Source organism: Apostichopus japonicus, chromosome 8 (assembly GCF_037975245.1).
Source record: "Apostichopus japonicus isolate 1M-3 chromosome 8, ASM3797524v1, whole genome shotgun sequence".
NCBI classification, from domain to species: domain Eukaryota; kingdom Metazoa; phylum Echinodermata; class Holothuroidea; order Aspidochirotida; family Stichopodidae; genus Apostichopus; species Apostichopus japonicus.
In genome coordinates, this window is record NC_092568.1 from 42,179,667 (window position 1) to 42,657,604 (window position 477,938).

Below are 477,938 nucleotides of genomic sequence, written 5' to 3' on the forward strand. Positions count from 1 at the left end.
TCTTGGCGTTTATCTTCTACTCCCTCCTTTTCTCCTTTTCTCTCTTTCTTCTTTTTTCTTTTCCCTTTCTTCCTCTCCTCCTCCTCTTTTTTCCCTTTATTCTTCTCTTTTTTTACCCTCCTCTTTTTCTTACCCGGGGGCGCGCGCCCCCAACGCCCCCCTGGATACGCGCCTGGTGACACTTAATATACTAACAATACACCAGAAATTTAAAAGAATTACCAATCACAAAATAAACATTTTTTTGTCCATATTTACACTTCAATGTAGTATATTTAATGTTATTCATTTACATAAGTTATTTAGCTAATGATTTCGACGCTTTTGATCACAAATCGGCTAAATATTAAAGGTCACATCGGATGGTCGCAAACAGGAACCATTCTACAATCAATGGGTCGATAGGTTTAAACGGACTTTGAATATTAAACATCTGCTTATATATATATATATACACTTCAGTGATGTTGATTAGTTTATCAGTTCATATATCTAATCGGTGACTACCTAATTAAATCAACATTAATTGTTTGTTGTTGTTCATATAATATGACTATTTCAATTGTATGCACGGTAATATAGACATTGTTTCAATTTGTGGGCAGATTTAAGCTTCAATCATAACTTCGCTTTGGTATTTGTGACTCTCTTCGTACTAACATGGAGATTGACGCAGCTCTCGAGAGAGCTAAGCCTTTAGGAAGAACACAAGCTGCAGTCTTAACAACATCTAGTTTCTTCACTGTCGAAATTGCTTGGTTGATTTTGAGTGTTGTATTTATTGCGGAGACACCACTGCACCATTGTGATGTTGGTACAAACACAACCCTACCAGAAACTGAAGACAATGTTTATGAATCGTGTGAAGAATTTGTGGACCCTGAATGGAAGAATGAGACAATGGCCTGTTCTGATGGATGGTACTATGACACAGAGTTATACGGTCATTCTATTGTCAGTGAGGTAAGTTTGACTATGTTATGTTTTTATATAGAAAACAAGGTGGTTGGTTTCAACAATGTTCAACACCAACGTCTGTGTTCTGGATGATTCACTAATGGAAACAAAAATTTAAGTTTAACATTTCATTAGGCACACTGTTGCAAAACCTCGAGTTGGATAAAAGGAATTTTAATATACTGAATCGCTAATATTTCATACTCGAGCGATTTCGTATATACTGTGTACAGTGTATCTAAAGTAGATAAGGTATATACTATTGGAAAAAAAACAGACATGTGAGAATCTTTCGTACTGGTTATTACCTACTTCAAGTAATGGATGACAAGTACGTCTGCGTGTTCTCAAATATGAAATGGCCAACACACTCAGCCGACGGTCGTCAAACTATAAACGGGGCGCGACCTAAAATAGGGTCGTGAAAAGGTTTCTGTGGGTGGCCGGAGTTTTCCAGACCTCGGAAAATTTATTAGCAGCTTTCGAAGCCTGCCAACGGATATCTTTATAATTTGTATAACATTAAATCCATAGTCCAAGCTGACCCTTCAAACTGTTCTGAGCATCAACAAATTCCGAGCCTATAGGTCGGGTACAGTGGGTCGTGGCAGTACCGCTGCACTGAAATCCGGAAACAAAATCTATGCTGCTCCGACAATTATGGTTTAATTTCACATAAGACCGAAGACAGGGTTCTCTGTTTTGTTCTAATCTGTTTTATTTACTACGTTTTGTCTCTGTTTCAGTGGGATCTCGTTTGTGATAAAGACAGCCTTGCAGGTCTCTCACAATCTATTATGCTAGCAGGGTTCGCTTTGGGGGCCATCATAACAGGCACGATTGCAGATAAATATGGACGGCGACTCATCACCATCGTATCCCTGGTGATATTCAACATTTTGGGAATTGCAGTCTCTTTCTCTCCAAATTATGCAACTTTCGTTACTTTGAGATTTTTCTTAGGGATATTTTCCAGGGTAAGCATTTTCTACATTACACGGGTTAATTTTCTGTTCCACACATGCACATCATTAATGGTATGTGCAACTTGAGCAGTATAACGTTTATATCGTTATATATCTGTTAACTACATATACATTCATCTGCGCTGTACAAGATGTTTAGCAAATAAGGCAGACACCCCAAAAAGAAGGGGAGTCCGGGCAGATCGGAGGGTGGTGGGAGGTAACAGAAGGGGGAGCCGGGGCTGATCGGAGGGTGGTGGGAGGTAACAGAAGGGGAGCCGAGGGCGGATTGGAGGGTGGTGGGAGGTTAGCGTGTCTAAACTTGACTATTGAAAAACTTAATGACTGGATAGAATCATTCAAACCATTCTTTATATCCCATGCAGAGCATTGCACTTCGGTTCTACCATAAAATACATGCGCTATTTTAATTCCTGTACCTAGAATTTAGCGTTTGACATTTTTCTGAAAACGACATTAGTCAACAATATATTTGGACTTTTCGTTACCCTTGCATACCTTCACTGCCTTACCCTACTTAGTCCTACCTTACTGAATACCAACATAATCCTATATTTTAACAAACAAAAGTTGAAATTATAATATAAGAAGTCGAAATTTGAGGGAAGAGTTGAAAATTTCGACATATAATAGCCGCAACTTCCAGAGCATATATACATATATATATATATATATATATATATATATATATATATATATAGCATATATATATATAAATATATATATATTGCCTATATATATAGCCTATATATATGTATATAGCATACATATATATATATATATATATATATATATATATATATATATATATATATATATATATATCGAAATTTTGAGAAGATAGGGATTGACACTTCTTGTCACTTTGACAAGCCCTGCAGGGCTTGTATGGAAAGTTGATTGTCATCTCAATGAAAATACATCTCCGTTTGGGTCAATATAGAGATATGAGATATATGCGTACACCTACTCACACGTACTAATAAGTATTTGTAGGCTATATATTTTATATGGCTAATACAGTCAGAGCCTTAGCCACTGGGGGCATCGTTGCCTCCTCACCATCTCCGCCCAATTTTTTGTGTAAAATGGCTTACATTTTATAGCACACGCACGCAAATGAGTAGACACGAATGTAGTGTAAATGGTGGAAATGATAACACCATTTTGTGCCCGAGTGACAACATTACTATAGTAAGACTAGAGGTATTTCTGATGCGGGTGGGGTAACTGTCGAATAATGGATGAGAGTGCAGAGAGCCGACGAGGGTATGAGCTCTGGTGAGAATCTAGGGGGGAGTTCCTGAATTTCGGAAATTTTACTTCTTGATAGATTTGATGTAATTTTCAAACGTGCATGTCAAAAGCGCAAATAGACGAATTTCTCGGACATTTATGTGGAGTGTATCTGAGTTTCCTGGTGGGGGAGGGGGGGGGCACGGGACTTACATATGTCGTTTCTACGTGGTGCTTTTCGAGCAAAAAAATATATATGAAATGTGTAAAATGTGATCACTGTACACAGTCTATTTCAACAAAGTTAAGGAAATGTTATTAGGTCTTTGATAAATTTTCTTAAAGTTATAAAATAAAAGTAACATGGCATGATAAGAACACACTGCCTTGTACGTTTGATAAGTAAGTAGCTGTTGTCGTTGTTTGCTTTCTGTATTCTTCTATTCTATCTCACCCTGAAGTTTAACTTGTTCCAGATTAATAGTATTTACAATATCATTACCTTATCTAGATATCTTCTATTAATACTCTATATTCCCGGGACTGTGCCAACTTGTCGAACCTTGTTCGAACCGACTGAGGGATGGAATGCTTACACGAGCGCATATATTTCATATTCATGTTGATGTATTCATGATGATGTATTGTGAATAATCATCACTGTTAAATGACGTTCAAATCAAACCGCTGTTTGTTTTCACTTCTAGCCAAGCAGAGCGTTTGTAGTATGCGCTCGTATCCCTTCTAGCATGGATAATTTATTAAAATGTGATTTTTTTTTAAAATATTTATTTAGAGTTCACTTGAGCAGTGGCTAGGGGAGGTCATGTTTTAAGGTCTCCTACCTGTCTGTCCCGTTGGGACTATTTACATAAACTGCGATTGTATATTTAATTCCAACCGAGTGAGGATGTCATTGGGCATGTAACTGTCAGAGTGACTCAACAAAGACCCGAATCATTTCATTACGATGGATTCATATTCAATAAATGTAATATTTTGTTTTTCTATCCCATCCCCCTTATCTGAGTGATTGGAATGGAACGCCAAAATATGTAAACGTTTTCATTTGTAAAAACAGCATAGAGTTACAATATTTTCATGTTTTTACCCACCTTGCACAAAATGAAATTCACAACTGGATTATATGGTGTTGCCCTTTGTGGGGTTTGTTCTTTGTTATTAACAATTTTGCTGAGTACAAGCGTTGATCAATACATCATTAACTCTATTTAATCATATTTTAGGCAATTCAACTACCGACTCTGATACTGCTGTTTGAATACCTCCTACCGAAGCACCGGGCCACAGTTGGAAATGCTCCAGGAGTGCTTTTTACTCTGGGTTTGATGGTGATGTCAGGACTGGCTTATTGGATCAGAGATTGGCGCCAATTCCATGCACTAATGATGACACCGACCATTTTAGCAATGACGTTTATTTGGTAATTTTATTGTATATCAAACTTAGATTTGTCGTTTTGAAAATTTCAGATTTATATTTTCGTAATCCATAGAAAGTTTGATCATGGTTTAAAGTAAATTTAACCCAAAGTTCGACGCTTCCACCCAGGGGATATTGTCCCAAGGGGAGCGGGATTCTTCCGGCTGTAACAGGGTCAACTACCTGCACAGAGATACCTGGTTGTTAGGCATATGATCTCCGTGTACCTCGTGATATATATAAAATTACAAAGAAATCACTATCCATTGACTGCAACAAACAATAGAAGTGAAACACATAAAAGCATAAGGAGTTAACGCAATTAGTGTATTTTGCAATTTAAAAGATAAGAAACATGATACATATTAAATTAGTCATAATAAGAACATTCAACTATATAAGAGCTGTTTTTCTCCCATCCAAGTTCGGAAAACTATTAGAGGAGGGGCTCACTCCTCGATCTAGACCGCTCAGCCGTCCGTCCGTCCGTTCTTGGGGCACATCCTGGCGTGGAAGGGACGGGCATTTATAACCAGGGCGTTAGTCACGTCCACCAAAACCCCAAACGAACCTGTATAAAACTTATTAGATAATTTCTAAAGATGATTTCGCCGACATACTAGACGGCTGAGGGCTGTCAAGTGAGTGGCCTAACTTAATTATCCAATATAAGCAATACAATGGGGCTCAATACCAACTACAATATTAGACAAATCAGCAATAAGTACATGCTATCATTAAGGTTAAATATAAATGAAATGTTTCCAGTAAATAGCATAAGTTATAAAGCTAACATATAGCCGACGTGGCAGTCAATGATGGATACCATGCAGTAAGTCTCAGTCAAGTGCTAATTGCCCTAAACCCAACTACTAGCATGTTTCTAATAGACAACTTAATGCCCATATATTCCCTATATAATCAGATTCTCTCATATGCATAGCATGGATACCACCAACAGTAGCAAAACTATTTAGGGTCAACCTCTGACACGAACTGTCACCAAGGGAACCAAAGAACATAATCAGCTAAACGGGATTCCATAAAAGATAAATCCTAATATACAGGTAGCACGTAGGCTTATAGTGTAACCTATAGAGTACACAATACAGATATAATTGATACAATGTGGTAAACAACATTGGCTATATGTTCCTATCGAAGGGGACACATCGCTACTAGACAATACACAATTGAATATAAACTATATCAATTTATGGTATGACCTTAAATTAAACACAATACATCTCTGTATGCTTCGAGCCATCACAGACTAACTAGAATATTATTTAACTAAGAAGATTACTTCTTGAAAATACAAAGTGATTCGTACCTGTCCAGAAATTATTAGATAATTTCTAAAGATGATGTCTCCGACATCCTAGACGGCTGAGGGCTGTCAAGTGAGTGGCACTCATGACTGGTATAAACTGGACTTTCTATCGAGCCAGCTGAAAGTACCCTAAGACAATACAACTTCCTGCTTAGCCCAAATATAGGGAGATAAATGAACCATCTGATCTGCTAACCCATAATCAGAAAACACCAACATTACTCAATAACCAGTAAAATACCAGATGTAAACAACTCAGTGACGTAGTCCCAGAGAATGAGCACATATGCACAGAGGTGGACACAAGAGTCACATGTTTCCTGAAGATCTAAATCTCTTGTGACAGTGAAGCCCTTGAATATGTTGGCTTATGGGTTGGGTATAGTGGTATACCCCTCTTGGTACACATGAAGGACAAGGCAATTTCATTCCAAGAATAAAGGCATAGTCAAATAGAATATGTAGGGGGAACCTATAGCACAGGGAGGTTGAATCTAAATCCTAGTAACTTCTAATTTACAAGAATATTAGGGGTGTTACATAAAGATCAGAGAATCATTTTACAAAACCGTCACAGTGGTTTAATACGACAATGCGACATTAGTTTATGGAGTGATTCAAAAATAATACCGCATTCTCTGCAAGTGCGGTACATCCCTTAGAAGAAACTGCGGCTAACAACTGATCCACTATACTTATGTTTAAACCCTTTAGATACATTGAAGCTGTTTTACTCTTTATAATAAATGAAGGATACAATAATTATATTTTTCCCGGTAAAACCAAGTGATGTGGAAATTCGTTAAATACTAAGAATATCACGTATAGTCGTATCATGAACAAGCGCACCAATCGATATATTACCCTTTAGGCTTTATAATATCATGATTATTGCGGTTTCTTTAATTTATAAGGTTGCAGCCGGAGTCCGTGCGTTGGTTACTCTCACAAGGTAAATACGAAGAAGCTGAGAAGTGGATGCAGAAGTGTGCAAAGTTCAACGGAGTGAAGGATTTCCCAAGTCCCGCGTTGAAGCTAGCAAACAGAAATCTTGAGGAAACAGAGGGTGACTCCAAAGACAAGAAGAAAGGAGGATCCATTACTCAACTTTTCAAACCACCGACGCTTGTTGCCACTTTGATAATTTCCTGGCTGTGGTAAGGGCAAAACGTGCAATTAACTCTCCAAAATGGAATCGAAACCCCCTCTAAGGATACAATGTTAGGGACACATTCTTCCCTTAAACCACCCAGCTCTTTACACCACTGCCCCTTCCAGTCAGACAATAAGAAGAGTCTGCAATTATAACAATAGACCATAGGTACCACGGTAATAAAAATGACATGATTTAATGAGGATTAGGCTATTTAAAATATGTGATAGGCAAAGTATTTACAGCTCCTCCAAGTTAGCAAAAGTAAACATAAAGCAGACTAGTAAACGAGAGAGGATAGAGGATAGAGTAAGACTAGAGTAAAGAATACAAGCAAATACATTTCAGACTGGCAGCGTTAACAAAAATAAGACAATCTAGTGTCAGCCAAAGGAGGGGAAACTTCACTGGGCGCTATCCCAGCCCTGGCAATACCACCCTCCAGAGTACCTATAGCAATAAAAAGACAAAATTCCCTTCCCGGTGGCGAGATTTTTTTTCCCAGCGCGGTAAAGGCCATCATTTGCATACCTCGCTTCTCATTTGCTGGGGTCCGTATACATAAGATTCATTACAATATCAACTATCAGCCGAAGCCTCCTCCCAGTTCATAAATTTGGGCTTGTCTAGGGAAGATTTTAAATTATTCTTAGCATAAGTTTTATTAACTAGGATACAACTAGGATTTCCGAGTGTTAGGACCACTCCGAAGAGTCCTTAATTAATTCTTCCCCAATGTGTGCATCAATTAACTGTATGGTCCATTTATACATATCCAACCTTTAGTCATTCCAATTTATTCTGTGTGGATCGATTCGAATTACTACCAGAAGTTCTCCTGGCTCGAGTCATTGCACAATCTCTATATGGGGAATAGGTCACAAGTCCTTTTCGAGTGTTTCCATATTAAAGAAAGGGTGACTTGGGTCATGTCTCTTTACTGTTGTTTATTTATAATTAAATCAAATTTAATTTCTACTTATACATGAATACAAACACTGATACAGCAGATAGTATGTCATACGAACTATATTATAATAATACTGATATGATCTGATTAAAGTCTAAAGTCATTCACATTCGATCTCCAATGAGGTCGGATAGATGCCAATAAGTAACCAATAAGATTATTGTTTCCCTTGCATACTTCAATGTATATCTTCAGAGGATTTTGTTGATATGACAGGGCTACGATTCCAAGTAGTTGCATTTTCTCTAAAATTACAGAACAATATATAAAATCCTACCAGATCCACTGGAATCACTAGTTTACATTGTTCCATATGAACGCTCCAATTCTATCTCAGCCATTAAAGGTGCGAATAATTCTTACAAGTTAAGTGACAATGATAACGTTCGGCCCGATTCTTACAAGCGAAGTTAGCTATATAATGAACTAGTTGGGATATTTGTTTTATAATACTGTATATGTTCATGCGAGGCTTCAAAGCCCTTGTATTGGCAGTATGGGCAGTATGAGTATCATGTTTCTATAACATAGATATTCGAAAGCATGGTACCGTATGATAGTACAGTTTACAGTGGTGCTAACATTACAAAATATGAATTTATCGCAGATGTAATAAAAACGGTTGCATTTGATTTAAAAAATAATTTGCTTTTTTGCTAACTTAGTCAGTAGACTTTTCTCGTGATAGCGTAATTCAAAAATCTATCGATACAGTTGGTGTTCAGTCTCGGAACCAGTGGAGACACCGCTGCCCCCCCCCCCCCCACATTGCCACCGCCAATCTAAGTTTACGTTTCGACCTAATTATAGACCTCACTTGTAGTCTAAATTAAATTAAACTTTAATTTGCCGACGGATTAATTTTGTCACGTCTACTGGGAGTCGGCTTCAATGACCCAAGATGACCCCCATCCTCCCGTTATGTAATCCTGGATACGCTCATGGTGATCAAATGTTATATGTAGCACAAACCCTTGTTGCATTAAAGTGATGTATTGTTTTTACAGGATAACGTATGCTTTGGTATATTTCGGCTTTGCGTTAACTACTGGTACCCTGGCTGGTGATCCGTATCTTAACTTCTTCCTCAGTAGTCTGGTTGAACTACCAGCTCGAATTCTACCTTTATTTATCATAGAACGGTACGTAACGAAGTTTGTATACTTTCTCTCTAAACTATAACTGTAGGTATAGTGTATTATATGGGCAACCTTCCATACCGTCGGGTTACGGGAAAGGTGTCGATTTGTTAGCGTCGAGTAGAAGAGACTGAGGAGAGGGTTCAGAAGTCGGATCTATTATGCTTTGCTAAGAAAGCCAGAATAACTTTCTCGATCACTCCCCGAAAAACGAAGAAAAGTACCGTTTTGATGTTTCGTTCATTTGTTCTCTTCTTCTCTCAAATAAATGTAGAATTATATATGTTAAAATAGTATCAATCACACGTAGACATTATACAGCCTTTTTAAACATGCCGGCCGAATAATGTTTAAAAGGGATCGTGGGACCTTCCGTTTCGAGTACAACATCAAATCTGCCCAAAGTCTCTACTAGTTTCACAAAAGCCTACACTGCAATTTAAGATATACTATTCAGGTGCGTATCCAGGGGGGGGGCGTTGGGGGCGCGCGCCCCCCGGGTAAGAAAAAGAGAAGAGAAAAAAAGAGAAGAAAAAAGGAAAAAAGAGGGGAAAAAAGAGGAGAAGGAGAGGAAGGAAGGGAAAAGAAAAAGAAGAAAGAGAGAAAAAGGAGAAAAAGAGGGAGTAACGCAAACAGCAGATATCACATCATACCAGTGAGCATGAAAATGGCGTTTCAGAATGAAAAGCCTCAAAACTGTCCGACTTACCTGAAAAAATAACCAAAAATTTTCGCGCGCGAAGCGCGCGTTCAACGTGTTCATGTCAATATCATATAAGCAAGCATCGGTTATTACATCGCATGCCATCATGTACCGTATACGGTCCGTTAAAATTGCGCAGTGTACCGCGGGATGCTAATGTAAACAACGACATGTCTCATGTAGATGTATAAAAAGCATGGAGGTTCAATTATGTCAAAACTCTCTTTTACATTAGTAATGGCGAATTAGGGCCTGCACCCCCGCCGCGCAGTGGCGGAGCGTCCATATGGTCAGGGGGCGGATGCCCCCCCCCCCCCCCGTGACGGACTAAAATGGACTGCTGGCGCCTTTTTCAGCTCTTTACCACTTTTTAATTATTCTAGATTATTGACTTTTTTATTGCGCTCTCATCTACTTATTGACATTTCTCACATTTTGTTGGTGTAATTTGGAGATGACACCTTATTCTTCGTTTATCTGCAAATTAGCCAGGCCCGGAAAGGGTCATTTCCTGCGATCTAGGGAGTATCTTTACTCAAAAATTTTATGTACGCTACGCGCCAACCAGTGGTGGCACTCCGCTTAGATAGTGTCGAAAGCGCCCCTTCAGACCATTCTCGCCACTCCTGACCAATACCCCTAGCTGCGCCACTGCCGCCGCGCCTCCTACGCCTATGTGTGTAGTGTTCGCTTTCGGAAATATCTGCTATTTTTTCATTTCCTACAACCAAGTTTTATAATAGCCGTTATAACAGGTTTTAATATTTCTACACCAATTAACTGTGTCTGAATTTTCGAAAATTTCTGACCAACATTCTACATCACACTTCCCTCTACTCGTGCAATTTTGACCGGTCTGTTAGGGGTTGAAGGAAGTTTTTTTCTATATTGGTTGTCCATAGATGAAATTTTATACAAGATTATGGGTATGTTTTGAAGTGAGTTTATTCACGAGAAATGTGAATTTTCAAATTCTGAACAAATATGGGGCTTAAAACCTTGAAAAGTGGGGCTGACGGGTATTGTGGGCCGCGACGTAGAATCACCTACAAAAGCAAAGACCCACAGGAGATGCGATCAGGTCGAACATGATGTGTGCCGGGTTGACAATCTTCAAAAAGGTATGGATGGAAAAAAAAAACTATTAGGAATACTTGGTTCTCAGGCAAAAAGTGTACATCTGGTTGGTCATTTCAAGCCCGAGAAGTGCCGTTTCCGGTGATCTGGGGGGTTTCAAAACAAGAAATTTTCTTGTACGCTGCGCGCCATTCGATGGTGGCGCTCCGCTTAGATAGTAATTCGCGCCCCCCGGGTTTGAAAATCCTAGATACGCGCCTGCTACTATTACGTGATAGTCTTGACAATTACTTTATTGGTATAATTAAAGCACATTCTTTTAATTGATTGTTATATATCTTTTTGCGTGTTGCTCCAACGAGCCATTCACGAGCGAAAATGAGAACTTTACAAAACAGCTCCGCCTACATACGTGACGTCAGCGATGTACCTAAACCACCTAGCATCTTAAAATCAAAACTTGGCTTAATGCTTGCGGTAAACAATGTTTCCCAGCTCTTGCCAAGTCGTATAAGCCAAACGGAATTTAAACTTGGTCAATATGTTAGGTTAATCAACATACCAAGCGTTCCTCCAAGTTACCTTGTTTACAAGGTTTGTAGACATTGAACTGAACATTGAACATTGAACAGAAACAAGTAGGGATCTTGTACTCGAGAAGGTGGATACACATATCAAACTGTATGAGGTTCATCCAAGTTTTCTTTTTTTAGTTATCATATTTACACGGTTTCAAAGTTTGCCCACTGTTGACCTCATATGACCTTTGGCCTCCGCAAAAAAAAAAAATAGGCTTTATGTAATCAATATGGTTAATCCACATGCCAAATGTAAGATAATCCAAGCTATACTGTAAGAGTATAGTGTTTACAAGAGTTCAGTCTTTTACCTCTGTTGACCACAATGCCTGGAATTACGTTAGGACAACTTTGCTGTGGTAACGTTCTTGATGTGTGTATATGGTACCTGTGATTTGTAACTTTTATATTTACTGTATCATTTGCATATTTATAATGTCTTTGGCAATGAAATTCTACATACACAGAAGGAAGATAAAGTTGCTTCTTCTGCACACAGTATGTATTAAATATGCTTTTCTGTTATTTCCACTTTGTAAATGTTGAATTTATAATTTTTTATATTTATATAAAAATATTAATTCTGATCTTGTGTTCTTTCGGTTGAGATATCATGTTTTCATTGTTGTCCTATTTAGCCAGTTGCTTGTATCCAAAACACTGCGCATAAATATGTCACATTTATGACATATAGCCAACCTTCCCTTCTTGTGTATTTACAATCTAAACGTCTCACAAGTCACATACTGAGACGCACAACCATACACACGTCGGCATGACTGTAAATATTACGATTACTATCATCGAAATCAGAGAGAGGGATATTAAGAATCCTCTTCCCTTGTACAATCTTTCTGATTCTGTTTTTTTTTCTTTGAAGATCAAATCCTGAATGGAGGTGTCCGCAATGCTCAAACTGTTTTCTATATGAAATGTTCCCAACTTATTTCTATCCGCGGTACTTCAATTTTCAAACAGGCTCAACAATAATGTCCATTTTCGATTGTCATGTATAGTTGGCCTTGATTAGTCAAAAACATTTTCCACACCTTATGGTATATTTTATGTTTGTCTTAACACTTGCTGCTTCTTTTCGTCTGCAGATTCGGAAGGCTAATCCCTCTTATTTCGATTTTGTTATCTGCAGGAGTATGTATGATAGCAATAATTGTAGTACCGATTGACGTAGGTATGTGATGTAACACAAATTCGTATTTTAATTGTGTACCGTAATGAAACCAGTCCAATAAAGTCATACCATGGTAATAAACTGAAAATTTGCGCCTATTTAAAGGGAGTGAAGACTCGCGCACAAAGATACTTCTGATGCCAGTAATCTGACCTAGTTTCGTTTGAGGTGTAACAGAAGTATTAGACACCACCATCGATCCCAGAAAATACACACACAGCTTGCTACCGTCGGTATTTAGACACTAGTGTACAGTCAATACATGCAGCTACGGTCAATACCCACGACACAGTGTACATAACAGCGATGGACATCTCAGGTCTAGATGAAAGATAACAAGGTATCACGTTTCATTACTGTCTGCATTTTGTAGCGACAAGAAAAAAACTTCACTTGCAAGCAACGGAAAGTTAACTCTTTTTTTCAGAGGGTGGCACGCGGTGTGGAGCGAGTCTTCAAAGCATTATCATACGATCGCAATGAACAATGGTTTCTTGCAAAACCAAGATATCCTGCGTATGACAATAAATTTCCATTGTTACATGACAGCACAATCCCCTATTTGGTAACGAATCACATCGACGCATGGATATTTATACAACTGTCGGAATGTACACGCATCAATTTCAAAAACTAAAAACAAATCAAGTTTATGTTGCGCTTACATATAGAGAATATGCATTTTTGCAATTTTTAAATAACACCTTAGCTAATTAGGGATATATTTGCATTTGTAGCAGGTGGATGGCTTTTATCCTCGCTGGCCCTGCTTGGGAAGTTCCTAACGGTGTGTTCCTATGCAGCGATAACCCTAGTCACCTCCGAGTTATTTCCAACCACGTTAAGGTGAGTTCGCATGGGTCTCCTTCGGTCATTATTTCTCCAGCTGGGTTAAAATATATCATCACATATGAATAATTACAATTCAATCATTACATGGATAACTGACTCTTATCGTGATGTAAGAGGTGTTGGAATCGCATAGTCCTACGCCCAGACAGAGAACCACCAACTTAATTAAGTTCATGCATGAGTATTACCGTTAAGGAGGTTTTTGCAAAACACTTATTGAACTCAGTCCAGGATGTATTTCTATATCACTTTCATGTTTTGAGAAAATTACCTTCAAACAGCTGAGTGTCATCATTTCAAGTGACTGGACTGTATAGTCTTATACAGAGATTGTTGTGGGGTAAGTTCCTCGGATGCAAAAGAAACTCCACAAGAAAACAGAAGACATTTATGGTCTCAAATTATATGTGTACAAATTAGTAAAATTTGCCGAGGAAAAATGGTGTTGCAACTTGCATGTCATCCTAAGGTGCGCAAATTGGTGTTTAAAGTGTAACCCTCGCCGACATTAACCAAAGCTTCAGAAAATTGTAAATAACCAGAAATATATGTAGAGTTATCATAAGTTACTGCATGGTTGAATTAGGACACGTGATGGACGAGAAAGGGAGATGGGCAACAATGACTACTCTGAAACCTGGCGATCAACTAAACATTACCATGGCATATAAGGCTCAAGAATGAGTGGCTCAAAAAGTGCCATCTCAGGTTAACAACCTTGCGATCTAAAATATGGACTGATTACGACTCTTTCATAAAATACAAGTACGCTATGGGCGTACAAATCGTTGTTCGGTTCAGTATCAGTCAACTGGTGCTTAGAAATCGACTTACAAGGATTAAACTTAGAGGAATTTACCGTACTTATCACTAACTAAAGGTTCTTGTTGGTTCTGGTCGACCTGACTCTTGCACATGTCTTACAGCTTCTTATCTTCGCCACGAGGCCTGGTAAGAAAACTGCATGAATACACAGAGAAGAACGGATGTCCCCAACGACATGTGTTGACAAAAAATGACAACGTGACTGTTGACGATTTACGCTACACAAGCATCGAAAGTCACATCATGGGTGTATTACCCTGATGTAGTAATTAACGTCCTCCATCATGTAGTGCCGACAAATAGGAAGTTCAGATATGAATTGACGGAAAATAATAATTTCAGACGTTTTGGCTTTGCTACATATGCTGTTTAACATTTGAAAAGTCCTCTGTGCGTAATAAAAAAGGGATGGATTATTATAATTCACGAAAACAAATTTCATATCTTTTCAGACTTGCGGGAATGGGTTTTGCTCAGCTGATTGGTAACCTAGGAAGTATAGCATCACCCATACTCATTTATCTGGTAAGTTCAAGGCTACAGTAGGCCTACTAGTTGCAAATGTTCTATAGTCCGATACGCCATTCGTTTTACACATAAGTTGAGGCGAAAGTCATCATTTTTACGAAACCTCCATTCAATGATCAAAATAATACAGAACATGGACATTGAATCTCCATTACCTACATTCTTTTCCCATATAGGCTAGGCCTATATTTGGCTTTCAATTCGAGATCCATAGGCCTATTGTTTCGGAGACCAGTTACAATATAAAGAAATCAAAAACATTTATAAATGAACAACTTAGCTCTGAACCATTCTGTTTAGTCTTCTCGATCTAACATTCCAATGCTTTCATCACACATTGCGAGTTTGTTTGTTAACAATATATTTGAGGATCTATTGACACCTAAATCATCTGTTCTCTTTTAACAGGACAAGTTTGTTCCCGATCTCTCGTTCATGATTATGACGGCGTCCGCTTTTCTGGCAGCTTTTCTTTGTCTTTATTTACCAGAAACAAAGAATACAGTCCAGCCTGAGACTCCTGAAGATCTCCAAATATTATTCGATTCCAAAACACTTTTTTCACGTCTCAGAAAAACTCAACCACCTCATGATGACGTGTCAATAAGTACTAACCAAAGTAAAATGGAAGAGAAATTAGAGGAAAATATGACAAATGAAGAAGGCCCAAACGAAAATACGATGAATGGAATAAATGATGAGCATATAAATGAAGGAGGAGGAGGAGGAGGAGAGAATGCTGGCTTTGAAGAGGATACTAACATGTGAGGAAGGGTCGTCGTTATCGTGGTGATGGGGAACTGGTCTATATCATATTCCCTTTCATTAATTGTACTAATGCATGGGACGCAAAATGGAGCGGTGACTTAATAATGAAATACTAAACTCAATCACTTAAGTAATTATATAAAAAAGTCTTGAAGAGCTAATTCTCAGCAACCACAGTGTTTTTATAACATTATAAAATTGTCGTCGTAACGTCATGCCAAAATTAACTCATAAAAAAAAAGCGAATAAGTTTGATCTCAGCTGAAAGCTTTCTGCTGAGGTATAGCTATATCGCGCGATTTCTGTCACTTTTTGCCAGTCTGTTTGGACTACTCCTGTTCCGTCATATAATTCATATTTCATTCGATTTAGCCGAAATTTCGCGAGAGGTTTGTGTGAATTAAGCTTACATACACGCTATCATAATTTATGTAAAATTATGAAAATGCTATCCCCTCTAGAGCTTCTATCGAAATAAGCTGAAAATGATGTGGATATAACGTTTGAATGGTGGTGAACCATAGTTAGTGAACATCAATGTTTCCACAATCAACAGAAGGACGGGTAACGACGGTATCCACTAACGCTGACGTCAGCACCTCTCAAACAATTACATTTGTCGGAGTCGGGTTGCATTATTCTTGCTGCTATTAAATATCTCAAGTCCAACAGTGATCAAGCTCTGGGCGAAAAATTTGAAAAACGCATGCAGAAGTGAAGCTGATATATAACCCCAGCCTTTAGTCAGGGATATGCTCCTTAGTCCCATACACAATATTCAGCAGTTGTCATGGCTTACAAGCTGAGGCTTCAGTCGGCCTTCAATAGGGTTGTGCTCCCTATATGCATACCCTGTAGTCCCTAAGTAATAGTCATCCCTCAGTTCGTGCAATGCTGGCTAATGGTAGACTATACCTCAGCTCTTGGTGGGATGGGGGTTTTCTGTATCACTTTTTTTACATTGTGGTAAACTAGTGTGTATGTGCGTAAACAATATAGACATAAGTATTTAACTGGTAATTTCTTTATTTTAAATGAGATATACCGATGTCTGGCTTTCCGTCAAACCGACAGGCCTAGTTCTGTACATAAAACTGTAAGCAGCTGTATGAATCCTCTATTATCTATTTATCATATTGGTTTTAATCTCAGTTAAGCAAACAACACAAATGGCTTAACTTTGAACCTAAATATCGTACAAACTTAAAAACATCAGACAAGGACGAATCTAAAATTGCAAATCTCTTAAAAGGAAAGGCTCATTCATTTCTGCTTGAAATGGGCTTAAAATTACTCTAAATGTATATGCCAATGACTTGGTTTCACTGAAAGATTGCTTGGATCCCATGGAAATGGCTCTTATATTCATCTCGAAAATCCCAGCCAAAGGTGCCTATCGTTTTCTTATAACGAAATCAAGGTTTGATTTACCACTGGGCCAGGTGGGCCCGGACCAAAGGAACCTATACGTTAAGAATTTATATTAACAAAAACTTCTTTTTTTCTGTCTTCATAAAATCTTCCTTAAGCAAAGAATAATACGAGCCTAGGTCCGGATCGAAAACTGAATGAGACCGCTGCTCCATCTACGCAAAAGCATATAAAATGCGCGCAATGATTTAATTGTAAGCAGCGATTGCCTCGGTTGCCCCAAGGACAGTCAAACCCATTCTTGTGAATATAAATTATGTAGAAGTATGCAGAAGTAATGGGTGAAATTTTATGGGAAGTAGTAAGCAGAACTTATGAGTCAAGTCATTACTATGCATGGACTCGTCAATGAGTCAAGTCATTACTTTGCATGGACTCACCCATGAGTCAAGTCCTAGCTATGCATGGACTCATCGATGAGTCAAGTTATTACTATGCATGGACTCACCAATGAGTCGAGTCATAACTTTGCATGGGCTCACCTATGAGTCAAGTCATTACTATACATGGACTCATCGATGAGTCAAGTCATTACAATACATGGACTCACCGATGAGTCAAGTCATTACTATGCATGAACTCACCGATCAGTCAAGTCATTACTACGAATGCAATTCACCAATGAGTCAAGTCATTACTATGCATGGACTCACTGATGAGTCAAGTTATTACTATGCATGGACTCACCAATGAGTCAAGTCATAACTATCCATGGACTCACCTATGAGTCAAGTCATTACTATACATGGATTCACCGATCAGTTGTCATTACTATGCATGGACCCACCAATGAGTCAAGTCATTACTATGAATATAACTCACCGATGAGTCAAGTCACTACTATACATGCAACTCACCTATGAGTCAAGTCATTACAATGCATGAACTCACCGATCAGTTAAGTCATTACTATGCATGGCCTCACTGATGAGTCAAATCATTACTACGAATGCAATTTACCGATGAGTCAAGTCATTACTATGCATGAACTCACCGAACGGGGGAACATAAACCCATTTATTATTTTGGCACCGAATGACATAGAAACAGTAACATCAATTGCTAGCAGAAGTTTTTACATTTTGAGGTTTTCTTGTCTATGCTTCGATCCTTTTTGTCCAACTTGTAAAACAAAGCAAATTGGATTGTGCAAACTCTCCATGAAAATACTGAAGAAACTATATAGACTGCTATCACATTTTCATACTGCCAAAATGCGGATCACGAAATAACATCGGACGATTTTAATGTGAAGTTGTTTGAATATCCAAACGCCGTGCACTCACCACACTAAAAAAGCCTCGCTACACATTTTCCCTTTCTTATATTTCTATAGTTGAATATTTGTTACACTTATTATTAAATTTAAAATCGTAACATACGCAAATGTATGCGAAGTTAGTGCACTATGCTAATGTTGTGTTTAATGAAGTCTCTACAAATATTATTTTCCTAACTCTTTGAAATACTTCATTTGGCCACTTTGTATGGTTTCAGTGATAATTTGATATTATGTACAATCACTCGTTTACTTTGTTCAACTTTGATTGCATTCTGAAAATTATACTGTGCTGACTTTTGCGGGGTGAATAACTATTTCGGTTCATACTAATTAATCTTCAGCTGACCTATTTCAAATATGAATTTGTATTTCCTTGAGGTTGAAAGCTTCTCTGTGTTCATAATGAAATGTGGCGAATTTCACTGTAGCTCGGTAGAGATGGTACTATCGTTGCCGGGGGAAATTGTTTGGTAGGCTATTTCGGAAGCCTAGCTCCAAGAAACTCCACGCGAATTAATGATTTAAAACGTTCTGTCGATTAATTCTCTCGTGACAATTAATAGTTTAATTAAACGTTGTGAAATGACTTCAAGATACTGATTGGAAACAAATAGGTATAAATTATATGGCCATATTATACTGATCATAAATACTGGATGTTTCCTTTTCAAGAACTTATTTGCCTCTATAGAAACTGTTCAGAAGTTGCAAAGCTTGGGGTCACATGTGATGAGGTCTGATCGATGATTGGTTCTATATTACCTACTTCGGAACATCATTAATATTCATAAAATCCATCACTGAATGAACCAATCATGATTAAGTAAAAAACAAAACGTGTTCATAATTTTTGGTTATGTTGGTAATTTCTTGTCTGTAAAAACAGGCTCCTAAGATAGACTTCTGACAATGGACTGAACAATATCTAATGTATTTCTTTATTCGGGAGCCATGGGAATTAACGAGGGGGGGGGTGGGGACTTGAAGGTCAAAGTGCAAAGGGCTAAATACCTTACAGGAGATTGACAGGAACTTAAAGGAGGCATAATATCACTTTATGATAATAAGGTCACCAAAATGGGTTTGATAATATTCATGATTAGAGTTGAAGGATAACACCCCACAGCCTATAGAACAGAAAAGAAAATGCAGAAATGTATGCAAGTTTGAAAGAACTACATAATTATATGTCATTATTAAGCACTTAGTTTATATGTATTCAAAATTGACTAGAAAAGAAAAGTTACAATTACATCGGTTGAATGTCAATTCAGTTTTGTCCTCATTGTAAATATTGCAAATTTAGAGGGTTATGGGGGGGAGGGGGGGTTCACATTATCTTTAAAATGTTCCTGAATTTCAATTGTCTTCTATATTCAGCTTGCTCAATGGCCCTTTTGACATCAATTCCTGAAGACCAACATGGCAGGTAGATTATTGATTAACAACTATGTGAATAAAGACCAGACAAAGCCAACCAATGGAAGAAAGACATATAACATTTTAGCTGAGTACATTTATTGCAATTTGGCAATCAAAATAGCGACATATTTCATAAATGAATCTACTTTTTAATCTATTACAAAGAAATTGTGTAAAGGGATTATAAAACTGTATAAGATACATACATATTAAATGCATAAATGATAACCTTGTTTTAAATGACAGCCATTATCAATGACCCTCACCCTCCCTTCCCTCCCCCATTTCACATATTACCAACAATATCAGAGTGCTTAATTTACTCAAATCTATCTAAGCAATAAAAATTTAAAGCAAAAAAAACTGACTTACCAATCAAAGCATTTACAAAACAAAATTATCCCACCAAGAATATATAGTACTGATGAATTTTCTTAAAATAAACAACAAAATTTTATAAAATGGATCTATGGAATTAATGAAAGTTATCTTAAGGCATGATTCTTATTATTTGTAACATATTCTCTATTTTTGTCTTCCCTTTATCTAAATGATACTAAGTAATAAAAAGGGCTTCACCCTAAACAATGAAACCAAGTCTACCTGTGCTTTGAAGATCAAATGAAAAAATTAAACTCTTGCGATGGATCTGCACATGGATGCAATGTTGTGAGAAGCAAAATCTTCCTTGACATCTGGAAATTAACAGGCCTTTGATATTGCAGCCAAAATTCTGATGAAATAAAAAGCCAGAAAATTATATAAATAACAACCAGAAGTATCAAAATAAAAATAGAGAGCATTATTATGGATGTACATTCTCCTATTGTCATACAAAAACACTACTATTGATACTCCAAGACAATGGTCTTAGGTAAGTCAAAATGAGTCTTAACATAAGCATATGGTGGTCCCACTGTCTCAATTTATCTTTTAGTATCTTTTAGTATGTAACCCAGCGCAAGTCCACATTTCCGGGGAGATGGTATTCCTCCAAATTAGTTTGAGATATCGTAAAGCTATGGTAAATGTTTGGTAACCACTGTTGGATTTATCTACCACATTTGGAAACCTTATACATTAGATTAAATTTCTGATAATTCAGTTTTTCATGGGGGACCAAGATCTCTGATTACTATAATGTATGCTGTACCTTCTGAAGGAGGCATTGCAAGAGACCCTCTCTTAAAATAAGATCTCTCGTCTTTTAACTTATGATAGTTCTTAGACAAACAGAAAGAAGGAGGGAGGGAGTAGGGAAGGAAGCAAGGTTCCTGTGGGGAGGCGGTGCTTTCAATGCAATCTGTGTTATAAAAACTCTGGGCTATCATCTAAAGAATCCTTCAAATAGTACCTAATGTCATGGGAGTAACTCTCTGCCATACTACCTGATGGCATGGGAGTCACTCGCTACCATACTACCTGATGGCATGGGAGTCACTCTCTGCCATACTACCTGATGGCATGGGAGTCACTCTCTGCCATACTACCTGATGGCATGGGAGTCACTCGCTACCATACTACCTGATGGCATGGGAGTCACTCGCTACCATACTACCTGATGGCATGGGAGTCACTCTCTGCCATACTACCTGATGGCACAGGAGTCACTCTCTGCCATACTACCTGATGGCACAGGAGTCACTCTCTGCCATACTACCTGATGGCACGGGAGTCACTCTCTACCATACTACCTGATGGCACGGGAGTCACTCTCTGCCATAGAACCTGATGGCACGGGAGTCACTCTCTGCCATAGAACCTGATGGCACGGGAGTCACTCTCTACCATACTACCTGATGGCATGGGAGTCACTCTCTGCCATACTACCTGATGGCATGGGAGTCACTCTCTACAATACTACCTGATGGCATGGGAGTCACTCTCTGCCATACTACCTGATGGCATGGGAGTAATTCTCTGCCATACTACCTGATGGCATGGGAGTCACTCTCTACCATACTACCTGATGGCATGGGAGTCACTCTCTGCCATACTACCTGATGGCATGGGAGTCACTCTCTGCCATACTACCTGATGGCATGGGAGTCACTCTTTACCATACTACCTGATGGCATGGGAGTCACTCTCTGCCATACTACCTGATGGCACGGGAGTCACTCTCTGCCATACTACCTGATGGCATGGGAGTCACTCTCTGCCATACTACCTGATGGCATGGGAGTAATTCTCTGCCATACTACCTGATGGCATGGGAGTCACTCTCTACCATACTACCTGATGGCATGGGAGTAATTCTCTGCCATACTACCTGATGGCATGGGAGTCACTCTCTACCATACTACCTGATGGCATGGGAGTCACTCTCTGCCATACTACCTGATGGCACGGGAGTCACTCTCTGCCATACTACCTGATGGCATGGGAGTCACTCTCTGCCATACTACCTGATGGCATGGGAGTCACTCTCTGCCATAGAACCTGATGGCATGGGAGTCACTCTGCCATACTACCTGATGGCACGGGAGTCACTCTCTACCATACTACCTGATGGCACGGGAGTCACTCTGCCATACTACCTGATGGCACGGGAGTCACTCTCTGCCATACTACCTGATGGCACGGGAGTCACTCTCTGCCATACTACCTGATGGCACAGGATTCACTCTCTGCCATACTAACTGATGGCACGGGAGTCACTCTCTGCCATAGAACCTGATGGCATGGGAGTCACTCTCTGCCATACTACCTGATGGCACAGGAGTCACTCTCTGCCATACTACCTGATGGCATGGGAGTCACTCTCTGCCATACTACCTGATGGCATGGGAGTCACTCTCTGCTATACTACCTGATGGCACGGGAGTCACTCTCTGCCATACTACCTGATGGCACAGGATTCACTCTCTGCCATACTACCTGATGGCATGGGAGTCACTCTCTGCCATAGAACCTGATGGCACTGGAGTAACTCTCTGCCATACTACCTGATGGCATGGGAGTCACTCTCTGCCATACTACCTGATTGCACGGGAGTCACTCTCTGCCATACTACCTGATGGCATGGGAGTCACTCTGCCATACTACCTGATGGCACGGGAGTCACTCTCTGCCATACTACCTGATGGCATGGGAGTAATTCTCTGCCATACTACCTGATGGCATGGGAGTCACTCTCTGCCATACTACCTGATGGCACGGGAGTCACTCTCTGCCATACTACCTGATGGCACGGGAGTCACTCTCTTCCATACTACCTGATGGCATGGGAGTCACTCTCTGCCATAGAACCTGATGGCACGGGAGTAACTCTCTGCCATACTACCTGATGGCATGGGAGTCACTGCCATACTACCTGATGGCATGGGAGTCACTCTCTGCCATACTACCTGATGGCACGGGAGTCACTCTGCCATACTACCTGATGGCACGGGAGTCACTCTCTGCCATACTACCTGATGGCATGGGAGTCACTCTGCCATACTACCTGATGGCACGGGAGTCACTCTCTGCCATACTACCTGATGGCACGGGAGTCACTCTCTGCCATACTACCTGATGGCATGGGAATCACTCTCTGCCATACTACCTGTTGGCATGGGAGTCACTCTCTGCCATACTACCTGATGGCACGGGAGTCACTCTCTGCCATACTACCTGATGGCACGGGAGTCACTCTCTGCCATACTACCTGATGGCACGGGAGTCACTCTCTGCCATACTACCTGATGGCATGGGAGTCACTCTCTGCCATACTACCTGATTGCACGGGAGTCACTCTCTGCCATACTGAATGTGATGGCATGGGAGTCACTCTGCCATACTACCTAATGGCACGGGAGTCACTCTCTGCCATACTACCTGATGGCATGGGAGTATTTCTCTGCCATACTACCTGATGGCATGGGAGTCACTCTCTGCCATACTACCTGATGGCATGGGAGTAATTCTCTGCCATACTACCTGATGGCACGGGAGTCACTCTCTGCCATACTACCTGATGGCATGGGAGTAATTCTCTGCCATACTACCTGATGGCACGGGAGTCACTCTCTGCCATACTACCTGATGGCATGGGAGTAATTCTCTGCCATACACCCTGATGGCATGGGAATCACTCTCTGCCATACTACCTGATGGCATGGGAGTCACTCTCTGCCATACTACCTGATGGCATGGGAGTAATTCTCTGCCATACTACCTGATGGTATGGGAGTAATTCTCTGCCATACTACCTGATGGTATGGAAGTAATTCTCTGCCATACTGGCTGATGACAGAGTAATCTTCACATCTCACAACATCTCAGTATGCTATTTTACTAACTGCTGGAGAGACAAGCCAAGGGAAAAACAAACTTACATTTTCTCAGGAATGAACTGGTTGCACATATTGCCAAAGACGTAGACCAAGCCTGTTGCATACTCGTTCTGAGGAGAGAGATGTCATATATACATTAGTACTGAGTTTTCAATAGATGAGACTACCATGTAAACAGTAAATGGTGTTGTATGCACATTACTATGGCTTCAAACACATATATATTAAATAAAATGTCACCCCCAGTAAATCAACTCTTAAATATTTATAAGCACAACCTTGCAGTTAGACCTAATTACAGACATGATTTACAATGTAAGTGTGCCTCAGAAAGCACCATTTGACTTCTAAACTCTGAATTTTCTTGTAATGGGGAAAAACTTGGCACGAGAACAAAGTGAAAATGAAAAAGGAACATTTGTTAAAAGCGACAAAGTAATATCCTCTTTGCAGAATTGAAAGGAAGATCAATATTTACTAAAGCATAAACTGAGCAGGATGTGGATGAAGTTACCAGAAAAACACTAGAAATATGCAACATCACCATGGAGACAGGGGTATACTCAGTTAACTAGCATGTTCATTTAAATCCTTTTATGAGTGTCACGGGTAACATAATATTTGCCATGCATATTTAAAGCCTCGTAAATCCACTTTAAATCCTTTTATGAGTGTCACAGGTAACATGATATTTGCAATGTATATTTAAGGCCTTGTAAATCAACTTTAAATCCTTTTATGAGTGTCATAGGTAATATGATATTTGCCATGCATATTTAAAGCCTTGTAAATCCACTTTAAATCCTTTTATAAGTGTCACAGGTAACATGATATTTGCCATGTATATTTAAGGCCTTGTAAATCAACTTTAAATCCTTTTATGAGTGTCATAGGTAATATGATATTTGCCATGTATATTTAAAGCCTGGTAAATCCACTTTAAATCCTTTTATGGGTGTGACAGGTAATATAATATTTGCCATGCATATTTAAAGCCTTGTAAATCTGCCTTAAAGATAACTCAAGAAATACTATTGAAATGCATAAAATCAAGAAAAGTCAGTCATTTATGACATTTCTACATTTCTACAAAGGATAACAAGTTAACTAGAGGTATCATTGACATTCAACTACAAAGCTAAAAATTTTTAACATCAATTTGAAATATAGGGAGCTAAACAGGACAAGCAGCAACTCTTGACACTTGGAAGGACTTGTTTTCCAAAGCCAGCATCTAAACAAGAAACCGTACCTCAAGCATCCTAGATGAAGGAAGACTTTATTCTAGCTTCAGAGGATTCTGCTACCAATTGCATTTTAAATGTAAATCATACTAGTTAATTTGTGGATTTGTGCTTACATTTTATGTCACCAATAATTGTAATCATTTTTAGAAAGCTTTCCAGTTAATATTTATAGCAACATCACAGATTTCTTTATTGTAATGAGGGTGCTCATCAGTTTGCACTTTTTTCAATTAATGACAGCAATAACAAAAAAAACTTCCTGGTTAACAGCTCTGCTTACTGTATATCCTCCCTAATGGTTATAGACATTTGAATTTCAAAAACTTACAACTCACAAGATCATATCTGGCTCTAAAGAAAAGCCAACATGAGACTAATCAAGTTTAAGTTTAGTCTCTTCATCTCACAGTGTGTTATGCCAGACAAAGTACTAATAGAGCTGCTAAGATAAAGCTAAACGAGAGTTACTCGTATTTCCTACTCACCTGACCAAGACGGAAACAATTCTCAGAGAAGGCACTAACCACTGTCTTGTAACACACCTTGTTATGAACAGTCAGTTTCTTGGGCCTTGTCATGTATAAGGTGGCCATTTTGTCATCTTTGGCCACAACGCTTGCAATAAGCTGGACTGTTTTGATCATCAAACGTTGATGCTGATGAAAAATGTTGGATTAAGTAAGTGATAAAGTATCTAAACTTTCAAGGGTCCCCCTGTTAGACTTGGATAAGAACCCATCTGCATAATACACAGTGGAATACAGTGAACACAAAACTCAAATATAACGGTCGTCTGATAGTCTGAGACGACCAAAAATCACTTTGGACAACCTAAAACACTGCTTAGGTTGTCCGACAGGGGACTAGCATTTGTGAGTGTTCAACACTTCCAACAAAACTTGGAAAATCCCTATATTTTTAAATCAAAATCTGGCCTAAGAAAGTGTTAGTATCTATAGTTGGTATCCCCCCCACCCCCCCCCCCCCCCGGTTCATATTAGAAACAACATAAGAAATAAATTACACTTTGTTACTTTCCAAAACGAGGGGAAAATCCTACACTTAAGCTGTATCCACACCCCTTCGTATCTCTAACTTGCAGTTTCCATGGTTTGTTATTAGTAAAGAAAGAATGTGCATAATATGAGTTAACTCACTCATGCTTGAAGCATTGACATCCTGCAGTTTGGCCAATGTGAAAGTTTCTTTTTCTTTTCACAAACCCTTCCTCTAATAATTGCAACTGATCTCAAAGGCATTCTAACCCAAACATCAGAGTCAGAGAGATGACCATACCTCTAAATGACATGGGGCTAGTGACTTGGAACTGTTCAGGACCAGCTGGTACAGCAATACCTTTTCAGATGATTGGTTGACTTGACAAGAAATGTTGCAATGTTAACAACACCTGATCTCATAAGTGAGGGTGATATTTCAAATTGAGTAATCACTATACCAACAGAAATCTGGATTAATGCTGTTTTTCATGTCAGAGTTACTACAACAGCTTCAGCACAGGAACTAGTCACAATTGTGACTCCATCCAACCCTCTTCTCCCATCCTCTTTCCCCCAGGTGATTGAAATATTTAGGGCATACAACTCTGATAGTCCTTTTACAAAACAACAAACTAACTACTTGAAAGAAATCTACTGAGAATACAAAATAGCTAGTTTAAGAGAACACAGAACATTACTAATGATTAATTTAGCATCATTTGTTTCATTATTAAAAAGCCATCATCCTCTTTGATATATTTTAAGTTACCTCTGAAACCTCTGTAATTTGTCTGAGGATATCGTCCCGTTTCTGGAGGTCTTTCTCATCCCTGAGGGCCATATGCAGCTTTGTCATTTGGATCTCACGAGATGGGATGACAGAAAACTGGAAAGAAAATATTGACATTATTAATGTTGGTCATGATGAATTGCACCAACATAATACCGAGTCTCCTCATTCAATCTATACACTACCAGCAAAAGGTATTATCTGAATATCAAGACATATTGCATAAAAATATTCATTTTCTAACATACAGCCATGTGACCTACTAAGACTATTTGGTGGTCTTTCATGCTAGTAGAGAGATATTGTGTAACCTTATCAGACTATGTGTGGTCTTTCTTTATAGTGTAGAGACATTGCTTCACCTAATCAGACCATTTGTGGTCTTTGTAGTATGTAGACATTTTATATCCTGCTCAAACTATTTGGTGGTCTTTCATTCTAGTAGAGAGATATTGTGTAACCTTATCAGACTATGTGTGGTCTTTCTTTATAGTGTAGAGACATTGCTTCACCTAATCAGACTATTTGTGGTCTTTGTAGTATGTAGACATTTTATATCCTGCTCAAACTATTTGGTGGTCTTTCATTCTAGTAGAGAGATATTGTGTAACCTTATCAGACTATGTGTGGTCTTTCTTTATAGTGTAGAGACATTGCTTCACCTAATCAGACCATTTGTGGTCTTTGTAGTATGTAGACATTTTATATCCTGCTTAAACTATTTGGTGGTCTTTCATTCTAGTAGAGAGATATTGTGTAACCTTATCAGACTATGTGTGGTCTTTCTTTATAGTGTAGAGACATTGCTTCACCTAAACAGACTATTTGTGGTCTTTGTAGTATGTAGACAGTTTACACCCTGCTCAAACTATTTGCAGGCTTTCATTCTAGCAGAGAGATATTGTGTAACCTTATCAGACTATGTGTGGTCTTTCTTTCTAGTGTACAGACATTATGTAATGTTATCAGACTTTTTGTGGTCTTTCCATTGTGAAGACATTTTACACCCTGCTTTAACTATTTGCAGTCTTTCATTCTAGCAGAGAGACATTGTGTAACCTACAGACTATTTGTGATCAATGCAATAAGCATACAGACGTATGGTGTATCACCACATGAGAAAGCTTATTAAGACAAACGTAATCGTCCTCTAAAGATTGAATAACTCTTACCGAATCATGAGACCGGGGACCCTTACTTTCCTTCTTGACTGGTCCAGATGAGCTGCTACCTCCTTGGAAGTCAATCAGAGACTCAGTTTGGAAGTCCATATTTCCATATTCAGATACATGACTCTCCTGAGTTTCCTGCTTCACAAGTTTAAACTGCTGATCCAAAGTCTCTGTGGACAGATCTTCCTACAAAAACAAAAACATTAATCCAATTATATCAAACCAACGACACCACAAACAAGTAACATTGTGACTTTAAATACTGATATAGTATCTGGTGTTCAACAATGAGTGCAATGTGGTGTTCAGCGATGAGTACAATATGGTGTTCAACAATGAGTACAATGTGGTGTTCAATGATGAATACAATGTGGTGTTCAACAAGGAGTACAATGTGGTGTTCAACAAGGAGTACAATGTGGTGTTCAACAATGAGTACAGTACAATGTGGTGTTCAACAAGGAGTACAAAGTGGTGTTCAACAATGAGTACAATGTGGTGTTCAACGATGAGTGTAATGTGGTGTTCAACAATGGACATCACTATTTCACAATAAGGGTTGATTGATGTAGCCTCTACTTACTGTCCAACTAATCTATAAATAGATCCGACCTCCTGGAAATTAAACATACTGTTAAAGAACATTGAAAATGACCAACACTGACAGCAACAGCAGTGTTCAGTCTTAATGGTCTGCTATGGGCCAGCCCCACAGTAGAATAAATAAGTAAGGAGGACGGTCTGTTTGGGTCTTTCTCTCAATTCTGTTCCATCAATATACAGTCAATTCTGCATTGCTCAAATGCACTTAGGTACCCTGTCCAATAAAAAGCTGCAGCAGTTGCAAAATCCCAGTAAGGCTGTAGTAAGGCTGCAGTAAGGCTGCAACAAGGCTGCATTAAGGCTGTAGCAATGCTGCAGCAAGACTGCAGTAAGGCTGAATAAATATCACAAGACCAGCCGTGAATATTGTGTGTAACAGCAGTCCCTTCAAGCTCCTGCTACTGCCACTGTGTCTACATCATTGCTGCCTGTTATCAAGTCTATAGCCAGAGAATACAACTCACCATGAAGTACCAAATTATGCCCTACAAATAGAACACTGTGATGCATGCTGAAGCTAACATTGCACCTGAATACTATCGTGCTATTGAACACTGTGTTGTGCCTATAGGTTTTGAAATATTCTTCTGTACGGGGTAATCAAATGATATATTCGGAAATTGTAGTGTTTAGTTCCAGACACATTCTACAATTAAAGAGACATATTAAGTTTAGTGCAGATTTGATGGCACCTCACTCTTATGATGGATCATATTGTGAGAGACATATCATACATTTGATCTGAACATTTCCCATCAACCATTTCCTTGTGCCATTTCACTGAAATGTGAGCAAACTAACAATAACACATTAAATGTTCAGGAACTAATTAAAAGTCTGAGATCTTTAGACCTTCTTGTTTGAAATTTTCCAACTCAACTAAATTCTTGAGTATGATCAGACTCTCAACAATCTTTCACTTGTTATATTTTGCTTTTTAAAATTACAGATAAATAAGTTTCTTCCATCAAAGTTTCAATATTTATTAGCATAAGCTATTTCCTATGGGTATTGCTAAATAGATCGCATGTAGTCTAAACATTACTCTAGTTTAAAGAGGATACTGTACAATAGCTCTTATGTAAACTATGCATCCCTCTACACTCAATAGGATATTGTATGATAGACCTTATGCAATCTATACATCTCTATAGACCAGGGATGTATATAACACTCAATGTCATCAACTTACTGCATCTGAATCTTCCATCCAATGAATGCTGTACTCATCCCCAAGGCATGGCATCCCAGTAACATTGCAGTAAAACCCATAAGATGACTCATCAGGGTCAGCCGCAGTGGTAGCATAAATGTTAGTATCAGTTGGAAGGTCAACAAACATTGACCCAGACTCACAGGCTTCCAGGTAAAACACCAACTGCAGAACACAGGAAAGTAAATATTATATGCACCCTCTGTCTGATGTAAACATCAAGTTAAATGAATCTGGAGAAACTATCACACAGTAAATACGCGCGTATCATGCATGGAGGGTCATGTGATGTGTTCCAGGGTGTACTAATATATTACTCTCCCATTACACATGATCATTTCACCCAACTAGTACGTAAATGTGTATGCGTGCTTAGAGCAGCAGACGACACCCGTTACTTAGCAATAATCGTGCCTGTAGCCTAACGTGATAGCTATATTCCCGTCGAGCAGCTTTAGGCTCTGTTCTATGGAGAATTCCGTGGCTGCACTGAACTAAACATTTCCCCACAGCAACACGTCCAGTTCAACAATCCTTTTCGACAAAATATCGTTCTTGAATACAATTCAGACATCGTCATCGACATTTCCCGCTGCAAGCCCAATGTATCTGTACTTGTTCTGTGCCAGCATGTCTAACGTTAGCATATTAGCTATGAAGTACCAGCACCTTCTTACGCCGTTAGTTCCCATGTCCGATCCATCTTGGTGCAAATCTTTTACGAAGTCACTAACACTATTCTCGAACTGCTACAGAGAAATATCAGTTTGGTACCACCCTGGAACACATCACATGACCCTCCATGCATGGTACGCACGCCCAATTGACATGAATCCTCCAGATTTCTTAAACTCGTTGGATGTAAATGAGTTATCATGAACAAATATTGACCCAGACTCACAGGCTTCCAAGTAAAATACCAACTGCAGAACACAGAAAAATAAATATTACATGCACCCTCTGTCTGATGTGAATGAGTTATCATGAACAAACATTGACCCAGATTCACAGGCTTCCAAGTAAAACACCAACTGCAGAACACAGAAAAGTAAATTTTATATGAACCCTCTGTCAGATGTTAATGAGTTATTTACAAGTCATGCAGTTCCACCATAGAAATATCATCCATGCAGCAATCGGTAGTCGCAACTTCATAAAACAACAGCAAAGACAAGATCACATTTAATTGGTGTGTTTTCATACAATTACAATGAGATAAGTACATAATAATCAACTACCCTGTTAACCAAGGATCCAGTTTTTATACAACCTGTATGAATTTATTTAACCTACAATGATTGGCTGACTTCTAAAAAGTCCAAAATAATATGCAAGAGTTTCAAAAATCGGTGCTTTTAAAAGACTTCCAATCTATTCTTTTAAAGTGATTCTTTAATTCCATTGTTTTCTCCAGCCCATTCAAATCAATTATTCAAATCAAATCTTCAAATCAGGTATTCAATTACCCTAATCTGCACCAATCCTAATCTTCAGTAATCCTCACCAATCCTAAACCTTCATATCCACTTTTTCAAATCCAAATCTTTAAATCTGATACTTTTAACCCCAGTCCTAATAATTATGAACTATGTTAAACTATCAATTACATATTCACTCAGGTTTCCTAAAGTCTTCTGAAGTTACATAAAGATTTGTAACTTGAGCTTGTTACGAATTCACTTGGCTAATCCCTTTGCAGGTGTGAGTGCATCTTTGATTTAAAGTAGATAATCAAATTCACAATACTAATTGCAACATTGAGACATTCACTGAATATGAAGTACATGGTTTGATTTGCTTACCTTTCCATACATTTCATTGTCATGCATTGTATGCAATGCTGCTAGCAGATCTGTACTGTACAGCTGTATAGAGAATGCATTAGAGAGTTTGATAGAATTTCACCGACACAACAGAACTGACGGATGGACGGACTAACGGATGGCTAACAGGCCATAGCCCAGTTGATCTAGGAATTCCTTAACACCATAATTAAAGACATACCCAAATGACTGTTTCAAAAGATTGATGATATACCAGTATAAAGAACACATCTATGTGACTGATTGGAAATATTGATGATATACCAGCATAAATAACCCATCTACATAACTGCTAGGAAATATTGATGATATACCAGCATAAAGAACACATCTACATGACTGCTAGGAAATATTGATGATATACCAGCATAAAGAACACATCTACAAGACAGCTCGGAATTATTGATAATAATAACAGCATAAAAGAACACATCTCACATCTACATGACTGCTTGGAAATATTGATGATATACCAGCATACAGAACACATGACTACTTGGAAATATTGATGATATACCAGTATAAAGAACCCATCTACATGACTGCTTGGAAATATTGATGATATACCAGCATAAAGAACACATCTACATGACTACTTGGAAATATTGATGATATACCAGCATAAAGAACACATCTACATGACTACTTGGAAATATTGATCATATACCAGTATAAAGAACCCATCTACATGACTGCTTGGAAATATTGATGATATACCAGCATAAAGATGTGACAGAGCATATTTGTTTTATGTCACTTTGAACACAAACAGCTCCTAAAAGAAAGAGATTGTGACACTATTAAAGTTCACTCATTGTTTGCACAATAATGAAGGTTTTCATTAAACCTGTCTTTAGATGGACAGCACAGCTAAACCTAGGGATATTTACCTCTGAGGAAGGGAATGCAATCAGGTCTGTGGCCCCATGATCAGCAAAGTAAACAAAGACATGGTCATCAGAATCACTAAAGAAAAAACAAAACAGGCGGAAAAATGTATCTTTCATAGCACAAATGGATATACATACATGTAGTGACACACTATTAACTCCAGACTCACACAAGATGCTGACTGCATTAAAAGGATCAGGTGACATGATGTGAGTGTAAGTTAACAGCTATGTCAGGAGAATCATATGATATGATATGATTGTATGTATAACAGTAGGCAATGTTAGGAGAATCATGTGATATGATATGATTGTATGTATAACAGTAGGCAATGTCAGGAGAATCATATGATATGATATGATTGTATGTATAACAGTAGGCAATGTTAGGAGAATCATGTGATATGATATGATTGTATGTATAACAGTAGGCAATGTCAGGAGAATCATATGATATGATATGATTGTATGTATAACAGTAGGCAATGTTAGGAGAATCATGTGATATGATATGATTGTTTGTATAACAGTAGGCAATGTTAGGAGAATCATGTGATATGATATGATTGTTTGTATAACAGTAGGCAATGTTAGGAGAATCATGTGATATGATATGATTGTGTATAACAGCAGACATTAGGCCCTTTGGGGGACAATTACTTCAATATCTGGAGTTTGTCAACTTGCAGGAGCAGAGCACATAAACATATGTAACAGTACACTTGCAGCACAACTATATATATACACAGGCGCGTATCCAGGATTTTGTAACCCGGGGGGCGCGAATTACTATCTAAGCGGAGCGCCACCATCGGTTGGCGCGCAGCGTACAAGAAAATTTCTTGTTTTGATACCACCTAGATCACCGGAAACGGCACTTTTCGGGCTTGAAATGACCAACCAGATGTACACTTTTTGCCTAAGAACCAAGTATTTCCTAATAGTTTTTTTTTCATCCATAAACTTTTTGAAGATTATCAACCCGGCACACATCATGTTCGACCTGATCGCATCTCCTGTGGGTCATTGCTTTTGTAGGTGATTCTACGTCGCGGCCCACAATACCCGTCAGCCCCACTTTTCAAGGTTTTAAGCCTATTATTTGTTCAGAAATTTTGGAAAATTCAGACACAGTTAATTTATTGGTGTCGAAATATTGAAACCTGTTATAACGGCTATTATAAAACTTGGTTGAAGGAAATGAAAAAAATAGCAGATATTTCCGAAACCGAACACTACACACAAAGACGTAGGAGGCGCGGCGGGGGGTGCAGCCCCTAATTCGCCATTACTAATGTAAAAAAAGAGTTTTGACATAATTGGACCTCCATGCTTTTTATACATCTACATAAGACATTTGGTTGTTTTCATTAACATCCCGTGGTATACTGCGCAATTTCAACGGACCGTACGGCACACGATGGCATGCGATGTAATAAACTATGCTTGCTGATATGATATTGACATTAACATGTTGAACGCGCGCTTCGCGCGCGAAAATTTTTGGTTATCTTTTTTCAGGCAAGTCGGACAGTTTTGAGGCTTTTCATCCTGGAACGCCATTTTCATGCTCACTGATATGATGTGATATCTGCTCTTAGCTTTACAAATTCGAACAGGCGCGTAGCGAGGAATTTGCCAAGGGAGGGCCGAAGCCTGTAGGCAAATTATCTAGGCGTAGCGCCACCATAGGTTGGCGCGAAGCGTACAAGAAAATTTTGGCCGAAAATGCCTCCCAGATCACTGGAAATGACACTTCCCAGGCCTTGTAAGTTGCATCCAAGCACTTTCTATTTTGAAATTACTAGCGATATCATTAAAAAAATATATACTGAATGGGGGGGGGGCGGGCGGTCGACCCCATCCCAAAATGCGTCATGTTCCCCGACGACACGGTCGGGTTCGAGACCAGCCACAGTTGGTTTCATAGCACAATTCTACAATTGTTTAAGGCGTATATACACACACACGCGTTATGATATACCATATATAGTATAAATATAGATCATGAGTGAGAGAGGAAAATGGAAACGTCAAAACTCCTTCCTTTTCTCCTTTTTCTCTCTTTCTTCTTTTTCTTTCCCTTCCTTCCTCCTCCTCCTCCTCCTCCTCCTCCTCCTCCTCCTCCTCTTTTTTCCTTTCTTCTTCTCTTTTTTTTCTCTCCTCTTTTTCTTACCCGGGGGGCGCGCGCCCCCAACGCCCCCCCCCTGGATACGCACCTGATACAAGCAGTAGACGGTATCAGGAGAATCAGACTGGAACTAATAATAAGAGCACGAGTAAGAGAAGGCTTGTAACTCAAGTAAGCAAGAGTGTCTTACCTTTCTAAAGTTCTAAACAACTAATCAACTGTTTTAAGTAATTAGGGGTCATTATACCTATTGCATTAAGCAGGACAATGAAATCTATCTCACTCAACATCATGTAGAGGTTAAGCAGAAGAACATGGTTAACTCAAATGGTTTCATTTCTGGTTTCATATGGTTATGCAGGAGAGTATCTTAAGAGCAAGGGAGTTCCTGATAGAGTACGAGTGTATATTAAGAGCTAGTGAGAGTTAGGAGTATCAACTAGCACAGGCTGAGTATGTAATTAATACACACGTCTATAGTTTAGAATCTAACAGGTTTCCTCTTTCACAATGTTCAATGAGAACAATTGCTTAATCAAGCAGTATTGTCTTCACAGCTGTGAATGGCTTTATAAACAATGACTAAATACACAAACAAATGATAGCATTTGTCACTTCTTTAATAAGGTGATAAGGTTAGTTCATAATGTGCTCAGTTTTATGTCTTTTATCTCTTCAAACATGATTTTCAGGCATGAGTTGAGAAGATAAAGCATTAAGATTTGTATATATGTGAGAAAACAGTACTGTAGCTGCAGATAAGGTAGCATTGTGAAACTGAAAGGGACATCTCTGGAATAGTGTAATTACAGAGAATCAAAGAGTACACTGGTCATTCTGTTATGACCAGTCTAGCGTAATTACAAAGAGTGCACTGGTCATTCCGTTACATGGAATAGCGTAATTACATAGAGTACACTGGTCCTTCTGTTACCAGTCTAGTGTAATTACAAAGAGTACACTGGTCATTCCATTACCAGTCTAGCATAATTACAAAGAGTACACTGGTCATTCTGTTACCTGGAATAGCATAATTACAAAGAGTACACTGGTCATTCTGTTACCTTTGAAGAACTTTGCCAGTTGTGGCTGAGCTGTTTCCAGTCAAGACTGCTAGGAAATTCTCTGGAGTGACATCATCACCAACATAGTCATGTGGTACTCCACTATACACATCAGGACCATCAGGTTTGTTAATGATCACTCCAGGAGTAGGGTTTCTAAAGAAATGTAATTCAAACAAACAAATATTAATGATGCTTCTTTAGATTTAGAATATCATATAAATACACACTCAATATGGTGTAAGAAGTCATCTTAAAGTACAGACCACCAGGCACCTCACCCTCCTCCTCCCTACCTACCTCATTCCCCCTCCCCCTGCCCCACCAACACCTACCTTTTCACAAATTTAGCAGTATCAAGGACTTTTTTTTACATACTACAGTCCACCAGGGACTTCTTAATCCTTATAAAATGCACAACAAGAGGAACATAATACTCCTACAATGCATACGGTACATGTGTTTAATATGTACAGAAAAACACAAAGGTACTTCCTAACAAATACAGACACAAAGGACCAGAGTGGAATAAGAGTGATCCAAAGATCTGTTCTCTAAGCAGCAGGGAACGAGGGCGCAGTGCTAAAACGTTTCCAAATGTGTAGTTAGGTACTGTAGATAGGAAAGTGCAATTGTGGAGTGGGAGACAGGTAAGAGAGGAGCGAAGTATATCAACACAGGAGAGGTAGCATGACGAGTTAGTCAGTAATTAATCACTAACCTCATCAGCTTTTTATGTCATTTAATGTGACTTACTCAGGGTCATTGGCTATATCATCATACATGAATACAATGATTCTCTCATCTGGGATCCCATTCTTGGACAGGATCTGATAAGCATGGCAAATATCCGCCTAACCATGGAAAAAAAAGAGAGATTACAACTGTTAGATTTATCAATCTACGTATTAGCTTTTTCTTTCGTATCATGAAACATATTTCAGATAGGAAACAGCTGAAATAAGAAGTAAATTACAGAGCACAAAATAATGCAGTACATTTGTACTGAAAGGTAAAATGACAAGAATGATCACAATTTTCCTGAAAGACATTCCCTTCAATAGCTAAGCAGTATGTAAATGTATTTTGCATTTAATAGAAGCATCTCTCGTACCAAGGCATACGGTTTAAAAGTCCTATGAAGGACATGTAGGGTCTAAAAGATCAAAGTCTTTACACAATAGTAAGTACAAGTTTAAAAATTAGTTTGAAATGCTCATTCACAATCTTACCACATTAAACCATAATTTCATTCCTTTGAGAGATATTGATTGCGGGAAGTAGAATCAGAATATTGGTAATCCTTTGTTTGTGCTCCTTCCTTAATATTGGGATATAATTTATAGCAATTTTAAATGAAAACCGTATGAGACAGCAAGTGTTCTGACCTGGAATTCCTTTAGTACATCTATATTGTACAAAGGGAGGGATAGTTACAGTGCAACAAGTTCATTCAACTTGTTAAAGCATATCCATTACCCTCATCTAAAGTAGATCAATTAATGGCTTTGTTTGTTATTTTGGAAATTCTGTTTTCGCTTTCAATTTTTATACATTCGTTTTTATAATCGTTATCGTTTTTGGCACCCTGTGTACCTCAGTTGTACGCTTAAGAAACAAAAACTGAATTATTTAGATCATGGCAGGTCCAAGGGTGATATGAGTAATTCTGGATAATCCACTTTTTAATTGGCTGTAATGTTACTATACATAGTTAAATGGCACACATACTGTATAGCACAATGCATATCATGGAAAAAACGATAAAAAAAATTGTTTAAAGTCACAAACGATATGCTTTGCTGCTCTGTAATATTGCTACTGTACCTGAACAGGAATGTAAAACAAATAAACCAAATCTACTTTTAATTCTTTGACAATGATGCTTGTTTACAGGACTGAACGATGAGTAATTTGGTATGAGAGAGTAATAATTAATAATAAGAATGATGTCAGAGGTATCTGAGATATCATTTGCTGTGTCATTACTCATAATTAGTATATGGGAAAATCATTGGGCTTAACTACTGTAACCTTTATGAGAGTCTATATACTGTCGTGGCTTTATGTAAATACCTTTATCTGCATTCTTTGTTACAATTTAAACACAATGGGTGCTATTGGGGACAGCTGATAAGATAAAGACCAAACCTAAACAAGGGTTATATACATGGTATTTATACTTAGTAATATCATGTGCTACAGAAATTACAAAAACTTCTCCTAAGAGCTGCATGGTAATTCAAATATAAAAGAATCCAAGCAGGCCTTTGTTTGTGTGCAGGTTTCTATCGCTAGTTCCAGCTGGAGGTTAGAGAAATGAAGTTTGACACAAAGTAAAAAACCCCTGGAAGTGAAAGATTCTATCCTGCATGTTTTGTGCTGTTTTTTATCACTATCAACTATACATAATATAAAAACATGCATAGGCTGTGACATATGAATCTGAAAGCTAGGCAATAAATTACAGATCATCATCCTTGTTTTACATTCCTAAGTTTACTTTGCTTTCATTTACATTTCTAACATCCTGTTTGAAGAGTCATATGACAATTACTTTCAGAGGAAACTGAAGTCTGTAATCCATAAGTATTGAAAATTTCAAATCATTCGAATAGAATGCCTGAGACTCACCAATAGAATTGGATTGGACTACCTACAGTAATGTACAGTATCCCATACAACAGTACATCAGCCCCTCAGGATCAATAGAAACGTCCCATACTGTAGAAGCACTAAATGTATCAATAAATCAGCCCAGGCTCAAATGAAGTTCTTTGCACACAAAGCATTTAAAGAAAGGTCATTTTTCAGAGATGCAATTTTTTTTGCAAAGAATGAATTTACAGAGCTGTAAAATTAAATCATGAAAACAGTCTTGTATAATGCAGTCTAGTACTACACAACAAAGGTATTTATTTTTCCAAAACAAAAAGGTGTGATATTGTCGTTTAATGCAGCAAGGTGCCATTTCCTTACAAAATAATGTAACAGGAAATAACAATATATTTAATATGGTCTAGCCACAGTGACTCTGCATATTCATTACACTCTACCTAGTCATGCTCATGATGTAATCACTTCCCTCCAACCTATTGTTCAATCGAAAAACATCTCACATGACTCTTCAGCCAGAATATATCAATACAGTACTTTTAACCTGTATTGAACTTTTAATTAAACAGCTGACTCTTTTTGTCATAGTTGGGGTAACCTACTTAATCTGGTTCATAAAGGATACATACATACACACTTTTCTGTACCTCTACTATTGTTCCATCTCCCAAAGCTTCCTAAAAAAGCCTCCAATGTTGAAACCTATTGTTATGTGAATTAATCTCACCATATTTAGACTTGCCCAAGTCTTCCACTTTGTCACAAACATGGCTATAGGCTCCCTGAACAGTTTTAGTAGACCACAATTCCTATCAAATTTTGGGCACTGCATCTTGCTATACAATTATCATTTGTGTTCTCAGTCAATCTTACTAAGTATGACATTTTGTGATACAATAAATGATTTAAGGAGTTTCCACTCTTTTTTCTTTTCTTTTGTCACTTTCATATTTAATTTTACTGACTTATTTATATATCAAGTCATGAAAATATCAAGTCATCATTTAAGACATGTAAGTCTTTTTTTTTGACCAATTGAAAATGTTCAAAACTGAAGCAAGCATTTGGAGCAGAGTAACCTCAGGTAATATCAATGAAGCATTAACCTCACAGTAATTGCCAGCATACTATTTTTAGCACTCACATGATACAGGTACACAGTATGTCAAATACAGTTCACAGGATTACAGGTTTATTACGCAACACAAATACTCTGCAGATTATTTAATAACCAGCTTGAATTATACTAGTATCAGCTCCTAGTTGTATATTTTACTTCAATTTAACAGACCAAGTGACATATAGAAATATGTTTTGATAATTTCAATTTCAAAACTAATAGTTAACAAAACAGTTCATGCTGTAGGTCTCAGAAATTGTCAAAAACACTACATTTGATCTCATAGTCGTGGTGGTGGCATACTCCTATTAGAGTTTATATCAATCCGCCAGAGTTGTCTCCTTCAGGAAAAGTGCCACAAAGCAGCATCATTTTTGATATGGCATTTTGTGGCAGCAAGTGGAAGATCATGAATTGAAATACATGTGGTGCAAAAAGTGGGTCAATTAAGGCAATTTTACCCCTTTAAGCCTCCCAGGAGCAGCATACAAAAATTGTGGCTACCGAGTAAAAGGGTTTGTTGACTTTGACAGGCTCTTGTATGCTCATAAATCTGCATGGTCATGATACAGAAAATTGATGGTGCCATGAATGGCAAACTTGTCAGCTATCCAGGGATGGGTAGTGTTCAGCTAGTGAGAACTCTTATGTAGACTTAGAGACCATGTTACTTTTATGATAAAGTGTGTACATCAATGGGGCTAAAAAGGTGTATGCTTCCTCTTGATATCACAGGAGGCTGTTGCACCAGCCCTGTTAAAATGAACCTGCTGCACAATACATTAAATGTATGTGAATATATATGAGAACTTGAGGAAAACAGTGTTGCTACAGTATGCACAGTAGCCAAAAAAAAGCAAAGAATGAGGAAATAAGCATTTTGACTTGGTTACAATTGGTACTTTACAAATGGTGAAATTTTTCATCAGAGAACCCTTTTGTTATATCATACGATAGTCCCTTGTATAGTTAAAGGTTTCATGGTAACACATTACCACATCCACAACATGTAAGCACTGTACTGTCTAAGAAACATACAAGTTGATCACAGTGAAAAGACAGCCAGACTAATTTACTAATAACAAAGAAATTTACAGGGAGTAGATTTCCTCTCATTCAAAGCAAAAAATGCAACTGGGCTATCACTATGCTGACAATATAGCCTTGAAGGACATTTAGAAATACAGCAAGAACCTACATCACGATTGCTACATTGCTTACAATCCTAAAAGACAGAACTTGTGACCCTATACTTCTGCAGACATACAATAAAAATCAAGAATTGAAGTAATCACAAAGATCTCCTTTCCTTTATTGCAGCTAGTGTAGCGTGAATACAATCAGGCACACAAGAAAGAACGGTCCCTATAAACAAACAATATAAAAGTCACAAGACTGCAACAGCCTACTGTAATGCTATAAAGGGGTTGTAAACTCAAGTCATATGATCGACTGCTATAAATAGAATGATGTCATATCCTGTATTCCAACTACTACTATAGACCACCTATATGCTAGTGACATTGCATAAACATCATCAGTAGGTTCAGTTCTTCCATATGTGTTAGTTCTGCCAATAATTTTTGCAGATTGAGGGATGAAACTTTTTATACAGCATTAATACAATTTGGATGCAAACAACCTATTTAAAAAGCTACACCCTTGAACATAACATCCTTTATTACTCTATATTATTACAGTGTGATGTTTCTGTAATATAGCAGCTTTCAGAAGTTACCAGTTTTAACAAAACTGGTTTCATGTTGACATGTTTGAGACTGTTGTTTGTTTACATTTCAAATGAAAACTACAACAATTAACCTGCTAATCATACCAGAGTAAAGGGGGGTGGGAACTGCCAGGTTGGGAATTATCTGGGTAGGAATTGTCCGGGGGTACTCGTCCAGGGGGAGATGTCTGGCCGGTAATGGTCCAGGGGTGAATTGCCGGTCACCCGCAGGAAACCCCACCTCCAACCTCCCAAAATGAAACACAAATGCTTTTTTACGTTTTATTTCTGAATACAATCGTCAAATAACGAATTCACAAATATGGAAATAATATACTGTATACAATCATGAAGAAGGCATGATATTGCATTACATGGGTGGGTGGGTGTCTTATAGTCGAAAATTAGTTAATTGATAAATACAAACTTTTTGATTATCCGGACTACCTTTGGTTCTGACCAGTTCGAATAATTGGGGTTTTAAGTACTGTACTTGTAAATGTTACATCCTGGATTCATCAGAGTAACACAATAGTTAACATCCATTGCAAAACAAGTAAATGTGCTTTCCCTGATTAATAATTCCACTGTTCCACTCCATCCAAGTGGTTGTACTGAGATATTTATGTCATCTTTACACAGTAGAATGTTAATAAATTGACCTGACTGCCATCCTTACCTGATGTCTGTAGTTGTACCAGCTATTTGAACCAGCTACAAGTACAGCCCAATGTTGTTCCCCTTCATTCCTTTTCACACCCAGGACTAGACTGCACGCAGTCAGAACAGCCAACAGTACCAACACTGCAATGACAGATTTATGAAAATACAAAACTATCATCTGTACAAAAGTTCCTTCACTTGATGGGGACAAAAACTTAAAATTAAAATATTCCTCAAACATACACAGCTCAGTTACAGAATTTGCGCCTGGACAACTGTAGAAAGTTAATCAAATAATTCCAGAATACCTAAATCAATTTTGATTTACCTTCTTATAACAATTTTTTATGTAAAATGCCTGTAAAATGATTAATTTAATTATTCTGTATAGTTCTATTTAAATACAGTACCTGTAGTTGATGTCAAATGGATCACCAGGAACAAGATTTGTAATGTGATATTTAATAAAGGAAGAAGCCTGGACACCCATGGTCAGGTATCTTACATGTATCATACTATAAAATGGGAATTAAATCTTTATTGGCTGTAAAATTTAGCAAACAATTGTTATATTTTAGTGTAAAACAGTGTATTAAGAATAAGTAGCCTACAATATATGCTCTTATCGGACAAACTAACAACAATCCACACAGGTCTTCACAAACCTTTAGATTTAACAGCAGCACAAACTTAACTGGACAATTATGTAGACTTCAATATAGGTAGTACTAGTAGACTATATAGTGAAAAGCCTGACCATTATTGCTCAACTGCCATGACGAATCCATAGACAAATAGACACTACAAGATACAGAGGCTAAAAAAGATAGTATCAAACTATGTAAACAACTATCAGGGAGGTCAAGTTAGCAGGAATGAAAAATGTCATCAAGCCAATAGGATGCTTTGTATGCCTTGACTATAATGGTACATTGTTCTTCTGAAATTATGAAAACGATATACTTTCATGCAAAAACTAAGACTGTTTCAGAATTTGTCCTCCCTTGTCTTATGGGAGCCTTGTATGTACAGTAGTTCACAGCGCAGTAGGCTGAAGATGTTTGGGAATGTTGTTAAATCTGCTCCACTGTAAACATACTTGCAGAAAATCACTCACAGATTACTGATACAAATAACTTTATAAATTTATTAATTTGCAAAAGATATGTGCACAATATTTTATATGTGCATTAGACTAGGTAATTAAAACAGCATTCCTTGACCATTCAGAGGATTGTTTGCAAATTACTAATGGCAGATGTTGAAATCTAAACAATGGAGCTTTACATACATGTATCCATAATAACAGCCGGCCTAACTTTAGAATCCGTACCATATGAATGGGAAAGCTTACTTCGAATCGGCAGAATAAGGTTAGGGGTTAGAAAGTAGGGTTAAGGAGTAGGGTTAGGGGTTAGGAATTAGGGTTAGGTTGTAGGGAATATGGTTAGGGGTTAGGGAGTAAGGTCGATTGGTACGGATTCTAAATTAGTACCTAACAGCCTGCTAGCCTAACCTAAATATTTCTATATGAAATTAATACATAAAACCTTTTGCATTTAGAAAAGTAACTAGAGTACTAGAAGGTCCTACTGTATCTATACCTTATGTAGTAAAGACAACTTGCTTATACTTTTATAGTGGCGAAACCGATGAAAAAGATGAACAAACGCCTGTGCGTGCGATAGCCTAGTATTACATAAAATATGTATCTAAAAAGGTGAGAAATGCTCGTATTGTCCTACGCCTACACTTCGCATACAACGAAGGATCTAACAGAGGTCATTATCAAACTAGGAAAACAACAGTGCTTGGAAACATTGTTTTGTACTTTAGTTGTTCGAGACTTCTTATATTTCTACCTCAAAGTTGTAGCTCTATCAGTCTAGAACGTTGTGAATATTCACAGGAAAATAGAGAGTGAATACTACTACGAGCAGAGTACGCACTCTAAACTCAAAGAAATGAAGAAATTTTGACAAACCTTTCGCCATATTTCTTGCAAGAGGAGAATTTGAATACTCTTTTGCTGTTTACTGAACTCGGAATGCCTGTTGAAAGTGAATTGCAAAATTTTGTAAACAGCTACGAACTCGACGAAGTTGACTGACCAAAGAGTGATAACAAGGAAGCTAAACATTTGCTAGAATTCGTCAGTAGTCTCCCAAATGAATCTGCTATGTCATTTCCTAGTCTCCAACGATCTTCCTATGCTAGCAACTGAGATAGTGGAATCAATTTAAGAACAGGAATAGACATGAATTCCGAATATGTTCAATATTATCATGTGTGGGATATGGTGTGAGTGATAGAAATTGGCGTAACCAGCCTTTTCAATCTACGGGGCGCGGGGTGGGGGGGGGGTGAGGGGAGCACAAAGAGTTCGAGTGTAGCGGCAAGCTTCACACGCGACCATGCAGTTCGGTCATTTTAGGTACTTTTGCAATGCCCCCATTCACAAACACTTGAAACCATGGTAACGGTACTGTTATGTTATGAATGTTTCTTTACCGAAATTGAACAGCTTATTCATTTCATTTGTATTTCATTATATATTTGATCCAATCACAAGAACAGTATACAAACAACAAAGTATGAAAACACAAAGCGGATCAGGATTTACAAAAGGAAACCAAATTCCTGTAGCCCGGAGGCCTGTACACCCATACAATAAAAGACTTGGAACTAAAGTGTTCCACACGCTAAATTGGAGTTCCACCAGCTAAATTGTTGAAGGGATAGTCCAACTTAAAATGTGAACTTGATATATTGTAGCGATAACCAAGCGCGTAACTAAAATTTACATTTCAGGGGGTGGGCGGATTTAATTGATTGACCAATTGATTGAAGCACACTGGAGTTTAGGAGGTTACGTGGGGACTTGGTTCAGGTTTTCAAGATTGTGTATGGTTTTGACAATTTTATCCTTTACCGACTTTTTCATGTTTAAATAGTAGTTGTACCAGAGGTCATTGTCTTAAACTCCAAAAGTCACAAAGTAGGATTAATATTCGGCATAACTTTTTTTCTAATAGGGTTGTGAATGAGTGGAACGGTTAACCTGAGAAAGTTGCCACCTGCAAGTAGTGTCAATTGGTTTAAGAATGCTTTGGACAAGCACTTTAAGCATTGTAATCGGGTCTGAGTGTTTGCGTCTTCAGTTTTTCTCTCCTATAGGGTCCTTGATGGGGACTTGAGTGTCCCTCATGATCCTTTTTTCTACTAAACTAAACTAAACTGTCATCTGCGTGGGGTCCAGGGGCCGGCACAAGGCCCCTAGGTGGAATTCAGGAGCGAAGGCTCCGGAAGCCATAAGATAATTATGGTTGATTTTTGAGGCTTCAGAGCTTTCAATTTTTATCCAATCGGCGGATATTTTAGCCTTGCAAAATGATATTAAAGTGTTCAACATATTGCATATGATTAACCTACCATTGATTCGTTGGGTAGGAATTATTTAAGTAGGTAGTTCTTTTTCTTTTATATTTTTTGTTTGTCTTTTGTATCGCACATGGAGTATTTTCTTTCCATTTTAGAGTATATATATTAGCCAATTCTTTTTCTTTATTTTTTGCGGTATCGTACATAGAGCACTTCATCTCCTTTTAAGAGTAAATAATATAACGATGAGATTTTGACAGTAGGGTTCAGTTTTTCATCCTTCCAATTGCTTTGTCTGAAGTTCTCATTTTGGTCTGCACTATTCTTTCAACAGTACAGTTTAATAAAATTGTTATGAAGCTCAGTTTCATCGACTTCGGTGTCATTCATTCACTCACTACAAAAGTGTCTGTCCAGCACCATAGTCCATCGGTTTTATTTGCATTAATCGGTATAGAATTATGGAATTTCGATTAGGCCTATTCTAACAACTGATCAGTATGTGTGAGGTTTACACGTACGATATTGAAATCGGATTAACTTCGGACAGTCGATATAATGATGGTATAAATTAGTTATAAAGATAAACATGATATAACAAGCATGCATGGTAGCAGATTATCTCGTTGGGTAACGTGTGTGGCGAAGGGATGGGGTGAGGGTCTCGTAGCGATGACAGAAAGCAATATGATAAGAGATATTTAAATTGTGACACAATTGGCTGGTACGACTTTGAGAATTCACGTCGACTACGGAATAACGTGTTACATGCCCAGAGGTGTTAGGTGGGGCTGGGGTAATGAGGGGGGCCAGGCGGCTTATCCGGCTATAAAGGAGGGGAAGAGAAACCAGAGCGCTGATCGTTAGATTGATCGGACAGCAACGAGTTGTAACAGAAACTGTCCTTGCGCCCTCTATTACGACAATCAAAATTTTGTGGGGTCTACTAAATAGTTCACCCATTACAAACGTCATCTGCAAAATGGTTTAAACTGAGCCATTATATGCATTTGTAATTTTCGACCAATATTTGTTTGCCCACCGATGTCCTTTAGGGGGGAGGGGGTGCAATATATGTGACTGCCCCCCCTCCTTCCTGCTGGTTACGCCACTGATGGTAGGTGCGATACGAGAAGGCATAAAACAGTGTATAGCTGTTAGTGTCCGCTCTTCAACCATTAATGTCCCGGTTCAGAACCAAAAAAGAAACCAGATTCTCCTGAGGTTATCAAAATTAATGTGCCATGGCGGTTCTCATGAGTTTATCAAACTCAGGGTGCAATCTTATTGAGTGAAGTCTTCCGCGGATCAAATGAAAAATAGTAACCGAGGTGATGTAAAACGACACTTTTGAAATAGTAATAGCGGTCAAGGACGCAAGCACTTATTTGTACTAAGGGTTGGAAGGGGGAATATATCTCGGGCGTCTCGGACTATATGGCATGGAAGGGTAGATGGGCAGGGTGAGTGAGGCGCGTTGGGGGCGGGGAGATCCATCACTTGCCTTACTACAGCCCTCTATATTTCCTTTGTGATAACATATGTAGGCCTATATGCCTCACTGTACATTGTGATAAAAACAATTTCAGTACCTGGCTTCCATGAAGGCATGAGCCAAACTTTACGAGTGCACGAAGTCACCTTTAAAACGTCCCTCAAATTAAACAGAAAGTATTTGTTGTCACCTCTGCTCCCCACCCAATGGTTATTGTTAGTGTTACTGCCTAGATAGCCTATGTACATTGGAATAACCATGGAAACTGACATCAAATGTGTATAAGCGTTGTAAACTAAACCCTTACATCTTCATCATCGCTATCAGAGCTGCTTTTATCAATCATGCATGTCTTAGTATTTCTACTGTATTATACCGGTACATCGGAGACACGTTAACAATGATGCGTTACATTTCAACTCTACCGGGCATACTGAAGTTGTTAAAGGACGAAGACGGATTCAATTGTTTGTATCATAAACTTTGGAAAACTAATGGACAAGAAAATGGACACAAATGTTGGAAACTTCCGATTTGGGATATTAAAAGGTAATAGGAATAAGTAATTATTTGATGCTTGAAAACTAAAATACAAAAACTACATGTATTGAAATCATTCTCTCGTCACTGCAGCTCAACACTATGATAGCCATTCTTACTGAACGCAGTATCGGCAACAAGCTTAAGTAACCCTAATGAAATATCTTATGGCAAATAGCAAGTCTGTTGTTGTTATATTCTTTAGTTTTTGGTTATTTGCTGGATGGTATAACCGACATATAATCTGTATAATATGAACCGTTTTAAATACTTCACGCATGAACTTCTGTTGAATAAATAGCTTTCATCTAATTTGTTAAAAACTAATTATACATATGAACGTGAAACAGTGGTTCAGTCTTCATTAGATATACCCAGATACTGCATGGGCCTATGTGATATAGAGTTGTGTGTTACTACAGTGAATGCCTATGATTGGTAAACTTTCATGGTTCTCTTACAGTGATGTGATCTTATATGATACGAGCGCTTATACATCCCTGCTATTCAGAGTCGTATTGCATCACTCAAAGAAAATTCATGTTGTCCAGCGAATGGACTGTATGTTTGCCTTTCTATGATTTTGCATTTTGAAGATTGTAACAGTTAATCTTGAAGTTTTCTAAGAAAGTGAAAGTTGTTGCAGGGTTGGTTTATATGTGACCAACTCTCTAGCTTCTGATTGGGTAACGGTGGATCTGAGCTCTTCTTGTTTCAGGGTGTCCGTGTCTCGCCAGTTCAATGTTAATATAGTTACCACTGTTAATCAAAATCTACTGACTGATCAAACAGAACAAAGACATTAGTTGATTGTAAACAAACACTGTTTGGGACTTATTCTCCCGTCGTGTTCTGTATACTAGGTTAACAAAAGAACGAAGAATTAAAAATGCATTACTGATAAGGGAGTAACACCACAATTCGCATATTGTTAGTCTATGCGCATGCGTGAGATAATAACGCTGGTAACCCACACTACACACAATAATCAGGCATTATGGGAGTATTATTATGAGTAAACGGTTCCTTCATATCTTATTATATCGGTCAATGTATTGTATAATACATATGTAAGGCATCATAACACATCGACATGGTTGGCTATACTTTGAAGCCGAATATTACTCAAACGTGCAATTTGCATGCATATAAGTAAGCTCCGTGAATCTCATGTAGAGTAGAGCGGATAATTTTTTTTAAATCATTTATGAAACATTTTGGTGTACCGAACTATACGATATACATTATTATTACCAATAAGACCTATATAATGACGTTATTGAATGGGCTAATTGCATTGATTGATTGTATGTCACTTCGTTCTCCGTTGTTACAGTGAGCGATCGTTGTCATCAAGGTGTAACTAAGGACACCTGTGGGCCGGACCTTAAGGCTTTGGTGGAGGACAGAAAAGGGTAAATAATCATTTAATTGGTTTATTTTTAAGTTTCTGCGGAGAAGAAAGATGATTTGGGGCAGTGGCGGCGGAACCGGGGGGGGGGCTTGGGGGGCTCAGCCCCCCCAATGAAAAAGTTGAGGGGGCAAATGCATGATAAGCCCCCCCAATATTTACCAAGGCTCCGAAACGTGCATCTGCCCATTTTTTAATGCATACTTGTCGATCTGTCCGATGCACACGTATGCTATATAGGTGTAATAATTAAATATGATAATTGATTGTCTGTATCATGCCTCATCGAATATTAGTGTTTTAAATAAGAGGGTAATAAGCTAAACGCTACACTCATCAACATTTGCGTTTACACTACGAGTACACGCAAGGCGTGGAACATGGCTTTATGTTCAAAGGCAATCAATTATTAAACGAACAAAAGCACAATATTAGCATTTCACCGGTACTGTATAGGGTACATGCATTCATGACACGATGACAGTGCTAGGTCATAGAAATTTGTTGGCAACTGCACATGGTTTTGGAATTACCCATTTGTTGGCATAATGAAATGTTTTCTGTGTTTTCTTATGACATTTATTTAATTCAGGGGCGTCGGAGCCGGTACGGGCAAATATTCACGACGCAAAAAAAAAAAGTAGGACTAAAAAATGGAAAAAAAATCTCGGAGGTATATGTTTCAATAATTTTCAATAATGATGACGGTAAGTAGGCTAAAAGTGACTACTCTGGCATGGCAGACGTCTTGTTTTCAAGCTCGGGAAGTGCCATTTCCTGCAATCTGGGAGGCACATTTTCAAAATTTTCTCCATTACGCTACGCGCCAACCATGCTGGCGCGTAGCGTAGTTTGACCTACCAAATGTCCCCCCGATAATTATGATAGTATGCCACACTCTGAACCGCCGTACCAATCAAAAATAGCTTCCGACGCCCTTGTAATTATTGCATTTAATTGCAAGTAGTAATTTACTACACTCAAAAACGTCTTTGCGAGTACACGTCGAGTAATAGCTACTCTCTGCACCATCGAATATACAAATTAGAATGTTTTTACATATTTTTACGTGCAATCTGAGAAATTGCAGGCTTGAGAACCATGTTTTAAAGCCCGGTCACACTACAGCGATATTTTATCGGAATACGGTCCGATTTTTCCGATTTTAGGCCGAAGAGTGAGGTTTGTGGTAGTGAATGTAATGAACTCAGTGGAATATTCGAATACCTACTCCAAATCTGAGGGGTTCTGGAACGGACTACATTCTGAAGTGACGTCACATCGAAAAACGATAAAAATCGTAAGAGAAATCGGATAGCTTTCCGATAAAAGGAAACGGAGTCAATATCAAAAGTTAGGAGAGGGCTATTCCACATCGGAATGGCTCAACAGATAGCAAATCAGGTCCTTTATCACTGTGGCTAGAAGACCCGAACGAAAAACTGGCAGTTTCGATTCCTCCGGGAAAATCGGATAGTATTCCGATAAAATATCGCTGTAGTGTGACCTGGCCTTTAGGGCTAGGTATTCATAGCATAAAACACTCGGGAAGTGCCGTTTCCGGCCATCTGGGGGGTTTGAAAAACCCCAAATTTTATTGTTCGCTCCGCGCCAACCGATGGTGGCGCTCCGCTTAGATAGTCTCCACATATTAGCCCCCCCCCCCCCCCCAATAATTTTCCCGTTCCGCCGCGCCTGATTTGGGGTAAACATGATCAGTATTAGGTCGCGGTTAAATTCAGAAATAAGCTTGGACGAACAATTTAGATTATTTGCTCCTTAGAAGAAATTTAAGTCTTGGCCATATCTCAAATTGTTACAAAATGACAAGAAGCGACATATGTATGCCCCGCTGGGACCTACGCTACAAGCCCCAATACTCTCTGGTTCAGGGCTAAATGAAATTGAACAAACTCAGTGTTATCTGATCAGTTTAAAGGCTTTCGATTTTCGATATCTTTTCCCTGAAATAATCTTAAAATATAAACTGAAATGGAAAATGAGAGAATTCCATTAATTCATACTACAGTATTCTGTATTGTGTACCAGATTGAGAAATAGCACAGTCTTGTGTACTTTTGTAGGACTAATAGTAACAGTTGCCGGCAATCAAGTATCACAAGATTTTACCCAGACGGAAATAACTTCTTTTTCATGGAAATCGCCCATACGTGATGTGATAACGTCCTGTTATTGTATTGTTGTGTCACAAACCCACCGACGTCGCTTGTGCCGTTTTGCCCTTCATCATATTGTTTGTCCCAATCACATGCGCAGTATAACCAGTACGTAACGCATTGCATGTTTGTTCATAAACAAAATCATATAAACTATGATTGAGTAGTAATACACCAGCACAGTAGTAATTTATTGTTATTAAAAAATGCAGGAAATTCCAGGCGCGGCGGAACGGAAAAATTATTGGGGGGGCTAATGTGTGGAGACTATCTAAGCGGAGCGCCACCATCGGTTGGCGCAGAGCGTACAAGAAAATTTTGGGTTTTTTTCAAACCCCCAGATGGCCGGAAACGGCACTTCCCGAGTGTTTTATGCTGCGAAACCTGGCCCTAAAATATGGGTCTCAAGCCTGCAATTTCTCAGATTGCACGTAAAGTCTGTAAAAACATTGTAATTTGTATATTCGATGGTGTTTTAAGAGAGTAGCTATTACTCGTAGTGTACTCGCAAAGACGTTTTTGAGTGTAGTAAGGGCAGTGGCGGGGCTAGGGGTATTGGTCGGGGGGGGCAAGAATGGTCTGTAGGGGCGCTTTCGACACTATCTTAGCGGAGCGCCACCACAGGTTGGCGCGGAGCGTACAGAAAATTTTTGAGTAAAGATACTCCCGAGATTGCAGGAAATGACCCTTTCCGGGGCCTTGCTAATTTGCAGATAAACGGAGAATAAATAGGTGTCGTCGCCAATTTCTCGGAAAATACACCGACAGAATATGACAAATGTCAATAGGTATATGAGAGCGCAATAAAATAGTCAAAAATCGCGAATAAGTAAAAAGTAGTGAAAAGCTGAAAAGGGCGCCAGCAGTCCATTTGAGTCCGTCAGGGGGGGGGGGGCATCCACCCCTGACTGTATATATGGACGCTCGATCCGCCACTAAGTAAGGGGATGTTGGAGAACTGGCTGAAATGAGGCAAGTCATTGGCCTAAGACGAAGTTGTGTTACGCTTACCGGTACTCACACTCACTGCTTCCACTTTTCACGGGGCGTGAAGACGCGGTTGGGATGACAATGTGGTCTATAGCCAAGGGACGGGCCGAGGGTCCCCCAGCAATTACTAAAATTATTACACCTATAGAGTATACGTGTGCATCGGACAGATCGACAAGTATGCATTGAAAAATGGGCAGATGTACGTTTCGGATCCTTGGTAAATATTGGGGGGGCTAATCAAGCATTTGCCCCCTCAACTTTTTTATTGAGGGGGCTGAGCCCCCCCAAGCCCCCCCCCCCGGTTCCGCCGCCACTGGGAAATTCCTACGTGCGTGTTTCGATACAAGGTATCTACTTTGGGATGAAACAGAGCTAGAATTCAATAAAGGGAACTACAGTGAATAAACTTGAAGATATTGTACTGTATACGATTCCTATACGCAATAGGCCTACATACTTACATAGCTTCAAGTAACACGAGCACACGTGTTAGCTGACTACACTAATTTTATCTGAATATGCGTTTCATAAAACACTCGCATATGATTGGTTAATATATTCAATGAATTCAAAGTACTAAGAGAGAAAATCGTCCAAAACGCAGTTTACGGTCTCTGAACGGTTATGACATTAAATCGGAGGGTCCAGACATGTTAACGTCCAAGTTCAAAAGTGGACTTTATTCCAAATTAGGCCTTTGATGTATTTTCCAATTAACGTATAGTTTAAGATAAAAAGATTGCCAAACTATTTAATGCAAACAATTCCTGCCACTGTTTCATTGCAGGTTCATTGCAACTGTTGAGGTACTGCGGGTTGTACCAGATGAGCGAGACCAGATTGAGGTAATAATTATCGCCCAGCTTTTGTAAAATCATGGAATCTATACAAAGACGCAACCATTATTAACAGAGCTGTAGATGTTCTCTATCTGGCTCTGATTTTAAAGTATGAACAGCGGATGACGAAGAGGAGCTTAGCATGTATATGTATCAAACTGAAGGGATGAGATGCGCTTATAACTACCTATAGGTTATATCGATAATATTATTAGCCATTCACAGGGATGGACAGGGACAACCAAGGGCCTTCAATTAAATTACACAAATGTCGCCTGCTTGCCTACATGTGACGACTCCTTGTTTTGACGAATGAATGAGAGGGACCGTTTTATATATGTCCCGTTTACTGTGATGTAAATTTTTACATGATTAGTGAGAATTGTGTTTCAACGACATCTTTGTGAAACAAGTTTAGAATACCTGTATTGAAAGTATATTTGGATCCTATTACTATAGTACAAAACTATGGAGATGAAAGACCGTCTTATATTGTGTTGAACGGCCAGAGACTAGCCCGCTCCAAGAAGATTGGCATTGGTCAAGGTCCCGCCTTCATGTTTTCTATCCACGTCAACTGCTAAGGGCAAAGTTATCTGAAAGTTCATTAAAAGAGGATAGTTTACGATTCCGAAATTAAATGACACTTTACTAACACAGAGTGAATTACATGACAAAAGCTGGGACTATCATATGGAAGAAGCCAATGGTGTAGTTCAAATACTAAGGGCAAAGTTATCTGAAAGTTCATTAAAAGAGGATAGTTTACGATTCCGAAATTAAATGACACTTTACTAACACAGAGTGAATTACATGACAAAAGCTGGGACTATCATATGGAAGAAGCCAATGGTGTAGTTCAAATACTAAGGGCAAAGTTATCTGAAAGTTCATTAAAAGAGGATAGTTTACGATTCCGAAATTAAATGACACTTTACTAACACAGAGTGAATTACATGACAAAAGCTGGGACTATCATATGGAAGAAGCCAATGGTGTAGTTCAAATAAATAGTTATTAATTTTGCTGGCAAATCAAAGAAGGATCACCAATTAAAAGTTCAGCAACCATGTCAACACTGCTCAAGATAAGAGACAACTTGTCTTTTCGAGGTCTCAACATGATTTGGAATCGACACCGTAGCATCCAAGAAAGTATTCAATATATCATGAGGGAGGGGGAGGGGGGCGCAATTACAATATTTTTACTGAGCTAAGAACATATGTCGTCCAGGGAGGGGTCTTATGAAAGGGGTGGCTCCTTTTTTGGGGAAATTTTTTTATAGAATGGCGGTCGCGTAGTTGTAAAATGAATATAGTGCTATATTTTACAACCTTTGTAAGAATGTTAAACTATTTTTCACTGCGTTGGTTGTACGGCACATGCATGTTTTATATTTATATACTATACACTATAGGATTTTATTATCTGACATAAGGGGGGGGCGAGGGGCGTCTGAGCCCCTCATTATATGATATCTTCCGTACTAACACTAAATTTTATTACCGTTTATAATACTATTCAAGTGATTGAGAGGACTGCAACCTCGCGCTGCCTGGGATATAAAATAGGGACGCATTAGAGCATGGAAGGGCTTCTGGAAATTGGGATAAAAGAAAAGTGTTTCTCATAATATATGAAAGGAGATATGAAGAGTGCAAAATGTGGGTCCGGTAACCTAATTGTCCGCGGTACCCAACGTGGCCCTCGACGCCTCTGCTACAGAGTCTATTGTGCCGTAAATGATGAACTAACCTTTATCTCGTTAGGAATGATAACGGAAGGTCTAAATCTTGAGAAAAGACAACAGGCCTAGATGCAGGCTCTTGCGGAATAAATGTACTGCGAGGCCTAAGTCTAAATGTTAATGTATTGTTGAGAAAAAAAAGTACGGGAACTTTTTCTTCAAGTTATGATAATAGCCCAAACCTTAACACTACTAGTTTTGTCCAAAGGTATTTGTGTAGCGGGTGAACTAAGAATATTTAAACCACAAATAGTTGGAAAGCAGGGCGTCAAGTTGACCAAGTTGACTAAAACGGCAAATTTTCCAGATTGGTTGAATGTTGTTTTCCATTTACACTAATGTTCAGGAATATTGAAAGCATTATATTATTTTATCATTAAATCAGCGGTATTACAAAGAACCGCTGATTGCACGTGCCATCGCATTGGGCTTATTTTGTGTCTAACACCCCCCCCCCACATCTCCACTCTTCAACCCGCCCACCCCTTGGCTTCCAAGGTACATACCGATTATCATAACACGAATTGCATCTTTAAACAGAGGGCGCTAATGGAATGGAGTGATGACCTCATGTTAGATGTAATTCTAACCACTGGTGGAACAGGATTTTCAGCCAGAGACGTTACTCCAGAGGTACATATCTGTATATCCTTATTCGTGTTAGCAAGAATGCCAATGTTCTAGTTTGAAGCTATCATATGAGGATGAGAAATTAATAACGGAGTAGGTGTGCCTTTATACACATACTGTACAGTGGCATCTGGGGGAGGGGGGGGGGGGACGGGCTGGATGGCACAAAGAGTTCGAGTGGGGGGAGTTTCTCGCGTGTCTAACACCCCCCCCCCCCACATCTCCACTCTTCAACCCGCCCACCCCTTGGCTTCCAAGGTACATACCGATTATCATAACACGAATTGCATCTTTAAACAGAGGGCGCTAATGGAATGGAGTGATGACCTCATGTTAGATGTAATTCTAACCACTGGTGGAACAGGATTTTCAGCCAGAGACGTTACTCCAGAGGTACATATCTGTATATCCTTATTCGTGTTAGCAAGAATGCCAATGTTCTAGTTTGAAGCTATCATATGAGGATGAGAAATTAATAACGGAGTAGGTGTGCCTTTATACACATACTGTACAGTGGCATCTGGGGGAGGGGGGGACGGGCTGGATGGCACAAAGAGTTCGAGTGGGGGGAGTTTCTCGCGTGACCTGTTCGGTCATTTAAGGTACTATTGCAATAAGCCCCATTCCAAAACACTTGTAATCATGGTAAACGGTACTGTTATGAATGGTTCTTTACCCATATTGAACAGTTTATTCCTGAGCTCCATCCGCTAAATTGTTGAAGGGATAGTCCAACTTAAAATACGTACTTGATCTATTGTAGAGAAAGCCACTATACTCTTAGGCGATAACCCTGTGTGCTATGTTCTCTTTTACAGTACACAAATGTATCGTTCACACTTTTGGATGTGTCACTGTTTCTGTAAAATTGTTGCGATTACAGAAAAGCAAAATAATATGATAATATTTAACTAGAGAAGCAATTGGCTGTTATTAATTGAAAATTCCTGTCAATTACGGATTAACGTCAACCTTTAAAATGCAGTTTGCATGGGGGGGGGGGGGGATAGCAATAATGACAGTGTACCAATGCATTCATTTTATATCAGATTCGTTTCATATAGTTTTCGTGGTACATCTAACCTTAATTCAGACTGACCAATTATTACAAACTGTATGTGTTCTCAGAATGTATTATCTCGGACCATAGTTTGTTAATTCTAATTCCAGGCAACCAGATCCGTTATAGAGAAAGAAGCGACTGGCTTGGCCATTGCAATGCTTACAGGATCGCTAAAAATGACACCATTAACAATGTTGAGCAGGTGAGCGTCCCCAAGATGAGCATACAATTGATTTAGTGTTATTACAGGGTGAAGGAGGGTGGGAGAGGAGTTGATGAGGGGCAAGGTCGATCGATTTTGTTCCTTATTTTGGGTCATGGAGTACAATTTTCCACTCTCTAGCCATATTATGTAAAGATCACTCATTATTTGCAAGACCTCAATCTAATAAGAGATCCCATGGTTACAACCACGTGGTTGCTCCTTAAAATATAGAGCATTCAGTCCATTAAAGAAACTGTTTGTGTCCCACAAATTAGTGTAGGCCAATGCTTTGTTTTTGCAATTCTTTGATATTTATTCTACATGCTTGGACAGATATTGGTTAAACTCAAAATGAAGAGGCTAACAACTACCTTCTATTATTTTGGTCGAGTTTTATTCAATTTCGTGGCGTTAAATTGCAGCTTTATTTATCACGTATTTTTCAGACATCAAAAGCAATGAAAGATATTCTGATACAACTTTAAAGTAGATATATGCTATGCTGTTCCCCAGTGGCCACACATTTTAGCAAATCTTATAGCGCGTGACGTATAGGAATCGGAAGGAGGCGTTGGGAGAAGGGGTATTTCCCTGTGAAAAATTTACCAATAAAGCATGGAGATGTATTAAAATGAGATTACAGAGTAATTCCTCTCTTTGATATGTAATTTTGTGCTTGAAAATTGCTACAAGCGAACGAGAAATAAAGTAAAATGATGAACTTTCTCTGAGACTTCGCTTCTGGCATTCCCAACAGACTGCCCCCCCCACCCCTGTACCTGGCTGTTATTTCCCAACACAATAGATGTACCAGACCCATCTGATCAAATACCTTCATGAGCTACTGAGAGTAGCACTGTATTGTCTAATATTATAATTGTACAAACTAAGACTTTCTTCCAGACTGCCTCACCAAACTTAACATTAATTAGCAATTAAGAAGAACAAAAAATCAACGAACATAAGGAAATTCTATCAGAAGTTCGTGTAAAGTTTTTAAACCATGAGTTTTGTGTTGTTGTTCTATTTATTTATTGGGGGAGGCAGGGGGTGGGGGTTAAGGCGAGTGCATGGGATCAAGAACTATTAACTAATAAGTGTATGTCCTGTAACGACATCTAGGAATGCAGACGATATGTGATGATGAATAAAACCGTAACGACATACTTCCTTTTCTACAGGCCTGTATGCGGTATAAGACGAAGAACATTAATTATAAATCTACCCGGAAGTAGGAAAGGCTCTAAGGTATGCAACTTTTACTTTATTTTATACGTGGTGTGACTCATTGCCATACTCTTGTTGGTCATTTCAGTTCAAAATAATTTGAGACAAACCAATTAACAATATGCTGAAACTGGGCATCACGATTGTTGCTCGTATAGTACTTCGTAGCATGATAACAAACACGGGTGTGTGACGTTTTATACCAGTGTTTGAGTTCAAGTTGGTCTAACAGAGTTATGTATTCAACGGTCCCCATTTCATTTCAGCAAAACAAAAACAAAAATGATAATAGGATGTTAACGTGAGTTGTAGATTTGAAGTCATCTTCAACTTCTCGGCATAGAACAGACCGACATTTTCAAGGATTCAGTTACTTGCAATAAAAGGGGAAAGCTTTAAAAAGTTACTGCCAACAAAATGAGAAAACCCTTACCGTACAATTTGCAGATTAATATCCTAACATGATAATTCTCTCTCGATAATCGTCAATTCTTTATCGAGTATTGCTCGAATAAATTAAGACAATTAATCAAACTAAGACAACACTCTAGATTCAGGTAATCATGATTCATTAAGCGAATTATATCTGATCCTGCACATATCGTTGCAAAAGCACTCTCGTTTCATTATTCATGAAATATAAAGACGAATTATTACATTTGACGTTTCTGGACTTTAACTTCACTTTGTGTGACATGAAACTTGAGCAGTTAATGATCTACAGTATGCGATTTCAATATATCGGAAATGAACGTAAAAACATAATGAATCCATTAGATAATAACAGTGATAACAGTAATAACCAGGTGCGTATCCAGGGGGGGGGCGTTGTGGGCGCGCGCCCCCCGGGTAAGGAAAAGAGGAGAAAAAAAGAGAGAAGAAAAAAAGGAAAAGGAGAGGGAAAAAAGAAAAGGAGGAGAGAAAGGAAGGGAAAAGAAAAAGAAAAAAGAGAGAAAAAGGAGGGAGTAGAAGATAGCCAAGACCTCGGAAAGAGAAAGAGGAACAGTCATAGTTAAAGCGCTGATCCCTATTATATACACAGGGTAGCCAGCGACAGATCAAGGATTACGGAGCGGTGTGCGCCTCACCCTACCCCTTATACCGACAACTCCATTTTTGACGTTTCCATTTTTCCTCTCTCACTAATGTATCTATATAAATACTATATATGGTCTATCATAACGCGTGTGTGTATGGACGCCTTAAACAATTGTACAATTGTGCTATATGGAACCAACTGTGGCTGGTCTTGAACTCGACCGAGTCGTCGGGGAACATGACGCATTTCGGGAAGGGGGCGACCGCACTCCCCCCCCCCCCCCCCGAGCAAATTTTCTTTATAACATCGCTAGTAATTTCAAAATAGACAATGCTTAGCAGGCGCGTATCCAGGATTTTCAAACCCGGGGGGCGCGAATTACTATCTAAGCGGAGCGCCACCATCGGTTGGCGCGCAGCGTACAAGAAAATTTCTGGTTTTGATACCCCCCAGATCACCGGAAACGGCACTTCTCGGGCTTGAAATGACCAACCAGATGTACACTTTTTGCCTGAGAACCAAGTATTTCCTAATAGTTTTTTTTCTCATCCATAACCTTTTTGAAGATTGTCAACCCGGCACACGTCATGTTCGACCTGATCGCATCTCCTGTGGGTCTTTGCTTTTGTAGGTGATTCTACGTCGCGGCCCACAATACCCGTCAGCCCCACTTTTCAAGGTTTTAAGCCCCGAATTTCTTCAGAATTTGAAAATTCACATTTCTCGTGAATAAACTCACTTCAAAACATACCCATAATGTTGTACAAAATTTCATCTATAGACAACCAATATAGAAAAACTTCCTTCAACCCCTAACAGACCGGTCAAAATTGCACGAGTAGAGGGAAGTGTGATGCAGAATGTTGGTCAGAAATGTTCGAAAATTCAGACACAGTTAATTTATTGGTGTGCAAATATTAAAACCTCTTATAACGGCTATTATAAAACTTGGTTGAAGGAAATGAAAAAATAGCAGATATTTCCTTCAACCGAACACTACACACATAGGCGTAGGAGGCGCGGCGGCAGTGGCGGAGCTAGGGGTATTGGTCAGGAGGGGCGAGAATGGTCTGTAGGGGCGCTTTCGACACTATCTAAGCGGAGCGCCACCACTGGTTGGCGCGTAGCGCACAGACAATTTTTGAGTAAAGATACTCCCTAGATCGCCGGAAATGATCCTTTCAGGGCCTGGCTAATTTGCAGATAAACGAAGAATAAGGTGTCATCGCCAAATTACACCAACAAAATGTGACAAATGTCAATAAGTAGATGAGAGCGCAATAAAAAAGTCAATAATCTAGAATAAGTAAAAAGTGGTAAAGAGCTGAAAAGGGCGCCAGCAGTCCATTTGAGTCCGTCAGGGGTGCATCCGCCCCCCTGACCGTATGGACGCTCCGCCACTGCGCGGCGGGGGTGCAGCCCCTAATTCGCCATTACTAATGAAAAAGAAACTTTTGACATAATTGGACCTCCATGCTTTTTATACATCTACATGAGACATGTCGTTGTTTACATTAGCATCCCGCGGCATACTGCGCAATTTTAACGGACCGTACGGTACATAATGGCATGCGATGTAATAACCGATGCTTGCTTATATGATATTGACATTGACACGTTGAACGCGCGCTAGGCGCGCGATAATTTTGGTTATTTTTTCAGGCAAGTCGGACAGTTTTGAGGATTTTCATCCTGGAACGCCATTTTCATGCTCACTGATATGATGTGATATCTGCTGTTTGCGTTACAAATTCGAACAGGCGCGTAGCGAGGAATTTGCCAATGGAGGGGCGAAGCCTGTAGGCAAATTATCTAAGCGTAGCGCCACCATAGGTTGGCGCGAAGCGTACAAGAAAATTTTGGCCGAAAATGCCTCCCAGATCGCTGGAAATGGCACTACCCAGGACCATTTGTTAGCGCGAAGCGTACAAGCAAATTTTGGCCGAAAATGTCTCCCAGATCGGTGGAAATGACACTTCCCAGGCCTTGTAAGTTGCATCTAAGCACTTTCTATTTTGAAATTACTTAGCGATATCATTTAAAAAAATGCTGAATGGGGGGGGGGGCGGTCGCCCCCATCCCAAAATGCGTCATGTTCCCCGACGACACGGTCGAGTTCGAGACCAGCCACAGTTGGTTTCATAGCACAATTCTACACACGCGTTATGATAGACCATATATATAGTATATATAGGCTATATAGATCATTAGTGAGAGAGGAAAATGGAAACGTCAAAAAATGGAGTTGTCGGTGTAAGGGGTAGGGTGAGGCACACTTTTACGAAATCATTGATCCGTCACTGGCTACCCTTCAGCGCTGTAATGATGTCACTGTTCATCTTTCTCTTCCCGGTGTCTTCGCGTTTTTCTTTTACTCCCTCCTTTTCTCCTTTTTCTCTCTTTCTTCTTTTTCTTTTCCCTTCCTTCCTCTCCTCCTCCTCTTTTTCTCCTCATTTTTCCTTTTTCTTCCCTTTTTTTTTCTCTCCTCTTTTTCTTACCCGGGGGGCGCGCGCCCCCAACGCCCCCCCCCCTGGATACGCACCTGCTTAGATGCAACTTACAAGGCCTGGGAAGTGTCATTTCCAGCGATCTGGGAGGCATTTTCGGCCAAAATTTTTCTTCTACGCTTCGCGCCAACTCATGGTGGCGCTTCGCTTAGATAGTTTGCCTATAGGCTTCACCCCTCCCTTGGCAATTACTCGCTACACTCCTGTTCGAATTTGTAAAGCAAAGAGCAGATATAACATCATATCAGTGAGCATTGAAATGCATGTTCCACGATGAACAGCCTAAAAAACTGTCTATGTGTGTAGTCAAAGGCGTAGGAGCCCAATTGGATTTGGGGGCTGTAATGACTTGCCCGAAAAAAAGCCCAAATTTTTCGCGCGCAAAGCGCGCGTTCAACATACCGATGCCAATATCATATAAGCAAGCATCGGTCATTACATTGCATGGCATAGTGTACCTTACGGTCCGTGAAAGTTGCACATTATACCGCCGGATGCAAATGTAAACAACCAAATGTTATGTAGATGGAGAAAAAGCATACAGATCCATTTATGTCAAAACTCTCTTTTACAGTAGTAATGTCGGCCAAGCTTAGACCTTTTATTTTAATTACCAAGGAGATCATTTTAAAGCTATTCATTGCTATTTATTTTTCTTTCAGTAGGTGCCCGAAAAAGTGGGAAAACTTTGGTTGCGGGGGGGGGGGGGGTGGGGCTGCAGCCCCCGCCTCCTACGGGACCTACGCCTATGTGTGTAGTGTTCGGTTTCGATATACCTGATATCGGAAATATCTGCTATTTTTCGTTTCCTTCAACCAAGTTTTATAATAGCCATTATAAGAGGTTTTAATATTTCTACACCAATAAATTAACTGTGTCTGAATTTTAGAAAATTTCCTCACCAACATTCTTCATCATACTTTCCTCTACTCGTGCAATTTTGACCTGTCTGTTGGGGGTTCCAGGAGGTTTTTCTATATTGGTTGTCCATAGATTGAATTTTGTGCAACATTATGGGTATGTTTTGAAGTGATTTTATTCACGAGAAATGTGAATTTTCAAATTCTCAACAAATAATGGGCTTAAAACCTTCAAAAGTGGGGCTTTCGGATATTGTGGGCCGTGACGTAGAATCACCTACAAAAGCAATGATCCATAGGACATGTAATGAGGTCGAACATGATGTGTGACTGGTGACAATCTTCAAAAAGGTTATGGATGGAAAAAAACTTTTGGGAAATACTTGGTTATCAGGCAAAAGTGTACATCTGGTTGGTCATTTTCAAGCCCGATAAGTGCCATTTCCGGTGATCCGGGGGGTATCAAAACCAGAAATTTTCTTGTACGCTCCGCGCCAACTGATGGTGGCGCTCCGCTTAGATAGTAATTCGCGCCCCCCGGGCAGTGGCGGCGGAACCGGGGGGGCTTGGGGGGGCTCAGCCCCCCCAATAAAAAAGTTGAGGGGGCAAATGCATGATAAGCCCCCCCAATATTTACCAAGGCTCCGAAACGTGCATCTGCCCATTTTTCAATGCATACTTGTCGATCTGTCCGATGCACACGTATACTCTATAGGTGTAATAATTTTAGTAATTGCTGGGGGACCCTCGGCACGTGCCCTGGCTATAGACCACATTGTCACCCCAACCGCGTCTTCACGCCCCGTGAAAAGTGGAAGCAGTAAGTGTGAGTACCGGTAAGCGTAACACAACTTCGTCTTAAGCCAATGACTTGCCTCATTTCAGCCAGTTCTCCAACATCCCCTTACTTATTGGCGGAGCGTCCATATATACAGTCAGGGGCGGATGCCCCCCCCCCCCCTGACGGACTCAAATGGACTGCTGGCGCCCTTTTCAGCTTTTCACTACTTTTTACTTATTCGCGATTTTTGACTATTTTATTGCGCTCTCATATACCTATTGACATTTGTCATATTCTGTTGGTGTAATTTTCCGACAAAATGGCGACGACACCTATTTATTCTCCGTTTATCTGCAAATTAGCAAGGCCCCGGAAAGGGTCATTTCCTGCAATCTAGGGAGTATCTTTACTCAAAAATTTTCTGTACGCTCCGCGCCAACCTGTGGTGGCGCTCCGCTTAGATAGTGTCGAAAGCGCCCCTACAGGCCATTCTTCCCCTCCCTGACCAATACTCTAGCTCCGCCACTGCCCTTACTACACTCAAAAATATCTTTGCGAGTACACTACGAGTAATAGCTACTCTCTTAAAAAACCATCGAATATACAAATTACAATGTTTTTACAGACTTTTACGTGCAATCTGAGAAATTGCAGGCTTGAGACCCATATTTTAGGGCTAGGTATTCGCAGCATAAAACACTCGGAAAGTGCCGTTTCCGGCCATCTGGGGGTTTGAAAAAAACCCAAAATTTTCTTGTACGCTCCGCGCCAACTGATGGTGGCGCTCCGCTTAGATAGTCTCCACACATTAGCCCCCCCAATAATTTTTCCGTTCCGCCGCGCCTGCCCCCGGGTTAGAAAATCCTGGATACGCGCCTGATAACTGCCTTTACCGTCCGTCAGTTTCTCTTTGTTTTCTTCAAAACTAAAAGTATTATCAATTTTGCGTTTAGACTTAATTATAAGCCTAATTTATAATCTAAATATGCCTCAAAATGCCTCATTTGAAGTCTGAACTTTTGAAATGTTGTTCTGAGAGTTGGGAAGGACTCTCAAACGCCCTTAATGGAAGTCGCATTCAACCAATCCACATCCACAATTTTCATACGTCCATAAAGGTTCATTCAGTCAGGAGATATTTCGAATTTAGCCTCCCACCTTTGAAATCCTGGGTACGTCATTGCTCAATACCTCATCTGCTTGCCTACTCCACAGACAAATTATCTTTTCATTTCTTTTCTAGGACTGCTTCCTTGTTGTGAAACCTTGTTTAAGCCATGCGGTACACCTCTTACGCGAAAACCAGAATACTGTGCGAGCAACACACGCACGTATGGAAGAACACACTGTTTCTCAAAGCGATTCAGAGACACAACTGACCAGTTAATGAGCATGTGTGGCTCTGCTGGAGTGGTGCGGGTGAGAGGGGAGGGGGGGGGGGGTGGAGGTGGAAGAAGAGGAAGGATGCAATGTTGTTGTTTTTACTATCCCGGAATTCCCAGCAAGCTGCAGTATTTTCTGATGTTTCACTCGTTAGTGATTTTCGAGCACAAAAATACATGACAGAAAGCAAAACTATACTGTGAAATATCTTCTTTTACCAAACTCTTGGAGGTTATAAATACCCACCTCACAGCTCCTCGCCCCGTGCAATTAGCACAAAAGTTCAAATTATCTGATATCTCTATGAGATATTCAGGGTAATACATGATGTCTATAACATGAGATTCCTTATAAGAAGACTTTACCAGAGAGAATACAATTAGAAAAGAGAAATATGAGAAACAACACAGTAGAGTATGACAAAACAATTTTTGAATCTGAGAGTTTATATCATCATCGGCTGTTTTCATTATAAAAAAAATATGTAGGCATTGCTTTGACAAAAGAAAAAAAAAAAAACTGCCATGTTGAAATATCGCCTCCTCACAAACCATTGTTTCTGATTAATTACCAGAAGAGATGTATAAACTGTTTGACATGTAGAAATGGAGACAATAATTACCAGAACTGATGAATTAACTGTTTGACATCTACAACATAGACATAAGTAATCAGAAACTCACTGCCGATATATGGTACAAAGTAATCTATAAGAAGTACTTCAGACTTGACAACCTATTGTTTTAGATAAAGTGGATACAAGTTACTCAGGGAGAGAGTTCTCCGGTACCTTCAGGTAAGTGTGGCAACCATTGCTGTTTGTAAACTGCATAGAGTTATTATATACATAGATGTCACCTGCATTATTGCCTCTACAGCTTTATATTGTTCAAAAGTCCCAAATTACTTTCCTAGGAGAACTGATCAATCTAAGATATTGCCGGACTGGAATTTTTAACAAGAACAATAAGTTACAAAGCTTCAAAGGTTGACAAAGTGTGATCATGGATGAACATTGTCTTACTTTCTTGTATATTTGTGAACAAATTTGGAGGCAACTACTGGAAAGGAGGGTATTAATAAAAGCATAAGGACAGGGCGGGTGAATGGTGAGGTAAAGAAGGAGGTGGACTCCCTTGTACCTAGCAAGCTGGAGTTCCTTTGGACTGACAGAAATCACCCCCTCTATGTCCACCTTGTGAGAAAAGTAATCTTGCACAGTGGTAGGCTCAGGCAGCCTTCTTCTGTTACCTAAACCCGCTAGCCTTTATCTTTCATTCCTTAGGCTAGTAAAATTCATAATATTAATTTTAAATGTTTCATTTTCTTTCTTGCCATTTCTGTACATCCTGCTGCTTTTTATGTTTTCGTTCTTTTTAGTTTCACTTCTCATTCTTTTGTGTTTTATTGACTTGCGATCACCGTTGTTTCCTTTTAATGATCAATAAAGTTTTTCTTATTCTTACAATACAGACGGCCAGCTTAAACAATATGCAGATCCTCATCACAGTCAACTCAATGTAATATTGCAACACACTAATTGCACCATTAATTCTTGATAAAGCTCCTAGAGATATATAGAAGGATCGGTGCCCTGGCTGCGAGGCAAGCTTAATATCAATATCAGAACCTTTACTCTGATTCCAATTTCATTATTATCATGTAGGATATGCCTTCAAAAAGAATATGACCAAAAAATGCACATTTCTTAAAAAAACACAGTTCCATACCAAATGTCCAATTAAAAAACAAAATAAGATATCAGATATTAAGAGCATTGATTCAAACATATAATAGTATTAAGGAATAGAGTATAACAAAGATAAAATGGTAATTTCTACATGGCTTTTGAGAGACAGTTATCATACTAACATTTAGAGTTACTGCCATATGACAGAGACTGCCTCAAAGATTTTCTACCCCAACAAAAGGAAATTCAACAATATAAACCAATTGACTGGTGAATGTGTAACCAGTGCAGATAGATAACCAGAAAGCAAACAACCTTATTGATTACCACACTTTACAGTATACCAGAACACTTCATGTTAACTGTGCACCTGTTCAGTCCTTAAAATGAATCCAGAGAGCAAGTGTGAAGTTCACCCCAGTTTCTCTTTTTGAGTTATCTTGTTTTTCAGGTTTTTAGACCTGCTGCCCTCAAATGACCTTTGACCTATACAAAAATAAAAGGGCTCTTGGACGAGGATGAAGTTCCTCCAAACTTTAGTTTGTGAGTTATCATGTATATAAAGTTCAGTCTTCGATCTATATTGTCCTGTAACATCCACCAATTTCTATAGAGTTCTTGTACTCACCATTAGGAATCTACATAGCAAGTATGAAATTCATCCAAGCTTTACTTTGTGAGTTATCATATTTACAAGGTTTTCAGTCTTTGATCTATACTGACCTCAAACGACCTTTCACCTCCACCAATTCAAATTGGGCTCTTCTACTCACCATGAAGAATCTAGATGAAATGTATGCACTTCATCCAAGCTTCACTTTTCACATTTACAAGGTTTTTAGTTTAACCATGTCTTTGGACTATCTTGACCTCAAATGACCTTTCACCTCACGTGACCATATGACCTCACACACCCACCCCACCACCATCTAACAGATTCCTGTTGCCTTTGGTAAAGAATAAAGAATGTGTGGAATACAGTCACATTTACAAGCTTTGGTAACCATGGAAGCAGTTTCTTTTTCTCTTTTTTATTTAATTACGATAAGTATTCAATAATTTAAGTTAACAATTTGGTAATAGGCCCCCATACATTAAAATATTAATCAATATGACTTTGAAGGAGGAAGGTGAGGAGCAGGGTGTCCACTACTGTTTATCTTAAGTTGTAGCTTCAAGGCTCATTTAATATTACGTCTAGTACTGCTCTTGATAGTTATGTCAAACTGTAAAAGGTTAATAATCACAATAGATTTGACACATTTATAGTACACAAACAGCTACCATTTACTTAAATGTCAATTAAAATAATATTTGAGTAGCAAAGATGAAAATAAAGTTGTTACACATTTAATGGAACATGTTTAAAATAAGTGAGTGATTATACTGGAACAGGCGTATGTAAAGGAGCCTCGGCATTCCATGCACAATGGAGCCAATGACTCATTACTCCACAGAGCACACAGTCCAAACAGAACAATGAGATTTGCACAATTTGAACAATTTTAGTTGCATGTTTAAAAACATAGTGCCACCAAACAAAAGTGGTAAAATATAAAATATTTTATCCGCAACATCCTTACAATTAGAAAAGGCCAAGGTTACACTGGTCAACTAAAGGCAAGCATTCATCCTGTCCCAAAAGTATTTCTCACTAAACATGGTTGCATTAATCTGTTGTTGGTTTGACTATTAAAACTATCCTTGATAGGAGACAAAAGTTGTACCTTTAATGTTAGAATACTGCATATAACTTGACAGTTGAAGATGCTGGTAAAGCAAAAAGGAACAGCTCAGGTATTTTACTGAGTGATTTCTAGGTATCATGTGGTGGGTAAAACTGTAAAAGTGTAAGATAGTTTTAACCAATTAATATTAACTAATCATATATTACCGGTGCTGTGGCCAAGTGGATAAAGGCTGTGTCATTTGAAGCAATGAGGCTTAGCTACCAGGAAGTGCCTGGTTCGATACCCCGGTGGGTCATTGTCAGGTGGGATTTTCAACCAAGAGCAATCTACAGTTTCCCATCTGAAATGACTTTCTAAATTGAGAAGATTCCAAATTTGAGTCAAAATGTTGAATGTGAAGCCACCCGACGTGTAAGTTGTAATCCATAAGCCCTTGCGGGCTTCTCACACATTTGTGGTCGTCACTTAAGCTTCGTAAAAATAACTGCTGATTTTTATTGTTATTATAAATGTTGTATCAAATTTTTATGATCTGTAACTTCTTATCCTTCCTCATTGTTCATTTTGGATCATTGTACTTGCTCAAGCGATTTAAGTGTGGCATTAAAATGTTTTTTTTTTATCTAAGCGTATTAATTGGTCATTTTATCTTGTGACCTGTTAAATACATTGAGCAACCTGTTAAGGTGAGATTCTGCACAGTGAAAGATTGTTATCACCTACATAAAAGAACTCCTGATTGTCATGGCAACCAATATGAATATATAATTTTCATCCGGACCTATTATGAGAAAGAGCATCAAAACTTCCAGAACAGATCTAAAAATATGGTCTAAGAGAAAATTTAAAAAGTTTAGACTATGTATCAAAGTAAAAGTACATCTAGAATCTTAAGCATGGAAGTCTGGGGGTAAGGCACTGACAACTTATAAGAGTCCATGGTTACTGTGCTATTTTCATCTATAGTACTTGTTTTAATTTTGTAGCAACATCAGGTCGCAGAATCTCTGTTAAAAGTTCAATAAGATGCTGGTAAGATTTAAGTTTAGCCTGTTGGCATGCTGCCTTCAGGACTACATCTGTTGGAGATTTGCGCCTTTGATTACATGCTTGTTGAATCTTGTTAATCTTATCAGGTGTAAAGTCCAGCTTCCCTGCAAGGGCTTTCCAGTCATTACCAAGTTCACTTGCTACATCCAACACTCTTAATACTTCAAACACTTTAAGTTCATGAATTTCAAAAACCATCAGAGTTGATGAATCTGTTGCATCTAAACGCTCTGTTTCCGTCGGTTGCAGCCGGTTCTGTATAACGTTGACAACATCAGTTCTCTTCATTTTCGTTGCTATCTCTATCAATCTCTTGGGAGAAACATCTACACCTTTGTGAGAAGCTGCTTGCAAGACTGCCTTAGTAGGATCTCTTTCATTATTTTCAATTATATCAATTTCACCCACTTTAAAACCCAGTTCATCTGCTAATTTATGCCAATCGTTCCCATCAACACTTGGAGGATCAAGTTTATGCCCCAGTTGATTTAAGAAAATAATATCATTAACATTAATAGACTGAGATGAGATCTGTGGCAGGTCTTCATCACATATCACTGCTGTAACCTATCACAAGAAAGAAAGAGAGAGCAGTGACACATTCAAAATACTAATTGTAAAGAGAAAACTTAAACTGATGCCACCATTTTGAAAAAATCAGCCTACCTGCTTAGGAAGAGTTTTTGACACAAATCTGCACTAGTATGATGATACCTTTGACCTCAGTTGCCATGGTTATCCCATTTTTTGGTAACACAAATCATTCCTATAACATATTTGGAGATTGAATATCTATTGAACATTTTGCTGTGAAAATGTAGATTTTCACACTCCAAAATTGCTGTGAGAGCACTGCACACTGTACTGTGTTCAGATTAGCCACGGGAAGGAGGACTTCAAAAATTTCTTACGATGCTTTTGATTTGCTGGTGAAAAGCATAAGCCTTAATATTGACCAATCAAGTTGAATTTTATATCACAGTCACTAGAGAGAAGAGTCAACAAATTTTCCTTTGGCATAGGAACGAAATTAGTTATGCAATCACACTACAGGAAGCATAATGTAAGCATTGAGAGGTAGGGACATTTTGAAGAGGTTCACTGCTTTCCGAGGTGGTTTTTACTTTTTCAGATTAAAAAGTACAGGGTTTAGTTCACACGCATAATGAATAATGACACTTCATTGTAAAGAGGACACAATATTTTTCAAAATGACATAAGAAAGAGTTTTCTAAGTGCTATACTTAAAAAGTTATGAAAAGATTTAGCGCAAAATGTGCTGATTTTGTTGCAATATTTGCTGCGTAACAGGGTGTTTTGTGCTGAGTCCTTTTTAAACTGGGATAACCATGGGGTAACCATGACAACTGTTGATATGACAGCCATAACAGGATCCAATGATCAAATAATTACAGTATCTCACCTCCTCCCTATAATAATGGCACATGCAACAAAACTGCAAGAGCTGCAGAACTCCAAATGCAATTGTTAATGTGTTTTTGTTTTTTCATGACCTTCATGTACAACTTCTTGGGCAGACAATCACTTTCACAATCATTTCTTGCTGCATATGGAAGAAGGAGTACATGTAAAGATATCTCATAAATAAGAGTTGTATACTTACTGCAGTTTCAAGAGCCTTCTTAGCTGTGTGAATTTCTTCCTCTGTGTATGTGTTGTACTGATCTTCCAGAGTACCGACCCAGTCTATATTTGAATAACAGAACAGGAGTCTTTATGCATCGCTGCATTTACCTTTGGAGACCACTTATTTCTTAAAGCTAAGATTTAATTGTAACCCATTTTTTTATGGAAAATTCAATATGAATCACCTCTTCAATTACTCTATGGTTTTTCTCATTTATCAAATCCATCTGACAGCTTGAAGATTAGTGATCCACCAATACTTCATTTGATGGTACACTTTTATATTTGAGCTATTCTGACAGAGAAAACTATGACTCAAACTAGTGATCCAAAGACCCAACAGATGAATTAAGTCTTATCCTAATCATACATTCTGACAGTCGACTAACACAAACAAACTAGTTATCCAAAGACCCAACAAATGAATTAAGTTAGAGATATCTTATCCTAATCATACATTCTGACAGTCCACTAACACAAACAAACTAGTGATCCAAAGACCCAACAGATGATTTAAGTTAGAGATATCTTATCCTAATCATACATTCTGACAGTCGACTAACACAAACAAACTAGTGATCCAAAGACCCAACAGATGAATTAAGTTACAGATATCTTATCCTAATCATACATTCTGACAGTCCACTAACACAAACAAACTAGTGATCCAAAGACCCAACAGATGAATTAAGTTAGAGATATCTTATCCTAATCATACATTCTGACAGTCGACTAACACTGTAAACAAACTAGTGATCCAAAGACCCAACAGATGAATTAAGTTAGAGATATCTTATCCTAATCATACATTCTGACAGTCGACCAACACAAACAAACTAGTGATCCAAAGACCCAACAGATGAATTAAGTTAGAGATATCTTATCCTAATCATACATTCTGACAGTCGACCAACACAAACAAACTAGGGTTCCAAAGACCCAACAGATGAATTAAGTTAGAGATATCTTATCCTAATCATACATTCTGACAGTCGACTATTAAACACAAACAAACTAGTGATCCAAAGACCCAACAGATGAATTAAGTTAGAGATATCTTATCCTAATCATACATTCTGACAGTCGACTATTAAACACAAACAAACTAGTGATCCAAAGACCCAACAGATGAATTAAGTTAGAGATATCTTCTGAGAGACTAACAATATAACTCAGGCTGGTCACCTAAATAATCTATGAGCACTTTGTTTAAAGTCTTGGCTTTATTATTTATTCATCAATACGAAAAATAGAATGCTACATCAGCTTTTAATAGACTGAAATACTTCTTTAAGTTATGAATCATAATTGGCTTGAACCTCATAAAGAAGTGACCTCAACCGAACCCAATAGGCTTTTTGCATTCAATATGAGATATACATATGCCATGTATGTGAAAAGCCTATTAACATTCTTCTTTCAAGAGACAGTGTTGAAGGGTTTGCTACCCCATGCTGACCTTTGACATCCCATTAATTCATCTAGCTCTTGGTAGTTTAAATGAAGCATTCATATAATATTTATGAGAAACATAATCTATCCAGCCCTTCTTGGCTTTATCCAGGTTGCATACATCTCTTTACCTGCTGCACTATTAGTAGTGTTATGATAAACTTACGTTCAAAAGAGTTTCTTGATGATAGTTCATGATTCCAACAACTGGTTATCATTTTCTCCAGTTTCTCTGGCGTGCAGAACTTTGGGAGAAGATCCACCTCTGGTCTGTCCTTGTTTTTAAGTACCCAAAACTTGAAATCATTAATCCTTGCATCTGTCATGATTTCATTTCCTTCCACTACAATAAAACACAAACAAGGTGAGAGAATGACAGTATCAGCAAGCATGTACAGGGTGAGTTCAATCAACTGATACAAACAGACCGCTATGAATGAATCGCCTTGGTGTGAACATTACTGACAAACATAAAACCAACCTGAATAATCGAATGTAAACAATATTGTACATACATGGTGTAGAACAATATTAATATCTACTATTAACCAAAGGTAACACAGTAAACCTTTCCCTAGAGCAAGAATCTGGCATTATATGAACTCATCTTTCATGGTTTAAAGGGTGTGAAGACTCGCGCACAAAGAACGTCTCATGCTGGTAATCTGACCTAGTTTCGAATGAGGTGTAACAGAAGTGTTAGACACCACCATCGATCCCAGAAAATACACACACAGCTTGCTACCATCAGTAATTAGACACTAGTGTACAGTCAGTAAATACAGCTGCCGTCAATACCCACAGCACAGTGTACAAACAATACAGCGATGGACATCTCAGGTTCAGCTAAAGATAACAAGGTATCATGTTTCATTACTTTCTGCATTTTGTAGCGACACGAACAAAACGTCACTTGCAAGCAACGTAAAGTTAACTTTTTTAGATGGCCGCATGCGGTTTGGGGCGAGTCTTCAATGCCTTTAATACACTCATGGGAAGATATATCAATACATGACTTCAATCAACAAATTCTATCTACCAGATAGAGTTGTTATGTATTAAGAGTTACTAATTGTTTTCATCTCTGAAATACTAAAGCCCATCACACACTCTGCCTTTACACAATGGAACCCAACTGAACCAATCAGCAATCATGAACATCCCAGTAGTGTGAGGGTGCTTACCATTATCACTGACCAAGCATTTGCTAGTAAGTAACAAACACTGATCTAAAATCTGCCAGATTTACTGTTAGGAGTGGAAGTGCAGGGGTGTTTTTCAGGGGATATAACTTTGATTTTTCAAGAAATGCATCCAATCATAGGACAGGAATTTTCTTTTGCATGTACACATTAATTCTACAGAAAGTGTATTATATTAAACACATTCTCAATATTCTCAAGTATTTCAACAGAACATCTTAGGCCTCATTATGATTCATAGTTAACTTACCCCTAAAAATGCTTCATTGTGAAGAGTACATCCATTGTGTAGAGTACATCCATTGTGTAGAGTACATCCATTGTGTAGAGTACATCCATTGTATAGAGTACATCCATTGTGTAGAATACATCCACTGTGTAGAGTACATTGTGTAGAGTACATCCATTGTGTAGAGTACATTGTATAGAGAACATCCATTGTGTAGAGTACATTGTGTAGAGTACATCCATTGTGTAGAGTACATTGTGTAGAGTAATAAAGTACATCCACTGTGTAGAGTACATTGTGAAGAGTACATTGTGTAGAGTACATCCATTGTGTAGAGTACATCCATTGTGTAGAGTACATTGTATAGAGAACATCCATTGTGTAGAGTACATTGTAAAGAGTACATCCTTTGTGTAGAGTACATTGTGTAGAGTACATCCATTGTGTAGAGTACATTGTGTAGAGTAATAAAGTACATCCACTGTGTAGAGTACATTGTGAAGAGTACATTGTATAGAGTACATCCATTGTGTAGAGTACATTGTGTAAAGTACATCATTTGTGTAGAATACATTGTATAGAGTACATCCATTGTGTAGAGTACATTGTATAGAGTACATCCATTGTGTAGAGTACATCCATTGTGAAGAGTACATCCATTGTGTAGAGTACATTGTATAGAGTACATCCATTGTAGAGTACATTGTGTAGAGTACATCCATGGTGTAGAGTACATTGTATAGAGTACATCCATTGTGTAGAGTACATTGTGTAGAGTACATCCATTGTATAGAGTACATCCATTGTGTAGAGTACATTGTGTAGAGTAATAAAGTACATCCACTGTGTAGAGTACATTGTGAAGAGTACATTGTATAGAGTACATCCATTGTGTAGAGTACATCCACTGTGTAGAGTACATTGTATAGAGTACATCTATTGTGTAGAGTACATCCATTGTGTAGAGTACATTGTGTAGAGTACATCCATTGTGTAGAGTACATCCATTGTGTAGAGTACATCCATTGTGTAGAGTACATTGTGTAAAGTACATTGTGTAGAGTACATCCATTGTGTAGAGTACATTGTATAGAGTACATCTATTGTGTAGAGTACATCCATTGTGTAGAGTACATTGTGTAGAGTACATCCATTGTGTAGAGTACATTGTGTAGAGTACATCCATTGTAGAGTACATTGTGTAGAGTACATCCATTGTAGAGTACATTGTGTAGAGTACATCCATTGTGTAGAGTACATTGTGTAGAGTACATCCATTGTGTAGAGTACATCCATTGTGTAGAGTACATTGTGTAGAGTAATAAAGTACATCCACTGTGTAGAGTACATTGTGAAGAGTACATTGTATAGAGTACATCCATTGTGTAGAATACATCCACTGTGTAGAGTGCATTGTATAGAGTACATCTATTGTGTAGAGTACATCCATTGTGTAGAGTACATCCATTGTGTAGAGTACATTGTGTAGAGTACATCCATTGTGTAGAGTACATCCATTGTGTAGAGTACATTGTGTAGAGTACATTGTGTAGAGTACATCCATTGTGTAGAGTACATTGTATAGAGTACATCTATTGTGTAGAGTACATCCATTGTGTAGAGTACATTGTGTAGAGTACATCCATTGTGTAGAGTACATTGTGTAGAGTACATCCACTGTGTAGAGTACATTGTGTAGAGTACATGGATCCATTGTGTAGAGTACTAAAGCACATCCAATTGCAATTGTTAGGCACAGTGTCCTTCAAACTGGTCACAAGAATTCAACTTACTTTCAAACAAGTTCTCATTGGTAATTCCTTTGTATACAAGAAGTCCAAAACTGTTGCAAAAATAAAAAGAGTAACAAACATTTAACCACTGATTCATCTTTCTCGGTTCATTAAAGCAAAGAGCTCTAATACATTTGTAATATCTGGTAAAATAACTGATACAATTATGCCATAAATGTAAACTTTCTCCTCATAGAATGTTGTCACATCCCAGATCTGTGGCTGCCCCTGGATAAAACATAGTTTCTATTTCCATAATGCCAGAAAAAGGACAATATTCTCAACTACTGCTGATATGTGGTAGGGGAGAATAAAGCAAACTTATACGGTGGTTCTGAAGTGACAAGCTAGTTGTAGACATCATATTAGTATAACATGATATATCAAAGGTTTTGTATATTATGTCGAGAAAACTTTCAAATTCTTGAGCTGTTGCATTGCACCGTACTTTACAACACCTCAAAAATATGTTTTGTCTAATTCATCCGTTAACATGCTAACATGACGAAAATTGTTCAGTTACCGTGTTGCATGCAACTTGTCAACTAAAAATGCTCTATTTTCGACAACCATTCAACTGTACCAATATGGTATGTTTGATGAGTGTCGTGTTTCACTAATAGCATATATCTCACCTGTTTGTTCAGAACCACCGTACCATTGGCAGGCATTAATATCTTACTTTGACATGTATCAAATTACAAGACCATTGAAGTTGTATGCAGGAAACAGATGTTAGCTTCTGGTCCATTAAACATAACAAATTGCAAAGGACATTTTTAATCTAAAATATTTCTGATATTATCACATCTATTGAGGTTTGTACAAGATAACAAACCTTGCACATGAAAAATGATTACTTTTTACATTGACCAACTTGACATTAATGTATTCCACTAACTTGCAAGAGGTGTTGATTGCAGCATTTTGTTGAATGTCACACCAAAAGAACACATGACACAACCCAGGGGCAGATTTGGGCATTGAAGCAAGTGGCGCCTCGACCAAAACTAGCACTTTTGTGAAAAAGAAATCGGCTCCTACAGTTTTACCTCTGCTGACCTTATATACTCAATAAGGTGAAAGACATTCCAATATGAAATTTATAACAACATGTCCTTTCAGTAATGGTGTTTTACAACCCATGGGGAGGTGGGGGGACCTTTCAATCCACCATACACATTCATACACATACCACACACATGTCATATCAGCATACAAAAGATTATTTATGCTTTCAGCAAGGCATCCATTTTGATGGATTGTGGTATTGAATGTAATAACCTGTAGAGATCATCATCTTCTGTCACTCTCTTGTGAGGATTTTCAAGGAGTTGTGGGCTAATATAGGGAAGACTTCCAGATGGGGCCATGACCGACAGCTGATCTACAGTCCCTTGGCTGCTAGTACCAGAATCAACACCAGTCAAGCGGGCCAGTCCACAATCTGTCACCTAAGAAGAGTCACAGATTAAAGTTGCTCATAGTAACAAAAAATTAATTTCGTTAATTGAGTTGATTGATTGCATTTAAACCAGTTAATTAAATGTTTAGCATTTCATCCAAGACAAGAACATAGCAATTTTTTTAAATTTATGATTGTGATTTACAATGTCTATACATAATGGAAACTGTATGGGGGCCATTAAACACAGCACTGAGGGACAGGTCAAATTTTTGATAAAGGTAGTACTTGGGACTGTACTCACTCCATGAAGGAGAGTTTGACTTGTCAGTTCCTTAATTGCTTTACATAGAAAGAGGATGGTGCAGATGTGGGTGACGTGGTGCAGGCGAGAATGAGGGAGTCACATTGGTGGAGAAAACAGAATTGTGGGGAGTCAAGACAGTAGGGTAAAAGCCTAGATACATGTGAATGGTACTATGTCAATTTGACAGCAATCTATGAGTTAGTTCAGTATTGTGTATAACATCGGTACTCACTTTAGCTTGTAGAGAGTGGGAGATTAAGATGTTTGAGGGCTTAATGTCACAATGGCTGATTTCACAGGAATGTAAATAGCTGAAGCCTCTACAAACATCCAAGTATATTGATGTAATACTAGGCCAAATTGATGACCACTTTGCTTGGCTGATTTTGATGTTATTTCTAAGCATTTTCAAATCACAAGGCAACAGTTCCATGGCAATATGTGAACACATATTGCTTGAGTCAGCTCGAATGACAGCCTTGATATTCACAATGTAATCACTGGTGATGGCTTTCAACAAAACTGCTACTTCTGATAGGTCAACTGGTCTGCAAAAAGATTAAAGAAATTTTATAAGTAAATGTAAGTAAATATCAAGATTAAATGTGAAAACAAGTTTTAATTGACCAGAAATACATCCATTAAATACTAGACAGTTTCATTATACCAAACACAATGTGCAACCCCAGCAATTTCACCCCACTGAACACAATGTGCAACCCCAGCAATCTCACCCCACTGAACACAATGTGCAACCCCAGCAATCTCACCCCACTGAACACAATGTGCAACCCCAGCAATCTCACCCCACTGAACACAATGTGCAACCCCACCAAATCTCACCCCACTGAACACAATGTGCAACCCCAGCAATCTCACCCCACTGAACACAATGTGCAACCCCAGCAATCTCACCCCACTGAACACAATGTGCAACCCCAGCAATCTCACCCCACTGAACACAATGTGCAACCCCAGCAATCTCACCCCACTGAACACAATGTGCAACCCCAGCAATCTCACCCCACTGAACACAATGTGCAACCCCAGCAATCTCACCCCACTGAACACAATGTGCAACCCCAGCAATCTCACCCCACTGAACACAATGTGCAACCCCAGCAATCTCACCCCACTGAACACAATGTGCAACCCCAGCAATCTCACCCCACTGAACACAATGTGCAACCCCAGCAATCTCACCCCACTGAACACAATGTGCAACCCCACCAAATCTCACCCCACTGAACACAATGTGCAACCCCAGCAATCTCACCCCACTGAACACAATGTGCAACCCCAGCAATCTCACCCCACTGAACACAATGTGCAACCCCAGCAATCTCACCCCACTGAACACAATGTGCAACCCCAGCAATCTCACCCCACTGAACAAAATGTGCAACCCCACCAAATCTCATCCCACCAAACACACTGTGCTAGGGACTTGCACATTCAAAGCCTCCAGAATAAAAGGTCAGAAGTCGATTGAAGCAAAAAGTAACCATTTCGTACTGATATGGAAACAATGATTATCACCAGTTGAGTATTCTTAAAATATATAGTTACAATGAAAAATGAGGTTAAAATTCAAATTTGAGTTATACTTTGAGTATAACATGTACAGACTTACAGTAGTATAACAAGCAGAATATAAATTGATGCATATGAAAATCAGCACACACCTTTTTAATGTTTTCAAAGCAACTGGTATGTGTTGCTCCTTAAATTTGGCTTTGTATACTGTTGAAAAACCACCTTCTCCTAGTTTCTCCCATTCACTCTCGTCACTGAAGCTTTCAAGACTCTTCTCCAAGTTGGTGGCAATTAGTGCCGGGTGTAAGCTGGATAAGTCCATTGCTGTTATTGCAGCAGCATCTCCTCGGAATCACAGGCCGTCTAACTCATCCAGTTCGTTGTTGTCATCCTAGACTGATCCAAAAAAAAAAGAACTGAGTTCAAAGAAATGCTTCAAATCTTTACAATAATTGGTGAAATGTTGTGTGCATGAAACTTACAGTATACAATACAGAAACACATGCATCTTGGCGAAACACTAAATGAACAGTTTATTAAGCCAGTTTGAAGACTATTTTATTAAAGCGAATCTAGCACTCTCACAAACCACACCCAGGGGTTCTATAGCTCAGGACTTTATGTCACCTTCTCCACCTTTTATGTTATCATAATGAAACAATTCATGGGCATATGAAGAATATTCTGAAAATGAGCATATCATTTTTTTTTGCATCAATTTTTAAATTTCAAAAAGTGGAAAAGTTACCAGTTTTGGTAGACAGGGCAATTACAATTTGGTTGTCCAAAAAAATGTAGTAAAATAACTAAGCATGGAAAATGTGTACACTGTAATCTGAGTGATATCTGGTTTGGTGAACAGAACACCAGTTTTAGGGAAGATAACACTCTAAAGGCATTGAAGACTCGTCCCAAACCGCGTGCCGTGCTCTGAAAAAGTTAACTTTCCGTTGCTTGCAAGTGAAGTTTTCTGCTTGTTGCTACAAAATGCAGACAGTAATGAAACGTGATACCTTGTTATCTTTAGCTGGACCTGAGATGTCCATTGCTGTATCGTTTGTACACAGTGCTGTGGGTATTGACCGCAGCTAAATTTACTGACTGTACACTAGTGTCTAATTACCGAAGGTAGCAAGCTGTGTGCGTATTTTCTGGGATGGATGGTGGTGTCTACACTGTAGCACTTCTGTTACACCTCATTTGAACCAGGGAGCTGCTACTCTAACAGTAGCAGCTCCCTGTTTGAACTAGGTCGGCTTACTAGCATTAGATGATTCTTTTGCCCGAGTCTTCACACCCTTTAACTATTTGGGGGTATTCAGTTACAATACAGTCTGAACTTAATATAACTAGTCCTCCCATCGGATGACCTCCAAAGCTGATTTTGGTCCTCTGAAAATAAATGTGGTCCTCTGGGACAACCATTCATAAACTTGCTCTGGTACGTGATACCTTGTTATCTTTAGCTGGACCTGAGTTGTCTTTCATATGTGAGCCTTACATTGTTTATTTGATGGATAAGCGAGTTGACTTCCCCAACTTCAAAAATTCAAATCACCAATGAGTGCTACATAATAAATGTTTAAACTTACTGTAGCAAAAGAATTTATCCTCATACAAAATACTTATCCATGCTACTTCACATGACTGTAAAACTAACACATGTGACTATATCCTTTGCCTTTTCATAAGGATTCTTTGTTAGATATAGTCACTTAGGACATCTCACATTTTTATGTTATTATATAGTGTTAAGCAATACAGTTATCCATAACATCTTTAGGCTCAAGTTTTGTCAGTAATAAAGATTAACATCATTTTTCTGCCCTCCCCACACCCCCTCCCCCTTCTTCTTCTTGGGAAGTCTTCATAAGTTCATGGAACATGCCTTTATTATCAAGCAAATGGTTATCATTTTTTCTATATCTGCTATTTCCCTGGGTCCCTAATTAACCCTATGTACAGGGCCTATAGATTCCCCCCCCCCCCCACACACTCCAAGGTTTACCAGAGGCCAGATTTCCCTGGACATTTCCCCTCTTCAATGGCTTACGTTGGCATCCATGCAGATTTATAATACTGCTTATAATATCCAGACTTAAAATATCATTAACCAAGTCTGCCATATGTGTCCAAGTTTGACGTAGAAAGTTGCTAGGAATATTTCAGAAATCAAATGGGCCATACTAATGCGACCGATTTTTAACGCACCGTATGGCTGTAATGCTGGCAGCTCATTTTAGTATGATTGAAAGTGTTGGCATGCCAGTTTGTGCACACGTACCTGTGACAGCATGATTAGTGTGAATTAAGGCACTGTACTAAAAACAGGCATTCACTAAATTGTGTTTCTTGTGGAACTAAATTAATTATGATTAGTTGCTAGGCTAGGATATTTTTCTGATAAAAAGGTGATTAAATTTTTGAATTGGATCATGAAATTTTGTTTTACTTAAGGCTACAATTATGGCACCATTCTGCATATAGACACACTTTCAAAATCAGTTTTGGCTTCAAAGGGGAGGGGCCACCCCTCTCTACAAACATAGAGCAGTGTCCTCCTTTATAACAAATAAAATATGGCAATCCTACTCGTCCCATTCATGTCTGACTATACCTTTATAACTGTGGATGGTATATGTCCAGTGGTAAGAAATCAATAAAACTGTCACTTGCAGATGTTAAATATAGTCTAACTTACGGGAAGTTAGGCCTAGAGACTAGGTGTACTAGTATATTACCACTATAACTACAGTTTTGTTTAACCATGGAGGTGAAAACAGACCTCCATGGTTAAACTAAGGCTAGTTAATGAATCAATGTCATGAGACATGACAAGACTACTTTAACAAACGGACATAAAACAGTCTGTGTTTACCTCGACGAACAGACCAATCAGAAATCTCTTGTGAATCCTGGTATAACATTTGGGGAAATGTAGTTTGGGTCGCCTGTGATTGTGAGTAAACCCTGATATGTTCGAGTACCTTACTCATATGGGTACATTAAAGGCGTACATTTACGCCTAGGCCTAATCATATTTAACCTATACTATTACTACTCTATAGGCGGATAGACGCCCCAAAAAAAGTTAGGCCTAACGTTATGCCGTACCCAACTTAGGATATAATCAAGGCCCAGTCTACTTCTTACTTCCGATATGCCGTTTGTCACTGAGGATTTTACAAACGCCTAACTGTTAGGCCTAGACTTTTTTAAGAAACCCTTCATTAACTAACTGAAAAACACTTCTTTCTGCTTCTTTGTGTTGATCCGAGCCTCTTTTTAAATACTTTAATTGAAGAATTGCTTTGACATATCACTGTTGCATGTGTGCTTGAGAAAAGACCATGGGAATTCCCTTCCGTACCTGACGTGGACTGACCGTGCGCAATTATACGTTCCTCGAAATTAGACCGAGGTTTACGGCCACAGTATTGTACAGATTTCTGTGAGGTTACGCAATAGATACCTAGTTCAATTATTACACTGTCTATGGGTTAACACACTGTTGCCTGTAGACTTACGATTGATTGTGGTGGAACATGTAATTTTACCTGATTCCTGAGTACTACTACTAGTTTCATCAATGTAGACATATGGAACGCTTGTATGATGTTTGATTTTGTCTACATTATTTCACAGCGAGGGGACACTCTCATTTCCAAGTCTTGTATCCTTCTACAATTTTTACAACGGTTTTTGTTCATATGATATAGCCAAGATAAGGCCTACACCTTGGCCTTTGCTAGGCTAATTCGGCTTATGAAGAAAACGCAATCACAGTATCATGTTGAGTAGCGTTGTAGTTGAGAAATTTTCCATGTGTTCTTTGGTCTTGATTGATGTTCGTTGCTGAAAATCTCACAGCCTCTTAATTCGTTTTTAAACAATAATATAATTCCTCCACCCCCCAGTAGCCTACATCTACACTTTCTGTAGGGGCCAGAATTATTATCCTGCCTTTCCCTGCTGTCAGAAGTTTCTGGCAAACTAGAAACACTGTATTTACACTGCAAATACTGTCATTGAAGTCTTGTGGTATAGTAAGTAAGAACTGTATCACTAGCCCTACTTGTGTCACAGTGTTAGTGAAATTACTTCCCAATTGGGTTACTGCTATTTTATGAGATGAGACTCAGTAACCAGTAATTCTGAGTTGGAGGGGCACCAACAATTCAAGGAGGTGCACAATAGGGCTATGCCAACTTTGTGAAGTAATATTGTAAAAATGATGTTAGCATAATAGGGGACGGAGTGCACACTGTCAGCTGCATGCATGGGGAAGTGGCTCCTGAACTTTCATTGTATTGGAAGGTTAACAGTAGTCGATTCAAGTGTGGAGTGTGAAAAACTGTGTTACCATCTCCCAGGGGAGCAGTATAATCATGGGAATATCTCAATGGTAACTTAATAGTGCCACAGTACCCCACATTGCATTTGGGAGTCACATGTATACAACACCAGTGCAAGCCTATCAATTGAGCAGAACCGATGAGGAAGATTTCTACACTTTTGCGTGGGTAAAATATGCGTAATGGGAAGTCGATTGGGACAAACATGTGAAAAATGCAAGTTAAAATAGCAGCGACATGCATGAAGAAGGAAATGCAAGTAAATCCTATAATTGGAACCAGTTGTTCCTCATCTTCAGTTAAAAATCAAGAAGTGACGAGTCTGAAAGCTCCATTTTTTTAAGCTTTGAATTTTTTGTTTATTATGTAACTAAGCAGATTTCTGTACAACCTCTTTGATTGTTTATTTACCCTATTTTTACTGTGGTTAATCACATTCTTGACTAATGAAGCATACACCAAGAAGTGCAACAGAGACAGGTGGGGGCGTGGAAAGAATGAAATTACTGTTAGGAACACATCGTCACACATACACCTACAAGTCTGAACCATCATGGAAGTTATCACAAGACTAATTGCTCATACGTAGTATGACTCATCACCCTGTCTGCCTCTTTTAAAGAACCATAACATAGAGTAGTGTACATCCGCCTGAAAAGATAATCTTCAGAAAATAGTTCTTATTGGACCTACTGAGGTAACTGTTTTGGCATGTCTCCAGTCATCATCAATCTTTGTGATACTTAAATATTAACTGGATGAAAAAATTTAGGACTAGGTAAAACTCGGGAGGCTTTGTTTGGATCCCTGGGTGAAACAGGAAGATTCAACAACAAGAGCGTCAGAAAGGCTGGATGCTAACAAATCTTCTAACCCAAACTCTAAGCAGTCAGTGTGCAGGGTAAATCTACATGTGAAGTGTTAGCCCAACAAACAGCTATCATGTCATCGTCGGATGTCAGTTGAAAACTTCTTTCTATGCTCCAGCGGCTTTGGAAAGTGATGAATTTAGTTTGAAAGTGAATGGAGTAGTTAATAGGGGTATCAAGCCTATAGCAATTGCACAGAGATAACCGGCAGTCACAAAATAACAAAGAATGCCAGGAACAAAAGTAATGACAAAGAGACAGATTTGTAAATGTAATGTTTGCTCTTTATAAGCATCATACACACAAATAAAACATATAAGATATGTTTTCATGTGAAAAGTATACTGTATATATTGAAAAAATTGTAAGGTTTCTCAGCTGCATTGCCAGTGAACAAAAACAGCGAAACTATCACACATTCGGCAACCTCCTCCCAAGCAAAGAAATAACGTTACTTTCATTTCTAAATTAATTGATGATTAACTTGAATCCTGGTCTGATCATCTCTTGCAAGCACACCTCATTCCAGTGTCCATTAAATTATAAAACTCTGCAATCAGCAATTGGAATTGATGTCGAGAAAAGTTGACAAAGGCTTCAGGTCTCGTGACTGCCTCTTACATATTTGTACAGTAACTAGTGTACAGTAGCTGGATAGGTAACGCAAGACCGAAATAACTGAAAGTATTCAAACAAATTAACTTAATAACTAAAATGTTAGTTAATCAGGAAGAATAGTATCATTATTATGAAGCAAAATAAATTATACCTTTAACATTTCCTGGAATTTTGATCAAAACTTCTTCCAGAGGAAACAGCATACAGATCAACTATAAGTCATATTTTTGAGATACAAACTGCAAAAGCTGCTGACTGGTGAGCAAAAATATAAAACAATTCACAAAAACATTCAATGTTCTTGTGGCTATTAATTTCTCCCTTTCATGCATGGTTAAACAAGTTAACCACATAAGCTTTACGTGAAACAAGGTGTCTTTGTAGTGTGTGTTGAAACAAACCACTTAGTTATACTGGTGCGTTAAAGGAACATTAAACCTGTGATATCTCTCAAATGCAGTCAGATTTTTCATAGTTGTTTGTGGAAGTTTTTCATGACAGTCTTCTCTATGACATCATTGAGTAATGATTGCTGGGTTTGTGTCTCCTTTATGGTCAGAAATAGAAAGTAACACTTATAAAATAGGTTTATTTGGCCTTGTTTAGGTAAGAGTAACAGCCAAAACCTTTGTTGTAATGAGCTTAACAATCAAACTACAGATACAGATGCAACAGATGATAACAATGATGCTTGCAACAAGTTCACTGATTGGCTTAAAGAGGCTAGAAATTCACCACTACTTCCAATCAAGGTAGGTCAACTTTAGAACCTAGTGAAATTCAATTTCAAGAGTGACATTGCAAATTTGTAATTTATAATATGTGCTTGTCTAAAACTGAAGCTACAGATCAAGGCCAATATTGGTAACTGTGATGAGTTGCTTAGTTACTCTTAGGTGATGAGAAAGTTGAATGTATTAATGGCGTGGAGGCAGGTATAAAGTATAAGGATCTAAATAAATAATACCAGTGAACTTGATGGGTGGCTTCTGTTGTAGACAAAGGATGTTTTGAAACTTGTCATGTTCAGCAGTTTTACAGTAATCAAAGATAGCCTTTGTTCATTGAAAACCAGTCTCAATGCATTTATTCACCTCAAGAATAGCCAAATTACAACAGAGTCAATATGTGTTACTAGGTATGACTGAATTTAACTTTGTTCTTGATTCTAGGAGCTGAGAGGATGTTTCCTGTTCCACATTAAGGTATCAACATTTTACTTGGTTGGAACAACAAAGGATGACCAGGTGCAACCATTTTTGGCTTTGGAATTGTTAATCAGGTTTGTGACAGCAGTTGTGTTATGTTGTATTATTGTGTAGGAACTTGTTCAAGTGGCCTTTTCTCTCAGCTTTGATGTCATCGGTAGCCATTGAATGAGTGATGACAAGCCTGTTTAATACTGTGCTAATATACATGTACAGTAATATCATTCTAACCCTGTCTCATGAACTATAGCAAAGAGAGTAACACCATGGAGCTATTATAGCTCCATGGTAACACTTAATATGTGTAATCATAATATATTTTGGATGATAGAGTTCATTTGAAGGTCAACAGAAGTGGAATAGTGAAAACCTTGAAAAAGGAATATTTCGAAAAGGAACAACTTTTTGAATGTCTTCCTTAAAGTTGTTGTAACTTATTATTATATGAGTGTAAGGAACATGTATGTTCTGTATATGACTTGGAAGTACACTTGATGCATTTGTACATTCTGTTTAATATATTGCTACAGGAAGCAGCAAACATTGCCCAGCATGCTTGTTTGTATAATTTTTACATAGCAAAGTCATTCCATACAATATTTTCAGTGTTTGTTCATGCTTCACTGGGTGATTCCTGAAGCTGAATTGTTTCTTTAAATTCATTTCTGTGTTTTGATCTGTTTTAGATCTCCTTTCATTTCAGGATTAAAGAGCTGATCAAAGATTTCTGTGGAAGCCTTACAGAAGAGGCCATTGCTTTAAATCGTACCTTAATCTTTGAATTATTGGATGAAGTTGCTGTAAGTGTGCACCCTTCTAACCTATTCTGGTATTGTCCAGTTTAAGGTAAGAAGTAAGTACTGAGATTAAATTTGGGTATAATGTGAAGGATGTATGTTGCTTGATTTCACAGTATGGACGGTCTATTGTCAACTCACAGTAGCTCATACCAGCCCAGTGTTGGCCTGTATGGCTTGTCGTGGGTCTTTGGTTTCTGACTAACACCAACAAGTTGCTCATAGAGCTAGTACCAGCCCAGTGTTGGCCTGTATGGCTTGTCGTGGGTCTATGGTTTCTGACTAGTACCAACAAGTGGCTCATAGGAGCTAGTACCAGCCCAGGGTTGGCCTGTATGGCTTGTCGTGGGTCTATGGTTTCTGACTAGTACCAACAAGTGGCTCATAGAGCTAGTACCAGCCCAGTGTTGGCCAGCATGATTGGCTTGAGGTCTATGACTACTGATTGCTGTTATGATTTGGTTAGGATTTACTCTCCCAGCTCTGTGCTTGCCATCTCTGTATGTCTCTGGTCTTTGATTTCTTAAAACTCTAAGGAATGTGTCATAGAGATTTGCTTCAGCTCAAGGTTGGCCACCACAGTTGCTGGATTGCAGTATTGTCCCAAGGCCAATTTATTAAATTGATTTCTCATCACAAAATTTCTTTGATGAATTTGCTCGTTGATCCAATCGTTGACCCAATTCTTTGGAACCAACTCCCATTGTCTGTTAGAAATTTGAGTTCTTTTGCCAGCTTTAAATATTGATGAATATATGCTCTTTGATCCAATCGTTACCCAATTCTTTGGAACCAACTCCCATTGTCTGTTAGAAATTTGAGTTCTTTTGCTATAGCTTTAAATATAAACTGAAGAAATACCTTTATGCATGCCTTTGGTTTACATTTTGAGTTGTACATGCTTTTCCTTTGGTTAGTGCTTGAATAGATCATTGTTCTGCTGGTGCTACATGAAGTGCCATAGACATGATTATATTGTTATGATATCCTTGTATTTCCTGCCTCAGGATTTTGGTTTTGTTAGGACAACGTCAACCCAAACCTTGAAGCCTTACATTCAGCAGAAGGCTCTTCCAGTTAAACATGCACGTCAGCAACAAACAGTGTTTGGTTTCGGACCGGGATTAGTGAGTATTTAACGTTTAATGGTTGATGCTAATTACAGAACATAGCTTTGGAATAAGGTTTTGAAACTTTGTAGTAGAGATACCTCTGTGACAAGGATACATACTTCAGGCTTAGCTTAAAGTGTAGTAAAAGTTGCAAATTTGGGCTCATCAAAGAATAAAAATCCCATATGTTATGAATGTTTAGTTCCTTAAACCACTTGTCAGGGGAGTTAGGGGAACACAAGTTACTATCATAAAATTATTTCAGAATCTCAAAGATTGTCATGTGAACTTTGAAGGTCTACTTTCAGTGTATTTTGACTTGAAGATGAAGATTGTTTGGAAGCATTGTCCAGTGCTTGTCAATTATCAATTTTTGTTCTTCTTCTCTTGCAGTTCGGAGCAGACTTTCAGTCAGCACCTAGCACAGCAGCAGATAAACCCCTGAGTCAGACCCCGAATCATCAGGTATTAATATAATTGAATAATACAGAAGGGGCTGTTGCCAATGCCAAATGGTGTGGCAGCAGCAGGTAAACCCCTTAGTCAGACCCAGACCCATCAGGTATAAATATAACTGAATAATACAGAAGGGGCTGTTGCCTTAGTCAGACCCAGACCCATCAGGTATAAATATAACTGAATAATACAGAAGGGGCTGTTGCTAATGCCAAATGGTGTGGCAGCAGCAGGTAAACCCCTTAGTCAGACCCAGAGCCACCAGGTATAAATATAACTGAATAATACAGAAGGGGATGTTGTCAATGCCACATGGTATGGCAGCAGCAGGTAAACCCCTTAGTCAGACCCAGAGCCATCAGGTATAAATATAACTGAATAATACAGAAGGGACTGTTGTCAATGCCACATGGTGTGGTAGCATCAGATAAACCCCAGAGTCAGACCCAGAGCCATCAGGTATAAATAGAACTGAATAATACAGAAGGGGCTGTTGCCAATGCCAAATGGTGTGGTAACACTAGGTAAACCCCTGAGTCAGACCCAGAGCCATCAGGTATAAATATAACTGAATAAAACAGAAGGGGCTGTTGTCAATGCCACATGGTGTGGTAGCAACAGATAAACCCCTGAGTCAGACCCAGAGCCATCAGGTATAAATATAACTGAATAAAACAGAAGGGGCTGTTGTCAATGCCACATGGTGTGGTAGCAACAGATAAACCCCTGAGTCAGACCCAGAGCCATCAGGTATAAATATAACTGAATAAAACAGAAGGGGCTGTTGTCAATGCCACATGGTGTGGCACCACAAGAGTTTGATATCAAGTTACTTTCTAGTTTGTATGCCTTTCATTTTTCAGCGAGCTTTGACACACTTCTAGTCAAAGTTCTTTGTCTTGTGTGTGTGGATCAATCACTTCTCCTTTTAATAATTATTCACAGTTTTTATTGATGGTGAGTTGTGTTCATTTAATTATAATATTCACTCTATTTCTACTGTGATTTTCGTCTGTTTACAGACAATATCAGGAGAACGGAAGGAAATATTTTTGGATGTGATAGAAAAATTGAGTGCAGTTATAACTTCCAATGTAAGTAGCATTTACTTCAATCGATGGGGAGAGGAAGGAGAGGTGGGTGGAAGGAGGGAGGTGAAAATTGTGTATCATTATTTTAGATCCTGAAGAATAAAGCCTCTATAAGTATATTTTGCATAAAATGGGATAATATCAGTGATTTTTTTTGGTAATATATATCTTTATGTTTATTATTATGATGATGTAGCAGTATTAAACAGTTTCTTTCATTGTTGTCCTATCTTCACCAGGGATCAATCATAACTAGCGAATTCATTCTTGTTTTGTTTCTGAATAAGTCAGAATCAGGAATTATAGCAAAATCTTAAGTTTCCTTCTTCCAGTAAATGACAATATTGCAAACAAAACTGTAATTGTAAGAGAAGTTGTGAATCATTAATTCATAGTCATGAAGCATAATGCCTCTATAAGGTTTGTTGATATAAGTCGGCTCTGTTATTTATGTATATGTGTATTATACTTAAGCAGTATTGAAACAGTTCATCCAATTGTTGTCTTGTTTCCACCAGGGATCGATCATCACTAGTGAAGTGAACGGATCAGTTCAAGTGAGGTCATTCCTGTCCGGAGATCCAGGTAATCCTGTAGCATTCATCCATTGTCATCTAAACATCCTTCTTACTATAAGAGCATCAGAGACTCCAACATTGTAATGCAAGATCGCACCAGTCAAAGACTGGACCAATCTAGCTTTCTGCTGTGTTTAATCATCTTTTGACCCACTGACTAACATGGTATCAATGTTCATGAGTTTGGTAATATTGTTTAGCTGTTAGAATAAGTTTCATTCCTTTTCAAGAATGTAAATATCCCTCAAAGACCTTTTTTTTAAATTAAAAATGGCAGGGATGGGGTGCCTTACTACTTTATTTTGGAGGTTTTGATCACCATGGTGACATAGTAAAATAAATGTTGGATGAGTATTGATCATTTCCTTTGCCCAGTCCTAGACATGTACAGGAACTTGACTCTGTTGAATTAAGTTGAATCATAAACTGGTCTCTGGCTGTGCATTGATATGTGCAGTTGGTTTTGTGAACTAATGGTACTTACTCCAGTTTCCATTAAATGAATACTCACATTGAAACTGACATACCCATTGTTTCCAGCTTATCACCGCTTTTAAATTGAGGTTCCCTTTGACATATTGTTTTTTTTTTACCATTCATGTTTTGCAGAACTGAAAATCGGTCTAAGTGACAATATTGTTATTGGCAAGTTGTCACAGGTTGGCTATGGATCTCAGCTTAGAGTAGACCGTGCCCAATTCCATCCAGGAGTCAAGTTAGATCAGGAACACCAGACTAAGACATTATCCATCCATCCACCAGAAGGTGAGGTGAGTTTCAGTAACACCAGACTAAGACATTATCCATCCATCCACCAGAAGGTGAGATGAGTTTCAGTACACCAGACTAAGACATTATCCATCCATCAAACAGAGGGTGAGGTGAGTTCCAGTAACACCAGACTAAGACATTATCCATCCTTCCACCAGAGGGTGAGGTGAGTTTCAGTAACACCAGACTAAGACATTATCCATCCTTCCACCAGAGGGTGAGGTGAGTTTCAGTAACACCAGACTAAGACATTATCCATCCATCCACCAGAAGGTGAGGTGAGTTTCAGTAACACCAGACTAAGACATTATCCATCCATCCACCAGAAGGTGAGGTGAGTTTCAGTAACACCAGACTAAGACATTATCCATCCATCCACCAGAAGGTGAGGTGAATTCCAGTAACACCAGACTAAGACATTATCCATCCTTCCACCAGAGGGTGAGGTGAGTTTCAGTAACACCAGACTAAGACATTATCCATCCTTCCACCAGAGGGTGAGGTGAGTTTCAGTAACACCAGACTAAGACATTATCCATCCATCAAACAGAGGGTGAGGTGAGTTTCAGTAACACCAGACTAAGATATTATCCACCCACCAGAGGGTGAGGTGAGTTTCAGGAACACCAGACTAAGACATTATCCATCCATCCATTCTCCAGAGGGTGGGGTGAGTTTAAGGAGAAGGATAGGTAGTGAGAAGTTCAAAGCCCTCAAGGAGTGACCACCTCCCTCTCTTCAGACACACACACATGGACATAAATGCTTGACAACAGAAAAGTAAAAGAATGTAAATGATGTAGTTCTGAGGTTCTCTCAGGGCCTGACAGATATCATTACTGGCATTTCAGAACTCCACTGTGAATAGCTGACTGTAATTGAGTTCCACCTGAAAGAAAGAAATATAATTATTCATTGGAATTATTCATCTGAAGTAATCATCTGGTTCACTTTTCTTTTGTAAAGCAGCTTTTTTTGTGGATTGAAATTGATAATGTTAAATACTTTGTTGAATGTTCATATCAATGTCTGCAATGCAAATTATTAGCTAGACTAATAAGTTCCAATTCAGATAATGAAGATAATCTTCAAAAGTTTGAAAATTGGTGAGGGGATGGTTATATATGATTAATATGATAGCAATATATTTAATATCTAACTTGTGGAAATGATGCTTTGAGCTGTTAAATTTGCCATCTTTGATGCTCTATTGTTCAAACATTTGCTACTTTTAGAAAGTTTTCAGTTGTTTTCTTCAAATCTTTAGTTTACATTACTGAAGTATGAAATCAGCAGTGAATTACCGAGAGGACTCCCATTCAGACTTTCTTCTTTAATGGAGGAGTTTCCTGATAAGCAGTAAGTTAACCAGTTTCAGTTATTTTGCTTTCTATGTAATAATGAAGTTTTGTATCTAATACTGTACAATCAAATTCTTCTTTTAATGTTACGTATCTTTATTTGTGAGATTATATGTGGCTGGACTAGACACAGTCTTCAACTTACTTGAATCACATAGAGACAGTCTTCAGCCTCCCTGACTCACATAGACACAGACTTCAGCTTACTTGAATCATATAAACACAGTGTTCAGCTTATTTGTCTCACATAAACACAGTCTTCAGCTTACTTGACTCATATAAACATAGACTTCAGCTTACTTGAATCACATAGACACAGTCTTCAGCTTACCTGACTGACATAGAGAGAGTCTTCGACTTCAGCTTACCTGACTCACATAGACACAGTCTTCAGCTTACCTGACTCACATAAACACAGTCTTCAGCTTACTTGACTCGTATAAACATAGACTTCAGCTTACTTGAATCACATAGACACAGTCTTCAGCTTATCTGACTCACATAGAGAGAGTCTTCGACTTCAGCTTACCTGACTCACATAGACACAGTCTTCAGCTTACCTGACTCACATAGACACAGTCTTCATCTTACCTGACTCACATAGACAGTTTTTAGCTTGACTGACTCATATAGACACAGTCTTCAGCTTAATGACTCAAATATACAGTCTTTAGCTGACTTGACTCATCAATTAGATGCAGTCTTTAGTTAACCATACCAGTCTATACTTTACCAGGTTCAAATGGACATGGACTCTCACTCAGTATTTATTTTAAAGACTCAACTAGACTTAAATACTTATCTCTGCAAGACTCAGGTAGGCAGTGTTGCTGACTTGCATTAAGATATATATGACCTGAAAAACCTAAAAATACTAGTGCCCTAGAAGTCTGCTTCATGCACATAGGTTCAATTTGCATGTTGAATTTAAATTACCAGTTATTATTATGATAGGACCCAGCATTCTGTATATTAAATCTGAACTCATCACAATATCTTGATAAAGTGCACTAGATATAGATATCTGTTCCATATGCCAATATAGCTATTCCAGATACTATACATATGTTCTGGTTTAGAACTTTCCAGCTAGCTGAATGGTCACATAGATTCCAGTATTATGGTCTGATTGGTTGATTGATCAAGTACTGTTATTATCCTAATTAGCATGTTTCTCTTCCCCAGAGAATTAGACGTACAGCTAAAGCTTTACTGTCTTCTACCAGAGACTAACAGCGCAGTCAACATCAAGGTTCATATACCTATGCCAGCCGATACCAAAAGGTAACAGCTTTGATCCTGTCATAATTTATGCATAAAGAAAGAGAGATTAGATCCTTCTCCTCAAGAACCACATTATTGATATCAATAGTTAACAAACTGTAGTTTACGTAAACTTAACTCATGTGAAACATGAGTCATATTAATACCTTCTTAATACCATTCTTCCATGTGTGTAGTAGTCAATGAATGTTGGACCACTAAGTAACTTAACATGGTCTGGTGATGTGCTTAATGTGTGTGGTAGTATATGAATGTTGGACCACTTAGTAACAATTAACATGGTCTGGTGATGTGCTTAATGTGTGTGGTAGTAAATGAATGTTGGACCACTTAGTAACTTAACATGGTCTGGTGATGTGCTTAATGTGTGTGGTAGTATATGAATGTTAGACCACTTAGTAACTTAACATGGTCTGGTGATGTGCTTAATGTGTGTAGTAGTAAATGAATGTTGGACCACTTAGTAACTTAACATGGTCTGGTGATGTGCTTAATGTGTGTGGTAGTATATGAATGTTAGACCACTTAGTAACTTAACATGGTCTGGTGATGTGCTTAATGTGTGTAGTAGTAAATGAATGTTGGACCACTTAGTAAATTAACATGGTCTGGTGATGTGCTTAATGTGTGTGGTAGTATATGAATGTTGGACTACTTAGTAACTTAACATGGTCTGGTGATGTGCTTAATGTGTGTAGTAGTAAATGAATGTTGGACCACTTAGTAACTTAACATGGTCTGGTGATGTGCTTAATGTGTGTAGTAGTATATGAATGTTGGACCACTTAGTAACTTAACATGGTCTGGTGATGTGCTTAATGTGTGTAGTAGTAAATGAATGTTGGACCACTTAGTAAATTAACATGGTCTGGTGATGTGCTTAATGTGTGTGGTAGTATATGAATGTTGGACCACTTAGTAACTTAACATGGTCTGGTGATGTGCTTAATGTGTGTAGTAGTAAATGAATGTTGGACCACTTAGTAAATTAACATGGTCTGGTGATGTGCTTAATGTGTGTGGTAGTATATGAATGTTAGACCACTTAGTAACTTAACATGGTCTGGTGATGTGCTTAATGTGTGTAGTAGTAAATGAATGTTGGACCACTTAGTAACTTAACATGGTCTGGTGATGTGCTTAATGTGTGTGGTAGTAAATGAATGTTGGACCACTTAGTAACTTAACATGGTCTGGTGATGTGCTTAATGTGTGTGGTAGTAAATGAATGTTGGACCACTTAGTAAATTAACATGGTCTGGTGATGTGCTTAATGTGTGTGGTAGTATATGAATGTTGGACCACTTAGTAACTTAACATGGTCTGCAGTGTTCGATTTTTCCGGTATCGCATCGCAAAATGCGATCCAAAACAACAAACTTGCGAGACGTTTCCAAATCAGCATCGCACATTGTGCCGATTTATGCGATTCAAATTCCTAGTCAGATTTGGGAGCAAACACTCAAACCTTAACTTACGAACTGTCGATCACAATGTAGAAGTTATAATTTATTGAGTTTATACTCAATGTACAACTTATTCACTTGACCGTATAGCGAAAAAAAAACCTGAAAAAATAATATCCTACCATAGTTAAGTGTAAAGCAAATAGCCTAACCACCTCGGCGGTTACGGATCTCACGTAACTAAAAGGTTCCCTGGCAACGTGCCCAAAAAATGTTAAGAAACAGGTGTTACACAGGGGATGAGCTCACAGTTGTTGGGAAGGTACCTGGGCAAATTCGCAGCACATGTACCGTGGTACAATAGTTGGGTATAGGGTTAAACACTGCAGTTGTAAAAATGTACGCATAGTGCACGCTATTCATTGTTAGGCAGTCTAGAAACGGGGCTTTACTGAACGTTGTTTGTTTCATAATATCGGAAGTTTTGTAAGTCGCACTTTTTAAAGATTGAAAGACAGATTAAATCTCTTTTCATTTTATAACATAATATAGCTACTTTAACTTGTCATTTTAAAATTTTCATCAGTTTCGTGACAATTTAAATAAAAAAGTTGTCAGTATTTTGCATCCTCAACTGCGAAATTTTTCATCGCCAGACATCGCAAAAAATGACAACTATTTCCGGGGGCTTTCGCCCCCAGGATCCCCACGAGGGGTTCTACCCCATGACCCCACCATAGCCCTAAGACGGGCCCCTGGACACCATGCCTTTATGCTCGCACGTTACGCGTGCTAGGCAGGCGAACACCGGCGGGAAATCGGCAGTGTGTTCGCGGGAAATTGAACAAGGTTTTCCAACACTGCTGAACTGTGCAGTTACTGTATCCATCATGTTCAAGGTTTTCACGGAGGCCTTTTAGGAAATGAATGGTTAGTACAGTGTATATATGCTGCACTAATGCTGTGTGTAGGCCAAGGTTCACGAAGGTCATTGGTTATATTCGCGCGCCGTAGACGTGTTTTTAGATGTTACGGAGAGTCAGGTTTCCATGGATATTAATCGAAAATGAATCTGAGTTTAACTGACGCTAAAGAAATGGATCGTCTTGGGCAGATTAACAAATCATTGCAAGTATAAATAAGTACAGGTAGCTCTGCTGTTAAAAAGAAAAGTTCAATATCGGTTTGCTGTTATCGGCAATTGGGCAAAATTTTACCGATACCGATATGCTGCCGATATTGCAAATATCGGCCGATACCGATATTGAAACCGATTATCGTAGCAACACTAGTATAAATAATAATAATAAACAAACATTTTCTAGTTAATACATTGATCGCCAACATTTGGTCCGTTTTGTGGTAATTTCAAAACTGCTATTCAATATTGGGGAACTGCTATGCAACAAAAATATTGTATAGCAATTGTCGAAATTTGTTGCTATGCAATTTTTTGGCCATAAGTCAAACCCTGATGGTCTGGTGATGTGCTTAATGTGTGTAGTAGTAAATGAATGTTGGACCACTTAGTAACTTAACATGGTCTGGTGATGTGCTTAATGTGTGTAGTAGTAAATGAATGTTGGACCACTTAGTAACTTAACATGGTCTGGTGATGTGCTTAATGTGTGTGGTAGTAAATGAATGTTGGACCACTTAGTAAATTAACATGGTCTGGTGATGTGCTTAATGTGTGTGGTAGTAAATGAATGTTGGACCACTTAGTAAATTAACATGGTCTGGTGATGTGCTTAATGTGTGTGGTAGTATATGAATGTTGGACCACTTAGTAAATTAACATGGTCTGGTGATGTGCTTAATGTGTGTAGTAGTAAATGAATGTTGGACCACTTAGTAACTTAACATGGTCTGGTGATGTGCTTAATGTGTGTAGTAGTAAATGAATGTTGGACCACTTAGTAACTTAACATGGTCTGGTGATGTGCTTAATGTGTGTGGTAGTATATGAATGTTAGACCACTTAGTAACTTAACATGGTCTGGTGATGTGCTTAATGTGTGTAGTAGTAAATGAATGTTGGACCACTTAGTAACTTAACATGGTCTGGTGATGTGCTTAATGTGTGTGGTAGTATATGAATGTTAGACCACTTAGTAACTTAACATGGTCTGGTGATGTGCTTAATGTGTGTAGTAGTAAATGAATGTTAGACCACTTAGTAACTTAACATGGCCTGGTGATGTGCTTAATGTGTGTGGTAGTATATGAATGTTAGACCACTTAGTAACTTAACATGGTCTGGTGATGTGCTTAATGTGTGTAGTAGTAAATGAATGTTGGACCACTTAGTAACTTAACATGGTCTGGTGATGTGCTTAATGTGTGTGGTAGTATATGAATGTTAGACCACTTAGTAACTTAACATGGTCTGGTGATGTGCTTAATGTGTGTAGTAGTAAATGAATTTTGGACCACTTAGTAACTTAAAATGGTCTGGTGATGTGCTTAATGTGTGTAGTAGTAAATGAATGTTGGACCACTTAGTAACTTAACATGGTCTGGTGATGTGCTTAATGTGTGTAGTAGTACATGAATGTTAGACCACTTAGTAACAATTAACATGGTCTGGTGATGTGCTTAATGTGTGTGGTAGTATATGAATGTCGGACCACTTAGTAACTTAACATGGTCTGGTGATGTGCTTAATGTGTGTGGTAGTATATGAATGTTGGACCACTTAGTAACTTAACATGGTCTGGTGATGTGCTTAATGTGTTTAGTAGTACATGAATGTTAGACCACTTAGTAACAATTAACATGGTCTGGTGATGTGCTTAATGTGTGTGGTAGTATATGAATGTTAGACCACTTAGTAACAACTAACATGGTCTGGTGATGTGCTTAATGTGTGTGGTAGTATATGAATGTTGGACCACTTAGTAACTTAACATGGTCTGGTGATGTGCTTAATGTGTGTGGTAGTATATGAATGTTGGACCACTTAGTAACTTAACATGGTCTGGTGATGTGCTTAATGTGTGTGGTAGTATATGAATGTTGGACCACTTAGAAACTTAACATGGTCTGGTGATGTGCTTAATGTGTGTAGTAGTAAATGTTAGACCACTTAGTAACTTAACATGGTCTGGTGATGTGCTTAATGTGTGTAGTAGTATATGAATGTTGGACCACTTAGTAAATTAACATGGTCTGGTGATGTGCTTAATGTGTGTGGTAGTATATGAATGTTAGACCACTTAGTAACTTAACATGGTCTGGTGATGTGCTTAATGTGTGTAGTAGTAAATGAATGTTGGACCACTTAGTAACTTAACATGGTCTGGTGATGTGCTTAATGTGTGTGGTAGTATATGAATGTTAGACCACTTAGTAACTTAACATGGTCTGGTGATGTGCTTAATGTGTGTAGTAGTAAATGAATGTTGGACCACTTAGTAACTTAACATGGTCTGGTGATGTGCTTAATGTGTGTGGTAGTATATGAATGTTAGACCACTTAGTAACTTAACATGGTCTGGTGATGTGCTTAATGTGTGTGGTAGTAAATGAATGTTGGACCACTTAGTAACTTAACATGGTCTGGTGATGTGCATAATGTGTGTAGTAGTAAATGAATGTTGGACCACTTAGTAACTTAACATGGTCTGGTGATGTGCTTAATGTGTGTGGTAGTACATGAATGTTGGACCACTTAGTAACAATTAACATGGTCTGGTGATGTGCTTAATGTGTGTGGTAGTATATGAATGTTGGACCACTTAGTAACTTAACATGGTCTGGTGATGTGCTTAATGTGTGTGGTAGTACATGAATGTTAGACCACTTAGTAACTTAACATGGTCTGGTGATGTGCTTAATGTGTGTGGTAGTATATGAATGTCGGACCACTTAGTAACTTAACATGGTCTGGTGATGTGCTTAATGTGTGTGGTAGTATATGAATGTCGGACCACTTAGTAACTTAACATGGTCTGGTGATGTGCTTAATGTGTGTGGTAGTATATGAATGTCGGACCACTTAGTAACTTAACATGGTCTGGTGATGTGCTTAATGTGTGTGGTAGTATATGAATGTTGGACCACTTAGTAACTTAACATGGTCTGGTGATGTGCTTAATGTGTGTGGTAGTATATGAATGTTGGACCACTTAGTAACTTAACATGGTCTGGTGATGTGCTTAATGTGTGTGGTAGTATATGAATGTTAGACCACTTAGTAACTTAACATGGTCTGGTGATGTGCTTAATGTGTGTGGTAGTATATGAATGTTGGACCACTTAGTAACTTAACATGGTCTGGTGATGTGCTTAATGTGTGTGGTAGTATATGAATGTTGGACCACTTAGTAACTTAACATGGTCTGGTGATGTGCTTAATGTGTGTGGTAGTATATGAATGTCGGACCACTTAGTAACTTAACATGGTCTGGTGATGTGCTTAATGTGTGTGGTAGTATATGAATGTTGGACCACTTAGTAACTTAACATGGTCTGGTGATGTGCTTAATGTGTGTGGTAGTATATGAATGTTGGACCACTTAGTAACTTAACATGGTCTGGTGATGTGCTTAATATGTGTGGTAGTATATGAATGTCAGACCACTTAGTAACTTAACATGGTCTGGTGATGTGATTGATGTGTGTGGTAGTACATGAATGTTGGACCACTTAGTAACTTAACATGGTCTGGTGATGTGATTGATGTGTGTGGTAGTACATGAATGTTGGACCACTTAGTAACTTAACATGGTCTGGTGATGTGCTTCAAGTGTGTGGTAGTATATGAATGTTGGACCACTTAGTAACTTAACATGGTCTGGTGATGTGCTTAATGTGTGTGGTAGTAAATGAATGTTGGACCACTTAGTAACTTAACATGGTCTGGTGATGTGCTTAATGTGTGTAGTAGTAAATGAATGTTGGACCACTTAGTAACTTAACATGGTCTGGTGATGTGCTTAATGTGTGTGGTAGTATATAAATGTTAGACCACTTAGTAACTTAACATGGTCTGGTGATGTGCTTAATGTGTGTAGTAGTAAATGAATGTTAGACCACTTAGTAACTTAACATGGCCTGGTGATGTGCTTAATGTGTGTGGTAGTATATGAATGTTAGACCACTTAGTAACTTAACATGGTCTGGTGATGTGCTTAATGTGTGTAGTAGTAAATGAATGTTGGACCACTTAGTAACTTAACATGGTCTGGTGATGTGCTTAATGTGTGTGGTAGTATATGAATGTTAGACCACTTAGTAACTTAACATGGTCTGGTGATGTGCTTAATGTGTGTGGTAGTATATGAATGTTGGACCACTTAGTAACTTAATATGCCTTACAATGCTAATCTGAGCTTAGCACCCCTCCCTTCAGAAAAAGATTAAAAAAACTCATATCTGTTGTAGCTAGAACAAACCATAATATTTTGGGTGTTTGTAGACTAGGGTTGCTCTTACACATTGCAGCAGACAGGACCCTGAAAAGAAAGAAAGTGTTATTCTATTTATGAAGTGGCAAACATTTCACATTATTTGAAGCACCTCTGGACAAATTGTTTCACTATTTGTTTTTCTGTCCTTTTCACCAGTCATGTTTTGTACAATACATTTGCTGAAAATATAGCAATCATAGCAGTAAACAGTAGACAAAACTGTCACCATAATCAATGTAAATATGACATGATTCAGTCAGAAAGTCTTGCTTTAATTACACCTCTCTGTCTTTGACTTTTCAATCCAGCGTTGGGCCGAGTCTTCCTAGCAAGGACCAGTCATTTGACTTTAACAACAAAGACAAGAGGGCGGTTTGGATCATCAAAAAGTTACTTGGCAAAACTGAGTCAGTGGTCAAATTAAGGGTAAGCAAGAGTCCTAGTAATCTGTTTTAGAAGTTTCCATTCCTTGCTGGTTGTTTCTCCCTTCATGGTTTTCTCAATACTCTTCATTTTTCATCATTCTTTACCATTTATTCTTTAAACAAAGAAACACAAATTCAAATCCTTTGTTGAGATTGAGTGGCTTACTATTAGTATCTTGCTGTAATAGTAAGCCCATGATGTAAATAGAATTGTTATTTTCCTTTCTTTCTTCCAGCTCCAGCTCAACTCTGTTACATCTTCTTCCAAACTTCAAGTTGGTCCAGTAAATTTGGAATTTGAAATAAAAGATTGGACATGTTCTCACATTCAAATACATTATCTAAAAGTCTTGGACCCTCAGCGACCTCATGCACCTCAGCGCTGGGTTAGATATATTACTCATAGTGACTCTTTTACGTTCCGAATCAGGTGATGTTTCCGAGGCTCTGGTAATAAACTCATGCATATCCAGTAGATGAGAGGAGAAGTCAGGTAGCATCACTATATTATTTGATACATTCATGAAATCCAAGAAACAAGTGGCAGGTCAATATGTATGAAGAAAAACTGATGAGGTGAATATGCAGAAGGAAGCCTTTACATAAGAACAAAGAAACACTTGATGAGATGAATATGCAAAAAGAGGCCTATAGATAGGAACAAAGAAACAGATGATTAAATTCATATTCAGGAGGAGGCCATTGGATAGGAACAAAGAAACACTGGATGAGAGTAATATGCAAAAGGAGGCCTATAGATAGGAACAAAAACAGCTGGTTAAATGAATATGCAGAAAGAGGCCATTGGATAGGAACAAAGAAACACTTGATGAGATGAATATGCAAAAGGAGGCCTATAGATAGGAACAAAAACAGCTGGTTAAATGAATATGCAGAAAGAGGCCATTGGATAGGAACAAAGAAACACTTGATGAGATGAATATGCAAAAGGAGGCCTATAGATAGGAACAAAGAAACAGATGATTAAATGAATATGCAGAAAGAGGCCATTGGATAGGAACAAAGGCAGGAATGTTTTGAATTCCTTAAACTATGTTCTACTGTTTACCATATCTGAGCAAACATCTACCATCGGACCATGAGTCATGTCTGAACAAACTGCTAGGAGCTGTCACATGTAATCAGGCATTAATACTTATGTACCACCAAGACACCCTTATGTGTTATGTGTTATATGTGAGATCCAACCTGTCATTTCTTGCTCTGGTACGACATCACTGTATCATATCTCATGATGACACTAACAGACGGAAGATTCCAAACTTTTGCAACCAAGAGGATTAATTTAAATAGAACTTTCTCTTTAATCTGTTTACACTTAAAGAATGCATAGCAACATAGTTTAGTAACGTCTGATCTAGAAAGTTTGGTGAGAAGTCGGTTTGCTTTCTTTCATTTTTGCCTGGATATTCTCATTGAAGCTGGAGAGGCTTTTGATATTGTTACAGATTTGTAGGAATACCTTATTACCCCAGCCTTATTACTATTCATAAATTTGCATTACTATGCATATGCCCTGTTCATATCTCCCATAAGGACTTAATGTCTGTTGTAAACAGGCATTTTCGTTTGACTTAAATGATAATTGAATAAAGTGCAATCAAGTTTCTTTTCAATTTCAAGTATACTCTGTATCTCATTTGGGTGGTTTGTCGTTTTACAAGTTACAGATCGCATTACTCTTTGTTTTCATACATAACTGCTAAATCTCGATGCAAAAATTCATAGATGCCATGTGTGTTATGACACAATGTCAACATTTTGAGCCATTGATTTCAACAAAAAGTTACACTATAATGAAAATTTGACAGTTTAGGTAAACTAGGAAGGCTTTTGAGGGCTTTGGGAACCCACTTGGAATGTATTTGTAAATGATCTGTGTAAGTCTAGCTCAAAAGCAATAAACAGGAGAATTGATGTTGGGAACCAAGCAGTGGCGTCACCAGACTTTTCAGTCTGGGGGGGCACAGGGGGGGCACCAGCATTTGATGGGGGGGCACTTAGGTGGATACGGATCAACGTCCTGGGGAGGGGTCTAAGGGGAGGGGGTGCCCCTCCAGGCGCGGCGGAACAGGAAAATTATTGGGGGGACTAATGTGTAGAGACTATCTAAGCGGAGCGCCACCATTGGTTGGCGCGGAGCGTACAAGAAAATTTTGGGTTTTTCAAACCCCCAGATGGCCGGAAACGGCACTTCCCGAGTGTTTCATGCTGCGAATACCTAGCCCTAAAATATGGGTCTCAAGCCTGCAATTTCTCAGATTGCAAGCCCCCAAGCCCCCCGGTTCCGCCGCCACTGCCCCCCCCCTCCCCTTTGGAAAATTTTCGCATACGGAGGATGGGCTAGATGCAAAATGCTGCCACATTTGATGCTAAATTCGATCTGAAGATATCTCCAGAAATTGCTCTTATTGAGGTAATGATTTTAACAAGGCGCAGAATTTTGCAGAGGATATGAACCACATGCTGTAGATATTATGCCTAACCCTATCAATAGAAGCTACATTTGTTGAATTAATGTGTGCATGATCCCGACTCCTTTCTTGACCTTCTCGTTTTCGCCCATTATCTATTAAGATGTAACAGGTTCCAGCATCGTTATTGGCTCCTATCAGGGATCTCACCATGCAATCCAAAGTTTGATCACACATCGAGTATGGCTCAGTATGCAGGTGTGAACATTCGCCATTTGTTCCTACAAGCATCTGACCTCAAAGGACCTCTGCACCCCTTACACAACAGGGTTAGTATATGGGTCCACAAATATAGGCAAGTATGGTGCCTGCGGACCCTCACATTCTCACATTTCGTCAGCTCCTAACCTGTCAACCTCAGACCAAGGCAACATATTGCAGTACCCTCCCTTCTCACAGTCATGTAGCTCACGAAGCGGACTTGTATATCCGCTGGTATGGCGTGAGCACTGACACATTCAATGTAAATATCGACACCTGTTGTGATGGCGCGGGTTACGACTTCGATACCCGACGTTCAAGGATAAACTTGTTAATTTTTTCGCAGCTCATTGGAAGAAAATACGAATTACTGTGCTTCTTTGTCCTTATGAAATACCAACTCAGATGATGGGAGTTGAATATAACAAAATATATATATATTTTTTTACCAACCCAAATCTCAGATGGGGGGGCACCCGGGGGGGCACTAGGTTTTCCAGGGGGGCACGTGCCCCCCCTGGCCCCCCATTGGCGACGCCACTGGAACCAAGTCAATAGTTTGAAAATATGTTTTATTCAATTGATTGGAAATTGTGTTGAGTACAAGGCACAGCATACTTACTGAGTGTTTCTCAGCCTTTTACACAACTCCCACATTTCATCAAGAATAAATACTTGTACACCCCCTTTAACCAGTGAGGGATGAATGATCTATGTCTGGAAATTTGTTGTTTATGCATTAACAACCCATGGAGACCTGTGTTCCACCCAGGTAGAAAATGCTGTGCTAGCCACACCTTGATCTACTGGAAACCTCGGGAGCAGCTCCACCTCCCCTTGCCCAGTTTGGAATCAAGTTTTCAGAAAATTTAAACTACATATAAAAATCGTGTGCATTTTAAAATACTAAAGCATTCTTAAACTCATTGTCATTGATGGACAGTACTCTCAACTGAAGTAAACATTCCATTCATCCAAAAGCCAGTGAGAAAAGAAGTTTACTCAAACATTAACTGTACATTACATTACCATTGACTGTACATACCATCAATACATTACCTTCACATTCAGAAAACGACCTGCAATGTGTCGGCAATAAGAAAAGATGAACAAATCATCAATGGATAATTATGTAAAACTCTCCTTACAATGCAAAGTTTGGACTAGTAGTCATTAATCAAATATTCCATTTGTAGATCATGAAAGGAAAATCATAATACTTGTAATGCACATATAGGAAAACCACAATACTTATAAAGCCCATATATGCAAATATTGGAAAACCACAATACATGTAAACACATATAGGAAAATCACAAAACATGGAATGCACATATAGGTAAACCAAAGTACTTGTAATGTGCATATAGGAAAACCACAATACTTGTAATTGACATATAGGAAAACCACAATACATGTAATGCACAAATAGGAAATCTAAAGTAGGCCTACTTAAATGCCCATATAGGAAAACCACAAATACTTCTAATGCACATATAGAAAAACGAAAGTACTTGTAATGCGCATATATAGGAAACGCACAATACTTGTAATGCACAAGTAGGAAAACCACAATACACGTAATGCAAATATAGGAAAACCACAATACTTGTAATGCACATATAGGAAAACCAAAATACATGTAATGCACATATAGGAAAACCACAATACTTGTAACTGACATATAGGTAAACCACAATACTTGTAACTGACATATAGGTAAACCACAATATCACTAATGTGCAAATAGGTGAACCAAAGTACTTGTAATGCACATATAGGAAAACCACAATACATGGAATGCACATATAGGAAAACCAAAGTACTTGTAATGTGCACATAGGAAAACCACAATACTTGTTATGCCCATATAGGAAAACCAAAGTACTTGTAACTGACATATAGGTAAACCACAATACTTGTAACTGACATATAGGTAAACCACAATATCACTAATGTGCAAATAGGTGAACCAAAGTACTTGTAATGCACATATAGGAAACCACAATACACGTAATGCACATATTGGAAACCACAATACACGTAATGCAAATATAGAAAAACCACAATACTTGTAATGCACATATAGGAAAATCAAAGTACTTACAATGCGCATATAGGAAAACCATAATACTTTTAATGCTAGGAGAAAACCCCATCTCAATACTGTTCGTAACAATTGTAGTAATGAATTGTAGAATGATACTGGGTTAGCGTTTGTGCCAGATATAACTCTTTGGTACTCCTACGTGGGCTGTGGTTACATTAGTGCAAAAGTTTTCCAAAAACTTTACTTTCCTACAATGATCTTGTTTTCTATTTTACCTTAAAAAGTTAATAAAACTGGAATAAATTTACGAAGTTCCTCAAATAAATTTTATTCGTCCGTATCATCACACTGTCCACTTTGCTCAATTTTGGGATATATACACCGATAATTGACAGAGATAGCATATTTAGTTGATTTGGAAACACCCTCTAACTAGCCTCAAAATGCCAGACACGTCCAACTTTACATCTGCTATTTTCTGTATATTTTCACCAAATTTCATTTCTATCGTGATGAAGTTGATCGGATGAAAGCATTTAACAATGTTGACAAACAATTACAAGATCTCTCTGGCCATTCTGTCCTGTGATGCTGTGAGTTCTAGTATAACTCAGCTGGTGTTGCCAGAAACATTCATGAAACATCAGTTTCACAGTTACTCCTGCTCTCAGGATGTGGTGACCAATAATTAATGCAGAAATCAAAAATTGTCTTAAGTTTTGTTAAATTCTTTCTTTTTTTCTCTTTCTCTTTTTCTTCTCTCTTGATGTCTTTGCTCCTTTTTTCTAATTTGAAAAATGCCAAAAAAATAAAGATTTCACTATTAATCTTGATTACAATTGTAATCTTTTGGTCATTACTTCAGAACGCAATCAAGCCTAACATGTCTTTTCTCTGTTCGAATATGTTTTATGATATCAAAGTCAGTTTTTGATTGTTGATTTACATGTGTACAATTTTTCCGAGGCATTTAACCTCCATGGCTGGTATACTTCTTTTTAAGTTGCATATTTCATTGTATTTGTCGCAATATGTTGATATAAAACTCAACAGGTACAGCAGGAAATATATCGTACCTTAAAACATGATATGCTGATGAAGCCAACCACAGCCTACCATTAATGAGAAACTTAAGTTATAAACTTAAGTTATAAAGTTAAGTCATAAAACAGGGGAAACAAGATCGTGGAAAACAAAGTTTTTTTTCTATTGAACTTAACTGTTTGCAACTTCTAATTAGGAGCATCTATTTGATGATAAGCTCATTGGTGTCCTAGTTCGAGGGATATCTGGTTATGTGAAAATATCACAGGGTTGGGTCACATTATCAAAGAACCAAAATGCAACACAAGTGCAAGTTTGTATAAATAGAGGGCGTCCTATCCCTTGTATTTGCGAGAAGGTGGTCCGTCTTTGTATGTGTGTATGTATGTATGTATGTATGTATGTATGTATGTATGTATGGGTGTATGTATGTATGTATGTATGTATGTATGTATGTATGTATATATTTATTTATTTATATATATCTATATGTTTGGTCTCTACGACACAACGACATCATAAGGAATTTTTCTTTTTTTATAGTAGCACTTGCAGCGTCAAGGGCAGATGACCTGCGTCTTTGTATGTGACTGTTTTGTTTAGGGGATTCTAACCGATCAGTGTGAATTTGAGGTGTTGGGTAACTCCGTGTAACTTCTCGTGTATGGTGTTTGAGTGCAAAACCTGACGGACGTCTTTCCACCGGGAAATCAATATGAAAGAGCGCCGTATTTCATCTTGGTACAACAACAAGCTGGATAACAACTAAAACTGTTAGAGGCAGCATAGAGCATGTGCACACAGTTCCATGTGTACTTGGAAATAACGCGTTCAGGTAACGCAATGTTGGTGAACGTTGAAGTAGTTTTTTTTTTTGCAGCGTAACAATTAATTGGCATTGAATGAGTAAGGACTTCTAGCTCAAATGTCAGTGTTCATGAGAGTATTTGAGAGAGGAGGGGGGGGGGGGGGGTAACACGACGGAAACAATCAATTAAGCTTCTCTCACGTATGACACTATGTTAAGGCAAAGATGACAGAATACACCTAGACCCGATACTAGTTAAGTATAGTTTGATATGACCCAAAACTGATCATTTGCAAACAAAGTTATACAGTGAGAAATTAAACCCTCAGTAGAGTCAGGAACTTCAGCGACGTCACCGCAAGCTATTTGGCGCGACCTAAAAGTGGGTCACGAAACATTTTCGGATGGTCGCGGGATTTTTGCAGTTTCGGAGTTTAATCACTGAAACATAGTCTATTTTCGTTACAGGGCGGGCGGCCTTACAGTTCCTGCGAAACTCCTCTTCTATACTATGGGACTCTATTGACAGAGTCATCATTGGCAACTACTGCATGGACTTCCTCGAAATAGTATTATTTGGGCTGTTAGTCAGTCAACAGTGGAAGAAAAAAGTTTCCATGAATTGCCGATTGAAAACCTGTCGTCAAGAGAAGGTCACATGATTTGAAAATATGATTCAGCATAGAGCATGTTTAAACAGTTCTTTATATCCAAGTAGGCAACATGTGAGAAACTGGGGAAAACAATCGTACAGGGATGTCTTGGAATATCTACGTAGTCTCAAGGGTTTGCTCTGTAAAGGACTTCGAGAAGCTTAACAGAGTAAATAAATATCCGATATCATGAGATACGGGAGATCACAAACCAATTAAACAGATCGATGCTTGTTGGATGTTGCAATATATGTTTATATATATGTTCTGGATTTCCCAACTCACTGCAATTTCAATCATATATATATATATATATATATATATATATATATATATATATATATATATACACACATATATATATACACACATATATATATACACACATATATATATACACACACATATATATATATACACATATATATATATATCGCACTTATCTTTATTTACGCCATCATCACCATCATCATCATCATCATCATCATCATCATCATCATCATCATCATCATCATCATCATCATCATCATCATCATCATCATCATCATCATCATCATCATCATCATCATCATCATCATCATCATCATCATCATCATCATCATCATCATCATCATCATCATCATCATCATCATCATCATCATCATCATCATCATCATCATCATCATCATCATCATCATCATCATCATCATCATCATCATCATCATCATCATCAGTGGCGTAGGAAGGTACTTTTGAGTGGGGGGGCTGAAGACTGATGGCCGGCCTGGGGGAGGGGTCTTTGGAACTTTTTTGCATTTCCAGGTGGCCTCAGATGCAATTTGGTGCAATATAGCACACTTCAACACCCACTCCATTTTGTAAAGAATTTTGCATTTTCACTTGGCCTTAGATGCAATTTGGTGCTTCAAATGAGATTTTTTTTCTCATTTGGAAATGAAAAAGGGGTTTTCTGACTTGCGGAGCGGGGGGGGCGGGGGGCGGAACGATACTTCCACCCCCCATATTTTTCACTGGGGGGGGGGCTGGCGCCCCCCCCCAGCCACCCCGGTTCCTACGCCCTTGATCATCATCATCATCATCATCATCATCATCATCATCATCATCATCATCATCATCATCATCATCATCATCATCATCATCATCATTATTATGTCACGTCCCTTCTTTCAATCTATAGGCTGAACTAGATTGATTACCAATCTCAAACCTGCAATTTATGAAACGCAGCACGTAAAACTTTCTTTATTGAATTTTGCTTCTAAATTGTCTTTGACTCGGCCAGCCGATCAAAATTTAATTTGTTGAGTCTTCCAAAATCCGACATCGTCTCCCGAGAAGCATCATAATTTGGGACCGCCCGGTCACTGTTTAACGAAAATGGTCTTCTGTAACAAAATACATTACATTCACGAGCTAGTTTATACAAGAAATTGAAGTACTGGTATCTACGGAACCTCATAACAACTGCACTGGCGGATCCAGGGCCTTTGTTTGGGAGGGGCCAAAGTGGCATTAGAGTGATATGGGGGAGGGGTCTAAGGAGAGGGGGTGACCCCCTTGGAAAATTTTCTATTGCTGAATGCCCTCAGATGCAATTTGGTGCGACAAAAGTGTACAATGGTGATGTTAATTTACTTCTAAACAAAATGTTTCCCAGGTGTAATTTTCTAAAATATTTATAAAACAAAGTTGGGATCATCTTTCTCAAGAAATTTTATTTCTCATAGGTTATAAATTTCTTACAACCAGCCTGTAACTGCAAAATGGTGTTAAACTGTAAATCCTCATGCTCATACATTTACATAGCTCCCAACTCTTGAGCAGGCAAATGCTGGTCTATGCCACGAATCGCCGTCCTGGGGGAGGGGTATAAGGGGAGGGGGTGTCCCCCTCCCCTTTTGAATTTTTTTGGAATCCTGGTGATGCCTACATGTAAAATGGTGGCACTTAGGAAGGCTTTTGTCACCCAAAATTTTCTGAGAAATATGCATTTTTGTGTGTGTAACATCAATAAATTGAATAGTAGGTGATAATTCATTCTTTCCCGTGGCATGAAAATGTTCGCTGCTCGCCCCAATGAAAAGAAATATAGGCTAATTTGAGATTCAAATGATGCTGTAAAGGAGGTTTTATACTCTATTATGCTAAATGCTAAAGAAATGATGGTTGCTAAGTCAAAAATTGATGCAATTTTTTTTATGTATACTTGACAATTACAATGCGGTTTTTTCGGACGCTTGTGCGGGTCAGCGGGTTTGGGTGTTAGAATGCGGGTCTAATTCCCGCGAATTGCGGGTCAGTTGGGAGCTCTGCATTTAATTTTAAACCAGAAAACGAAAAAGGTTTAGACTAGTCTACCACTGCTATTCCTCTCGATTTTTTTAATTTCCAATCATATGATTCAGCGGATGTTCGGAAACACTTTTTGGCTCACCTTTGGCTCAACCATGGCCCCCCCCCCCCCCTTGGATCCGCCAGTGATGACTAGACGCTTGAAAAAAAAAAAAAACACCAAAGCTTAAAGTATCGCAACGCAAATTACAAGGACACAACATTACACATCAAACACGAACATATTATGCAGGTACTGATGAAACGTTGATTCGAATTTTTTTTAGAACAGTCTCCGAACGTTCCGAGCCTGAGTAACCAATAAGTTAATTTCATCTTAGCTAAACTTGGCATGTGAACAGAGGCCTGCGTTCGTACCCCCCCCCCCCCCCATTTCCATAAGCTAGGAACCGCGCGAAGCCACTGAAGAAGACAACCGAGAGGCCAAACACAACGAAAGGAAATGTAAGACAAATAAACTGATGCATGCTCAAGATTTTCCAGGAAGTTTCACCTTTGGTATAGACATGTTAATAAAGTAACATAATGTATATTTATTTGTATGTGAGAGACACATAGTAATAATATGTAAATTTACGTTGACACACAGAGACTAATGGGTAAAACTGACTCCTAAATGCTGTTAACATTTGGTACTAATGGACAGCATCAACTCTAGAAATTAGAATATGCATCTCATGCTGCCTTCCGCCCATCCGCCCATCCGCCCCGCCCCTTCTGACCCTCTATCAAGATGGAGAAGTTTGACAAAATGGCAATGGGACAACTTTCACGATGTTGCGGAACTTTGAAAACTGCTATTGTAACAATTCAACCTTCAGAGACGATTTTTCTGAGTATCCAATGAGACAATATTTTAAAGCCATATTTTGTTAGAAAAAGTGCATCATCATACCGAAATTGTGATCACATAATTGTAAATGTTACGTCTGCTGAATAATTTGATTTGTGTATTTTCATTAATTATAGTGCGCTCACATTTCTGCAGTTATTAAATTAGTATGACACTCGCTCATTGCATTTAAGAGCACTCAGATAGCTCTTCGAGTCTATACTTTTGATATACACTTTGAATTACGTAAAACATAAATAGATTAAATATAAAAATGTACTGATTATTACCACACTTGGGATTGTCCTTCAACCCCTCCCCCCATTTAAAAGGTGGAGGACGGATTCCAAATCCCCAGCTGATTTATGCAGGGAGCTGAACTTTAATGAGCCAGAGGTGCAAGAAGATTCTCATCAAGAAGGAGGGGTGGCTTAAGCCGACCCATATAACTCTGGGGGTTCCCCCACAGAATTAAAATTAAAAAATTTAGACGTCAAATGGTGCATCCTGATGCAAAGACTATATTTTATGGGTCTATAGAAGAAGCACTAAACGGAGTGATTGGGGTATTCGCCTGAATCTTTATGGGAGGGCTAGATGCGAATGAAGTGTTTCATAAAGAAGGGTTACTGTCGTGGGCTAATTGAAGCCGTATCATATAGAGGAGGCGGCATATTTAGACTATAGTTAAGATCTAAAGGTAGGTGTTGGTGATAACTAATAATAAGTTTAAAAAAATTTCCAGACTGATTTAGGTAGGGGCCGGAAGTAAACCAAGCACTTTGTAAAGCAAGGTTTGAAACCGTTTCCTATCAGGGTGGGGTGGTGTTACTGGGGATTAAGTGTTCATATGTTGAAATTACATTCAAATACTGTCATTCGTAGCGCGGAATATACACACATACCATGACTACATTTCTGGCCTAAGCCATCTTTTAAGTTATGCAGTGTGCATCTTTCACGATTTCGACTGTAAGGTCAGAAGAATCATACTTCCGTGTTGCATTGTAAAGTGTAGTGGTCTTGTGATACGGGTTGCTAATATTTATTTTGAATTACGGGTTCTAGTAACAACGGAAACCGTTGCTTCTGCCAACACAAGAATTTATTGAAACGATGTGTTAAATCCGTAAAACACTTAAACTGTTTCAGTAATATACCACATCGCCTGATCTTATAAAGTAAAGTCAACTAACAAAGCACATTTCCTTATGGAAGCATATCCTATAATCGACCCTTTTATCTTGTTGGACCCTGGGAATAGTGAACTCGTGAGCAAAATACAATGGGTTTATTTTGTTGGCGAAAAGTTTATCAACAACACCACTTCCTATCAATTGACGTCATCCACAGATTCCCCGTTGCTAAGGGTTACTGTCGTTTTAACCGCTGATTGGTGTAAGTCGCTCGAATTTTGCGGGGAAAGGTTAAAGGTAATAACAAAAGAAACTTGACTGTGTAGCTGTATCCGCGACATGTACACAGCTCAAACTGTCAGAGACCCAAACATTTCGTGCACACCGTGTACAGCTCAACCTGCTGAAATTTGAATGAGCCACTGAACTAAATGTCGTGTAAGTTATAGAGAAACTACTGTCACTGACAACAGAGTGATATAAAGGCATAGGTTTTAGCGATAAGGAACACATGAGAAAGGTTTTCAGCCTGTAAAATTACGTCAGTATTGGAACTGGGTCTGGAAAAAGATACGAGCGAATGCTATAGTCGAAAACGTTACGCTATACTGGCAAGCATATCAGGCAGAAAGCAACATCTGACCTGGAGCATTAAAAACAACATCTTCGATTTAAGCCTGTAGGCTGTAGCCTATGTTATTACATTTTGTGCACTTTGATGTCCATGCCTTGTACTGGTGAGCTGTGGAATACAATCTGGAAGTTAACTGCATGTTACAAAAGGATTGTAGGAAATATCATACACCTGCATAACGAAGACAAATGATTTTCTGCTCATAGTAGTTTGCAGCACGACAATTGTACTATTGTACTAGCTGGCCTAGGCCTATGTAACAATTGATTAGGCCACAAAACCAGAGTGCGTGAACCACATATACTAGTCAAGCCAAGGCTAGACGGATAGCTTTAGCATTTTCGTCATTGGATTCTCATAATTTGGGCAATTTCATCATGGATCTTAAACAAGGGTATATCAGAGATAATCTATGCTCAAACTTGAAATACAGAAGAACCCCAAGAGGTCTATTTCTTTGGAGAAGAATTGCATTTTTAACCCTGATCTTCTGTGTCGCTGCAGCAATTTCCAGTCTTGCAAAATTTGGTAAGAACGTCAGCTTAAGCTAACTTCAAGCCCACAACGTTAATGTTACAAACTAAGATAAGTAGGCTAAACATGCTTGTCTTAGCCAGGCCTAGGCTAGACTGAACTGCCTACAGTACTAAAAGGATCATTGTGACTTAGGTCTTTGGTCAGCTACACTAGACAATGCAATGGGTGAAACGATATTGTTATCTAACCTGGCTAATTTAAGTGTTGTAACTTGTATTCAAAATTTGAAGGCAAGGCTGATACACATTTCCAGATTTATGGTTCCTTTGTTGCAAAGGTAACCTTTACTGGAGCCTTGGAGGCTAATGTTTATTGTAATACTAGCCTAGGAATAGTAGGATACTGTTGGCGTATTTGTATTACTATGAAGCCTACAGTAAGTTTAAAACTTGTTATAGGCCATTGTATGACTTGGCCTACAATAGCTTTGCATGCAGAATACACATTTGACTTGCCTCCCATACTTAAGACTAGTTAGTCCATTGCAATGTACACATACTGGGCTACAGTAGCACAACAGTGAGACAACAGCTTCAAATTACCAAGGGACAAATTCATCTGACATTCCATAATAAAATGTCAAGCAAGTTTAAATATATGTTGCATTTTTTTACTTTCAGCCTAACAATTAATACTCGCCTAACTTTAAAATCACTAGATGCAAATTAAGAATATTGTCCCATAATTTTCAGCTGTTCATGTTTGGACAAACTGCAGGTCCATTTATTTGCCATAATCTCATACCTTGAAGATCCCAAAGTCATTGTGTGAGCATCTAAGATTATTGCATGTTGATAGTCAATATAAGTTGTGTATTTTGGTTTTATGCAATCATATGACCAGGAACACAGAACAGTGTATTGTGACCCACGGCTACATCTTAGTAAAGTGCATAAATCTAACATTTTACAACTTCTAAACACATTGTATTCTAATCAGTAAACAATACATTTTATTAAAAATTAGTTGGTAAAGGTCTCCCAATATATTGTTACCTCCTGTTTGATGGATATAAATTATAGAAGACTGCAAAAAAATAATCAAAAGAGATGTTTGTGTTGAGACTGTCAATGGTAATGTGATATAAAGTTCATCGTTCAGTGGTTGTCAAAGGTGAGTTTCATAAACAATACCATTAGTCTCATCTGATAACCAGTAAATAAAGTCTTATCAACAGTCTGTCAACAGAAAGTAACATCACAGCTTCTTGTTTTGTTTGTGAGTGTTCAGTTTAATTGTTGTTTTTAATAGAATACATTATGTACTTAAGGCTTTGGATTACTTATGTGCTACCGGGGAGCCTGTCACATGACCCTCCATGTTTGATCATTTGCTTCTAAGGTGTTTCCCTCCTAATTGAGGTAATCAGTCCAGATTTAGAATCACAGTTATTCATGATTTCAAGGGTGGTACAGTGTGTCTATATTATAGTATGAGCTTTCTAGTGTAGTGTTGATGTCTGTTTTGAGGATATGGTCTTGAATTTGTTCCTTTGTATCTGTCAGTTAGATCAATGATACTGCACATTACATTGTATAATTGTTGATTACATGATTCCAGTATTTACTCTATTTATAGTGGCCTAGCATGTAATTGCATTACATGTCCGGGATACATGAGAGAAATCGTTTTCAAATAGAGTTTACTACAGAAACCCCCAAACTCCCTGGTTTGGGTATTTACAACAGTACTTACAGTACCTGTCTCAACTCTACTATTGCACTGCTCTCCTTGACCCCCTCCGGTACCTGTTCAATACAACAGCCTATAAACAAACAAAGTAGCAGTGCAACAGTAGAGTAGAGACAGGTTAGAGAGGAGAGGAGGAGCGTAAAGGGAGGCTGCAGTGCAATAGTAGAGTAGAGGCAGGTAAGAGTGAGACGAGTGCAAGGGGGGGGGGTAGCAGTGCAACAGTAGAGTAGAGACAGGTAAGAGAGGAGAAGAGGAGCGTAAAGGAAGGATAGAGGCAGGTAAGAGTTGAGAGAAGGAGTGCAAGTGGAGGGGGGGGGGGGGTAGCAGTGCAACAGTAGCAGGGTTGGCCGGTTTTTACCGCCCCGGGAAAAACAAGTTTTTTACCGGTTTTTACCGGGAGGTTTTTCCCACCTATAAGTGGGAAAAACTGGGAAAAACCTCAAATTATATAGAATTCCTAAAAACTCATGTGGAACTTGTGGAGGAGCATAGAATCTACAAGAAAATGGCATCTTATGGAAGGGGGTTGGGTTACATCCAAAGAACAGCTATGATCTATAACTTGTGAGTTTACCGATTAGACTATTATAAATAATTCAAATAAATAATATATTGGATGCTCAAATCAACCAACTTTATTTTCCTATCGAGATGCATAATTCCATTATCTAGAGAATGGACTCGTATCAAACTGTGGGTGCCTCCTAGGGCTATGGTTCGTCATATTATACATGCCACATTAGTCCGCTCAGATCCAAATGATGATTCACATCCAAGAACGATCACTTCATGTCTGCGATAAATTGTACTCTGTTCACACTTCGCACTAGGCACTGTACTATGCTTATATTGCTTATAGGCACTGTACTAAGTGACTGTTGTGACATCAACTAATTTGAGAATAAGTAACAATTGGAACAGTTACTTGTGTTGTTGATACTCCTACCTCTTCAGTTAGCCTATACACAGGAAGTGCCCAGTATCACCTCACCTGTCCACCTCAAAGATGTTTAATCACTCATGCATGAAGTTGTATAATAATTGGACCATGTTTGCATCAAGGTAAACAGTTTGGTTGTGTGAATGGCTCCATAGGGCCATTGTGCGTTTAATACTTTAATTGGGCCCATGTGCCTTACAAAGTTTCAAAGCAGTTTCTATTGAGCCCCCTGGATTGAAGTTCACCTCAATAGACTGTTGCCTACTGTATTAATGGAATGGAATGAACTGTCTGAGCACATAATATTATCTTATTATATGGTTCCTTGTCCCTTTGAGGCTTTGGGGATGCCATGGTTCGCCACTTCGTTCTATCCTCCGCTGTTCATGCCACATAATAGGCCTGAAGAATTTAGGAGGGGTGAATGTCCCAGTGTAGACCTATAATGGTTTGGGCAATAGGCAATGCATACTGCTAAAGAGATCGTGACAGAATAACTATACATGTGCAATCCGAAAAATACTCTTTTTTCCACAAAAAGTAGAATAAGAATGTGATAAAATAGCTCAAAATGAAGCTAAGAAACTCCCATGTTCAATAAAATATGCCTGTCATAAAACAATATCGTGCCTACTGATGACCCTGCATTTTACGGACAATTAATACTAGTTTTCGAGACGGAGGCAGTTTTTACCGGTATTTACCAGTTTTTCCCGGTTTTTACCTGGTTTTTACCGCTTAGTGGGAAAAACAGGTTTTTCCCGGGAAAATGCCAACCCTGATGCTACTGTTACAGTAGAGTAGAGACAGGTAAGAGCGGAGAAGAGGAGCGTAAAGGAAGGATAGAGGCAGGTAAGAGTTGAGAGAAGGAGTGCAAGTGGAGGGGGGGTAGCAGTGCAACAGTAGAGTAGAGACAGGTAAGAGAGGAGAAGAGGAGCATAAAGGAAGGATAGAGGCAGGTAAGAGTTGAGAGAAGGAGTGCAAGTGGAGGGGGGGGGGTAGCAGTGCAACAGTAGAGTAGAGACAGGTAAGAGAGGAGAAGAGGAGCGTAAAGGAAGGATAGGGGCAGGTAAGAGTTGAGAGAAGGAGTGCAAGTGGAGGGGGGGGTAGCAGTGCAACAGTAGAGTAGAGACAGGTAAGAGAGGAGAGGAGGAGCATAAAGGAAGGATAGAGGCAGGTAAGAGTTGAGAGAAGGAGTGCAAGGGGGGGGGGTAGCAGTGGAACAGTAGAGTAGAGACAGGTAAGAGAGGAGAAGAGGAGCGTAAAGGAAGGATAGAGGCAGGTAAGAGTTGATAGAAGGAGTGCAAGTGGAGGGGGGGGGGTAGCAGTGCAACAGTAGAGTAGAGACAGGTAAGAGAGGAGAGGAGGAGCTTAAAGGAAGGATAGAGGCAGGTAAGAGTTGAGAGAAGGAGTGCAAGGGGGGGGGGTAGCAGTGGAACAGTAGAGTAGAGACAGGTAAGAGAGGAGAAGAGGAGCGTAAAGGAAGGATAGAGGCAGGTAAGAGTTGAGAGAAGGAGTGCAAGTGGAGGGGGGGGTAGCAGTGCAACAGTAGAGTAGAGACAGGTAAGAGAGGAGAGGAGGAGCGTAAAGGAAGGATAGAGGCAGGTAAGAGTTGATAGAAGGAGTGCAAGTGGAGGGGGGGGGGGTAGCAGTGCAACAGTAGAGTAGAGACAGGTAAGAGAGGAGAGGAGGAGCTTAAAGGAAGGATAGAGGCAGGTAAGAGTTGAGAGAAGGAGTGCAAGGGGGGGGGGTAGCAGTGGAACAGTAGAGTAGAGACAGGTAAGAGAGGAGAAGAGGAGCGTAAAGGAAGGATAGAGGCAGGTAAGAGTTGAGAGAAGGAGTGCAAGTGGAGGGGGGGTAGCAGTGCAACAGTAGAGTAGAGACAGGTAAGAGAGGAGAGGAGGAGCTTAAAGGAAGGATAGAGGCAGGTAAGAGTTGATAGAAGGAGTGCAAGTGGAGGGGGGGGGATAGCAGTGCAACAGTAGAGTAGAGACAGGTAAGAGAGGAGAGGAGGAGCTTAAAGGAAGGATAGGGGCAGGTAAGAGTTGAGAGAAGGAGTGCAAGGGGGGGGGGGGGTAGCAGTGGAACAGTAGAGTAGAGACAGGTAAGAGAGGAGAAGAGGAGCGTAAAGGAAGGATAGAGGCAGGTAAGAGTTGAGAGAAGGAGTGCAAGTGGAGGGGGAGTAGCAGTGCAACAGTAGAGTAGAGACAGGTAAGAGAGGAGAGGAGGAGCGTAAAGGAAGGATAGGGGCAGGTAAGAGTTGAGAGAAGGAGTGCAAGTGGAGGGGGGGTAGCAGTGCAACAGTAGAGTAGAGACAGGTAAGAGAGGAGAGGAGGAGCATAAAGGAAGGATAGAGGCAGGTAAGAGTTGAGAGAAGGAGTGCAAGGGGGGGGGGGGTAGCAGTGGAACAGTAGAGTAGAGACAGGTAAGAGAGGAGAAGAGGAGCGTAAAGGAAGGATAGAGGCAGGTAAGAGTTGAGAGAAGGAGTGCAAGTGGAGGGGGGGGGTAGCAGTGCAACAGTAGAGTAGAGACAGGTAAGAGAGGAGAGGAGGAGCGTAAAGGAAGGATAGAGGCAGGTAAGAGTTGATAGAAGGAGTGCAAGTGGAGGGGGGGTAGCAGTGCAACAGTAGAGTAGAGACAGGTAAGAGAGGAGAGGAGGAGCTTAAAGGAAGGATAGAGGCAGGTAAGAGTTGAGAGAAGGAGTGCAAGGGGGGGGGGTAGCAGTGGAACAGTAGAGTAGAGACAGGTAAGAGAGGAGAAGAGGAGCGTAAAGGAAGGATAGAGGCAGGTAAGAGTTGAGAGAAGGAGTGCAAGTGGAGGGGGGGTAGCAGTGCAACAGTAGAGTAGAGACAGGTAAGAGAGGAGAGGAGGAGCTTAAAGGAAGGTTAGAGGCAGGTAAGAGTTGATAGAAGGAGTGCAAGTGGAGGGGGGGGGTAGCAGTGCAACAGTAGAGTAGAGACAGGTAAGAGAGGAGAAGAGGAGCGTAAAGGAAGGATAGGGGCAGGTAAGAGTTGAGAGAAGGAGTGCAAGTGGAGGGGGGGGGTAGCAGTGGAACAGTAGAGTAGAGACAGGTAAGAGAGGAGAGGAGGAGCTTAAAGGAAGGATAGAGGCAGGTAAGAGTTGATAGAAGGAGTGCAAGGGGGGGGATAGCAGTGCAACAGTAGAGTAGAGACAGGTAAGAGAGGAGAGGAGGAGCTTAAAGGAAGGATAGAGGCAGGTAAGAGTTGAGAGAAGGAGTGCAAGGGGGGGGGGGGTAGCAGTGTAACAGTAGAGTAGAGACAGGTAAGAGAGGAGAAGAGGAGCTTAAAGGGAGGCTGCGGTCTATGTGACTCTGAAAGTACAGAGTTTGCTCCAGCTGGTTTTTGCTGGCTTCTTTTGGTGTGAGCAAGTTCCAGTTCATGTTGTAGGAAGGTAGGGTAAAGGTCAAGGGATTTCAACAAAGTACAATCTGAAACCTTGAAAACAGTTTGCCACTGTCATTAAACATAAATCATAATAACAATAATTATTAAATAGTATTATACTATAAAGCCTACTGTAAATAGCTATGTACAGTAATATCTGCTATGCACATTTCCCTACCATGTGTTTATGAGAATCTGGTTGGATCTGTAAGGTCACTTGAGGTCAAGTCCTAATTCTAAGTTAGACCCTTGCAGAATGATACTGTATATCATGAAGGGAAGCATTTAATCCTCATGCTTGATTGCCATCCCACTTCCATATTGTTTTCCTCTTTTGAGGTCATGTTTCAATTGAGGTCAACAAGTTGTTATACAGTGTATTAATTACTTTAGAGAGAATTAAGGAACCATTGAAGAAGTTGTAAAGTCTAGTTTGCCACTGGTGAACCTGGTACAGTGTAGATATGGCTCTTTGAATCTTATAACAATTCCTTGGACTAATGTATGGTCAGTAATATTGAGCTTTCTAGGAGTTGTCAGAAACCAAATTTGCAAAGACTATTTTGCAAAACTATACTGTATGCTTGTTGTTGTCTGTTCATATAATACAGTGGTCATTGCAAAATCATCTTCAGTTTATAACTACTGGTAGGGGAATAGGGATTGGGTGATGGGGTGGGGGTTGGGGGAGGGGAGAAGGGGAGAAGGGGAAGGAAAAAAGGATATCTGGATACATATGCATGTATGCTATGTTAATTTGTCACACATAGCAGTGATATGTCATAATTAGGAGCAATATTTTTCACTTTAGTTGGAGAACTTGAAGTTGTTATTGTGAGTAACTTTGATTTCCATTAAGAAATTCTGAGGACTCTCTATAGCTTTGTTAATTTGAGATAGCTTTCCAAGCCTTTCCTAGGGGTTCATTTGCTGAGTTTTACTAAATGTTTGGAGACTTTAGCCGAGTGGGTTAATGAGATGTCATTAACTCAATGTGCTCTAGTCAGCTATAAGGTATGATGGGTTTTTCATCAAGGAGAAATCCATGGTTTTCACATCTGAAATGGTCTTCCAAATTGTTTTTAAAAAATCCAAGATATCTAAACCTGTAAATTGGAAGGTACCCGATCTAAAGTGTAAGTAATTAGCCATGATGTTTCTCCCTCATACACAAGTGGCTGCTCTATAGTGTGTAAGTAACTGCCTTCCACTGCGGATTTTATATCTGAGACTATGTTATAGTGTATCTTTTGACTATCAGTGGATTATGAGGGTGTTCGTATTTCTGTATTCATTGATTCTCTTTCTATCTAAGTCATTCAAAGTCATTCAAAGCTACTGTACTGTTACCTGACTGTGTTCACTATAAATTGAATAAAACAGTCTTCTTGTACAGTAAGTCTGTACCTGACTGTGTTCACTATAAATTGAATATAACAGTCTTGTTGTACAGTAAGTCTGTACCTGACTGTGTTCACTATAAATTGAATATAACAGTCTTGTTGTACAGTAAGTCTGTACCTGACTGTGTTCACTATAAATTGAATATAACAGTCTTGTTGTACAGTAAGTCTGTACCTGACTGTGTTCACTATAAATTGAATGAAACAGTCTTGTTGTACAGTAAGTCTGTACCTGACTGTGTTCACTATAAATTGAATGAAACAGTCTTGTTGTACAGTAAGTCTGTACCTGACTGTGTTCACTATAAATTGAATATATAACAGTCTTGTTGTACAGTAAGTCTGTACCTGACTGTGTTCACTATAAATTGAATATAACAGTCTTGTTGTACAGTAAGTCTGTACCTGACTGTGTTCACTATAAATTGAATATAACAGTCTTGTTGTACAGTAAGTCTGTACCTGACTGTGTTCACTATAAATTGAATATAACAGTCTTGTTGTACAGTAAGTCTGTACCTGACTGTGTTCACTATAAATTGAATATAACAGTCTTGTTGTACAGTAAGTCTGTACCTGACTGTGTTCACTATAAATTGAATATAACAGTCTTGTTGTACAGTAAGTCTGTACCTGACTGTGTTCACTATAAATTGAATATAACAGTCTTGTTGTACAGTAAGTCTGTACCTGACTGTGTTCACTATAAATTGAATATAACAGTCTTGTTGTACAGTAAGTCTGTACCTGACTGTGTTCACTATAAATTGAATATATAACAGTCTTGTTGTACAGTAAGTCTGTACCTGACTGTGTTCACTATAAATTGAATATATAACAGTCTTGTTGTACAGTAAGTCTGTACCTGACTGTGTTCACTATAAATTGAATGAAACAGTCTTGTTGTACAGTAAGTCTGTACCTGACTGTGTTCACTATGAATTGAATATAACAGTCTTGTTGTACAGTAAGTCTGTACCTGACTGTGTTCACTATGAATTGAATAAAACAGTCTTGTTGCACAGTAAGTCTGTACCTGACTGTGTTCACTATAAATTGAATATAACAGTCTTGTTGTACAGTAAGTCTGTACCTGACTGTGTTCACTATAAATTGAATCAAACAGTCTTGTTGCACAGTAAGTCTGTACCTGACTGTGTTCACTATAAATTGAATCAAACAGTCTTGTTGTACAGTAAGTCTGTACCTGACTGTGTTCACTATAAATTGAATATAACAGTCTTGTTGTACAGTAAGTCTGTACCAGACTGTATTCACTATAAATTGAATCAAACACTCTTGTTGTACAGTAAGTCTGTACCTGACTGTGTTCACTATAAATTGAAAATATATTGGAAATGGTAGAGATGAATCAGTTACTGATTGAGCTCTCTACGTAGCTGCAGATCATTAGTTTACTTCCAGGTTTTAATACAAGGTTTGACGTATTTAGTTGACACTTGGGGTTCCCTGAACCACGGCAACAATTTGGTATATAATTGACCTCTTTTTAATATACTGTAGATCCAAGTTAGATTTCATTTTCCATTCAGCTCAGTAACATTGTACTATGATAGATAAAGTCATAAAAATGTGCACAAATGTGTACATTCATGTGCACATCTAGTGTATTGAGAAACAATCATGTAATTATGTAATTTTTTTTTAAAGAACCATATGTACATTAGGTTCATTCAAACAAGCATAAATCTGTTTTAGCAGACCAACATGTGCAAAATTTGAGACTGTTGTAATGCATGTTATTCCTTGTGTTCTAACTGTTTGGGAACCTTAAATCCCATTTGATTCCACTTCCTGTCCACCATTTACCACCTTCAGGTTTAAGGTATTTTGTCGGACTCATTAAGGCTGACTTATTTGTCTTTGTATTGAAAGATTTGAGTTGGATAGATAGGCTAGAAGATGTAAAGTAAATTACCTGCCAAAACAGATTACCTTTCACAAGACATCATCAATCAACTCTTTGTGTGTAGATGCCAAAACAAATGTACAAGTACTGTATGTTCTCCATTGAAAGTTCAGCAATACATTTAGTACGTAGCCCGCTCATTTTGACGTGGTAAGAAGAGAAACTATATAATGTGAATTCTGTAAATTGACTTCGTTCCTCGCTTACCTGTCTCCCCACAACCATTTAACACTGTGCACCCTCTATGACCGGCTCCTCCGGTCACGGGCCTTCCTTTTCATGCTACCATCCAAAGTGTCTAGATCGTTTTGGAATTTATCTTTAATAATGGCTCAACAATCTACTGTTGGGACTTTTCCCTTTTGAGAAAGAAAGAGGACATATTAATTGAAGCAAATAGAAAATGTCTTAGAAATCAGATAATTCTGCATGGTCATCATTGTTAACCTTGAGTATTAAAACTAAGTAAACACTTGGTGATCTGATTCTCCAAATTATTCTCAGGCAATAAGAAATATTTAAATTAGAATGTCTCATGAGAGGAGGAAAGTACTTTGAGAGTGGCTGCCATACCATTGCTACAGCCTATACACATGATTGAAGTAACCTTCATTGGTAAAGTACTTTGAGAGTGGCTGCCATACCATTGCTACAGCCTATACACTTGATTGAAGTAACCTTCATTGGTAAAGTACTTTGAGAGTGGCTGCCATACCATTGCTACAGCCTATACACATGATTGAAGTAACCTTCATTGGTAAAGTACTTTGAGAGTGGCTGCCATACCATTGCTACAGCCTATACACATAATTGAAGTAACCTTCATTGGTAATGTACTTTGAGAGTGGCTGCCATACCATTGCTACAGCCTATACACATGATTGAAGTAACCTGCATTGGTAAAGTACTTTGAGAGTGGCTGCCATACCATTGCTACAGCCTATACACATAATTGAAGTAACCTTCATTGGTAAAGTACTTTGAGAGTGGCTGCCATACCATTGCTACAGCCTATACACATGATTGAAGTAACCTTCATTGGTAAAGTACTTTGAGAGTGGCTGCCATACCATTGCTACAGCCTATACACATGATTGAAGTAACCTGCATTGGTAAAGTACTTTGAGAGTGGCTGCCATACCATTGCTACAGCCTATACACATAATTGAAGTAACCTGCATTGGTAAAGTACTTTGAGAGCGGCTGCCATACCATTGCTACAGCCTTTACACATAATTGAAGTAACCTGCATTGGTAAAGTACTTTGAGAGCGGCTGCCATACCATTGCTACAGCCTATACACTTGATTGAAGTAACCTGCATTGGTAAAGTACTTTGAGAGTGGCTGCCATACCATTGCTACAGCCTATACATATGATTGAAGTAACCTGCATTGGTAAAGTACTTTGAGAGTGGCTGCCATACCATTGCTACAGCCTATACACATGATTGAAGTAACCTGCATTGGTAAAGTACTTTGAGAGTGGCTGCCATACCATTGCTACAGCCTATACACATGATTGAAGTAACCTGCATTGGTAAAGTACTTTGAGAGTGGCTGCCATACCATTGCTACAGCCTATACACATAATTGACGTAACCTGCATTGGTAAAGTACTTTGAGAGTGGCTGCCATACCATTGCTACAGCCTATACACTTGATTGAAGTAACCTTCATTGGTAATGTACTTTGAGAGTGGCTGCCATACCATTGCTACAGCCTATACACATGATTGACGTAACCTACATCGGTTGGTTACTGTCTAGAAGTACTCATATTTTCATAACATTTAAGAAGTTAAGCTTTGACATTTCCTGACCATTAAGGGACAGCGCTTATCTTAGCACTTTACAACACAGTTGTATTGAAGCTAACTGTGTACATTGCATATACTGTAAGTGACCATGTGGGGAAAATGCTTTTACAATTTGACAGTAAATTTATTTGTAAACCTGCTATGGAGGTACCGTAAGTCTGTGGTGTTCAAAATTACAACCACTACTGCCACTATTCTCTAGAAGTTAGAATTATGTAGAACACACTGTAACCAGTACTGTACAGAACCATTGGTAACATATATTATCAGCTGTCTTTCTCTGCCCCAGAGAAAATTATTGCCGCATGAGAGATTAGTTCACTTCTAATTGCATTCAAGACCATTTATTACCTCGTACACTCTCAATAAAAAGAGAAAGGAAAAACTGTAAATTTCAGTGAAACATTTTTCATTTTGCTTTCGAACTGAGTTTCATTAAGAAGCTTGAGTTATGAAACCAGTTAGTTTGATTCTGCAGACAAAGTTACTTGTAACTGAAGCCTGTGGTATCTTTTTCATTCTTGTTTGTGTACTAACTTAAACTGTTTTGGAAACCAATAATCACATTTAGGCCGTAAGAAGTATCTTAATTTACAATCTGACTGACTGGCTGAGCGATACTATGTGTCAGCCATTTATTGGATTCTTCTCAGAGCAATTTACCTTAGAAGTGTTCGATCATTTAGGTCAATTGATGGTTGTAAAACCCCCAGGCGCTCATCAAAATAAGATGAGCACTTAGGAGTGTTGGTACAATGCATGATGGGTAATTTGATGCCTTGAAGCAGCACATTACAAGGAGAGAAACATCAAGTTTTATTACACCAAAGGTTTCATCTCCTCTCTTCATTTAGATTTGATAGAACTGTCATTTTGCAGGTTTTTTTTCTTTTTCTTTCTTATACTACATACTAAGTAGAGTCGAGTTACTCTGGAGGATGTCAAATTCTTGCAGGCTATGGAAGTTTTGTTCATTGAGCTGTACAATTTGTAGAATAAAATAGATATTTAACTATGACTTTTGGAAGGGTTTGTCATTTTAAATCCTGAAAAGATATGGAAAGTGAGCCGATTAACATGTAAAGTTGTTTCACACATTTTGAGGTTTAGACTTGATTCATGTCAGTTTGGCTGATGACTCATTCAATCATTGTTTAATGTGAGCTGAATATGAATTGGAGGATCTAATTTCCACTCAATTTATTGTTAGAAATACAAGTTTCATCGTTATGTTACAAAACACACAAAGACAACCTTGAAAGCAGATCTCTGTGTCATTTATATTTGTCTCTCCTTTAGTTCTAATATTAGATATTTCATTTTACATATTCTTATTACTATCAGGTATTATTAAATTACCATGGTATTACCACCAACTTCCATATAGAGTTCCAGGATCCTCCTCCTCCTCCCAAAGTTTACCAATGCCCATAAGCTGGTGTAATACAATAATGTTTTATTGTTACACATTATCATTCAGTTCCCTCCCCCTTCCCCACCTTTGTCTTAATTCTGTGTGTGTATTATAAGTACTTTCACCCACTGTACTACTTGTAATGGTCGTTAGCTATTTGCAATATCAAATATAAAACTTCTATATCATTTCCATGATTATCTCTGATTTCCATTACCAGATTTTAGTTTTGAATAATGTTTTGAATAATTATGTTTGAATAATTGAAAATCTAGCACATACACACAGTATCAGGGCATGGCATGAAACACTCCACAAAATTGATACATGTATACATAGAGCATACAACATTTCATTATGCCTGAATGAATTCTGGTACGTATTCTAGGCTTAGTTCATAAAACTAACGTGGCTGAAATCTAAGATGTTGTGTGACGCACAGAGGTTTCATCGATGAAGTCAACCATAAGCTGTGGGGAGCTCTCCGTAATGAGTGCTCAGGTGAATGTTAATGCAGGCCAGTGTAGGGACAGTCAGGACTGCTCTACATGTGTACAGTGGTAGTAGCTGTATGGTAAGTTAATGGAATGTGTGGAATGAGAGTGGTATTTGATCTATGTCCTGTTGTCTGTGCTTCTGCTGGATTTAATTTCAATGTTTGGTGCTGCTATTAGCTCACTGGGATTTGAAATTCACCAGCCAATAGAGTAAATACAATTTTAATATCTTGACCGGGTATTATTTAAGTCCAGGCTGTGATTGATTCATGTTTTCACACTTTGTTAGTCCGTTCTACAATTCTAAAACTCTGCTGCCAGGGGATTTCCTATATAATGTTACAAAAGGGAAGAAACAGGCCAGGAATTTTGCACTCCTGAAGCCTTAAAATGACCTAAGCTCATTTTAATCCAGTTTAAATGCATTGCATTAATTGTTTCTGTGGTTTATCAAGTAACCATGGAAAGCATGCATTAAGTGTCCAGAGTTTGAAGAATTCTTGGATGATATGCATGCGTATCACTAAGGTAAAGATCACTTTGATTAGGTCAAGCATATTGATGATTGCTATCTCAAGTGAATCTATTAAATATTCACTGACTACGATGATACACGTAGGTACTTGTATGTGTAGACAGGTATGTCAGTGTTCTTCCCTCAGGTGATGAGGACTTACCCAGCTGTCTGTAAGCATATCTGGGATGATAAAACCAATAGTGCACTCCTAAAGAGTCACTGCACTGCACAATGATAATAAAACTAAAAGTGCACTCCTAAAGAGTCACTGCACTACACAATGATAATAAAACTAAGAGTGCACTCCTAAAGAGTCACTGCACTACACAATGATAATAAGACCAAGAGTGCACTCCTAAAGAGTCACTGCACTACACAAGACCAAGAGTGCACTCCTAAAGAGTCACTGCACTACACAATGATAATAAGACCAAGAGTGCACTCCTAAAGAGTCACTGCACTACACAATGATAATAAAACTAAGAGTGCACTCCTAAAGAGTCACTGCACTACACAATGATAATAAGACCAAGAGTGCACTCCTAAAGAGTCACTGCACTACACAATAATGATATAAATGGAGAGTGCACTCCTAAAGAGTCACCACACTACACTATGATAATAAAACCAAGAGTGCACTCAACATAATATAGAGAAATCTGTCTATAATGTGATATTATCCTAATATCCTGAAATCCCCAAACAATGTAGCTACTAGCTAGGTCATTAACTGGATAATTTAGTACTTCATCATACCAAAAAGTGATCAGTTTGGGCAACAAAATGTTGATTTTAGAATTAACTTTTATAATCAGTGTTACAAAGATTACAAGGATATTGATAAGCTTGGTCATTGACAACCTTACTTGGAACAGTAGTGGGTAAAGTTGGTTGCCCATTCAATGTGTAAAGGGTACTACATATGGAACACAGTAAACTTCATATGGAGCTGTATGAACAGGAATAACCCAAACACACACAGGTACTACAGACTTGTACAAATATATCTGCTTGAAAAGACTGGAATATCAGGCTGACAAATTACTTCACTTAGTTGGAGGGTCCCACATTGAAAGAGTAAGACAGACCATCAACTCTTGCATCCCTTCCCTACCCATCCTTCCCTTCATCTGTTGTGACTGTCTCTGGAGAGATAAATTACTTTTCAAACCATTTTTGGGTAAATGGCTATATATAGAGTAGGCTTATTACTTTGTGGTAAAAAGCCAAAATTAAGAAATGACTCCATTTTTTCTAGCATCTTTAAATTTCCTTAGTTACTTCGTTCCCCGCTAACAATACGAAAAACATGTGTAGACACTTTGGGTGGTAGAATGAGAAGGAGGTCACTGACCGGATGTGACCGGTCACTGAGGGTGCACAGTGTTAAAAGATTACCAGGGCATACTAGACACGGTAGAATGCGGTGCTAAGGTTGTGGGGAGACAGGTAAGCGGGTCACTCGTAAATATATAAACCAGTAAGTTTTATAATTTGTTATCTGCTAGAGTGATTTATAGTGCCTTCCACCTATTGAGAGCAATATTAATAACCAGCAAGTACAGTAGTGAGAATTAATTTCATTGTTAACAGACTGCTGCCCTTGGAGTAGTTTATTGTTTTACATCTAATCTGCTTATATGCTGGTCGTACTGTGGAACTGCTGGTGCTCACAGAATTCATACTGTATGTAGTGTCATCATATGTATGTATGCATATATTGCAGTGTGATCGGGCTTTCAGCTTAGCTATGTAGCGATAGTGATATTTCGCTGAAATTTTGTCACTTTTTGCCACCATTATGTGTTTTGGTTTGAGTAGCAAAATGTCTTCCATCTTAACTATCCTGTCATTTTGGCACATCATTCTACCCCTGGGAGAGGTGATCAAGTAAAAAAAATGTAATTGTTTTCAGGTTTCCTATCTAGTTTGATGTCATTCTCTGTGAAAGGACTAACTGGGCAGATTTGCAATTTTAACTTTTCAACAGTTTGTGTGTGGGATACGACATGTGAGAATGACCTAAATTGTTTGAGCCGATTACGATTTCTGCCTGCTCTTTAACGTCTCACTGTAGTACATCGATTGTAATCAAGTTGCTGGTCCTATTAATGTATAGGTGAAACTTTCGTGAGCACAATTCAAAGGATATATCCACAACTTTTAAGCAGAATAAGCAGAGGAATACTCTTTTATCGTTTTTGTTCTATTATTGCATGAATTAAAACTGTGAAGTGCATTCAGTAATACTGTTGGTTCTTTGTTTTTGCAATGGGACATTGTTTATCCCTAGTAATAACTAGAACAATCCATATGTAATAAGTTCCTGACAGTGTCTCCACTCTGAAGGAAATATCCCGGAATACGACAACATCAGGAATTTTTTTGGAGAATAACACATGGTGGTTTGTATACACCCTACAGTAATTAGGGCAAATAACCGTTGAAATCCGGATTTCAGGATATGTAACGGCGCAGTTCGGGGCATACTATATCTGAAATGTTGAAACACTGGTTATTGATAACACAGTCTGCCAATGATCATGACAATTAACATGATATAATCTATTAAGAGTCTATCATCCTAGATGAGTTTTTGGTATACCCTCTACCTGTAATTGCCAACACTGTTTCTTTCTTCTTATCTTTTGCCTGCTGTTTTGTCTGCTAAGTAGGATCATAAGACAAGTTAAAGAGACAGACAGAAAGAAAATGACAACGTTACACATTACACATTGATAAACTGCTCAGAAATATTGCCAATCAAAAACAAATTCTCAAAGAGAAGCTTAGCTGAGCGTCTGCAATGTTGCTGCCTTTGTATGTGTTTGGATTACAGACTGAAAACTTAACATGTTAATTAACAAAACTCAATTAATATTTAACATTCAGTTTTACCCACTTGAGTCATGTTCCAATTTCTTTTTCATCCTTTTGCAGCTAAAAAGAATGACCCGACCGAACACAGAACTGAGCCTCAGAGAGTGAATTTGCGACGTCTTCAGTCCGTAGAGGACAACAGCTCAGACTCTAGTGTAAATGAGTCAGAAATACATTGCATACCGTCTAGTGAGTATTGAATTACAGAGAGGTCTGATGGCTGGGGGGGGGGGAGAGAGGAGGGAGTAGAGGGTGAGGGGTGCAGGCCAGGGAGGGGTGTAGGCCAGGGAGGCATGCAGACCAGGGAGGCCATAGTTCAAGGACCCTTCGTGGTTCTCAATACATCTGCTTAGTATAAACATGATGAAATAGAAAACTTATCTCATAAATCATGATAAAGTTAGCTGTAAAATAACTTAATATCGGGTCACATCTCTCTCGCTACACCTGTCTCCACATGTGCAGATGTTTATTGTACTTCCATATCTACTGCAGTAAACAATGAATTATATTCTCCTTCATCAGATCATGACACTTCTCTCTTGTAACCACTAAAACTCAATTATGAATTGCTTTATCTCTACACGTGAGTTAAACTACTTGGACAATGCTGGGAAGATAAAGGGCAATGATGGTATGAATGTCAGTTTATTGTTTATGTTCAAACTCAGTGTGTTTTCAGTCAATCTTGATCATTTATTCAGTTTGACCATTGGCATTGGTTGTTGTTCATTCTTTTGAGTTTGAATGATTACACAGCTTGCCAAACAGTTAGCAATGATCAATAAATAGTAAAGCATGTTGTTCTGATAGATCTCAGGCATTAAATCACTTAAACTGGACAAGAATTAAAAACTGATTACAAAATTATAATTAATTGGGAGATATACAAAATTTACTTCGCTCCTCCCTTACCTGTCTCCTCACAACCTTAGCACCTCATTCTACCGTGTCTAGTATGCCCTGGTAATCTTTTAACACTGTGCACCCTCAACAACCGGTTCCTCCGGTCGTTGCCCTTCCTTCTCATTCTACCATCCAAAGTGTCTACACATGCGTTTTCATAGGAGGGGAGGGGTGGAGGTGAGGTGAAGGAGAAGGGAAGAGAGGAGGATGGAGTGAAAGGAAGATGGAGGAAGACTAATGCTCTGTGAACTCCTAATATCCTTGATCTCCTGCAAACTTGTCCTGAAGGAATGTAGCAGTGTTACATATAGAAAATGCTAATCTCGCCAATGTACAGCTGGACAAGGAAGTTGATGTGTTTGTTGCAGGTTGGAAGTAACTTACACTCTCATCACTGTTGTAAAATATGTAGCCTCTCCTGTTGTGATAGGCTGCAGGTGTGATGGGGTTTGTTGTCAAGCCGACAGCATAAACAGCGATACATCAGAGAGCTGGTTAGTAATCTTCATCTAGGTATCCATAATTTATGTGGCAAGTCAGATATGTGGGGGTAGTGTACATTATGGTAATGTCATGTTGTTGAGCATTTATTGCATTTTAATCTTGTATGAACATGTCTGCTGTGACCTATACTTAGTGAGACCTAGAATTGATCCAAAACTTATAATTTGATTGCATTTATCTAACGAAGTATGGCCTTAAACTATTTAGATACCAGAGATAAAGGTCATTGTCTAGCTTGTTGTGGTCAAATTTTGCAAGATAACCCAAGCTTTATAAGTATTTTGTATAAACAATAAGTTCAGTTCACACTTGTCTGAAAGCTCTAATTGAATTACTACTTAATACCAAATCAATCAAATAAATCATTTTGGTATCCTCTGAAAGTCACAACTTTAGATTTCAAAAATTCAAAAGGTTGGCTTGTTTCTAATCCCCAAAATGATTTACATAATGATGTTGTAGGGAGTATTTGGCCTATTGTCTGGTTAAAGCTCAGTATACAGTACTGTCACTGTTGATATAATGTGCTGAGGCACTTGCTGGCCGTGTTTGATGCAAAACATGTTCACGTGATGGCTAGATCAAATCAAAGTATGCGTGGTGTTGTTCATAAAAGTACAGTGGGCTTTTTGCAGCCAGTTTAGCCCAACACCTGTACATGTCTACAGCTCCGTATTGGATTATATGTGTGTGTTACATGTCAGTATGAATGTGCACCTAGTTTTGTATGTTCACAAGTCATGGTGTTTCATCCATTCCAGATGAACACATTTATGGATCATGACTTAATATCAATGAGGTAACTACATACAGTACATAGTCTACTTAGCAGAGAAAAATAACTCTTTCAGCCCTGTTGGTGCTGGTTATTCATATGCTTATTTATAGATGACTCAATGAGGTAACTACATACAGTACATAGTCTACTTAGCAGAAAAAAATAACTCTTTCAGCCCTGTTGGTGCTGGTTATTCATATTCTTATTTATGGATGACTCAATGAGGTAACTACTGTACATATGTATATAGTCTACTTAGCAGAAAAAATAACTCTTTCAGCCCTGTTGGTGCTGGTTATTCATATGCTTATTTATAGATGACTCAATGAGGTAACTACATATGTATAGTCTACTTAGCAGAAAAAATAACTCTTTCAGCCCTGTTGGTACTGGTTATTCATATGCTTATTTATAGATGACTCAATGAGGTAACTACATATGTATAGTCTACTTAGCAGAAAAAAATAACTCTTTCAGCCCTGTTGTTGCTGGTTATTCATATGCTTATTTATGGATGACTTAATATCAATGAGGTAACTATATACATAGTCTACTTAGCAGAAAAAATAACTCTCTCAGCCCTGTTGGTACCGGTTATTCATATATATGCTTCATAATGTCTTGGTAGATTATATGTAATAATAAGTACTATATTCGATAGTTGAAAATAATATCCATAAAATTCATATTCCCAAAGCACAGCCCTTAGGAATTCACTGTTTGACTACATGCATAAATTGAAACATAATTAACAAATATGTAGGTGTGCAAGTACTGCCTTTGGTGTACATATGTCCACATAAACAATTCAGCCGTGACCAATATTATACATGTACAGGCTCTAATGATAATAATAACATAAGAGGCTGTCCTCTCCAGTCTCCATGTATGCTGTCATCTGTGTACAGGGTACAGAGGACACTCTGTATTTGTGAGGACTGTGAGGCTGTCCTCTCCAGTCTCCATGAGTGCTGTTATCTGTGTACAGGGTACAGAGGACACTCTGTATTTGTGAGGACTGTGAGGCTGTCCTCTCCAGTCTCCATGTATGCTGTCATCTGTGTACAGGGTACAGAGGACACTCTGTATTTGTGAGGACTGTGAGGCTGTCCTCTCCAGTCTCCATGAGTGCTGTTATCTGTGTACAGGGTACAGAGGACACTGTATTTGTGAGGACTGTGAGGCTGTCCTCTCCAGTCTCCATGTATGCTGTCATCTGTGTACAGGGTACAGAGGACACTCTGTATTTGTGAGGACTGTGAGGCTGTCCTCTCCAGTCTCCATGAGTGCTGTTATCTGTGTACAGGGTACAGAGGACACTCTGTATTTGTGAGGACTGTGAGGCTGTCCTCTCCAGTCTCCATGAGTGCTGTCATCTGTGTACAGGGTACAGAGGATACTCTGTATTTGTGAGGACTGTGAGGCTGTCCTCTCCAGTCTCCATGAATGCTGTCATCTGTGTACAGGGTACAGAGGACACTCTGTATTTGTAAGGACTGTGAAATCAAAACAAGTCACAATCACCTCAAACCAGAAGTAAATCCTTACATGGACTCAATGGAGTCTTTCTTCAAAGATGTTTATATGCAGATGATAAACATTTTAAGTTTTATGTAATGTAACCATATATAGTACTTTGCTTTGCTCTGTATTTAGAAGAATGAAGTAATAAATTTCAGGTTGATACTTCCAGGAGTATATTACACTAGATTCCCTCTTAATAACTTGTAGTTAGACAACCCCTACCGCAACAATGTTTAACAAATCTGATTTACTGACTCAAATGTTACTGGTGAACCTCTGAGCACTTCAGATTAAACCCTTGTTGCAATATATGTGCTACAGATTTGTACATGTATACCAGAAATGTTATTTGGTTTGGTAACCATTGGTGTCGCAACCAATGACAAATGTGTGAGGTTTTAGTAGCAGTCCAAATGTCATACAGTAATTATTATAGTCTGACCTAAGCTGTTAATGATAGCGTTGCTTGTACTTTCACTCAACTTATATTTTATTAATATGCTCATCCTGCCTTAGGACATGAATCAAGAGATAATTTGCAGTTTAATTCGAAAGTGAGTCTGACTTCTTGAGACTGAGAAACATTATCATGTTGTCTAAAAATAGAAAGACTAAAAGTGACTATCTATCATCAAGGTGAAATTTACTAATGTCTAAATTCAATAGTATTTTGCCATTTAAGGTGGCAACTAGAAGAGTCTTATCAAGGTCTTTAATTATACAAATGGTAGGTTTATGAGTCGTGGCAATTTTGTTAAAATGTCAATTCTCACCACAATAGGATGCTGTGATCATTTAAGTGGAAATGCAAAGTGCAATTTAGCTGTCTTCAGGATGTAATTAATTAGGTATAGATGTCGCTGAACATAGTAAATAAGACCTCTACTTCGTTATCGATATTACCTGCAACTAATCTGCTGATAAAATTGTAGAGTGTTAAGGTTAATTCCTGTTTTTTACAAGGTGTTGAAATATGGTTCCACCGATGATAATTTTGTTGATAGGACAAGGTGGCATCACATCCACAGAATGGATTGACTGCTTGGCTGTTGTTAGTAAATTGTATTTGTCTACAAGGTTTATGCTCTCAATGTAATGAATGCTATTGTGTTGCGCTCTGATAATAAATCATACTGTTTATATATATTGCTTCAGTGGCCAGGTTGAGCATACTGGACATCCTATGGGAAAGTGGACACCAAGTAGGAAAAAAAAGTTTTGTTGGTCCTCACCTATTTGTCCATATTATAGCATTGTTCTATGACATAATTATGTGTCTTACTGTCTAGTTTGGGTATTAAACTACAAATTATGTTGACACAATGCATGACAATGCTTTTGCATTCGTAATCAACATTTACTGAAGTTATCTTCTGCTTCTATCTTGTTCCTGATGTACACAATAGAAGGCAGGACTGTATAATATATATCTCCTTTGTTATCAGTCCAAGAGCTTGTTTCAACCAAATGTGGTAAATAATAATAAAATGTGGTAAAAAAGAAACCATTTATCACATTGGAAGCAGTATAAGGTAGGGGGGGTGCGGGGGGAAACAAATACTGTTGGGGAACGAGGATTGAAAGGGTAAGCTGACATGACTAGGAGACTGCCTTAGACATGTCATCTCCATCATGGATCAACGTAAACTAATCCCATCAGAGCCAGGCTCTAATCCAATGGGAACTTTCAATGAACATTGTGGATGGAGTATTATTTATATATGTTGATCTTTAATTTGCATTAGGATTGTTACTTTTTGCCAAGTACTTTGAACAATCCTTTAATTATGATAAAAGGATACCCCCAAAATCTGCCAGTACCAGTTTAAACATAAACAGGGTTAACTCTGTTACACAACACACATGACATATAGTAAATGGATCTCAAAAGATCCATTCACTATGTATTATGTGTGTGGTGTAACAGGGTTAAATATTTGAGATCCATACACTCTGTTATATGTGTGTATGGTGTAACAGGGTTAACCCTGTTAAACAACACACATATAACATAGTGAATGGATCTTAAAAGATCCATTCATTATGTATGTGTGTGGTGTAACAGGGTTAAATATTTGAGATCCACTATGTTATATGTAACAGGGTTAGTCCATTCACTATGTGTATGGTTTAATAGTTTTCATATTTTGCTCATATACAAGTATATGCAATATTTTCTTTTCCTTTTCTCTGTCAGCTTTATTTTTTGTCTTTATTGTTATTGTCACCTTGTCAATGTGCTTGAGGAAGGACACCAAATACATGTTTCCTTAGATTGTCTGAAAAATCATTGACCTTTGGAAGGTCAATGTCAGGTCATGAATATTAATGGTTTCATTGATACATTAACAGCAATTACCTCAATTGGGTATCTTAATAGTCATGCATAAGTTGGTAATTAACATATTGACCAATCAATACAAAAAAAGAAAAGCATCAAGTACTGATGCTGAAATGATATTAATTCAGAAGTAAAATCTACCTTCTTGAAATAGCATGACAGTAATATAGTTCACCTACAATATACTGTAGGCGGCATATATATCATTTTTTGCAGCCGTTATTTTAGCAGCAGAAATTGTGACATAAATTCATGTTGTTTTAATTTATCTTATTAGGTGGACTTGTTACCTTTGAAAATGCTTTGAAATGCTAACACACATGCTCACTTTTTCAGTTCAACATGCAAAGAAAAACTCAATTGATTGGTTAAAGTATCTTCTGTGTGTGGTCACAGCTTCAGTTTTACACCCAGGGAACACCTGTGTTTGCAGTCACAGTATCAATTTTACACCAACAGCATGCCTTCTATGTGGTTTCATTGTGAACCCACAGAATACCTTCATGTCCTCCCAGTGTCATATTTACACCCACCGAGTACTGTATATATGCTATGTGTGCTCACACACGGTCCACAGAATACTTGCTGTGTGTGTTCACAGTGTCCACCCAGAGGCTTTCTTCTACATATTTGTTCATATAATCATCAATATTTCTGTGAGACAAACTGAGACCAGGAAGTAACTCTTCCTTCCAGTTGTCATTTTTGCTGTGATCTGTGAATGTAATTCAAAGCCCTCATTTTGTGGTCCCTGTTCAATAAATAAAGGCATAGTACATTTAAAACAATGGTTGACCTTTCATTAGATACTACAGTAAAACTGATCATCTGTGTGGTCAGCCTATCACATTGTTTTGTCTTTCTATTTTTGTTACAAAGAATCAAAACAAAATGAAATGCCACATGTATCTAGGCCTCGTGTCATCTTACCTTTGCAGGTAATTTCTTGTTGCTATGGTAACTTCAGGGCAATAGGAAACTCAAGTGTTTTGAACAGGTGCTCCTAGATTGATACTAATCTTCAGTACTTGAAGACGAGCATCATGCCAAAGCTAGCTGCCTAATCTTTCAAGTGCACAGTGCAATTCATCCCAGAACATTTCTGTTTCAATTCTTCATTTTACAGAGAATCTGCTTCGTTAGGGATAAACATTCATGTGGAGGTAGTCTTGTTGGGCTCCAAAACCATCCTGTCAAAGAAACCTCATTATCTAAACGTGTTTAAATTTATTCTCACTCAGTATTTAAATATTCATGACTTAAGATCTTCATAATAACTGAAAAAGTCACGATGGAGATGAAAGATGTTATTTATCTCCCAGACGAGGTACTGATGTCACATTTGAGTTAATATTTCTAGAAATCATGCACGATGTTAATATATATAGCTAACACTATAGCTGTTGTACTACTTATTGATTAGTACAACCATAAATCTAGTGTACCTCATATGACTTCAAAATTAGTCGAATATGATCAGAAATTTTGACTATCCTGAATGTTTAACAGTAATTGCAATTAGTAACTTCTCCAAGTATCAATTGAAGCACATAATTCTTTGGAATTGGCAAAGTTGAGTTATTATTTTGATAATGCATCAATTGGTGTGTGTCAGCTAGTCTGACTCTATCCTTAACTTGCACAAGTATGAAAACAATTATATATTTAGAAACCTGACAATTATAACAGACAAGTGAGTCTAGAGTTCTTAACTAAACTGAAATATTCCTACCCTTAGTTTGATAATAAATTAACATCATAGACTAGTGTAAAAAGAAATAAGCAAATATAATAAGATAAGAAAAGAGTTGAAAAGATTGCTTAATTCAAATGTAATTTCACTATACAGGGCAATATAGACATTTCTCAAAATATGATAAGAAAATACTTTCTGCAAGAATGTCATAACATAAAATTAACTGCGTACAAGAAGATATTGTGCACAAGTTGTCCTGTTGTACTGTGCCGAAATGCTAGTCTGGAATATAGATGTAACTTCTTAAAGGGTTATGAAGCACATAGAGTAGGTAGGAAAGAAAAATATGCACTTCATAAGATAGAAAGAAGTAGAAGCACTACATAGTAGATAGGGAGAAGTAGATTAACTACATAGTAGATAGGAAAAAGTAGATGCACTTCATAGTAGATAGGAAAGAAGTAGACGCACTACACACTAGATAGGGTACAAGTAGATACACTAGAGAGTAGGTAGGAAAGAAGAAGATGTATTGCATAGTAGATAGGAAAGAAGAAGTTGCACTCCATGAGTAAATAGAAGTGAAGTAGATTCACTACATAGTAGATAGAAATGAAGTAGATGCACTTCATAGTAGATAGGAAAGAAGTAGATGCATACATAGTAGATGGGAAACAAGTAGATGTAATTCATAGTAGATAGGAAAGAAGTAGATACACTTCATACTAGAAAGTAAGAAGTAGATGCACTACATATTAAATAGTAAGAAGTAGAAGCACTACATAGTAGATAGGGAGAAGTAGATTCACTACATAGTAGATAGAAATGAAGTAGATGCACTTCATAGTAGATAGGAAAGAAGTAGATGCATACATAGTAGATGGGAAACAAGTAGATGTAATTCATAGTAGATAGGAAAGAAGTAGATACACTTCATACTAGAAAGTAAGAAGTAGATGCACTACATATTAAATAGTAAGAAGTAGAAGCACTACATAGTAGATAGGGAGAAGTAGATTCACTACATAGTAGATAGAAATGAAGTAGATGCACTTCATAGTAGATAGGAAAGAAGTAGATGCATACATAGTAAATGGGAAACAAGTAGATGTAATTCATAGTAGATAGGAAAGAAGTAGATACACTTCATACTAGAAAGTAAGAAGTAGATGCACTACATATTAAATAGTAAGAAGTAGATGCACTACATAGTAGATAGAAAGAAGTAGGAGCACTACATAGTAGAAAGGGAGAAGTAGATTAACTACATAGTAGATAGGAAAGAAGTAGATGCACTACACATTAGATAGGGTACAAGTAGATACACTAGATAGTAGGTAGGAAAGAAGAAGATGTACTGCATAGTAGATAGGAAAGAAGAAGTTGCACTTCATGAGTAGATAGAAGTGAAGTAGATTCACTACATAGTAGATAGAAATGAAGTAGATGCACTTCATAGTAGATAGGAAAGAAGTAGATGCATACATAGTAGATGGGAAACAAGTAGATGTAATTCATAGTAGATAGGAAAGAAGTAGATACACTTCATACTAGAAAGTAAGAAGTAGATGCACTACATATTAAATAGTAAGAAGTAGAAGCACTACATAGTAGATAGGGAGAAGTAGATTCACTACATAGTAGATAGAAATGAAGTAGATGCACTTCATAGTAGATAGGAAAGAAGTAGATGCATACATAGTAGATGGGAAACAAGTAGATGTAATTCATAGTAGATAGGAAAGAAGTAGATACACTTCATACTAGAAAGTAAGAAGTAGATGCACTACATATTAAATAGTAAGAAGTAGAAGCACTACATAGTAGATAGGGAGAAGTAGATTCACTACATAGTAGATAGAAATGAAGTAGATGCACTTCATAGTAGATAGGAAAGAAGTAGATGCATACATAGTAAATGGGAAACAAGTAGATGTAATTCATAGTAGATAGGAAAGAAGTAGATACACTTCATACTAGAAAGTAAGAAGTAGATGCACTACATATTAAATAGTAAGAAGTAGATGCACTACATAGTAGATAGAAAGAAGTAGGAGCACTACATAGTAGAAAGGGAGAAGTAGATTAACTACATAGTAGATAGGAAAGAAGTAGATGCACTACACATTAGATAGGGTACAAGTAGATACACTAGATAGTAGGTAGGAAAGAAGAAGATGTACTGCATAGTAGATAGGAAAGAAGAAGTTGCACTTCATGAGTAGATAGAAGTGAAGTAGATTCACTACATAGTAGATAGAAATGAAGTAGATGCACTTCATAGTAGATAGGAAAGAAGTAGATGCATACATAGTAGATGGGAAACAAGTAGATGTAATTCATAGTAGATAGGAAAGAAGTAGATACACTTCATACTAGAAAGTAAGAAGTAGATGCACTACATATTAAATAGTAAGAAGTAGAAGCACTACATAGTAGATAGGGAGAAGTAGATTCACTACATAGTAGATAGAAATGAAGTAGATGCACTTCATAGTAGATAGGAAAGAAGTAGACGCACTACACACTAGATAGGGTACAAGTAGATACACTAGAGAGTAGGTAGGAAAGAAGAAGATGTATTGCATAGTAGATAGGAAAGAAGAAGTTGCACTCCATGAGTAAATAGAAGTGAAGTAGATTCACTACATAGTAGATAGAAATGAAGTAGATGCACTTCATAGTAGATAGGAAAGAAGTAGATGCATACATAGTAGATGGGAAACAAGTACTGTAGATGTAATTCATAGTAGATAGGAAAGAAGTAGATACACTTCATACTAGAAAGTAAGAAGTAGATGCACTACATATTAAATAGTAAGAAGTAGATGCACTACATAGTAGATAGAAAGAAGTAGGAGCACTACATAGTAGAAAGGGAGAAGTAGATTAACTACATAGTAGATAGGAAAGAAGTAGATGCACTACACATTAGATAGGGTACAAGTAGATACACTAGATAGTAGGTAGGAAAGAAGAAGATGTACTGCATAGTAGATAGGAAAGAAGAAGTTGCACTTCATGAGTAGATAGAAGTGAAGTAGATTCACTACATAGTAGATAGAAATGAAGTAGATGCACTTCATAGTAGATAGGAAAGAAGTAGATGCATACATAGTAGATGGGAAACAAGTAGATGTAATTCATAGTAGATAGGAAAGAAGTAGATACACTTCATACTAGAAAGTAAGAAGTAGATGCACTACATATTAAATAGTAAGAAGTAGAAGCACTACATAGTAGATAGGGAGAAGTAGATTCACTACATAGTAGATAGAAATGAAGTAGATGCACTTCATAGTAGATAGGAAAGAAGTAGACGCACTACACACTAGATAGGGTACAAGTAGATACACTAGAGAGTAGGTAGGAAAGAAGAAGATGTATTGCATAGTAGATAGGAAAGAAGAAGTTGCACTCCATGAGTAAATAGAAGTGAAGTAGATTCACTACATAGTAGATAGAAATGAAGTAGATGCACTTCATAGTAGATAGGAAAGAAGTAGATGCATACATAGTAGATGGGAAACAAGTACTGTAGATGTAATTCATAGTAGATAGGAAAGAAGTAGATACACTTCATACTAGAAAGTAAGAAGTAGATGCACTACATATTAAATAGTAAGAAGTAGATGCACTACATAGTAGATAGAAAGAAGTAGGAGCACTACATAGTAGAAAGGGAGAAGTAGATTAACTACATAGTAGATAGGAAAGAAGTAGATGCACTACACATTAGATAGGGTACAAGTAGATACACTAGATAGTAGGTAGGAAAGAAGAAGATGTACTGCATAGTAGATAGGAAAGAAGAAGTTGCACTTCATGAGTAGATAGAAGTGAAGTAGATTCACTACATAGTAGAAATGAAGTAGATGCACTTCATAGTAGATAGGAAAGAAGTAGACGCACTACACACTAGATAGGGTACAAGAAGATACACTAGATAGTAGGTAGGAAAGAAGAAGATGTACTGCATAGTAGATAGGAAAGAAGAAGTTGCACTCCATGAGTAAATAGAAGTAAAGTAAATTCACTACATAGTAGATAGAAATGAAGTAGATGCACTTCATAGTAGATAGGAAAGAAGTAGATGCATACATAGTAGATGGGAAACAAGTACTGTAGATGTAATTCATAGTAGATAGGAAAGAAGTAGATACACTTCATACTAGAAAGTAAGAAGTAGATGCACTACATATTAAATAGTAAGAAGTAGATGCACTACATAGTAGATAGAAAGAAGTAGGAGCACTACATAGTAGAAAGGGAGAAGTAGATTAACTACATAGTAGATAGGAAAGAAGTAGATGCACTACACATTAGATAGGGTACAAGTAGATACACTAGATAGTAGGTAGGAAAGAAGAAGATGTACTGCATAGTAGATAGGAAAGAAGAAGTTGCACTTCATGAGTAGATAGAAGTGAAGTAGATTCACTACATAGTAGAAATGAAGTAGATGCACTTCATAGTAGATAGGAAAGAAGTAGACGCACTACACACTAGATAGGGTACAAGAAGATACACTAGATAGTAGGTAGGAAAGAAGAAGATGTACTGCATAGTAGATAGGAAAGAAGAAGTTGCACTCCATGAGTAGATAGAAGTGAAGTAAATTCACTACATAGTAGATAGAAATGAAGTAGATGCACTTCATAGTAGATAGGAAAGAAGTAGAAGCATACATAGTAGATGGGAAACAAGTACTGTAGATGTAATTCATAGTAGATAGGAAAGAAGTAGGTGCACTACATAGAGTAGATTGGAAAGAAGTATACACACTTCATAGTAGATAGTAAAGAAGTAGATTCACTTCATACTAGAAAGTAAGAAGTAGATGCACTACATATTAAATAGTAAGAAGTAGATTCACTACATAGTAGATAGAAAGAAGTAGAAGCACTACATAGTAGAAAGGGAGAAGTAGATTAACTACATAGTAGATAGGAAAGAAGTAGATGCACTACACATTAGATAGGGTACAAGTAGATACACTAGATAGTAGGTAGGAAAGAAGAAGATGTACTGCGTAGTAGATAGGAAAGAAGAAGTTGCACTCCATGAGTAGATAGAAGTGAAGTAAATTCACTACATAGTAGATAGAAATGAAGTAGATGCACTTCATAGTAGATAGGAAAGAAGTAGATGCATACAGTAGATGGGAAACAAGTACTGTAGATGTAATTCATAGTAGATAGGAAGGAAGTAGGTGCACTACATAGAGTAGATTGGAAAGAAGTATACACACTTCATAGTAGATAGTAAAGAAGTAGATTCACTTCATAGTGCATAGAAAGTAGTAGATGTACTTCATAGTAGATAGGAAAAGTAGATAACACAGTGTGAATTCAAATGGGTGTTTTAAAATGTTGTTTTTCTTAACCTTGTGAAGTTGATGCCTACATAGTGTTTACACAGTAGTCTGGATTCAAAGAGGTTGATGTGTATGTTTTAACCTTGTGAGGGTAGATGTAGCACTTACTAGGATACAGGAAAGTAGATCAAACAGTAACAATTCAAACATTCTTATTGAGCCAGCAGAAATACAATCCTTATTTTGACATACCCTTAACATATCTCATGAACTGTAAACTATGTACTGTAGCATAAGTTTTTCTTTGAACAGAATATAATACACTTATTCTGTCCTCTCTTGTAGTGTAGGGTAGATGGTGTATATTTTCATATTGTCCCATGTGTACCAAACTCACTACTTAACACTACTGATAAAATTGTTCCATCTGCTTGATGTGCTTTCAGAATGCCAAAGATTTCTCATTTCTGCATTGACATATTTAGCTGAAGCGTAAGGAGCAGGGTTTCTAATGGATTTTTTGCCGAAGGCTGTTACCATTTTCACATGCTTGATTAGTATGCTGTCACCTACCATCATTTTCTGTTATTTTGCTTGCCTCATTTCTTTCCCATTTCTCTGGCGTAATCCTCCTCCTAGCCCTGCAGTCAGTCTGTTATGTATCATTGAAGAGAGTCGTCAACTGGGGGTGATGGACTTCTCTCCATTTGGGTTAAACGTAATGAGCATTGATTTTACAGCTCTATCATGCCTTCATTTCATTAACTGTGTCCTCTGTGGAGCTGAGGGTTTGCTTATCGTGCATCTATTGTGCAGCATTATAAATCATGTTTACCCACTGGTTTCTTGTTAAAAGGTCACAGGTTTTTATCAATCACTCCTAGTCCACCATTCAACGATAACACCAACATCACAAATCACTTCTTGATATCTTATTTCCTTATTGTAAACTAATTCGCAGTTTCAAGAGTCAAAAATTTGCTACTAGAGTCATATAACTTTTCTATTTCCGTATGCAGCAATAACCATGGCAACAGCTGAACGATAACATCATTGGTATCACGTACTTACCAGATTTTCCCTGTGGAAACTTTCTCTTAAATTTCTAGGTTATTTCATTAAAGCTTTGCTTTAGAACAAATACATCAATTGGTCACTCACTACACAGTGATCAATCTGGTGTAAATCAAAATTGTATTAAAGTGCGGTTTCAAGGCTGTCAAAGCGGCATTCCTCAGATATCGCTTTCTGGAACTTTATGAAAAGATCTGCCGTCGGCTGTAAAATCATGGCACAGATGAAGAGAGAAAATCTGTTAAGTACTGTAGTAGATGAATAATCAGAGTCCAGTAGTATAATTCAAACAATTTGGATGTTTTAATTTTGAAAAAATCTTTCACTTTTAGTAGTGAGATACTGTACTTTGTGTGGCTAGGATGATGTATATGAAGTGTGCTTGTGGTATATATGTGGAGTATTCATATTAAGCTTAAATTTACTGATAAACCCTTGTAAATTAATCAGAAGACATCTCTGCAATTGAGTAAGATATGTAGCTATATTGCATCAATGTTCAGCATAGACTGGGACACTTGAGTTTATTGTGTAGGAAGCAGTGCACAATGAGAAACATCTACGTAGGTGAGAATGTTTAAAATTGGTGACAATTAATATATTAAAATGAAACAAATCTAATCTCCAGCTGGGGCACAACAATGGAAGACTTGATGGACAAGATTGTACCTACAGTAGATTGTGGACTGGATCTAAACAATTAGAAATTCAGACTGAGTAGGCTGTAACTTACCACTAGATTGTGGACTGGATCTAAACAATTAGAAATTCAGACTGAGTAGGCTGTAACTTACCACAAGATTGTGGACTTGATCTAAACAATTAGAAATTCAGACTGTGAGTAGGCTGTAGCTTACCACTAGATTGTGGACTGGATCTAAACAAGTAGAAATTCAGACTGTGAGTAGGTTGTAACTTACCACTAGATTGTGGACTGGATCTAAACAATTAGAAATTCAGACTGTGAGTAGGCTGTAACTTACCACTAGATTGTGGTCTGGATCTAAACAATTAGAAATTCAGACTGTGAGTAGGTTGTAACTTACCACTAGATTGTGGACTGGATCTAAACAATTAGAAATTCAGACTGTGAGTAGGCTGTAACTTACCACTAGATTGTGGACTGGATCTACACAATAGAAATTCAGACTGAGTAGGCTGTAACTTGCCACTAGATTGTAGTCTGGATCTAAACAATTAGAAATTCAGACTGTGAGTAGGCTGTAACTTACCACTAGATTGTGGACTGGATCTAAACAATTAGAAATTCAGACTGTGAGTAGGCTGTAACTTGCCACTAGATTGTAGTCTGGATCTAAACAATAGTAATTCAGTCTGAGTAGGCTGTAACTTACCACTAGATTGTGGACTGGATCTAAACAATTAGAAATTCAGACTGTGAGTAGGCTGTAACTTGCCACTAGATTGTGGACTGGATCTAAACAATTAGAAATTCAGACTGTGAGTAGGCTGTAACTTACCACTAGATTGTGGACTGGATCTAAACAATTAGAAATTCAGACTGTGAGTAGGCTGTAACTTACCACTAGATTGTGGTCTGGATCTAAACAATTAGAAATTCAGACTGTGAGTAGGCTGTAACTTACCACTAGATTGTGGGACTGGATCTAAACAGTAGAAATTCAGACTGTGAGTAGGTTGTAACTTACCACTAGATTGTGGTCTGGATCTAAACAATTAGAAATTCAGACTGTGAGTAGGCTGTAACTTACCACTAGATTGTGGACTGGATCTAAACAATCAGAAATTCAGACTGTGAGTAGGCTGTAACTTACCACTAGATTGTGGTCTGGATCTAAACAATCAGAAATTCAGACTGTGAGTAGGCTGTAACTTACCACTAGATTGTGGACTGGATCTAAACAGTAGAAATTCAGACTGTGAGTAGGTTGTAACTTACCACTAGATTGTGGACTGGATCTAAACAGTAGAAATTCAGACTGTGAGTAGGTTGTAACTTACCACTAGATTGTGGTCTGGATCTAAACAATCAGAATTTCAGACTGTGAGTAGGCTGTAACTTACCACTAGATTGTGGACTGGATCTAAACAATCAGAATTTCAGACTGTGAGTAGGCTGTAACTTACCACTAGATTGTGGACTGGATCTAAACAATCAGAATTTCAGACTCTGAGTAGGTTGTAACTTACCACTAGATTGTGGACTGGATCTAAACAATTAGAAATTCAGACTGTGAGTAGGCTGTAACTTACCACTAGATTGTGGACTGGATCTAAACAATCAGAATTTCAGACTGTGAGTAGGCTGTAACTTACCACTAGATTGTGGACTGGATCTAAACAGTAGAAATTCAGACTGTGAGTAGGTTGTAACTTACCACTAGATTGTGGTCTGGATCTAACCAATTAGAAATTCAGACTGTGAGTAGGCTGTAACTTACCACTAGATTGTGGACTGGATCTAAACAATCAGAATTTCAGACTGTGAGTAGGCTGTAACTTACCACTAGATTGTGGACTGGATCTAAACAGTAGAAATTCAGACTGTGAGTAGGTTGTAACTTACCACTAGATTGTGGACTGGATCTAAACAATTAGAAATTCAGACTGTGAGTAGGCTGTAACTTGCCACTAGATTGTGGTCTGGATCTACACAATAGAAATTCAGACTGTGAGTAGGTTGTAACTTACCACTAGATTGTGGACTGGATCTAAACAATTAGAAATTCAGACTGTGAGTAGGCTGTAACTTACCACTAGATTGTGGACTGGATCTACACAATAGAAATTCAGACTGAGTAGGCTGTAACTTGCCACTAGATTGTAGTCTGGATCTAAACAATAGTAATTCAGTCTGAGTAGGCTGTAACTTGCCACTAGATTGTAGTCTGGATCTAAACAATTAGAAATTCAGACTGTGAGTAGGCTGTAACTTACCACTAGATTATGAGGCGGCTTATTTGGACTGCTTGTCTGTTGCTATGACTACCAGAACTGATGAACTTTAATATATGTGCATCCACAGGAAATGTACTTAATTACAACTTTGATACAGATATATATTCAAAGTTGGTTACCTTTTGCCGTATTGTATCGTGAAATTCACCCCTCAGTCCTGACCACATTTGCAATTTAAATCTTATAGTAAAAGTCATTTGATACTTCTGATCCCCAAATGAAGATTATGTACTTTATATCATAACTCCTTGCAATGGTTGGTTGCTAGGGGTTGTTGACTATGAAATCCAATTCCTCTGACCTATATATATACTAAGCTCAGAAACAGATTTGACGCAGAGCTTTATTTTCTTCTTCCTCTGTGGAATGTTCAAACCAATGAGCTTCCATTTGACGGTTCAGGTAGGGTTCTTAATTGTTTAGGATTGCGTTAAAGCGAAATTGATGGTATAAGTTAAGATTCTATTTCAAGAAACCCTACCAGTGGATGTGTAAAAGTTCAGAATTAATTCCTTTATTTAAATTGTAGCATTCAAAATGTTGTTAAACTGGATATGACAAAAAAAATGAAATGGTTCAACTTTGATCAGATATGAAAAAAAAGGCAAAACATTAAGTTATTAACTTGCTTATTGTTATTTTGTGATTTCTCAACCTTTGTATTGCTTACTTTCATCTTGAAATTTGTGAATACAATGAGCAATTAACTGGCACATTGTACCCAGCCATTTTAAGTAAAGCAACAGCAAAAGACTGACTGGGAAGTTGCACACAAATTTGTAACTTAGCAAAAATATTGTTGGCTATCTCAACCAAATCCTCATAAAATCACTTTCCTGCATGACATTGTGGTGTGATGACTGGTTACATGCAAGGTACCAACGGTCCTGCATGACATTGTGGTGTAATGCCTGGTGTACATGCAAGGTACCGACGGTCCTACGGTCCTGCATGACATTGTGGTGTGATGCCTGGTCAGTGTGTAAATTTAAGAAATTTGAAGTGGTTGTCCCCAGGACAACCAGCTCACCAATTTTTGGTTGTCCTGCTGAAATTTTGGTCGTCCTGTTAAGCTATAGTAATTTATCTTCAGAAAAGAAAATCCTAAGAAACCATGAATGTTGAGCGATTTCATGTATTCTAGATCAAATTCTGTGTTTATTTTATAATAATGCTGACTGTAGCAAAGATTGTGTACATAAGTTAGGTACATGATGTTTTGCTGCAGGGCGTAACGATACAATAACCACGTGGTATCCTGTAGGTGCGTCATAGTACTGGTCTAGTGTTTCAGTTTCAGTAATGCTATTAGCGAAAAAAAGTTTGCCTCCCAGGGACGCAAGCCCCCGAAAAAGTTTGTGTCCTGTAAAAAAAGCTTGCGTCCCGATCGAACACCAGTTACGTTTATTGTATGACCTACTGTACCATTACTAGTGTAGTATCAGTGCCTATACTTTGTGAATGTCATACACAATATTATAGGGCAGATGGCTCAGTGTCTTAGCTTCGGTGTTTGACAGGGGCGGCCCGGCCGACTCCTCCTTTCGCCCACCCTGACGTTTAAAAAAAAAATACCCCCAGCCCCCTCCTTCATCCGCCCTCGTACTTCCCTACTCGCCAACTCTGTAGTAGCTCCATGCTTTGACCTTGCAGCGCATCCAACAGCCAACTATTCAAAATCACTGTACCTACAGTGTGCATATCTCTCGCTAAATTCCACACTGTACTACTGCAATTACATAGGCCTGTTCAAACTTCATTTTCAACTACACTTGCGCAAATCTTTAAAATCTGATCCAACATTTATCCTGGGTTCTTTGCAAACAATCATCTGTGCGAAAATTACAGTAGGCCTCTGTGAATAGATTTTTACGCAATGTCGATAAAAAAAAATACAGAAGTAAGTTTACACACGAATGTTGCTCAAAAATAAACTTTTCTGAAGCACTTGGTCAATTGAGCCGCGAAAAAGTTTGCAACAGAAACTACTGTGGTATGAATGCACATTTCACATTAGCAACTCTTATTGCAGAGAAAAGAAACATTCTGTGAGATAAAATATCCTTTCCGGATCAGATGTAAGCTTCCCACAAAACTCATAACATTTTCTGATCAAAACAATGATTAAAATATTACGTGATAGTCTCAGAAACAATTCAAGTGCATCTTCGTACCAGCAGTGATTGTTGTCAAAATGTACATTACAAATATGAGACAAGGCCTAACGTTATGATATTTGAGTGCACATATATGATAGCCTTTACCACAAACTTTGTTATCTCTACACAAGGGAAAGTAAACGTTGCAAGTAATTGTTGTTAAACAACTTACTTCTTGTTCATTGAGCACTGAAAATGCAAGAATGTTTGCAAACAATCGGTAGGGACTATTAGCCAATCAATCACGGGAATCTTGGTAAAGCATCATTGTCTATTTTTAGCATGAAAATATCTGTAATGAAGTTTTGGTAACCCTGTACCTTGCAGTTGATTGTTATGATATATTTATTTTCAAACAAATTTAATGATCTGTAGGAGTTGGAGAACTTTTGGTTCTTGTCAGAAGAAGTTGTGGTTTTTTTTAAAAGAAATAATGAAAGATGTTCGTTCAAAAATGTGTTTTGTTATGTTTTCCGTTGACCTAGTTGTGAGTGTGTACTTGGTGTTCGTTTCTAAAAAAAATGTGGTGGATAGGCGGGGTCTTTGTCCGTGGGGTTAAACCTGAACTCTGATTGGCCTTTGTTGACAAACGGACGGAACAGAAAATACCATGAAGCTTGGTTTGAGTGGTCCATGTCAATGTGAGGGCTTGGCCTTCCTACGTACTGTATATTATTTATTAGATGAAGGCGGAGTTTGGAATGAGTTTCTTCTTATTTGAAATGTCATTTTAAGTTTTTGGTTTCACGCTTGTTTCCGTGTCTTTTTCCGTTTGTTTCACGGAACATTAACCAGCCTTTTTGAAAGTTTTTGGTTGTCCGCCGGGCAACCAGTACTTCACGATTTGACAAGTTTTGGTTGTCCGGCAGGTAATTTGGTCGTCTCGGATGACCGGACGACCGCTAAATTTACACACTGCTGGTTTACATGTAAGGTACTGACGGTCCTGCATGACATTGTGGTGTGATGCCTGGTTTACATGCAAGGTACCAACGGTCCTGCATGACATTGTGGTGTGATGCCTGGTTTACATGTAAGGTACTGACGGTCCTGCATGACATTGTGGTGTGATGCCTGGTTTACATGCAAGGTACCAACGGTCCTGCATGACATTGTGGTGTGATGCCTGGTTTACATGCAAGGTACTGACGGTCCTGCATGACATTGTGGTGTGATGCCTGGTTTACATGCAAGGTACCAACGGTCCTGCATGACATTGTGGTGTGATGCCTGGTTTACATGCAAGGTACTGACGGTCCTGCATGACATTGTGGTGTGATGCCTGGTTTACATGCAAGGTACCAACGGTCCTGCATGACATTGTGGTGTGATGCCTGGTTTACATGCAAGGTACCGACGGTCCTGCATGACATTGTGGTGTGATGCCTGGTTTACATGCAAGGTACCGACGGTCCTGCATGACATTGTGGTGTGATGCCTGGTTTACATGCAAGGTACCGACGGTCCTGCATGACATTGTGGTGTGATGCCTGGTGTACATGCAAGGTGCTGACGGTCCTGCATGACATTGTGGTGTGATTCCTGGTTTACATGCAAGGTACCGACAGTCCTGCATGACATTGTGGTGTGATGCCTGGTGTACATGCAAGGTGCTGACGGTCCTGCATGACATTGTGGTGTGATGCCTGGTGTACATGCAAGGTACCGACGGTCCTGCATGACATTGTGGTGTGATGCCTGGTGTACATGCAAGGTACCGACGGTCCTACGGTCCTGCATGACATTGTGGTGTGATGCCTGGTGTACATACAATGTACTGACGGTCCTGCATGACATTGTGGTGTTATGCCTGGTGTACATGCAAGGTACCAACGGTCCTGCATGACATTGTGGTGTGATGCCTGGTTTACATGCAAGGTACCAACGGTCCTGCATGACATTGTGGTGTGATGCCTGGTTTACATGTAAGGTACCAACGGTCCTACGGTCCTGCATGACATTGTGGTGTGATGCCTGGTGTACATACAATGTACCGACGGTCCTGCATGACATTGTGGTGTTATGCCTAGTGTACATGCAAGGTACCGACAGTCCTGCATGACATTGTGGTGTGATGCCTGGTGTACATGCAAGGTACCGACGGTCCTACGGTCCTGCATGACATTGTGGTGTGATGCCTGGTTTACATGTAAGGTACTGACGGTCCTACGGTCCTGCATGACATTGTGGTGTTATGCCTGGTGTACATACAATGTACCGACGGTCCTGCATGACATTGTGGTGTGATGCCTGGTGTACATGCAAGGTACCAACGGTCCTGCATGACATTGTGGTGTGATGCCTGGTTTACATGCAAGGTACCAACGGTCCTGCATGACATTGTGGTGTGATGCCTGCTTTACATGCAAGGTACTGACGGTCTTGATTCACACCACTAAGAGGTAGATATCTCTGAGAAGAGCACCACACTTATAATCTTGAGGTCACTGGGAATTTCATTAGTCTTTTGGACAAATGATGTTGCTAAGTGACAGAGATAAACAGCATAGCTACTGAAACTGTTATTTTAATGTGCAATAATTTTTGTCACTTTTAAGAAATCATTTATTAAAAAAAAAGTATATCTTGGCTCTCCACATTCACAGAATATTCTTTCAAAGAAAAAACAGAGAAGAGGAGATGAAATGACCAAAAATAATTTGAGTTACTGAATTATACATAAAATAATGTTACAGTACACTTAAACATTGTATGTCCATTGGCTATCCTATTGGTCAATCTTTGAAGTTATGCAAACGCAAAGATCATTTCATGCTCAAGTATTAAATTTAGACTTCAACTGATGGCTAAATCTCTCACCTTGGGTGTTACCATTTTCTTAGGTGTCTGCTACAGTTTGAAACCATGCCGATATGCCAGATTGTGCATCGTTCTCTTAGGTCTAATATTGCAACAATTTGAAAAAGCCTGAAGATGATAGGCCAGTTTGTGTGTCCACTTCCTAGATAAATGTGAAGATGCTATGATGCTAGATTCATGCAGATGGTATGTGCGCATCATTGAACTTGTTCAGAATAGTAATTACATTTGAACCTGGTTGTCCACCCTATATATGTGTCTCTTGCTTTTTACTTCTTTGGAATACAAATATATTTGTAATTTTGAGTAACTCCCAAAGGGTCACATGAGGTAGCAAGGATTTCTGTGAAACAGGAATGATTTCTACTGAATCAGATTAAGTATTAATGTACCAAGTGTGAAATTATTTACTAAGATCTTGTGAGGTTACATATGAACTTCATTCCCATGTGAGATACATTTCACCCGACACAGTAATTTAAATGATGTGTGAGGAGGCTATTGGTGCCATCAGTATTGGGTAGTCTATGTACTGTATAAGTGTTAGGAGGCTACTGGTGCCATCAGTATTGGGTAGTTCTATGTAGTATATTAGTGTGAGGAGGCTACTGGTGCCATCAGTATTGGGTAGTTCTATGTATAACACCTCCTGTATGCATCTAATAGAACTTCACTATAACTTAAACTGTACAGAATCCTGTAGCAGAGGGTTTATAAATCAAAAAGCTGATAATCACTTCAAGCAAAGTTCATTAAATTGGATCTGTCCCATGCGTGTGATGAAATATTGAAGTTTAAAGATTGCATTTTTCAGTCATTCCCTTGTCTAGCTGTAACATTGTTTAAATCTAGCTGCATTTTACAGCATTTCAGTAATAAGTAGTTCTGAATTGTTAATAATGGAAAGCTGAAAGTTTTAATTATGAAACATGTTCAACTAAATTTACAATGAGCTACTGATTTTAAGCAAGTTTTATTGCACCAATATGTTGACAATATGTTGACAAGTACTACACTACTACTAAGCATAATGTCTATTGCTATATGAAGTACTGGTAGGCTAGGCTACGTAAGCACTGTTTAAGAAAATATGAATCAAACCAAGGGGAATTCATTGTCCTGACCAACTGCTACCTTTTGTACCAAACCTTTTGAAACAGTCGGTTAGTTACCATGTCCTCAATGCCATTCTTTATATTTTCAGTGATTGGAAGTACTGTTAAACCCCATAGCAACCGCAGCCGTTCTTAACTTGTCGTATGTTACAATGTTAGCCTACGTGTACACTACCTGTACACTTTGCACGTATTTACATATATGTGCAAAATTTTCATATACAACTGTGTATTGCAGTGTGTATTGAGTGCGGTATGTTTTTACCCACAACAGAGTACCATCACCCTAGTCAGCATAACCATAAAAATGAGTTTTCTGCAGATTATTACAAGATCAGTTTGGCTGAAATCAATTCTAACAAAGTTGTTATTAAGAAAACTTTATGCAACCTAATGATAACAGATTTAATTTACAGAAACTGGGTGTCCCAAAGTAAGAGAATTGCCAACATTGCAGGAGAGAGTTGAAAAGCAATTGCAATGTTTCCACATGTCTCAGTGAGGGAAGGTGCAGGAGGGGAAAGGGTGGAGAGAGAATGGTAGGACTTGGATGGATAGAGTAGAGTATCTCCTAGCTGCTTTGGAGGAATTTAACCTCACAGCTGTCAACTCCATATGTCATTACTTTTTCATCGCCTTTACTTTTAGCATTTTCTGTATTTTTCAAGTTTTTCTTCTTTGTTAAACACACTGACACTTCATTGTCTTTCTGTATGGATCTTATTTAATCAATCATTTTACTTCAATTTCTCAGTTTCCTCAGAAATCCTGTTCATTGCAAGATGTACCTAGATTATGTTGTCTGAACTAATGGTTATGTAGCCTTAGTATGAAAGGGTGACATTACTTTTACAATCATTCATTTTCTCAATCTTTTCAGCAATTGAAGAGTTTCCTCAGGACATCTTTACTAATGAACAAAGACAGAAAGGAGCCATTGTTGTCCATTTTTTAATTGTAAGTATTTGATAATAAAGAACTTCATTTGCTTTTCCAACAACAATTAAGGGTTAACATGCAGAAAGAAGGAAACAAAGACAATTGAAGAAATAAGAACTTGTGGTATAAGCAGCTCTGAGAATACACTAAACTCAAACAGGTTATGTAACAATGTTACTAGAAACAGCAATGAGAAAAAGATTGTGAGACCATTTTAGGATTAGACATATTTAGACTATAAGTTAGGTCTTAATAAGTATATCTAAATGCAGGGTTGTGCTTTGCACATGACACTAATCCCACTTCCAGTACACTACCAATGTTTTTATCCCTTTTCGTCCATTTTCTCAACTTTATGACTTTAGAGAATCTGTTTCATCCCAAGTTGCTTATGCCTGGGTTGTTCCTCATTTTAGCCTCTTTTTTTTTAAATTTTCTGAGAATTATGGAAGAAGTTAATAAATATGGAATTATTTGTGGGTGATGTCATGCTGGGAAACAAAAATTGGAAATCAAACTTGTAAGGTCCAGTATGATTGAAATTATGCTTAAAATTATGACTTCGATGCATTTGAACAGTATGACAGTATCTGTGTCGGCTGAGTAAGGTATTGTTTCTTCATGGTAATTCTACTAACTATAATTTTGAATTCTTGGAAAGAAAAAAATAAGATCCTTCCTTTCGTCAGTCTCAAGTTGCTCTATCCCTCCCCCGCAAACAAGAAGAAGGAAAAATAACACAAAAAGAAAATCATTTAAAACAGTGGTTGTATTATTGAAGATTTGCAATGGAAATTTGACATTTTCAATTTTGTTTTTCTAATCCTCTATTTAGATTTGTCATCTTTGTCTTAGTTGATTTGATAAAACATCATTTTACATTCTCATTACTGAGAATGATTGATAGTGCTTTTACTCGTTTGTCATTATCTTCAGTAGACTAACTATAAAGCGCCTGAAGTCGGTGATCTCACATGATCCAATCCTGTTTGCTGTTTTTTTTTTCTTTCTGCAGGCAATATATATGTTTGTTGCCTTGGCGATAGTCTGTGATGAATACTTTGTCTCGTCTTTGGAGAAAGTTTGTGAGGTAATCATTTTCATTTTCCTTTTGTGAAATAAATGTGTGAAATTATTATGCTGATGTGTTGAATTGATCTTGGAAATTGTAGAGTCATATACTGTAGCTGAAAAACAAAAGAATGCAATTCCAGATGGGTGCAACATTACAGTATTAACAATCATATGAGGTAATTGTTTCCCAAATCTTCAATGAATATACTGGTTTTCTGTACTTTGGTATCATTCACAGCTGACTAGTAATATGGCTTGATGCAAATAAAACAATTGTCAGATATCTTATTTAGGGACTAGTTAGTACTGCAATAGTGATCTTCTATATTGCTACTGTAGCTTCAACTTGACTATCATTTGGGGTTTTCTATTTGTGTGCTCAGTACATACAGCTACAGTGATATAATTCTCAGGTTTGATTCTAAGGTGTTCTAGAATCCCTGTGACCATGTTGTTATTTAATTGCTGTTATATTTACTCTGCTTACACACCTGTCTTCACACAATCATAACACTTTTGCCCTACCCTGATGTGATAACCCTATAGCAACACTGTTATGCTGCAGTGATAATGGTCAGGAATGGTGGTGGCTCATCACACTTCTGTCCAAATGTTTAGTTGAGTATCCAAGTGTCAGGAAGATAACTACCCATATAATATTATACTACGCATATAATCAATATCACTTTGAGTGGGTTATAATTTAACCTATTCCATATGGCCATTGTGTACATGTGTAACAGCATGTCTTGTCTTGGAATTAGCTATATAAATTTAGCCATTTGTAATTTCAAAGAATACCAGTGAGAGACTGTTAATCATGTCGTTGTGATCGGATAGGTTTTGTTGTACTTTGATTATTTTCTTTCTGTACAAATTGAAGACAGTATAACATATGAAGTGATCACCTACAGACACATTAATTCATATATATACAGTGTTCTGAATCAATATATTCAGGTGAATAGCTGAAAATTTAAGAAAGGTCACATCTTGTAATTTCTTTGAAATCACCTTTGATTGAGTAGTTACATCTACATTTATGTAATGTAATATTACAAGGTTTACTTTTAGCGATCAGGTTTCTCATTTCCGTTGGTTAATTCTTTCCAAGAAGTTGCATGATCATTGATGTTCTGTTTCAGCCAATCATCACTTTGGTCTCATATCCCAGAGTATGTAATCTAGTTTAATCTATTCTGATGGTGTCTCCTGGGAATTCTCTCTTGTTTCTATGGTGATGACACTGCAGACACACTTTCAGCTGATGTAACCATCCACTGTTGATTACTTCTCAAACATGACGTGACAATTATTTGACGAGTCTGCATTTACTGTAGAGATAAAGAGAACTTGCAATAACCCCAAGGCAGCCTCTCCTTGATGTATGATCACCAAACCAAACGTCAAGATATAAAAACGTTAAATCCCTTGGTTATTGTACCTGAAGTTAAATAAGTTCTGTTAGGCCGGTTGATAGCAGACTTTAGGTGTCTTGTGATCATTAACTTGCAAGTTTCTGTTTTATCCTCAGATGCATTTCATTCAGTAGGTTTTTTGTTGGATATTAAAACTAAACTTCCGGGTTGACCCTTTTTGTGCCACATAACAAGGCAGAGTACAATGCTTTTAAAATGTAATAAAACTGTAAATATAATTGGTGAACCCTTTTGTGAGTTTTAGCTGTTTCTTTGACATTTGTTTGAGAAGGTCATAGACATAGTTACTTGCTCATGCACTGCTCAAGTCTTCCAAAAATATTACTATATGTCTGCAAAAATATCACCATCAAGTGAGCTAAAACTCCCAGTGATACCTTTAATTTCTAATTTAAAATTTAAATGTGATTACTTCAATTCAAAGTTTGGTCGTACCAGAGTGCATACTAAAATTGATCTAGCAGTGTATTGTAGGTGTTTTTTTTAAGCAATTTTCTGATAAAGCTGATCTGATACATGTACTAAACATTTCTAGTCTCGCTGTATACGTTGCCTCTAATATAAGTTGATAGTCGAAACCAAGATTGGTACTAAAAATCTGCAGCAAATCCCTTTGAGATCTAGAAACCAATAGGAAAGCAGCTCTGAAACTACCGACTGGTTCAAGATATAAATATTAAACAGATTTTTCCACACTTTCTTGTTTTTTTAACGTTTTCTTGGATCTTATCTTTCCCACTACTTTATTGATCTGCTTTGTTTAGAGTTTTTCCAGTAAAGAGTGGTACTGCCATATGTAGTGTGAATTGACTGAGAATTTGTGTTCAATGGTTTAAAACTTTAATTTAACTGCTTTGTTGTCATATGAGTCATCTTTTTTAAATTGCAACGTGGGACGGAGTGGGAAAGGGAGAGGATGGGAGAGGATGCATTGAAGGAGCAATTATATTTCCAGGCTCATAACTTGTGATTGACCTTAGAGATATCTGTGAGAGGGTTTCTCATATAACTGTATATATTATCAGATTACAACTATTTGTACATGCACAATTAATATCTTTGCAGTAGCTGCAAGGTACATGGCCACAAGAGACTATAGATCTGTGTTTGTTCTCAATGTTTAAATATCAAATTAAAAGCCTGTCTCAATATAAAGATGGTTCAAGTACGACAGGCATCAATTACATAGGTGGGAGAGAGGAGAGGAAAGTAAACATAACATTGCAGTGATCTTACCAAGCAACCTACCACTCTAAGTAATGACGAAAATACATCAGAGAGGCTACTAACAAAGCTTGGTTGGTGATCCAGCTAGCTCAGGGTGATTGTTGTGTAGATCTCATGTAGGCTGCGATATAGAGATCTGCATCTGGTTATATCTACAACTTCATACTCCAGAATTTAAAATGTCCGTCAAGGAACTGAGGTAAAGATTTGTCAATTCAGCACAATGTGGAACTAACATTCATTTATTGCCATGTATCAAAGATGAATGTGACATTTTTTAAGTTTGAAAATTCCATTTTTTTTCAAAACTTCTTATTATAAGTTAGAATAAAATAAAACTGTTAGCAAACTGCTTATTCACTAGAGAGCCTGTGTAATAGAATGTGTTAAAGTAAGTTGGCCTGACGTTTCGATCCTACCTTTTTTTTGCATATTATAATTTAGTTCTTACTTGCAACATGCAAGTTGGAGATCATATTTACTGCTGAGGTGTTACAAGGACTTTAGAGGAAGCAATTAATCAAGGTAAACAACGTTTATATAAAGATTATGAATTTGGTGTAATTGGGTAGATTTCATCCAGCGAGTGTAAACCTTCCTTCCATTCACTTAACATTTCTCAATTCCAAGTTTGGACAAGTTGAATTTGAAAGTATCCCATCAAACTATCACAGTGAATGTTTATCTCTGCAATAGACAACATAGAGAATAACTTGATACATCATTTCACTTCCACCAAGGGCTGCATTTACTCAATTGTGACTTTTGTTGTGGAAAAAATCAGTGTCATCTTGATAAACAATTCCTAGAAATCTGCTAGACATATTTCACAAAAACATTTTGATAAATTAGCCATTATTCATAATAAATTGGCAGTCTGACATTTATCAGTTTATATTTCTTATATGCCACTAGGACATTAACCTTAAACTAAAGTACAGCATAATTCTTCTTATTTTGACCATTAGATAAATGAAACTGAATATCATCTGTCCTTAGTTGATGTGTGGCATCTTTTGACATGTGATATGATGTGTAACTCCAGAAATTATGACACAGTGGCCTGCAAGCTCCACGTAATGTTAAGTGTGAAAGGTAAAAATATAAGGTGAAAGCTTAACAATTAGGAAACTGTGCAATTGTAATCTTAGATTTAGTGGTTTTGCTAATATCGACTGAAAGATCAGAATTGTAAACATACTTGTTTTGTTCTCCATTTTCTGCAGTATTGTCTGTTTATGCTTAATGCTAAATCACTAAGAGAAGCCGCATAAAACAGTTCTCAGACTACTTAGGTAATATCTCGATCCAGCTAGAGCATTAACTCAGAGAAATGACGAGCTGAATGGGTTTGCCAACATCATTGTTATTTTACATGCCCTCACAAGCTTGTAAAGCCTGTTGACATATTTGCATCATGTTGTCATTAAGTTCTTTGGGATCACTTGACATTTCATTTGCTTCTCCTTTGCGTCTTCGAGCCATTCTCACTTCGAGCCTTTCATTTCCTGGTTTTCTACGGATACCCTCAAACTTTCCCAGGATCGATATCTTTTATGTTTGTTCATATTTTTGTGGGATCCATTCTTCTGTGTTCTGATAAAACAAAATGACGGAAGTAATTCACATACAAATCAATACATCAAAACAAACACACCAAGTAGGAAGGAAAGTAGAAAGAGGACATGTTTGATTTAAGAATGAAATATGAATTATGATAAGACAGTTTGGCGGGAAAATCAGGTTTTAACTGGTACACTGCTAGTTATGGAATGGTTGAATTGCATTGTGTATCTGGTACACTGTTAGTTATGGAATGGTTGAATTGCATTGTATATCTGGTACACTGTTAGTTATGGAATGGTTGAATTGCATTGTATATCTGGTACACTGTTAGTTATGGAATGGTTTGCACTGCATATCTGGTACACTGCTACAGTAGTTATGGAATGGTTGAATTGCATATCTGGTACACTGTTAGTTATGGAATGGTTTGCATTGCATTGCATATCTGTTAAACTGTTATGGAATAGTTTGCATTGCATTGTATATCTGGTACGCTGTTAGTTATGGAATTGTTTGCACTGCATATCTGGTACACTGCTAGTTATGGAATGGTTGCATTGCATTGCATATCTGGTACACTGTTAGTTATGGAATAGTTTGAAATGCATTGTATATGGTACACTGTTAGTTATGTGTATAGCTTCTGAAATTAGCAATAGCTGCTGATTAGTTATAGCTGCTATTAGGTATAGTTTCTGCAATAAGGTATTTTAGCTTCTGCAACTAGCTGTAGCTTCTGCAATTAGCTATAGCTGCTGCTATTAGATATTAGCTATAGCTGCTGCAATTAGGTATATAGTTTCTGCAATTAGATATTTAGCTTCTGCTATTAGGTACATAGCTGCTGCAATTAGGTATAGCTTCTCTTGTCAAGCTATGTATGTAGCCTTGTCATAGTATATAAATATTTTCTTATGAAAAATAAAGGTAGACAAACTTTATGCACTATACAGTACTTTAAATTAAATTTTAACTTCTGACTACATGTGTACCAGCAATGTATTTTCTTGTTAAGTTTCTGACATTCAACAAGTCTGAATTTAGAAAATGGTTCTCTGTGTGCTAGAAAGATATTCAGCGCAGGTGTAGTTTTATCTAGGCCTCCCATTAAAGTCATGGATGCTCGATAGAGCATACAACTTTCAGAATTTCACTGCATTGCTAGAATATAGGGTACAGACATATGGGAATGCTGTATATAAATAAGGTGCTTGAGACATATATGGTACAGTAAGCCCACATACACAGTCTAGAAGTTATGGAAAGAGCAAAAAATGGCACATAAGTAAAGACCGTTATGCATATTCATGAGCAAAATTTGTACAGTGCATAAGGAATTGAAGAAGTAGAGCCAAGTGTCTGGCACTTTGATATTACCAGGTATAACATTCTAATTTCATACAGTAGTATATGGACATTGTACATCTGTTTCATTAGGTTATAGTAATTATTATTCAGTGTATTTAGTATGACTTAGTAATCTCACATCTAAGGATACCATTCTCTTAAAATCATGATTTTTATCTTCAAAAAACACATTTTAGGGTGAGAAGTGAAATTTAATAAATCTTGTGATCTTGGAGCATTATTTAATATTTTTTTTTCTTAACTTCAGTTCAGGGTTTTATTTATTCCCTGTGAATTTATTGTCTAAATAAAATCATCCCCAAATTGTAAGTTTTATACATGTTACACAAGTAGGTGACTATTACGTTCATGCCTGGTTTTAATGTTGGTTCACATGCAGTGTTTTGTAGCTGGAGAGCTTGAATGGAATCAGTGAGTCTTATTAAAGTCAGGAATATAAATGATGTATGTATTTTAGATCCTCTTGCAAGAACTAATAATACTCCTAATTATAACTCTCAATGGCTACTAGCACCCTCGTCATGCATCTTACTCATAACTGTTACATTATAATGCTATGCACAACCACTGTATCATCTTTAGTACTGAATGTGCTATGATCTACAGTATATATGCACATTCTAATGCTATGCACAGCCACTGTATCATCTTTAGTACTGAATGTCCACCTATGCACTTTATAATGCTATGCACAACCATTGTATTACCGTTAGTACTGAATGTGCTATGATCTATGTGCACATTCTAATGCTACGCACAACCATTGTATTACAGGCAGACAACTGGTTCGGTCAAATCCTTGAAAGGCTCTGCTGACTATGTAATACTACATGAATGAAATTTCTCCTTGACAACCTATATACTGAGACCAATTAGTTAATTATAAGCCCTTTGATGAACTTACTTAAATAATTTATGACTCTGTAACAGCTGACTAGTTCTGTTTATCAACATAACCATGTGGATTGGAGTTTTTTTATATATTTTTTTATCTTTATTTTACAAACAATTAATTTCTTTTGTCAGTAACATATTAACTGCCTTTAAATTAGTTTGGTTATACAAATGTTAGCTAGAGATGCATTAATGAGTCTTCAAACTAGGGTGCAAGTCCTCAGACTTAGAGATGCTTAAATTGAAGTCTTGCTTGGAGGTAGGATTCTTTATTTCTTATAACTGATAACAAGCTACAGGATAACTTATTAAGGTAAAGGGATTATAAGTTTACCTTGTTCAATAGCCACCAGGGGAGACTACAGAACCCAACTTAAGGTTGTTAATATCAGCATCAATGTTTAATAATGTTGTTAATTCATGGGAATGTAATGGCCTTCGTCTCTAGGTGTAATAATTTTGATCATGAAAGTTTAATAACCCTACTGACATCCCCCCCCCCCTCTCTCTCTCCTATGAGACATTTGGAGTCTACTGTAACTGCTATTCTTTTAAGGTCAGGTTGTCTAAAGTTCATCTTACTCAACTGGGAGTTTGGTCTACAGTGGATGGAGTATCTATAATATGTCCAGCTGCCATTAATCTCTGAATCAGAGATCACTTAATACTGGAATTGGTTTGTGGTCTGAGAGTACAGCAGTAAAACGTGCCAACTGTTCTGATTGACAAAGATTCCAAACCTCACAGTTTGCATGGCCCATTTAGAATGGCTTTGATATATATATCTTACTCTGATGAGCTGTCTTTCTAATTGTTAGAAGTATTGTTACAAGAGTAGGGCACAGTTTGGGATTTAAGTTTATGTTGAAAGTCAACAATTCATACTGAGGAACCGCTTTTGGAAACTCATCTTTTGAAGATGAATATCATATAAATCTCAACAGAGTTGACAATGTTGAGTTTTATATGAATATTAAAGTAACCAGTATTTTTCCACGCTGGTATTGTTCAGCACCAATCTTTATTTAGATAGCAGACTGTAAGGAACAGTGTTCTCAAATAGTTTTAAGCTGTGGAAATTAGTAAGGTCACTTTTTGCATCCTTTGATGCTGAGTACACTGTTTTGAGCAAAGGTTTCACTAGCAGTCTAATCAATCAAATTTGCCATAGGTGGCGATCTGTTTTGTAACAAAAACCGGCACAATTTTTACATGGTTGTGAAGTTTACAAATTATCAAACCTAACAATGTTTACCCCAAAGCAATTTGAATTCATTTTGACCAGGTACAAGAAATTTCATGGGTTTTGAGGATATTCTACATTGACAAATGATATCTCGGTTTCAATGATAATCGTAACCTTTGCTTTCATGATGGCGTATGTGTGTTTGTGAGGCCCAACTTGTAAACACTATATCTGAAGAAGTGAAGGTTGGACCATTCATGTTTGGTGTGTAGAAGTAATATGTTTAGTGCAAGAAATTGATTGTTTTTAATGGAAGTCAAAGGTCATTTGGGGTCACCAGGGTCAAATTGCGAAAACCTTGTAAACAAGATATCTCAAGAAGGTAGGCTTGGGCAGATCTCATATTTTATATGTATATGAAGCACATAAAGTGCAAGAAGCCTATATATTTTGGTGGAGGTCAAAGGTCATCTGGGGTCACCAGGGGTCAAATTGTAGACATCTTTTATACACGATATCTCAGAAGGGAAGCTTGGGCAGACCTCATATTTGGTGTGTAGAAGTACCACATTTAGTACAGACAGCTAATTGTTTTTGTTGGAGGTCAAACATAATATCCCAAGGGAAGCTTGAACAGATCGCATATTTGTTATGTAATTGTACCACATTGAGTACAAGACGCCTAATGTTGTAGGGGAAGGTCAATGGTCGTTGGAGTTCACCAGTGGTTAAACCAGTGTGAAAACCATGCTTTGCACAATATTTCAACAAGGACAGATATTACATTTAGTATGTTGATGTATCACAAGAAGCCTATTGTAGAGGTCAATGGTCATTTCAGGACAGACTGTGACATTGTGAATTTATTGTTTGTCACATCACACTTCTTTTCACTGAATAACTAAGATCAAGTATGTTGTACACCCTCACTATACATTATGTCAGATACATGAAGAAAACTGTTAATGAAATTGATGTATTTAGCATTGCTAGATAATCTTTTCTATTACAGAAACAGGGCACCCCAAAGTAAAACACTGGCTATATTTTCAGGAGAGGGTTGATTACCACAGAAATAACAATTGAACCACTTACTTGAGGACAGCCAGATAGCATCGAATAACAGATGTGACAACATTTCCAGACACTGGGCTCCCTCCCCCCCCCCCAACCCACACCTTTTGTTTCACTAAATAATTATTAACTGAAGGAACTGTATTACTCTGTATAAATAAAATGTGTAGTATTCATTGTAGAGTGCTTGAGTCAGTATAGTGGATGCAATGTCATATTAAGAAGTAAATTTCAGCTGATCATATGAAGGACAAGGAATGCAGATATTTCTCAAGGATCAGTGGGGTGTGTAAAAGCTTTGAATCGGAAGGTCATGCTTCCACATGGATACTCTATAGATCTGTGAAAGATTTAAGGACTTTTGATGACTCTTAAGGTAGTTTCTAGGCTAAAGTTAATCTAGTGTATTACTGGAATATCTTAACTCAGTTCCACTTCAGATGAGGAGTTCGACAGAATAAAAAGTAGTCCACAGAACTTTGATTACATAAAATAAAATGAGAAAGTAAATACATGAGTAGATAATAATTAGAACCTGTTTTTGCTTTTACTCAGATGTCATTTGGTATGTCAATGTAGAGATCTTCCTGTTTTACATTGTTAACTGTGCAGCCTTCGATAAACTACTATTCATACTTTCAGTTGACTGAGTTTAGACATTCAATACATTTACAGGAATGATTTATTTCTAGCTGGTCAGCTCCTTTTATGACATTTATCTAGGATCCGATATTTCAGCGTGTATCTCACATCTGTTTTGAATCCAAAGTTGACCTGTCAATAGTTTTGTAAACCCGATGAGGCTGACTGTGAGGCTGACAAAATGCTTTTAGCAGCGTTCTGGCTGGTTACGTTAATATTGATTTTAGAGAGGCGACTGGTACGTTCAGGACAAGCTTAGAGGCTTATTTATTGAGAAGAGAAGATGATGAGGCTGACCATAGTAGTGTGGTTACTGCAACTAAGCACTCTTAGTCTATACAGAGAATACAAGTAGACTTCAATGTCCCTTCGGATAGGATTTTCTCATGATAAAATTATGAACTGTATGAAGTTTTTCCTGTATGTTAGGGGAACCCGGCAGGGGTCTTCCAATACGTTGCGTTTTCAATTTCATTTGCAAACTTGTAACTGATGTTTTGGTTTACAACAACCAAATGATGTATTAAGGAGGAAAAATATCAATAAATCACATTTAGTTAGTTCTTTGAATGCCATATTTGCTGTTGTAGTGCTTTTTGATGAGCTCTATATATTCTATGTCTAATGCCCCTTTTTCTTCATTTTCTTGCAATTTGTAACATTTAGTGATCAGAATCCTGTCCATTTCCCCAAATCTAATGAAACTTTATTAATATATAATATTTTATAGTACGCATAAATCCTTTCAATACACTCTTAGTTTCAAATGTTCAAGCCATCCGTAATTTTCTCTGTGTTTATATCCACCATGACTATACACTTCATCTGTCATTTTTTCTTTGTATATCTACCATGGCTATACACTTCATCTGTAATTTTTCTGTGTATATCCACCATGGCTATACACTTCATCTGTAATTTTTCTGTGTATATCCACCATGGCTATACACTTCATCTGTAATTTTCTCTGTGTATATCCACCATGGCTATACACTTCATCTGTAATTTTCTCTGTGTATATCCACCATGGCTATACACTTCATCTGTAATTTTCTCTGTGTATATCCACCATGGCTATACACTTCATCTGTAATTTTCTCTGTGTATATCCACCATGGCTATACACTTCATCTGTAATTTTCTCTGTGTGTATATCCACCATGGCTTTACACTTCATCTGTCATTTTTTCTGTGTATATCCACCATGGCTATACACTTCATCTGTCATTTTTTCTGTGTATATCCACCATGGCTATACACTTCATCTGTCATTTTTTCTGTGTATATCCACCATGGCTATACACTTCATCTGTAATTTTCTGTGTATATCCACCATGGCTATACACTTCATCTGTAATTTTCTCTGTGTATATCCACCATGGCTGTACACTTCATCTGTAATTTTCTCTGTGTGTATATCCACCATGGCTGTACACTTCATCTGTAATTTTCTCTGTGTGTATATCCACCATGGCTATACACTTCATCTGTAATTTTCTCTGTGTATATCCACCATGCTTTACACTTTCATCTGTCATTTTCTCTGTATATATCCACCATGGCTATACACTTCATCTGTAATTTTCTCTGTGTATATCCACCATGGCTATACACTTCATCTGTAATTTTTCTGTGTATATCCACCATGGCTATACACTTTATCTGTCATTTTCTCTGTGTGTATATCCACCATGGCTTTACACTTCATTTGTAATTTTCTCTGTGTATATATCCACCATGGCTATACACTTTCATCTGTAATTTTCTCTGTGTATATCCACCATGCTTTACACTTTCATCTGTCATTTTCTCTGTATATATCCACCATGCTTTACACTTTCATCTGTCATTTTCTCTGTATATATCCACCATGGCTATACACTTCATCTGTAATTTTCTCTGTGTATATCCACCATGGCTATACACTTCATCTGTAATTTTTCTGTGTATATCCACCATGGCTATACACCTCATCTGTAATTTTTCTGTGTATATCCACCATGGCTTTACACTTTCATCTGTAATTTTCTCTGTGTATATCCACCATGCTTTACACTTTCATCTGTCATTTTCTCTGTATATATCCACCATGCTTTAAACTTTCATCTGTCATTTTCTCTGTATATATCCACCATGCTTTACACTTCATCTGTAATATTCTGTGTATATCCACCATGGCTATACACTTCATCTGTAATTTTCTCTGTGTATATCCACCATGGCTATACACTTCATCTGTAATTTTTCTGTGTATATCCACCATGGCTTTACACTTTCATCTGTCATTTTCTCTGTGTATATCCACCATGCTTTACACTTTCATCTGTCATTTTCTCTGTATATATCCACTATGCTTTACACTTTCATCTGTCATTTTCTCTGTATATATCCACCATGCTTTACACTTTCATCTGTCATTTTCTCTGTATATATCCACCATGGCTATACACTTCATCTGTAATTTTTCTGTGTATATCCACCATGGCTTTACACTTTCATCTGTAATTTTCTGTGTGTATATCCACCTTGCTTTACACTTTCATCTGTCATTTTCTCTGTATATATCCACCATGCTTTACACTTTCATGTGTCATTTTCTCTGTATATATCCACCATGGCTATACACTTCATCTGTAATTTTTCTGTGTATATCCACCATGGCTTTACACTTTCATCTGTAATTTTCTCTGTGTATATCCACCATGCTTTACACTTTCATCTGTCATTTTCTCTGTATATCCACCATGGCTATACACTTCATCTGTCATTTTCTCTGTGTATATCCACCATGGCTATACACTTCATCTGTAATTTTCTCTGTGTTTATATCCACCATGGCTATACACTTCATCTGTAATTTTTCTGTGTATATCCACCATGGCTATACACTTCATCTGTAATTTTCTCTGTGTATATCCACCATGGCTATACACTTCATCTGTAATTTTCTCTGTGTTTATATCCACCATGGCTATACACTTCATCTGTAATTTTTCTGTGTATATCCACCATGGCTATACACTTCATCTGTAATTTTCTCTGTGTGTATATCCACCATGGCTATACACTTTCATCTGTAATTTTCTCTGTGTGTATATCCACCATGGCTATACACTTCATCTGTAATTTTTCTGTGTATATCCACCATGGCTATACACTTCATCTGTAATTTTTCTGTGTATATCCACCATGGCTATACACTTCATCTGTAATTTTTCTGTGTATATCCACCATGGCTTTACACTTTCATCTGTAATTTTCTCTGTTTATATCCACCATGGCTATACACTTCATCTGTAATTTTCTCTGTGTGTATATCCACCATGGCTGTACACTTCATCTGTAATTTTCTCTGTGTATATCCACCATGGCTATACACTTCATCTGTAATTTTTCTGTGTATATCCACCATGGCTTTACACTTCATCTGTCATTACTATATGTGTCTATTTAGCCGATGATGTTTGATTGAATATTAGCGTGATGAAGCATTAGTTGATGAAAATCTCTTGAAACCCTTGTCCTTGAAGCATGAATTCTGAGTGTACTCTCTAGTAGTTCTGTCTCTTAAGTTTATCCAATCATCATGTTGTAACAAATTAGTTACATTTGTCTCACTTGAGCCGGATAAGAGAATAACTATTAGCTACGTGTGTAGCTTGTTCCTCACTTGTCACGAAAAAGGAAACTGCTGTCAGGGATGTTTACATCAAGCTTGAAGGAATCTGAAATTCACATTGATTTCATAGCATGACTGCTGTTACACTTATTCATGGAAATATTGATATTTTAAAAGCTTTTCATCGTAACTAAAAGGAATCCTCTAGTTTGCTGATCGACTTTCTCTGTTGCCTCAGTCACTTCCTTCCCAATGGTCATTAATATGCTGCTGTGACTATTTCTAACAAATCTCTCTACCCTGGTGGCAAGGACACTCTTTTTTGTAACAAAGTGCACGATTTGAGGATGGCTGCTCACTATGTATTTCTTCATTAAACTTTTGTAGGTTGTCATAGATTTAGATGGTCAAGGAAATAAATGCTATTACTTGACCTGGTAAGTGATATCAATTACCAGAATTAATTATGTTTAACAAAGAGAATTGGAAATCAGAACAGCTATACAATTACCAATTGTAACTGATCTTCTGTAGCTGGTCACATTGAAAATAAAAATGAAATACTCTTCAAGCTTGAAATGTATAGGGTATTATAAACTATACTGTGATCCACACCATGGAAACTAAAGCAACCACTTGCATTTAAAATGTTAAGAAATACAGATTCACGGTTCACTAATTCCTATCCCTGGCACTAGTTTCCCTCTGACAGTAAGAAGTCTGTATGAATCACCTGGACTTTGGCTTGAATTCGTTATCAAGTAAAATCAGCCCAAATATTGGTAAATGTCAATTGTGCCTGGCTTAGATGCATCCCCTAGAAATCTGCTTGTCTTAATGCTCATATATTTATATTGGTGAGATGTAATTTTGTCCTGAACACAAGCAGCTGTGTTACACAGTGCTCCATAAAGCTCTGCTACTGTTTTGGACGGTACCCTTTGGAGGTCCTCCCGGCCGGCTGGGCAGGCTACTCACAATGTTTCTTGTAAGACTCTGTCTGGATTTAAACCATCTTCATCCTATTAGGAGGATGTGAGATTCAGCTCATCCAGGATCAAGTACTTTACTCTCAATGCTCTGAGATCTTTGATGAGATGGAAGGGGATGTAGCAATAAGACGAAATGCTTCTAACAAATGGCCAATCACTGATCAGCTCAAATATGTCATAACTCACTACTTTGTGATCACATAATCAAAACAACATTGTGTTTTCAAAAATTTAAATATAAAGACAGCATAATGTGGTACAGAGGAGAAAGGAAATGGGGCTGTTAGTGTTATGAAGACTGTATCATGTGGTACAGAGGAATAGGGAAGTGGGGCTGTTATCATAGAATAAATATTATCTTTCTCAACTGTAATTTAGTGGCCAAAATGCCACCCTCCAATACATCTCCCTTTTTCCCTATAAAAATTCTGCTTTATATTAAAACATTGTGGTTGATATCAGGGTGGAAGATGTTTGAACAAATCAATGTTGCGTTCATATAGCCATACTGATTGGATGAGTGGTTCCCAAATAATGTGTAAGTCTATTCATTGTAGAATGCATGCCTGGATTACACTCTACATTTATATGCAAATTTGTGAGTAATTTTCTGTACATATTGCTCATTCCCAGATATGAATGGGCCCTGAATTCACTAGAAATCATTGTGCTTTCTACAGTAGAGCTTTGCTTTCCGTAAAATAGCAATTGAGGTTCAGTCGTCTCTGAAAATGTCAGAGAATGTCAGCTGTTAATAGATCTGGCCTAGAATCTTCATGCTCAAACATCTTAAGGTCTTGTCTAAAGTAACAAATATTCTCATCGTAGTTTGCATTTGTTGTTGAAAGGCAAGCAATCATGACATTTCTAATGCATAGAATCAGGAAATGTTGAATAATTCAAGATAGCTGTGAGTATCATGGACAAGAAACTCCCACCACCAACTTGGTGGAGAATTGCAAACATAAATAGAAGTAAACAATATATAGTCTAAACTATAGTACATATATTCTTACAATACTCTATCGTACATTAAGGAGATAAAAGAAATGGTGGTGAAGGTATTGTTTGAGGGGTGCTGTATATATTAAAATGGAGGGTTGCTACAAAAAGAACCCAGGACAGCTGATGAATGTAGGGCAATTAAAGCTTCCAAAATCAAAGCTAAGATACTTGCAAAACCAGGCAGCCACGGCAAAGTCTGTCGGAAAGTGGTGGTATGAATCAAACTGTAGATTTAATTATTCAGTGTTTCTGTCTATTGGTACAATTTTCCACAATTCCATCTTTTCTCTTCACAGAAACTTGGATTTTCAGAAGACGTTGCCGGAGCAACATTCATGGCAGCTGGGAGTTCAGCTCCAGAACTTTTTACTTCCGTCATAGGTTAGTGTTGAAGTTTTAATTTGGCACACAGAAATCAGAATCTCTCTTTATCAAGTTTCTGTATTCAGACTTCTTGCAACAAGGATTTTGAGACGGTGAGAAACATCATACATTGTGTAACAGAATGGAAACAAATGATACCAGTAGAAACACTGCAGAAGCTCAGCTAAGCTTCTATTTGAGAATTATGTTTTGATTGGCAATATTTCGGAGCAGTTTATCCATTGATTTGTGTGTAAAATATAAGACATGCAGGAGCATAGTGTCATTTCCTTTCATGGCCTATTTGAATTTTGCATACAAAAAAATTAATTACGAAATTGCACCCATATAATAATAGAACGACCTGCAACTTGTTTACAATCGACGTACAGTGAGATACAGTGAGATGTAAAAGAGCAGAAATCAGAATCGGCTCAAACAATATCTAGGTCATTCTCACATATTGTATTCCACACACAAACTGTTGAAAAGTTCAAATTGCTAATCTGACAAGTAGTCCTTTCACAGAGAATGACATCAAACTAGATAGGAAACCTGAATAACAAGTACATTTTTTACTTGATCACATCTCCCACAGGTGGAATTTATTTCCCTAAAGGATGGGAAATTAAGATGGAAAACATTTTACTACTCACACCAAAACACATACTGGTCATGAATACTAAAAAGTTGAAAAACAAATTTCATAATCATTGCATATGATCTGTGACCTACATTTGATCATAACTGAAACCTCACAGAAGGCCCTGTTTTGGGCCCTCATGTTACAACAAAAATATTGTTATTAAACAACTTAAGTTCACTGCCATTCAAACATTATATCCACAACATTTCAGCAGATTTGGACAAAATGCTCTTGGAGGATAAGCTTTTTCCCTCATGACCTCAAATGACCTTCAAATATAAAATATGATCACGAGTATGATAACTAAATGCACACAAACCACTGCTAAAAATGAAAGGGGACATTTTGCTTTACTCTTATTCTAGACATCCTCAGATTATTCATATAGTTTTTATTCATCAACTCCTATATAAGGTTTACTCATATTTGAGGATAAATTCTGGACTTGTCTGTGGTAGTGACATTCTATTGTTAGACAGTTCAAGTAATCATGAGACACACCAAAAACATGCTATGAGGGATCTCACTGTCAGAGCAGCTTGGTAAGACATATCTGTAGTATCAGCCACAGAAGTCTCTCACTGTTAGAGCAGCTTGGTAAGACATATCTGTAGTATCAACCACAGAAGTCTCTCACTGTCAGAGCAGCTTGATAAGACATATCTGTAGTAGAAACCACAGAAGTCTCTCACTGTCAAAGCAGCTTGGTACGACATATCTGTAGTATCAACCACAGAAGTCTCTCACTGTCAGAGCAGCTTGGTAAGACATATCTGTAGTAGAAACCACAGAAGTCTCTCACTGTCAGAGCAGCTTGGTAAGACATATCTGTAGTAGAAACCACAGAAGTCTCTCACTGTCAGAGCAGCTTGGTAAGACATGTCTGTAGTAGAAAGCACAGAAGTCTCTCACTGTCAGAGCAGCTTGGTAAGACATATCTGTAGTAGAAACCACAGAAGTCTTTCACTGTCAGAGCAGCTTGGTAAGACATGTCTGTAGTAGAAACCACAGAAGTCTCTCACTGTCAGAGCAGCTTGGTAAGACATATCTGTAGTAGAAACCACAGAAGTCTCTCACTGTCAGAGCAGCTTGGTAAGACATATCTGTAGTAGAAACCACAGAAGTCTCTCACTGTTAGAGCAGCTTGGTAAGACATGTCTGTAGTAGAAACCACAGAAGTCTCTCACTGTCAAAGCAGCTTGGTAAGACATGTCTGTAGTAGAAACCACAGAAGTCTCTCACTGTCAGAGCAGCTTGGTAAGACATGTCTGTAGTAGAAACCACAGAAGTCTCTCACTGTCAAAGCAGCTTGGTAAGACATATCTGTAGTAGAAACCACAGAAGTCTCTCACTGTCAAAGCAGCTTGGTAAGACATGTCTGTAGTAGAAACCACAGAAGTCGCTCACTGTCAGAGCAGCTTGGTAAGACATATCTGTAGTAGAAACCACAGAAGTCTCTCACTGTCAAAGCAGCTTGGTAAGACATATCTGTAGTAGAAACCACAGAAGTCTCTCACTGTCAAAGCAGCTTGGTAAGACATATCTGTAGTAGAAACCACAGAAGTCTCTCACTGTCAAAGCAGCTTGGTAAGACATATCTGTAGTAGAAACCACAGAAGTCTCTCACTGTCAGAGCAGCTTGGTAAGACATATCTGTAGTAGAAACCACAGAAGTCTCTCACTGTCAGAGCAGCTTGGTAAGACATGTCTGTAGTAGAAACCACAGAAGTCTCTCACTGTCAGAGCAGCTTGGTAAGACATATCTGTAGTAGAAACCACAGCTTCTCTGCTTGCCTATAGGAAGATTCTATATAAGGAAAACTGCCAGTTTCCCTGAAGCCATCAATCATATTAAAATTAGAACATTAGTAGTCACTGCTGTAGCTCTGGTCTGATATTTGGATAATAATATTGCTTAAATCTAGCTGGATAACTTTGAGGAGGTGCTCTTAGGCAAGTCTCCGTCTGACAGTAACTTGACAGTATTTTAATGTATGTTTTCATACTCTCTGCAACCACGCAAACAAACTTCAACTTGTTTGTACGGAAATGTTCAGAATGTGGCATAAACATGTCGTAGGAGTTTCTTTGTAGCTTGAAGTGACACAAAATTGTCTATACAGACACTTTGTATAAAATAAGACCACTTTCCAGATGCTTTTGGTAATTTGATAATTTATTCATGAGAATCATGTGATTGTGGTCTACTGTTCCATCCCAAGCCTGCCATTTCTTAGTAAGACAATGATTTGTTATCGGATCAAATTCTTGAAACTTCATTCTTTAAGTGTAACAAAAGTCTCATATATTGTTTTTCTGCAGCATTCTTTTTTTTTCTTTTGTTCAAAGTTAACATATTTGTTTCTATGTTTGTCAGTACACAATACTTAAATGTGAATAAAATTTCCTTGAGCAAGCTTGGATGAACTGCAAAATATGTGAACCGTGATGAAATTTAAATATATTATCCATGGAGTAGGTGTATGCTAAGGGTAAAGGAAGATTAATAACTGATAGTTTATACCTCATGCAGTCTACATGTCAACAACACATTCTTGCATTCTGTTGTTTTGGTTGCTAAGGCTGATGTTAATATTGTTACCATTGTCTTTTCAGGTGTTTTTGTTGCTAAGGGCGATGTCGGTGTTGGCACCATCGTGGGTTCTGCTGTCTTCAACATTCTCGTCATTATCGGGTTATGTGCAATATTTGCTGGATCAGTAAGTATTATTGAACACCAAATTGCAATTATTTATAGAAGTAGGCAATTAAAGGTGATTGGATTATAGACCTCTACAGGACAGTGTTAGTGATTCTATTATTGGTAATCCTAGGCCAGCACTAGTGACTAGTGGTTGCATTATTGCTAATCCTAGGCCAGTATTAGTGGTTGCATTATTGCTAATCCTAGGCCAGTATTAGTGGTTGTGTTATTGGTAATCCTAGACTAGCACTAGTGACTAGTGGTTGCATTATTGGTAATCCTAGGCCAGTATTAGCGGTTGTGTTATTGGTAATCCTAGACTAGCACTAGTAGTTGCATTATTGGTAATCCTAGGCCAGACATGTAACTTTGCATTAGGACAGTATTTGTGGTTGCATTATTTGTAATTCTAGGCCAGTATTAGTAGTTGTGTTAAGCCAGTGATGGTAGCTGCATTATTGATGATTCTAGTAGTTACATTACTGATAATCCCATTCCATTACTAGTGGTGTGATGGTCAGTTCTCCTAGGCTGGTAGTAGCCATCTTGTGTGAAGAAATTTGTCGATAACCTTGCAGTCTCCTCAAAGTTCCAGTGAGAAATCTATTGATCAAGGTTATTTCCCATTACTCACACTTTGAATCTCTAGAAGCATTGCCACTGTTTACAGCAACTTTTATATCTGAAGGGTGTGCATCCACTCTTTATCATTCTTTAGGTCTTGCATTTAGATTTTTATGAGTATTCAGTCCATTCTTTTACATTTTTAAACTTCTATATTTTACATTCACTATTGTCACATCTGATTGGTCAGCAGACATCAGTTGACTATTGTGATTTGTGTGTGATCATCTATTGACTTTTGTGATTGGTCAGTGTACATATCTCTTGACTTTTGACCCTTGAGATGGTCAGTGCACCTGTCTGATGTTAACTATGATCTTAACTTGTGTGATTGATCAGCATATCTGTATCAGTTTTGAGTAATACGTTAATGTTTCATTCTATTCTAATGTTATTTTGTAATATTGGTTTAAACAGCTCATGTTCTGTAAATCCATTTCTCATATTAACAGACATTTTATTGACTTCGAAAACTGTAAACAGAATACAGTAAATGTTGATATACGCATGGCTAATAAGAAGCTACTGTTTAATATCAGGGATATATATATACAGTGTTAGTTTGATTGTATACAGCTGAGTGGTTTCTCAGAGCTTCACATTGAACTGCTGCTACTGCTGTGTTTGGTGTCTTGTTTGTTCATAAGTCAGATATAATCATGCAGGTTTAAATGGATAACATCCTCAAGGAATGACACTCAGTAGATGCAATCTCTTAGGAAGACTTTAAACAGCTATGCATGGAGACAAGTCTGCAAGAATTCTCCCAAAATTATCAGCATCAGTTGTGATATTATATTCAAAAGATTAAAATATACAGTTGAATTTTGATGAAGGCAGGCAGGTCTGTAAAGGACTTAGAGGTTTATCACCTTCAGAAAGTTAGGGCGATGGAGCATTGCTAGCTGATCATTGAAGTTTGAAGACAATAATACTAAAGATTGGAATATTTATGTCCTGGTAGATGAATTCGTTCTGATAAGTTGTTAAGCAATCAATCCCTCGCGATCAACAAACCTTGTGAAAACTAATATTGTGACGTGACCTTTTTAAATTTGAATGGAAGTGAGCTCCTTGTGAATTCCCATCGTTAGGCGCCTTGCATTCACTTTGAAAAAGCAAATATTAAAACACTACTCCCAGCTGCTACAGAGGTATGGGAAAAGCCTGGGGAAGTTCTGTTTAACTCAGTCGCACTTTATCCAGATGTGGAGGCAGGCTGTCAGATTTTAGAGTCAACTTGAATATGCAGTAGTCTCAATTAATGCATTTTAGTCTTCAAGGTGATGTGGTCTGAGGCTTTCAAGAGGTGCAAATATCAAGTGACATAAATTATATTTTGCTTGTTGTTAGCACCACTTAATAGAGGAAAGAAGAGATAAGTTCTCTCCCCAACCAGGTTCGGGATAATCTCTGCTCAAACCAGAAAAAGCAATGAATAAATGATGCTCTTTGACTCATGCTTAGTCTCCTTGAAAAGTGATAAAAGTTATTGTAATTCCAAGGGCTTTTGCAAACTTGTGAAGATTGCATTAAATTTCATCAATTTTGATGAGGTCGCTCCCATGTGTGGTATCTGAGGAGTATTTATTGTTACTGTTTGCCATTAATATGTGAAACTTCGGTCAAGTGCAATTACCCAAGAGTTAAGTACAGATCATAGTCTTTCATGGTTGGTAACTTTGAAATGTGTTCATAAATCTTTCTCACACTAAACTTTAACTGTTGCTAAAGCTCCCCCTTCCATGATGTCCATGTATTAGACATCCTCTAGCTAAATGTGTATGGATCATGCATCATTATTATTCTTCTTTCAGTTGTTTATTTTATTTCTTTTGTATATATATATATATATTTAAATATTTTTTGTCTACCTTGAGTCTAGTTTTGATCTCACACAGCTCTAAGCTACCAATATTTGCCAAGCATTCTTGCTTTGACATTTTCAGATTTTCTATTTACATTTTGTCAAATTGTTGTAGGCCTCCACTGATTTCACAGGTAAGTAAGTTGACAATATATGCCCCAAAGAACTAAGACCTGATACCTTTAATACAGCCTTCATTGCCATTAGTTATGTATTCCCCAGACGACTGGATTCACTTGGAGTAAGAAGCTTGACTTGTTAGATGAAGGCCTCTAGAGTGAGGCAGGACTGAATAGTATCACTTGAGGTTAGTTACTCACCTCTAAACAGTAACACAAATATAGTGTTACCAATGAGGCAAAGAATAGGTCGAGCAACATAGCCTTTGGCAACATGACTACTGGCCATTCATGCAGAATCAAAGGAGGTATTTGCATCAGTAAAATGGAACCAAAAAGCTTCTGTAGGTCTTTGTGAAAGAATTGATTCAGAGTGAACGTCAGTATATAATTCCCGCATTATTATGGTGCCTAAAAGCTTCCTTAGATTTGGGGAAACGTTTTTAATGCATATATTCTTTGATTTCATTTGGGAAATTTGATTTTCAAGTATTTAAGGATATTCAGATTCTTTTTCAATTCACTAAAGGCAAATTGCAGTTTGATGATGGAACCTTTCACCTAATTGCTTCAAGGAGGTAATTAACAGATCTAATCATTATCTTTCAAAACCCATTCAAGCAGACTGAATGTCAGACAGTGTTGATGGCAAGAACAAATTTTATGCAATAGAGAATTCTTTTGTGAGGAAGTAAGGAATCTTAAGCAAAAAATGATGTGAGTTGTTGGAATTATGTGAAGATTGGGCTCTGCATCTATGAGCTGTTTTCAAATACAGCTCTGTCAAGAAAGTATTCAAGAAGGCTGCGAAGCCGTCATCTGGTTAGCAAGTATGAGATATCATAGAGAATTATATGTTCTGAACATTAAATATGTGCTAATAACAACTACCAATACAATCCAAGATATAGCAAAGTTGGCTTTGGTTATCTCAAAATAGTTAAATCATACATTCCAATCAAATGAATGGTCTTTTCTACAATAAATTGGTTTCTTTTTATGCAAAGTTGAATTGCAGGTGAGTAATTCTTTAGTTTCAGAACAGAAAGTTCAAGCTGCTGTGAAGGTACAATGATGAATAGACTGGTATTTCTTTGTATGTAATGATTACATGGTAACAATATACCCTCAGTGTTAGCTTCTGTGTGTGTAATGAGTCAATGAAGATCCAATATACCCTGTTAGTTAGCTTCTTTGTGTGTAATGAGTCAATGGAGATCTGACATACACTGGTAACATTGAATGCATATCCTAGCTGCAGCTTTAATGCAGCCTACACTAGCATTCTCAAACTAGGATCGTATTAAAAGAACAAGTTTTAGTTCACTTGCCAATTCTTCTTAATGTACCAAGTATTACCGAAAATAAGTTTGCAGAACTTTGATCAAAGTGTCAAAGGTCGCCAGTCTAGATATTTTTTCACCAGATGAAGAGTGAAAAAATTTGAGTGACTTAAGTAATGGGAAATGAAAGGTTGAAGCTCAAAATGAAATAAGCAGTGTTAGAGACAGTCTTTTGATTGGACCAAAGTTCTTGAAATTTTAAAAGCTACTATTTTATGTTTTTAAACTTCTTGCCAAAATATCCACCCAAGTTTGTCATGAGGTTTCTGTCAAAATCAACCAGTGACAAGTTTCCTTGACCAGACTTGTTAAATAACATTCCAGATTGTGGTCACCAAGCTGGTTAAAATATAGCTGAGACTGTATCTGCTGTATACTATACTGTATACTAATATATAGCTGAGACTGTATCTGCTGTATACTATATATATTATACAGTATAAAGCTGAGACTGTATCTGCTGTATACTGTATACTATACTGTATACTATATATATATAATATATAGCTGAGACTGTATCTGCTGTATACTATATATACTATACTGCATACATATAGCTGAGACTGTCTGCTGTATACTGTATACTATACTGTATACTAATATATAGCTGAGACTGTATCTGCTGTATACTATATATATTATACAGTATAAAGCTGAGACTGTATCTGCTGTATACTGTATACTATACTGTATACTATATATATAATATATAGCTGAGACTGTATCTGCTGTATACTATATATACTATACTGCATACATATAGCTGAGACTGTCTGCTGTATACTGTATACTATACTGTATACTAATATATAGCTGAGACTGTATCTGCTGTATACTGTATACTATACTGTATACTAATATATAGCTGAGACTGTGTCTGCTGTATACTATATATATTATACAGTATAAAGCTGAGACTGTATCTGCTGTATACTGTATACTATACTGTATACTATATATATAATATATAGCTGAGACTGTATCTGCTGTATACTATGTACTATACTGCATACATATAGCTGAGACTGTGTCTGCTGTATACTGTATACTATACTGTACACTAATATATGGCTGAGACTGTTTCTGCGATATAATGTATACTATACTGTTTATATATATAGCTGAGACTATCTGTTGTATACTGTATACTATACTGTAAACTATATATATAATATATAGCTGAGACTGTTTCTGCTGTATACTATACTGTAAACTATATATATAATATATAGCTGAGACTGTATCTGCTGTATACTGAATATACAGCTGAGACTGTATCTGCTGTATAATGTATACTATACTGTATATTATGTATGTAATGTATAGCTGAGACTGTATCTGCAGGGAATTTATCATTGCAGACATATAATGGCAGCAGTAAATTTAGACTCCTTGTCATAATAATGTTCCATCTCTGATGAAATTGTCAGCTCTAGGGGTTATTTTCAATACTGATCTTGAAATGATTGTCTCTAAAAATTCTGACAAAGCTTTTTCGAAGATGAACGGCATTATCACCTTGTGGGGTAAACGTAACCTCACATTTCTGGGTCCAATTACAGTTGTTAAATCTCTTTATATTCTCCCCTGTTTTATTACTATATTTTGTCTCTCCCATCCCAGTCAGATTATTTTCTGTCTCATATTAATTTGCTGCTTTCCAGTTTATTTCAGAATAACAAACTGGATAGAATTAGTCTTAATCAGATTAGTCAGCTTTATCCTGGGGTGGGGGGGGGGTGGTGTGGGGGTCTTAGGATGGTGGACTTCTCTATTCACTGTACTTCTTTGAAAGTTTCTATTTTGTTGTTTAGAAACCCAGGCAATGTCCCTGTTAGTATACGCTAGTATAAGAATTGGTGGCTACTTTGTCATCTGTGAGTTTGCATACATACATGTACGGAATCCTTGCTGGAAGGATGTTTTTAATTCTGCCTGGTACCTTTATTTGAATAATTTTGTCAAATCCTCGAGATCTCCAAAATATTTGGAATTATTTTGATGAAATCTTTAGTAATACTAATGCTAATAAAATAGTTGGATATTTCGGTTGTTCTGTTCGGTGATGAATTTGCGTGGGTGTTAAATTAAATTCTGATTTTGCTGAAATGTTATCATTTCAATTAACATAAAATGAGGGGCATTCCTTCAGTGAATGAATGCATCAATTATTTAAGGAATTGCTTTATAAAAATGCCAACAATTTTTTTTTCTTTTTTTTTCAAAAACTTGCACCGAGAAAAATTGGGAGAATATTGGCTTGGGTATATATATATTTTAATCATAAAATCAGTTCATATATTTCGTATTCCATTTATTCATATATTTTTATGATTTTTTCACTGTTGTAGTGATTCTTCATTCTTGTTAATTATATACATATTTCAAGAACAGTAAATATAAATATATTTTTTTTCTTACAACAACCCTTCATTCACTTGGTGCTTTGCAGGTATCATGACCATTAGGATTGTAAAACAACATAGGGAGTACTGTGCCTAGGGCTCAAATTGCCATTAAAATGTGTTAAATTAAATCGTAAATTAAGGCAAGTTTTTAATAGCATATCTTAGTAGCATGATGAACTCAATGCATTTGTGATCTTTTCCTACTTAAATTATTGCTTTGATATTTTATCTGTTTGTTTGTTGTTCTATTACTATGAAGGAAAGTTCCCCAGGCATACTGACAGCATAATCCTCGACCAATTAAAAAAGTTGACAAATTTCTCTGATATATTTACAAGTAGATAGATATTTACCTAGCTGTCAAACATGCAACCTGCGGGCAAACGTTAAGTCTAGGTTTTGTTAAACGACTGATGAATCTTCTCCGTTAAGGCCTCAAACCTGCCAAGTCGAGGAAACATGTAGGTCAGATGGTTACAGTTTACATCTGTGCTCAGCAGTTATGGTAAGGACTACAGTAATCAGCTTGATGCAGTTAGACCTGTCATTAAGAACAGATCATTTCCTGGCTAGATTTAATATTTCAACAATACACTGGTTAAACACTGAATGGAATATTTCAAAGCAAAAGTTACATCTTTGGCCTGTCAGAAAGAAACTTGATATTTATGCATTCTGAAGGGAATTTCATTCAGTTCATACATACTGCTTTTCAGAGACATTTTCATTTCAGAGATGTTGAAGTTAACATGTTTCATTCCACGAGTAAACTTGAAGCAAGCAGGTGTGAAATTGATGGCAGAGTTGCACATGCATTGACAAGACATGTTTTGTATTCTCTGTATTTTTCAATCTCACCTATTGACTGTGAATCCGATAAAGTTTCAACTTACTTCACAAGGCTTCTGATTCATATACAATATCAATGCAAGTGATATTCATATAATAATGCATCTACTTTTAATATAGGAACTTTTTAACAAAAGTTAAAGCTAAAAGAATTAATTATTGGTATTGTTCATCTATGACAACCAATTTGTTTGTTTCAAGTTAACTGTTGGTACCAAATGTGTGACAGAGTCTCATTTTTCATACATTAGACATGAGACATGAATCCCACATTTCTTACATGAGACATGAGTCCCATGTTCATACATAAGACATGAGTCTCATCTTATACATGAGACGTGAGTCTCATCTTATACATGAGACATGAGTCCCATGTTCATACATAAGACATGAGTCTCATGTTTATACATGAGACATTAGTCTCATGTTTCATACATGAGATACTGTATGAGTCTCATGTTTCATACATGAGTCATGAGTCTCATCTTATACATGAGACATGAGTCCCATGTTCATACATAAGACATGAGTCTCATCTTATACATGAGACATGAGTCCCATGTTTTCTTCATGAGACATGAGTCTCATGTGTAACATGAGACATGAGTCTCATGTTCATACATAAGACATGAGTCTCATAAAAACATAAGACATGAGTCCCATGTTTCATACATAAGACATAAGACATATGCCTTAACTGAAAAAGATCATGCTAAAATGACAGTTGGTCTTAACTTTGATTATCTGTTTACACTGGCTGTTTGCAATAGATCATAAAAAATATTTTAGTCATCTTTTCCTATTTCAAACACAATGTTTAGGAAATGTTTGCCAAAACGCTTTGAGTAAGAATATAAAAAAAATTACGTCTGAACAAACGTTTAACCAAAATAAAAAGGATTTTTTTGTTAAAAACTTGTATAAAAATTCTTCATCTTCATCTAATAAAGATAAAGTAAAAAGTTAGTAATGATTACTTCTGACTTCGGAAAGATTTGTCAATAATTTTATCATAAATCAAAGTATTCATAACGTTAAATTATTCAGCAAAGTTAAGTTATAAAATAACATCGTACAAGGTACATAAGACCTCAACTCAACAGTCCTCAATTAAAGGTACCGTTATAATTGCTTTTGTTGCTTATGAATAATTCATCATTCTATATGCAAATTAGACAAGCAATTTACAGGGAATTGAACCAAAATAATTTGACAGCTACTATGGAAATCTTATTCGTGCGAGAAAAAGAAGTAGGACTAGCAGCAAAAATGATTTCCACTTGATGGAATTAATGGATTGAGCAACTGTACGTTTCTTGCTATTATTCTGTCTTATCTTTCATCAGTGGTATATTAACTTGATAGTATTGAAAATGCCAACTTGTCGTATTGAAGAACTATTTTCCAGGGCCAAGATATTCATTTAATGCTTGTTTCTCATTTGGGAAAGGCATTCACTTGATTGGAAAAACGTTGAAAGATGTAAGATGTCCAGAAAATGGACAGAATTTCCGCTCCAATTAAATGATTTGCTCTACTTGAACATGAGAATGGTGTCATTCTGTTTGTGAGAATATACTGTTACATGGATGATGCAACCATTGTAATATTTCACACCAAAGTCTTTAGAGAGATTGCCTTCGCAATACCCTTCATTATCCTGTACCATCTGGAGAGATTTGATTAAAACTCTCTTTGATCTGCAAGAGGCTCGATTTGGGTGGAATTCTCCCGCAATCATTTGTCGGTTAACTTGTGTTCTTCAGGCGGCTGTTGATACATAGGTAATAGTACAGGATCTAGAGAGAGAAGTTGAACGTGCTGTTGATACAAAGGTAATAGTACAGGAACAAGAGAGAATGTGCTGTTGATACATAGGTAATAGTACAGGATCTAGAGAGAGAACTTGCTGTTGATACATAGGTACTAATACAGGATCTAGAGAGAGAACGTACTGTTGATACATAGGTAATAGTACAGGATCTAGAGAGAAAACGTACTGTTGATACATAGGTATTATTACAGGATCTAGAGAGAGAACTTACTGTTGATACATAGGTACTAGTACAGGATCTAGAGAGAAAACGTACTGTTGATACATAGGAAATAGTACAGGATCTAGAGAGAGAACTTGCTGTTGATACATAGGTACTAATACAGGATCTAGAGAGAGAACTTACTGTTGATACATAGGTACTAGTACAGGATCTAGAGAGAGAACTTACTGTTGATACATAGGTATTATTACAGGATCTAGAGAGAGAACTTACTGTTGATACATAGGTACTAGTACAGGATCTAGAGAGAAAACGTACTGTTGATACATAGGTAATAGTACAGGATCTAGAGAGAGAACTTACTGTTGATACATAGGTACTAGTACAGGATCTAGAGAGAGAACTTACTGTTGATACATAGGTACTAGTACAGGATCTAGAGAGAGAACGTACTGTTGATACATAGGTACTAGTACAGGATCTAGAGAGAGAACGTACTGTTGATACATAGGGAATAGTACAGGATCTAGAGAGAGAACGTACTGTTGATACATAGGTACTAGTACAGGATCTAGAGAGAGAACGTACTGTTGATACATAGGTAATAGTACAGGATCTAGAGAGAGAACTTGCTGTTGATACATAGGTACTAGTACAGGATCTAGAGAGAAAACGTACTGTTGATACATAGGTAATAGTACAGGATCTAGAGAGAGAACTTGCTGTTGATACATAGGTACTAGTACAGGATCTAGAGAGAGAACATACTGTTGATACATAGGTAATAGTACAGGATCTAGAGAGAGAACTTACTGTTGATACATAGGTACTAGTACAGGATCTAGAGAGAAAACGTACTGTTGATACATAGGTAATAGTACAGGATCTAGAGAGAGAACTTGCTGTTGATACATAGGTAATAGTACAGGATCTAGAGAGAGAACGTACTGTTGATACATAGGTAATAGTACAGGATCTAGAGAGAGAACTTACTGTTGATACATAGGTACTAGTACAGGATCTAGAGAGAGAACTTACTGTTGATACATAGGTATTATTACAGGATCTAGAGAGAGAACTTACTGTTGATACATAGGTACTAGTACAGGATCTAGAGAGAAAACGTACTGTTGATACATAGGTAATAGTACAGGATCTAGAGAGAGAACTTACTGTTGATACATAGGTACTAGTACAGGATCTAGAGAGAGAACTTACTGTTGATACATAGGTAATAGTACAGGATCTAGAGAGAGAACTTGCTGTTGATACATAGGTAATAGTACAGGATCTAGAGAGAGAACTTGCTGTTGATACATAGGTACTAGTACAGGATCTAGAGAGAGAACTTACTGTTGATACATAGGTAATAGTTCAGGATCTAGAGAGAGAACTTACTGTTGATACATAGGTACTAGTACAGGATCTAGAGAGAGAACGTACTGTTGATACATAGGTAATAGTACAAGATCTAGAGAGAGAACTTACTGTTGATACATAGGTAATAGTACAGGATCTAGAGAGAGAACTTACTGTTGATACATAGGTAATAGTGCAGGATCTAGAGAGAAAACGTGAATGGATTAGAGTTCTCCTTAACACTAAAAACTGGGTGATGTGTCGCTGTCTGCTGGAGACACAAATATTCCATTCTGTAACATGAAAGCCCTCCATCTCAGATTCTAAATATTACCAGGTTACTTGTAATGGTGTGTTTGGTTGTTTGATGACCACGTTAACCTATTCCATGTGAAGGATGTAATGGGTAGTCTGTGATGTCATCAGTGTAAATGTTGTACAGACAGCTTTGTTTATTAATTTGCATCATTGTCATGATGGTGTGTCCCTACAATGTTGTAGTGCTTGCCTTGTGGATTGTTTGCTAATTATAGTGAAATGTCTTCCACAACTTTAGTTCTTAGCATTTCAACATTCCATTTGATTTTTAAGTTCTGATATGAAAAAGGCTTTCATATCTTCTCATCTGGCTAAACATGACATCAATGCTTGCTTTAATTTGTTGTAGGAGATTGATTTTTACCTGTTGATGCAGAAAGTTTGCCTCTGTTATAACGATTCTGTTTTGCTGTGGTTAAATTGCGGTAGATCATCCAGGGAATCGAATGATCCTTGAATCGTGGTACTAAGAGAAGTTTCATGATACCTATCGACTCGTACTCTGACGAGAGTTGTCAGGCCAATCAGGAAAAGTGCAACTAACCTTTACAGTTTTTCATTATTGATTATTTTCCTGTCAGTGTTTTGACATTTTTATTCAAATTTCATGAAGGCTTTAAAAATTGTTCAGCGAATTTATTTAAGTATGAGTTTAATCAGCGCCCTAATTGGAAGGTGAACTGGATGCTTATATTATCCTTGTAACCACTGCATCTATAGACATTAACATTGACTAGTTACTAAAGTCAAGTTAGCATCGAGGAGAGTAAATATCAATGCCTCACCCTATCAGCTGTTTCCCGATGGTGTCTTACTGATGTTAGACAATCATAATTTTTTCATCACTGTTGCCAGCTTCTCAGTAAAGTTACTATCAAAGTTTAGAGAACAAATCACCACAGACCTGCCATCCACCTGATGCCCCCGCAATATTCCAGCTGAATTTTAACTATTATTATCATTAATATTGCTCGCTTGCATTTTCTAAAACCTTGAGACAAAATCTTACTGCATCATCAAATTTAACACTTTTACACACCTCGGCCGATTTGTCACATTTCTGCCAAAATTGCCAACGTGCATGGCTGAGGTATTGATTCCTTCTGCAGGAGATTTATAACAGAGAAAGATAGAAATAACTAAAAGGTGGCAAATATTTGCATCAGCGTGAGTGTTGACTGCTTATTTTGTCAAGCTAGATGGGAGCAATTAACTCAGTGGCACGTCCAGTTACCATACTCATGACTGACTACAGGGCAAAGATCCTCGGAAATTCACAGCCCTCAGACTAACTTGTCAACCTTAAGAGATGCAGATGTCAAATGTCCTAGCTCTGGTGGTATACAGTGTGAAAGGAGATCTGGACAAGTAGTGTGATAAAACCGAGGAAGAAAACTCCACCAGATTAGCTTTTTAAGAGAACTTCTAAATCGATTTGATATCTGACAAAATGTAAATACATTTGACATGATTGTTTAATTAGGTTCAGTCTCACCCTTTTGAAAAAAAAAACAGCAATGGAACAATATAAAGAAGTACCTTACTGATTAACAAGATTACAACTATAAACTTTAAACTATATAAATGTCATGTTGCTACTACAGTATATAGGGTATGTAAAGTTGTAATTCTCTTGAAAGTAATGTTTAAGAATAATATTCGATAGCGTTTCTCTACTTCATTATATTAAACTCATATATAAATTGCTTTTTCGTCTTTCTAAATGTGCAATGTTTGGCAATTAATTTTGTTACAAATAGTAAATTTTCAAATTTCTTAAACAGGATGTGTCTTTCTGTGAAGTTTTCACTCTTGTCGATATGTTCGACATACTAAATAGGTCAAGCTTGAAAATGAAAGCTAACTTACCTATCAAAACCACTTTGCGGTTAGAATCTGGTCTTGTTTGTTGCAAGTTACCGCTACAATTATTCCACAGCAGTCGCTTCTGGGTTAAACACTTTTTGATATGAAAGATATTGATTTTCTTTAAACAGAAATACACCTCTAATTGGTTATGCTCTGTAAATTTAATATATTGCTTGTACAATCATGTAAAAGGTTTTTATTTCCCTGATTTCTGTTTTATCTGAGCAGTTTTCCAAGTTTGCTTATTTCATATGAAATAGTTTATTTTTGAGTGGTGTATTACTTCTTGAAGGTTGTAGCTTTGTGATTTTGATTCCTGCTCATACTTGTCAGAGTGGGGAGGGTATTTTTTATAATCATTGTCTTTATTATAAGCTATTTTGCACAAAACATCTTTTTGTAGCTGAAACTAACACAGAGGGTTTGGAGAGGTTAGGGTTAGGTTATAAAGTGTGGGCACTGTGTAAGGATACCAATGTTCGTTACATCATTACCATGGAAACCAACCAATGTCCTGTACAGGGGTGTTCAAAAAAAGTAAATGTGCATATCCAAGTTATTATTTAATTTTATTTTTGTTAAAATAAGCAGATATTTTAATGAGAAATTTAAAACCATAGACAAAACAGCACCTTGTTGGAAACTTGTATAAATTTATGGCAATTTGCAGACTAGATGTGTTACCTTTTCCAATGTCATGGTCGCTTAGAGCTTTTGAGTTCATTAACAGTAACACTGTATATTTCAAGTGTTACTTAGTGTTATTTTGGTGTTATTTAGTGTTATTAGTGTTATTTAAGAGTTATTTTGGTGCTTCTCCATAAGAAACTACTATAACGATGCAAATAGCTGTGTTTAAGACTAAATACACTCTAGTCAATCAGATGCTGGGCCATTCTCTGGAAAATGAAACTGGCATGAAAAAACTAAAGTATCAGGACCAACTGTTATATTTTTTGTTTGAGTGGGGTACCTCAAGTTTTCTATTTCATTTTTTTTTCATTAAAATTACAACCATAACATAAATTTGCATAAATTTGCATTATTGTAACATTTAGCCAAAATTTGTAGTTTTTAACTGTATATTTGTTTGTTCTACATGAGTATCTAGAAATAATATTTCAGTTATCAACTATCACGTGGAGGCAGTTATACATGGGTTAATTTATTTCATTCCTAAAGCAGAGGTTCCTGATCTTCAATTCTTCGTTAATAATGGGTGCTAATTAGCATAATTTTGATGTCACACACGTGACCAAAATAACGCAAAAGTTTTCATTAAAAGTAACTGATGTGCCTTATGATGTCCACACTTGATATGCTACCGTTCTTGATAAAGACTGTTAGTTCTGCAAAATATCCAGTCAAATAATTATTCCTACTATTAATTATTAGCCTCTAATTAGTCGTCACACACGTGACCATCGGTCACGTGTGTGACATTGAAGCCCCAAGTTGAGCATTTAACAAAACTAAATGGACTAAATATTGTTAGCAGACTGGTTTGTTATGTGTGTGGCCTGACAACAGTGTAATATGCAAATGAAAAAAGCTACATCTGATGAAATTGTAGCAGCACTGTGGACTTGGACTGTTGTTATGTCGTGAGTATGTGGCATAACAACAGTGTCATGCAAATGAGAAAAGCCTTATTCAATGAAATTGCAGCAGCACTGTGGACTTGGACTGTTGTTATGTCATGTGTGTATGGCATGACAACAGTGTTATATGCAAATGAGGAAAGCTTCATCCAATGAAATGGCAGCATCCATGAAAATGCAGAGTGTCACACACGTGACCTAACAATGTCACACTCGTGACCCTCCAAGTAGAAACAGTAAAACTGTTTTAAAGTAATTCCTATGGAATATCAACATCAGTGCTGTTCTGTGGGCATTACTAGAGTCACATTTGCACTGCAAAAATTGATACTATGCAATGAAAATTCAGAATGTCACACACGTGACCCAACAATGTCACACACGTGACCGGATTTTTTTAGATTACAGTATGAAGTATTATGCTAATTTTTAGAGGTGAAATATTTAGGTGAAATGTCTTGTTAGAATGAAAACACATTAAGGTAGAAACATGAGAAATTAGGGTTATCCAGCCCTCTTAGAAACTGAGGAATTTGTTTTTTTGTGCAAAAAAGCCAGTTTCATTTCAAGCCACACACGTGACCTACCTTTATAAAACCTCTGCCAGCACATGAATGTTCTGATTTTGGCTAAGCTATATGGTTTTGTAAAAGAGTCCCCCTAGTGCATACTTAAGTACTACAATCAACCCAACTTTCTTTGCCTAAAAGTAGTTACTTAGTGGTAAAGTGCAAATCTCCCCATTTTTCCGTCACACACGTGACCGAGAATGGCCCTGCTAATGAACAGATGCATTTGGATTCATCTTAGGTTGATATGATCAGAGGAAAAGTGTGCCTGGGGGCTTGGCTTCTGTTGGGTTGCCGTTAAGATTCTGTGGAAATAAGTACACAAGCATGCTTCAAATATGAAGTAAATTCAAGAATGTCGTTAATTTCTTGCCATAGATATTAACATGGCTGACAATAACAATCTTAATTATCCAATTCAGCCCCAATCTGTAGATAATTAGCTGACAACAGTTAAAGGTCATCAAGCATCACATTTAAGAGATTAGCTTTTGTTGTTAGCTGTTTAATTCTATAAATAGAAAATCTCATAATTAAGTGTCTATTGTTCAATTTAATCTTAGATGGTACAGTAAGTACAGATTATCAATACTATTAAAGCAGAGAATGGACAGACTGCTGTGTTACATTCATGAATACATAAAGATGATACATTAACAATCCAACATGGTAAATTGTGAGGTAGTATGGTGGTAATAAAACAACTAACTACTGAATGGATTCCAAGAGAGATTATCAATACTATTAAAGCAGAGAATGGACTGACTGCTGTGTTACATTCATGAATACATAAAGATGATACATTAACAATCCAACATGGTAAATTGTGAGGTAGTATGGTGGTAATAAAACAACTAACTACTGAATGGATTCCAAGAGAGATTATCAATACTATTAAAGCAGAGAATGGACTGACTGCTGTGTTACATTCATGAATACATAAAGATGATACATTAACAATCCAACATGGTAAATTGTGAGGTAGTATGGTGGTAATAAAACTACTAACTACTGAATGGATTCCAATTGATCAAACACTCTATCAGGAGATCATCTTCTCTCCAGATGTGGAATTTATCAGACAGATGTACTCTACAACCTAAACAACCTAATATGGCTATCTTTATTATAGGTATCTTTATTATGGGTATCTTTATGATGGGTATCATTAGTATGGCTATCTTTATATTGGGTATCTTTATTATGGGTATCTTTATGATGGCTATTCTTTATTATAGGTATCTTTATATCGGGTATCTTTACTATGGCTATCTTTATTATGGCTATCTATGTTACGGGGGGGGGGGGGGGGACTCAGATCCCTGAGACAAAACCAGTATTACTTTGCTGAGATCTCAAATATATTTTATTAAACATGACAGTCATTTTTTTTCATGTTTATTTCTGTTGTCTCTGACATGAAACACTCTTAGCAACCCCAATTACAATGTTATTAACTGTTGTCTCTGTCTTGTAACACTCTTAGCAACCCCAATTACAATGTTATTAACTGGTGTCTCTGACATGTAACACTCTTAGCAACCCCAATTACAATGTTATTAACTGTTGTCTCTGACATGAACACTCTTAGCAACCCCAATTACAATGTTATTAACTTTCTGGTATTTCCAAATTGTCCCTTTTTTTTCATTATTAAAGTTGAGAAGGGTTCTTTTTAAGGGCCAATCAGATGCAGCTGAAGAATTTATGAGATACATGATCCTACTATAGTTAGGCTGATTACTGAAGAAGCCATCTGTTTCTGGTTATGGTTCACCATTATGTAATATGACAAGTTGTTAGTTGGGTCCCTACAGTATGTAGTTGTCACAAATGTAATGTACTTGGCTGCTAGAACACATATGCCCTGGGGCCATATTTAGGTATATATATACTAACTGATAAGAGGTATTTAAATCCTGCAAGTGTAACAGATATAGGAGAGATCCATATCAAGAATTATGTATTGTGGGACCACTATTAATGATTATCTCTTTATACAAAATGATTATGTTTCTGACTATTGAAAGTGCAGTAACAGTTTCATAAATCTAGAAAGGTGTCATGATATGATGCTAATTCTATGGTACTTAAATTATGGTGCTATGATACTTTTAATGTATGCTGTTATAATATTTATAATGTGATGCTATGGTACTATTATGTGATGATATGATTCTTATAATAGTATGATACTAAAGTACTAATTATATCAGGCTCTGATATTTAATATGTTATGAAATTTACAATATAATGCTATGGTACTTAAATATGATACTTAGAATATGATGTAAATGATATTTATACTATGATGGTATGATACTTATAATATGTTATGATATTTATAATATGATGCTATGATAGTTGTAATATGATGCTACTAACTATATCATGCTATGATACTTATAATATGTTATGATATTTATCACATGATGCTGTGGTACTTAAATATGATGCTATTATTTTCATGACATGATACGAAACCTATGATACCTATAATATGAAGATGTGATAATTTATGGATACAGCGCAATAAATATTTTATCATTTGATTTGCTCTTTATAGGTAGTACCATTGACAGGATGGCCTATGATCAGAGATACGATGGTTTATGCACTGGCAGTGGTTACTCTTATGCTTGTCATATATGATGGAGAAGTAGTATGGTGAGTATGGTAGTAATGCCATTTGTATGATACATGCATAGAGGTTTTTCAGTGTTCTGGTAAACCATACTGTTTGCACTGGTAGGGGTTGCACTAATGGTTATAGGGTTTTCAGTGTTCTGGTAAACCATACTGTTTGCACTGGTAGTGGTTGCTCTGATGGTATGATACATAAATAGGTTTTCAGTGTTCTGGTGAACCATGCTGTTTGAAGTGGTAGTGGTTGCTCTGATGGTATGATACATACATTTATAGGGTTTTCAGTGTTCTGGTAAACCATGCTGTTTGCACTGGTAGTGGTTGCTCTGATGGTATGATACATACATTTATAGGGTTTTCAGTGTTCTGGTGAACCATGCTGTTTGCACTGGTGGTGGTTGCTCTGATGGTATGATACCTACATAGGTTTTCAGTGTTCTGGTAAACCATGCTGTTTGCACTGATAGTGGTTGCTCTGATGGTACGATACATTCATAGAGGGTCTTCAGTGTTCTGGTAAACCATGCTGTTTGCACTGGTAGTGGTGCTCTGATGGTATGATACATACATTTATAGGGTTTTCAGTGTTCTGGTAAACCATGCTGTTTGCACTGGTAGTGGTTGCTCTGATGGTATGATAACTACATAGAGGGTCTTCAGTGTTCTGGTAAACCATGCTGTTTGCACTGGTAGTGGTTGCTCTGATGGTATGATAGCTACCTTTGTAAACCATGCTGTTTGCACTGGTAGTGGTTGCTCTGATGGTATGATACATACATTTATAGGGTTTTCAGTGTTGTGGTGAACCATGCTGTTTGCACTGGTGGTGGTTGCTCTGATGGTATGATAACTACCCTGGTAAACCATGCTGTTTGCACCGGTAGTGGTTGCTCTGATGGTATGATACATACATTTATAGGGTTTTCAGTGTTCTGGTGAACCATGCTGTTTGCACTGGTAGTGGTTGCTCTGATGGTATGATACATACATTTATAGGGTTTTCAGTGTTCTGGTAAACCATGCTGTTTGCACTGGTAGTGGTTGCTCTGATGGTATGATAACTACATAGGTTTCAGTGTTTTGGTAAACCATGCTGTTTGCACTGGTAGTGGTTGCTCTGATGGTATGATACATACATTTATAGGGTTTTCAGTGTTCTGGTGAACCATGCTATTTGCCCTGGTAGTGGTTGCTCTGATGGTATGATAACTACATAGGTTTCAGTGTTTTGGTAAACCATGCTGTTTGCACTGGTAGTGGTTGCTCTGATGGTATGATACATACATTTATAGGATTTTCAGTGTTCTGGTGAACCATGCTATTTGCCCTGGTAGTGGTTGCTCTGATGGTATGATAACTACATAGGTTTCAGTGTTTTGGTAAACCATGCTGTTTGCACTGGTAGTGGTTGCTCTGATGGTATGATACATACATTTATGGGATTTTCAGTGTTCTGGTGAACCATGCTGTTTGCACTGGTAGTGGTTGCTCTGATGGTATGATACATACATTTATAGGGTTTTCAGTGTTTTGGTAAACCATGCTGTTTGCACTTTTAGTGGTTGCTCTGATGGTATGATACATACATTTATAGGGTTTTCAGTGTTCTGGTAAACCATGCTGTTTGCACTGGTATTGGTGCTCTGATGGTATGATACATACATTTATAGGGTTTTCAGTGTTCTGGTAAACCATGCTGTTTGCACTGGTAGTGGTTGCTCTGATGGTATGATACATACATTTATAGGATTTTCAGTGTTCTGGTGAACCATGCTGTTTGCACTGGTAGTGGTTGCTCTGATGGTATGATACATACATTTATAGGGTTTTCAGTGTTCTGGTAAACCATGTTGTTTGCACTGGTAGTGGTTGCTCTGATGGTATGATACATACATAGAGGGTTAATTATCAGTGTTCTGGTATGCAATGGTTTACACACTAACAGTGATGTCTGTCGTAAATGCCTTATGAAGAAGCTATCTGTGGATGTCTTTAATGAGGGGGACTTTGGCTGCTCTGATGTTAAGAGTTTAAGTCTGTTATTTAGCTACAATGTTGGTATTTATAATGGTAGCAGCTAATCACTAAATCCAACTGGGAGTGGGTTAGGTTCTAAGTAACTGCTGTTATTTTTCTTAAATGGGAGGGAAAGTCCTGCCTTAAAAAAAGTTAAAACGCCCAGTATATTTGTAGCTGTCTTTAATGAATGTTTACTGTACCACAATCTGATGCTAACATTGCTTGGAATACTTTCAATGATTTATTGTTAAAATAAGAGTTGTGGTTAAAGTTTGCTCTTAATCTTATACACTAAAACAGATAGAAACAACTTGGAGATATTACTTCTTTCTTTCTTTTGAAATTGTGAAAGTTTTTATTATTTCTAATAATTTTGAAATTTTTAGGTTACAGTACTAACCAGTGACTAAATCTCATGTTCAGCAGTGGTTATATTGCTGTAGATCACCCATGCTTAATGTGGTTAGCTCTCCTTTGGTCTTCATGTGGCTTTATGAATATTCATTAAAAGGCAAACAACTTATATTACACCAGTGGGGCCCACTGGTGTTGATGAATGCCCACTGAGTGGGCATTCATTAACTTGCAAAATGATTAAATAATGCATTTTTAGGGAATGAAGACATTTAGGATATCTTACATAGATGAGGGTGAATATTTTTATATTTATATATTTTAAATAATCTGCAGTTATTTATACTGGTGTTTTTAGAGTTGGGGTTTGTTTCAAAGATCACCACTTGTTCGAACGTTACGGAGGTGGATTGGGGGTGGGTGTTTTAAGCCAAGCCATTCATTGTTCTGTTGATGTATTTTAGTATGTATGGTCTCTATTGGTTGGTAAGGTATTCCCATGCAAGGGACATAAACAGCAATAAAGGTACCATGAAATAATGACAAAAGGCACAAACTTTTGATGTAGTATAGGCTTTAAGAACAATTTCGATCAGTCTAGTTTGTATTTTGTACCACTTTTGTTTCTCGATGGAAAGTATTCTTCAAGTAGTAGAGGGCTCATCAATCAAAGTGGCTGGACTACTTAGTCTAGCACACTCCATTAGATCAGCACATCAGAAGCAATAGGAAACTGAACAGAAAACTTCAAGCCTTTCATGACTTTAAATATCACATTTTGTAATTCAAGGACAAATGGTGCTGAATGTTATACATTTGAGTCTCTGTTCTTTGCATAAAGTTAACAGAACTGATTGATTTACCTCAACTTATTTGTTCTTTACAACAAATGGATTAACATTTAGATGAACAAATAGGCCTCAAAGCCTGTGGTCATTTCTGCAGCAGTTTTGAAATCCTGGATTTAGATTGTAGTTGTACATATTATTGTAAATCATATTGCCTGCCTGTCATGTGATGTTTGTTTCCATCTTTTATAGGTATGAACCTCTCATCATGCTGATTATGTATGCTGGCTACATCGTTCTAATGTGGTGAGTATTACATAACAGTTCTAATATAATCCTGTACCATGGTATATAACCTTGGGTAATATGTTTCATAAGAGGAGGAGGAGGGGGTAAAAAAAAAATTGGTTTAACTTAGAAAGGGGACTATCAATCTTTTAAAAGCAGTCAATTTGCCACCAACACAGTGAGGATGACAAAATGCATTGCATTCCTATTTAATCAAAATTGTGGGTTGAAGTAGCCTCTGCTAATTCCCACGTATCTCTGTCAGTAAGTCAACAGCCATGGCTAGAAGAGTGCGTGGTCAACAGCCATGGCTAGAAGAGTGCATGGTCAATAAGTTTTGGCTAAAAGAGTGTATGGTCAATAGCCATGGCTAGAAGAGTGAGTGGTCAACAGCCATGGCTAGAAGAGTGCATGGTCAACAGCCATTGCTAGAAGAGTGCGTGGTCAATAAGTTTTGGCTAAAAGAGTGTATGGTCAATAGCCATGGCTAGAAGAGTGAGTGGTCAACAGCCATGGCTAGAAGAGTGCATGGTCAACAGCCATTGCTAGAAGAGTGCGTGGTCAATAGTTTTGGCTAGAAGAGTGCGTGGTCAACAGCCATGGCTAGAAGAGTGCATGGTGGGAAGAACTGTTCCAAAATGTTTCCATCAGTGCACAAGAATTTATGAGTTTTAACATTTGACTTGGATACAACTCCAGTCAGTTAGGTAGAGGATTGGCTGTTTGTGATATTTTCAAGATTAATAGTTTCACATTGTTGTATCGATATTTGAACTTAATGCAGGGCTTAACCATTAGTTAACTCAATGCAGGTCTTAACCATTAGTTCTCAGCCATAGGATACAGGTTATATCATTCACAAAATATAGTGTGATTTAATGAATAAAACATGGTTACAGTGGGAAACACCATGGGATACACAAACATGAGAGTAACATGTGCACAATGGAGACCAGCATGGGTATGTATCCACCATGGATAAGTAAGCCCTAACTGCTTACAATGGAAGCTGCATGGATATGTTAGCATGGACATACCAGCATGGATATGTTAGCATGGATATACCAGCATGGATATACCAGCATGGATATACCAGCATGGATATACCAGCATGGATATACCAGCATGGATATACCAGCATGGATATGTTAGCATGGATATACCAGCATGGATATGTTAGCATGGATATACCAGCATGGATATACCAGCATGGATATACCAGCATGGATATACCAGCATGGATATACCAGCATGGATATACCAGCATGGATATACCAGCATGGATATATGTATGTTTATAGTGGAAACCACAATGGGTATACCAAGGTTGATTCATACAATATTTACTAACATTCATACATAAATATGTTAGTGTTCTCTGTATCGCTGTGAAATATCATCAAAAAGTCGTATTTGACTTGTCATTAGAGATATGATCTTACGTTTATATGATTAGTACTCACAAGCTCTAAGATACATCAGTCTAATAATAAGGACATTCTTGATCAGCTTGATTCTAATGGGTATGTAGCCATCTTTTGTGCTGTCAGTGTTAGTTACTACCATCCTACCATAGAAATGTTGCTGCTGCAAATTTGGAAGATGCCAAACTTTTTGATCATGCATTTTTATTGGCTAGACAAATTGCTTGCTTCATACTGCAGTAGCATAATTAGAAACTGAGGTCTTGTTTTAAGTTACCTTGTTGCTATATATTCTGCACAGCAATACATCTACACTACTGAGTAATTATGTCAAAGGTCAAAGGTCATTTCATATGCCTCGAGCAATGGCTGTAGGTATGTCAGAGAAAACCAGCTGAAGAGACTGCGACAGCTGAAGAGACTGACATATTATGTCAAAGGTCATCTTTTTGTGCTAAGTGCAGTTACCATGGTGATGCCATGCATATACATTGGCTAAAAGGGCAGTCAACAGGACTGTGTGAATGATGTGTTATCAAATTTTGTTGCCATAGAGAATGCACTGCTGATACAAATATCTCAAAGGACTTCATATAGGGCTATGTAAGTGATTTGATGTCAAAGGTCATGTAGGAGTGCTGTTTACAGCTGCCATAGAGAATGCAATGTTTATGCAAATAGCTCAAAGGACTTCATATAGGGCTATGTAAGTGATTTGATGTCAAAGGTCATCTGAGAGTGCTATCAATCAGAGATTCAGTTATTTTGTACAAAACGTTAACATGTGGGATATTTAAACGAGTGTAATTATTTCTTTGTATGTTAAGATTCAAACCATCTACTTGTTACAGGAAGATGGGAATTTCTTTGTGTTTTCCCTGCTTTTAAATTCCCTTCAAGGATGCTCACAGTTTGATTCCATGGAAACGTTTATATGTTAGTACAGACGTACCTGTATCAACTCTTGATAAAATCAATCAATACGTTCTTCACGCAGAAGTCTTCATCACCCCAGGAGAGCCTTAAGCCAATGCTCAAATTATGAATTTCAGCTGGTTTGTTACGAAAGTATAGGCTGTTTCCAACAGTGTTTGCCATTTGATAATCACTTTAAGGTGAATACTCAAGCTGTGGAATAAACCGAATCATCACATATAATGGAATAAAGCAATTGCCTCTTCTTGCATTTAAAGTAATATTTCTTTTGGGCAAAAAATAAGGAGGAGAAAAACTTACAAAGGAGAAGTAACAAAAACTATTATTCTAAGATGATTTTTTAATATGCAGTAGATAATTAGGTTCAGGGGGAGGCATAGTGACTTTATTCATGTAATATTTAAAGACATCCTAAGGCAGAGGTCTCACGTTATTGAGGGAAATGAGCTTTAAAGTGACACAGAGAAACAGTTTGGTTTAATACAGGGATCTGATATTTAAGGTAACAGTCAGATGTAGTATGTGATATGTGATGAATGATCAGTAACATTTAGATTTGAATAATAAATGTATTTATATATTGTGACTACATTTCATGCAGGTTTACACTCACGGCTTTAAGTCCTTTCCATATCAGTTACGGTTACCTATAATTGATTGCAATCAGATAAGCATTTTAGTTGCATTTCCTGATTCATTTTTTTTGTTGCATGTAGTGGTGTGGTTTGAGAACAGATGTACATTGGTTGCATGCAGTGGTGTGGTTTAAAATAAAATAGCTCTTTAAAGTAGCAATAGTTCAAGATTCACAGTCTTCTTTGGGAAGAAACAATGGGTAAAGGTTACAAGAGTTTAATTATGTAAAGTTGCCCAAACTTATGGACATATCTTTGAAATGCCACATCTCAAAAAGTGAAAAAAAGTGTCACTCTTGAAGGGAATCATAATACCGGCAGTTTTGTCAATATAGAGGCTTAAAATAAGATTTGTTTGCAGTGGAGTTGAAAAGTCTGCACATTGATGGATGACTGTGTTCCTACCGTGTATTGTACATAGATTGGACAATGAAATGAAATTACACCTAGGCTATGTATGCATGTGTGGCTCCATGGTTTAGTCACAAAGTTTTAAATATACATTTTTAATCTTCACATTGTGGTAACATGGAACACAACCGAGGACATTTTTGGACTGACATATTCCTCATGAAATGTTTTTTTGAAATATTGATGTTGTATGGGGGAGTGTATGTAACACCTGCTTGTAAACATGATAAGTCAAAAGTACAACTTGGTTGAACTTCATACTTGGTAGGTAGATCCTGCTTGGTGACTGCAAGAATCCTATTGAAGTTGGTGGAGGTCAAAGATAACTGCTAAAGTACCGCTTGGATGAAATTCATACTTGACAGATCCCCTTCTGTGCAAGAACCCTTCCTGATCACTTACTGGTCAACCAACACTTAACCTCGTTTTCAGTTTGCTGTTATATGTTATACAAAATGTGGCAAGGAATAATTAAGCCAACTGGCTCTGTGATTGGTTTTCATGTTCATCTGGAAGTTAACATCAAAACTAAATATACAGGATATGTCTTTGACCTTTGACCTACCCATCCTGCTACTCCTCCACCTCCCTCCTCCCCAGCAACGTTTTCCATGCCACCTTTCCAAAAACATTTCAAGCAAGAAATATGAGGTCTATTTTGATGGACTGTCTTGAATATCAGGATAAAATTAATGGATTTGATTTCCTTGCATAAGTGAATATTGTGCATGGCTAGTTTTGGTCAGACTGGGCATTGCCTATTGATCAATCATTTGGTTAGCTGGCAAAATTAATTAGTGTAAATGGGTCAGTCCATGCATGCAGATACCATTGAACAATAAGGTTGAGTAAGATTGAAATAATAGGCAATGAGAATACATTGTCGTCATCTAGCATATATACATAGGCGTAGGAGGCGGGGGGGGGGGGTGCAGCCAAGAATTTTTCGGGCACCTACTGAAAGAAAAATAATTTGCAATGTGTTTTCAATGGATAAACTGATATTATTATTATCATTATTATTCTAACGAGTTCCCCAATAATTATAACCAATATGGAAGGGTAATAACACATCCAATAATTGTATGTTATTGGCATGCGGTGTAATATTCGATGCATGCTTATATGATATGCACATCAAGATGTTGAACCACGCGAAAAATTTTGGTTATATTTTTCGGGCAAGTCGTTACAGCCCCCCAAATCAAATTGGGCTCCTACGCCTATGCATATATATGTATGTCAGAGTAGATTTTATACATTAAACCATTGTGAGAAGAGTACTAAATGCCACTGCAAGGTGAATTTACTGTAAAGCTCCCATAATAAAGAAACATTTTTTGAGTTGTCTCTAAATATTTGCTTTTATTTTGAAATTGATGTATATTATTTTAAGAGACTATATAGTATCAACAAGTGAGGTTTGTTTCAGAAACTCTTAAAATTATACTTGCTAACAGACTACATTTGGTGTTGGTGTAAGGTTAGAGGTAAACTGTACTATCAGCAAAAATGTCTCCCTATGTTATACTTGGGAGGGGGGTGTGAGTTGGGAGGGACCTGTAAAAATGCCTACACCGGCCATACATTGGCAAATCGGAGTGTTATAGCTCAGTGGTTTACGCCGGTGCCTTTCAATCATAAGGTCCCCGGTTCGAGTCACTCCCAGATTGATGTATGTCGTCCAGTTACAGAGTTGTTGACAATTGACAATTCATAATCATGGACGTTAAAAATATGAATGTAAGAGACTGACTTAGGTCAGCTTGCGGCTTTTATAAGCCAATGAGGCTTCTTCGCGAGTTCCTGCTTGCAGGAGGATCTAATACTTAAATCTACCCTCATGTTTCTGTTGGAAGCTAACATGATCATTCTCATGAATATTAATCGGTAGCCGTAATGTCAGACAGCCTTCATAATGCCTAATAAGCTTTCATAATACACTGTGTATGATAGCTTCAATATTCAAGGCAATGATGTAACAGAAGCATTCCAGTAATGGCAACCAATTGAGGAGCTTGATTAAACTTTGTGATTAACTCTGACGAATGAAAGCAATCAAGCTGAGGAATTAAGACAAATAATATCTGCTGGATTAATTTGTACAACCTTGTTACACACCCAGCATGATTACTATCATTTTCCTGAGAGCTATGTAGATCTTATAAAATATATTTACTTTGATAGTCATGTATCCTAGTGCTCCAGTCATGAAATGTCAAACACAGCCTTCTTGAAAATGTCAGGCAGGTGTCAGCCGATGGTAGAGATGTTTGACTTAAAGCTACCAGCATGGTAATTAAGAACCTCTTGGTTATTTGACATTAAAGAATCAAAACAAAGACAGAAGCAAGTTGCACTGAGTTGAGATATGTGTAATTCACTAGCATAAAAAGATACTTTAACACTCTAACAAAATCTCCAGCTACAGTACTAGAAGTGAACTTCAGTTAAGTGTAAGGCAAACAATGCTGATAATATATGAATGCTATGGTAAATGTAAGTTGAATATAGACTTCACAGACTAAAATAAAATGAAGAATTTAATGAAGTTATCCAAAAGCTAATATGCTAATGATGCTTTGCTCTTATATTGAAGGTGTGGGAAGACTATCATACAACAGTTGTGACATATTCCTTAAACATAACTGCTGAATACTATTATTATATTCCTTAAATTATGTAGATTTGGTAGTTTAATAGTCAATTGTGCTCAAACAGCAGTACAAGACCAAATACCCTTACTCCTTATCAAATCAGTTATTTATCAGCTGAAAGAAAAAAAGGAGGGTCTTGGCCTCACTTGATATTTGAAATTTTTGTTCTTTCTGGTTGTGGTCCGTGAAGGACATAAATTTGTATGTTTATGTTAGATGACTTTGACATCCCTGAAACTGTTGAAAAGAATTTGGAATGTTTCTTTAGGTGCCTGTACAAATTATATGGGACATTGTCATATAATGAGCTTGTTTTTTAAGTTGTTTACGGTTATGATCATATTGGTTAATTTTATGGAACGTTTGCAAACAACTAGTTACTTGTTACTGGGAATAGAAGGGGCAAATTAGATAACTTTCCTCTTCAGTAATAGGAGTTGCTCTGTCAATAGCCAACAATTAAAGGATTACATTTGCACTTTCCTTTTCCTGTTGTATTGACTATATAGATGACAATTAGTTTCTATAGATCTGCTCTTTGTGGTTGGATTGCGAAAGTCTGGCCAGTTTGGCCAGACTATGGCAATCCCACCACAACTAGTTGTGGTGGGATTGTGATAGCCTGGCCAGTTTGGCCAGTAGTAGTCAACTCCACTTTGAACTTTGTCAAGATGAATTGTTAGAATATCTTAACACCTCTACAGCTGCAGTGTGCTGTCACGTGAAAAGATCAAATGCAGTACAAATCAATTTGTGGGGGTACTTCAGGGCAGGTATCGGTGTCAGCATTCACACCACTATCTATTTGATCTTCTGATGCCAGAATAATCTGCATTAATTGACAGGCATATCAGTTGAACTTCATCCACCAAATCACAAAACAGAGGTCTCGTTTGGGAAAACATTCTAATTGTTTTACATGTTTATCTTGTCTATATAATCCATCTTCTGTGAGTCTTAGGGAAGAAATGAAATGATTAAACATTACTTGATTTCTTATGTGGTAGCTCCAACATTTATTGTAAAATTTTGTTTACCACTTATTGAACGTTCTTGATTAGACTGCAAGATTCAAGTTTCAATGGACCCATGCCAGTTGGACCAGTTTCAGTTGATTGGAATCATCTTTGAGACAATCTTTGAAAGTGATATGTTATTTGTTTAAGTAGGTTTTATTCATCTGAATGGCTGACATGTATTGAACAAATTGGATGATTGGTTTCAAACATCATGATTTATAAATTACATTAGACTCTTGACTAACAAAAGAAAATAATATTCTGCTCCTCAAAAAGGTGTTAAAGTTTGGTGCTTCTGATATCACAAAAGAATCATTATATATCAATATTATATACATATATACCTAAACATATTAAAACTTGCTCTGATATTAACTGATTTACATCTTGTCCTACACTTATGAACACTAAAAGTTTCCAGTAAATGTGAAATATTTTATTGCCAGATATAAAAATGGTGCAAATATCACTAGCTGTTTCTCAAGAGTAGAAAGATCTTGATGTTGTTACAGAGCAAAGAGCATTTCTTGAACGTTTGCTTGGTGACCATTATTTGTTTAGCTTCTAGCAAGTGGGTTGCTATGCAGCTCAAGTACACAAGGTTTATACTGTGCAATGTGTTGAAACTAGTAGTAAGAAAACCATAGAATTGCATTGATAATTCTATACAGCAGCATGTTTGTATAACATTCAGGATTGCCATATGTAATGACTTCAGTATGGCTTACAGACTGTGTACATGACACCTGTACACCTGTGTGGTTTCTTCATGAGATGAATCTATTTACAAGCTGGGACTTTGAAGGAAGTTTGCAGTAAAAGTCCTGAAGGCTTCTATGCTTCTAAAAATATCATTCTTGATTGCACATTAACATTTTGAAAGAAAGTAAACATGCTACACTATCTTCACACAGTGCTACTCTATCATCACCTAGTACTAGTCTATCCTCACCCAATGATATTTTGTCTTCACCCAGTGCTAGTCAGCTCTCTTCACCCAGTGTTAGCCTATCCTCACCCAGTGCTAGTCTATCCTCACCCAGTGCTAGTCTATCTTCACCCAGTGCTAGTCTATCTTCACCCAGTACTAGTCAATCATCAATGCTATTTTGTATTCACCCAGTGCTAGTCTATCCTCATCCAGTAGGCCTACTAGTCTATCTTCACCCAGTGCTAGTCTATCCTCACCCAGTGCTGGGGATGATCTAGACATTTTGCCCCTCATATTACTAAATGTGAATTGCCTGATTTAATCACACAGCACTGCTGTAGCTAACATTTTTATGTGCTTTTTGGCTGATTGCCATTTTAACACTTGCAAGATTGATAATCCACGTTCTTGTGGTCAGATTGCGTCAGGAGACTGTGATTTTTGTTACCAATATTGCTGGAAGTAATTGCTTTTGTGATTAATATCACATCCTACTATGGTGAATTATTATTTGAGATGGTAAGGCAGTTGTTATGCTAGGCTCAGTGACAGTTGGGTGGGTTTCTTTTGTGTAGCATACAGTGCATTACTGTATTGGTTTGGCTGAATATCAGTTGACAGCATTCGAGGACAGTTCGAGTCTGTTACATAACATTCATTAGGAGGTTGGATGAATATGTACATCTTGTGATAGTTTGTAGTTGAATCTGTTCTCAGTGTTATGTGACAATTAAGCATGTTGTGCCCAGTCAGTGACAGGTTGGACAGTTGAGTCTGTCTCTGCTGGCCTGACAGACTCATTCAGTCATGCATCATTCGTTGGTCAAATAGCACAGACAGTCAGTGACAGGTTGGACAGTTGAGTCTGTCTCTGCTGGCCTGACAGACACATTCAGTCATGCATCATTCATTGGTCAAATAGCACAGACAGTCAGTGACAGGTTGGACAGTTGAGTCTGTCTCTGCTGGCATGACAGACACATTCAGTCATGCATCATTCATTGGTCATATAGCACAGAGGCAGCCAGTGACAAGTTGTACAGTTGAGTCTGTCTCTGCTGGCATGACAGACACATTCAGTCATGCATCATTGGTCAAATAGCACAGGCAGTCAGTGACAGGTTGGATAGTTGAGTCTGTATCTGCTGGCATGACAGACACATTCAGTCATGTATCATTCATTGGTCAAATAGCACAGACAATCAGTGTTAACAGTCCAATGTAAACAGCCCATGCTGTTATCTGATACCAGACAATGTTAACAGCCAATACTGTTATCGAATACCTAATGAGAGACAATGTGAACAGACAATGCTGTTATTTAATACCTAAAGAGAGACAATGTGGACAGACAATACTGTTATCTAATACCTAATGAGAGACAATGTGAACAGACAATGCTGTTATTTAATACCTAAAGAGAGACAATGTGGACAGACAATACTGTTATCTAATACCTAATGAGAGACAATGTGAACAGACAATGCTGTTATTTAATACCTAAAGAGAGAAAATGTGAACAGCCTATGCTGTTATCTAATACCTAAAGAGAGACAATGTTAACAGCCAATGCAAATCTAATACCTAAAGAGAGACAATATGAACAGCCCATGCTGTTCTCTGATACCAGACAATGTTAACAGCCAATACTGTTATCTAATACCTAAAGAGAGACAATGTGGACAGACAATGCTGTTATTTAATACCTAAAGAGAGACAATGTGAACAGCCTATGCTGTTATCTAATACCTAAAGAGAGACAATGTAAACAGCCAATGCTGTTATCTAATACCTAAAGAGAGACAATATGAACAGCCCATGCTGTTATCTAATACCTAAAGAGAGACAATATGAACAGTCCATGCTGTTATCGATGTACAAAACAACAGAACTTGTCGTTGTCACTCAACAGTTGTTTATGTTTCTGGCATCTGAGACATTGCAAAGATCACATGTTAAGAGACAACAAGAAGGAATAGTGCACTTGTAGATAACATCCTTCCTCTTTATTGCAAACAATTCTGCTCTTTCTCAAACCACCTGATTTATAAAGGGAGGCCTAGCCAGGGGAAGATATAAATAGACATGTGACTCAAGAGGGCAATGTTAGAGATCATCCAACTCTGCAAGTGCTGAAAAGTAAATAATTGTAGGATGTGTTGTTATGATATTAATATTTCACTAGATATATTGCTGAATGTGTTCGTTTTCTATCCCTGATCTATTTTATGTTACCTTTGTTCGACTGACACAAAAGGATCTATTTTATGTTACCTTTGTTCGACTGACACAAAAGGATCTATTTTATGTTACCTTTGTTCGACTGACACAAAAGGATCTATTTTATGTTACCTTTGTTCGACTGACACAAAAGGATCTATTTTATGTTACCTTTGTTCGACTGACACAAAAGGATCTATTTTATGTTACCTTTGTTCGACTGACACAAAAGGATCTATTTTATGTTACCTTTGTTCGACTGACACAAAAGGATCTATTTTATGTTACCTTTGTTTGACTGACACAAAAGGATCTATTTTATGTTACGTTTGTTCGACTGACACAAAAGGATAAAAAAGATGTTCTGGATGATGACAAGGGTGTCAGCCTGAATATTTTGTTTTATTGGAATCTGCAATGCAAAAGAAAGCTTGGTGCCAATATCACTATTAACCAGACTAACAGAAAGAAAAAATATTACAAACAATTCTTAAAGTACAGTTCATAAACATATTACTTGTTTGTACGAAACAAACTATACAGTTGAAAAACCTTCTTCATCGTTTGAAAATTTGCAAAATATAGCAAATTTCTCAAAGGATTCACTTCCTTAGACCCCCAGGGGGACATAACATCACAGCCCCACCCCCACTAATTCAAAAATGGTGGCTGGACCCCTGAACAAACCCACACAGGTATATTCAGACAGATGGAATAATTTGTACCTTCCATTTATCTATCAATAACTGTCAGTTTCATGTATGATTTTGTTCCTAGCAGTTTCACATTTTAAAGAGAATAGACAAGAAGTATGATTATCAGAAATTGCCAAATGTTAACCTTTTTCAGACATTATTTCGTGTTCAACTGGTTTAATTCATAAGAAAGAAATCCACTTATACCTCATATCTTTCTCTCTTATTGTTTTTACAGGTTGAATCCTAAATTATACCTCAGAATACAGAAGCATACTGAAAAGAGAAAGGCTAAGAAGCAGAAGGATGCTTGTAATAACAGTAAATCAGCTATACAACTAGAGCAAGGTATGAATATCTCTCAGAACTACACAAATATTACCCCCCCTCCCTCCTCTCTTCACCTCCTCCCATTTCACCTAATAAAGAAGCAAACTTAGCACCTCATGGGTTGAATAAAGGACTGCTCATTTTATTTGTTGTGCTGCTTTTATGTTACAGTAATCAAAACTTTCTGTCACATTGCATCTAAAGTAGGTTCGTTGTTAAAGAAACTTGAGCTCAATGTGAATCATCCATTTCCAGTTTCTGTCAAATTAAAATAATACAGAATATAGCCCGTTTTATTGATTGTGCTGACTTAGTTTTTGAAAAGTAGGGAAACTGTCCCGAAGCATACTCGGTCTGCCATTGTATGAAACATAATCATAACTTTGATGGATTAGATCGGTTTTAGGCAGTCAGTGAACCCCTGACTATCCAGTCAAATTGATTTACCAGCCTTAAATATATGATTTTATATGACAGAAATATGCATATTATAGTGATAGTTAAAATGTTACCAAGCATTTACCAGCCGCAGGGAAGGATGTAAATATGTTAAAAGGCTCATGGAGTTATTGATTAATATGATCTTAGCTGTGTTATAGATTACATGTATATATTCTGACTGATTAGGCTCATCAATAATGCAAATGCTGACAATTTCTGGTACCATACAAATGCATGCATCCCTCAGTATAAGGCTTCCTAATTTGTATGTATCAGTGTTGGGTGGGTGAGGCAATGAAAGTTCCTAGTATTGCTTTCAATATTTATGCTGTTTAAGATTTCTCTGAGACTGAGATGAAATCCTACAAAGTTTATCTACTCTTTTAGTATTATACTAATATTATTAACAGCTGCCCAGAAAAGTCTGTCATGCACTCATGCAGTAGGTCATGGGTCATGTGAGGTCAGCAGAGATTCAGTGAACAGAAAACCCTGTGCCTAAAGAATGAATGTCCATAAGGAGTTACTTGCAGGGATGTCAAACTTCACATACATTATCTGACCAGTAGTGGTTAACATAATGTATCAGAAAGACCAAATTAAATAGATTTCCCACTGTCAGTGCACCTTAAGGAGACACTTAAAAAATTCTGATTCAGTTTGCAGTCCTTTTCATAAGCAAAAAGAGTGCCAGGCAATCGATAGAACCATTTCTTATTTCACATACGTAACATATATTTCAAATATATCAAAATTTCAAAGGGATACAGAAATTTGTGACAGTTTAGAAACAGGAAACTTAATCATGAAAAAACCACAATTTTGATTTAAAGCTGCAATAAGAAGATCTTCAAGATAAAACATTTCAACATTCAGTTTAAAATATGTCAATAAAAGTCAAAATTTTTGAAACTAAAACTGGCAATTATAAGACAAATGTAGAATTGTTGAGAATATAGTTAAAAGTTGGAGAATTTCTTTTAGCAATTTTGGTACAACAATTTCAACTTTCAAAAACACAGTTGAAATTTGAAATTTGCACCTAGGCCGCTGTAGCATATGTACAACTTAAAATTTATGGAAAAGATCTGCCAGTTACTCTTCCCTTCCCCTCCTGCCCTCCCCCCACCCATCCCCCACCCATGCTCCCACCATATGCAGAAAATTTTTGATAGAGCCTTTCTAGCCCACTTCTACATTTTTTTGCTAATGTAGAATATACTAAGACAACCCTTAAAATATTCCACATTATGGCATGCAGACCTTGATGCATTTTGAAATTGTGGTTAAAACTTTTATTCTGTAAACCCTTTCACATTATCCATATTCTGCTGGTCACAGTTCCACAGTATATAGCCAAGCTTTCCTGTAAAGTGATCAATCCTGTGATATGTCCTTGTAAATGATTGAAGGCGTAAATGCTCCATGAATAAAATTAATACAAAATTAATATTTTAGTTCTAGGAAATAGGTAATGTAGTATCCAAGGCCATATTCCTACTGGCAGTGGGTGTAAATTTGATGCTGTAGTTAGTATGTGTGCTAAAAAAAATGTTCTCCGTGCTTCCATAATATTGTAACATCAGCTTTTATTATACAATATATTGAAAGATATGAATTCATTATTGTGAAATAATATTTACATATTTTGCTGCATTCATTGGTTTCAATGCTACAGAAATTAAAGTGTCTCAGTTCCTTACCTCATCCCAAACTAACTTGCTAATATTTTGCAGGTGCTCTTTTTAACTTCACTGTTGTGTTTGTCGTACAATATTACACTCTCCTTTGTCACAAACTCCCTTGTAAATGTAACAATAACTCACAGGTTTACGCATGATCCTGCTCTACTTTCTCCTGTACAGATTGTTTACATTGTTGCTACGGTTACACGTTTCCCACATCTTAGACTGTTCCTTCATGTACTCATTGAACTAAGCCTATCACATTTAATTTACTACCTTATCGTCTGCATGTAATGTCAGTTGCTAAGGGTTTATATCTTTTCCACAGTGGTATCTAACAAGTGTCAGGAAATGTTAAAACAAAAATGTCAGCCATGTTTGGTCAGCGCCATCTCTGTAACTCATGAAAATGCAACTTATTTTAGGGAATTGTAAATTTCTGATTGATTAGACAATGATGTCGAAACATCTCAAGTTTTGTTAGTGTTGTATGTTGAGCTGTACATTTGGAATTATACACGAGTGGTTTCCATTATCAAGAAGCTAGCAGATATATGCCCTTTTTGTTTATGTGAGAAACTGACTTGCATCAATAAATCATGCTTGGCATTAATTCATGTGATTCGATGTGACTAATAAGTGAGACTTACTGGATGAAGTCTGTGAGACTAACACAGGGAACTCTGTATAGAGTAAGATTGATGGTTATTGCGTCATTGCTAATATAATCAAACTGTATCATTTTGGAATTGTTTATTGATATTTTGGCAATAAGCAAACACTGCTTTGTAAATTCTGCTGCTCAAGGTAGGCAATAGTAATACCTTATATCTAGACATGTATGACTGTCTTTATCATTCTTGGTTTTAGGCACATTATGTTTAGGATCTTAAACACAGACTTAGCCATGTTAAGTTTCTAGTGTCCTTTCTTAAACACAGACTTAGCCATGTTAAGTTTCTAGTGTCCTTTCTTAAACACAGACTTAGCCATGTTAAGTTTCTAGTGTCCGTTTCTTTTACACAGACTTAGCCATGTTAAGTTTCTAGTGTCCGTTTCTTATACACAGACTTAGCCATGTTAAGTTTCTAGTGTCCTTTCTTAAACACAGACTTAGCCATGTTAAGTTTCTAGTGTCCTTTTCTTATACACAGACTTATAGCCATGTTAAGTTTCTAGTGTCCTTTTCTTATACACAGACTTATAGCCATGTTAAGTTTCTAGTGTCCTTTCTTTAACACACATGTTAAGTTTCTAGTGTGCTTTCTTATACACAGACTTAGCCATGTTAAGTTTCTAGTGTCCTTTCTTAATTACAGACTTAGCCATGTTAAGTTTCTAGCGTCCTTTCTTATACACAGACTTAGCCATGTTAAGTTTCTAGTGTGCTTTCTTATACACAGACTTAGCCATGTTAAGTTTCTAGTGTCCTTTCTTTAACACACGTTAAATTTCTAGTGTGCTTTCTTATACACAGACTTAGCCATGTTAAGTTTCTAGTATGCTTTCTTATACACAGACTTAGCCATGTTAAGTTTCTTGTGTCCTTTCTTATACACGGACTTAGCCATGTTAAGTTTCTAGTGTCCTTTCTTTAACACACACGTGAAGTTTCTAGTGTCCTTTCTTAAATACAGACTTAGCCATATTAAGTTTCTTGTGTCCTTTCTTATACACATACTTAGCCAAGTTAAGTTTCTAGTGTCTTTAAACACAGGCTTAGCCATGTTAAGTTTCTAGTGTCCTTTCTTAAATACAGACTTAGCCATGTTAAGTTTCTTGTGTCCTTTCTTATACACATACTTAGCCAAGTTAAGTTTCTAGTGTCTTTAAACACAGGCTTAGCCATGTTAAGTTTCTAGTGTCCTTTCTTAAATACAGACTTAGCCATGTTAAGTTTCTTGTGTCCTTTCTTGTACACAGACTTAGCCATGTTAAGTTTCTTGTGTCCTTTCTTAAATACAGACTTAGCCATGTTAAGTTTCTTGTGTCCTTTCTTGTACACAGACTTAGCCATGTTAAGTTTCTAGTGTCCTTTCTTAATTACAGACTTAGCCATGTTAAGTTTCTAGTGTCCTTTCTTAAATACAGACTTAGCAGTGCTCAGTGTGATTTGTTTATTAATAATCCAGTATTGATCTTGTATTTCCCTACAGCTGTTCCACTGAACAGTCCAGATGACACAGCAGTTATTGAGAATGGAGCCAACAAACCAGCCACAAGTGTAGATGAATACATTTGCAATTCACCTAAAAGGTAGAATATTTTTTGAACCACCTATCTTCATGTTTGCAAGCTTGACATCTTTCTTGGAAAATTTCAAAGTTAATGTTCTGTAGGAATACATTATTATCCAGTTGATCCATCAGTACTTTACATTCATTGCTATTTATTGTATTAATGACTATATGATGTATTGATGACTATTCTGTGAGTGATTCTATAGTGTTTCAATAAGTAGATCCAATCTTTCTGTATGTGTTAATCATGTTCTGTAGGAATACATTATTATCCAGTTGATCCATCAGTACTTTACATTCATTGCTATTTATTGTATTAATGACTATATGATGTATTGATGACTATTCTGTGAGTGATTCTATAGTGTTTCAGTAAGTAGATCCAATCTTTCTGTATGTGTTAATCATGTTCTGTAGGAATACATTATTATCCAGTTGATCCATCAGTACTTTACATTCATTGCTATTTATTGTATTAATGACTATATGATGTATTGATGACTATTCTGTGAGTGATTCTATAGTGTTTCAGTAAGTAGATCCAATCTTTCTGTATGTGTTAATCATGTTCTGTAGGAATACATTATTATCCAGTTGATCCATCAGTACTTTACATTCATTGCTATTTATTGTATTAATGACTATATGATGTATTGATGACTATTCTGTGAGTGATTCTATAGTGTTTCAATAAGTAGATCCAATCTTTCTGTATGTGTTAATCATGTTCTGTAGGAATACATTATTATCCAGTTGATCCATCAGTACTTTACATTCATTGCTATTTATTGTATTAATGACTATATGATGTATTGATGACTATTCTGTGAGTGATTCTATAGTGTTTCAGTAAGTAGATCCAATCTTTCTGTATGTGTTAATCATGTTCTGTAGGAATACATTATTATCCAGTTGATCCATCAGTACTTTACATTCATTGCTATTTATTGTATTAATGACTATATGATGTATTGATGACTATTCTGTGAGTGATTCTATAGTGTTTCAGTAAGTAGATCCAATCTTTCTGTATGTGTTAATCATGTTCTGTAGGAATACATTATTATCCAGTTGATCCATCAGTACTTTACATTCATTGCTATTTATTGTATTAATGACTATATGATGTATTGATGACTATTCTGTGAGTGATTCTATAGTGTTTCAGTAAGTAGATCCAATCTTTCTGTATGTGTTAATCATGTTCTGTAGGAATACATTATTATCCAGTTGATCCATCAGTACTTTACATTCATTGCTATTTATTGTATTAATGACTATATGATGTATTGATGACTATTCTGTGAGTGATTCTATAGTGTTTCAATAAGTAGATCCAATCTTTCTGTATGTGTTAATCATGTTCTGTAGGAATACATTATTATCCAGTTGATCCATCAGTACTTTACATTCATTGCTATTTATTGTATTAATGACTATATGATGTATTGATGACTATTCTGTGAGTGATTCTATAGTGTTTCAATAAGTAGATCCAATCTTTCTGTATGTGTTAATAATGTTCTGTGTACTAGATGTAATATGATCTCTATCTTTACATAGTTCTATAGTATACAGTGTAGTGATAGATTCTCTCCATATTTAATATAATCATTTGGCTCTTGTTCCATTGGAACCCTTCGATTCATGAATGGACGTTTTCTGAATCTCTTGTGCATTTTATATATTGGTTACCATAGGACTGACATAGGGTCACTAGAATAGATTTTTGGATGCATGGGGTAGGATTGAATAAAGTTGGGGGTGGGGAATGAGTTGAAAATTGATCTACAATGATCCACTTTACCACCATGCTGCCTGCACTTGAAGGAGTAGGTTGGACCATTCAGTTCTGTTAGTACAGATGTTACATAATCAAGATAGCTGTATGTAAGTGTCATAAGGTAAACTCCTTATGGTAACTGGTTCAAGGTGTTTAGCAGGCACCTTAATGATCACTGTCTTTGCATCCACACTAGTAAACACTGTACATTTAGTCTTTGTTGTAAATGTACAGTCGCTGTACATTTAGTCTTTGTACATTTAGTCTTTGTTTAATGGGCTAACATGGATAAATATCTACTATTCCAGTATGGTTGGTATATGTGGATGAATATCTACTACATTACATGAGCAGTATGATTGGTATATCTGGATTAATATCTACTGGCACATTAGATGATCACATTGGTTGGTATATGTGAATGAGCATCTACTACATCAGATGAACAGGGTGATTGGTATATGTGGATAAATATCTACTACAATAAATGAACAGTATAGTTAGTATATGTGGATTAATATCTACTACATTAGATGAGGAGTGATTGGAATATGTGGATTAATATCTACTACATTAAATGAACACATTGAGCAATATAAATGAATGCAGATTAATATCTACTACATTAGGTGAACAGAATGGGTGGTATGTGTGGATTAATATGTACTACTTAAGATTAACACATCAGGTGTTATATGTGAGTTAATATCTACTACATTATTGGAAAAGTATGGTTGGTATATGTGGATGAATATCTACTACATAAGATGAACAGTGATATATGTGGATGGATGTCTACTACATAAGTTGAACAGTATGGTTGCTATATGTGGATTAAAACCTACTATATTAGATGAGCATATTGGTTGGTATATGTGGATGAATGTCTACTACATAAGTTGAACAGCAAGGGTTGGTATATGTGGATTAAAATATACTATATTAGATGATCATATTGGTGGTATATGTGGATTCATATGTACTAACCTAGCCAATCAGTCACATGACCCTAATGAGTTAGCTATACACACAAGGCAGAATTTTAGCTTTGTAATTGAGACGTGGATAATTTGAATGCAGCCTTTATGTTTCCTATTGAAAGCTATCCTGTATCCCAGCTGTGGCAATTAGGATTCATCATTGATAGTTATCTAGTAATGTCTGCCTCTCTGTGTATGCAAGCTATATACACAAACTGACCTAGATTGTCTGGAGGAATATTTATTCAGTTGTTGAAGGTTACAGGAAGGGATAATAAGATTAATTGTACTTTTCCTTTGTTAAGGGTGTGAGCACCTTTGTCAAGTCAAGTTCTTATTTACTTTTTTGCACCCTCAACAGATTAACATTTCAAGATGCTGGATTCAGGGTTATGCTTAGCAACAAATTCCCAGCAAGAACTAGAATGAGGACAGCATGCTGGTTAATCATCACAGAGGTAAAGCTCCTCCCCACCTACTTACCCTATCCAACCCCCACCACCCCCCCCCCCCCCTGCCCTTCCACACTTCCCCTGTCTACCGAAGTCTGACTGGAGTTTCAGAATAAAAAAATCACAATGGAAAAGAGGATGTAAGACAAGAAGATTGGAATTGATATACTGCTAAGAAAATGTCATGCTGTTGTAAAGGACAAATTCTCTTTGTTTGAATTCACTCAACCAGAAAATTAGAAAGATGGCAGGGACAGGATAGTCATGTGATGCATTTGTTGGTAAGCAGACACTTCAGTGTGCAACACTGGGGAACAGGACCATTGACTGTTTTCAACATTTCAGATGAGAAAACTACTTTTGAATTGATAAATGCTGGCCAGACTTGGACCTATCATCTCTCTTATTTTTAATATCTTTACTTCATGTATCAGTGTATGAACTGCTCTGTATTTAGCTTTCTTTAGGAGGATATAATAAGCTTTACTGTTTGTGGTGTTATCATGGATAAAGTAAGCTTTACTTGTGTTTGCGGTGTTATCATGGACAAAGTAAGCTTTACTTGTGTTTGTGGAGTTATCATGGATATAGGAAGCTTTACTTGTGTTTGCGGTGTTATCATTCAGAAGGCAATTACAAGAATATACAATCTCTGTATTGTTTATACAGTGTAAGGTTTATTGAATGCTCACCTTGTAATCAATTACTGTTATTCTATTGTTTGGTGACCTATCTCCATATATTTCATCATCCTCAACCATGTTTTCTGTTCCTTTCAGTTCTAGTTCCTTGCTTTTGCTTTTAGTTTGATTAAATGATCTATGTTTGCCTCTGCTTTCATCAACAGAAACAAATGATGGAGAGAGATCCTGAATATAATCCTTACTTGAACCATCCAACCACCAGTAGTAGTACCAACGGAACAGTCGTTAAGGCGGATACTTTTAACAAGGGCTCCAAGTGAGTATCAGAAACGGATAGCAAGGTTCTGTGAGTTCTGCCACCCCAGCAGAGACCATAGGTCCATCTCCAAATAAAGGCTAAATGGATTATAGTTGTGTGAGTTCTGCCACCCCAGCAGAGACAGCCTCCAAATGAAGGCTAAATAATTATAGTTCTGTGAGTTCTGCCACCCCAGCAGAGACAACCTCCAAATATAAACTAAATGTATTATAGTTCTGTGAGTTCTGCCACCCCAGCAGAGACAGCCTCCAAATGAAGGCTTAAATAATTATAGTTCTGTGAGTTCTGCCACCCCAGCAGAGACAACCTCCAAATATAAACTAAATGTATTATAGTTCTGTGAGTTCTGCCAACCCAGCAGAGACTGTCCTCCAAATATAAACTAAATGTATTATAGTTCTGTGAGTTCTGCCACCCCAGCAGAGACCACCACCAAATATAAACTAAATGTATTATAGTTCTGTGAGTTCTGCCACCCCCAGCAGAGACAGCCTCCAAATAAAAGCTAAATATATTATAGTTCTGTGAGTTCTGCCACCCCAGCAGAGACAGCCTCCAAATAAAAGCTAAATATATTAAAGTTCTGTGAGTTCTGCCACCTCAGCACAGACCACCTCCAAATAAAAGCTAACTGAATTATAGTTCTGTGAGTTCTGCCACCCCAGCACAGACCACCTCCAAATAAAAGCTAACTGAATTATAGTTCTGTGAGTTCTGCCACCCCAGCAGAGACCACCTCCAAATAAATGCTAAATGTATAACAGTTCTGCCACCCCCAGCAGAGACAGCCTCCAAATAAAAGCTAAATATATTATAGTTCTGTGAGTTCTGCCACCCCAGCACAGACCACCTCCAAATAAAAGCTAAATATATTATAGTTCTGTGAGTTCTGCCACCCCCAGCGGAGACCACCTCCAAATAAATGCTAAATATATAACAGTTCTGCCACCCCCAGCAGAGACAGCCTCCAAATAAAAGCTAAATATATTATAGTTCTGTGAGTTCTGCCACCCCAGCAGAGACCATCTCCAAATAAAAGCTAAATGTATTATAGTTCTGTGAGTTCTGCCACCCCAGCAGAGACAGCCTACAAATGAAGGCTAAATAATTATAGTTCTGTGAGTTCTGCCAACCCAGCAGAGACCACCTCCAAATAAAAGCTAACTGAATTATAGTTCTGTGAGTTCTGCCACCCTGGCAGAGACCATCTCCAAATAAAAGCTAAATATATTATAGTTCTGTGAGTTCTGCCACCCCAGCAGAGACCACCTCCAAATAAAAGCTAACTGAATTATAGTTCTGTGAGTTCTGCCACCCCAGCAGAGACCATCTCCAAATAAAAGCTAAATATATGATAGTTCTGTGAGTTCTGCCACCCCAGCACAGACCACCTCCAAATAAAAGCTAACTGAATTATAGTTCTGTGAGTTCTGCCACCCCCAGCAGAGACCACCTCCAAATAAAAGCTAACTGAATTATAGTTCTGTGAGTTCTGCCACCCCGGCAGAGACCATCTCCAAATAAAAGCTAAATGTATTATAGTTCTGTGAGTTCTGCCACCCCAGCACAGACCACCTCCAAATAAAAGCTAACTGAATTATAGTTCTGTGAGTTCTGCCACCCCGGCAGAGACCACCTCCAAATAAAAGCTAACTGAATTATAGTTCTGTGAGTTCTGCCACCCCAGCAGAGACCATCTCCAAAATAAAAGCTAAATGTATTATAGTTCTGTGAGTTCTGCCACCCCAGCAGAGACCACCACCAAATAAAAGCTAAATATATTGTAGTTCTTGTGGATTTAGAGAAACTTTTAACTATAGAGGGTAATGAAAAATATTGTCAGGACTACCTAATACAGACCATTTGTCAACTTTTCAAACAGCATTATGGCCTCATTTAATATGTTTACAATGATAATAGTTTCATTAAAGGACAAATGATGTTGGCTGACATCACTGGATGCCTCTGTTGTTTTATATGAAGTAATAACAAATAAAGGAACCCATTTCAAGTTAAACCCAGACTTTTGACATATCTTTTAAAGATGTTTGTTGGACTATTACATATCTACCTTAAAATGCGACCTCAAGTCATCCTTTAATATTATGATGATTAAATAAATAAATTGTACCTATTAATGGATATATGACTGATTGCGTAGTAAGGTTACATATTATTAGGTTATATATTGGTCACCCTTTTATATAATATAAGAAGATGTTCAGTATGTAAAAGTCCTCACTGCCTACATCATGGAGGTCTTATGTTTTACCCAGCCAGCATAAACATGCTGAAGGGTTCCAATACCACCCCCTCCCCCACTGCCCTCAGATGCAATTTACTAGTAAAGAGAAAACCATTATCTCTTTTCATTTGACTCATATTCTCTTCAGTTATGATTAATGCATTCACTTCCATTCATATGTTCAATCTACCAATAAACCTGTTTGCATTTATGTCATTGAATCTGTCCTGATTATGTCTTGTTCTTAAATATATAGTCTACCCAATATAAAGATGCTTTACGGGGAAAATTCTGTAAAGTTCTCTCAATATGACACATTATCCTGTTACCAATTTGACCAAGGTCTTTTTATTTTTCTTCATAAGATGTTCAATATTTCTGATTAATTGTGCACTTTTATCAAGTAAATGTTTGTGATCATTCCAGATACAAGTCCTTTAATATGTAATTTTACTTTCTAATTTATGCACTAGTTTCATTGCTGTAGAAGAGGGTGAAGCTGAGGAACATGGTAGTCACCATATCATCCTAGGGGAGCCAGATGGGCTCTGTAATATTCCAGGTAATATTCTAACACATAATGAGTGTGCATAACCCACACAAAGTAAGGAATGTGTAAGAGGGGGCCGTTGTAGAAGAGGGTGAAGCTGATGAACATGGTAGTCACCATATCATCCTAGGGGAGCCAGATGGGCTCTGTAATATTCCAGGTAATATTCTAACACATAATGAGTATGTATAACCCACACAAAGTAAGGAATGTGTAAGAGGGGGCCATTGTAGAAGAGGGTGAAGCTGAGGAACATGGTAGTCACCATATCATCCTAAGGGAGCCAGATGGGCTCTGTAATATTCCAGGTAATATTCTAACACATAATGAGTATGCATAACCCACACAAAGTAAGGAATGTGTAAGAGGGGGCCGTTGTAGAAGAGGGTGAAGCTGAGGAACATGGTAGTCACCATATCATCCTAGGGGAGCCAGATGGGCTCTGTAATATTCCAGGTAATATTCTAACACATAATGAGTATGCATAACCCACACAAAGTAAGGAATGTGTAAGAGGGGGCCGTTGTAAAAGAGGGTAATGCTGAGGAACATGGTAGTCACCATATCATCCTAGGGGAGCCAGATGGGCTCTGTAATATTCCAGGTAATATTCTAACACATAATGAGTATGCATACCCCACACAAAGTAAGGAATGTGTTAGAGGGGGCCATTGTAGAAGAGGGTGAAGCTGAGGAACATGGTAGTCACCATATCATCCTAGGGGAGCCAGATGGGCTCTGTAATATTCCAGGTAATATTCTAACACATAATGAGTATGCATAACCCACACAAAGTAAGGAATGTGTAAGAGGGGGCCGTTGTAAAAGAAGGTGAAGCTGAGGAACATGGTAGTCACCATATCATCCTAGGGGAGCCAGATGGGCTCTGTAATATTCCAGGTAATATTCTAACACATAATGAGTATGCATACCCCACACAAAGTAAGGAATGTGTTAGAGGGAGCCGTTGTAGAAGAGGGTGAAGCTGAGGAACATGGTAGTCACCATATCATCCTAGGGGAGCCAGATGGGCTCTGTGATATTCCAGGTAATATTCTAACACATAATGAGTATGCATAACCCACACAAAGTAAGGAATGTGTAACAGGGGGCCGTTAACAAACAGATGTAAGATAAACAGGTAATATTCTAACACATATTGAATATGCATAAACCCACACAAAGTAAGGAATGTTTAAGAGTAAGCAAACAGATAAAAGGTAAACCATGAGTTGTGGTCCTGAGTGGATAAAGTCGGTAAATTTGATAGCCAAATGGCTTGTAGTGTAAGTTGTTAGCCATTGGACATACATATGTGGCTGCATAGTATCATTACAGGCTGATATTAACTATAACATAATAGTTTGAGATGTAGTAGAACAATGAAAGCCTTACAGCGATGTCATATCTGAAATCTATTATTAATAACTTGTAGGAGGGCTTGATAAATAGCCTATTTAATCATTTTGTAATCTATTTCAGTTTGACGTGATACTGTGATTCTAATCTTAAGCTGTTTGAACTATTTCTTCTTTTTTCTCCAGATGGTTGTTTTGGCGTCTTTAGATGGATTCTATGTTTTCCTCTCACTCTCATTCTCTTTGTGTCTATACCTGACTGCAGAAGACCAAGGTAGGTTCATCTTTAGATGGATTCTCTGTTTTCCTCTCTCTCTCATTATCTTTGTGTCTATACCTGACTGCAGAAGACCAAGGTAGGTTCATCTTTAGATGGATTCTGTGTTTTCCTCTCTCTCTCATTCTCTTTGTGTCTATACCTGACTGCAGAAGACCAAGGTAGGTTCATCTTTAGATGGATTCTATGTTTTCCTCTCTCTCTCATTCTCTTTGTGTCTATACCTGACTGCAGAAGACCAAGGTAGGTTCATCTTTAGATGGATTCTCTGTTTTCCTCTCTCTCTCATTCTCTTTGTGTCTATACCTAACTGCAGAAGACCAAGGTAGGTTCATCTTTAGATGGATTCTCTGTTTTCCTCTTTCTCTCTCATTCTCTTTGTGTCTATACCTGACTGCAGAAGACCAAGGTAGGTTCATCTTGAGATGGATTCTCTGTTTTCCTCTCTCTCTCATTCTCTTTGTGTCTATACCTAACTGCAGAAGACCAAGGTAGGTTCATCTTTAGATGGATTCTGTGTTTTCCTCTCTCTCTCTCATTCTCTTTGTGTCTATACCTAACTGCAGAAGACCAAGGTAGGTTCATCTTTAGATGGATTCTCTGTTTTCCTCTCTCTCTCATTCTCTTTGTGTCTATACCTAACTGCAGAAGACCAAGGTAGGCTCATCTTTACATGGATTCTCTGTTTTCCTCTCTCTCTCATTCTCTTTGTGTCTATACCTAACTGCAGAAGACCAAGGTAGGTTCATCTTTAGATGGATTCTGTGTTTTCCTCTCTCTCTCATTCTCTTTGTGTCTATACCTGACTGCAGAAGACCAAGGTAGGTTCATCTTTAGATGGATTCTGTGTTTTCCTCTCTCTCTCATTCTCTTTGTGTTTATACCTAACTGCAGAAGACCAAGGTAGGTTCATCTTTAGATGGATTCTCTGTTTTCCTCTCTCTCTCATTATCTTTGTGTCTATACCTGACTAAAGAAGACCAAGGTAGGTTCATCTTTAGATGGATTCTGTGTTTTCCTCTCTCTCTCTCATTCTCTTTGTGTCTATACCTAACTGCAGAAGACCAAGGTAGGTTCATCTTTAGATGGATTCTGTGTTTTCCTCTTTCTCTCTCATTCTCTTTGTGTCTATACCTGACTGCAAAAGACCAAGGTAGGTTCATCTTTAGATGGATTCTCTGTTTTCCTCTCTCTCTCATTCTCTTTGTCTATACCTAACTGCAGAAGACCAAGGTAGGTTCATCTTTAGATGGATTCTCTGTTTTCCTCTCTCTCTCATTCTCTTTGTGTCTATACCTGACTGCAGAAGACCAAGGTAGGTTCATCTTTAGATGGATTCTGTGTTTTCCTCTCTCTCTCATTCTCTTTGTGTCTATACCTAACTGCAGAAGACCAAGGTAGGTTCATCGTTAGATGGATTCTGTGTTTTCCTCTCTCTCACTCTAATTCTCTTTGTGTCTATACCTGATGGCAGAAGACCAAGGTAGGTTCATCTTTAGATGGATTCTGTGTTTTCCTCTCTCTCATTCTCTTTGTCTATACCTGACTGCAGAAGACCAAGGTAGGTTCATCTTTAGATGGATTCTCTGTTTTCCTCTCTCTCTCATTCTCTTTGTGTCTATACCTGACTACAGAAGACCAAGGTAGGTTCATCTTTAGATGGATTCTGTGTTTTCCTCTCTCTCTCTCATTCTCTTTGTGTCTATACCTAACTGCATAAGACCAAGGTAGGTTCATCTTTAGATGGATTCTGTGTTTTCCTCTCTCTCTCATTCTCTTTGTGTCTATACCTAACTGCAGAAGACCAAGGTAGGTTCATCTTTAGATGGATTCTCTGTTTTCCTCTCTCTCTCATTCTCTTTGTGTCTATACCTGACTGCAGAAGACCAAGGTAGGTTCATCTTTAGATGGATTCTCTGTTTTCCTCTCTCTCTCTCATTCTCTTTGTGTCTATGCCTAACTACAGAAGACCAAGGTAGGTTCATCTTTACATGGATTCTGTGTTTTCCTCTCTCTCTCATTTGTCTATACCTGACTGCAAAAGACCAAGGTAGGTTCATCTTTAGATGGATTCTCTGTTTTCCTCTCTCTCTCATTCTCTTTGTCTATACCTGACTGCAGAAGACCAAGGTAGGTTCATCTTTACATGGATTCTATGTTTTCCTCTCTCTCTCATTCTCTTTGTGTCTATACCTGACTGCAGAAGACCAAGGTAGGTTCATCTTTAGATGGATTCTCTGTTTTCCTCTCTCTCTCATTCTCTTTGTCTATACCTGACTGCAAAAGACCAAGGTAGGTTCATCTTTAGATGGATTCTCTGTTTTCCTCTCTCTCTCATTCTCTTTGTCTATACCTGACTGCAGAAGACCAAGGTAGGTTCATCTTTACATGGATTCTATGTTTTCCTCTCTCTCTCATTCTCTTTGTGTCTATACCTGACTGCAGAAGACCAAGGTAGGTTCATCTTTAGATGGATTCTCTGTTTTCCTCTCTCTCTCATTCTCTTTGTGTCTATACCTGACTGCAGAAGACCAAGGTAGGTTCATCTTTATATGGATTCTCTGTTTTCCTCTCTCTCTCATTCTCTTTGTGTCTATACCTGACTGCAGAAGACCAAGGTAGGTTCATCTTTAGATGGATTCTATGTTTTCCTCTCTCTCTCATTCTCTTTGTGTCTATACCTGACTGCAGAAGACCAAGGTAGGTTCATCTTTACATGGATTCTATGTTTTCCTCTCTCTCTCATTCTCTTTGTGTCTATACCTGACTGCAGAAGACCAAGGTAGGTTCATCTTTAGATGGATTCTCTGTTTTCCTCTCTCTCTCATTCTCTTTGTGTCTATACCTGACTGCAGAAGACCAAGGTTGGTTCATCTTTATATGGATTCTCTGTTTTCCTCTCTCTCTCATTCTCTTTGTGTCTATACCTGACTGCAGAAGACCAAGGTAGGTTCATCTTTAGATGGATTCTCTGTTTTCCTCTCTCTCTCATTCTCTTTGTGTCTATACCTGACTGCAGAAGACCAAGGTAGGTTCATCTTTACATGGATTCTATGTTTTCCTCTCTCTCTCATTCTCTTTGTCTATACCTGACTGCAGAAGACCAAGGTAGGTTCATCGTTAGATGGATTCTCTGTTTTCCTCTCTCTCTCATTCTCTTTGTCTATACCTGACTGCAGAAGACCAAGGTAGGTTCATCTTTATATGGATTCTCTGTTTTCCTCTCTCTCTCATTCTCTTTGTCTATACCTGACTGCAGAAGACCAAGGTAGGTTCATCTTTAGATGGATTCTCTGTTTTCCTCTCTCTCTCATTCTCTTTGTCTATACCTGACTGCAGAAGACCAAGGTAGGTTCATCTTTACATGGATTCTATGTTTTCCTCTCTCTCTCATTCTCTTTGTGTCTATACCTGACTGCAAAAGACCAAGGTAGGTTCATCTTTAGATGGATTCTCTGTTTTCCTCTCTCTCTCATTCTCTTTGTCTATACCTGACTGCAGAAGACCAAGGTAGGTTCATCTTTAGATGGATTCTCTGTTTTCCTCTCTCTCTCATTCTCTTTGTCTATACCTGACTGCAGAAGACCAAGGTAGGTTCATCTTTAGATGGATTCTATGTTTTCCTCTCTCTCTCATTCTCTTTGTGTCTATACCTGACTGCAGAAGACCAAGGTAGGTTCATCTTTAGATGGATTCTCTGTTTTCCTCTCTCTCTCATTCTCTTTGTGTCTATACCTGACTGCAGAAGACCAAGGTAGGTTCATCTTTAGATGGATTCTCTGTTTTCCTCTCTCTCTCATTCTCTTTGTGTCTACACCTGACTGCAGAAGACCAAGGTAGGTTCATCGTTAGATGGATTCTCTGTTTTCCTCTCTCTCTCATTCTCTTTGTGTCTACACCTGACTACAGAAGACCAAGGTAGGTTCATCTTTAGATGGATTCTCTGTTTTCCTCTCTCTCTCATTCTCTTTGTGTCTATACCTATCTGCAGAAGACCAAGGTAGGTTTCTTATGTGTATCATTAGCAATAAATAGTTAGCTCAATCTGTGTAGTCAATTAAGCATGGATGCTTTAGCAATGTGTCTGTATGTCTGTCTGTCTGTCATAGTCACATGGGTGTCCGTTGAAAGGTCATTTGTATAGTCCTGATGAAAGTTGTTGCCCTTTTGAGGGACTTCATTAATGTTTACACATAAAGTAGGTCAAAGGTCTTTCGGGATTAATTCAGGTCCAAAACATTAAATCCCTCTATGGTTTTAATCTGATCTGGATGTAAATTGTGTCGGATGGTTAGTGAGGGATAGCTAAAGTTGTTCAAGGATAAGTGGTCAAAGTTCGTTTGAGCTCGCGAACGTGAAATATTTTTCCTGAGAATCTACTGCATATAGTGTGAATCTTATTTTGACCTAAGTTAATTGCAATAACCCTCTGATTGTGTGTTAAAGAAAAAGTCAACAAGAATATAAAGTAAATGGTCATATGAAGCTATTAGCTGCCAAAAGAGAGATTTGTTGCAAACCTGTATCTTTCCTAGACTCTTGTTCAGATTCTCAGTAACTTTAGTTTAAACAATTCATTCTGTGCCACAATAAACAGTTCATAAGAAATAGTTATCTTGAGCATGATACAGTTGCAGTTCTTTACCACCAGTCTTTGTTCCTGCTGTTTCGCAGACCATCTGATCTAATCTTTGTCAATGGTTGTCACAGTGTATGATAGCACTGCCCATCAATAACTTAATCCAGGAGTCAGCTCTGCCCAAGTTTGATGCCAATTAAATGTCAATTTTAAAACAAAAATGAGTAAGAGATATCGTCAAACATTGGATGCTACTAGCGGTCATCAAAGAGAAACAGGTCTAGGTTTGACTGTTATATAATATATTCATAATATGTTAAAATATGATACTTTTGCTAATATTCCCTTTCATCAACTTTATATATGGCTGCAGTAACATCACCGTGTAAAGTGTTGATTCTGGTCAACTGTTACAAGTAGTTGGTCTCATAGGCAAGCTAGGACCTCATTTTGCCAAATTTAAATTGACAGCCCCAAGTATTAATTAAATCCATTTTGATGTTTTCATGTAATATGTTTGTATTTTCAGATTTGAGAGGTTTTACATCGCCACGTTCCTGCTATCGATTGCCTGGATTATGGTATTTACATATGTAATGGTCTGGATGGTAGCACTCATCGGCTACACAATGATGATTCCAGATACTATTATGGGAATTTCATTCTTAGCGGCTGGCACAAGTGTGCCTGATGCTATGGCAAGTTTGATTGTTGCAAGGCAAGGTAAGATGCAAATTACAGCTTAGACTTAAATGATCCCAATCACCGTAGAATCATGAACAAGAATAGAACAGAATTCAAAGAAGAAATTGCTAGGGCTACACAGAGTCTTCTCAGGCGTCTAGAGAAACACAAAAAAGAAAATCTTAACATTGTATGAGAAATGTAAATGAACCAATCCAAATTATATTGAAGAGCAAACCATCAAAGTATCTTTCTGATCTCAAAATTCCTGTTTTCAAAGCATTAGATTGATCTTCTCTGTGTAGAGTAACTCTACTTCTCACCCTCACCAATTGTGTACTTTCCTCTTTGTGTACTAACTGTTTTAGAAGATATTAGCAAGGTCTCACTGCCAAGAACAGACAAAAATGTTTCTTATTATTTTGCATTTTATATTAAAACAGCTTTCTGTTTTCATTTCTGTGATATTTGAAATGTTTGATGCTAGAGTCCTTTGTCTTTATTAGTGCAATTTAGTGATGTTTGATAATAAAGAAAACTTAAATTCTGACAAATTACCGTTTGTATTTCCGCCTTGTGATGAGCGTAATATGGATGATCAAAGCTTTAATGTCTTCCAGATCATACATGAATCTACAATGCTGATTATATTATAGAAACCATTAACGAGCAGAGGTAATACACAGCCAACACATCTCTTTCATCATTATTGCACAACATTAACAGGTTAAGTAATTAGCAGGAGCTTAATATCTTTGATTATCTTCCAGATCATACATGAACCTACGATTATGATTATTTTATGGTCTGATAGAAACCATTAACGAGCAGACTAAGCACCGAGGCAATACACAGCCAACACATCTCTTTCATCATTATTGCACACATTAACAGGTTAAGTGATTAGCAGGAATGACATTGAAAGCTGGCTGCAACATCATGTTCTGTTTGTTTCTCTCTGTGGCAGGGCTTGGTGATATGGCAGTGTCCAATAGCATAGGAAGTAATGTATTTGACATCCTCCTGGGGCTAGCCTTACCTTGGTTTCTCAAGACCAGTGTGACGAGTACAGGAAGCAAAGTGATCATTAACAGTAATGGATTACTTTACTCAGTTACGTTACTCCTGGCAACAGTCTTTATTACGGTAAGTCAACATTCCAGGCAGAGATACTGTGCATCAAATGTATGTATTTGAGTGTGTTATTGTGGCAACCATCATTATTACGGTGATTAGTTAACATCTCAGGCATAGATACTGTGCATCTAATGTATGTATTTGAGCCTGTTATTGTGGCAACCATCTTTATTACAATGGTTAGTTAATATCTCAGGCAAAGATACTTTGCATCAACTGTAAGTGAGTATGTTATTGTGGCAAACATCTTTATTATAGTTAGTTAACAATTCAGGCAACAGTATTGCCTATGATTTTCCATGCATCAAATGCATGATTGCATTAATATGGAACATTGGTTGTTTAGTAAATATTTCGTTGTTTAGAGAGAGGAGAACGGTCATGTTGCATGTAGGATATTGCATTGGAGCTGCAGTGCTGTCAGGCCTAATGCAGGATGTCTGGCCACCCTAGTCACTTACTTCTGGCAATATTCTTTACTATGGTTTCTGACCCAAGCAGACATAGTGTGCATCAAGTGTTCATAGATTTAAGTTACTCATCAAATGTGAAAAAAAGTTACCAGTCATTTCTTCGGCATAATGACATTGGCAATGGGTGTTCAATGGGTGTTCATAATGACATTGGCAATGTGTTCTGCATCAACCTAGATTGTTGCATACTAGTATTTTTCCAACAATTACTCTGTGTTTTATTTCAGAATGTTAAAGCTGTATTCACTCAGTGTATTGCTATCACACCCTCTTAAATCTTCCAAGGCTGTACAGTAGCAGGAATGCTAAAACCTTTGTCTAACCCTTGTCATCATTCTGTGAGAAGTTGTGTGATGAAGCTCTGAATTTATCAAATCTTTCACAAGTTTATTTTTAATTTCTTAACAGATTGTCAGCATACACTGCTTCAAGTGGAGACTGACCAAACCCCTGGGTTACATGCTCTGCTGTTTCTACTGTGTGTTTCTTACTATCTGTAGTATGGTGGAGTTCAATGTGTTTGGTTACGTCAACCCTCCCATATGTGCCCACTGAATACCTGGACATAGCTGAAAATACTAATTGGACTGTTGGAAGCATTTAGTTTCAAAATTTCAGAGTTTCAAATAGTCATGAATTGACCTATATGCAACAAAGATTGTCCGACTGTGAAAGCCAGCTGAACAGATTTATTATTAAGTAAGAACGCCACGTTATCAGCAAGAGGTATATTTGATAACCAAACAAAGGAAAGAATCTTTATACATCTCTGTAGAGACGACCAGGTTTGTAAAGAGGAAGTTAATGCTGTGACGTTGTTACCATGGTAACTCCTAATGTTGCACCTTTACTACTGTGGTAGCACATATAATTGTAGTACTGTGAATGATGATAGCTTCTATGGGTTGATGCATAATATGACTTGCAGTACTGTGAATGATGATAGCTTCTATAGGTTAAATGCATAATATATCTTGCAGTATTGTGAATGATGATAATCTATAGGTTAAAATGCATAATATATCTTGCAGTACTGTGAATGATGATAGCTTCTATATGTTAATGCATAATATATCTTGCAGTACTGTGAATGATGATAGCTTCTATAGGTTAATGCATAATATATCTTACAGTACTGTGAATGATGATAGCTTCTATATGTTAATGCATAATATATCTTGCAGTACTGTGAATGATGATAGCTCATATATGTTAATGCATAATATATCTTGCAGTACTGTGAATGATGATGTTAATGCATAACATATCTTGCAGTACTGTGAATGATAATAGCTTCTATAGGTTAATGCATAATTTATCTTGCAGTACTGTGAATGATGATAGCTATAGGTTAATGCCAATATACTATATCTTGTAAATACTTTTTCATGTATTACACACTTTCCATTATATTACATATGGTTGTTAGTTGTTTTAATAAGATACTATAACTCATATACAAACTGTTTGCCATGTAGCAGTATATCATAATTTTCATATTAGTCTTAATTTATATAGGAATACCCCAATACTATGCCAAGCAGCATAATCATGGCACTTTGTGACAAATGTGTGGACATTTTGTACTCTTTCCATCATACCAGGTAGTTGCCATGGGTACATATCATTGATAGATACATGGTGGGTTTGTTTGTTAGCATATTCTAGATTAGTTTAAGAGATGTTGCCATTCTCCCTTCATTAGTTTAAATCTAAATCATGGTAGCATCATAGTCATTGCCAAAATGGTGGCTGTACAAGAGCAAAATACCGTTGAAAGATGTATGCACAGTTTTCAGTTTTGATAAGTCTCAGTTCATGTTTTGCAACATCACTTTAGTTTATCAATGTAACCTGCATGAAGATGTACATGTTTTTTCACAACAAATCAGCCCCATTAAAGGGTTTGATTAGAACTGTTATGTTATTAGTGAGTATAAGCTCAATGGAAATGACCTTATACACTTCACTATTCCTCTGACTATACCAAACTATTACTACATTGCTACATGATGCCCTATGGTTATCTAATCGTGCAGACATTTATTCTGTAGTTTTATTGATAAGTAGAGGAAGAGTTTTCCCAGCGTTCTTGCAGATTCTTTCACAGCCTAAATTACGATTGTGTGTTTATATTCGTCAAGTGCAAATAGTTATTGTTTCTTTAAATCTCTTTCACTCTCTGCAATAGCATGTAAATAAAAACAGCTCACTTGAATTAATTTTGTTTGAGCAAATTATTACACCTAAAGTATATATTTTAGTCCAAGAAATAAATGGCAGAAGTGATAAACTGGTTGTTTGAATTGATTCACAGATTATAACTGCCAAGTGTCTACAAATTGTTTACAACCTACAAGTTTATTATGCAAAAAAATAAGTGTTTCTGTGTTATGTACTGCTTCGTGTTCATACTTTGTATATACGCCATTCATTTCAAAAGATGCGAAACTTTTGAGCCTTTCAATCATTTAATGATTTTGAAGTGTGGACATGTAATGAAACAGTCACATAGAGGATTCAAAGTTCAAAGATTTTGATCATTTCTGTTATCTGAATATTTAGGCATTTTTTCTGTTCCAATTTATGTTTCAGTCTCAATTGAAACTGACATCCACTCTGGCTGGAGATGGTGAACGTGTTTGTTGGTTGTTGTACATTGCTTCAATTAAGAGTTTCTTTAGAAAGTTATTTTTGTAAAACTTTGATCATGTTCTTTCCTTTTTTGAGTATTTTAATCCATGCCAAGATCAAGCACAGTTGTTTTGAAGTACTTGCTTTAACTTGTTAATTAAGCCATCAATTTGCAGTGTTTTTCAGCGTTTATCAGCACTGATGTTTGTGCAAGTGTTGTGTGCTTTCACTCCAGTAATATTAAAGTTTGACTTATCTCTCCTGCTTTCCAAAATATATCTCTGCCATTAAGTTAAATTATTCAGTGCATAGGCAAGCCTGATTATGTCAGCATTAATGGTATCTCTGCAAGATACCATACAATGCTGACAAGGGAAGTATTTTGACTAGCTAATATTGTTGAGGTAAAGACAGGGTCTTTAAGCTGTATTTCAACGTTCAGTCCCATGTTTTCTTTCTTTTGTAAATAGTTTCATGAATAGAAAGAAAATAGTTTTGCTCTGTTGAGCAAATTTGGTTATCCCTTGTTCGTCCAGTATCGTCTTCCATTGATTATTAAAAAGCTAAGACAGAAGGATTTATGAATGGTTATATGAAATGAATGAAAACAATATATGAATAAATAATATTTAACTTTACAATTAATTTTATGTGTTTATGCAATGATTGTGTGTATTTGGTAAAAGTTGCTTTCAAGAAGGACTAAAGGAACCAATTAGGGTTGGTCGGACAATGGGATGTAGTAAAGACAAATTGATAGATTTTTATTAGCACTGCATTGTTGAAAAATAAAAACCAGCTAATACCTGCAATGGAAATGTATGTGTGTGGACAAGTCTGCTGCTAAAGTAAAAAGTTAGAAAATATCTTAAAGAGGTGTTATACCTTTTATAGAAATGATATTGACTGCTGGAATAATGAGTGTAGATGGTTAAAGAGGTGTTACTCGTTCTGTTAGACCATCTTGGATGTGAAAGTGTTCGTCTAGTACACATCATCCCTACTGGAATCATGAGTGTAGATGGTTAAAGAGGTGTTTCTTGTTCTGTTAGACCATCTTGGATGTGCCAGTGTTTGTTTAGTACACATCATCCCTATAACAAGAATGACATCTTTTTCAACTTTAAGGTAGTTAAGTGTCATTGTGAGGTAACATTTAAGTTTGTTTTAGTTAAGTTGCAAAGAATTGCAGTGCTTGTCATGCTCATTACGTTATAACAATCAAAGGTTTTCTCTTATAATTGTTTTTATACTTTTGCTGTGGTACATAGTTATTAAAGTTATTTCATCAAAGCTGCCACCTATTAAATCAATGTATATTCTTGCCCTTTTTGTGGATGTGCAGAAGAAAACATAGGTGTGTTCTTTATTTTAGAATTGATATGGTTTTATACGTTAGTGTGGATGTCACCACTCAGCAATATGAGAATCAGTGACTGATTACCACTTTAATTGGTTTGACAAAACGATAACTTAGCAATACACAGTGTGGTCCTATCAGCCAGTAAAGGACTAGCACTAGACCTGCCTGCCAGATAAACGCAATTAATTGCAACTTAGATGGATCTAACAAACCAATATGGAACTTTCTTGCTTGATGTTGAGATTCTTAAAATGTCAGGAATAGTTTCAATGATTGCAACACGCTGCTCATTGCTTCTTTGTTTTAATTAGATAATTAATCCAACCTCAGTCCATCCTGCCACTAAACTGTTCAGGTGCTTTGTCATTCTTTTAAGTCAATCTTAGTGGATTTTACATAGAATAATTTGTTACAGTATTGTGTGTTTTAGGTTTAAATTACCAAGTCTTACTAAAGATTTGAAGATAATTTTATCTGATTTCATGACAAAACCGGTAACATTTTGTACAGTAAGTATAAGTGTGAAATAAAATTGAACAAAAATCAGGAAACTGTTTTTGTTATGTTTTTTGCATGTTGTACAGTAATTTATCAATAACATAATATGCAATATAATGGATGCTGGTTACCACTTAATGTTTAGTCTAAGATTTATTTCCTCATGTCTTTGAATTCAAACTGAAAAACAGACAACTTACAACAGAACACAATATGTAATATATGTAACAATTTGTAATATTCTGTTACAGAAACAGAATATTACAAAATATTAATGAAAGATTGATACACTCATGATCATCAAAGGTTTGCATTCTGCAAACTTGAATATGAAAACTGTAAAAGTTAGGTATGACCTCATGATAGGCAAGATTTGGATGACAACTTTGGAAAGAGTCTTGATTAACAAGAATCTTTGAAAGTCTTCAAAATAAATAAAATAGTTCAACCATATCAACTACCATCCATGTGGCAAAATATTTAGATCACACTATAAATGTGCAGAGATGAGCCACTTATTCACTCATTACTACCAGTTGTCTTGGTCGCATATGCACTCCATTCAACACTACCCTATAAAATGATAACATTGTTGTACTGAACCCCCAATGGGGATACTGCCCTCTTCCTTACAAATCTACCATTCAAAGATATCTTGTAGCTAGGAGGTTTGTCCACTCATATTTTCACTCAAATTTGTCATCTTCATAATTTATGTCTTGATTTCATGTTAACATAGCAATAGTTTGGATGATATTTAGATATCCATCAGCTAAGTACCTCCCTTCTTATATGAAGGAAGGACTAAAGCAGTATTACAATGTATTCATGCTAGAGCTTTCTACTTTACTCAGGATGACCTCATCAAAATCTTAAACAAACCTTCAAATCTACATATAGCCAAACAGGTGGCGTTAAGTGTTATCATGAAAACGGAAAATGCTTTGCCTTTTGTAAACACAACTTTAGCTTTACAAGATGAAATAATATGATTTTCTTTTACTGAAATATTAAACTTTTTCTTTTGCAAACAAGATTAATACGATCTTGCTTGTTAGAATTACGGGAAATACAGATCCAAATTGCCAAAGTACTAACAACATCTACTTAAAGAGGTTACAACTGGAAAACAAAATGCAAACGGAGCAATATTACTTCAGAATGACTCCAAACTTGAGAGCTATAGTCACAGGAAAACATTGAATTAAAAATGTTTTTGCTTTCTATTCTAGCCAGTACAGATTGTAGAGATTAAAATTATAAAGAAAACTTGAATTTTTCATAAATAATGCATTCTTTTATAAAAGTAGAGAACTAAATAGCTATCCATAACATATTAAATGCCATTAATAATTTCAGGTCTGTGAAAACTCAAAATCTGCCAAAGTATCAAACTTTCCTGATAACAAAATAGAACTTGGATAAAGTTGTAGTCACAATCCCTGACATGGGATGACACCAAAATACTCAAAAGATTTTCGGTGGCCACTAAAAGACAACAATTTATAATCTATCAAATGGCTTTCAGACCAGTTTCTGTAAGTGTTAAAAATACATTAGTTTATAAATCAATCCATACTTCTTTTGATACCATTACATTACTATTCAGTGGTCTGGCCCAAACCTTATATGAGTATTTTGACTTCCCCCTGACCAGAGTAACTTTATCGTAACACTGCTATAATCCTCATAGCAGTCTCATGAAAAGGGCTATATTTTAACATTTGAAAGAGACCTTTTCATATATAAACCTGTTTCTTAAAGGCCACGTAGTTTCTCCCATCTTTATAACTGGTTGTGCATCTTTATAAACAGTGGTACTAAATCTCTGCATAAATAGAAACTTTCACCTTTATATTCAACATAAATGAGGATAAGTAGTTCTAATGGAAATCTGATTATTTCTTCAGTGCAACTGTTAAAGCATCAACAATTTCTTTAAAAGTGCTATCCCCACTAAAATGTCCTCTATCTGTATATTTATATGAATCTGTTTTCAGTTTGTCCATAACTTCTTCTATTTCAGACCAGGACAGAAGAGGGTCATTGGAAGATCCGAATGCAATTCTGAGCTCTGCATTCGATATGATTTTCTCCCATTCCCAGGGCCGGCTGAAGTATCCTGAAAAATATTAACAAAAGCAACACTTTTGATTATAAAGGACAAATTTATGTTGAAAGAAAACTCACTCTTGGCAGAGAGGATTGCTCGGCAAGAGAGTAACTACAGAGCAATGGAATTAAAAAATGATTATTTACAACACATAACAAGAAAACTGAACATTAAAGATGAACGATAGTGATTTTTCACCATCGACGAAAAAATACGATTTTATTCAAGAGTATTCTAGTTGGTTTCCATTTTACACATGTGAAAATTCAAGTCAATCCGATGTTGGGAAAGGCTTAAAAAAAATTCCTAAACTCGTTGATTTTTTAAACAAAAATTGGGCTTTTCGCGAAAAGCGATATGATGATCACGTGATCTACAGTGACATGTGACGTCATTATGATGATAACAACGTGAGTGTACTTCAGCAGTGTGCACTTAGTGTGTAAGTTTAGTTGCAACCTACTCTATATTGGACTCGACAAACAACGTAAACCACTAGCAAAATCCAAGAAATTGCGTTGTAGGGGGATGCAACAGAACGAATGTGGACTCTACAATAAGTTTTTTTCAATTTTCCAAGCGGAAAAAGTAGTGAGAGATATCGGAAACTCTGGATACGATTTGTGAGGAGAACCAGGAAAGACTTCATCGCACCAGGAGTTTCTCATGGCAAGAATGTGAAAGTTTGTTCTGCCCACTTCACAGAAGATGATTCTCGGGCCCAATTGAAATTTGCGTGTGGCAAGGTCACTAAAGTAATAACAGTTTGAAAGATTGATGCTTTTATGCCGCATTATTTATATATATCCCGATAAATGCAACAGTAAGTGTTGGAACTGGAAGACATGTCAGACGTGAACAACCTAATGACTATGTGAGGAGAGAATCCACGTGCAAATTTCAATTGGGGCATTGACGTCGCTTAGGCAGAGTTTTTTGTGGCAGAGATGTGTTCATACCCTCCAAACCACTTTAAATGTAATACGAATAGGAAATGTGTGAGCGAAACAAAACATCGTGTAAGTATTACTTACGGTAGCGCACACTGTCACTTATGTTTGCACAGTGTGAAAGTACCGTTTGCGGACCTACGTGAAGTTGGGCTAGAATACGATTCCTCCTGAAGCCCAAACCACGAGGCATGCATGTGAATAAACGCAATAGGCATTGCATGTAGTGAGAAAATTGTTCGAGCTAGACTAACAACTCGATTGAGTTCAAATGCGGTTGTATTTCAAGCTCCATGAAACCTTTCTGTTGGATTTAATGACGCACGGAACAAGGAACGTTTATGTTTTACAGTAGGCCTAGTGCATACAAGCGAATCTACTTTGTTTAGAACTTTGGATTTTCTTTCGGATGTTATACTAATCTACGTTTGAGACTATCATCACTATTGTTATTGTGCCAGTTTGACTGGTAAGTGAGCACATTCATACATCACTCTGTATAAAACCCGCCAAAAACGTGATCTTGAGATTTACGTTACTTTGGGTCAGCTTGCGAGTTACCTCTTCAGATATTGGGAAATCGTTGCGAAATCGCCGCAAATTTCGTAAAAAAAAACTTGTAAACACGTGGTGAAGAAATCAAGAAACACTATGATATTCATTATCTATTTATGTCTGGAACATTACGCCGGAAAATAACAGTTATGCTGACACGAAATGCACGCACAGCTCCGTACTGAACAGTTCACAACAGAAAAGATCATCACAGTGACGTCATTCACTGACCTGAGGGCTGTTCAAGGTCGTTGCAGTGTTTGAAAATTCCTAAATTACGGAGGCGAAAAAACCATGTTTTAATTCCCTTTTTTATAACTTTCCGGTGTGCTATTTGGAAAATTAAAAAAATATGTTGCTTGGTAACATATAAACTACATTATATATGAAAATGAGAGATTTTTTTTCTGTCACTATTGTTCTACTTTAAGTGACCTGAACAGGATCTTCTCTCTTTAACAATGTACATCATTGACTTACCACTTAATCTCTCTGTTTCATCACCTCCATCTGTTACACACGGTGCGACAAGAACTATTCCAAACACCTTGTTGTTTTCAGCATATCTGTGAATTCAGAAATGATTACTAAAGTATGACGCAACATACACCAAATTTGACCAAAAATTGCCACAATAATTGAACCAGGTCAAAGTTTAACTTAATCAGAACACAAAACCTGCATTTTAATACTTGCAGAAGCAACTTAACAAAATGTGTTTGCCTTTCCAAGACTAATATTTTCGAAGTTTTCATGTGACAATTGTCTATTTAACGCTCAACAAGGTTCAGAACAGACTCCCTAGGTTGGACTGAGTGTTACTTAGGTTCGCAACACTAGAAAGAGATGAGTCTTTTTGAAAAGGTGTTTATGAAACATTTCATATTCCTGATCAATTTGCAATAAATAGGTTAAAATTTAGTACCCTTTGTCTTTAAGGACCAAGCTTTCACTATGTGTAGAATTGTTCAGTATAGTCAGTTTTTGGACTGGATGTGAGGAAAATTGTTACTCACTTTTAGCATCTTTAGGTTTTGTGATATATTGTTTTTTGTTTTTTTTTGTCAATCCCATTATCTCTTCTCCTGACATATTTATATCAGATAGGTTACGATGACTTGCTTGGAAGTTCCTTGAATGGGATTAAGAATTTCATTTTGAATGTTAAAAGAAACATATTAACAAAAACATGTTTTAGGAGAGAATCAAGTCTTCTTGTTCTGGAAATGTTTGATGGCCCTTTACCCACAATGCTCTCATTTCTCTTAATTCTAATGAGGATGATTCTGAATTTTCATCCTTTGCATGACTGGTGGTGATTTGGCTAGGCACTTTTTTCAATAACTCCTTGGAGTCACAAGCTCCAGGAGTCCTTTTCCAGCTGGGCTTGCACTTGTTTTTCCCTTTTCATGAAATCATTCTGTTTACCTGTTTGGTGAGGTGAGCAGAGGTTTGGTGAGGTTTCTATGGATTGGTAGGTAGTTTGTCACACTGTCCAGTAACTGCATTCAGTGTTTTGATTTCGCTGGTCAGAATGACTATTGATGCCTGAATATTGATCAGGCTAATGGAGTGTTCACAGACTTTCTTAAAATTTCCAAGTCTAATCTTATCTTATTAGGATAACTAATAGTGCAAGCATAGAATAAGCATGTACTATGTACACATGATTATATCATCAGCAGTACTCACATAAACATCACATGGAATGAATCTTCATTCAAAGGCTTAATTTATAGAATTCCTCCACTGGTTTCAGAACAAATGGGATATGTATCATATTGTGTGAAGATTCATAAAATTATGTTCTTGGGTAAATTGTATAACTTTTCTTACCTCATTGCTGCTACAGCTCCTGTACTGTGACCAATAAGTAGAGTTTTCTCATCACAATGTAGTTTATCTTTCATAAATGGAATCCAAAGACTTTCTCTTCCAACATCTGAAATAACATTGACATCAAGATATATTAAACAAGAGACTGAAGATGAATACAACTCTAGTGTAAGGTCATTGAGGTCAGCTAAGAAATGGAATGCCTAAATACCATAAACAACTGGAGATGTCTTTGAGGGAGACTAACAGACTAACAGCAGTATTTATAAGCAGTACTAATATATATCATGAAATTTGAAAGGATTGTCGAAGGTCTTACCTGGATCAGGCATGTTTTCAAGGAGAACTTCAAGCCCTATAGTCTGAAGGAGAGATGTATAAACATTATAAGAGGTGATGAAGGCTAATTAACTACAAATCTACAACATGGCAGTTTCATTGTTGATACAATCAACATTTCTCGTACTGTGTTGTGTAGTGCACACATACAGTATCAGTCTGTGCTGATTACCACATAAATGATGAACTTACACTAGAAGCAGCCATACTTCATCTCTGGCTAGATTTGACCCCAGCAGGTCACCACCCAGTGGGTGATAGCAGAGGCAAGTAGACCTATCATCAGATTATAGACTTCAGAATGACACGTGTATACACAAGTAATAAGAAATGTACATCAATGTTGGCAAACTCTCTTATTTTGTATTTATCAAGTAAAGCAATATCCTAGAAACACAAATCATGCAGTATTCACTGTTCAGACTGTGTATTAAATTTGGTTTTGTTTGTCTGTATTGTTGCTACTAAAGTATGCTGCATGTACGTCGACTAAGCACTAGAAATTCTTTACTTGTATATATGCATTCTGCCATATTTTTATATTGTGTTTTTTCTCAAATGCTTTGGTGTCGTGTTTATTTCAAATGTAGACATGAGAGTTCTTATAGGAGAGGATTTTGTGGGCTCTGAAAATTAATTTTTAAGTTCATGTCTTTGAATTATTGTCACGGTCAATTTGGAGTTCCTTACATTCAGATGAGAACAACTTGGTTAAATCAGCATCTTAGTTTTTCCTTTTTCTCTTGTGTCTTTCTACTAGAGGGTATGTTGTTTCTTTGTAAGCCTTGATTGAACACCAAAAGTTAAAAGTAGAAAACACTTCTTAATACTGAGATTTTCGAAAAACATTTGCGCAGGGTTCACCCTCAAAAATAACATCAGATCGTGGCACAGCCTACCACAAATTTAACAATTGCTTTCTCATAAGGAATAGTGGGATTTTGTAATTCATTAAGGTATGTGATTCTTTAATGTTTTTGGTCCATTGTCAGTTTTATTTACAACCAGAAGAAACCAGTTTTGTTTCTGAAAGAAACAACCCTAAATAAGGTGAAGGGTCCTAATTGTCACCCTTAAAATGAGGCCCAGGTTATAACCTTAGCTACTTCACTAGCATAGCTCCAAACTTGTCCTGATGCAAATGCTGCTTATCATACATGTCAGCCATAAAATGGGAAAGGGGTATTGCAGATGTATGACCAAAAGTGTGGCTAAGTCTGATGAATTGGCAATGTAAATGGTCAAGCGATAATTGTGGTGGTTATGTCAAAACGTATTGTGAACACTAGTACAGTACAGCGTGTGCATAAACATAAGGCTATGTTCATGAGTTAAAAATTGCCGTAATAACGTAGAAATTTACAGTAACTTTATAAAGTTACATGCGTGCGTTGAATGTGAACCCTTTAAATTGCCTTTTTCAAATTTTGTAACATGCAACATGCAGTGCAAGATTTGGGATTTTGACTGTGCGTCTGTGCGTGTCTGTGAATAACAGCATTACATGCGTGTCGAAACCATGCAGCAGTTGCGGGTCACATTGGAACTCTGACCTTGTAAGTTGTATTGTTGTTACTTGGTGGGAGATGTTTTCGTTCTAGGCCACTGGCGCTCCTAACATTGTCAATGAGGTAAATTCGTATGGGAGTAATTGCAGACTACCCTGTAACTTTGAAGCAACACCCTTAAAAGAGGTCAACTACGGCGTCCATATCGGGAGTCTAGTGTTTACGCACAGAAATGCCCCCAAAAAGTCCAATGTAGCCTACCATGCTGTTGTGGCTACATGGTTGGTTCATTTATGCATAGGGAAGTTCACTATCACGAGAAAGCCAAAAATATACTAAGTTCAATGTATTATGTCGTTGTGGTTACACCATCATAAAATTAATCAGTAGTTAGTTTTACGACGCTTAAAGGCACTGAAGACTCGCACTCAAAGAAACGTCTCATACCGGTAATCTGACCTACTTTCCAATGAGGTGTAACAGAAGTGTTAGACACCACCATCGATCCCAAAAAATACACACACAGCTTGCTACCGTCTGTAATTAGACACCAGTGCACAGTCTATACATGCAGCTACGGTCAATACCCACAACACAGTGTACATAGCAGCGATGGACATCTCAGGTCTAGATAAGAGATAACAAGGTATCACGTTACATTACTGTAGACCTGCATTTTGTTGCGACACAAACAAAACGTCACTTGCAAGCAACGGAAAGTTAACTTTTTCAGATGGCCGCATGCGGTTTGGGGCGAGTCTTCAATGCCTTTAAGAGACCACAAATGTGGGACAAGCTCTCCAGGGCTTATGGATTACAACTTACAAAGCCGTAGATTGCTCTTGGATGAAAAGCTGCCTTATTATGACACGGCCGGGTATCGGACCCGGAACCTACCGATTGCTAAGCCTCATTGCTTCAAATGCCAAGGCCTTAAAGGCATAAGCATCACGCAAAAAGAAACGACTAATGCCGGTAATTTGACCAGTTTCGAATGAGGTGTAACAGAAGTGTTAAATACCACCATCGATCCCAGAAAATACATACACAGCTTGCTACGGTCATCGATAATTAGACACTAGTGTACAGTCAGTACATACAGCTGCGGTCAAAACCCACTGCACAGTATACAAACGATACAGCGATGGACATCTCAGGTCCAGCTAAAGATAACAATTAAGGTATCACGTTTCATTACTGTCTGCATTTTGTAGCGACACAAGCAAAACGTCACTTGCAAGCAACAGAAAGTAAACTCTTTCAGATGGCCGCACGCGGTTTGGGGCGAGTCTTCAATGCCTTTAATCAACTCGGCCACAGTACCATCAGGAGTGTGGCGGTAGCCTGCTACTATGTTGAGCTTTGTGTTGCTGGGTATTCTATATTCGTATGATACATTAAGTTAGGCTAAAGATAAGCTGGGAGTGAGAACCATCAGTGCAGTGTGTAATTTTTAATGACACGCAAGTCAAATCAATACGGCAATAAGTTCGCAGTAATAGATTGCTACAGCGTATTGTACCTGTTTCAGTTGGTTTTGCACCCATGGGTACCAGTTGCAACTCTTCACATCAACATTTGCGCACCCGTTCCCTGGAAGAATTACGATCTTTTCACACGCCATTACGATGTTGCGTGCACACCTGTAAATGTTATTGTTTTTCTGACAGTCTGTCGTCTCCGATCGTGCATGCTACGTACCTTGCCAATCTGAAGCTAGCTGAAAAATAAGCAGAATATTCAGTCGCACACTATCCAAGGGGCCGATGTGGTCACATCTCAGCCTCTGGCGAAAATCCACTTTGCATTGTCGTCCCTTGGTTCACTTCTTGTAGTCGTTCATACTGGCGTGCACAGGATTTCAGAGGTGAGTTGGGGGATGGGGAGGAGGGGGGATGGCACTAAATAGAATTTTCTTTGTGGAATGGGCCAGGTACGAATCGAGGATTTAATTAACTTGGGGTCCTGCTCTGGGGTAATTGAAGTTGAGGTCACCATGTAGGGGGTCTGGTGGTATTCCCCTTATAAAAAACTGATTGACATCAAATGGTGCATTTTGAGGCACTGTATTTAGTCTGTCATAAAGTAAGCCTATATACGATGTTCTAAACCGACATACATTGTGCTATTGGAAACTGTGTGTGAGGTCGAGAAATTGGGTCAACTGATACAATTTCGATATTAATTTATTTATTTTCTGAAGAGCAATGAGTTATACCCTTACCGATATCCCAGATCTGGCTTAATATCTGGTTTAATCTGGCCATATCAAGCCTTTATCTGGCCATATCAAGCCAGATATGACTGGATATAGAGTCAATCTAGATATGCAAATAAAGTTTTATCTGGCCATATAAAGCCAGATATAACTGGATATATAAAAGTTTATCTGGATTTTCTTTATATCAACCAGATAAAGTTTTATCTGGCCCAGATATGGATGGAATAACATTTAACCAGATAAAATTTTATATGGGCCATATAAAACTTTATTTTATAGCAAGTTATATCTGCCCAATTTTTAATCTGGCCAGATATAAATTCCAGATCTGGAGCAGATCTGGCCCAGATTGATATTCCAGATCTGGGCCAGATCTGGATTTTTATATCTGGCCTAGATCTGGGATTTCGGCAAGGGTAGGCCTAGTCGTCCTCAGAGAGAGAACACTTACTGGGACCTACACTTCTGTTACCTTTAATCTTTAATTGTAAAGTTTATGAGTTAGCCCTTATTGTTCTATACTTTCACCACTCGTATGGAAAAGAATGATTGGAATGATTCTGCAGCTCCGTTATTCGTCAATCAAGAATTATCTGATCCAAATTAACTCTGAACTTTCTCTTCCTCTTCTCCGATTAATTATGATAACCATCTTTAGTTCAAAGAGTGCTAAACGTCTTATTTCTTCTCTCGTTTTCTTGCTTTACATTTTTATGTTAGTTTGTTTTCTCATTCTGTTATCCTTTGACAAACTCCCCTGGGTTTCGCGTGACGTTACCTCCTAAGGATCAAGCTCTTTATATATTACAAAACGAATGGTGTAGTTCAAGATTGACTTCAATAATGATATCCAAAATAAACAAAAATACAGTAAGGATATAGCCTACGTACGGTAGCTGGTACATCTGATTAAAACGATTGCCACCCCCACATGTGCAACCCCCGCCCCCAGCCTTTTCAACCGCACACATAAATTTAAGAGTTTGTATAAGCACAGCCCTGCGTTAAAGGGTGTGAAGCCTCGCGCAAAAAGAAACGTTTAATGCCGGTAATCTGACCTAGTTTCGAATGAGGTGTGACAGAAGTGGTAGACACGGAAGCAGGACACTTCGCCCAACAACCATTTCGCCCAACCTTACCATTTCGCCCAACCAGCCTGGTCATTTCGCCCAACCTTTATTAAATGTGATACTTCAAAAGGAAACGTTCGGGAATTGTTAACGTTACAGGATACGAACCGAATATTAAGGAAACTTGAGGATCGATCAGTGTGTTAGGGGTTAGGTTTGACAGTAAACGTTCGAATATTAAGGAAACTTGAAGTCCTTTACTTTGTATAACTTTAGCAGGGAACGGTTCGGAAATTTTTAACGTTACAGGATACGAACCGAATATTAAGGAATCTTGAGGATGGATCAGTGTTTTAGGGGTTAGGTTTGATAGTAAACGTTCGGGAATTGTTAACGTTACGGGATACAAACCGAGTATTAAGGAAACTTGAAGTCATGGATAAATTGATTACATATGTGATAACATATGTGGTTACATTGATAGTGGTTTCATTGATTAAATATAGTACTTCAATATTACGGACGGGTTTTATATATTTTTTTCAATTTAATAAGGAAGCGTTCGGGAATTTTAGTCAATATGATGGATCAGTGTTTTAGGGGTTAGGTTTGATAGGTTTTTATGAAGACCGATTCCCCTTTGTTTGTATAATAAAATAACTTCCATTGTATGCGTAAACGCCTAAAGTAGTGTAATCCTCCCATTATACCCGAAATGACTGCTTAGACTTCGATCGATATCGAGCGGACCTCACTTTTTTATTTACCTATTACGAAGTAACCTTACCCAAAATAAATCAAATTGAACTAGTGGAATAGAAAAAGTAATATTATTCTGGCTGAATATTAGTAAAAAATAAGTTTGGGCGAAATGACCAACACGGTTGGGCGAAATGACCAGGCTGGTTGGGCGAAATGACCAGGCTGGTTGCAGGGGCGTAGCGAAGGGGTTTTTGTTGGGGGGGGGTGTGGAGAATTTGATTTGCCGACGGATCTGGAAGTGGTGACTGAAATGGGGGAGGGGTCTAAGGGGAGGGGGTGTCCTCCTCCCCTTTGGAAATTTTTTAGTTTTGAAACGTCCTTAGATGCAATCTGGTGCATATTTTCAGTCAAATTTGATTTGCCGACGGATCTGGAAGTGGTGACTGAAATGGGGGAGGGGTCTAAGGGGAGGGGGTGTCCCCCTCCCCTTTGGAAATTTTTTAGTTTTGAAACGTCCTTAGATGCAATCTGGTGCATATTTAAAGTCAAATTTGGCACGGAAGAAGCTCCCGTTCTCCTTTTCTCTATTCAGCTTTCCTTCTTTCTTCCCCTTCCGCTCTCTTCACCTTTTCTCCTTTTGCCGACAGACCCAAAATTTGCCGACAGCGACCAAATTATTGGGGGGGTGTGACACCCCCCACACCCCCCCCCCCCCCGCTCGCTACGCCCCTGGCTGGTTGGGCGAAATGGCAGTTGGGCGAAATGGTTGTTGGGCGAAGTGACTAGAAAGCGTAGACACCACCATCGATCCCAGAAAATACGCACACAGCTTGCTACCTTCGGTAATTATACACTAGTGTACAGCCAGTACATACAGCTGCGGTCAATACCCACAGCACAGTGTACAAACGAAACAGCGATGGACATCTCAGGTCCAGCTAAAGATATCAAGGTATCACGTTTCATTACTGTCTGCATTTTGTAGCGACAAGCAGAAAACTTCACTTGCAAGCAACGGGAAGTTAACTTTTTCAGAGCGCGGCACGCGTTTTGGGCGAGTCTTCAATGCCTTTAAGACCTAATAATATCTCTCATTTATAGTCTAAATATGGCTCAGACTCTGACGCTTAACGTCTAATTTACTCTGGGGGTGCTTCAACGACCCCAAGGCCACATCAGTGCTATAAAGATTCATGGCCGAACTAAATCAGTCGGATCAGGGAATTAAAGGTCAGCAGTATATTGGCCCCAATCAGTTTGCTGCCATCAACGCAACAGAAACTTCCATTCAGACCACACTTTAGTATGTGACCTTTGACTTAGCGTGGTTGTACAGCGCAATGGAAATTCCCCTATGTGAGCGCCCCTTATGTAAACAAAACATCTTCCACTGGCGATACGGCCTTAATTGTCATGCAGTTGACCATTTCCAATCACACAGTAGCCTACGGTATTGTGCAGGGTATACGATTTCCAGTCACACAGTACTGTGCGGCGTTTATCATTTCCAATTACACAATGTGCAGCGTGTACGTACGTGTTTTGTTCGGACAGCTAGCTGCAGTCACCTGTCATTACAGTATGATGTAGTTACACCGTTGCTTCACGGTAATACGGAGCTGAATTCTTTGGCCGAGTATGGCAAGCCATGTAGGACAAACACCGCATAATATATCCGCGTATTAATTCGAATATATACGCGTATTAGTTGTACATGTGTAAAGTTTCGCTTTTTGAAGCGATCTCGCGAACCCGCCAAAACATTTATCGTTGGTATATGTACACAGCAAGAGCGGAATTGTTTTTTCGTGTATATTCTAATTAATCCGTGCATATATTGGATTTAATCTCCATATATATTCGAATTAATACGTGTATATATTCGAATTAATACGTGGATATATTCGAATTAATACGCGGATATATTTAAGCCATATGATTGGCTCATAATATATACGCGTATATATTCCAATTAATACGCGTATAAATTCCAATTAATACGCGGATATATTATGCAGTGTTTGTCCCATATGGCTTGCCATAGCCGAGTACGTGTTTCTTACTATGCTTAGAGCGAAAGAAGGTGCGAACAGGGAGTTCCATAACAACTCCCTGGTGCGGACCACACCATTAGCAGCTTACTGTTTGTAATAAGATAATTGTAGCGATTAGAAGCATGCTGGTCATACTACGTTCACCCTGTTCTGATATCTTAGAGTTTGCGCGAATCACTTTACATGATCTTGTAACTATTTTGCATGAGAAATGTAAAAAATAGTCATACAACAAGAGTCGAACTCATTTGACTGGTCTGACAATATAAACAAAATATCAGCTCATAGGGGTACAACGCAGTCTTCTCCAATATACTCTAAGCTAATACATATATATATCTGGAAGCCAGAGCATTGATAGCGGAAGGCGTAATGATCGGGCAGGTGGGGTGACAACCTGCTCGTGCCTGGGGAGGCGTATGAAGAGGGGAAGGGTCCCGGGATTTAATCCCTTTGACATAAACGTGCAAAAAAAAGTCAAGAAAACAATAATAACACACGATGGCCAGACATTGCACCATTTTGCATCAAGAGATCTCAGTCTAAACGGCACTTTTCTTTCGCCCTAGGAGGGGACACCACCGAGTCAAAAAAGAAAAGAATAAAAACCACCCCCACGACAACCTTTGGCTACACGTCTGTTCCCGGATAATATTTACCCTAAATAACGGCACTGAAACAATTTATATGTATATGATGTGAATATGTGCATTTATGTTAATACATGTATTTACAATAAATGTACAACAGGGACTCGGATCCAGGGAGGGGCATACCTCCCCCCTCCCCATCCTCTTATTTTTTTTATCGATTTGAAGCAAAAATGTTAAACGGTACTGCTTATATGATTGTAATTCCCACAGAACCCCGGAAACCGCTTTAAAATGTCTTTGTTTTTAGAAGAAGCCCACCCCCCCCCCCAAAAAAAAAAAAAAACTTCCTGTGGTAAACGAGCCGTCAGTGCTCTTACTTGAGTACGCATATACAGTTGTATGGAGAAAAGTTTTTTTTTTTTTGCAAACCTGCCTGCCTGCTATAGTGTAATATTGTGACGAGCCCGGCTCCTCCGATAGTAAAACTATATCGGGACTCGCGATAGAAAGGTACTGGGATATCTTGATGCCGTTTTTATGCTTCTTCAGGAGATGTCTCGAACGGAGAAAACAATGACTTCACACAAAAAACAATTTGACGAGATAGGATTTGATTAATGATTCGGTATAATTTCTTCTCTGTCGATTCTCTTTACAAATAAACTAAATTACAATGATTTGACTTGACTTGACTCCGTCAATTAAACAATTAGGAGTGATGAAATAGTAACGAAGCAATGACGAACTGATCACGGAGCGCTGACGGAGTGATAAATTTTCTGATCAAGTGATAAAACTTTCGGCCTCTTTTTCCTTTTAAACCGTACTTCCATAAAATCTCACTGCGCATAATCAGTAGGCAGCCAATGACCTGACCATCCTGTATGAACTTAACGATATAAAAATAAGTGCGCTGGCACTGATTTGCCCTGATTGGTTGGGAGTTTGGAAGTCCATCCCCTTTCTATGGAAACTTCCATACCACGTGAGAGAACCTTCTCGAATGTTCCACAGACATAATGGAATCTATTTTGGGAAAAGGCCCTGTAACAAGATTCAATAAGATAGTTAAAAACTTCTCGTGGGAAAACTGAATCCATGACCTAGATAAATACATAAGAGGCCTGTAAGGTATCTCGATGGAGTTTTTCGGTAACATCAAAGAGATGGTATTACTATTTCATAACATCCCCCTCAATCTTTTAAAATTTTTGGATACTCCAAAATTTTAACATCATACCGCTTTAACTTATCTTAATCTCAAGAAAGTAGAGTACTGTAAGCACATTCACTAATATTCATTGACTTCAATAAATGGTCTTCATATATCTCAAAGGTTAACATCTTGGTTACGAATTATTAAAATGATCATATGTTATATACATTGACACTATCTCCTTGATATTGAAGTGTACCTCTTCAAAATTGATGACATCATATGATGTAATCTAAAAAAAAATAGCATTAAGATATCTTAAAGTTACATGACACAGCAAAATATGCAGTATCTCTTTCAAAATACATTTATGCATTTCATACATCAATAATACATTCATATCAAAAGTGAAATCATGCCGTGATTTGGGGAGAGATCAGAGAAAACTTGACTTAGTTATCTTTTAACTGAATAGAACCACCTTGGCGTTCCATAATTTTTCATACACAAAAAAAGAACCTTAAAATATTACAAACTCATTTAAAAAACCTCCTCTTTAATGAAGTCATAGTTTCAAAACTGTTTTGAAACCTTGTGAATCATATACATTCACCTCAAGAAAATCAAGAAAATGTGACTCGATAGCATGGTGACCCTAGGTATGCACTCCGAAATGATCTAGTAAAGTACCAAAGTACTAGATATTCAATACCATAAAAGAGACTCCATAGACTATGACATCAACAAATCTTTCTTCAAATTAACATAATACTTAACATCTTGTCTTTTAAACTTCATGATGAAATTTACTTTTGCATGAATAATTGAGGAAAAGAAAATATATACATAAGTTCCTCAAAAGATCTATACTTTCATTTGCTTCGATAACTGTTGCTGTAAGCAAAAGTTGCATATCACCAATGCTGTCTCTAAATAGCCTTCAATATATAACATAAATGATGCAAATGTAAATATCCTTAAAATATTTCTCAATATATGAAAACCCATGTTGCTAATATTCCGGATATGTTCTAATTGCCGGGTAAACGTTTGAACGAATTCATAAGGAGAAAAAAGGTATACTCATTACACATTTGTTATAAAAAGATGAAACTAGGTCACTTGGTGGCGGTTTTAACAATAAAGCTTATATTGTTACACCATACAGTACAATGACTTCCACTTAATAGGTATGCAGGTAATTGCCATGACGCATTCCATTCATACAATCGTGGGTAAAACACCTGTTCATCTGAACTTAAACAATTATGCAGTTATACATATTAACCATATAATGTTTGCAACATCCTGCCTGGATTGCCTGTAATGTTCAATCCCTTTTCATGGAGAAAATTCATTATTTCCCCTGTGTTGGAATATTTTCCTACATTCCACCAAAAATCATGACTCTTAAAGCCTGATGGAAAACATGGTGTCTGATAGGTGACCAGAACCTGTAATTCACCCAATTTGTATCGAGCACGTTGGACTTTCATGTCTCCTTGTGGAGCATTTGCAAAAACTTTCTTTTGCCTTAATATGCTATCTTTCATGGAAGGATATGGAATTGCTAATCCTTCATTATGTGCTCTATTTTCTAAAAAGGATGCAACATTCATTGGCTTAGTGGTCATAAGACACATGATGTGATCTGAAGTTACCCCTGGCAAAATGTTACCAAACTCATCATGAAACTCAATATGTGCATCTTGCATGACATTAACATTTTCTGCATTAGAAGTGTTACTACTCAAAACATTTCTCATTCGAGCAAGCTTTTCACTTGATGAACCTTTTGTTTTCAAGACCTTTCGCAATTTCTGAATGTTGGTGATATTCTTAGTTTCAGAGGATGCTCTTACAAAACATGGTTTAAGCCTGTTATAATTGAATACATCACTAAGAATTTCTCCTTTAAGAGTGGCCAACAAATAATGAGTCCTATCCAAAACTTGATGGATTACTAGTGGTCCACACCATTCTGCAGCAATTTTGCGAGAGTTCGCAGTCAAAGAGGAAGACGTTGGCTTATATAGATACACTAATTGACCCGTTGAATAAATTGCACCTTTGTCTAGTTTTGCACTTATCTTAACATTTTGAGCATCTTGTTGCTTCTTTTGTAAGACTAACATTACCCTTGACAAATGATCAAATCGTTTCTTTAACAATGCAGCATATTCTCCATGAGATTGTGATAATCCTGCCATTGGATTGAATGATAAATTTGTAAGATTTGGCGGCTTACGTCCAAATGCAAGTTCAAATGGGCTATAGCTACCTAACTGGGGAGAGGAAAATGTGTTATATGCATAGGCTGATGTTGGGACAAATCGTACCCAATCCGTACCAAACTGATTTAAGTTCACTTTGAGGAAATTTGAAAGAGTCTGAATGTGTCTTTCAACCTGTAAGCTTCCATGATTGTTTACACTGATAAACTTTTGTTCAATGCCCAAAGCTTTACTTAAGAGCTCCACTAATTTTCCTGTAAGAGAAGCTGCCGCATCACTTATAATACAAGACGGTGGACCAAAAGTTGTGACTACCCTCTGCAATAATGCTTCACATATTGTTTCAGCATCAAGAGTCTTAAGAGAAACACATACAACAAATCTAGTGATCTCATCACAAACAACCATCAAATGTTTAAATCCTGTAGCCGTTATGGGCATAGTCTTGAAATCCAGACTAAGTCTGTCAAAAGGACGATAAGAATCAGGAATGCGAGCATGATATTGTCTCAATTTGTCCGGTTTCTTACGGAATTCTTGACAACGGAGACATGCCTGAATATAATTACTGATGCGTTGAAACATATTGCGCAGATAGAAATGCTGTCTAATGGTCAAATATGTACGCATTACACCCTGATGATTACTTAACAAGTCATCATGATATCGAGATATTATTTGTTCTACCATAGTCTCAGGTACGACTAACTGAAGAGTCATCTTAGCATCATTAGTCTCATGCAAAAATATCCTGAATAACAAACTATTACATAACAAATAATCCTCTGCTTGAGAACGAACCGTTCTAGCATGCTTAACATTACTTGGAATAATGTCATGTGCAAGAAAATCATAAATTGGTTTGTAGTAAGGACAAGTTTGTTGTTGAATTTGCAACTCTTTTACATCAAATGGCAGATCATAGTTTTTGATCAGCTTTCCTTGAATTGCCTTCATGACTTTATTCAATTCCTTTTGTTTTGGAATGTGTCCTGTAACCAAATGATCAATGTTTGTTATGACTGGCTTCGGCTGAACAAATAATTCTGGTGGTGGTTCTCTGATTACCTCTTGCACTCTATGTCTATTCTGATCCACTAATCTTGGCTCTGTAGGTTGAGAAACACTTGTAAAATTTGGCACAACTAACACATCAGGACTATATGTATGTCGATTTTCACTCGGCATAGTAATAATAGGCCTTTCAATATATGTTTCTCTCTTGTCATTAGAAACAACTGGTGTAGTCCTCTTTTGTGACTCAGATTGTGGTCTCTGTGTAACATGCTCATTAGAATGTGTTGCCTTAGGAATGGATGTCCTTTCAACTCTATTTGTTGATTCTTTGGCTGGGGAATCCTGCTTGGACTCCTTTGTGACTTTATTCGGAAATAAATCTGGAACTTTGACTCCCATTGACCTTGCCATTGACCTTGTCATGATTGGATTAAATGTCTCCTTAGGTGGAGTTGAAAAATCCTCACCAGAATTGACCTCTTGAGCAACCTGATCTATTTCAGAGTGAAATTCCTGTGGTGCTCTAGACAAATAATCTGCCAAAACCAATTCTGAGCCTTTCTTATAACCAACCTGAAATGTAAATTCTGACAATTTGAACAGAAGTTTACGTAAGCGTGAAGTTGCTGGTTCTTGTTTTGACTTAAACAATTCAACAATGGCTGAGTGATCAACATATGCCTCAAATTCTACATTTTGCAATAAATGTTTGAATGCTGTCACATTAATAAATAGACCCATCATTTCTAATTCAGTTACACTATACCTCTGACATGCTGGTGGTAATATCTTAGAGTAATATGCAATAATATTCTCTTTGCCATTAACTCTTTGTGTCAGGTATGATCCTGTTGCTACTCGTGATGTGTCGCTATATAATACAAAACGACCATATTTCTGTGGCATATGCAATATAGGTGGATTACACAACAACTCTTTAATACTTTGAAATGCACACTGATGTTCCTCTGTCCATTTAAATACCTTTCTCTTACGACTCAAATGATGTAATGGTCTCAATAGTGCTTGAATATTTGGGAAAAATGAAGCCACATAATTAACTGCACCTACAAATCGTCTTACTGACTTAACATTGTGTGGTTTCGGTGTGTTCCTGATTGCTGCACATCTGTCATGTAAAGGTTGGATACAAGCCTCACCTTCTGGGGTTATTGAGAGCAAATGTCCCATATATCGGACTGAATTTTGAAAAATGCTACACTTTTTCGGAGAGATTTTCAATCCGTTGTCCATTAAAACCTTAAAAATTGCCTGTAGGTGTTGTTTGTGAGATTGTTTGTCTGCACTGTACACAATAATATCGTCATGATGAGCAATACAGAACTTATTTGAATTTGGGATCGTTGCCAAAATATCATTAATTTGCGACTGAAAGATCGCTGGAGATAAATTCAATCCCTGTGGTAAGCGTTTATAATAATAATGCTTTCCTCCATGAAATGAAGCAATACCTGTATATTGTTGTGCATGAACACTAAGTGGCAGACAGAAGAATGCAGACTTTAAATCAAGAACACCCAAAATTTTGGCTCCAGAGTACCCTATGGTACGGATAGTCTCATTCAGTAAAGGAAATGGGTGATTGAGATGTTTTATCCTACTGTTCAAGTAGCGAAAATCTGTGACAACTCTTTTGTCTTTTGTTCCCTTCTTTGGAATTAGGAAAACCGGTGAGGTATAAGACTGATGTCCTACTGCTAAGATTCCCAATCGCACTAATTTGTCAAGCTCACTGGCGACAATGACTTTGTCCTCATCTGAAAGTCTATAGGGACGTATGTAAAATGGCTCATCATTAGTAAGAGTAATATCAGCCTCATAATTTGGACAGTGAGATAATTCACCATAAAGAGAAAATGCATCTCTATGAGAGTCTAGAAATTCATATATGCTTTCCGTTTCTGAAGCACTTAGAATACTTTGTTCCAAATTAATGTTATCTCTCATGATTTCCTGTTCGGATTTGGAAACCAGGGGATCATCGGCTGTCAAATGTGGATATCGATGTAAATTATATCGTGTAATTTCATCACGATTCTCTTTGGAGTCTGAATTGGTTCGAAAAAGAGACGGTTTTTCGATGTCTCTCATGACATTGAGAAAATCTAGAGATTCAGTAGGTATGTCTTCTGTGACCGTAATGATATCTGCTAAATCTAAATGAGCCACTGTGCGAGAAGGATGCAGACAAAATTTCTGATTACCCATGTTCCTTAGTAGAATCTTTGTTCTACCTTTATGCATTTTCACTAACATTCGTGAAGGACACATACGAGATATCAGAGGAAACGGTTTAATAACTACATCTGCATTTTGTGCATATAGTGGAAGACGTCCCTGTACAGTAATGTATCTCTGCTGACCTGGGTAAATAACAAATCTCTGCACTGGCCTAAGGAAAACTTTGGCTTGTTTAATTCTAAAACAGTTTGTGGTAAAGTCCAAAGATCCATTCAATTCCTTCAGAGTTTGACTACCTAATATTAAGTCAATACCTGTCAGGTTTGCAGCAATTAAAGCAGAAAGCTGAAATTCATGACCTTGAATTTTGACCTGGAATGTTATCGTGCTATACGCATGAATAAACTGACCATTACCCAACTTTAGGTTTACTACATCAACTGAGACTGGTTGTATAGAGGATAAATACTTTGAATTTTGCACTGTAGAAGAAGAAATGATAGAGCGTGTCGCTCCACTATCAAACAACAATGAAATTCCTTTACCATCATGTAAAGTACCTCTTACAAAATTACGTGTGTCCAGTTGAATATCCACATTACGGTCGTTCCCTGTATATTTAGAACTAGGAATATTACTATTCTTCCAAATATTATTTGCTTTTCGTTTTGATCTTCCCTTACTTGGTACTTTGTCTGGAGTCACTGTATGATGAGTGCTATCACAAGTGCTCCCTAATGAAAATTCTGTGTTGGTACTTTGTTTACATTAGCCTCCATTTCATGGCTTAGGCGAATTTGGCAATATTGTGCAAAATGACCTCGATTTTGGCAGTAATGACATGTGATTGAAGGATTAAAATATGGTAACCTTCTCCTGTTATTATTCTGACCTGTCCTAGGACCACGAGAATCACGAGAACTATATCTTTGCCTCATATCTTTCGGATTGTCTTGCGATTCTGACCTACGTGACTGATCAAACTTGGTCTCTAATTCCTGAATTTTGTTACACAACTCGTGTATCTCAGAAGACGCAGAAATAGTAGGAGTCTGAACAGAAGATGCTTTGTCGTGCATTGCCATAAATAGTTCGGAAGAAGCTGTGGGTTGACTTTGGATTTGTAAGTCAAAATAACATTGCACTTTCATGACCAAATCTGCAATTGTTGCTTGTGGTGATGCAGACATTAACACTGCTGAGCGACATTGCAAAGGCAGGGTCGAGATGAATTTATCTCTAATTTGGTCATCGCCATAACTTAATTGTGCTGCAGCTTTGGAAATTTTGGCCAAATGAGCTTGAGCTGTATCACCTGGCGTATAGCTTAATGCATGAAATGCCTGTGATTTAGCGTAGGAAGAAGTCCCCGGACTGAAACGAGCAAGGAATTGCTTTCGAAGATCAGCAATAGTTGAAAATTTTTTGTTTTCAATCCAGAGTCTGGCCTGGCCTTTAAGTGTTCGCTTAAATATGCGACATATTTCATTTAATTCTTCCTCTACAGGAGGGGTTTTGGACGGCAATTTATGCAACTCTAAATAATCTTCAAATCCCAAATAATGAGCTTCGGCTAAATCTGCATCAATTACATCGCCCTGAAATCGTGATGGCAAAAAATCAGTGGGCCTATGTTTCTGCATAACAGAGGTCGAAGTTTCCTGTTCACTGACGGACATTATGCCGCATACAATTAGGCTAGTTACGAGTATACAACATGAGCATATACTTAATTGAACACACTATCGACCGCAATACAAATAACAAACATGCAATACATGGACACGATTAAAATTACTTATCGGTACACTCTGATCTCAAATAGGGGTTGGGATACAAATTGGCATGATTTCACTCACCCTTTTAGTTTAACTAAGAACTGGTAGTGGAACTGCAAACGATGATTGAAGTCCCTCGGTTAGCAGTAGTAGTTGCGGCAGGTAGTAGCAGTAGCAGGTGGGCCTACATCTCGTATGGTGCAGATTCGTTCGCCGTTAACATCGGGTAGAGTCTAGGCTTAGATCGCGAAAATGTTCAGTTCTGATGTTTAGAGCTGTAGTATTCTAAGTACTAGTTGCGCGAATGTTCAAACGCGAACTGCATGCTGGGTTGATTAACGTTAGTGTACAGATCAGTGGTTCCGGTGTACAGACTTAGGCTAGTATAGGCCGTCTTCCATCGCAGAGTGTTTCCGTTAGGCTAGGTCGTGAACATGCGCTGTGTTCCTCGTTAGGTCTTCGGGCCGAAAAAATCCTCCTGTTCGTTGTTGATCGTAACGAACGAAAGTGTGAACAGTTCCGTTACCGTTTTGTTCCTGAAGAAAGCAACCGATCTCCACCATGTAATATTGTGACGAGCCCGGCTCCTCCGATAGTAAAACTATATCGGGACTCGCGATAGAAAGGTACTGGGATATCTTGATGCCGTTTTTATGCTTCTTCAGGAGATGTCTCGAACGGAAGAAAACAATGACTTCACACAAAAAACAATTTGACGAGATAGGATTTGATTAATGATTCGGTATAATTTCTTCTCTGTCGATTCTCTTTACAAATAAAACTAAATTACAATGATTTGACTTGACTTGACTCCGTCAATTAAACAATTAGGAGTGATGAAATAGTAACGAAGCAATGACGAACTGATCACGGAGCGCTGACGGAGTGATAAATTTTCTGATCAAGTGATAAAACTTTCGGCCTCCTTTTCCTTTTAAACCGTACTTCCATAAAATCTCACTGCGCATAATCAGTAGGCAGCCAATGACCTGACCATCCTGTATGAACTTAACGATATAAAAATAAGTGCGCTGGCACTGATTTGCCCTGATTGGTTGGGAGTTTGGAAGTCCATCCCCTTTCTATGGAAACTTCCATACCACGTGAGAGAACCTTCTCGAATGTTCCACAGACATAATGGAATCTATTTTGGGAAAAGGCCCTGTAACAAGATTCAATAAGATAGTTAAAAACTTCTCGTGGGAAAACTGAATCCATGACCTAGATAAATACATAAGAGGCCTGTAAGGTATCTCGATGGAGTTTTTCGGTAACATCAAAGAGATGGTATTACTATTTCATAACAATAGACTGAATGGAATGGCACGTCTGAGGCACTGTAAATTGCATCGGATTCCATGATTTAGAAATTTTCACTCCAGAAAGAAAAAAATCGAGTTGTAGGTGATAATAACCAGACACTAAACTGAACACCATACAGCATTCTGAAGGTGGTCCCTGTGATTTATTTTGCCGACGAACCTGCTTGTCAACTCTTGGCAGGCACCTGAAAGCTATACGGTTTAGTAGCTACTAAGAGGTCTCAAATGTCTAATTTTCACCCAATAGGCTAAAAAAATCTTGAAATATGTTAATCAAGTTATCAAGAATAATCGTTTTCTTATATGCTGATCAAATCGACTTCAAGAAACGAAGTAAATTGATTGATTGTTTTTCAGTTTTAGTGAAACCGAAAACAAGGACAGGGTAGTTTTCATTCCTGTGTACGCCACTGCTCTTTATGAAATCTTCATAAATTCATGGGCATACGAAGAATTTCTCTCGAGTGCACAGTGATCGTTATCATCGATTTCCCCGAGCCCAGTAACGATTCTCATGGAAGTTGGGGCTGTATCCCCTACCCCGCTCTGGCGATGTCTCTGTATCTTATGGTTCAGAGGTAAGTTAGTTTGGTTTAGAGACCCAAGGATCAGGAAGCCTCACAGTAGCTTATTGGAGACCCTTTTCTGTGTTAGATCGTGCATGAACACCGGCTTATTTGAAGCCTTCTCTTTTCGATAAGTGTTCAGAGGATAACCAGGTAGGTAGGGGTGTAAATTCGCTTCCATTCCTGCTCCGGGAGCGCAATTTAACGTCCCAATCCGACGGACGAGAGTGTACACCCCAGCATCTGATCACTTTCTCCAATAATGAGGTATGCAAAGGCACCCCATTCGACATCAATGCAGTGCAGCCATGACGAACAAAGTTGTTTCGAAACCAAGTGAAGAACAGAGCCAAACCCCTTTTCCCAAATTCACAACCAGAAATACCAACTCCACGGAAGACTCCCCACATCACCACTGCACTGCAGCCATTTTTGAATAGGTCAAGAGAATCTGGTTCCTGGCAGAATATTGTTCCTGGAACCTATACGGATTGTGAGGCAGACACTCTAACCGCTGAACCAAGCTTTTGCCCCTTTTTTTGCAGTTATGAATTTTTTATTTCGAGCTACTTAGCAATCAGAAACCAGTGCTGTTTCTCCTTTCTCTGGAGACAGCTGAATTGATATTTGGATGAAGTACCAACAAATGGGAAATGAGGCAAATGTTGATGGGATCCCATGGCGTATGTTAACCTTAAAATCATAATCCAGACGCCCTGGTCGGTAGTCATGTCACAGGAGACTGGTACGGTTGCTTCAAGCCGTTCAACAATTATATCGTAAGTACCACTAGTGGTGTATCCAGCATCCAACATGTCCTTACAGGTTTTGAACACAACTGACTCAGGAGCAAGGGTACTCGTTTTCATTGTGGTAACCTCTGGGACGGCAGCAGCCTCGGTTGGGAGGGGGCAGACCATTTGCGAAAGTGTATGTCCTCAGTTTGGTGATCAATGTATAGTTATTTTCGCTTTAGTCTCTCTGATATCCGCATTGTTGGGAAGCTAACATTCAACCTGAGTGGTTGATTGTGCGTAAACACAGCCAAATAAGGCGACAACGATTAAGATAAAGAATCGTGCCATATGATGACGACTGAGGATCCTATCGAAAATTCTGTCGTGTGGAGAATCTGATCTCAAGTTTTGCATCGTTATTCTGAAATATGATCAAAAATACAACATAAATGTGACCCCTTCCCCTACTAGCCGATATCCTTACCCCCCCATCTCTCCTCCCTCCCTCTCCCCTCCCCTCCCTCCATCATCAGGCCAAACTACAAAGCAAACAACTAAGCAGTTGTTCGCCGCTGATTTGTTTGATTGCCATTCAATGATAAAGTACAATGAATATTCCTCGATCGTGTCCACTTAAGATATAACGATTTGCTCACTCGAAGGATGCTTCACCACATAAATCCGACACGGTGACCCCTCTTAGTGTCTGCTGTTATTGGCTGCTCTTAATGTCTGCTAGCTTCAGCTATTAGCGCAACCATCTTGGTGACCATTTTGTCGTTCAACGCGTAGGTTATGTATGTTTACCTGTATTATGCCATCGTACGTTTTCATTACGTGGTCTACTTTCTACCATTATGCCTACCAGCAGTTCACCAGCACTTGACTATTGCACAATCTGTAATGACCATATGTGAACTCCAAACAGCATACAGTGCCGTACAACGAATACCGATCTTTTAAAGATTATAGTCGGGAGGTCTTTTGCAAAATCCGTAACGTACACCCTCCCCTGCATTAACGTGGAACGATTTCCTTCTTCGTGGATTTGCTCCGGAGAGCAGTTCTGTGACAGTGTGAGTGTGACGCCTAGTTAAGTGTTACTGTTACTGTTAGGCTACAGAAGCCTAACGTTAGGATGGCATCGCACAGCCTAGCCAAGACCCTTACACATAGAAGTACAGTGACATAACAGGTTGGCTTAGGTTGAATTTTTGCCAGCACACTGCAAATGTGTAGCTTGTAAGTGTGTAGAGTCTCACTGTGGATTTGCCAACCCTACAAGTTTATTTCATTAACTACTCTCAAACGGTCCATTATTATAAGACCTGGGCTGGGCCTAGGCTAGGCCTATAAGGGTTTCAGTTGTTTTCCGCATACGTTACTTTCCGCTGATTACTTTCCGCTGAAAAAATTCTTCTGCGGAAAACACTTTTTTTTGCACTTTCCTGTATACTATATTTTTCCGCAATTTTAGGATACCAAATTCAGGCAGGATGATTAAAATAACATGAGAAAGTATCAAAGAACGTTGAAAAAGGATGATTAGACTGAATTCATGTCAGAAAAGTTAAGCTGCTTGTAATATAGAGGAGGCTTGGGGTGTGTAATTAGGGATTATTAAAGAAGTATGAGGCGGTCGGCCGATAAAAGGGCAAAGGGACGCCCGCGTTATGAAGGATTGACTATCTAATAAAGTATTAAAACTGCAGTCCGCGTAATGATAGTTTAACAAAAAAGTTGTAAAAGGTGGTATCTTTGATTTTCGCTGGATATGGCTGTATAAGTAAGGGCTGTTTTAATAACCGAACACGCATTTTGCACCACCTTTCTTACGAGTTACATCTAAAATCATGGCCGATTTATCCTGTTACAGTTAAATCCTATCTTCTCCATCTTCCTAAATCATTCCATGTGCCTAATCAATTCAGTAAGTTATTCTGTTCCTCAAAAAAAAAACGTTACTTTCCGCTGAAAAAAACGTTGTTTTCCGCTGACAAATTCGTTTGCGGAAAACACCGTTTTGTTTCATGGAAAGTAACGTGTGCGGAAAATAACGGTACCCGCCTATAAGTATAAGTTACATACATGATACAGTACAGGTTGAGGAACATAGCATGTTATTGTTACAGATAACTAATTATTTATAGCAAAGCTAGGCCTAACCTACACTACAGTTAGGCCTAGATAGGCTATGGCTATGCTAACAAGTGTAGGCCTAGGGCTGTGGGAATTAAAATTTGAAGACTAACATTTACTGCATGCTTCAAAGGCAAAATACATTGGCTAGGCTCATAAACCAATATCTTGCCTTTGAAAATTTTATACATGTTCAGATGCAAATCTTCACTTTCATTCCCATGGCCTGCCTAACTTACGGTATTACGGCCATGTCACAATGAATGTCTGTGGGAGAATATAATTGAATGGAATGTTGGAGCAAATGTTTTCAAATTGTGTCTGTAGGTATGGTAGTGTATAGTCACTTTGAGTGTCCCCTAAATTCAGGTAATGTAATAGGCCTATACATGGGTAGCTGTACTGAATTATGCCACAGTTGCTGTGTGTAAAAGTCAGATTGTCATCAGTTTTCCAAATGCAATTTTAGCCCATACAATCAATTTATATAGACATAGTGCAAAAGGAAAAGTCAATTTGTATTCTGAGGCATTGACAAGAATTATTTCACCGATATATTAGAATTACACCAGGATTGTTAGCTCAGTGGTTTACGTCGGTGCCTTTCAATCATATGGCCCAGATTTTGGGTCACTCCAAGATAAATGTATGTCGTCCAGTTACAGAGTTGTTGACAATAAACATTTCATAATCATGGATGTTAAATATGAATCTAAGAGACTAACTTCAGTCAGCTTGCGGCTTTGATAAGCCAGTGATGGCTTCTTCACGAGTTCCTGCCTGCGGGAGGATCTAAAATACACCATGAAATACAACACATGCATGAAGTCAGGAAAATGTTTCCTAACTTTAACTGTTTTGACTAAATAACAAACTGTATCAATCTGAATCTGGTGGATTCTGATCAAAGTATTGATGAAATTACGTAGTTGAAGGATAAAACTAAACCACGGGCTATTCAAAGGTACTGTATCATTCATTACATTAAACCTTTCAAAACAAGTTTGCTCGCTTAGAATTCAAAGAAACAATAAGCAGTCCTACAAGCAGGAAAGTACCACATATATACTTTTAAGAGAGAGGTTTTCTCTAGTGAAACACAATGGTATTGTGTATGGTAACCAATGGTAACCTATGGTTACAACAAACCATTGTACAAAAAACACAGGTTGTAGGCTTTTATGCACCATTTGTTTCAAGTAATCCGTAGCAATTGCTATGATTGTTCAAACATGAACAAACAAATTGTTGAAGTTCAATCAAGCATAGATCTGTCATCTGCATGAAAAGTAAGGTGTATTAAATCACAAACTTTATATAGTTTCAATTTTTAGTGTGAAAATCAATTTGCTAACTGTTGGACTATTCACTATTCCGCAATTTGAAGACACATCTCTTCCGTCAAGCTTTTCCCGATTCATAGATTTCTTTTTTGTGTGTGTCCTTTTGTCCTTGTGCGCTCTGATTTCTTCAGAAGATTTGCACCTTATAAGTACCATTTATTATTATTATTATTATTAACAGTAACTCAAATTAAATTAACAAAATTATATACTTTCATCAAAGGGGCTTTATGAAAATGTGAGAAAATGCACACCTACCTTAGCTAATTGATTGAATTATCTAGCAAACATTCTGAAATGAAGCTTGAATGGAACTTGACAACTGGTATAATGACCATAGCCTACATTAGGCTGAGCTAAATGAAATGGGACACCAGTGCTAGGAGTAATTACTGTATGTAACATAGTAGTTAGGAATTTGCCTTTCAAAATTCTAGCAAAATCCTATATTCTGGTTGCTATGGTTAAGTTTATAACATTGATATAGGTAACAGAATTTAATGAAGCAGTGTTTCTCTACTAGTCTAATGAAACATCCTAGCTATACCATCTTAGCAATTCCAACAACTATTTCCAATAACATGTATTGAAGATGTATTGAAGGGCAGTTTTACCATCCCAGAGAACTGGCATTTCTCTGTGCTTGCCCTTAACAACAATATCTAAACTGCAGTACATTTTAAGAACGTTTTGACTTTTACTTAACATACATTTATTTCCTTCAAAGGTCCTCAAAGAGCAGAAATTTACAACTGAAGGCAAATTTTGACAACTTGTTTTCAAGATGGTTCTCGCAGATCTAGGAAGAAAAATTACATCAGCCTTGAAGAGTTTGAGCAATGCTACTATCATAGATGAAGATGTAAGTTAAATATATACCACAGTAATAAACTACTTTGAAAATTACATCTTGAATGGAGAGACAATGATACCTTTGCTGATTCGTTAAATATACTTTGATTGCCTTCTCTAGGGCTCTGTTAATAGTCACGATACTAATATAAAAGTGACACTCCATTTATGTAGGTAAGTTGTCTGAAATATTGTTATGTACTCTGGAAGGCTAGAATGGGATTTTGGAAACATGACCCAGAAATAGAGGCCCTAGAAATAATTTGGATCTCTGTGACCATGTTTGTAATGTTCAAAAGTTTTAGGGCTTGTACTAAGTTTCAGATGTCATTTTCTCTCAATCTGTAAATCAGATATATGCTTTGGTGAAGTGTTGTGTTATATTTTTCTGATTATTTATCAATAACATGAAAAAAAGCTGTAGTATTCTTGTTAGTACAAGTAAATATAATGAATACTAGCCTAAACTGCTAGGAAACAAGTGAGGTGAACTTGGTACAGTGTGGCATTTACAAAGTAGCACAAGATATTTCTTACTTCAAAACTTCAAGGCCATCAGCAAATGATAATAGTTGTAAACACAATATTACACTTATGATGGGTTTTGTTTTATTCTATCGATGTGATCTCTAGGGCTTGGGTCTTGTTTTATTCTATTGATGTGATCCTAGGGCTATGTACATATTTGCTCTTTCCTGTCAAAACTTAAATTTGTTTCCTTTTCTCAGGTACTAAACTCTATGTTGAATGAGATTTGTAGGGCCTTACTAGAAGCAGATGTCAACATAAAGCTGGTCAAGAAACTCAAGGAAAATGTTAAGTCTGTTATTGACTTTGAGGAGATGGCTGCCGGACTTAACAAGAGGAAGATGATCCAGACTGCTGTATTCAAAGAACTTGTCAAGGTTTGCTTTCGATCTCTTCTTTGCTTTTGATATCATCAATGCTTCTGAGATTGTCACTGACTTCTCTTGTACATGATATCATCAATGCTTCTGAGATTGTCACTGATTTCTCTTGTACATGATATCATCAATGCTGCTGAGATTGTCACTGATTTCTCTTGTACATGATATCATCAATGCTTCTGAGATTGTCACTGATTTCGCTTGTACATGATATCATCAATGCTGCTGATATGTTACTGATTACTGTTGTACATGATATCATCAGGGTCAATCCATGCCAAATCAACAGTGGCCTCCACGTCGACCCTCTCAGAATCGCCTGAAATTGATATGGTGTCTTGCAATATGTCTCAAAGGATGAAATTGGGCAAAAAAAAAATTTATAAAATTTTCGTTGCTAGGATACGGCCCCGCCTAGCAACCAAATCCAGATTGCATTTTAAGAGCCCTTAATTTGTGTCAAGTTTGGAGGCATTTTTTGCATAAATGTTCAGTATTTTATGTCTAATATTGCAGATATTGTGGAAGACATGTGGCCAGTCTTCGAATTTAGCTAATTTTGAGGAAAATTTACGGTCTAAATTTTTCGTAACAAGTAATTAAAATGGCAGAAAATGAGATAGGGGTCTTTTCTGGCCCTACTTTGAGTGTGCTCTATATTCCCAAGCAGAGGCATGTTTGAGTTTTAATTTCCATAGGATCCTTGTCCAGTGGTAGTTGTACAGGAAAAGTGCAAAAAAAAAGTCAAGCGGGTCGTACGTTTTACGAACAGCGCCCTCAAACTTAAGAAATCTCACTTCTGGCCCTAATTGTTGGTCCATTTTGGGCCTGTGGGTATTTTTTTTTTTTTTTTTAAATAGCATTTTTCAGGAGCGTATTGACCCTATTTTTAAAAACTCAAGTCAAAAAGTTGTGTATTTTGTGTTATCTACTCAAATTTACGACTCGAAAATTGCGAAAATCGCTTCGTTCATACGTATGAAAATGCTTGCACAAGCCGATTTGAGTAATTCAAATGACAACAACTTCTTAGCATTAGCATACAGGTGCTTAACAATTAGGAGGATGGTCCACTAGCATAAGGACTACAAATAAACTGCATTTTCAGGGTCATATGCCCAACGATGCCTGTGAACAGCGCCCTCAAACATCACATTTTACCAATATTTTGGGCTATTTTGGGCATTTCAAGGTCAAATTTGGTCACAATTAAAAGTTTTATTTTCGGTTTTTAATACAAAATTAGTAAGATATGTATAGTTATGATGCAAAGAATGAGCTAAAACATCTTTTATATTAGTTATTAATGCTCTGATGAGCAGCTTAAAGTGGCATATGAGAGTTACATCAGCTCTACAGAAACATGCTTGCGAGGGCAAACAGTGGTAACATTGTATCTTCATTCAAAGATATGTTAAACAATATTAGAAATTATTGAAATGTATTTATTAAAAGTGTTCCGTCTAATACTCTTTGACACCCTCTCACCCCCACCCCCCCCCCCAACAACCTCCCCATAGTGCACTATGCAGATTTGTATACATACTGTATGTATACAAATGTGACTGACTTTTACACACATATATAGTGCACACTGTACGCACTGGTTCACAATTTTCTATTCTGATATAGGGTTGGGTTGAGGATGTGGGTGGGAAGGGTGGGTTACATGCATACAGACAATTTGAAGCAGAAGATTACCATACCAAATAATTCAGTATACATTGAATGCATGTTTATGCAGTCTCTATGCAGTAAAAGTCAGTCACATACTGTGTGTATACAAATCTGCATAGTGCACTATGGGGAGGGTGCTGGGGGGGGGGGAGGGATTCAAACAGTATTAGACAGAACACTTTTAATAAATACATTTCAATAATTTCTAATGTTGTTTAACATCTCCTTGAATGAAGATACAATGTTACCACTGTTTGCCCTCGCAAGCATGTTTCTGTAGAGCTGATGTAACTCTCATACGCCACTTTAAGCTGCTCATCAGAGCATTAATAACTAATATAAAAGATGTTTTAGCTCATTCTTTGCATCATAACTATACATATCTTACTAATTTTGTATTAAAAACCAAAAAAAAAACTTTTAATTGTGACCAAATTTGACCTTGAAATGCCCAAAATAGCCCAAAATATTGGTAAAATGTGATGTTTGAGGGCGCTGTTCACAGGCATCGTTGGGCATATGACCCTGAAAATGCAGTTTATTTGTAGTCCTTATGCTAGTGGACCACCCTCCTAATTGTTAAGCACCTGTATCCTAATGCTAAGAAGTTGTTGTCATTTGAATTACTCAAATCGGCTTGTGCAAGCATTTTCATACATATGAACGAAGCGATTTTCGCAATTTTCGAGTCGTAAATTTGAGTAGATAACACAAAATACACAACTTTTTGACTTGAGTTTTTAAAAATAGGGTCAATACGCTCCTGAAAAATGCTATTTAAAAAAAAAAAAAAAAATACCCACAGGCCCAAAATGGACCAACAATTAGGGCCAGAAGTGAGATTTCTTAAGTTTGAGGGCGCTGTTCGTAAAACGTACGACCCGCTTGACTTTTTTTTTGCACTTTTCCTGTACAACTACCACTGGACAAGGATCCTATGGAAATTAAAACTCAAACATGCCTCTGCTTGTGAATATAGAGCACACTCAAAGTAGGGCCAGAAAAGACCCCTATCTCATTTTCTGCCATTTTAATTACTTGTTACGAAAAATTTAGACCGTAAATTTTCCTCAAAATTAGCTAAATTCGAAGACTGGCCACATGTCTTCCACAATATCTGCAATATTAGACATAAAATACTGAACATTTATGCAAAAAATGCCTCCAAACTTGACACAAATTAAGGGCTCTTAAAATGCAATCTGGATTTGGTTGCTAGGCGGGGCCGTATCCTAGCAACGAAAATTTTATAAATTTTTTTTTTGCCCAATTTCATCTTTTGAGACATATGGCAAGACACCATATTAATTTCAGGCGATTCTGAGAGGGTCGACGTGGAATCGACCCAAAAATGTGTTGATTTGGCATGGATTGACCCATCAATGCTTGTGAGATTGTCACTGATTTCTCTCGTACCTGATATCATCAATGCTGCTGATATTATTACTGATTTATCTTCATTCTGGCTAACCTTCAATGACTGTATTTCTGAACCTGTTTAATCTTATCATGGTATAAGACTATTTTACTGTGCATTGTCTTTGAGGTGCATTTACACATACACATTAATACCTCACAAACTTGAATAGTGTGAACCACAATGGCTCATAGTTTTGAAGTAAAACAAGCTGGGTTTTAGTGGTTTTGTTACGTTTTCAGTTTGCTCATGTTGCGATGTAACCAAACTTGGGGAAACAAGTTCTTCTGTTTGCCTAATGATTAGATAATAGAATATCAGTCAGCGCTGGGTTATCTGGTTGGTAGGATACCAGGTAACCAGTGTTTAAAATAGAAACTCATGATTGCAACCCACACAACTTACTGTACATATTAAATACTAATAATAATAGACTATCAGTCAGCTCTGGGTTATCTGGTTGGTAGGATACCAGGTAACCAGTGTTTAATATAGAAACTCATGATTGCAACCCAAACAACTTACTGTACATATTATTTACTACTAGCCTAATTATTAGATAATAAACTCTCAGTCAGCTGTGGGTTATCTGGTTGGTAGGATACCAGGTAACCAGTGTTTAATGTAGAAACTCATGATTGCAATCCACACAACTTCCATATGATTTACTAGCCTCCATTACAAGATAGTTTCTGTTAAATTCTCCTGAAGTCATTAAAAGTACATTGCTTTTAGTTGGGTTATTGTGATCTAATTGAATATTCAAATCTGTATCTGCTTGTAGAATTGTTTGGCATAAAATTAACAGTTTCAGACTCAAAGTGGTCAATTGATATTGTCAACAAAACTTCTATGAATTCAGTTAAATTGCTATTTGTTCCAAGGAATGGATATTGATAAACATGATATTGACATAGATTATATTTGCTATATATATGGTCATGATGTTGGTCCATGTTTCTCTTACCTATCAAGTTCTGAACTCTTCCTCTCCAGTTTAGATAATGCATGTTGGAAAGTGTTTAATGTACTTTGGAGCAAGTTTGGGCTGTTTAAGTGAATTTTTGATGATTAGAAAAGGTTGATAAGCTTGCAAGGAAGACATAAATGCTAGTGACACAGGGATAAGATTGATAAACCATTAATAATTGATTAAGTGGTACCATATAGTAAGGAATAAGTAAAGAGAAGAATCCAGTCTATGAATAACAGATTCAAATCCTATCGTACAATTACCTTATCATCAGCTTCATGCTTATCAGATCATAATATTTTCACTATAGCTTTGACATGTTCATTTCTCTTCCAATAACTGTTGGGTTCTATTTATTTTCAGCTTGTAGACCCTGGTGTGAAGGCATGGACACCAGTCAAAGGACAGCCTAATGTTGTCATGTTCGTTGGTTTGCAAGGAAGTGGGAAAACAACAACTTGCACAAAGGTAAATATTTAAAGGAAGGCAGTGTGAGTGCTAAAGCTGATAAGATAAATTTCTGAAGAAAAAGAATCTTACTCATCTAAGGCTGTAAGCTTCCTAGTGCTCTTTGATACAAGTCACTACAAGGAGTAGTTTTTCCTGAGAATGTTACTACAGGAACTTGTTACTAGAAACACTCCTAACATTAAGATAAAATAAATTGAGTTGATTGACAGAACAGATGAGTGGTAAAGTGATAAATATCTTAATATTACCGGTGGTCCTTTTCTGATTTTGCATTTCCTCTGCAATTGTTCATCCAGTGCTAGTGAGAATTAACTATGTTTAATAGCTAATAGAGAAGGCATCACCTAGGTGACTTAATGTTCATCACTGTATTCATTGTCTATGTTCTTCTTTATCCAGCTTGCCTATTACTACCAGAAGAAAGGATGGAAGGCCTGTTTGATCTGTGCAGACACATTCAGAGCAGGTAATATCAATGTAATGACTTCATGCCTGCAATGTGCAGACACATTCAGAGCAGGTAATATCAATGTAATAACATCATGCCTGCAATGTGCAGACACATTCAGAGCAGGTAATATCAATGTAATAACATCATGCCTGCAATGTGCAGACACATTCAGAGCAGGTAATATCAATGTAATAACATCATGCCTGCAATGTGCAGACACATTCAGAGCAGGTAATATCAATGTAATGACATCATGCCTGCAATGTGCAGACACATTCAGAGCAGGTAATATTAATGTAATGACTTCATACCTACAATGTGCAGACACATTCAGAGCAGGTAATATCAATGTAATGACATCATGCCTGCAATGTGCAGACACATTCAGGGAAGGTAATATCAATGTAATGACATCATGCCTGCAATGTGCAGACACATTCAGAGCAGGTAATATCAATGTAATGACATCATGCCTGCAATGTGCAGACACATTCAGAGCAGGTAATATTAATGTAATGACTTCATACCTACAATGTGTAGACACATTCAGAGCAGGTAATATCAATGTAATGACATCATGCCTGCAATGTGCAGACACATTCAGGGAAGGTAATATCAATGTAATGACTTCATACCTACAATGTGTAGACACATTCAGAGCAGGTAATATCAATGTAATGACATCATGCCTGCAATGTGCAGACACATTCAGAGCAGGTAATATTAATGTAATGACTTCATACCTACAATGTGTAGACACATTCAGAGCAGGTAATATCAATGTAATGACATCATGTCTGCAATGTGCAGACACATTCAGAGCAGGTAATATCAATGTAATTAATTCATGCCTGCAATGTGCAGACACATTCAGAGCAGGTAATATCAATGTAATGACATCATGCCTGCAATGTGCAGACACATTCAGAGCAGGTAATATCAATGTAATGACATCATACCTGCAATGTGCAGACACATTCAGAGCAGGTAATATCAATGTAATGACATCATGCCTGCAATGTGCAGACACATTCAGGGAAGGTAATATCAATGTAATGACTTCATACCTACAATGTGTAGACACATTCAGAGCAGGTAATATCAATGTAATGACATCATGCCTGCAATGTGCAGACACATTCAGAGCAGGTAATATCAATGTAATGACATCATGCCTGCAATGTGCAGACACATTCAGAGCAGGTAATATCAATGTAATGACATCATACCTGCAATGTGCAGACACATTCAGATCAGGTAATATCAATGTAATGACTTCATACCTACAATGTGTAGACACATTCAGAGCAGGTAATATCAATGTAATGACATCATGCCTGCAATGTGCAGACACATTCAGGGAAGGTAATATCAATGTAATGACTTCATACCTACAATGTGTAGACACATTCAGAGCAGGTAATATCAATGTAATGACATCATGCCTGCAATGTGCAGACACATTCAGAGCAGGTAATATTAATGTAATGACTTCATACCTACAATGTGTAGACACATTCAGAGCAGGTAATATCAATGTAATGACATCATGCCTGCAATGTGCAGACACATTCAGAGCAGGTAATATCAATGTAATGACATCATACCTGCAATGTACAGACACATTCAGGGAAGGTAATATCAATGTAATGACATCATGCCTGCAATGTGTAGACACATTCAGAGCAGGTAATATCAATGTAATGACTTCATACCTACAATGTGTAGACACATTCAGAGCAGGTAATATCAATGTAATAACATCATGCCTGCAATGTACAGACACATTCAGAGCAGGTAATATCAATGTAATGACTTCATGCCTGCAATGTGCAGACACATTCAGAGCAGGTAATATCAATGTAATGACATCATACCTGCAATGTGCAGACACATTCAGAGCAGGTAATATCAATGTAATGACATCATGCCTGCAATGTGCAGACACATTCAGGGAAGGTAATATCAATGTAATGACATCATGCCTGCAATGTGCAGACACATTCAGAGCAGGTAATATCAATGTAATGACATCATACCTGCAATGTACAGACACATTCAGAGCAGGTAATATCAATGTAATGACTTCATGCCTGCAATGTACAGACACATTCAGAGCAGGTAATATCAATGTAATGACTTCATGCCTGCAATGTACAGACACATTCACAGCAGGTAATATCAATGTAATGACCTCATGCCTGCAATGTGCAGACACATTCAGAGCAGGTAATATCAATGTAATGACATCATGCCTGCAATGTACAGACACATTCAGAGCAGGTAATATCAATGTAATGACATCATACCTGCAATGTGCAGACACATTCAGAGCAGGTAATATCAATGTAATGACATCATGCCTGCAATGTGCAGACACATTCAGAGCAGGTAATATCAATGTAATGACATCATGCCTGCAATGTACAGACACATTCAGAGCAGGTAATATCAATGTAATGACATCATGCCTGCAATGTGCAGACACATTCAGGGAAGGTAATATCAATGTAATGACATCATACCTGCAATGTGCAGACACATTCAGAGCAGGTAATATCAATGTAATGACATCATGCCTGCAATGTACAGACACATTCAGGGAAGGTAATATCAATGTAATGACATCATGCCTGCAATGTGTAGACACATTCAGAGCAGGTAATATCAATGTAATGACTTCATACCTACAATGTGTAGACACATTCAGAGCAGGTAATATCAATGTAATGACATCATGCCTGCAATGTACAGACACATTCAGGGAAGGTAATATCAATGTAATGACATCATGCCTGCAATGTGTAGACACATTCAGAGCAGGTAATATCAATGTAATGACATCATGCCTGCAATGTGCAGACACATTCAGAGCAGGTAATATTAATGTAATGACTTCATACCTGCAATGTGCAGACACATTCAGAGCAGGTAATATCAATGTAATGACATCATGCCTGCAATGTGCAGACACATTCAGGGAAGGTAATATCAATGTACTTATTTTGCCCCAAGCTTACCTGTCTCCTCACAACCTTAGCACCACATTCTACCGTCCTGGTGACCTTTTAGCACTGCCCTTCCTTCTCATCCTACCATTCAAAGTGTCATACGTGTATTTTCTTCATATACACATTTTGAAGGCATCAATAGCCTGTACTCTGGGGTTTGATCAGTTTATACATGTACACATTCAAGGCAACAACATCCCATACTCTGAGGTTTGAGCAGTTGATACAAACATCCATGTAAGGTATCAACATCCCATACTCTGGGGTTTTAGCTGTTTATACATGAACACATTTAAGGTACAACACCCCATACTCTGGGGTTTGTGCTATACATATACACATTTAAGGTATAACAGCCCATACTCTGTGTTATTTTAATTTTAGTAGTTGCTGTTGATCTCATCAGGTGCATTTGATCAGCTGAAGCAGAATGCAGCCAAAGCTAGGATACCTTTCTTTGGCAGTTATACTGAGGATAATCCAGTCATATTAGCGATGGACGGTGTTGACAAATTCAAAGCTGAGGGATTTGAGATTATCATTGTAGATACAAGTGGAAGACACAAACAGGAAGATTCATTGTTTGAGGAGATGTTGCAAGTGTCTAATGCAGTCGTGAGTATAAACCTCTCTCACTATCTATCTTTCTGTCTCTGGTATTAACCCAAGGAAGTTAGATCAACTTGTCTAATGCAGTCGTGAGTATAAACCTCTCTCACTAGATATCTTCCTGTCTCTGGTATCTTCTCAAGGAAGTTAGATCAACTTTGTGTGTTCAGTCAAGATTTTAACACCAAAGTTTCTCTTTTCCCAGGGTTGAGTGGGTTTAAATTTTGTTAATATAAGTAAATAATACAGTCTAGCATGGATCAATTGTTTGTTTTAGTATAGGGCATGGATAAAGTGTTTGTTTTTGTATAGGGCATGGATACAGTGTTTGTTTTAGTATAGGGCATGGATAAAGTGTTTGTTTTTGTATAGGGCATGGATACAGTGTTTGTTTTTGTATAGGGCATGGATACAGTGTTTGTTTTAGTATAGGGCATGGATAAAGTGTTTGTTTTAGTATAGGGCATGTATAAAGTGGTTTTTTTTTTACATGGGGAATGAATGAATTATCTGGGTTTTTTTTACATCTTACAGTATATGTATACATTGTTTGTTCTGTCGTATAACTCTGATAGAGTACTGTATTTTCCTTTGGATATGCCAAGCAGCAACTGATCTTGTTGTATGCCACTGATCATATTTATTCCATGCTGATGATGTATGCAGCAGGTTATTTTGAATCAGCGATTTTCATATTTTATGAGAAATTAAGCTACAAAGACAAGTAATCCCATGAGACACATTTGATAGTCTTGTAACTATTCTATTAATTTTCTTGCTTTGATTTCCTAGAATCCAGATAACATTGTGTTTGTTATGGATGCATCCATAGGACAAGCATGTGAATCTCAGGCAAGGGCCTTCAAAGAACAGGTTGATGTTGCTTCAGTCATCATCACAAAACTAGATGGACATTCCAAAGGTGGTGGCGCCCTCAGTGCGTGAGTAGTCAGCAGTATTGACAAACTTATATAAGAACACGTCGGTGCAATTGCCTTTAAAACTGATCTAATAAACACATTGGAGCCTGAAAACTAGACGAAACCAATAAACTAAAATAGAAAATTCTTGATAATCTTTCTGTCAGAGTGTCTGTAAATTAACAGCCTGAGAAAGGAACTACAAACTGGTCAATCTGATTGAGAAGTTTTGTAGTTACTACTCCCTCATTTCTTGAATTGTTGTAGTCACTACTCCCTCATTTTCTTGTGTTTTTGTAGTAACCGCTCCCTCATTTCTCATGTTTTTGTAGTCACTACTCCCTCATTTCTCCTGTTTTTGTAGTCACTACTCCCTCATTTCTCATGTTTTTGTAGTCACTACTATCTCATTTCTTGCGTTTTAATAGTTACTACTCACTCATTTCTTGTGTTTTAATAGTTACTACTCCCTCATTGCTCATGTTTTTGTAGTCACTACTCCCTCATTTCTCCTGTTTTTGTAGTCACTACTCGCTCATTTCTTGTGTTTTTATAGTCACTACTCCCTAATTTTCTTGTGTTTTTGTAGTAACCGCTCCCTCATTTCTCATGTTTTTGTAGTCACTACTCCCTCATTTCTCCTGTTTTTGTAGTCACTACTCCCTCATTTCTCATGTTTTTGTAGTCACTACTCCCTCATTTCTCCTGTTTTTGTAGTCACTACTCCCTCATTGCTCATGTTTTTGTAGTCACTACTCCCTCATTTCTCATGTTTTTGTAGTCACTACTCCCTCATTTCTCCTGTTTTTGTAGTCACTACTCCCTCATTTCTCCTGTTTTTGTAGTCACTACTCCCTCATTTCTCATGTTTTTGTAGTCACTACTCTCTCATTTCTTGCGTTTTAATAGTTACTACTCACTCATTTCTTGCGTTTTAATAGTTACTACTCCCTCATTGCTCATGTTTTTGTAGTCACTACTCCCTCATTTCTCATGTTTTTGTAGTCACTACTCCCTCATTTCTCATGTTTTTGTAGTCACTACTCCCTCATTTTCTTGTGTTTTTGTAGTAACCGCTCCCTCATTTCTCCTGTTTTTGTAGTCACTACTCCCTCATTTCTCCTGTTTTTGTAGTCACTACTCCCTCATTTCTCATGTTTTGTAGTCACTACTCCCTCATTTCTCATGTTTTGTAGTCACTACTCCCTCATTTCTCATGTTTTTGTAGTCACTACTCCCTCATTTCTCATGTTTTTGTAGTCACTACTCCCTCATTTTCTTGTGTTTTTGTAGTAACCGCTCCCTCATTTCTCCTGTTTTTGTAGTCACTACTCCCTCATTTCTCCTGTTTTTGTAGTCACTACTCCCTCATTTCTCATGTTTTGTAGTCACTACTCTCTCATTTCTCATGTTTTTGTAGTCACTACTCCCTCATTTCTCCTGTTTTTGTAGTCACTACTCCCTCATTTCTCATGTTTTTGTAGTCAGTACTCTCTCATTTCTTGCGTTTTAATAGTTACTACTCACTCATTTCTTGTGTTTTAATAGTTACTACTCCCTCATTGCTCATGTTTTTGTAGTCACTACTCCCTCATTTCTCCTGTTTTTGTAGTCACCACTCACTCATTTCTCGTGTTTTTGTAAATTGATCAGAGATGATGATTGTCAAGTTTAACTTTTAATAGAATGATAGAGTTTGAAGAGGCAGGAATAGTTTCATACATTGCCTAATTAAGATATGTAATTTAGAGTGATGTAGCTATGAATGTGATCGGCCTTAAACATCTAAGGTAGTTGTATATTTGTGTACTGCCTCCTTGTGACATGAAGCCAACATGTTTCCTTGATTCACGTCATTGTTTTATGTCCATCTTTCATGTAGGGTGGCAGCTACTAAAAGTCCTGTAATCTTCATAGGTACAGGTGAACACACAGATGACTTTGAACAGTTCAAAACAAAACCGTTTATCAGCAAACTGTTGGGTAAGTGTGTGGACTCTCTCTGTTACTATTAATAACTGGAATCTGTATTACCTGTGAGCACTTAAAATATAAGTAAAATTAATGTTCCCCCAAAACAACTGAATATTTATGAGGTTACACAATGGGCTTATAGTGGGTACTAGAATAAGAGATTTCATGCAAAATGTGCTCTAATGTTGAGTTTTTAATCAAATCATTAGTGGTAATTCTATGAATACCATACAAGATGAATCAAGCTTCTTCCAATCTGCAAGAAACCCACAATAAATGATATGTTAAAGTGGTGTAACTAACTCTGCATTCATATCTTCCAATCTGCAAGAAACCCACAATAATGATGTGTAATATGTAATATGTGATATCAATAATGATGTGTAAATAAGTCAACATTCATATCTTCCAATCTGCAAGAAACCCACAATAATGATGTGTTAAAAGGGTGTTACTAACTCTGCAGTTATATTTACCTAATTTTGTGTGTCTGGTAAAGTATGTAGTGGTATGACGATGACCCCTGTGAAGGTTGTAGGTAAAACAAACAGTACTTGAGCATAGCAGCAAGCTGACCAAGTGAAGAACTATCAGGAATGATTCACATATTGAATTAAAATGCATTGGCTACAAACACTGAAAGTATCTATGTGGTTACATTACTGGAATGATGGATGGATTCAATGTTTTTGTTTCTACAGGAATGGGAGACATTGAAGGTCTGATTGATAAGGTCAATGAACTCAACCTGGACAATAATGAAGAACTCATCAACAAGCTCAAACATGGTCAGTAACCTCCCACCCCCACCTGTCTACCCACCCCATACCCACCTGTCTGTCACTGAATACGAACAATGTTATCGACCTGTCTGTCACTGAATACGAACAATGTTATCCACCTGTCTGTCACTGAATACGAACAATGTTATCCACCTGTCTGTCACTGAATACGAACAATGTTATCGACCTGTCTGTCACTGAATACGAACAATGTTATCGACCTGTCTGTCACTGAATACGAACAATGTTGTCGACCTGTCTGTCACTGAATACGAACAATGTTGTCGACCTGTCTGTCACTGAATACGAACAATGTTGTCGACCTGTCTGTCACTGAATACGAACAATGTTGTCGACCTGTCTGTCACTGAACATGAACAATGTTGTCGACCTGTCTGTCACTGAACATGAACAATGTTGTCGACCTGTCTGTCACTGAATACGAACAATGGTATCGACCTGTCTGTCACTGAATACGAACAATGGTATCGACCTGTCTGTCACTGAATACGAACAATGGTATCGACCTGTCTGTCACTGAACACGAACAATGTTATCCACCTGTCTGTCACCGAATACGAACAATGTTATCCACCTGTCTGTCACTGAACACGAACAATGTTATCCACCTGTCCGTCACTTAACACGAACAATGTTATCCACCTGTCCGTCACTTAACACGAACAATGTTATCCACCTGTCCGTCCCTGAACGTGAACAATGTTATCCACCTGTCTGTCACTGAATACGAACAATGGTATCCACCTGTCTGTCACTGAATACGAACAATGGTATCCACCTGTCTGTCACTGAATACGAACAATGGTATCCACCTGTCTGTCACTGAATATGAACAATGGTATCCACCTGTCTGTCACTGAATACGAACAATGGTATCCACCTGTCTGTCACTGAATACGAACAATGGTATCGACCTGTCTGTCACTGAATACGAACAATGGTATCCACCTGTCTGTCACTGAACACGAACAATGTTATCCACCTGTCTGTCACTGAATACGAACAATGTTATCCACCTGTCCGTCACTGAACACGAACAATGTTATCCACCTGTCCGTCACTGAACACGAACAATGTTATCCACCTGTCCGTCACTGAACACGAACAATGTTATCCACCTGTCCGTCACTTAACGTGAACAATGTTATCCACCTGTCCGTCACTGAACGTGAACAATGTTATCCACCTGTCCGTCACTGAACGTGAACAATGTTATCCACCTGTCCGTCACTTAACGTGAACAATGTTATCCACCTGTCCGTCACTGAACGTGAACAATGTTATCCACCTGTCCGTCACTGAACGTGAACAATGTTATCCACCTGTCCGTCACTGAACGTGAACAATGTTATCCACCTGTCCGTCACTGAATGGAACAATGTTATCCACCTGTCCGTCACTGAACGTGAACAATGTTATCCACCTGTCTGTCACTGAGTATGAACAATGTTATCGACCTGTCTGTCACTGAATGTGAACAATGTTATCGACCTGTCTGTCACTGAATGTGAACAATGTTATCGACCTGTCTGTCACTGAGTATGAACAATGTTATCGACCTGTCTGTCACTGAATGTGAACAATGTTATCGACCTGTCTGTCACTGAATGTGAACAATGTTATCGACCTGTCTGTCACTGAATGTGAACAATGTTATCAACCTGTCTGTCACTGAATGTGAACAATGTTATCGACCTGTCTGTCACTGAATATGAACAATGTTATCGACCTGTCTGTCACTGAATATGAACAATGTTATCGACCTGTCTGTCACTGAATATGAACAATGTTATCGACCTGTCTGTCACTGAATATGAACAATGTTATCGACCTGTCTGTCACTGAATATGAACAATTTTTCTTTTGGTTTGATTCACAGGTGAATTTACATTACGTGACATGTATGAACAATTTCAGAACATTATGAAGATGGGCCCATTCAGTCAAATCATGGTGAGTTATTATCATTTCATGAATGTTACATACCTAATGTGTATCATACATGTAACATTATTCCTTAATAAGGGTTAGTGAGGTGATGTTTTTTAATATTATCTTCATATGTTGAAGTCAAGACAGAGGATAAAGTATGATAGGAGTAATGAGAACTTGTACTTACAGAGGCTATCATTTCATTACTCAAAGTAAATGCAGAGTTGTTTCACATTGTTAGTTTTACTACAAATAAAATGAACCATTGTGGAGATGTATCAGACTTTAACATATCTGTACTGTTTATTGACTTCAGGGTTTGATACCTGGGTTTAGCTCTGACTTTATGACTAAAGGAAGTGAGCAGGAGTCTATGGCAAGGCTGAAGAAACTCATGACTATCATGGACAGTATGAACGATGAAGGTAATGCTCACTTTAAAGTATCATCTTGGGTTGGATTTGGTCAATTTGACATTGCAAGTTGATCAATAAAATCCCATACCAATGTAAGCCGTGCATTTGATTAGTCAATGTAAATCTTTTCAATGGTTAGTTTCAATTAGAAAATGAATTTAAAATGTTTCTATTTGATTGTGATTAATCTCAACAGTTTCCAGGTGATTAAAAACTGAGTTCTAGCTGAATGAATTATCGCTTGTTATCCTACACTTGGTGAAAAAATCTAGGAGTGTCTCCACTTGATCAATGGAATTCTGCTTTGAGAAATTCTTGAAAGGTTTACATATTATTGCTGAATAAATCCACAGAGCTGCTTTATATTATACTTTGAGTTTTTTTGAGAGCTTGTTCTGTTGATTCATGATAATTACATACACTGATAATATCAAGAAATTGCAATGCATTTGGTGACCTCAATCTTGACTTGACTAGGTCATGTAAATTATAGTCATCTAATTTTGAAGTGTTAATTCTTCTCATTTCATAGAGTTGGATAATCGGGAAGGTGCTAAAATATTTGTCCGTGGCCCTGGTAGAGTACAGAGGGTAGCCAGGGGTGCTGGCGTGTCTGTCAAGGAGGTACAAGAACTGCTCCAACAATACCAGAAGTTTGCACAGATGGTAAAGAAGATGGGAGGCATTAAAGGGCTGTTTAAAGGTAGAGACATTAGCAACTCAATCGACAATGCCAAATATCACAATATTAAAATAACTAGATACAATATCTATATATTGGCCATCCAGTTGAAGTATCTAAAAGATGGGTGTTATGTTACAATATCTATATATTGGCCATCCAGTTGAAGTATCTAAAAGATGGGTGTTATGTTACAATATCTATATATTGGCCATCCACAGCAAGTATCTAAAAGATGGGTGTTATGTTACAATATCTATATATTGGCCATCCACAGCAAGTATCTAAAAGATGGGTGTTATGTTACAATATCTATATATTGGCCATCCAGTTGAAGTATCTAAAAGATGGGTGTTATGTTACAATATCTATATATTGGCCATCCACAGCAAGTATCTAAAAGATGGGTGTTATGTTACAATATCTATATATTGGCCATCCAGTTGAAGTATCTAAAAGATGGGTGTTGTGTTACAATATCTCTATATTGGCCATCCACAGCAAGTATCTAAAAGATGGATGTGTTGTTACAATATCTATATATTGGCCATCCAGTTGAAGTATCTAAAAGATGGGTGTTATGTTACAATATCTATATATTGGCCATCCACAGCAAGTATCTAAAAGATGGGTGTTATGTTACAATATCTATATATTGGCCATCCACAGCAAGTATCTAAAAGATGGATGTTGTGTTACAATATCTATATATTGGCCATCCAGTTGAAGTATCTAAAAGATGGGTGTTATGTTACAATATCTATATATTAGCTGTCAAGAGCAAGTATCTAAAAGATGGGTGTTATGTTACAATATCTATATATTGGCCATCCACAGCAAGTATCTAAAAGATGGGTGTTATGTTACAATATCTATATATTGGCCATCCACAGCAAGTATCTAAAAGATGGGTGTTATGTTACAATATCTATATATTGGCCATCCACAGCAAGTATCTAAAAGATGGGTGTTATGTTACAATATCTATATATTGGCCATCCAGTTGAAGTATCTAAAAGATGGGTGTTGTGTTACAATATCTATATATTGGCCATCCAGAGCAAGTATCTAAAAGATGGGTGTTATGTTACAATATCTATATATTGGCCATCCAGAGCAAGTATCTAAAAGATGGGTGTTATGTTACAATATCTATATATTGGCCATCCACAGCAAGTATCTAAAAGATGGGTGTTATGTTACAATATCTATATATTGGCCATCCAGTTGAAGTATCTAAAAGATGGGTGTTATGTTACAATATCTATATATTGGCCATCCACAGCAAGTATCTAAAAGATGGGTGTTATGTTACAATATCTATATATTGGCCATCCAGTTGAAGTATCTAAAAGATGGGTGTTATGTTACAATATCTATATATTGGCCATCCAGTTGAAGTATCTAAAAGATGGGTGTTATGTTACAATATCTATATATTGGCCATCCACAGCAAGTATCTAAAAGATGGGTGTTATGTTACAATATCTATATATTGGCCATCCAGTTGAAGTATCTAAAAGATGGGTGTTATGTTACAATATCTATATATTGGCCATCCAGTTGAAGTATCTAAAAGATGGGTGTTATGTTACAATATCTATATATTGGCCATCCAGAGCAAGTATCTAAAAGATGGGTGTTGTGTTACAATATCTATATATTGGCCATCCACAGCAAGTATCTAAAAGATGGGTGTTATGTTACAATATCTATATATTGGCCATCCAGTTGAAGTATCTAAAAGATGGGTGTTATGTTACAATATCTATATATTGGCCATCCAGTTGAAGTATCTAAAAGATGGGTGTTATGTTACAATATCTATATATTGGCCATCCAGTTGAAGTATCTAAAAGATGGGTGTTATGTTACAATATCTATATATTAGCCATCCACAGCAAGTATCTAAAAGATGGGTGTTATGTTACAATATCTATATATTGGCCATCCAGAGCAAGTATCTAAAAGATGGGTGTTGTGTTACAATATCTATATATTGGCCATCCACAGCAAGTATCTAAAAGATGGGTGTTATGTTACAATATCTATATATTGGCCATCCAGTTGAAGTATCTAAAAGATGGGTGTTATGTTACAATATCTATATATTGGCCATCCAGTTGAAGTATCTAAAAGATGGGTGTTATGTTACAATATCTATATATTGGCCATCCACAGCAAGTATCTAAAAGATGGGTGTTATGTTACAATATCTATATATTGGCCATCCACAGCAAGTATCTAAAAGATGGGTGTTATGTTACAATATCTATATATTGGCCATCCACAGCAAGTATCTAAAAGATGGGTGTTATGTTACAATATCTATATATTGGCCATCCACAGCAAGTATCTAAAAGATGGGTGTTGTGTTACAATATCTATATATTGGCCATCCAGAGCAAGTATCTAAAAGATGGGTGTTATGTTACAATATCTATATATTGGCCATCCAGTTGAAGTATCTAAAAGATGGGTGTTATGTTACAATATCTATATATTGGCCATCCAGTTGAAGTATCTAAAAGATGGGTGTTATGTTACAATATCTATATATTGGCCATCCAGTTGAAGTATCTAAAAGATGGGTGTTATGTTACAATATCTATATATTGGCCATCCACAGCAAGTATCTAAAAGATGGGTGTTATGTTACAATATCTATATATTGGCCATCCAGTTGAAGTATCTAAAAGATGGGTGTTATGTTACAATATCTATATATTGGCCATCCACAGCAAGTATCTAAAAGATGGGTGTTATGTTACAATATCTATATATTGGCCATCCAGTTGAAGTATCTAAAAGATGGGTGTTATGTTACAATATCTATATATTGGCCATCCAGTTGAAGTATCTAAAAGATGGGTGTTACGTTACAATATCTATATATTGGCCATCCACAGCAAGTATCTAAAAGATGGGTGTTATGTTACAATATCTATATATTGGCCATCCACAGCAAGTATCTAAAAGATGGGTGTTATGTTACAATATCTATATATTGGCCATCCACAGCAAGTATCTAAAAGATGGGTGTTATGTTACAATATCTATATATTGGCCATCCACAGCAAGTATCTAAAAGATAGGTGTTATGTTACAATATCTATATATTGGCCATCCACAGCAAGTATCTACAAGATGGGTGTTGTGTTACAATATCTATATATTGGCCATCCAGAGCAAGTATCTAAAAGATGGGTGTTATGTTACAATATCTATATATTGGCCATCCAGTTGAAGTATCTAAAAGATATGTTTTTTGTTGGTACATATGTGTGTTTTAACTGCAGTGAAACATTCTTCATCTCATTTTCAGTGTTTTCCTATAATCATGTCTTTTTCTTTCCATTGAAGGTGGTGATATGTCGAAAAATGTCAACCCCGCCCAGATGCAGAAACTGAATCAGTCGATAGCTCGTGCAATGGATCCAAGAGTTCTCCATCAACTCGGGGGCATGAATGGACTACAAAACATGATGAAACAGTTTCAGCAAGGAGCAGGGGGTGGCATGGGTGGCATGATGGGTGGAGGAGGAAATAAATGAGGGTCATCAAAGGGTATAACTGAGGAACAATTGGGATAGATCTCTCCAAGTTGTACCCAAGAGAGAAGAAACTTTTGTGATCATGATGAAGATTTTAGAGATGGAATATATCTGGTAATTGGGAGTAAAACAGAATATTACTGTCTCCTCTCTAGAGATGTAGGAGGTTGACATTACACTGGTTGTAGAAACACAGAATCCTGGTTTTCAGTTCAAATATGTACTCATTATATGACCAGCTGCTAATTACTTCCTGTTCTCTATGGCAGTGAAAATTACTCCTGAAAGAGATCAATTTACTTCTAACTTCATTGGTGATCAAAGCTTTGAAATGTTTCTACCATGGAGTTGTAATAGTTGGAGCCCTCCAAATGATTCTTGATGTAATAGGTGAAAACCTTAGTTAAACTGAGGTTTATGCTATACTGGAGTTTTGTCTTCAAACTCAAGAGATGTTATTTGCAAGAGTGGTAAATAAAGCTTTGCCAATATTTCTTATAGGAAGCAATAAAATTATTTATATTAACTTAAAAATTCATCTCAAATGTCTGGGTCAATTTGTGACAAGTCACATGAAAATGATGGCTGAAAAATATCAAGCTGATGATGACCAAAGCTTGAATATTAGAAAGTTCACTAAATGGACATTTATGTTGTGCATGCTTAGTGGATTGGCTGTTTTGTCTGAAATTGATTTAATTGCTTGTCATTTTAAAGTTTTGGGTAAATAAGACACAATACACAAGTATTTCTATTAGTATTTAAATATAATGATTGCTATTTCATCGCAGACCTATTTGCAACATTTAGGTTTCTAATTCCTTCTGTAGACCCTGCTAGGTAAAACTATCTCCTTTCCCAATAATCAGGGGCGGTTTGGCCTACCAGCTGGAACAGATGTATTGTTCGTTCTGAGATACTAAAAGCATCACCAGGTTGAGAGGCTAGTGACTTCATCTTGGCCCCAAATATGCTGCTTGTTCAAGGCATCAGCAGATCAGATCATTGAACCGGTAGAAAACAATGCCAGTCTGCCCTTGCCAATAGTTATTTAGGGGCATGTATGAAGTAAATGGTAAAATGTATGAAGTAAATGGTAACAAGGGGGAGGGGAGTGTAGTATGCCCCTGCCAATAGTAATTTAGGGGCATGTACGAAGTAAATGGTAAAATGTATGAAGTAAATGGTAACAAGGGGGAGGGGAGGGGAGGGCAGTCTGCCCCTGCCAATGGTAATTTAGGGGCATGTATGAAGTAAATGGTAAAATGTATGAAGTAAATGGTAACAAGGGGAAGGGGGGGTAGGGCAGTATGCCCCTGCCAATAGTAATTTAGGGGCATGTATGAAGTAAATGGTAAAATGTATGAAGTAAATGGTAACAAGGGGGGGGGGGAGGGCAGTATGCCCCTGCCAATAGTAATTTAGGGCATGTATGAAGTAAATGGTAAAATGTATGAAGTAAATGGTAACAAGGGGGAGGGGAGGGCAGTCTGCCCCTGCCAATAGTAATTTAGGGGCATGTATGAAGTAAATGGTAAAATGTATGAAGTAAATGGTAAAATGTATGAAGTAAATGGTAACAAGGGGGAGGGGAGGGCAGTCTGCCCCTGCCAATAGTAATTTAGGGGCATGTATGAAGTAAATGGTAAAATGTATGAAGTAAATGGTAAAATGTATGAAGTAAATGGTAACAATGGGGGGGGGGGAGGGCAGTATGCCCCTGCCAATAGTAATTTAGGGGCATGTATGAAGTAAATGGTAAAATGTATGAAGTAAATGGTAACAAGGAGGGGGTGGGGCTGGTTACAATGTCCAGGTATTGTTTTTTTTGTTTGGGGGTTTTGCATTCAGCAGTTACATCATCTGCATTGCTTGAAATACTACTATACAAGCCTTTGATTTGTTTGTTATTCTTCTTTTGTGTAATGTGTAATGCAATACAAAGCTGTGGGTGCCATTTATACAAATTGTCATTGTCACTGCCAAACCATGTTTGAACTGAGCCTATTAAGTAGTTTAGAGTGAAGATGTTTGGATAGGATAAGAAACTTCTGTAAGCTTACTATCCGATCTGCCACCTACTGCTTTACCAGGAGTCTCCAAGTTTTTGAGGCAATATCACGCTCTCCCTACATCATGTGCTAAATTTGAGCTTGCAGCTTATGTTTATGCAGCTTATGTTTATGAGGTGGGAATGGAAAAATATCAAGTTTGACAGGAAATGCCATTGTCATTGTGTTCTGCAGATGGAAAATTAATGCCAGTGGTGTGCACAGGTTTTCAAAGGTGAGGGGGGGCGGGCTGTGGGTGGGGGTATTCTTTTAGGTACAGTTATCCACCTGGATAATGGTAGTACAAAGTAGGGGGAGCCCCTGCAGTCATTGCAGCAGGGGTCTTGGTTTAATAAAACATTTTTATAAGTTTAGGAGTCAAATGGTGCTTTCTGAGGCATAGTTTGACTGATTTTGCTGATAAATGCATGCAGTAGTAATATAAATTGCCCGACTGAACTGATGGGAAGTAGGGAACATGATGGCTAGGGACATTGGATATTACTGCAGAGTATGGCTAGGGACAGTGGATATTACTGCAGAATATGTGATTGCATAAACCAGTAGCATTGAAGAATATAAATGATGACAAATCATTTTGATTGTTATTCAACACTTTAATACTCTACACCGCCACCTCAATTGACATTAGGCCTTTGTTCCTGTTTTTGTTATTCTAAGATCCCAAATTAAATACATTTCCTTCTTGGTTAAACATGTTCCAGTTTTTAAGATAATCACATCTATTCACTATATAACCGTAACAAACAAATAAACATAAGAACAAAACAAATATCATTAGAAAAAAATCATTCAAATTGTCACAAAATTGTATGGTAGTTTGAAAGAATAAAGGGTATTATAATCTACCATACACAATAGAAATATAACAAAATATGTAACTGTCATCACTGCCAGAAACAATTAATGAAGATTTGCATGAAGTCAAGACCTTTATCTTAAGAACCTATTCAAAAAGAGAAACCTTGAATATTAATTTATTTTAAAGAGTTCATAATTCAAATATCTCATTAAAAAACAACTGATTTTAATTCCCTGATAGATAAGACAAAACAAAAGAACATCAAAAACATACTGGATGTGTCAGACATAACTAAAATAGGAAACATTATTGTTCACTATGCACTGAGAGGAGTAGTAAGCTAAGATACATCACTGCACAATCACACCTGGGGTAGCACCCCAGACAGACAACCCAAATAAGAAACATAATTATGGTGGCACCGCTAAGGTGGCAACAGTAACCTGCAGCATAGAGTGACTTTCATAAAAGATTAACCATGTTCATAATGACAATGGATGTGACCTCTCTCTTGCCATTTCAAGTCATTGGAAACCAACCACAGAACTTGCACAGTGGTACTTTGCATATTATAAGCACCATTACCTCTCCATTTGCCCTAACACCCCCTCATTTTCAAACTTTAACAGGTATGAAAAGCTTTCCCCAAATAACCATGGCCTCAACAATAAGGCTCAGAATTATAAGTATGCAGGAGAGTTCATGAGAGATTAGTACAATTACCAGCAGGTCAATGAAGATATGATAGGGTTGAGCGATAGAGAGGGAGGGCCCATTCTAACTGATGGTGGTGCACTGCAACAGACAAACCAGCTCTCAGACAGAGACTGTAGCATAATACAATCTCAATTGCTTTTCTTGCCTAACAAATCTTAATCATTTTTATTTTTCTAAGAAAGAAGGCCAACTTTCTGTACAAGAAACTTGATTCACTGTATTATTCGAACTATAAGTCACTTTGACCATAGAGGGCGGTAGAGAAGGACCTGTAATCAAGAGCACCAGGGATGGCATCAGGGCCACTGTATGGGGCCATTCGTTCTATGCAGTACTCGGCTTGATCAGGTGGCAACTCCCTGCGAAGCTCATCAGCCGTGATGTAAGACTAAAATGAAAATAAAAACAATGATTACTGATATATGGAATGCACAAACACAGGTCATCCAACAGATATATATGGAATGCACAAACACAGGTCATCCAACAGATCTATATGGAATGCACAAACACAGGTCATCCAACAGATATATATGGAATGCACAAACACAGGTCATCCAACAGATATATATGGAATGCACAAACACAGGTCATCCAACAGATCTATATGGAATGCACAAACACAGGTCATCCAACAGATCTATATGGAATGCACAAACACAGGTCATCCAACAGATATATATGGAATGCACAAACACAGGTCATCCAACAGATCTATATGGAATGCACAAACACAGGTCATCCAACAGATATATATGGAATGCACAAACACAGGTCATCCAAACAGATCTGTATGGAATGCACAAACACAGGTCATCCAACAGATATATATGGAATGCACAAACACAGGTCATCCAACAGATCTATATGGAATGCACAAACACAGGTCATCCAACAGATATATATGGAATGCACAAACACAGGTCATCCAACAGATTCTATATGGAATGCACAAACACAGGTCATCCAAACAGATCTATATGGAATGCACAAACACAGGTCATCCAACAGATATATATGGAATGCACAAACACAGGTCATCCAACAGATCTATATGGAATGCACAAACACAGGTCATCCAACAGATTCTATATGGAATGCACAAACACAGGTCATCCAACAGATTCTATATGGAATGCACAAACACAGGTCATCCAACAGATATATATGGAATGCACAAACACAGGTCATCCAACAGATTCTATATGGAATGCACAAACACAGGTCATCCAACAGATATATATGGAATGCACAAACACAGGTCATCCAACAGATCTATATGAAATGCACAAACACAGGTCATCCAACAGATATATATGGAATGCACAAACACAGGTCATCCAACAGATTCTATATGGAATGCACAAACACAGGTCATCCAACAGATCTATATGGAATGCACAAACACAGGTCATCCAAACAGATCTGTATGGAATGCACAAACACAGGTCATCCAACAGATATATATGGAATGCACAAACACAGGTCATCCAACAGATTCTATATGGAATGCACAAACACAGGTCATCCAACAGATATATATGGAATGCACAAACACAGGTCATCCAACAGATATATATGGAATGCACAAACACAGGTCATCCAACAGATCTATATGGAATGCACAAACACAGGTCATCCAACAGATTCTATATGGAATGCACAAACACAGGTCATCCAACAGATTCTATATGGAATGCACAAACACAGGTCATCCAACAGATATATATGGAATGCACAAACACAGGTCATACAACAGATATATATGGAATGCACAAACACAGGTCATCCAACAGATTCTATATGGAATGCACAAACACAGGTCATCCAACAGATTCTATATGGAATGCACAAACACAGGTCATCCAACAGATATATATGGAATGCACAAACACAGGTCATCCAACAGATATATATGGAATGCACAAACACAGGTCATCCAACAGATTCTATATGGAATGCACAAACACAGGTCATCCAACAGATTCTATATGGAATGCACAACTGATTTTAATTCCATGATAGATAAAACAAAAGAACATCAAAAACATACTGGATGTGTCAGACATAACTAAAATAGGAAACCTTATTGTTCACTATGCACTGAGAGTTGTAAGCTAACATATAGCACTGTACAATCACACCTGAGGGTAGCATCCCAGGCAGTCATCCAACAGCATAAACCATCCAATACAAAGCATAAAGCATCGAACAGCAAAAACCTACAACTAGCTTCTGAAATACTGTTGAGTTGACTGCAGACAACACCTAACATATCTATGCTCAACTATACACTGTACAAAATCAAGTTGCCTCAGTACAACTGCTACAGACTCAAATTTGTAAGAAAGTTATTTACCCTGAAAGCACAACACTTATTTGCTCTCTTGAGCCAAGAGATATGACATTCACTGTGGTATTACACAGAACCTCTGCTGCCCTCACTGCCAGCCAGCCAGCCAGCCACTCTAAGGTAGATATATACTGTTCTAAGCAGGTAGGCTATTTTCAGATCAAGCCAAGCAAACTGACATATTTCATATGATTACAGATGTGCCACAATACTGACCTTATCTCCAGCCAACACTCGGAAGGACTCCATGACCTGTTCAGCAGTGTCTGTATCAACAGATTCTTTGCTCATAAAATCCAGGAAAGCTTGGAAAGTGATGTGTCCTACTCGGCTGGGATCAACATTCATCAGGACTCGCTGGAACTCAGCATCACGTCGGGGGTCCCCATCCTGCTCGCCAACATCATAACCAAGACTAACCAGGCATGATCTGAACTCAACGTACTCTAGTTTTTGGGTGTGGTTCTTTGAAAGAAAAATAAATTCCTCTAGTTATATATCCAATATCAAACACTAATGGCTCATTATATCAACATTTAACACCTCCCAGGGCTACAACAGCGACAGGCTAATATGGAAGTACTCAGGCTAATACAGCAGTACTCAGGCTAATACAGCAATACCAAAGCTAATAAAACAGTAGCTGGGCCAATACAGTCATAGTCAAGTTAAGCAATCAATAACCAGGATGAAACAACAATACCTAAGTTAGACAATAGTACTGAGACTAATACAGTAATACCCAGGCCAGCACATTAGCACTCAGGATAACACAATAGTACCAAGACTAATGCAGCACTGCCCAGCTTTAAATACTATAAAGTCTGCATAAGAAACAGCCATAAGTCTAAAGTTAAAATCTATTTGATTATGATAGTGGTTACCGGTGGCACCAGCAGCAGCCTTACCTTGTCGAAGTGGTTAAAGGCTGCCCTGAAGTCTTTGAGTTGATCATCCGTGATACCCTTAGAGTCTCTGGTCAAGATGGAGTTCTCCATTTCATTGATGTAACGACGGATGTTGTTCAACAGTTGTTCCCAACCAACACGAATGGTCTAAGAAGATATGAAAGCTAATGTTAACTATGCTGAAATAAACTGAACTATCACTAGTGAGCATGAATGATTCATGCTTTCAATTTCCATGGGCAAAATTAAGCTATTAGCTAAACCATGAGAGACACCAACTGACAGTATAAAGAGCAAACTTTTTTGCACTTAAGCCTCCAACTCAGAAGTTTGCGTGTAACACAGAGACTGCAATATAGTGAAACACTAACATCACAGAAATTAAGTATTAGTATTGTGTATATGAAGGCACGAAGGAAGAATAGGTTTTACTAGGATGGTTCAATAACCCTTGTACCCATCACATCAAACAAATCCTGTCTGTAAACTATCCAGGATGCTAGAGGTTCCCAGAATCTAACAAATATTTTAGTCTACCTGCTCTCCACAATCTAAACTAAAATTCTGCCCGCAATCTGAATTATATAACTAGTCTACCCAAGTTTGCATTGCCGAAACAGTCTTCCCCCAGCCTATATCATGTAACTAGTCTGCCCCAGCCTGTATCATGTAACTAGTCTGTTCCAGCCTGTATCATGTAACTAGTCTGCCCCCAGCCTGTATCATGTAATTAGTCTGCCCCAGCCTGTATCATGTAATTAGTCTGTCCCAGCCTGTATCATGTAACTAGTCTGTCCCCAGCCTGTATCATGTAACTAGTCTGCCCCCAGCCTGTATCATGTAACTAGTCTGCCCCCAGCCTGTATCATGTAATTAGTCTGTCCCAGCCTGTATCATGTAACTAGTCTGTCCCCAGCCTGTATCATGTAACTAGTCTGCCCCAGCCTGTATCATGTAACTAGTCTGCCCCCAGCCTGTATCATGTAATTAGTCTGCCCCCAGCCTGTATCATGTAATTAGTCTGCCCCCAGCCTGTATCATGTAACTAGTCTGCCCCCAGCCTGTATCATGTAACTAGTCTGCCCCCAGCCTGTATCATGTAATTAGTCTGTCCCCAGCCTGTATCATGTAACTTGTCTGCCCCCAGCCTGTATCATGTAACTAGTCTGCCCCCAGCCTGTATCATGTAATTAGTCTGCCCCAGCCTGTATCATGTAATTAGTCTGTCCCAGCCTGTATCATGTAATTAGTCTGTCCCAGCCTGTATCATGTAATTAGTCGGCTTCCAGTCTCTTTACCCCAAACTAACTAGTCTACCTTACTGTCTACCATCTAAGTAGACTTTCCCACCACTCCCCATTCCCCCATCCCACCAACTTTGTACTCAGCATCTAAGAAGTCTACACCCTAATTATTGATGATTCATTAACAAGTAGAGAGTTCTAATACCTCCATAGTGTACTCTGTGTGAGGATTCTCAAATATCATTGCTTCTTGGACTGCCTGGTTTAGTCCTTCCAGTTCCTCCATATAAGGCTTGTAGAGTGTGGCATCATGATCAAACAACTGCAGTTGCTCCAGTTGCTCCTCCATGGAGCCTTGTGGCTGTGAAAACAGGTTCATTATAACTTCTACCTTGTTTTCAATCCAAGGGCCAACAATGTTAGCCTTCTGTGCAAAATGTACACGCATATCTTCGTGGGCTGTGGGTAAAAAGTCAAAGAGGCTTAAAGGCAACTTCAAAGGAGGAAAGTGAGACATATCTTCCCTAAATGCTGACTTAAGCACCTTTTTTCCTCATAATGACCAAATTTTTAGAAGTTTATTTCTGAAACAAAATCTGCAAGGAATTTTGGTGGCTGTACCTTGCTGAAAGTAGAAGTATGATGCCAATGTGCTGTGCCGATTTCATGACAGCTAAATCACTCATGTTACCAGATGGATGATATATCGCTTTACAGCTGGGTTCAAACAATCTCTAGTAAAATAATCTTCACAGGTGACCAACCAGCATTGAGAAAGAGAAACATTTAAACCAGCACAAGGTACATATTTCTCTAACAACAGGAAAAACTTCAAAGACTGATAGTTTGATATGTTTGTGTAATCAATTAACATACTAGATGAATTCATGAATATATGAATAATTTTATCACCTCTCTGCTTTCCGTGCTCGGCTTTCAGTGCTGTTTCCCTCTCTGGCACGAGGTTTGTCAGTTCAGACCATTGCGTTGTAACATCCTGTTATGAAACCAAATCAGAGGCCAAAACATGATTACACACACACATCTCCCCTTAAAAATCTCAGCAGTGATTCCTCAAGACACACTAACATGATGGTTAACATGATTGGTAATTTTAATATGAATGTCAAATAATTTATGAACAAAGCTCAAACATGTCTGAGAGCATTCAGTGAAAAGTAATGATTAATTCTTACCCAGATGATGTTTGCAGCTAAGTAAACAAAGCATGGTTGAACAACCACACAAGGAATCAAACATTGGAAGGCATGTCTAAGCTATTACCTGTCCTATTAGAATTGGTTTAACCTTTGTTATTACCTGTCCTGTCAGTGCTGTGTAAGGGTTTAACAGTGTGATATTACCTCTACTGTAAGTGCTATGTAAGGGTTTAACAGTGTGATATTACCTGTACTGTAAGTGCTATGTAAGGGTTTAACAGTGTGATATTACCTGTACTGTAAGTGCTATGTAAGGGTTTAACAGTGTGATATTACCTCTACTGTCAGTGCTGTGTAAGGGTTTAACAGTGTGATATTACCTCTACTGTCAGTGCTGTGTAAGGGTTTAACAGTGTGATATTACCTCTACTGTAAGTGCTATGTAAGGGTTTAACAGTGTGATATTACCTGTACTGTAAGTGCTATGTAAGGGTTTAACAGTGTGATATTACCTGTACTGTAAGTGCTATGTAAGCGTTTAACAGTGTGATATTACCTGTACTGTAAGTGCTATGTAAGGGTTTAACAGTGTGATATTACCTCTACTGTCAGTGCTGTGTAAGGGTTTAACAGTGTGATATTACCTCTACTGTCAGTGCTGTGTAAGGGTTTAACAGTGTGATATTACCTCTACTGTAAGTGCTATGTAAGGGTTTAACAGTGTGATATTACCTGTACTGTAAGTGCTATGTAAGGGTTTAACAGTGTGATATTACCTCTACTGTCAGTGCTGTGTAAGGGTTTAACAGTGTGATATTACCTCTACTGTAAGTGCTATGTAAGGGTTTAACAGTGTGATATTACCTCTACTGTAAGTGCTGTGTAAGGGTTTAACAGTGTGATATTACCTCTACTGTCAGTGCTGTGTAAGGGTTTAACAGTGTGATATTACCTGTACTGTAAGTGCTATGTAAGGGTTTAACAGTGTGATATTACCTGTACTGTAAGTGCTATGTAAGGGTTTAACAGTGTGATATTACCTCTACTGTCAGTGCTGTGTAAGGGTTTAACAGTTTGATATTACCTCTACTGTCAGTGCTGTGTAAGGGTTTAACAGTTTGATATTACCTCTACTGTAAGTGCTATGTAAGAATTTAACAGTTTGATATTACCTCTACTGTCTGTGCTGTGTAAGGGTTTAACAGTGTGATATTACCTCTACTGTAAGTGCTGTGTAAGGGTTTAACAGTGTGATATAACCTCTACTGTCAGTGCTGTGTAAGGGTTTAACAGTTTGATATTACCTCTACTGTCAGTGCTATGTCAGAATTTAACAGTTTGATATTACCTCTACTGTCCGTGCTGTGTAAGGGTTTAACAGTGTGATATTACCTCTACTGTAAGTGCTGTGTAAGGGTTTAACAGTGTGATATTACCTCTACTGTCAGTGCTGTGTAAGGGTTTAACAGTGTGATATTACCTCTACTGTCCGTGCTGTGTAAGGGTTTAACAGTTTGATATTACCTCTACTGTAAGTGCTATGTAAGAATTTAACAGTTTGATATTACCTCTACTGTCCGTGCTGTGTAAGGGTTTAACAGTGTGATATTACCTCTACTGTCAGTGCTGTGTAAGGGTTTAACAGTGTGATATTACCTCTACTGTAAGTGCTGTGTAAGGGTTTAACAGTGTGATATTACCTCTACTGTCAGTGCTGTGTAAGGGTTTAACAGTGTGATATTACCTCTACTGTAAGTGCTGTGTAAGGGTTTAACAGTGTGATATTACCTCTACTGTCAGTGCTGTGTAAGGGTTTAACAGTTTGATATTACCTCTACTGTCAGTGCTGTGTAAAGGTTTAACAGTGTGATATTACCTCTACTGTCCGTGCTATGTAAGGGTTTAACAGTGTGATATTACCTCTACTGTCAGTGCTATGTAAGGGTTTAACAGTGTGATATTACCTCTACTGTCAGTGCTATGTAAGGGTTTAACAGTGTGATATAACCTCTACTGTCAGTGCTATGTAAGGGTTTAACAGTGTTATATTACCTCTACTGTAAGTGCTGTGTAAGGGTATAACAGTGTGATATTACCTCTACTGTCAGTGCTGTGTAAGGGTTGTCATTGGCTGCATCCGTGTCATATTGTGCTCCTAACTGCTTGATTTGATTGCCCAGATCCACAACAGTGTTAAACTCCGTCTGGGCCTCACCAAGAGTGTCTTCAAAGACTTTATGAGCTTCCATCAAGCCCTGTCAAATTAAACAAAAACATGAATGATATTAACCCAGAGATCAAACATTTCATTCTATCACTTGGACAAAGACAAGACAAAAATAATCCTCTGTTATTCTTGACTACTAGGACATCATGATATTACAACACTCCTTTAACAATGTAAAATGATTGTCACATTAGCATATGCTTTCCTTTGTTTTGATAAACTTGGCAATGGTGCTGTGAAACCAATAGGATTAAAACCAACCGATGATATAGGAATAAATTAAACAAAACTAAAACCAAAATATTGGTTACTAGTCCAAATCAAAGAGTATTATTTTAGTATTTGACAACTAACAGCAGACCATTCTAGTAGTGAAATAACCACCCATGAGTTTCTTTTTTCTCTTTTCTGGTAAAACCAGTATTTTGTAGATGAACCTTGATTGCTATCTACCTACCGAGCATAATTTTATAAGAGAACAACAGTGTTCAGAAATCTTGTCACATGTCTCTCTCTAAAAATTAAAATGAAACATCTTGATCCACTTCCAAGCCCCAGTCCCTTCATAGAGACTGTAATGGTGTGATGCCATGTGAGTATTACTAGTCCCTTGGAAAGAGAATGGACACTTCAACTGTATTGAGTCAAAAGGATCTGAAAACAGTTATGGGAGTGAGTGCAAGGAGAGTTAGACCATTTCATTCTGTTTTAGATATTTCTTTTAACTTACTTCAATTTCATTCAAGGTGTGAACGATGAACATGTCCATCAGATCCTCCCTGGCTCCATCCATCCAGTTATTAAATGGAGTAGCTCTCTTAGCAAAGTCAAGCTGCAAGCGGTCAATGTTTTCCAAAATTTTGACAGCTTCCTGAGAATACGGACAGGAAGAGCAATTGGAGTGAGTAAGCAGTCTCTGTCTAATATGATGATGTTTGTGTTAGAATTGCTTCATACCCATAGTAGTTCTCCCTCAGAATACACATAATTACAAGCACATTATTCTAATATGATGATGTTTGTGTTAGAATTGCTTCACACCCATAGAAGTTTTTCCTCAGAATACACATAATTACAAGCATATTATAAGCTCACATGTTACGTTAGGTCTCAGGTATAGAACCGATAACCTTTTAACAACATCAGGAACTACTAAATTTAAACTTCCCCTCCCTGCAATAAGGTCCCCCACCCCTCTACAAATTCTTGCTCATGGGGTTCATCTGCCTGTCACTTCCTTGCAATAAGTTGGTACAACTAACCATTGATTCTTGGAAACACATTTTTTTCTCCTTCGTATGAATCAAGGAGAATTAGTCCACTATTTACACCAAAGTTTGGTAGATAGAAAATTAAAGGAATATTCTGGTGGCAGTAAATGTTACATTCAACCTCAAGAGAATAATATTTAACACTGATAATTCAAAACTTGGAATAATATCTTGATATCTTGTTCCTTATTCAACTAATTATTAATTGAGTGTAACCTATTTTGACAGACAAATGAGCCGTCCATTACTCCAGAAAGAGGATCACTGTAGGTGGTTTGTGAAGTCATCATGGCAGCTCACAATAGAACCCTGCTCCCCCTTAGACACATAGCTTTCCTGGCTAGAAGTCTACAGTTTGGGCTAACACATATATTTGATTGTATATCATTTTAAGTGTATCTATATCTAAAGTCTATGGACACCACTTGGCTGTCTGTCATGTATGCACTCCTGTACATAAGACCACCTATGAAAACAGTCTTTAAAGTACGGCCAGGCAGACAACTTCAAACAGATTCAATACTATTTTAGTTGAAATGACTTACATCAAGTGCATTTCGTCGTTTTATGGTCAAGCTTCCAAAGAGGTCCCACTGGTCACATATCTTCTGGCATCGCTCATTTATTTGATCAACGGCATGATATCTCAGGGTACTGTAAAACAGTAAAATCAATCTTATGTTAAAGACAGCATTGAGAACACAACACATGTTTGGAAATCTATTGTACTAACCAGTTCACTTTCATCTATTGTACTAACCAGTTCACTTTCATCTATTGTACTAACCAGTTCACTTTCAATGACTAGCAATTGTTTATAAAAGAACATTATTATTATGTATACAGTCACTAACAACAAGTTTTACCATTTGTGTTAAGAAGATAAACAAAATAAATTAAAACTGTTTGCAAACTGCTTATCCACTAGACAGCCTGTGTAAGAGAATGTGTAAAGTAAGTTGGTCTGACGTTTCGATCCTAGCAGGATGTTCTTCAGAGGCTAAATGACAAGTAACAGTAACAGAAGGGACAAAAACACGCACAGAATACAGACAGGTTAATGAGCAGGGTGAACACAAAATAGACAGATGTAAGATGATTAGTAGACAAGGGATGGAGAGAAGAAAGAAAGAAACCAACAGGGGAAGAGGAGAGGTAGGAGATAAACAGTGGAGGGACAAAGAGAGGATTAAGGGAAGAGAATAAACAAGAGCATCAATGATGCAGTATCTCAATACTGGAAGTTCTAATTTCGATTCCTAGTTTCATATCTTTGCTCTGTCTCTACAATTATCAATATCAATATATATAATACTTGGTCATATAGTTTGATGTCAATGACAACAGTCAAATAAGAAGAGGCGAACAACTCGACCATATTCTTGATGCCCACCTTGAGAAAGCTAGGCCTATCGACCTATTGTACGTTACTGTAGACTGTAGTGGTGACTACCATCAAAACTGTGTACACTTCCAAGTATCAAAACAACCCACGTTTTTCCTTCTCAATAATTTTGACATGAAGATTTCGTGGATTTATGACTTGGAAAAAATAATGTACAAGTAGATTACAAGTTTTTAATTGAAAGTGATGGGTGGCCTCCTCCTCTCCTTATAGCCACCCCAGTTCCTCTCCATTTTAGTATTTTCTTTTAATTCCTTGAATAATTGATGTCAAACATCACAGATTCAAAAGAAAGCTAAACATACTTCTTATAACCTTATAGTTATACATCTTATATCCTTATAAATAAAACATAACCTTATCCAATTTTTATAGTCTTATAAAAGTTGTGATGCTATGGCTGGCTCCTCTTTTATACATACTCCAGTGAAAATAAAATGTGATAGATTATAATTTTTGTTCTTAATTCTTTTTTTTTGGGGGGGGGGGTTAAAGAAATATACCAAACAAGCTGTTAATTCATAATGATGCTTCATTCTAGAAATGCACAATATACACTCTATTCCAAGTTAATAGTTGTTGTATTATACCATTCACATTATGTTAAATTTATGGAGTCACAGTTAAAATATAAGTTGGAAACTTAAGTTAAAATTAAAACACACTGTAAGGCAATCGAACAAACTTACTGCACCCTGGCCCAAAACTGCCTGAACACCACCAGTACAATGCTAATGTGGCCATTACTAAATGAAAGTCTAATATAGGATGTACTACTGTAGGCCTAGCCTAAACTTGTAAACACAACAATGTGTATACGTAATTATACAAAAATACCTGATGGGCAATCAAACAAACTTATCATGACCCTTGCTCTGAAAAACTACCTGAACAACAGTACAATCCTTAAATTGATATTACTAAAACCATGGAGCTATAAACAGACGAAGTCCTAATATAAATTAAATGTAGTACGACAATGTGTATGAAATTAGTGTGCAATACACTACCAGTACCAGCAGCATATCTCACAACAGTATAGAAAATTGGTCGCGAGGGTGGCCATTTTCGTATATCTAACATGTAGCTGCCATGAGTCCTAATCAATCTGCTACAAACCAGACTTGGAGGCAGGGCTTGAGTCATTGCCAATCTGCTACAAACCAGACTTGGAGGCGGGGCTTGAGTCATTGCCAATCTGCTACAAACCAAACTTGGAGGCGGGGCTTAATTATCAAAAACAAGGAAACAAACAAGTTTTGTAGCGTGTGCAAAAAAGCCTTGGTTCAACGGTTTTTCAGAGGGATTTGGCCAAATTTGGACATAAATCGGTGAAAAAGTCATGGAATGAGATACAATTCTGGAATAAAAAATAGTAACTTTTGTTGGCCTATATGATATATGCTTGCTCTGGAAATTTCAGATAAAAAGAACTTTGTATGAAGACGCTGAAATTTTTTTAAGAGAAGAGAGAGTCCCACTTACTGTTACAATATCTCTATACATGTAAGGGAAGGCTCGCAAATTTAACCGGCGATGATCGAAGGCCCAGCCGTTGCTATCCAGTGTAATGAGCACAGCAACCAGCTGGTAATGAGTCATGCTTGAACGCACACATTTCCTGCCTTCCAAGAGTCAGTGGACAGTTGTATGCACTTGACTATGAGACCACAAATTAAGCCTCTTATGCACAAAAGAAGACCAGACAATGAACTGGTCACTTTGGTCCAGTATGTACACAAAAGGGTTATAGAATTTTCTCTGCAGGTTGGAAAATTGTTTATCAATAAAGCTACTACATATAGGCTACTGTAACTGCATTGAGTTACTACACAGTTGTGTGTACTTTGCTGACGGTTTGTGCTCGTAACATGAATTTTACGTGGCGCTTTCATCGCTATTTTTTATTTCGTGTTTTGCAATTGAACTAACGGAGACAATCCGTTTGGTCTTGAATCCCTTAATACACAAAAACCTACATCATCAATGCTCTAGACAATCTCTTAAACCTGTGGGGACTTTTCTTTCGTTCGTACTATAAACAGTTTATTGAAATGACAGTAAATATATAGCCTAACCATTAAAACTCTCGTACGTATCTATATGCAGAATCATCTCCACGTGAGTCATGCAGTCAGACAGTAGGCTAAGACATGTGCGTGATCTTACTTTCACGTTGCGCAGCTGCTTTCGGGTTGTAAAAAACCTGAACAGTTCGCGACTTGTGCAAGAAAAATTGTTATTGCATGGCGCTTTACGAAATGGAATGGCTAATAAAGAAACGAAATAATTCTTATTCATAGTAGACTTACTTGGCTTTAGTTGTAACGAAGTCACGAATGATATAATTTTAATTTAGTTTGAGAAATTACGTTTGTTCAGATCGTTTAGCATAAAGCATAAATTCGGTTTAGACTACAACGGTATGACTAGTTGTAATTGTACTATACACTGAACCAATGTTTGAAAACTTGCGTTTGAAGCCTTCATGAATGGGTAATATGACTTTTTGTATCACATTGCGTGACATTTATATCTTGGCAACTTGCCAACGTTACTTGAGATAGTAGTATTTCATCAGAGCCAGGCAAAAATAACAGTCTGCTGTTAGATACAAGTTAGAGTAGCTATATTATGCCAAACAACCCCCCTGTCTAACACCTGTTTGTTAACATTTTTGGCACGTTTCCAAAAAAATTTTCATGGAGTAAACTATTTTGACTCCACTCTAGAATTAATTAGGTCAGTCAGTAAAGGATCGGTAAAGTTATGCGAAATATTATTTTAGACGTTCAAGGAAATTTATATCCCCGTAACAAAGTAAAACCATGGATGTATATAAAACACACCTTAAGCTAACTGACTCATCCGCATGAACAAAACAATCTGTTCCCCATGATACACGAGGCACAGTCTATACCATACATACATAGCACGATATCAAGGCCCCAATAGCCATCTTTATCAAAGTAAACCTTGCAATCCCATGTTTTAGGCCACTTGGCATGATTAACTAAATGCTCAATATTTTTTCCATGTCCTTGTAGAAAACGTCAACTTCGCAAAATACAATTAGTTGTGTTTTTGTTGTTACATGAGATCCGTAACCGACGAAGTGGTTAGGCTATGTACTATACTCTTAACTATGGTAGGATAATTATTTTTTCTTTTTTTTTTGTGTGGAAATTCTAGAAAATACTTTCTTTTTCCCCCGCTTAACAGCAGATGTGGTCGTATGGTTTATTCATAAATGGGTGTACTAGAGCCTTGTTTACATGACATTTGTTGCATTTAGCACGTTATGCCAGTTTCGCGTGAATTTTTCGAAAGTATTTTGCTCGATCTTTCGTAAAATTTGAAAGGTGTACCAACTTACTGTTCGAGTAGAAAAAAGAGAGATGGATCAGTGTTAGTGAATGAAAATACTTTGTACAGGAAAAGAAGTCTGAAAGTATTTTGAAACATTCGATACGAAAATAGTTCATGAAGATTTCAACTCGTTCTTGAAATAAATCTCCTACTGTGGTCAGAGTGCCATTGTTACGTAAAAACCACAGACCAGGAAAAGGCAAGTACCCCTTTTGTTTACAAACAGTAGCAGCGCTTCTGTGTTGGGAGCTCAATGCTCATTACTTTCACGGAGTTACCGTGGGTGTGTGCACTCAAGCGTGAGCGATATGCAGGCTGCATAATGAGCAGTGGTGTGCTGCTGGCTGGGCCTTCGATCATCGCAGGTTAAATTTGCGAGCCTTCCCTAATGTATTGAGATAACTAGAGAAGGACAAAGATAGAAAGGTGTGGAGAAAAAAGGTGGAAGAGAGCTATGAGAAGAGGAGTGATGGGGGGTGGAACAAGGGGAAGTGGAGGGGGGGCGGAACAGAAGAAAAGTTAGTCATGTCCTTCTTGAATGTTTAGCCCACTGGGAAGAAAAACACACAGTTTCTACTCTGTTTGTGTTAACAAGATAAACATACAGCATCTACTCTGTGTTAAGAAGATAAACACAGTACTACTCTGTTGGAGAAGTGCTGCATTTTAAGAAGAACCAAGTTTAAAGGAGAACAGAAGAGATGAGAAAAGAACAAGGAGGTATTAAAGATTTCAGATGAGATCTCTAGCATATCTTACACGAGTTCCTGACCAATAGCACAAATTTGCTCAACTCTGTCTTGATGTGCTGCCAAGTCACTCTCAAATGCAATATGTTTCCTGTGAAGGGCCTGTCAATAAAAGAGAAAACAGTAAGCTTTGTGATTCCTTGCCATACAATTTGCTGACAATTCAAATACTGTAACTACCTGACTAATGTAGAGCAAGTGAGTTCAATTATTTCAAGGATTAAGTGAGAACCAGGAAAGATTTGTAGAAATCTGTTGGGTAGCAACCATGTATTCAGTCATAAGGATCTTATAGTATAGAATTATACACCAAAATGTTTCAATATCCAAAAAGAAAAGTCTTCCTATGTAAAATATTGACACATTTTACCAATTTTGAGCTAGCAAATCCCTTTAATAGTTGTTGAGAGTTACATGACATTGTTATTTTTAAGCAAATGGCCAAGTTTTCCACCTTTTGAGATAACCTGTTGACCCCTTGAGCCAGTTTGCCCTATTTGAGATATTAACCTGTTGACTCATTGAAGCTCAGAGGGAGAGGATTGATAGGAGGTTTAGTGCAATTTAAAGCAAGAGTATGAACTCTGAAGCATATTCCATTACCTGGATGTCAGGTATGTTCTGTTGAAAACCTATTGAGCCTCTTCACAGAACTAAACTGAACTTGACCAAACTATGTTCACCACAAGAAAATAATAGCATTGAAGAATTCACAGGTTTTTTGTTCATAGTTTAATTTTGGAGTTATCATGTTTAAAAAGTTTTCAGACTCTGATGCCTGTTGAGGGACCTCTGCCAATTTCACTAGAATTCTTGTAATCACCAAGCTGGATCTATGTACTAAGTATGAAGTTCAAGAAAGATGTACTTCTTGTGTTATCATGTTTACAAGCTTTTCAGTCTTTACTTAAATGTTGACCGCCTATGACCTTTGACATCCACCAATGTTCAACTTGGTTCTTGTACTCAAACCAGCTGAATCTGCATACCATGAATGAAGTTTTTGAGTTATCATGTTAACAAAGTTTTCAGACTTTGACCTCTGTTGACCCCCAATGTCCATTGAAAACCACAGAAAACATAGGCTTCTTGTACTCAATAAGACGGAACCACATACCAAGTATGAAGTTCATCCACCACTTACATTTCATGAAACACTTATTGTATCTATCTTGCATCCATTTTATATATTTTTGGGGCGAGGGGGGCAAGGTGAGAGAGCGGGGTAACGTGAGAGGGGCAACATGAGAGGGTGAGTGGACAATCTTGCTGGTTAATCAACTGTTTTCTATTATCTTGTAATTATGTTCCATTAATTATTAAAATCACACATATCACTTCAAATAGTAGTTACATAAACTTTGTTCAAGAAAGAAGTTGTTGGTAACTGAATGTTCAATGCAGCATGTAAATAACTTTGGAAACATTCAAAACTATCTGTTATCTTTCTGAAATACAATTAAGAAAAGTTAGATTGTTTAATGGATGATAATACTTGGAAACAAGATTGATAAAATAGCTCCATGAATAGTTGCTATGAAGAAATTAATTGCACTTGACTTGACTTCCACACCACCAACTCATTTGTACATGTTTACCTCCACATCATATAAGGAAGCTCACAAAGATGTCTAATAAATTCACTTACCCTTAGTTCATTCAATCTTTGTGATTTAAAGTTGTTGTTTGCCAAATTGTCTTCCTTGCCATCCGCCCAGGCCTCGTGGGTGTCACATTTATGTTTGAACTTCTGTGCCAAATGGTCAAGCCTTTCAAGTCTATAAGAGGAAATAAAGATATGTTTATATTACCTATAGTAGAATTAGACCTGGCCTGGATAATAACTGGAGGTGACAACAGAGAGAATATACTGTGATTCATCCTAATTAGAATAACACGTTGGCATTCAGGCCTCTAACTATTGTCACCACTTCAAAACTACAACAATAGAACCACTTCTGACTGCCATATTTGGAGATCTATTGTCAGGATGTGTCGGCTTTATTCCAAGAAGTGACTCAGTGGTTGCAAAACATATCAATTTAGCTTCTACTTCTTATCTTTTTTAAGTTACTTCCAAAGCTTCCTGTCAATGCTTGTCATGTCCTGACAATTATTTCTAAAGACAAAGTACAATGATAGACTTGAATGGTAGCTTACCATAAGTAATAACACTACTTTATCAAAGGGGCAAGATATGGGATTACAGCCCACTGATACCACTACAGACCATGATACAAAGGTAAACCTCAGACCATGATACAAAGGTAAACCTGAGACCATGATACAAAGGTAAACCTCAGACCATGATACAAAGGTAATCCTCAGACCATGATACAAAGGTAAACCTCAGACCGTGATACAAAGGTAAACCTCAGACCATGATACAAAGGTAAACCTCAGACCATGATACAAAGGTAATCCTCAGACCATGATACAAAGGTAATCCTCAGACCATGATACAAAGGTAAACCTCAGACCATGATACAAAGGTAATCCTCAGACCATGATACAAAGGTAATCCTTACTTTATTAGGTAGTTATCATCTAGTATATTGCATCGTAGGAGAAGAGAAACATCCTCAACTCAATGCTATCTATCCAAGAAGCTGTTTGATGTTAGCTAAACTGCCTGTACACACACCAAAGCTCCTTCATGCAGCTCCATTGATATACCAATAATACACACTCGGCCCCTTGAGATGTTATGGTCATAGCTACATATACTCCTTGAGGTAACATAGTTTTTACACACTCGGCCCCTTGAGATGTTATGGTCATAGCTACATATACTCCTTGAGGTAACATAGTTATTACACACTCGGCCCCTTGAGATGTTATGGTAATAGTTTATATACTCCTTGAGGTAACATGATTATTACACAGTGCTTTAGAATATTATTGCACACAGAGGATTCTTCGATATTCCAAAACTTACTGGTTTGGATATTTACGAGTGACGAGCTTACCTGTCTCCTCACAACCTTAGCACCTCATTCTACCGTGCCTATAAAGTCCTGGTAAATAAATAACACTGTGCGCCCTCTATGACCGGACCCCCCTTCCGGTCCCTCCTCCTTTCTCATGAGACCATTCCTAAAGAGTGGCCTCACGGACACGGGAGTGGGGGTGGCAAGGTCTGGCCACCCCCAACGACCCCCGTCGAGTTAACTTCCCAAAGTGAACCCCTAACAAAAAATTCACTGACGCCTTCTTAGCAGGGGGGAGTGTAACCCTCCCCGGCGCAGCGGGAAGGGGGGACACTCTCCTGAACCCTGCAGGCGGAACTACCCCTTACACTAACAAGGAGCCTAAAGATTTACGGTCCGCCACTTGTTACCCTTAGATCAACTTAGGTGAGAACGTAAGTGGAAGACTATGTACGCAAACGCATACGGAAACACATAGGTACACTCACCGATAGACATAGTCGATGGCTCTCTGGTGGATGGTGGTTCTGTCTATCTGGTGTGAAGCTCGGAGTCATGAGTCAAGTCGAGCGACCGCTCCTCCGTCCGGCTGTGTCCCACCACCCTCTCGGGGGAGGGAGGCGGGAATGGAGACAGGTAAGCTCGTCACTCGTAAATATCCAAACCAGTAAGTTTTGGAATATTTACTTCGCTCCTCGCTTACCTGTCTCCTCACAACCTTAGCACCGAGTGGCACTGCCCGATGGTGGGAGGCCCGAGGGGTGGGACCTGTTACCCACCGGACCTCGCATCACCGCGCTACCAAATGCCGCTTCGGCGTGTAAAGTGTCGGTCAAGTAGCAGGCGACGAACGTAGTTGGAGTTTTCCACGCTGCTGCTTTGAGTATGTCCTCTACCGGGATGCCGGCGAATAGGGCTGTAGAGGCCGCGACCCCTCTGACGTCGTGAGCCCTTGGTCGGGAGGTCCCCGATGTGAACGGGCGTATGATCTCTACTAGCCACCTGGATAGAGTGTCTTTGGAGGCCGCTGCGTAGGGTGGTCGTGGTATGATGAAGAGAGAAGTTGATTGTCTTAACTTCTCTGTCTTGTTCAGGTACCACTTCAGTGCCCTGACTGGACACCATCGTTTGTCCTCGGCTACTGATGACATGGTCTTAATTTCCGGGATGAAAATGTCTCCTGGCAAGAAGGTCAAGGTCTGGTTCTTTGCAATAAATGACGGGTCTGGAACCATCCTCACCCCGTGGCCCTCAAATCTGATGTGATTCTGCTTGGTGGATAGGGCGTGGAGGCAACTCCTCCTTCTTGCTGACGCAACTGCGACGAGGAAGAGTGTCTTTTTTGTGAGGGCAGCCAGGGAGGCGTTAGCCATTGGTTCGTATGGTGGTCCTGCCAGGGCATGTAACACTGCTGAGAGTCCCCAGGAGGGGGCCAGCCGTCTGATCTGTGGGCGACGATTCGCCATGCCTTTGATGAGTTGTGCAATGTACGGGTTATTGCTCAGTGTGGAGCCATCTGGGAAGCCCTGGTGGATGGCAGCGATGGCCGACCTGTAATTCCTGATAGTGGAGACTTGTTTCCCTTCTCCGAAGAGTGAGAGGAGGAACTCGGCTATCTGTGTCACAGAGGCAGCAGGCAGCAGTATCTGTCTCGGTCGGCACCATTGGTCGAACTTCCGCAGACGGGAATCGTAAGTCGCTGCGGTCGTTCCCCTTCTAGCGTCGGCTGCCATCGCGGCAGCTGCTTCTGAAAAGCCTCTCTGTCGTAGGGAAGACCGGACAGCCTCCAGGCAACTAATTGTAACCCCTTGATGTCTGGGTGGGAGAGAGTTCCCTGTCTCTGGGACAGTAGGTGGGGCTTGTCCGGTAGACTCACTGGGACGTCCATGAGGAGTTGGGGGATCTCGGCGAACCAGGGTCTGCGAGGCCAGAACGGGGCTATTAGTGTGAACCTGCCCTTGGAGTTCCGAATTTTCCTGAGGACTTGTCCGATCATACATAGCGGCGGGAAGATGTACGCATCCATGTGGTCCCAGGAGAGGGACATTGCGTCCGTGTGGTAGGCCAGGGGGTGGAATCGTCTGGAACAGAAGGTCTGGAGTTTGTTGTTCTTGTGTGTTGCGAACAGGTCTATCGTGGGCCTGCCGAAGATCGAAAAGATTCTGTCGCAAGTCTCCTGTTCCAGAGACCATTCGTTGGGGTCTATATGCCCCCTGGATAGGGCGTCCGCCATCACGTTGAGCTTGCCTGCGATGTGGGAAGCCCTTAGGGTCGTGCCGGAGTCCTCGGCCGCTGTTATCACCTCCCACGCGAGTCGGCACAGTCTCTCTGAGCGGGTGCCCCCCTGCCGATTGATGTAGGCCACCACTGTCGTGTTGTCGGTGAAGATTGTGGTTATCGTTCCCTGTACGTGGTCGTTGAAAGCTTCCAGGGCTCTTTTGACCGCCATCATCTCCAGGATGTTGATATGGAGAGATGTTTCTGTTTGGGACCACGTCCCCCATGCTGTGCGATTGCTCCAGTGAGCTCCCCATCCGGACAGTGACGCGTCCGTCGTTATCGATGTCATTGGTAGCTGTATCGCGAAGGGTACCCCTGAACTCCAGTTGTTTGGGTCGAGCCACCATCGAAAGTGTTGTGTGACCTCCTCTGACCTGTAGATGAGCGTTGTTTTGTCTGGGTCTGTAGGGTCTGCGGACCTCAGCAGGTGCAGTTGCAGAGGTCGCATGTGTAGCCTGCACAGTCTCACTATATCGACGAGGCTGGCCATGAGTCCCAGGGCCCGGAGCCATGTCCCCGTTGGTGACCCCCGGTGTGCCAAGATCTGTTGTGTGGTCGCCTTGACTGCCGCGACTCTTTCTTCTGAGGGTCGGGCTACCCCGGTGGTGAAGTCCAGTATGGCCCCGAGGAACTGGATCGTCTGGGAGGGTGATAGCCGTGATTTCTTCTGGTTCACGATCCAGCCCAGTTCTTGAAGGGTCTGGAGCGTTTTGTGGACGTTGTTGGTTGCTTCCGATAGACTGTTCCCTACTACCAACCAGTCGTCTAGATATACGTAGAGGGTGACCCCTCTTTTTCTGAGGTAGGCGACTACTGCTCCCGCGACTCTCGTGAAGGTTCTGGGAGCCGTGGCTAGGCCGAATGGGAGCGCCCGGAACTGGTAGTCTTGTTCTGCGTACCGGAACGCTAGGAATCGTCGGTGTTCTTTGTGTATCAAGATGTGCAGGTAGGCGTCCCGTAAGTCTACGGTCGCCGCCCACATGCCCTTTCTGAGTAGGGGTAATATTAAGTTTAAGGTCTCCATACGGAAGTGTTTTGGTCTGATGTGTTTTGTGTTCAGGGGTTTTAGGTTTAGAATGGGACGCCAGGTGCCGTCCCGTTTTTTGGTCAGAAAAAAGGAGGACCGGAAGAGTGGTCCCGTCTCTTCCGGAACTCTTGTAATTGCCTGCTTGGCCAGCAGGGCCAGAATTTCCCCTTCTAGGGCTAAGCGTTTGACGGGGTCCGTGGGTGTGAGTGTCTGCCTTCCTCCGCCCCCGAAAGGTGGGCTGGAGGAGAATTCTATTTTGTACCCGTGTTTGACTGTGTCCAACACCCACTTGTCCCCGCCAATAAATTCCCATTGCTGGGAGAAGTTTGTTAGTCTCCCCCCCACCGACGGAATGGCCGCGGTGAGGTGGGCACCCCTAGGGCTGGGCGGCGAACGCTGGTCGATTGGAGGAGCGGTCACTGTCCCGTCTGGTCGACGTGGAGCCTCTGCCTCCTCTGGGGGCCCAGGGGCGGGTTGGACGGAAGGCTGCCCCCCGGCTTCGGCCTCTGAGAGCTCCTCTGCTCATAGATTTGGCGGGTGCTGCTCTCGTTCCCCTAGGTGCTCTGCTCTCCCTCGGGCGGAAGGGTCTGGTTCTCTGGGTAGGTGGGGGTCGGAATTCTGATTTGGCCAGAGTCTCCCTTCAGGCTACCTCTTCCTGGAGTTTCTTTTGGAAGCAGCCCGCAAAAAGGTCTTCCCCGAGGATTGGTAGTTCCAGCATTCTGTCCTTCGCCTCCGTCGAAGGCCAGTGGATGGCGGAGACGATGTTTTGTCTACGGGCCTTAACGGACCTGGTAGCGACCCTTGCAAATTGATCGTACGCGAGTCTGACGAGGGGGCCCAGCAGCAGGAGGAGCTGGCCCGCTTCGTCCCTGGATACTTGGCTGCTGTCCTCAGGGAGCTGTTGGTGGTGTCGCATAAGGACTTCGGCTGATAGCATTAGTACCGATGCGAACTTCATGCCCGAACGGGCTGCCATGTCCACCTCTACCAAAAGCTCTTCTAGCTTCCTCTGGTCCGGGGTCTTGAACACGTGTGTGGATGAGGCCCCTTGTTCGGCTTTTAATCTCTCCTTGGCCTCCTGGGGAATGGTTGGGCATCTGAATAGATCCTTCCATGCCTCGTCAGGTACCCTGACCGCTCTATCTGCCCTGGCCGGGAAGGCCGTCCACTTGGTCTTGTTGGCAATGGCCTCAAATCTGTCATAACAGGTTGCGTCTACTGGTATGGTAGTTTTGGGCTTATATGACGCTTCGCCGGTCGCCGTCAATTTTGATACCCGGCCCGCCTTCTGCGGTTGCGTCTCGGGTTCCTCGAACCCCAGGTGTCGTCTGAATATGTCTGCCGCCCGTGTTATTAGCTCCTGTGGGAGGGCTCCTCCTGTCACGGGTGCTTCCTCCGGTTCGTAATTGTGACCAAAGCTGTCCTCCATAGGATCGTAGTCGAGAGGATCTGGATCTATGGGCTCCCCTTCGTCCTCCAAGCCGGAAAGATTCACCGACGCTCTGCAATCCAGAGCGTCCGGGTCCGGGGCCGGTTGCGGGGCCATGGTCGATACGGGGCTGGTAGGGCCCGGTGCCACGTCGGCTACCGTGGACGTCCTTTGCTCCAGCAGGGGCCGTAGCAGGCCGGTGAGTTTGGAAAGCCAAGCTGGTTCCTCTTCCTGACGCCGTCTCGGGGACCGGCGCCTCCTCTTGGATCTTCTGTATCCATCGTCGGAAGAGTCCGAGGACTCGTCGGAGATTGGAGAGTATCTCTTCCTCTCTCTACGTCTTGGGGATCTTGTATGCGACCCCGATCTCTCCCTTCTGGGTCGGCGGGAGGACTCTCTCTCCCTACTTTCTCGGGCCGGGATCTCCGTCGGAACCCGCCTCTCCGGCTCCCTGTCCGGCTCCCTGGAACGGGACCGGCTCCGTCTCCGCGTCCCCTCGGTTGCTCTCTCTTTAGGACCCGAGCCTCCCACGGCCGGGGGGCCGCGCTCTGTGGGTCTGTTTAGCTGCGGCCCGGACTGAGACGGAGTCTCCAGCCCGGCCGAGCTGTGCCTCTGCTTTGGAGGTCTTTTCCTGGCAGGAGCCTTGCCTTTGCTCCTGCCCTTCCCTCTGGCCGTAACTGATCCGGACGTAGCCGGGGCCGTTAGGGGAATTCTTTCTCTTTCTCTTTCCTCTCTCTCTACCTCTTTCTCTCCTTCGGCCCTCTCCTGGCCACTCTCCTCCACCTCTCTCTCTACTACTCCCTCCTCCTCTCTATCTCCCGTTATTCCTGGAACCTCCGGCGCCCCGATTGCGCTCGGGATCGAGTCCAGCCTTCCCTGGAGCTTGCTACGTAAGCCCTCAAGCCACAGGTCGATGTCCTGCCACTGAGCTGGTGTAAACTTAATACACACCAGGCAGGGGTCTCGTCGAGTGCAGGATCTGCATTTTGGACAAAGGTCGTGTTCGTCCCAGGCTCTGCCTGGGCGAAACATAGAGCAGTTGATGCACTTCAATGGATTGCGTGACATGCTGAATAACCGGATTAAGGAAGATTACTTCTTAGTGATAAATGAACAACAATAGAAGCTTAACGTAAGAGGGGAGAACTAGGGAGGGAATTAGGCTTAGGTGGAGCGTAGCGTAACCTAGCAACGGTAAACAAGGTAACGCTACGGGGTGGCCTAACATGAAAATGCAAGCTGAAACAAAAATGAGAGAGCGAGAAATACATACGAAAAAGAGTGAATATATGTGAGCAATATGAATCCCCAAAAGGGGGACGAGAGAAACTAATTGGGGGGAAGAAAGCTAGTAAACAAGCTAAGAAAACACAAAAACAACAACACGCTATAGCGTGGGGAGGAATAGGGCGGGAACCTAGGCAGTTTCGCGGAACTGCTAACCCCGCCGCAAACCAACCCGAGGAGGAAACGCACTACGAAAACAGTCCCCAAAACCCTCCCTTTTGATAAAAAGGATACTTATCGGTCAGGAAAGGACTGTCAAACTTCTAAAGATCCGAAGCTAAAAAACTTCCGGCGATCGTCGAAGAAAACCAAGACAATTTTCCAAGGAAACTATCCACAAGAAAAATATGCGTGTAGGCACTTGGAATGGTAGAATGAAAAAGGAGGAGGGACCGGAAGGGGGGTCCGGTCATAGAGGGCGCACAGTGTTATTTATTTACCAGGACTTTATAGGCACGGTAGAATGAGGTGCTAAGGTTGTGAGGAGACAGGTAAGCGAGGAGCGAAGTAAATATAACCAAATCATTTAAACACAGATCTCTTGAGACCTCATGGTTCATTACAGACTTTGTGGTACGATTGATAATACCCAGATCCCTTGATAACATGATAAACACACAGACCCCTCAATATAAACTGATTCAAACTAGCACATAAATCTACTTACCGCCTCATTTCTGAGAGTAGCCAATCTTCGTAACCTTTTTCTGCTGACTCTAAGCCCCTCCATGCACGATGGATATCCTGATGATGTAACAATATTAAACTAGGTTTGTTTGAAAGTTTAAGCCACATTTGTCTGAGAGTCCATATTGCCATGGGTAACCCATCCACAATAAACAGCTCCCCCTCTTCAAGGCTTCCCCACCATCTTTAGGGTTGATAGGCTGTCCATTCACAGTGACTGTACCACTTCAGCATAGCATATGCAATGTTGCCTATTGTTGCATGTTTACTCCACTGCAGCATAGTATTTGCAATGTTGCCCATTGTTGCATGTTTACTCCATGGCAGCATAGTATATATGCAATGTTGCCTATTGTTGCATGTTTTTTCCAGGTAAGAGTTCAACTACAGCCTAAAATATGCTTAACTTAAACAGTCATCATCAATATTGCAATCATGAGAGTCCTGTAGTGATTTAATATCATATAATAATTTCAAAGCTGCTCTCAACACAAGCATTCACTGTAATAGCATCCCCTTTCCTCGGATAAAATTTGGGCCCTAAATCCACCTGGTTTATAACAGACACCAAATACAATCATTCACTGACTGGGATAAGTAGGGGCGACAAGAAAAGAAAGAGTAGCCAATAGGGTGTTCATACAAGCATTTGGTGATGTAAGATACAGTACCGAAAGAAGTTTTCCCTCTGCAGGCATGTATGGAGGACGATTATTGAGGCGCAGTTTGGTCTGCAGAGTGTTGAAAGCCGTTTCTAGCTGTCCCTTCTGCTCTGCTTTAGGAGGTTTCTCTTGACGACGGTAGGCACGAAAATCATCAAGTTTATTCTAGGATGGACAGAAAAAAAAGCTCAGATAAACTTCCAGCGATTTTCACTAAATGAAATTTTGTTAAACCCTACAGTTTTCAAATGTACAGAAGTGGTGTAATAGTTTTATAAAACATTTGCATCATTCAAATTCAAGTTACAAGAATGTTTAGAGCTAGAGGGTTTACCTGAAGAGCAGGAACAGTAAGTTCAGGCACCGAGCGGTCTTCTAGCCAAGGCTTCTTTCGGTTGATCCATTCAAGAAGCTGAAAGAAATAAGAAACATTGAATGAAATGCACTAAAGAACCTCTCACCATTAAGCCTGTTTGAGTCTCAGTATTATTATGCTTCAGGATTAGCATCGGTAGTAAGACATTCATGTCTGTAATTCAGTGGAGTTTGCTAATAATAATAACATACTATATGCTGACTGAATGCTGAGATGCTATAATGAAGGCTTAATTAATGCATCATTGCATTAAGTTAGATCCTCACCAATGTTATGGAGATATCACTAATTTATACTTGATGTATATCGACTTATTTAAACCACACTCTCTTATGAAGGCCTCATAAAATCTCTAAAGGAAGACCACATGGAGATATCTCATTGAAGACCTCATTGAGACATCCCAATGAAGACCTCACTGAGACCTACCAATGAAGAACTCACTGAGACCTACCAATGAAGACCTCACTGAGACCTACCAATGAAGACCTCACTGAGACATCCCAATGAAGACCTCACTGAGACCAACCAATGAAGAACTCACTGAGACCTACCAATGAAGACCTCATTCAGACATCCCAATGAAGAACTCATTCAGACATCCCAATGAAGAACTAACTCAGACCTCACTGATAAATATCTGACTGAGATCTCAGCACTTCATACCTGATCTAGACTTGACTAATCAGGCTCAATCGAGGCCTTTATAGTTAATACCTCACTGAGATCTCACTCAATATTACCTGATTAGACATCTCCAGTTAATATTTCAACAAAGTTTAGAGTCTGAGGATTAATTTCACTTACATCACTTGCTAGTCTGTCATACTCTTCCATCAACTGTTCGTTTTCTCTGTTCATACTGAGTACATTGCCAATACGGGAAGCTGCAGTCTCAGCCTGTAATGAGATGAATATAAAGTCAAGAGAATGTATAAATTGTATGCGGATTTGGATATCACATAAACGACAAAACTAAGACTATGTGAATTAAGAACAAGCTGTGTAGTACCATGAGCACCTAGAACTGACTTGAGTTATTAATTGATGTTAATTTATGCATACCTTTTGTGCTCCAGCCAGGGCATGGTAATAAGAAGATACATAGGTCATAATGGATCTCTCATCAGGCTTGGGGGTGTTCACAATCTCTGTAAGTGTAGAAGGAAAAAGAGGAGATCAGTGTGAATGACATACATCAAGTAGACAAGACAATACAAAAGTATCAAAACAAGGAAACGTTTATCAAATTTTGACAATTTAAGCCTTGTACCGATTACCAGTGAGGTCCAAGGGCCTGTGTCTTAGGGGTTCAGTGTGGGGTTGGTATGGTAGAGGGGCAAAACTCACCAAAGCATGGGATGGGGGGAATAGTACGTGTAAGTAGCCTTTTTCTACTAGGAATGTATAATACAGAACTACGCTGTGGAACATGAAATATATCAGGAAATTAAAAGACTTGTTAAATCATTTCATGATTAATCACTCCTCTATAGGTTCAAGAATATTGCCTCCCTCTACTTAAGACTTATTTGTTTTGGCTGATTTAACAAACATGCTGCTCCAAAGGAAATGTTTTCAGTGCCAAGAATGTCAAGGAAATGTAAGATATAAATTACCAATGTTACTTTAGCTTAGATCAATGACTTGTGGATAATCAGCTTCATCAAGTTATTCTCAACATACCTTCTGCCTCCAACATTTTTGGGACATCTAAGTATTTCTCAGCGACTTCAAATGCCAAGTTCAAGTTTGTCATTGGGTCATCCTGTGAAAATAATTAAAAATTGTTAGAATATACATAAATGACATAACTATTGCATACATATAAATACCACGATTGTACATGGTGGTCAGTATGAAATAATGCAATACTAAGACAGAACTGAATGGTTTTTAGGATGAATTCCCAAACCACACCTCATCATATAACCAAACATGAAATATCCAAAAAACACTCAACCACAGAAGTATCTAGACCACACCTCATCATTAAACCAAACATGAAATATTCAGAAAACACTCAACCACAGAAGTATCTAGACCACACCTCATCATTAAACCAAACATGAAATATCCAGAAAACACTCAACCACAGAAGTATCTAGACCACACGTCATCATTAAACCAAACATGAAATATCCAGAAAACACTCATCCACAGAAATATCTAGACCACACCTCATCATTAAACCAAACATGAAATATTCAGAAAACACTCATCCACAGAAGTATCATACTACTGCCACATTATTACTTTTGAGTCTTTAACCCTAATCACTAGCCCAGAAGAAGCTAAAGACAACCAAAACAATACAGATCAACCTTTCACCTGCTTGATTGTATGTAACTTCTAATCACTGTTTAACTCATATTTTTCTTATTTATCTTGCTTTTACTTCAGTTTCAGTTTTACCAATTTTATTTAATTGTTATTTGTGGTTCGGCTTTTATGTTTTCACGAGTCTCCTCTTTTAATGTTTGATGTCAATTGTATTTTAAACCAGAAGATAAGCAATGACTGATCAAGTCACCCATGACAAGAAACCCTTAAATAATTGAGTTTCCATCTATATTTAACATTCATCCTTTAATTGTGAAATTTGATCTATTTTATTGTCTTGTAATAGCATCATCGATGTGAGACACCACAAATGATGCTTGGCAACTTTGTGACATCTATAGTGAGACACCAAGCATGATGCTTGGCAACTTTGTGACACCTACAGTGAGACACCAAGCATGATGCTTGGCAACTTTGTGACATCTATAGTGAGACACCAAGCATGATGCTTGGCAACTTTGTGACAACTATAGTGAGACACCAAGCATGATGCTTGGCAACTTTGTGACAACTATAGTGAGACACCAAGCATGATGCTTGGCAACTTTGTGACAACTATAGTGAGACACCAAGCATGATGCTTGGCAACTTTGTGACACCTACAGTGAGACACCAAGCATGATGCTTGGCAACTTTGTGACAACTATAGTGAGACACCAAGCATGATGCTTGGCAACTTTGTGACAACTATAGTGAGACACCAAGCATGATGCTTGGCAACTTTGTGACAACTATAGTGAGAAACCAAGCATGATGCTTGGCAACTTTGTGACAACTATAGTGAGACACCAAGCATGATGCTTGGCAACTTTGTGACAACTATAGTGAGACACCAAGCATGATGCTTGGCAACTTTGTGACATCTATAGTGAGACACCAAGCATGATGCTTGGCAACTTTGTGACATCTATAGTGAGACACCAAGCATGATGCTTGGCAACTTTGTGACATCTATAGTGAGACACCAAGCATGATGCTTGGCAACTTTGTGACACCTACAGTGAGACACCAAGCATGATGCTTGGCAACTTTGTGACACCTACAGTGAGACACCAAGCATGATGCTTGGCAACTTTGTGACAACTATAGTGAGACACCAAGCATGATGCTTGGCAACTTTGTGACAACTATAGTGAGACACCAAGCATGATGCTTGGCAACTTTGTGACAACTATAGTGAGAAACCAAGCATGATGCTTGGCAACTTTGTGACAACTATAGTGAGACACCAAGCATGATGCTTGGCAACTTTGTGACAACTCTAGTGAGACACCAAGCATGATGCTTTAGATTATAGAAATATTCCACTGTAATTAATGAATCGTTACATATTCTGCACTTGAGATAGGGAATGGAGGGAGAGGGGTTAGGAAGGATAGAGGAGGGTGACTAACAACTACTTAGGGTTAGGGTTAGAGTTAGGGGTTAGGGCAGGTGGTATGCAGGTAGTATTTTAATGCTTGTCAGCTATTACTCTACCAAGAATTCAGAACTAATGCTCATTAATTTAAATGTATTATTCAGAAATTTAACTGACAGTGAACAAGAGTCCATTAAGTGATCAACTTTTAATGCATTGGACCAATCAGCTCACTGAAGGATATGCACAAGATATGAGAGATTCCAAGTGATACTCTTATCTATTGATCAATTTATGTTTACATATTTTAATTATGGAGAGGAATTATACTTCCCCATCTCTGGGGCTGCTCATCTTCCTGTCATGAGTAATACTTTGGTATAAATCTCATTCCATTCCAGACTTCTTGCGGCATAATCAGCTATGTTAGACTACAGTCACAAATAAATCCATAGCCAGATGTAGTTCTACCTCTTATTCTTTCATCCTGGTCTATTTTTAAACTTCTCTCTTCCAGCTGTCTCAATACCGTCTACGAGCTGTATATATTTGGTGGGCAATATCATCATATATCAGTACTGTACAATACTACACCCTAACTCTGACACCTCACTGATGGTACCAGTCTAGTCAAGAATACCAGTATAATGATGATGATACTGATTGAGTCAGTCACATCATCTTCTAACTCTGAAGTTCATTCTTTAAATTCCTGTGACATTCTTATCCTCCTCCTGGCATAAGGAGTTCAGTCTATCTTAAAGAAACCTACATCAGTGCTTCCAATGACCAAGACAAGGGCCATTAATAATCATCTCATCTAACCAACAATATGGCAAGGTCTTCATTCAGCACTCATAAAACTCACAAAGCAACAATTCACTATTGCCTTTTACAGCCTTTGCTTGGTTTTTACCGGCAGTCAGTATTTCATTGATGGTACCTAACTGATATATATAATGTGGAAATTGACTCCATTTGTAACATCACTCAAGGTTGGTTCCTCTGTGCATCACTTGGACCTAACAATTTGTCCCCTAATCATCATAGAGGGAACAAGGAATAGAAACGGATGGATGGGATGGGGAGGAAAGGGTAGGGGAGAGATTGGGCTTGCCAACAGCACAACAGGCTACTTTGAATTGCCCATATATACAATGTAAACTAACCATGCATATATGCTATTCATTAATCAGTCCCCACCACCCCCTACTCCATACCACCCCCTAGTCCATACCACCCCTACTCCATAACACCCCCTATTCCATACCACCCCCTATTCCATACCACCCCTACTCAATAACACCCCCTATTCGATACCACCAACCATTCCATACCACCCCCTAGTCCATACCATCCCCTAGTCCATACAACCCCCTAGTCCATACCATCCCCCACTCCATACCACCCCCTATTCCATCCGCTACTAACATACCACCCCCTACTCCATACCACCCCCTAGTCCATACCAACTCCTATTCCATATCACTCCTATTCCATATCATCCCCTATTCCATATCCCCTATTTCATACCATCCCCTACTCCATACCATCCCCTATTCTATACCACATCCTATTCCATACCACATCCTATTCCACACCACCCCTATTCCATACCACCCCCCTATTCCACACCACCCCCTATTCAATACCACCTCCCTATTCTATACCACCCCCTAGTCCATACCAACCCCTATTCCATATCACTCCTATTCCATACCACCCCCTATTCCATACCACCCCCTTCCATACCACCCCCTATTCAATACCACCCCCTAGTCCATATCACCACTATTCAATACCACCCCCTATTCAATACCAACCCCTTATTCAATACCACACCTATCTATGCCTTCCACATCTTGAGTTTTATTACATAAGCAACTAACTCATTCTGCTAAATAATTAACATCAATATTCTGTAGAACTGCATCAAAGAGATCGCACATAGCTTTAATATTGCCAATGTTAGTTGAAGCATGAGGAATCACACACTGAGAACTAGATCACAGAGATACCACCACCATAGTAACAGTGCAGAACCGGAGAGCCCAACACAAACTATTTCAAACTCCCCTCAAGACTTGTGCAGGTGCTTATAGTATAGGATGAACAGCTTCAATTAAAGATTAAAGTTAAAGAACAATACATTCAGGAATATTCACATCAAATTAAATTCAGAGTTTTGATCAAATTGACCAATTATCTCTAAACTTCAGGAAATTCACATAAAGGACAAAGCAAAAGTACCAAACAAAAAGAGAGATGAACAAAAGAGGGACTATACCCATCTACACCTTCACTCTATTTTATCTATAGATGATTATGTTTTATTGCACATTAGCACGAATTCCTACAAGCTGGCCAATGACCCATCTTTTGATAAAAGTTAAGTAATGTTATAAATTTAATTTCTTGGAGAAAGTAATTCATAAATACATTCTTTCTCAATAAAAGTGATCACATATATGTAGCATTAATAAACCAAACCAATTATTGAATTCAATTTTGTTTCATACAAACTCAGGAAATGACTCATTTCATACTTTTTAAAGAAAGATTTTTATCAGATGCAGTTTTTCATATAGCACGGCTGTCATGCACAACCATACATGTAAAACACACACTTGAATTTATAGTCATACACAACACTAGGTCATCAATGACACAGACCACACATACAGTGCAAAGAACTCTAAAACTATGCATACTGACTGTACACACCATAACGATGGGGAAATTGCATTGGTAACATAGTTCTGTATTTTAATAATCATAAAACAAGACGAGACAGATTTAAAATAACTTCACATTCCAATAGAGAAACAAAAACAATAAACACACGTCACAAACAAACAGAATATGAAACTCACATGGACCACCAGACACTAAGGATAATAAGTTAGGCTGATGATACCTGACCTGGATCACACCCCTCACAACCCTACTGATTACTCTGCTCTCCTCTTTGGTCCCTGTTACCACCCAAACCATGTCATTTCATGTGGCTGTGTTCATATGTTATGCATTAAGTAAACTGCCAAAAGTATATGGTAGTGGCACACAATGTAGGCAACTGTAAAAGTTCATGGTTTGTTTACAATATGTAAGATGTGCTCATGTGTAGTGCAATGAAATGATCACATCTGATCCTATCTTGTACAGTAAACTGATCACATCTGATTATGTCTCATGGGATTGACTGATCACATCTGATCCTATCTTGTACATTAAACTGATCACATCTGATTATGTCTCATGGGATTGACTGATCACATCTGATCTTGTCTTGTTCAGTAAACTGATCACATCTGATTATGTCTCATGGGATTGACTGATCACATCTGATCTTGTCTTGTTCAGTAAACTGATCACATCTGATTATGTCTCATGGGATTGACTGATCACATCTGATCTTGTCTTGTACAGTAAACTGATCACATCTGGTTATGTCTCTTGGGATTGACTGATCACATCAGATCTTGTCTTGTACAATAAACTGATCACATCTGATTATGTCTCATAGGATTGACTGATCACATCAGATCTTGTCTTGTACAGTAAACTGATCACATCTGATTATGTCTCATGGGATTGACTGATCACATCTGATCTTGTCTTGTTCAGTAAACTGATCACATCTGATTATGTCTCATGGGATTGACTGATCACATCAGATCTTATCTTGTACAGTAAACTGATCACATCTGATTGTCTCATGGGATTGACTGATCACATCTGATCTAGTCTTGTATAATAAACTGATCACATCTGATTATGTCTCATGGGATTGACTGATCACATCAGATCTTGTCTTGTTCAGTGAACTGATCACATCTGATTATGTCTCTTGGGATTGACTGATCACATCTGATCTTGTCTTGTTCAGTAAACTGATCACATCTGATTATGTCTCATAGGATTGACTGATCACATCAGATCTTATCTTGTACAGTGAACTGATCACATCTGATTATGTCTCATGGGATTGACTGATCACATCTGATCTTGTCTTGTACAGTAAACTGATCACATCTGATTATGTCTCATGGGATTGACTGATCACATCAGATCTTGTCTTGTTCAGTGAACTGATCACATCTGATTATGTCTCATAGGATTGACTGATCACATCAGATCTTATCTTGTACAGTAAACTGATCACATCTGATTATGTCTCATGGGATTGACTGATCACATCTGATCTTGTCTTGGTCAGTGAACTGATCACATCTGATTATGTCTCTTGGGATTGACTGATCTCATCTGATCTTGTCTTGCACAGTGAACTGATCACATCTGATTATGTCTCATGGGATTGACTGATCACATCTGATCTTGTCTTGTACAGTAAACTGATCACATCTGATTATGTCTCATGGGATTGACTGATCACATCAGATCTTGTCTTGTACAGTAAACTGATCACATCTGATTATGTCTCATGGGATTGACTGATCACATCAGATCTTGTCTTGTTCAGTGAACTGATCACATCTGATTATGTCTCATGGGATTGACTGATCACATCTGATCTTATCTTGTACAGTAAACTGATCACATCTGATTATGTCTCATGGGATTGACTGATCACATCTGATCTAGTCTTGTATAGTAAACTGATCACATCTGATTGTCTCATGGGATTGACTGATCACATCTGATCTTGTCTTGTACAGTAAACTGATCACATCTGATTATGTCTCATAGGATTGACTGATCACATCTGATCTTATCTTGTACAGTAAACTGATCACATCTGATTATGTCTCTTGGGATTGACTGATCACATCTGATCTTGTCTTGTACAGTAAACTGATCACACCTGATTATGTCTCATGAGATTGGCTGATCACTGCCTGATATTTAACAGGTAACTATTTTTACAATTAAGTTTATTTTGATACAGATATACTTTCACTACTACTTAAGTTTCCCTTACAGAGAGTATTGTTATTGCATTGTGATATTTACTTCCTTTTGTTTTATTATTATACTTCTGTAATATCTTCATCATTGGGACTGACGATTACTTTGTTTTGCATATGAGAGACCATGCATGGGAAATGTATCTAGTTGTAATATTGAGATTTCAAGTCATCGAGTTACAATTACTAGCAGAGGTTATAGATTCATAGTTTCACTATCTAATCTGCCTGCATAATACAGACTTAACCAGAAACACACAACAGTTTGAGGGAATAACATCTAAAGTTCCTTATTGATCACACCTGTCAATAAACCTTAGAAAAGTTATAAAATCAAACAATACTACACTTAAATAGCTTTATGAAAATTGAAACTATTTATTGGGGTAAAGTCCTTCTGGCTGGTTGTTTGTAAGGTACATCCACTAATGATAGTCATCTTTTCAGCAAACTAACTAGGTGTGTTACACTAAATGTCTAAGCAAAGACTAGCAGATCATAAATACAGTTCGATAAGAGCATTGTAAACCACAAAGGTTAGAACTAAGTCCTTTATTTATCAGATCAACTCAGAACAAGGGTTTACTTTTAATATGTTTAAGTGTTTTGAGCTATGATATTACATGGTGAGTGTATATGTAAAATTGATAGAGCTATTTATACCTTGTTTAGGACTACCATACTTCATGATGAAACCTTATTTATGCAAAACTATAAAATGTATCATAAACTATCAGGAACAAACAGTTTTCCCACAATATATAGGAAGGGAATTTGATTACCCTAAGAAAGGATGTAAGACCCTCCCCACTGCACCACTTTTATATACATGTAATCCAGATATTATGTAGGTATGTAATTCAGGTACTACATCCATGATGTCATATTGTATGTGTGTTTGCTTGAACACCAGTCACTTTGTATTTAACATTCCAATGGTTAATGAGCAAACATTGGCTGACAATTGATGTCTCTAAGAGCTGAATAAATATGAGCATGTAACTCATACTGCAGATATAGAGTATTTAACTCATACTGCAGATATATAGTATGTAACTTATACTGCAGATATAGAGTATGTAACTCATACTGCAGATGTAGAGTATGTAACTCATCCTGCAGATGTAGAGTATGTAACTCATACTGCAGATATAGAGTATGTAACTCATACTGCAGATATAGAGTATGCAACTCATACTGCAGATATAGAGTATGTAACTCATACTGCAGATATAGAGTATGTAACTCATACTGCAGATATAGAGTATGTAACTCATACTGCAGATATAGAGTATGTAACTCATACTGCAGATATAGAGTATGTAACTCATATCGCAGATGTAGAGTAACTCATATCGCAGATATAGAGTATGTTACTCATACTGCAGATATAGAGTATGTAACTCATACTGCAGATATAGAGTATATAACTTATACTGCAGATATAGAGTATGTAACTCAGTCATACTGCAGATATAGAGTATGTAACTCATACTGCAGATATAGAGTATGTAACTCATACTGCAGATATAGAGTATGTAACTCATACTGCAGATGTAGAGTATGTAACTCATACTGCAGATGTAGAGTATGTAACTCATACTGCAGATATAGAGTATGTAACTCATACTGCAGAGGTAGAGTATGTAACTCATACTGCGGATGTAGAGTATGTAACTCATATCGCAGATGTAGAGTATGTAACTCATACTGCAGATGTAGAGTATGTAACTCATATCGCAGATGTAGAGTATGTAACTCATACTGCAGATATAGAGAATGTAACTCATACTGCAGATATGGAGTATGTAACTCATACTGCAGATATGGAGTATTTAACTCATACTGCAGATATAGAGTATGTAACTCATACTGCAGATGTAGAGTATGTAACTCATACTGCGGATGTAGAGTATGTAACTCATACTGCAGATGTAGACTTTGTAACTCATACTGCTGATATAGAGTATGTAACTCATACTGCAGATATGGAGTATGTAACTCATACTGCAGATGTAGAGTATGTAACTCATACTGCAGATGTAGAGTATGTAACTCATACTGCAGATGTAGAGTATGTAACTCATACTGCGGATGTAGAGTATGTAACTCATATCGCAGATGTAGAGTATGTAACTCATACTGCAGATATGGAGTATGTAACTCATACTGCAGATATGGAGTATGTAACTCATACTGCAGATATAGAGTATGTAACTCATACTGCAGATATAGAGTATGTAACTCATACTGCAGATGTAGAGTATGTAACTCATACTGCAGATGTAGAGTATGTAACTCATACTGCAGGTATAGAGTATGTAACTCAAACTGCAGATATAGAGTATGTAACTCATACTGCAGATATAGAGTATGTAACTCATACTGCAGATGTAGAGTATGTAACTCATACTGCAGATATAGAGTATGTAACTCATACTGCAGGTATAGAGTATGTAACTCATACTGCAGATATGGAGTATTTAACTCATACTGCAGATATAGAGTATGTAACTCATACTGCAGATATAGAGTATGTAACTCATACTGCAGATGTAGAGTATGTAACTCATATCGCAGATATAGAGAATGTAACTCATACTGCAGATATGGAGTATGTAACTCATACTGCAGATATGGAGTATTTAACTCATACTGCAGATATAGAGTATGTAACTCATACTGCAGATGTAGAGTATGTAACTCATACTGCGGATGTAGAGTATGTAACTCATACTGCAGATATAGACTATGTAACTCATACTGCAGATATAGAGTATGTAACTCATACTGCAGATGTAGAGTATGTAACTAATACTGCAACATGAATTAGTCATTGTCTACTGGTAATACATCAAACCTGACTAGATGTTAACTTAATTAAGGTACTTGCAACAGTCTCCCCAAGTAAATGAATAGTGACCATGTTTAAATGCTGACACAACAATTACAGCCTTCACTCCATCCTGTCCACAGAAAAAACTGGTCAATGTTTCAAGTCACATCCAAGTATCTTTTATTTGACCACATCAGTCACGAAGTGTCAACATTTTTGTTACCAAAATACTTTAATTTGCCACATATAAATTATCACTGAACACTTTCCAAATCAAATCACATTTTGCTACATGAATACTAACTCACTATGCTTATTCATGAACATTATGAAAATCAACTGTTCTTTAGACTTGTTAATCAACTATCGCAAATGATCAGATCACAAGTTAATCGGGTCAGTCATCTATTCTGATCACAAGTTAATCAGATCAACTGTTTCAAATCACAAATTAATTTACTTAAGTGTTTCTCTTCACATATTACTCATGTATGTCAACTGTTTCTATTCACAAGATAATCAAGAGAATATTTTCCATTTACAACTTTTCAATTCACTAATTAATCAGATATGTCGGCTAAGTCAACTGTTTCTTATCATGAGATAATCATGTACATCAACTAATCACCGGAGCAGCTGCATTTGATCTCTTAAATACAGAACATGAAGATGAGATGTCCTTAATTGGTCTCCAACAAGGGTCACTCTAGGAATCCTGCTGCTCCCTTGACATCCCAATTTAACCTGATGGGTCATTGCCTAACAAGAACCAATCAAACTCCTTTTTATATTAGAAGCTAATGAGTAGGTTTCCATTAAAGACCACCTTAGTCTACCAGCTAGTAAATCAAAACTTGAAGTCTTCACTAATCATAACATTCAACTGGTCTAAGCTAGCTAGAGTTTCCAGAAATAAAGTTTACAGTTCACCATCCTTAGCAGGTTAGCTTCCAATCTCTGCATTTAGTGAAACTCATGGTTAAGCTTGCAAATTTTAACTACACATCATAGCATTTACATTACAGTGAAACAGCCAAAAGAAGAGTCTTCCATGAAACAAGAATGAGACTGGGGTTTGATCCCTGGTCAGCCGTTATGCCAGGTAGTTTGGCCACTCCCCTTCCCAACAAAGAAATGGATCCCTGGTCAGCCGTTATGCCAGCGCTACTGTGGCCTCTCCCTTCCCAACAAAGAAATGGCTTATCAGGGATAGCCACTCCAGGCTGAGTACAAGATTGCCACGGTCACTGGCTCCAATCCTACCATAGCCAAAATGTCTTTATTCTTTTGCAAATTTTGTTAATAATTTCCCAGTTAGTTTTCCGTTATTGATTCACTTACAAATGTTACATGAAGCAGCGTTTCTCATCTAAGGTAATATTGAAATCATATATCCCTTTATAGAACCAGTGGATATTCTTTGTGAGTCTATCAAGTATCCTATCAACCAAGCAGGTATTAGAATATCTCTATTACATGTTAGTAAGAAAATTTTAGAGGGATTGGGGTGTTGGGGAAGGGAGAGGGGAGACATTCTGGAATTTGCAAGCGTTTGGTGGTTTGACAAGAGAATGTTGCAAATATCTAAATTTCCATTAGAATCTTACATTCCAGAGACAAAGCTTAAAAGAAGGATGCAAAGTGCTTGAAATCTTTTAGTTTTAATTCATTCCAGTCACATAGAAATGAATTCTTCATGCAATTAAGAATATCTCGGCCTGCCAAAGCAAGCAATTTCTACTTTAAACAGGGAATTCCCTTATGGATGAGTTCTAAAGGCAGGAAGCAGGAAATTACAATCTTCTGGTCAAGGCAATAGGTTCACATACACTCTTAACTATAATTATAGCAACACCAGGCACTGGAGTATCAAAACTGTCTGAGTAGTCTGATATAAGTGACCTAATTTGTGTTGTGGCTTGCATGCCTTTTAATCAACATTACTAATTAAAGACTAAGCCAGCAGCAAACAGCACAGATTTTCATCTGTTGTCATCTCCTTTAAACCCCTTTTACAAACTATTTCTATTTAATACCATTTTATGGTTTGTTGAATTGAAGGTGGTCATTATAACCTTTTATACGTTAACTAAAACATTTTTAACTCTGCCCATGTTTCAGTTCCTGTTAATTGTCACCTCTATACATACTAGTAGTAATTATTCATTTTACTTTTTTTATGTTTTGGTCACTATAAACTTAATGACAAATTTTGAGAAATAAAATTTAAAAAAATCTCAGTGCAAATAATTGAATGGTATGATAACAGTGATGGATGATTTTTTTTAGAAACATGACAGAGAAGTCTTTTACCAAAATAAATAATAGAATTTTTCAGTAAAGCATGACAAAGATTGGGGCAAGCACAGTTTAATGTCAAGAGAAAGTTTTGTAGCCAGATTGGTAGAGCTGATATAAAGCAAACCCAGAATGAGATGAGGCAAAATGTTGCAATTTCTTTTCCTATTTTGTTCATTTTCCCTTTCATGAAGGTAATTACTGGAACAAACAATAGTGTACAATGTATACAGTATTATAGTTTACACTACTGTGCACTGTTAGCACTATGGTTACAATGACACTAATCCACTTATCCAAGACAACAGTGTAGCTAGAGTATGAAGAAGGTCAGCATCATTGCTTATTATGGCTATAACTACCATAATTCAATCAATCATATGGATTGCAATACCAACTACTACAGGGAACTATTCTTTGTGTTATGTTAGTTGCTCATTTATACCACTAAGAGGGTTCATTTTGTAAGTTAATGGGAGGTAGCAAATGGGGTAAGAGGGCTATATTGGTCCTTTAAATATGTACCTTGCAGTAAAGCATATCTAACAAATTCTAAATAATATGTACCATCTATTTTTAAAATGTAATTCTTTTTGTAAGTACCACCTATATTGTATTCTGAATGAGTACCATTTATTGTTAACGTGTGATCCTTTGCTATGAGTATCATTCACTGTTATTATGAGTACCATCTATTGTTAATGTGTGATTCATTGTTATGAGTATCATCAACTGTTATTATGAGTACCATCTATTGTTAATGTGTGATTCATTGTTATGAGTATCATCAACTGTTATTATGAGTACCATCTATTGTTAATGTGTGATTCATTGTTATGAGTATCATCCACTGTTATTATGAGTACCATTTATTGTTAACGTGTGATCCTTTGCTATGAGTATCATTCACTGTTATTATGAGTATCATCTATTTTTACATGTGATTCATTGTTACGAGTATCATCAACTGTTATTATGAGTACCATCTATTCTTAATGTGTGATTCATTTTTATGAGTATCATCCACTGTTATTATGAGTACCATTTATTGTTAACGTGTGATCCTTTGCTATGAGTATCATCTATTTTTACATGTGATTCATTGTTATGAGTATCATCCACTGTTATTATGAGTACCATCTATTGTTAACGGGTGATTCATTGTTATGAGTATCATCCACTGCTACTATGAGTACCATCTATTGTTAACGTGTCATTCATTGTTATGAGTATCATTCACTGTTATTATGAGTATCATCTATTTTTACATGTGATTCATTGTTACGAGTATCATCCACTGTTATTATGAGTACCATCTATTGTTAACGGGTGATTCATTGTTATGAGTATCATCAACTGTTACTATGAGTACCATCTATTGTTAACGTGTCATTCATTGTTATGAGTATCATTCACTGTTATTATGAGTTCTCAAGATGTAATCGAAAAGTGACCACTGGTAGTAAAACCCAACAGAGAAAGTTTTTTATTCTGACAGAATGACCAATAATGATAATAATGAAGGTGTTAATGAGGTGAGCAGAGAACCGAAGAAAGGGGGAATCAGGGTGTGTGCCCAGGACATGCATCAACAGCCTAACTCACCTTCTTTAATGACTGGTAGTCAATCAGCTCTGGTCGATGACGGTGGATAAGGGCACAAAATGCCAAACCATCTTTCCAGCTGTGGAGTAAATCAAGATAATGTGTTGAAGCATGTGATACCTTTTATACAGTGAGTAGATACAAAACATTGCACCTCATCCTACAAATATACCCACTTTGTTTTTGTCATTTTTTTCCCCTCAAACATTAGTACATACAGTATATGGGCTATTTTCAATCAATGAATACTTCATATGTATTATAGCTCTTCCTTGGAGATTTCACATATTTACCTCTGCTGGTAACACAAAACTTCTAAATCTTATAGCCTAATCAAATGAAATCTTCAATTATTGTAACTTTACATATATGCCTCAGATCAGGTATCAGCTGAATTATTCATATATATAATATTTACTGTAGTCTCTAAACCTTTCATGTACAAAGAAATGATGTAATATGTATCACTGAACTTTCAAAATGCAATTCATGTTAGTTAGTACTTATACAATGCAGTCAAACTGACCAATCAGCAATCATTATATTGATCACATGGACTAATCATCATGCAGGAAACCCATTCGTATTAGTTTGTTGATGTGTTAAGGAATCACACGCAAGATTAGACATACATTACATACCACTGGGTCCTTGGAGATGCCGACCAAAGATTCATATTAAGATCAAACTAATATTGTTTGATACTTATTATAGGAAGCCATGCCCCACTCCTTCTCTAATCCATATGATAAGTGTAATTAGTGTATACATGATACTAACACACTGACAAGTCAGTGTACTTGTACACATACAAACCACTCATGTACACATAACCCTAGAGTTATTATATGAAAAATAATCCAGTTGGTATCCTTCTAGTTATAGTCTTATTGGCATGGGAACATTGTTATTGCTCAACCATAAACACCTTAAACAAACATACCAGACATGGTTGTTGCTACTATCAGTTATTGGACTATGCAGCAAGCACTAGCAATCAAATATTTCTTGTATGATTCACATGAGTTATTTTATAAAAAAAGATAACTTAATTCAATCTTTCAGATATGTAGGTGTGTGTACAGACATTTTGAAGTGACTTCATATGGAAACAGTATGTCAATGTTGATAAATATGCAGGATTTGGGCAAGACCCCTAGTTGACTTGACAATGAAGTAATTTTAAAATGACTATATCAGAAGTAGAGGTACTTGAAGCTCAGGCCGGTGGAGGGGCAAGTACTGGCAACAAGTTTGAAAGTTTATTCTTTTCTTCCAGCTAGCTCAAGTTATATTATAAAATGGAGAGAAGTCATAATCAATTTCAAGCTAAAAATTAATATCTACACATACCTAAGTGACAAAACTGCATTGCACTTTTATTATGATGTAATAATCCTTTAAGAATCTGATACTTCTATGTGTGCACAGTGTAACTATTTATGGTATTCTACAAAAGGTGAGAAAGATTTGCTTTTATGGTTTTATTGTTTCCTGTTCTCACTTGAAGTGTCAATATGATTGATTCTTGTCAATTTCAGAAATTAGAAAGTAATTTAAAACTAGATTGAGAATAAGAAATGTTGAATTAAGTAACAATTGATGGTTTTATTTCAAACTTTCAAGTTTGAGGTACAAAGACCGATTACAATTTTCAGAGTAGTTTTTACATCCACCATCTTGCAATATCTTTAGTAGCACAACTAACTCACAACTGTTCTCAATCTTGTAATATGATATGCCAGGTAACAAACATACAATGTATAATAATAATAAAAGAGACTTATATAGCACCCAATCAGTAGACAAAAGTCACTGCTCAAGGCGCTTTACCAAGAAAGCAGATTAATTTACAAAAGAACAAGTGAAAAGATGGGTCTTAAGTATACTTTTGAATGTAGAAAGTTTAGAGCATGTTGGAATGTGATCTGGTAACTTGTATAGGGCTAATGAATCTGATTAATAGGGAAGCAACTTATATATCAATGGACAGGTAGGAATGAGGAAGATGGCTGAGATGTAGAAAGTTTGCTCCTCTTTGGGCCGTTCAGGGGAGAAGCATGGAGACTGAACTATGAGATGCTTCTCCAACATAAACGACCAGGTAATGCTGGAGAAAAGAACTCCTCTGAGACCATTTCTATTTTTGACTGCAAGACAGTATACTGAAGGTAACCCTTCACTATGAGTTCAAAGGCTGCGAGTCTTCCATGCACATGTTCCTACATGGCACACACACACATAAGTAATGTATTATGAGTATTGCGCATGTGTACTACAGCTGTAGTATTTAAAGTGTGGCGGGTCTTACTATTCCCTCTAGACAAACATATTTACTTCATTAAGGTTCACAGTAGGACAGGAACTCTCCACAGTTATACTGATAAGTGAGAAATCCAGTATTTCTCCCCTAGCAGTCATTGGTATATAAATATAATTATGACAGAAATGTAAACATGTTTACTTCTTTCAAAGTGATATGGATTATACCACTCAAGCAAGTGTGTGAAACAATCTAAACCATGACTTGTTAGTAGACTAAGACCTGAAAATATCATGGTGCTATACCTACAAGATTTAAATGACAATGTTATGTTTAATTTACATCTACTTAGCTTGATCCAAAGCCACAGTGATTGCTCTCACAAGATGGCAGTGAGAGAATGACACTGTACAGGGAGTATGAATAATTGTGATATGATGTCAAGTATTTATCTATGGGTGGTTTATGATATATGTTTACACCAGGGCTAATTCCAAGTTTTACTCATCCAATATGGCCAACAATGTTTGTCACCTCATATGGAAATCCTTGACACGAACATTGCGATATGGACTGGTCTTTCGTTGGCACCACAATAACAACCCTTCCTTGGCTGTCATCTCTGATGTTGGAAGAAACGAGATAAAACAATCACAAAATCAAATATAACAATTAATTAATTTGTCAGGTGAAACAAAAAATCAGCAGGTGGCATGTCAGTAGCAGGACAGGGTTGACATAAACGGTCGACAAGCACAAGTGAGCTTTATTCTGCAAGTGCTTGAAAAGAAACATTTTGAGACGGGGGGGGGGGGAGGGGGGACTCGGTACAACTGATACAAGGCAGTAAACAAAAAGGAATGAAAGAAATGCAAGACAGAAACATATGCTGCAGATATTAGGTGTGGAGCTTGCAGGTTTCATGCACTGAGTAAATTAGTTGGAAACCAAAAACAATTATTAAGAAAAAAATCATTGGCAATACGCGACAAAGACCACTATGCTGATTTTATATTCCACAGGCAAGGCTGGTGCGGTTTACTTTATACCTCACATGAAAATTTTGCACATTGACTTCCTTGTAGGGTGCAGTCTTCCTCTGACACCAAAGCAATAGACCCTCTTTAGCAGTAAAATCTGATTGGCAGAACAGGCAAAACAAATCAAGAAAACAAAGACAAAAGACATGCAGCAAAGTTAGTTATTTAAAACACATGGAAGTGTATATAACAAAGGTGAAAGGATATAGCCCCGTGCATGCAGTAATTTGAACAAAAATATTTGAAAGATAGGGATAACTTCAAATAATTCTCATGAAAACTAATGCTACAGAAAGTGGCATGCAAAATATTACAAATCCAAACATTTCCTAACTTTTAAGTAGCACGGTTTAACCAGTCATTACATTAACTATGGACTATTCATTCACTGGTTCATCACCATTGCAAAGAAACATTAAGATGCTGGGTAGCTTAAAGGCTATCAGTATTTTGTCCTCAAACAATGGTCATTCGTGCTGTATTTTAACCCCTAAGCATTTTACCTCTATGAGACATTTAATTTTCTAATTGGCAACAATTTGGACAGTCTGGCAACAATTTGGATTGTCAGAACCTCAAAAAAAGTACTTTTGAAATCTAAGATTTTCAGCAAAACAAATTGGAAGAGTATGATGACTTTTAAGTTGTTATATCTGTGTTATCACAACTGGGTGAAACAAGTACTGTAGCAGGACACCTGAGACACAGGAGGAAAAGAGGCAAAGGTATATTAAAAATGACATTTTGTTCAGTGAAAACTACATGGAAAAAATAACACATTATTCTGATTGGTCTAAGCAAGAATGCACCATTCTGATTGGTTACAACAAGAAAGCCTTTATTCTTATTGGTCAAACAAGAGCATGCCTGATAAAACAGCAACTCAAGCATACAAAACCAATTAGTTCTGGTAAACATCGAATTCACTACAAGAGATGACAATCCCAATTACTCAATTTAACCAACAAATCACATCAATATGACCCTCATGCTAAAACCAGGACAACTTTCTATAGCTATGTTAGGTCCAAACTTTGCTCAAAATGGCAGGCTTGAGGTCGAAGGTCACCTGGTGTGAAAATTGGTGACGTTGACATTTCTGTAGGGAGCGGTCTTTCTCTGGCACCAAAGTAGAAGTCCTTCTTTGGAAGACTGGTCTGAAGACCCAAGAAAGGATGGTTAGAATCAACTGTTCTAACCTCTTATCTCTAATCCTCTCGCAGGCCCCTCTCATACCCCCCCCCCTCCCCTCGAACTCCCCCACTGCCCATCCCACTTGAACCTCATCCTTTATCAAATGAACAGTATTTATCTTTATGTTTTACATTTGTAGCATTCCAATCTTCCTGCACTATAAACCTGACAAACATATACTATTTCAACTTCTAATCCATTCATATGTTTTGTAGATAAACACTAGCTTTTAGTCCTTGATAGTTTTCTTAGTGAAAGAACAAAATTCTGTTTAGCTGATAAGGAGTATACATTGCAGAACAAAACATAAAATCAAGTTAAAGAAAAGATAAAGATAACATAAAGATAACGTTAATGCCTGAAGTTGTTAACAGCAGTGAGAAAAGGCAAAAATTTCAAATAAAAATATTATTTTCCTCCAAAAAAGTTGGGATAAATTATTGTAGAATATGCCAAAACCTCATAAAAAAAACAGGAGAATAAAGCAGTTCAGTGAGAATGCAAACACAATATACTTGAATCTTAGGAAGTTTGCATTCAAGACTTAAAACAATTTCTTCTATCTAAACTGTATGCCTAAAGTCTCCCTTTAACGGGTTCGTCAACATTTCAAAGGGACTCATGAAAATCCATGATAGTAGCCATTCAGTTCTTTGTTTCAAATACTTTACAGTAAATTTGTTCTTTCCATATAATGGCTTCCAACAAAGTGCTATGGGTATAATTCTGGTTTCTTTTTGCCAGCATATGGAACAACCATTCCAAGCATTGTTAATTAATTTGATTTATGCCACAAATTATATTCACCTTGTACCTCACTTGTGAATGCATCAATATCCACATGAATAACAGAAGACAAATATAAAATACAAAGCATGGAGGATGAGAGTGCAGCACTAGCGTGGAGACAGGTAAAGTGATGTGCTATATTTTCTTTGTTCCAAAATATGTATAGCTGGTCTCTAGTACCATACACAAATCATGTAATAAAATACATTTCCTGCTGTAGAAAAGCGATATCCAAACAAAAGGGGAGCAAAGATATGAGAATAAAACAGAGAAATGAACAGGAAACACATTTCAAAATACCTAACAATAGTTGTCTCCCTCATAATCAGTTTGGGAATTATATGCGCTGGCAGAAAGAACCAGGTACCTTGGTTCATTCACTTCACTCTGAACAGACTACTTTCAATCTGTTCAGGTTATATAATAAAATTAACTAAAAGTGCAATGAAACTTTGATATTAAAAGGAAGTAACATCAAAGCTAAGTTAGATGAGTATTTATGGCTATATAACTTCCCATTGTTATGAAAGTTGATTCCAAATCTTTATTCACAGGTCCCTGGGAAGTTGCAGTTTCCATATAATAACAGGTTCTCTGTATGATTTGATCTTTGAAGTAAAAGATTGGGGGAGGGGGGGATGAGGTGTTAGGAGGGGAGGGGCGGGGGCAGAGGGGAATTTTATCAAGAAAGTAAACAACACCAATGAATGGGATAATACAATTAAAAGGAGAAATTAGGGACATTAACATCTGCAGTTTCTTGCCTGTCTAAAAATGCCATTTTTGCTTCTTAACCGGATACTTGGGGAAGCAATATGGTTAATCTATTGTTACCAACAAGTAGATAACCACTACAAGAATTGTGATCCATGGCATAGTTATTGTTTAGAGGTCATTATGGTTGAAGGTAGCAATATGTTGTATTAGTCACTTTAGTCCCACCCTTATATTCTTACAATGATATGCCAGGAATTTCAAGAGGGCTATTAAATTGCTTGAAAAGTAAACTACAGTAACAAGCACATACAGCATAGAGATCTGCTATAATAGTAAATTCTATTGATAACTACTCAATGTTCTCCAAATGCTCTGAATTGCAACTTGTCCTGTTATACTGCCCAAGATTATAATCTAGATTGGTCTATTTTAATCACTGGGGAGGGGGAAGGAAATGTTGCTTTAGTACAAGAAGATAAATAGTTGTTGACACACCTCCACCAAAACTTCATTTTTCAAGAATATTCAACAATGTTGAGGTGCCATAAATCTTACTCATTGACCATCAGTTGTAAGTTTCTCCTCAAAAGTTAAAATTTCATCAATTTTTACCTTCCACAGAAATATCCTGGATGGCGAAACGGAGGATGATCGTCCAGATCATACCAAGGGTCATCTTGAGGTTGCCGTCAACGATTTCTGTAAATATTTGAAAGATGCTCAACTGATACAGGGGGCAAAATGGTCATTAAATTAACATGATCATAAGTCATGACTCAACGTGTGTGAGATTACTAAATCCTGAGGAGGACATCGGGTCAGATAACATCATCTGGAGGATCGGACATGTACCTAGTCTACATACACATAGTTTTCAAGAATGTTATTATTTTATTTAAAGTATCTCATCTAATCTTGTAGAGAACGAGAAATAATTAACTGGATGGCTAGGTCATTTATCAAGTAATTTGTCCCAACAAAATACTTTCTCTCCTAAACTTCCTGGTTTGGTGATTTATGAGCGACGATACTCACCTGTCTCCTATCTACATTGGCATCCTACTATCTACCTTAATTACATGACTGCAAACATTTTAGCACTGCTCCCCTTACATCCCATTTGGGATACCGCCCCCATGTTCTCCTCCTTCCCAATCGGCCATTCAAAAGTTGAACTACATGCCATTTTCGCAGAATTCCTAATTTGCTTCATTCTGTTACAATTCATTGATTGTTGTAGATTGGTGACAGGTAAGAGAGGAGGGAAGTAACTTAAATACTTACTATACTATAGGAATTCCAAAACTTACTGGTTTGGATATTTACGAGTGACGAGCTTACCTGTCTCCTCACAACCTTAGCACCTCATTCTACCGTGCCTATAAAGTCCTGGTAAAATAATAACACTGTGCGCCCTCTATGACCGAACCCCCCCCTCGGTCACTCCTCACTACTCATGAGACCACTCCTTAAAAGTGGCCTCACGGTCACCGAAATAGGGGTGGCCAGAATCCTCTGGCCACCCCCAAGGACTCCCGTCGACTAAACTTCTCAAAGGTGAGCCCTTGACAAAAGGCACTGATGCCTACCTAGCAGGGAGAGTGTAATCCTCCCCGCCGCAGCGGGTAAGGGGGGGGACACTCTCCTGAGCACTGCAGGCGAAACTACCCCTTTTTCCTAACAAGGAGCCTCATCCTGTAAAGGCCCAACGCTTGCTAACCCTAAGACAACTTAGGTGAGTACGCCTATGAAAAACACAGGGTGCAAAGTTACCTTCACCGATAGACCTGGCCGGTGACTCTTAGTAGTTGTTGGCTCTGTCTATCTGGTGATGTGCTTGGAGTCGTGAGCCTAGTCGAACGACTGCTCCCCCATCCGGCTGTGTCCCACCCCCTAGGGGGAGGGAGGCGGGAATGGAGACAGGTAAGCTCGTCACTCGTAAATATCCAAACCAGTAAGTTTTGGAATATTTACTTCGCTCCTCGCTTACCTGTCTCCTCACAACCTTAGCACCGAGTGGCACTGCCTGATGGTGGGAGGCCCGAGGGGTGGGACCAAGTACCAACCGGACCTCGCATCACCGCGCTACCAAAAGCTGACTCGGCGTGTAGAGTGTCAGGTAAGTAACAGGCGACGAACATAGTTGGTGTTTTCCACGCTGCCACCTTGAGGATGTCCTGTATCGGGATACCGGCAGAGAGAGCTGTGGAAGCCGAGGCCCCACTGATGTTGTGATCTCTTGGCCGGGTATCCCCCCATCGTGAACAGGCGGATCATCTCTACTAGCCATCGGGATAGGGTATCCTTGGCGGCTGCTGTTTAAGGTGGTCGTGGCAGGATGAAAAGGGAGGTTGTTTGTCTCAACTTCTCTGTCCTGTTTAAGTACCACTTCAGTGCCCTGACTGGGCACCATCGCTTGTCCTCAGCCACTGATGAAAGGGTTTTGATTTCCGGAAAGAAAATGTCCCCGGGCAAGAAAGTCAAGGCCCGGTTCTTGGCAATAGGGGACGGGTCTGGAACCGTCCTCGCCCCATGGCCCTCGAATCTGATGTGGTTCTGTTTGGTTGTTAGGGCTTGGAGGTAACTCCTTCACGCTGACGCTACCGCAATGACGAAGAGTGTTTTCTTTGTAAGAGCAGCCAGGGAAGCGTTCCCCGTTGATTCGTACAGCGGCCCTGCCAGGGCATGCAGCACTGCTGAGAGCCCCGCAGAGGGGGCTAACTGTCTGACTCGTGGACGGCGATTAGCCATGCCTTTGGTGAGCTGGTCAATGTCTGGGCTAATGCCCAGCGTGGAGCCGTCTGGAAAACCAGGCGTCCCCGTCTGGGGCCTGCGTGTGGGACCTGCGGCCTGGGACCCAGGGTCCGGAGGGAGCCACTAGGATGAGTTTACCCTTGGAGCTGCGAATCTTCCTCAGTATCTGGCTGATCATGCCAAAAAGGGGGGGGAAGAATTTAAACCTCTGGTCCGTCTCGAGGCAGGGACCTGGCGCTATGTGGAAGGCTGCAGGTGGGACCGCCTGTTACAAAAGATGGGCAGCCCATTGTTGCCCTTTGTCGTAAGCAGGTCTATCCGAGGTATGCCGAGCATGTGGAAAAACCTACCGCATATTCCTTGCGAAGGGTTTACTCGTCGGGGTCGAGTTGTCCCCTGGGCAGAGCATCGGCCCTCACACTCTCCTTTCTGGCTATATGGGAGACCCATAGGGCCGTGCCAGATTCTGCAGCTGTGGTGAGGGTCTCCCATGCCAGACGGCACAATCTCTCTGCCCTGGAGTCCTGAGAGCGAGGCGGAAGTACATGAAACCTGGTTGTCTTTGCAAATAGAGTGTTGGGGCCGATCCTTTGCCCTGCTGACGCCACTGTGGTGCAGGAAAGTGGTTTCTCTGTATATGCTGCTAAAGAAGTCAAGGACAGTGGCCTGTATGATGACCTTGTTAGCGCCTGCAGTACAGCAGCCCTCGCAGTACTGAATGCAGTACCACAGTACTGCTGATGACCCCTTTAGTTATCAACCAGTTGCAATCAGAAAACCTCTGAAGAAAAGTAATGCCTTGATGATGTAGACCTAAGCTGTACCCTGTAGGGAGGTTTAATGGAGGTTATTTCCATGAAAAATAATATTAATAATAATATTGAGGGTTGAACTGCGCCGGCCTATCTATCGATAACGAAGCCAGAGGCGCTAGCAATATTACCCTGGTCAACAATAACCTGTTAAACAGAGAGAAATCCCTCCTGGATGGAAAGACGCAATGGAGATAAAGTGCCTTGCCCAAGGAAACAACAGAATGATCTGGCCAGGACTAAAACCTGCAAGCCTTAGATCACCAGTACACTGCCTACACCGCTTGACCACAGTGCTCTCCAAAAATTGAGTACTGAATGGATAGTTTGCTTCATCAGAGTCTTAATCAATGCTACTGCTGCTATGTGGCTTTTACAACTACAGTATATGTATGTATTTGTGTATGTAGTTTAGATCATCCTGCAAGTAGGAACTTGTGAAGAAGCCTCATTGGCTTATCAAAGCCGCAAGCTGACCAAAGTCAGTCTCGTACATTCATATTTTAATGTCCATGACTATGAATTGTCAACAGCTCTGTAACTGGACAACATACATTAATCTTGGGGTGACTTGAACCGGGGACCTTTTGATTGGAAGGCACCGGGTTTAACCACTGAGCTAACTAAGCTACAGCCCTACTCACCAGGAACAAACTCCCAACAGGGTATGTGTAGGGTGGGTTTGTAGAAATTCCACCTCATAAATCCTGGCTGTGTAACGGAGTCCAGGGAGTTACTCAGCAAACACAAAGGCGTTACTAAATGTTTAGTCTTTTGCTATGATAGCGTTATTAGAGGTGTAAGAAATATGTTACCGAAACCCTTTAGGGGCTATTATTTCAAAACAATTTCCGTTAAGACATTAATATAACATTAATATAACGTAATATCTCATAGACATCTTATGTCAACGTTTTATCAACACCACATTTAACGTACTAAACACGTATTGAATGTTATGATAACGTACCCGTTACTTCTCAAATCTCTTCCTGTCGAGATGTGTCCATTTCGTAGTGCAGTAAAGGTTTCCAGCTTCCTATTGAAACCACCTAGCGCCTAGGCTAGTCAAGACTAGGCCATTAGGTGCTACGAAATGCAACTCTGCTTAAGATGTCGGAACATCGAACATTATTCATGAAGTGCATGCTGTATGTTCGGAGCGTGTTAGCGCTTGGAACTTGCTGGGGGTTGTATCCTACCCCTTTTTCAACTTACTAACGCGTTTGTCTTGGTAATTCACCAAAGAAATAGGAAGAAAGGCTTATTCCATAGGATTGCTCACGTAGTCGATAGCTCGTTGCAGTAAAATTGAGCTTACACGTGTCACGCCAGGTGGCTGCTTGGCCCCCCCCCCTCCTCTCTTAACAAATGTGCCACGTTGTACCTTTTTTTTCTGGCAGTTTGCCAAGGATCTATGAGCGTTATGTTTCCTGGCACTTTGCCAAGTCTCGAGAAAGTTCTCTTCCTAGCAGTTTGCCAAGGTTTTAAAGTAAACGGAATACTGTACGTCATGAGAACCGATTTGAAACCCCTGTCTTACGCATTTTAACCTGTTCTGGAAGTGGGTTCACCAGTGTTTTAAACGACAGTGTTTTTTTTTTTTAAACACAAGTAAGATTTTAACCTAGGCAAATGGCGATGAATTATGATTAGAGAGGAGTATAATTAGCGAGGAGAATATGACCCATGAGTGTCTGCAGGTACTCGATAAATAAACACACATTTGGGATGTGTAGTGGTAGCGGTGTTTTTCCGCAAATGATTCGAACCTGTCGTCGCCGCTCAAGCTGCTAGTTCCGGGGGGGGGGGGGGGGACACTCCCCCTATTCTGGGAAGCGGGAGTAACCGTCCTCTGTAACCCCGAAATCTAGGGGTCGACCTCGTCGTCTAGGCCGGACAGGCTGCCCGACGCTCTGCAAACCAGGTCGTCCTTGCCGGGGAACAAATCAGGTTCCATTCTTTGGTCTGGGATTGATCGTGGTGTCGCGGCCGGGCTGGCCCGTGGGTTGCGCTCGCTCCTCGGCACCGATGTCTGTGTTCGGTGTCTGGGGATAAGTATTTCTCCCTTTGCCGTGGGAACCTGGCTCGGGGCTGGTTCTCTTTTCGGATTGGGCGCCTGCCCCTGCTAACCCGTTCTGGGGGCCCGGCATTGGTAATCTCGTCGGTTCCCGGCCTCAGGACCGGCCGCGGCTCCGGTTAGGGGGTCTGCGGGCCGGGCTTCTGCACCTGCTACCCCGTTCTGGGGGCCTAGCAGTTGTTAATCTCGTTGTAAATGTTGTTGTAGTTGTAAATGTTATTGTAAATGTCGCAGTTGTAAATGTTGTTACTCTCGTAGGCTCCCGACTTCGGGACCAGTTTTGGATCCCGTTTGGAGATCTGCGGACCGGGCTTCTGCCCCTGCGCCCCCGTTCTCGTCGGGCCCGGGCCCTCCGGAGCCAATCTCTGAGTACCCAGCAGTCGATTGTATAGCTCTGGTTCCCGGCTCCGGGGGCGGTTTTGGATCTGGAGTGAAACCTCGGTTCTGCCTTCCCTTCGAGTCTCGCCGGACCCGGGGTCTCGCCGGACCCGGGGCCTCGCCGGACCCAGGCTCCCGGAGCCCGTCTCTGTGTGCGTACCACGCCGGGTACCACCACGCCGGTACTCCTCTACCCGGACATTCTGTCCTTTCCGGTGGGATTTTTTTTTTTTTTTTTTTTTTTTTTTCTCTCGCCGGACCCGGGCTCCCGGAGCCTGCTATGGGACCGGCTCCGTTTCAGCGACCCCTCGGTCGTACTCTCTCTCTCGGACCCGAGCTCTCCGTGGCCTGTAGCCCGCGCTCCGTGGGTCTCTCTTGCTGCGACCCGGACTGAGACGTTGCCTCTAGCCCGGCCGAGCCGTGCCTCTTCTCAAGAGGTCTTTTCTTGGCGGGAGTCTTGCTCCTGCCCTTCCCTCTGGCCGTAATCAACCGGACGTCGCCGGGACCGTTAGGGGTACTCTTTGCTGCGACCCGGACTGAGACGTTGCCTCTAGCCCGGCCGAGCCGTGCCTCTTCTCAAGAGGTCTTTTCTTGGCAGGAGCCTTGCTCCTGCCCTTCCCTCTGGCCGTAATCAACCGGACGTCGCCGGGACCGTTAGGGGTACTCTTTCTCTCTCTCTCTCTCCACCTCTCCTTCGGCCCTCTCCTGGCCACTTTCCTCCACCTCTCTCACCACTTCTCCCTCCTCCTCTCTCTCTCTCTCTTGTCTCTCCTATATCTTTTTCTGGGGCGCCGATGGCCTAAGGAATCAAGTCCAGCCTGCCCTAAAGCTTGCTTCTTAGACTCGTAAGCCACTGGTCTATCTAGTGCCACTGGGCTGGCGAAAAATTTATGCAGACCAGGCATGGGTCCCGTCTGGTGTAGGTTCTAAACTTAGGGCACAAATCGTGTTCGACCCAGGTTCTGCCTGGCCGAAACATCGAAAAGTTAAAAAAAAAACTTCAGCTGGTTACGAGACAAACTAAAACGCTCGAATTAAGGAAAGACTAACTCTTAAGCTTACGGAAAAATGCAAACTAACAAGAGAACGGGAGAGAACGGGAGGTACATAACGGTGAGTAGAGGTACGTAGCGTAACCTAGCAACGGCAAAATACGAAAAACGCTACGAAGTGGCCTAACAAAATCAACACAAGCTGAAAAAGAACATGAGAGAGCGAAATATAGAAGAAGAAATCGTGAATAGAAATACAATGTAGACATGCTATGAACATGAAAATACAACGACACGCCTATAGCGTGGGGAAGGGAAATTGGCGGGAAACCTAGGCAGTTCGCGGAACTGCTACCCCCGCAAAAAACCTAAGGGCGGAAACGCACTAGGAATAAAAACAGTCCCCAAAACCCTCCCTTTCAACAAAAAAGGATACTTATCGGGCTGGAAAGGACTGCCATACTCCTAAGAATCCGAGGAAAGAAACTTCCAAAGATCGCTAAAGAAAACCAAGACGAAATCCAAGGGAAATATATCCACAAGAAATTCACGTGAAGACACTTTTAATGGTAGAATGAGTAGTGAGGAGTGACCGAGGGGGGGGTTCGGTCATAGAGGGCGCACAGTGTTATTATTTTACCAGGACTTTATAGGCACGGTAGAATGAGGTGCTAAGGTTGTGAGGAGACAGGTAAGCGAGGAGCGAAGTAAATTAGTGAATTCTGTAAGTATTCACAGGGGACCCTTTCTGTACAAAAGACCGAAAACTTAAAAACCAAATCAGTTTTGAACACCAAAATCAAGCAAGACCATCTTTGAGTAACAACATACTGTACCTTCAGCACCAATGGAAACCAACTTGACACCCTTAGATGCAATGAAGTCAAGGCCTTTGTTGACATTTGCAATTTTGTGCACTCTCATTTTGCCTCTATCTGGTTTGGGAAGTTTCTCTCCTGAAATAACCTCCAGAAGCGTGATAAGCTTCAAGCCATTGCAGAAATCATCCTCTATGTTGTCGATCTGTGTTTGTGCCTTCCTCAGATGAGAGTTGCACCATGCTGTGAATGTCTAGAGAGAGAGAGAAAAAACAGGACTATCATATCAATGTCACAATTTCAGTTTTCATGTTTTAAAATTGAAGCTATTCACACACAAAATACATGTACACTAGAATGTAAATGAATTGTCATTAAATGTCAAATGTGTACAATTACAAAGCTATGTTTGTAATACAGACACTACTGTCCTTGACTGTGTGTCTACTTGTGTGTCATACTTTGTGTCATATAGGCAGTACTAAAACATGTATGTATCCTTCCAGCACTGATATTGTAGTGGGTGGGTATAATAAACTCTCTCACTTGACCTATTAAGGACTCTTAAATTACCTTTCACCCTAACTTTTACCTATAATCAATATTAACCATATCACCAATAAACTGTTACCTACAACAGCTTATTTACCACATCAATAATTAAACTGTTACAGGCTATAATAATACGTTATTAACCTATCACCAATAATTTTACGTTGCAACAATTTCAGGCTCATATATAGAACTTAAGAAGTCACAGCTTGGTTGATTAGGGAAGGAATGCGTAGTCAGTCAAGGGTCATCCGCAGTGTCAATTTGTGGATCAGAGTTGAAAAGTGCCATAGTAGAGGAGAGACAGGTAAGAGAGGGGTACCTTAAATCACACCTTCAATGGAGGATTCACTTATTAACCAGACATGTCCCATACATGTCCAAACACTAACTTAAATCACACCTTCAATGGAGGATTCACTTACTAACCAGACATGTCCCATACATGTCCAAACACTAACTTAAATCACACCTTCAATGGAGGATTCACTTACTAACCAGACATGTCCCATACATGTCCAAACACTAACTTAAATCACACCTTCAATGGAGGATTCAATACTAACCAGACATGCCTCATACATGTCCAAACACTAACTTAAATCACACCTTCAATGGAGGATTCAATACTAACCAGACATGTACCATATATGTCCAAACACTAACTTAAATCACACCCTCAATGGAGGATTCACTTACTAACCAGACATGTCCCATACATGTCCAAACACTAACTTAAATCACACCTTCAATGGAGGATTCACTTACTAACCAGACATGCCTCATACATGTCCAAACACTAACTTAAATCACACCTTCAATGGAGGATTCACTTACTAACCAGACATGTCCCATACATGTCCAAACACTAACTTAAATCACACCTTCAATGGAGGATTCACTTACTAACCAGACATGTCACATACATGTCCAAACACTAACTTAAATCACACCTTCAATGGAGGATTCACTTACTAACCAGACATGTCCCATACATGTCCAAACACTAACTTAAATCACACCTTCAATGGAGGATTCACTTACTAACCAGACATGTCACATACACGTCCAAACACTAACTTAAATCACACCTTCAATGGAGGATTCACTTACTAACCAGACATGTCACATACATGTCCAAACACTAACTTAAATCACACCTTCAATGGAGGATTCACTTACTAACCAGACATGTCACATACACGTCCAAACACTAACTTAAATCACACCTTCAATGGAGGATTCACTTACTAACCAGACATGTCCAAACACTATTAAACTACTGTACACAAAGTTAGCAGCACTTATAGACACTGACACTATGACAACAGATATCTCAAGTAATAACACAAGAAGATGAAGAATACAAAAGACAGTCTGAAAGAAAAGCTTGCACTTTGACATATTAACATGAACTAGTAAAGTAAGGCATTGAGACAGGAACAACATGACAGGCATGACTGTTTACTGAGAGGAAAAGGGAGATGAGCTGGCACCAGGAAAACAAAATAAACTGGTTTCCTTTAATCATGATGACCACATTAATAGACCAGAATTGGAACTGATTCTTAAACAACATGGAAGGATGTTTTATAGAATAGGATGTCATGTGTTTATGAGCTCTGACAGTGTAAATATCTCACACATGCAAGCCATCATGTACCAAATGAGATATTACGTAGACATTGAACAACAGGGTACAATTACAAAATACCTACATGTTACATTGACAGGAACAACTTGCGACAAGAAAGATATGGTACCCACAAGACCTTCCATCTACACAATGACACAGTTATATGCCTTTAACACTTTACAAGAGCCATGGATACAGTATGTTGAAAGATTATCCATTCAAACATTCTTTGGTGGGGCAAGGAATGGGGATACCATCCAGACATTTAATGTTCTTTTGAAATTGATATACATGTCAGACAAGACTCATGCCAGGTGAGCAGCCTAGAAAAGCCTTCATCGTTACCACAACCTGAACAATCTATCAATTCTTTGCTCTGTAAGTTTTTAATTTATCTACATCACCATTTGCCAAACTTACAAATTCCTCATAAAACAGAGCTACAGAGCTCAAAAGAAGACTGAAACTGTTCAAACTAAGATACCTGCCTAGTTTTTTTTAAAAATTTAATGAAGGTTGGGAAGCACATATATCCATCATCAACATTTGTCAAAACAAAAGATCAAAAGTGATTCGACACAAATTCGTAATTTTAGGTATTTACAAACATCCATAATATATACCTGTTTTAGACTCATACTACTACAATTTCCACTGTAGAAGTCCCTAGGTCAAAGTTCAATCACTTTACAGACACTGTAGAAGTCCCTAGGTCAAAGTTCAATCACTTAACAGACACTGTAGAAGTACTGTACCTTGGAAAAAGTTCAGTCACCTTATATAGACATGGTAGAAGTAGCCCCAGCTCAGTGCCTTGAACACAGTTGTAACTTAGAGCACTTACAAAGCTGTTCTAAGGTATCTTTTCAGACACTTTAGAAGTCCCAAGGTCAAAGTTCAATCACTTTACAGACACTGTACAGTAGAAGTAGTCCCTGTTCAGTGCCTTGAACACACTAGTAAAGAGCACTTGCAAAGTATTTGGGAGATAGAATCCAAACAAAGTAACTAAAATATTATGACACTCTGTTTGAAATCAGGTCATTTAATACTCAAGGGTCAAGTTCAAAGGTTATCAGTGTTAACTTTGCTAAGATAGTAGATCACTCAAGCAAAGCTTTCTAGGATTACTTTACCTATCTAAACAAGAACTTAATAGGTGTAATCCCTATTTCTGAAAATAACCTAATTAAGCATTAAATAAGAAACAGTTGACCAGAGAAATATAGGATGTGGAAAGGATTGATTACAGCAAGTTGATGACCAATCTAAAATAGGAGAGATGCACACCAGGACACCAACAATTAAAGTAACACCTAGTAGAAGAGACTCTTAATTGGTATATACAAAGTCATACTTGTACATTTAGTTTATAAAGAGTCATACTTGCACATTTAGTTTATACTCTGATTGGTAATACTGTCTCATTATCTTCAATCAGGCTTGAGCATTACTAACTGTTTGATACAATCACAATCTACTTGTTCAATAGGTCTGCTGCATCATATCTATTAGAGATCTATACAAACATGAACACAACCTTTATGTAGATCATTAACTACAGGAATGCACTTCTAAGTCTATATAAAACAGTAAACTGTCAAATCATTATTAGAATCACCTTTGGCCATCAACTGTCCATCCAGTAACCTCTCTATCTGTGGTAAGGATATAAGACTCCACACAGAACACAGTGCAAGATACTAGTCTCATGATGAGCACTGGTCACCATGCATTGCTTTAACCTACACACCAAAGAGTTCATGCTGAGTTCCCTACTTGATTCTTGAAACATAGCACCATGTAAGATGATTCAAGAATCAGTGCCTGCAGGGAACTGAACACCACTGACCTTACTGGTTTGTCAACCAACCAAGAAGGCTACATTTACCATACCACCATACCATACAAGTATTGGTCTCAAACACTTCCAAAGTCATACCAGGGAGCTGAATAACTGCTGCCACCACAGAGATTGTCAGCATATATCTCAGCGCAATACTAGTAAGAACTGTATGTAGGACCATGATGCAACACAAATAAGTGCAAGCAATGTATCATTTACTGGCATAATATCACACTGACAACTATTTCATTCAATACTGTATTATCATCAATTAACTGAGTGTTTGACATATGAGGTAATTATAGTAATAATAATAATAATACAGTAGATTTAAATAGGGCCAAATCAGAAACAAGAAGTAGCTGCTCCAGCCACTTAACAAAACAAGTCAGTAACAATCAAAAGAAGAAGTAAAGCTTAAGTCTTTAGGTAACTCTCATTACTGGTATGTAACTCTCATAACTGGTATGTAACTCTCATTACTGGTATGTAACTCTCATTACTGGTATGTAACTCTCATTACTGGTATGTAACTCTCACTACTGGTATGTAACTCTCATTACTGGTATGTAACTCTCACAACTGGTATGTAACTCTCATTACTGGTATGTAACTCTCACTACTGGTATGTAACTCTCACTACTGGTATGTAACTCTCATTACTGGTATGTAACTCTCACTACTGGTATGTAACTCTCACTACTGGTATGTAACTCTCACTACTGGTATTTAACTCTCACTACTGGTATGTAACTCTCACTACTGGTATGTAACTCTCATTACTAGTATGTAACTCTCACTACTGGTATGTAACTCTCACTACTGGTATGTAACTCTCATTACTGGTATGTAACTCTCATTACTGGTATGTAACTCTCATTACTGGTATGTAACTCTCATTACTGGTATGTAACTCTCATTACTGGTATGTAACTCTCATTACTGGTATGTAACTCTCATTACTGGTATGTAACTCTCACTACTGGTATGTAACTCTCACTACTGGTATGTAACTCTCATTACTGGTATGTAACTCTCATTACAAACTTGTAACTCTCATTACTGGTATGTAACTCTCATTACTGGTATGTAACTCTCATTACTGGTATGTAACTCTCATAACTAACTTGTAACTCTCATTACTGGCATGTCCTCTTATCTTCTCTCCACAAGTCACTTTAACATGCAAAGCCAAGAGATAACTTCATTATCTGTCTAGATTACCATGAAGATATTCTATTCTACTTTCAAAGTCTGCTCTGGACACATCATGAGGTTGAACATGTTAAGGGAATGGTCAGAAAATAGTCAGCACAAGTTCAATTATTCAGTTGTAAAGATGGGCCTGCTTCAATGCTAACTTCCTAAATGATCCCACTAATCTTTCAAACTTTACCCTAACAAAAATTCTTCACTACAAAGGACAAAGTTGATATTTACAGTTGACTCACACAAAAACTAAACCAAATTTAATCAGGACAAATTCCATGGACTTAGTTTTACCCAAGTTATGGTTCATGCAACAACAACAAAAGCATTCCTTTCCCATCAAGTCAACATTATTCATCTGTTCTGTAGTCATATAGAGGGTTCTACAACAGCAACCCACTGCTACAACCACAGTGTGCAATACTTACAAGAGGAAACCAACATGAAGCAGAGTGTCTTTTCGTTGCTGTTATGCTTCCACAGTGTTCAAATCATTTCATAGTACTGCTATTATGTTCAGTATTTACTGTAGAACGTTGACACTACAGTACTTTAATATGGTAAAGTTGACTGTGACAGTTTATTGATCCCTGTTTTACTCCTGAAAATGATCTGGAAATGAAACATCTAAGACCATTTGCCGATTACTCTTCTTGTTTTGTAGGTTAGATCAATAGGACACTTGGAAAAGTTATCTGAGAGATAATTGCTTCACAAAGTTCTGCTATTTATGTTCATGTATAACATATTATTTAGATACTTTATTAAATTGTGCCTTTCCATAGATCTATATAGCATTGTGTATACATATAGTGCTATGCTGCCAATTCTTTATATTCCAACACTACAAAGATGCCATAGTGTCACTTCTCTGAAAATTACGCTGTGGAAATATTTCTGTAATTTACATATTTTGTTTGATATCAAACAAAATTATTGAGATGGACCTTGACCGGATAGCACAATGTTTCCATGTCTTTGAACTAGCCAACTGTGGGGGATAGGATGTCTACCTGCTGAGTAACTTCAATAGAAGACCTTACAGTAGTAAGATATCAGTTTCAAGCACACAAGTTACCCTATTGTCCAACCAAAGCAGGGAAGCTGCTAGCTCATTAGTGATGTGACCTAGGTCTTACTACACAGACCACTAACTATATTAGTCAACGTAGTGTTACAGTGGTATAGTGCCTATCTGGGGATGCATGTATAGAAACCTAGCACAAGTTGTACAGGAAAGTGTATTGTAAAGTCACTGATGTGTTGGTTTTCTGATACAAGGATAATTGGGACTAAACTAAAAGAACCACACTCAGGAGGAAATGATGAGAAGAACAGGAAATTCTGCAGTTGCCGTTAAGTAATCTATTCACACTAGTTAATAGTACTACGGCATATTATTAAACAATGCCCTGTACAGCTATTAACAGAAAGAATGTTCTGGAATGATCAGTCTCCAATATCAAAGATGTTACAATCCTCAACCCTCAAATGTAAAATCAAAGACCCTTACATCTTAACTCTCCAATCTGGGATGACAAATGAGTGACCCAAGTGAATCGTTTATAACCTCTGAGCTTCACACAATTATGTTAGCATGACAGTTCCATATGTTAGCTATACTATTCCAAAATGTTAGACCAAATTAACTATACAAAATGACATATGTTAGCATGTGGGCCATTCCACACCAAGTGGTCCCAACATGGCAAAATTAGAAAGGGTTATAAGTTGTTTCTCTTTGTGTATAATGTAAAGTAAGAAGGTTAGACTTTCATAAACTGTTTAAGTTTTCTTCTTCTGATTTCTCAATCTTGGGTTATAGCAATGAGTATCAATCTCAAACTGTAGGCATATTCATGGTGCAATTATCAAATCATAATTGAAAGTAGAAAAAATCCTTAAATGAAAGGAAAGTCCAATCTTTCTTTTAATGTGGCAGTTAAATGCAGTCTGCTAATTTATCTAATAACACAATAATAACAAATTTCCTTTATTACTGGTAACACAGATTATGTTAAAAATGCCACACTCTGGCTGTGACTTACGTGACAAAAATAGAAGGGAATGTTTTCCTCCAATGATATATAGTGTGCTAGAGCAAAGTGAGCTACAATTGAAAAGGTAGCTATAAAGGTTGATTTGTAATACCACCACTTTTGATAAATTTAACAAACTTTAACAAATTTATGGACTCCGGAAATGTGTGACTTACGTGACGTCACGTAAGTCACAAAGGGAAGTGTAACTTACATGACAAGTTAAATCTCAATACTTTCACCCAGTTTTGATGTCTTTTATACTATAACAGGTTTGTAACACCTTCCTATTTATCAAAGATACATACTCAGTTCTAAAATGCAGGAACAACATTTATAATGTGAAGTAAAATTGAAAGGTTGCATAAGTGATCGAATTGTAAAAAATGGTTCAAACAGCTCAAACTTAGAACAATATTACTTGTTACCTTAAAGTCTCATGACGTGTTTGCCAAATTTAAACTTCAACGTTTCCAGCTTACTGCACTGAAAGCTCAGTGAAAATGACACCCTTCTATGCAGTTTCCATATCAATTTTCATTATTTTTATTTGTTTATATGTCGATAAACAACAGATTTCTTAAAGAGTCCATAGATTCTACAAACTTCAATCAAAATTTGCAAGCCCTGCCCGACAGATCATGGGCCAATCAAATCTCTCTGTTTTGTTTACGACCGTTAGGCCTAGGACTACTTTCACTTTCGTGGCTCTCCTGTGGTAGGTTTGTTCTTTTAAATAGTATCTTTCTTTCATTCTCTTGAATAGTATCATTTTTTCAGTCTTACTGATGTAGCTTCCAAAATTGTATCATTTCCTTCCATTGCAATGAATAAACAGGTAATTTCAAGAGTTTCCTCCATTAATTGGGTACAAAAGGTGGATGTCACGATAAGAGTATAAGTAAAGTAGGTTACATTTGTGTAATGAACGTGCTGATATGGGCGGTTGCAGTGATTTTAAAGTAAATCGTTGGCGCCATATGGGCAACAGAAAAGAAATAGTTAAGAAACATTGAATCTGCTTCGGAATTTCATGAGCAATCACATATTGAGACTTTAAATTCTTTAAATGTGAATCGCAGTTTACCCCTGAACTGCACAAGGTGCTTCAGGGGGTAAAATTTGTTGAAATAATGTTTTCCGGCTAGTAGGAGATTTTATCTACCATAAGAGGCCATTTCCACGTTGTGATGGTGGCAGGCACCATATTAGTAACCTCTCCTGAGTACAGTACAGCATCATATTTTACAACAACCCAGTCACCGACCTTAATATGAGAGGTCAGAGCTGGAAGTACAACATTTAAGTAACTGACATTAGTGGATCTCCTTCAGTATCTAATGCGGTTTTCCACATACACATCTTGCCACCTTCTGCCTTTACCACATGGATTTATATGGATTAATTATTTTAATCCAAATTCCCAAAAGTGACTAAAGTATGTGTTACCAAAAAGCTTTAAATTATAACCAAAAATGTAGAAATGCAAATACAATAGAAGTATTCTGTATTAACTAGTCTAGAAAAACTTGTGTACTCCTAATTAAGAAACTATTTAGCTACTGTAGCAAGATAAACTAAGATATTTCACAAAACTAGTCTATAGTTTATGTACAAGTGAACTTCTAGATTGTGTTTTTATGTGGGATAGACCCCTCCCCCTTCCCCCAATCTCAATATAATGAACTTGTAAACATGTCCTTAGCCTGTGTTACTTTGTTTCTTTGGAAACTGTGAGAGGAAACTGATCAGTTTCACACGTGTGACTTACGTGACAATTTTTTGTGACTTACGTGACGTCGCTAATTTGCATACGAATACCGGTATAAAACGCATATCAATTAACTTTTACCTTGAAGTTATTCCTCAATGTGTCCTTTTCAGATATAAAAGGCAACTTATCAGGTTTCTCTCAATACTTCACAGGATTTATTGATTTCCTTCAAAAAGTTGAAATTCTTCATTTCTCTGCGTGACTTACGTGACACAAGTTGAGGGCGCCATAATTTGCAATGGGAAAGCATTAACGTTTTGGAGTGGTGACAGAATTCATTGTGGGTATTCAAAGTTCAGGAATGATAGGCATATGACTTAACTCTAGACTTGCACTGAACTGGAGATTGAAATTAAGTGTAAAATCTCTCTCTGATTTGTGACTTACGTGACGTGGAATGGCCCATGTACAAAATCCCATATATTGACTGTTAGCTTCCAAGACAAACTGTGATCACTTTGTATTGGATGCTAACAATCTTGGCAACATGAGAGACAAAACATTAAAACATAAATAACACTTGGTTATCCTGCTAATGAACAGACAACCTCAGGCAACTCTACAACTGTTGTCACCCACTGAAAGGTTCTTTCTTACAAGCATAATGAAAAGCAATACATTGAAGACATATATTTCTTACACAAATTTGACTATATCATTAACATAAGGAACATCTACATATATGCAACAGTAAATTAAAGAGCAATTCATAGCACTAGCAAGGTAACTCACAAACAACAATTCATAACACTGGCAAGGTAACTCACAGAGAACAGTTCCTAACACTGGTAGGGTAACTAACAGACCCTCAGCACAGAGTATGTGTGGTAAGCATAAGAGGGAGGAGGTGATAGTCTAAAGAACAGCAACAAGCCCTCACAGAGTATATGTGGTAAGCATTAGAGGAATCAGGGAGGAGGTGATAGGCTAAAGAACAGCAAGATCCCTCAAACTTTCAGCTTTGGCACTCTGTTGACCTCAAGTGACCTTGGGTCACCACCAATTATGATACTTTTCAACAAGATGTTACCCTACTGACATGGACTATTCACAGAAGATAGCAAGGGTGTGTGTGTTCTGTTATTGACATCCTCACACTGACTTATAGCTAAACTATTTGCAACCCTCCAGATACCAGTCTAATCTATATTGAAACTTCACAATGAAAACATCAAATAACACCCATAAGAAAGACAATGTGTAGGTGTGTAGGTATTTTAACAACTATGTCATCAAAATTCCACAAAACAAACTTATTCAAATACTACTGCTTTGACCCCAGACTGAGATATGTTGAGTACCTGGACTGCTGTCCTTTTGTTCAAAGCCAAAGCCATTCCCTATTGTTATCTACAGGTATACACAACTGATGGAATGCACTTGAATTTGGAAGACTGCATTGTTAGACTCATAATAAATCTCCTTTATATTTGGTACTGCCTAAGGAAAAGAGCCCTTGAACACCATTAACACCTAAAGCACCTTCTCACATAAACTACAGTGCACTAAGAGTACCTATGTGAGTACCACACATATTTGCGGTTACAAAAGTTACACACAAGCTTCCTGAACTGCAAGAAATTTTGGTGAAAGAAGCTGCCAATTGCCTTTCGTCCCCAACGACAGCCTCAAACAAAAAGACGACTACGTTAACATAACTTATCAATCCTACAAACCTTATCAGAATCACAGTCCTGTGCAAGCTACTAAATGCTGAAATTCTGTAACATTTTAGTAACATAACTGGTAAATCCTGAGTCTAGAGGTCTGACTAATGTAATGGTACTGCAAGGCTAATTAAAACCCCTGTCAATGAATCACCTATATATACCACACTGAAAAAAAAGCTCTTTCCCCAATATCTCTGGATCCCTAAGGGAAGTAATTTTAGAAAACTATCAAATTGATTATTACAGAAGCATGGAATCGGACAAAGGAGTAAGGTCTAGTCACTGACAAATAAACAGTTTACCCTATGGGCATGCTTTCCTAGGACCACAAGAAACCATTTTTTAATTTTGCAAGCATTGCTTTTCTTGAAGTAAACTATTTTCATAAAAGCTAATATCAATATTACCATATTTAAGGTTCATTTCAGAGGTGACTGAATGCTTGAGGGGACTGACGCCTGCTAGACTTACTCTTTAATTGTGTTGCTCATTGGAGCCTAAGGTAGATTTGCTCAGTGTTGAAACAGGCAATGGTCTGCCTCCAAATATAAATCACTTAACCAAAGTTACCCAATCTACAAAGAAATTTTACTTTAATAGTTTGGAATTGGAGAACACTGAGTGACTCATTGGAAAAGTCAGGGAACTATTAATGAACTTGGTATCTGGTGAGCTGACACTGTATGTACTGTACCTGTGCATAGGGACTAACACTGTATGTACTGTACCTGTGCATAGGGACTGACAATGTATGTACTGTACCTGTGCATAGGGACTTACACTGTATGTACTGTACCTGTGCATAGGGACTGACACTGTATGTATTGTACCTGTGCATAGGGACTGACACTGTATGTACTTTACATGTGCATAGGGACTGACACTGTATGTACTGTACCTGTGCATAGGGACTGACACTGTATGTATTGTACCTGTGCATAGGGACTGACACTGTATGTACTTTACATGTGCATAGGGACTGACACTGTATGTACTGTACCTGTGCATAGGGACTGACACTGTATGTACTGTACCTGTGCATAGGGACTGACACTGTATGTACTGTACCTGTGCATAGGGACTGACACTGTATGTACTGTACCTGTGCATAGGGACTGACACTGTATGTACTGTACCTGTGCATAGGGACTGACACTGTATGTACTGTACCTGTGCATAGGGACTGACACTGTATGTACTGTACCTGTGCATAGGGACTGACACTGTATGTACTGTACCTGTGCATAGGGACTAACACTGTATGTACTGTACCTGTGCATAGGGACTGACACTGTATGTACTGTACCTGTGCATAGGGACTGACACTGTATGTACTGTACCTGTGCATAGGGACTGACACTGTATGTACTGTACCTGTGCATAGGGACTGACACTGTATGTACTGTACCTGTGCATAGGGACTAACACTGTATGTACTGTACCTGTGCATAGGGACTGACACTGTATGTACTGTACCTGTGCATAGGGACTGACACTGTATGTACTTTACCTTTGCATAGGGACTGACACTGTATGTACTGTACCTGTGCATAGGGACTGACACTGTATGTACTGTACCTGTGCATAGGGACTGACACTGTATGTACTGTACCTGTGCATAGGGACTGACACTGTATGTACTTTACCTTTGCATAGGGACTGACACTGTATGTACTGTACCTGTGCATAGGGACTGACACTGTATGTACTGTACCTGTGCATAGGGACTGACACTGTATGTACTGTACCTGTGCATAGGGACTGACACTGTATGTACTGTACCTGTGCATAGGGACTGACACTGTATGTACTGTACCTGTGCATAGGGACTGACACTGTATGTACTGTACCTGTGCACAGGGACTTACACTGTTTGTACTGTACCTGTGCATAGGGACTGACACTGTATGTACTTTACCTGTGCATAGGGACTGACACTGTATGTACTGTACCTGTGCATAGGGACTGACACTGTATGTACTGTACCTGTGCATAGAGACTGACACTGTATGTACTGTACCTGTGCATAGGGACTGACACTGTATGTACTGTACCTGTGCATAGGGACTGACACTGTATGTACTTTACCTGTGCATAGGGACTGACACTGTATGTACTGTACCTGTGCATAGGGAAAGAGCCAAATTGCAGCTCTCAGATTCTAACCTTCAGAAGCCTGGAATGCATTTAACAAGCTTAAAATACATCCTACAGTAGTTGGCAATAATTTAGTGTCATGTTATAGTTTACAAACTTAGTTCCTATGGCAACCACGGATTATTGATAGTTGGATATTCATGGAATGAAGTAATTCAGTTGCGAGGATCCTTACCTTCTAAATTAATTTCATTTACTTACAGGGGCTTCCTGCACTAGATATTCACAATTTTAAACCAGTTGTTTGAACTCTACACAGATTTGTTTACATGGATAAATGCAAACGATCTGAAATACAAACTGCTATTCCTCTAAGTTCCACTTTACCAATCTTATTGTAATGGAGCTGAAAAGAGTTTTTCACTACAAATCCAAATTTACACGTTCACAAGCCCTTAAATTGTGAACATAAACAACTGTCATATAAGCAAACATTCCAAATCTATCATGTTTTCAAAGAAAAACCAAGAAAAAGATTATGAAAGGAACAATAACCAATATGTCATCACAGAGTGACTGCTCACTATCTAGAGTCTGGCAAAGTTACCTTCAAAAAAATTCTGAGACCTACATGTTAAGAGGGGCCTTTCAATTGGTAGTGCAGAATATTGTCACATGTTTTGAATCGTTCAGGCAGTCCCACTCTACTTTCAGAGTACTGTCACAAATTGGAAACACAATTAAATCCTGTACATTGGAAACAAGATTGAGCCAGTGGTAAGTGAGTTTTAATCGACTATACAAGTGTTTGTGGCAAGCTAACACAAGATGTCTCATATTGCCAGTGGCACACATATCAGTGAGTGTTGACCATAACCTCCCGGATTCAGGACCTGCTGTGGAACGTTCATCAGGTTACTGAATTACATTAGTTCTAAATACACTCCATTGTATAGAGTGTGTTGTACATTGATTGCTTGGTTCCTGGCAGTGATAGCCTTGAATTAAAGCAAGGAAATCATTTAGTATTGGAGTAATAGTGTACTTTTGGTAAGGGTCAAACAAAATCAGTCTATGCAAGATGATCCTCTCTCCCTATCTTTCAAAAATTAAAATTATTCATTGCATGCCATCACTGTCAAGCTCATGTTTCTGTCAGGTGGTGACTCCTCTGTGCCCAATACAAAGACAAGTTTTAAATTTGGAAAATAATTTACAGTACACATTGTCAGATCAAGGTCTGGTTAGGTCAAACCATCCCCAACTTTTCTTGGCATTATAAAATACAAAGTCAGACCTATCATTCCTTTAGTATTGTAATTTGACAGCCTAAACAATACTGCGGTAACAGTACTTTCTGATAATGACAGCACAAGTAAATATTTACTTACAATCGTCTAAGAATTTCTGTTAACTAAGGAAGGGTTTGCTTGATCGGTTGCTTACTGTTTAACCTGCTAATGATGATAAAATAGAATTCGTTTGTTAACACAAAAACCTTTTGCCCCAGATTGAGAATCATACTCAACATAGATGTTATTGGACACACCCCCCCCCCCCCCGATCCATCAATTGATCTAACCCCTTTCATGCTATGAAGAAGTTATACTTTTGGAGATTAGGACCGGGCGTAAACCCCATTATGACCAATTGGAGATGATAAATGCAGTAGCGGTTGACAAAGTGTTCGAAGATACCAAATTGCACTAGGCTCTAGCCATGTTCGCGGGTGGTGTCTTGGAGGTAAAATCAATTTCTCTTAATGAAGTGAAGAGAATTTACCATCTACACTTTCAAGTACAAATATCGCTGGCAAAAGCGGGGATTAGGTCAGCAGAGATGATAAATTGCTTACGTTAAAGTTGGAAACATGTGTTCATCAACGTAAACGAACAACCAGAATGCAAAAATGCATTGTGGTTTCGGTGATGTAACATGAGCAGTTTTCTTCATGAATCTGATGTAACATATAGTGAGGGTGTACATGTTTACAAGGGTTTCACGATTTGACCTCTGATGACCCCATATGACCATTGAACTCCCCAAAAAACAATAGGCTTCTTTAACTCAATGTGGTGCTTCTGCACACTAAATTAAAGGTCTGCCCAAGCTTCCAGTATTGAGATATCGTGTTTTCAAGGTTTTCACAATTTGACCCCTGGTGACCCAAAATGACCTTTGACCTCCACCAAAAACAAAAGGCTTCTAGTACTCAATGTGATACTTCTACACACTAAATATGAGGTCCTCCCAAGCTTTCCTTCTTGAGATATCGTATTTACAAGGTTTTCACAATTTGACCGCTGGTGACCCCAAATGACCTTTGAACTCCACCAAAAACAATAGGCTTCTTGTACTCAAAGTACACACATACGCCATCATGAATGCATTGGTTACGATTATCATCGAATCCAAAAACTGAGAGACAACTTGTCTGATAACTGATAAGAAGAAATAGTGAAAGGAAACTTATAAATTAATAAAAATCTTTTACTGTAGCGTACAAAGAATTATTGACCAACAGCAACATCTGTAATTTCCAGCCATATATGCTACTCCTTTAGTATTCCTAGGACTCCTTAAGTATTCCTAGTACTACTTTAGTGTTCCTTGCTCAACCTGATGCCAGGTGTATTTTGTGAATAATGGACTGATTGGCCTAATATTACTTTTTGCATCTTTGTTGTTCAACTCACAGAGAGCCCTGCTCAATGTTTTCTCACTGCTAGGCCAGCTGCGTGCCCATGTCGTATGGTATTGTGGATTGTGCAATGTACATCTCAAGTTTTAACAATCATTCTTTGAACACAATCTGTGCTTAATGTGTTTGAATAGAATTTCTCCATATCCACTACTGTTAAATTGAAGTAAAATAATAAGAACAACAAAAAGAGGAGAAACATGTTGGATATAACAAGTTATTTTGAACTACATCTCGTCATTTGAGTGTGTACTTCTCACAACTACTAACGTTGGCCACCAAGGTCAGTTCAATACTACTGTACAAGGTCACCTAACTGGTGCACGCATATAAAGGCTGCATAGCCTAATAATAGGCCTAGCTATCCACACTCAAGCACTGGTATATGGCATGTGCCGATCGTAGCTGACAATGTCGGTTTTTCCTGGTTTTTCGGTTTTCTTAAGATAAAATATAGTAGCGAAATCCGGTTGGCAAAAAACGAATTCGGTACTAAAACTGGTTTCCCATGCAAGCTTAACTGCAACCCAGGAACTTTCATGAGAACTGAGCCACAACCCTACAGACCCCCTCCCCACCCCCACCCATCAGAATTGAAGCTCAGACCCCCTCCCCACTCCCCACCCATCAGAATTGAAGCTCAGAATGCAGGAATGCTAACTTGGGCTATGGATGTCAGAAAGGTTGTTAACTTTAGACAGATTTCAGACAACTGAAAAAATGCCAATCCACAGTATCTTTTTTGCAACTGACTTTTGAGTTGCACCGATTGTTGTGGACTGAGTATTAATGTCTATTAGTAAGTTGAACACAATGTCATTACTTCCAAAGCACACTCTTCAAGGTCTGTCTCATCAAGTCAGTTTTCCAAGGCATGATGTAATTAAATACCCTCCTCAATATACTTACTGGTACACTTTACACAAAACTATATATTGTACAAACTTACATTGTACATGAGAAAACTAACTCAATACTAACTCAATTCACAGGTTTTGAAAGGAAGAAACATTGCTCCTTATACTGTACACCAATCTTGCATCCATGTGTACTGAAATGGTTCCTTTTAGTAACTCTAGGAGGAAGCTTCATTAAGATATTTTATCCTAAAATATGTTAGACAAATAATATAGACAAATGACCATGTACCATCTATTTCAACTTCTTTCCTATCACCAGAATATTTCCTAAGCAAACAATATAGACCTATATTTATCCTGGCAGTTGATAATTTGAGGATGAGTAAGTGCTGAATCTATAGAAACTACAGGAGACTTTAGTAGATCTTGTTCAGTGAAGACAAAGGCCTCTCAATCTGACAATCTATTTAAATTGTTCCATCATTGTTGAAGACTGTCCATGGTTACTAGTCTACAGGCAATCAGACAGCCAATAAATTCAGCCTCCCTCATGTATCACTTTCAACCTATCTATCCTCAGTTATCTGCACCAGGCATTCTTATCTTTCCCTGGAGATAGTTTGGCCAGGTCCATGTAGAGTTGAACACACAATTGAAAGGTCATCTGGAAGAAAGGTTCATCCTGGGTAGTAACAGAATGTCCAGGGACATAACTGTCATACTAAGTGATATTAAATAGTCCATGAGGAGGCGCACTTCTCCACCTTTACAATTCAAACCAGTTAAAGTAAATTCCACCCAGAGATGTACACTGACTGGAGTTAGTGTGGAGCAAACAAACAATTACTGGAACTTTTGTCTACTTGGTTCAAGCACTGAGATTTGTTACCATATTAACTAGTCCATTGCTACTGTATGATATGAGGGAGGTGTAAAGTGGTAGGCACAGAATACTCCCCATTTACTTGATTCTTGACTGACTTGATTTGAAATTATTTTTCACCTTAACTACAATTACTACTGTAATGTGTACTAATTACAAACTCCCTTTACTACTGTATACATATTTTGTGGTCAATCATTATCCATAAATAGACAGTGGCGTCGCCAGACATTGCAATCTTGGGGGCACAGGGGGACACAGCACTTATTTAGGGGGACACAATGTTTATTTGTGAATGCCATCCTGGGAGGGTCTAAGCGGCGGGGGTGTCCCCCTCCCCTTTCAGAAATTTTTGATTAATTAAGGGTCCAATCAAAGTATTTTACAAACCAAAGATGATAGAGTAAAACCATAGTGTTAACAGAGTATTTCTACCACAGAAGAGGTCTGACCTTTAATTAGAATCAGAACACAAGTGTCAGTAATTACTGTAAATAGTTTAGAACAGATCAGGTTGAAGGAAGTTTCTGCTGAACTGCATACAAAAACTTTATAATGGGCAACTGGAAAATTCACTGGCCAGAATATGTTATCTATTCATCTACTTTCTATCACTCCCTGTTAAGTATCACTTTCTGTCCTAGTGGTAATTCACTTCTGGGCTTTTATGAGTCCACTCCAGTAATAATTCTCTATGTAATAGCCTCTTACATAGTTATAATTCTCTATGTAATAGCCTCTTACATAGTTACACAGGTCTGTATCAAGTGAAAGGACATCTGTTCCCTGTTCTCTAGCTCTAATAATTATTATAATCAGTTTGACCTTTGATATCCCTAACTTATATTCTGTATAGCTCAACCTGCTTGGAGTACACTATAGTTAACTGGAATATTCAGTACTACAGCTCTGGATATTTATGTCTTCATAATGACCTCCTACAAGGACAGACATGAAACTATTCCTAGGTTGTCAAGGTCGTGTGAACTCAGTCTGATCTGATCTGATCTAGTAAAGAATCAAATCTAAACATTCATGAGCACACAAACAGCCACCACAAAAATAGGAGGATTGTAAACTAGAGGAATTCCAATTCCTGCACATCTTTAAGGGTGATTCATGAGGGTAAGGAAGCTTTCATCTCAGGTGACAGACAAACATGCTCAATCAGAGAATATGGAGATTCCAACTGAACATGGGGCACTTGGTAGCCATGGTGATAAACAGGTGATGTGGCACTGGAAGGTAGTCAGTCCTGCATAATGAGCTACAATGGCGGAATGGCCCAATGAATAAAGACAGTTCTAGGTGCATAACATCAAATTAAAAGTTCACATTGTCTTAACACCCATGCAGTCTCAACACAAACAGTTGAACTGGATCTTTGAGTTTTAGGTATGTATACATGCATTAGATGTTAACAAATTGAAGTTGGATGTTCAAAAGCGACATGAACATTTAGCATCTATAGAGATGTACTGTACTTGTATACAAGCTGACTATCATATAAAATGTCACTTTGCAGATCTATGCAAAACAAATCAATCAGACATAATTTCCATGACAACGAAGCTACTGTTAGGCAATGTTTTGGATATTCCCTAAATTGGAAAAATCCAATAATGTGTGCATGAATGCCAAAATACCATTTTGTGATGTATTGTAACATAAAACATGTAAGAAAAGAATATTATTTCAATGTATAAGTGGTAGCTTGGTGTCAGCATTAACTGGTAGTAGTGTTATACATCTATTGTTTTATGTTAGTAGGTTACAATTACTCTTTAAGAAATGTCGACCAAGATATGAACCTGGGCACAAAAACTCAACTAGTCTACCAAACTATTGTTCCACTCTCAACCAAGCTGCCTTGGTTAATATATTAGTATTACTTGGAGCCACAATCCCCTAAGGCAGCCTCTAATACAACCACTATCTCATGGCTGTTAGTGCTGCTTTGTGGTTAGTTTAAATACTAAAGAGGATTTTGAAGGTAGGTACCTAATATGCAGACTGACACATACCAAACTGATACTGTGGGACCATTGTGGTACTTCAAAACAAGATAAGCTCTGGATTCTAGTTAGTTGAAATTACTCTGAAGCAATCATGTAGATCTGCTCTTTTGTGAGGATGATGAAAGAATATGCTCATTGCAGTCTCACAATACTACAACCCTACATGGGTAGCATACCAGGCATACATCATGTATATGTACAACTGTGTGGGTTTGTTTACCAGATCAGTAGAGTTCTAGCTCCATGGGAAATGCACACATGTAGAGTTTACTGTACTTAATCATATTGCACAAAAAGGGCTTAATACTACACAAATTTGCATATTAATGTGACTATGGATTTTCTGTAATGCATAAATTCTTTGTTGAATGACAAAACCAGAAAGCCAGTGGCCTAAATGATTCCTTGCCAATCGAGATTATAATCCCAAGCTTTCATCATTGTTGATTAAACTGATCAGCAAGGTTCTTTCCCTGACTGTGGGCCTACCTACTAAATATGTTAACTTGCCATGTTTAAAAGCTATTTTCAGCAAAAATAAACTCAAGCCCAGCTCCCTAACAAATGTGCATAACATCACATTGAACATACAATAACCATGTACCATCTATCTACCAACACCTTCACACAAAGTATGATTCAATTCTGAAAATGTTTTGATTTTGACCCTGTGACTTCATTAATATCTCTTCTACTCACTATGGCGCATATATGTACCAAGTATGACTTCAATCCAACTTGTTGTTCAGTTACCGTGTTTACAAGCTATTTTAGTGAAAATCAACTTAAGCCCCGCCCCAGGCCCTAATAAATATGCATATATCATCTTGAACATATATAACCATGTACCCGCTATCTACCAACATATTAATATTAAGTATAAATAAATTCTGACTTTTGGTTGCAAAGTTATTAGCATTTGAAGAGTTTTACGTTTGACCCTGTGACCTCATTATTATTCATTCGATGAGCACCATAATCAATAGGTTTCTTCTACTCACTATGGCGCATATATGTATCACGTACAACTTCAATCCAACTTGTCGTTGTTCAGTTACCGTGTTTACAAGCTATTTTAGTGAAAATAAACTTAAGCCCCGCCCCCTAATAAATATGCATAATATCAACTTGAACATATGTTACCATGTACCCACTATCTACCAACAAAATAATACCAAATATGAATAAATTCTGACTTTCGGTTGCGGAGTTATTAGCATTTGGAGATTTTCACGTTCGGCCCTGTGACCTCATTATTATTCATGAGATAAGCATCAAAATCAATAGGGTTCATCTACTCACTATGGCACAACTATGCACCAAGTATGACTTCAATCCAACTTGTCGTTGTTCAGTTACCGTGTTTACAAGCTATTTTAGTGAAAATAAACTTAAGCCCCGCCCCCTAATAAATATGCATAATATCAACTTGAACCTATGTTACCATGTACCCACTATCTACCAACAAAATAATACCAAATATGAATAAATTCTGACTTTTGGTTGCAGAGTTATTAGCATTTGAAGATTTTTACGTTTGACCCTGTGACCTCATTATTATTCATGAGATGAGCACCAAAATCAATAGGGTTCTTCTAATCAGTATGGCGCATCTATGTCCGAAGTATGACTTCAATCCAACTTGCCATTGTTGAGTTATCGTGTTTATGAGCCAAGGGCGTCACATACACACACACACACACTCAATCACCATCGCATAGATTCCTTGAGCCCTTCGGGCAAGGAATCAATGAGTCATTATTTTTGGAATTATTACACAAATCTGCACTTACAGTTTTTGTGTCATCCTGATGAAGCTGTGTCATATTATTCTACACACCTCATTCTTACCTAACACACATGCTGGTTAACCACTCAGTGACTACTAGGTGTAACTTTCATGTAATTCATTGGATTCATCAAAGTATTTTCCTTTCAACATATTTAATGTTATAACACACTATTTGCAAGCCTATAACATTTTTTTTTATTTAACATTATAAATTTAGCCTTTAACTTCAAAGTATATCACCAGTAACTGAAGAGTACAGCAACTTATATTGTGATGTATTCAACAAAGAGAAAGCCAGTGGGCTAGGTGACTTCTTGCCACAATTTGCATATGAACATTAAACAGTAAAACTGTTTTTCACTTCAATTGATCAGCAAGGTTTTTGAACAAATGCTGACTAAATCCAAGCTTAAGTTTGGTAGTTATCTTGTTTCACAAGGTTTTCAGGTTTCTTTCACTTCTGTTGACCTCAAATGACCTTTGAACTGCACCAACTTCCATGGGGTTTCAACATACCAGATATGAGCTTCAACCAAGATGTATTTCTTGACTATTGGTTTTCAGATTCTGAACTATATTGACTGTCAACAATTTCAATAGGGTTCTTGTACTCACCAAGCAGTACAGTAACTCCAATGTTACAAATTTCACTAGGGTTCTTGTACTCACCAAGCATTGCACTTACTCCAATGTTACAAATTTCAATAGGGTTCTTGTACTCACCAAGTAGTACACTTACTCCCATGTTACAAATTTCAATAGGGTTCTTGTACTCACCAAACAGTACACTTACTCCAATGTTACCAATTTCAATAGAGTTCTTGTACTCACCAAGCATTGCACTTACTCCAATGTTACCAATTTCAATAGGGTTCTTGTACTCACCAAGTAGTACACTTACTCCCATGTTACAAATTTCAATAGGGTTCTTGTACTCACCAAACAGTACACTTACTCCAATGTTACCAATTTCAATAGGGTTCTTGTACTCACCAAGTAGTACACTTACTCCCATGTTACCAATTTCAATAGGGTTCTTGTACTCACCGAACAGTACACTTACTCCAATGTTACCAATTTCAATAGAGTTCTTGTACTCACCAAGCAGTACAGTAACTCTCATGTCACCAATTTCAATAGGGTTCTTGTACTCAACAAGCATTACACTTACTCCAATGTTCTTCACATTTTGTTAAATTTGTTGTATATACTCACACAGTATCTGCATATATACCATGTGTGACTGCACTCAATTTGAAAATTCAAAATGCTCCAGTGACAGCCAGACAGTAACCCAGAAGGATGCCAGCTGTATACTCTATATCACAGATGGATAAAATAATGTAAATGGCAAACAGCAGAATGATAATCTTTGCTGTCAGTATGGATTAATAAACACAGCTGTTAGCAAGTGCTTCTATCCATACATCTCAATTAGCATGTAGCAGCACGCACGCTTCTTAACTTCCTGCAAGCTGTAGATTATAAAGACACGTTGTTGCTGCAATGTGGTGAAGAGGCTAAATGTTAATCTACATACAGTATATTTAAATCACAGCCAGACATGTATGGGGAATAATCAATCACTCTTCAATTACATCATTAACCAGTGAGAACCTTCCTGGCATTCATACATGGTTAGCAGCTTCATTTGAAATGAAAGGGGTGTTAATATTGTTTTCACTGCAGCTATGGAATGTATTCAGGAATGCATTCTGTGGTAATCCATTGTAATTTCCATCTAGGTAACTGACACAAGCAAACTAATACAAAATTTACTATTGCTAAACAATCCATACTATCCAGCATTGTTACAAACACAGATTTTTGCGTCCGGGAGAAATCCTCAAGCCAGGGATGCAAAATCTTCAAATTGCTTGTGTCCCGGCGGACGCAAAGTTTTTCTTGAGAAACAAACCCAGAGTACACACTCACAACAAGACCTTGCAAAACATAACAAAACAAATATATTGGAATGAAAATCTTTCTTCCTTTCTTTCTTTCTTTTCAAGAAAACCACAACTGCTTCTCAAAAGCACCAAATTTCTTCCAATCCTAGATATGATTGTATTTGCTGGAAAACAAATAAATCATAACAATAAACTGCAAGGTACAGAGTTAAAGTTTCCATTACAAGATTTTCATGCTAACATTGGTTAATGATGCTTATCCAAACTTCCCATAATCTGATTGGCTAAATAGTCCCTTACCCTCTAGTCCCTTAACTATTGTCTGGAAATATTCTCCACTAAGAATGTTATTTAAAAACAATAACATGTAACATTACTTTCCCCTGTAGAGATAGTGAAGGGTCGGGTAAATTTTTGATCAGGTTTTGAGGTTTTGCGCATGTGTAGTTGAAACACCAAAGTTCGAATAGGTCTATGTACATGCAGTAGTGAACTGGTGTGGAATTTAGTGAGAGGTATACACACTGTAGGTACAGGGATATTTGAAGAGTTGGGTGTTGGAATCATGCTGCAAGGTCAAAGCATGGAACTACTACCGAGTTGGCAAGTACAAGGGCAGATGAAAGAGGGGCAGGGGGTAAACATTGGTTGAAAAGGCAGGGCAGGCAAAAAGAGAGCCGGGCAGCCTCTGTAAAACAGCGAAGCTAAGGCACTGGGCCATCTGCCCTATATATTCTGCAGAACATTCACAAAGTATAGGCAGTGATACAATCACATCTTTACAACTACACTAGTACAAGTAGGTCATACAATAATTGCAATTGGTGTTCGATCGGGTTGCTAGCTTTTTTATGGGACGCAAACTTTTTGGGGGCTTCCATCCCTGGGACGCAAACTTTTTTCTCTAGTAAGATAACTGTGTGGTAACTATAGCAAATTTCCTGCTGGAGAATTTGAAAGTCATTTTGTTGTTGTATATTAAGTTTCATAATTTTTTATTTGAAAGTGCATATTTTCATGAAGGACTGCAGGGACACAAGGTTTTTCTGAGCAGACACAAACATTTCTAAGACGTTGCATCCCGCAGATGCAACTTTAAAATCCTAGTAACAATACTGCTTTACTAATGCTACACAATCAGCACTATCATTTACAATGTACAAAATAAATGTGTGGTTTTCCTTGGAAATAAGCTTGGCTTTATGAGTGTACACATTCCCATGTGCAATCTAAAATGGGGATGTCTAGATTCAAACACAAGTATAATACAATTTGAATTTGATAAAAACAACCAGTTGTCCCCCGGAAAACCTCCCAAGCTGGTTTCAGTTGTCCGAACATGAATTTGGTAGCCTCAGACGAACATCAAAAATTTGCCATGATGATGTATGGAGAAAAAGGCTGGCTTCTACAATAGGATACTTTGCATTGTCTTTTTTAGGGTCTGTATAGATGCATGGTTTATGGTGATGCAAACCAAATCGTACAAGTTTCATTCATTTATATAATTTATATATAAAGAGTTTGAACAGTACTTGCCAAATCAGGTAATACCTTAGCAGTACCCATTAGTAAATTATGTTGTTTGACTCATTCATATTGTGTTTAATAATTTGGTAATACCATTGAAAAAAATAACTGTTTTTGCAATATTACATATTTTGGTTCCATATTTTTACTTCACATTTTGCATGGGACTTAACATGTTCTTTTTTTTCATAAAAGGCATTGTCTAAAGTGGGGTTCTAGAATGCTAAAAGGGACAAAAATGGATTTTCTTGGGAATATTCACTGAAAACCTTTCCATGTTACATATTATATGTAATAACTACAGTAGATTCCCTGATGCAACATAAATACTTACTAAAGGTTCCCCACGATAGATTCAGATACAGATTGCCCATTGACCTCTGTGTGACCTGGACTCTGCATTTAGGTTATCCAAATAGCAAGAATGATTGATACCAACGTGTATGACATAAATATAGTCGTCTCAGTCATCTCACACAACCAGGCAATCTGTAACAATCCACCATAGTCTGGTGCATTCCCTAACTTAGTATAGAGTAGGCTATGTGTATTCAAGCCTTTATTATATTTGTTATGTAAGTCTAGGCCCTAGGCCTAAAATATTAGCCTGATTAATGCATACTCATAGCTAAGTACTGAGATTCACAGGGTCTCATTCAACTTCCTGTTTGGCAGTGTTCCTTGCTTATCCTGCTAGCAATACTGTCATCAGCTAAAAACCATATGCCCATCTCACAAACACAGCGCTGACTATGTCCAGTTCATTTCGGTTCAGACAGACTTAGTTAAAGCTGTTACTGTTAGTGTTACTAAAATAGAGTAGTAGTAGTACTCAGTAGCAGAGTCTAAGCCACAACACATTTCAGCATGCACAGCACATGTACACAAACATAGGAACCAGCATCAAACTTTGACCTATGCTGTATTGACAGCACATCTAGGAATACAAGTATTATTTAAACTTTCCCAACAGATTAGCCAAGCTACCAACTCATTAACCTAGCCTAACTCACTAACTAGTACAAGGCCTATAGCCTACTACTGTTACAGTGTTAGTGTGCAAGTTCATGTCACTTAGTTATAGGCCTACTAGTAGTAGTAGCCTACACTGAAAGTTAGTTCATATCAATTGACAATGTGGACAGCTGCAAAGCCGGCCGCCAATCATCCTAATTTCATATTAAACATCACTTAATTTAGTACTGGCACGAAGATATAGCCTTAAATGTTATATACAACCCGTTGTAAATAAACGTGTAGGCTAATAATAGTTTAACGTGGTGTATTTGCAATGTATAGGCTAATTGTTGTTAGGAGCATACTCTTGGGTACGGAAACGACACTGGACAACCTATCACACGGTAGTACTAACCTTCCGTTGCTGCCTCTCCCAGGCCGGATCTAAAACTTGTTTTCGATCCCACTCATCCTCTTGTTTCATGTAGTCTTCTTCCGTCATCGCCATCTTGGATAAGACTTATAATCCTTGGGCACAGAGAAGGACCAGAGTTACAAATACTATTACTGGGAAATTTCCCTGCTCCGTAAAGTTCCTTGGTAAGTTGGGTTCGACTCACCACTAAGTGTTCTTCCTGTCAGCGTGTGACATCACATCGACTAAGGAGAATTGATCACAATCAAAGGGGCGTTCCCGAACTATGACTATACTATGAGTGTAACCGTCACTATTTAGGGAGGGAAACAATTTGTAATTCATTCAGCGGGATTTGACCAAAACGTCAAAAAAGGCAATCGTCAGGTGAAGCAGGAAATAACGCACAATAGAGGAAAGTGCGGTGGTGAGCGATTTTCTATAATGAAAACTATATAGTTCACGATTATTTAAGGTGTTATAGAAGAATCAAGTGTTACTATATATGGTTGGAATGACTATCTGTTGTGTGAAAACCATTATATTAAATGTTATATAGGAAGTCTACATTTCAACTTTTATCACATTGACACACCTTGCACTTGTCTAGCAATTTTAATTAATTTTATCCATATACATAATCATTCACAACATATTATTATGATAACTATTTTAGAGTGGGATTAGCACTTTTGAGACCAACTCATATTTATGTGTTCCAATATCCAGATCCTAAAGTCTGTATTGTTCCAATGTTATGAAACAGATTATGTTCTTCAAAGTCCTGAATGTCGCGATACACAAACATTTAGTAGGTTTAAATATTTTTGTTGTTGAAAAATTCCTTTCCATGACTAGTGAAAAAAAATGGTTTAGTGTGGTGGTGGGTTACAGCATATTTGGGCAGACAAAGCTGAATTACATCCAACTATGTGAGCAAATAATATCCACATACATAAACAATAATAAAGGTCATTGTTTAAAGGTATAATGTCTTTCCACACTTCAAATTGCCAGTTGTTGTATGCTACTTTGGATGTCTTTGCTCCCGTGCTCGGAACGACCTCGTTGAAAATAGCATATTTTATTCTTGTATATGTACCTGTTGTTATTTGTAATTTTAGTTATTCATGTATTTTTTTGTTGTTTGCTGTTGTTGTAAGTAACAATTACCAGCAGATCTTCCCTGCATAAATGTTCAACATTCCCCTTTAAAGGCGATATTACTCTGCCTGTTTTACCTACAGTTTTGCGTTGTTCCATTGCAGTCATTATCATACAGTAATGCATTCTACTATGTTATGATTCAGATCAGAGACGCAAACGAAAGTACTGTGACCTTCGTGGAAGGAAAAAAAACTGATAACCGTGTCCATGGTATCTTTTATTACTCATAACGAATAATTCTGTGGTTATTCTACGATCATATCTCCGTTAAGTTCATAAAATAACACATTAACATTGAGACCACCTGTGTAAGTTAATAAATTCTCCTAACTCCAAGGTTATAGACTGAGCTGAACCTTATTTGGCAAGTACGCGCCAGTCCTCCATTTTGGGCCAAGCATTCGTGTGGTCATGTGTGGAATGTTAATGATGGCGCCCGTCTTGAACTAAATAGGGAGGGGTAGGGGTGGGGGGTATGGTGGAGGAGTAATATTTTGGAAAGTATGAGCACGGTATTGTGAGATGAAATGGTCGAAATTGTCAGATGAAAGGTCGAAATAGTAAGGCTATTATAAGTTTCAAGAACAATTCGACATTTCGATATTATCGTGGTTTTCTTAATATCATTTTTTTGGGATAAAAGAGTCGAACGTTTCAAATATAAAGTTCAATTTTTGACACAAAATGGCAAAATTTCGAGGTATCGGTGGTATTCTGAAATACGAGTCGAAATTTGAGATAATTCTTAGACTGTGGATTAGGCTTAGAATTTCGAAATTTATGTCGAAATTAAAACTTTTTATAACAAAACTTGTATAACATTAAAAGTAAAAAAAGGATAAAACACCGTATAGTTGCAAGAAAAATGTCGAAAACATCCAAATCAATATAGAACAGAGGAGTAACAACAACACCTTGGTTATTCAAATTGAAAAGATCATAAGTTAAGTGACACAATTTAGGGGGTCAAATAAATATTACTGAGATCTGAAACGACACGTAAACTATCATATAGACATATTTATCTTGTTGACTGAATATGGAATAAATACAAAAATGTAATATCATGATCATATATCATGATGGTAGGCCTATACCATGGAATGAAATCAAGATTGTAGCTTTGCACATTTTTAAATAAAATTAATTGTACATAAAATTTTAGGACATCCAAAAGTATAGGATAGAGAGGAGGAAGGGGTGGGCCGGCGGTACGGGCAGGAGAGATAATAGGCCTAGGTTAAATGCGATGGGAGGACGTTTTTGGCAGGTTTGGGGTGGGGGGTGGGGAAAGAATAGGCCTATTGAGGATTACGTATACCGGCCGGACGGGCATTTAAGGTTGTATTGTTTTGTTATTTTGAGAATTAAGAGTCATTAGATTTTTGTTAATTTATTATATAATATAAGAAATTAGCTTGATTTACGCAAACATAAATCGAGAACATAAATCGTTACACTTTCGCTTAATAAAACTCCAAAGCGCACATGAACAAGTGATAACTTTTGCTAGTTGATATCATTTCTTTTTGTCTGTTTCTCTGGTCTCAAGGATTCAAGACGACATCTTGGATTTCGCCTCCGAATAGGCTTGGACACTGCGGAGATCTTTGGTCGTCGTGCATTTGCTATCGTGGTTGCCAGTTCTGCCTCTTATCACTTTATGTCCTTTCTGAAGTTGTAGCAACATATGAAGAACATCAGAGACCAACGTCCTTGAGAATAGTACAATTCGTAATTTCATGTGGCCAGTCGGGTTCGATACTCTTTAATCACATCCGTTGTGTAGCCTACTGGTTAAATCGAAACATTTCTTTGCCGGGTGGGCCTAAATCTTGCCATTTTTATTGTACCGTAGTTGCTTACGCTGACGAGTGTTACTGGCCTCGGAAGTAACAAACGCCAGTTTTCATCTATGCCTGTAAATAATTCTTCCCACAGCTTGCAAGCAATGGCTTCTCTTCGTCATCTATCAAGGTTAACTCCCGATTGAAAGGATTCAGTAAGCCCTTTCTTAGCTGGCAGTAACTCATCAAACCAATTCTTGGTTGGCAGTAACTCATCAAACCAATTCTTTCGTTAAATTTCTGTTATACTAACATCACGGTGTGTCATGAATTGCCGTCTGTAATTGTATATGCTATTATCTGTGAGATAAACCAAGCAGATTTGCACCATAATCCGTAATCTAAACTCTTTTAGAATAGCTATAGCTTTGATGGAGGTCATTGTCGCTACTGCTTAAGACTCAACTTACAAAAATGTATGTCCTCATTTTGGAATGCTAATGGTGCTGCATCGTTTTGTTTCCTTTTCTTTTAAAAAACAAAGGAAGTTTTTTATCAAATCAAAAGTCCAAAGCCATGGCGTTCTGATAACCCAGGCTCTTTATTCCCTGTCGCACACAGTAATGAGAATGAGGTGTGAAGATGCAACAGGAGATGCCATAAGTTTGGGATGACTTAAAACTCTTTATTCCCTGTCGCACATAGTTATCAGAAAGAATGGGGTGTGAAGATGTAACGGGAGATGCCATAAGTTTGGGATGACTTAAAACTCTTTATTCCTTGTCGCACACAGTTATTAGAAGAGGTGTGAAAGGGAAACAGAAGATGCCACAAGTTTGGGATGACATCAAACTCTTTATTCCGTCGCACACAGTTATTAGAAGAGGTGTGAATAGGTATCAGGAGATGCCACAAGTTTGGGATGACTTGAAACTCTTTATTGCCTGGCACACACAGTTATGAGAATGAGGTGTGAAGATGTAACAGGAGATGCCATAAGTTTGGGATGACTTGAAACTCTTTATTGCCTGGCAAACACAGTTATGAGAATGAGGTGTGAAGATGCAACAGGAGATGCCATAAGTTTGGGATGACTTGAAACTCTTTATTCCTTGTCGCACACAGTTAATAGAAGAGGTTTGAATAGGTAACAGGAGATGCCACAAGTTTGGGATGACTTGAAACTCTCTATTCCCTGTCGCACACAGTTATTAGAAGAGGTGTGAATAGGTATCCGGAGATGCCATAAGTTTGGGATGACTTGAAACTCTTTATTGCCTGGCACACAGTTTTGAGAATGAGGTGTGAAGATGCAACAGGAGATGCCATAAGTTTGGGATGACTTGAAACTCTTTATTCCCTGTCACACATAGTTATGAGAATGAGGTGTTAAGATGTAACGCGAGATGCAATAAGTTTGGGATGACTTGAAACTAACTTCAAAGAACAAAGATAGTTATTGATTCGGAGTGATCTTATATAGGGTTGCACAACTCACCATTACATTCAAAGAATGAACCCATATAAGAAATCTAGAATGTTGACCATATGATTTCCGTTATCGTTATCAGTCCTTGGCCATATCTCTTTACTGATTATTCTACATCCATTTTGCCTCCAGACGAAAAAAAGAATCCTATAGCTTGAGAGTACTATCATCCCATCATCAAAAACTATTGCCGGGAATTAGCAAAAATCCAGTGCTTGAATTTCTAAAGATTTGTCTATTTTCTCTGCTTGATTTTTTTATACCCCCTTTCCACCTTATTATGAGCACTTTACTTATGCTCCTCATTACAAAGGCCATTCAATCGATGACATCATCACATCAGTTAAAATGTCAGAGTCAAGACTAATGCCAACATGCCACATTCCAGGACTGGCAAAAAACTTTTGAAATGGACGCCGCTTGGCAATGTTGATGGCAGAAATTGCATAGTCTGTACCGAGGAACTTGAATGTAGTTTAGACGGTTCTCTGTGTATGACGCCTTTTTGCCATAAATTTATCATTTGACCTCTCCAGTTACTATTCAGTGAAAAGTTCAGAGAATATGGCAGGTTTGGGCTTAATAAATTAAACCAAAAAGCTAACACTGCCCTAATTTCATATGTAGATGCAAAGGTAGATCCAAATGTTGGGATAAATAAATATGTCCAGTACAAAACATCAACATATTTAAAAACAAAAAAACACCAAGCTAGATTCTGAGTCTGTCTCAGTTTTAAGACACAAAGTCGAAATTGTGGTATATAAACGAAAAAGGAGGAACAAGCTGAAATGTCGATGAGGAAAGTAATTCACTGGAAAGGTTTTCACAGAAAAGAATTTTTATTCCAAAATGTTTCAATATCCAGAAAAAACAGTCTTCCTGGATGAAATATTGACACATTTCCTTTAATCAATTTTGAGCTAGGAAATTGGCTCTGCCACCAACCGGAATCCCTTTCATAATTTGTTATTAATGAATGAGAGTTACCTGACATCGTTCTTAAGCTGTGAAATATTTTCACAACCTACTGCCAAAGCTTAAGTCATTTAGTATGAATCACAGAGAATAAGGCCAATTTGGAGACCATTTCGGATAACCTGTTGACCCCTTGAAGCTCAGAGTGTGAAAACGGTTAAGGGCCACTTGAGTGTGTGAAAAGTACCTAATACAAGAATATCAGTTCTTTGAAGCAGATTTCAATTCCTGAATGACTGCATGTATACGTGAAGTCCTATTGCATAGAGCCCCTTCACAAACTAATCTGAACCAAACTATGAACAGATTAATTGTAGCTTTAATTTTGGAGTTATGTTTACAAGGTCTTCAAACTTTGACATACATGTTGACTGCAAATGAGCTTTGACCTCCACCAATTTCAATAAGGCTCTTGTACTAACAAATTTGGATCTACATAGCAAGCATGACATTCAACAAATATGTACTTTTTGAGTTATTGTATTTACAAACGTTTCAGACTTTGACCTCTGTTGACCCCAAATACCTTTGAACTTGACAGAAAAGAAAAGCTATCTTGTACTAGCTCAATAGGAGGGATCTACATAAAAAGTATGAAGTTAGTCTACTATGAACTTTGAGTGAGGATGTTTACAAGCAAGTGTGACGTACACACACACACGTATCACCATAGTATAGATTCATTTCACCTCCGGCAAGAACTCAAGACTTGTTATCAAAAATACAGCTGAAAGTTCAGAAATAGAACTCAAAATTTGGAGTTAAAATAATCCAAATTTTGAGTTATGAAGTTGATATTTTCCAAGTTTCATCTGAGCCACACCATACAACCTACAAAACTATGCTTATTCTGTGCCAGATATGACACAATATGCAAAAATGTAGTCAAGGTTTGATGGCTTAAAATGATCCTCTGACCATTAACTTCATTAATGTTATTCTTTTACTGTAAGTAAACAGGTATTTGTCACTGATGGCACATTGAATGTGTCCTACTACGAAACATGTATGAAACCTGATTAAAATACCACTTTTGGGACCTAATGCAGACCTCAACTGACATTTGATCCAATCAAAAACAACAAGGTTCTTATATTTCAAAATGGAGGAATCTGTAGGATAAGTATCAGAACTTTTAAATCCTTAGATGGTTCAAATAACCTTTGACCTCCACATGAAATAGATAATGGTAAGGAATTCCTTATGGAGCATGCAAGAATCAGATGATACTACAAAGTACATACTCTGTCTAAACTGTCAGACATTTGACCACTGGTGACTAAAATGACCTACGACCTCAATTTATCTCTAGAGACAATAAAAGGCATATCTGCATGCTAAAATCCATCCCAAGTTGATACTTTGGATTGTGGGGTACAGGTTTGTTGACCTAGGTTGACCTGTTTACCTTACTTTGTGAACATGACAAGAAATAGGTTTTCTTTTTCTTCTCAAAAGGGGTAATCCCCAGGAATATTAAAAAAAAGGGGGGAGGGTGGAGGGAGAAAAACATGTAAACTGTGAGATGACTATAAACAATAACCTTCTTAGAATGATTTGAATCCACTTGAATATATTTGTGATCAGGTGTGTAAATTGCACTATGCTAATATCAATTGATATTAAAATACAAATTAATTGCAAAATGGATACCTGAATACAGGAGAGCTCAATCTCAAAAGAAGAAATGAAGAACTTCATTTCAATAAAAGACTATAATGTGGAACAATGATTTCAGCACAAACAAAGGTTCGTATTGAATTTCAAAGAGCCATGAGACCTCATTACATTTATGATAATATATTCATAACCACTTATTTTATTCATATGACCATAAACTGTAAACGACAATGAAAACTCTAACACGATGACAAGCATAATTCAAACTATTAGAGATAATAATTTACTTCCACTGCTATAAGACATACATTACAGAACAAAGAACCAAGTTTCTCTACCCTGCCCAAACAGTTACATCAATCTCACATTAAATGCTACACGCATTGCAAATATCAGCATCTGAAGAGGGCTGCCACTGCCTGAAAGTGTCTCTCTGGTGATTTCAAGGCATTCCATTCACTCCAGTTATTGAAGAGAGTTAAATCAAAGAACAGAATGTGTGTAAAGATGCTCTGACAATGTGTGAGATGTATCAAACTGCCTTAGGAAAATGATATATCATCTAGATGTCATGTATATACACATTCTCACACCTTTGTGACAGCAAGGTTGCTGTTGTCATAGCAACCAATAAAGATATTTTACATGCCCAGTCCATGATGAGAGCGTCATATTTTGAAGATGTTCTTGCTTCAAAGCCAGCATGATGACTCATTGCTTTATATGAGACATCTCTTCTATGGACATTCAGTCCATGCTCACTGCTACAAGAGTTCACGTGCCAAGATTGGCCTTCTCAAAATGATTTATTCTTCCCTGCAAATCCTTTGAAAAAAAAGTGCTAAGGAAAATTATAGAATTTGATCAACCCCTACATGTCATATATATGTTCAAGGTTAACATTCTGCAGTCATTTCTGTATAATAATAGTGCATATAGCAGTCTTGGTCAAGCTCAGGGGCCACTACAAAGTCCCTCCTTCCCATCCATTAAAACCAGCCCCTACTATCACCCCACCCCTACCCCCATTCTCCCACCCCCCAGCACTCCAAAGTACTTAAATCATGCAAGTCTTGAGGTATTGATTGGAATATTATAAAAATTGACATTTATCAAAGTTTATGATTTATGAACCAGGGAAGGGGTTAAATGGGAGAAACACCAAAGCAGGTAGGAAAGTATGACATCTTTTCAAATATATGAAGTTTCTTATTCCGTTACTCTTATTCCGTTACTCTCAATTTAAAATATCCTATTGAAAGTAAAGGATATCAGCTTTCTCAAAATTGTTTCCATCCACAGCTTGCTTCAAGTCTGCTTCTAACTGCCTCAGTTCAGATGTAAAGTCTCCGTTGCTGCCAAGATCGTTATAATCCTGAGAAGCCAGCAGCAAAATGAAAGAAAGAAAATGAAAACAAGTGAAGAAAATCATTGTTTTCTTTGCTGAACAATCATGACAAGGAGAGGAAATGCTAACATATGAGAAACTAGAAAAATACATTGGACGGGTTTATACTATCATTCAATGATCAATGTTAATGCTGGCATCACACTGTCCCGAAGTTGACACCAGATGGACACACGATAAAGAAAATGTTCAAATTCGTCTCTGATCGTAAAAACATCGGGCCATTCATGAGGGCATCTTAAGCCATCGTATGACCGCCGGTGGAGTTTTCAGGCTCCGGCAGCTACTTCGTGAGCGGTGGCAAAATCTTTGGCATGCCAAAAACTTGCCGGAAGACCTTGCGAAGGTTCATTTTCGTGTTGAATTCGTGTGTCCATTTTGCCCTTCATAAGGCCATCGTGAGGGCATCTTATCAAATCGTGTCATCTTCGTATTTACTTTGTGTGATCATCGGTGCCATCGGGCATTTTCGCCTCACGAAGACAATACAAAGGAAACAAGAAGCTGCCCGATTGTCTTGAAGGCAACACGACTACGAGAAGCCCTCGCAATGCCGTTGCAATGCCGTCGTGTAACCATCGTTTTATAGTATGATGACATCGAGATTGGACCACAGTGTTGGCGAAGACAGCCGAATTTGAGAACCTCAAGCGTTTCCCAGGTGTAATGGTAACGTGGACATATAAAGGCCTACCTCAGAGCATCTTTGTCAGTCAGTCCTGAGTTACTCCCAAAGCACAATCACAATTAACCACAATTCAGTTCCAACCAGGAAAAAGAAGGCAGCAGCATTGCTTCTTTTGATGCACCTCAGAGAACATGATGAGCAACTCTAACAGGCTCAGTACCTCCTCTTACAATAACAAAGCATTATTTTATTTCACTTTGTCATTTCTTGCTATTTGCCTTTCTAGCATTCGACAATGTACTTATCAATACGTCGTCGTGTAGCCATGTCCTGTGGGTAAACTACTTAATAGAAATGCACAGCTTCGCTTTGCCTTTGATTGTGGTTCGGGTGCCATTGTACTTGGCATCGTACTTGCTTCGGCTGTTGATTGGCTGTTGACCAAGTTCGGGGCCATCTTCGCGCAAAATTCAAAATTCCATATTCGTATGGCCATCTGGTGTCAATTTTGGGACAGTGTGACGCCTGCATAAAAGAAGACATTTGCTGATCTCCAAAGAAATATTGAAACAAGCACAACATCCTGACATTGCCAACAAAGTATCAGAAAACTGTTTTATTGGGCTTTACAGTTCAGTTCTATAACTGACCAACACTGGTGTTCATTTCAAGACTTTAGTCTTATTAAAAATAGACCATTACAACCTCATAAGAAGGCAACATCTACAGGTTAGTTCTTAGTAACAGAAAGGAGCTGATGAATTAAATTATGTTTTAAAAGAATCATTTACCAATAGACATAGAAACTCATAAAATCTGCTTGATAACTTCCAATGAGTGGCACATCTAATGGCTATTCAGTATTCTTGATTCCCTTATCAGTTGACTGAGTTGATAAGATAATTAAATATATCAAACAACAAACGGAAGTGTCGATCCACTCTTTGAAGAGTTCTTATTAGTTGCCTAAGCAGCAATTATTAGAGAGAACCATATTTAAAGCTGAATAATGAAATTAAGAAAGTTTTAGTAGATCATCTCACTTTCTAGAAATAACCATAAGGTCCATACCTCCCACTCCCCAACTCCATTCCTCCCACCCTCCCCGCCCTCTCTCCCCACCCCTCTCCCTCCACCCCTCCTCACCCCCCCCCCTCTCTCTCTCTACCTCTCCCCTGTTCAGATCAGAGACTATGTTGCATTAAATTTTAGTTAAGCAAGAGTAAGCACAAATGAAGTCTTGTTATAAAAAAATGAAATCTTATCCAACAACAGACCCACAGAGTGTTGCTCAAACTAAGACATCTTTTCTAGATATTTCACTGCAATATAAAGCTAAATGAACTTGTGATATAAGTTTTGGATTGATATCTAAGATGTAACAAAATTAACACAAAACATGGTAGCAGGTGCAAGTGATGGAAATGGTTTATAAACACCTGTGCTAGAAGAACTGAAAACCATTGACAGGATACATTAGAGTAAACCAAGTCACATTTAACAGACCTGGGAACTATTACTGGTCACGACATTAGAAGACCTGAAAACCATTGACAGGATACATTAGAGTACATGTCAACCAAGTCACATTTAACGGACCTGGGAACTATTACTGGTCACGACATTAGAAGACCTGAAAACCATTGACAGGATACATTAGAGTACATGTCAACCAAGTCACATTTAACAGACCTGGGAACTATTACTGGTCACGACATTAGAAGACCTGAAAACCATTGACAGGATACATTAGAGTACATGTCAACCAAGTCACATTTAACGGACCTGGGAACTATTACTGGTCACATTAGAAGACCTGAAAACCATTGACAGGATACATTAGAGTAAACCAAGTCACATTTAACAGACCTGGGAACTATTACTGGTCACATTAGAAGACCTGAAACCATTAGCAGGTCAATTTTCTTCACTATTGGCAAGTGGAGACAAGGAAGTATCTATGTGTAATTAAATACATGTCAACACTACACAACACACTGTACTGTATATGTCAATCAGTAGCCACTAAAATGAAAAGTTTGCTTATCAATCAAGCCGACAAGCGGGATGTATTCATGGCTAAATCTGTCGTTTCTCACTACTAATTAACAGGAAATATATATTAACGCTTTATAGATCTACTATTACTTCTAAGTAGTATCACGACTATGCGGTCGGCTTATTATTAGAAACCCGAGATGGATGAATGAGTACTCTGAGCGTATTAAAACAACAATTGTCCTGTCATAAAGTGTCTAGAATATTTTCAATGAAGCTTTGGTTACTTTATCTTTGTAGGCTTGACATGCAATCTATTAAACCTCTGTATTTCCTTTGTGAAAGACCTTTTTAATCAGCTTCTATACTTTTAAGATCTAAAATCTTTATTATTGTTGAGCTTTCTATCATAAAATATATGCAACCTAATTTTTTTTTTATATGAATGGAATCATACAAAGTTAGGTGGTTAATTAAAACGGGTTTTAACATGTTTTCCTTCAGTAGCACTACAGGAAGATTTTGCCTGAAAATATAATGCTGAGCAATTACATGATGATTGTTGTAATGTCTCTATATTAATGAGCATTATGTAGGAGTCTATTAACTGTGAAAGTAATATTAAATGATACAAGGAAATTAAACAGCGAGCTAAAAATACTTTTCAATAGATGACTCTCTGAAAAGAAACCCCCTATAAAAATTAAACATAAAATAGCAAACGTTCTGAGTTTCAGTTTCATTCATTGCATCTGATGATCAGCACAGACAAATTGATTGCAAATATTCTCCATATTTAGAAGATATACAGACACCCAACAGAGTCAGTATGGCCTGATTTATTCTCACAAGGTCATCTTTGTTCTACATGGTTTGGATACCCCATAAAGTTACAGGTCACCAAACAATCCTCCAATCAAACTATGATGGTAAAAAATGAACTTCTAATAGAAAAACTATATTTTTTATGGAATGAAGATTCATGCAACTATGCACTAATTGTATACTAAAGTGTAATACTAGTGTTGTAATTACTGAGGTAGATTCAAGTCCTACTATTAGAGGCTCCAGACTGGACTCCAGACTGGACTCTACACTGGACTCAAGACTCTTTACTGGACTCCAGACTAGATTCTAGACTCCAGGCTCTACACTGGACTCCAGACTCTATACTGGACTCCACACTAGATACTAGACTCCAGACTGGACTATACACTGAACTCAAGACTCTATACTGGACTCCAGACTCTATACTGGACTCCACACTAGATACTGGACTCCAGACTCTATACTGGACTCCAGACTGTACTATACACTAAACTTAAGACTCTATACTGGACTCCAGACTCTATACTGGACTCCACACTAGATACTTGACTCCAGACTCTATACTGGACTCCAGACTCTTTACTGGACTCCACACTAGAAACTAGACTCCAGACTCTATACTGGACTCCAGACTGGACTATACACTGAACTCCAGACTATACTGGACTCCAGAGACTCTATACTGGACTCCAGACTCTATACTGGACTCCACACTAGATATTGGACTCCAGACTCTATACTGGACTCCACACTAGATATTGGACTCCAGACTCTATACTGGACTCCAGACTGGACTATACACTAAACTTTAGACCCTATACTGGACTCCAGACTCTATACTGGACTCCAGACTAGATACTGGACTCCAGACTAGAGATTGGACCCCAGACTTTACATAATGTACTGACATATTTTTGTGGCAAAAACAGCACAGTGGTATAAAATCCACCACACACTGCACGTGTGATCACAAAGCAACTCAACTCAAATGTCGTTGGATAAAAAATCATGGATAGTCAGGTAGGGTGCGTGGGCTGAATACTAATTTGCATGTGACCTTAACAAGCTCTGGTCATTAACAGCAAACAATATGTGTTGATCAGTCGGTCAGAGTGCAAGAGGTCAATAGTAAGTCTATGGGTCTTCATTGCAACCAAAAACTAGGTAACAACAATCAAACTAGGCCACAACAATAAAAAAGAAGGTCACGACAACCAAAATTAGGTCCTGACAGTGAAGTTGAGTGAGGTCATGATCTGTGGGGCATTGCAGGCTTATGGGTCACATCTGCTAGTCAGCAACAAGCCTACCCTGGCACCACTTACAATAATTATATATGTTTGGCTATTCTTGATTCAACCAATTACCAACTTGCTGTCTTAGTTGTGTTGTTTTGCATCGGTCAAAATGTGAAATAAAACATGATTGGACATGCAATATAGATTCCATTTTAAGTTGTTTTAATTATTCTGCTTTTTATATCAAATCCAACAACAGTGTAGCAGGAAAGCAACTGAGGGTGATTCACACTGAAAAACAAGGGCATAGGAACCGGGGGGGCTGGGGGGGCACCAGCCCCCCAGTGAAAAATATGGAGGGGCGGAAGTATCATTCCGCCCCCCGCTTCGCAAGTCAGAAAACCCCTTTTTCATTTCCAAATGAGAAAAAAATCTCATTTGGAGCACCAATTTGCATCTAAGGCCAGGTGAAAATGCAAAATTATATACAAAATGGAGTGGGTGGGTTGAAGTGTGCTATATTGCACCAAATTGCATCTGAGGCCACCTGGAAATGCAAAAAAATTCCAAAGCGGAGGGGGACACCCCCTCCCCTTAGACCCCTCCACCAGGCCGGCCATCAGTCTTCAGCCCCCCCCACTCAAAAATACCTTCCTGCGCCACTGCTGAAAAACATACCACTAGTACATTATGAAACATTTGTTGTTACACATGAACCATTTAGGGTAACAAACAACACTGTGACTGCAAATAAACAATAGTGTATTCACAATTACTAGGCACCACATAACAGTTAGCGTTCCATTCGTGAGACTCAAGGTGACTCCACTTACATTTTACTGGACGAGACTCGGCTTAGAGTATCAGGGACTTAAATAGACTTGACCTACAGACTAGCTACAAACTAACTATGACCTCACACCTGTTTGCTTCAAGTTCACTTGTGGTACGTAGTGTGACAATTTCAATGAAGGAACTGCATGCAAATTTCTGAAGGATTTGCAGTCTTTGTGCTTCTTTCAGTAAGCCAAACATAAAATTTCCTCTGGATTATCTTTTTAAGGGACAAGATAACAACACTGTCCATGCTACTAGAACAACAATTTATAATGACTGTCAATATGACCTATGACCTGGAAATAATCTGATCAATACTAATTGTTGACATCATGTAATTATAAAGGGAATGTGAATTCCATCAAAACTAACCAGTTTCTCTCCAGCATCAGGTATCTCTATTCCATCCAGTACCTCCTCCATTTTGTCTGCAACTTCCTGAGATAAGCTGAAGTTTAGTTTTTGACAGAGATGCTTAAGGAGAAGACATGAGGTTTGTAACTCAGACTGAAGGATGACTGATGCAGCACAGTTTATCTGGACTAGTTTCTTCTCTCTGTCCTCATATAATGTCCGAAAATGACTAACCAATCTGTCACGAAGTTGCTCCTCTGGAATGATACATAGAAAAGTTATACTGAAGAAAATATTTGGGAACTAGACTTTGGGAACTAGATTTTAAATGCTACATATGAAGATTGTTCAAGTGATTTATTTGCCAGGCTGGGATGGAAGACTTTTGACAGACACGTTATGTATAGAAGGTTAACTATGGTATACAAGTCAATTAATGATCAAGGACCGGAGTACATGAATGAGATGTTTAAACCAGTTACGAACATTCATAATCACAATTTAAGATCCTCTACTGCAAGAAACCTGCACATTACAGGCGGACACACCCATTTTTATAACAACCGTTTTTCATGCATTGCCGCAAAAGACTGGAACAAACTAGATCAAAGAGTAAAATTAGCAAGAAATCTTAACCATTTAAATGCCTAGTATCTGATATTGTTTAGGCCTACTTCACTTTTATTTTTACCAAATTTCTTAAGTTTCTTTACTCTGTACACGTTTTTTTAACTATTTTATTATGCAGTATTAATGTATTTATGACTTCTTAAATTTTCATACATTTTATATTATTGTATGTCTTGTTAGAGGGACTCGTGGAAGATTAGCTATTGCTAAACGAGCTACCCTCTTAAAATAAAGTTGAAATAAAAAGACTTCATCTTGTGAGGTTAATGTGTCTCAGTAAAATTGAAAACCACAAGTGCTTCTTTAGCACATTCTGACAACTTAAAGGAGTGTCCATGATGTCAGTAAGAGGACTACCTACCCCAAGAACTCCTCTCGGAATCTTCACATTCTTTCAGTTTCTGACTCTCTGCTTGCATGTCCTGTAATTGACTAACTATCTCCTGGTTTGCCTTTGTCATACCCTCCAACTCCTCCTGAACTCTCTGGCCCTCTGATGTTACCCTCTGAATCTCTTCAGAAAGATTCTTGGCTTCACTAAACTGTTTGCCTTTGAAAATAAACATATTATTAAGAGGGAAATCAAAGCCAGTCCCTTGGTCTGGTTTGAAAATCAGTAATCCTTTTATAATCCTCACAAGGCAAGATCCCTAACCCCTCAAATAATTGAACACAACATTTGCTGGCATTCTGACTTAGAGTCACAATAATACCTCAAGAATGTCAAAAATCAATATTAAAAGATCATTTTGGTTCATGTACAATACACATGCCAACTGTGCACATAAGATACAGAAATGTTCTTACTATCATTAATGTTAAAAGGATTGTCTGGTGGCCCAAAGAAGTTACCTTAAAAAATAGTAAATAATTTTCCAAACATGTTGTCAAAGTATGAGAACGCTAATGTTGCGTTTGACAGAGAAACGATTTTTTAATCGTTATGGATTGACATTTCAAATATGATTTGAACAGTACAATACGTGACGTCAGCTCTGCCATAGCAGATCGCGTCATAACCCACCCTCCGCACAGTACCTATATGGTAATCACAACAAAAACAGCGTTTGTATACAGATAAATTTCTTCCTTAATTTCCGGTGAAATTTCTTAAAAATTAGATATGTTTTCAAAAACTCCTTAAGCTGCCACGTACTTGATCGGTGGTTCCGTGGTCTTTGTGTAACACAAGGTAAATTTTAACAGCAGACTCTGAGTTGTTCAAGCTATACATCGCGCTATCCAGCTCCAACGCGAAAAATGTTCGCATGTAGGCTATACTCAAACGTTGACAATCAGACAGTTCTGCGAAGCCTAAGCTTCTCAGTGCTACATTCTGCTCTGACAATGATTCGATCAATATCTTCAATAATTTCTGGTGAAATTTCTTATAAATTAGATATGATTTAAAAAAACTCATTAAGCCGCCATATATGTAGTAGATCGGTGGTTTCGTGGTCTTTGTGTAACACAAGATAAGTTTTAACAGCAGGCTCTTCGTTGTTTATACATCGCGGTATCCAGCTCCAGCGCGAAGAACTTTCGTGTGTATAGGCTATTCTAACGTTTACAATCGGACAGTTCTGCGATGACATCGATTCCGCCAAGTTTCATCTTTCGGTTTAACGAATACTTTACAAGTTTCCTTTTACTGTTAATTTGATCCGTGAATTTTATTTCAGCGATTTCGAAGAACAGTTAATGAACTGTGGTTTGAGTGTGAGTGTACTATGTGTAACGCTATACAAGTACACCAACTGAGCATCGTAGTATATACGTTCGCGAGTATGTACGTTATATATATGAGGCAATCCAATGTGTTTACATGTGAGAGTTGATTTGCTGCGGAATTGGGAGTGCTAACTTCAAGTCGTCTGTTTTGCCTATCTGCAAGCACTACGTCAATTACCATATTGAAGCGTTCGAAGAAACGGTACTTTTGGTGAGAAACTGGTGAATTTGAAAACCAGATTTCTACAAGAAGAAAACGTCGAATGGGGACAATTTTTACATGGTTAGAAAGAGAAAAATAATAACTACAAGGACAATGTATCAAAATCTTCCACCAGACAATTCCTTTAATGTAATGTAGTTTTAGTACTAAATGTTGCCAGGTTCTTAAGAGTTTTTAATTGCTACATTGACTAATACCATATAAGGTCACAAAAGAACAAAATAAATTCAATATTATAATAAAGAAGATGAAGTTCAATACATTCATTTCTTCATCTTTGACATTTCCGGTTCTTGCATGTTTTCCATATCCAAGTTTAGCAGAATGCACATTTGTATCTGTTCAAAAGACAAAGGCAAGTCTTATCTCCATTATAATACAAACATTAAAAACTATTTGCTTCCTATCAGATATATACGTAAACTTGACCGGACAAACATGTATTCATAGTATTGCTATCCCTTGATATGCTACTCCTTACCCTCTACAGATAACTTTTTGGACTGTTCCAGCTCTGCTATGTGACCTTCAAGGTCAGTGACTTGTTTCCTCAATGAGACCACTTTCTTCTGTCCTTGGACCAGCTTCTTTCTTGCAATTTTCATCTTGTTCTCATGATCTTTGAAATTCACTCTAGCCCTGGATCATAAAAAGAAAATTGTCTTCATTTAGTTGGAATGAACACAAACTTAAGTGACATCAATTTAAAAATTATTTTAGTTAACTTGAGTTCAGTAAAAGCAAGTAGATAAAAGAAATTACCTTTCAATATACTAACAGATTATTTCCAAAGAAACTCAAATAAGCCAATAATTTGAGCTTGTAAATGACAGCTTAAGAAATGATAATTATTATGTTTACACATAAAACAAATAACTTTCTTAGCGATCACCTTCATTTGTTGAAAAGTCAAAGGCCTTGTTCTCTTTATATTGTCTTTCATATAAGGCCTTGCCTGATCCAATACATGTAATGCACACACTCATCATACTGGGATGTGAGATATCTTTCATATATCAACAGGTCAAGCCTGATGCACTGTTTGTAATGCACACACTCATCATACTGGAATGTGAGATATCTTTCATATATCAACAGGTCTAGCCTGATGCACTGTTTGTAATGCACACTCTCATCATACTGGGATGTGAGATATCTTTCATATATCAACAGGTCTAGCCTGATGTACTGTTTGTAATACACACACTCATCATACTGGGATGTGAGATATCTTTCATATATCAACAGGTCTAGCCTGATGCACTGTTTGTAATGCACACTCTCATCATACTGGGATGTGAGATATCTTTCATATATCAACAGGTCTAGCCTGATGCACTGTTTGTAATGCACACTCTCATCATACTGGGATGTGAGATCTTTCATATATCAACAGGTCTAGCCTGATACACTGTTTGTAATACACACACTCATCATACTGGGGTGTGAGATATCTTTCATATATCAACAGGTCTAGCCTGATGCACTGTTTGTAATGCACACTCTCATCATACTGGGATGTGAGATATCTTTCATATATCAACAGGTCAAGCCTGATGCACTGTTTGTAATACACACACTCTCATCATACTGGGATGTGAGATATCTTTCATACATCAACAGGTCTAGCCTGATGCACTGTTTGTAATGCACACTCTCATCATACTGGGATGTGAGATATCTTTCATATATCAACAGGTCTAGCCTGATGCACTGTTTGTAATGCACACTCTCATCATACTGCGATGTGAGATATCTTTCATATATCAACAGGTCTAGCCTGATGCACTGTTTGTAATGCACACTCTCATCAAACTGGGATGTGAGATATCTTTCATATATCAAATTGTCTAGCCTGATGCACTGTTTGTAATGCACACTCTCATCAAACTGGGATGTGAGATATCTATCATACATCAACAGGTCTAGCCTGATGCACTGTTTGTAATGCACACTCTCATCATACTGGGATGTGAGATATCTTTCATATATCAACAGGTCTAGCCTGATGCACTGTTTGTAATGCACACTCTCATCATACTGGGATGTGAGATATCTTTCATACATCAACAGGTCTAGCCTGATGCACTGTTTGTAATGCACACTCTCATCATACTGGGATGTGAGATATCTTTCATACATCAACAGGTCTAGCCTGATGCACTGTTTGTAATACACACACTGATCATACTGGGGTGTGAGATATCTTTCATATATCAACAGGTCAAGCCTGATGCACTGTTGTAATGCTCACTTTCTGGGACACTACTGGGATGATAGATATCAAAATGTTCCCATGAAGTAAACCATAAAAACTCAAATTATATTCTGTGGTAATTGGTTTTGCCCACAAAATCTAAAAGTTTTGTCCATAAGCCTAAAATGAATGCTAATTGAAATAACACAATCGTTTCCCTTAAATCATTATAAATATTGCTAATTCTGTGTCATGACAACAAAGAATCAAAGGTTAGAATTGATAAAGTCAGACTCCACATTAAGATCAAAGATAAGGAATATATCTTAAAGGAATGAAAATCCTGCCTAAAAACAACTAGGGAGCAGCACTGATATAGATCTACAACTAGCCTATCCAAGCACATAAGAGTTAATCTTGAGATATCTCTCTTAGAGTAAATAATCTCCATGATATATCTCATCATATCTCATCAACAAGGGAGCAGCACTGGTATAGATCTACAACTAGCCTATCCAAGCACATAAGAGTTAATCTTGAGATATCTCTCTTAGAGCAAATAATCTCCATGATATATCTCATCATATCTCATTCACAAGGGAGCAGCACTGATATAGATCTACAACTAGCCTATCAAAGCACATAAGAGTTAATCTTGAGATATCTCTCTTAGAGCAAATAATCTCCATGATATATCTCATCATATCTCATCAACAAGGGAGCAGCACTGATATAGATCTACAACTAGCCTATCCAAGCACATAAGAGTTAATCTTGAGATATCTCTCTTAGAGTAAATAATCTCCATGATATATCTCATCATATCTCATCAACAAGGGAGCAGCACTGATATAGATCTACAAACTAGCCTATCCAAGTACATAAGAGTTAATCTTGAGATATCTCTCTTAGAGTAAATAATCTCCATGATATATCTCATCATATCTCATCAACAAGGGAGCAGCACTGATATAGATCTACAAACTAGCCTATCCAAGCACATAAGAGTTAATCTTGAGATATCTCTCTTAGAGTAAATAATCTCCATGATATATCTCATCAACAAGGGAGCAGCACTGATATAGATCAACAATTAGCCTATCCAAGCACATAAGAGTTAGTCTTGAGATATCTCTCTTAGAGCAAATAATCTCCATGATATATCTCATCATATATCTCATCAACAAGGGAGCAGCACTGATATAGATCTACAAACTAGCCTATCCAAGCACATAAGAGTTAATCTTGAGATATCTCTCTTTGAGTAAATAATCTTCATGATATATCTCATCATATCTCATTAACAAGGGAGCAGCACTGATATAGATCTACAACTTGCCTATCCAAGCACATAAGAGTTAATCTTGAGATATCTCTCTTAGAGTAAATAATCTCCATGATATATCTCATCATATCTCATCAACAAGGGAGCAGCACTGATATAGATCTACAAACTAGCCTATCCAAGCACATAAGAGTTAATCTTGAGATATCTCTCTTAGAGTAAATAATCTCCATGATATATCTCATCAACAAGGGAGCAGCACTGATATAGATCAACAACTAGCCTATGCAAGCACATAAGAGTTAATCTTGAGATATCTCTCTTAGAGCAAATAATCTCCATGATATATCTCATCATATCTCATCAACAAGGGAGCACCACTGATATAGATCTACAAACTAGCCTATCCAAGCACATAAGAGTTAATCTTGAGATATCTCTCTTTGAGTAAATAATCTTCATGATATATCTCATCATATCTCATCATATCTCTTCATATCTCATCAACATGGCTGACTATGTTCATAGCAGTTATCTTTTAATACTAAATCATTGCTGTGTAACACGGTCATCTGTGTCCAATATATTGAGAAAAATATTGATAACTATGACAACATATTCAAATTACAGATTCAAAATTATATTTAAGTTTGTGTGTGGTAGAACTCTGAAAGAGTAACAGAATTAGCAGAAATGATTATTATTTTCCTTCCACACCAGTGGCTCAGTGATGGGAACGTAGGACACAGTCTTATCATCCAGTGAACAGATGCATTTCACTAATTAATTGCTTTTACTACCATTCAAACAAAATAAGGAGTTAATAACATCTTACTGAGAGAGCTCTTTAGTCGGATGGAAGGACGGAGGACTCTGAATGGTCCAGGTATCTACTAAAACCATCTCATCGTGGAGTTTCTCATCAGTTTCAAGTATCTTTTCTATCTTCGCTTTTAATTTTTCATGCCTAAGGAAGAAAAAGAGTGCTGTTTGATTTCAAGTTATGTTATAAGCTTTGTAAGAACTTTCCGTAAATCTCACTTCAGGAACGAGTACAAGATACTCTCAAAAAGATAAACTCATAGTAATTTTATTCTTCATCATGTAAAGCGCATATGAAAATATATATTTTATAGTATTTGCGCTATATAACGAACCATAATAATAATAATGTAGGAAGTTGAAAGTCTTTAGAAATTACATTGCATGGAAAACTCAAAACAACAATGAAAACAATACTAAATCAACAAAAAAGTAACTTTTAATGTAAAAAAAAATAAAAAATAAAATAAAGTAGTTAACATTTAAACCAAATACATTTTATGCATCAAATGTCAAATTCTTGAACAAGCCTTGAAATAATGAGGCTATTGTACTTAAGGACAAACAAGACCAGTTAGGATTGACACAACCAACATGAACCACAGGCAGATATAATAATGAGGCTGTTGGCATTAAGGACAAACAAGACCAGTTAGGATTGACATAACCAACATGAACCATAAGCAGATATAAAAATGAGGCGGTTGTACTTAAGGACAAAAGGGACCAACTAGGTTTAACACAACCGACATGAACCACAAGAAGATATTAAAATGAGGCTGTTGTACTTAAGGACAAACAAGAACAGCTAGGATTGACACAACCAACATGAACCGCAGGCAGATATAATAATGAGGCTGTTGGACTGAAGGACAAACAAGACCAGCTAGGATTGATACAACCAACATGAACCACAGGCAGATATAATAATGAGGCTGTTGGAATTAACAACAAACAAGAACAGCTAGGATTGACACAACCAACATGAACCGCAGGCAGATATAATAATGAGGCTGTTGGAATTAAGGGCAAACAAGACCAGTTAGGATTGACACAACCAACATGAACCGCAGGCAGATATAATAATGAGGCTGTTGGAATTAACAACAAACAAGAACAGCTAGGATTGACACAACCAACATGAACCGCAGGCAGATATAATAATAGGGCTGTTGGACTTAAGGACAAACAAGACCAGCTAGGATTGACACAACCAACATGAACTGCAGGCAGATATAATAATGAGGCTGTTGGACTGAAGGACAAACAAGAACAGCTAGGATTGACACAACCAACATGAACCGCAGGCAGATATAATAATGAGGCTGTTGTACTTAAGGAGAAACAAGAACAGCTAGAATTGAAACAACCAACATGAACCACGGGCAGATAAAATAATGACCTTTCCTTCTCCTTCCTGTACAGTTCAAGTTCCTGCTTTCGTTTTTCCTGTAAATTCATGACTTTCTGTATCATTTCTTGTAGCTTCCCATCTTTTAATTGGTTGTTTTGTCGTTCAATCTCCAATGCCTGCACCTCTAATTGATACGATCCAACAATTCCTACAATCTCTTCATCCTCCTGAATTATTGATGCAGTGAGCTCTGCTTCTGTTTGTCGAAGGTTTGTCAGTTTCTCCTCCATCTCTTTGATTTCTGTCTGCAAAATACCAGAAATATCACAACTAATTCAATTTAATCAAAGTATTGTGTAAGGGATATGACTAGTAAATACACTGTTTGTTGTATAATGGAAGTAAAGAATGATAATATTCACAAATATTAAAGTAGATATAGTTTTATGTGTGCATCAACTACTTAGTCAAAAATGAAGACATGGCACTATGGAATCACAGTAGAAAGTAGGTTCGGTTTGAAGAATGTTAGACTGCTATAGAATACGTAATGCAGCAAACTTCCATAGAACTATTCCTCTAGCTATGATTATAAACCCCTTAAAGGATCACATATACCTCAAAGCTTTCTCCAAGAATAACACACTTCATCTGCTCCCTGCTTTCTATAGGAGCAACATAATCAACATATCTGTCTTTGAAGGGCCATTGATGCTCTCTGCTTTCTAGAGGAGCAACACTCTCTTTCAACATATCTGTCTTTGTTTGGCCATAGATGCTCTCTGCTTTCTAGAGGAGCAACATATTCTATCAACATATCTGTCTTTGAAAGGCCACTGATGCTCGCTGCTTTCTAGAGGAGCAACACTCTCTTTCAACATATCTGTCTTTGTTTGGCCATAGATGCTCTCTGCTTTTTAGAGGAGCAACAAATTCTATCAACATATCTGTCTTTGAAGGGCCATAAATGCTGGCTGCTTTATATAGGAGCAACACTCTATATCAACATATCTGTCTTTGAAGGGCCATAGATGCTTGCTGCTTTATATTTGAGCAACACTCTCTATCAACAATCTCTCTTTGAAGGGCCATTGATGCTCGCTGCTTTCTAGGGGAGCAACACTCTCTTTCAAAATATCTGTCTTTGTTTGGCCATAGATGCTCTCTGCTTTTTTGAGGAGCAACAAATTCTATCAACATATCTGTCTTTGAAGGGCCATAAATGCTGGCTGCTTTATATAGGAGCAACACTCTATATCGACATATCTGCCTTTGTAGGGCCATAGATGCTGGCTGTTTTCTATAGGAGTGCACACTCTCTATCATCATATCTGTCTTGGTAGGGCCATAGGTGCTCACTGCTTTTGATAGGAGCAACACTCTCTACAAACAATCTCTCCCTTGAGGGGCCAAAGATGCTCCCTGCTTACTATAGGAGCAACACTCTCTATCAACATATCTGTCTTTGTAGGGTAATAGATGCTCACTGCTTTTGATAGGAGCAACATATTCTATCAACAATCTCTCTTTGAAGGGCTCTATAGATGCTGGCTGCTTTCTATAGGAGTGCACACTCTCTATCATCATATCTGTCTTGTTAGGGCCATAGATGCTCACTTCTTTTGATAGGAGCAACATATTCTATCAACAATCTCTCTTTCAAGGGCTCTATAGATGCTTGCTGTTTTCTATAGGAGCAACACTTTCTATCAACATATCTGTCTTTGAAGGACCATAGATGCTCGCTGCTTTCAATAGGAGCAACACTCTCCATCAACATATCTGTCTTGGTAGGGCCATAGGTGCTCTCTGCTTTTGATAGGAGCAACACTCTCTCTACAAACAATCTCTCCCTTGAGGGGCCAAAGATGCTCCCTGCTTTCTATAGGAGCAACACTCTCTATCAACATATCTGTCTTTGTAGGGTAATAGATGCTCCCTGCTTTTGATAGGAGCAACATATTCTATCAACAATCTCTCTTTGAAGGGCTCTATAGATGCTGGCTGCTTTCTATAGGAGTGCACACTCTATATCATGATATCTGTCTTGTTAGGGCCATAGATGCTCCCTGCTTTTGATAGGAGCAACATATTCTATCAACAATCTCTCTTTGAAGGGCTCTATAGATGCTTGCTGTTTTCTATAGGAGCAACACTCTCTATCAACATATCTGTCTTTGAAGGACCATAGATGCTCGCTGCTTTCAATAGGAGCAACACTCTCCATCAACATATCTGTCTTGGTAGGGCCATAGGTGCTCACTGCTTTTGATAGGAGCAACACTCTCTACAAACAATCTCTCCCTTGAGGGGCCAAAGATGCTCCCTGCTTTCTATAGGAGCAACACTCTCTATCAACATATCTGTCTTTGTAGGGTAATAGATGCTCCCTGCTTTTGATAGGAGCAACATATTCTATCAACAATCTCTCTTTGAAGGGCTCTATAGATGCTGGCTGCTTTCTATAGGAGTGCACACTCTATATCATGATATCTGTCTTGTTAGGGCCATAGATGCTCCCTGCTTTTGATAGGAGCAACATATTCTATCAACAATCTCTCTTTGAAGGGCTCTATAGATGCTTGCTGTTTTCTAGAGGAGCAACACTCTCTTTCAACATATCTGTCTTTGTTTGGCCATAGATGATCTCTGCTTTTTAGAGGAGCAACAAATTCTATCAACATATCTGTCTTTGAAGGGCCATAAATGCTGGCTGCTTTATATAGGAGCAACACTCTATATCAACATATCTGTCTTTGAAGGGCCATAGATGCTTGCTGCTTTATATTTGAGCAACACTCTCTATCAACAATCTCTCTTTGAAGGGCCATTGATGCTCGCTGCTTTCTAGAGGAGCAACACTCTCTTTCAACATATCTGTCTTTGTTTGGCCATAGATGCTCTCTGCTTTCTAGAGGAGCAACATATTCTATCAACATATCTGTCTTTGAAAGGCCATTGATGCTCGCTGCTTTCTAGAGGAGCAACACTCTCTTTCAACATATCTGTCTTTGTTTGGCCATAGATGCTCTCTGCTTTTTAGAGGAGCAACAAATTCTATCAACATATCTGTCTTTGAAGGGCCATAGATGCTGGCTGCTTTATATAGGAGCAACACTCTATATCAACATATCTGTCTTTGAAGGGCCATAGATGCTTGCTGTTTTATATTTGAGCAACACTCTCTATCAACAATCTCTCTTTGAAGGGCCATTGATGCTCGCTGCTTTCTAGAGGAGCAACACTCTCTTTCAACATATCTGTCTTTGTTTGGCCATAGATGCTCTCTGCTTTCTAGAGGAGCAACAAATTCTATCAACATATCTGTCTTTGAAGGGCCATAAATGCTGGCTGCTTTCTATAGGAGCAACACTCTATATCGACATATCTGTCTTTGTAGGGCCATAGATGCTGGCTGTTTTCTATAGGAGTGCACACTCTCTATCATCATATCTGTCTTGGTAGGGCCATAGGTGCTCACTGCTTTTGATAGGAGCAACACTCTCTACAAACAATCTCTCCCTTGAGGGGCCAAAGATGCTCCCTGCTTACTATAGGAGCAACACTCTCTATCAACATATCTGTCTTTGTAGGGTAATAGATGCTCACTGCTTTTGATAGGAGCAACATATTCTATCAACAATCTCTCTTTGAAGGGCTCTATAGATGCTGGCTGCTTTCTATAGGAGTGCACACTCTCTATCATCATATCTGTCTTGTTAGGGCCATAGATGCTCACTTCTTTTGATAGGAGCAACATATTCTAACAACAGTCTCTCTTTCAAGGGCTCTATAGATGCTTGCTGTTTTCTATAGGAGCAACACTTTCTATCAACATATCTGTCTTTGAAGGACCATAGATGCTCGCTGCTTTCAATAGGAGCAACACTCTGCATCAACATATCTGTCTTGGTAGGGCCATAGGTGCTCACTGCTTTTGATAGGAGCAACACTCTCTACAAACAATCTCTCCCTTGAGGGGCCAAAGATGCTCCCTGCTTTCTATAGGAGCAACACTCTCTATCAACATATCTGTCTTTGTAGGGTAATAGATGCTCACTGCTTTTGATAGGAGCAACATATTCTATCAACAATCTCTCTTTGAAGGGCTCTATAGATGCTGGCTGCTTTCTATAGGAGTGCACACTCTATATCATCATATCTGTCTTGTTAGGGCCATAGATGCTCCCTGCTTTTGATAGGAGCAACATATTCTATCAACAATCTCTCTTTGAAGGGCTCTATAGATGCTTGCTGTTTTCTATAGGAGCAACACTCTCTATCAACATATCTGTCTTTGAAGGACCATAGATGCTCGCTGCTTTCAATAGGAGCAACACTCTCCATCAACATATCTGTCTTGGTAGGGCCATAGGTGCTCACTGGTTTTGATAGGAGCAACACTCTCTACAAACAATCTCTCCCTTGAGGGGCCAAAGATGCTCCCTGCTTTCTATAGGAGCAACACTCTCTATCAACATATCTGTCTTTGTAGGGTAATAGATGCTCACTGCTTTTGATAGGAGCAACATATTCTATCAACAATCTCTCTTTGAAGGGTTCTATAGATGCTGGCTGCTTTCTATAGGAGTGCACACTCTATATCATCATATCTGTCTTGTTAGGGCCATAGATGCTCCCTGCTTTTGATAGGAGCAACATATTCTATCAACAATCTCTCTTTGAAGGGCTCTATAGATGCTTGCTGTTTTCTATAGGAGCAACACTTTCTATCAACATATCTGTCTTTGAAGGACCATAGATGCTCGCTGCTTTCAATATGAGCAACACTCTCCATCAACATATCTGTCTTGGTAGGGCCATAGGTGCTCACTGGTTTTGATAGGAGCAACACTCTCTACAAACAATCTCTCCCTTGAGGGGCCAAAGATGCTCCCTGCTTTCTATAGGAGCAACACTCTCTATCAACATATCTGTCTTTGTAGGGTAATAGATGCTCACTGCTTTTGATAGGAGCAACATATTCTATCAACAATCTCTCTTTGAAGGGCTCTATAGATGCTGGCTGCTTTCTATAGGAGTGCACACTCTCTATCATCATATCTGTCTTGTCAGGGCCATAGATGCTCACTGCTTTTGATAGGAGCAACATATTCTATCAACAATCTCTCTTTGAAGGGCTCTATAGATGCTTGCTGTTTTCTATAGGAGCAACACTCTCTATCAACATATCTGTCTTTGAAGGGCCATAGATGCTTGCTGCTTTCAATAGGAGCAACACTCTCCATCAACATATCTGTCTTTGTTTGGCCATAGATGCTCTCTGCTTTTTAGAGGAGCAACAAATTCTATCAACATATCTGTCTTTGAAGGGCCATAAATGCTGGCTGCTTTATATAGGAGCAACACTCTATATCGACATATCTGTCTTTGTAGGGCCATAGATGCTGGCTGTTTTCTATAGGAGTGCACACTCTCTATCATCATATCTGTCTTGGTAGGGCCATAGGTGCTCACTGCTTTTGATAGGAGCAACACTCTCTACAAACAATCTCTCCCTTGAGGGGCCAAAGATGCTCCCTGCTTTCTATAGGAGCAACACTCTCTATCAACATATCTGTCTTTGTAGGGTAATAGATGCTCACTGCTTTTGATAGGAGCAACATATTCTATCAACAATCTCTCTTTGAAGGGCTCTATAGATGCTGGCTGCTTTCTATAGGAGTGCACACTCTCTATCATCATATCTGTATTGTTAGGGCCATAGATGCTCACTGCTTTTGATAGGAGCAACATATTCTATCAACAATCTCTCTTTGAAGCGCTCTATAGATGCTCGCTGCTTTCAATAGGAGCAACACTCTCCATCAACATATCTGTCTTGGTAGGGCCATAGATGCTCTCTGCTTTCTAGAGGAGCAACATATTCTATCAACATATCTGTCTTTGAAAGGCCATAAATGCTCACTGCCTTCTATAGGAGCAACAATTCTATCATCAATTTCTCTCTTTGAGGGGCCACAGATGCTGGCTGCTTTCTATAGGAGCAACACTCTCTCTGTCTTGGTAGGGCCATAGAATGCCATCAGAACAGGCTCTTGTGATTTGCTAGGATTAGTGTAAACTACAACCCTATCCTTGTAAGGTAATGTATGGAAACAGTACACTTCAAAGGAGCAACAATAACACATAAGTAATACCCTGCTGGCTTTTGCCTGGTTTTCCTGTAGTGATCATGAAAGTTATAAATGTTAATATAATACAACATTGCAAATGAACCCTATTGAATAAGTTATATTGCCTGTCAGCCTCAAATTCACACTTAACTTCAAGGGAATTTTTTTGAAGAAAGAAAAGGTGCTAATCACTCTTTGGATTGAGATAAAAGTTCTCAAACTTTTTGGAACTTACTGAGGCATTTGCAATGAAAGCTGACAGAGGATTTACATTCATTATGTTTCTACATTAAGCCTTTTAATTTAATGACTGGCACCATCTACTTATCTGAATTTTTTAATCATCCATGATTCAGGGTGTAGATAACTTGGCACATGTAGACTTACTAAACAATCAACTTTAGTCTTTATTAACACTAAATAGTAGATTCTGACCTGTATTATGCCTCTCTTGGTCTCTAACTCTGACTTCCTCTTTTCATGATCCTGAGATTTTTCTGAAATTCTTTCTTGAAGATCTGCTTCCTGTTCCTTGAATTTCTTCACATCTTCTTTAAAATGACTGTTGGAGCAGACGAAGAGATTGAATAGGTAACTTCAAGCAAACAGTCAAGTTCTTTATTCTTAATGGTTTTAATATTTAACTTCAATGAAATAATAAACTTGTGAAATATGTGGGTGGGGGAGGCTAAGGGTAAAAAAGAACTTACCACATTGCTGGGTTCTCAAATGAAATTATATATATATATATATATATATATATATATATATATATACTCCTACAGTGGAATTACGACCTTCCTTATGGGTTTCGAACCTTTGGACATACAATCAGCGTCCATAGCCTAGTGGTTAGGGTGTCCGCATTTATAGTCTATAGTAGTCTATATATATATATATAGTCCATATTTTATATATATAGTCTATAAATATATCTATATATATATAGACTATATATATAGTATATATATACTATATACTATATTCAAGTAAAAAAAAACACATCTGCATGTTAAGATTAAGAACTTGTAGGTTGTCTTCACTGAGGCCTGCATTTTGGACTTTTGTTCAATAGGTTTCTGTAAAAAGTGACATTCTGCATTAAAAGTTTCTCTGTAATTTGTCCTGGATAACTCAATATATTTCAGGAACATCAAGTAAGCAGTAAGTTACCTTTCTTCGTTCTCCATTTCCAATCTAAGTTTTTCTACTTTCTTCTTATCTTTGACTTCAGTATCCAATAGATGCTCTTCAAATCTTGTTGCCAAAGCAGACACTTCCTTGTGTACTCTTTTTGTTTCCTTGATAAGTTTCTCCTGAGTGGCTTGCTCTCTCTCCTGTAATTCCAATGCTGATTTGAGGAGTTCCTCCATGATAAAATGAGTGTTCAAAGACATGTCTGGTAGTATGTTGAGCTCAGATTCTAATGCAGTACACTGCATCGCCAAGCTCTCAGCTAAGAACAAAAAAGAATAGTAAATGAAAGATTTAGTGTCTGAATATTCCTACCTAGTACCACTGTGACTCAATTTGCATAGGTAAACACAATTTACCATTAAATTAGAAATATATCTTTGAAAGAGTATTCAATATTTTTAATTTGTTTGCAACCAAACCTGGCCTTATCTTCAATTTTGAAAACATTTTGTTACAAATTCACCTTTTTCATAGTCCTCTGTTTCCACAGCTTGTACCTGTTCTGTCTGTAATTCCTGCAGTTTCTTCTGTTTACTTGTGATGGACAAGATGCTACCTATACGTCCAGCTGTGATCTTCAACACTTCATTCCTTAATAGCTCCTTCTTCTCACTTACAAGAAAGCATGGATATTTAATGTAATTATCTTGCAAAGTTGTAGAAATTACCACAACTCTTTTTCTTTCTTACTCTATAAACTACAAAAATAGTACATTTGCCCTAGAGTCATCCTTTAAGTCACAACATTATTTGAAGATTTGAAGGTAAAGTAGCAAACTAATCAGCTGCTCTATATATATATATATATATATATATATATATATATATATATATACACACATTTTGTTGAGATATAGTGTTTACAATCTGGTTTGAAGATTTCCTATTAAGCCCCTTCCACCATGAACTAAATGAGGTATTGACAATTTAAAAGTTTCATGTTCAGCCCCACCCACTCATTAATATGCATTTCCCACTGAAACCAATAGGGATCATCTACTGACCTTGACCAACATATATACCACATATGACATCAATCACATATTTTCTTATTGAGATACTGTGTTTACAAGCTAGGGCGTCACATACAAACAGGATATACACACATACATCAACTTGACTGCATAGGTTCCGATGGATGCAAAGAATAATGAATTAATTTTCAATGAACCAAAATAAGACCTTCTATATATCTAAATTTAATTGCAGAGAAGATACCAAAGTGCAATAACTGGTAATCTGTCACATAACTGGACAATACCTGATGTGTTTCAATCTGGTTCTGTGTCCTTGTTGTAAGATCTGGAATTTCTCTTCAGCAGAGTACTCCAAGTTGTGCTGAAGCTCACTGTCCATGTCCACCAGTAATGGATTATCATCTTCTGTACAAGAAATTCTCAGAGATGGAACATCAATCTCTCCAAAGCTTGTCGAATTTTCCATCTTAATTTCTTCTCCATCTTTGTTGAAGGAGATGGAGGATGAGCAGTCTTCATCCAATGGGTCAATGTGTAAGCTTCTTTTGATTTTGTCTACCAATGCATTACCCTGACCAATCATTGAATTGGTCAGTTTTCCAGTCGTAGAACTTAAATATCCTTTGGTTTCATCTCTTGAATCAGACTTCCCAGGATCACGTGTAAGTTGATCCTCAGTTGTAAAGGCTGCTTGATTAGTCAAATTTTGTCCCATATTGTCAGCTAAGATGAAATCAAATTGTGATGAAATTCCTTGTGTTTGTGCTGCAACAGAAATTTGACTCAAATTGGTTGGTTCTGAAATGAAATAAAGGCTAATCCAATTGAATGTAGACAATGACACAGTAACCGGAAATGATCAGTGCTAATCACAATATTCCTTTATTCATTGAGTCTGTGCTAATCCTAATGTTCCTTTATTCATTGATTCTGTGCTAATCCCTAATATTCCTTTATTAATTGAGTCTGTGCTAATCCTAATATTCCTTTATTCATTGAGTCTGTGCTAATCCTAATATTCCTTTATTCATTGAGTCTGTGCTAATCCTAATATTCCTTTATTTATTGAGTCTGTGCTAATCCCTAATATTCCTTTATTTATAGAGTCTGTGCTAATCCTAATCTTCCTTTATTCATTGAGTCTGTGCTAATCCTAATATTCCTTTATTCATTGATTCTGTGCTAATCCCTAATATTCCTTTATTTATTGAGTCTGTGCTAATCCTAATATTCCTTTATTCATTGAGTCTGTGCTAATCCTAATATTCCTTTATTCATTGATTCTGTGCTAATCCCTAATATTCCTTTATTTATTGAGTCTGTGCTAATCCTAATATTCCTTTATTCATTGAGTCTGTGCTAATCCTAATATTCCTTTATTAATTGATTCTGTGCTAATCCCTAATATTCCTTTATTTATAGAGTCTGTGCTAATCCTAATGTTCCTTTATTCGATGAGTCTGTGCTAAACCCATTCTTTTATTCATTGATTCTGTGCAACTCATGATCAACATTCATGTGGGAAGTCATTGGGTAAAGTTGTTTGAAACATCAATTAGAACCTGTAAAAATGAGGCAGATAATGCATATATCTCTTCTAAGGAAAACCTCCCATCCGTCACTGCCAGCCCACTCATAAGAACCTAAACTGTCTTACCACAGTTTAGATCCTGAAGATTTTCTGATACCGATGGTTGATCCTCCTTTGCCTTGTTTGCCTCCTTTTGCTTGATTTTCATTCCACTAAAGAGAGACATTCTGGAAAGATCAAGAAGGGACACATAAAATCATTTGAGATAATGTACATATTAGAACTGTGCAGTGCTGGTTAGTTGCGATTCACCTTGCCTCTATCTGTTGAATCAAGAACAGTAATCCCACAAACGCTAACATAATCAACTTTCAATTGTTTCGCTTTCACCACATCACTCCATCCACCTGTCTCTCTTCAATTGATCATTTACAAATTTTATTTTATTGCATCTGGTACTCAAATATACTTAATAAAACAAGGTTAATATTTCCATGAATAACCAAAATTGCAAAGATTTTTACACATTCTATCAAAATGCACAATATGTCAATATGCCTACTTCTGCTCTGAAACATCATTAATTTCCAAAACAGAATGTTGAAATTAGTAAATTGTATTTGATCAGTTTTTCAAAAACATGGTAACTTCTGAGTAAATGATTTATCAAAAATTTTCAGAAAATTGTTGACTTGCAACTATTTAAGAATGACTGATTTGTTGTCCATTTGCAAAATGATTTTTTGCTGAGATTCAAGAGACAGGAAATCATTTTTCAAGACTTTTGAACTTTTTCATTTCTTACAAGAGTATAGTATAAAAGGCCAAGGCAAAGGAAAGCAAAGTAATAATATTTTAGAACAGTGTTTACTTACTGCGATTACTCGTTTACAGTTATGACGTCAACTGTCATTAGTACATTGCAGAAATACAGTAAAAACAAATCTTTTCCATGGTGCACTGTTTTTATTTGTTCTTTTGTGTCTTAACATGTGGTGTCTAAATCAGGTTAAAACATCTACCAACCAAATTTTAAAATCGTTCATAGTAAATCAAAACTTTTGAATGAATCAACGAGGCTACTACAAAGTTCTACTAGCAATAATAAGAGCAAAAGTGCAAACAATGTAACACCTTGTAGTGGTGTAATGATTAGTATGCAAGAGTTTTCTGTATAAGGACATTTAACGTTCTAGGCTAGACTCTAGCCTAGCGTGAAAGCAGGCACATTGGAATTAAACTACACTGATCAGACATCTGATAAATGTGATCCAGGCCAGTAATGAAGTATTGTAATTGTAAACATATATGAAGAAATGACAAATACTTTGGCAATCGTAAAAGATTTATAACTATCGAATTTGCGATTATTCGCAAAGATAAAACACTGCTAGGACTAAATGTTGCACTGCAGAACAAGCGTATTACTGACAAGTAAACGCATGAATCTGACCGGAGCAGGTGCTTGCCGAATTTAAACATTGCACAGTGCTAGTGTAGCCTTGTAAGAACCTGTACTTTTGCAATATTTGCTGACAAACTGCTTTAGTGTTGTTTTGATAGGTTAGGCCATTATTTAAAAGCAGTTCGTGTGTAGTGCTAGTTTGTAGTCAAGTTATCGCAACTTAGGTTTTGAGCGCGATTAATCGAACTTCAAGAGTGTAAATTGTGACTACTGGCAATTAATCGATTACGACTATCAGCACTAGTATACATATTATATATGATTTCTCTTTTAAAAACTCAGCAAATCAGGAAGAAATACCCACATTATGCAACAAATACAAGAAAGGATATTTTGATTACATTTCTTGACATTCCAATCAAAGTTTGAAAAGAGGAAAACAAAAATGACAGCTCATTAAATGTTCAAGTTGAGTTGCTGTGAACTGTAAAATCTGACCACGTAAAACAAATTCTTATACACTGCAGTCATACGAAACTCTAACTATTTAAGCCTGTTGCTCATTTATTACTCTGTAAACAATGAATGATGAGGAAACTATTTCGTGCAATACATACCATACACTATAAAACGGGAACAGAGCCCCTGTTATTCGTTGTCGTTTATCTATAAGAAATACGTATAAAGCAACTCAATTAATTCGTTAAGGCTATGGGTAGTATTACTCACTTGATTTATCAGAAGCAATTAAGTCTGAAGGATTAATTATCTGAAATCTTGTTCAAAGTTCAGTCAGCTGTTTACTTTTGGATGTCTATCTTGTAAACAATTGCAAAGCTACTGTACAAGGTATAAGGCAAGTAAATTGTCTTCCAGTCCGATTTTTGCAAATGAACTTACAACATTTGGTAGAAACTTAATAACTTCAATATAATTATCAACCAAAATCTCGCCTACTAAATTTTGACCAGCATAATACATTTTTGAACTAAAGAAGATATTAAAAAAACATAATAATGCTAAAAACTCGAAACTTATGTTCGGTGGAGCTCAGGAGTCAGGGAGACAAAAGCACTTTTACGTATTGATGGCGCTACCCCCTATTGCCAAAGCTTCACAATTGCTTTATGTTTATTTTCTGTGGTTTTGCTCATTAGTACTAGCAATACTTTTCCGATCATATGCGATAATTCACACACAGAGCCTACTCAAATGAAACTTACTTCTTGGATGTGACCGGTGGCTCCATATTATGTGCAACAAACTGTGATGTTTGGAATAATTGTGTCTGATCAATTTTTGACTAGCCATTGATTGTAAACATAGGCCTACAACTTACAAGATTACAAAGACCATGAAAGTTGCGAGACATTGTATGTAGGCCAAGTTAGGGTAGACTACATTGTTATAAGGCAGGATATTGTAGTACCAACGATCATGCTTTGACGAGGGCATAGGCATAAGCTAAGTTGCTATCCTAACACCAAATTACTATTCAAATAATATGCATACACAAACGATGCAGAAATATAAACCACCATCATCAAACAGACTAACACTAAGTATGTTCAATATCAAATCAGGAATTTGTAGTTGAATGCTAAATGTGAAAGTTGAAAACCCTATGTTATTCTTAGTGCATAGCCAGTTTCAGTTTCAGGCCCATCTTTGAGTTTGAACTAAGGAAAAGGAATTTCACAGGCACTTTTGAACTAAGGTAACTTTGAACAGTGTTATCATGGCATGCGTTGGTACATTGTGTAAAACGTCTGTTGGAAACACAATACAGTTCTTACAAAGGAGACAATTAGAAAGCAGTGCTAGTAAGCAGAAAAGATTGTCTCGTCAGCTTTTGAGTGATCGTATGGCCAGTGCACCTGGATATCTCCATAGCTGCAGTTTAGTGGGACACTATGGATGTGTCAATGCCGTTGAATTCAGCAACAAAGGTGGTGAACTTCTGGTTTCAGGTAAACTCTTCAGTCTTTATTTATTAACTAACATCCAACTTCACAAATTTATTCACCATCACACGTTTGAGGAAATGTAGTGTTGATTGAAAAGTAACATTGACAGAATGGACAGTAACAACTAACATACAAGATGGTTGATATTTATGTCAAAATCTGATTTTGTGCTCTGTTTCATGAGTTTTCAGAGTTATGCTCAGTCAATAACATGGTTGTGTGGTGTATCTTTACCATGCCTTATTTGAAAATATTTAAAAAGCTACGCTCCAAACCTATGGACCCAAAATTTGCCTGGCTGATTGAAATAAAATTTTGTTAAATTGTGAAAACCTAAGATGGAAACTTAAAGGTTCTTCTCAAATCTTGTTAGTTTAGTTTAGTAGGAAAAAATTGGATCAGGAGCGACACTGAAGTCCCCATCAAGGACCCACTTTTTGTTCATTATGTTCAACATTGCACATATTCTATTATTAGATACACTACAACTGTTGAACCTTACATAGAAAGCTTTCTACTCTGACATACCTTCTCTTGGGTAAATTATGAAAAAGTATTAAGCAGACCATGAATAAATTTATACCTTCCATGTAGAAACACTATCTAGGGTCATGTTGTTCTTTGTGTTGTCAGTGATAAGTACAGCTTCAGGTAATCAGTTAAAATCATTTGTTCTGGATATAAACTTAATGAAACTATGGAGATAGACAATGAGCATAATCCAACCCTCATAAATGATTATTACTTTCTCTGTGTAAAGGTGGAGACGATAGGAGAGTGCTCATTTGGGATTTGGAGAAGCAGCTTTCCTCTAATAAACAACCAGGCCCAAATGCATGCATGAAAGGAGAGCATAATTCCAACATCTTCTGCCTAGCATTAGACTGTGAAAATAGACGAGTATTTTCTGGAGGAAATGATGACCAGGTTATTGTTCATGACACAGAAAGGTAAATAATGTGTTTCAAATGTGTATGTTCACTATGTTGTAAATACATCCATATAATTCATATGTCAAAGATAATTTGGGTATTATTTGCATATTATTAAGTTTTAGCCAGTGTAATGTGTAATATTTGAGGGTTTTAAAGCTGATTTAGTGCAAGACAATATAAAGTTGAGAATTACCAATGTTGCTCTTGATGATAATATCGTTATCCCTGTTCTAATTCTCAAACTGGACTTAGCATTGCATAAGTGTGTTACTTTTATTTTAAACCTAATTGTACTTATGAATATGAACAATGCATTCCATTGTGTGCAAGGTATATAACTACAATACCGCACATTGACAGTACTAGTCTTCTTGATATTTTAAAATGTCAATTTTCCAGGTTAGACACAGTTGATGTGTTTAGCCATGAAGATGCAGTCTATGGTTTATCACCCTGTCCTACTGATGAAAGTGCCTTTGCCAGTGCTGGTGCCGATGGCAGGATTCTCTTATGGGATCTCCGTCAGTCTACAAGAGGTAAATGACTTACAAGGAGTCTGAAGGGTCAGATATATTATGTGGAATGAAGGAGTTACAGGGAAAATTTAGTGTTCACCTTTCATTGAGGCCATTTAAGTTTGCTTTATAAAGCACTCTCATAGCAATTTGTGCAATTTCAGATGAATTATCCCATGGGTTTGATTATGAATTGAATATGAAATAGCAGCACATTTTTAAATGGCTGCCACCCCTCAATTGTTGATCCTTATACTGTGCAAGCAATACCATTTAGAACATTTGGTTCAGTGTTTTGTAGTTGTTATTTCTACCTGTTTATAATTTTAATCTCCGTTATTTTCGTGCTTCTTTGTCTTTCAGATCCCTTTGTCTTAGCTAATTATGCTCATTCATTTCATGCTGTAGTCTACCATCCTCTTGAATCTCGTTTTCTGGCCAGTGCTAATGCTAAAGAAGGGGTGGCTCTCTGGGATGTCAGAAAGCCAGGAACGTTAGTACTCACAGTTCATTTCTATGTGAATTAGTATTAATGTAAACACTGTTTGATTCCATTATTGTAAACAGCTGGTTGCATACATCTAAAATTGTAGAATTTCTGGACAAAATGTTTTGATACTGTTCCACAATGAAAACAAGAAGCATAGTGTGTTGGTGGTAGTCGAAGGTCATTTGAGGTCACTGTATGAAAATACATGCATACATATGCACACACACATGCGCGCATACACACATGCACACATACATACATACATACATACATACATACATACATACATACATACATACATACATACATACATACATACATACATACATACATACATACATACATACATACATACATACATACATACATACATACATAAATTGCTTTTTCAATGCAATGGTCACAGTATTTGCTGGCCCATGGCTAATATTTTGAACTGAAGATTGTGTAGACAAACGTGACACACGTATGTTCCATCTTTGCGAGTGGGCTAAAAGTTTGGCCAGAGAGTACATTGTCAAAGATTATTAAGTAGACGATAGTACAAACAAGATTGTAGAGCTAGGGATTGGTTAGTTTGAGTTTGCAGTGGAATGCATAATTCCATTTAGCTTCGAAGAAACACAAACTGGCAGCTCATGCAAATAGTAGCAGTAATTAAATGTGTGTGACATGCTACAAAGAAAGTTACTGCAGGAAGTAATTAATAAGATCTTGTTGTACCTTCAGATAAAGTCACATTGCATCAGTAATTAGTCGTTAATTACTTACATACTGTTTTATTTTTCAGTTGTTTACTACGTTACAGTAGTGCTTACACAGAACTGAATGCTATGAGTGTACGATTCAACATTTACGGGACAAAGATTCTAGCTCTACGGCGAAGACTGCCCCCAGCTATCTATAATGTTAGCTCTCCGGGTCCTGTCATTGAATTTGATCATTCTGGTTATTACAACTCATGTACTATGAAGAGCTGCTGCTTTGCTGGGGATAGAGATCAGGTTCAGTATTATTATTAGTTTTCTTCTTTAATTATTGCAAGTTTGTTGAATATGCATATGGTTGTTTAAAGGTCTATTCAGCTAGTAAACATTTCACAATGTGAAGATGCCAAGGTTGTTTGAAGTCTGTCTTGGCATTCAGGTAGTAAGTGTTCTAGTATGCTGTATGTGAGGATAACAGGGTAGCAGGTATACAGTATGAAGATGAACTGTGTTGCATTCAGGTAGTAAGCATTCTAGTATGCTGTATGTGAGGATAACAGGGTAACAGGTATACAGTATGAAGATGAACTGTGTTGCATTCAGGTAGTAAGCATTCTAGTATGCTGTATGTGAGGATAACAGGGTAGCAGGTATACAGTATGAAGATGAACTGTGTTGCATTCAGGTAGTAAGCATTCTAGCATGCTGTATGTGAGGATAACAGGGTAGCAGGTATACAGTATGAAGATGAACTGTGTTGCATTCAGGTAGTAAGCATTCTAGTATGCTGTATGTGAGGATAACAGGGTAGCAGGTATACAGTATGAAGATGAACTGTGTTGCATTCAGGTAGTAAGCATTCTAGCATGCTGTATGTGAGGATAACAGGGTAGCAGGTATACAGTATGAAGATGAACTGTGTTGCATTCAGGTAGTAAGCATTCTAGTATGCTGTATGTGAGGATAACAGGGTAACAGGTATACAGTATGAAGATGAACTGTGTTGCATTCAGGTAGTAAGTGTTCTAGTATGCTGTATGTGAGGATAACAGGGTAACAGGTATACAGTATGAAGAATGAACTGTGTTGCATTCAGGTAGTAAGCATTCTAGTATGCTGTATGTGAGGATAACAGGGTAGCAGGTATACAGTATGAAGATGAACTGTGTTGCATTCAGGTAGTAAGCATTCTAGTATGCTGTATGTGAGGATAACAGGGTAACAGGTATACAGTATGAAGATGAACTGTGTTGCATTCAGGTAGTAAGCATTCTAGTATGCTGTATGTGAGGATAACAGGGTAGCAGGTATACAGTATGAAGATGAACTGTGTTGCATTCAGGTAGTAAGCATTCTAGTATGCTGTATGTGAGGATAACAGGGTAACAGGTATACAGTATGAAGAATGAACTGTGTTGCATTCAGGTAGTAAGTGTTCTAGTATGCTGTATGTGAGGATAACAGGGTAGCAGGTATACAGTATGAAGAATGAACTGTGTTGCATTCAGGTAGTAAGCATTCTAGTATGCTGTATGTGAGGATAACAGGGTAACAGGTATACAGTATGAAGATGAACTGTGTTGCATTCAGGTAGTAAGCATTCTAGTATGCTGTATGTGAGGATAACAGGGTAGCAGGTATACAGTATGAAGATGAACTGTGTTGCATTCAGGTAGTAAGCATTCTAGTATGCTGTATGTGAGGATAACAGGGTAACAGGTATACAGTATGAAGATGAACTGTGTTGCATTCAGGTAGCAAGCATTCTAGTATGCTGTATGTGAGGATAACAGGGTAGCAGGTATACAGTATGAAGATGAACTGTGTTGCATTCAGGTAGTAAGCATTCTAGTATGCTGTATGTGAGGATAACAGGGTAGCAGGTATACAGTATGAAGATGAACTGTGTTGCATTCAGGTAGTAAGCATTCTAGTATGCTGTATGTGAGGATAACAGGGTAACAGGTATACAGTATGAAGATGAACTGTGTTGCATTCAGGTAGTAAGCATTCTAGTATGCTGTATGTGCGGATAACAGGGTAGCAGGTATACAGTATGAAGATGAACTGTGTTGCATTCAGGTAGTAAGCATTCTAGTATGCTGTATGTGAGGATAACAGGGTAGCAGGTATACAGTATGAAGATGAACTGTGTTGCATTCAGGTAGTAAGCATTCTAGCATGCTGTATGTGAGGATAACAGGGTAACAGGTATACAGTATGAAGATGAACTGTGTTGCATTCAGGTAGTAAGCATTCTAGTATGCTGTATGTGAGGATAACAGGGTAACAGGTATACAGTATGAAGATGAACTGTGTTGCATTCAGGTAGTAAGCATTCTAGTATGCTGTATGTGAGGATAACAGGGTACCAGGTATACAGTATGAAGATGAACTGTGTTGCATTCAGGTAGTAAGCATTCTAGCATGCTGTATGTGAGGATAACAGGGTAGCAGGTATACAGTATGAAGATGAACTGTGTTGCATTCAGGTAATAAGCATTCTAGTATGCTGTATGTGAGGATAACAGGGTAACAGGTATACAGTATGAAGATGAACTGTGTTGCATTCAGGTAGTAAGCATTCTAGTATGCTGTATGTGAGGATAACAGGGTAGCAGGTATACAGTATGAAGATGAACTGTGTTGCATTCAGGTAGTAAGCATTCTAGTATGCTGTATGTGAGGATAACAGGGTAACAGGTATACAGTATGAAGATGAACTGTGTTGCATTCAGGTAGTAAGCATTCTAGTATGCTGTATGTGAGGATAACAGGGTAACAGGTATACAGTATGAAGATGAACTGTGTTGCATTCAGGTAGTAAGCATTCTAGTATGCTGTATGTGAGGATAACAGGGTAACAGGTATACAGTATGAAGATGAACTGTGTTGCATTCAGGTAGTAAGCATTCTAGCATGCTGTATGTGAGGATAACAGGGTAACAGGTATACAGTATGAAGATGAACTGTGTTGCATTCAGGTAGTAAGCATTCTAGTATGCTGTATGTGAGGATAACAGGGTAACAGGTATACAGTATGAAGATGAACTGTGTTGCATTCAGGTAGTAAGCATTCTAGTATGCTGTATGTGAGGATAACAGGGTAGCAGGTATACAGTATGAAGATGAACTGTGTTGCATTCAGGTAGTAAGCATTCTAGTATGCTGTATGTGAGGATAACAGGGTAACAGGTATACAGTATGAAGAATGAACTGTGTTGCATTCAGGTAGTAAGCATTCTAGTATGCTGTATGTGAGGATAACAGGGTAGCAGGTATACAGTATGAAGAATGAACTGTGTTGCATTCAGGTAGTAAGCATTCTAGTATGCTGTATGTGAGGATAACAGGGTAGCAGGTATACAGTATGAAGATGAACTGTGTTGCATTCAGGTAGTAAGCATTCTAGTATGCTGTATGTGAGGATAACAGGGTAGCAGGTATACAGTATGAAGAATGAACTGTGTTGCATTCAGGTAGTAAGCATTCTAGTATGCTGTATGTGAGGATAACAGGGTAACAGGTATACAGTATGAAGATGAACTGTGTTGCATTCAGGTAGTAAGCATTCTAGTATGCTGTATGTGAGGATAACAGGGTAGCAGGTATACAGTATGAAGATGAACTGTGTTGCATTCAGGTAGTAAGCATTCTAGTATGCTGTATGTGAGGATAACAGGGTAACAGGTATACAGTATGAAGAATGAACTGTGTTGCATTCAGGTAGTAAGTGTTCTAGTATGCTGTATGTGAGGGTAACAGGGTAACAGGTATACAGTATGAAGAATGAACTGTGTTGCATTCAGGTAGTAAGCATTCTAGTATGCTGTATGTGAGGGTAACAGGGTAACAGGTATACAGTATGAAGATGAACTGTGTTGCATTCAGGTAGTAAGTGTTCTAGTATGCTGTATGTGAGGGTAACAGGGTAACAGGTATACAGTATGAAGAATGAACTGTGTTGCATTCAGGTAGTAAGCATTCTAGTATGCTGTATGTGAGGATAACAGGGTAACAGGTATACAGTATGAAGATGAACTGTGTTGCATTCAGGTAGTAAGCATTCTAGTATGCTGTATGTGAGGATAACAGGGTAGCAGGTATACAGTATGAAGAATGAACTGTGTTGCATTCAGGTAGTAAGCATTCTAGTATGCTGTATGTGAGGATAACAGGGTAACAGGTATACAGTATGAAGAATGAACTGTGTTGCATTCAGGTAGTAAGCATTCTAGTATGCTGTATGTGAGGATAACAGGGTAGCAGGTATACAGTATGAAGATGAACTGTGTTGCATTCAGGTAGTAAGCATTCTAGTATGCTGTATGTGAGGATAACAGGGTAACAGGTATACAGTATGAAGATGAACTGTGTTGCATTCAGGTAGTAAGCATTCTAGTATGCTGTATGTGAGGATAACAGGGTAACAGGTATACAGTATGAAGATGAACTGTGTTGCATTCAGGTAGTAAGCATTCTAGTATGCTGTATGTGAGGATAACAGGGTAGCAGGTATACAGTATGAAGAATGAACTGTGTTGCATTCAGGTAGTAAGCATTCTAGTATGCTGTATGTGAGGATAACAGGGTAACAGGTATACAGTATGAAGATGAACTGTGTTGCATTCAGGTAGCAAGCATTCTAGTATGCTGTATGTGAGGATAACAGGGTAGCAGGTATACAGTATGAAGAATGAACTGTGTTGCATTCAGGTAGTAAGCATTCTAGTATGCTGTATGTGAGGATAACAGGGTAGCAGGTATACAGTATGAAGATGAACTGTGTTGCATTCAGGTAGTAAGCATTCTAGTATGCTGTATGTGAGGATAACAGGGTAACAGGTATACAGTATGAAGATGAACTGTGTTGCATTCAGGTAGTAAGCATTCTAGTATGCTGTATGTGAGGATAACAGGGTAGCAGGTATACAGTATGAAGATGAACTGTGTTGCATTCAGGTAGTAAGCATTCTAGTATGCTGTATGTGAGGGTAACAGGGTAGCAGGTATACAGTATGAAGATGAACTGTGTTGCATTCAGGTAGTAAGCATTCTAGTATGCTGTATGTGAGGATAACAGGGTAACAGGTATACAGTATGAAGATGAACTGTGTTGCATTCAGGTAGTAAGCATTCTAGTATGCTGTATGTGAGGGTAACAGGGTAGCAGGTATACAGTATGAAGATGAACTGTGTTGCATTCAGGTAGTAAGTGTTCTAGCATGCTGTATGTGAGGATAACAGGGTAGCAGGTATACAGTATGAAGATGAACTGTGTTGCATTCAGGTAGCAAGCATTCTAGCATGCTGTATGTGAGGATAACAGGGTAGCAGGTATACAGTATGAAGAATGAACTGTGTTGCATTCAGGTAGTAAGCATTCTAGTATGCTGTATGTGAGGATAACAGGGTAACAGGTATACAGTATGAAGAATGAACTGTGTTGCATTCAGGTAGTAAGCATTCTAGTATGCTGTATGTGAGGGTAACAGGGTAGCAGGTATACAGTATGAAGATGAACTGTGTTGCATTCAGGTAGTAAGCATTCTAGTATGCTGTATGTGAGGATAACAGGGTAACAGGTATACAGTATGAAGAATGAACTGTGTTGCATTCAGGTAGGATGCATTCTAGTATGCTGTATGTGAGGGTAACAGGGTAGCAGGTATACAGTATGAAGATGAACTGTGTTGCATTCAGGTAGTAAGTGTTCTAGCATGCTGTATGTGAGGATAACAGGGTAGCAGGTATACAGTATGAAGATGAACTGTGTTGCATTCAGGTAGTAAGCATTCTAGTATGCTGTATGTGAGGATAACAGGGTAACAGGTATACAGTATGAAGAATGAACTGTGTTGCATTCAGGTAGTAAGCATTCTAGTATGCTGTATGTGAGGATAACAGGGTAGCAGGTATACAGTATGAAGATGAACTGTGTTGCATTCAGGTAGTAAGCATTCTAGCATGCTGTATGTGAGGATAACAGGGTAGCAGGTATACAGTATGAAGATGAACTGTGTTGCATTCAGGTAGTAAGCATTCTAGTATGCTGTATGTGAGGATAACAGGGTAACAGGTATACAGTATGAAGATGAACTGTGTTGCATTCAGGTAGTAAGCATTCTAGTATGCTGTATGTGAGGGTAACAGGGTACCAGGTATACAGTATGAAGATGAACTGTGTTGCATTCAGGTAATAAGCATTCTAGTATGCTGTATGTGAGGATAACAGGGTAACAGGTATACAGTATGAAGATGAACTGTGTTGCATTCAGGTAGTAAGCATTCTAGCATGCTGTATGTGAGGATAACAGGGTAGCAGGTATACAGTATGAAGATGAACTGTGTTGCATTCAGGTAGTAAGTGTTCTAGTATGCTGTATGTGAGGATAACAGGGTAGCAGGTATACAGTATGAAGATGAACTGTGTTGCATTCAGGTAGTAAGCATTCTAGTATGCTGTATGTGAGGATAACAGGGTAGCAGGTATACAGTATGAAGAATGAACTGTGTTGCATTCAGGTAGTAAGCATTCTAGTATGCTGTATGTGAGGATAACAGGGTAACAGGTATACAGTATGAAGATGAACTGTGTTGCATTCAGGTAATAAGCATTCTAGTATGCTGTATGTGAGGATAACAGGGTAGCAGGTATACAGTATGAAGATGAACTGTGTTGCATTCAGGTAATAAGCATTCTAGTATGCTGTATGTGAGGATAACAGGGTAACAGGTATACAGTATGAAGATGAACTGTGTTGCATTCAGGTAGTAAGCATTCTAGCATGCTGTATGTGAGGATAACAGGGTAGCAGGTATACAGTATGAAGATGAACTGTGTTGCATTCAGGTAGTAAGTGTTCTAGTATGCTGTATGTGAGGATAACAGGGTAACAGGTATACAGTATGAAGATGAACTGTGTTGCATTCAGGTAGTAAGCGTTCTAGTATGCTGTATGTGAGGATAACAGGGTAGCAGGTATACAGTATGAAGATGAACTGTGTTGCATTCAGGTAGTAAGCATTCTAGTATGCTGTATGTGAGGATAACAGGGTAACAGGTATACAGTATGAAGATGAACTGTGTTGCATTCAGGTAGTAAGCGTTCTAGTATGCTGTATGTGAGGATAACAGGGTAGCAGGTATACAGTATGAAGATGAACTGTGTTGCATTCAGGTAGTAAGCGTTCTAGTATGCTGTATGTGAGGATAACAGGGTAGCAGGTATACAGTATGAAGATGAACTGTGTTGCATTCAGGTAGTAAGCATTCTAGTATGCTGTATGTGAGGGTAACAGGGTAACAGGTATACAGTATGAAGATGAACTGTGTTGCATTCAGGTAGTAAGCATTCTAGTATGCTGTATGTGAGGGTAACAGGGTACCAGGTATACAGTATGAAGATGAACTGTGTTGCATTCAGGTAATAAGCATTCTAGCATGCTGTATGTGAGGATAACAGGGTAGCAGGTATACAGTATGAAGATGAACTGTGTTGCATTCAGGTAGTAAGCATTCTAGTATGCTGTATGTGAGGATAACAGGGTAACAGGTATACAGTATGAAGATGAACTGTGTTGCATTCAGGTAGTAAGCATTCTAGTATGCTGTATGTGAGGGTAACAGGGTACCAGGTATACAGTATGAAGATGAACTGTGTTGCATTCAGGTAATAAGCATTCTAGTATGCTGTATGTGAGGATAACAGGGTAACAGGTATACAGTATGAAGATGAACTGTGTTGCATTCAGGTAGTAAGCATTCTAGCATGCTGTATGTGAGGATAACAGGGTAGCAGGTATACAGTATGAAGATGAACTGTGTTGCATTCAGGTAGTAAGTGTTCTAGTATGCTGTATGTGAGGATAACAGGGTAGCAGGTATACAGTATGAAGATGAACTGTGTTGCATTCAGGTAGTAAGCATTCTAGTATGCTGTATGTGAGGATAACAGGGTAGCAGGTATACAGTATGAAGAATGAACTGTGTTGCTATATTGCTATAAGTAAAGAGTGGTAGATTCATTCAAAATAAATTGGTAAATAATAAAAAGTATCACTCTGAAGTGGAACATGAATTGTAATTATTTCAACTATTAGATTGTTTCTTATTGGTTGCTTGCTTTTCTTCTGGTTAAATTTTTCATGCATTATTCTTCGTATAGTACATTTTGTCCGGCTCAGATGACTTCAACTTGTTCCTTTGGAAAGTGCCAGAACCTTGTGAAGAAAGTAAGTGGAATTACTTATTACAAATGAGTTTAGCCATAGAAAGACTCAAGTGAATAAATGGTATAACTATGCAGATTTTGTGATAGGCACGATGTTGATTTAAATTGACCCTCAAGTAACCCTACTCCCTAAATTTGCATATGGTTGACATCGCATCACCCATCACCCTCCTCTATCCTTGTAACAAATTTAGAGCCATCATGTACACGGTTATGTTTATTCTGTTGTACCTTTCTTATCCTTCAGATGAAAACAATCATATCAGTGAAGCCAGGCTTGTGTTGTCCGGTCATCGCCAAATAGTGAACCAAGTTAGATATAACTATAACAAGTTCTTGATTGCTTCATCTGGTGTTGAGAAAGTCATTAAGGTTGGTGCACCCTTTATACATTGTAGATTCTACTTCCCGCAGTATACAGAATGTTGAAAATATCATTTAGAAGATGACACCAGGTGGCAAGTCCTCCATTTCTATGTTAAGTACTGAAGAAAACTTCAGAATTAATTTGTTTTAAATTGAAAAGAGAAAAATGGTCTCTCTCTTGTTTCAAGGTGAAAATCATTTCATAAATTGAAAAGCTGAACAAGTTGATCAGTTTTGTGTCACGTGACTCTGGTGCCTCGGTTTCTCTTTCAGAATGATGACAGCAACTTGGTTTAATGTACTTTGAAATCCTTCTGTCTTGTAATTAAACTATTGTCTATGGGATTGCTGCTAATTTTAATCCTGATTCCTACAGATATGGAGTCCATTGAAGCTACCAGGAATGGCAGGTAAAACAGACAGTAGCAGGAGAATGTTCACCCACCAACAATACTTTGATATGATGATTAACAGTAACTCTACCTTATCTCATGATTACTCGCACCAATCAACCCAGGAAGATCCTCACATGCTGGCATTCTTTGATTCACTGATCCAACGAGAGGTGGAACGCAGCATCAGCAGTGACTCTGATGACAGTGATGATATCAGTCCAGCTAGCATGTTTCTGGACTTTGTTCAGAACTCTGACAGTGAATCAACAGAATCTGGCCGAGGAGACGTTCATTCAGCAAGTGATGACTCAGATTCCAGCAGTGATGATGAAAGGACTTATCTAACATTGACAAAAGGAACTTATGATCAGGGTGTTAAGACCAAACAACAAACAACTAAAACAATCCCTAAATCACCTCACTTTGAGATGAGAACACACCACCAACCAAACACATCCTCAATTCCAGGCTCATCCAAAGAAGTCAAGAGGAGGGAGAGTAGTAGCGAAGATACCTCGACCAGTCAAAGCTCTGGTGATGTCTTCATCATGAAACTAAAGAGCAAACTATTCCAAAAAATCACAAGACGCAGAAAACGATCTAAGAAAGTCAAAGAAATTCCTGGCAAAAGTCGCTTCAAGAAGAGTAAGCAGCAAGAGGAGAGTGACCGCCTGACAAACCTTCGACAGAGGACAGCATTCTGTAAAGTGTTAAAGGAGAGAATGCCAGAGAGTAGTGATACTGATTCAGATTCTAATGAAGTCGTTGATGAAGTACTCAAGACTCTAGCAAATAGCTTCAACCACAGGACAGATGTAGCTAGACAAAGAGGGGCTGCTCTTAGAATTAAAAAACTACAAATAGCTAATGAAGCTCAACAGCTGCAAAGATTTCAAATATCTGACAGAGGGGAAGCAAGTCGCGCCGGAAGTTCTGTTAGCGGTCAACATGAATCTGAAGTTAGAATTAGTAATCCAGAAGGAAGCATTAATGGTGTTGGTTCACATAGGACTATAGATAAGGAAGATACTAGTCACTCACATGATAGTAGTATACCTAAAGTGAATGACTCAGGTCAAAGGTCATCTTGTTCAGATGATCTAGCCCCTTCATCATCATCATCGCACATTGGTAATCAGAATAAAGACAATCATTTCAAGAAAATGAAAGGGAGCAAGAAAAAAAATTACAGAACTAAAAGGAAAGGAAGCGATTCCTGACGTAAAAACTTTGATTTGAGAATAATTTTGCTTTTCAAATTAGAAGAGGTACTGTATTCTTTATGGTAAAATATGTAGTCATAATATATGCCATTAAACTGCTAGAGTTAATGCTGCCAATGTCTGTTGATAATCAGATAATTCATTGCAAGAGGTAGCATGGTGGGCTCATAATTGACGCACTTAAAGATTTGATCAACGATGTCTATCAAGGAAAAAATCCAAATCACTCAACTGCATGTGTTTTTCATATGTGTGGTTCTTCAAAAATGTAATGATCTCAAAATATTTATTGTTCTGTGCACATGCAATGTACAATTGAGCAGAATTTGACCACAAAATGTCTGCCGTGTCAAGTTCTTTCATACCCCTAAATTGACACATTCCTTGATAAGCTAACTGTAACTTTTGTGTAAGTATACATCAATTGACTCTGAATGCTGTTTGAAGTGCTCTGAACCCCTAAGCTCAGACAGGTCATGTCCCAGAGAGTAGTGGTATCATGCTAAGGTAATATAGGTTATTTTTAGGGAGTAAGATAACCAAATCCCCAAAATACATGCAAAACTGGGGGAGGGTGTTAAAAGCTTAAAAAAAACACAAATTGTTCAGTACATAGCTGAAATGGATTCAGACTCATGAAATATTTAACTCTGTTTGGCTGCAAAAAGTTTAAGTTGCCTGCTGTATCGTTGCAAGTAATATTTGAAGGTGCGTCAATTACGAAGGTGCGTCAATTATGAAGCCTTTACTGTACCTCTATTTTCGCAGTGATATTTCTGCAGCTGATAACATTTAATATATATGTATCTCATTTGTAAGCACCAAGACTTCACTGTGCTGTGTGGGTGTAAGAAAAAAGTAGATACGTGGTCAAGAAGATAGCATGCTAGTTGATTTTAGCAAATAAACTTTCCAAAATTTAAAGAGAACCACCCAAAATTTAAAAAAAAAAACACTTGAAGCATGATCTTATTTACAAGATACCTCAAACTGCAAGAAATTCTGAAAATGACAAGTAGTACTTGAAACTTGAAACAAACACTTATAAAGTTTGCTATATGAAACCAGATAAATATCAATACTCTCTTGATGACAACACTAACAGTTTCTTCAGCCAAACAGCTACGCAAAATTCATCTAGAAAATAATACTTCTGTCATCTGTTCGTCGTCTTGATATTAGTTTTCAATCTGAAAAGTAAGACATTCTAGATACTAAACTATTATTGTGACCATAGTACTAGAAATAATCTGTGCTGATTTATTTCTCTATTGGGGTTCAAACTACAAGTGTATAGGATTGGAATGCTTAGATGGTAATGTACAAGCAAACACTTATTTACTGCTGGACATTAAAGAATATTAGGAGCTCACCACCCCCTTACACGTAGCAACAACCATAAAAACAAGGAAAAAAGCTTCTTTTGCTTCACTTTCTTAAGATGTTGTTTTCACTGTAAATGATGAAGGGTTGAGCAATTGATCAGAGTAGCTTTAACTAGTGATAACTCCAAAACATGCATAAGTGGGGACTCCATATATATGGAGTATTCTGTGGGGACTACATACATATGGAGTATTCTACGGGGACTACATATATATGGAGCATTCTATGGGGACTACATATATATGGAGTATTCTACGGGGACTACATATATATGGAGTATTCTGTGGGGACTACATATATATGGAGTATTCTGTGGGGACTACATATATATGGAGTATTCTGTGGGGACTACATATATATGGAGTATTCTACGGGGACTACATATATAGAGTATCCTATGGGGACTACATATATATGGAGTATTCTGTGGGGACTTCATATGGAGTATTCTATGGGGACTACATATATATGGAGTATTCTACGGGGACTACATATATATGGAGTATTCTGTGGGAACTACATATATATGGAGTATTCTGTGGGGACTACATATATATGGAGTATTCTGTGGGGACTACATATATATGGAGTATTCTACGGGGACTACATATATAGAGTATCCTATGGGGACTACATATATATGGAGTATTCTGTGGGGACTTCATATGGAGTATTCTGTGGAGACTACATATATATGGAGTATTCTATGGGGACTACATACATAGAGTATTCTACGGGGACTACATATATATGGAGTATTCTGTGGGGACTACATATATGGAGTATCCTATTGGGACCACATATATAGAGTATTCTATGGGGACTACATATATGTGGAGTATTCTATAGGGACTACATATATATGGAGTATTCTATAGGGACTACATACATAGAGTATTCTACGGGGACTACATATATATGGAGTATTCTGTGGGGACTACATATATATGGAGTATTCTGTGGGGACTACATTTAGTAGGACAGAACAGATAAGTCAGGTATAATATTGGTAACATTTCTTTTGGGATGATTACCAATGTTTTACCTTATTGACCATAACAGTTATTGCCACATGATTGTGGTCTCATTTAGTCATATTTATCTGGTTTTGCAGCTGCCAAAAGAACAATTGTTTTCATTGATTCTGAGAACCAAAGTTTGATATGTGTCTTGTGTGAACCGCTTCACATATTATTTGGCAATATCTGTAAGATATTCTCATGTTTACCTATCGTAATTCAAGGATTTAACAGGAACATTTCACCATAAATCAATGTCGTAGGGGGGATGAAGTTGTCAAATATGAAGGAATCTCTACAGATATTGCAAGTCTGCTGTGATGGTACCTCTCCTGCCTAAGTGTCTTTGATGGTATGGATAGCCTGGTTCCTCATAGTTACTACCTTTTAATGTGTAACAAGTCTATGGTAATTATCCATGTACTGGATGCATGCTGCCCAGTAGTTTTGTGTACTGCTTCTTGTGTGTTTACATTGCACATACCTGCATATAGTGGTATCTAACATGAAGGTTTAATTTGTACCACAAATTCAAAAGAAGACATGGAAAGTGAAGATAGGCAGTTGTTATAGACAAGTTAATAGCTTTATTTGTACCTTGTTGAATAACCTAATGGCAATGTACAAAAGCATGAATACAAACATATTAGGCAGTAACTGAAATACTTAGTACACTGTTAAGAAACTCTTTGTAGTTGTAGTACATATAAAATTGTTGATATGCGGGTAAACAACTTAAAAAATATAATGCTATAACAATCAATCTCATTTGAGGCACCTAAAACTCTGATTGATCTAATCATCACCTCTGATCAATACCAAACAAAGTTTGAGAATGTACAAGCTGGCAGTTACTAATATATACACTTTAGGTAATTACTGAAACCCTGCAACCTTTACAAGTCTAATCTGCAGGTAACAGCCCACTTATTGGTAATTCATTTGAGCACGGTCACAAAGAGTGATCCAAATGATGGGTACATCTACAAAATATGAATTCAACAAGAAATCAGAAATGGAGAATAAAGATCATAAAACTGCAATCTTTGCATTTGTACATAGTTATTGTATTACATACAATTATCATAAAATACATCTCCACACAATCCATAAACCATCTTGAGCTTAACTAAAACAGCCTCATTTTCATTCCATATGGGAAAGAAGTAAAGTAATGAAACATTCCTACATGACAAGAACATTTTAGTAATTACATTGTTAAAAATCTTACTATAATAGAATGTGGTTTGCAAATCTGACAAGCTAAACATATCACCAGTGTAACTGAAGCCTGCTCAACCAAATCGCCTGACCTGTTACTGACTACCATAACCATCCACCCTACCAGCTTATGTGTTAGTACTGGAAACATAATAAATGGCAAATGTGCTAAGAAGTACTGAATACCCAGGAATTTGGATTTAATTAAAGCAATCAAAGTTTTAGTCAGCATTTGTTTGTAATGAAAAATATTGTGATGAAAAGATACATTGGAAATTAACATCTAGCTATATTCACATGTTATAAATCTACCGGTGATTTACAACTAATACACATGTATTAAATCTACCGGTGATTTACAACGAATACACATGTATTAAATCTACCGGTGATTTACAACTAATAAACATGTATTAAATCTACCGGTGATTTACAACGAATACACATGTATTAAATCTACCGGTGATTTACAACTAATAAACATGTATTAAATCTACCGGTGATTTACAACTAATACACATGTATTAAATCTACCGGTGATTTACAACGAATACACATGTATTAAATCTACCGGTGATTTACAACTAATAAACATGTATTAAATCTACCGGTGATTTACAACTAATACACATGTATTAAATCTACCGGTGATTTACAACTAATACACATGTATTAAATCTACCGGTGATTTACAACTAATACACATGTATTAAATCTACCAGTGATTTACAACTAATACACATGTATTAAATCTACCGGTGATTTACAACTAATACACATGTATTAAATCTAGCAGTGATTTACAACTAATACACATGTATTAAATCTACCGGTGATTTACATCGAATACACATGTATTAAATCTACCAGTGATTTACAACTAATACACATGTATTAAATCTACCAGTGATTTACAACTAATACACATGTATTAAATCTACCAGTGATTTACAACTAATACACATGTATTAAATCTACCAGTGATTTACAACTATTAGACATGTATTAAATCTACCAGTGATTGATAGTACACAATGTCAGTTTAAATATAAGATTAAGATAAATGAATACTAATTGCTGATAATTATATGGTTACAAACTAGTGCTGGCATACATTTTACAACCCTTAACATCCTTCATTATGTAATGTAAGAGATTATTACTGGTACATTATGGGGACATTCATCAAGAACAAGAAATAAACTTCACTAATTAAATCTTAATCTGCATACTCAGATGTCAACCACAGTCTTTGGTTTCATTCAATCATGGTCTCTGAACAACCAAAGTGTGATAATCATTTCCACTAATGTTCCTCTTGCTACAAAGAGGATTGCAGTGTATAATGAAGGCCACAATCTCATGACCAGACCCATCATAAGCTTGATAGCTAGATATTTTTTACTTCCCATAATTGATTTTAAAATGATTTACCAGTAGAAAATGAAACCTTTAATTAAAATAAGTCAAATTATGAAGATTTGGGCTACACAATGTATGTATTCAGAGACTAAGATACAAACAGTACTTTGCATATCTGTTCAAAAGAAGTAAAGTACTGAAGTAAATACAAAACAGAATTGTGTTTACAACCCATAATGAACACACATCATAAAAAGTACAAATTGTTAAGTGTTGACAGTACAAAAACATTCATTAAAACAGTAACAGTGGATATTGGAAATTTAAAACCCTTAATGATAACTTTTGCAAATGGGGAAACAAAGTTAATTGCCTGAACAATAGAACTGCTTGGAACTGATGGTTTGAAGTTTCATTGCAAAATGAATGCATTAAATAAACTAAAAGACACATTAAACATGTGCAGCAACAAAGGCTACCTGAGATGGAAGAGAGGTCAAAGGTCAGTTTCACTTGTGCAAATACCTGGCCAGGGATGAATCTGGCCGACACTGCTTTAGGAATGGGTGTTCCAATAATTCAAGCGCTGAGGACCTTTGGGAAGGATCTCGAACCAGCATACATTCCAGAAAGCCAAGCAACCTCGGAGATACCTAACAAAACATTAAAAAATTAAAGATCCAATGTAAAACCTTTATATCAATGAATTATGGACACTGGGATACAAAGCCTGCCATTTATCAGTAACTGATGAAATCAAAGTAGCTATGACAACCTAAACATAACACTTACTTTGGCAAGTTAAACAGCGGACATAATACAAACCTTCTGTTCTACATTAAATAGAGGAAACCTCAACAATGGACCAAATATCACAGAAACATCATTACATGCACAGAACCACACATTGGGACAAATGTTACTAAGTAAGATTGTAGGAAGGAGATGTGTGTTAAGTTAAAATGATCATCTGGTTCTATGGTAACTACATTTGCAATGTTTCTTACAATTAAGCATAATTTAAAATCTTTAGATATTGCAATACAGTAATTCAATCATTTATTTGTATCCATACTTTCAGTCCAACCCAGATTTGCCTTTTGAATTGAACTGATCCATTTAAATAAACTCTTGAATTTCAAAAACATTTCCCCTCCTGAGTGAAATTATAGATCCACTTACCCCATGACTGTTTTTCAGTTTTGGTGGTGGCATGTCCCTTATTCGTCTCATAGCTTGAAGAGGAGGCTCATTGAAGAATGGGGGCTCACTATCCACCATCTCCATCACCATAATACCCAGGGACCAGATATCCACCTGGAATACAACAAGTATTAAACAGGGCTCATATTTAAGAAAATTTTAAGGTAGTCCTTCAGACAACCTTGCCTTCATACTTGATTGTCGGAAGGATTTTATGGTTGTCCAATGAAAGCACCAAAACTACTACTGGAGTTGCCTGACGTGGTACATCGCACACATCATGGGCACTAAAGTTACAAAACATATACCCAAGGACTATGATGTTAGTTACGTACATCCTGCGATTTTCCCACACTTGGATGTTTAAAATAGCCCGCCTTGCGCAAGAGCCGTATGTAAGTAAGTAATACTACAATGTATCAATTTAGCATTGTAGGTGAGAACTGTTGTGTTAGGCTCCGCAGGCCTAGTCTATTGGCCTGAGGCTTAAGTCTTACTCTTAGTGACTAGTCTTACAGGGATCAACTTTGCGAAAATCTTGGACAGAACTGTAGCGTAGAGTTATAGACATTTTAGGTGGTGTATGACACTGTTCATGATTAACCATGTTGGGTTGCGGGAACTCTCTGTTAGTGAAATTTGATTTCCGATCATTTCCAAAGACGGCAAGCCCAGGGTATACAGCATGTACATTGCAGCAACATAAATGAGCATGCGATATGCTCACATGCACAGTATAGTTCTGCATACAGGTTGTACCCCAGCTAGCATGTCATAGATGCGTGCAGCCAGGAGCAAGTGTGGTCGCAGCCACCAGGGTCTGTAGTGTACGAAGTATAGGATACTTTACGTAACCATTAGTGCATATGTAGAGTATGCCCATTCTGTCTTTACTAATAACAAAACATGCTAACTGCAAGTTAGCGATGCAAAGGGATGTGAATACAGCTAAGTGTAGGATTTTCCCCTCGTTATGAAATGTACCAAATGTGATTTATTTCTTACGTTGTTTCTAATATGAATGGAGGGTGATACCAACAAGTTACTATCACTTTTTTGGGTCAGATTTTTATTTTAAAAGAATAGGGATTTTCTGAGTCTTTTGAAATGATGAACACTTACTGAAAATAAGCTAGTCGTCCATTGGACAACCTAAGCAGGGTTTTAGGTTGTCCAACATGATTTTTGGTCTTCTTGGACTACCGTTAAATCTGAGCCTGTTACAAAGTAAGTGATATTAGCTAAAACCATGTATAGATCTTATCCTATCCCACCAAGAATGTTTGATAAAAAGTAATAGCACGTCTATCTTTCCCGACCCCTACTATGATAATACCTCCACCTAAAATATGAGAAACAAAAATTAATAATGGCTAATGGAATGTAAACCACGTCTGATTTTCTCTCAAAGATATTGATTTTACACTTCACACAATCAAACAGTCACCCAACTATTGTATCTTTTTAGTTTCTATTGACAAAGCAAACCCTCCAAACAAAATTATGTAAGTTTACCAACAAAATACAACCAATTCTTTAAAAGTTGCATTGTGCCTTGGGTTATAACATTCATCATGCCTGCTGCAATGTTGTGGGACGAAAACTAACAGATTAGTTCAAGTACATTATCTTTGCTTGAGCAAACTTCAAATACTAGTCCTTGTGAGGATATCACATCTACTTTGCTGTAGAGAGTAAACAAGCACTACACAAGCACCAGTCGGAAACCACATCATGTTACATACCTCAGGGCCATAGGGAAGCCTTGATATCACCTCAGGAGCCATCCAGTAAGGAGTACCCACCAAAGATTTACGCCTCTGAAGATCAGCTGACACTTGAGCACAGAATCCAAAGTCAGATAACTTCACCTGATCCAAGAGAAAAGTCAGTTGTTAAGAGTAGAATGATCTAAGAAGGATACCACTGAACTTGCAAATTAAATAGTGAATGTGCTACATACAGTAAACTTATGTTAAGTGAAGGGGCTACATACAGTTAACTTTAGTTTAGTGATGAAGGGGCTACATACAGTTACCTTTAGTTTAGTGATGAAGGGGCTACATACAGTTAACTTATGTTAAGTGAAGGGGCTACATACAGTTAACTTTAGTTTAGTGAAGGGCTACATACAGTTAACTTTAGTTTAGTGATGAAGTGGCTACATACAGTTAACTTTAGTTTAGTGATGAAGGGGCTACATACAGTTAACTTATGTTAAGTGAAGGGGCTACATACAGTTAACTTTAATAGTGAAGGGGCTACATACAGTTAACTTTAATAGTGAAGGGGCTACATACAGTTAACTTTAGTTTAGTGATGAAGGGGCTACATATAGTTAACTTATGTTAAGTGAAGGGGCTACATACAGTTAACTTTAGTTTAGTAAAGGGGCTACATACAGTTAACTTTAGTTTAGTGATAAAGGGGCTACATACAGTTTACTTATGTTAAGTGAAGGGGCTACATACGGTTAACTTTAGTTTAGTGAAGGGGCTACATACAGTTAACTTTAATAGTGAAGGGGCTACATACAGTTAACTTATGTTAAGTGAAGGGGCTACATATGGTTAACTTTAGTTTAGTGAAGGGGCTACATACAGTTAACTTTAATAGTGAAGGGCTAACATACAGTTACCTTTGATATTGAAGGGTCTCTACATAGAGTTAACTTTAATAGTGCAAGGGCTACATACAGTTAACTTTAATTTAGTGAAGGGGCTACATACAGTTAACTTAAGTTTAGTGAAGGGGCTACATACAGTTAACTTTAATTTAGTGAAGGGGCTACATACAGTTAACTTTAGTTTAGTGAAGGGGCGACACACAGTTAACTTATGTTAAGTGAAGGGGCTACATACAGTTAACTTTAATAGTGCAAGGGCTACATACAGTTAACTTTAGTTTAGTGAATCCAACAGACACTCATTTAAAACCCTATCCCTGCGATTAAAGAGGATGAACACTGGCTGACATTCAATGAATGTTAAGAGAATTAGTGTGTAATTATAGCATCCTTTCCTGCTTTCAGAATCACCACTTAACAGTGAACTGGGAGCATTCAGCATTGTGTTTGGACCAATCTATTGGACTACTGAGATAACAGTGTTGTGCTTTGTTCAGTGTTACTTTGGTCCAATTTAGCTGGACCATGAGAACTTGATGTTGTGTTTGGACCAATCCTACTGGACTGTTAAAGTATTCAATGTAGTGTTTGGCTTAGTGCTACTAGACTATGAGAACTTGGTGTTGTGTTTGGACCAATCCTACTGGACTATTAAAGTATTCAATGTAGTGTTTGGCTTAGTGCTACTAGACTATGAGAACTTGGTGTTGTGTTTGGACCAATCCTACTGGACTATTAAAGTATTCAATGTAGTGTTTGGCTTAGTGCTACTAGACTATGAGAACTTGGTGTTGTGTTTGGACCAATCCTACTGGACTATTAAAGTATTCAATGTAGTGTTTGGCTTAGTGCTACTAGACTATGAGAACTTGGTGTTGTGTTTGGACCAATCCTACTGGACTATCAGCTATATGGGTGATACACTTATTGGTTCAGTCATTCCATGCCTTCTGATATGCTCAATAAACTTGTTCATAGGCTGGTACTTCAAGCACACATTATTACCACTTACAGGTAAATGGAAATGGAAGTTAATTTTAACAATTGACATGATATCACTGTGCTAGAGAGCATGCTCTTGCTGACATACCACAGATACAATAGCTCTTGGTTGTGACCTTTGGAGACCTTTGTCCAAAACAAAACTACAAGCCGGCCCATATACATGTTTTCTATCTTTCTTACTTGTCTTTCAGTTGGGTGCTTTTAAAAACTGCATAGTTTGACCTTTTTTTCACAAACACAACAGGTGCTTGTACTCCTCATAGGGAAGTGTATCAAGTATGAGATACACTCAGGTTAACCTTGAAACTTCCGGGTTACAAGCTGTGGCAACTCAATAACAGCAATACACACATCAATTAGACTGCATATGCTACATACCTAAAAATCCCATGTGTTATTGCATAATAACATGGCATTTCTGAACCTGATCGAATGTGATGAGGGAAATCATTGCACCAATTGATATCCTATCTCCTCCATATCTTCTCTAGATGCTGTACATTGTGACATAAATAGATCACATGAATGGAACCTACAGGCATCCATGACTCAGTTTTTGTTATTGTGCTCTGCAATTTACCACCAACAGAGCAACAAAACTATGGCAGCTCTAAGGCTCTCCAATAATTGGGCAGAAGCTTTCAACTACTTCCCTACTGATGTTATCATTCTATTAAGACTAATGTATAGAATGGCCTCACCCTTCCCTCGTGTGTCAGTAGAATACTGTCACTCTTGATGTCCCTGTGGATCACGCCTTGTGAATGTAAGAATGCTAGAGCCTTTAGAATAGTATGGCAAACATAGGCAATCTCCTCTTCACCCATTCTGCCAAAAGATTATAAAAATTAAAATTAATGAATTTGTAATAGCGTATGAATAAAATCATTTACATGAACAACAATGCTAAACAAGATCTCTGCAATTATGAACAAAACACATTATCCAGGTTCATTAATTACAAACCTAAAGTATAAATGGTTCAATCAACTGGGTGCAAACTCATAAAGAAATTAGAGAGGACAAATAAATGATTTCAATCAGAAACTTGAGGATCATAAAATCCTGTATAGCTATATAGCTCAGCTGATAGAGCAAATACCATCACTGGTTTAAATTAATAGTGAATCATTGCTTCTATACCCTTAGCTGGTTGTCCCCAGTGTTGGAAAACCTTGTTCAATTTCCTGAAACACTGCCGATTTCCTCTACTGATTTTCAGAGTTTTTTCTCTCTATACAGTCAAGTGAATACGTTGTGCATTGAGTATAAACTGATCGCGAATGCAAGAAATTGATGCGGGGATTTCTAGCAGACAAATGTTTTCTTTGCAGGATTACTGAGTCAGTTGAAGGGAATCCCGCACCTTAGAGGGAACAATGAACTGAAGTCAAATTCATACGAAAGAAAACGTTTACTAACTAACATACAATATAAATTTAAAAAAATGTGGGATGGCAATATTGTTCAAAACATTTCCTGCTAGGCTGATTTATTACAGCAACCTTCCGCGATGGGCCGTGGGTGTCCGTGTGACCTGTATACCTTGAAGCAGGGCTGGAAAACCTTGCGAAACTTCGAACCAGGTTCGCAGGAAATCTGCGATGCTCGCGGGAAATCCAGCCTGGCTGGAGTAAAAAAAAATCAAGAAGAAAAAACGGGACGAAACTTAAGAAAAAAACACGAAGGAGCAAAAAGTACATCTGTAAAAACAATAAGGAAAATTCCAGAAGAAAAGTTTCAGAAACAAAAGAAAAATGTCCAGAGAGCGTGCTCGCAATTTTAGTCACAATAGCCTATAATGAGTAACGATGTGTCCCCAACCCACTCACAAGGGCAATGTCACACGGACACACACGGCCCAGCGCGGGAAGCTTGCTGTAATAAATCAGCCTAGCAGGAAATGTTTTGAACAATATTGCCATTCCACATTTTGTTATACTTATATTGCATGTTAGTTAGTAAACGTTTTCTTTCGTATGAATTTGACTTCAATTCAGTGTTCCCTCTAAGGTGCGGGATTCCCTTCAACTGACTCAGTAATCCCGCAAAGAAAACATTTGTCTGCTAGAAATCCCGCATCGTTTTCTTGCATTCGCGATAAGCTTATACTCAATGCACAACATATTCACTTGACAGAGAAAAAACTCTGAAAGATCCAGCAAAACACTTTCGAAAAATTCACGCGAAACTGGCTTATCGTGCTAAATGCAACTAATGTCATGTAAACAAGGCTCTCGTACACCCATTTATGAAAAAACTGTAAGACCACATCTGGTTTTAAGCTGGGGGAAAAGCAAGTATTTTCTAGAATTTCCAAAAATACGGAAAAAAATAATATCCTACCATAGTTAAGTGCATAGCAAATAGCCTAACCACCTCGTCGGTTACGGATCTCACGTAACTACAAAAACACAACTAATTGTATTTTGCGAACTTGACGTTTTCTACAAGAACATGGAAATAATATTAAGCATTTAGTTTATCATACCAAGTGGCCTAAAACTTGTTTTATTACAAGGTTTACTTTCATAAAGATGGCCATAGCTAGTCGGGCCACGATGTGCTGCTTGTATGGTATTGACTGTGCCTCGTGTATCATGGGGAATACTCAATGAAACGTTTCTTGGAAACTTGCCAAAAATGTTAACAAACAGGTGTTAGACAGGTCAGACAGGGGATGAGCGCGCAGTTGTTTGGTAAGGTACCTGGGGAAATTCGCAGCACATGTACAGTATCCTACCGTGTATTTAAGTAGGGTTAAACCGTACTGCAGTTGTAAACTGATGTACGTATTGTGCAGTCAATAAACGGGGCTTTGCTGAACGCTGTTTGTTTCATAATATCGGAAGTTCTGTAAGTTAAACTTTTTAAAGATTGTACGACAGATTAAATCTCTTTTCATTTTATAACGTAATATAGCTACTCTAACTTGTCATTTGAAAATTTTCAACAGCTTCGTGACAATTTTAATTCAAAAATGTTGTCAGTGTTTTGCATCCTCAACTGAGAATTTTTTATCGCCAGACACGCAAAAATACCAAAATTTTCCGGGGTCTTTACTCCCTGGACCCCCACAAGGGGTTCCACCCCTTGACCCCACCAGGGCCCTAGGGCGGGCCCCTGGACCCCACGCCTTTATGCTCACACGCTACGCGTGCTCGGCGTGTTCGCTGCGCGAACACCGGCGAGGAATCGGAAGTGTGTTCGGGGGAGATTGAACAAGGTTTTCCAACACTGCCTTGAAGTGTCCGAAACTAGCTATTGACATTGCCCTTGTGAGTGGGTTGGGGACACATCATTACTTGTTATATTGTGACTGAAATTGCGAGCACGCTCTCTGAACATTTTTCTTTTGTTTCTGAAACTTTGCTTCTAAAATTTTCCTTTTTGTTTTAACAAAAGGACCTTTTTTTCCTTCATGTTTTTTTAATTTTTCGTCCTGTTTTTTTCCACTCTATTTTCCCACCGATTTTTTTTTTCTCCAGCCAGACTGGATTTCCCGCAAGCCTGGTTCGCAAGATTTTCCAGCCCTGGTTGTCCCCGAGTCAAGGTAGGCATAGAAATAAAAAAAGTGAAATATGTACGAAGTAGTATTATGAGTGAGGTAAGGGCTACCTTGCTCTGGTAACTATATCTGTTAAAGCTCCACCTTCTAAGAATTCCATCACTACCCAGAGTTCATCCCCGACCAAGAAGCTATCATACATCTCCACAATGTTGGCATGCTTGTAGTCTCTCATGATAACAACCTATGAAAGAGAATACAAACAATAGTTACTAGGGAAACAAGAAAATAGCATGATTTAATTGCACTAATAACAGATTTCCCCAACAGCACTTATAACCATCTTAATAAGGCAAAAACAAATATACAGTTTATTTTTATTCCATTGGAAAACTTCATTGGTTTCATGGCATTTCACAAGATTGAATGAGCCAAACAAGAAGACTCTCCATGAGTGTGTCTAGAGCAAGTTTAAATTGTTGTTCACTCATGTAACATAATGCTTATCACAAGAAGAAGACAGAAACTGGAATCACAACAATATATTATTATTGGCCAAGAAAAGGTAAGATTTAAAGAAAGAAGGAAGGCAGGGATCAAAGACAATGTATGTTATTCAGTAACCTATAAACTATCAAATATTCAATTTTTAAGTTAACAGCTATCAGTTTCCTAATTTTCATATCGGTTATAATATATTAATATTATATTAATATAGTAATATATTATAATAAATTGTATTTATCAACACTCTAAGATAATGCTCAGGAGTCCTCAAACTTCATGAGCATTAGGATTTCCAAACAACAAAGGTTAGTAAGAACTAACATGAACCCTTAGTGTTTGCTTTCCCTTACACTAGCTACAACAGCCGAATATTTTCCACGGGGAGTCTACCACACGGAAAATGACTATGTTAAGAAAGTTGTTCGAACATTATAGTGTTTTTAGGTTACTGAATAATATAAATTGTCTTTGATCCCTGCCGTTGTTATTCCTTAAACTTCCATTACGAAGATCTAAGACTACACAGTCTAACTGCCTAACCATCATCTAAAAGTCTCCAGCTGGTGAAATAATAAGTCATAGATGACAGGAATGAGGAACACAGAAAGCTACAAACCTCATTGAAGAGAAGTTCTCGTCTCTGCTGCTTCCTCAAGTCCATCTTCTTAACAGCAACTTGTCTCCCTGTTGAACGCTCTGTAGCTATACAAACAATTCCTGTAGATCCCTCACCAATCTTAACAAACTTCTCTAAACTCAATGTTGGGTCACCTTGACTGACAACAGTCTGGAGAGCGGAACGGAACTGTTCATGGGACACCTTGAGTTCATTGTGCAAGGGAGAAGGCTGTGGACTGGTTCTGAACGATGAAGAGCCTTGTGGTGATGGAGTGTGTCTCTCTGAGTTATTGTACTGAGATGATGTCCTGGGCAGGCTGTGGAACTGGCTTGGAGATTCTGTTCGATTCTATTCATGAAACAATGACATTCATTCACTTTTGAGACATTATAGCCCAGTGAAACTGTGCACAACATACAGCAACATTTTGAGTTTATTTTATCAAATTTATTGATAATATTTCACCATAACAATGTAGTAAGTTGTTTGAATAATCAAGTTTCATTCAAATAATGAAGTAAAAGGTGAAAATATTGAAGTTTTCCAACTTGCTTTTTACATCTGATTAATAATGATATGGAAAACATCTCCACAAACAACCTACGATTCCATTCAAATTCATGAAGTATTTGCCATTAATATTCACTTGAGAGAAATTCTAGCAAGCTTTTAGTCTGAACAACTGATTTTTTTTTGACTATTTGATTTATGTTTGATTAATTTTGGTAATATTGTTGACAAAGTGCAAAATAACTGCTTTGATAAGGAACAATTGTCTTATAAGGTCTGAAGGCAATCCTTCAATTGATGGGGGGGACAATCAAAAATAAAGGAAATCTTGTCTGCATTTGTATTCAGAGGGTCCAATGCATCAAGGATGAAAGATATAGTTCCCAGTACTAGGACTTAAGATGGTGTAGGTCTTACCCTATCGTGAGGCAATGTTTGAGGGGACATTCTGGGACCTGATCCTCCACTGCTTCCACTCTCCCTTCGCAACCTGTCAGGAGGGTTACCTCTGGAAGGGGGTTGCTGTCTGTAAAGGTCTCCTTGAGGGGAAGGCTGACCCCGTGGTTGACCTGGACCATGATTTGGATGCATTGCTGATTGTTCTGGTCTTTTGTCTGGATACCTAACAAAGAGAGACATAAAGTAATGCATTTAATATTCTTCAACCTACACAAAGACTGTCAGTTTCATCGCAATCAGAAAATGGTAATGAAATCAAGAATGATACAATCCTGTTACATCAGTAGATGTATCTATATTCTAGGAAGCAGTGAGTACATTCAAATTACCTGGCAAGCATTCTAAAAGGTATTTTTACTTGTAATGGAAGGAACTAATTACCCATAAAGTACCCTTAACCCTCTTTAACAGTCCATAATCAAGCTCTTCCTCCATGACCATATATGTACTTATCACTAATTTTATGATTAATTAGAACAAAATATTATCATAATGGCCAATTACTATAATACAATAAATAAATAGGCTATTGAACACTCAATAATGTAGTGGTGCACTGCTTTTGGATACTGGTTTTGTAAAGTGGCTTGAATGTTAGAGGGAGACAACAATAGAAGTAAACCAAAATGAAACATCTAACAGTGCTTTAGAATAAAACATTTCTCCCAGAATTAGAATGTTGCAAATGACAACCTTCGATTTGCCAGAAACATCTTGACATTTTGCATAAATCTACTGTAGCCTGACACAAGATAAATTATAGACTTGAGGACTACCAAGCAAGCACAGTTGTTGGTCTGCTAGACTCATACATACAGTACAGTGCAATACTGAACATGTAACATACAGTATTGCAGTTTGTCTTGCAAAGCAACAGGAATAGAACATTTGATTTTTATCTAATATTTTCTTATTTGTTAGTGGGAAGGTATGTACATAGGAGTGCTCATAACAAAAGCACTTAAGATATTTCAAGCTCTTTATCTAAAGCTCAAAGATACATTTGCCCGACAATGACTGCCTATGCATCACAACTTTGGCTCCAAGCCACCTTAGGCACATAGTCATGTTAAACATCATCTTTAAGTAATGGACACTCACACCAGGACATATGATCGTAAACCTGAGCAAGACAACAGCCTTGATTCTTCAACGGTGTAAGCAGAGTACAGTGACTTGAATACTGCACAGGCAATCAATGATTTTGCCAATTAACTGCACAGGCAAATTCCAAAACTTACTGGTTTGGATATTTACGAGTGACGAGCTTACCTGTCTCCTCACAACCTTAGCACCTCGTTCTACCGTGCCTATAAGGTCCTGGTAAAATAATAACACTGTGCGCCCTCTATGACCAGACCCCCCGGTCACTGCCCCTCCTTTTCATGAGACCACTCCTTAGAAGTGGCCTCAAAGTCACGGAAATGGGGGTGGCTAGAACCCTCTGGCCACCCCCATCGACTTCCGTCTTAATGTTGTCGGCCGAAGTATTAATGCGGCATCACCAGCAGCTCCCAGAGGACGATAATCCCAGAGGAGGGAAATTTTTCCACAAGAAATCCGTGTAATGACTTTTCATGGTAGAATGAGAAGGAAAGGCAGTGACCGGGGGGGGGGGTCCGTTTATAGAGGGCGCACAGTGTTATTATTTTACCAGGACTTTATAGGCATGGTAGAACAAGGTGCTAAGGTTTTGACGAGACAGGTAAGCAAGGAGCGAAGTGAATTTAATGAAACTAAGTCAATCTTAACCTTTGATATTACCGGACTGAACTGATTATGACATTTTAGAGTCCGACAGAAGCAAGTGAGATCAAACATTCCACAACATTTGCTGTATACATTTAATACCAATATGAAATGCTGTACAACTAGTGCATTACTGTTATTGTACAGCAAGTTAAGATCATATACTGTAACAGGAACCACAATACAGCACATCTTCTGAAAGTGAACACATCAATTGACAAAAATGCCTACTTTTTGTAATATTACCATACAACTTTTCCCCACGTGTATTTATTTTATCATTAGAGGCTAATGTCATGGCTGTTAATTTGTAAACTTCTTGTGGTTCAGAATACTGTTAAATCTTGTTTCTCACTTTAGCGCTTGGCATTCAAAGTTAGTACTGATATTGCACTGTAATATATAATTTTTCTTATATCATGTGGCTATTAATAGATTTCAATGTGAAAATTACATGGCAGCATGTTTGCCTTTAAACAAAGACGCTTTTAATCGAACCTCTTGCATTTACCCTGGTCTATCTGGTCATGTTGGGTCAGGAGTTTATCAGGAGACAGCAGGAGATAACAAATAATTAAGTTTCTTTGATTACATTTAGTGTGTAGTTTACTAATATTGTAATGGACTGTGCATAGAATATTTACAGTGAAACTTGATCATGTGAAATATAATACTGTATAGTAATGGGTACCATTATTTTCTCTTATGTGTGTTGGTGTCATTTTGTGCTGTAACTGTATGCAAGTACAAATCACACTCATAACACTACAATTTGATCATTCTGTTAATATAATATAAAACACTGTAGTTGGCGATTGAATATGAATAATACAGTAACATTTGGAATTATAAGATAGGACCAGAGAATGCAGGCTTTACAATAATATGAAAAAAGTGTGTTTGTTTTTTTGTCTTCTTTTTTTTCTAGTCAGTCTTGAAAAGCTGATTATTACAAGCCAAATTCTATACTAGTTGATGTGACTGCATACTATTCACTACACTGACTTTGAACATTTTAGTTTCATATGATAATAAGAAATCCAATGCGTGATGATATACTTAAACCACACCCCACATGATAAATGATAGTGACTGCTGAGTTCAGGAGAAAAATGTATCATTGAAAGGATATCCTTATTGTGCTGTATATGTGTGGTTTAAGATATTACAAGCACTTCTTTAACTTGATTAAATCTGAGATGATCCCTGAATTGTGTTACTAACTGAAACAGAGAACCATTGAATTCAATAACATGTATGCATAGCACAAACCAGCTGTACAGTGTAACAAATCTATTCTGCTCACTCCATTGCAATAGCAAGCAAACCTACACACAGACACCAAACTAACCTTTATGGAAGGTCCGGACAGAGAAACTTTCACAGATATAATATTACATACTTTACAGACAAATGACATGACCAAAGGAAAACAAAAACAACCAAAATTATAAATCTTACCTTAACAAACACAAGCTTATTCCCACTGAAGTACTTTTAACCAACAGAGATTTGTTAACTGTCACAACACCTCTAACGATGAAACCTGTTTATAGAATGCCTCCATGTGAAGGAAACAGACAAGCTGCTAATATTACAACTTCCTGAGAGGAAGTTGAGGATTTTGGCACTTTAGCATGTATTAGTGATCCTCAAGTCAAGAACAGCAATAATACACCAGTTGGCAGAAAAGAACTGCATATAAACCTAAGCATGAAACTGTGAAACCAGAGCAATATTGTCGCAGGGCAGTAGAACTTGCAATATTTTGACCTACCTGTTGTTTTGATACCTTTGGTCGTGATGTGGATCCCTCTGCTCAGGAGGCATATTTCTTTCCCTTTGTGGCATTTGCCTATTCCCAGGTGGCATCTGACGGTTGCCTGGTGGCATCTGTCTGTTACCTGGTGGCATCTGTCTGCCTCCAGGTGGCACATATCTATTACCTGGTGGCATCTGTCTATCATCTGGTGGCATCTGTCGATTACCTGGAGGCATTTGTCTGTAACCTTGCGGGTGCATTTGTCTATTTGCTGGCAACCCTTGAGGTCCATATCGATCATTTGGGGGCATTTCTCGAGATGGATCCCAACCAGAGTCCCTGCCTTGTTGTCCCTGGTTTCTCCCTAAGCTTCTGTAATTTGGATCCCTCCCATCTCTTGGCTGTGAATCTCTGTTTTCCATCTGTTCATAGTTTTCTTTTGAATACTTGTCCATTTTTTCATAATTCTGTCGACTGTCTCCAGAACCTGGATGGCTGCCATTCCTGGGCCCATTTTCATGATAGCTGTTCCTTGGATCACCTTGATGGGAAACAGGATCAAGGCGTTCACCCCTTGAGTTAATCCTTTGTCTTGGATCATCTGTCATTGGAGAAGTAGGTGGTTCCCAATCTTCCTTCCCATGATATGGAGGGGGACCATCAAAGTCTTCATTTTCTCTTACAGTCTCTGGAATCTGAAGGTGGAAAAGATATCTGATTGGTGACATCTCACTAACAGTTTCTGTTGCAGCTAACCACCTTCATGTTGGCTTGCCAATACCATGAATCTATTCAAAACAAACTTAAAAGCCTATCTTTTCCAGGTCCAATATTATTACTAACTTTTTATTTATTGCATTGTCGGTCATTACTTTTGCAAAGTGCCATGAGCGACGGCACTTTATAAGTGTTTATTATTACTATTATTTTAGAGTTTCCAATTGCACAGAACTAAAGAAACAAGCAACAAGAACACATCCTTCTCTCCCATACATCTGTGCTGTGAAGGGTTCTTGTTCACAATCTATATCTGGTGGGGAATGTTTTATATTATTACAAGATGGTAAAATTCTCTTTTCTTCATAGGTTTAACAGAGGAAGAACACACAAAGACTGGCCATCTCAAAGAAGCTAAATGTACACCATTATGTTCATTATATGCTATGTAACTTCCCACCCCAAGTAATGGATGCAAGCGACATTGGGTGCCAATGCTAAATGTTGTTTATCTTACAGTATAATCCAAACAAAGCACATAAAAATTTGCCAAAAAAAGTAGCTTTTTCTCATTATTTGAAATGAAATAGGACTAGTCATGCTAATGAACTGCACTGTTATGTGACTTTATTATCAGGTAGTATCAAAGCATGAATGTAATACTAGCTGTTATAATATGAGGCATACTTCATATTAATACAGATAACACACTTGAAGTTTCACTCCTCCTCTCTTAGTCATGACACATTTCTGATCCAATTACACTTGTTTTTTATTAATGCTGTAAACTGTGTAAAAGCATTAAAGTAGTTTTCTGAATAATTTCATCTGTGAAAACACAGACTAAGACATAGTGACTCATGCATAGTTTTCCTATGGGATCTTACTTCCCAGACAACATTTTCCAGCACCCTTATTATATGTAACTTTATTGCTTGCCTCTTTCCTCTAGAATCGTCTTTCTGCAATGTTAATGGCTAAGGCATTTTATCGAGTTCTTGTTGTAAGTTACTTTGAAATGAGAGTCCAAGTGCTGCAATAAAGTTGCTTGTAGCCTTCACTGGAACAGAATTCAACTTGACAAGAATTAGATGTGTAAGCAGAAGCTAACACTTTACAACTCAGATCAACCACTGGCTAAGTGATTTCTTGCTTTAGTTTAGGAAGCTCTGGAAGATCTAAATTGACCTTTATATTAAGAACAAACAAAAGTGTTTTCTTTCCTAAGTAGGAGGCTGAACCAGGCTGTAAGTTATGTCTCATGAGGTTTCAAAGTTGCTGATCTCAAAATGGTCTTAGATCTCCATTACAGATTATACGCTTCTTGTACTAAAACAGACACAGTTGATACACCAAGTATGAGGGTCAAGGAAGCTACACTTTAGGTAGGCCTCAATAAAACATAGCTGTGGTCAACTTTTCACTTGGGCAAAGCATGACTCTCGTCCCCAATCCCTCCCATATGGAAAGTGCTACAGTATACTACCTTGTCATTTAACACCTGCCTATGATACCCCTTTCTCAGGTAGTGGGCAATGTTATAATCTACTTACTATTCCTTTCCTGTATCAAAAATACACCTTGTAAAGGCTTTTGTATTAAGGCAAAGAAAATAAATGTGTGCAATCTGTGACATAACCATCAAAAGCTGCTTACTATACATGTGTTTGCTTCAAATATTTCAAGGAAACTTGTAAGGAAAGTATTTCACAAGTGCATGCTGCTGAATGATAAACCTGTCAAAGTGAAGGGTTTCCGTGGCTGTATATTTTATTTCTTACACTAATTTTAGATACTTGACTGAGTTCTATTTGCATCAAATTTGTCCGAATTTCATTAATCAAGGAAGACATTTAAATGCACAGAATCAGTTATACCATAACTATAGGCAATGTTGGAATGAAATACATAAGGAGGAGTGAAGCCCAAACTACCTGCTTCTAATTATTAACTAAGTTCTTGCCAGTGTTCTGTTTAATCTAAGCACTATTTCCACTCTATTGAGTAGCTACTTTAATTTTTCAAAATAAAACCAAATCTGTTAGCAAACTGCTTATCCACAAAAGAGCCTGTGTAAGAGAATGTGTAAAAGTAATTGGGTCTGATGTTTTGATCTAGCAGGATCTTCTTCAGAGGCTGAAGAATATCCTGCTAGGATGCTTTGATAGTTCCAGTAGGAAAAAGTGTACGATTACTTTATTATTTATAATTGGTCTTTTACTACTCCATCATATGTCTTTTGAGAACTCATGATTTTCTGTGTCAAATAGCAATCAGAGTGCCAGTGAACAGAAGCTAACTTGTGGGAGGGAAGTTCAATGATTGTAATGTTACGGTACTTCCCAATTGTGGAGGACAAAATATACTTGACAATGACCGGCTGGTACATGTTTTTGTTATGACCTGGCTTCCAACACAAATAACATGGGACATGATCTGATCAGAGAATCTGCCTATGATGCTGGAGTTCAGCCAACATAGAAGAGTTTGAGGTTCATGTTCATAATGTTTTCACATATCTGCACATACCACCACAGGAGTGTTATACATTGGAGAACCCTATATCAGTATTATGACATCCTTGGACTCCCCAATTCCAGTTCTATGAAATAAGAAATAATGTTATTGCATCTTTAATATTGATTGCCCAACATAAAGAACTGATCATAAATCACCTTAAAGCAACAGCTGTGAAGTCTTTAACCACCAGACAAAACTCCAAACACAAAACATATATTGTAAATTTGATATACTATTGTAGTGTCAAAAAGGATTCTAATGATGACAAGAGCAGTTATTGTTCAAAAAGAAATATTTTCATGTACAGTATCCACAGGTCAGCAGTGACTGCAACAGAGAATGAGAAGTACCAATGCTCAACCTAACTTGAAAACCAAACTCAGGGCTGAGATTACTTCAATGGCTAGCACATAATTGAACTAGTTACCAGACGACTACACTATGAACAGAAACAATTCTGACATCTTATCATTGATCTAAGAGTACTAAATTATACACCAGTAATTGGAGTCACCATCAAGTGAATCTGATGAGAACTATTTAAACAGGACGAACCACCACTTCATAGCATTAATACAATGGTACTATGCACCAGTTACTGGAGTCACAACCAAGTGAATCTGGTGAGAACTATTAAAATCAAACTAATTTCAAACCCAAAACTGTAAACCCAAAAAGTAAAATTCTCTCTTCAACCTAAAGCAAGGAGATGAAATCGTGCATATGACCATTCAATGACTTGCAAATTATGAACAAATTTAGGACTACTTTGTGGAGTTGCAATCCTACATGCAATCATGCCATGTCTCATTCAGTGGAAGGCAGTGTTACGGGCAAAGCAGAGGTACAACATTCATTTCTATCCTATCCTAACCCTACTAATTTCTCCCTCTGTTGTCTGAGTGTGCCTCGCACTGCATTCCCACCTCCAATATTCCCTTGCTGGGATTCAAGAAATAACGGAATACATGGTGGAGATTCCGAATTGATAATTCCAGACAGTGGACAATTTCTTTATTCCTGAAGTTCTACATCAATTGTCCGTGGACCACATATCATTTTATGTTCATGGTGCTGCTGTTGAAGTTCCTGCCAATATGGACTGCCTTTTGCTATTTTTGTTCTGTTGGACTGTCCTGTCTTAACAGTAGACATTCTTTAATTTCTTTACGATTACAATGACTTCTTCAACAAGCAAGCTCCCTGGTTTTGCTTTGTGCACTATTCTTTGATGACTGCCTGGTTATCATATTGCCTTCATTGCCATTCTTCTCTTTAAGATCTGACAATGACAATTCCCAAACATCCTAAAACCAATTATCATACCACCCCAGAACCAATTACCAGTACCTGTAACTTGCTTTCTGGCAAAACCATCGTGACAAAAATAGAAAAGATTACGCATGTGATAGTCATAGCTGCAAAGTCATACCCACCTCGATTGCATAAATTACTGTACATGCTATGCTTACAGGCTGTAAGTTTAGTTTACTACAGTATAGAATGTTACTGTGTGCATTATGTGTCATTTATCTTTTCGAAGTGAAGCTCATACCCTACATATCCTTTATCATGTTCTGTTTACTACTCATAATTTAGCTGGGCACTGTTTTGTTGTGTTTGCAATTCGGAAACGTCTTTTAATCATTAATTTAATATACTTTTTTGAGGTTCATAGGGTATAATTCCTACTACTCTTTGAACTTAGTGGTTTCACACCTGCGTCTCCATTGACTACTGTATCTTCACGACAAAGTCATCTATCAGTATTGTTTATATTTGTAGGTTCAGTTATCAGACCCGTGGAGGAGAAAATTCAGTCATTTAAAGACCACTGCCTTCTCTGGAATTTATACCGTATCATGGCAATACTGTCCACAGTGATCAATGGCCGTACTTTGAGACCATCTGAAAATATGCGAAACTCCTTTCGAAAAGTTTGTATGATTCAGAACAAGTACTGGGGAAATGCCTTGCAGTTTGTTTTATAAGGGGGTTGATATGTTACACCTTTTAATCTCAATGCTTTCAAGTATTCAATCTATTCGCTATGTATATGAATTAATTTGAAAATGCAGCAATGTTATATTTCATCATAAATCTGGAAAGACATCGTTTCATTCTTTATTTCTACTAATTAACCATGTGTTGCTTTAATGTAAACTGTTTACATTCCCCTGAAGCTTATGTATATTAAATTTAGTCTGTAAACAAGTTTGCTATTACGCTAAAAGTTTGCACAAGTGGCATGAATCAGTTTACATTCCAACTTATAACCTTCCAACAATTGTAGCTATGCGCTGATGTTGTAGACCTCTTCCTTTTAACAAGGTCATAGGTATCATCTTCAGGAGAGTTGTTAATCGTGTTTATTTATTGTAAATAATGTTTGACTTACTGTTATAACTATTAAAAAGTTAGGAATGCTTGCCTGTTTACTGTTTCAATAAAAATGTCATACCTTGGTTTGAAACTGTTAAAAAGTTGAAGATCATATTTGTTTGTTCTAGTACTACCAGTATATAATAAGTTTTCTTAGTGAATATTTGTAATGTTCTACAGAAATTATTGAGAATCTGATCTCAAATATAATGATAAATTGCGTTATCATAAACATTATAGTTAATATTAAGCTTTAATGTATGGTGATCGATTCTCTGCAGTTGGGCCATGACGCATTTATGTGATCACACTGCAGTATGCATATTCATAGCCATAAGTCCTATAGTCAATAGTCATAAGCCAAATTGGCCCGTTGACCTCCCCGAAGATTATAAACAATCTTAGGTTTGTAACCTTTTATAATGTTAATCCGGTGCCTGCCATCTTGGAGTAGCTGGGCTGCAGAACGGCCGGACCAATTGGTTAAATTGTCAATCCATCGTAAATGTGGTCGGCCTGGCTTACGTTTGTAACCACAGGGTAGCCCACAGAGTACAGCACATGTAAGGCCTCCACAACGTACTGCATGTCCGAACCATTTTGCGTTATGTTGAAGAACAGTTTCAGAAGAGAACAGCCATCGCCACGCGACCTTCGTGTTTAGTTCATCATTCGACACATGGTCTTTCCATGTGAGACCAAGCAAACGTCGCCAAATTTCTCTACCTAAAGTCCTAAGTCATTTTCATCTAACTAGGGATATACAATATGCAGATTACTTGGTTATAGTTTTTCCGAAATGTGATAGTATAGCTGGCCCTTATTACCGCAGTACTCACCAGGCTCCATAATAGGGCCCATACGGTATAAGGAGCTGGCCCTTAACACCGCAGTATTCACCAGCTCCATAATTGGGCCCTTACGGTATACGGAGCTGGCCCTTAACACCACAGTACTCACCAGCTCCACAATAGGGCCCTTACGGTATAAGGAACTGGCCCTTAACACCGCAGTACTCAACAGCTCCACAATAGGGCCCTTACGGTATAAGGAGCTGGCCCTTAACACCGCAGTACTCACCAGCTTCATAATAGGGCCCTTACGGTATAAGGAGCTGGCCCTTATTACACCGCTGTACTCACCAGCTCCATAATAGGGCCCTTACGGTATAAGGAGCTGGCCCTTATTACACCGCTGTACTCACCAGCTCCATAATAGGGCCCTTACGGTATAAGGAGCTGGCCCTTATTACACCACTGTACTCACCAGCTCCATAATAGGGCCCTTACGGTATAAGGAGTTGTCTTCTGCCTTGCATGCCTTATTATTTTTACTAGGTTTATAGACGAACCTTTGACACAGTGGTAGTGTCATCTTTAACGGGTGAGAATATGTTACTGTCTAACCAGGTACAACATTCATTTCCGGTTGTCGTTTCCAGGAAGGTCTCTAAGTACACTACACGTGTTGATGATTCTCCCAAAGCCAACAAGTGACATTAGAGAGTGACTCGTGTATCAGAGTTGAACATGTGACATTCTGAGATTGTGAGTCGTTTTATAATAGCCTACTTGGAGATCTTCTGGAAACGATAACGAATAAAGATCATTAATTTCAATATAAGCATTTGTAAATCCCAATAAGAAGAGTTATAGGAGTGAGAGTTAGACTTGGTTTGTTACATTTTGTTGTTTTTCACCTCAAGCGTCTGAGAAGTTGAAAGCTATCTGTGTTTATAGGTGAATACAACCTGGTTCTAACCTAAACGTAGTAATTTCTCCCTGTTATTGTCTGAGTGTGCCATGCGATGCTTCCCCATATTCAACATTTATTCCCTTTCAGAGATTCGAGACATAATGGAACAGTTTGCTTGCTAATTAGTCAACTTGGAATGTTGTGTGTATTTAAGCTGTAGTAGGACTGTGCCACACAATACACATGCAGGACAACTTGTTCTGCATTAATGACTTGCTTGTGAATCCCACACTAAGCAAGTAAGTATGATTTATGATATAAAAACTGTTTGCTTCCCAATCAGGCCTCCCCCACCCCCCCCCCCCTCCAGTATGATAATGAAAGCCAATCTCAAATAGGTCCAATGAAAATTGCAGACTGACTGCAAATTAGCAGAGAGACATAATTCAAATTAGGTCATTTCCACAGGGAAATTAGCAGACAAAATTAAATGCTTTTGAGAGTATCATTTCACTGGTAAGTCTAAAATGTCTAACTTGGTGAGGAGAGACTCTTAGCAGATTTAGTCTCATTTTTGGCTCCTGTTTAATATCTGTCAAGAGTGTAATATGACACACAAAGAAACGTGACTAGACGATCTGACTGTGAAGTAAATCACAGATAGCACAGATGATAAGTTTGTTCCTAATGATCACAATTGTGTATTTTAAATTGTCTTGTCAAAATTAACTACACAAGTTATCATTGTTCAACATTGTTACACACTTCACTTTCTTTGGGTACACTGTAAACCACAAAACATCACAGATGCTAACTTCTATAAATTCATGGCGTTATGTGCCTTTCTAACATTACTGGCTTTATGTGCCCTTGTAACATTACTGGCTTTATGTGCCCTTCTAACATTACTGGCTTTATGTGCCCTTCTAACATTACTGGCTTTATGTGCCCTTCTACCAATTACTAGCTTTATGTGCCCTTCTACCAATTACTAGCTTTATGTGCCCTTCTAACATTATTGGCTTTATGTGCTGTTGTAACATTACTGGCTTTACAGTATATATGTGCCCTTCTATACATTACTTGCTTTATGTTCCCTTCTAACATTACTGGCTTTATGTGCCCTTCTCACATTACTGGCTTTATGTGCCCTTGTAACATTACTGGCTTTATGTGCCCTTCTAACATTCCTGGCTTTATGTGCCGTTGTAACATTACTAGCTTTATGTGTCCTTCTAACATTATTGGCTTTATGTGCCGTTGTAACATTACTGGCTTTATGTGCCCTTCTATACATTACTGGCTTTACAGTATATACAGTATGTGCCCTTCTATACATTACTTGCTTTATGTTCCCTTCTAACATTACTGGCTTTTTGTGCCCTTCTCACATTACTGGCTTTATGTGCCCTTCTATACATTACTGGCTTTATGTGCCCTTCTAACATTACTGGCTTTATGTGCCCTTCTAACATTAACTATAACATTTAACATTAACTTTAACATTAACTTCAGACAAATCAAGAATCTGACATTTGCCATTTCTATCAAACTAATATCAATAAAGTATTGTTCATATAAAAAACATGTAGTTTCATGATAAGGTTCACAATTAGGTTTACTGAACAGTAAGAAATTTTCAGTTTTATACTGTAGAAGCCGGCTCAAATTAGCAGTTACGATAACATACATACGATATGCATACAAAGAATATACTTTAGTACATATGGATAGTGCAAAATAGTGTGCTATGCAAACAAACCATTTACTCGCAATGTGAACTTAAGCATATTATGCACACAAATATGTACACCAATTGCAATTTGTGCGCACAGAGTGTATCACCAATGTGTAATTAAGCATGTTGTGCACACAAAGTGTGTATCAGCATTGCACTGGTCTAAGTAACTAGAAGGCCAACATGCTTCGTAATTCCTTGTCATTTTTTAAACGAGAAAATTTAAAGTAATACTGTGCACAAGATTTCCAAGGTTTAAGAGCAAAGAATAATCTTGCAGCAGAGTTCTGGTACACCTTAAAAAGATTAATCTACCACTAAGTGTGAAGTTCATTCTACCATTACTGATTCAGACTGATTCTGGTGAGTTCAACGACCTTTGACCAGCACAAAATACCATAGGTGCAGTGTACTCAGTAAAGGTGGAGCTACCTATAGCATATGAACTCTTTACTTTGAGACTGATCATGTTTACATAACACTCAGGAAATTCATCTATATAAGCATAAATGTTCACACTATTTCATGAAAATGCTTTTGAAAATATATATTTAGCTATCTTAACCAACATCAAAACCATCAAATGGATCTGACATGCTTGGTTCAATAGGTCTTACAGTACCTGCTTGTAAGACAAACCTCCACTATCAAAACCAGTCACACAATATCAAACAAAACTACAAACCATCAAGTTGGTGTAAAATGTTTGGTTCAACAGGTCATTTTTATTGTACATAAGTAAAGCTCCTGCTTTGAAAATCAGCTTAATTTCACTTACACAACAAAAATGAAGTGAGATTGAGTTTATATAGGACAGTTACAAAGTTGTTTAGGTAGGTAAATCGTGTTTCTCCAAGCTACTGTAGCTTCAAGCAGGATACTGAATCATCCAATATTATCAACTTAGGTCTAATGATCTGCACTGGAGGTTTTTTAAAAACAACACCATTCATATTTTGAATTTAATGCCCATAAACTTGCTTAGACACCTAGAATGTACAACACCAACAGAGTGACAGTCAAAATATTCTTCCTGGCTACTGGTTTGGTAATTTCTGTTAGTACCTTTGGAGTTCAAGTGTGTGTCTGAGCCAAATGTTATGCTGTGAATACATTTCTTTTTCAAGTAAGACTATGAACATCTGTTCGTTTCTGTCGTTGTTCTACAACATGTCAAACCTTAAACTCACTGCTTTTGAGACATGACTACTGTATTTCTTTCCTTGATGTAAAAAAAAGTAACTGAAAATGGAGAACCATCTTAGTGAATTTTTATCATTAACTATGAATTCCTTGGTAAGTTACAGTTACTAACAGTTATCTCTTCAAGTTCCAGTTACCATCACTACCACAAAACATAACACTGAAGTGACTGAACATGAATGGTCTTTTCATTGAAAATGAGATTTACTAGTAGTGGAAGATATGCTTAAGTCTCACATGATATTAAAGAAGCCTTAATTATAGAGCTCTATAAGTTTGACCTAGTGTTGGATCTAAACCTGCAAGTATTACTTGTAAGTCATCAATTTTTACCAATGACTTCATATTGTCAATTTATCTTGCCTATGCCATGTTTTCAGCATGAGTCATAAAAAGGTTGTTCTTTTCCAACTTGACATTAAACCACAAGGGCATAACCTCATAAATCCACTCCTCAATGTTTAGGCAGAATAGACATTCACAAAGAGAGTACAAAGGTGACAAGAAGTGGGCAAGCACTGCACAGTAGGTGTTAGGTAACAGCAGTTAGCTTGTACAGGTATTCCAAATATCCAAGCAAGTGAACAAGAACAGTAAAATCATCAACTGAGCTTTGTCAAATCAATTATATGCAAAAAAAATAAAAACACAACAACAAAGGATACGTATTTAAATGTAATGACTGCATTAGACAACCATGTTTTTGTGGTTACTTACAGGTCGGTAAGAACTTTATAAAGCAAATAATAGGCAAAGGACAAACCTGCTGAGGGAGAAGTTCTCTTCTCCTGGTCCTAGGTGGACTCTGACTTCGCAACGAGTTTGATCGGGCCACTGAAATGGCCCTTGAATCTCCCCTTGAGGTCGGCCCATTCCTATTACTAAAGGAACCACTTCCACGGACAATACTCTACAACGGAAACATCATGCAAAATAATATAAGCATGCACTACTGTATTTATTAATAAAATTATGAACTTTAAAACTTGACTGCCTGCAAAAACAAAGAGAAAAAAGAAAGCCAGAAACTTATAATGTAAGCTTTTAAATTGCAGGGGCAGGGAGTCCAATTCCTTGCTGCAGTGTAATGACATTCCATTAACCTCTGCCTTGAGGCATTCTGTAAATCTACCAACATGCATTCAGTTCAGACAAGGAGATATAAGAACAAATCAAATTCATTTGTATTTAATTTGTTTTCATAATATACAGTTTGAGAGCAGTAACAAGCAGTGTAATAATAACCCCTCTCTAAGAATTCTTATATTCTCTCAGACAATTAACTTAATGCAATTTCAGAGTACTCAATATGCAATTTAGTAAAATGAAAGCAAGTCAGGAAATCACACTGAGGAAGTCAACATTACAATTAATGATAACATGAAAATGTTAAGCTGAAACAGAAACCATGAGAAACTTATTGGTGGATGAGAATCTTTCAACATGCATCAAATGGGAATCATGAAATATCAAAATGAAAAAAGAAATGCCACAATTACAATGTTGAGGTCATACTGTAGGGTTATAGCACATCTTACCACTGTACTTAATTGCATTGAGTATTAAAGTTAAAATTAGTACCTCCCTTACATTACACACTGATCTAATCCAGTTAATCTTGGTGAACATCTTATCACACTGTTAACACATGTTGTTATCATAAGGGAGGTAAATGGTTCAACAATAAATTGAGAGCAGCCTTGTTTTTTTTATTATTTCTCTTTCACAAACCTTGAATTAATTTATTTACGACTTTTCTGTTTCTTTGCTCAATAAAGCAATAGAAAAGTTACAAACTTTGTTAGCTAAACCTCACAGTAGTACTGTGTACCGTGAACCGTGAACAATGAACCGTGAACAATGAACCATGAACAATGATATACAGAATGTAGATTACCTATACACTGGCAAAGGTAATACACTTTTAAGTCCATAAACCCACACAGAAAATACCACATGCCAGCCTACTGTATTTTACTCTCTGGTTTGTCTCTATGGTACAGTAAGATATATATGCTGTTATGAGAATTCAAGTTTGACACTACATCTGGACAATTTCAAAACAATTTTAATTGTTTAGAGACATTGGTTTTTGGAAACTACAGAATATGATATGCCATGCATATTGCCTACACAAAACAGGTTTCGGGTCAACCCTTCACCTTTGTAAATACTGTCTAACAACACTTGTATACTAGGCCTGCAGCAGAGAATTAATTTGGTTTCTCTCCTACAGTTTGATACAGCATTTAACTATGAAGTGTGTTCATTCCTTCAAAGGCCTACCAGCATGATGCACACTCAATCTAAATGTCATAGTTAAAGCTCAAACAAATACCTTTATCACCCACCATACATGTGATTACAAAATGGTGTGAAATGAACTTAGCATGTTTCAATCAACTTATTAGAAATTCCACTCTTTACCTCTCACTTTCATGAGACCCTTCATAGTGAGCAATGAAACTGAAACTATGGGGGTGTGTTGTAAATTTAAAGACCAACTATGGAGACTTTTCGATGAACATAAAATCCCACCATTTTTCATGTATGTAATCCTTAACTGACTCCAATTACATTGCTGTAATTAACTTTACCAATTTCGGACGTTAAAAAAGTGAAAAATGGGACGAAAAGTCAGCTTCTATTTCAGACATTCCTGAAACATTCCTAAGACATCAGGTGGCCATGTGACGTCAACGTTTGTATACCTCACTCACAACTATACTTTTAGTGTGTAAAGTCGTATACTTGAGCTGCCAAAAACATCAACGATATTACTCCTTTTCCTCAAAATGTCACAATTCTGTGTTGTTGGAGGTTGCAGTTATACCTCATCCAACAAAAGCATCAGCTTTTTTAGATTTCCGAGTAAAAGAACCGACGTAAAACGCCGCAGACTTTGGATCAATTTTTTGAGATCCACGCGGAAAGATTTTTCAGCACCCGGAGTATCTCATGCCCATGAGCCCACATGCATGACCCTGCTTCTGTGTATGCTGCGAATGTCTCATTCTGTGAAAATTATATACTGTCGATAGCTGTGTCGGACCATGGTCGGACATAGCTAATGTGAAATTGACCGTAAACACGCCCTGGACGTCCTTACATGTAACATTATATCACGCAATTGACAGTAATATATTTACTGTAAGAGATGACCGTATATATATATACCGTGCCAAGGGTATAGCATTGTTAGTACATGTACGGTAGTTAGTTACAACTCTCGCCGGCGTTGGCTCACAGCATGTGTAAATAGCCATGTTAGGATTTATCTATTTCATTTGTTGTATTCCAGTATCGTGAGTTCGTGATACATGTGTAATATTGTCCGTTCTGTTTATTCCGACATCTGCATGGTCCAAGGAGTTAAATAAAAACGGTAGTATGTAGCGATCGGACGTTTTATTTCATTAGTGACTGTCTTGTGATTGTGGGATGTTAGTACTGGTCAAGGCCTGTTTCAACTAGACCTAACTCTATGGAATTACACAGACTCACGGTAGTTTTTCGCCCAGGATTGAACAAGAAACGTGGATTAGGATATTCACTGCTAAATTTGTTTATTGACAGGATACTTTTTCTGTGTTTGTATACTTTTGGATATTAAAACGAGTAAGTACTACGTAAGTATATTGTACCGTACGGACCTATTGACGCTACGCTATGTAAAAGATGCCTCCATTTGAGTGGAAATTTTGCTAATAAAATAAGCAATTTAACTAAAATTTCTGCTTATAATTGTCTTAAAACTTGTTGTTAACCTTCATGTGTTCTTGTTTTAAGCTAACAGCTTTTCAAACGCTCGAAATTGGAAGTCAAAAACAGTACAATTGTTCGCTATCTGTGTACAAACAGTGCCTATATCAGCGTTTGATTTTCGCGGTATACAAACTTTGACGTCACACGGTGACCAGAGGCTCCTTTGGGTCAACCTCTGTTTTCAGACATTCCAGAGGTTCATGTCACGTGACTACCCAAAATGTCCATTTTCGTGGTCGTTTTTGATGGGTATGTAAACTCCTAAATTAATGGAAAATCTCAACAACAAAAATTGCCTCCATATTTGGTCTTTAAGAGTGAAAGGATTTCTTGTAAGGTGCAAGTATCTACTTACTTTCAATGATGTGACCTCTGTGTCTGTTATGCGGGAGGCATCTATGATTGGTTTTGGCCTTTTCTCCTCTGGTGTTGAGATAATGCTGGACCACTGCTTTGGCAGCCCAACATACTGACCTGATTTACCATCGTATCCAGTGTGCACTCTGTGCTCAAAGTCACTGGGTTCAGATATTTCTATTCTTGCTTTGTCCTTTTTGGATTTCTGAAACGATGAACAACATAGTAAAATTAAGCAAGTTGCATGCAGGATACACAGTATCTCATTTCTTACCATTTTACCATACTTTTAAGTCCTACTATCTATTTAATCAGTCCTGATTGCAATAGTTGCCTGAGTAAAGGTTAAAGCAAAAAAGCACTAATGAGCAATAAAAATAAATAAAAATAACTATTACTAGAAGATATGGCATGAAAATTTAAGTTGAAGAAATGTTTCAAAATGACTTACTGACATACTGAACATTTCTGATCTTGTGACAGACTTATCTCCACATTGGAATGAAGTGAAACTTTAAATTCTTCAGTCTTCTGACACTCAAAACTGTGTAATAAATGACTGTTTAAGCCATCCATATCCTGTAAATTTCCAAGCTATCAGGTGTTATTTAAGGTCTTGAAACATTGCTGCCAAGTTTGAATTCCCTATGAAACCCTTTACGCAGCTTTTGAATATTTCATGAAACCTTCTGATTATGACCCAAAATAAGATAACAAAATGATCAAACTAAGATATCCTCAGACTTTTTGTTTTTGAAACAATTTAACATATGAAGGAATTGTATTAATTACTGGAATTAATTATATTAAACTTTTAACACCAATTTAACATCATGACAGGAATAAAAGAACAAACTTACCTGCTGTCTAAAGCAGCAAACTAAAACATCAACCTTTTTATTTCTTCTAACTGACATTTTTATCCATGTGCTTCATACGAATCAATACATCCAATCAACCACAAGGCTTTGCTTAGTGGTTGTAATGACTATGTACTGAATGCAATAACACAGATCTGCCTCTTATTACACATTAACAGGACAGTCTCCATTTTCTATAAACACTGTACTATTCCATGCACTATAGGTTACAGAAATCCAGATCACAAGTACTCAGAATAAGATTTTCCTCTTGTGATAAGGGATCAGTTTTGTTGTTTCTTAATCTAGTACAATCAACTCCAAATTCCAAACATTGTTTGAAGAACCTGGATCTTTCAAATAGAGTTAGTCCTGATTGAAATCACACTTAGCATCCTTCTAGTTTGTTTGATGAGATGGTTCTCCCTTCACCATTGATGCTGGCAATCACAAGATGGTTAAATCTCCAGTGTTGTATCTCCACTGTTATACAGTCCTGAGTGTATATACAGTGACACTAGCTGTCTGACAACTCCTACTACTGCTGCTTTTACTACATCAGTCTTAACCCTTGGCTGATACTTGATATTCTCAATGTATCTACAGTAGCTATTCCTGCTGGTAGCACATATCAAAGTCAGGGCTTTGTAACATCACTACTTGGTCACAAAACCAGTTCAAGTACTTAACTAAAATACAGTAGAGTATACAGTAGTATACTGAAGTGCTTGCCCACAGTACAGTGGTACTCTATACCAATATTCCATTGTATTTGCTTGAAACTTCACTGCACCAGTCCCAAATATTGATTCACACACCTACCGCTTATAAGCAAGGTTCCCTTGAGACCCAGCGAAGATAACTTACTGTTGCTTTCGTATATTTCAAAGAGATTGCCACTGTTGATTTATGAATATCTGGGGTGATGAGATATCATGACCTTGAGTGAGCCTGGTGTAATTACATCATGATCTCTAACCTTAAATAATATGATACAGGGATGATAATGGCTTAGAGGGTACAAGAGAGTGGGAGAGACACCCAGGTATCATAGAGGAACATCAGGTCAGTATTAGTTTCCATGGATTCATGCCTCTGTCTGTGTGGGAAGTTGCAGGGTTACTTATTAAATTTGCCAAGGTTGTTACAAAAAGCCAAATGCATGTAAATTCAGAATTCAAGTGGCCTGGTCGGAGAAAATTCAAGTTATAATGTTCCTCAATTTCTACAAGGGACATTACTGCTATGTTGTTTACTTAATTGTATAATGCTATGCAAGTAGGGCCCTATTCAATATAGGTCACAATTGAATCCCAAATCAGTAAAAGGGGAGCCCAAAATCTGACTTGACATGCATTTTAGTTACAGAACATAACTCCCAAATGCATTGGGATATCATGTGCCCTACTGCAGGTTACTGGGGAGTGATCATGGAACATTAATCCTTATTTGCCTATCTTGGTTTTGAAAATAATGCACCTGCTGTGCAATGATGACAAGTATTTGTAAATTATCACACAAATTTCATTTGAAACACTCTCATTTACACTTTCAACTGTAGAAATTGAAGAAATAGACCAAGCAGCTATTTTCTATTATTTAAGAAGCAGCAGGACCAAAGGGCAGAAATATAGGTTCCTTGTCTACCTCTATTACTCCAACAGGTAATAAACTTCCATCAAAACTTGTAAGCAGATGGCTAGTAAATGCTGCAGAAATATGGAACATGAGGTACTATTGCTGAGCCACAGTACAGTACCTCAATGTACAGTGAAGATACAGCTGAGATACAGGAACAGGTACCCATATTGTAATATACAGGCTTCTTAATTTATTCTGTTTCTGTTTCTATGTAAGTGACAGACATGAAACCAATCTACTGTTAAACATGACCTAACAAAGAGCTCTAGAGAGTACAACATGCAAACAATATTTGACGTTTACTTGAGCGATCAAAAGGTAAACTAACAGTTACCACCCAAAACAATAATAATCAAAATAATAATAATAATCATACTTTTTTCTCTGATATACATATATATGGGTATATCCTTATATTAAACTTATATTTAACTTCCATGGTCAAATAAACTTGAACTTAGTATTTAGCAGCACCCCATAGCCTTCATGACATAGTTCTCATTCACTGAGCCAGAACAAGGTCTGTTTTACTGCTCACTGATAACAAACAACTTGTGTTAAAACTGAAAGACTTCAACTGTCTTTGATAGCCATCTTACAGTTCATATGGTAGAGTACAGTAGGTGTACAATAGCCTCCCTTGTTTAAAAAGCTTGAACAAACTAAGTCAAACCATAAGGGATGTAATCATGTAGCTAATATTTATGTCAGTTATGCATACATGCAAATTCCTTACTTCTTTAGTGCCAAAGACAGAAATGACACTGATGCAAAAAGAGGGCGCTGAACACAAACTCTAAGATTCCATGTTACTGGTTTGTGAAACTATGAACACACCTTCAGAAAATTTTATAATCTTTGTAGACCAAAATATAAAACTATCTCATAGAAATATTAATGTGGCAGTGTGGAGCATCGATTAAATACATTTAACAAGCACCAAGTGTCTGTTGTTACAAGTTCAAGCGCCTTGAAAGATGGTTTTAAGATGTTTCTTGAAACTGTTCAGTGAGTGGCAACGTCTGAGTTCATATGGCTTGGAATTCCATAAACGATGGCCAATTCTAGAAAATGCACGACCACCATATCCATTCAATTTGAAGCGAGGCTCAATAAGGAGATTAGCATGTTGAGAGCGGAAAGAACAAGTTGGCTTGTAAGGTGAGATCACCCCAATATTTAAGTGTTTGCCAATGAAGGGCCTTCCAAGTTAGCAAAAGCATCATTTAGTTGATTCTTTGTTGAATTGGAAGCCAGTGAAGGTAATATACTCTAACTGCAGAATTTTGGACAATCTGTAGCTTGTTTATTAAATGTTTGGGAAGGCCAGCTAAGACAGCATGACAACATTCTAGACGAGATGTGACAAAGGCATGAGACAGTGGTTCAGCAGTTCTGGCATCAAGTGACATACTTATGGCATTGATGTTGTGCAAGTGATGGTATGCTACCCTATACAGATTGATGACACACGCTTCTCCATGTTAAAGGTGGAGCTAAGAATAATACCTAGGTCACGTACTGATGATGAGGATTCAACGTCACTCCCAACTTGAATTTTAGTGCCCTGTACCCTCTCCTTGAAGTGTGGAGGAGTTAAAACAAGTAGATTGAATTTTAGAGCCCTGTACCCTCTCCTTGAAGTGTGGAGGAGTTAAAACAAGTAGCTTGAAGTTTAGTACCCTGTACCCTAGCGTTGTGCGGGATCCAGGTAGTCAAGTGAATCCCAGTATCCCTATATTGACCAGTCCCGATCACAGTGCAATGTGAAACTACTACTGGTAATTGGGAAACAACCGGTTATTACATTCGTTTCGGTATCATTCCCGGGAATCCCGGACATAATAAAATATCTACGTGTTACTATTTGAAATAAAGAAAAGAAAACATGTTTATTTCTGGTTTTTTGTGTTCTTAGTTTGAATAATATCTGATCAATTTACGTTCTGGCCTAGACCTTATATTAACAAATCAACTTTTCACGTAGTAATTTGGACCTAGGCTACACCAAATATCGAACGTTACTTGGGCTCAGCATGTTACGGGACTTCAAAATTTTCGTTATTTATTTTTCCTTCAAACGATGATTGTGAAGGTTCCCATGTACAAATCGTACCCTTATGCATTTCACCTCATTTTGTTATAATAATTATAACGATTTAATAAATTTTGAGCCAAAACCGCAGGGAGTATATCCAGTTTAAATCCATCTTCGCACGGGACTGCATATTATTAAAGCCTAGGTACCATACCGGTACACACTGCTGTTCGGTACTTGTGAGTTGATGCTGTAATGAAATGGATTTGTTTAATGCGGGGGGTTCCACAATGTCATTTATAGTTATCTTTCGCCACTTTTTTAATTTTTAAGATTTTTTGTACGAAAGATTGATATTGTATGTATTGAAAGTATATTTTCTGGAGAAAACAACAGCCGATTAACGATATGAATAAATTTGTACTATTCTTATGTATGTAGTTTTTAATCCCGTATGTACGTAGCCCCTATGTTACATTCTTATTGTCTGAAGTTCCAAACAGGTGGTGACTTGTTGATACAGTAGTTAAAAACTTTTCATTGTGAACTTTTGAACTTGAAGGGGTTGCCCTATTCCAATATCATGGAATAGTGGGGAACTCCCAATTTCTTTTCGTTTAGGATTACTAGTTTAATCCATGTGCGAACGTGATAATCTAATATCGTACGTCGAGTATGAATGAAGGATGGTGTGGGTTGCTTTTTTCCAAGGTTTGTGCTTTTCTTAATTGGAAGTGTAGGCCCTAATATAGCGTGTAATTTTTATTATTTTTATAATCGTGCGTGTAAGAGTATGTACATACTGTAGCCTAGGCTACAGGTATACATATTGAATGTATGACATTGACAGTCTCGTAACTAAGTGCTTTGAGCCATAGATGAAAGTTGAGGAAAATACAGGTTGTAATTACGATACCGGGATTCATGTTGCAACACCACCGGTTGTGTGAAATCCGACCTCCGCACAACGCTACTGTACCCTCTCCTTAAAGTGTGGAGGAGTTAAAACAAGTAGCTTGAATTTGAGTGCCCTGGACCCTCTCCTTGAAGTGTGAAGGAGTTAAAACAAGTAGATTGAATTTGAGTGCCCTGGACCCTCTCCTTGAAGTGTGAAGGAGTTAAAAACAAGTAGATTGAATTTTAGTGCCCTGGACCCTCTCCTTGAAGTGTGAAGGAGTTAAAACAAGTAGATTGAATTTGAGTGCCCTAGACCCTCTCCTTGAAGTGTGAAGGAGTTAAAACAAGTAGATTGAATTTGAGTGCCCTGGACCCTCTCCTTGAAGTGTGAAGGAGTTAAAACAACTAGATTGAATTGTAGTGCCCTGGACCCTCTCCTTGAAATGTGGAGGAGTTAAAACAAATAGCTTGAATTGTTGTGCCCTGGACCCTCTCCTTGAAGTGTGAAGGAGTTAAAACAAGTAGATTGAATTGTTGTGCCCTGGACCCTCTCCTTGAAGTGTGGAGGAGTTAAAACAAGTAGCTTGAATTGTAGTGCCCTGGAACCTCTCCATGAAGTGTGGAGGAGTTAAAACAAGTAGCTTGAATTTTAGTGCCCTGTACCCTCTCTTTGAAGTGTGCAGTTAAAACAAGTAGCTTGAATTTGAGTGCCCTGGACCCTCTCCTTGAAGTGTGGAGGAGTTAAAACAAGTAGATTGAATTTGAGTGCCCTGGATCCTCTCCTTGAAGTGTGGAGGAGTTAAAACAAGTAGATTGAATTTGAGTGCCCTAGACCCTCTCCTTGAAGTGTGGAGGAGTTAAAACAAGTAGCTTGAATTTGAGTGCCCTGGATCCTCTCCTTGAAGTGTGGAGGAGTTATAACAAGTAAATTGAATTTGAGTGCCCTGGACCCTCTCCTTGAAGTGTGGAGGAGTTATAACAAGTAAATTGAATTTGAGTGCCCTGGACCCTCTCCTTGAAGTGTGGAGGAGTTATAACAAGTAAATTGAATTTGAGTGCCCTGGACCCTCTCCTTGAAGTGTGGAGGAGTTAAAACAAGTAGACTGAATTTGAGTGCCCTGGACCCTCTCCTTGAAGTGTGGAGGAGTTAAAACAAGTAGCTTGAATTTGAGTGCCCTGGATCCTCTCCTTGAAGTGTGGAGGAGTTATAACAAGTAAATTGAATTTGAGTGCCCTGGACCCTCTCCTTGAAGTGTGGAGGAGTTAAAACAAGTAGATTGAATTTGAGTGCCCTAGACCCTCTCCTTGAAGTGTGGAGGAGTTAAAACAAGTAGATTGAATTTGAGTGCCCTGGATCCTCTCCTTGAAGTGTGAAGGAGTTAAAACAAGTAGATTGAACTTGAGTGCCCTAGACCCTCTCCTTGAAGAGTGGAGGAGTTAAAACAAGTAGCTTGAATTTGAGTGCCCTGGACCCTCTCCTTGAAGTGTGGAGTTACAAAATGCAGATCAGTCTTGTCATCTTTCAGTTTGAGGTGGTTAACTTTCATTTATAAATGTAGGTCTGTAACACACCCCTCAATGCAGTGCTGAATGACATCATATGTGCACCACTGTTGTTATCTAAGTCGAAGAACATCAACAATTGGGTGTCATCCACATACATCAGAACATCTAGGTTGTGATTCCTGCAAATAGCTGCTTTATGGGCAGAGTCAATTGGAAACAGCTTTGGTCCCAACACAGACCCCTGGGGAATGCCAAACGTTAGCACCGTTGGTTGCTATGAAACCCCTTGGATGAAAACTTGTTGTTTTGTCAGATTAGACTGAATCCACTGGAGGGCAGCACCTTTCACATCAAGATAAGTTTCAGTAGATCTACATTCTACAGAGACAAATTTTCATTCAAGCGTCTTTTGGAGTAACCATTTTTACAAGATTTTCAGACTTGGAATGTTCACCTCAAATGACCTTCGTTCTCCACCAATTTCAAGAAGCATCTTTGAATCACCATGGCAACCTACATACCAAGTATAAAGCCCAACCAAACTAAACCTGTTGAGTTACCATGTTTATATGCAGTGTCACATAAACACACAAATGCCTCAACAAGGAATACAAAAGACAACTTCAAATTCACTTATCCTTTCTCATATGCCTCAAAATATTTTACATTTATTTCCATCTTACAGTATTACTTCTTTCTTTGCCCATGGTTAGGCTGTAGAACAACAACTGGATGGGTCACTGGTTAAAGCCTAGCATTTCACTGTAACTATATGTATACTGTAGTAGCCCCCAAACAGGACTAGGTCAGAAAGCACAATTTCCAAGATGGAGACATGAAATCTGAGGAAGTTGGCTGTTGCATGGGATGTTGTCCAACAGCAATGTCACTAATTTTCAGTGGATGCTCTAGATCAAATAAAGTAAATGGTCATCATTTGCAACATTAATCCTCCTTCAACTTTTTACTTTCTTGGATGTTTTAGTTTGGGCAGAGTGAACAGAAGGAGTTTTTCTACCTAAATTCAACCGATTTAACACAAATGAGCAACAACTGACATATATTTATCTGGAAAAATTTCAAACGGTGGATTATATAGGAAGAACAGTAATATTTCCACTTAATACAGTACATCATGGAGAGATTTTGGAACATTTACCTGAGACCATCGCTTGATCATAATGCCACAACGGTTGCCAGCATCAATGAAAAGTCCTAAAGTGTGGTTGATCACTTGAAATCTGTGCAGGCAAACAAACAATATTTTAATTCATGCAGCTCAATTTTTACAAAAATATTACAGTTATTCATAAGATGAATTTTTTTTTCAAGTATGACAGTTTTGCATTTTATCGATCATACAGGCTTTCATATTTCTGATAATTAATACTTAATCCTAAACAAGCCAACAAGCCCTTGATTTTATATGGTTTGCTTGTTTCTCAGTAAATTTTTGTTTTGCTTTTTTTTGTACTGATGTGTACAACATAGTTGTCCTTCAAAGATGTCAAAGGGAAATTTGTTTTTATCAATAAAACTTTAGCCATATCACAAGACAATTAACATTTAGCCTTCTGAATATTCTTACTCACATTCACAATGTTTAAGGTAAGTATTTTAGTTTAATAGAAAGATATGATTAGGAAGAACATAAAGTCCTTATCAAGGTCCCTGCAAAAAAAAGAAATTAAAAACTGATACCTCCGCTCCTGAACATTACTAGTCTTAAAATAACCACTGAAGCATTCTTAAAACCATTGACATTTTCTGATAGGACATCTGAAGCAGGCAAACTATTTCAATCATACACAACCATCTGGGAAAGGAAGTTTGTATGGGCTTCTACTGCAATCTCGACCAAAGAGGTAAAAGAGATTGGGACACCTTTGTTTTGGTTTGCATTTATCATGTGCTCAATCTCTGCGTATATGCCAGATTTTTGGAGTAAAAGTATATCATCATGATGTGTAACTTTTCACTAAAAATATAACACAATAGTACTGAAAAAAAAGATTGTTTAGACCATCCATACTAAATGCATAATTGGGGCTTTAAAGAAATATGATTAGAAGGATGGATGTAAGTTTGTGCTGTAGGTCCTATGCTAAGTACTAGTACTACCCTAGTACTTATTACGCTATTGATAACCTAACAATAACATGGGAGTTATATCATAACTTTTACTACTGCTGCTAGTGCTACTTTACAGTACTAGCACTTAGGCTTGGTTTAAAATACAAAGTGGCTATTCTTACGACTAGTCATAAATAAATTCCGATTACGTATGCGCACTTGCGCAGTTGCTTTAACGTGGCTATTTTTACGACCTGGAGTTAGGCTTGCACGGTAAACCGGTTTTAGTACCGAAACCGTTTTTTTCCGACCGAATTTCGGTACTATTTTTTATTTTAAGAAAACCGAAAAATCGGAAAAACCGAAATGTGAATTGCAAATACTGGAAAAAAAAAGTTTGTTGACTTTGGTTTCTCCTTTTTACTGTTCTTTTTGCAATATGAAAGTAAATTGCAACAAGAGAAAGCTTTTCTGATAGACGACATTGTCAGCTACGATCCGCACACGCCATAACCTGTGCTTGAGGGTGGATAGCTAGGCCTAACATTAGGCTATGCAGCCCATATATGCGTGCATCAGTTAGGTAACCTTGTAGTATTGAACTGACCTTGGTGGCAAACGTTAGTAGTTGTGAGAAGTACACACTCAAATGACGAGATGCAGTTCCAAATAAATTGTTACATTCAAAGTGTTTGTCCTCTTTGTGTTGTTCTGATTATTTAACTTCAATTTAATAGTAGAGGATATGGAGAAAATCTTTTCAAACACATTGTTGCTGTTGGGACAATTCTCCTTTGTACGCTAATGGATTTTATTTTATTTGTAAGTTTCCTTTTAAACATTTCTTCTTATCAGTTATCAGACAAGGCGTCTCTCAGTTGGTATTTCGTTTACGTTGATGAACACGTTTCCAACTTAAACGTTAACAATTTACATTCTTTGCCGACCTAATCCCGCTTTTGCCAGCGATATTTTTCAACTTGTACTTGAAAGTGTAGACGGTAAATTCTCTTCACTCCTTGAAGAGAAATTTATTTTACCGCCAAGATACCACCCGCGAACATGGCTAGAGCCTCGTGCAATTTGGTACCTTCATTGGACCAATCATATTGTAAAGCATTTTTTTTTAAGATCTCCAATTGGTCATAATGGAGATTACGCTCGGCCCTCAACTCCGAAAATATAACATATAATATAACATGACCGTGATATTTTTTTCTGAACACGAATTTGAACTTCGTGAAGTACAGTAAACAAGACAAACGATACGTGTACGTGATGTTAAAACTTTAAGAAAAAATTTCACTAACACATTTCTTTTCGACATATTTACTTCAGTTTAGTTAACGTGGGTTATAAAATGAGAGTCGTGAAGGCAGTAACATTTCTTGAATTTATTCTTCTTATTTTTCACAATTTACTGCGAACGAACAGACTTGAACCCACTGTTGAAAAAGCTTCAAAAATACGCATCTTAGCGATCGAGATTTGGATGTTTTCAATGCAATTCAGGAGGGGGAAAAAAACGGTTTTTGAGCCAGATTCGGTTTTTTGCTAGAGAAAAACCGGTTGTAAGTTTTCACGAAACCGTGCAAGCTTACCTGGAGTACTATTTTTACGACCAGGAGTAACAATAATTTCCGGTTAGGATTAGGGTTTAGGTTACCCCTTCTAGTTCTACATGCGTAGTTGCTTTATTTACTTTACTGCGCATGAATTCTCCGATGTCGCAAGAATAGTTTATGAATAATTGTTACAACTAGTCGTAAGAATAGCCACGGCCTTTAAAATAATACTAAGTGAGTATAGTAAAAGTTTATGGCTAAATTGAACTGCTTAATTTCAGAATACCCTGCAACTCTTGAATCTCACAGATTATGAGAGTAAGTTGATATACAAAGTTGTAGTAAACAATGCATTGTCGTTCATAAAAAGTCAGAAGTGTGTGAGTTGCCGGGTGGACTGCAACTTGTCCAATTAAAATTTGATTTCGTTTGTGCAGTCAGCAGTAGCATAGCTAGTGCATAAAGAAGTCTAACCTAGGCTAGGATGTGTGGTAAGGTAGTAGGCTACATATATACAATACAAGGCTACTACTAGTACTATGGCCTAGCCTAAGCCTATCCCTTCTACTCGTTATCTTTTAAACAACACAAAACAACATCTATTCTACGTTAACATTAACAGTAGGGTAACGTTAAACTACCTGTTCTTAAACAAATGTGTCCAAAAACCTACGTTTTTCTCTCCCTCTCGAAACTGAAGGTAATAGATTGAGCTACACAATCTTTCAGGTGGCTAGGTAGTAGGTGTAGTTCAAAACATTTAAAAATTTGTATCATGAATCACTCCGTGAGTAATTAGTTGGTCACAGACGCCATCACACTTCATGCACTATTTCAGTATATTTCAAGTTTCCGGAAGCGACGGTACGAACATCCGGGATACCGACGCGTTGCCCTGACGGCTATATGTACAGCAGACGACATGAAATTCCGAGTCATGGCTTATCAAGACCCACTTCAGGGTATAACTTGAGCAAAATCACACTTTTATATCAGAAAAGTGGCAGAAGCATTTTCTCCAAGGTCCTCTGAATTTTTTTGCAGCACTTCAAACAGCAAACGGTGATAAGGATGACAATCCTGAAGTCACTGGATCAAATACCATGCTGGTCAAATAATATAGATCCTAAATGGGGGCTTGACCCTACTGGTTCATGGTTCCCTGCCCTTTCGCAATCAAACCGTGTGGAAAATAACAAATATGGTATTTTGTGACACGTCTAACTTTCGTTTAGCTTAGGGTATATTAGTTCAGCTAAAAGTTAAGTTCAGTACAGTACAGATCGCTCTAGTCCGGTTCAAGGTGGGATTGGTTGAAAATTATATTTCACTGTAACGGTAGATCAACCATAGACTAGTCAGTGGCGGAAAACTTCAGGATGTTCTTCTGGAAATACATATATTGACTGTATTTATGACACAACCTTCTGTAGGCAGTGTAGTGAGAATGCCAGCAATGCCAACAGGAGGAATTTTACTTTTCAAAGAAAGAAATTGTTGTTGGATTGTATTAGCAGTTGGTCAGGCAGTATTGAGCATCCCAGTAAACTAATAATTGAATATTGTAAGCGGATGACTTTAGGTAGAACATTACTTTTAATGTTTTAGACCGTTAACAATCACTCAGTCCAGTGTTTCTGTAAGATTGTCTTTTTTGAGAAATGAACCTTTACGTATTGCTGTGGTTCATCAATTAAAGTGACTGGGTTACCGTCTAATACACATGCATACCAATTCCTCAGATGAAATCACAAAACCGCCATGGGGAAAAATGGCCTCAAATGACTCGTTTAGTTTAGTTAGGCTTGCACTGAGGAGCCGGCGTCATCACCAATTCATCTTAACGGAGCAGTCCAGGGAGTAAGCAGGGGATATTCCCAACAACCAGAATAGCATTTTATATAAGCACAGTGGCGTAGCTACGGGGGGGGGGCGTGGGGGCGACAGCCCCCATGAAAGCTTGTCGCTTCCCAGTAGCCCCCCACTGGGATTTTGGGTGTCGAAAAAAAAATTACATGTGTAAAAAATATATCATTGGTCTGAATGGTCTTGAATCTCCATGATGACCACTCATGAACGACCCTTCGACCGCGGACCGGCAGAAGGCTATAGTTGCTGAAAAACCAGATGTGACATATCGCATAGGCCGAGAAGTCTACAGTAGTCGCACTGTACTGAAAAAGCATGTTAACGACCGTCAAATAATATAATTCCTGCTCTACAAGACTAAAACACACATAATGTTTACTACTGAATCTGTGTGTTCGACTGTTCGGGCAAACTTTGCTTTGTCACTCTTTTTTAAAATATCCATAATCCCTAACATACAAATAAATACTAATACAAACAGCCAATCAGTATCGTGTAACCAGTGCGCATTAACTGATCAAACAAGCTAGTGAGCAATACTATACCCTTATAGAAAAATGGTTTCCAAGTACTTGAATGCCAAAGAAGATGTTAAAAGGTAAAAATACTGACATCATACACATGTTTTTCACATCATTGCTCGCGTCATTGCCTCGATACCCTGTTACATTTTCAATCGGTTTTTCACTTCTGATACGTACCCTGGTGCTCTTAAAACCGCTAAAAATACAAATTTTCAAGAAAGGAGACAACACTATCGCTGAGAACTACCGGCCAACATGAGTGGCAGAGCGTCCAAACAGTCAGGGGATCGGATGCCCGCCCCCCCCCCTGACGGACTCAAATGGACTGCTGGCGCCCTTTTCAGCTTTTTAGCACTTTTTACTTATTCGCGATAATTGACTTTTTTTATTGCACTCTCATCTACCTATCGACATTTGTCACATTTTGTTGGTGTAGTTTACCGACAAAATGCTCTAACGTACGGCGGTATTTAATTTATCGGCACTTAATTATGTTGTACGAAACTCTTTCCAAGAACTGTACGGGGTTTTCGATCTATTTTTTCGAAAAACATGAGCACTCACAAAGATACCACAGGGATTGTGATGAAGCGCATGTACTATCAACACCCATATAAACTTCCGACTTGTCACACATATTTATTCTTCGTTTATCTGCAAATTAGCAAGGCCCGGAAAGGGTCATTTCCGGCGATCTAGGGAATATCATTACTCAAGAAATTCTTACGCTCCGCGCCAACCTGTGGTGGCGCTCCTCTTAGATATAGTGTCGAAAGCGCCCCTACAGGCCATTCTCGCCCCCCTGACCAATACCCCTAGCTCCGCCACTGCCGGCCAATCAGTCTATCACCCTAATAATATTTTAGACGCAATCTTTGATGTCAGTTTGACATATAGTTCGGTCATTTCAGTATGTTACTTGGCTGAAAGCCCAGTCAATCTTTCTTTATTTTCCACGCGCAATTTGCAGATTTGTCGAAAAATGTCAATGCCGGTGTCAAACTCACAAAAGATATGTCATGATATTTCAAAGTAACTTACCAGATTTTTTTTTCTATTTTACTTAACTATTTGATGACCATATCAAAACATGGGATCTCAAAATAAAGGGTGTTGAGAAAACTTTAGAGCAGCTTATAGAAGGCCTGGGAAGTGTCATTTCCAACGATCTAGGAGGCCTATTTAGCTAAAAAAATTCGGTACGCTGCGCGCCAACTCATGGTGGCGCTCCGCTTAGATAGTAACAAGAAAATGGTCAAGCCCCCCAGGAATTGTTCAAGCCCCCCAGCGCCCCCCCCCCCACTGAAAAAATCCTGGCTACGCCACTGTATAAGCATGATAGCACTCAAATTTATCTTGGACTTTAACATATACAGACATTCTGATTAAGACATCTTTAAAAAGAAAAGTTGTTCTGAAAGACCCTGTAACTAGTGTAAAGTGCATGCCAGTTGTCCATGTAGTCACCGGCAGGGACGTAGCTAAGGCCTGATGATTGGGGGGGGGGGGGGGAGGGTTGTAGTAGCTGAAATTCCAACTGGATGGGTTTTGGAGCCAGAAAATTCAGAATGCTAGCTTGGACCCCCCCCCCACCCCCCCCCCCCCCCGCTATTCGTCGACGATACGGTCAGTGTCAGTCAGACACCCCATCTTTCGCGACTGCACTTTTGTTCCGAACTTTTTGCGATACATTTGTACCACTGGCCCTCACTTTACAAACTTATTAACCACTCTGGTTAAGCAAGTAAGCAACTGAGTATAAGTTTTCTGTTTGAAGGCTACATAGACTACTGACTACAAAAGCTATAACAAAGGGGAAAACTTTTTTTCCAACAAATTATATTCTACGACATACTGAATTACCAAAAACACAGTGCTTTTTCCTAGCGCGCTTAATATTATTTTTTTTTTTTTTTCATTCTAACTGAACATTTGGAATGAAGTGAACAATTAAAATTAAAAATTTTGCGGAAAATGTTGAGTTGACGAGATACGATAAGTTGTCAATTAAACATTTTGCAGAAATTTCTTCAAATGCTCTGTAAGAATGAAGTGAACAATTAATCATTTTTCAGAAAAATGTCCAATTGATTAGATATGATAAGTTGTCAATTACACATTTTGCAAAAATTGTTCAATTGCTCAGTTAAAGCAACTGAGCAATCCAACATTTTTCTGATTTTTGATAAGATTTTATCTTGTTATCTAAACAATTTACTGAAAAATGTCAACTTATGGGGCAAACTTTTTCTTTTGTTGATGGCACTTTAAAGCTTCCGTAGATTAGCATTGAGTAGAGACAATAACAGGGTCAACCCACCCAATAGCAAAATTAGTACATAAATGAACCGAATTGAAGCTGGCGAACGTTGTACAGTAGTTCTATTAGGCCTTTTTCATTCAAACTCATACGAAGTTTTGTATGGTGGAGTATATAAGGATCGAGAGATACCATTTCTCAAAGTGGCAAGGAAAACGTGGTAAATATGATTGATCAAAGGTCAATTTTGACCGAAATTTTTAGGCCATTCACAATCACGAGAATATAGGCCTAGGTAAATTAGAATGCGACAGTCGGAGCTTCACTCAAAGTTTCCAACTATCTTCAGTTTTACCAAGATTGGGGGGTGGGGGCGGTGAGACACCCCACACCCCCTCTAGCGACGTCCCTGGTCACCGGCATAAAGAATCGCGTCAGGTCAAAAACACCTGTTTGGAAAGGCAAATTATCAGGTAATCGAATGTTTATCAATTTCAAATATTTATCTGTAGGCCTACAGACTCTGCTATGCAGGGCCCTGTCCGAGTTGTTCTTTGTCCGCTACTTCATCGATATTCGGCCGAATCTGCAGGTCCCCTGTCCCCTCCCCAAGTGGCTGTCTATGTGGTTGGAAGTAACATAAAAAAGGAAAAATTGAGACAGGGAGCAGGCGCGTTGGTATATGCGCACGTTATGTGTGACTTTTTTGGCATCAACTGTATGGAAGAATACCCTATAAATCAACTCCAAATCACCCCAAACCCAGTGGCGGACTCAGGGCCACACGGGCATTTGGGCGATGCCCTGTGGGCTGTGTAGACGGGCTGTGTAGAAATATATTTGTAACTGTGGGAATCAGCTCATGAAATCACCGTGTTAGTTAGTCTGTTAGTTCGTAACAAAAGAACGTGCTATTGGCAACCCGTCCGTGCTAATACTTTTACGACAGGACATACAAGTACGGTGACCAATGCATACATAGCATTGGCAGAGGATACATATATCCTCGTGGCCTCCAGAAAACGAGGTAAATAGGGTAAAATCTTATTAGATTATTTGGATATAACTCAGTAGTAAGTCCTGAAAGATTATGTGTGAAAAAATGACCCACATCAGGGGTGTATCCAGGATTTTCTAACCCGGGGGGCGCGAATTACTATCTAAGCGGAGCGCCACCATCAGTTGGCGCGCAGCGTACAAGAAAATTTCTGGGTTTTATACCCCCTAGATCACCGGAAATGGCACTTCTCGGGCTTGAAAATGACCAACCAGATGTATACTTTTGCCTGAGAACCAAGTATTTCCCAATAGTTTTTTTTTTTCCCATCCATAACCTTTTTGAAAATTTTCACCAGTCACACATCATGTTCGACCTCATCGCATGTCCTGTGAATCATTGCTTTTGTAGGTGATTCTACGTCGCGGCCCACAATACCCGACAGCCCCACTTTTCAAGGTTTTCAGCCCATTATTTGTTCCGAATTATAAATTCATTTCAAAACATACCCATAATGTTGCAAAAAATGTAATATATGGACAACCAATATAGAAAAAAAACCTTCAACCCCTAACAGACCGGTCAAAATTACACCAGTAGTGGGAAGTATGATTAAGAATTTTGGTCAGGAAATTTTCGAAAGTAATTTATTGGTGTACAAATATTAAACCCTCTTATAACGGCTATTATAAAACTTGGTTGAAGGAAATGAAAAATAATACCAGATATTTCCGAAACCGAACACTACACACATAGGCGTAGGAGGCGGGGGGGGGGGGGGGGGGCTCATACTGAAAGAAAAATAAATTGCAATGATGTAGCTAAAGGAAATGAATCTCCTTGATAATTAAAATAAAGTTCTAAGCTTGGCCGACTAATTCGCCATTACCATGGAGGTAAAAACAGACCATTACTATAATGTAAAAGCATGGAGGTAAAAACAGATGGTAAAACAGAGAATTTGACAAAATTTGACCTCCATGCTTTTACTTCATCTACATAAAACCTTTTTTCGTTGTTTATATTAGCATCCCGCGGTATACTGCGCAATTTCCATGGACCGTATGGTACACGATGGCATGCGATGTAATAACCAATGCTTGCTTATATGATATTGACTCTAACATGTTGAACGCGCGCGGAGCGCGCGAAAAATGTAGGTTATAATTTTTCGGGCAAGTCGTTACAGCCCCCAAATCAAATTGGATTCCTATGACTACACACATCGACAGTTTTGAGGCTGTTCATCCTGGAACCACCATTTTCATGCTCACTGATATGATGTCATATCTGATGTTTGCTTTACAAATTCGAACAGGCGCGTAGCGAATAATTTGCCAAGGGAGGGGCGAAGCCTGTAGGCAAACTATCTTAGCGTAGCGCCACCACGAGTTGGCGCGAAGCGTACAAGAAAATTTTGGCCGAGACTGCCTCCAAGTGTGCTGGAAATGGCACTTCCCAGGACCATGGGTTGGCGCGAAGCGTATAAGAACATTTTGGCCGAAAATGCCTCCCAGATCGCTGGAAATGACACTTCCCATGCCTTGTGAGTTGAATCTAAGCATTTTCTATTTTGAAATTACTAGCGATATCATAATAAAAAAATATACTCGGGGGAGGGGGCGTTCGCCCCTTCCCGAAATGCGTCATGTTCCCCGACGACTCGGTCGAGACCAGCTACAGTTGGTTCAATAGCACAAATGTTTAAGGCGTCCATATACACACACGCGTTATGATAGACCATATACAGTATATATATTAGTGAGAGAGGAAAAATGGAAACGTCAAAAATGGAGTTGTCGGTGTAAGGGGTAGGGTGAGGCGCACGCCCCTTCCGAAATCCTCGATCCGTCACTGGCTACCCTGTGTATATAATAGGGATCAACGCTGTAATTATGTCACTGTTCCCCTTTCTCTTCCCTTGGCGTTTTTTTTTCTTTTACTAGCTCCCTCCTTTTCTCCTTTTTCTCTTTTTCTTTCCCCTTCCTTCCCCTCCTCCTCCTCTTTTCCCCACTCTTTTTTCCCTTTTTTCTTTTCTTTTTTTTCTCTCCTCTTTTTCTTACCCGGGGGGCGCGGGCCCCAACGCCCCCTGGATACGCGCCTGCACATACAGTAGGGTGTTTGGTTATCAAATTAGACGGATGTTAGTCGACGACTTTGAGTATTTGTCGACGGTTTACCGATTTCGCGAAATTGATCCCCACACTAATTGAATATGGCGACAATGTGTATGTTAGTATAGGGGACTACCCTATAGAAAATCATGATTTCCTAGTATAGAATGTGACACGAAGAGGGTCCCAACTCCCATAAGAGGGTCTGCAATAAATTGAAACAAATCATGCAAGACCCAAAACACCCTTTGTTTGAGCAATACAATTACAACCGCTCTGGATTGCGTTTATGCCCACCACGTACACTTAGGGGCCGCTACAGATACTCATTTGTGCCTAATTCTATCCAGTGGCGTAGGAAGGTACTTTTGAGTGGGGGGGGGGGGGGCTGAAGACTGATGGCCGGCCTGGGGGAGGGGTCTAAGCAGTGGCGTCACCAGACTTTTCAGTCTGTGGGCACAGGGGGCACCAGCATTTGATGGGGGCACTTAGGTGGATACGGATCGCCGTCCTGGGGGAGGGGTCTAAGGGGAGGGGGTGCCCCCTCCCCTTTGGAAAATTTTCGCATACGGAGGGTGGGCTAGATGCAAAATGGTGCCACATTTGATGCTAAATTCGATCTGAAGATATCTCCAGAAATTGCTATTTTTGAGGTAATGATTTTAACAACGCGCAGAATTTTGCAGAGGATATGAACCGCATGCTGTCGATATTATGCCTAACCCTATCAATAGAACCTACATTTGTTGAATTAATGTGTGCATGACCCCCGACTCCTTTCTTGTCCTTCTCGTTTTCTCCCATTATCCGAAAATACGAATTACTGTGCTTCTTTGTCCTAATGAAAAACCAACTCAGATGATGGGAGTTGAATATAACAAAATATATATATTTTTTGTTACCAACCCAAATCTCAGATGGGGGGCACTCGGTTTTCCAGGGGGCACGTGCCCCCCCCCCCTTGGCGACGCCACTGGGTCTAAGGGGAGGGGGTGTCCCCCTCCCCTTAGGATTTTGTTTGCATTTCCAGGTGGCCCCAGATGCAATTTGGTGCAATATAGCACACTTCAACACCCAATCCATTTTGTAAATAACTTTGCATTTTCACCTGGCCTTATAGATGCAATTTGGTGTTCCAAATGAGATTTTTTTCTCATTTGGAAATGAAAAAGGGGTTTTCTGACTCGCGGAGCGGGGGGCGGAATGATACTTCCGCCCCCCATATTTTTGACTGGGGGGCTGGCGCCCCCAGCCCCCCGGTTCCTACGCCCTTGATTCTATCCATACATTTAAACTCACATGTGAGAAGATAAGTTTCTTATTTATAGGACTTGCTGTATATATGTTTGTATTACTGTATGTGTATCGCAGTCTAGTGATACTTATACTGTTCCTTTTTTTTCTTTTTTCGTTTACGACCCGTGTAAGCCGAAGTTCCGATTGTGGACAATAAATTCAAATTCAAATGAAGGGACTCAAGAATGGGACATGAAGGGAGGGACAATGAGAGAGGGACATGGAGGGAGAGACGTGGAGGGAGGGACGAGGAGAGAGGGATGTGGAGACTTGAGAGGAACGTGTATAGAGGGACGTCACGTCATTCTATGCTGATCTTACACTTCTTCACCCAAGGACCTTTGGTCAAGTGCCATCGGGAGCTATGGAAGAGCTGCAAATAATTGAGTGAGTCTGAACAGGACAGAGAGAGAGCTTATCAAGTGAGTCATGTAAAGACTGTCCTCTCTGCTGCTACAAGGTGCTCCCCAAGTTGAACCTTTTCACCGATGCTTACAAGAGCAGTGGGCTTGCATACAAGCTGCTGCTAACGCTACCTGGGTCACAAGTGGGATTTGAACGTTTTTTTTCTCCTGACTTGAAGAGAATCGAAAACCGCTTGAGAAGTACAGTGACACAAGAACATCTTGATGCGTTCATGTTGATGTCTGTGGAAAAAGGATCTTGGCCAAACTTGACATTAAAAATATCATTGATAGTGTGCGGGATGACAGAAGCAGCGATGTGCGTAGGCTCTTATACTCTCGTACATGCATAACATGTGTTATTGAACATATATGTTTTAGTGGATTTTATTTAGGTTTTTTTCCCCATTTTTTTCAACAATGTGTTCACAAAATGCTTGAAGAAATCCCAAATTTCTAAAACATATTTTTGTCTATTTTTGTTTACGTTTTTAACTTTTCTCAGTTTAATCAAGTGTTGCTTCTGGAAAATTATTTTTGGGTCTTTTTAAAGGATTATTGTTACCTAAAAAATTGAGAAATATAGCACCATTTTGCATCTAGGCATTCCTTAACTTCCAAAAAATCTCAATGGGGAGGGTGACACCCCTCCCCTTAGACCCCATCCCCCAGGGGTGACAGCCCGATATTCATTAGGTTCTATATTCGTAAGGTTCATTGTTCATAAGGGTCATAATCCATAAGGTTCGTTATTCATAATGGTGAAAAAGGTTCGTTGTTCATAGGCTAATTGGTAAAAGGGTTCGATATTCACAATGGTGAAAATGGCTCGTTATTCATAATAGGACGAAGGGTTCGCTATTCATAATAGAGCAAAGGGTTCGTAATCCATAACAGACAAAAACGTTCGTTATTCATAATAGGAGGAAAGGTTCGATATTCATAATGGAACAAAGGATCCGGCCGTTATTCATAATAGGCCTAGCCAAAAAGGTTCGGTATCATTCACAATGAGGAAAAGGACCCCCTATTGGAAACGTACAAGTTTATGCCGTTTCCGCACAAGTCGGTAGGAAATCGTAAAAATTTATATACGAAGCGAACAAAAAGGCACTTGCTCTTTTTGCATAATAGCATGCATATTAATCAGGCCGATCTCGCAATCGAGCCAAACAAAATAGTGTCGAAAAACCCCGAAAAGAAGATATATATTGTAGCAAAATAATGCATCCGCCACCATCTGGTGGTGCCCCCCAATAGGACTGTTGTGCCCTCCCTGTGCCCCCCCCCCCGAATAAAAAGTCTGTTGAGGCCACTGGTTGAACACTATAGGTGTCCGCGAAAATGGAGGACGTCTTTTGCACTTGTATGACGCACTTCTCTCCTATTATGAATAACGAACCTTTCTTCACATTGTGGATTACGAACCCTTTGTTCAATTATGAATATCGGACCCTTTCTCCTATTATGAATAACTAACCTTTTTCCCATTATGAATAACGGACCCTTCGCTCATTATGAATATCGGACCTTTCTTCCTATTATGGATAGTGAACCCTTTTGTCTTTTATGAATATCGAACACTTTGTCCCATTATGAATAACGAACCTTTTTGTCCATTATGGATATCGAACCGTTCTGCCCATTTTGAATATCGAACCTTTTTTTCCATTATGAATACCGGACCTTATGAATTATAATCCCTTTTCATTATGAATAACGAACCTTTATTTCCATTATGAATAGCGAACCTTTTTATCGATAAAATTGCACGTTATGTATAACGTAAGGGCGTAGGAACCGGGGGGGGGGGGGGGCTGGGGGGGGGAGGCGCCAGCCCCGCAGTGAAAAATATGGAGGGGCGGAAGTATCATTCCGCCCCCCCCCCCCCCCCCCGCTTCGCAAGTCAGAAAACCCCTTTCTCATTTCCAAATGAGAAAAAAATCTCATCTGGAGCACCAAATTGCATCTAAGGCCAGGTGAAAATGCAAAATTATATACAAAATGGAGTGGGTGGGTTGAAGTGTGCTATATTGCACCAAATTGCATCTGAGGCCACCTTGAAATGCAAAAAAAATCTAAAGGGGGAGGGGGACACCCTCTCCCCTTAGATCCCTCCGCCAGGCCGGCCATCAGTCTTCACCTCCCCCCCCCCCCCCACTCAAAAGTACCTTCCTACGCCACTGGAATAACGAACCTTATGAACAATGACCCTTATGAATAGCGGACCTTATGAATATCGGGCAGACCCCCCCCACCCCCCCCCCAAGGATGGCGACCACTATGTTAGTAACATATAAATGAATAATGGGCCAGTCTAGGTAGAAAATGCCCGGGCCGGTTTTAAGACCGGGTCCGCCCCTGCCGAAACCTCACCACTCTTTCTATACTTCTCTACGGTAGTATTCTATAAGGCAATGCTCTTTGCATTTTGGACCCGGCCATTACAAAATATAATCGCGACCCTGAAAAAGGTCGCAATCCTCACTTTTGACCAGGGTTTTATATAGGATAAGTCAACAGTTACAACGAATATCGATGGAGCTATACATTTAAATCTTTCGTGTGCTTGCCTACCACACATGCATTCGTATTACAACATTATATTTTACATGAACAAAGATAGGAACCAAAGTTGAGGTTGGTTCCTATGACACAAATTCCTCTAATTTCCACAATTTATTTATTTTGCATCACACAGTTCTAATGCATTGAGACGCGTAAGGTACAAAACGGTAACTGCGAGCGTCTGTCACTACCGTACCCATGCAATCACACGTACGTACATGTATTCAAATTGTGTACAAACTTGAGCGCCAAAACTGCCAATGATACTAAATGTGGGTGCCAGCATCAGTCTTATATTTCGTAAAAATCTGCGGAAATTATTACTAAGGCCTTTTTAATTGATATTCTAAAATTGCAATTTCTACAGCAAAATTCGTATATTGTAGACAATATTATAAATCCGCCCGGACGTATTGAACGCCATGTTAACATTTAGTCAATAATAAGAGATATCTTCAATTTAATTTGGGATATATAATATTAATTTCAGATATTCAAGATTATTTATTCAGTTATCTTCAATTCAATTTGAGATATCAGAAATTGCATTTCGATATCTTGAATTTTATGTAAGATATCAAGATATAATTTAATGATATCAAAAAGGAAACAGCCTGTATTTAAGATATCTAAAAATGAATTTGAGATATCCAAAATTGAATTAGAGTTATCAAGAATTCCAATTAGAGATATGCAAAATTGAATTCAAGATATCAAGAATTTGAATTAGAGATATCAAGAATAGAATTAGAGATGTTAAGAATTGAATTAGGGATATCAAGAATTCAAATTAGATATATCAAGAATTCGAAAAAGAGATATCCAATATTTAATTTTCTGTACTCAAATTTTCTTATATTGAAAGTGTTCCCATGGCTTGCCCCCTGGGCCCCCACCAGGCCTTCCCTGTACCCCAAGCGATGAGACTGTCGCTTCACACTCGTGGTGTACCTTCGGTGAACTGGGCTCACCCCCTTATTGCTGGATCGGCCCTTGGCCGGGAATTTAAGCTGATGTTTCAGCAAGTTCTTCTGATGCTCTTGTGTAAACTTGCAACGTGTGTGTTGTTTTTCTTATATTTTTTATACAGCAGCTTATTCTTGTTCTTCCATCTTTTATAGGGGGTCAGTCTACTTGCACATTATAAAACTTACTGGTTTATATATTTACGAGTGACCCACTTACCTGTCTCCCCACAACCTTAGCACCGCGTTCTACCGTGTCTAGAATGCCCTGGTAATCTTTAAACACTGTACACCCTCACTGGCCCTAATGGCCTTCCTTCATTTTGCTACCCACATTAGGGCCAGTGAGGGTGTACAGTGTTAAAAGATTACCAGGGCATTCTAGACACGGTAGAATGCGGTGCATAGGTTGTGGGGAGACAGGTAAGTGGGGAACGAAGTAAATAGTCTCTATTATCTGTTCAGAAATTTAAGCTTTTGATTTCATAATTTTCAAGTCTGACTGGTTGTTAGGAACAATTGAAATTGAAACAATTTTACGTCTTTGCTGTAAATGAAAGGGCTGTTTAAATCCATTGCATGCACAAATGCATTAAATGCATTTGTGCATGCAATGGATTTACTTTCATTACACACCTTCACTGCACTGGCATGGTTTGATCAATAACTTAATAAAAGTAAAGGTTTCTACCATTTTCAAAATAAGAACTGTGAGATGTGTCATTAGTAAAAGATAGCATTCTTTATTTTTTCCTTCCTACGTTTCCATGAGAACCTTATGCTGAAACAGTCATTGAACAAAGTACTCTTTAAAACATGACAGATAAATACTTGAAGTAGACAATGCATAGACAGAATGTAAAATAAGATCCACCCGGAAGGAATGCACAAATGATATACAAAACAAGCACTTGCAGAACTCGGAACATGCAAACATCATATTATGTATGACATACTTGATTATTATAGGAAAGGTCACCGAAATATATCATCCACTAGTGCATTATTTCATCACTTCAGGAAAACATAAACTTTAGACTTTGAGGACTGCAGATGAAAGAAATTTCATACAATTTATGAGACAAATATCAAACTATTTCCTGGATCAGTGTAGTTAGATAATATTGTGAAACATGAGTATTCAAATGGTTCCACTTACATATAGTTATCTGAGATTGATGTGTGTACTTACAAATTAATTTTTAAGGCTTGGTAAGGATGACACAAACAACAGTTTCATGGACTTGAAGACTTCACATAAGTTATGTCTTTGGAGTTATTTACATGAAATCCCATCAAATATCTTATCATGCTGCAATACTCTGCAGTATACAGTTCTTTAATTGCAACATTTAAAAATTCAATCTAGTTTCAGAATAATATATCAATTGATTTCCACATCTGGCTGTAGTGCAAAGCATTGTCTAAAACAATTGCAGACACTTAAATAATGCCTGCATCCAAAGAAGTGAGCATCCATAATTTATTTTTTTAATTACTTTCACTGAGCTGATGAACATCTCATTGTGATTTCAATTTCTTCAGGTCAAACACAACAAATAGAATTAAGAGGATTATTATGATTATCGATGATTATCCATTAGTGGATTGTTTGTCTCTTCTCTCTTGATCCTCTCTTAATATTTGAGTTAATCTTGCTTGTTCCACCAGTTCTGCTTGGTTTCTTCGTTTCTTATCTTGTCTCTCAAGATCCCTGTAAACTCCTTCCCTGAGTTTCTGTGAAGGTTCGAAAATATCTGAAGTTAAAATTACGCACAAAAAACACTGTGCAATTGATAGGGTTTAGAAAAACAGTGCAATTTAACTATTGCTAATTTGAAGGAGGAGATTGGAAACTAAATGTGCCATCCGAGATCCTCATGAAAATAAAAGAAAAGGGTCTGTAAATTGAAGTAATGAGAAGCATCACATAGTGGAACCAAATTTAATGAAGGTTGCCTGGCTCAGTTTATGACAGCCATCAAACTTGTGAACACAATGGTTGAATACCATCCCCAGATGACCCAGATGTTAACACCATGTCACAGAATGCTGAAAAGTATGTGCTTTAGTTTTGGTGTGACTACTATATTCTTCTTCAAAGAATGTATCATACACAAAACATAGTGGCATAACCAGCCTTTTCCATCAAGGTGAGGTGAGAGTAGATGGAGGGAGCTGATGGGGATACTGATTGTATTAATATTAAAATATATAATGTTCAAACCATTGCTATTTCTACAATGGTTAAACATTAATATAGATGATATGGTTCTTTGCTCCATTTTATATGCACTGTACTCCAATTTGGCAATTTCAGGTATAGCCTGCTAATAGGGCTGACCCTGACATTTCATGTTTTCATTCTTGTGCACTTCTCCACATCTGGGAGCTGGATGTTCAAATATCAGTTCTCCATCATGGAAGCCATCCAATATTGGGGAACTCACATTACATGAAATATGCATTTATTTCTTTTCAGCATTGTTCCAAATAACTTGAACGCCAGTTTAGCAAAGGTTTGTCTTTTGTTGGAAAATCAAGGCAAAGGAATTACTACCTCTACTATATGTTTTAAGGTAACATATCTGAAATAGTGAGATCAGTCCACTGATTCTATATGCAGCTGATTTTACTGCATTAGGAAGTTGAGATCTGAGAGATCAGTCAGACCATTCAGTTAATTAGCAAAGACCTCTGGTGAGGACTTGCTAAACCAATGACAAAATATCTCTCATAACTAATGTTCCGTTTCAGAGAAGAGATATTATTTTTGCTTTACACACTGCATCCACACATTATGACAATGATTGACTTGGGACTGAGAGTTAATTGAATTAAATTAAATTCTCACGTTGCCATTATCTATTGTTTTTGTCTACATTCATTACTTCTGTCTGTCATTACCTAAGATATAGCATTGTTTAACCAGGACAGATAGCATGATGCTTAAGTTTTTATCACCATGAAAATATCACAATCTTGTTCTTTTGGGGTGCATGTCATTGGATAGCTGACACGTTGACCATCCATGGGACCCTACAATCCCCAAAAGGGTTAAGGTTATGGTGCTGTAACTGATTGGATTTGGGTGTATTTATAAACTGAGCGACTGGATTTGTTAAAGGGTGTGAAGACTCGCGCAAAAAGAAAAGTCTAATGCCGGTAATCTGACCTAGTTTCGAATGAGGTGTAACAGAAGTGTTAGACACCACCATCGATCCCAAAAAATATGCACACAGTTTGCTACCTTCGGTAATTAGACACTAGTGTACAGTCAGTACATACAGCTGCGGTTAATACCCACAGCACAGTGTACAATGATACAGCGAATGGACATCTCAGGTCCAGCAAAAGAATAACAAGGTATCACGTTTCACTACTGTCTGCATTTTGTAGCAACAAGCAGAAAACTTCACTTGCAACCAAAGGAAAGTTAACTTTTTCAGAGCATGCACACGGTTTGGGGCGAGTCTTCAATGCCTTTAAAAGCTAAGCTGACACTTGGATTGAACAGACACTAGCCTGACCAGTCTGCTAGCCCAACATTAAATCATAGACATGCTTCCCACAAGGGGAATGTTAATCCATGGGGGTCTGTTTTAACCTCAATGGTTAATCGGTTAAACGACATTCATAGCGTTGTTAAGTTTGTACAGAACTTTCAATAAGCCACTGCCAGTGATTCCACAGCTGTGAATGAGTAAACATTGGACCATGCCTTTGCAGATTGAACATGATAATGAGGCGAGTTTGCTCCATTTTTCTACTAGTATCAACATCTTTTACAAATATTGGCAAAAGGAAAGTGGTGCTGAAATCTAGCCTCTTCACACATGCACTTCTAGTTATTGTGCTTTCAAATGACTTTGAACATTAATCCCTGACCATATCAACCCAAATTGATTTGTGTAACCTGCAGTAAAGCACGGTCAACCAGTAATAGAATGTGATCATTGTAAATTTGTAATGCATGGTTTCACAGAGATTGTTTGGGAATGAATGAAGACTTTACACTGTTCTGAATGAATATCCATCTAACTCATGGTATTGTTGTTACTGCGATCTACCTAATTTGTCTCACCTTTTTTTCACCAACTCAAGCATTAACTTATCGAATAGTTTTGAATCTTTGAGTTCAATATCAGACACCGAAATGGATGATTTATATCCACCACAAAGGATAGAGCTAATAACTATAACAGTAATGGTCCAAGAACTTCTAGCCCAAAAAAGCATCATGAGAAAAAACCTTCCAACAAACAAGGCTACAGTAGTACAGTAAGTCTGCCAACACACAAAAACACTGCTGTAAGAAGGAATTACTGAAAATTCTAAATTTGAAATGCCAAGGTATCAAGGCCAAGTTGGCTGGTTTTCAGGCATTACTTGAAGAAGAAAAACCTCATACAGTTATTGGAACTGAATCGTAGTTTAATAACATCGCTTCCAGGGAAATTTGCCCGTCATACTTTAATGTCTTTAGAAAAGACAGATCTATGGATTTTCATGGAGGCAGAGTACATTCATTGCCATTATGAATACATATTGCATCAGACGAAAAGGACAAGTACTGTAGACAGTTCTGTGAAATAAAGTCCATCAGCATTAATGCTAAGCTACTCAAGCCAATGTACATTGACATCTGTTACCGCTCACTTTCATCTAATTCTGACTACCTACGGGAGCTTCAACAGTCCTTAACAAACATCCCCCAAATGCTTCACGCTTCTCAGAGAATTCAACTTTCCTGATATTGATTGGGATAACAACACCTTTCACCCGGAGGAAGGTACCTGGCTAGGCTGGCTTGTAGTAAAATCATGAGCTGAAATCACTGAGGATTTTAACCTGACTCAAGCCATCAATATTCCAACAACAGCTTTGACTTATGTTTCATTGGCCACCCATCCTCTGTTGAAAAACAGCATGTACTGTAATATCAGGCATGAGTAATCATGATGCCCTTGTTGTTAATCCTAAAATTTTAGATAATGTTAGTGTTGACTTTGTTTTCTACCTCTTTCTACAGGATCACTGGTGGGATTTTTGAGAGTTAGTGTTGGACTATATATTTAATCAAGCGAACATTCAAGTGAACACTCAAGTGAACATTCAAGTGAACATTCAAGTGAACTTTCAAGTGAACGATATGGTGAACATTGTTTAGTGAGTGAACATACTAGTGTATATACAAATAGTGAGTGAATCATATTAGCGTGTGTATAGAAACAGTTTTTTCCTACAAATACCTACTTTAACAGATAATATTACAAGACCACACAAAAGGAAGAATTCCTTGTTTAAGAAAGCTAACTTTTCTGCAATTGATGATGTAATCTCTAACGTCAAAATTGACAGGATTATGTGACTGAAAATGCAAATACCAAATGTGGCAGGAATTCCAACAAGTCCTTAGTCAGCTACTGATTTGCATATTCCATACAAAATGAGTTCTACCAGATACAATCTTCCTTGGGTTAACTCATCTATAAAACATGCCATCCATTAGAAACAAAGATTGTACAAGAAAGCAAGGAAACAAGATCCTTCGCATTTTGGGAGAAATTTAAATCTCTATGCTGGTCTATTGACAAGAAAATACAGAAAGCCTAGCAGTAGTACAGGGCGATGTACTGTAAGTGGACACAGCTTAAAAAGTGAGAACACAATTTAGACGTTTTGGAAATACATCAAAACAAAAATCCAGGAAGTTTTGCCATCTCCACGTTGATATCCAGGAGGGGGGAAGGGGGGGGGTGAAGCTGGTGAACTGTACAATGGCAGCAGACAAAGCGCAAGCACTTAACAATCAAGTTTGCTGTGTTTAATAAAGCACAGATTTAATTCCACTGTTAAACCTAAGTAATAAACCAGACAATGTTAATTGGTCATCACCGTAAAAGGTGTGCAAATATGACTTGCTGATATTCAATCAAGATATGCCATGGAACCAGTCAAAATTCCTGCCAAGACTCCTACAAAATAGTGCAGAAAGTTTATCCCAGTTCTACAGTAGTTTTCAAAAATCAATTGACACAGGCAAACACCCACAGGACTGTCATAGTGCTAATATTATACCCATCTACAAGAAAGGTGACAGGACAAATCCAGTGAACTATCGGCCTCTATCCCTCTCATCTATTCCACATAAGTTACAGTATTTGAACATATCACTATATACTGAACCATTGTAATTGTCACAATGCCTTGACCAACCATCAACATGGATTCCGTCAAGGAAGATCTTGTAAAAAATCTTGAAAAACTCGACCAGAAAAGCCAAGTGAATATAATTCTGTACCGACAAATAAATTCCCGTAGTGATTGTGACAATCTTCAAAAAGACATAAATTCACTCTGTAACTGGGAGACAGCATGGCAGATGAGATTCAACAAATCAAAATGCTTCATTATGCGGATGACTCACAAGAAGAATATTCCAAATCATGAGTACTCAATGGGCCACTCCATCCTTCAAGAGGTTAAACACCATCCCTACCTTGGAGTCGAACTTTCAAGTGATCTTACCTGGTCAAAACACATCAACCAGTCGGTAAACAGTGCCAATAAAATCCTGGGTCTTATCAAACGTAATTTTTGGAATTGTGCATCAGCGGCAAGAGAAACAGCCTATAAAGCTCTTGTTAGACCCAAACTGGAATATGCCAGTGTAATCTGGGAACCTCATCAGCAAATCCACACAGAATCCTTGGAAAAAGTTCAACGACGAGCTGCCAGGTTCGTCAAAAATGAGTATAGTCGCTTTAGTAGTGTCACAGACATGTTAAAAGATCTCAACTGGGATACTCTCGAAAACAGAAGAATCAAAGCACTACTTGTTACCATATATATAAAGAAACTCATGGCCTAATCCCAAGCAACATAAATAACCTTCTTGAAGACAAAGACAAACCAACTACACGTCAATTTCACAGTTTGAATTATAAATTCCTCAAGCTCAAAAGAACTGTTATAAATATTCGCTTTATCCTCGCACCATTCCTCAGTGGAACGCACTCCCACCTGATCTAAAATCAGCACCAAACACTGCCTCCTTCAAGTTCATGCTGGGAAGACAGCAGCACCATTAGCAAACTTGAAGGACTGCACGTCAACAGCCACATCAGGGGCGATTTGTGCAGTACCACAGCAAGACCAACACCAAGTGGACATGGTGCTTTTAGTACTTAGGCATTTCACACTGTTCCTCACCAACAAATGTTGTAAATTTACAAGCTCAGACACACTGGCATCAACAACACCCCTCTATAATTTCTTCAAAACTTGGCAACAGAAAGTCCTCCTAGAAGGAGCTTCATCACCAGTGAGTTCAGAAATTCCCCAAAGGCACTGTGTTTGCTGTTTTGTACATGACCTACTGTACTGTACTGGATGCAGTTGCATCACACATTAGGCTCTTTGCCATGACTGCATCATGTACAGGGAGATAATTTCACCTCAAGACAGTTCTTAACTCCAGAATGACATCAATGCTTTATGCAAATAGGAAAGTATCTGGCAAAAGTCCTTCTCTCTCATCTAAATGCACATCTCACACAAAACAAAACCAATAATCCACGACTACACCATGAACGGGAGGATGCCCGTCGTTGCTCGAATCAGTTGATCAGCATCTTGGGAGTAGAAATCCGCAGCAACCTAACATGGATATGTCATACTAACCAAGTACCAAACAAGGCAAATAAAATGCTAGGATTCCTCCGCAGAAACATTCACTCATGCAGTAAAGCTGTTAAAGAAATCGACTACAAAAACTCTGGTTTGCTCTTAGCTAGAGTATTGCGGAGCCATCTGGGATCTGTACTTACCAGAACAGATGACCCTGGAGAAAGTTCAATGACAGGCAGCCCACTTTGTGCCTAGCAAAGTAACCACAGGGTTAGCGTCACCAATATGCACCCATATGATCAAATTTACAGTAAAAGGAAACTAGAAAAGTATTCGAAACACCGAAAGATGAAACTTAGCGGAATTGATGTCAGAGCAGAATGTAGTACTGAGAAGCTTAGGCTTCGCAGAACTCTCCGATTGTAAACGTTAGAGTAGCCTGCATGCGAACATTCTTCGCTTTGGAGCTGGATAGCGCGATGTATAAACAAGGAAGAGTCTGCTGTTAAAACTTATCTTGTGTTACACAAAGACCACGAAACCACCGATCTACTATATATGGCGGCTTAAGGAGTGAAAACATACAGTATATCTAATTCATAACAAATTTTACCAAAAATTCAGGAAGAAATTAATCTGTATATACAAACACAGTTTTTGTTGTGATTACTGTAGGTACTGTAAGGAGCGTGGGTTATGTCGCAATCTGCATTAGCGTAGATGACGTCACTTTCTGTACTGTTCAAATCATATTAGAAATGTCCATCCTTAACGATTACAAAATCTTTTCTCTGTCAAACTCAACATTAGCATTCTCATACTTTGACAACATGTTTGGAAAATTATTTATCATTTTTTACATACTGTAGTACCAGACTCCATCTTATTACCATCTACAAGGAAGCTAGTTCACAACATCACTCCATCAAAAATTCAGCCTCAGGCCTCAAACAACACCAGATTCACAAGACAAAATGTAGGTCTCAATATCTACTTTCTATGGCCTTTCAACAAAACATACTCCATATTTATCCAATATGGGCTCATGAATGAAACTCACTCCCAGCCAACCTCTATGCTCTATGCATGAATGGAAGTCACTCCCAGCCAACCTCTATGTTGCACCAGACATTAAGACTTTCAAATCCAGTTTGGCAGAGTTAAACCTCCAGGACTTAGATTGCAAGGCTCACTTGTAAAGTTTAAAGGTCTGCTGTATAGACCCCCACTATAGCACGCTATCATGGAAAAGTTTCTTAAAATTACGTAATTGACTTGCCTTGGTCGGTAAATGACCTATTTTACCAATTAGTTTGCAACATTTTTTCTTGTATGAGGGTCTTTGTGTGAATGCTACATGATTAACTACACTGTAGACATCATATTTCCACAGAGTGTTTACACAAAGAGCCTAATGGTGTTAAGAAGCTATGCAGGCTAATCTTAAAATCTGTCAGTGGTGGATTTACAACTATGGCAGGTCGATTATGTAATCACTAACTTTCCTAGCTATAGTGTGCAATAATTGTAACCAATAAAGCAGAGATCTTTAAGTGCTGCACACTTCCACACCGACCTGTGCATGATGAATGCAAACTGGAGTTGATTGCACAAATGTATGCAGT

At 38.0% G+C, this 477,938-nt stretch overlaps 13 protein-coding genes and 1 long non-coding RNA gene across 25 annotated transcripts; 8 read left to right on the forward strand and 6 right to left on the reverse strand.

Moving 5' to 3' along the window:
• The first annotated feature begins 487 nt into the window (after positions 1 to 487).
• On the forward strand, positions 488 to 20,114 carry LOC139972082 (organic anion transporter 3-like). The gene is made up of 9 exons (XM_071979000.1): positions 488 to 963; positions 1,704 to 1,934; positions 4,427 to 4,623; positions 6,870 to 7,112; positions 9,086 to 9,220; positions 12,679 to 12,764; positions 13,502 to 13,610; positions 14,894 to 14,966; positions 15,378 to 20,114. Exons 1-9 carry the CDS (start codon positions 661 to 663, stop codon positions 15,735 to 15,737), a joined length of 1,737 nt encoding a protein of 578 aa, XP_071835101.1. The 5' UTR covers positions 488 to 660; the 3' UTR covers positions 15,738 to 20,114.
• Positions 20,115 to 20,400: 286 nt separating this feature from the next.
• Positions 20,401 to 44,355, reverse strand: LOC139972088 (legumain-like). The gene is made up of 12 exons (XM_071979012.1): positions 44,196 to 44,355; positions 42,228 to 42,352; positions 36,840 to 36,937; positions 36,084 to 36,239; positions 32,889 to 32,964; positions 31,978 to 32,040; positions 30,155 to 30,340; positions 28,360 to 28,545; positions 27,167 to 27,283; positions 25,885 to 26,055; positions 24,195 to 24,262; positions 20,401 to 20,605 (listed from the first exon to the last, which is right to left on the reverse strand). The coding sequence occupies exons 1-12, from the start codon at positions 44,203 to 44,205 to the stop codon at positions 20,575 to 20,577; spliced, it is 1,287 nt and encodes a 428-aa protein (XP_071835113.1). The 5' UTR covers positions 44,206 to 44,355; the 3' UTR covers positions 20,401 to 20,574.
• A 3,140-nt stretch (positions 44,356 to 47,495) lies between these two features.
• Positions 47,496 to 55,478, forward strand: LOC139970418 (gephyrin-like). Its single transcript, XM_071976072.1, has 4 exons — positions 47,496 to 47,636; positions 48,964 to 49,042; positions 52,996 to 53,053; positions 55,335 to 55,478. Exons 1-4 carry the CDS (start codon positions 47,582 to 47,584, stop codon positions 55,476 to 55,478), a joined length of 336 nt encoding a protein of 111 aa, XP_071832173.1. The 5' UTR covers positions 47,496 to 47,581.
• Positions 55,479 to 55,698: 220 nt separating this feature from the next.
• Positions 55,699 to 66,869, forward strand: LOC139972091 (gephyrin-like). The gene is made up of 4 exons (XM_071979016.1): positions 55,699 to 55,817; positions 56,595 to 56,689; positions 57,874 to 57,940; positions 64,350 to 66,869. Exons 1-4 carry the CDS (start codon positions 55,734 to 55,736, stop codon positions 64,491 to 64,493), a joined length of 390 nt encoding a protein of 129 aa, XP_071835117.1. The 5' UTR covers positions 55,699 to 55,733; the 3' UTR covers positions 64,494 to 66,869.
• On the reverse strand, positions 66,201 to 81,872 carry LOC139972084 (uncharacterized). Of its 2 annotated transcripts, none has more exons than XM_071979003.1 (8): positions 81,731 to 81,872; positions 78,641 to 78,887; positions 77,188 to 77,503; positions 76,528 to 76,697; positions 75,244 to 75,293; positions 72,186 to 72,362; positions 70,545 to 70,627; positions 66,201 to 69,487 (listed from the first exon to the last, which is right to left on the reverse strand). In XM_071979003.1, the coding sequence occupies exons 2-8, from the start codon at positions 78,811 to 78,813 to the stop codon at positions 68,831 to 68,833; spliced, it is 1,626 nt and encodes a 541-aa protein (XP_071835104.1). In that variant the 5' UTR covers positions 78,814 to 78,887; positions 81,731 to 81,872; the 3' UTR covers positions 66,201 to 68,830. The 2 variants fall into 2 exon arrangements, with proteins under 2 accessions (XP_071835104.1, XP_071835105.1); XM_071979004.1 differs by having other exon boundaries at positions 81,645 to 81,802.
• Positions 81,873 to 82,017: 145 nt separating this feature from the next.
• On the forward strand, positions 82,018 to 101,873 carry LOC139972085 (AP-4 complex subunit mu-1-like). Of its 2 annotated transcripts, none has more exons than XM_071979005.1 (13): positions 82,018 to 82,164; positions 84,994 to 85,085; positions 85,506 to 85,615; positions 86,245 to 86,341; positions 87,346 to 87,465; positions 87,844 to 87,915; positions 88,929 to 89,000; positions 89,516 to 89,582; positions 90,185 to 90,345; positions 91,614 to 91,705; positions 92,893 to 92,991; positions 100,120 to 100,237; positions 100,473 to 101,873. In XM_071979005.1, exons 1-13 carry the CDS (start codon positions 82,104 to 82,106, stop codon positions 100,668 to 100,670), a joined length of 1,359 nt encoding a protein of 452 aa, XP_071835106.1. In that variant the 5' UTR covers positions 82,018 to 82,103; the 3' UTR covers positions 100,671 to 101,873. The 2 variants fall into 2 exon arrangements, with proteins under 2 accessions (XP_071835106.1, XP_071835107.1); XM_071979006.1 differs by having other exon boundaries at positions 85,539 to 85,615.
• Positions 101,874 to 112,133: 10,260 nt separating this feature from the next.
• On the forward strand, positions 112,134 to 230,055 carry LOC139972098 (sodium/potassium/calcium exchanger 4-like). Its single transcript, XM_071979031.1, has 17 exons — positions 112,134 to 112,969; positions 129,533 to 129,661; positions 153,527 to 153,603; positions 154,601 to 154,675; positions 169,968 to 170,052; positions 173,297 to 173,400; positions 190,874 to 190,974; positions 194,367 to 194,420; positions 205,569 to 205,678; positions 209,943 to 210,042; positions 213,151 to 213,247; positions 214,089 to 214,201; positions 216,923 to 217,011; positions 218,544 to 218,631; positions 223,743 to 223,936; positions 224,865 to 225,043; positions 225,916 to 230,055. Exons 1-17 carry the CDS (start codon positions 112,819 to 112,821, stop codon positions 226,060 to 226,062), a joined length of 1,893 nt encoding a protein of 630 aa, XP_071835132.1. The 5' UTR covers positions 112,134 to 112,818; the 3' UTR covers positions 226,063 to 230,055.
• A 1-nt stretch (position 230,056) lies between these two features.
• On the reverse strand, positions 230,057 to 239,081 carry LOC139972100 (putative hydrolase RBBP9). Its single transcript, XM_071979033.1, has 5 exons — positions 238,826 to 239,081; positions 235,776 to 235,818; positions 235,457 to 235,562; positions 234,101 to 234,186; positions 230,057 to 232,124 (listed from the first exon to the last, which is right to left on the reverse strand). Exons 1-5 carry the CDS (start codon positions 238,925 to 238,927, stop codon positions 231,901 to 231,903), a joined length of 561 nt encoding a protein of 186 aa, XP_071835134.1. The 5' UTR covers positions 238,928 to 239,081; the 3' UTR covers positions 230,057 to 231,900.
• Positions 239,082 to 255,782: 16,701 nt separating this feature from the next.
• On the forward strand, positions 255,783 to 281,914 carry LOC139972099 (signal recognition particle subunit SRP54-like). Its single transcript, XM_071979032.1, has 13 exons — positions 255,783 to 256,031; positions 259,165 to 259,299; positions 260,018 to 260,194; positions 264,628 to 264,732; positions 265,135 to 265,201; positions 268,604 to 268,812; positions 269,599 to 269,747; positions 271,609 to 271,709; positions 272,402 to 272,488; positions 274,383 to 274,456; positions 274,752 to 274,860; positions 275,384 to 275,554; positions 278,897 to 281,914. The coding sequence occupies exons 2-13, from the start codon at positions 259,222 to 259,224 to the stop codon at positions 279,085 to 279,087; spliced, it is 1,518 nt and encodes a 505-aa protein (XP_071835133.1). The 5' UTR covers positions 255,783 to 256,031; positions 259,165 to 259,221; the 3' UTR covers positions 279,088 to 281,914.
• On the reverse strand, positions 281,735 to 363,375 carry LOC139972093 (alpha-actinin-like). 3 transcript variants are annotated; one of them, XM_071979017.1, is made up of 21 exons: positions 363,139 to 363,375; positions 337,268 to 337,502; positions 330,028 to 330,114; positions 326,210 to 326,297; positions 323,413 to 323,491; positions 309,729 to 309,810; positions 309,108 to 309,193; positions 308,850 to 308,942; positions 308,001 to 308,078; positions 307,676 to 307,831; positions 306,985 to 307,061; positions 299,013 to 299,142; positions 297,375 to 297,466; positions 292,387 to 292,495; positions 291,301 to 291,441; positions 290,440 to 290,598; positions 288,096 to 288,180; positions 287,389 to 287,642; positions 285,940 to 286,086; positions 285,248 to 285,496; positions 281,735 to 283,066 (listed from the first exon to the last, which is right to left on the reverse strand). In XM_071979017.1, the coding sequence occupies exons 1-21, from the start codon at positions 363,229 to 363,231 to the stop codon at positions 282,908 to 282,910; spliced, it is 2,679 nt and encodes an 892-aa protein (XP_071835118.1). In that variant the 5' UTR covers positions 363,232 to 363,375; the 3' UTR covers positions 281,735 to 282,907. The 3 variants fall into 3 exon arrangements, with proteins under 3 accessions (XP_071835118.1, XP_071835119.1, XP_071835120.1); XM_071979018.1 differs by lacking the exon at positions 326,210 to 326,297 and adding an exon at positions 326,725 to 326,812; XM_071979019.1 differs by lacking the exon at positions 326,210 to 326,297 and adding an exon at positions 327,785 to 327,872.
• Positions 363,376 to 365,829: 2,454 nt separating this feature from the next.
• Positions 365,830 to 397,923, reverse strand: LOC139972097 (uncharacterized). 5 transcript variants are annotated; one of them, XM_071979029.1, is made up of 13 exons: positions 397,689 to 397,923; positions 395,681 to 395,781; positions 394,308 to 394,788; positions 393,510 to 393,658; positions 393,023 to 393,305; positions 392,285 to 392,411; positions 385,761 to 386,017; positions 384,372 to 384,503; positions 380,536 to 380,693; positions 378,462 to 378,650; positions 377,489 to 377,727; positions 371,451 to 371,554; positions 365,830 to 371,005 (listed from the first exon to the last, which is right to left on the reverse strand). In XM_071979029.1, the coding sequence occupies exons 2-13, from the start codon at positions 395,778 to 395,780 to the stop codon at positions 370,954 to 370,956; spliced, it is 2,271 nt and encodes a 756-aa protein (XP_071835130.1). In that variant the 5' UTR covers position 395,781; positions 397,689 to 397,923; the 3' UTR covers positions 365,830 to 370,953. The 5 variants fall into 5 exon arrangements, with proteins under 5 accessions (XP_071835130.1, XP_071835126.1, XP_071835131.1 ...); XM_071979025.1 differs by having other exon boundaries at positions 394,308 to 394,821; XM_071979030.1 differs by having other exon boundaries at positions 397,577 to 397,714.
• Positions 397,924 to 398,116: 193 nt separating this feature from the next.
• On the forward strand, positions 398,117 to 413,288 carry LOC139972096 (uncharacterized). Its single transcript, XM_071979024.1, has 8 exons — positions 398,117 to 398,929; positions 399,687 to 399,876; positions 400,261 to 400,397; positions 400,740 to 400,869; positions 401,657 to 401,870; positions 409,742 to 409,808; positions 410,055 to 410,179; positions 410,550 to 413,288. The coding sequence occupies exons 1-8, from the start codon at positions 398,698 to 398,700 to the stop codon at positions 411,786 to 411,788; spliced, it is 2,334 nt and encodes a 777-aa protein (XP_071835125.1). The 5' UTR covers positions 398,117 to 398,697; the 3' UTR covers positions 411,789 to 413,288.
• LOC139972101 (uncharacterized) lies at positions 401,878 to 403,361 on the forward strand. The gene is made up of 3 exons (XR_011794582.1): positions 401,878 to 402,059; positions 402,552 to 402,633; positions 403,293 to 403,361. It is a non-coding gene; the product is annotated as an uncharacterized lncRNA (long non-coding RNA).
• Positions 413,289 to 414,755: 1,467 nt separating the features above from the next.
• LOC139972094 (serine/threonine-protein kinase PAK 4-like) lies at positions 414,756 to 456,531 on the reverse strand. 4 transcript variants are annotated; one of them, XM_071979020.1, is made up of 12 exons: positions 456,358 to 456,530; positions 453,206 to 453,287; positions 445,103 to 445,309; positions 441,746 to 441,892; positions 430,743 to 431,422; positions 427,175 to 427,379; positions 426,245 to 426,595; positions 425,232 to 425,365; positions 422,315 to 422,441; positions 419,728 to 419,853; positions 417,962 to 418,096; positions 414,756 to 417,432 (listed from the first exon to the last, which is right to left on the reverse strand). In XM_071979020.1, exons 1-12 carry the CDS (start codon positions 456,459 to 456,461, stop codon positions 417,289 to 417,291), a joined length of 2,442 nt encoding a protein of 813 aa, XP_071835121.1. In that variant the 5' UTR covers positions 456,462 to 456,530; the 3' UTR covers positions 414,756 to 417,288. The 4 variants fall into 4 exon arrangements, with proteins under 4 accessions (XP_071835121.1, XP_071835124.1, XP_071835123.1 ...); XM_071979023.1 differs by having other exon boundaries at positions 456,326 to 456,465; XM_071979022.1 differs by lacking the exon at positions 441,746 to 441,892 and having other exon boundaries at positions 456,358 to 456,531.
• Positions 456,532 to 477,938: the final 21,407 nt, after the last annotated feature.

Bases quoted from the DNA above. Each gene is read 5' to 3' on its own strand.
- LOC139972082 (XM_071979000.1), top strand. From the start codon at position 661: ATGGAGATTGACGCAGCTCTCGAGAGAGCTAAGCCTTTAGGAAGAACA. The intron at 13,611-14,893 runs GTGAGTTCGCAT...ATATCTTTTCAG, and splicing joins TTATTTCCAACCACGTTAAG to ACTTGCGGGAATGGGTTTTG. The intron at 14,967-15,377 runs GTAAGTTCAAGG...CTCTTTTAACAG, and splicing joins CACCCATACTCATTTATCTG to GACAAGTTTGTTCCCGATCT.
- LOC139972088 (XM_071979012.1), bottom strand. The intron at 36,938-42,227 runs GTAAGGATGGCA...TTCCATGGTTAG, and splicing joins GGTACAACTACAGACATCAG to GCGGATATTTGCCATGCTTA. The intron at 36,240-36,839 runs GTAAGTCACATT...ACATTTCTTTAG, and splicing joins GATATAGCCAATGACCCTGA to AAACCCTACTCCTGGAGTGA.
- LOC139970418 (XM_071976072.1), top strand. From the start codon at position 47,582: ATGGACAAGAAAATGGACACAAATGTTGGAAACTTCCGATTTGGGATA. The intron at 47,637-48,963 runs GTAATAGGAATA...CCGTTGTTACAG, and splicing joins CCGATTTGGGATATTAAAAG to TGAGCGATCGTTGTCATCAA. The intron at 49,043-52,995 runs GTAAATAATCAT...GTTTCATTGCAG, and splicing joins TTGGTGGAGGACAGAAAAGG to GTTCATTGCAACTGTTGAGG.
- LOC139972091 (XM_071979016.1), top strand. From the start codon at position 55,734: ATGGAATGGAGTGATGACCTCATGTTAGATGTAATTCTAACCACTGGT. The intron at 55,818-56,594 runs GTACATATCTGT...TTCTAATTCCAG, and splicing joins CCAGAGACGTTACTCCAGAG to GCAACCAGATCCGTTATAGA. The intron at 56,690-57,873 runs GTGAGCGTCCCC...CCTTTTCTACAG, and splicing joins CCATTAACAATGTTGAGCAG to GCCTGTATGCGGTATAAGAC.
- LOC139972084 (XM_071979003.1), bottom strand. From the start codon at position 78,813: ATGGACTTATCCAGCTTACACCCGGCACTAATTGCCACCAACTTGGAG. The intron at 75,294-76,527 runs GTTATTACATTC...TTTTTGCAACAG, and splicing joins GAAGATGATGATCTCTACAG to TTTTGGACTTCTTGTATACA. The intron at 72,363-75,243 runs GTAAGTTGAATT...GTTTTATTGTAG, and splicing joins CAATGAGAACTTGTTTGAAA to TGGAAGGAAATGAAATCATG.
- LOC139972085 (XM_071979005.1), top strand. From the start codon at position 82,104: ATGATGTTTGATTTTGTCTACATTATTTCACAGCGAGGGGACACTCTC. The intron at 86,342-87,345 runs GTAAGTGTGCAC...TTCCTGCCTCAG, and splicing joins AATTATTGGATGAAGTTGCT to GATTTTGGTTTTGTTAGGAC. The intron at 92,992-100,119 runs GTAACAGCTTTG...TTTTCAATCCAG, and splicing joins ATGCCAGCCGATACCAAAAG to CGTTGGGCCGAGTCTTCCTA.
- LOC139972098 (XM_071979031.1), top strand. From the start codon at position 112,819: ATGGATCTTAAACAAGGGTATATCAGAGATAATCTATGCTCAAACTTG. The intron at 154,676-169,967 runs GTAATCATTTTC...TTCTCTTCACAG, and splicing joins CTTTGGAGAAAGTTTGTGAG to AAACTTGGATTTTCAGAAGA. The intron at 213,248-214,088 runs GTAAAGCTCCTC...TTTCATCAACAG, and splicing joins GCTGGTTAATCATCACAGAG to AAACAAATGATGGAGAGAGA.
- LOC139972100 (XM_071979033.1), bottom strand. From the start codon at position 238,927: ATGGCGTGTGAAAAGATCGTAATTCTTCCAGGGAACGGGTGCGCAAAT. The intron at 235,563-235,775 runs GTAAGACCTTCG...ATGTTATTTCAG, and splicing joins TGAAAACATGCCTGATCCAG to ATGTTGGAAGAGAAAGTCTT. The intron at 232,125-234,100 runs GTAAGTCAATGA...AATATTTTTCAG, and splicing joins TGAAACAGAGAGATTAAGTG to GATACTTCAGCCGGCCCTGG.
- LOC139972099 (XM_071979032.1), top strand. From the start codon at position 259,222: ATGGTTCTCGCAGATCTAGGAAGAAAAATTACATCAGCCTTGAAGAGT. The intron at 271,710-272,401 runs GTAAGTGTGTGG...TTGTTTCTACAG, and splicing joins GTTTATCAGCAAACTGTTGG to GAATGGGAGACATTGAAGGT. The intron at 274,457-274,751 runs GTGAGTTATTAT...TATTGACTTCAG, and splicing joins GCCCATTCAGTCAAATCATG to GGTTTGATACCTGGGTTTAG.
- LOC139972093 (XM_071979017.1), bottom strand. From the start codon at position 363,231: ATGGCGATGACGGAAGAAGACTACATGAAACAAGAGGATGAGTGGGAT. The intron at 291,442-292,386 runs GTAAGTCATTTC...CCGTATTCTCAG, and splicing joins AACGACGAAATGCACTTGAT to GAAGCTGTCAAAATTTTGGA. The intron at 287,643-288,095 runs GTGATAAAATTA...TTTTACCCACAG, and splicing joins CGAGCACGGAAAGCAGAGAG to CCCACGAAGATATGCGTGTA.
- LOC139972097 (XM_071979025.1), bottom strand. From the start codon at position 395,780: ATGTCTCTCTTTAGTGGAATGAAAATCAAGCAAAAGGAGGCAAACAAG. The intron at 393,659-394,307 runs GTATTGTCCAGT...CTTTCTTGTAAG, and splicing joins ACCAGATTGAAACACATCAG to TGAGAAGAAGGAGCTATTAA. The intron at 393,306-393,509 runs GTGAATTTGTAA...TTTTGTTCTTAG, and splicing joins AACAGAGGACTATGAAAAAG to CTGAGAGCTTGGCGATGCAG.
- LOC139972096 (XM_071979024.1), top strand. From the start codon at position 398,698: ATGGCATGCGTTGGTACATTGTGTAAAACGTCTGTTGGAAACACAATA. The intron at 400,870-401,656 runs GTTAGTACTCAC...TTTATTTTTCAG, and splicing joins GATGTCAGAAAGCCAGGAAC to TTGTTTACTACGTTACAGTA. The intron at 410,180-410,549 runs GTTGGTGCACCC...TGATTCCTACAG, and splicing joins GTGTTGAGAAAGTCATTAAG to ATATGGAGTCCATTGAAGCT.
- LOC139972094 (XM_071979020.1), bottom strand. From the start codon at position 456,461: ATGATACAAATTTTTAAATGTTTTGAACTACACCTACTACCTAGCCAC. The intron at 445,310-453,205 runs GTAAATGTTCCA...TCATCGTTTCAG, and splicing joins TGATCAAGCGATGGTCTCAG to AAATCCAAAAAGGACAAAGC. The intron at 425,366-426,244 runs GTTTGTAGCTTT...TCTCTTTCATAG, and splicing joins GAGAACTTCTCTTCAATGAG to GTTGTTATCATGAGAGACTA.